At 49.4% G+C, this 526,231-nt stretch overlaps 2 protein-coding genes and 3 pseudogenes across 4 annotated transcripts, besides 56 other annotated features; 2 read left to right on the top strand and 3 right to left on the bottom strand.

Moving 5' to 3' along the window:
• Window positions 19,273-19,473: a silencer, noted in NCBI's record as "peak4818 fragment used in MPRA reporter construct". NCBI's record gives its function as "represses an SCP1 promoter by STARR-seq MPRAs in K562 erythroleukemia cells {active_cell/tissue: K562}" and the evidence as "EXISTENCE:reporter gene assay evidence [ECO:0000049][PMID:32103011]".
• Window positions 43,174-43,674: an enhancer, noted in NCBI's record as "H3K4me1 hESC enhancer chr3:126857595-126858095 (GRCh37/hg19 assembly coordinates)". NCBI's record gives its function as "activates a minimal SCP1, AML or CMV promoter by ChIP-STARR-seq in primed H9 embryonic stem cells {active_cell/tissue: H9 hESC(primed)}" and the evidence as "EXISTENCE:reporter gene assay evidence [ECO:0000049][PMID:30033119]".
• Window positions 74,345-74,845: an enhancer, noted in NCBI's record as "H3K4me1 hESC enhancer chr3:126826424-126826924 (GRCh37/hg19 assembly coordinates)". NCBI's record gives its function as "activates a minimal SCP1, AML or CMV promoter by ChIP-STARR-seq in primed H9 embryonic stem cells {active_cell/tissue: H9 hESC(primed)}" and the evidence as "EXISTENCE:reporter gene assay evidence [ECO:0000049][PMID:30033119]".
• Window positions 85,261-85,898: an enhancer, noted in NCBI's record as "H3K4me1 hESC enhancer chr3:126815371-126816008 (GRCh37/hg19 assembly coordinates)". NCBI's record gives its function as "activates a minimal SCP1, AML or CMV promoter by ChIP-STARR-seq in naive H9 embryonic stem cells {active_cell/tissue: H9 hESC(naive)}" and the evidence as "EXISTENCE:reporter gene assay evidence [ECO:0000049][PMID:30033119]".
• Window positions 88,812-89,424: an enhancer, noted in NCBI's record as "H3K4me1 hESC enhancer chr3:126811845-126812457 (GRCh37/hg19 assembly coordinates)". NCBI's record gives its function as "activates a minimal SCP1, AML or CMV promoter by ChIP-STARR-seq in primed H9 embryonic stem cells {active_cell/tissue: H9 hESC(primed)}" and the evidence as "EXISTENCE:reporter gene assay evidence [ECO:0000049][PMID:30033119]".
• Window positions 92,917-93,542: an enhancer, noted in NCBI's record as "H3K4me1 hESC enhancer chr3:126807727-126808352 (GRCh37/hg19 assembly coordinates)". NCBI's record gives its function as "activates a minimal SCP1, AML or CMV promoter by ChIP-STARR-seq in naive H9 embryonic stem cells {active_cell/tissue: H9 hESC(naive)}" and the evidence as "EXISTENCE:reporter gene assay evidence [ECO:0000049][PMID:30033119]".
• Window positions 93,543-94,169: an enhancer, noted in NCBI's record as "H3K4me1 hESC enhancer chr3:126807100-126807726 (GRCh37/hg19 assembly coordinates)". NCBI's record gives its function as "activates a minimal SCP1, AML or CMV promoter by ChIP-STARR-seq in naive H9 embryonic stem cells {active_cell/tissue: H9 hESC(naive)}" and the evidence as "EXISTENCE:reporter gene assay evidence [ECO:0000049][PMID:30033119]".
• Window positions 106,635-106,704: a silencer, noted in NCBI's record as "silent region_14684". NCBI's record gives its function as "represses an Ori minimal core promoter by ATAC-STARR-seq in GM12878 lymphoblastoid cells {active_cell/tissue: GM12878}" and the evidence as "EXISTENCE:reporter gene assay evidence [ECO:0000049][PMID:35858748]".
• Window positions 110,894-111,394: an enhancer, noted in NCBI's record as "H3K4me1 hESC enhancer chr3:126789875-126790375 (GRCh37/hg19 assembly coordinates)". NCBI's record gives its function as "activates a minimal SCP1, AML or CMV promoter by ChIP-STARR-seq in naive H9 embryonic stem cells {active_cell/tissue: H9 hESC(naive)}" and the evidence as "EXISTENCE:reporter gene assay evidence [ECO:0000049][PMID:30033119]".
• Window positions 111,395-111,895: an enhancer, noted in NCBI's record as "H3K4me1 hESC enhancer chr3:126789374-126789874 (GRCh37/hg19 assembly coordinates)". NCBI's record gives its function as "activates a minimal SCP1, AML or CMV promoter by ChIP-STARR-seq in primed H9 embryonic stem cells {active_cell/tissue: H9 hESC(primed)}" and the evidence as "EXISTENCE:reporter gene assay evidence [ECO:0000049][PMID:30033119]".
• Window positions 117,055-117,554: an enhancer, noted in NCBI's record as "H3K4me1 hESC enhancer chr3:126783715-126784214 (GRCh37/hg19 assembly coordinates)". NCBI's record gives its function as "activates a minimal SCP1, AML or CMV promoter by ChIP-STARR-seq in primed H9 embryonic stem cells {active_cell/tissue: H9 hESC(primed)}" and the evidence as "EXISTENCE:reporter gene assay evidence [ECO:0000049][PMID:30033119]".
• Window positions 120,193-120,393: a silencer, noted in NCBI's record as "peak4817 fragment used in MPRA reporter construct". NCBI's record gives its function as "represses an SCP1 promoter by STARR-seq MPRAs in K562 erythroleukemia cells {active_cell/tissue: K562}" and the evidence as "EXISTENCE:reporter gene assay evidence [ECO:0000049][PMID:32103011]".
• Window positions 128,507-129,007: an enhancer, noted in NCBI's record as "H3K4me1 hESC enhancer chr3:126772262-126772762 (GRCh37/hg19 assembly coordinates)". NCBI's record gives its function as "activates a minimal SCP1, AML or CMV promoter by ChIP-STARR-seq in naive H9 embryonic stem cells {active_cell/tissue: H9 hESC(naive)}" and the evidence as "EXISTENCE:reporter gene assay evidence [ECO:0000049][PMID:30033119]".
• Window positions 137,629-138,272: an enhancer, noted in NCBI's record as "H3K27ac-H3K4me1 hESC enhancer chr3:126762997-126763640 (GRCh37/hg19 assembly coordinates)". NCBI's record gives its function as "activates a minimal SCP1, AML or CMV promoter by ChIP-STARR-seq in naive H9 embryonic stem cells {active_cell/tissue: H9 hESC(naive)}" and the evidence as "EXISTENCE:reporter gene assay evidence [ECO:0000049][PMID:30033119]".
• On the bottom strand, window positions 145,037-199,311 carry PLXNA1 (plexin A1). Its single transcript, NM_032242.4, has 32 exons — window positions 199,139-199,311; window positions 192,639-193,905; window positions 190,860-191,042; window positions 178,956-179,096; window positions 177,715-177,815; window positions 177,418-177,541; window positions 177,183-177,336; window positions 176,248-176,347; window positions 174,513-174,627; window positions 170,268-170,468; window positions 168,310-168,406; window positions 168,051-168,244; window positions 167,797-167,948; window positions 167,595-167,715; window positions 167,106-167,242; window positions 165,742-165,909; window positions 165,389-165,482; window positions 164,762-165,001; window positions 164,534-164,677; window positions 163,898-164,132; window positions 162,082-162,224; window positions 160,085-160,341; window positions 159,608-159,674; window positions 154,340-154,486; window positions 154,086-154,245; window positions 153,330-153,433; window positions 152,890-152,986; window positions 152,362-152,552; window positions 152,014-152,183; window positions 149,827-150,039; window positions 149,590-149,740; window positions 145,037-148,504 (listed from the first exon to the last, which is right to left on the bottom strand). Exons 2-32 carry the CDS (start codon window positions 193,830-193,832, stop codon window positions 148,409-148,411), a joined length of 5,691 nt encoding a protein of 1,896 aa, NP_115618.3. The 5' UTR covers window positions 193,833-193,905; window positions 199,139-199,311; the 3' UTR covers window positions 145,037-148,408.
• Window positions 167,052-167,331: an enhancer, noted in NCBI's record as "active region_20450". NCBI's record gives its function as "activates an Ori minimal core promoter by ATAC-STARR-seq in GM12878 lymphoblastoid cells {active_cell/tissue: GM12878}" and the evidence as "EXISTENCE:reporter gene assay evidence [ECO:0000049][PMID:35858748]".
• Window positions 179,946-180,240: an enhancer, noted in NCBI's record as "tiled region #421; HepG2 Activating non-DNase unmatched - State 12:CtcfO, and K562 Activating non-DNase unmatched - State 8:EnhW". NCBI's record gives its function as "activates a minimal TATA promoter and a strong SV40 promoter by Sharpr-MPRA in HepG2 and K562 cells {active_cell/tissue: HepG2 | K562}" and the evidence as "EXISTENCE:reporter gene assay evidence [ECO:0000049][PMID:27701403]".
• Window positions 180,263-180,402: an enhancer, noted in NCBI's record as "active region_20449". NCBI's record gives its function as "activates an Ori minimal core promoter by ATAC-STARR-seq in GM12878 lymphoblastoid cells {active_cell/tissue: GM12878}" and the evidence as "EXISTENCE:reporter gene assay evidence [ECO:0000049][PMID:35858748]".
• Window positions 181,141-181,774: an enhancer, noted in NCBI's record as "H3K27ac-H3K4me1 hESC enhancer chr3:126719495-126720128 (GRCh37/hg19 assembly coordinates)". NCBI's record gives its function as "activates a minimal SCP1, AML or CMV promoter by ChIP-STARR-seq in primed H9 embryonic stem cells {active_cell/tissue: H9 hESC(primed)}" and the evidence as "EXISTENCE:reporter gene assay evidence [ECO:0000049][PMID:30033119]".
• Window positions 182,726-183,020: a silencer, noted in NCBI's record as "tiled region #11201; HepG2 Repressive DNase matched - State 9:DNaseU, and K562 Repressive non-DNase unmatched - State 23:Low". NCBI's record gives its function as "represses a minimal TATA promoter and a strong SV40 promoter by Sharpr-MPRA in HepG2 and K562 cells {active_cell/tissue: HepG2 | K562}" and the evidence as "EXISTENCE:reporter gene assay evidence [ECO:0000049][PMID:27701403]".
• Window positions 184,307-184,940: an enhancer, noted in NCBI's record as "H3K27ac-H3K4me1 hESC enhancer chr3:126716329-126716962 (GRCh37/hg19 assembly coordinates)". NCBI's record gives its function as "activates a minimal SCP1, AML or CMV promoter by ChIP-STARR-seq in primed H9 embryonic stem cells {active_cell/tissue: H9 hESC(primed)}" and the evidence as "EXISTENCE:reporter gene assay evidence [ECO:0000049][PMID:30033119]".
• Window positions 186,841-187,474: an enhancer, noted in NCBI's record as "H3K4me1 hESC enhancer chr3:126713795-126714428 (GRCh37/hg19 assembly coordinates)". NCBI's record gives its function as "activates a minimal SCP1, AML or CMV promoter by ChIP-STARR-seq in naive H9 embryonic stem cells {active_cell/tissue: H9 hESC(naive)}" and the evidence as "EXISTENCE:reporter gene assay evidence [ECO:0000049][PMID:30033119]".
• Window positions 187,333-187,392: an enhancer, noted in NCBI's record as "active region_20448". NCBI's record gives its function as "activates an Ori minimal core promoter by ATAC-STARR-seq in GM12878 lymphoblastoid cells {active_cell/tissue: GM12878}" and the evidence as "EXISTENCE:reporter gene assay evidence [ECO:0000049][PMID:35858748]".
• Window positions 198,221-198,300: a silencer, noted in NCBI's record as "silent region_14683". NCBI's record gives its function as "represses an Ori minimal core promoter by ATAC-STARR-seq in GM12878 lymphoblastoid cells {active_cell/tissue: GM12878}" and the evidence as "EXISTENCE:reporter gene assay evidence [ECO:0000049][PMID:35858748]".
• Window positions 199,316-199,545: a silencer, noted in NCBI's record as "silent region_14682". NCBI's record gives its function as "represses an Ori minimal core promoter by ATAC-STARR-seq in GM12878 lymphoblastoid cells {active_cell/tissue: GM12878}" and the evidence as "EXISTENCE:reporter gene assay evidence [ECO:0000049][PMID:35858748]".
• Window positions 199,646-199,865: a silencer, noted in NCBI's record as "silent region_14681". NCBI's record gives its function as "represses an Ori minimal core promoter by ATAC-STARR-seq in GM12878 lymphoblastoid cells {active_cell/tissue: GM12878}" and the evidence as "EXISTENCE:reporter gene assay evidence [ECO:0000049][PMID:35858748]".
• Window positions 199,916-200,245: an enhancer, noted in NCBI's record as "active region_20447". NCBI's record gives its function as "activates an Ori minimal core promoter by ATAC-STARR-seq in GM12878 lymphoblastoid cells {active_cell/tissue: GM12878}" and the evidence as "EXISTENCE:reporter gene assay evidence [ECO:0000049][PMID:35858748]".
• Window positions 200,506-200,555: an enhancer, noted in NCBI's record as "active region_20446". NCBI's record gives its function as "activates an Ori minimal core promoter by ATAC-STARR-seq in GM12878 lymphoblastoid cells {active_cell/tissue: GM12878}" and the evidence as "EXISTENCE:reporter gene assay evidence [ECO:0000049][PMID:35858748]".
• Window positions 219,776-220,322: an enhancer, noted in NCBI's record as "H3K4me1 hESC enhancer chr3:126680947-126681493 (GRCh37/hg19 assembly coordinates)". NCBI's record gives its function as "activates a minimal SCP1, AML or CMV promoter by ChIP-STARR-seq in primed H9 embryonic stem cells {active_cell/tissue: H9 hESC(primed)}" and the evidence as "EXISTENCE:reporter gene assay evidence [ECO:0000049][PMID:30033119]".
• Window positions 220,323-220,871: an enhancer, noted in NCBI's record as "H3K4me1 hESC enhancer chr3:126680398-126680946 (GRCh37/hg19 assembly coordinates)". NCBI's record gives its function as "activates a minimal SCP1, AML or CMV promoter by ChIP-STARR-seq in primed H9 embryonic stem cells {active_cell/tissue: H9 hESC(primed)}" and the evidence as "EXISTENCE:reporter gene assay evidence [ECO:0000049][PMID:30033119]".
• Window positions 221,969-222,516: an enhancer, noted in NCBI's record as "H3K27ac-H3K4me1 hESC enhancer chr3:126678753-126679300 (GRCh37/hg19 assembly coordinates)". NCBI's record gives its function as "activates a minimal SCP1, AML or CMV promoter by ChIP-STARR-seq in naive H9 embryonic stem cells {active_cell/tissue: H9 hESC(naive)}" and the evidence as "EXISTENCE:reporter gene assay evidence [ECO:0000049][PMID:30033119]".
• CHCHD6 (coiled-coil-helix-coiled-coil-helix domain containing 6) lies at window positions 222,006-478,186 on the bottom strand. Of its 2 annotated transcripts, none has more exons than NM_001320610.2 (8): window positions 478,027-478,186; window positions 455,240-455,348; window positions 451,796-451,865; window positions 449,204-449,348; window positions 329,696-329,782; window positions 267,676-267,746; window positions 224,875-225,010; window positions 222,006-222,230 (listed from the first exon to the last, which is right to left on the bottom strand). In NM_001320610.2, the coding sequence occupies exons 1-8, from the start codon at window positions 478,111-478,113 to the stop codon at window positions 222,225-222,227; spliced, it is 711 nt and encodes a 236-aa protein (NP_001307539.1). In that variant the 5' UTR covers window positions 478,114-478,186; the 3' UTR covers window positions 222,006-222,224. The 2 variants fall into 2 exon arrangements, with proteins under 2 accessions (NP_001307539.1, NP_115719.1); NM_032343.3 differs by having other exon boundaries at window positions 329,696-329,779.
• Window positions 227,706-227,795: an enhancer, noted in NCBI's record as "active region_20445". NCBI's record gives its function as "activates an Ori minimal core promoter by ATAC-STARR-seq in GM12878 lymphoblastoid cells {active_cell/tissue: GM12878}" and the evidence as "EXISTENCE:reporter gene assay evidence [ECO:0000049][PMID:35858748]".
• Window positions 270,104-271,303: an enhancer, noted in NCBI's record as "MED14-independent group 3 enhancer chr3:126629966-126631165 (GRCh37/hg19 assembly coordinates)". NCBI's record gives its function as "activates an origin of replication core promoter dependent on BRD2, BRD4, P300/CBP and CDK7 cofactors, and independent of MED14, by STARR-seq in HCT116 cells {active_cell/tissue: HCT116}" and the evidence as "EXISTENCE:reporter gene assay evidence [ECO:0000049][PMID:35650434]".
• Window positions 270,472-270,551: an enhancer, noted in NCBI's record as "active region_20444". NCBI's record gives its function as "activates an Ori minimal core promoter by ATAC-STARR-seq in GM12878 lymphoblastoid cells {active_cell/tissue: GM12878}" and the evidence as "EXISTENCE:reporter gene assay evidence [ECO:0000049][PMID:35858748]".
• Window positions 270,692-271,171: an enhancer, noted in NCBI's record as "active region_20443". NCBI's record gives its function as "activates an Ori minimal core promoter by ATAC-STARR-seq in GM12878 lymphoblastoid cells {active_cell/tissue: GM12878}" and the evidence as "EXISTENCE:reporter gene assay evidence [ECO:0000049][PMID:35858748]".
• Window positions 273,334-273,646: a silencer, noted in NCBI's record as "fragment chr3:126627623-126627935 (GRCh37/hg19 assembly coordinates)". NCBI's record gives its function as "represses an EF-1alpha promoter that drives an FKBP-Casp9 reporter gene in an ReSE screen in K562 erythroleukemia cells {active_cell/tissue: K562}" and the evidence as "EXISTENCE:reporter gene assay evidence [ECO:0000049][PMID:32094911]".
• Window positions 329,566-329,860: a silencer, noted in NCBI's record as "tiled region #387; HepG2 Repressive non-DNase unmatched - State 7:EnhWF, and K562 Repressive non-DNase unmatched - State 23:Low". NCBI's record gives its function as "represses a minimal TATA promoter and a strong SV40 promoter by Sharpr-MPRA in HepG2 and K562 cells {active_cell/tissue: HepG2 | K562}" and the evidence as "EXISTENCE:reporter gene assay evidence [ECO:0000049][PMID:27701403]".
• Window positions 329,566-330,344: a biological region, named in NCBI's record as "Sharpr-MPRA regulatory region 387".
• Window positions 329,781-330,344: an enhancer, noted in NCBI's record as "H3K27ac-H3K4me1 hESC enhancer chr3:126570925-126571488 (GRCh37/hg19 assembly coordinates)". NCBI's record gives its function as "activates a minimal SCP1, AML or CMV promoter by ChIP-STARR-seq in primed H9 embryonic stem cells {active_cell/tissue: H9 hESC(primed)}" and the evidence as "EXISTENCE:reporter gene assay evidence [ECO:0000049][PMID:30033119]".
• Window positions 330,345-330,906: an enhancer, noted in NCBI's record as "NANOG-H3K27ac-H3K4me1 hESC enhancer chr3:126570363-126570924 (GRCh37/hg19 assembly coordinates)". NCBI's record gives its function as "activates a minimal SCP1, AML or CMV promoter by ChIP-STARR-seq in primed H9 embryonic stem cells {active_cell/tissue: H9 hESC(primed)}" and the evidence as "EXISTENCE:reporter gene assay evidence [ECO:0000049][PMID:30033119]".
• Window positions 350,429-351,285: an enhancer, noted in NCBI's record as "H3K27ac hESC enhancer chr3:126549984-126550840 (GRCh37/hg19 assembly coordinates)". NCBI's record gives its function as "activates a minimal SCP1, AML or CMV promoter by ChIP-STARR-seq in primed H9 embryonic stem cells {active_cell/tissue: H9 hESC(primed)}" and the evidence as "EXISTENCE:reporter gene assay evidence [ECO:0000049][PMID:30033119]".
• Window positions 351,286-352,143: an enhancer, noted in NCBI's record as "H3K27ac hESC enhancer chr3:126549126-126549983 (GRCh37/hg19 assembly coordinates)". NCBI's record gives its function as "activates a minimal SCP1, AML or CMV promoter by ChIP-STARR-seq in primed H9 embryonic stem cells {active_cell/tissue: H9 hESC(primed)}" and the evidence as "EXISTENCE:reporter gene assay evidence [ECO:0000049][PMID:30033119]".
• On the top strand, window positions 414,975-416,189 carry RCC2P4 (regulator of chromosome condensation 2 pseudogene 4; annotated as a pseudogene).
• Window positions 429,793-429,892: an enhancer, noted in NCBI's record as "active region_20442". NCBI's record gives its function as "activates an Ori minimal core promoter by ATAC-STARR-seq in GM12878 lymphoblastoid cells {active_cell/tissue: GM12878}" and the evidence as "EXISTENCE:reporter gene assay evidence [ECO:0000049][PMID:35858748]".
• Window positions 429,793-430,610: a biological region, named in NCBI's record as "Sharpr-MPRA regulatory regions 1012 and 11425".
• Window positions 429,866-430,160: an enhancer, noted in NCBI's record as "tiled region #1012; K562 Activating DNase unmatched - State 12:CtcfO, and HepG2 Activating DNase unmatched - State 8:EnhW". NCBI's record gives its function as "activates a minimal TATA promoter and a strong SV40 promoter by Sharpr-MPRA in K562 cells, with weaker activation in HepG2 cells {active_cell/tissue: HepG2 | K562}" and the evidence as "EXISTENCE:reporter gene assay evidence [ECO:0000049][PMID:27701403]".
• Window positions 429,926-430,220: an enhancer, noted in NCBI's record as "tiled region #11425; K562 Activating non-DNase unmatched - State 12:CtcfO, and HepG2 Activating DNase matched - State 12:CtcfO". NCBI's record gives its function as "activates a minimal TATA promoter and a strong SV40 promoter by Sharpr-MPRA in K562 cells, with weaker activation in HepG2 cells {active_cell/tissue: HepG2 | K562}" and the evidence as "EXISTENCE:reporter gene assay evidence [ECO:0000049][PMID:27701403]".
• Window positions 429,973-430,610: an enhancer, noted in NCBI's record as "H3K27ac hESC enhancer chr3:126470659-126471296 (GRCh37/hg19 assembly coordinates)". NCBI's record gives its function as "activates a minimal SCP1, AML or CMV promoter by ChIP-STARR-seq in naive H9 embryonic stem cells {active_cell/tissue: H9 hESC(naive)}" and the evidence as "EXISTENCE:reporter gene assay evidence [ECO:0000049][PMID:30033119]".
• Window positions 431,249-431,886: an enhancer, noted in NCBI's record as "H3K27ac-H3K4me1 hESC enhancer chr3:126469383-126470020 (GRCh37/hg19 assembly coordinates)". NCBI's record gives its function as "activates a minimal SCP1, AML or CMV promoter by ChIP-STARR-seq in primed H9 embryonic stem cells {active_cell/tissue: H9 hESC(primed)}" and the evidence as "EXISTENCE:reporter gene assay evidence [ECO:0000049][PMID:30033119]".
• Window positions 435,381-436,080: an enhancer, noted in NCBI's record as "H3K27ac-H3K4me1 hESC enhancer chr3:126465189-126465888 (GRCh37/hg19 assembly coordinates)". NCBI's record gives its function as "activates a minimal SCP1, AML or CMV promoter by ChIP-STARR-seq in naive H9 embryonic stem cells {active_cell/tissue: H9 hESC(naive)}" and the evidence as "EXISTENCE:reporter gene assay evidence [ECO:0000049][PMID:30033119]".
• Window positions 435,626-435,920: an enhancer, noted in NCBI's record as "tiled region #10778; HepG2 Activating DNase matched - State 8:EnhW, and K562 Activating DNase unmatched - State 8:EnhW". NCBI's record gives its function as "activates a minimal TATA promoter and a strong SV40 promoter by Sharpr-MPRA in HepG2 and K562 cells {active_cell/tissue: HepG2 | K562}" and the evidence as "EXISTENCE:reporter gene assay evidence [ECO:0000049][PMID:27701403]".
• Window positions 476,935-477,486: an enhancer, noted in NCBI's record as "H3K4me1 hESC enhancer chr3:126423783-126424334 (GRCh37/hg19 assembly coordinates)". NCBI's record gives its function as "activates a minimal SCP1, AML or CMV promoter by ChIP-STARR-seq in primed H9 embryonic stem cells {active_cell/tissue: H9 hESC(primed)}" and the evidence as "EXISTENCE:reporter gene assay evidence [ECO:0000049][PMID:30033119]".
• Window positions 477,797-477,996: a silencer, noted in NCBI's record as "silent region_14680". NCBI's record gives its function as "represses an Ori minimal core promoter by ATAC-STARR-seq in GM12878 lymphoblastoid cells {active_cell/tissue: GM12878}" and the evidence as "EXISTENCE:reporter gene assay evidence [ECO:0000049][PMID:35858748]".
• Window positions 478,547-478,606: an enhancer, noted in NCBI's record as "active region_20441". NCBI's record gives its function as "activates an Ori minimal core promoter by ATAC-STARR-seq in GM12878 lymphoblastoid cells {active_cell/tissue: GM12878}" and the evidence as "EXISTENCE:reporter gene assay evidence [ECO:0000049][PMID:35858748]".
• Window positions 502,945-503,551: an enhancer, noted in NCBI's record as "H3K27ac-H3K4me1 hESC enhancer chr3:126397718-126398324 (GRCh37/hg19 assembly coordinates)". NCBI's record gives its function as "activates a minimal SCP1, AML or CMV promoter by ChIP-STARR-seq in naive H9 embryonic stem cells {active_cell/tissue: H9 hESC(naive)}" and the evidence as "EXISTENCE:reporter gene assay evidence [ECO:0000049][PMID:30033119]".
• Window positions 503,330-503,429: an enhancer, noted in NCBI's record as "active region_20440". NCBI's record gives its function as "activates an Ori minimal core promoter by ATAC-STARR-seq in GM12878 lymphoblastoid cells {active_cell/tissue: GM12878}" and the evidence as "EXISTENCE:reporter gene assay evidence [ECO:0000049][PMID:35858748]".
• SF3A2P1 (SF3A2 pseudogene 1) lies at window positions 509,111-510,382 on the top strand (annotated as a pseudogene).
• Window positions 510,487-520,345, bottom strand: NUP210P1 (nucleoporin 210 pseudogene 1; annotated as a pseudogene). The gene is made up of 5 exons (NR_034158.1): window positions 520,207-520,345; window positions 518,917-519,096; window positions 516,125-516,205; window positions 515,078-515,320; window positions 510,487-510,719 (listed from the first exon to the last, which is right to left on the bottom strand). The product of NR_034158.1 is annotated as a nucleoporin 210 pseudogene 1 (transcript).
• Window positions 510,638-510,717: a silencer, noted in NCBI's record as "silent region_14679". NCBI's record gives its function as "represses an Ori minimal core promoter by ATAC-STARR-seq in GM12878 lymphoblastoid cells {active_cell/tissue: GM12878}" and the evidence as "EXISTENCE:reporter gene assay evidence [ECO:0000049][PMID:35858748]".
• Window positions 522,146-522,440: a silencer, noted in NCBI's record as "tiled region #1093; K562 Repressive non-DNase unmatched - State 13:Ctcf". NCBI's record gives its function as "represses a minimal TATA promoter and a strong SV40 promoter by Sharpr-MPRA in K562 cells {active_cell/tissue: K562}" and the evidence as "EXISTENCE:reporter gene assay evidence [ECO:0000049][PMID:27701403]".

The following is a 526,231-nucleotide window of genomic DNA, read 5'->3' as shown; positions in this document are numbered from 1 at the left end:
GGTTGGCTTTCATGCACACATTTGGAAGCTGCTTCTTTAGGCCAGTAGAGGTGATCTATTCTTAATGGAAAGTGCCTTTTATCAAAATTAACTATGTTTCTTCGTCGTTTTATACTTTTACCTTCAATTATATTTTCCCAGAGAACTTTGTTACACCTTTCTTTTTGTCAGCATTTGTCTGCTGTACCTTTCATATTATTGTCATTTTCTTGCTTCACTTTTATTGCATTTTAGGTGTGTCCCTTGTAAACTATAACTGGATTTCATGTTTTAATCCAATTTGAGAATCTTTTAATACTCCATTCAGAGTCTTTTCTCCTTATTTATTTTCCCCATTTACTATGCTTGTCACTACTTTTTCTCCCATTCTGACATTCATTGGATTACTTCATTTCTTTTGTTCCATTTCCCCTTCTACTTCTTTAAAAGTTATATCTTTTAGTTTTGTTCTTATAGTCATTACCTTTATTTATTTCTTATTTATTTTTGAGCTGGAGTGTCACTCTGTCACCCAGGCTGGAGTGCAATGGCGCAATCTCAGCTCACGGCAACCTCCACCTCCCGGGTTCAAGCAATTCTCCTGCCTCATCCTCCTAAGTAGCTGGGATTACAGACACCTGCCATCATCCCCAGCTAATTTTTGTATGTTTTGTAGAGACGGAGGTTTCACCATGTTCGCCAGGCTGGTCTTGAACTGCTGACCTCAGGTGATCCACCTGCCTCAGCCCCCCAGTGCTGGGATTACAGGCGCGAGCCACAATGCCCGGCCTCTGGTCATTACCTTTAAATTATTAACACATGCATATTCTTAAAATTCTAATGTTAAGCAACACCTGTATTCTTTCTCCCCAAAGAAAGGATTTCTCTCAGAATCCTTTCATTGGCTGAGTGACTGCGGCCCTCCCACCTCCCTACCCCTACAGACCAGCTCCAGTGTTATCATGGGAAACCTGAATTCTGTCTAGTTGGTAATATCCTGCTTTACTGTTTTAATTGGTACTGGTTAGATTATATCACAGAGGTTTCTGATGTTCTCACTGTTTCTGTGTGATCTACTTGTGAACATGTGATGTAGATTGCTGTTTCTCCTTGTGCTATCTTTTGAGCTTTGTGTATTTTCAAGTTTGTTGTTGAGTACACTGATGGTTATGCTTGTTATATTTTCTTGGTGATCATTCCTTTCACCAGGATGAGACGCACCCCTCAGTGATGACCGCCTGCTTGCCCCTCCAGGCCTACCTTTCTGCCCTGCTTGGAGCCCCAGCAGCTTCCCTCAGTAGATTGCATCTGCCACACTCCTGCCCGCTCTGGCTTTCAGGAAATCAGAGAGCAGGATAGAGGGTGGGCTCAGGTTCTTGATTCTGTCGCCCAATTCCTCCCTGCAGGCCTGTGGGCTGGTGGCAACTGCATTCCTAATCAACTGTCCCTCTCCTAAAGCTGCAAGTGTCCCTGGGCCCTGGAACACCTCCCACTCTCTCTCCCTCTTCTGCAGACCTCGGCAGGGCCCTGGGGACCTCATCATCTCTTGTTGGTTCCTTTAGCCCTGCCAATATGAGCAGCGGCAAATCCATACAGGTCTGCAGCAACTCAATTCTTGCCTCCTCGATGGAGAGAATTCGTCAGAGGGGCATAAGGCAGAGTGAGAGACCAAGGTGAGTTTTTAAGCAGGACTGAGAATTTATTAAAAAATTTTAGAGCAGGACCAAAAAAAAGTAAAGTACACTTGGAAGAGGGCCAGGGTGGCAACTTGAGATTCAGGTGCCTCGTCCGACCTTTGCTGTGGGGTTTTATACACTGGCATGACTTGGGGTTTGTGTTTCTTCTCCCCTGATTCTTCCCTTGGGGTGGGCTTAGAGAGGCCCACTTGGGAGGGGTTGCACAGTGTATTTACTGAAGTTATGCACATGCTCATCTGAGGTGTTTTTCCCTTACCAGTTGAGTGTTCCTAGAGGAGGGTCATGTACCAGTTAAACTCCATTTTGCCTCTTAGTGCACATGCTTGAGCCCACTCACCCAACTCCTGAGATCTTATCGGAAAGCTGCTGATTACCAGCTCCAGGTGTTTTCTATCTACTGGGAGACTGCCTTTCCCTGGTGCAACCAATTATTATTTTAGAGAGACAGTTTAACAACCACCTGACCATCACCTGATGGTGGCCTGATATTCCTGCTGGGGGAGCCCTCTCCTTCCCTGCTCATGTCTGCCTAGCTACCAACTCTAACACCAGTATCCCTGCAAGTAGGACTTTCATTCATTGCTCTTCTCTTAATCCTTCGAGTGTTTCCTTCTGAATCATGATTGATCCATTGTTTTTGACTCTTTATAATGACATTTCCTTAAATTTTATTTTAGATTATGTGGCTACTAATATACCCTCCTTCTTTTGTTAATATTTACAGGCCAGTCTCTGTCTTTCCACAGATATATTTAATCAATTTGCATTTGCTACCCTTTACTGTGTGAGTGAATCCATGTCATTCTTCCTCAGCAGAGGCCAGTTTCTTGGCATCTTCTTACCCTCTCTGCCCTTCTCGCCTATCCCAGACTACTTTTAATCAGTACGCCTGCAAGCTTAATGCCTTCCATGTGTGTCTCTGCCTGCCACTGCTTCTTGGCTTCCACAGCTTCCTACTGTATTTTTGTAATTACTGGATAACTTCCTTTATTAATTTTTTCAGTGAAGATCTGTGAGGGTGATAAACTGATACAAATACCTTAATATTCCAATACTTCATCTTATTATCAGTCCTTGTTGACAGTGTGGCTGGGTATAGAATTCCAACTCCAGAGTTATTTTGCCTCAGCACTTTAAAGATGCTGTTTTATTATCTTCTTGCCTTCATTTTGCTGATTTCATCTGACTATTCTTTTATATATGGCCCACATTCTTTATTGGTAACTATTAGGGTTGATTCTTTATCCTTGGTGTAATGGAATGTGAGCATAGTGTGGCCAGTTTTTTGTCTTACGGTGATTTGCTCAGTGTGTGCCTTCGATTTGAAGATTAATTTATTTTTTAGTTCTAGAGGTTCTGTTTTACTTTTTGAAAATATTTCTTCTTATTTAATCCATTCTGGAATCCCAACTAGATAGATATTGAACGTCCCTGAAACCTCAATGTCCCATTTTTCCATACTCTCCAGCTATTTATTCCTTTGTGCTGCATTGTTCTGCAATGTGTCCAATCTATTAATCTTTTACATGGAATGTTATATATTTCATTTCCACCATCTCTATTTAGTTCTGTTTCATAACCCCCATCTTTGTTTTATGGATGAAGTAGTAGTCTTTATCTTTCTGAATGTAATTGTGTAGTGTTTGTTTGTTTTAACGATAGCTTTTAGAAATTCCTGAAGATTCATGTGTTAACTCTCTCTGGAGGGGCTCCTCCCTTTGTTGAAGACAGCATGGGCATCTCTAGACATTTGCTGATTTGACATTTGCAGACATTACTTTGTCCGGCCAGCAGTTTTTTCTCCCATATAATCCCATCTATTCTGTGCATTTTTGGGGACTCCTCCCAGTTTCAAGTCTACCAAGAAGTCCCCTTCTTATTTACAAGTGGGATGGTTAATTTTCTGTTAAATTGTTGAATATTTTTTCTTATTGGTATGGATTTAGTGCAGAGAGGGGTATGTCACAGGCCAGGGTTTAGCAAAGGTCGAGGATCTCCAGAGAAACAGAACCAACAGGATGGATGGATAGAGAGATAAATGATAGATAGATAGATAGATAGATAGATAGATAGATAGATAGAAGATTTACTGTGAGAATTGGCTCACACAATTATAGAGGTTCAGAGGTCCATGATATGCCATCTGCAAGCTGGAGAACCAGGGAAGACATGGTATAATTTAGTCTGAGTCCAAGGCCTGACAACTTGGAGTTACATTGCTTGAGGGCAGAAGAAGATGGATTTCTCTGCTCAAGGAGAGACAGAGAAAGAGTGAATCTGCCTTTCCTTTGTCTTTTTGATCTATCCATGCACTCAAAGGATGGGATGGTACCTGCTAGCATTGTTGAGGGTGGATCTTCCTTTCTCAGTTCACTGATTCAAATGCTTATCTCTTCTGGAAACACCCTCACAGATATACCCAAAAATAAGATATAACACTTTACCAGATACCTTGGTATCCCTAATCCCAGTCATGTTGACACCAAAATTAAGCATCACAGGGCAACTGTAGCATTTGATGGCCTATTGTCTTGAAGCAGGACTCTCTCCCCTGGTTTTAATTTTCTTTATGAAATTCATTTAATATTTCATTGTTGGCTATTTTATACTTTCTGTTGCTATTGTTAAGGGGACATTTTTCCCAAAACATTATTATTCTATGTTGGGTTCTCCAGGCAGCTGACTCTTGGAATCAATGCTATGGGGGAGAGGAGAAGGAAGCAGGACTGGACAGACAGAGGTCAAGGTCAAGTTCAAGAGAGCTCATGGGGCTGGGCGCGGTGGCTCACGCTTGTAATCCCAGCACTTTGGGAGGCCGAGGCGGGCGGATCACGAGGTCAGGAGATCGAGACCATCCTGGCTAACATGGTGAAACCCCGTCTCTACTAAAAATACAAAAAAATTAGCCGGGCGTGATGGTGGGCGCCTGTAGTCCCAGCTACTCGGGAGGCTGAGGCAGGAGAATGGCGTGAACCCGGGAGGCGGAGCTTGCAGTGAGCCGAGATTGCGCCACTGCACTCCCGCCTGGGCCACAGAGCGAGACTCCGTCTCAAAAAAAAAAAAAAAAAAAGAGAGCTCATGGGCCAGGCAGGCCTGATGACCTTAGTTGACCCCATGAGGATCCCAGGAACTAAAACACCCTGTTGGAGGTGTCCAGTTGGGGTTTCATCCTTGCTTCCCTCAGTCACTGGATGTGTACAGCCTTGGGAAGGCCACCCTTGGGAAGGTCAGGGTGGCCATCTCCTGTTGAGGCTGTCCATCTCCCGTTGAGGCTGTCCCTGAAAAGACTGGCATCTGAAGGCTGCTGACTACATTCCCAGCAGGTGGAGCAAGAAGTCCCTCTATGAAGGGGATTTGAGCAGCACATCTCTGTGCCTGTCACAGTTTTTAACTGGCTGCTGTATTTATAGGAAAGCTATTTACTTGCATATATTTATCTTATATTCAGCCACCTACAGAAGTCCCTTCACTGTAATTAGTTTTCTATTTTTTAGAGGGATGTAAGTATACTAAACTAAGATAAACGTGGCTGTTTACAAGAGTCCTACCTCCCATTTCAGTTTCCTGTGTTATTGCATTTGCCAGAATTTACCAACAAATGTTAAAAAAATATTCATAAAAACAGTCATAACTGAGAGTGCTGTTCTGTTCTTGATTGCCCGTAAGAATCTCGAGTGAGGTCAGCTGTTACCCTGTGATATGGTTTGGCTGTGTCCCCACCCAAATCTCATCATGAACTATAGTTCACATAATCCCCACGTGTCATGGGAGGGACCCAGTGGGAGGTAATTGAATCGTGGGGGTAGTTTTCCCATCCTGCTTTCATGATAGTGAGTGAGTTCTCACGAGCTCTGATGGTTTTATAAGGGGCTTTTCCTGCCTGCACTCTGCACTTCTCCTTGCTGCCACCATGTGAAGAAGGATGTGTTTGCTTCCCCTTCTGCCATCGTAAGTTTCCTGAGGCCTCCCCAGCCCTGCAGAACTGTGAGTCAATTAAACCTCTTTCCCTTATAAATTATGCAGTCTCAGGTATGTCTTTATTAGCGGCATGAGAATAGACTAATACGCTCTGAAGTGTCTCTTTTCTTTGCGTTGAAGAAAACTCCTTTAAGCCTCATAAAAGTGCAGTAAGTGGAGGCAGATAGCAACCAGGGTAGATATGTAGTGGATGACATTGTTTCATCCTCCTCGTGTTTATCTGATCACCATCTACTTGTGGCACATGATATCGGTCTTCCATCAAAATGTTTCTTAGTGGGCCCCTGTCAACTCCTGGTGGTTGGCTCTTTTGGCTTCAAACCGTGCATGTAACTGTTTATTCTAGGATTTTTCATGGGGCTGGTATCCTTAAGCTCACAGGGCTGCAGCCCCTCCAATCTACCCTTTGTCTCTCTTCATCCTAGAAGCACCTCCTGATGCTCCTTGGAAAGACTGGGAGAGCCATTGGTGCTGGGGGGCAGTAGTTTCTATGGACATGATCTGAGGGTCAGAAGCTCTGGGGTCAGGCAGTTCTCTTACCCCCTCAGACTCCATTTCCATGACCCTGAATAGTTCCCACTGGGGGAGACAGAGAATTCTAGCAAGAGCAGACCTTGAAGGCCATCTGCACTCAGCTAGCAAGGAGAGCCCACCTTCGAGGTGGCAGAAGGACACAGATACCTTGGGGGGTCTGCCCTGACTCTCACCCCTTCCTGTTCTCCCCCCAGCATCCTCTCCCTTTTAGAAGAACCTTCTCCCGGATGCAGTGCCTTATACCTATAACTCCAGTGACTCAGGAGGCTAAGGGAGGAAGATTGCTTGAGGCTAGGAATTCAAGACCAGCCTGAGCAACAGAATGAGACCCCATCGCTAAAATACTTTTTAGTTAGCTAGGCGTGGTTGCACAAACCAATAGTCCTAGGTACTCAGGAGGCTGAGGTGGGAGGATCGCTTGAGCCCCAGAGGTAGAGGCTGCAGCGAGCTATAATCATGCCACTGCACCCCAGCCTGGGTGACAGAGCCAGACCCTAACTCTATAAACAACAACAACAAAATCTTGTATCTTCATTTACCGTCCGTGGATCAAACCCTGTCTGCCCCAGTAACCCATTCTCCGATGATATTTTCTTGCTCATAGGTTCTGCGTGGGATGCACATTTGCCCTGCATTAAATCAGGCCTCATGTCATCAGTGTGCTGAGTCCTGTCCAGTGCTCTTCCCAGCCTGCTCACTCCAGCACTCAGAAAGTCTCTGCTTGTTCTAGCCTGTCTTTCGCACCTCTCCAACATGTGTGAATCTCCCTTTTGAATAGAGAGCAAACCGGCGTCAGGCCAGAGCCTTGGCAGGCAGAATCGCAAGTTGGCTCGCTGGCTGTTTCAGGCGCTCATTGTGCTTGTGTTCTCAGGTACCTCCGATGGCAAGTGGTACTGCCTTTCCGCTTTCTTGTCGGGATCCATAGATACATTTGTTTAGGTTTATAAAAGGGAACTGAATTGAAAGTGTGTATGAAGTAAACAATAGCGTAGGTGGTATGACACCCTGACAAAACACACAGATGGCGGAAGTGTGGGGATGCCATTTGACAGAATGAAGCCAGAATGCAGCCCACCATCCGGTTGCTCCCACCCTAACCTGCTCTGTCAAGGTGCCCTCCCATGGGCCCTCCATAGCCCCATGTGCTGGGGATGGTATGCAGCCCTGCCTTGGGCTTTCCTACCTGCAGACCTTCTTCCTGGACTGCCCTTCCCCTGAATTTTCTCATGACAAAGCCATGCCATCTGCCAGGCCAGCTCAAGGCCAAACTTTCCCTGGTTGACCCCCAGTGACTGCTGCTGGGCCCACAGAGCACCTCACCCTCCCTCTCTGGGGCTCTCTCTCCCATGCTACTGCACACTAGATGTTTCTGGGCTGGCCCTGGTGGGCAGGCTGCAGCAGTTAGAGGTTCCGCAGCATGTGCTGACAGCATGGAGCCTCACCTGCTTCTCTTGCACCTGTGCAGGCCAGCAGGATGGTGAGCCAGGCTGGGCACGAGTGGACACACATTTATCCAGCACCTGCTCCGTGCAGGGCACCAGAGTAGGCACTCTGTGTGCTCCTGGTGGGGGTGACATTGCTGGGTTTGTGTGGGATGCCCTCAGCTCTAAGAAACAGAAGACCCCAATTCACAGAGTCTTCAGCCTCTTGTGGTCATGCAGCGTCCAGTGAGGGGTCTGGAGGCAGGCAGGGGCTGCCTCTAGCTCTGCTCTCAGCAGGCTGGCTCTAGTTGCCAAATTCAAGGCCGTGAGTGAGGAAGGAGGATCCAGTGCCAGGCTTGACTTCCCAGAGCCCCCTGAAGACCCCACGGACATTCCATTGGCTTAGTGGGGTCCCAGGGGAGTTCTAGGCTGCCCCCAGTTGCAAGGAAGACTGGCAAAGGGATTCTTCTTACCTTTGCTGAGACAACTACTGCTCCTCCTGCAAAACAATGTTTGTTACTAAGGACGAAGGAAGGAATGGATACTGAGCCAGCAGCAGAGGTGCAGTGCAGCACCCAACTTGCAGATGGGAATGCTGAGGTAGAGAGATGGGAAGGACGTTACACAAAGGAGCTGGAATTTTGACTGGATCAGCCTGATGCCAGGGATGGCAATTTTCTAACACATCATCCACCTTCATCTTATTCTCTGGGGCCCAGAAGAGTCGAAGAAGGAATTATTCATGTCATCCATTCACCTGGGAAACCTGCTGGCTCGCACTTACGTGAGGGCTTGTGCTGGGCACCAGAGACATGGGGGGCGAGTAGAGCCAGGCCTATTCCTCAGAACTCCTGGTGCAGGAGGTGAGCTAGCAGGGCTGCCCAGCATCCAGCCCCATGTGTCCCAGAGGTCCTGGAAGCACAAGCACAGGGTCCACTGGGGCTGACTGTCAAAGGACTGGCAGCAGAGACAGGGAAGGTTGGGAGGAGGCATTTCAGCAGTGAGTGCAGAGATGCTGTCCACAGCCTGGGCTCTGTCCCCAGTGCTCTGTGCACCTTAACTCACTTAATCCTCAAATTAACCCTGCACTGATGATACTAGTCCCATCCTTCTATGTGCAGCTGGAGAAACTGAGGCACAGAGAGAGGGACTCAGAACTGGGCCAAAGTTACATGGCTAAGTAGCCTGATCACAGGCAGCCTGACCCCAGAGGCACACCTGACCACTCTGCCGTCCTGTCCAGGGTGGCAGAGGAACAGAGGAGTGAGCTGCAAGTCACCCCAGCAGCATACAAGCAGAGGGGCCTCCACTGGGGATGCCGAGTCCTGGGCAGGGAAATGGACAGAAAGACTCCTCGGTGGCCCCACAGCCGGGTGGATGTCTGGGTCTGGGTGGCAGGGGGGTTGCCTGTGGGGCTGCCACAGCCCTGGGTGTCTGGCCCCTCTGGCAGACACACAGGGTGATGTTTTATGTCTTAATTAAACGGAGAGGAGTTTAATTGATGAGTGGCCTGCCGGACGATGCAGCTTCCTGGCTTCCCACCCCGATGACTCATGCATGCGGCGGCCCCAGATGCCGAGCACAGCTAATAGATTTGCAACGCTGATCACTGCTCCAGACCCACTTAGTGAGGCTCCGGGAAGTCTCTTACGACCCTGGGATTGAATTGAATTGCTTTTCATTTCGAGCAGCGTCCATAAATCCCTCACACATCAGCCCTCCCTTCAGAGGCTCTTCCAAGCTCAGGCCTCCCCCACTCCAGCAGGGCTGTTAGAAGGGCAATGTTGACACACGTAAGAGCCACTCAGAACCAGATATCTGTGTGTCAGTGGCCTGGAACAGGGGCTCACAGGTGTCTGGCCTGAAGCAGGACATCTCCGTGGATGTTTTCTCGCCCACTCCTCACACAGCCCACATTGGGGCCCAGAGAGGGTGGATGGCCTGTGCAAGGCCACTCAGGAAGGAAGCAGGAAACCAACTCAGGAGCGGCCACAGCCCCTCACCCGTGGAGTCGCCATGGACGGGTGACTCTCTTTTCACCTCTGCCTCCTCCCTGAAAATCAAGTGTGGTGATACAATGCCCCCACTCCCATGGGTAAGAATTTAAAGGCGCCTGGATTCAGTCATTTGACAAATTTCTTTCAAGCATCTGCTATGTGCTGGGTGTGCTCTAGGAGCTGGGGTTACAGTCATGAACAAGGTAGACAAAGTCACCTTGGAAGTGACAAACCTGTTGGGAGAGGAAGTGGTAAACAAAAACACTACCAAGACACTTGGAGGTCGTGGCCAGTGTGACAAAGAAAATCAGGCAGGGCCACGCACAGCAGAGGGCAACACACAGCAGACAGCTTGGGTTGAGGCCGCGAGGAGGGGACATGGGCTGAAACCTAAAGGATGAGCAGGAGCTGCATGGGAAAAGTGTTCTGTCCATAGAAGGGCAGTGTGGAGGCTCTGAGCAGTCCCAGAGAGAGAGGCCCATGTGTCGGGGGCAAAGGGGCTGGGGCATCCAGGGAGAGTGAGAGGCCAGGGGGGTGGCTGGCTCATGAGAGGAGCTCTGTTTTTATTCTATGCACTCAGCCCACAGTGGGCATGAACAGGAGAGGTCTCCCCAGATTCCTCTGGAGCATTCCAGAGCACCCTCCACCTTCCGAGTGCCCTATGTCCAACTTCTCCCTCTGCTCTCCCTCCCCATACCCCGCGTTCACCTTCTGCTCACACAGCCCCCCTTTCTCATGGTCCTGCTTCATGCCTCCTCTCTCCAAATTTCCCCATCATCCACAGCCAAGCCCTCAGTCCAGGACTCCAGGAGACTTCCTTGGGCCCCAGTGTCTCCCCCAAAATCCCTCCACATGGACACACGGCTTGAGGTCTCATCTTCCACTGGCAGACATTGAGTGTGCAGAGCCCCTTCTCCCAGAGCATGGCCTATGCCTCCCTGGCGCAGCCCCAGGGCCCTCCCTCCATGCCCTTTCCTGGGGATACCTCAGTGTGGCCACCAGCATCTCCCCTGAATAGGATTGGGGCTATGAGCCTTGGTACCAGGAGGTGAAGCTTAGGAAAGGGGTGATGTCCTCCCTGGGCTTGACATGCTGCTGCTTCTCTGCCTGCATGAGGTGACTCTGAGGCCAACACACCCCCCAGTCCTCATTAGCACCGAAGGGGAGGCTGAGGACTCCAGAAGGCCATGCAGTGAGTGAGACATGGCTCCAAGGGGTAGGTTGCTGGTGCTCATTCCAGGAGAGAGCCTGCTGGGAGGAGGTGGTTGACCGACAGCCCCCAGCTCCTGTGCCTTCAAGGTCCACGGCAGCTTTTCACAGAGGCTGAGGACCAAGCATGGCCAGTGGGTGCTGGGGCATTGAACAAATAAATGAAAAGATGAATCCTGGAGAAAGGAGCTCCTCCCTGGGCAGTCTGAACGCTGGGGCCTTCTGCGGAGTGTGGCCAAGGCTCTCTCAGAGCTGTACCGCAGCCTGGGGCTCTTCCTGTCCCCTCCTCCCTTTCTCAGGTCCCTGAGTCCTGATCTGAGACTCCCCCACCTGCCCCACCTCCTTTCCCTATGTTCCCCAATGGTGTTTCCCTCAATAAATCTCCTGCACACCTCATTCCATCTCAGTGTCTGCTTCATGGAGGACCAGAACTGACACGCTACATGGTCCTGGCTGGACAAGCTTGCCTCTCTGGCTCAGGTTCATGACACTCCCACCTGTGCCCTGTGGCCCCACCCCTGCTGTCCAGGAGGGACATCCAGCCCACGCCACCCCCACCCCATGGCCAGCCACACTAACTGCCGCACACCAGAGGGCCTTCTTGGCAGAATTCCTGGTGCTCCCAGGCCTGTGAGCTGGAAGGTGATCTCATCCCCAGGCAGTAACCATGGAAACAGAGCTGTGAGCCGCTATGGCTCGCACGGGGATGAGGTGCCTCAGTGCCCCTCACCCAAGCCAGACCCAGACCCTGGCAGGCAGGGACCCCTCATCGGAACATCCCCAGGATTTGCCAAGAGGGATGACAACCAATCTCACCCTGAAGAAGATGCCCCACCTCCCCCCAAGCCCACCTGAGTTGCAGGCTTTGTTACCTCCAAGGACAGTTTTAAAATCCCAAAGTGCAGGTATGTACGGAGCACCTGTTAGACCAGGCATTTCACCTGGCTGACAAGTCATATAATTGCTCTGAGCCTCAGAGAGACTAAGGGATTTGCCCATACACATGCAGCTCATGGAAAAACTGGAATTCAGACCCGAGTTTCCTTCCACCAGGTCCAGAGCCTTGGGGGAAGCGTGGGAAGGTAAGAGGGTTGTGTTGGAGTCTGAGGCGACTGAGCTCAGACTCCAGGATGGCCAGGTGTCAGGGCACGCTCTAAAGTAACAGTGACTAAAGCAACATGTGGTGCTGCCACAGAGACAGACATGAGGCTGGAGAAGAGAATTCAGAGCCTTGAGATAGAGCCCTGTCAGATACATGAGGAGTTAATCATTCACAAATACTCAAGACTAAATAACGGCGAAGGGGAAAATAATTTACAAAATGATGCTGAGATAGCTGGAGATCAATTCTGAAAAGAAAAAAGAAGCATGTATATTTTGCATCATAGACTCATTTAAACTTAGATAAAGATTTGACTATAAGAAATCCAATCATAGAAAACCTAGTGGAAACACAGTTGATGCTTTGGCAGATATATGGAAGTATTAACACCTGCCTGTCTTGGAATTGAAGAAATTAAAGAAGAGATGGGTTTAATAATGTAAACATAAAAACTTTCTGGACATTAGAAACTAAAATGATTGGGAAACATTTGCATCAAAAGGGCAGAGGGTCCATGTCATCCACAGCTGTCTTAGTCTATTTGCATTGCTGTAAAGGAATACCTGAGGCTGGGTAATTGATAAAGAAAAGAGGTTTGTTTGGCTTATGGTTCTGCACGCTGTACAGGAAGCATGGTGCCAGCATCTGCTTCTGGCGAGGCCTCGGGCTGCTTCCACTCATGGCAGAAGGCGAAAGGGAGCCGGCATGTATAGAAATCACATGGCAAGAGAGGAGGAAAGGAGAAGAGGTGGCAGACTCTTTTTAACAAGCAGGTCTTGTGTGAACTAATAGAGCAAGAACTCACTCATTACTGGAGGAGGGCACCAAGCCATCCAGAAAGGATCCACCCCCATGACCAAAACAATCCCCTCCAGGCCCCACCTCCAACACTGGAGGTCACACTTCAACATGAGATTTGGAGGGACAAACACCTAAACTATATCAGTAGGTTACAAATATTTCTGCAAACAAAAATTCTCTTAGTTAAATGTGGGTAGGGCTAGGGGAGAAATGCAGCTAGTGGCCAGCCAGGGCAAACATTTCACCTACTCTTGTAATCAAAGACCTGGAAATGAAATAATGAAAACAATGGCAATTTTCCACCTGAATTAGTGAAAGTCGAAAACTGAAATAAGTGCCAGCAAGGCTGCCCAGCAACGGTTGGTTCCAGGGCCCCCATGCACACAGCAGCATAAATCCACCCTGTCCTACGGAAGAGCAACTTGACAGCACATGCAGAGCCAGAAAAAACACACTGAAGCCCCTGCCCCCAGTGATCCCACCCCTGGGAATTCATCCTCAGGAAACAATGCAATAGAAGGAACAAAAAAAGCCAAGAATGAGAATATATTGGTTGAAGCACTTTTTAGTATTTTATTATGGAAAATGTCAAATCTACACAAAAGTAGAGCAAATAGGATAATGAACCATGTGCCACCCCCCAGCTTCAACAGTTAAAAGCTCACAGCCTATATTATTAGTATTTTAAGGCAAATCCCAGACATCATCGTATCATTTTATCCATAAATACTTCCATTTGTGTCTCTAGCACATAAGGACTTTAAAAATCTAATCACAGTATCATTGCACCCAACACATTCATAATTCTTTAATATCTTTTAATTCTCAGCCCATGTTCAAATCTCCTCAGATGCCTTTAGCTATGTTTTTAGAGTTGGTTTGTTGGAATCGGAAAGCAGATCGAGGTATTACATTGGTTGCTGTATGTCTTCTCATTCTCCTTTATTCTGTAACAGCTTCCCCTTCCTCTTTTCTTTATTAATTGAAACATCTTAAAATAATGCCCTCAAAATGGAAAGCTATCTACATGCCCAGTGCCAGAGACACTTAGGTAGTGTATGATGCAAGGGCCTGGGGTGCCCCGGTCCCCCTGCTGTCCCCGGCAGCACAGGCTAAATATAACTCAGAGCAGCTGGCCCCAGGCTGACCTGGAAGGGCTCCTGCATCCTGGTGCACACTCACCAGCTCGGCCACCACAGTGACTTGGCTCCTAGACTTGGCTGCACCCTCAGCCTCCCTCCCTCAGCTCTGGCAGCCTGGACACGGCCATTTGTTCACTCATGGCATGTTGGACCTGGCCTCATTTCCAGACTTCCCTCTCATGGCTGTGGCCAACCCATTGCACTCAACAGCTGCAGGGGAGCCCACCCCACTTCATTCATGACAGCGTTCAGCCAGACAAAACCGCCAGCCAGGAGACCACTGGCAACATAAGAAACATCCCAGTGGGGTGTCAGGTTGAAAGACCACCACCCAACCCTGCCCATGGCCAGTGCTTGCATCTGGCCAGGTAGGTTGCTCATGTGGTGGGGGAAAGTGGAAATGTCCATTGAACAAATAAATGAAAAGGTGAATCCTGGAGAAAGGACAATAATCATTATGTTAGAAATGGGAGAATGTGGGATATGTACAGTTTCTTGTGATATGCTTTCTAATTTAGATGTAACTACGGGAACATATCTTCTTTTTAATTAAGAAAAATAACAGATTCACACCTTCTCCATCCTTTGAGTGTCAGCTGTTCCACCTGTTCGAGAAGGGGGTTGACTATTGTCACTCACTTGGTTCACCTGGGAACTCTCCCACCAGGGAAATGGCCAGGGGCAGGTGGGAGGAGATGGGCGGGCTCAGCCCCACAGCCTGGGCTCTCTCTGCCCTGTCCCTTCCAGCTCAGAAAGCCAAAGAAAGTAGCTGGTTGGCCAAGAGAGGAGGCTGCCCTCACCAGACACACATACCCAGGGTGTCTTCATCTCACTGACTATTTCAAAAGGTAGGTCTTTTATTACATAGGTATGGTAAGGCCAATAGATCAGGAGATGACTGCCATTGAAAAGTTAGTTTGTTACTCACAGTTCTCAAGAAGGAGGGCGTGCCATGCTATGAGGGCTGCACAGGGAAGCATGGCTTCCGTGGGAAGGAACAGGTGAGGCAGGGCACGTAGGCTTAGGGTGACCTAGTTGAGTCATTTCAGCGGGCTCTGGGGTAGAGGGGCTGTCCCCTGTTCTTGGTCTCTGGCCCTGGTGATCAGGACAGGTGAGTCATGTGGGCGCCTCGTAGAGGAGGCAGTTGGCAGAGTGGGCTCTGAGTTAGGTAGTTTGCATGGGAGATAGGAGAGGTGTGCCCCTGGGTGGGTTATTTGCTATCTCTAGGAACTGGATAACCCTGGGAAGGGTAGTCCCTCCAGAATCAGTAAGGCTCCAGATGTCAAAGTGTCAGAAAATAAAAGGCATGGTTGATACAGTAACTCAAGCCAGAACCTTGGGAGTCTTTTTTAACTTGTTTCCCTCCCTCTCTACCATCTATTAAATTCCCAAATCCTGTTGGCACTGCCTCCCATATCTCCAATGCATCCTCTTCTCATTTCCATGGGCACCAGCCTGTACCCAGCATCCCCGCTCTCCCCCAAATAATTCCACCCTGTTCCTCCCCCTTCACTCCCACACTTCCATCATTCATCACCTGGGTGGGGGAGACCACCATTTCCAAAGTGGCCGAGACACCACCTCCTATTCCACGTGCTTCTCTGCAGCACCCCCACCCCATCCATGAAGAGTGAAATCTTTTTCTCCACCTCTCTGAATCCACTAGGCCCTGTGACTGCTCTGACAGATAGACTATGACAGAGGCAATGCTGTGCCAGTTCTGGACATAGCTCTTAACTGGACTGACCACTTCCATTTTTGCCGTGTAGGAAGTGAGACTCCCCTGAGCGCACCAGGCTGCATGCAGCTCAGGCCACGTGGAGAAGCCATGGAGAATGAGACACACCCTGGAGGAGAGCATGGCCAAGAAGCACCAGATAAGTGACGAAGAAGCTTCTCAGAGGCGGCTCTCCCGGCTCCAGCTCCCCAATGGCCATCATGTGGAGTCAAGAAGAACCGTTCTGTTGAGCCCTCTCCAAATTCCTGACCCACAAAATTGTGAGCAAACTAAAACAGCTAATTGAAGTCCCTATGTTTTGGAGCACTTTGTTATACAGCAGTGGATAACTGCAACATGACCCAACAGCCAGCAAGATCTTTTAAAAATGGAAACCAAACAATGCCACTCCTCAACTTCAAGCTCTCCAGTGGCTTCTTATTACAAAATCTGGACTTTTCACCATGGCCTGCAGGGCTCTGGACAGTCTGGGCCCTGTCCCCATTGCCACTCCCTTCCTCCCTGGGCTCCATCCACACTGTCCTCAACCCTCCAGCACAGTAAGTGCCTGCTCACATTCCTTCTTCCTGAGACACTCCGCATCTCTTCTCATCTCCTGGTCTCTGCTAAGATGTCATCTCCTCCACTTTACACCCATCTGGGTGCCTGTTAACAAGAAAACAGGAAATAACAAGGGTTGATGAAGATGTGGAGAAGTTGAAATCCCGATACATTTTATATGATACATGTACTATAAAATGATACACTTTATAGTAAGATGGCACTGTTCTGCTGCGGAAAACAGTATGGTGTTTTCTAAAAAAATTAAACAGAATTACTGTATGACCTGGCAATTTCTCTTCTGGGTAAATACTCAAAAGAATTGAAACCAGAATCTCACAGAGATAATTGTATGCCCATATTCGTAGCAGTATTATTCACAGGAGCTAAGGGGTGGGAGCAACCCAAGTGTCCATGACAGATGAATGGATGAGCACATGTGGTCTATCCACACAATGGGTATTACTGAGCCTTCAAAAGGAAGACAATTCTGCACATGCTACAACTTGGATGAACCTTGAGGACATTATGCTGAGCGATATAAGCCAGTAAAAAAAGGAAAATACTGTATGACTCCACCTATATGAGGTACTAGTATAGTCACATTCCTAGAGACACAAAGTAGAATGGTGGGTGCCAGAAGAGGAGGGAATGGGGAGTTAGTGTTTAGTGGGGACAGAGTTTCAGGTTTGCAAGATGAAAAAAGATAGAGACACATGGTGGTAATGGCTGCACAACAATGTGAATGTGCTTAATGCCACTGAACTTAAAAATGGTTAAGATGATAAATTCTGTGTTATGTATATTTTACCACAATAAAAAATACGAAAAGAAAAACCACCCAGTCTCTTTCTCAGAGAGCCCTTCCACACTATCTAGGTTGTGTCCTTCTTTCCAGACCTTCAGTCATGATTTACTAAGCACCAGTTCCACACCAGTCACTGCATTAAGTGGGAAGATGGAATGCACCAGGCCATGGCCTTGGCTCTGGCATTGTCATGGGGAAGACAGGCATCAGGCAGGCAACTGAGACAGTCATCAACTTCGGCAGATGCTATGAGACAATGAGACAGGCCGGTGTGCTGGTGACTTCCAGGTCTAGACAAGCCCCTTTTCACCCTTCATGTGTGGCCATGTGCAAGTTGCTGAGTCACCCTGTGCCTCAGTTTCCCCACCCATAAAATGAGATGATACTATCTTCTCACAGCATTGATGGGAGAGAAAAAGGAGGCAATACCTCTTCCTGCCTTCTCAGTTGAATGGGTAATTCAAACCAGCCACATTAAACTCACTGGAGAGATGCTGGGGAATTGGCCTCATCACCTCTCTCCTGTGGACTTTGAAACAAAATGAGAAGAGCCCCTGTGTCACGTGACTGATGAGGGACTACGCCTGACACCTCTTCTCACATTTGTCCCATAGGGTCGAGCCACGCCGTCTTTCCTGCCTTGTCTCCCAAGCCACAGGGCTGGAGGGCCCTGGCTGGGAGGTGAGGCAGGATAGCTGAGGCCATCAGACTGGGTTGTGGAGGGCAGGAGGGGAGCAGGGAACCCTGGTACAGGGTCATGTGTGGTCTCACACTGATGAGTGCTGGCTGGGGGCTCTACAAACAAAGGTGAGGCTCTGACCCAGCAGATCTGGGTTTTTGGGGGTGCACATAACTGAGACCCAGGAGAACAATGAGCCCCCTCCTGTTCCTCATTTGTGCTTCTGCAACTGGGAACAAAGCAGAAGCTATAAAGATTAGTATCTATAGGTGCTAGCCTATAGTTGATGAAGCAGAAAGTAAGATCAGAATATGCTCCTTAGGGTGAGAAAGCAAACAAGAGAGGAACCACGAGAGCCACTGCCCTGCCAGGTGGATGAGGCTGCCAGGTGGATAAGGGAGCTGAAGGGTGGGGAGAGACCCCATCCACCTCTGCCACAGCACAAGAGCCCAGCCAGGAATAGTGTGGATCTGCAGAGGACGTTCCTGCAGCTGAAAGGGGCCAGAGACTCCCCTGAGGAGGGAGAGTGGGGTCCAAGTGGAGACCTTTGCCCCTAAATTCTCCAGCAATGTGAACTTTTAACTGCTTTACTTGGACAAAAATGCGGAAGGTTTTTTAAAAATACCGTAGTAAATCATAATAAAGACAGATTGGAAGAATTCATTTTGAGGTTTACCTTTATGGAGCTCTGCTTGCACCTGCACCTCACCGTTTTTTTGTTTGTTTGTTTGTTTTTGAGATGGAGTATCACTCTGTTGCCCAGGCTGAAGTGCAGTGGTGCGACGTTGGCTCACTGCAACCTCTGCCTCCTGGGTTCAAGCGATTCTCCTGCCTCAGCCTCCCGGGTAGCTAAGACTATAGTCATGCACCACAATGCCCAGTTAATTTCTATATTTTTGGTGGAGATGAGGTTTTGCCATGTTGGCCAAGCTGGTGTCGAACTCCTGACCTCAATTGATCCACCCACCTCGGCCTCCCAAAGTGCTGGGATTACAGGTGTGAGCCACCGCGCCCAGCCATGCTTCACCTTTTATCTCACTCATCCCTGATAAAGCAGGGTCTGAAGGAGACCCATAGTCCAGGGTGAGAGGCAGGCTCTGAGCACTGAGGTGATTTACCCGCAGCCAAAAGCTGGAAAAAGACAGAGCCAGAGTTTGAGTCCAGAGTCTATTTCTGGGGCCCAGTGCTCCCCTTACAGCCCAAGAATGCCCAGGCAAGAAGGAAGGCAATCCTTACCCTGAAACGAAGTCCGGAAGTCCCCTGCGACATCAACCCCAGGGAGAGAGCCCATGTCTCGTCCCCACCATCCCCCAGCACTCAGCAGTTTGTGAATATCTAACAAAAATGAGCTACATGGTGGAGGGATACCCACTGAATCCCGCTGTGTTCAAACCTGTCTGGTCCTCCCAAAACACCAATGTGCTGACCCTGCCAGCCTACCGCGAGCTTCCTGCCTTCCACCCTCTCCAAAGCCTGTGGCCCTCACAATTTACTGCTCTAATTACAGGCTGTCTTCCCAAGGTTTAGTTTGCAAAAGCCTTGCCTTCCCCAGGGAGAGGGAGACGTCTTCAGGATGGGATGTCTCTCTTCTGCTCGTGCACCTCCCACAGGGCACGGGACCAAAGCTGGGAACTGACTTGTTGGCAGGACAAGGGAATTCTTGAAGGCTCTGGGACCACTCAACAAGTCAGAGGCTGAGGCTGCAGCGTTAGCATGCCCGGAAGTCCCCTTGCCGGGCAGCAGGATTGGGCCCTTGGGTCCTGTTTTCAGCACCGTGGAGTGGACAGCTCCTCAGCTGCTGCCCCCAGCTCTGGGCCCAAGTCGGGTCATTGGCTCCTTAGGGAGAGGAAGCCAGGCACTCCAGCAAGGGAAATATGAAATTAAAAAAAAAATCGTGTTACAGTTTGCCCTATGAAACAGTTCTAGACAATGGAAATATAGCTTTATAGTAGCCATATCTAACAAAAGTAAAATGCAACAGGTGAGATTAATTTCAATATATAATTAATACAAAATTACTAATAAGCTATTCTACATTTTTTGTACAAAGTCTCCAAAACCTGGCATTTTATACTTACAGCACATCTCAATTTGGACAAGCCACATTTCAAGTACACTTGGTGATGTATCAGAGAACAAAATTGATAAAGTACATGGAGTTTATATTCTACTAGGGGAAACATTCTCTCTATATAGATATAAATACAGATGTAGGTGTAGGTGTAGACATAGGTGAAGGTGTAGGTATAGGTGTAGGTATAGGTGTAGACATAGGTGAAGGTATAGGTGTAGATGTAGGTGAAGGTGTAGGTGTAGATGTACATATAGATGTAGATGTAGTTATAGATTTATGTGTAGGTGAAGGTGTAGGTGTAGATGTAGATGCAGGTGTAGACGTAGGTGTAGGTGTAGATGCAGGTGTAGGTGAAGGTGTAGGTGTAGATGTAGGTATAGATGTAGATGTAGGTGTAGGTATAGACATAGGTGTAGGTCTAGGTATAGACATAAGTAAAGGTGCAGGTGTGGATGGAGGTGTAGATATAGGTGTAGGTGTAAATATAGCTGAAGGTGTGGGTGTAGATGTGGGTGTTGATGTAGATGTAGGTGCAGATATGGGTGTAGGTGCAGTTGTAGGTGTAGGTGAAGTTGGTGTAGATGAAGATGTAGGTGTAAGTGTAGGTGTAGATGTAGGTGTAGACGTAGGTGTAGGTGTAAGTATAGACATAAGTGAAAGTCTAGGTGTAGATGTAGGTGTAGATATAGGTGTAAGTGTAGATGTAGGTGAAGGTATAGATGTAGATGGGGTAGGTATAAATGTAGGTGTAGATGTAGATGTAGGTGTAGACATAGGTGTAGGTATAAGTATAGACATAGGTGAACGTGTAGGTGTAGACATAGGTGTAGGTGTTGATGTAGGTGTAGATATAGATGTAGGTGTAGATGTAGATATAGGTGTAGGTGTAGGTGTAGATATAGGTGTAAGTATAGATGTAGGTGAAGGTATAGGTGTAGATCAAGATCTGGGAATGTTATTGCTCTGAAGAAGAATTGACTGGAGTAGCTGGATAGTGAGTGGAGGAGGGACAGAGGTGGTATTGGAGTAGATGTCTTTGCAAAGGGTGTGACAACATCTGGAAAGGATGCTCCAGGCAGAGAGAGGGGCAGGTGCCAAGCCCTGAGACTGAGCAGCACATGAGCAAAAGGTGGCCATGTGGCTGGCACAGAGCTAGCAGTGGAGCAGAGGATGAAGCAGGGTGAGGCCCACAGGGCAAGTTACATAGGGTCTCACAGGCCAGGGGTGGAGTTCCATTTTGAATAAGGTTAGAACCCACTGGAAGGTTATGAGCAGAGGCATGACACAATCTGGCTTAGATTTTGTGATGGGCACTGTGTCTGCTGAGTGGAGAGCAGACAGAAGGGGCCAGGATGGAGCAGGAGCCCAGTGAAGAGATGCTACAATAATGGCCAGCGGGGAGACTACGGTGGCCTGGACCAGAGTGCTGGGTGCTTGGGAGAAGGAGCCACAGGGCTTTCTGATGCACTGGATGCAAGGTGTCCCAGAAAGAGCAAACCAGGGATGACCCTTAGATTTTAGCTCAGGCTAAGAAATTAGGCAGCAGCTCTTCCCCTATGTGGGCGAGCTGTGAGAGGAGCAGGTTTGGGGAGGGACTGGTGCATTGTCAGGAGCTCAGTGGGGGCCATGTTGAGCTTGAGATGCCTATAGGATGCCCAAGAGGGGTTAGGGACACATAACTGGAGGTCAGGGGAGAACCAAGAGCTGAAGAGACACACCTGGGTTGGAGGTGGCACCGAAACCCCAAGGTTTTCCCCAGATGTGTTCTACTTCTTTATTGTGGGAGCCCCGCTAGAACAGAAGTGCTACAAGAGAGAGTGCAGGCCCAGCAAAGCCTCGCCCAACCCAGCAGCAAGCGTTGGAGTGAATATTGTGCCAGATTCTTCCTGGTCGGGCTGGAATGGCTAAGCCTTTGTGCCCCTTTTTACTAAGTTGCTGGGTGTTGCCACTCTGGGGAGGTCAAAGCCTGCACTGAGGCGGCTCCTTGCAGCTGAGGCAGATCCTGAGGCATTGACAGGTGGAGGTCGTGTGCTGACCAGCCCCTGCAGCTGGGCAGAAAGTCCATCCTCAAAGGGGGGAAGGGCTGCTGGCCTTGGGAAGAGCAGTGCTGTGAACAGAAACAAGTCCATTTTGCAGGGGGGACACAGGTATAGAGAGGTCCAGTGACATTTGCAAAGTCACCAGGGCAGCACTTTCTCTTCTGTGTGCCAGGTGTCATGGGCTTGGGAAGTCCCCAGAACTCATGCCAAGGAACACCCAGCCCTGGGCTTGGCACTGGGCATGCATGGAGGAATCTTGTGACTCTCAGGGTAATGGGATTTTGTCTGTGTGTTCTTTAAATAAATAGAGGCCATCTAATAGCTAATATACACACTGGGTCAGAATTCAAACCACAATGATAATTATTATCACTGTGGCTTATGGCTAGTATTTACTGAGGAAGCAGCTAAGTGCTTAACCATGCTATTTCATGCAGCCCTCAGGACAGCCCTGAGTGAAGCACTGTTCTTAGCCCCATTTTACAGATGAAAACATTGAGGGGAGGGAGGCAAAGGCACTTGCCCAGGGCTAGCAAATGCTGAGTCCAATGTCTCCCTGTGCCTTTGCCCTCCAGATCGTTTCTCCCACAGATACCACCGAGACCCCAGCCTCCCATGGACCTGCCCAGAGGTGCTGTATGCACAAGGCAGCATATCCATACATGGCATTTCTGTGAGTTTATCTCACAGAGGGGGGCATGCATTCACAAACAATCTGTCCTTGTTGCAAGCACGTCCTCACTTCATACGTGAGAAAACTGAGTTTCTGGCAGTGAGGCTCTCGACTCAGGGTCTGTAAGCTGGGTTCCTGGGGCGGACGCTCCACCTCCCCCACTTCCCCAGGTGGTGTCAGGAGGACCAGTCCCCCTCCTCCCTCCCCCAGCCAGCTGCAGCCTCTCATCCCCTCCCCCATCCCCAGTTCATTCTTCCCTTTTAGGGCATTAAGCACAGAAGTATTGAAAGGGATTGTTCAGGCCGGTTAATTAGCTTGGAAGAGGCCTCCGCGGCAGCCCAGGTCATAGCCATCCACCTCTCTTTATTAGCTGAATTGATGGAGACAGCAGGGCCCAGATGGGAATAAATTGAATCCAATGGCAAAGAGGCTCTTGCTCCAGCTCTTGACAGGAGAGAGCAGGCCTCACACTTTGCTTGCTGGCGTTTTCATAACGTCTTTCACCTGCTATTCCTGGAGGCTTCTGTGGGGGTGTGGCCAGGTCCCAGGAGAGCTCCCACCTGTGCCCTGAAGTCCAGCCCATAGGCCACAGGGAGGGGACACCAGTCCAATAGACACAGATGTGCTAACTCTGCAAGGAGGGAGGACCCTCCACAAAGCCAGGGCACCTACTAAGGTGGCAAAGGCCCTGGAGCCCAGGAAGCCAGCATTTCCTGCCCTGGGTTAAGGGGGCTGCTTTGGTACCTTCCCTCATTTTGTCCTCCCAGTAATTGTTGCATGGGGTGTGTGCCTTCTACGTGCCTGGCTTTCTTCCTATGTGACAGCCACAGCAGGTAGGCACTAGCTGTCACCCCCACACTGCAGAGGAAAAAGCTGCTCACAAAGAAGCTTCAGGACTTGCTGTCCAAGGCTGCCCAGCTGTAGTGGTGGAGCCAGTCTGAGCACAGCCGGCTGGTCCATTGCCTGGGCTGTGGGCTGCAGCCCTGCGCTGGCCTCTCAGCACCCTGGACAGGGCTTGGTCGCCAAGAAACTGTGGCCAATGCAGAACTTGACCTAACAATAATCACAGCCGCAGGGATGACAGCTGCCCCGTCCCCACTCTCTCCAGCCACACCTGCTTCCTCTGTGTTCCCAGGATGTGCCTGCATGCTCCCGCCTCAAGGCCTTTGTTCCCCAGTCCCTCTTCCTGGGGTGATTTTCCCTGCTGGCTCCTCCTTGTCACTCGGGTCTCAGCCCTTTGTCACCTCCTCAAAGAAGCTCTTCCAGACCACCCAGCCCACCCCAGCTGCCAACACACTGACTTGTTAACTTTCTCCAAAGCTCTCTCTGGAATGGTCTCGTTCATGTAAGTGTCAGCTCCAGGGGCGCAGGAATTTGTACATGGAGTCTCAGCTGTGTGCCCCATGCCCAGCACCCAACTGCTCAGGAACCATGGCTTGGATGTTGAGCACATGGACCTACTGAGTGCCTTCCACATGCCACGCGCTGCAGGGATTTAGCCCCTCAAGTCCACACAGGACCTTAGGAGACTTTAGTCCTGTTGCCATCCACTTATGGCAGAGGAGCAAGGGCTCAGCAAAGGAGGTGATGTCCCCAAGTCCACGAGCTAGTTAGACCCCAGCTGCCAGCCACCCAGAATGTGCCCCTCAGCTCTTCCTTTCTCCTCCCCCATCTCAGACCTGCAGTGACCTCAGGGACAGAGGGCGGGCACATGCTCTCAGATGGGGGTGATGTTAAAAGAGGGCCTGGGGGACTTCGGGGAAGTGTCCCAGCGGTACTTTCTGGAGACTCTGGGAAGGTGCAAGAGGGTAAACTGAGGAGTCCTATGCCCAGTGGCGAAATAGAATTATTCCCTGTGGCCCACAGCAGTGAATCCAAGACTCTTGTGAACCCCAAGCTGATCCCAGCCTCTCCCCTCCCTGGTCCCCACTCTTGCCACTATACTCTGATCCTCTAATCCTTTGCTGTTACCAGAATACATAAGGCCCTTTCACCTGCTGTTGCCTCAGCTTGTGTTGCCTTCCCTTTCTCGTACCGGTGAACTCCTATTCAACCTCCAACTCTACCTTCCCTCAGCCTGCCTACTCTCTTCTTTCCTGAAGGAGTCTTTCACCGCCAAGACTTAAAAATGCCAGACTCACAGCCTCGCAGCCTCCGGCAGCAGACAGTGGTGCAGGCTGTTCCTGGAGAGGTGGGAGGGGACCTGGTGAGGGTTTTTTTCCTCCCTAATGAAAAAGAGCCTTGTGGGAGGAAGTAGCCCCTGTGATTCCTGCCAGGCACAGATGTGTCTGAACGCTATGCTGAAAATGGCTGTGATTGTCATCTCGGTGACCACAGAGGGTGTCACTGACACACATTAACTTGAGTTGCCTGCCCCCAACCCACTCGTGTCCACAGATGCCTCCATTGGGGGGCTGCCTAGTGGTGGGGACACCAAATGAGGCCATCAGGTGTCCACAACCTCAGAAACCACCAGGAATCCCAAGCCATGGGAGGCCGGATGAGTTGTCAGCAGTAGAGGGAAAAGCACCCCCGTGCAGCCGGCTGCCCCCGACCTGCCCCTCCCCACCCCCCTGCCTGACACCCCACAGGTGAGAGGCAGCAGAGGAGGGGCTCACGTTGGGAACCCTGGACTCCCTCCCACGAAGGTACTTGTGCAGCAGGCAGCAGCTGGGGGTGTTCCTCCTGGGCGCTGGGCCAGTGGGGTTAATTGCCCATACAATTTCAGCTTGCACAGGGGCCTTGTTCATTACCGAGAAGCATTTCCTTGGGAGTGTTTACAAACCACCTGGAAAACCGGCGACAAAGAACAGATTCCCCACCATTTTACAACTGGCTTCCCGCAGAAAACAATCAGGAATTGAGGGCAAGGGGAGCAAGAGCTCATGCGACTCTCTGCCCCAAAGAGGGCTGCCCCAGGAGCATCAGGACCTCCTCAATCAGGGGCTGCATTTTGGACGATGGTTTGGTTGAGACAGAAAAAACAGAGCTCGCCTGATTCTGCTCTGAGGGAGGGGCAGAGACAGCTTCTGGCTGTCTCAGAGATGCCCTGCCCGGGAAGCAAGGGCCACGGAGGAGGGCACGGGGTTCTCCCCTCCTACTATGGGACATTACATCCTCTGCACCAGGCTGCTCTAGTCAAGCGTGGCGTGTACAGCGACATGTGTCTGATTCCACCCTTGTGGGAAATGGGGAGGGAATGGAAGTGGGGAAGGAGGACAAGGAAGATATGGAACAGGTCGGGGGGTCCTGGCCTGCTGGTGGAGGGCCACAGGAGGGGCCTACTCTGAACCGTGGCGGGCCATTCCCAGGCTGTGACCAACCCCAGGAAGGTGTGCACCCCAGGAAACGCATCTGAGATGCTCACAGCAGCATTGTTCTTCAACAAAAAAGAATCCTGGAGCAATTCCTGTGTCCGCCCATAATAGAAGGGACGAGTAGGGAGTGGTATATTCAAACAATGGAATCCATGTGGCACCGGAGAGGTTGATCTCCAGGCACACACAACAAGAGAGATCTCAGAAACAGCATCGCCTGAGAGTTTCAGGCCACATGTTTGATTCCACTCACACCCAGTTAAAAAGCCCAGAAAGCCTAAACGATCTGTTTCTAATACAGGCTGCATTCCTGGGTGGGAGTGATTAAGGGACTCCATGGTAGTCACTCAGGGTTGGGGTGGTGGGAGGCGTGGACAGGGAGGGCACACAGGAGGTTGCCAGAGCCTGAAAACGTGTTCCCATGCATTCGAAGTTCATTTTACTATGCTTGAAGCTGTTCACACACATTTTATACACTTTTGAATGTGTGCTGTATTCCACTAGATTTTTAAATAAGAGAAAAATTTAAAACCTTGGGGTGAAGAAGAGTCAATAGCGGAGACGAGTGGAGGAGAGGGAATGAGCGAGAGAGCCCAGGAAGCAGGAGGCAGACACACTCACACACACTCACATTCACACTCACGCTCACACAGACTCACACACTCACACTCAGACACATTCACACACAGACTCACACACTCACACTCAGACACATTCACACACATTCACACACAGACTCACACACTCACACAGACTCATGCACATTCACAAACTCACATTCACACTCACACTCAGACTCACATAGACACACACAATCACATTAACACACAGACACACACAGACACACACACATTCACACACAGAGACTCACAGTCACACAGACACAGACACACACATGTTCACGTTCACACACACACAGACACACACACTGACATTCACACACAGACTCACGCAGACACACTCAGACGCACTCACATTCATGCTCACACACAGGCTCATACAGATATACACACACAGACACACACTCACATTCACACACAGACACATAGACACACAGACATACATTCACATTCACTCTAACACCCACAGACTTACACACACACAAACACACACACTCATGCTCACAGACACACACAGACTCACACAGACACACACATTCACACTCACACACAGACACACAGACTCAGATGCACAGACACACACATTCATATTCACACACACAGACACAGACACACACACTCACACAGACACACTCAGAGACACACTCACTTTCACACACACAGACTCATACACACATAGACACACATTTACACTAACACACACACAGACTCACATGTACAGACACAGTCACACATTCACACACAGACACACACAAACACACGCACTCACTTACATTCACACTCACACACAAACACACAGACTCACAGGCACACTCACACGCACAGACTCACACAGACAGACACACACATTCACGCTCACATGCAGACATACCCTCACACTCACATAGACACAAACACAGATTCACACACACTCACACTCAATAGACACAGACACATAGACACACAGATGCACACACAGACTCACATAGACACACACTCACAAAGACACACACAGACACACAACACAGACATACACAGACACAGGCACAGACACAGACACACAGATGCACACACAGACACAGACACACACAAGGCACACACACTCAGACACATACACACACAGACACACAGACACACAAACACACACACTCACAGACACACAGACACAGAAACACACACACTCAGGCTCAGACTCACACTCACACAGACACACACACACAGAAACACAGATGCACACGGAAACACACAGTGACACACACAGACAGACTCACATAGACACAGACACACTAACAGACACACACATACTCAGACACACACACTGACACACACAGAAACACCACACAGACACACACTCCACACACAAACACACAGATACACTCAAACACACTCAGACTCAGACACACACACAGACTCACACAGACACACAGACACCCCACACACACTTCATCACACTCACACACACTCTAATACACAGACATTCACACTCACAGTAACACACATAGACACACACACATACACTCCATCACAAACACACAGACACATGCACTCACACATTCACACTCCACCACACACATTCACACAACACTCTTGCACTCCATCACAAACACACATATTCACACACACATTCACACACACCACACACACTGACACAGACACATTCACCCTCAACCACACACAGTCACACACACACACTTCACACACATTCAGACACACGTTCACACTCATATAAGACACACACAAACAGACACACTCACACTCTGTCACACACACATACACTTCTTCACACTCATATTCCTATACACATTTACACACACTCACATACACACACCCTCATACACAAACACACTAACACATTCACACTCCATCATGCACACATACACTCCACCACACTCACATATTCACACACATTTACACACTCACACATACACTCTCATACACACACTAACACACACATTCACACTCCATCACACATTTACACACACTCTCATATACAAATGCATACACACAGCTTGGACGATGGTTTGGTTGAGACAGAAAATCATACACGCATTCACATATTTACATTCCATCACACATCTCACACACACACAATCACATTCTTACACACTCACATACATTCACACACTCACATTCTCACATGCTCACCCACGCTCACACATACACACTCACACACTTACACTCACACACTCTCACACTCACAGTCTCTAATACAGAGAAAGATCCAAGCATGTAGCTTGTGCAGCTGATCCTCGGCCTGGCCAGTGTTCTCTGTCGCCAGCTCACTCCCCAGATCAGTGTCTCAGGAACTGCTACTACTGCCACCATCTCTCAAGCTAGGCCTGACCTAAGCAGGACCCCCCTTGCAGTCCCTTCTTGATCTCCGGGCATCCTCACCAGACCCACCTGTGATACCTCTGGCTCCCACCCTGTGTCCCCTCCACACCCTGCCCTTGTCCCCAGCTCAGCTCTCAGCAGGGCCCTGTCTGCAGAGTCTGCTGTGCCCTGCACCCCCTCCTGCATGAGACCCGTGCCTAGGGATGCCCTGGCTGGCCGGCAGCACCCCACGTGCACCCGGTTGGTTCTCCCATCTCAGCACACCCAGTGATCTTTAAGGAATGCCTTCCTTGCAGCCCTTCGCTGGTGGATGAAGCAGCTTTTCCCAGAGCACGCAGCAAAGTGTGTGCCCAAAGCCATGGACCCTGTGGACAATGCACCTGGCAGATGGGGCCCGAACCTCCCTGTGCCCTCTTCAGAGTCACAACTCCAGCAAGGAAGGGAAGCCTACGATGTCTTCAGAAGCCAGGCTGAGGGGCAAGAGGCCCAGCGCCTTCTATCTGCCCCTGCATGAGCTCAGCAAGCCACCCTGGGCCACTGGGACCTGGGGTCACCTTCCTGCTGCCTTGCTCTGTGCCAATACCTATTCCTCACCCTCTAGTCCTGAAGTCACAGCCATGCTCATCCTGAGCCATAGTCACAGGGTGACATATGACACCACAGTCTGGCCAGGCCCACCTAGGCCCACCTCCTCTCTGCTCCAGATGTGCACCTAGACAGGCCAACAGGTGCCCACACGGAATTCCCAGGGAACAAGCCAGGAGACACGCTGGGTTGTACCCAGGAAGGAGCAGAGTCGGGCTCAATGTGGCAACATCCAGCTACCAGCCTGCAGCATCTCCACTCCACTCAGCTGCCAGCTGCTCCCAGCATGGCCTGCAGCTGCTCTCGATGGAGCCCACACAGGAAAGTCTGTACCCATCCCAGGCAGGCTGGCAGTGTCAGGACAGCCCAGCCGACAGCCAGCATCAACACCAGACACAGTGGGGGGCAGTCTTCAGGTGACTCCAGTCTCAGACCCATCTGACCCCAGTGCTGTGAGGGACCCTGAGCAGGAACCACCCAACCATGTCAGAAACCAGGAGGGATCATGTTAACATGACTGTGTTGCTTTAAGCTAATATGAACTGAATATTTATGTCCCCCCTAATTCATATGTGGAAGCCCTAACCCCCAGTGGATCTGGAGGAGGGGTTTTGGAAGGTACTTAGGTTTAGATGAGGCCACAGAGTGGGGCACCCATGGTGGGATTATTGACCTTACAAGAAGAGGAAAGGCCAGAGCTTGATCACACTCCTGCCACACTGTGAGTACAGCATGTGAAGATGCAAGAAGGCAGCTGTCTGCGAGCCAGGAAGCCCTTACCTGGCCCTCATCTGAAGCTGAACCAACAGCCCTTGATCTTGGACTTCCAGCCTCCATAACTATGAGAAAATTAATTTCCACTGTGTAAGCCCCTCCAGTTTGTGGTACAGTCATGCACCACATAATGACATTGCAGTCCACAATAGACCACATGTATGATGGCAGTTATCCAGTAAGCTAAGATTAACTTATTATTGAAGAAAGAAAAACATACTCTTAATAAATTTAATGTAGCCTAAGTGTCCAGTGTTTATGAAGTCTACGGTCATGCAGGGTCATGCCCTAGACCTTCACATTCACTCACCACTCACTCACTGACTCACCCAGAGCAACTTCCAGTCCCACAAGCTCCTTTCATGGTGAAGGCCATATATGGGTATACTATTTTTTAATCTTTTACAGTTTATTTTTACTGTCTATTTTCTATGTCTAGCTATGTTTAGAGACACAAACACTTATATTTGGGTTACAATTGCCCACAGTATTCAGTACCGTTGCAAGCTGCACAGGTTTGTATTCTAGTAACAACAGGCTATCCCACAAAGCCTAGGTGTGTGGCAGGCTCTGCCATCTAAGTTGTTTAAGGACACTCTATCATGGGTACACAATGATGAAATCACCTAAAGATAAATTTCTCAGAATGTAGCCCCATTGTTAAGTGACACATGGCTGTATTCTATTACAGCAGCCTGAGCTAAGATATGAGCCTTAAACACTGGGACAGTTCATATATAACCAGGACATTATGGTCCAGGGGTTGCAGTATTGGAGATATTGGAGTATGATTAATGGCTGGGGTTTGTTATCTAGCTGTACCACTTAGAAACACTGACCACTTGGAAGAGTGACTGAGCCTCAGTTTCTTCATCTGTAAGAGGGAATAATAATAATTCTTCCTCCTAGCCTCGGGGGAAGGATAAAATAAGTGAATATGTGTAAAGAGCTCAGAATGGCACCAGGCACAGTAAACGCTGAGCGAGTGTGAGAGGAGATGGCAGGTGACAGAGGGAGTAGCGGGGCAACAGCTGCTACATACATTCAGTGACAAGAGGGTCCTTTGGTGCCGGTGAGAGTTTGTGTGCTGTGGCTGAGCGTGGACAACGGGTAAGCGCGCTTCATGGGCAACTCTGCATGGAGAAGGGAGGCCAAGAGAGACTCAGAGAGGAGGCTGGACACTGCAGCCTGGCCCAGGGAGTGGGGAGGGGCCTGTCAGGCCAGCCTGGGTCCTGAAGAACCGGCCCCCGGCCTCCTGGCTGTCCCCAGCCTCCCTGTGGGCAATGGGAAAGGGGCGCACCTATTCCAGTTGGACGCACAAAACTGGGTGAAAGGCCTCACCCTGCCCCTGCTCTGCCCAAACCACACCCTGACCCTGTGCCCCACAAAGCAGAGGCCTAGGTGGAAGGCCCAGGGTGTGGGCCGCTCCCTGGACCACTGCAGTGGTGGCTTGGGCAGAGTGGGGTTGAGGGAGGATCATTCTCCTGGGACTTCCTGTCAATGCTCCAGGGCACAGGTGGTTCTTGGAGGCACCGGGAGGAGTAGAGGATATTTCCCAACCTGCAAGTAATTTACTATGTTTATTAAGTGGCTATTGTAGGTTAAATAACCAACACCAGCTTATTAAAAAATCCTCCGAGATGATAATCACCCGGGTCTTCCATCTGCTGCCGGCAGCCGAAGCTGCTATCCTGCTGGGAGCCGGTTTTCATAATGAATCGGCTCTGAGATCCGGACAGTAAGTGACTTCAGGAATCGTCATCTCCATTTTCTCTGACAGCTTTATGCTCCATAAATACTCAGAGATTATTAAAAACATATTTATTTAAGATGAACAGCTCTCCTGCAGATACAATTCTAAGCCGATAAGGCTCATAAGCTCACTTACAATAATCAATGATAGTATTTAAACCCCGGAGTAGCTTTGCCTAAAGTCAAGGCTCTGGGCTCCTGAGAGGGGATCAGGCTGGGTTCCCACTTGCTGGGGCACCAGGGCCAAGGAGGCCATGGCCCTGGATCATCCGGAGGCTAGGAGGCCTAGGAGCTGGTGCTCAGTCTGTTAAGACCCTCTTCCCTGCCTCCTCCACAAGCCATCTCATCTCTCTGGGCCTCTGTTGCCCTATCTGGAGTATGAGCCTTTGGCTCTAAAACCCTATGAGTTTATTATGATTTGGGAGGCCACTGTGGGAAGGAAAGGCTGCCCCACAGAATGTTCATGGGGTTAAATGGGCATGTAGAGAGCCAGCCCTTAGGATCTCCAGGCTCCTCCCAAGACGGTGGGTCCTGCCTCACCTCTCCAAATTCATTCCACCCTCCTGCCCCTGGGCAAGACCCTGTACACCCCTCTCCATCCTGGAACACTCTTGCTGTCCACCCTCACTGCTGTACACTCATCCTTCAGCAAATGCTGCCTCTCCCAGGAAGCCTTCCTTGACTACCTCCCTCTTTCTTATCACAGCTCATGATCAAGGTTCCAAACTGACTGTGAGATTCTTTTGTTCTGCCCCTCTGTCCCCCCTGTACTGGGAACATGAGTACACGAGCAGGCTTGTGTCTGTTGGGCTCACCCTTGTGATCAGCACGGGGTTCAGGGCCGGGACGGAGTCTGTGCTTGGCACTCACTGCCTGCATGAAGAGGGCAGCTGCCCTGTGCCCAGCCTGGGAGGGTGTTTAGACCCATATGCGGTTTCTGGGCCAGCCTATCTTTTAATCACTGTGGCTTTGCAGGGTAGTTTGCCTCTGTTAGGGCAAGTTGACTTTTGCTTGGCTTCTTCAAAACAGACTTCACTTTTTAAAACAAACTTTCTCCTGTGTATACATTTTGGAATGAGTTTACTAGGTTAATTTTTTTAAATCCTGCAATTTTGAGACTGCTCTGCATGTGCTCCATGTGTGGAAACAGACCTTGGGTGTGGAGGCCACAACGACCACACTCCTCAGTTTACAGCTAATGAGCATCATCCGCCCAGAGAGCTTCCTTTTAGTTTCTTTTTTCTTTGTAGATAGGGTCTTGCTCTGTTGTGATCATAGCTCTCTGCAGCCTCGAGCTCCCAGGCTCAAGCAATCTTCCTCCCTCAGCAGCCAAGTAGACAAGGTGAGACTCCGTCTCAAACAAAAACAAAAACAAAAACAAAAACAAAAACAACAAATCTCTCTAGACACACACAGTAGTATAGACATGGGTCTCACTAGACACGTGGTATTATAGATGCTGGTCTCTTTAGACACACATAGTCGTATAGACACAGGTCTCTGTAGACTGACAGGGTAGTATAGACATGGGTCTCTCTAGACACACACAATTGTGTAGACATGGGTCTCTCTAGACACAGACAGTAGTATAGAACAGGTCTCTCCAGACATACACGGCCATATAGACACAGGTTTGTCTAGAAATACATGATCATACAGACATGGGTATCTCTAGACACAAGCAGTAGTATAGGCAGGGTAGCATAGACACGGGTCTCTCTAGACAGACAGAGTAGTATAGACACATGTCTCTCTAGATATACACAGTAGTATAGACACAGGTCTATCTAGAAATACATGGTCATATAGACACAGGTCTCTCTAGACATACACGGTCATATAGACAAGGGTCTCTCTAGAAATACATGATGGTATAGACACAGGTCTCTCTAGACATACATGGTAATACAGACATGGGCCTCTCATTAGTTGTACCCAGTGACCTCTCCATCAGCCATCTGACAGTTAACTTTCTTCTGGATCCTTTGATGACACGGAATCAGCCATTAATGGTGATGTCTATATATTCATCCATATTTTCAACTTACAATTTGTGTTTTTTAATGTGTCTAAGAAGCTGTCCCCTAGCATTGAATCATGACAATATGCACCTAGATGACTTTGGATTTAGAGGTATGTGGATAGCTGACACCTTTTCAATGTTAAGTGATCCCATCCATTCCTGAAGTCCAGAAAAAGAAAAACAAGGTTTTTAGTTGAGGGTAAGGAAGGGATAAGTGATCCTATAGCTGCCTCATCTGTGAGCACAGTCCCCGTCTGCACCCTGCCCTGGACAGCTCAGCTGAGGTCAAGAGGCCACAGCCCTGTCCCCAAGTATCTCCTCCTACCATTGCCCAGACATTATTTCCTATGAGCCTGCCTTGGGGAAAGCCAGGGGCAGGGCCCACAAGGTGATGGGGACATGGTGGGGACACAGGGCTAGCTCCACCATTAACAGGGAGACAGACAATGCATAAAAACAACAGACACAGAAAATATAATTGCAAGTTGCATTGTCCTTCTGAACCTAGGCATATATGGGAGTCTACACACATAAAAATTCCCTGAGCTGTACACTTAAGATTGTATACTTTTCCATATTTGTATAGTACCTCAATAAAAAAGATGAGTAATAAAAGTGAATCCTCTTCCTCCCCTTCTGCCCCATCTTCTCTCCTTCTTCTCTCCCTCCTCCCTCCCCCTTTATTTCCCTTTTCCCAGCTCTGTTGCATGTTGAATGGATTGGAGTGGTAAGGAGGGAGGTGGGAAGGGGCATTAACGGATGACTACCAATAGCTGGGGGAGAGACAGTGGTGGATTTTGAAGGGGGTGATGGTGAAGAGTGGAGTGGACAGGCTGAACCCACACTGAGTCCCCTGTGGGATTTGGAGGTATCTGAAATGCCATGGGTGGTGGCATGGGGGCCCTGGCTGAGATGGAGAAGGGAGATGTGAGGGCACACAGGGTGCTCAGGGAGGAGCGAGGCAGATATGGGGTCCCCTCCACTCAAGAGGCTGGGCAGCCACTGCCTTTCTGTGTTCCAGCTCATCTGCTCAACGGCAGGGTGTTCTCATCCAGAAGGGGAGGGTCCTGGTTTTCCTTGCCCCCTCCACAGTGTAAGTGTCTGGGGCCGGGCTGATGGGTTGGCTGCAGGGCATGGCTGAGGATGGCCCACTGAGGTGTTGGCCGCCAGCCATTCTGAGTCCATTCCTTCTCATTCCTTCTGCCCCCTCCATCTCCCCCGTCTCCTCCTCTTCTTCCTCTTCCCCCACACCCACCAAGAAGAGGTCAGCGACAGGGAAGACAAGTAGTAAGACCTTGAGGAAGAAGACAGAACAGAAGACTCTCGGGTAGTGGAGCTTGGGAGCCCAGGGGTCTGTGGCAGCCTGAGCAGAGGCAGGTGAGGGGTGAGGGAGTGGCTGGAAAGGCAGACACACCTGGACCCTGATCCCAGCTCTGCCCCCACAAGTGGTGGGATCTTAGAGGCTGTGTACCTTGCAGAGCCTCAATGTCCCCATCCACAAAATGGACTGGTGCCATCTCCATGTCCTTCATCATCACAAGTGACTATGCTGAGAGACTCCTCAGAGGGAACAAGATGTCTTAAACCATGGCAATTCCACCACTGCAGGCCATGTCCCTCACTGTTCCTGTGACCCCCGTGTTACCAGCTTCCATGCCTGACCACATGGGACCAGCTCATGGACCTACTAAAGGCTTTTAGAAACACAAAGTGTGGGCTTCATTAACACAGGAAGTGCCCAATAAATGTGTGATCTTTCCCTTTCCAGAAGTGGCCTCCTTGATGCACAGACCTTAGAGCAGGGTCTCAAACTCAGTTGCCTGCCCAGGCTGTGTGTGGCTGGAGAGAGGTGGATTGGGCACAGGTCGCACTGGCAGGGACAGACCCCTGGCTGCAGCCCAGAGCCAGTGAGCCATCTTTCTTTCACAAGTAGCTGGAAGATGGATTGTTATGTGAAAGCTCCCTGTTTCAAAATGTTGGCAACTCATGGAAATTGTTTAAAGCAGTCTGAGCCAAACAAAACTTGTGTCTGGCTGCTGGGTAGTGATGCTGAGGCATCTCCACTGCTCCTACATTACAGGGGAAACACAGAAAGGTTGGCCAACTGGGCCAAGGTTACACAGGAAGCAAATTGGGCAGTGGGCCATTGACAACTGGAAGCCATCCATCCATCCATCCACCCACCCATCCATCTATCTACCCCTCCATCCACCAACACACCCACCTATCTACTCACCAACCCATCCATCCATCCATCCATCTACCCCCCCATCCACCAACACACCCAACTATCTACTCACCAACCCATCCATCCATCCATCCACCCATCCATCCATTCATCCACTCATCCATCCACTCGTTCACTCATTTAGCAGATGCTTCTTGAGCACCTGCTGTGTGCCAGGCCCTATGTTATGGGTGCAGGGGACATAATGATGAACAAATATATAGATATAAATTCTTCTTCTCATGGATCTCATATCCTGAGGGAAGCTAATAGACAAAATCGCTCAGTTCTAGACTATATCAGGAGGCAACAGGGCTGTGGAGAAAACTGAAGCAGGGAAAGGGTCGCATGTGCTTGGGTGGAGTTGCAACTTTTAAGAGGGTGACCTAGAAAGGCTTGATGGAGAAGGTGGCCTTAGAGGAGAGATTGGAGGCCAGGTGTGGTGGCTCATGCCTGTAATCCCAGCACTTTGGGAGGCCAAGGTGGGCAGATCACCTGAGATCAGGAGTTCAAGACCAGCCTGACCAACATGGAGAAACCCCATCTCTACTAAAAATACACAAATTAGCCAGGTATGGTGGTGGGCGCCTGTAATCCCAGCTACTTGGGAGGCTGAGGCAGGAGAATCGCTTGAACCTGGGAGGCAGAGGTTGTGGTGAGCTGAGATCGTGCCATTGCACTCCAGCCTGGGCAACAAGAGCGAAACTCCGTCTGAAAAAAAAAAAAAAAAAAGGAGAGATTGAAAGGCGGTAAAAGAGAGAGCACCACGGGTGCTTAGCAGGAGCCAGGAGGAGGACAGGGAGAGGAAGGCAGAGAGGTCTCAGGCACTTGGTGGGCACATGTGGGCCATGGTGGAGCCTGCAGCAGAGGTGGGGCCTGCTCTGGCTTAGGTGTGACCAGCAAACCCTCCCGTGGGGAGCAGGGATGTCAGGGAATGGGCTGCCCAGAGCCCAGTGAGGGGGTGGGAGATGGCAGTGGCTGGGAATAGGCACAGCAGTAGGGGTGGGGGAAGTGGTCAGAGTCTAGACATACTGCGAAGGTGAGGCTGACGAGGTGTGAGCAAGAGAGATGGGCGTCAAGGATGGCACCATGCCTTAGGCCTGAGCACCTAGGGGGTGGGGTCAAGCTTCAGCCATGGCCATGAAGGTGGAGATGCTAGCCTACACCCCTAGTGGGGCTGCATAAGCAGTGATGGGGTTCAGGGAGAAGCCAATAGTCAGGGATCTGTGGCCCACCCTGGGCCAGCTAATGGAAGTGCTGAATCCGGCTTACAGTGAGAGACACACAGACTCTGGAGGGCACTGGGGAACACATGACGGTACCAGGATCCCTATGCAGCCAGCCTCATGCCAGGGGCTGTGCATGCACCATAGTGTCCTCATAGGATCAGGGGCAGCCTCTGTCCTCTCCTTTGAAGATAAGGAAGTTGAGCCTCAGAAAGGGGGTGAGAATTGCAAGGGATGTACAGCTGGTGAGGAGCAGGACCAGGATGTGGATACAGGGCAGGCCTGGGTCCTGCAAGGACCTCACACCCCGACACTGGAGCGGAGTGGACGTCTAGCCCAGCAGACAGAACATAGCCTACGTGGTCACTGACAGGCGGGTAGGGGCTGCCCAGGGCCAGTCAGCACCAGGGAGCATCGGCAGAGATGGTGAGCAGGCACTTAGACACTCTGGATGCCACTCATGAAGAAGAGGCACTGAAAGGACCAATCTAGACCTCAGATCCCCAAAGCTGCATTTGCCACTTCTTCTCACAGGTCCTATCAACACCTGCAATACAATTGTATCCTAAACGGAATCCGGCCACAGCCCCCTCCCACCTCCCCTCTGACTTGCATAACTGTACATGATCTGCAAGGGAGATGCAAAAATGGCTCCAAATCTCTCCCCTCTTTCTGCCCACATCCTTTGCAATATGATTCTGCAGCTTCTCCCACCAAAGAGTGGGCTTTATTTCCCAAACCCTTAGCTAACACAATGCACTGGAAAACAGCATGGCGCCTGTTCCAAGCCAAGGCCTCAAGAGCCTTTGTGTGTTTCAATCTCACTCTTAGGACCCTGTGACCAGAGTGTGAGGAAGCCAGGGAGATCATTGTGGAAGGGGAGAGACTGTGGAGAACGGCCCCGCCATCCCAACTGTGTTCAGACATCTTAGTGAGCCCAGCAAGAAGAGCCAAGCCCCAAAAGAAAGGAAATCAGCATATTGAAGAGAGATCTGCATTCTCATGTTTACTGCAACACTATGCATAATAGCCAAGATTTGGAAGCAACCTAAGTGTCCATCACCAAATAAGTGGATAAGGAAAATGTGGTACATATACACAGTGGAATACTATTCAGCCATAAAAAGAATGAAATCTTGTCATTTGCAACATCATTGGAACTGGGAGACATTATGTTAAGTGAAATAAGCCAGGCACAGAAAGAGAAATTTTGTATGTTCTCATTCATATGTGGGAGCTAAAAATTAAAACAACTGAACTCATGAAGACAGAGAGTAGAATGACAGTTACCAGAGGCTGGGAAGGGTAGCAGGGAGGGGGAAGAGAAGTAAGAATGGATAATGAGTGCAAACATAGAGTTAGATAGAATAAATAAGATCTAGTACTTGATAGCACAATGGGGTGACTACAGTCAACAATAACATATTGTATATTTTAAAATAACTGAAAGACTGGAACTGAAATGTTCCTAACACAAAGAAATGAAGAATGCTTGAGGTGATGAATACCTCAATTACCTCAACTGATTATTACACACTGTGTGCCTACCAGAGCACCACGTATACCCCATGAATATACACATCTATTAGCTACCCATATAATTAGAACTAAATTTTTTTTTCAAAAGGCCAAGAAAAAAGGATTCATAAATGAGTAAAATTATAACACCCTACTTCCAGAAGAGCGAAGCCCGCCCTGCCCAAATTTCCAACTCACAGAATCATGAGCTAAACAATTGGTGGTTGTGCTAAGCCAGGAAGCTTTGGGGTGGTTTGTTACACAGCAAAAGCTAGCTGATACAGCCTCTACCTCTCTGTTCCTCAGGCTCAACACCAGATTTCTCTTTGATTGCCACATCCTCCAGCTTCATCCCTCTGCTACCAGGCCTCTCCTTTCCACTCTAGACTGAGGACACTTTTTTCCTGGGCCAGCCAAGATTGGCTAGCCACTGCTGACCTGGGTGAGGATTAAATGCCCTCCCAATGTATCCTGAACATTCACTACACAGCAACATTCTCATGCTCAACTTGCCCTGAGCTTCTCAAAGTCAGGGGCTTTCTCTTGGTCATCTCTGCTGCCCCAGGAGCAAGGTCAGAACTGGTCAGGTGTGGAGCAGGCTGTAAGGAACATTTGTTTAGGAAGCAAATGATCTTCCCAGGATGGAGTGCTGACTAAGGAGTGGCTAAGTGGCTATGTGAGAGCCCTGGAACCAGCTGCCTGGGTTTGCAGCCTGGCTCTGGGTTTCAAAATAGTGTGTATTGAGCAGGTAACTAAATCCCAGTTCCCTGATTTCCTTATCTGTAGGACAGGGAGGATTGCAGTCCCTTCATCAGAGAGTTGTTTATAAGGATTAAATAAGGGAATACTGAAAACAGTGTCTGGCAGGCACAAGTCAATGCTAAGTATTGTTATTTAATAAGTAGCTGTGAATGGTGAAGTCCAAGGCCTTGTCCAAGGTTACTTGGTTCTTCATAGTCCTGATTCATCCTTACCTGATGTCCTGAATTTTGGGTCCCACTTTCAAATCCCAGCTTCTCAGTCCTAGGTCAGGCCCCACATCATAGCCCCTATCCCCCTGGAGCCAGGCCCTGGCTTCCTCCTCCCTCCCCGGCCTGGGGCCCTCCACCTGTCAGCTCCTCTCTGACATCCTTTCCTCTCAGCCGGTTCTCACCTCCTCCCAGGAAATGCCACTGCAACAACATTGATAAATATTTATAAAGGCAGCCGAAGAGATGGCGCACAAACAAGCCAAATAAATAAGCACATTTTAAAACACTGAGCTTGACAGTTGACTTCCCCAAGTGAGTCTGTGTGTGCGTGCGTCACGTACCTGCACACACTCCCTGTCCTCACACATCAGCTCACAGGATGCCAGAGCCTTCTAGGCCGTCACATTGGGACCGCATGTTTCACAGATGGAGAAACCAAGACCCAGAGAGGCCTGGGCTTGGCTAAAATTGCCCAGCTGAGTGCGGGCAGGCGGCAACCCGTGCCCAGCATCCCGGCTTTATAGAGCCAAGGTTCCTGCTTGGCCTGGTGTCTATAAACAGAGAACAGCTGTTAGCAAATGCATTAAAGGATTTCATGTTTACTCTGCTCTTATCTGTGGCAATAACTGTCAGTATCGGGGAGATAGCCGAGGTCTGTTTCGCAGGATGGCCATCAGCCAGGAGGCGGGGCTGGCAGCGACTGCCCTGACTCACCTGCAGTCTCCCGGCAGGGGCTTTTCCAAGAAGGGCACCTTCCAGCAGGACCTAAGGCCAGGAATATCCTTCTCATGAGAACTACAAACAGGCTGCCCTGTGTTAGGGGAGGAGGCCTGGGGCCTTGAGGGCTTTCTGCCTGGGTCTCAGTTTCCCCATTAGCCCAACAATGTGCCCAGACTCCCTGGTATCTAAGGCCCTTCACAAGCTAACATCCTCCATACGGATTCCCTAATTATCATCCTGCCCACAGGAAGAGGAAGCCCACACCCAATTCAGGTCTCATCTGCATAAAACTCCCCATCACCAGGCTATCAAATTCCCCCAAAGACCATCCCTGGTGGTTCATGGAGAGGCCAGGCAGGAGAAAGACGAGGTCACAGGACAGCTGATATTGACTGGTGTCATGTATCAGGGTTTCACAGGGCTCCCCTTTATCTGTGAGCCCTATGCCATGAGCCCCCAGTTTTACAGGTGAGAGCATCAGGGAGTGAAGGGGTTTCTCAGTAGCCAAGGGCCCCTGCTAGCTGTGCTAGAGCCTGGTTTCTCATGACAGCGGGATGCCACCACCCCACACACAGGGACACCTCTGAGCACCAGGCTGGTGTGGCTCTGACCTGATGCTGTCTGGCACCCGACAGGATGGGCCCTGAGCCTCCAGGAGTGTGGGCCACTGGTTCTGGATGCACAGAGTCAGGTTCCAGGTGAGGGTTTCAGGTCAGGCCTGGTGCCCCAAACAGCAGGCTTCCCAAGGCAGGAGCAGCCACCCTGGCCACAAAGAGTTATGAGGCAAAGCCCGAGACGGGCCATGAGGGCCTGGGGCCCATGTTCTGGGCTGAGAGCGCAAGGGGAAGGTGCGGGGTGGGAGAGGTGGGGAGGCCAGGACTGCAGCCCCCACCCCAGCTCCCTGTCCTCTCAGAGGCTGAGGTGACTCTGCCACAGCTGTCCCATCATCTCTCCCCAAACTCAGCTCCAGCAGCTGCCCACTTGGCCCTGAGTCGCCCCCGCCAGTGCCTCTCACTCCCCTGTCCACACTGGCTCTGCCACCCTTCCTGACTAGAGGGGGTCTGTTAGAGTCTCCTTGGCACCCGTGGTGCCCACCTGCCACCCACCCCAACCCCACTGAGTTCTCCGCAGTGCCCAGCCTGATGACACCGGGCCCCGGCCCCATTACCACTCATCCCAGCACCCGCCCTCCCCTTGGGGGTTGCTCCTCCTGTTGTTCTGGTGTGGAAACTGAGTACTCACACTCACCGGCGGCTGTTCCAGGACTGGTCCACTGGTATCCTGCTGAGGCCTTTCCCCGAGCAAGGGCCACCTCCTGCCCATCCAGGCAGGCCCGGGATGCTCCAGACAGCTAACGAGCAGCTGGGCCCTGTGTGAGTACCAAAGGCCCAGGCACCACCCATCCCTGCTGTCTCACTCCCCCTCCCCACCTCACTGCCCCACCCCACCCCAACACTGTCCAACCCCAGCCTCAGCACCAGCCACCATCTTCTCTCACGGGGCCCCTGCAGCCACCCCCTTGGCCTCCACATGGCATCATTTCCCTCCTCCAACACAGCTGGAGGAGGAAAGGCAACCGCAATGAGTGCACACCGCTGGCTCCCCACGCCAGAGCCCACTTTTCTCCCCAGCCCCACTCTGTGCACCTGCTGCCCTCCTTCCCACTCACCTCTCCCTCACCCTCTCGCTCACTCTCCCTGCCCTTCCACAAGCCCAACTGCCCTTGCCAGTGCCTCAAGCCAAGCAGGGCTCACAGATGCCAGCAAGGCCTCCCCAGGGCAGAGCTCCCTCCTGCACCCTCCTCTAGCCGGGAGGGCAGCACCACTGTGCAGACAAGGAAACCAGCCTCCAGGGGCTTTGCCAGACCACACAGCTCCCTCAGCATAGCCCAGGCAGAGGTCTGGGTGGGCACAGTGCAGCTGCGGACGAGACCTAGGGGCATTGGCACAATTGCCCACCACAGTCCTGGCCAGCGCCTGTGGTCGCGTGGGATTATCACTCACAAAATGGCCACGTTATAGGACATGATCACCCAGCAAGATCCAGGGTTCTGTAGGCCCCTTATTAAGAAAGAGGATCAAGAGGGGTGTCCATGGGGTTCACAGAGGGACCCTTGCCACGGTCTGATGGTGTCTGCTGAAGCTGTGATGTGCCCAGGATATGGGAACCAGGCTCCAGGCCTGGGGTCAGGCAGATGGCCAGGAGCCTGGTCTGCGGGGCCCAGGATGGGGCAGGACCCAGATGACCCACGGGGCAATCAGGAGGCCATCGCCCCAGGGTCTTGTCCTTCCTCAGAGGATCTGGCCCAGAGAGGAGCCAACAAGATGGAAAGGGACCACCACCAAAAACAACAGTTCCAGTCCTCGCATAGAAATGGAAGCTCTGGAGCAGGGATAGAGCCACAGTACTGCACGCTCATGCACACACACACACATTCAGACATAACACAGACACACAAAATGCAAACATCACTCACAGAAATAAACATGCACACAGGAGCAAGTGTGCATGCCATAAAAGCGTGCATGCAGATTCAGACACAAGCGCACTGACTCACAAGGCACAAATGTACTCATACACTCACAAAACACGGAAACAAGTGTGTATCCAGGCATATGCCTATATATACACAAAAACACAGCACATACACACGTGTGCAATCCAGGCACATGGCCCTCTATCCACACACACACACACACCCCCATCTCTGTCTCTCTTTCTGTGTCTGTCTCTCCCTCTTTCTCTCTGTCTCTTCCTCTCTGTCTTGATCTCTGTCCCTTTCTGTGTCTGTCTCTCTCTGTTTCTCTCTCTCTCTCTCTCTCTCTCACACACACACACACACACACACACACACACCATTCTCACAAGTGAGCCTCGCTGCCTTTGGTCTGAGCCCAGAATAGAGCGTCTCTCACTTCTGGCCCCTCCCTTCCCAGCCCTCTTTCCCTAATTAGCCCAGGAAACAGGGGCTGCTGTACCAGCCAATTCAGCCTGGGCCCGGGGCGCGCCTGGAGCACGCCCGGAGCTAAGAAGCACCTGTCACTTCGAGGATCCCTCTTAGCTCAGCTGACGTCTACCGCCCCTGGCAGAGCCCAGCAATGTTGGTGGGGCCAAAGCAGCCTCGGAAGAGAATCACACGGGCTGCCTGCTGGGGAGCCTCCCAGTCCCTTTTTGGCCAGGAGCCACTGCTGGGCTGCTCCACCCAGCCAGTGAGTCGTCATGGGCACCTACTGTGGCAGGCACTGCCAAGCTCTGGGGACGCATGGGTAAGCAGAAACAGCCAGCCCAGCCTGAACAGAGCTGTGTCTCAGGGAAGACAGGCGGGCCCATCAGGTCATCAGCTACAGATCATAGCTCCACTGAGGTGGCCCAGCCATGGGCACAGGCCTGTAAGGCCCCCAGGTGGGCATCTCACCTGTTCTGGGAGGCAAGGGGAGCTTTCCCTGGGGACCAAGGCATCCCAATCTGAGGCATTATCTGGGTGAGGCCGGTGAGAGGCTCCACCAAGGGATTAGAGTGTGCAGAGGCTTTGACCTGGTCTGCGCTCCGCAAGAACAACATGTGGCCACGTCCCCCCAGGCCTCCTGAGAGGCCCAGGCGGGGCACCCTCCAAGACCCACACCCTCAGGCTCAAGGCTCTGATCCTCTGCCACCCAGGGTGCTGCACACGCACTCAGTGCACTGGGACGCAGACTTTGAGCTGGGAGATCAGTTACAGAGATGTGGAAACTGAGGCCCAGGAACTGGTGGCAGTAAGGGAAGGAAGTGCCCCAGACAATGTGGCTAGTTTGCCAGAGTGCCTCAGAGAGCAGCTGGTCCAATCCTCCTCAAGCACAGATGAGGCAACTGAGGCCACATCCACTCTGACCTACTCTGGAGGAGAGGCAGCCACAGGGGCAGGAGTTAGACCTGCTGAAGTGGCCCCAAGGAACTGAAAGGGTCGCAGCAGAGCATATGTCTGTGTGCATGCATGTGTGTCTGTGTACGTGCATGTGCATCTGTGGGTGTGTGAGTGGGAGGGTGTTACATGTGTGCTTGTGAGTACATGTGCACATGTGTGTCTGTGTGCCTGTGTGTGCATGTGCTGGGAGCTGGCATGGAGGAGTTGGGACACTAGCAGGCTGGCATTTGACACCCACCGTGTCTGTTCTGCTTGGTCAAAGCTCACATCACGCAGTTGTCAATATTTAGAAAGGCAAAATTAGTGACTCTGGTCATGAGTCAGTCAGAGCCCGAGATGAGGGTTTGAGGAGGCTGCATCCACGGCACCTGAAAGCCAGGCCAGCTGGGCAGGAGTGGTGGGCCCATAGCAGGCCCAGGGGCACAGTGCCTGAGGGGGAATGCCATATGTGAGGCCAGTGCTAGATGGACCAGCCCATCAGTGTGGACAGTGGGGGTGGGGGGGTTTCTGAGCACCAGGAGGGGTTATGAGAGATGTGGTGGAGACATCCCAATGGCATGTTTTTCAGATGCCCTCCCAAGTGCCCAATGCTAGTCAACTGAGCCCGTCCTGCAGAAGCAGAGGAGCCCCGAGGTCTCCTGGCACAGGCTGGCTATCAGCTAGGCATTGTGAGCAGGCATGAGGTGTGGTGAGAGAGGCCAGATACAAATGGGCTCCTATTGGTTGCGTCCGCATCCATGAAGGTCAAGGGCAGGCAGCGCTAACCTCCTGCCAGAATAGTGGTTGGCCTGTGTGGCAGATATTTCCCTAGCGGTGCCACAAGTGACCTCACAGGTGCAGGCAGTGTTCTCTCTCTGGGCCTGGATGACGTCACCCATGTGGTGCATGAAAGATTGCAAGCTTACTGCATGGAACTTAGATGTCAATAGAAACGTCAAAAAGCAAAGCAGAAACCCACTCTCCAAAGAGAATAAGCGATCTGCAAATGGGCTGGGACCCACAGGGGGCAGCCTGCCCTCCTGCTCCAAGTTTAGGACTGAAACTGTGGGTGCCAATGGGCATCAGGTGGCACCAGGTGAGGATGAGCTGGGGGACAGAGGAACCATGACTGACCCTCCCCAGAGGGACAGAATCCAGGGGCACTAGCGAACCCAGTCACAAGTGGACACGGCCAGAGCCATCTCCTAGCCCAGGGCCAGGAGCAACATTCTGGCAGTGCAGGGAGGCGGGGCACAGGGGGGGAAAGAGGCTGGTGTGGAGGTCTGCAGGGCAGGGATTGTGGCAATGGTTACCTAAGGTCCAGGAGGTAGGGGTCAGAGGGTCAGGGAATCAGGTTAGGAGGTCAGGGAGAAGCTGAATGAAATCCCAGGAAAGTTCCCAAATTGCTGGCAACCTGCACTCTCGGGTCTCACCCACCAGAGCCTCCTGGGAGGCTGGCATCAGGGTGTGGACTGAGCTATGGAGGCCCTCTCCAGCTCAGTTCCCCATAAGTCTGCCTCCCTCGGGAAGCAGAAAGGTCCAAGGGCGTTCCTGCAGCTCCTCTGCCATGAGGCTGTGTCCACTGAGGCTCTACCCTGGCTTCCAGGCCTGAGGCACTGGGTGGGACACCCCCTCCCACGGGGCCCACGGGCACTCACATACCCCAGGGAACCCAGCCGCAGTCAGGACCATGCCTGGTCCGTGCCTCTCACAGGGAGCAGAACTGACGCTGGCTGGGGCATTGTCCAGGTCGCAGTGCGCACGATGGGTGCCAGGGAGGGGGTTCCTCCCAGGGACGCTAAGAGGTGCAGAGGCTGACTCAAGGCGGGGCAAGGGTGCAGCAAGGTCCCTGGGAGGCCAATCTGCCAACTTCAGGCACCCAGGCAGCAAGAGAAAACCTCTGTCCGGGCTCCCCTCTGGGGTTGGGGGCCAGGCTGGTGAAGAACACAGGCCCTCCCCAGGTAGGACCCAGCCGCTGGAGGAGGACAGTATGTTTTCGTTTTTGCTGCTGCCCCTCTGGAAACCACAGTCAGCTCTGCCTTCCCACGGAAAGAAGCAGGGAAGAGGGACTGGAGCCTGCCTTCGGGGAGCCCAGCTCGGTGCCTGGCACTGCAACCCGGCGCTCTGTTTCTCATCTTGTATGCACCTCGGACGAACTCATCCCGCCGAGGCAGGGCCGCCCGAGTGCAGGGGCTGCGCCGGTGCGTGGCAGGGCCGGGGGCTGCGATGGCCTGGAGAGCCCAGGAAATGGAGACGCTGCTCTGGATTGCTCAGTGGGAGCCCAGGCTCCTAGCAGCTCCTGGAGAAAGCCGACTCCGAGTTTGGTCGGGAGAAAATGACAAAGAGTGGAAATTAGGTCAGCCTCTTAAGGAGGAGGAAAAGAACCCGCGTGACGGCAGAGGGGCCGCGGGGAGGGTGCGGGGGCGGGAGAGCCGCCTCGCAGAGACAGCGGGTAATGGGAAAAGTTTCTCCAATTACGTGAAGAAGAGCGACCGTCCGCGCGATAACGGATGACTGGGAGAGGCAGGCGCTTAATGGGTTTTTCCCTGCGATCAGTTAACCCGAGCCCCGTGGCCCTGGTGACAGCGCGGGCGGGGAGGGCTCGGGCTCAAGGGCCCCCTGCGCTGGCTGTTTTCCAGTCCTGCGCCTGATGACACAGATTTCCCTAACAGTGACAGCGCGAAGAGTTCTCTGGCTCCTCAGACCTGCCCCAGGCAGCCGTCAGCCCGACGCGGGAGGGGAGCGGGCTGGCAGGGCCTGGCTGCAGCCTGGCTGCAGAGGCACCGCGTGCATGGACACAAATGTGTACCCTCCGGGGCCACGCGTGGGGCCAGACATGACCATGCACGGCTAGCCACCACACCACATACAGATGCCCAGCCCGGGGGCACAGCAGGACATGCAGACTCTTACTCACTCACATGCTTACTTCCAGACACACACACATTTATACATGTGCACAGACATCCAGATAGAAAGATGCATGGTGACGCGCTCACTCCCAGACACCAAGGCACACTCAGACACACTCATGTATGAATGCACATATGCACATGGACACAGACACACATGCACACACACAGATGCTCCATAAATATACAAGGACACACACATGCACACAAATCACACCTCCAGACACACACTGCCAGAAGCACGCCTGTGGGCACCATGAGCAGACGCTCCCCCCAACAGGCATGTCCACACAGGCACCCACATGCACCCGTTCACACACACACCATGGGCAGCACAGCTCTCATGAAGAGGCCCCTCCCCAGCCCCCAATATCCCAGCCCTGTAGCATGTTCTCCCTCCTCCTCAGCTGCCTAGGGCAGCCTCCTTCTCCCAGCTCCTGCTTCCAGTCTCACCTCATCCCCGGGTCCAGACCCCACCCCAGCAGAAGCCCAGCTCTGAGGGCCACCATCCCACTCACTGAGCTCCTCCCCACAGGAAGCCCTGTCCTCACTCCACCTCCCAGGAAGGCAAGCCTGTGCCGGCCGCCTTCCCCTGAGAAGATCTGGCTGCCCTGAGCCCCGGGTGATGTCCATCCCTGGTTCACCGGTTCAGTGAATGTGTGCTGAGCCTCCATCGTGTTGTGGAGCTGAATGCCACTCAGGATACACGGGTAAACAACACGGGTGGAGAGTCCGCCTTCATGAGACTTTCCTTCTAATGGGAAAGATGGGCGGTGAGCAGAGGACACATGCATGAGAAGCTCGATGCTGGCGAAAGTAGCCCAGAGCAAGGAGGGGACCAAGCCAGCAGGCAGCGGTGGGGGTGGAGTAGGAAGGCCCCCTTGAAAGGAGGTGAGGGGCTCCAGGCAGAAGGAGCACCACGCAGACAGGAGCAAGGGGCTGCCTGCCCCATTCAGTGGGGGACGGGAGGGGGCTGAAAAGAAGGCCCAAAAGGCACAGAGGCCCCCCCTGTGAGGCTGGACAGGCCACTCTGAGGCCCTGGCTTTGACCCTGAGTGAGACAGGAGCTGGAATGCAGGGAGGCCAACAAAGGCTAGCTCATTAGCCCAGGTGAAAGCTGTGCAGGCCTGGGCCAGCGCCAGTGAGAGGAGTGAGTGTTTGGGTCCTGGGTGTATTTCAGAGAGAGGGCCAAGAGATGTTGCTGATGGGCTGGTGAGGGTGAGGGGAGGTCAGGCCAGCCAGGAGCAATGTCTGAAATGGGAAGAGCCGGTGGAGGGAAGGTCAGAGTTCTAGGGTTTTATCTGGACATGGTTGAAGGTGGAATCATGACCCCCAGCGATATCCCTGTCCCAGTCCCCAGAATATATCACCTTTGTGGCAAATGGGACTTTGCAGGTATGATTAAGTTATGGATCTTGAGATTGGGAAATTATACTGGATTATTCAGATGGCCCAATGTGATTACAAAGTGGGTCCTTATAAGAGGGAGGCCAGAGGGTCAGAGTCAGAAAGGGACCTTTGAGGATGCTACGCTGCTGGCTTTGAAGAAGGAGGCAGGGGCCACGAGCCAAGGATGGAGGCGGCCTCTAGAAGCTCGTCCTCCATCCAGAAAAACCACCTGCCAACACCCTGACGCCACTACTTCTGGCTTCCAGAACTATGAAAGGACACATTTGTTTTGCTTCAGCAGTGAAGTTTGTGGTCATTTGTCACAGCAGGGAGAAGAAAATCATGCAGGCGTGTGCAGTGGGAGCTGTTAGGAGACATCTGTGTGCGCAAGTCATGAGGACTGGTGGCAGGTTGAGATTTGGAGGTCTGCCTCTAGAAGGCATGTGAAGCCCTGAAACTGGGCGAGTACAAGGACCTGCCTGAACCCTGGGAACCCCCAGGTTAAGAGGTCAGGGAGAGGAGATAAACGAGAAAAGGAGGGTTTCTCTAGAAGCCAAGAAACTGCTTCAAAATGGAAGAAGTGGATAAACAGCAGTGACAGGTTCGTGCAGTGAAAAGCCACCCTCAGTAAGAAGGGATCAGCTGCTGATACAAGCCACAACACCGGTGACTCTCACACCATCGTGCTGACAAAAGAAGCTCTACACAAAAGAACACAGACCATAGGATTCCATTTATATGCAATTCTAGAAAATGCAAAATAATCCTAGTGACAGAAAGCAGATCTTTGGCTCCCCAGGGCTATGGTTTCAGGGTGGGAACTGACTGCAGGTGGGCTCCAGGGGACTTTTTGGGCTGTTGCCAGTGTTCTGTAGCTCGATGTGGCAGTTGTTACAAGTATGAGTGCTTTTGTAAAAACTCATTAAATTGTACGCTTCCAATGAGTGCATTTTACTGTAAGTAAACTCTACCTCAATAAAGCCAATTTAAGAAAAACAACAGAGAAGAGAGATCATGTCAACTCCTGCAGGCAAGTAAGCAGGATGGGGCCTGAGAATTGCTAACCCTGCAGTACCCTTCGGTGGGCCTGGGCCAGAGAGGGTGGCTTAAGAGCCCTGGTGTGGATCATGATGGTCTAAGGTGATCAGGGCACTCAATCGTGTTGACCTGTAGCTGGGAAAGTGTGGTGGGCTTGTGACCCAGCTGTGGCCAACGCTGCCTAGGGAAGTTGGCTGGGGGTCTCTGGGAAAGCTTCTCCCCTAGTGCAACACACAATAACACAGGCAGGCCTTTGTGTCCACCCTATGTCTCCCTGGGGGGGAGCGTGTCACAGGATCGTGGGAGGCTTGGAGCTGCGGCCGGCATTCCCCCCACCATGGAGAGAAGGCAGGAGAAGGCAGAGACACTCACATGGACCCTGGTTTTTTTAGAGGGGTGCTGGGGGGATAGAGTCTCGCTCTGTCACCCAAGCTGGAGCGCAGTAGCACAATCTTGGCTCAATGCAACCTCTGCACCCTGGGTTCAAGGGATCCTCCCACCTCAGCCTCCCAAGTAGATGGTATTACAATCGTGCGCCATCATACCTGGCTAATTTTTGTATTGTTAGTAGAGACGGGGTCTCCCCATGTTGGCCAGGCTGGTCTCGAACTCCTGACCACAAGTGATCTGGCCACCTCAGCCTCCCACAGTGCTGGCATAAAGCACCACACCTGGCACATGCACGCTGGTTTTGTCAGCTCTCTGAAGCCACCCCGGCTGGTTACTCTCCATACCCCCACCCAGACACCCAGGGCTCAGAAGGCCGACCCCTGCAGACTCCAGCCAGCTTGGCTGCCTCTCAGCGACACTGGCCAGTGTGGGTGCTGGAGAGAGATTGCAGGGAAGTGAAAGAGGCTGGGGTGTTGGCTCCCATCCCTCCCTGCTCTGGGCACCCTTATCAGGAGAGGCTGCACCCTTCTCTCCCAGCGGCACCTTCTGTCTGGGACTCCTCCCCTGAGCTCTGGCAACACTGTTTCCTTCCCTAGACCTTCAGGCCTGGAGTGGGAACAGCTCGTAGCATTGCTAACTTCTGGGTGCCTCCATGTCCCCTGTGAGTCCTTGGGACCCTGTCCAGGCCTCTGTAAACAGTCCCTTCACTCAGACCCATGCAACTGCCTGGCTTCTGATTTACAGCTGTTACATGACCATCAAATATGCCTACACCTGAGTGCACTGCTGGTCAGCCGGAAGCACTCCTGACAGGCTCACTGAGCAAGCCCACCACCAATGGGGGCAGACAGCCAAGCAGATAATTATACGATCATAAATGCACGTCACTAAAGGTGAACCCCAGAGTGGCCTTGTCAGAAGCTGATGTACCCCTAGGTTCGGCACTTATGGGAGCTGAAGCATTCCACTTGGAATTAAGGCCATTTCATTGGGAATGTCAGTCTCTTGCAACCAAAATATCCTAATAGTAGTCTTAAACAGGAGGACTTCAATATATGCCGTGTTTTACTCTTGAATCTGGCAGCCAAAAACATAAGGGTTAGAATGTATACAAAAAGCTGAAATTAGTTAAAGCTAAGAACAGAATACACGACCTTTCTAAAACCTTGAAGTACATAAAAATCTGGTGAAACGGCAACAGAATCTGAAGGGGGCAAAAAGCAGAAAACCAGAAAAGATGAGAGAAGGAAGCTTGAAATTATTAACTACAATAGGTATTTAACATTTTGTTTAACAGTAAGTCTAAAGCAAGCCCTATTAAAGTTCATCTTTTCATATTGAGTAAAACAAAATCAAACTGAACACTATTCATAAGAGACGTTCTAAAGCAAAGTTCTAAAAAATCAAAGTATACCAGAATATGGCTGGGTGTAGTGGCTCACACCTGTAATCTTAGCACTTTGGGAGGCCAAGACGGGTGGATCACTTGAGGTCAGGAGTTCGAGACCAGCCTGGTCAACATGGTGAAACCCTGTCTCTACTAAAAATACAAAAATAGCCAGGCAGGGTGGCGGGCACCTGTAATCCCAGCTACTCAGGAGGCTGAAGCAGGAGGAGAATCGCTTAAACTGGGGAGGCAGAGATTGCAGTGAGCTGGGATCACGCCACTGCACTCCAGCCTGGGTGACAAAGCAAGACTCCGTCTCAAAAAAAAAAAAAAAAAAAAAAAAAAAAAAAGCATACCAGAACATAAAATCAGAAGGACAGCATGGGCCAAATATTAATTTCAGATTCAGTAGCATATAAGACAAAAAGCATGGCATGGGATAAGGAGAACCAAACTGTCATGACATTTTATGTACCAAGTTACATTGCATTTAAATACAGAAAGTAAAAACCTTCAGAAATTTGAGTGAGTTTGGTGAACATACCCTTCTAATTGAAGATTATAATTTATTTCTCACAATCTTAATAGACCAAATAGGCAAAAAAAGCAGGCAATAACTATTCTAAATATATTATTAATAACACAATATATTAAACACAATATATTATTGTGTTTGGGTGTGTATGTATGCATGGAGAGAGAGAGAGAAAGTGAGAAGGGCAAGTATGAATATATACAATAAAACCTTGAATTGTATGAACAAAAACATGTCTTCCTTTGCAACATCCCTGGAATACACTGGTCAAATAATCAACCATCAAAATATCTACACAAAATCTACCAACAAAAAGCAAAGGCAGAGAGAATTGTGAAGACCGCATTCTCTGACCCCAATGCAATTCAACTAAAAATTAGCAGGGAACGGTTTTGTTTTTAACTATAAAATTTTCCAGTACAGATCTTTCAGAAAGGTACAAAGAAGACTTGCATGAATAGAGAGACATGTATCTTATCCTTGTGTGCAAGACTTAATATGGCACTTATATGAATTCAGCCCAAACTGACCTCTGAAGACAATATGATTTAATTCCAAATACAAATGAGCATTTTATCTTTTCAACTTTCAAAAAAATATTGCAAAATTTACGAGGAAGGTTTCATTCATGAATGGACAGGGAAATAGTGAAAAGAAGTCAACCGAGGAGATGTTTGCCCCAGCAGATATGAAAACATGTTAGGAAGCTATCATATACGAAAGAGCGCTGGTGGCGCCAAACTGGAGCACCCAGGGAAGGTGGAGCCAGGCCTGCGTGCGACACTCGTTGGTGACCAGGGCACTGCTCCGGGTGGTGAGTAAAGATGGTTTTGTTCCAATGCCATTGAATCAAAATGAACAGAAAAAAGAAAAATTAACTTAAAAATAAGCCCGCCCTGCCCTGCTCTGGGCACCCTTATCTGGAGTGGCTGCACCCCTCCCTCCCTCACTTATAAATGAGTATACATAAATCTTGATATGGGGAATGCCTTCCAAAAGAAAAAAGAAAAAAACCACCAAGGAATAACAAATTTGACTACATAAACATCTTAAACTTCTACTGGTTTAAACAGATGGAATAAATGAAATGAAAAATAAAAACAAAGTGAAAAACAGATAATGAATTTGAGAAAATAATTGCGATCTATGTACCCAGGTAAAGGGTTAATATCCTTGGCATATAAATAATCAAGGAAATGTTAACATACAAATCGAAAAATGAGCAAAGACTACGAACAGACAATTTTCAATAGAAGAAATACAAATACCAAAAGGCATTTGAAAAACTGTTCGGCCTCATTAGTATTCATGTACATGCAAATTAAAACAACAAGCTACCATTTTTCACCTATAAAATTGGCACTTCATTATTACTATTATTATATTCAGTGTTAGCAAGAGTGTGGGAACATGGGCATTTGTACTTTCTTGCTGGAAACAGAAAGTGGTATTCACTTTTTAGAGGGCAATTTCATTTTCCATATTCATTTTGCATACCTTTTCACCCACCTGTTCTTGTAGAAATTTGTCCTAAGAAAAGAATTAGCTACAGGGCTGTTTACTGCAGTATTTTTTGTAATGGCAAAAAAAAAAAAAAAAAAACCCTAAATGTCAGCAGATAAGCAATCACTTGTTGTATAAATCATGTATTTTTATACAATGGAATTCTATGCAGCCATCAATAATGGTGTTATACAAGTACATGTATCAGCATTGCATTGTTAAGTGAAAAGAGCAAGTGATAAAATAATAGATGCCAAAAAAATCAATTTTTATAAGAAAAGTAAGAAAGGAGGAACAGTAAAATATTAGCACTGATTGCCCATGGCTGGTGAGATCCTGGGTGATTTTTATTTCTTACCTTGTGGTTATTTTCATTTAGAAATTGTTCTACAATAAACATACATTAATTGTGAAATAAAAATAAGTGCTTTAAAGAGTGAATAGGGGATTGAGTAAATTATAATACAATCCTACAGTCACAAACCAACAGCCAGTAAAATCTGTGTGGCAGAATTATATTCACTGATATGAAAAGATGGTCGTCGTTCACCGTTAAATGAAAATAGTACCTTACAAAATAGCGTGTGCATTATCATCTCTTTTTTGTTTGAAAATGAAAAATACATCTATTTATATGTATAGAAAAATGACAGAAGATTATAAAATGAAATATTAGGAACAGTTATCTCTGGATGGTGCAATGGAGTGATTTTTGTTTTTTTTTCTTCGTGCATTTCTGCATTGTCCAGGTTTTCTGCAGCTATAATGCGTTAATTTTATCATTAGAAATTATTATTATTATTATTTTTGAGACAGAGTCTCACTCCATCACCCAGGCTGGAGTGCAGTGATGTGATCTAATCTCACTGCAACCTCTGCCTCCTGGGTTCAAGCAATTCTCCTTCCTCAGCCTCCTGAGTAGCTGGGATTACATGCGTGTGCCACCACGCCAAGATAATTTTTGTATTTTTAGTAGAGATGGGGTTTCACCATGTTGGCCAGGCAGGTCTCGAACTCCTAACCTCAGGTGATCCTCCCGCCTCAGCCTCCCAAAGTGCTGGAATTGCAGGTGTGAGCCACCATGCCCGGCCAAAATTATATACATATATTTAAGAAAATGTTCACACCCTTGCATCTCATAGTTCCACTTCTAAGGTTTTTGTCCTGGGGAAGTAACACATCCCTGTGCTTCTCATTCAGGGGGATATTGTCCCCCTGGGGAACTGGCCATGTCTGGGCATTTCTGGTTGTCACATTGGGGGTGAAGCCACTACTGATATTTAGTGAATACAGGCCAAGGATGCTGCTAAACAACCTACAATGCACTGGACAGCCCCACAACAAACATCATCTCGCCCCAAATATCAGTACTGCTGAGGCTGAGACCTACCTAGAACCATCATTTCCTCTTCTGCTTCTTAAAGAACAAACATCTGCCCTGCTCTGCAGACTCACATTCAGAAAAGCTCAGAAGCTGAAGGCTCCTAAAAAGGATGTCCAAGCTTTACCTTCATCCACAAAGAGCCTGCGAGGAGCTCTTCCAGAGAAGAGAAAGGGGAAGATCTGAGTCCTCAATGACGTGGCGGCTGAAGTAACTGGCCTAAAACAGCTCTGCCCTTTGACTTCTCATGTAAAATCATAAGTTCTTGTATTGTTTAAGCCACAGGGGCTGGAGTCCTTTTACTTGCAGCCTAGCACATAACAGCAGTCCAACCATGAGAGCAAAGGTGATGGGAGACCCCAGAAAACTTGTAAGGGTCAAATAAAATAACACGAAAGCCTTCTAACACGAAGTGCAAACGCAGGAGTGAGGGTGAGGGCCAGTTTTCTCCAGCCTGACAGACTCCTCAGCTACATCTGCCTCTGCTTGGGACCAGCGGGTTTCAAACTACGCTCTGCAGGGCTTCCTTCCCTCTATTCCAAATATTCTTTCCTTCTTATGCTTGTAGGAGACCTGCTCATCCCTCAAGCCCAGCTCAAATGCCCTTCCATCCAGGAAGTCTGCCTGATGCCTGATTCTTCACTTCACTCCCTCTTTGTGGGAGAAGGGAAGAGGGGAGAGTGCCTTCACCTGTACAGGAGCGGTTGCAGCACATGAAGTGGAAACATGGTGTTGGCATTTTTATTTTTATGTGGAAATGTAAATACCATAGTCCCTTCTTATCTGCAGTTTTTGCTTTTCATGATTTCAGTTACCTGTGGTCAACTGCCATCCAAAAATATTGATATATATTTTCAGAGAGAGAGAGAAACCACATTCACACTACTTTTATTAGAGTATATTGTTATAATTGTTCAATTTTATTATTAGTCATTGTTGTTAATCTCTTACTGTGTCTAATTTATAAATTAAAATTTACCATAAGAATATATGTTAGGAAAAAACGTAGTGTACATAGGGTTTGGTACCATTTGTGGTTTCAGGCATCCACTGGGTCTTGGAAAGCATCCCCCATGGATAAGGGGGTGGACTACAGTGGGGCTAAGAGGGTGGAATGGATGCTGCGGAGTCCAAGAGGTAGACTGTGCTGGGAGGTGCATGCACCATCAACCCTGCTCTGGCCCTCCGTGCTCTCTTCCACGTGGCTGGGAGGCTAGAAGCCTGCAGACTATGTCCTGGGCTCTTGCAAGCTGGCTACTGATTAGGAAGAAGAATGGAAGGAAGTCGTGGCAGCAGCTGCAGCTGTCACAGGCCTGTCCCCCACAGGGGATGAGTTCCTCAAAGGTAAAAGATTTATCTTCCATGTCTGTATTCTTCTCATCCTTTCCTCTTTACCATTACCCCACCCCACCTCCCTCCACACACAACACAAGCACAGCTTTTGGCATATAGTAGACATCTTGAAATAGATGAAAAAGTGATTAATATGGAAGAGTGCATGCTTTGTTTGTGGGACTGTTAATTGCTATGCCATTCTAAATGGTATTTTGACAGTAGCTACCAAAATATGAAATCTATATTCCCTTTGACCCAGCAATTCCATTTCTAGGAATCTTTCTGTTTGCCCATGCATAGGGGATATATGTACAAACATGTCCCCTGAAGCCAGACCTCAGCATGGTTGTCTTCTTGTCGGTTATATGTCAGTTCCAATGTCACCTCTTTGGGGAACCTTCCCTGACCATCCTGCTAAAGGACCCCTGACCCTGTCATACTCAGTAGCAGTCTGTATCCAGTCAGGAAATTAAGATGCCGTAGGTAAAACTGGGAACAGGGATTTTTTATTGTTGTGGTTGGGGTTTTTTTGTTGTTGTTTTTGAAACAGAGTCTTGCTCTGTCATCCAGGCTAGAGTGTGGTGGTGCGATCATAGCTTACTGCAGCCTCAACCTCCCAGGCTTAAGAGATCCTCCCACCTCAGCCTCCCAAGTAGCTGGAGCTACAGGTGTGTGTCACCGTGCTTGGCTAACTTTGTGTAGTTTTTGTACAGATAGGGTCTCACCATGTTGCCCAGGCTGGTCGTAAACTCCTGAGCTCAAGCAGTCTTTCCTGCCTCAGCCTCCCAAAGTGCTGGGAATACAGGTGTCAGCCACTGTGCCCAGCCAGGAACAGGGATTTATATAGCAAATTCATTAGAAAAGCACTGGAAGGGTTGGGCTACAAAGAAGGAAAGAAGGTAAGTTTACCCAAATACTTATAATGGCAGGAAGAGTCTACCATCCAGGGTTGGAGGGAAAGAGAAAGTGGGGCTACCTGGGGCCCATGATGGCTGGGTTGCTGTGGCTGCTGCAGGACTTGCTGCTGCTGTTGCTGTGTGTTCATCCCTCCTACCACCTCTGTGCAGGAGGCAGGGTCCACACTGCCCTGGACACAAGAATCCAGGCCCATGAGCACTGTGCTGCTGAGGCCACTGCCGAACCCACTGCTGATGTGCCCTTCCAATTCCACGGACAGTTCCAATGGCCCATATAACCAGGAGGGCTGGGCTGGAGCCCAGGAGCTGTGTCTGTGGCCCCATGCTACATCTGCTGCTTCCCATCTCCATTCCATTCTCCTTCTAGGGCTTTCCATTTGCTGAATCTAACAAGGAGCCAGCTTATAAGAAGCCCCAGAGTTTGCAGGCATCCAGCCTCCCAGCCACATGAAGGGCTAGAGCAGGGCTGACGTCTACAGTTGAGTCACTATCACAGTCCCCATCCTCAGCACCATGCCATTCTCACCTTTTACACTTCTTCACGCTTCCATACAAAAGCAGCAAAGACAGGAGCATGCTTACAATAATCCCTTGCACAAACCAAGACATTCCTGCCCCTGGATGGAAAAGGGGGTCAGATCATCTTTAGGCAGCCTTCCAGTTCAGTCACCATCTAACCCGAATATTCTTTGGCACAAGGCTAATTTTAAGTTAGACATCACAAACATGCCTTATATAAAAGAGCAGGGGACAAAGAAATAACTTGTAAATATATATGAATAAAGACATAGCAAGCGAAGGAAAGTGGCATGACCATCCTTGATGCTGTACCTGACTGTGTGGCCAGAGTGACCTTTCATCACCTCCTCCTCCTGCTGTCTGTTTCAAGCTCTCTTTCATTTCAGCCAGCCCTTCTGTTGTGGTTCTTTATTGATGGGGTGACTCCCATTCCTTCCTGAAGGACCTGCACTCTCCGTGGTCCTGACGTTATTGGGTTGCAGTAGTCTTCCACTAACTTTTATTACTAGACATAGAACTAATAAGAAGTCCTCCAGAGAGTGCCCTCGGTTCCAACATAAGCTTCCCCATCCTTACCAGCAGTACACCTACTTCCCCTTGATGAGCAGGACCAATCATCTCAGCCAATAGAAAAGTCCTCTTCTTTACCTGTTGACTCAGAGGCATAAAGAACTCATCACCCTGGGGGTGGCCTTGACTTCCAGTCCATTGGAACCACTGCTGTGGCCCCTGCTGGAAGCATTTCTCCCTTGGGAAATAGTGTCTAAACCAGCAGTGCCTAAAACTGTGGAGATGAAAAGCAACAGTTTCACCAACACATGCCTGGGCCTGGAGGAGCTGCTCCCATATCTACCCTTCATTCCTGGACCCATGATTCTGCCTGTGGGAAAAGCAGCACAATTGATTGGGCACAGTTTCAAAGTGCAGACCAGAATCTATGGGACAACACCCTGCCTTTGCAGGGTGCATTCTTCTTGCTGGCCCCACAGTTGAGTCTTCAGTGCACAATTCCAATAGTTCACATTAGGCACTGGCAAACTTTGGCCCATGGCCAAATCTGGCCTGTTGCCTATTTTTGTAAATAAAGCTTTATTGACATACAGCCAGGCCCATTCTCTTCTACATCGTCACTGGCCACTTTCACACTATGACAGCAGAATTGTGCAGTTGTGACAGAGACCGTATGTCCCATAAGGCCTAAAATACTAAAATTTACTATCTGGCCCTTTGGAGAAAGTTGGCTGACCCTTGATCCGTAATCTCAGCTGATTCTGGGTAACAATATAGGTAGCAAACGAGTAAAATCTAGAGCTGTGAGTCCATTGCTGCACATATTTTACATAAAATAAGTCCCTTGGTCAGAAGAAATGTTGTTCAGGATACCACAATGGTGAATAAAGCATTTTTATAAGTCTGCAGGTAATGTGGTTGGCAGAAGTCTTGAAAGCAGAGATGGCAAATCCATCTCCAGAAGAAGTATCTATTTCATTGAGGATGATAGGTAGAGTCCTACATAGTTAATCTGCCAGCAGGTGGCTAGCTAGTCCCCACACAGCATGGTGCCACATCCATGACTTAATGCTAGTCTTTTTTGTTGATAGGTTGAGCATTTACTAGGAGCAATAGCCAGATATGCATCAGTGAGGAAAGTCCATGTTTCTTGGCCCATGTATAGCTTCCTTATATACTGCCTCCATGAGAAAGAGCTAGAGTCTGCAGAAAGAGGTTGGCTGACATTCACAGAACATGTCATGTTCCTGACGACTAGGAACCCCTTCTCCTTTTGGAGAGCAATCACTTGGGAAACATAAATATTCCCACAGTCTCTGTGCCTATTTTGAGATTTCCGCCCACATATCTCCTCCCCAGAGCTCTTAGCCACCAGTCCTAAAATCTTGTTCTTTCCAAGTCCCAAAGCATTAGCCACTGCCATGAATAAGTAGAGATTCATACCCCTGACCATATCTCTATCCAATCAATGGGACATAGTTTCTAGGGTGTGCTGTGGCCCTCCAGTTCTGGTGGTGCTGCCATAATGTGCAGAAGTACTTGTAAAGCAGGGGCAACTTCCTCCAGCAACTAGTCATAGGAAAACCCAATGAAGCCCTAAATTGTCTTCTCCTGGGCCAAATTTCAGACTTGCTTCCTGGGCATACTGGGCTCTGAAGGCAAGGGGGGCATAGGGGTAAATTTTGAGAAGAATTGGCATCTTCTTGCAAAACTGACCCATGTGAGCTCATTACGAGGTTTTCAAGAAAGGGAAGACTCATCTCTCCAGACAGGAAGAAAAGCTGTTTTTCAGATTCATGCCCTTGTTCCAACTCTCAGATTTCCCCTCCTTTCCCATCAGTGCCCTGGCATCTCCACAACAGACCTGTCGTGGCTGGGAATTCAATTTATGCTGTAACTCTGCAACCCCATCATCAAATTTGGAGTCTTATTTTCAGCTATATCAGCCCTGTAGCTACAAAGGAGGGAGATTGTTTCAGGGACATCACAGAAGCTTGCTAATTCTTTGACCATATCATAAGATGAGATTTAAAAGCCCTGAGTGTGTCATTTTGTTTCTGTAAGCTTCCCATTGCAGTCAGACACAGTCAGTTGCAGAATTCTTACAGTCATCACTCCCCTGTCTAGCCAGTCACAACAGCAGAGTAGCTTCCCAAAGCACTGCCTTCAGTTAGGACTCCCTCCCAGGAAATCACATCCATTATCTGAAGGTCATTTGATGATGCATTTGTTTACTTGTGGATTGCTTCCTCAACCTCTGACATAATGTAAGTGCTTTGAGAGCAATGGCCCATCTGTAATTTCTAGCCCAACGTAGAACCAGGTACACAGTAGGAAATACATACATGCAGAAGCCCACCCTAAGCTGGTTTATGGAGGGAAGAAGACATATGGGCTCACGTGACCAGGAGAACACGGATGAGCCCACCTGGAGTCTGTTGGAACCAGAATCTGAGAAGCCCAGGGTGCTCTCCTGGACACCCTTTCTTACCTCTTCAGCTCACACAAGGTGGGAGGCAAGCCTGCTGGCAGCCTTGGGGGTCCTTCTGACAAAAGGGAGCTTGCCTCCACGTGGAGGGTTTCAGAAGGGACTCTGATTGACCCAGCTAAAGCCACACAACCCTGCTGGAGCCCATCCTTGAAGCAGTAGATTATGCCATGTCTGAGTCAGAGGCCCATCCCCTCTGAGGCCAGGGCCCAGGTCCCACAGAACCTGGTAGAATCACCCTCCTTGCATCTGGGTGGGGCTCCTTTGGCCTAAGCTGGACTTGCTTATTCTCCTGTGGGCTGCAGCGTTGGTGACTGAGAGTGAAGCGACATAGTCTCGCTCCATGTGTCTCTCGTCCTCCAGCAGGCTAGCCCGGGCTGGCTCCCACAGAAGCTGGACAGTCTCAAAAGCAAGTATGGAGATGGACAGGGCCTCTTGTGGCCTAGGCTGGAGCCAGCACTGTCTGCTGGCTGAAGCAAGCCCCAGGACAGCCCAGAGCCAGGGGGTGGGCCAGCATTGCACGGGAGGCGCTGCACCACAGGGCACAGGTGCGAGGAGAGGAACTTGGGCTCTTTTACCAAGCAATCTACTGCAAGTTCTAAATATCTGGGAAATAAAGAGGACATTCTCTACATAAAGCATTTACATCATAATTTTAGCAAAATGTTTTTAGTTTCATTTTGATCAAGAACATGACTGAGGGCCAGATCTCGCTCAGGGCTGCCAGCTCGAGCCCTCTGCAAGACACAGTTAATGAATGTTTTCGAGCGAAAAATGAATGAAACACTTCGCACTTTAAAAGATGCTGGAGACTTCTGGTACTGGTAACTTGGCAGACTAAATAACCTGAAAATTCCCCTGCTGCAAACATATAGAAATAGTAGATAAAATATAACAAATATTCCTTTAAAGGCAGGAAACTGATAAAAGAAAAAAAATGGAGGTAGGGAAATGCCAAGATCTAGAAACCAGAAGAAAACTGAACACTGGAACAACAAACAAAGGAGCAGAAGGAACAGCCTCTGAGTGGTGTTGGTGGGGGCTTGGGCATGTGAGGAGCTCCGATCCTGACGTCCCTGCAGGAACAAGAGCAGAAGCCTTGGCCTTGGACAACATGAGGATGAAACTAACACCACCTCTCAGGTGAGAGACTGAATCTACAGGCAAACAATGGCTAGACAATATATAAAAATAGAGGCTCCAACCCACAATCTGCAGCAACCAGCCAGGAAGCCAGGCTGCTCTGCAAGTCAGACTCTAGGAAGTCAGACCACATTCTCCAGCAAGCAGCCCAGGGAACCAAAGAATAAGGCCTGTAATAATCTCCCCAAAATGGCCAGGACTTGATTAATCACTGACAGCTTCCCAAATTTGTATCCCTGTTTCCAGCTTAGGACCAACCAGAAAAAGCCAAATATGCCCTCCCAGCGAACTACATAGGATGCTCTGTTTCTAGTCAGCCCTTCCACAGCTTCTCTGTGCCAACAGCCTCCCACCAGGGCACACTGGGCCTTCCCCCTTTTCCGCCGTAAAGCTTCCCACTTCACACTTCCCACTGTCTGCCTTTGAGTCTCTGTCAAAACATAAGTGATGGAGATGGCTCCCTTGCCATGGTGAGCTCCAAATGGATAGCCTTTGCTTCTTCTCATCTGATGGATGTTCATTTACTTCCACTTCAGAAAAACTCTCCATAAAGACTAAACTAACTCCAGATATTTATCTCTACATATGTGACCAAAATAACTCTCTTCCAGTAATGCAAGGGTGTTTGCATTAGAAACAACTCCTGACTTATTTATTCTCAACAGAATAAATCGAAGGAAATTGAAAGAAAAAATGTAAGACCATCTGCATAGATGTAGTCACTTAATATGATTTAATGTCCATTCATGACCAAGACTCTTAACAAAATAAGAATAAAAAGAACTCATTAGCATAATACAAAGTGTAAAAAAAAACCCACTACAAAGTCATGATTAACGATGAAATAGTAGAGGCATTCCAGGAAAAGTCAGGAGCATGACAAAGACACCCCCTACTACCACAGCTTTTCAAGCTGTACTAAAAGTCTTAGCAGTAAGACAAGAGAAAGAAACTTAATGTATGAAGACTAGAAAAGAAGAAAAAAAAAATTTCATTATTCACCAATTATAAGATTCTAAACTGAAAGTCCCAGACAGTCCAGAAACAACCCAGTGCAACTAACTCAAGAGTTGAGCAAAGTGGATGGACGCAGGATCAAAATACAAAAATGAATTATATCCCTGTACTGAAGCAACAGATGGTTTTTAATTTTAAAAAGATACCAATAATAAATAGCAATAAATTAATAGAATTAGGAAGAAATCTAACAAAAGATATATATAATCTTTGTGCAGAAATAATAAGACTTTATGGAAAATCATAAAAGAAGACCAGAGTAAATTAGACAGATATGCCATGTTCATGGGTGAGAAGACTCAATATCATAAAGATGGCAATTGTCTCAAATTGATCTATAAATTTAATTTAATCTCAACTAAATCCCAGTTTTAAGGAACATGACAAATGAATCCTAAAATTTAGGTGGATGAATAAAAGACTAAGAAAAGCTATGAAACTCCTGAACGAAAATGAAGGGGGACCCACCAAAATAGTTATTAAGATGGACTACAAAGCTTTAGTGACTGAAATAGTGAGCTGTTGGCACAGTAAGAAAATAAACCAAAGGGCAGAACAGAAGCCCTGACACTGGCTCAGACACAAAAGGAAAGAACTAGCACTTCAGAGCAGCAGGAACATGTGGTAGAAAACTAAAATAGTTCTCACTGCAGAAAAAAATAAAATAAAACTTTTAATTCAAACCTTACAATATCAAAAACCCTGGTATATGATAGAATTAGATAGTAAAGAAAAACTAGATGGCTTATAGAAAAAAATAGAATAATATCTTTATGACTTCAAGTGGGGAAAGACTTATTGAAGAAGACACAAAAATCACAAACTATAAAGGAAAAGATTGAGAACTTCAAGTACATTAAAATTTAAAACATCTGTAAGACAAAAGACATAATTATCAAAATGAAAAAACAAGCTGCAAACTGGGAAAGATATTTGCTTTGCACATAACTGATGGAAGATTATTATTCAGAATATGTAAAGAACTGCTACAAATCAGAGAAGAAATGCCAAGCAAGCCAACAAAGGAGTGGATAAAAGACATAGATGAGCAGCCTGCAGAAGGGGAGCGTGGGAGCCAGCTAGCATATGCAAGGTGCCGGGCATTGGTAGTAACCAGGGAGATGTGGATTAAAACACTTTACTTCCTTCAGTGCGTATTTATTGAGTGCCCATTGTAGACCAGGCATTTTTCTGCCATTTAAAAGTCTGGAAATAACAAGTGTTTGTGATAATGTAGAGAAATTAGAACTCTCTTATACTGTAGATAAGAGTTAAAATTACTGCCATCCTTTTGGCAATGTCTAAGTAGAGTTACTGATACCCCTACCCCATGACCGAGCAATTCCATGCTTGACTCACACATGTGACAAGGAGACATGCACAAAAATTGTCATTGCAGCATTGTTTACAGTAGAGAAAAATGAGAAGCATCCCAGACATCTACCAGCAAGACAATGAAGGCCACACTGTGGCCTGTTTATTCAATGGAATACTATGCTGCACTTAAAATGAATGAACTCCAGTTAAATCTTAAAACCAGCTTCAGCTAAGAAAAGCAAGTGGAGAATTCTACACATGATATATTATCATTTATGAAATTTTAAGCCATGTATATTAGTCCATTTTCAAACTACTATAAAGAAATGCCTGAGACTGGTAATTTATAAAGGAAAGAGGTTTAATTGACTCACAGTTCAGCATATCCGGGGAGACCTCAGGAAACTTACAATTGTGGTGAAAGGTGAAGAGGAAGCAAGACACCTTCTTCACAAGGCAGCAGGAAGGAGAAGTGCTGATGGAAGCAGGAAGAGCTCCTTGTAAAACCATCAGATCTTGTGAGAACTCACTATCACGAGAACAGCATGGGGGAAACCGCCCCCATGATTCAATTACCTCCACCTGTTCTCTCCCTTGACATGCGGGGATTGTGGGTATTATGGGTATTATAATTCAAGATGAGATTTGTTTGGGTGGGGACAAAAAGCCTAACCATATCACCTTGAAAGACAATACTATATGTTATTTAGAGATACAAAAACATATGTAGTAAAAGAATGAAGATATGCATAGAAATGACAAATGCCAAATTGAAGATGGTGGTTTTTGGGAAGAAGGAGGGAGGGGTAGTCAAATGGAGAAGAGATGCTCGGGATCTTTGGCTATATTAGTGATGTTTTCTTTAAATGACACACACACACACACACACACACACAAAAATAACTCTGAAACACACAGAGAGGCAGAATGCTGACAAAGCAGTGTGTTGTTTACATGAGTGTCTGTTGTTTTATTCTCAACACTTTTCTGTGTGCTTGAAATATTTTATAATTTCATACATTGTGAGTTACTTGTGAATGCCTGTGAGACTTCCTAGATGAATGTTGGGACTCTGGAATGTTTCTGGGAGCAGACACCTCTCCCTAGCATGCCCACAGCCCCATGGTCCACAGCAATGTCCATTAAACCGCCTTCCATAAGAGATTTATAGTTAACACTAGGACAAAAGGGGGAAAGAGTTTATATGGTCTAATTAGTGTCTAACTATAGGACATTGGATTCTTCTTACTGCAGGACTTTACTCAGAGACTTTAATAAGCTCATATAGAAGGTGAATCTCCAAGAAGGCGGAACACTTTCCAAACCTCTTAACGTAGAATCCAGTTCCTGCAGAACACAATGTGTGACTTCCTAGTCTGTGGACAAGCATGTCCTTACACTTTCCAAATGCCAGCCCTTGGCCTTCTGGGTGCACTGGGATTCAGAACACTGCAATCACAAATCCTGGAGCTATCAGGTTTCCACCCTGTCCCTTCACAATCCTGATTTGTATACACGTATTCTTAGCAAGCCCAAACTCCACCGACAGGCAAATGGGTAAAAAACTGGACCATCCATGCAATGAAACACCACTCAACAATCAAAAGGCATTGACTACTGATACACACAACAACAGGGTGGATCTCAAAATAACCATGCAAAGTGAAAGAGTCAGACAAAAAGAGAGCACATACTGTGTGTTTCCATTTACTAAGAATTTTAGAAAGTTCAAACTAATCTACAGTGACCAAAAGCAGATCGATGGTTGCCTGTGGATGCCGGGAAGGGCAGGAGAGAAAGATGATTAAAATGACAAAGGGGCCTACAGAGGCCTTGGGGTGCATTTGCTGTCTTGATGACAATGATGGCTTCTCAGAAATATAAAGTGTCACAACTTATTGGTTTGTACATGTTAAGTATGTAAAGCTTATTGCATGGCAATTATACTCCAATAAAACAATTTTTAAAGGAATTGTTAATTTGGGTAACGGCAAGGAGAAAGGAGTCCCCTTGACTTAGGGCCATTGGAGATCCATTGTCTAAACTCCATTACCTAGGATAGTGACTTATGCATGTTACTCACAAAGAGTTGTTAAATAAATGAGTAGGTAAACAAAGTAGTAGATGGGTGAATAGATCAATGGATTAGCCAAGACCTGAGCAAAAAACAACAGACTGACTCAGCTAAGGGCCCAGCTTGGGTCTAGATGGGATGGGACAGAGGTGAGGGTGGAGTCCAGGAACTCTGGGGCCTGCAGCTGTCCTGGAGCACAGTGGTTCAAGGTGGAGAGAGGCCTGGCTGGGCAAGGAGGAAAAGCACAGACCCCTAAGCAAAGCCAAGAGGTGAGACTGGAGACAGGAAGGATGCAAAGCTGAGCTGGGCATAACCCTGGGTGAGGGACCTGGTTAAGAGCCATGCGGTGGGCACCTGGGGTTCTGCTGCCCAGCACCATTCTGTCAACAGCACCCTGATCTTTCGGGGGGAAGGGTGCCACTGCTTTCATTTCATGTGGTGTAAAAAGGGCCAAGATCCCTTCTTGCCCCTGTCCCCACTCCTCTCCAAGGATGGGCAGTGGTCCAGACCTGAACTTCCAGGGTCACCCAATTGGTGCAGTGATGGGCACAGGACTCAGTGTAGACCAATGCAAGTCAGCCTGGGATTTAAGGGACCCTGCTTCCACTGTGGTTGGTGAGCTGTAGAATAGAGGCTGGAGCTTCCTGGGACCGCCAGGACTAAAGTGCGGTGAGCCTGCCTGAGAATGAAGCTGATGGAGAGGGAAGGGGAAAGCGGGGTGTGGAGAGCTCGTTCCTGATGGTGCCGTGCGCAAGGCTGGGCCCACTACACTGCCCAGACCTGCTCCAGACTTCTGCCACACACGCCAATCCAGCTGGCCCTTTACTTAAGTGAAGTTTGATTTCTTTCCCTGGCAGCCAGAAGAGCCCTGATTGACACAAGACCTCCAACCAGAATGGGACGATGAGGTACGGTCCATGGAGCAGCAAGGCCGGACCCCATACAGCATCTCACCTGCATTTACTCTCTGCATGGGGAGTCCAATTCCTGATCTTAAAAAGGAATCATTTCTGTCTGACCTTGGGCTTCATACAGGCAAAGAATCACTATCCCTATTTCAGAGAAGAGAAGGTTAAGGCCCAGAGAAACAACACATGTTCAGGCTTAGAGATGTAAACAGCACCATCCAAGGAGGTGTGCATTCCAAGATGCTTCCTTAATCACCTCCTCTGCTGAGATAAAGACCTCTAGGCTCTGCCTCCTGCACTCGTCTCTGAACCTGCCTCCCTCCTTGAGCCTATGAGCGCTCCCTCTGCCCTTCCTGACAGGGCACATCCAGGAGTGTGCTCAGACCCCCACTGCTTTCATGTGTAAGCCTCCTGAGGACATGAGCCCTTATCCTAGACCCCTCCCCAGGCTCTCATTGCTGACCAGGCCCAGGCCTTGTCCCTGCCTGTCTCAGAGTGGAGCCCACACCATGCAGGCAGGGAGAGGCAGGATTTGGTGGAAGCAGGGAGCCACATGCCTCACTGTCTACAGAGGACGTGAGCCTCCCTCCAGAGTCAGACTCAGGCCCACGAACTGGGCAGCAAGAACGACAGTGTGTGCCCTTCCTGGGCCCCCACCTAGGTCTGAACAGATGAAACCAAACCAGCTGCATGGCTGCTGGTGGCAGATGTAGTCTCTTCTAATGGACCAGCATCCTTGGGGAATTCAGTGCAGGATGCACTTAATAAAGTCATTATTCTGCCACCCAGCTGTGCAGGATGGGAGGATGACAGGGAGAAGCAGGACCTTATGCTGGCAGGTCTCCAGAGCAGGGACAGAAAACTGAGACAGCTAATTGCCAAAGCCACAGACTCTTCAAGCCCACAAATGGAACAGGGTCTGGGCCTGTGGAAGGAGATCTCCAGCACACAGGACTCATTAAATGGAGCAGGTACAGAGAATGAGCAACTGAGAAGCAGGTCTTTCCTGACTTTCCCTGCTCAATGCAGCTAGGTTCCCATCCCAATGCTGGGACAGGTTTCCCTGGCCTGAAAAGAAGTGGAGAGAAGGGACAACAGCCATGCTGAAGAATGCACAACCGCAGAACCCCTTTTTACTACTTAGCCCCTGTGGATGGCAAACCACACATGTAAAGTAAGAGTTCAGATTCGCTCAGAGAGGTGACATCAGTGAGAACGGCTGGGCGAGGACCTCCAAAATTTCTCTCTTCCTTCAAAGCAATGAGAATCCTGGCAAAAAAAACAGTCAGAATCAACATTTCAGAACGCTGCAAATTAACCAAGGGCTGGCAGCAATCTGAAGAGTGTTTAATCAAGAAAAAGGCTGACTCTCATGAAGAACAGTGAGCTTCGTGGCATTTTAACTTGTCCTATTCCATCCCTCCCTCCCCTGGCTGCTTCCAGATACCTCAAAATTCAACAGCCACAATCATGGTGAAAACCAGCAGTCCGCCCATCCCTGCAGGGGCAGGATAGGGTTGGAGCTGCTTCAAAGCCCCTTCCCAGAGGATTGTCATTATTTGACCTGTCTGGTGTTTCCCTGGAAGACCTCACTTACAAAACTGTCTTTGTTTGACCTGACTCATCTCACCCAGTGCAAACAGCCTGTCTCCTGGAATTATTTGCCAAAACCATCAAGGCAATTGTTGAATGTTGAGGCTTTCTGAGGCAGTAGATAACAGTTGACACAAATAATAAGTTAACCAAAAAGCTTAAAAGGAAAAGCTGAGAAATTAGATGTCCTTAGGGATAGGGACAGTGAACTGACATTCTTGGGAATCTAGAAGTCCGTGCAGGTGCATGGGGCTGTGTGTACATTCAGGCCTGGGCACATGCTCAAAAAAGACCTGAGAAGCCCAAGCTCTCACCTCTGGCTGACCTGAAGAATCTGTACAACATGAAGTGAAGGCTAAGGTGGAGGTGTGAACCGCCCAGCCAAGAGTTGAAAGTGTCTCCCCCACACACAGAGCCCATCAGCAAAGAGTAGGAGACATACTTGTTCCAGGAGTTTAGGAAATCTCTGTTCAAACATTAGCTGACCATTAAGCTAACAAAACGGAATGTCATAACCACATGTGACACGTTTGCATTGTACATTTTACTGAATTTAAGCAAGTGGAGGGTAATCATCTATATCACAGCGATACAATCAGCAATTAAGTATTGGACATGCCTCTTTTAAGAGTCATGGAGGTTGGAGGATGGTCACTGTCCCAGGGTCCATTGTGTCCCCTTCCATTCAACTCTGGCTGCAGCCATCTTGATGTTTGTCTCAAGCTTTGACACTGGCTCTTGATTAATTGCAGAAACAGTTGTGACAACTTACTGACTCAGACCCTGTGACACATGCCTTAAATGTTGGACTCATAGACTCTTCCATAAAGGGAAGGTTCAGACATCCCAGCTTGCCAAATGTGCACCAGATCTCCACTGGACACTCTCTGCCTCCCAGGAAACCAATGAGATTGTGACACCAATGTTTCTAACCCCACTGTCAATAGGTTTGAAAACAGTCATTGATATAACTTGCCCAAGAGCTAAACCCACCAATAAGTCAACCACAAAATCCCCCCAAAATGCAATGTTTCCCTTCTGCCAGATTTTTCTGTCCTTCTCAGAACATGGATGCTCAGGAGTTCTCCCCTGATAGCTACAGAATGCCCAGGACCCTCACCTTCTGAAGTGCAGCCCCTTCTTTTGTTCTCCTAGGAATGGCAATAGAATTTTGGCCAAAATTCAAATGGTCCGGGAATTCAAGGATGGTTCGATATTAAATGTTAATAGTATCATGTCAATAATTCAAAGAATATACATCTTTGAATCTACACAATTATCTAGCTAAAGGATTGGGACATATGTTCTGTAAAGAGCCAGATAATAAATATTTTGAGCTTTGTGAGCCACATGCCACCTTTGTTGCATATTGTGGGGTTTTTTGTTTTATTTGTTAACATCCCTTTAGATGTATAAGAGTCACTTTTAGCTCACAGGTTGCACAAATAGGCCACCCAGACTAGGCCCTTGGGGCCCTTGGACTGTCCATCCCTGATCTAGATAAATGTGCAAAAGGCATTTATAAAATCCAATACCCATTCTTAATACAACTGTTGAAAAGCTACACATAGAAAAAGGTCTTTCTTAACACAATACAACTTATCTATCTTAAAAACAAAAGTCATTCTTAATGTGAAGACTCTAGAGGCATTTTCAGAAATGAGACAAAGATGTCTGCTATTACTAACACTATTTTAAATTGCTCTGGAAATTCTAGTCAAAGCAATAAGACAGGAAAAGTAAATTTTGACAATTAGAAAAGAAGTAACTAAATTATTTTTGATAAAATCAACAACAAGTACTGGAAGTAACATGATATTTCCATAAGAGAATGTTGATGGAAAAAGCCAAACACTGTAAAATATTTGAAGAGGCCTATTCTGAGCCAAATATGAGGACCATGGCCCATAACACAGCCACAGGAGGTCCTGAGAACATGTGCCCAAGGTGGTTGGATTACAGATTGGTCTTATATATTTTAGGAGAACAGAAGTTACAGGCAAAGACCTAAATCAATGTGTGTAAGGTATATATTGGTTTGGTCCAGAAAGGCTGGTCATCTCAAAGTGGAGGCTTCCAGGTCATTAGTAGATTTAAAGATTTCCTGATTATCAGTTGGTTGAAAGAGTTGAGCTTTGTCTAAAGAGTTGAAGTTAGCAGAGAGAAATGCTTCAGTTAAGATAAGGCGTCTTGTGGAAGGCAAGTTTCTTGTCATGTAGATGAAGCCTCAGAGCAACAGGCCCCAGAGAGAATAGATGGGGAATGTCTCTTACCAGACTTGAAAAGGCATCAATCACTTGGAAAAGACCTAGTTAGGGAGTGAGATTCTCTACAGAATGCAAATATCCCCCACAAGAGAGGTTTTGTGGGACCATTTCAAAATATGTCAAAGAAATATATTTTGGGGTAAAATATTTTGATTTCCCTCAGGGCCTGCTGTTCGTCCTGTGATGTGATGCCAGAGTCAGGTTGGAATTTGATACCTTATTGCTACAAAGAGTCTGTTTGTCAGTCTTATGATCTCTATTTTAATGTTAATGCTGGTCAGCTGTGCCTAAACTCCAAAGCGGGGAGAGCATAACAAGGCAAATGTGACAGTCCCTCCCATCATGGCCTGAACTAGGTTTTCAGGTTTCTTTGGGATGCCCTTGGCCAAGAGGAGGGATCCATTCAGTCAGTTGGAGGGCTTAGAATTTTATTTTTGGTTTCCAATAGTCATACAAAATAAACATATAATAAAGTTATAAAATGTGTTTCAGAAAACTCCCCAAACTGTCAAATATCTAGGAATAATCTTTTTAAGAAATGTACATGAGCTATATGAAAAAAAATCTCAAAACTAAAATAAGTCATAAAATATTCCAGGATGAGAGGGGCAAATATTCTGTAGTTGTCAGTGCTCCCACAAATTAATTTGTAGATTGAATTCTATTTTTATAAAAATCACTTTTTTTACAATGTGATTCTCAAGTTTATTTGTGAGAGTAAATAAATTAGACTAGCCAAAATGCTTTGGGTAAAAACTAATAAGGGGATACCTGTTATGAAATGACATTTAAGAATGTGGCTTATAGAAAGATGAGAGGAATGAAGTACAAAGTCCAAAAAGAGACTTGTTAAATATAAGAATTTACTCTATGCTAAAAGTGACATTGAATTCAGCAGAAACAAATTATTGAACAAATGACATTGGAACAATTGGTTAACAATTTGAAGGAAAAAAAAAACGTAAGTTGCCTGTTCATCTCACACTGTACACAAGCATAAATTCTGGATGGATTAGGAGTTAATTGCATATGGGTTCCTCATGGTGGAGTGATGTAATTCACCACCTTCTTCCCTCACCCATCTCTGTGGATATGATCAAAGAAATATGGACCCAGGGGTGTCAATATCAGCCTTGGAAGCTCCCTGCACACCAGGAAGAGCCGCTTGAAATAGTTCATTCCCAGTTCCACTGTCCCTTCCTAAAAAGGATCTTGGCTCTCCTCAGGGAAGCACAGCTCTATCCACCCTTCCCAGCCATCACATTACCTCCCACACGAGAACCACATCTCAGCCTGCAGTGCAAATCCCCTCCCTGGCCCCCTGCTCTGGCTCCAGCCCATCTCTCCAACTTCATTCACTACCTCTCTTCCATGCAGACCTTACGAGAACTCTATACTTTATCCACATGAGGCTTCGTCTGTCATCCAAACATGCCCGTGTTTTTCCTGCCTCTGAGCTGATGCTATACACTCCTTTCCCCTTGGAATGCTCTGCTTCCTTCCGTCGGATATCAAAACATGGCTGTCTACCTCTCCAGTGCCACCTTTACTGTGAGGTTTTTTCTGAGCTCACACTGAAGAAATGACTCGCAACTTCACCTCCCTGGCATTTGTTTAGGACTGGATCTGCTACAGTATAGGACAGGATCTCTCTTCAAACTCACTTCTGCAAAGCAGGAAATATGTTGGCCCAAGAAACCGGAAACCCCAGGCCTGGCTTGATCCAGGTGTTTATACATCAGGAGGAACATCACAATCTCTTTCTAGGCTGGCTGTGTTCCCAAGCAAGCCCTCTACCAAGAGGCGGCAGGTGTGACTTCCTGAGCCCTGCATTCCTACCAATGAAAAGAGCTTCTCTTTCCTGACATTTCAAACAAATGTCCCAAAACTGCACCTCAGCAGCCTAGCTTAAGTCTTGTCCCCATCCTTGAACCCATCATCACGGGAATAGAAGGGGGAGGACGTTCTGATTGGCTAAGTCCATGTGATGTGGGTCCCTCCACACCTGGGGATAGAGACAGCCCCACCTACACCACAAAACCTGGGAGGGAAGAGTGGGTGATTCGGCAGGAAAATCAAGATGCTGACAAAGGAAAAGGAAAATTAATCACAGCTAGGGAAGAAAAAGAGAATAGTCCAGAACATTGGTCATTTCTCCCTTATGGCATGTTGTGATATGTTTTAACTACCTAGATCTTAGTTAGTTTCATCCCCTCCCCAGCGCCTGTCAGACTGGGGACTTATTTGGGGAATGGAATGCTTGGCTCTGCTGTGTTACTTAACCCAGCACAGTTTCTCTCCCAGGAAATAATCAGTGAATAGTGACCAGACCAAACCAGGCTAGATCAGAGCAGACTAGATCAGACCAGACCAGACTAGACTAGACCAGACCAGACCAGACCAGGACAAACCAGACCAGACCAGGCCAGACTAGACTAGACCAGACCAGGCCAGACCAGACTAGACCAAACCAGACCACAGCAGACCAGACCAGACCAGACCAGACCAGACCTGAGCAGAACAGACAAGATTAGACCAGACCAGACCAGACTGGACTAAACCAGATCAGACCAGACTAGACCAGACCAGACCAGACCAGGCTAGATCAGACCAGACCATACTAAACCAGATTAGACCAGAGCAGGCCGGACTAGACTAGACCAGACCAGAACAGGCTAGACCAGAATAGAACAGACCAGACCAGACCAGACCAGATTAGACCAGATTAGAGCCCCTTCTACTTAGCTCTTAGGGCCTGTGATAAGGTGCAGGACCCAGGGCCAGGTCAGACCCTAAAAACAACCTACTCAAGAGGTCAGTTCTCCGTAACATGATTGTTACGCATTGCATGCCTGTATCAAAACATCTCATGTACTCCATAAATATATACACCTACAATGTACCCACAAACATTTTAAAAAATTCTTTTAAAAATTAAAATAAATAAAACAAAACAAGAGATTGGTAGAACACCAACAAATAAGAGGTCAGAACCCCTAGTCCAAAGCCACAAATGGATTCCCCCCATAATGTGTTTCATTTGGCCCACATAATGCTGTCATCATCATCATCATTATTGAACTATTGCTAATATTTACAAATTAGATTTTACCCCCAAATCTAGTTTTCTAACTTCTCCAGAAACAGAAAGTCCTGGAAAAACTGAGCCCACATTTCCCCATGAAAGCATCGGCCTCAGCTGGGCAGCTACTGCCCCTCTGCGGGCCATACTCTCCCTTTCAGCCCAGCCCCCGCTGCTCACTGCTGTCTGGAACCAGCCTGCTTCACTGGTCCCCGCCAGCCCCCATGGGCATGTGAGGTGGGGCTTCCTGCTGAAATCAAAAGATGGATGACAGACCCAGTAGCTCTGCTACTTCCCACTCATCATTTCAACCCCCTCTGGAAACACTCACATGTAGACCAACCCAGGTGGAACATGAGACACCTGCGAAAACGTGAGTTGCAGGAGAAAGTGTGAGCCCAGAATCCAGCCTCAAAGGCATCAGGAAAAGGCCCAGGAGCCAGGGATGGCCCAGGATCTCCACTCCATTTGCCTCTGCTTGGGCGCACCTCTTGCGGACACATTCACCTGCCTCTAAGGCACAAGCCAGGTCATCGCCCTGCAGGGAAACCTCTTCCTCTCCTGTCACTGTCCAGAGCCATCCTTTCTCCACCTCTGGCTGAGCAGGTCTGGGAGGTGGGAGTGCATGGGGTGACAAGGGGCTTTCTCCACCCAGTGCACTCTGTGTAGAAGGCCCACAGACAGCTGTCACTTCATCAAAAGCCTCACACCTCTCCTTCCATGGACCCAACCCCATTTTCTCCCACAAACAGCCCCTGCTCACCCAAGACCCTGGGCAGGCAGCGGCATGGGACCCTACCCTCCTGGAAGGTGGAGGCTGCTGTTATTAGTGAGTGTGCAAGGGACTTTTCTGCTGGAAAGGGTGCCAGGCCCAGTTGACTTAAGCCCAAGCCTCCTGACCCCAGACCCTTCCCAACTGAAGTCCCCTCACCCACTGGCTGACAGCCTGCGGGTCAACAAAAGGTTTGAGAATTATCCCCTGACAGTACCTTCAGCTTCACAGACACATTACAGAGCAACAGGGAGAGCCTCCTCGTGTGCAGATTTCATGATTTCTCACCCTTGTTGATGACAATCTCATTTAACCCTCACAACAGCCCTGGACGACAGGCACAACCATTACCCTCATCGGCAGATGAAGCTGGGCCTCACAGAGAGGTGCACCGCTTCCCAGGCACAGGTGGGGCCTTCTCCTCCACCCCCAGGCGGGGGCCCCAGCCCACGGCCCTGACTGTGTTCAAGCCTTCATTCATTCAAGCGTCTGTCAGCCATATCAGCGCTGTCCACGGGAATGTCATGAGAGCCACACACATGATTTTAAATGTTTTGCAAGCCACATTTTTAAAAAGTAAAAAGGTACAGGTGAAATTAATTTTCAATATATATTTTATTTTACTGAATATATCTAAAATGTTAGCACTCCATTATGTATTCGATACAAAAATGATCAAAGAGGTCTTTTCTGTTCTTTTTGGGGGACTACGCCTTTGACATGGGGCCTGCACTGAATGCTCACCGCACATCCCCGCTCTGGCTGCCCACAGAGGACTCAGTTTCTGTGTGGCTGGTGGCAGCCCGGGATCCCCCCTTGTGCCCAGCAGGCCTGGAGGTCACTGGCTCAGAGGGATGCAGTGAGGGGTGAACGATTCCTGGGCACTCGTGGCTCCGGGTTCCCCGTTTCCATCTCTGCTACTCCTCTGCAGCCTCGGTTGCAGGGTGCAGGGTACTGGGTTGGAGAGGCTTCTGTGAGCAGCTCTTCTCTCCTGTCTCCTGGGCAGGCCCATCCCCTCCTCTCAGGTAGACACATTGGCATACAATCGAGCTGCTTTCCCACCTGGGAGTCACAGTTCTGAGCTTCGTGGATGGGACCTGTTCCTTTTTCTTACAGGAGCAGTAGAAAGTTCGGCCTTCTGAACACTTGAAGTTGAATGGGCGCTGGTTTTTGGCAAAAGGACATTGTGATCCCCTCAAGGGCATGGCACGGATGTAGCAGGGACCCCACATCTGGGGCCACACCTAGTCTTTTGTTTCTAAACTGCCCTGCCAAGAGAGAGAGGGCCCCTGGGACTGGGGTGAGCATAGACTGGGCAGGCAAACTCAGGCTGGGGCCTTGGGGTGACTTTGTGGGCAGATGGAGCCCCCCGAGGCCTGTGCTTGGAGCCCAGAGGCACCGCCTGCCCTGGGGACTTCATGCAGCCCTGGACGCCTACTCACAGGGTGGGAGTGTTACAGCCCCAGGCCCTGATCCCAACCACCTCACCCCAACCCTAAGTCCATCCCACAAAACCGTTTCTCAAACCACTGCCATCCAGCTACTACCAACAGGACACGTGCCGCATCCACATACCCACATACCATGATCAGCTTCCTCATTCTTCTTCTCTGTTTACCTGAGGAACAATAGCCCAGAAACCCTAACTTCACAATGTTAGTCACTGTTCCCTGAGATCTATGAACTCAATGCAGAGCTACTGAAATAGATCATCAGGGTCCACCCCAAGCCACCCTGAGTTCCCAAGAGGTACACCCTGCAATGATCCTGCCAACCTCCAGGGAGCAGAGCAGGGGGCTCGCAGGAACTGTTGATGTGGAGCCCGGCCCACCCCTCTCTAAGATGACGTCTCCCCAGCCCCACTGCCTGGCTCCTGGCCTTGCTCACCAAACCCAGTGCCTTCCAGTCCCAGCTCCTCTTACTTCCAGAACTCCTAGATTTGTTTCTTGTTTGCCATCTTATCCTGCCCCCAGCTCTGCCCCGTGCAGGGTTTGCTGGAGGCAGAGCCTGAGGAAGATTCAGGCAGACCTGTCTTCTGAGTGAGGCTCTCAGGAGAAGGAAGGAAGGGATTAAGGTGGGGCTGGGAAGGAGCTAAGCAGAGCTGTGGTATCAGCTGGAGATTGGAGCTTCCCGGGAGCTCTGAGTTGCAGCACCGAGCTGTCCCTACCATGAGGGCCATGTCACCAGTCATTGGCCATGGGGCTTCTGGGGCTGGGGCAGCCTCCATTGGGTTTCATTCTCCTGAAAAGGAACTTCCCTGAGTTACTCACAGCAGCCAACCCCCAAAAATGCCTCATCACCCAGTCCTGAGCGGTCCCCTCCTCAAGTTGACCCCACCAAGCCTCCCCCTTGAACTCTCCTCCACCTTCATCCCTCAGAGTCCAGACACCACTTTGGCCCCAGGCATCTTTGGGGTCTGTGCTGGCTGGAGCCTGATGTGTGAGCTGTTTAGCCCTGGTTTCTGTTTTATACTGGAGAAGAGGAGGCTGGGGACAGTCCCAGGACAAAGCCTCCATGCAGAAGGACCCAGGACAGGAAAAGGTGGAGTGCGGCCCTCTAGCCCGCCCAGCCTGGGCATAACCAGCTATTGGGTTAGAGCAAATGAGTGGTTTAAATATTTGGCCCTGCTGGCACTGGGAAGTGTGTGTGTCCACGGAAAGCTACATGGTAAACCCACAAAGGCTGTGGGGACCACGCAGAGAATGCTTTGCCATTGAGGGCTGCTAAGCGGGGAGCAAAAAAGCCCTACCTGCCTGAGGAGAACTCTAGCATTTTCTGACCTGCACCTGAACCCACAAATGGCAACCCAGCACCGGTGAGAGGCCACCTGGCACAGCGCCCTCATGTGTAGCCAGTGTCTGAGGGTTCAGGGCAAAGCAGGCACAGGACTGTGGATGGGATGGCTGGGCAGCAGCCACCTACGTAAGAAAAAAAGCGAAAGAAAAGTCATCACTTCCATCAGGCAGTGGCCAGGCCAGTTGAGTTTAGTGAATAAAAGAAGGTTTTTACCTTAAGCATCAATGTTTGTGTTTCTTTCAACATTTTTCTATATTGTGGTTTTAATTACCTTGCTTTTTCAAAAGCCGTAATGATTGAATTAGTCATTGTCATTTTGTTTGCATGTGACAGAATCCCCACTTGAACTTGCTCCGGAAAGAGGATGGCTGTTAGATTGAGGACATTAGGCTGAGTGCAATGAGGCAGCCTCCAAAGGACAAACAATGCCCAGCTCCACTGTACGAAGCACTAGTGTAGCCAAACTCACAGGGACACACAGTGGAAGAGTGGGTGCCAGGGGCTGGGAGGAGGGCATGGGGAGTTTAATGGAGACAGAGGTTCATGTTTGCAAGATGAAAAGAGTTATGGAGCTGAACAGTGGTGATGTTTGCACAACAGTGCGAATGCACTGAGTGCCACTGAACTGTGCACTTAAAAATTAAGATGGTGAATTTTATGTTATATGTATTTTATGATACAATTTTTTTTTTGAGACGGAGTCGTGCTCTGTCACCCAGGGCTAGAATGCAATGGTACGATCTCGGCTCACTGCAAACTCCACCTAGTGGGTTCAAGCGATTCTCCTGCCTCAGCCTCCCGAGTAGCTGGGATTACAGGTACCCACAACCACACCTAGCTAATTTTTATATTTTTACTAGAGATGGGGTTTCACCATGTTGGTCAGGCTGGTCTCAAACTCCTGACCTCAGGTAATCCACCCGCCTCGGCCTCCCAGAGTGCTAGGATTACAGGCGTGAGCCACCACGCCCAGGCTATCACAATTTTTAAAAATTAAAAAATAAATAAGGCCAGTTTCAGTGGCTCACACCTATAATCCCAGCACTTTGGGAGGCCAAGGAGGGAAGCTCACTTGAGCCTAGGAGTTCAAGACCAGCCTGGGCAACATAGCGAGACTCCATCTCTACAAAAAATTAGTCAGGCATGATGGTGCATGCCTGTAGTCCCAGCTAGTCAACAGGCTGAGATGGAAGGATGGCTTGAGCCTGGGACGTCGAGGCTGCAGTAAGCTATGATAGTGCCACTGTACTTCAGCCTGGGTGACAAAGTGAAACCCTGTCTCAAAAAAAAAAAAAAAAAAAACTAAAAGTAAATAAATCAGCTTAAAAATAAACAAAAGAGGGCAGTTCTTAGAAAGATCCAGGTATCTCATTAGAAGAGGAGTGGCAGAATCGTGGGAACCAGGACTGCAACTGTGATACCACTAGGACGCTCCCCTCCTAGTCCCATCCCAGCTCCTTTCTGATCAGTGGTTTCTCCTCTCTGGCTGAGGCCGGCTTCTCCCCTGCTGGGAGAAGCGTGGCTGCTGATGGCTTCTGCCATTCTTGTTTAGTTCCAGTTCAAAAACCTCTCAGGAACGCCCTGCCATCAGCCAGCTCAGCCGACCGCCCCTCCCCGCACCCACCATAGCCAATATAGCGGTGTTGTATGAAAACCTGGCACCTGTCTCAGGGCCTCAGAGAGAGGAGTGAGAGGCAGATAGGACAAGAGACGCCAGCAACAAGACCAGTCAGGCTTCCTGGAGACAGGCACATGAATGGACATAGGGATTTGCATTTCTTTCCATCTTGCTTCATAGTGTAAGTCAACGGAAGTTTCCTGAATGCAGGACCATGAGACCTGGGCCTTCAGGGCTGCCCAGCCTTATTCATCTGCTCTGAATCTCTGGCTGGGGGTGCTGGTGCTGCAGCAAGAGAGGCTTCTGGGGCACCACCCACTCCCCCTTCCAGTTCTCTGTCTACAGAGGCCCCAGGGAGCCCATCCGCAGGTAAGCGACTCTTCAGCCTCTCCGATGGGGCAGCCGGGCTGTGGGGCCGACACTGGGGCATGGACTTTCCCCACACAGCACCGGGTCACGAAGGGCTGCGCCCGCATGGTTGTTCGGTGATGACTAAGGGGATCACTTGTGTCAAGCAGTCTCCCTACCAGAGGAGAAGCCCTGTTGGTCTGGTTTGTCGCAGTACTCCCGGCGCCAACATGCACTTGATAAATAACTGACAAGTACTAAACATTTATTCCTCCTCCCCACCAATCAGTATTTTTATCGCCATCGCAAGGTCCCTTTCTCAGATGAAGAAGCCTGCAGGATGAATCCAGCTGACAGATTTATTTTTGTATGGCCCACTTAGTGTTTTATAAAAATTTGAGTAAGTAGCCAACATTTAAAAATGTGAAGTCTTCATTTAAAAATCAGAATTCTCAACTTCTTTCAAAAAGCCCTCAAGATTTAGCCACTCTGGGCTGGCATTCCCGCATGGCAACCGTTGCCTAGAGATGAGCAGCTGCTGCCCCTTTAGATGGGCGGTGCACTCCAGTTTGCCACAGTCCCCACCACTCCCTGTAGTCTCACCTACTGGCCTCCATAGGTATTTGAGTATGAAAGTCCTGAATTAAGGCAGCATGTACTCTAAGCACTGTGTGTGTGTGTGTGTTTGTGTGTGTGTGTGTGAGTGTGTGAAACAACCACCCATCAAGCTGTTACCACTGAGCCCCGGCTTAACTGAATTTGCAATTTCATTTTCCACCTTGGCACTCACCAGAGCCAAGATCTGAGGGGGTGGGCATGTTGGTGGGTGAGAAGTCAAGTCTGGGGCAAGAGCAGCTGGTGTGAGTCAGGAGCTTGTTTTGGCAGGTGGCATTTGGCGAAGGTGACCTTCAAAGAAGATGTAGAACCTTCACCAGCCTCTCCTCCCCACCCTGGCATCCAGCGTGGACCCCCACGCTGCTGAGTGGCAAAGACCCTGCTGTCAGCACCTGCGGGGACATCCTCTTCCTTCCCACCTCCCCGGTGCCCAGCTCCCGGCTTCCAGCAACTCGTTCCCCCTTCCCGGCCCTCAGTTTCCCCCTGTATAAAATAAGAGGAGCAGTCCAACTGGTTCCTGGGGTAAGCCGTCCATCTCAAAAACATCCCTAGGAATCGCAACGACTTTGGGGGGGAAATGACTAAATAAGCACATTTAGAATCTGCCGCACTGGAGAGCCGGGCAGGAGCAGATGGCTCAGCAGCAGCGATTCGCGCCCCCGCCCCAGGACTCCCCACCCTGGGTTCTGACACACCAGAGGGCCTCCAATTATCTCCAGAGAGTCTGCAAAATTGGAAGAGGAGAATTCCCAATGCAATATTATTTCTAATCCACTCTGATTATTAAAATTAAGTTCATGCCCTTCTTCTGTGGCTGTGCGGGGTCTCAGCTGTGGCGGGCACCCTGGGGCCCTGGCTGTGGGAAGCATGGAGTCCGCCAGCCCTGCCTTCTCAGCCTGGACTGGCCCAACCCTGGAGGGCTGGAGTCTTCCACTAGCACCTCACTTGCCCCCATCCCTTGGGGCCCTCAAAAGTCATCTCGGGTCCTGTGGGACTGCAAGATGGTTTGCTCAGCCCACCCTGTCCCTGTACCTAGGTGCCTCTCAATCCTCTTCTCAGGAGTCCCTTTCTCCAAGGAGCCCTGAGCTTGCTTGCCTGATTATCTGTCTTCCTCTGGCATGGCGGAACCCCTGGAGGTGTCTGGGTGTTTCTATCTCTCTGACCCCAGGGTCCAACAGAGAGCCTCTTAAATGGCTCCAAATCCCCCCTCTAGAGCTGGCCCTGGGCTCCCTTCAGGGTCTCTACAGGCCCTCATCTCCCCCACCTGGCAGCAAGGATCTTGGCCACTCAGCTATCTACCTCCTGGTTTGGCCATGCGTGGCCCTGCGCTCACTTCCTCCTGCCAGGTCACACCAACCCCGAACCTGCTCAGGCCATCCCATCAGCCCAGCCTGCCATTCCCGCCTCCTCCGTGGCCTGGGGCCTCCTCTGAGTTCCCAGATCAGGACAGCAGCCACAGGAGCCCCTCAGGAAGTTAATGTGACCAGAGGCGGGTATAGGGGTCAGGAGCACAAGTGACTGTGCGCTCAGGACCAGGACGGGGCCCCACATGCAGTGAAGGCTACAAGGCAAAGTGAAGCCCAGAAGAGCAGGGAGCACAGCACCAGGGCTGCCGTCAGCAGTGGGCCAGGGATGGGGCGGGCCTGCGGAGGATGCCTGCTCCTCTGCCAGCGTGTTTCTGCCCCACTCCCATCTACTAACAGAAGGGCATCCCGGGGGAGCCCTCCCACCTCTACTCTGAGCTCTTGTAACCGAGTGGAATGGACCCAGCCCCAGGTCCTGACCCAAGCCTGGGCAGCGAAACTGATCCATGCCCCAACCACAGTGAGCAGTGGAAGGTGTCAGTACTTAGCCCCGGAGCTCTTTCTAAGGACTTTGACAGAAGCTACTGGGGTAAGACTCTGTCTGGTGGAAGGTTTCAGCCTTTGGTCATTGGTGGACTTCTTGGCTAATCACATAGCAAAAGCCTGCCTGAGAATGAAGTCAATGCAGAGGAAACCAGAGCCAAAGGGTAGAGAGACAGCTTTTAAGCACCTGGATCCAGCCATGCCTGAAGCCAAAAATAATTGGGGACTTCGGGTTATTTGAGCCAGTAGGTTTCTGTTTTTGCCAGAGCTTGTTTGAGTTGGGATTGTCACTTACAGTCCAAACAGTCCTGAAAAAGTGGTTATTCCAGAAGCTGATCCCAAGCCATCTATTTCCAATTGTCCCTGCCCTCAATGACCCATCAGGACCATCGAGTCACAGTGAGAAAACATCTGAAAAGAAGGTGTGAGGACACAGGAATGGGACAATCCTGACAGTTGCCCTCCAGGCAGGATGGTTTGCATGTTCCTAAAGGACTCTGGAGAGATACAATACTTTCAAGGTCCAAAGTTTGAATGACAGGTCTAGGCCTGAGGACAAGGACAGACCAGGAGTTGGAAAGCTTTTTCTGCAAAGGGACAAATGTAAGTATCTTTGGCTTGGGGGCCACGCAGTCTCTGTCAAACTGCTTTACTCTACGGCCATAGCTTGAAAGCAGCCATGAAACCTAGAGAATAGGTGTGGCTGTGTTCTAATAAATCTTGATTCACTGAAACAGGTGGCAGGTTCGATTTGGCCTGTGGGCTGCAGTTGGGAGAAGAAGCCTTCCCTCCTGTTGGTTGCTGGCTGGGAGGTCAGGATGCGGGAGCCCCTTCCTTCACCCCAGCCTCCAGGCTGAGAATAGGATCAGGGAAGCCAAGGCAGAACATGCAGCGGCTTCTCCCCAGGTTGCCCCTGTCCTTTGGTGGCTCCGACTACACAGCTGAGCTTCTGCAGTAGTCACACCCCAGGTACCCACCAGAGCTTGGGTTTGCAGATGAACAGACTAGAATCAGAGCCTCTGCTCAGCCTCGCAGTGGCTGTGTGACCTTGGGCAAATGACTTCCTCTCACCATGCCTTACTTGTCAGACAAGAATCATAACCTCTTCCTTTGCATCCCCTAGACATCATCTGCAATGGGGAATGGCATTGCCACATGTGATGGACACCTGTCACTCATGGCTGCCCCAAACTCTTGGAATGCTTGAGGTTCACTATCACTATTCATTCACTATCATTTATTCATTCATTTGCTATTAGTTTCCTGGAGTGGAAATCTGGCTCCCTAAATGAGAATTGCAAACATCCACTTTCCAGCCTCCCTGGCTGCTGGGCACAGACCAAGGTGAAGATTCCACCATTAGCTCTATGAGGTGCTTCAGGCTCCAACACTGAGAAGTGGGAGCCTTATAGGAAACACCAAGGAAAGAGAGTCCCAGCCCAGGGAACGGGCCAAGCATGTGCATGGCGAACAGCTCAACGAGGCAAAAGCCACAAGAGGAGGGCATCAGGCCTAGGCCCAGGCAGGGAGGGGAGGCCAGGGGCAGGCTCCACACAGTACCAGCAGGCGAGACTGATGGCACCTTGGAAAGCAAAGCAAAGCAAGGGTTTCCATAAAAGATAGCTAGGGCAGCCGCATCTCTGCTATCAAAGAAGAGGAAAACCTAAATGTTTCGCTGTCAGGAGGCAGTTACATATATCATGGTGCATGCCTACAAAGATCAAAAATGGAACTTAGGAAGAAGTTTTGGTGACCTAGGAAAATGTTCAAAGTGGAATGTTAAGTTAAAAAAGCAGAACATATGATCACAATATGGTTTTTAAAAAAAGACTTGAAGAAAATATGTTGCAGTCTTAAATAAGGAAGGTCGAATGATCTGTGGGTGATTTTTTTTTTTCGTGGAACAGTCTTTGCTCTTCCTGCCATTAGAGCTAGAGCTTGACTCCATTCTGAATCCAGGCTGGCCCCGAGGCCTGCTGGGCCCACAGAAGAGGCCAGTGCTGAGCCCAGCCTCTAGACAGACAGCGAGCCGCTGCCTGCCCCCAGGAGCCCTGAGGGCCAGTAAGAGTCGACCACCCTGGGCAGCCATGCAACTCAGCTTCAGCATTTGCAGAGGTACTGTGGCTTGTACTGCTACACCAGGAAGCCCAAGTTACACAGAGGGGCCCCACTGAGACTCTGAAGATGCAGGTGAGACCAGCTGTCCGGCCATCTCTGCCAGGTGCCACACAGGAGGGAGCTGCCCTTAGCCCTCTAGACCACTCAGCTGGCAACTGCAGACCAGTGAGGCACCTAGCCCTATGCCACATGAAACAGGAGAATTTCTCAACTGTACCTATCCCAATTCCTAGCCTAGGATATTGTTGTTTTAAGACTGAGTTTTCAGAGAATATGTTACTCAGCAATAGATAACCAGCTTGTGTCTTTTCCTCTTTTATATCTCATATGATGAGCTAGACATAGAGAAAGAAATGCACCAGGGGAAGTTACCCTGAGCCATGGTGAGATTCTACAGTGACGGGAGAGTGGTTTAACCTGTGCTGCACTTGTCCTTGATCCAGTGTCTGTTTGGACAGCCTGGCCCCTTTGAACAGGCAAAGACAGGCACACCCAAGCCAGCCTCTTGTGGGGCTAATGGCAGGCAGCTCACACTCCCATGAAGATGCCACCCTCTCGGAGCCATGAAGGTGTCTAATGCAGCCTCCACCTGGGCCAGCTACCCTGGTGCTGGGGGCACTAGGGCCAAGGGGAGGCCACAGACCACCTGCAGGTCCCCACTCTGGCTGTGCAGGTGAGGCTCCACCTTAGTACAGCCCTCACTGTGATGGAATTCCCTGAGAACCGGGAAGACAGATGGCACTATGAAGAGCTGTCACAAGGCCATTTTTCACCCTCCTCCCAGTTCCAGCCACGCCAGGGTCTTTCTTGGTCCTCCTCCTCCAGATGCAGCAGCGAACAACAGGACTGCTTGCCTGTAGTTAAGGACCCACCACTGTGTCATCTGGCCCAGTGTCGTGCTGGAGGACCAGGGGGTTGCAGGGGCTAACACCAGGCTGATCTTGCCTTTGCCATCTGTGTAACAGACTGAATCATGTGGGCTCGCTGTGTCCTTGCTGGTTGAGCCTATGGAAGTGGACAGGCTCCCCTCACAGCTGCCACTGCTGAGCTCATGAACTGCATGACTGCTTAGCACTCACACCGCCACCACAATCCAACCTTGCAGGGCTGGTCCTGCTGCTCCAGGGGCATCTGGTCTGTGCCTCTGCACACGCTGAGCCCTTTGCTTGGAACACTCATCTTCTGATTGCACTTGCAGGTCAACTGCATACTTTCTTGGCTACCCTGGGAGGCTTCCTGCAGCCACCGGCTGGTCAGGGATTCCCTTCCACACACACCCCGTTTGTGACCTCTCACTCTGACGTGGAGAAGTGTGTGTATCAAGTCCATCTGGAGTTGTCAGCTGTGAAAAGGCAACAGTAGCCCATCCAGCTAGCAGAGAAGGAGCCTGCAGGGGGAGGCTTGCAGCAGCAAATGTGGGCCTCATCTACCTCCTGCCTGCAGAGAACCTCGAGCCCAGACCAGGGCTGTGTCCTGGGGGTGGGAGACAGGGAGTGATGGGGGAGGCTGGAACAGCAGTGTTCAGAGTTGGGGGATGACAGCTTCTGCTGCTGACGGTCACAGTAGAGGGCATGGCTCCTCGAGCTTCTGAGCCTTCCCCAAACCCTGCTTACCTGCAGAGAGGGCATGCCTAGTGTCCACGCCTGGCTGGGCCTGCAGTGTCCCCTGCTGAGAAAGACGGGCCCCCTCATGGAGATGCAGCAGTGCCTTGAGGGCAGGCACACGATCCAGTTCCTGATGTGCCCAGAAGCACTAAGCAGACTTCGCAAGAGCTCCATGGGTTCTGATGCAGGGCAGGAACGAGACCAGATCTGGGATCAGACAGTCCCAGTGCAGTCCCAGCTCAGCCACTTCCAGCCATGACCTTGGGCTGGCACTCAACCTCCACAGGCCCCTCTCTTCTCTCTGATCAGGCACAGATTGTAACAGGGACCTTTCAGAGTAATTGTGATGAATAAAGAATGCAAAATGTGTGGAAGCAGCCAATTGGAGGCCTTAGAAATGCCAGATACTTAAAAATATCCATGGTTACTATCACAAAAAGACAAATTAAAAAAACATTTCTTGGGCCAGGCAGGGTGGCTCACACTTGTAATCCCAGCACTTTGGGAGGCTAAGGCGGGAGGATCGCTTGAGTCCAGGAGGTCAAAATCAGCCTGGGCAACACAGTGAGCAAGGGCTTGGGTGTAGTTGGTTTTTTGGGAAACTATCCAGGAAACGTAAGTAAGGGAGGGGGAGTGAAATGCAGAGGAAAGCAGGCAGCACAGAGTTTGCTCTGAGCAAGCAACCACTGTGGGCGGCCAAGGTCCATCCTACTGGGGCCTCTACAAGCCTTGGAGCACATGCCCAGATCCCCTGCCATGGCAACAGACCCTCACATATACAGTCCAGTACTCCTCAGCAAGGCTGCCCAGACTTCTCAATGGAGAAAGGACAACCCTTTCAACAAATGGTGCTGGGAAAACTGGATCTCCCAAAGCAAAAGAATACATTTGGGCCCTTACCTCACACCATATACAAAAATTTACATTTTTGTATACATATACAAAAAAAAATACATTTGGGCCCTTACCTCACACCATATACAAAAATAGATGGGAGACATAAACGTAAGAGCTAAAATTGTAAAACTCTTGGAAGAAAACACTGGGGAAAATCTTCATGACATTGGCTTTGGCAATGATTTCTTAGATATGACACCAAAAGTACAGGCTACAAAAGCAAAAATTGATAAACTGGACTACATTAAGTTTTAAAAGTTCTGTGCATCGAAGAACACAATCAACAGAGTGAGAAGGAAACCAGCAGAATGGAAGAAAATATTTGCAAATCATATATCTGACAAGGGGTTAATATCTAGAATATATAAAGAACTCCTACAACTCAATAGCAACAACACACACAAGCAATTCAAAAATGGGCAAGGGATTCGAACAGATGTTTCCCCAAAGAAGATATACAAATGGCCAAAAAGCACATGAAGACATGCTCAATATGACTAATCATTGAAGAACTACAAATCAAAACCATAATAAAACACCACTTCATACCCATTAGGATAGTTGCTATCAAAAAAGCAGAAAATAACAGATGTTGATGAGAATATGGAGACATAGGAACCCCTGTGCACTGTTGGTGGGAATGTCAAATGGTGCAACCACTATGGAAACAGTACAGTGGTTCCTCAAAAAATATAATTACTATTTGACCCAGAAACTCCATTTTGGGGTGTGTGATCAAAAGAATTGAAAACAGGGATTCAGGCCGGGCCTGGTGGCTCATGCCTGTACTCCCAGCACTTTGGGAGGCCGAGGTGACTGGATTATTTGAAGTCAGGAGTTTGAGACCAGCCTGGCAAACATGGTGAAACCCTGTCTCTACTAAAAATACAAAAATTAGCTGGGTGGTAGTGGCATGCACCCCTAATCCCAGCTACTCGGGAAGCTGAGGCAGGAGAAACACTTGAGCCTTGAGCCTGGGAGGCGGAGGTTGTGGTCAGCTGAGATCACACCACTGAACTCTAGCCTGGGCAATAGCAGAGTGAGACACTGTCTCAAAAAAAAAAAAAAGAAAGAAAGAAAGAAAGAAAAAGAAAAGAAAACAGGGATTCAATCAGATATTTGTACACAATATAAAAGCAGTATTTTTCATAATCATATTTTCACAATGGCCAAAAGTGTTGATGGATGACTGAATTTATTTTTTCAAGTGTGGTGTATACACACAATAAACTGACTCAGCCTTATAACGAAAGGAAATCCTGACCCCTGCTACTGCATGGGTGAACCTTGAGGATATTATGCTGGGTGAAATAAGACAGCCACGGGAGGACCAACACTGTATGATCCCACTTACATGGGGTACTAGAGTGGTCAAATTCATAGAGACACAAAGTAGATTGGGGGGTGTCAGGGGCTAGGGCAGGGGGATGGGGAAATTGTTTAATGGGGACAGAGGTTCAGTTTTACATGATAAAAAGAATTATGGGCCAGGTACAGTGGCTCATGCCTATAATCCCAACACTCTGGGAGGCCAGGGTGGGCAGATCACTTGAGGCCAGGAGTTCAAGCCTGACCAACACGGAGAAACCCTGTCTCTACCAAAAAACACAAAAATTAACCAAGCGCGGTGGCGCACACTTGTAATTTCAGCTTCTTGGGAGGCTGAGGTGGGAGAATTGTTTCAACCGGGGAGGCAGAGGCTGTAGTGAGCCAAGATCATGCCACTGCACTTCGGCCCGGGTGTCACAGCGTAAGACCCTGTCTCAAAAGAAAAGAATTCTGGAGTTGGGTTGCACAACAGTGATTATGTACTTAACGCTACCAAACATAACAATGGTTAAGATGAAAAATATTATATGTATTTTGCCACAATCAAAATTTTAAAATAGTCATTAGATAGTATATCCTTAATGACATATAACTTAAGGATAAAAAGAACTGTGCAAAATAAAATAAAAACAGTATAAACACTTTTTTTAAAAAAAGAAGTGCCCCCTGTGAGGCTACAGGACAGAGAAACTGGGGTCTTTATCCACCAGCTCTGTTCTTCATGGACCGAGGACTGTTCCCAGGGCCCTCCATCCATGAACTTCCAGGCTGCCCTGTCCCCAGGCGGCTGAGCCCCTCTAGCAGGTGCTCAAAGGGGTGAGCAGTCAGTGTGCACGTGTACAGGACATGCACCCCAGCCCGGGGCCTCGCAGAGGTGGCTGAGGACACACAGTGGGCATTCTCAGGGCCTACCCACCCACTTGGCGCTCTGCCCACTCATTCAGTCCTCACAAGAGGCCACTGTGGATCTCTCCAATGTACAGATGAGGAGCGTCACTCAGAGAGGTTGAGTGACTTGCCCAAGGTTGCACAGTTAAGAAGCCACAGACACGCACCCAGGTGGTGGCTCCGAGTCTGTTCTCTTAGCTTCCACGCTGTGCTGCTCCCATGGATGAAGACCCACCAATGCTGGCTTCTGGCATCGTTTGGCCACAGTCTCATTGCACAGCTGCCCTACACCCGACCCATGTGGCTCACAGACATCCCAGAGATGAAAAGGAAGCGGAGTACCCCCAGGAAGGCCAGTTTTCTACAAAGGACAACTCCAGGGCATGTGTCTTGCTGTCTGGGGTCGATGGATCAGAGAACAGCCCAGCAACTGTGGCCCCCACCAGCCAGAGTGTGGCCCACTGCCCTATCGATTCTGCGAGGCCACAGACCCCTCACCCCTGCAGAGGGTCAGCTGGTAATCACGTGGCAGCTGCACCAGCCAGTGGGAGGCGGACAGCAGGGCCTCCTCTCGGCAGCTCTTGGTCTTTAATTAAAGCATGCCCAGCCTGGGGTGTGGCCGGCAGGAGGCAGGAGGTCAGTGCAGAGGAGGCTACGGGCCAGGCTGCAATTAAATCTTTCTCCTGCTGTCCCTCCAGGCAGGCCACAGAGCAGCCTTCCCGTCTGCTGCATTGGGCAGTGGCGTGAGGGACAGGGAGGGGCTGCTCCGTGTCATTCACTCCCACCCATGGGGGCTGAGCTACTGTGCCCCAGTCCCTAGGGGATGTCCATGGAACTGGACAGGGTATTTCTTGAGGGTAGGGCAGGTGAAGGTCTGGGGGTCTGGGAGGAGGCCTTCAGAGATGGGGTCTTCCCACTCCCTGTGCAACCAGAGCCCAAACTAAGGCGGGGATGGACTTTGCCCTCAGACTTCGGGGTTGGCCACAGTTAAGGAGGCGAGAGGCCATCCCAGTGGAAGGTCGGCTTGGGAGGCTAGGGCCTTTAGGTTAGGGGGCAGGGGACCCCAGTCCTCTGCCTCACCCTGGGGTGTTCAGGGTGGGGTTGCCATAGTGCCTGCAGGCTCCTCAGGTGAGAGGGCTCTCAGCTGCAGCCTCCACTCTTACCCCCTTAGCCAGGAGGGAGCAGGTCATTGTGGCCTCCTTAGCTGCTCCCCACACGAGGCTGGCTGACCTACTTTAGGCCCCAGCCACAGCAAAATCATGGTCTGGTAGCCCCTCCTCAGATGACACAAAGCTTCATTTCTTCATTTAGTCCTGAGAAAACCAGGCTTGGAACCCAGATTTCTGTTCAGTTCATTCTGCTCTCTCTCTCTCTCTCCCCCTCTGTTTCTCTCGCACCCTGCCAGCCTCAGGGCCTTTGCATGTGCTGTGCCTCTGGCTGGAGTCCGTTCCCTGACACTCTGCCTTTGATTGCTGCTGAAATAGCCCCTCCTTAGGTCAATCTTCCTTGACTGCCCCTCCCCAAGATGAGGTGACGGCTCCCTTACTAAGCTCCCACAGTACCAGGGACCACTCCTTCCAGCTCTCTCTCATAATCATGATAGTAAACATAATAGACGCTTACTGCATATGAGGCATTGGTTTAAGTCCATTATGAGGATCATCTAACAGATTAATGCCTCACAATGACCCTATGAGGAAGGTAACCTTGTGGTAGCAGATGGTAGTAGAGCCCATCTGGGGTCCACCCTACACCCGACACCCACAGGAAACTGCTTGGAGCAGCAAACAGTAGAAGGCTCAGAAGGACACTGAGCATCTCCCAAACCAAGGTCCTAAAAGGACGGTGTGGCGCCCTCCTGCCTCCTGTGGCGCCCTCCCGCCTTGCTGTCTTCCTCTCTCCCTGGGGACCTTCACCCTGGGAACCCAGCCACCCTATCACAAGGGGGCCCAGGTCATGGAGACACCACATGCAGGTGTTCCAGCTAAAAGCCCCCTCTGGCCCAGCACAGCTGCCAGCCATGCGTGCATGCAAGCCTTCACATGGCTCTGCCCTCAGCCCACAAACCCCCGCCTTCAGGTCTCCCAGCTGAGGCCCCAGACATCACAGAGCAGAGACAAGCCATCCTCACCTTGCCCTGTCTGAATTCCCGACCACGGGAAACAGGAGAAATGTTTGGAGGTGAATTTCCCACAGTGGTCTGTCACGGCTGGTTAATGTCCCCACTTAATACGAGAGGAAACAGAGACACGGACAGGGTAGGCAACTGGCCGAGGTGACACAGCCAGTGGGGTGGATTAGCCTTTGTTCATCATTTTCATTCCCCCTCCATGAGTGTAGTGTCCTCCCCACCCCAGTGATGTGGAGCTCACCGGTGTGACCTGCACTGGCCACTGGAACATGGTCAGAGGTGGAAGGTGTGAGTTCTAAGCTGAGGCTTTAAGAGGCACCTTCAGGGAACATCCAAAATCTGCCATGAGGATTGCCCAGAGAGCTGTCAGTCCAAGGAGCAGGAAGGATGGGCCACCCAGCCAGGGCCCGAGGTGAGGGTAAATGCCAACTATGAGGCCTGGCGCTTGGGGCAGCTGTGACACAGCATTACTGTATAACTGATGCTGCAACTGGCCCCCGTGCTGTGGCTGTGACTATAGCCAGGGCCAGTTGGCCTCAGAGCCTATCTCGGAACCATTAACCCACATCTCAGGTTTGCAGGTATGCTCTCTGTCCCCTGTCGTAACACGGATGAGCTGTCTCCAGGCACCCTTCTGGAATCCTAGAACCAGAACATCCAGGAGCAAGGTGATCTGGGTTTACACCGTGAAGTTTGCTATATGGTAATAGTGACCCGAGCGGACTGGGTATGGCCCTCAGTCAGATACAAGAGGCCCTTGAGAAGGTGGCCCCCAGCCCTGGGCACTCACCCAGCCTCCTGCCGTGCCCTGTGACCTAGATCCTGTGGGAGCAGCCCTCCCTGGGGGCCCAGTGCAGGGACAGAGCTGGGCTGGCCCTGGGTGGAGAGAGGAGAGGGCAGTTACTTGCATCTCCCTTCTTCCTCCCTGGGGGGCCTAGGGTGAGCAGATCTGCCAGGGCCTCTGCAGGCAATAGCCCCGAAAAATACATAGAACTCCCCAACCAGGGGACAGGGCCAAACTCAGCTCCCTGTGGCATTTGACACAGTCTCCTGAGAGGGAGGAGGGCACCAATGAGGGCCACCTTCAGGGTTCAGCTGGGGGACAGAGGAGAGACCCCCTCCTGCAGCCGTCCCTGTGTGGACAGCCCCCACCTGAAACTCTCATAGATTCCATTTCACCGATGAGGACGCTGCAGCCCAGAGAGGTGTATGATGCACCAGGGTCACTTGGCTGGAAATGAGGAGCTGGAATCATGGCCCTGGTCTGACAGAGTCCTGAGCTGGGCTCTCTGTCCCACCCCTCCTGGCATTGGCCTCTGGTAACACCATAAAGGCACCTTAAAGAGGAGCCAGCCATCTGTGAGACTGGACCCAGCCTCAGCCCTCCTCCACACCCTCGCCTCCCGGCCCCTTCCTCCCTGCCCCCAGTCATCACCTTCACAGCTGCTGTGCCCACTGCACAGCTCTCTCCCTGTAGCCTGCAAACATGTCTTTCAACACCAGCCCAGGTGTCCCCTCCTCCAGGGAGCCCTCTTGGCTCTGCAGCCTGAGCCAGGTGCTTCCTCCAGCGTCCCCCAGACCCGGGCTTCTTTCTTTTACAGCAAGGACCCGATGCCCCTCTGAATTCTAATTATTTGTACACACGTGTGTCTCCTCCAACCCCACCACCCTGGGAGTTCCTTGAGGGCAGGCATAGAACTTTGTGTTCACCTCTGTGTCCTCAGCCCAGCCTGGAGCTTGGAACAGAACAGACAACAGAAAGAATGAGTCAGAGGTCCCAGTGGACCACTGGCCAGATGCTGCCTGCAGGCCTTGGCAGAAATGAAGCCCCATCACAGATGTAGACTGTAGGACCTCCAGAGGCGTAATTAAGATTTTAGAGTGAGACAGAAACACAGGGGCTTCTCTGGTGTCATTAATCAATGTAAATGATGCCACTAACACGCAAAGGATGGTGACAGGATGTCAAGGTCAGGTATTGGTCAAGGGACCTGTGGACAGAGGGTGGGGCAGGCAGGAGCTGGGGACCCAGGTTCCAGAGGGATGCAAGAGAGAACCTTGCTGGTCCCCTCCAGGCTGGGGAGGGGTGGCCTGCCAGCTGCCTGCCAGCCTGGAGTCCCAGGCACGAGCTCACGTCCCCCAGGCCCATGCCTTGTCCCCCAACCCTCCCTTCACCGCGGGGTCAGTGTGAGCACTCTGCCAGGCTCCAGGACACTCAGAGCAGTGGCCTGAGGACGTCTGCTCCTCTCCGCACACAGGCAACATGCTGAGCCTGTGGCAGGGAGTGAGTTCAGAGGCCACCCCCACTGCCCTTCTAGGAAGTGTGCCTTTCATTTCCTGAGATCGCCCCAGGCCAATTTCAGCCTAGGCATTGGGTGTGGGGTCAGGAAAGAGGAGAAGCCTGTGAGGTATTTGTCCCCACCTCATCCAGAAGCCAGCCCACTCCATTCAGGAAAAGTGCTATCAGGTGAGGGCCCAGAGGCCCCAGGGGCCAGGCGGGAGGCCAGCCTGCAGGTCCCTCGCCCACAAGGAGGCGGCCCTCCCTAACCTAGTGAGCGTCCCAGTAGCCAAGTCCGGCCAGGTGGCTCTGACAGTTTAGGAGAAACTAGAAATCAAGATTCTTATGTGAAATACACAGATGTTCAAATGTTACCCCAGAAATGAGAGACAAAACGTGTGGGAGGGGACAGCAATGCCGGGCCTACCGCCAGGGCTCGGGAAGAAGGGATGCGCAGGAGTTGGGGGCCCCCAGGGCACACACAGCAGCAGTGACCCCTCCTGGGAGAGGTGGACTCCAGACCAGGAGGGCACAGGCCCAGGCGGCTGCATGGCAGGGTGCCTGCGTCACCTCACTTAATCCGAACAACCTCTCTCTGTGGTGAGTGCACCAGGTCCCCTTTCACAGTGAGAAAACTAAGGCACAAGGAGGTGAAGTCACTGGCACAGAGGCACACAGTGGCCTTGGTAAAGCCAGGCTTGAACCCCAGATCCCAGGGACTGGACGCCTGGCAAATTTTCCTAAATACAGTGGTTCCCCCTCATCTGGCTAGCACCAAACCCCACATCCACTACACTTACATTTCTGTGGCAAGGTTTCATTTCTGAATTAGGCACAGTAAGAGATGAATAACAACAGCCAATAATAAAACAGATCAATCATGACAATATGGCATAATCACGCCAATGTGGCCTCTCTCTGTCTCCAAATATCTTCTTGAACTACCCTTACCTATTTTTGGATGGTGATTGGCCACGGGTAACTGAAACTGTGGATAAGGAGGAACTACCCCCCGTTATGTGACTCGGGCATAACAGAAAGACAGTGTTTTGTGGGTTTTGTGGTGGATTTTTTTGCATTCTGGAATTGCTATCTTCCAAGCCCCCATTAGAGACACCCCATTTAAAAGGACCCATCAGTGTAGACAAGGAGAAGCCCCAGAAAACTCCCGGCAGACTCTTGGGTCACTGTGAGACCCTCAGCCCCTCTTCCTTGGGATTCATGTGACACTAGGGAGGGAGACCCCAAAAAATGCCTGAAATGGGATTTTCCTTCCACCTCTGGCCAAGCCAGGTTCCATTTGGTTCGTTGAACTGTGCCATGTGTCTGTCCAGTCCTGTGGCATGGCCCACACACTGTGCTTCACTGTCATGGCACCGCAGGAGGGGAGGCTTTGTCATCGTCCCCTCTGCAACTGAGGGAAGCCTGGCCCAGAGGCTCGCTCCAGGCCCAGGGTGCTCCCAGGGGCTGAGCCAGGGTGGAAGGAGTGGCCCCTGTGGTCACAGGCACACCAAGAGGGGAGAGATGGGGCCAGGACCGCAGTCAGGGCAGGTGAGGGCGCAGTGGTCGGAAGGACACGTAAACACAGACCTTGCACCAGGAAGGCTGTGGAAGGTCCAGGCCAGCAGCAAGGGTGGTGTGACCTGCCAGGATTGTGGCGGATACAATTTGCCTGGCCTCAGCTCTTGTACCAAAACACAGAATTTTGGGGGGAGTGGGTACAAAAGTAACTCATAGTCAACATAGGAAATTGGAAAAGTACAGGAAAAAAATACAAAAGAAAGTTGAAATTGTTCATAACAATACCAACCAGAAACACCCTGTTTATGGTTTGGAATATTTCCCACCAACGTGTTTGGGGTTTTTTTTGCTATCAAGATAATACTGTGTATACAACTGTCGAACAGGCTTTACTGCAGGTAAACTCAGTAGCAGCTTCCCCATTGCGATAATAATCGTGAACACCCACTTGTAATAAGCCCACGGTGTCCCAGCCTGGAGCCACTGTGCTGGATTTACTCAGTCTTCCCTTTTACACGGACAGCTATGTTGTCTTATTTTTCACACTCACAAACAACTCACAACAAGAACATAACTGTGAAAAAAGATTTTTCTTTTTTATTGTCTTTTACATTAAAAAAAAAATTGGAATGTGGAAACAATTCAAAGACTACAAAAGGATATATAGAAAAAGTGAGTTTCTCTCCCTCATTCCCACTGTCTTCGTGTCCCAAGGCAGCATCCGGTCCCGGGCACTGTGTCTCCTCTAAGAGGCTTTCCACACACATCTAAACACACACACTCTAACACTCGCTCCGTTTTCCCCACAATCCGCAGCATGCAGCCTGCTGTGTCCACCTCACATACGCACTGGACCTTGTCCTCACTGGGACGTCGAGATGAGTGAGTGGCTACAGAATAGCATGGCTGGTGAGCGCCTGGTGAGCTGACAAACCAGCTCTCCAGAAAAATGCAGAGCTCTGAGCCGTAGCCATTGCCAATGCTCATGGTGTAAATATCGCACCGTGGCTGGGCCAAGCTACCAACAGTCTAACAACTGACTGGTGAATTGTCCAGAATACTTAACACTCATCTCTCAAGAGCCAGAATAAGCTGGCTCTAGCCCAGAAGACAGATCGCCTTTTGTATGGAGGAGTGGGGTAAGAAAACGATCGCCTTAGAACCGATCCCCAGATGTGGAATTTCTAGATTCAAGGGTATAAACATTTTTATTTTTATTTTTATTTTTATTTTTTTTAATTTTATTTGAGACAGGGTCTCACTCTGTCACTCAGACTGGAGTTAAGTGGCTTGATCATGGCTCACTGCAGCCTTGACCTCCTATGCTCAAGCAATCCTCCCGCCTCAGCCTCCTGAGTAGCTGGGACTACAAATGTGCACCACCATACCCAGCCTTAACGTTTTCAAGGCATTGGTAGATTAACCAAATTACCACCAGAAAGGCTGGGCCAATTCACATGCCCACCTGCCAAGGCCAAGCATGCCCATCTGAATACACCTTCACTCATGTTGGGTGTCCTCAGGTTTTTAATCTTTGCTAATGAATGGGAAATACCAGTGTCATCCTGTGACTTTAATTTGCCTGGTGGGGGGTGGCGGTGGTTGGGGAGGCAGTCACACCACTGCTGCTTAGCTAAGAAAAGCCAGCTGCAGGTGGACCCTACCAGCAGCCCCGTCTCTCCAGCCTGGGTGGTGGCTCCTGGTGCAGCAGGGTGCAAGGGTGGGATGCCAAGGTCCAAACAACTTTGACAGCCAGTCCTGTCCTAGAGCCACACACAGGAAAATCAGGGCCCTCGAAGGGTCTCTGGTGGATATTCGAATGCCTGGCCTGCCAGCGCCCAGCACTGCTGGGTTCGCAGTAAGTCTAGTCTACGTACCTGCCCACACTCGAGGGATGTGCACGTATGTGCGTGTTCATGTATGTGTTTAAGGTGGGCCCAGGGAGGCAGCAGAAAGAGTCCTTTCCGGTGTTCCCGGTCTCCAGACTCCCTCTCCCTGCACAGCCCCCATGGGTTTATGAGCTCTGAGGGGAGACCGTTCCGGGAACAGCTATGCATGAGGAAACAGGCTGGGACACAGTGCTGCTGGTGCCTGCTTGGACAAGGCCAGGTCCAGAGCCAGAGTGACCCAGAGTGGCCCTGGGGCCGCCTCATTCTATTTAACCAACACCGGGAAGCACTTACTGTATGCCAAGTACTGTTGGGAGGCTTTTCTAATATTAAATTTCTTAATGTTCCCAACAGTGAGGAAACCAGAGCACAGAGAGGGAAGTAGCTTACCTGAGGACACACAGCCAGCAAGGCAGGACAGATCCAGAATTCAATCTCCAGCCTGACTCCAGAGCCTTTGCTTCTAAATGCCATGGCTTGGACCAAGCACATGGGGGTTGGAGCCCCAGCTGCCCATCTTCTGACATGGCCTGTGTGTCCTGCAAGCCCCTGTGGCTCATCCCAGGCACCCACGCAACACCTCCAGTGGTTCCTGGGAATCAGGAGCTCTGTTTCTCCTTACCCCTGCTTTTCGTGAATTCCCAGTTGGCACATCCCTGTTGGGTTGCCGTGCCTCTTCTGCACAGGATTGCTCAGGTTGTGCACAGCCTGGAGTGCTTGGATGCACGTGGGGTAGGCAGTGGCCACAAAGGAGCTCCAGGCTGGGGGCTGCAATTCCCAGCTCTGGCCCATATCCCAGGCATTGTCCACTGGGCCTGTCAATGTCACAGCCTCTCTAGACACCCTCTGGGGCCCACTGACTTCAGGCCACCCTTCCAGGAGGACCTGAGTTTTGTACTCGAACACAACAGGGTTCACCTCCCGCTCTGGCCTCCCTCCCTGTGTGCCCTGCTCCCTCAGTCAGCTTCCTCCTCTCTGCAGGGGATAACAGGAGCCCTGACTCCCAGGGTGTTACGGGTGGCCCAGCACCCACTGCGCATGGTTGGCTGCTGTTCTGGTTGCCCAGTGGCCAGGTCACATCGGTGGTCACATAACCGGGACTACGTGCCTGCCCTGGTCTAAAACAGACACCTAGTCATCATCCCACTCATAAACACCCCGGCCCAAGCCTCTGAACCCAGGTCTACCTGCAGCCCTGCCTAGGGCCCCAGCTGTGCTCACCCGGCTCTGCAGGAAGCCCCATCAGCATCACCTACTTGAAGGGAGGATGGACAGGGACCCTGTAGCCCCCAGCCAGGCAGGGGACGTGCTGGAAAGGGTATCTGAGGAAAGCCTTTGGGCTCTAAGTTGAGTTTCAGATCAGAAAGCAGGCTGACCGAGGGCAGCTGCCTGTGGGCTGGTTGCTAAGGAAACCATTGGATGAGAATTTCCAGGCTGAGTCCGCTCAAGATGCTATTGATCAGCTGAGAGGAAAGGACCTGGGAGAGAACTTCCCAGAGAGAACAAAGAGAGAACGGGCACGAGGCCAGCCTCACCAAGACAAGCAGTGCAGGCTGCTCCACAGGGTAACGGTGGCTGTGCCCTGCATCAAGGCAGAGCAGGTGATCAGTGTGGCCCCCAAGCCCGCCTCTTACTGATATGTGGAGCCACGGTATCCTTGCCATGGATACTGATCACACCACCCTCGGCTGCAATGAGGACTAAAGGAGCCAGCAGACAGCACGTGCCTCGAACAGTGCCCACACATGGGTGCTGGTGGTCAGTGCGGTTTCCAAGCACTCACCATGCACAGGCTCAGTGCTAGGTCTCAGACCATTTGCGTCTCTATACAGGAACACCTGAGTCTGGGGAATTGATAAAGAAAAGAGGTTTGTTTGGCTCACAGTTTTGCAGGCTGCACAGAAAGCACAGCAGCAGCTTCTGCTTCTGGGGAGGCCTCAGGAAGCTTCCACTCATGGCAGAGGTGAGGTGGAGCTGCATGTGCAGAGGTCGCACTGAGATAAAGAGAGAGAGAGGGAGAGGGGAGGTGCCAAGCTCCTTCTGACAACCAGATCTCGCAGGAACTCATGGAACGAGAACTCACGCATCACTGTGGGGAGGGCACGACGCCACTCATGAGGGATCCCCCGTGACCCAGACACCTCCCACCATGCCCACCTCCAACACCGAGGATCAAGTTTCAACTTGAGGTTTGGAGGGGACGCAAATCCAAACTATGTCATTCTAGCTTCTGTGCCATCCACTCCTCACTGTGAGGTGCACGTCACAAAGCAAATAATGCATCACACATGCAGACATACATGACACATGCATACATGACGTGCATGCACACATACATATACCACACACGTATATCATACATATAAACATACACGCTACTATATATGTAGCACACAAACATACATGGCATAATACATGACACGTAGACACAACACACACATAACATATGCACGACACGCAAGCATGACATCCATAACATCCATAACACGTATACACATGTTACATGCATGCAGACATTCCTCCTGCCTGTGCAGGAGGAATCGTTATCCCCACTTTACAGATGAGGGAGCTTGTGGGATTTCTGGTGCTGTGATGTGGGCAGGGAGATTGGGGCAGACCCAGTGGGAAGATGCCTGCAGAAGAAGGGGGGATGGGAATTCACATTACTGAGCATGTGACACAGGCCTGGCACATTACATACATGATTCCATGCATGCAGTGCTGGGCAGGGAGCTGGGACACTGTTCCAGGCTCACACAGGTAAGTCGGGTGCCAGATCCCACCCCAGGTTCAAGGCCCAATCTGGTCCACACTAACCCTGCATGGCAGAGCCAGGTCCTTCACTACTGGCTCATGGATCTAGGGCATGGATGGGGGACATCAACTTCAGGTATGACTCAGTAGTATTGTCATGGCCACACACCCTCTTCTTACCTTGACCTCCCTCCTCCTGGGTCAGCCTCACCCTTCACACTGGCTTCTCCTCATGGCTGACAAGATGCCCCCAATGTCTGCAGGCACATTTCTCATCCCTTCCCTCAAAACAAGCTGGGGCCGGGCGTGGTGGCTCATGCCTGTAATCCCAGCACTTTGGGAGGCCGAGGTAAGTGGATCACCTGAGGTCAGGAGTTCGATACCAGCCTGGGCAACATGATAAAACCCCATCTCTACTAAAAATAAAAAAATTAGCCGGGCGTGGTGGCACATGCCTGTAGTCCCAGCTACTCAGGAGGCTGAGGCAGGAGAATCGCTTGAACCCGGGAGGCAGACGTTGCAGTGAGCCGAGATCGTGCCATTGCACTCCAGCCTGAGCAACAAGGGCGAAACTCCGTCTCAAAAAAAAAGCTGGGGAACTCTTGGGCTGCCCATCTCTGAGCCAATCCCTGCACCTGGAAGGATCACATGTTCTGACAGACTCAAAATTGGAGTTGAATCTGTGCCCAGAGAGCAGACAAGGCAGGCACTGGGCAAGTAGGGCTGACCCAGGGCACCCTTCCCCTAAGGCTGGGTCTCGGTTCCTCCTCCCACGAGAGGGCATCTTACCTGCAGGTTGCAGGAGAACTTGACAGTTTGCAGAGTGCTTTCCCACCCATGATCTATGGTCCTGCTTGCCTAATGTACATAATAACAGCCAATTTTTTGTGGGGACCCCCCCAACTCTCAGGCCATGAAGTTTTCTTGGTGCCACCTTCATCCCCAGGTCCAAGGATGGCCAGGTGACCTGGCCTGGCTAATCACTGCATTTCTTTCCATTGTTCAGTGATGGGTACCTGACCTCGGCAGACACAAATAAGGCAAAATCCCGGACTTTGGCAGCAGTTGTTGGAAACAAAACATCTCTCTCACCGGTGTGGCTGAAGAGAGGCCACAGCCTGGAGTTGTGATGCCACAGAGAGAGCCTGCCCAAGACCAGAGCCCAAACAGAGGAAGAGAGAGCCAAGAGCTGGAGAGGGACAGGGCCTGAGGCCATCACTGAAGTGCTGGGGCCCAGCCACACCCAAGGCCCAGCCCTCTTCTGCTGTGGGTGCCCATACATGCCTCTTTCCTTGGGCCAATTTGAGCCAGCATGCTGTCCCTGCTGCCCGTTGAACCAGAAGAGTTCTGGTGAACACAGCTGCCCAGGACAATCGCCACATCTTCAGTGGAGCCTCTGGCAATAGCCAGGATGAAGTTTGTTTCTGCAGGCTTTGCTCACACCCACGACAGCATGTTCCCTGTCCTGCTAATGCCGTTTTCTTGCATGTTCGTCTCCCGTGACAGGTCATAAGCTGCCCAAGGGCAGGGGTCCCGTCCCCACCAGCTGTGAAGCCATGTGGTCTTGGAAAGAAACTCCAGTTTGGCTGCTCACTGCTCAAAAAGCCAAATATACAAGAGGCCAGGTGTGATGGAAGGAAAGTGGCCTTATTCAAATGCCAGCAGATGAGGAGCTGGCCAGGCATCAGCCTCAAAGAAGCCAACCCAAATTTTTGGGCTGACTGAGGGGGTTTAAATGGGAAACTTGGTATGGGAAACATGCCGGAGCAGTGCAGGGCGCAGGTCTGCACTCCTTCCAAGGGTTATCTTGAGTCCCTCTGGATACCAGTTGACACTGTCTCAACGGCCGCTGGGTTGCAGATTAACCACCTTGAGGTAATCTCTAGGTGGGGGAGAATGCCACAGCTGCACCTGCATGCTGGCTTGTTTCAAGCTTAGCCCGAGTTTCTAAGCAAGTATGTATTCATAGTTAGATGAGCGTGCATGGCACAAGGAAGGGTCTGGTGGGAAAGGGAGGGAAACAAAGAATTTCAAAGTACATTTCAAGGCCATATTCTAAGATTAGAGAAAAGAAGTTCTAAAATGGATTTTAAAGCTGAGGTACTCGGGTACAGACAGGGGAGGTGGAGCAGGATTCTGCGTTGGATGCAGACACCTCAGTTCTGCACTGGCCCTTATGGCTATGTGACCTTGGGTGTTAGCTGTGGCTCTCCGGGCCTCAGCTCCTCCCTCAAAGCTGGGCTGAGGATTGACTGAGAAGATGTAGCGTGGCACCTGGATTCAATTTTTACTTACTCATTTACCAAGTTATTCTCTGGTGCCTTCTATGGGCCAGGCATGGTTCTCTGGGCAGGAACAAGGTCCTTATGCTCCAGAGGAAGGGAAAGGAGGTGAACAACTGAACAAGCAGAGTGAGATCTTCGCAGACAGCGGTGAGTGCTATGTGGACAGGGGCTGGGACTGTCCTAGAGCAGCACAACCCGATAGAATCTTCTGCAATGATAGAAGCGGTCTCTACTGGGTAAATATGACTACAGAGCACGTGTGAGGCAGCCGCTGAGGTTGAGGACCTGGGTTTTTCATTGTATTGAATTTTAAGTCATTTAAATGTTAAAATGGATGTTCAAATCAGTTCAGTTATTTTGGAACAAGGTGGCTATGGAAGTAGTCTCTTTCAACAGTAAGTTGTATCAGACCTAAAAGCAGATCAAGTATTTCCTACAAAAATTTAGCTTCTGAATTGACATGTGTTATACATGTAAAATACATGAAATTTCAAAGATAGTACAATAAAAAAAGTGAGAACACAGAATACCTCACTGACATTTTTATATTGATTACATATTGAATAATAATATTTTGGATAAATTGGGTTAAAAATATATGAAAGATAAGTAAATACAAACAGACATGTAAATATATCCATACATTTAAATTAATTTCTTGTTTAATGTGGCTACCATAAAATTTCAAATTACATTTGTGACTTGCATAATCTTTCTCTTGGATGGGGCTTTTCTAGAGCATTCTTGGAGGGGGCAGTGGTTAGACCAGGGGTCAAGGAGAGCCTCTCTAGGGCGGGAACACTGGAGCTGAGAACTTCAGGAGTGGAAGGAGCCAGTCATGTGGAGACGGAGAAACAGCAAGTGCAAGGGCCCTGCAGCAGAGTGCATTTGTCATGTCTGAGGCACAGAGAGAAGGTAGCTGCCTGCATATGAGTGAGGGAGAGGGAGAGGCAATTCCTTCAGACATATGGGCCATGCCCAGACCATGTGGACTGGAGAGTCCATGGTTTCCAGAAATGGCCTCACCAGCGTCTCTCATTTCATGTGCTCTTCTGCAAGTGACACAGCCACTCTCCATCTATGTCTCCTGGCCTTGAAACAGCATGCACTTGTGCCTTCTTGGACCACTAGAGTCCAGTGGAAGCGACATTATGTAACTTGCCAGGCTAGGTCAGAAAAGGCCTGCATGCAGCTTCCTCCTGCTTCCTCCCATGCTCTCCAGAAACCCCTCTCAGCACCTGTCCGCCATGCTGTGAGGAAGCTAGAGTCCCTTGGGGACATGTGGGCAGGCGCTCCAGTCTACAGGCTCCACTGAGCCAGACCTGGTACAGCAGAAGCAAGCCACATGCTCAGGTCCCATCCAGAGTCCTTGCACACAGAATGCCTGAGCAGAACAACATGGCTGGCATATTCCACCGCACAGCTACTCAGGGTTTGTCACCTGTCCGTATTTGCCAGGACATGTGACACAGTGAGGCATTTAAGCTGCATTCTAAGCTTCTTCAGCAGCCTTTAAGCATGCAAGTGGCAGGATTTGACTTTTAACGTTTAAAAGATGCCCTTGGCTGCTGTGCTGAGAACTGATGGGGGAGGGGCAAGAGTGGAGGCAGAGAGGCCAGTAGGCAGCACTGAGGGGCAGGGTGCAATGTGGACCACGACACTCACGAAGCTCCCTGCTAGACCTGCATTGCCTCCCAGGCCTCCCGCAGCCCCATTGTCACCACCACCCCCTCAGACAGACGAAGAAAGCGTGCACTCGAGGAAGCCAAATGATCAATCCAGGGTCACAGGGCGAGCGACTGGCCAGGAAGGATTTGAACCCTGGTAATCTGGCTCTGAGTCCCTCCCCTACCCCCCCTGCTGGGGTCTCTCAGGACAGAAAGACCCCAGCAAAGACTCAGTGCCCAGTGCCGGGCCCAGAGACACCAGCCAGGGTCCTGAGCTGGGTAAGAGCCATCACCTGGGACCCGTGTGTGTGGGGCACTCTGCTTCCCCCAGTTCCTGGAAATGTCTCCAGCTTATCCACTTGCTCTGACCACGGTCTGCCTTTGGTATGGACACCTGGTAAACCCCACCCAGCACTGGCCTGGCCAGACCCACCAGGGAGGTGCGGGGAGGATTCTTTCCCAGGAGGCATTAGAAGACCAGAAGCCATTAATATCTGCAGCAGCCTTGGGCAAGTCCTTCTCCTCTCTGGGCCTTAGTTTCCCCATTCTGTAAATGGGCGGGAAAAGAAAAAAGACCCTCTAAATTTCTTCTCAGCCCTAATGCTCTGGAAGGCAAGAGACCTGAGACCTGGGCTGATTTGTCCCTTGGTTGCAAGTGACAGAGACCCTGTTCCAAGGAGGAATGGACTGGCTCAGGTCACTGAAAAGTCCAGGGGTAAACTTTAGGTGTGGCTAGATCCAGCGGCTCACCCAGTGTCATTAGAAACTCATCTGTCTTCTCTCTCCATCCTGAGGCAGGGCCTGCAGGGCCTGGCAGCTCCAGGCTTAATATTTTTGCCCTTAGCTATACCAGAAACCCCAACCACCCCCTGACATGGCCTTGACTGGCTCTTCTTGGGTCACATACCCACCCACTCAGAGACCAATCAATGTCCCCCAAGGGATTAGAATGCTCTTGGTGGCCAGCTTGCTCACACCACCTGGTTCACAAGGAGATAGAGCCTTGAGACTCCAGCAGTTGGGGTCGGGGGTGGTTTTGAAGGCAAAGGAACCAGCAGAAGTCCTCTTGGCGCCCTCCTCCTAAGTTGTTGTGAGATGGGGGAATAGGTCATGGATAGTATGCAGGGTTATGTGGCCTGAAGTGCTGTCTGGGCCAGCCACCCTCAGGATGGCCCAAGCCCTAAAGCCTGCCCACACCCCCGACCCACGGCCAGTCTGCACACGGCAGAATCAAAGACACCCATGTGGCACTTCCTGCTCAAAGCTGCCCAGATCTCTGTCTCCCAAGGCCCCACTAAAGAGATTATGGGCCTGTCTTTTAGCAGAAACCCTGGGCCTCTGGGCTGGCTCTGCTAATCCCGACAAAGGATAACAGGCCCCTAATTAATTCTCCAAATCTGATGGCAGTGTGAACACCAGCCAGTCCACCCGCCTTAATGAGTTTAATCGACTGGACTTGACGATTTTATTCGAAACCTAGGGCCACAAATTAAGCTCTTAAAAATGCACTTGAACTTGATTGGCAGCAGTAATCCCAACAAAATCTGTTTAATCCTTGGGCTGCCCACGCAGGAACAGCCCGTGCGGGGCTGTGGGCCTGCAGCTCAAACGCTGGGATCCCCTCCCTTCTCAGCTCCAGGGCTGGGTCTCCTCTGCCTTCTGCCTTTAGGCCAGGAGGGAGGACCGGGAGAAAGAAAGTGCCCCGCCTCACCCCTACTGCCCAGGTGCACACCTAAGTACCCTTCAACCCTGGCCCAGACTACTTCTCCAGGAGTACTTCTCCCACATTTCCTGGTACGGCTCGTGGTGCTCCCACCACTGGTGTGACTGGCTCGCATGCTCCGGGGGCAGAGCCACCTGCTGCCCATTCCTGGGTCCCAGCCCCCAGCTTAGGTGCTGTGAGTTGAATGTTGTTGGTGGCCAGCTTTGCACAGATGGCCCCAGGGACATGGCCCCCATGGACTCTGTCCTCCTGAAGAAGATGGATTGCAAAATTGGCCACAAGGCTCCATCCTTCCTCTGGAGTCCCTTGCCCCACCATGTGATTCTGGCTGGCCAGATTTTGCTTTGACCACTAGCATGGGTGGGAGTGATATGCCACTGCTCAGCCTACACTTCACGCTCCCTCAGAGCCCTGCCTCTGCTTGACCACAAACTTGGCCTGGAGGCTGCTGGAGAATGGGAGGCCCTATGGAGCCAGGTGGTCCCTGTGGAGGTCATTCTGAGAGGTGACAGTGTGCTGGCAGCCCTCGAAGCCCTCGCTCGCTCTTGGCGCCTCCTCGGCCTTGGCGCCCACTCTGGCCACGCTTGAGGAGCCCTTCAGCCCACCGCTGCACTGTGGGAGCCCCTTTCTGGGCTGGCCAAGGCCGGAGCCGGCTCCCTCAGCTTGGGGGGAGGTGTGGAGGGAGAGGCACGGGCGGGAACTGGGGCTTCGCGCCACACTTGCGGGCCAGCCTGAGTTCTGGGTGGGCGTGGGCTCGGCAAGCCCCGCACTGGGAGTAGCTGGCTGGCCCACAAGCCCCGGGCAGTGAGGGGCTTAGCACCTGGGCCAGCAGCTGCTGTGCTCAATTTCTCGCCGGGCCTTAGCTGCCTCCCCGCGGGGAAGGGCTCAGGACCTGCAGCCACCCATGCCTGAGCCTCCCTGCCCCGCCGTGGGCTCCTGCGTGGCCTGAGCCTCCCGGCGGAGTGCTGCTCCCTGCTCCACGGTGCCCAGTCCCATCGACCACCCAAGGGCTGAGGAGTGCCGGCAAATGGCATGGTACTGGCAGACAGCTCCACCTGCGGCCCCGGTGTGGGATCCACTGGGTGAAGCCAGCTGGGCTCCTGATCTGGTGGGGACTTGGAGAATCTTTATGTCTAGCTAAGGGATTGTAAATACACCAATCAGCACTCTGTATCTAGCTCAAGGTTTGTAAACACACCAATCAGCACTCTGTATCTAGCTCAGTGTTTGTGAATGCACCCATTGGCACTCTGTATCTAGTTAATCTGGTGGGGACTTGGAGAACCTTTATGTCTAGCTAAGGGATTGTGAATGCACCAATCGACACTCTGTATCTAGCTCAAGGTTTGTAAATGCACCAATCAGCACTCTGGGTCTAGCTCAGGGTTTGTAAATACACCAATTGACACTCCTTATCTAGCTAATCTAGTGGGGACCATGGAGAACTTTTGTGTCTAGCTCAGGGATTGTAAACGCACCAATCAGCACCCTGTCAAAACGGACCAATCAGCTCTCTGTAAAACAGACCAATCGGCTCTCTGTAAAATGGACCAATCAGCAGGATGTGGGTGGGGCCAGATAAGAATAAAAGCAGGCTGCCCCAGCCAGTAATGGCAAGCCACTGCATGCCCTTCCAGACTGTGGAAGCTTTGTTCTTTTGCTGTTTGTAATGAATCTTGTTACTGCTCACTCTTTGTATCTACACTGTCTTTATGAGCTGTAACACTCACCACGAAGATCTGCAGTTTCACTCCTGAGTCAGCAAGACCACGAACCCCTTGGAAGGAAGAAACTCTGAGCACATCCAAACATCAGAAGAAACAAATTCTGGGCAGGCCGCTCTTAAGAACTGTAACATTCACTGCGAGAGTCTGTGCCTTCATTCTTAAAGTCAGTGAGACCAAGAACCCACCAATTCCGGACACAAGTCTACAGCAGCCAGCCGGAAAAGTCAGCAACAGGACACTGGTTCTTGAACAAGCCCAGACCACGGAGTTCAGCCCAGGCATTAGAGCTCAGTTAAGACCATAGAGCTCAGCCCAGCCCAGCCAAGCATAGCCCAGACTATGGAGCTCAGCCCAAACCACAGAGCTCAGCCCAGCCCAGCCAAGCATAGCCTAGACTACAGAGCTCAGCCCAACCCAACAGAGCACAGCCCAGACCACAGAGCTCAACCCAGACCAGCCAAGCACAGCCCAGACCACAGAGCTCAGTTCAGACCATAGAGCTCAGCCCAGCCAAGGATAGCCCAGACCGTGGAGCTCAGCCCAGACCAACCAAGCATAGCCCAGCTCACAGAGCTCAGCCCAGACCACAGACCTCAGCCCAGCACAACAGAGCACAGCGCAGACCAGCCAAGCACAGCCCAGACCATGTAGCGCAGCCCAGTCCAGTCAAGCACAGCCCAGACCACAGAGCTCAGCCCAGACCAGCTAAGCTCAGCCTAGACTTCCCAGCTCAGCTTGCCAATACTTAAAGTCTGAAAATAGTATATGATATTGTTTCAGGCCCCTGTGTTTAGAGGTGGCTGGTACACAGCTCAGCTTCCTGGGACACCTCCCCCACTAGCCCAGCTCTCTGCAGAGTTGTGGTAGGTTCTGCCTTTACCCTCCAAGGTCTCCAAGTGTTTAGGAGCACCCGTTGGAAGTACGCTGTCTGCCACAGCCAAGCCTTTGCTTGAGCCTGCCTCACCCCCAAGCTCCCCTAACTTGCAGTCATTGCCCCTCACTGCCCTGCTCTGGAGCTGGCCCTGTCATTAACTCACCAGCCAGGTCTCACTAACTTCAGCTCTTTGGGAGCAGAGCCATGGGAATGAGCCTTGTCTTCCCAGAGGGTACCTGGCTGTGTTCAGATTGAGTTTCCTCCTGCCCAGTGACCAGGGCTGGATTGGATGCTCCAAGTAAAACAAACACACTAGCACATGCATGCACACACACGAACACTTGCACATGACCACACACACATGCACACGGATATGCTCCTACAGGCACCACACACAGTTAAAATAAGCTCATTATACTCTGGCCGCAGGACAATTTACCCTGTAGCTGTTTGCTAAGAAAGCCACTCAGAGAGGACAAAAGAAAATCCAGCTTTTTTATATATTTCAAAATATGTTTTCTCTATCAGATTGGCCAGACTCCAAGTGTTTTCAGTCTGCTCTGTGGGCCAGACCTCAGGAAAGTGAGCACTGCTTGCCTTGCTGCTGGAAGGGTTCGTGGCATGGCCTCTATGAAAGGCAGTGTGGCAATTCCCATCAACATTATCCACTGACCCAGCAATCCCACCTGCGGAATTTTGCCCTGCAGGTGTACCTACCCACATTTCAAGAGACTCTGAGCAAGATTACCCACACCACATTGTTTCTGGCAGCAAAAGAACAGGAATAGCCCGAAATGCCCATCTCATTTTAAAACCTTGCAAATGCAGCATCTGTTTTACAAAAATAACAATAATGAAAAGCTGCAGAGTCAATGAGTGAATGCATGCTGGTCAAGCAAGCAGTCATGGTCACTGGGACGTTGGGAACACTCCGAACCCCACTCTGATGCCTGCCCAGCTGCAGCCCCTCCTGCGGGTGTCAGCACCGCCCCACCCCACAAAGCTGGCCTGACGCCTCCTCTGTCCCTCCCCAGCCCCTCCTAGCACACACGCCAAAGGGACTCTAGCCATCAACCCGCTGCTCGTCCCAGTTCTACAGCAGCCCAGAGGGGCGTCCAGGGCTGACTGAGCAGCAGGGCGGCCTGAGGCCCCAGGGCTCCCAGCGCCAGCCCCGCCTGTGAGCCCAGGAAGCAAGCTGCTTTGATGAAATTTTCACACTCCATGCATCTTTCAGGAGGAGGAGTTGGGTGGGGAGTGGAGAGGGAAGCTCCCTAGATGCTTTCTATGCTAGGGCTGGGCCTAGGGGCTGGGACCACATCAGTGAAGGTAGACCAGCAAGCCCCAGCCCTCCACCCACCCCCACTGGCCATACCAGGCAGGAGAGGAAGGCCTAGGAGGGGAGCAGTCACCTCTCGTTCTCACAGCAGCCGGCTATGGCCCTCTGACCACTGGTCTCCACTCTGCAGTGGTCAAGAGTGAGGCTTCTCCCCAGTCCTTGCCCTGCACTGGCACACGATGTTGGCAGCAGATGGACAGAGGGTCAGCTCCCAGTTACCTGTGTCCTCAGAGGCTGGAGGAGTCTGGTCCCCACCCTCCCTGCCTGCCAGGCCTGCGTCTCCACCTGGGAAGGGGCACCACACCTACCTGCCAGATGTTCCACACCCAGTACGTGCTGGGGAGCAGAGGGTCACTCTGCCCCATCCATGTCTGTCTCTCTTCTTTGTCTCTCTGCTCCAGCCCTGTCTCCACCCTCCATTTGGCTTGGGAAAGTCCCTGTGCTTCCCAATCCTGTTCTCAGTTCTCCCATTTCTCCTGGGAGTGAACAGGTGTGTGATCCGACACAAGGGAGGTCCTCCATGCCTGGGCCTGGCTACTCTGCACAAGTGGGACCCTCACCCAGCTTCAGGGCAGGCCCACACCTCCCAGCCTTGCCCAGCCCCACAGTCTCCATATGGGTTCCTTCAAGGCTATGCAAGGATTCCAGTGCCAGTAGTGTGCATGGGGGCTGAGCCCAAGACCCCCTGGAGGGCTGTGAAGAAATGAGAGGGGGAAGGGAACCTGCTGGGAAGGGCTCGACACAGGCGGGTGGCCACTTGCAGGTGGCTGAGGTTCAGTCCCGTGGACACCAGAGACTTCTGAGGGTCACGTGTGGGGTCTGTCCTTGGCACTTCCACCCTGCCATGCGTGCATGAAGTTGAGCAGCTCTGGCGACTTTCAGGCTGGGGCCAGCACTATGCACAGGGCTCCGGCTGCGTTTGCTTGCTCTTCTCCTCCCTGAAGCACTTGGTCATGCAGTTGTGCCCACTGAGAGCTTGCAATGGCAGCTCCCACTGTCCCTGGGAAGCTGCTCTTGGCAGATGGGGGGAGTCTATCCCAGCTCCTACCTTGAAGACACTTCTGCCACTCCCCGGGGGTCTGCACTGGCTGCCTTGCTGGGCCCTCCCTCCTCTCGCCTCCTGCCCCAGACTTGCTAAGCCCATGTGGGGCGGCAACGAACCCTGCATGTGCTAATTCAGCAAACATTACCCAGCTCCGGCCAAGTAACAGCACTAACTAATCCTGCCAACACCCCTGCAAGGCACATACCCTCACTGCCTTTTACAGATGAGAAAACCAAGGCCTAAAGAGCCAAGGTGACTTGCCTGAGGTCTCCCAGCCAATGAAGAGTGGAGCCAGGGCTGAAACTGGGCCTGTCTCACACCAGCCACCATGTTTGAAACCCCCTTGGAGGACAAGCGCCGACTCAGCCTCCGTGGGGCTGCTCAGGGACTCCGGGGCGCTGGCTGTCTAAGGAGCAGACCCCTCTGGACGACACCCACATCTGCTGGAGTGGCAAGGGCACACGCTGCTGCCCCAGGCACTCTGCCCACAAGTGGCACCAATGCCTGGGCTCTAAGTGGCACCCCCGCACCCCAGTTATACCTGGGCATCATGTGACCACGCCCCTCCTGCACCCCAGGCCCATTTCAGCCTGAGCTCTGTTGGCTCGGCCCCTCTCTCTTGAATCACTCATTCCTTTCCCTCTGCACAGCTGCCACCTGCCCCACCCTGTCCCTGCCACCATCTTCTCTTGTCTGGCCAATTGCAAGGGCATCAAAGCAGATCTCCTGACGCCACTCTTTTACAACATATTTCCTGCTTCAGCTCATGGCATGTCTCTACTCCAGAGCCTCATGAGGCTTTCCCTCACCCTCCTTACCCTGGCCTGCCAGGTTGCATGGTCCACCCCCTGCTGATGCCTCCACTGTCACAGGGCCACCTGGTCCTCACCCCACACTCTACCCCATCCTCACTTCCTCTGCCCACTGCCCTCACCCCTTGCCAAGATGATCCCTTCATCCTCCAAGCTCCAACTTAAATGTCCCTTCTCAGGATGACTGCGGCTCCTTCAATTGTTCTCCAAGCTCTCTGAGCATCTCAGCAGGGTCCTGTACAGATGGAATTTTCCAGAGACAACCGTAATGACACTTTCCATATGACACCCTTCTGCAGCGTGGCCTTCCCATCCTCCCGTCGTGCCCTTTGGATGTGGGCAGGATGGAGCCTTGCTTGCAGCCAGCAGAAAGTGCTGGAAGTGGCGCTGTGTGATGCCATGGTGAGGTCAGGACAGCCACACCGCCTGTTCTCGTTCCCTGGAGCACTGCAGCTGAGGCTCCACCACCTCAAGGCCACTCACGAGTCACCTGTCTTAGCCTTCAAGTTCTCCCAGGCCTGGCACCAGATGTGTGAGCAAAGGAGCCCCCACTCACTTCCCATCCCATCTCCCCCAGCCTTGGAGTCTTCCCAGCCGGGCCTGGAGTACAAGCCAGCCATCGCCTGCCATGCCCTCTCCGAACTGTAGCCACAGCATCTGTGAGTGCAACAAAATGGCTCAAGTTGGTGCCACTACGTGGAGGTGGAGGATTTGCTGTGCAGTGATGGAACCCCGGCATTCCCAATCCTCCCAGCCTGGCTACAAGCAGTCTGTGCCTTTATAGGAGCAGAACCAGGACGGGTCTTTCCTTTGAGGAACAATTTTCTAAGTCTTTTGAATCAGCAAAGGACAAACCAGGGTCCCTTCTGGAAGGCAGTGTCTGGCTTCCTTGTGGATAAGAAGGGCTGTGGGGGCAGTTACCTGCACCCCTGACTGGCTCACTCTGTCTGGGTGCTGGGGCAGGAGTGGGCAGATGAGAGTCTTTGGCTCAGCTGAGGGAATTCTCATGGTGAGGATGAGAGTCCCACGGTGTGGCAGGGCCAGGGACTCGTGGCCAAAACAGTGTGGGAGCAGGCTCTCCTAGAAGCTGGTTTTAAGGTTTCCTTTCCTGAGTAGCAACTCCCAACACACTCAAAGTATGGTCCTAGCCAGTGGCGTGCTTGTCACCTGGGGACTTGTTGGAGCTACCCAGCCCTGTGCGCTGGGGCCCCACCCTGGAGCAAGCCCAGACCTGAGGCTCTGTGCAGGCTTAGGTCTAAGAGCCTCTGCCCTCCGTAACCAGGACAGCCTGGGGGTGGCTGTGGGTGGGGACTTCTGCCACCTCCATGCTTGGGGGTGGCAGTGTCAGGGCTACAGGGTTCTGAGCAGCAAGGATGGAGGACGGCAGAGCAGTGAGCAGGTAGTGTGGGGCGGCGTGGGAGCTGGGGAGACGTGGACAGCCATGCCAGGGACCCTGTGCACTGGACCAAGACCAGCCAGGGCCAGTGTGCAGGCGATCGACAACAGGCTGCGAGCTCGGGAGCGGGGCACAGGGCTCGGGGCACCCTCAGCCCACACTGGAGGACCAGCAGCAGCTCCTGGAGCCCCCTGGCCAGAGGGGTCTGGTTATCCACAGAAGTTTCCTCTTTAGGAATGGGGTCTGTGCTTTTTGAAGGAAGAAACTGAGATTTTACTAGCAACTTTTCAGTTCGTGACCCTCATGTTACTGTATTGATTTGTATGTTAACTTGACCTTCCCTGCCTTCTGCCTCTCCCTCTCCCCTTCCTCTCTCCTTCCTGGTCCTGTTTACTTGGAAGGCGGTTGGGTAACTTGTGTGTTTTTGGACAGGAGAGAATCGTTTAAAATGTTGCTCTGTGATTATACTTTTTCTTTGGTTGTTATATTCCTTTTTACTCATAACTCCCTAGCCCTTAATTCTCATTTTTGACCTATGGTTTCATCTACTTAAAAAATTACCTCGTGGCGATGAGCTTCACCCTTGTTCTTAATCTTCGCTCTTTTGTGTTTCCAGCCTTCTGCTTGGCAGCTCGTTGGCTTCTCACCTTTTATCTCCTTATCCTGCATCTCATTTTCCTATCTTTTATTACATTTACATTCTAAAGTTCTCATCTTTGTTAGGTTTCTGTGACTCTCTTGTTTCTAGATCTTGTGTCATGCACTGTAACAATATTACTTCTTACGCTGTGATGCCTGATTCTTTATTTTCATCTCTGCAGCCTCCTGGGATGATCCCTCTCGTCTGCATACCCTTTCTCACCTGCTGGTAGGCCTCGCGCTGCTGCTCACGCTGGCAGACGGGCAGTGTGGGCTGGGGGCCAACATGGGTGGGACAGGGCCCCTTCACCTCCACACACTCTACCTGCTCCTCTCCTGGGCTGCTCGAGGCTCTTTGAGACACTTGTCCTCTGAGAGCCCAGGACACCCTCTCTCGGAGGTTGGCCCCACGGCTTTCCAGGACCAAGAGGCTCTGACATTGCACGCAGGGCTCCAGGGGCAGCTGGCCTCAACCTGAGGTGGCCACCCCATCATCCCACATTCAGAAGCCACATGGGGTGAGGAGGCAAGTGGCCGAGCCTGCTGACACCCTGTGGAGAGAGGCCTGAACCCATGGGACCCTGGGCTGAGCCCTAAAAGCCAGAGGGACCAACAGAAGAGCTGGAGATCCTCTTCCCTGATGAGAGCTACACCAAACACGAGAACCAGGAGCACCCCAGGAAGCCCCAGTGAGGAAGCCTGGGCGGGAGTGGCTGGGAAGCTGCACTTCCCCAGGCATGGTAGGATGTGGGTGGGGGCACAGGAGCCGTCAGCCTCCCAACAGTGCCTATAAGTGTCAGTCCCGTGGCCTGTGAACACTCTATCCACAGACCAACCTCTGCGGGTACCCCCACGGCAGCTGGGGTCCCTCTGGCTCAGGTCCCAGCCTCATCACCTGGATGTGTGAGGGCCCACCAGGGCCCATATGTGAAGGGGGACAAGGACCCCCGCCTTGCAGGGACATTCTGAGAATCTGTGTGTGAGACACTGGGCACAGGGCCACGGCCCAATCCTTCTGGGCTCCTGTTTTCTTCTCCTCCTTCGTCCCGGCAGCCAACCTCAGCACCAAGGCTGCTCCTAAAAGCAGACTCCTCTCCCCACGCCCAGACCTGTGTATTCGTTTTCTATGCTACACAGCAAGTTACCACAAATGAAGTGACTTAAAGCCTTGCCCATGCAGGCCGGGGTTCGGCACAGGTGTCTTCAGGCTGGATCTCAGGGTCACTGGGGCATGGTTCTCAGCTGAGGCTCCCGGGCCCTCCTGTGAGCTTGCTGGGTGTTGGCAGTACTCAGCTCCTTGCAGTGGTGGCACTGACGTCCTGTCTTCCTGCTGGTGAGGGGGGCTACTCCCAACTCATGGACAGTGCCCGCCAGTCCTGGCACACAGCCCTCTAGTAATGTGGCACTTGCCTATCAGCAGCCAGCAGGAGCTCCTCTCCCTGGACTACTGAGTCCAATCTAATACTGCCTGATCCCAGGTGTGACGCTCCATCACCTTGGCCACTGAATGTGATCTCATCAAGGGAACAGCTGTCCCATCCTATTGACAGGTCCTGCCCATGCTCTAGTGGATGGATCACACAGGGTGTGTGCCCCTGGGGCAGGAATCTCCAGGCCATCTCAGGATTCTTCCCACCACATCCTGCAGGCCCACAGTGTTCCTGAAGGCCTCCGATCAAGAGCCCTGACTCTTGGTTAATGATGAATTTTGCCTAGCAACAATTGCCAAGCAACAGCTCTTCAGAAAGAGATGTCAAGGTATTAAACAGATACTCCACGGCTGGGATGAGGAAAGACAGGTCAGTGGGTGCTGGGCCAGGCCTGCATGCAGGACATCCTCTGTCCAGGCTGTGCTGGTGTTGGGGGCTCCAGTTGGTCCACAGACCTGCTGTGGGGCCTTGGGAAACTCATGCTGCCCCCTGGACATCAAACTGGACTCACAGCTGAGCTGTCTTCCATGAAAGGAGGCAGGGAAGTCAAGATGGGAACAAGGGCACGTGATGCTTCTGGAGCCCTGAAAGGCTGTGGCCACGTAACGGAGAGCTCTGATGGGTTTCCCTGAGTCGCATCAGGGGACAGCTTGGCCCTGGCATTACCTGTTTTTCTCTCCTTCAAACCCTTGGCCCTCTCAGTGCCTGTCCCTGTATGGGACCCGCCACTCACCTGCTCATTCATCCACTCATTCGGTGAGTGCTGACCACTGACTGTGCATGTGTCAGTCACACTCAGGGAGGAGGAGCCATGGACCTAATGGAGCTATGACATGGTGTGTCAGATGGTGGGGCTCAGTGAGCACAGGTAAAGCTAGGAGTGAACCACACACGGAGGCCCGCAGGCTGGCCATCCCCTTAAGAGGTAGCCCCTGACCCTTGCCATCATTCCTGCCCACACTGACCTCTGTGCCACCAAATGGCCAAATGGCTTCCATAAGATCTATACCTACAGCCAGGTGCAGGCACACTCACACTTATGTGTGCATATACCTACCTATCATATATGTCATCCATGTATCTGTCATACATTCCCCAACTAAAGGGCATCCACCACTTCTCTGTACCTGCTGTCAAGTCCACACCCTCACTATGGCCTTCAAGGCCTGCTCCCAGCCCTGTCCCTGGACACCATCCCCCATGTCTCCCCAGCCCAGGCTGCATGTGGACAGAGAGGCCTGGACACCCCTCCTTGCCCTTGGTACCAAGGGGAAAGGCACCCCCTCCCAAAGGCAACCTCTGGAGGTGTCTGCTGAGTGGGTACCAGGCTGCAGAGGGAAAGCCATTCACAGAGAACAGAAGAGATCCCAGAGACAGCCCCAAACAGCAATGGGAACCAGAATATGAATGGTGCAAAACCAGTGCAAAAACCAGTGTTGTTCATCAGTGATCCCATGAGAGTCAAGATAAAGCTGGACCCCTGCCTCACACCCCACACAACGATCAACCAAAATGGACTGAAGGCAAAACTATGAAACTTCCAGAACACAACATGGGGGAATGTCTTGAGAGAGCCCTTGAATGAGCAGAAACAAAGGAAGAGATAAAATCAGTTCCATTAAAATAAAGAATCTCTGTTCACCAAAAGCCCCATAAAAAATGAAATCACAAATGACAAGCTGCAAGGAGATATTTGTAACCCATGTAACTGCAAAGCATTAATATCCAGAATATATAAAGGACTACAATAGTCAGTAAGGAGACTGTGATTGAAAGACAGGAACAGGCATTCCTCATGAAGAAAATTGAAATGGCCAACAAACCTTGTTAGTAACCTTGGGGATCTGAATGACAATCACGTGAGATCAATTTCTCCCCCACCGAATGGGGAAGAATTAGAAACTGGACCACACCCTGTGTCAGCGGGGATTTGGAGGAGTGGCCGTGCTCCTCCTCCACCAGGATGCGTGAATGGCTGCAGTCCCTTGGAAGAACAGCGTGCTGTCATCTGGAGGAGTCTGCATGCACCCACCTCGCCTCCCAGTGCCCAGAGGCACATTCAGGAATGTTCCACACAGCAGCCCTGTTCAAATGGCTTGAAGATGGAAGCAGCCCAAACATCCACAGACAAGAGTTGTGGCAGGTTCGCACCACGGGACCTCCTACAGCGGCAAAATGAGCTGGGCCTGCCCCAGAACTCTCCCGGTGTCCACACTGAATGCCCCGTGTCCTGGGAAACCCCTCAATCCCAGGCAAGCATGTGCAGCTGGTCGCCTGAAGGAATCCCTGCAACCCCAATCAACCTCAAAAACATGATGTTGAGCAAGAGAAGCAGATCCCAGAAAATGTGTGTGGTGTGATTGCATTCCTCTCAACTCGGAAACGCACAAGCCAAACAGCACACTGTTTAGGGATGGAACTGTCGCTAGAAGCCAATACATGTTTAGCAACACACTACAGAAGAGGGAGCCACGCTGAAGGAGGAAGGGGAGGGCCGAGGGGCTGCTTTAGGGGAATACGAGTGTCACCTTTTTTAACCTGAGAGGAGGCACAGGTATTTGTTTTGTTACGATTCTAAAACTATGTAAATATATTTTATACACACTTTGATGTGAGCAGTATATGACATCATTTTATAAAATTATTTTTAAAAGATTGACTGCCATGTATATTTGCTATTTGTTGTTTGAGAATAAATATATTCAAATATCCCCCAAATGGGCTGTCTCAATTTTGTGAGAGAAAGAAAGAAAACAAGGGAGTAGGTGGACTTCAAGAGTGACACACAAACAAGCAAGCTAGTGAGTGGCCCGTGAGCCGCGCTGGGGAGCACGAGGGGCACATGGGGGCTGAACACGGATAAAGGCAGGGAAGGGCCAAGTAGGCAAGAAATATTCATGGCACACCAAATATTCATGAGCCAGCAGCATATTGAATACTCCTGGCTCAGTGAGAATACTCATGACTCACAAGGAGCTACTTATGAGTCATGAGGTCCTAAGCTGGTCACCCACTGGTGACACCCATGTGGGCCCCTCATGTCCTCTCCTGCAGAATCTGTAGCCATGCCTGGGAGCTGTTAATCTGCCCACTGGTGAGACAGCTGTTGGCCAGCACACTTGCCCGTGTTGCCAGTGGAACAAGCCTTGGCCCCAGGCACCCCCAGATCATCCTCAGCTCGGGTCCTTGTGATGCGCTGTCAGCTGAGGGGGCATCTGGTCCCAGAGGCATGGCCCACCAGCACTTAGGGGTGGGACCTCCACCCCTGCCCCCGTCCTGAGGGTGGCACCTCCCGAACCTTGCCTCTTGCTGTGTGTTTTATTTTTTGTCATCGGCCATGTGCACTGAGACATAACGCTGTGTCCTATGGAGACAGCATCGCATGGCGTCACAGCTGTGTCCACAAGGCACCCACTGAACTGAAGGTGGCGAGGGGAGGGTGCTGGGCGCTAAAAACAATGCCCGGCCTCCCTCTCCAGTATGTCAGGGACCAGGGAGACTGTCCCAGCTGGAAGGGGCGGGTTGGGAAAAGGGAGCCCCCATAAACCACTGAGAAGGAGGGCTCCAAGCCTCAGAGGAGAACTCAGAGTGCAGGGGTCGGAGGAGGCCAGAGGGAGAAACTGCACGACTGACTTAAGGGAGACGTGACAAAAATAGGAAGGCGAAACATCCTTAAGAATCAACGTGCAAGAAGGACCTCTCAATCCCACAGAGACCTTGCAGGAGAATAAAATGTCTATTTTTTAATTCTCTGGTTTATGTAGAAATTCCAACAGAACTCAGAGAGTGGCATGTACCATGGCCTCCTTAGGGTGGTCTTCAAGGAGGGCAGGATGGGCTGTGATGATCTGGTCTGCCTTTGTGTGAACAGCCCTGCCTGGGCCCGCAGGCCCTCAGCACCCACACAATCCCGCTCCACACACTCCTCTCCAGAGAATGTGCTAAGTCAGCTAGGCACCTGGTCCTGAGGGAGAGGCGGACAGAGAAAGTAAACATAGGCGTACATTGTTTTCAAACTAATCTGTTGGGTTGAAATACTTATGAAACATATATTTAATATGTGATACACATGTATATGTATGTAACATGTGATACACATATAACAACATATCTATTATATCATATGTTATACATATTAAGTCATACATATCATCTGTATTACATATGTATTATGTAATACATAATGATATATGTTATAATAATACACACAAAATAACGTGAAATACATGTTTAAAATGGCTTTTTTTCACAAGGTTTTTCACAAGAATAATTAGACTTCTTAAGATTCCATCAGCAAGAGAGTGTGGGCCAGGCACACTGGCTCACACCTGTAATCCCAGCACTTTGCGGGGGCCAAGGCAGGAAGGTTGCTTGAGCCCAAGAGTTTGAGACCAGCCTAGGCAACATAGGGAGCTTGGTCTCTACAAAAAATGTAAAAATTAGCCAGGCATGGTGGTACACACACATAATCCCAGCTATAGGAATTACAGGGAGGCTGAGATGGGAGGATTGCTTGAGGCCAGGAGGTCAAGGCGGCAGTGAGCTGAGATCCCACCACTACACTCCAGCCTGGGTGACACAGTGAGACCCTATCTCAAAAAACAAACAAAAACCCAAGAGACTGTACGTAACTTATGCTACATTCTTGCCATAAAATACCACACAGTTCTTAAAAAGGATAGGGCAGATGTATGCCCTTTGGTTTAGAAAAGCATCCCTGATAAATGGGACCTGAGAAAACTCAGAGTTCAGACTAAGAGTGTGTCCAGAGCTCCTCCAGGAGCTGACACTGAGACAGCGAGGACAGGGAAGGAGGCCGGAGTCACATATGGGAAAGGACAGACGGAAGCAGCACTGGGCAGGGAGCCCTCCTCCCTGGTGCAGACCTGACAGCCCGACGGGGAGCTCAGAGCAAAGACGGCTGGGAGGGGAGCCTGCGCCAGGCAGAACCGGACAGGCCTCCATCTTGCTCAGTCACTGCTGACCTTGTCTCAGCACCTGAGGCGAACCCCCTGCTAAGGGAGCTCACAGCCCAGCCCCCCCACCACCACCCCCACACCACGGTGGGGTGGCAAGTGCCTTCCAGGAGAGCTCTTCGAGACGCAGAGCGTGATTACAAGGACAGCCAGGGAACGTGTACATGTAGGCACAAATTCTCAGTCTGCAGCTGTCCACTTGCACAGAGAAAGGACACATTCCTGACAGCTACTGTGTGGCATCTAGGGAAGGGGAAGGTGGCAGAAGGTGCTAAGAAAATGTCACTTTTTTGTGTGTGTTTGTTTTGTTTTACATGTGTCTATGTTGTTTAAGATATTTCTGTATCCACTAACCTTATTTATTTATTTATTCATTTATTTATTTATTTTGAGACAGAGTCTGGCTCTGTGCCCAGGCTGGAGTGCAGTGGCTCAATCTCGACTCACTGCAACCTCTGCCTCCCAGGTTCAAGCGACTCTCCTATCTCAGCCTCCCAAGTAGCTGGGATTATAGGGGCCCGCCACCATGCCTGGCTTATTTTTGTATTTTTAGTAGAGATGGGGTTTCACCATGTTGGCCAGGCTAGTCTTGAACTCCTGACCTCAGATGATCAGCCTGCCTTGGCCTCCCAAAGTTCTGGGATTACAGGTATGAGCCACTGCACACGGCCTGTATCCCCTAACTTTATAATTATAAAATGATTGAGAAATTTTGGTTAAAGGTGATGGATTGACTGACCATATAAGTTTATCTCTGCTTCTGCCTAAGGAATTAAAATGTTTTAAAATTGTAAACCCACATAGGAGGTATAAATGGGAATGTCAGTGGATAGAGACCTTCTGCCTGTGGAAGAATAGAGATAGGACATCTGACTTAATGGGTCAGAAAGCCTCGCCCTCCAGGGCAAGCACTGCAGACGGGAAGTGAGCTTATCTTCCCTGCAGAAGCCCTGGGAGGCTCAGGACTTGATGGCAGCAACAAGGAAGGGATGAAAAGGCCAGAAGACCACAGAGGGAGCGGTTGAAATCTTTACTCGAAAAAGCCCATTGCTTGCCCCTGCCCATGTTCAACACCCAGGCAGATGCCACCCCAACCCCAGCGGGAGACTGTAGATTCTTCTGTGGATGTAGTGAACATGGGAGACACAAGGGTAACTCTCTGAAAGTCTGGACACCTACTGGTTAAATCCCACCAGCCCAGTCCCCTCCTCTACCCAATACAGGGCAGCAGGAAGGAGGCCACTCCCCCACTCCCCCACCAAGTAGGAGACCTTCGGCGGTCCCCCTGCAGTCAAACAGCTGCTCTTGCTTGCAATTAACCAAAAAGCGAAGCCCAGCCTGTGAGCATCCAATCGACTCTTGCTGATAAATGGGGAGCTGAGGATGACCAGACATCTGCAGAAAGCCCCAGCTTGAGAGACAGAAAACAAAGTAAACATAGAGAAGGAAATTAAAGAAACCAACATTACAGCAGGAAACACAAGGAAATTTACCAAAAATTCTAATTAATAGTTTTCGAGAAATGAGAGAAATGCTACAGCTATAAAACAAGAACAGTATGCTAATTAAAAAAAAAAAAACACCAAATGCTGGCAAGGATGTGGAGCAACAGAAATTCTCCCTCATTGCTGGTGGGAATGTGAAATGGTACAGTCACTGTGGAAGACACAGTTTTTATGAAGCTAAACATAGTCTTACCATATGATCCAGCAATCACACTCCTAGGTATTTACCCAACTGAATTGAAAACTTATGTCCACACAAAAACCTACTGCTATGTTTATAGCAGCTTTATTCATATTTTTCAAAAACTGGACTCAACCAAGATGTCTGTCAGTAGGTAAATAGATAAACAAATGAGGTTCATCCACACAATAGAATGCTCTTCAGTGACTAAAAAAAAGAAATGATCCAGCCCACACCTGTGATCCCAGCTACTCGGGCTCCTGAGGCAGGAGGATGGCTTGCATCCAGGAGTTCAAGACCAGCCTGGGCAACATAACAGGCCTTTTGTAGAGACAAAAAAGAAAAATATTTTTTTGTAGAGACAAAAATATTATTTAAAATAAGTTTTTGTCTCTACAAAAAATAATTTTAAATAATAGCCAGGTGTGGCAGTATGTGCCTGTAGTCCCAGCTACTTGGGAGGCTAAGGCAGGGGGATCACTTGAGCCCAGGATGTCAAGGCTTCAGTGAGCTGTGATGGCACCACTGCACTCCAGCCTGGGGTGACAGAGTGAGACCGTGTCTCTGAAAAAAAGAAAGAAATGATTTACCATGTCACAAAAATACATGGAGAAAGTTTAAATACATGTTATTAAGCGAAAAAAAGCCAGTATGAAAAGGCTATGTACTATATGATCCCAACTGTATGACATTCTAGGAAAGGCAAAACTATAGAGACAGTGAAAAGATCAATGGTTGCTAAAGCACAGGGCAATTTTAGGGCTGTGAAGTTCCTGTTTGACACTGTAACAGGGGATGCACCACATTCTGCCTTTGTCAAAACCCACAGAGAAGTACAACCAAGGGTGAACTATAGACTTTAGTTAATAATAACGTATCGATATTGGGTTATTAACTATAACAAGTGTGCCACTAATGCAAGATGTTAATAACAGAGGAATTGTGTTCAGGGGTGGGATTACACGGGAACTCTATACAATCTGCTCAATTTCTCTGTAAATCCAAAACTTAAAAGTGGTCTATTATTTAGTTTTTAAATGATAGCTGCAAAAAAATGAACATCAGCCTACACCTCATACATTACATAAAATTCAATTCAAAATGGATCACAGACTTAAATGTAAACTATAAAACTTTTAGGAAAAAAAGAGCATAACAGAAACTCTAGAGCTAGGCAAAGAGTTCTTCAACCTGACACAGAAAGCATGGGCCGTAAAAAAAAATTAACAAACTGGACTTTGTTAAAATTACAAACTTTTGCTTGCAAAAGGCTCTTTTAACAGGGTGAAAAGACAAGCTACAGACTAGGAGACATATTTGCAAACCACATATCCAATAAAGGACTAGTATCTAGAATATAAAAAGAACACTCAAAACTTAGCAATAAAAAAAAAATCCCTTCAGTTAATAGGGTAGCTAAAAGTTGAAAAAGAAAAACAAGCCAATCTAGTTAGAAAGTGGACAAAAGACACAAATGGACATATTATTAAAGAAGACATGTAGATGGCAAATAAGCATATAAAAAGATGTTCAACATCTTATCCATAAAGGAAACGCATGTTAAACCACAAAGATATACGCTACAGACCTAACAGAATGGCTAAAATGGAAACTAGTGGTAACACCAAATGCTGGTGAGGATGTGCATCCTAATCGCCACTCATTAGCAAAGGCAGGCTATGCTATCGTATCTTCCACATCTATCATTGAGGCTACCACTCTGCCCCCCGTCCACTACCTCTCAGCCAACAGAAGTCATTGCCTTAACTCAAGACCTCACCCTTGCAAAAGGACTATGCGTCAATATTTATACTGACTCTAAATGTGCAGAAACTGTATTGCTCGTACATTCCTGGTAGGAATGTAAAATGGCACAGCCAGTCTGGAAAAGAGTTCAGCAGTTTCTTATAAAACTAAGTATGCAACTACCATACAACCCAACAACTGCACTGTATTCCAGAGAAATGAAAAAGTATGTTCCTGCAACCATCTGTACATAAATACTCATAGCAGCATTACTCGTGATAGCCCAGATCTGGAAACAATCTAGATATCCTTCACCAGATGAATGGCTAAACAAACTGTAGTACGTTGTACTATGCAATATTATTTTGCAATAAAAGGAATGAACTATTGATACACGCAACAACTTGGATGGATCTCCAGAGAATTCTGCTGAGTGAAAAAGCCAAGCCCAAAGGATTACATACTCTGTGGTTCTATTCATATAATACCATTGAGATGACAAAATTATAGAACTGAAGAACAGATTAGTGGTTGCCAAGGATCAAGGTTAGAGGGACGGGGGAAGGAAAAGTTGTTTTGGATATAAACAAGGGTGGCTACAAGAGATACCTGAAGCAATGGAAATGTTCTTTATCTTGACTGCATTAATGTCAATATCCTGGTTGTGATATTCTACCATAGCTTTACAAACCATTACCACTGGGGGAAATTGAGTACAGAGTACACAGAAATATCTGTATTATTTATTATAAGTGCATGTGAATATAATTATCCCAAAATAAAAAATGTAATAACAACATTAAAATATGATAGCTGATTTTTAAAAATCTACCCAAGGATTAAAACATAAAGTTGCAGAAATCTGCAAGAAAGCAGAACAAAAGGAAAGAGAGAGAAAATATGAGAGAAAAAAGAAATGTTAACAAATTAGTCCAGATGGTCCCTCACTTACTAATAGAAGGCCCAGAAAATACAGTGAAACAAAAACTGTTCTGAAGCAAGAATTAAGGAAGCCAGGCAGAATCAGGCCAATCACGAGGCCCAGCAAGCCTGCAGAATTGGAGGCACCAGATACCCTGGAGGTAGGGTCTGGGCATTTGGATCCCTATCCCCCACCATCCCAGTTGAAGATGGGAGGTTTATTCTCTGTGGAGGGTGAACCCAGACTCTCTGGAGGTGGGGAGCTCAGCCTTTCTCAGGGCAGAAGTGAGGCTCTTTACTGAAAAAGTGGAGTGTGTGAGAAGCCTGCACAGGGAGTCAAGAGACGCCTGCCCCACTCCCAGTCCACTCACAAATGGCTCACCCAGGCAGGAGAATGGAAGATTGCTCTCTGGAGGAACAGCTTGGCCCCACGGGGTCACCCACCAGCCCACAAGTCCCACGGATTTCCCTTGTATGGTTTCAGCTGAACGTATAATTGCTGGACACTGAAGTGCACTCATCCTGAGAGTCTAGCATGATGATTTTTCACTAACAGGACACGCCCTTAGTCAGCCAGATCAAGAGAGAGAATAAACCTGCATCCCAGAAACCTCCTCAGCCCCTTTGAGTCGCCACCCCCAGGCAAAGACAACACTATCGTGACTCCTAGCACACAGATTTGTCTTGCCTGGTTCCATGCTTTAGGCAAAGGTGTGCTGTTTCAAGACTGGCTTCTTCTCTTCAGCATCATATTTGAGATTCGCCCCGTGACTTGCACAAATATGGTCCATTCTTGGTGCTGGAGAGCATTCCATTGTGTGGGTACAGTATTGTCCACTCTACTGTTAATGAACATTGGGGTCGTTTCCAATTTGGGCTCTTACAAATACATATTATGTGTTTAATCAGCTTTTAGTGCCTCCCTCTTAAATATGAACAGAAAGTCAAGGGATCACCTGAAGAAAGCCTGCAGTCTGAAAAACAGGGAGTAGAACAAAGGGTGTCAGAAGGAAACTGAAGGGAGTGTCTTCAGAGAGAGAAGGGAAGATCCAGAGAACATGCACAAGAGGTTCTAGCAAAGAAAATGATGAGAACGGAAAGGAGCTCTGAGAAATGAAATATGTGGAGCATAAATTTGAAAATTCAGTTGGAAGAGGGGGAGATAAGAGTGAGGAAACACTCCAGAGAGTTAGACAAAATGGCAAAAGGAAGAAACAAAACAAAATCAGATGGTTAGTCCAGGATGTCCACCGTCTAAATAACAGGCACTCAGAACAGAGAAAACTAAGGAGAGAAAAATCATCCAATAAATACGAGCATTACAGAACTGAGGGACATTGGTTCCTGCACTGAGGGGCCTCACGAAGGGTCCAGTCCAATGAATAAAGACAGACTCTCACCAAGGCACATTTCCATAAATGTCAAAGTCAAGGAGATAACAGAGGATCGGGTCACAGAGGATAAGGTTCCAACAGCATCTGACTTCTCCACAGCACTGTGGAAGCTAGAAGATGATGACACCATAGCTCTAACCTAGATTTCAATACCCAGCCAAAGTATCCTCAGTATACATGGAAAATAAAAATGTTTACATGTAAATGTAAAATAAAATATTTTCAGATACTTAAGGCTTCAAAAATGTTGCCTCTCCTGTGCACACTTACTATGAGCCTACTGGAAAATGTGCTAGGTCTATGTGCATGCCCAAGCCAGGGCAGAAAGGGGCACCAGGATATCAGACCCTGAAACTATGCCCCAAAGAGCTTTTTAAAAACCAGTGACTAACAGAAATTCTTGGGAGTCAAGCTTTTATTTTCTCATAAGTATCACGATGTTGGCCTCTAGCACACAAGGCAGTGAGCCCCTTCGCTCGGTAACAACCTTGAGGCTGGAGCCCAGAGCTAAGGCCAGGGGGTTCCCAGGGCAGTGAAGACAGAGAGACCAAGAACACAGCAACAGCCAGTGTAAGCATCCGGGGCTCCAGGAGTGATGTTGTCAAGAAAAAATTAAAGTTGGTGGATTACTAAATATGTTTGAGAAACCAACTGAGAGGTGACAGCATGCTGGCAGCCCTTGCAGCCCTCGCTGGCTCTTGGTGCCTCTTTGGCCTCGGCATCTGCTCTGGCCAAGCTTGGGGAGCCCTTCAGCCTGCCACTGCACTGTGGGGGCCCCTCTCTGGGCTGGTTGAGGTTGGAGCCGGCTCCCTCAACTTGCCGGGAGGTGTGGAGGGAGAGGCGCGGGCAGGAACCAGGCTGTGGGCAGCGCTTGTGGGCCAGCTAGAGTTCCGGATGGGTGTGGGCTTGGCAGGCCCCGCACTTGGAGCAGCCGGCCAACTCGCCAGCCCCGGGCAGTGAGGGGCTTGGCACCTGGGCCAACAGCTGCGGAGGGTGCGCCAGGTCCCCCAGCAGTGCCGGCCCACAAGCGCTGCACTCGATTTCTTGCTGGGCCTTAGCTGCCTCCCTGTGGGGCAGGGCTCCAGACCTGCAGCCCCTGTGCGGGATCCACTGGGTGAAGCCAGCTGGGCTCCTGAGTCTAGTGGGGACTTGGAGAACCTTTATGTCTAGCTAAGGGATTATAAATACACCAATCAGCACTCTGTATCTAGCTCAAGGTTTGTAAACACCAGTCAGCACCCTGTGTCTAGCTCAGGGTTTGTGGATGCACCAGTTGGCACTCTGTATCTAGCTAATCTGGTGGGGACTTGGAGAATCTTTATGTCTAGCTAAGGGATTGTGAATACACCAGTCGGCACTCTGTATCTAGCTCAGGGTTTGTGGATGCACCAGTCAGCGCTCTGTGTCTAGCTAATCTGGTGGGGACTTGGAGAATCTTTATGTCTAGCTAAGGGATTGTGAATGCACCAATCGACACTCTGTATCTAGCTCAAGGTTTGTAAATGCACCAATCAGCACTCTGTGTCTAGCTCAGGGTTTGTAAATACACCAATCAACACTCTGTATCTAGCTAATCTAGTGGGGACCATGGAGAACTTTTGTGTCTAGCTCAGGGATTGTAAACGCACCAATCAGCACCCTGTCAAAACGGACCAATCAGCTCTCTGTAAAACAGACCAATTGGCTCTCTGTAAAATGGACCAATCAGCAGGATGTGGGTGGGGCCAGATAAGAGAATAAAATTAGGCTGCCCGAGCCAGCAGTGGCAACCGCCTCGGGTCCCCCTCCCCACAGTGGAAGCTTTGTTCTTTTGCTCTTTGCAATAAATCTTGCTGCTGCTCACTTTTTGGGTCCACACTGCCTTTATGAGCTATAACACTCACCTCAAAGGTCTGCAGCTTCAGTCCTGAAGTCAGCAAGACCACGAACCCACCAGAACAGAAGGAAGAAACTCCAAACACATCTGAACATCAGAAGGAACAAACTCCGGACACGCCGCATTTAAGAAGTGTGACACTCACTGCAAGCGTCCGCGGCTTCATTCTTGAAGTCAGTGAGACCAAGAACCCATGAATTCCAGACCCACAACAATAATAAAAACCAAGCAAACCCCTAAAATGGGGCAAATCCAGAGGGAAAATTGCATAAGAAAATCAATGTAATCATGGTGCACTATGGGACTCATCTATGAACAATATTTACACAACCAGAGGAATACCAGTGCTAGAAATGCATTTCACCAAAAATCGTGATATGACTACGAGAATAGGACAGGGAGGGGGGACGTGTGTAAAAACAGGGGAAGATAAAAAGCTGCGTCCTGGTCTTAGGACAATGATAGCAGATAGTGCCTAATATTGGAATGTCTGGAATTGATGGTGCAGTCCTGTTCTCAGGCCTGGGGTGGGACATAACAGAAAAGCCATTGAAGAGGGCCGAAGACAGTTGCCTCAAGGACTAAGTGGAGTTGGAGTGTTCAAGGGAAGGAGAGGGGTCAGAAGATTTTTGTTTTAAGCTTGATAATGCTACGATTTGAATTTTTAAGCCATATACATTTTATTTTGTTTAAAAAAATACAGAAAAAAGTCTCTATTCACAATGCAATAAAACCAGATATAACTAATATAAAGGCCCTTTGCTTGGAAATTTTAAAGCTCTCTTAAGCAAAACTTGGATCAAAGAAGAAATAAAATTCCAAATTGACATATTCAGAAATAATAAAAACACTATTGGAGCTATTGTTCCTCAGAGGAAAATTCATAGCCTTAAACGTTTATATTAATAAACAAGAAGCAATGCAAATAATTGAATTAAACATCCAACTCAGTAGGTTAGAAAAAGGACAAGAGAATAATCCTAGTCATTGTTTTTGGCTGTCCTGCAAGGTGAATACTCTTTCTATGAGCAGAGCCCCACAAAAGCCCAGGTCCTCACCTTCTCCACCTCACAGTCCCTCCCAGGCTGAGTGGGGCCAACCTGTGTAGTGACACATGTGATTTGCAAGGTTAGGCCACAACATGGCTTTCTCTTGGGTCACTCGCTCCAGGGAAGCCAGCCGCCATATTGCAAGGACACTCAAGCAGTCCCATGGAGAGTCCCCACAATGAGGAGCCACAGCCTTCTGCCAACACCAGCAGTGAGCAAGTCACGTTGGGAGCAGACCCACCAGCCCCAGTCAAACCTGCAGGTGGCTGCAGCCTAATGAGACAGTGAAGCAGAGCCATCAGCCCAGCCACTTGCTGGCCCTCAGGAGCAGTGTGAGATCATCAGCGTTTGTTGTCTTAAGCCACTGAGTTTTGCAATAATTGTTATGCAGGAAAAGATAATTAGTACAATGGGAATCTAGTTAAAATGCAGGTTCTCCCTAAGCCTCATTGAGGCCTCAGATTTGGGCATTAACAAGCTCCCAGTGGTGCCCGGGGCTGGAGAGCAGGACCTAGGCTCCACCATCAGACCCTCAGCCCCAAATTTGACCAGGAAGCTGGTGACACAAGCAAGGGCCACTGTGAGGGCATCAGAGGCTGCTGTAGTTGCAGCGGGGACTGCAGGAAGGCCAAAAGCATGCGACACTGGCAAATGCACAAGGCAGCAGCCACATGTGCCTCAGCCCAGCCTTGCAGCACAACTTTGGCTGCATGGACTCCTGGAGGCTCTGTGAGGTCCCCTATAACCTTTCAATAGATTTCATTCCCTTCAAATCAGAGCTCGTTTCTGTTTGCCTGCAGCTGGGAACTCTGGCTGACACAGTTGCTCTGTGGCTAGGGAACAGTTTTTGGCCAAAGTTGCACGGCAAAGTCACTACACGGGCCATGAGAACATCTCTGCTGGGCCTCCTGGGCATGCACACCAAGGATGGTGCCAGGGAACTGTGTGTAGATAACTTAGCACTCATGAAGGCCCAACACTGAAGGAGTGGGAGAAGTCCCAAATGAAGACCCACCTGGGACTCAGGCTTATGACAATGGAGTGGGCCCTGGTGAGTGGCAGGGCCCCTGGGCTCTTAGACGGTGTCTTGGAAGGACCGACCCATCACTGGTACGTAAGTGTACAAAAGGGAGACACGAGGAGCAGTGTAATACACATAAGCCTCCCAGCGTGCACCCCAGCACAACAGAGCCTGAGAAATCTGAGGAATCAGGACATGCACTAGTGACGGCACAAATCCCATGTGCTGTGGTCCACCAGGGGCTTGGCACCCACTGGGCTGCCTGCAGGAGATGCAAGGACTATGTATTGGGGGTGGGCAAGTGGAGGAGGAAAAGCCAGCATCTTTGCCCAGGAGGACATTTTTGTTTGCTGGGATGTTTCAGGAGCTCTGGGGAGCCCCAGGCAGGTGTGGGGAGAGTGCCTGGGGTGCCAGCAGGACTGAAGTGGCAGAGTTTGGGGATAATGTGCTTAGGTTCAGAGAAACCAAGTCCTGGGTTCAAGACTCTTGAGTGGGAGGGGAGAGTCTGCAGACAGGGGCCATTATGCTGCCCCACGGGGACACATGTGGGCACATTATTTGCCATCTGGGAGTGTACACAGGTCCTCTCCTATTTCCTGACCCTGTCTTATCCAACTGCAGAGAATGGGTGTCCTGGGTGACCCAGAGAGAAGTGCTGTCTGGCCAAGCACCTGGTCAATCTGACTCCAGGGCCTGGCCCACGCAGGGACCTTGACACCATCAGGGGTCTTAGTTGCAAACCTTGGAGACTCTATGCACTGATAGGGCTAGCTCAGAGGCTCTTCAGGAGGCCTGGAGGAAATGGGGACAAAGCAGGAAAAGCCACAGCCAGGACCACAGCCAAAAACCACACCCCAGCCCAGGCTGGTGCGGAGTCCCCTGGTGCTGCCATGGAGCTGTGGGTGCGCCTTTGCATAGCCACCGCTCACCTCGAGCAGGCTGCCACTGGTGGGGCTGACCCTGACCAGATCCTCCACGCTGTGGTGTGCTGCTGCAAAGGAGGCTGGGAAGGGAGCCTGGACCTGCCCAACCTTGCAAGGGAAGATTGAGCCTCGGCAGGCAGAGCCGCCCGGGGTCGAGAGGGAGTTCAGATCCTGGGCAGCCAAGCCAAGGCAGTACTGTGCACTCCAAGGCCGGTCCTAGCGGCAGCCGCAAGTGTGGGAAGGTCTCCAGGTCCTTGGCCTTTGGATGCACTCTGAGCGGACAGGGAAGTGGAACACTGAGGACATTCCAGACTCAGCCCCAGCGGCTCCCGGCCTGTTCTCCTGATTCCAGACAGAGTGGCACCGCCTTGGGGCTGACTACCAGAACTTCTGCCACACTTTATGGGCCAAAGTGGGTCATGGAAGCAGCCCGATTTCATGGGATGGGAAATGGACTCTGTGTCTTCCTGCAAGGAGCAGCAGGGGATGTGATGGAGACAGCTTTGCAATCACGGCCCTGACAGCCTTGTCACCTCCTAACCTGAAGCCCACGGTGGCTTCTGCGTGGGGAGGTCCTGTGAAGCCTGCACTCAAAGCTCTGTGGGCACAGCAGGGTTGGTGACCACAGTCATGGCCCCACAGAGGGGTGGGGAGGCCTCTGATTCTTTAAAGCACAGAAGTTCTACCCTGGGAGGTGAAAAATTGTCCATTGTACCCAATTTTCGGGTCTTGCAAAGCCCTGGGAATGGCTGTGGAGACAGCTCGTGCCACCTTGGAGAGGTGTCCGTGGCACCAGGGGAGTGGGGGACAACTTTGCACACTTGTCTGGCTGGAGATAGGCAGGGTGTGTGCACAGAAGCGCAGCCATGTGTGTGCAAAGACCAGCATTCAGTTGTCGTTCATTTTTCCATTCACTGGGTATTTACTGAGGACCTACTGTGTGCTGAGCACTGTCCCAAGGGCTAAAGACACAGCAGGAGCTGAGACAGACAAAACCCTTGTTCTCACAGGCCAATAAATCAGATAGATAAAACTATGGCAATGCGTGTTTTGGGGAAAAGATGGCAGGACTGAGGGACAGGGGCCACTGTTGGAAACGGCCATTCAAACAGGGAGGGAGTCGCTGAGAAAAAGGCATTGGAGTAGGTGTGGTGGATGGAGAATTCAGACCAGCAAAGCTTAGAATTCCTAGGCCTGGTGGCTATTTAGTTTCTAGAGCTCAGTGGTCAGAACCCAGAAACCCAGCCCCAGGATCACTGGCCATCCACTCTCATGGTGCCCCTTGCTGCGGATCTGCAAGCCTCCAGGGCACAGAGCAGTGGGGAAATTTCTTCTCCAAACTCCAACCCATCCTCACCATGGAAGGCATTTTGAGAGTCAGTTGCTATGGGAAGTATTTCAACTGGCAGGAATTCAAAAGCCAAGAATGACTGCCTATCAACCCTCAAGGGCCCCCACCTGGGAGATTTAATGGGGCTTTATCGGGCGTGCTGGGAACTCGCCCCAGGAATGAAGTGGCTCTGCAGCCATGCAGCAGCTTCCTAATCCAGGATTACGCTGCCAGGAGGCAGGGGCCGTGCTGCCTGCCCTTTTTATTGGTGTCCAAGCAGGCACCCCCAGCCATCATCGACCTCCATGGGTGGAGGCAGAGGGGACAATCTCAACTACTGGATGGTTAAGCTACGGAACATGCCAATCTCTCACCTGTTGGTGGCTACAGCAGCTCTGGGTAACAGACACCTGTCCCAGGTGCAGTGTCCAAGACTGCAGACAGAGATGGGCTTCTGCCGGTAACCAGAGCTAAAGACTGCTGGAAAAGACCCATGCTTGTGAAAAAGGCCAGTGAGGAGCCCTGCTGGTTAGGAGGAGCTGTCAGACTGGGGATGGGGTTGTGACAGTAATGCTTCCCCATCCGCATCATGCCCGCCCTGGTTCAGATCTCTAAGGAAATGACCGTGATCAAGCAGCATGACCAGGCTCCAAAAGGGGCGAAAGAGGAGCTCCCTGACTCCCGCATAGTGCTCCCTCAGTGGGTGGGAGCAAGAATGGGAAACCCTAGGGGTGGAGAAACCCTGAGGGGAAGTGTGAGCCCCACCCCTCCAGACATTCATCAGGGTCAGGGCCTCTGGGACTTAGAGGAAAAACAAAATGCTGCTCACAGGATCATGGCAGGGGGTGAGGGCCCCCGTCCAGTAAGGGTTTGTTGCACAAAACAGACACCACTGCAGTGATTCAGGAGAAAGGTATGGAGCAGTGGGAACGGCATGCTCACTCCATCACTGGGAAGGCTGAGAAATGACCTCTGGTGGGCTCTCCAGAAGACCCCCACTGGAAGTGTTGATATCCAGAACATTCTTCCCCAGCTGTGAGGCAGGAGTCGACAAGACATTGTATCCAAATTGCAGAACACCAAAGATGAAAAGAAGATCCTAAAAATAGCCAGTAAAAAAGAAAATCACCTTTGAGGAAAAAGTTTGACTGGCAGCCCACCTCCTCAGGGCAGCTACTGAGGCCACAGAACAGTGGATTGGTGTCTTCAAAGTGCTACAAAAATGGCTCCACTTAGCATTGCATACCCAGCAAAACTATCTTTCAAGAAAGAGGGTGAAACGAATTAAAGGTAACTTCAGAAAAAAAGAGAGGGTTTATCACCAAGAGACACGTCAAAGGAACTTGTGTTCCACGTTCTGGTGTCCAGCATTGGCGTTCCTCTGTTTTCCCTGGACCCTGCCCTCCCTGCAGCTCCTCCTCTGTCTTCCCTGGGAATCGCCCTCCCTGTAGCTCCTCCTCTGTCTTCCTGGACCCCGCCCTCCCTGCCAGCTCCTCCTTTGTCTTCCTTGGGCCCCACCTTGTCTGCCAGCTCCTCCTCTGTCTTCCCTGCAGCTCTTCCTCTGTCTTCCCTGGGCCCCACCCTGTCTGCCTGTTCCTCCTCTGTCTTCCCTACAGCTCTTCCTCTGTCTTCCCTGGGCCCCACCCTGTCTGCTTGCTCCTCCTCTGTCTTCCCTGCAGCTCTTCCTCTGTCTTCCCTGGGACCCACCCTGTCTGCTTGCTCCTCCTCTGTCTTCCCTGCAGCTCTTCCTCTGTCTTCCCTGGGCCCCACCCTGTCTGCCTGCTCCTCCTCTGTCTTCCCTTCAGCTCTTCCTGTCTTCCCTGGGTACTGCCCTGCCTGCGGCTCCACTCTCCCTCTCTTGGATCCCACACCCCACCACTGAAACTAACTTCAGATTTATCATTCTCTTATTAGAAGCAGTGCATTGAAAGGGCACCATTAAAAAAGTGAAAAAATTCACATAATGTGTGAAAAATTTTGCAAATCATACATCTGATAATGGATTGGTATTTAGAATACATATAGGACTATTATAATTCAATAATAAAGAGACAAATAATCAAATTTAAAAGTGGGAAAGGGACTTGAGTAGACATTTCTCCAAAGAAGATATACAAGTGGCCACAAAGAACATGAAATGATGCTCAAAATTCCTAGCCCTCGGGGAAATGCAAATCAAAGCTGCAGCAGGGTCCCCTCACACCTGCTAGGATGGCTAGAATAAAAAACCCATAAGAACAAATGCTGACAAGGAAGCAGAGAAACTGGGACCCTCATTGATTCCATACATGGTGGAATGTAAAATGGCACAGATGCTTTGGAAAATAGACTGGCAGCTCCTTAGATGATTAAATATGGAGTGACCATGTGACCCAGAAATTCCACTCCTAGCTCTTTACAACAGAGAAATGAATGTTCACCCCAAAATTGTACCTGAATATTCACAGCAGCATTATTCAGTTTAGCAAAAAAGTGGAAATAGCCCAAATGCCTATCAATTGCCAAGTGGATAAACAGTATGTGGTGCACCCTACAGTGGAGTATTATTCAGCCATACAAAGGGAAATACTTACACATACCGCAACCCGGGTGAACCTTGGAAACATGCTCAGTGAGAGAAGCCAGTCGGAAAGAACTACTAATTTATGATTCCACTTATATGAAACATCCAGAATGGGCAAATCTGCAGACACAGAATGCAGAACACTGGTTGTCAGGGGCTGGGGGATATGGAGGAAAGGGGACATACATGGTTTTTCTTTGGGGTAATGAAAATGTCCTGGAATTGAATAGCTGTGATGGTTGCACAACTCTGTGAAGATAGAAAAAGCCATTGAGTTACACACCTAAGTGGATGGAATTGGGTGTTATGTGAATTCTGAGTAAAACTGTTGAGAACAAAAAGCAAAGCATGGCCTGGCACGGCGGCTCACACCTGTAATCCCAGCACTTTGGGAGGCCAAGGCCAGCGGATCATCTGAGGTCGGGAGTTTGACACCAGTCAGAACCAGCATGGAGAAACCTTGTCTCTACTAAAAATACAAAATTAGCCGGGCGTGGTGGTGCATGCCTGTAATCTCAGTGTGTCCAGAATTGGTGGGTTCTTGGTCTCACTGACTTCAAGAACGAAGCCGCGGACCCTCACGGTGAGTGTTACAGCTCTTAAGGTGGCACATCTGGAGTCTGTCCCTTCTGATGTTCAGATGTGTTCGGAGTTTCTTCCTTCTGGTGGGTTCGTGGTCTCGCTGGCTCAGGAGTGAAGCTGCAGACCTTTGCGGTGAGTGTTACAGCTCTTAAGGCAGCACGTCTGGAGTTGTTCGTTCCTCCCGGTGGCCTCGTGGTCTTGCTGGGCTCAGGAGTGAAGCTGCAGATCTTCACGGTGAGTGTTACAGCTCATAAAAGCAGCGTGGACCCAAAGAGTGAGCAGTAGCAAGATTTATTGCAAAGAGCAAAAGAACAAAGCTTCCACAGCGTGGAAAGGGACCTGAGCAGGTTACCAATGCTGGCTCCGGCAGCCTGCTTTTATTCTCTTATCTGGCCCCACCCACGTCCTGCTGATTGGTAGAGCCGAGTGGCCTGTTTTGTTAGGGCGCTGATTGGTGCATTTACAATCCCTGAGCTAGATACAAAGGTTCTCCACGTCCCCATCAGATTAGTTAGATACAGAGTTTCGACACACAGGTTCTCCAAGGCCCCACCAGAGCAGCTAGATACAGTGTCAATTGGTGCATTCACAAACCTTGAGCTAAACACAGGGTGCTGATTGGTGTGTTTACAAACCTTGAGCTAGATACAGAGTGCCGATTGGTGTATTTACAATCCTTGAGCTAGACATAAAGGTTCTCCACGTCCTCACCAGAGCAGCTAGATACAGAGTGTCGATTGGTGCACTCACAAACCTTGAGCTAAACACAGGGTGCTGATTGGTGTATTTACAATCCCTGAGCTAGACATAAAGGTTCTCCAAGGCCCCACCAGACTCAGGAGCCCAGCTGGCTTCACCTAGTGGATCCCGCACCGGGGCTGCAGGTGGAGCTGCCTGCCAATCCCGTGCCGTGCGCTCGCATTCCTCAGCCCTTGGGTGGTCGATGGGACTAGGCACCGTGGAGCAGGGGGTGGTGCTCTTCGGGGAGGCTCGGGCTGCACAGGAGCCCATGGAGTGGGTGGGAGGCTCAGGCATGGCGGGCTGCAGGTCCCGAGCCCCGCCCCGCAGGAAGGCAGCTAAGGCGCGGCGAGAAATTGAGCACAGCGCCTGTGGGCTGGCACTGCTGGGGGACCCAGTACCCCCTCCGCAGCCACTGGCCCGGGTGCTAAGTCCCTCATTGCCCAGGGCCAGCAGGGCTGGCCGGCTGCTCCGAGTGCGGGGCCCGCCAAGCCCATGCCCACCCGGAACTCCAGCTGGCCCGCAAGCGTCGCACGCAGCCCCGGTTCCCACTCGCGCCTCTCTCTCCACACCTCCCTGCAAGCTGAGGGAGTGGGCTCCAGCCTTGGCCAGCCCAGAAAGGGGCTCCCACAGTGCAGTGGTGGGCTGAAGGGCTCCTCAAGTGCCGCCAAAGTGGGAGTCCAGGCAGAGGAGGTGCCAAGGGCAAGCGAGGGCTCTGAGGACTGCCAGCATGCTGTCACCTCTCACCAGCTACTCTGGAGGCTGAGGCAGGAGAATCCCTTGAACCCAGGAGGCGGAGGTTGCAGTAAGCTGAGATCATACCGTAACTGCACTCCAACCTGGGCAACAGAGCCAGACTCTGTCTCAAAAAATAATAATAATAATAATAAAGAAAAAAAAGAAAAAACAAAAAGGCAAAGCATTTCTTCTCTTCCTCGGTTCTAACCCCAAACTTGCATATGAGATCCATTATCTACTCAGAAAGCCAAGCCCCACTCTGCTTCACAGAAATCATTCTCTTTAGAAGCAGCTGACAACCCCCTCCCCACACAAAATTACAACGTATATTCTTTCATACCCAGAAAATGGGCCTAGCCCTGCCCTGTCCAATGGAAATACAACATGAACCAGGAGCTTAATTTTAAATTTTCTAGTGGCCATATTTTAGAAAGCAAAATAAATAGGTAAAATTAATACCATAGTTTATTTAATCCAATATCTCCAAAACATTATAATTTCAAAATGTGACCCATTTAAAATGTTTAATATTTTACATCTGATGTGTGTTTTGCACACACAGGACATCTCAATTCAGACGAAGCACATTTGAAGTGCTCAACAGCCACAGCAGAGAGCTGCCCTCTGTAAGTCCCAAGTGACAGACTGGCTTAGGCAAAGGGAGAAATGGGACTTGGCAAACGTAACTGAATGCCCCGACAGTTCTAGTCTTTAGACACCACGGATCCAGAAGTTTAAACTTTCTCTCTCTCTTTCCCTTCCCCTCTCTTCCTCTCTACCCACCCTCTCTCTCTGCCTCTGTCCTTTCCTCCCTCCCTCTCCCTCTCCTCCTTTCTCTCTCATTCTCTTTCCTTCCCTCTCCCTCTCTCTCTCTCTCCCCTTTCCCCTTCCCTCCCTCTTCCTCTCTCTCCCTCCTTCCCTCCCTCCTCCCTTTCTCTCCTTCCCTCCCTCCCTCTCTCCCTTTCTCTCCTTCCCTCCCTCCCTCTCTCCCTTTCTGTCCTTCCCTCCCTTTCCTTTCTCCTTCCCTTTCTCCCTCCCCATCGCTCTCTCCTCCTCTGCCTCTTTTTCTCCTTCTCTCTTCCCTTCGCTCCCTCCCTCTCTCCCCATCTCTCGGTTCTGAATTCCTCTGAATTATCTTCTCTCCTCGGCTCATGGAGTGGCCTCCAGCAGTTCTTGGTTTACCAACTCCCCCCTATGTAAAGGAGGAATCTCTTTTTCAGGGGAAGAAAATGTCCCTATGGAGTGGCATGCTGAGCCCTGACTGGAGGAAGGGATCTTCTGATTGGCCAATCGGGCCCCATGTGTCTGCTGGGGGTGTGACTTGCTCGCTGCTGGCAGGGCAGGAGGAGCAGTGTCCCCCACCCTCCACCTGCACCTGAGCCAGGACTCTCTAGGGCTGAGAATGTACACAGCTCTGCTCAGGCATTTTGTTAATGGAGCTTCTTAATTGTATGTAACTTACCTAATTTTGCTCCCAAGCTTCTGTCCTACTGGGAAGCAGGAACAACATTCCAAACTTTGAAAATAGCTTAATCTGGCCGGGCGCGGTGGCTCACGCCTGTAATCCCAGCACTTTGGGAGGCCGAGGCGGGCGGATCACGAGGTCAGGAGATCGAGACCATCCCGGCTAAAACGGTGAAACCCCGTCTCTACTAAAAATACAAAAAAATTAGCCGGGCGTAGTGGCGGGCGCCTGTAGTCCCAGCTACTTGGGAGGCTGAGGAAGGAGAATGGCGTGAACCCGGGAGGCGGAGCTTGCAGTGAGCCGAGATCCCGCCACTGCACTCCAGCCTGGGTGACAGAGCGAGACTCCGTCTCAAAAAAAAAAAAGAAAATAGCTTAATCTAGTGCTATTTAAATGATCTCTCTTGTTTTCATAGTCTCTTGTGGGAAAATGGTAAGTTCTGGTCTCTGTTAAACTTCCTATCAGGATCTTTCTCCCTTTTCTTCCTTCTTCCCAAGATGACACTGGGGGCTAATGCAAAGCTCCCAGGTCTTCTTGGCAGTAGGGAAGGGGAGGTCAGCTCTGTGGGCCTGCTGTGGGAGTGCCTTAGCACACTCAGGGCCACCATGTACAGCTGTGTGGGTTGTGCACTGCACAACTCCATGGGATGACATCAGCATAGACTAGAGTGTATTTGGTACTCCCTGGAGTTGTCTCTCCCCTCTGCTTCTCAGCCCTGAATGCCCCTGGCTTCTAGATGTGTGCTGGCTCTGCAGCCCCGCCCAGCAGCCTGCTCCTGACTCCAGGCCCTGCTGTACTGGCAGGCTTCTCAGCACTTCTCTACCCCTTGAGGAGCCATAGGCAATTTCTGGGTCACTAACCCCTCCACAGGAGACAAGGGGTGCTGTCTCTTAGGGGAGAAAGCAGGCCTCTCCTTCACACCCACCTTTCTCAGTCCCATCAGGAGAGCCGGGGCCTCCCTCACCATGACTCTTGACCCTGCCAGATGTAGAGGGTTAACTGAGTTTCTTCCCATCAAAGCTTTGCTTTTGACAGATGAGGCAGCAGAAGGGTTGGGCGACCCCCATTCCCTCTGTCGCAATGGCCTGTGGCCAGGAGGAATGAGGGCTTCTTTGTCCCAGGTGGCATCCACCCTCCAGGAAACATGGGTTTAGAGGGCACGAAATCATCACACAGTTCCACCCCACCCTGCAGGGGAGGGCACTGGCCATTATAATTGTTCCTTCATTTTACAGTGGAGAAACTGAGGCTGAGAAAGAGACAGAGACTTGCTCCGAATCACAGGAGGCACAGGCCGCAAGACAAGGATCCCTGGCCAGGCCTGCTCCTTCTGTTCTCATGGACTGATCATTTAAAAAGGAATTTGCGTCTTGAAAACTACTTTTTAAGGAATTTGTTTCACTAAGAGACAAGAGGACTTCTGGCTCTCTTTCTTGGACTTAAAACTGTTTTTGCACCCTCCCTCCAGCCTTTCAGGCTGGCAAATGCGCAAAGAATGACAGGAATGTCGCACACCTGCGGGTGCCAAGTTGTCTGAGAAACCAGGCCCAGAGGAGGTGAGCCCCACTCAGAGCCCCACTGGGAGGGGTGGAAGCCACTGGGCAGGCTCAGCCACGTGGAACAAAGGAGAAAAAGTGCCGGGGAGTGCATGGCAGGGGAAAGCGAATGCACAGGGCAGGCTGGGCCCAGCTCCGCTCACACCAGGCAGCGTCTGGGTGGTTGGTGAGAGCCTCAGGTAGGACCCCCCACCGCAGGCAGCATCTGGGGGAAGGAAAGCTGATCTGCAGAGGGAAATGCGTCAGGGTTCTCAGTAGCTGTAGATAGACAGACAGGTGATCGTTCTGAGTTGGCCTGTGGTTTCATGGAGGGTAAGTCCCGGGGCCTGCAGGGCGAGCGTGAGTGGAGCCAGGAGGCTGGCCGGCTTGGGACTCAGGAAGAGTCCATGTTTCAGTTCGAGTCTGACCCGTGTCTCAGCCCAAAAGCTGTCAGGCAGAAGAAATTCTCTTCCTCTGAGGAGGGTCAAGCTTTTGTTCTCTCCAGGCCCTCACCTGATGTAGGAGGCGCACCTGCCCTGGGGAGGGCGGTCTGGTTCACTCAGTCTCCACCCAAACGCTCATCGCATCCAGAAACGTCCTCAGAAGCACTAGGACAAGGCCTGGCCACGTATCTGGGCACCCGAGGCCCAGGCAAGTTGACACATCCAGTCACCAACACAGGGCACCCCAAAGGGATGGCGCAGCCGGAAGCCATACTCACCCAGGCCAGAGGGGCAGGGGGAGGAGGGGCTGTCACCGGCACAGGCCAGCACAAAGGAGGATGCCCACCCCAAGGGAGGGCCAGGGGAGCCGAGAACGGCTCCTCTCTCCCACCCAACCTCACTCCAGGCAGCCAGTGGAGGGGGCTGGGAAGTGGACTTTGCAAGGTCACATGTCCGCAGAGAGAGAAGGGTAGACCAGAGAAAGACCCCTGAGCCGGCAGGTAGAATGTAGCCCAGAGATCCACGCACCAAGAACAGAGCCCCACCAGGGTCTTCAGCATCTCACTAGCATCTCGCCATTGATCAGAGGAAAGCCTTTACGTGAGCAACAGCTTTTTGCTAGAATTTAAGATTATTTTTACCTCTATTGTAGTTATTTGTATAGACCTCTTCTATTAGGAATGGTTCTGTCCCATTCACGGTAACCACTTAGTGCCATCAAGTTTTCCATTTGAATAATTTCTTCCGGTCGAAAGAGGAGAGTGTTTTCAGAGAAAAAGTCCAGGTAGACGGAAGACCTGGGTGCATGGAGTGAGAGATACCAAGGCGAGGGCAGGCCAAGGCTGTGCCCCAAACTCCTGATCAGCCTGACTTCACCAGGGCCTCCTGGCAGGTGTGGCAGGGAGCACTGCCTGCTGGGAGATTGAACCTGCAACCCAGCAAACAGGGATGGAGCCACTTGTCAAACACCACCCAAGCCCGCTGTGTCCAAGTCTTCAGACACATGACCTGGCTCTGCAATTAAAACGGCTGGAAAACAGAAGGGGAGGGCGTGGGATCCAAAGAGGAGAGACAGAAAACCAAGCGTAACAGGGGGCCTTGTCCAAATCCAAGCAACCCCTCTGTGAAAATTCAGGTTGGAGATAGTTAAGGACATTGGAATATGCAAACATTCATTTTGTTAGTGTGATAATGACACAGTGGTTATGTAAGGAGAAAATGTCTATCCATTAGAAAAAATACAAACAGTCTCATAAACAAAGGAAAGAGGTATTTGTCAAAGCTGGGCTTCAGGAACGTTCACCTGGGAGCAATGAGTTGTAAGGTGGAAACTGGAACCTGAGATTCTGAGCAGAGGCACAGATTCGGAGAGAGTTGGGGACATCCCTGGGCAGGGGCACAGCCGACAGGACCCGTGCTGTCTGGGATTCTGAACGTCCTGAGCTCCTTCTCCGTCCTGGCCCTGCCTGGGGTGGAGGCCATGGTGCTGATCCTGGAGTAGCCCTGCTGCCTGTGACTGCAGCCCAGCGAGGGACAGGCCTGCCATAGACAGCATGTGGCAGGTCACCCAGGCGGGGCTGCTTGGTGGGGCAGGAGCTTCTGCAGGGTTGGGAGGGTTCCATATGGAGGTGGCTTTGCCAAGATGGGGAGCCCGTGATGGGGCATGGCAGGGAGATGAGAGGCTCTGCCCTGGACATTGTGAGCAGCAGCCAGAGATGCCAGCGTCCCTAGGGCAGTGAGCAAGGAGAGGCCGGGGCTGCAGGGAGTCTGGGGCGCCAGCATCGCTGCAGCTGATGATGCGTGTCTCCTGCTTGAGGACAGTCTGTGGCATTCGCGTCCACACAGTGAAACTCAAACTCTTTTTTAAAAACTTTATTATTAATTTTAAATGTGGGAAAACACACGTAACATAAAATATAACATCTTAACTATTTGTAAGTGCGCAGCTCAGCGGCACTAGGAGCATTCCCATTGCTCTGCAGCTATCACCACCATCCGTCTTAGAACGTTCATCTTCTCCACTGAAGCTCTGTCCCCATCCAACTCTTAACTCCCATCTCTCCTCCTGCAGCCTCTGGCGCCCACCATTCTATCTTCATCTCTATGACTGTGACTACCTAGGGACCTCTAGGGACCTCACAAAAGTGGAATCATACAGTATTTGCCTTTTTGTGCTTGGCTTGTTTCAAGTTCACCCATGTCGTCGCATGCGTGAGAATTTCCTTCCTTTCAAAGGCTGAATGGGATTCCATTGTTTGGATGCACCACTTTTTGTCCATTCACCTGTCGATGGATGCTTGGGGTGCCTCCACCTTCTGGCTCTGTGAATAGTGCTGCTGTGAACGTGGGTGTGGAAGTGTCTCTGAGGCACTGCTCTCCATTCTTTTGTGTGTTCACCCAGAGGCGGGGTTGCTGGGTCACATGGTGATTCTATACTTAACTTTTCAGGAGCTGCCACACCTCGTCCACAGGAACTGTATGATTTTCCTTCCCCACCAGCAGTGGGGAGACCCTCCCCTCCACCTGCGCACTTCTCCACAATCTGCAAAACCCTGCTGTTCAAATGGACTAATCCCTCCTCTGGCATGTGGCCTGGGCCTACCAATCAGAGTACCTCATCCTTTAGGCCAGAATGACTGGTTCAAATAGCAAATCAAGACATTGCCCCAAACATTGGCCAATGAAATCCCTACCTGGATGTGCGTGATGACCAAGGGTGTCCTGTTTTCACCAGGACTGCTCAGCTGGTAGACCTAGAGCCTCTGGTGGTCATCGCTGCCCCCCACTTAGGAAGAGCTGGCCTGAGAATGAAGCCCTTACAGAGGACAGAGAAGGAGGACAGACTTCTCATGACCTCCAGGAGCCCCTGGATCCAGCCATGCCTGAGGTAGATGCACCCTTGGACTTTTTGATTTCAAGAGCCTGCTAGTTCCCTTTCTTGCTTCAGCCAGCTTAAGTTTCTATCATTTCTAATGCAGGGGGGCACCCAGCAGGGAACATGTGCTCAGGTGCTTCTCAGGGTGGTTTTAGCCGGATGCAGCAACGATGGCTGGAACGCCCATCTCTCAAACAGACCCCACGCTGGGCAGAGTGCGTGAGTCTCCCAGCCATGGGGGCAGACTCAAGGGGCTGACGGCATCTACAAGGCGGCTACAGGGGAAATGCTCCTGAGAACATGCTTTCCTCAAAGTTCCCGAGGCCCCAGGGCATTGCTCACTGCCAGCTGCTCACGCCCCTCTGCTCTGTGTCCAGACTCTGGGTATCAGGCCCTGGTGTTGTCCTCAAGGAGTCTCCAGCATGGAGACCACTAGAGGAGTGCTGCAGCATGAAGTAGAGAGTCTGAGTTTGAATCCTGGTCCCACCATGGGTAACGGTGTGTCCTTGAGGGTAGTGACTTTACCTCTCTGCTCCCAGGTTCTCCCCTCTACAATGGGGCTGGTCCTGGTACTGACTTGCAGCCCGGCAGCCTTGTATGCTGCAGAAACCACTCCCCAGCATCCGTGTCCCATTCCCCAAAGGTCTATGGTGCACCTGCCTATGTGCCCAGTGCAGGCTGGCTGGAGGCTCTGCTCCAGGACTAGAGGCTCAGCCTGGATATGACCCAAGTCACTTCCACCGACAACTCCATGACTGTTGTCCTCAGAAAGAACACATCTGCCCCCAAAGCTCCACCATCAGGGCTGATGGCTCTCCAGGAAGGCCCCAAAGGGGTGCCACGGGCCACGGGCCCTGGGGATACCTGCAGGAGCCTCTTGGTCTCCAGCCTCCTCTGGCCTTGTCCCGCGACTGCCAGACGCGCGAATCAGAGCCCACCCTCCTCGCTCCCCAAGGCACAGCACCTCCTGCACCTCCCTGCACAGAGCTGACCTGGCCTCTTCCATTGCTCTGGACACAGGGAATGCTCTCTCCGATGTCACCTCAGCTGGCTCCTTGTTTCTCAAGCCTCGATTCCTCCATCCCTCCTCAGGCCTTCCCTGCCCACTTGGCCAGGTGGGCACCCTCCCATGCCACCAGTTTTCTTCAGGGCAAGACACCATCTATAGTCACTGTATCAGGTTTTAGCCTGGCCTGTTACTTTTTATTTCTGCTCAGAGCCTGTGTTTGCTCTTGAGCTGTGGCTGCTCTGGGGTCCAGGTGGGAAGTCTGAAGTCACCTCTGGATCTGCTCTGGGTGGAGGGTGCCTCCATCCCACCCAGGCCCACAGGCTGGCCTCGCCCTTGCTCTGCAGCAAGCCCATCCAGGTGCCCTGCTCAGAGCCACCAGCATTAATAGCTGATGGTTTAATACCCTCAGGAGCCAGCGCACTCAAGCAGCAATCAGAAGGCCCCATCACCGCTGCTGTGTAATTGCGCCCGATCACTCGCACAGCGAGCGCTGATTGCGGCTCAGAGATGGCTCAGCTTCCAGGCTGATGGGCTGGAGCCCTTGGAGGCCTAATGAGGGTAATTGAGGATGGGCTGATTGTGCCGGAAAAAAGCTGAAGGGGACTGAGCCATGAGAACAGGCTGCGTCACACCCTAAACGGGACCACATTTGCTAAATTTGTTTCCGACACAATTTCGTGGTGATTACACTGATTTCTCTTGAGTTACTGAGCCTGGCACAGAGCTTGTGCTTGCAGCCCCACTGTCAAGATGCGCCTGTTTGAGAGTGGGAGGTATTGTTGATGACTTATGGGCCACTGTCAGCCCTGGGAACGAGTTCATGGAGAGGCTGGTGGGAGACAGGTGGGAGCTTGGGGGCGGTGGGGAGGGCCTGGGGTCCCAAGGGCCTACGTTTGGGCGGGCTGCTGCTTACCACCATGTGGCTGGGACACATTGTGCAACCTCTGTGTGCCTCAATTCCTCAGCTGCAGGTGCAGCTGCCCCTAACCTCCCAGGGTTGCCGGGAAGTCCCAGTGAGTTCACTTACAGGCAGTGCTCAGACGGTCCAGGTTGGGGTCTGCCTGGAGGCGCAGCTGCAGAGCAGGTGCCCAGGGCCCTTGGGGATGTGTCACACCTGACCCTGCACCCACCCTCTGCGGCAGGAGCAGCCACCCCTGTTGAGCCATGGATGAAATGAGCCCAGGGACGGGGCCACTGACCAAAGCCATGCACTGGCAGAAGCTGCATCCACACCTCCATCATTAGTATCTGTACACATTTTCATGAGATGAAGCAGCATAGCCTGTCTCTGCTGGAAAGACCAACATTTCTCAAACCCGGTTCCTTGGCTGCGAGTCTGGGAAACACAATTCCAGCCTTGGCTACTGAAGGCAGGGGGCCCAGGACTGCAGCCTCAGCTCCCCCAGGCTGTCGCTCATGGGCCCCTCGGGGTCAGAATCTGATTTTAGTTAACAAGGCACCCAGGAATTCCTGCCTCACGGCATGGGCTGGAAGCCACTGCTCTGAGCTAGGGGTCACGGGAGAATCGCCTGGGAAGCATCTAAAAGTGACCACCGCTCAGACCCCTGAAGCTCCAAGGCTCCAGTGGGGGTCAGGCACTGGTGTTTTAGTCTCCGCCAAGGGCTCCAATGTGTCACCTGGGCTGAGCGCACCCAACTCACAGAGTGTGGCCATCTGTCCTGGGTGTGGCTGAGTCTCCCAGGGAGATATGCTTCCGTGTTTGGGATGTGGCTGCACTCCTGCGGCCGCCCCTGCTTCCCAGCAAGGAAAACCTGGAGCCAAGAGCTTTTAGCAAAAATGTTTAATCTCTCCTTAATGTGTGTGTTTATTTACAAGTACTAAATCTGAAGAACAGTAAAATAGGAAATAGCCGTATATGTACACATCTGAGGGCCGGGCCCACAGTCAGCGGTGCTGCTTCTGCAAAGAGCCCGGCTGAGGGTGCCCGCCCGGACCGTCCGAGGGATCGCTCTTCTTCTGGGAGGGGGTTCTGCGGTGTTAAAGGACAGCTAATTGTGGGCTTTGTCTTAAAAATATCTCTCTCTCTAAATATATCTATTCTAGCTGTGTAGCACCAACGTGAGCCACTGAATCCAGACAGGGAGAAAGCCAGGGCGGAGGCTCTCAGCAAGGCCGAGCCGAGATGGCACGCCGCTCCGGGCTCTCTCCCGGACTCGACGCTGCAGGTCGTGGGGCCCCCAGCCCCTCAGGCCAAGGGGCCAGTGGTCCTGGGGCTGGGGAGCACAGGGGAAGCTCGAGGTATATCAAGAGGCCAGGCTCCCAGGCCGAGGCGTGAGCTTTTCCAGCACTCCTGAGCCAGGCGCGGGGAGAGGGAGGACACGGAGCAGGGTAGGAGGTGCTGCAGGAAGCAAGTGGCGGCAGCAGCACGCCAGGTGGGTGCCAGTTTCACAGCACATGTGCCGCAGCCCTGGCTCCCTGCAGACACAGGGCCCATGGGAGCCGCTCACCGCTGCTGGGCACAGAACGGCCTCCAACTGCAGCTCCTACCAGGGCCTCCAGCCCCAGGCCAGAGCTCCCAGGTGCTGCACAGTTAGGAGCACAGTGGGAACCAGTGACAAGTAGGGACTGGGGCCTAACTCCACGACCTGGCAGAGGGAGGTACGGAGTAGCTCGGAGACTGCTGTCCCAGTAGACAGCACAGGTAGTCGGCTTGATCCTTGCGCATGTAAACAGATACTGCTAAAGTGCTTGCGCCTAGACACAGCCATGTGCTCTGTGGTGGCCACGCCCCAGCCACACGCCCATGTGGGAACTGCTTCATGAGGCCTGTGGTGCACCCCCTTCATCACCACTGCCGTCCCCACCACCCGCCCATGCTACTCACATGGACAAGGGCAGCCTGGCAGGGCAGAGCAGAGCACAAGGCCTAAGGAGAGTGGGGGTTGGAACTGGATTCTGAAGGTGATGCAGGAGCCCCTACCTAACCCGTGAGGAACTGGAAGAACCAGGGACTTCAACCTGAAGCCAGCATCCAGGGAAGACTTTGGGGGAAACTGAGGTTCCCACCCCACCATAGCCAGGAAACATCAGAAGGGAGGTGGAGGCGCACCCAGGAACAGGAATCCCAGCCAATGCTAGGGGCTACTGAAAAAAACAGCCCAGCCACTGTAATATGGACTGGCCTCAGCTCTGGCCCCCAAGACTGCCCAGGGAGTAAGCCCACCCCCTCAGTGGGCTGGGGGCAGGGGCTGGCCCAGGCCTGAGCTGGGTGTGGCAGCAGCAGAAGGCCCCAGCCCTGGCACAGTGCCCACGGGGCCAAGGAGCTCCCTGAGTCAGCAGTCACTGACTCCACACCGACCCGCGTTCAGGGAAGAGGCGGGTCTCTGTGGCGTCATCTGGCTCACGCTACTCAGCTGGGGCGGACTGCAAGACTGGCACACCCCATGGGGCCGAGTCCTCTCCTTGGGCCTGGCCAAGGACATGGGGCTGAGTCTGGCCACAGTTAGCTGTCCCTTAATGTCCATGGGATCTTCGGTACCATCAAAAAAGTGACCTTGAAAAGGGGATGGACCGCTTGTTTGCTTTTACAAGTGACTGATTAATTAAAAAACATAAAAAAGGGTCTAACAACCTCTAGTATTCAACACTTGCAGTTTTAAAAAGATCAACTCAGACTAAACGCTAGCACAATCATGCATGCCCCGTGGTGCCGCGGCACCCCAGAGGCTCTCAGGGTCAGCAGGAAGTCCTTTCCTTGTCATGTCAAACCAAAACAGCGGCCCGCAGGTCGGGGGGCACAGGCTTCAGGGCTGCTCCACTCCAGGGAGGCTCCGGCCACTTTCTCCACAACCATTTGGCATTGCTTTCCCACTGCCTTCATTTTCTTGTTCAAATCGTCTTTAAAATTCTTCTTCAGTTAACTGTACAGTACCCCACTGGGGCTGGAGCCTGAGGCTAGAGCCACATATATATATATGCATATATATACATGTACAGCTTTCTTTTAAGAATGCATTCTCTCTTGCTGAGGGCAAGGGTGGACACCGCTGGCCTCCAGTCCCTCTGGTCACTGCCCGTCACTCATGGCCCAGATAGATCCAGGCCACTGCGGGCCAGAGGAGCCCTGCCACAGACCTCAAGGCCCAAGCAGAGTGCAGCAGAATTTTTTCCCCTAAACACAAAAACAGTCCCCAGATGTCCCACTGCTCTGGAGGGGCCAGGACACTGCTGAGATGCCACACTGGAAGCCGCTGGGGCAGGGACAGAGAGAGTGGAGAGAGAGGAGTGCTCAGGGGCCGCCCTCAGGGGCTCCAGGGTGGGGAGCTCAGCCTACCCTTGAAGACAGCTGCCAGGGCAGCCTGTGTAGGACGCGGAGGGGAATAAATAACGGGAACGTGCTCTCTGCGACCCGGGGCCCCTGGCCCAGTGGCTCCCAGAGGCACAGCCCTGAGGACGGAGAGGGGCTGCCCGGTCCGTCTGGAAGCCACCCAGGAGTCTGAGCAGCCTGGCCCACAGCCCCTCCATAGGAGGGAGCAGAGCCTCTCTGGGGCGAGGTGGATGTGGTGCTCCGGCCTCGGCCGCGCAGAGCACGCGGTGAATCTGAGGATGGCAGCGGTGCAGCGGGCATGGGTGCTGGAGGTGGGAGTCGGTGGCAACGGGCCCAGACCGACTTGAGCTCCTCTTGCCCGGCTACGGGCTTTTTGCCTCTTTCTCCAGCTGCCAACCGGGCCCCGGGACCCTCAGACTCTGCCGCCTGGGGGCAGCTTGGAAAGCTGGGAATGCTGACACCCCCAGCCTCTTGTCCTGGTCTCAAGGGGACAGCCCAAGCTGGCTACCCCTCCCCCTGGAGGGCCCTGGCCTCACCCCTCAGCCCCTCAGAGGTCAGCCCTTCTCCCATGAAGGCCACTGGGCAGCTCTTGCCAGGCAATGAAGGTCCTTGGCCAGCCTGAGCACCCAGTGCTGTCCCGGCCCCTGAGCAAGCAGCTGTGTGCGCAGCTGTGGTGTGGCAGGTACCATCACCTCCACACAGGAAGAGCCGGGACCCGACCGGGTGAGGCAGGGGAGGGAGGGCCGGGCAGTCGCTGCACTGCGGCGGCCCGAGCACCACCGGACACTCCACACGCATGCGGTGAGGGCTGTCCCGGTCCCTGCTCAGCTGTCCTCACGCTGCATCATGCTGGATGATCACAGCTGGGGCTCAGCTGCTCAGGGCCATCGTGTCCACCACCTGCTCCAGCTTGCTCCGCAGCCGCTGCCGCCGCGCCTGCTCATCCTTCTCCAGGGCTGCCAGGATCTGCAGGGCCAGGAGAACTGTCAGCATGCCGGGCCACCAGCCTCCATGCACTCAGCAGGCCCAGGGCAGATGCCTCCAGAGTAGGTGCCAGAGGTTCAACCCCATCTACCCCTGGCCAAAGGACCTTGGTTGTGAGCCTGGACCCTCCAGGACCCCAATATGGAGAATGAGCCCTGCCCCTGTCATCATCCTACTCTCACCCCCTAAAACAGCAGGCTCTGATCCCTTGGCTGCCTGGCCATGCTGCTGACATGTCCCCACCCAGTCCTCACACCCTGGGGTTTCTGTGCCCCTTTAAAGCAGAGCTCCCCAGAGAGCCTCAGCTCCCCTTTCCCTGGTGAGCCCCAGGACCCCAGGCTTTTGTCCCCACTCCCCACCCTAATACATGCAGTCTCTGGCTGCTCCTCTGCTCCCCTGGGGCACCTGCCTGAGGACAGCCCTCTGCCTCCTGTCTGCCTCCTGTGGCACCCTGGGGAAGGTTCCTTGCCTCTGCTGCACCTGCCCTGGCCTCCCCAGGGTGGCTCTGGTTCACTCCCGTGGCCTTCTTAGCCCTCAGAGCCTTGGCACAGGCCGAGACTGTCCTGCCCTCTGGCCCCGTGCTCCCATCCTGTGCGGCCCAGGAGCCAGTTCTCCTTCCTGGATACCTCCTGGACCCCGTCCCCAGGTCCATGTACGTGGCCTCACTCCAAGTCAGCAGAAAAGATACTGAAAGGAAAGCTCTGCCAAGAGCCTATGCCCAGCCCTGGAGATGCTGGCCCAGACTAGAAAACCCTGAAATGAGCCCCTCAGGGAAGTTGCTCACCACCCACACACCCTCTGCCTCAGGAAGAAGCTGCCATCCCATCTTCCCCACCCCTGACCCCACATGGCTGCACACAGTGACTCCACCACGGCCTTCTCTGCTCGGCCTGGCAGGCTCCCTCCTGGCCCCAAGGAACCAGGTGGCCAGAGGGTGCAGAGGAGTGAAGGTGGTCAGTGGCAGCCCAGAGATTCAGGGAGGAGTGGCAGGGCGGGGCAGAGCAGGTGACTCTGGCAGGGGCCGGCAAGCCCTCCTAGCCCAGCCTGTGGGCTCCCACGGTGTTCACCTCATCCTTGTACTTGGTGATGTAGGAGTAGATCTCGTGCAAGGCGCTCATGCTGTTGAACTGGCTCAGGTGCAGGCGGGACTGCTCAGCCAGATACGCACTCATGTCCTGGTCGCTGATGGCTGGCATCTTGGCGATGTCTGCATAGTACCTGCAGGTGAGTGGCCAGGTGGGCACATGAGCAGAGTCCAGGCTGCCCCCGGGCCCCTGCCCCCGACCCCTGCACCCTCCACCTACCTCTCCACCCAGCTCTTGTAGTTGGGGATGTCCTTGGCGTAGAGCAGCTTGTTGGAGGGTGAGTCCTTGCCCAGCTTGTGCTCAGAGGTGGAGCAGGAGTCCATGAAGGTCTGGGCCACCACCGACAAGCAGGCGTCCGTGATGCTGTTCTTGTGAATGTCGAACACAAACTGTGGGTTCTTGATCACGTTCACCCAGAAGCGCAGGGGCAGGCTGCAGGCGAGAGTCCAGGCGCTGCTCAGATAGGCCTCTGCTCCCTCCTGAGCAGTGACCTTGTGGCCCTCCCAGCTCCGAATCCAAAGTGGGCATGGCTTTCCATGCAGACGGGGAAACGAGGCCCACAGAGGTGCAGGGCCCATGGTTAAGTGAAGGCCGTCCCCTGCCACCCAACCAGAGATGTGCTGCCCCCACCACCTGCATCTCACGCAGAGCATCATGAGATAGGCGTGCTCAAACGCACTCGTTTGCACAAGGGCAAGATGTGACCAGGCCCTCAGGGGCCCACTCCACACAGCCACCACCCTCCTAGGCCTGCATGCTGGCTTGCACTCATGGCTCCTGCACTGAGACCTGCAGCTCAGCTCCGGCCCAGGGGACCCATTCCTGCAGAGACCAGCCCTCTGTGCCCCAAACACCACCTCAGGGACTGCCATTAGCTGGGCTGCCTGGCAGCACTGGCCACACGTGGCTGCTTAACTTAAATGAAGTGAAGAGCCCAGACACTCAGCCACACCAGTGCCATTTCAAAGGCTCAGGAGCCACCACCCTGGACAGCACGGGTCTAGAATGTTCCACTGTGACAGAACATTCTCCAAGAACATGCTGACCTGGAGACACTGCGTCCCTGGAGGCCCCACCTCCCGCTGTGCCCAATCAGCATGGCCCAGGAGAGGGGCTTCGTGACACTTCATTTAAATCCTAGACTCCGCGAGCAGTGGGCGGAGCTGGGACAGGTTGGGGTGGCTGCATCCCAGGTTTGGGAAGCAACACATGGGATGGACAAGACCAAGTCGGGGGTGGCTGCTGGCCCGGGAGCCAGCAGAAGTGGCAGGGACAGTCCAGGAGAGAGGGGAGCTAAGACAGTGGAGAGTGTGCACAGAACTGGGGGGAGACCCCAGCAGGATGCACGGTGAGGAGGGGCACTTCCTGGTGAAGCAGGGTCCAGCCATACAGGCAAGGGCATCCACCTGACCCCAGGTGTGGGGGAGCAGTCCTACCCCAGAAGCCCTCGGCCATGCAGGTAGAGGGGCCTGGTGCACAGAGAGGGGCTCCCCTGTAGCAGGCAATGGTGGGGTTGTCTGCTGGGGTGGGGGCCACACACACAGCAGGGACCCGCTCCAGGGGCTAGGGTGTGGCTACAGTGTGCCAACCGGAGCAGGGGGCCACAGACCAGAGCTTGGGGGTCCTGAGTAAGGAGTGAGGCCAAGGGCTGGCCTGCCTGTGTGGCAGAGAGGAAGCCAACATTGCTGAGTTGGGCAGTCCATGACCAGGGAAGAAGCAGGTCACTGTCCCAGGGGTGGGCCAGGCCGGAGGAAAGCAAGGGACTGGCTGGCCAGGGAGGCAGATACTCTGGAGGGAGGCCACTCAGAGGCTGGGTGCCTCTTCATAACAAAACCCAGCCTCATAGAGCCCCAGCTCACATTGGTGTAGCTGTGCACGGTGCAGGCTGGGCAGGCCCTGCTCCGTACTCCAGCTGCTCCGTGAGACCGTGGCAAGTGGCTCGGCCTCTGCGCCTCAGTAAGCAGGCTCTGGCCTGGCCCCACACTGCAATGGGGAGGCTGTAAATTCCTCGCACTAAAGACTACCAGGAGTACCTGCAGTCCCTGTTGCCCTCATCACTGCAACCAGCCGGCTTGGGGCTGGTCCACTGTGCCCTGTTTCTCACGCTGCAGCCCACACTCATGTCCGCACAGCTGTGCACACCCAGAGCCACTCACACCTGCACACAGTTCCTGCAGCAGTGGGAGGGGCTCAGCGGCTGGAGCAGAGGGCGAGCCGTGGGTCAAGGGGCACAGGCAGATAGGGAAGGCCAGTTAGCACAGGACTGGCCCGCCATGCCCCTGCTGGGTTGTGTCCCCACGCCAGGGAGCCCCAAGTGGGGGCTCCGGATCAGAACAGGGCGAGGGCCCTGGGAACACATCTGGCCTGGCCCTGGGGGATGCCCCTCCTCCCCCTGCCCTGCATTACCAGTTGCTCTTCCAGGTGTGGCGCACGTCAGCATCGTGGATCTGGTGCTTGTCGGCCTGCTCATCCAGGAAGTCGAACATGTACTTGATGGCCAGCGGCAGGGCTGAGCCCCGGTGTGCCGTGCTGAAGATGGTCTCAAACAGGTCGTCCACAAACTTCTGCAGTGTGCCCTGCGGGGGGCAGGCAGGGACACTGAGCCCCAGGGCGCTGCCTGGCTGCCTACACCTCCTGGGTGACTAGGCAAGTGGCCATGGGAGCATGGGGGTGAGGCCCTTGCTCTGGGCTTGGCACTTTCTCTGAGCTCAGTTGGCCCAGCGTCCCCTGCCCCCATCTGCCAGCCAGGCCCACCTTGGTGGCCAGTAGCCGTGTCAAGTAGATCTCCGAGACCATCTTGCTGCCGCGGTCACCCTCACGCTGGTCCAGGTGGTCGTGGTTCTTCACCAGGTGCCACAGCTTGGTGCCGCTCTCCAGGTCGGGCGTGATCATGGGCGTGCGCGAGCGCAGGCTGTCGGGGCTGCTGGCCGTGCGCAGCATGCTCTCTGCAGCACCAGGCTGTCAGCGCCCGCGTTGGCTGGCACCCCGCACCCCCCGCCCGAGCCTGTTTCCCCATCTGAAAGCTGGGGATGGCACCCCCACCCATGTGGGATTTTGGGGCAGCCGATGACACCACAGAGGTGGCATAATTGTGTACGGACACACAGTCGCGAGGAGGCGCAGCCTCCAGAGCTGGAGGGTAAGGCCAAGAGTGCGAGTGACAGGCTTGACACCTGCCCCTGGGTCCTCCCGTCCGGCTGCTGCAGCGTGGGAGCCCGGGGGACGTCCTGCCCAGGCCAGGGACCCATGCGCTGCCCTCTCGCCCGCTGCCTGGCCCCTCACCGTATCTGCTGAGGGACTTGGTGAAGGTGGAGGAGTTGGAGATGTTGTAGGCGGACGTCTGCTTGGGCACCAGTGCCACCGAGGACCCGTCTGTCACCTGTGGGCAGAGGGCCAGGGACCCTGTGACCCACCAGGGTGCCCCTGCACCACCAGGCTCCCACTCCCCGGCTGGGGACCCCGGTGACACCCTAGTGCTGTGCCTGGAGGCAGCCACCTCACTCAGTCTGGAACTCTATATCAGGACAGCCCAGGGATGCTAGGCAATCCCACAAGCCCAGCTCGAGTCCTGGGACGGTCCACACACATAAGTGACCACCTCCCCTCCTCTCCCTGACAGATCCAGCTGCTGTCCAGCCCACATGCTGCAAACATTGGTGGCTGCGCTGTGGAAGCCCCAAGGGGAGGGAGGCCTGTGCTAGGGTCGGAGGGCCGGGAGCCACCTGGTAGTGAGCCAGTGTGTTCAGCCTCTTCCAATCGTTGTCAATCTTGGTGGTGACGTCCTCGTCCTGCAGGATGATGCGCGCCATGCGGCCCTGGCGCCACTCTGGGGGAGGAGGGAGCTGGAGGGTGGGGCCGCTGGGGCCCTCTTTCCCTCCTCCATCACAGCAGTGTAGTGGGACGGGGCCTGCCTGCAGCTCTCAGCACCAGCACAGGGCAGGGACATACCTCCGCCCCTGCTGCAGCACACTTAACCTGCCATAGTCCCCTGCAATGTGCCACAGCCCTCCCAATCTGCCACAGCAGCCCCAGCCTAAGGGGGTCTGCCCTGCCTTCCGCAAGCCTTAGGGCCCCAACTCCTCAGCCTGGCACCGAGGCTTCTGTGGGGACCCAGCCTCTCCAGTCACATCTGCAGCAGGACTCCGGGCCCCACCCCAAACCCGTCCCATCCCCTCTGGCCCTCAATGGCTCCACCTGCCCCTCTCATGAGCCTGAGTATCCCCCTCAGGGCTCCAAGAGCCCACTGCCTCCCAGAGTGCACTGGAACCCACCACCTCCCAGAGTCTCTGCCCAGAGCAGGGCAGCCACCCTCTATACCCAACCTGGGACTGGACAGCCCACTCGCCATTCCACTGCCCTCCAGACCAGCCTGGTGTGGAGGACTGGCCTGGCCTTCCCCGCCAAGCTCAGTACTAGGCCATGGCCCTGCCCCTCTGCTCCAGCACACACCCCGGGCAGCCGTGGCCCCGCCCGCTCACCCAGGTCCATGTCCGCGGCCTTGGGCCGCTGGGAGTAGGGCACGCCCTTGTAGGCAGCGTCCAGCAGCTTCTCCTTGGCCTGGGTGACCGTGTCACAGTCCAGCCCCTTCACCGGCACCTCAGGTGCATTCTCATTCTCAGGGTTCACACAGTTCAGGGTCTGCGGGCGGGGTGGAGCAAGGGGGCAGCGTCAGCCCCACAACTGGGGGGTGGGGGGCACCAGGGCACCCAGGACAGAGGGCAGCCACGCTCACCAGTGTCTTGTAGTCAATCTGCTGCCGGATGAGCTTGTCCTCACTCAGGGAGTAGCGTGCCTCACCCGTGATGGCGTCAATGGGGCCCTTCTCCATCTGCTGCTTGATGGCGCAGTACAGCATGAACAGCGGCTCCCCAGCGCACTCCTGCGGGGGTGGCGGCATGAGGCTGCAGCCAGGACCCCCGGGCCTACCCCCAACCTGCCCCTCCACCCGTCGAGTGCCAGCCATGGTGTTCCTGGCAAGGAGAAATGAGCAGCACTTCCCAACTCTTTGGGAGGCAAGTACAGCCTTAGTCCCAAAGCCCAGCAGAGACTGCAAGAAAATCAGGAAACAAAACATACCCACCATCCCACAAATATCACATGAAAACCCTAAATTACACATGAGCCAGGAGGCGCAGTAGTGTATCGAGGAACATGGCGTGGCACGCGGGACCTGCATCAGGGAGGGCCGAGGCCTATTTCACCCAGAAGTCTCCCCTGGTCTCAGCAGGATCCCCGCCTAGCTCCAGCCTCCCAGGGGCCTGCTCCCCAGCTGGAGGTGCTCAGGACAAAGCTCCCCATGGCCCACCGCCCATGGCACAAGCGGACCCCATACTACGCAACTCCAAGTGTGACTGTGATCCACTGGCCTCCTAGGGACCACCCAGCTGGGCCCCCATATTACTCTGGGACACAACTATGGTGTGTCATGGATACTGACATACCCACCTGAGGAGGCTTGCCCACCCAGGGAGGTTCACCAGCACCCAAGCACACAGCACAGGGCCAGCAGCACAGCCCCGGGCCCTCAGCGGGCACCTGACCCCTCACCCTCCGGCTCCCCGCGCTGTAGCATGAGAACCGCCTCCTGTCCCACCTCAGGGCCTTTGCAACTGCTGCCTCTACAACCAGAAATTTCCCCTGGCATCTTCATGGGCCCTTGTGGACCCAACCCAATGTGCCCTCTTCAGAAAGGCTCCTGGGGAGCGCCCAGCACACGTACCCCCGACCACTGCCTCGCTGAGTCTCCCCGCCATCTGTCGTTCTCTGAAGGATCCTGTGCACCCCTGGCAACCCCTCTGGAGTGGGAGCTGCCTGGCCTGCTCACTATACCCTACTGCTAGCACTGGCTGAGCCTGTGCATGGGGCATCACAGACACTTGCTGGATGAATTGAGTGAATGGAGAGCTGTCCCTGGGAAACGTTCACGTCTGGGCTGGGTGAGTTGGCCACACAGGCGAGGCCCGCCCAGAGCCTGGGCATGGGGTCCACTGTAGGTCCTGCCTGCCCAAGGGCCTTCAGGTGTGTGTACACCTCAATGGAGGGGCAGGTTTGGCAGCCCTGCCTCCTACCCGGCCCTGGCAAACAAACAGCAGCTCTGCTCCTGTAACCAGAGGCTCCAGGCACCTCGTTAGCATCTGCGGTAATTAGAGAGACAGCTGTTAAGACCATCCCAGACCTTCCAACAACATGTCTGTCTATGAAATTATGTTTCATTTGCAAACTTGGTTTCATTAAGTTAGCCACGAAGGAGGAGGAAAAGGGGTGCAGATCCGGATGGAGAGCCATTAATGTGACAGGAAGCCTTTGAGGGTTTCCCAAAGTCAGACACCTGTCCGAGGGTTCCCAGGCCTGGCCTCAGAGAGTGAAAGGACGGCAGCTAGTCTCTGAAGGTCAGGGCAGTGCAGATATTGGCCCAAGGTCACACAGCAAGAAACTGGAGAAGCCAAGATCTGAACCCAGATCCAGCTGACCCCAAAGCACCTGCCCCATACAAGCCAGGTGTACCCAGAGAAGGCTCAGGCTGAGCCGGGCATTCACACTCAACCCAGGCAGCAGGCCCCGCCCCACTCCACCCACTTCTTCAGCCAGGCCAGCCTAGAGGCTGCAAAGGAGGTTCCAAGAGCTCAGAGGCCAGGGAAGAGGAAGGCCCAGTCCTTTTCTTGTCGCAGCCTCAATCTCTCGTGCAGTGACGGGGAAAAGGAAGACCTCAGACTCCTCCCAGCCCCACTCAGGAATGTGCAAAAACTGCCCAACAAAAAGTGCCACTTTTCAAATAGAAGGATAATATGGGCAGTTCAATAAATGACATTACGACAAGCACTTCTCCATCCTCCCTTCCAGGTTGTTTACATGTGCTAAAATGGCATGGGTTCCTTTTCTAGTTAAAGTTTTTGTTTCTAAAGACAGCAAGGAATGAAAAGGATTTGGGTTGTTTAAAAAGAGTTTGTGTTCTCAAAGTTCATCCATGTTGCAGCATGTCAGAATTTCCTTCCTTTCTAAGGCAGACTACTATCTCATTGTATGCACAGACCACATTTTGCTTATTCATTCATCTGTCGATGGACACCTGGATTGCTTCCCCATTAAGCTGATGAAATTAAGCCAGCCACGAAAGGACAAACAATGCATGATTCCACTCATATGAGGTCCCTAGAGCTGTCAGATTCACAGAGACAGAGAGTAGAATGGTTCCAGGGGCTGGGGAGGAAGGAACAAGGAGTGGGTGTTCAATGGGGACAGAGTTTCAGTTTCACAAGATGAAGAGTCATGGAGCAGGTGGCCATGGCCAACACCGCTGTAAATGCATCCAATACCACTCAACTGTGCACTTAAAAATGGTTAAGATGGTAAATTTTATGTCATGTGTATTTCACCATAACAAATTTTTTTAAGTTTGTGGCACACTACAAAGAAATGAGCAACAAGCTATGAAAATAAATAAAGGAACCTTCAAAATAGATTACGAAGTGAAGGGAGCCAGTTTGAAAAGGCTACGGTAACAGTGCACGATTCCACTACATGACATCTGGAAAAGGCATAACTTATGGAGACAATGAGATCAACGGGTGCCAAGGGCTCAGGGGGAGGGAGAGATGACAAGTGAGCTCAGGGGATTTTTAGGGCAGCGACACTATTCTGTGTGACACTATAACGGTGGATACATGGCATCCTACGTTCATCCAAACTCACAGAATGCAGAGCACCAAGAGTGAGCCCGCACAGAAACGAGGGGCACTGGGTGGTGAAGATGTCTCCTGGCAGGTTCACTGACTGGACCAAATGCACCCCTCTCCTAGGGATGCTGACAGTGGGGAGACTGTGCATGTGTGGGAGCAGCGGGCGCATGGGAAACCTCTGTACCTTCTGTTCAATTTTACTATGAATCTGGAACTGCTCTAAACAATAACATCTATCTTAAAAAAGACAAAAACAAAAAAACCCCAGATATGGTGGCAAAAACAAAAAGTCACTGGCCAGTTATGTGGATGGAAACAGCCCTAGGCCCATCTCAGTCCCATCCAGGGGGCGCCCAGCTCCAGCATGTCTGTCTGCGCCTCTCAGCCTCAGGCCATGTCCTTGCGCCCAGTACGTGTCCTCCCTTGCATATATAGGGGTCCTCCTAGAACTGGAGGAGGGCAGTGATGACCTAAGGAGATCTAACAGCTCCTGGCCCCTGCCTGCCCCCGACACTGGTACCCCACTAACAACGAGGGTGGGCTGGGGTCATGGGCATGGGCTGTGAAGCCCCCAACACACAGCCCGCACCCCTTGTACCTGCACCACTCCCACCCAAATGGTCACCCCTGCCTCCCTCCTCCCTGTGTCCCCTTCCTATGGCTCCCTTGGCCAAGACTGGCCTCCCTCTCCCTCCCTCCACTGCCCACACATCCCTCAGCGCCTGTCCCAAATGTCCCCGGCTCTCCATGGAATGTCTGATCCGGCCTAAAGACAACCCCTCCACAGTGCCCCACTGCCACCCTCTCTGCTTATAATACCCTGTGGGGCCACACTCTGCGCTGGCTGAAGCTGGCCCCCTATATCCTGGCATGAAAGAGAATCCACACCCAACGTCGGTGCTTATAGGCATTTGCTGCCCTGAGCCCTGTCTCTGTGGGTGTGGAGAATCGGGATCAGACAGGGACTCAGGTTAGCGGTGCCCTCTCCACCTCACCCAGGACGCCTGCTGCTTTAGGCTCACAGAGCCCAGCTTACCCAGCATGCACACATACTATGCAGTCTTCATAGAACTGTACTTTCTACAGGACACGCACGACTTTGTGTTACCTGCTTCCAGTTCTGCCTAAGGATGTTATCATCTACTGGGCACTTACTAGGTGCCAGGGACTGCTATATACACATAAATGTCCCACCTCCAGAGACGACCCAGGACAGACAAGCCCAGCCCCTGCCTATCCCACCTGGGGCCTTCTCCCCAGTGGCCTCTTCTGCCTGGGACTCTCTTCCCTCCCCCCGCCTGGTCTTCAGACCTCTGCTCGAATCCCACCCTCCCTGCTCGGCCCTGCCCCATTGCCTGTCTGCTGTATTTCCCGTCCAGTGTCTCTCCCGGCAGCGAGGATGTCTGGCCAGGACTCCGCTCTGTGCAGGCATCTGTGCGCTGATCACCTGAGCTCAGCAGCATCTGGCTGCAGGAGGCCTGAAAGCCCCACGGCCCAGAGACAGAGGTGCCATCCCTGGATTCCATAAGGAAACCAGGAGAATCGAACCCAGGCAGTCAGTGCCAGCTCCCACCCTCGATCACTGGGCTACACTGTCAGTCACCCTCACCCACAGAGCAGCGACAGGGACCACTGAAGCCAGGCGAGGAGCATGCACTTCACCATGCACACACCGGGCTCCTCCCACCTCTCAGGAGTGGGCTAACCAGGCCTTCAGATTTCCAAGAGAAGCCAGATACCTGAGTCTGTAAAAGTCCCAACATCGAAAGTGCAGACAGCAATTCAACTGCTTACTGCCCAGATAAAGCCCACCCAGATCCCCATCCAGCCTGGGCCCTGGCCTGCAGTCTCTGGCCTACACCCTGTTCCTGTTCTGAGGACGGCAGCATCCTTCTGCTGGGGGGTGGGAGGGGCTTGAATGGACAGCACAGGGGAAGCCCAGTGCGGTCACCTGTCCCCATGACAGGTGGTGGACTGGAGCCTTCAGGCACCCCCAGGCTGGCCCCTCAGAGGCCCCTGCCCAGGGTGCCCCCACCCTCCTGAGCCCAGGCCAGCTGTGGGCACTGAGAGCCTGTATCCGAACTCCCACACCTACCTTGGTGGGCTGTGTGAGGGCCTGACAGCCTCAGAAGGAGGGAGGAGGGAGCCGGGAGCCAGGAGCTGAGAGCGGCTGCATGCCCAGGGGCCTTGGCCCAAGCCAGAACTCGACCAAGACCCCACCAGCTGTCATTCTCCAGCACCTCCCACTAATCCCCACCTCTCTCCGTTTTCCCCTCCCGCTGTTCACCTGCCTCTGACACCTGCTTCCTCCCGCCTCTGCTTACCTTGAGGAACTTATACAAGAGGAAGGTGAACCAGTTAGTTAGCATCTTCTCTGCCACCGACTCAGTCCTGGGGAGCACAGAATATGGGCAGAGTGGTGTCATTCCAGCTGTCCAGCAGGCACAGGGCCCCTGCAGGCCTCACTCACCGATCCCACCCCACCCTGCCCCCCTTCCTACAGCACCGAAGGTCAGGTCTCGAAAGGCACCCACATGAGTGGGCAGCAGGCGCTTCAGGGGCTGCCATGGAGACCCCAGTCCTTCGCCCAGAGCCCAGGCCTGTGTGTATGGAGACTCCAGCCTGGGTCCTCACTATCAGTACCTAGGGAGGTGGCAGCTGAGCCTCAGAGGCCAGGTGAGTCCTCCCACCCCTGCCCGGTGGGAACTGCCACAGCAACGTCTCTGGGCCTGCTAGACCAACCTGTCCAAAGCTGGAGGCATGGGCCTGCCTCCCCCAACCCCAGTGCCCCCCAGGCTCACCGGCGCAGTAGCAGCTTGGGGTGGTTCTTGCTCTCCAGGTTCTTCTCGATGAGGTCGGAAAGCAGCTGCTTGAGCACGCCTGTGGCGTATTCCATCTCGCCCTGCAGGGCCGTCATGATGAGCGAGGCCACATTCCCGCGGTCGCGCATGGAGAAGCTGCGCTGTGCCTCCAGCGTGCGGATGAAGGTCAGCAGGAAGTGCTTCTTGGTCAGCAGCTGCCCGAACAGTGTCAGCGACTTCTCCACATTGGCCTGCACCTGAGGGAGCACACAGAGCTCAGACCACAGAGAAGCACCCAGCCCCAGCCCCCAAGCTGACCAGTGAGGGGCTGTCCAGGCCTGGCTGGTGAGGCAGGGCCCCATCAGAGGACAGGCCTGGAAGGCAAGTGACAAGTTGCCCTGACTCCTCAGCTCGGCGGGTCATTCCCAAGCTTCACCTGTCCTTAGCAAAATGGACACGACCTGGGTGCTGCCACCACTGCCTGTTGCCATCAGGGCAGCCTTGGCCACAGAGTCCCTGTGGCAGCCTGAGAAGCCCCTGCAAGCCGACATGACAAAGGTGTTACGAGTGCGGCTGGGTGCAGAATGAGAGGGGCTGCTCACGCCACCCTCTCCGTGACTGGGCCCTTTGAACAGCAACCCCTGCAGCGGGCCTGCAGCAGCTCAAAGGAAGTCCAACTCAATGCCCCCATCCACTGGGTACCAGGAGTGCATGTCTACCATCTCCCTCCGCCTTGACAATGATAACCAATGCACGACCAGTCTCTGCATCTCATGGATGAGGACACAAGGTTGGAGACAGGAAGAGGTTTGATTAGGGCCACACTGCAGGTAGGAAAAAGGAGTGGAGTAGAGGCATAGCTGGCTCCAGGGTCCCTACTCTCTCTCTCTTGTTCATACTAAGGTTTATCAGGGCAATATGTTCCCTATTAGGCAGAGCCCAGAGGCCACCAGTGATACCAGGCTCCCAGCCAAGGCCAACAGGTATCAGGCAGACAGGTAATGGCCCAGGCAGAACATACACAGTCACAGCTGAGAGAGACAGTGTGACAGACACAGCAAATGGAGGCACTGAAAGAGAGATACAACCTGGGGAGGCTGTGTAGCCCCGTGTGGCAGCAAGCCCAGGAACAGGATGGCAGCACTCAGCCACAGGCAGCCCAGGGCCCAAGGCGGGAAGGTCTGCTCAGTATCAGCTCAAAAGGGACTTCCCACCAACAGAGTCACCACAAGGGACATGGGCTCCCCAACATCCAAGGCACACGGTTGGGGGGTGCCCTCAGCTGGAGAGTGTGACTGAGCTAACCTGCCGAGCCCCTGGCCGTGGCTCGCCAAGGACTGGCTCCTAGCCTGCCTGCCGCTGGGGGCCTTTTAGGGGTGTGGGAGCCAGCCCTCTTTTCCCTCGCCAGGCTCGCTGCCAAGGTCTACGGGGCAAAGCCCTACTCTCTGAGACCCTGGTGCTATGCCAGCCACATGCTCCCCTCCCAAACCGCCATAGCAGACTTCATCAGGCACCCGCACCTCCCAGCACACGGCCCCTGCCCAGCGAGGCTTCGCATCCAGAGCCACCCAGGAGACCAGGCCAGTGGAGCCGCAGGCGGGACCCCCAACAGAGGCAGGGCCCAAGGGGCAGCCACCGGGGAGGTGCCAGAAGCCCAGGCTGACAAGTGGTTTGCTGGGATGAGGCCTGGCATCCCACGGAGGCCCTGGGGCCAGAGCCTCCTCCTGCCCTCTGGAGGTACTTTATGGAGCAGAGCCGTGCTGGCCATTCCCCTGCCCCAACCCCAGGGCTCAGGGCTCCACTGTGCTTGCCTGGTCTTGGTTCTGCCTCCCAGCACCTGCTCCCCACTTGGCTGAGCCCAGAGCCCTGCAGGCCTGGACCCTCCCCCAGGCCACACAGGCTGCCCCATACCATCCATCAGCACCCAAGGAGCCTCAAAGGCAGAAGATAGCAGCTGCCTCTGAGTTCCTGTGACCCCCCGGAGCCAGTGGTCCTACCTCCATCTCCTTGAGCACAGGGTGGTCCTCGATCCCAGGAAAGAGCACCCGCATGGCATATGTCCGGTAGTCAAGGAAGGGGATGCCGGCACCGTCCAGGTCATTGGTCAGCTCGTGGATGTCTGTCTGCAGCTCTGCAAAGGCTGTGGCCAGATGCGGCGTCAGGGGCAGCATGCCCTGGTGGCCCCGCTCCATGCCCCAACCCTCCCACTCTTGGGGCCTACATCAAATCCTGGCTCTGACACTTACTGGTTTCGTGATCTTAAGGAAACTACTGTGCCTCTTCGTCCCCCAGCTACTACAGCCCTAGCACAGGGATAGTAACTCTCCTCTGCAAGGTTCCCACAGGATCAAGCAAGACAAGGGCAGAGAAAGCATCAGCACCAGGGGCAGGCTGGGCAGGGCCTCCTGCATCTCAGACACTGGCAGTTAAGCGTAGAGCAGCTTTGGAGTTCGGGCTCCTTCCACCCGCTGTGAGGTGGTGGAGTGCGGCCAGGGGTGAGGTCCCAGGGCTGCAGGCTGTCCCCAAGCCCCCACACCATTGCATGCACATCTCGGGCCTGGTGCACCCTCAACATGGCCCACCCTGCTCAGGGCCAGCTCTGCCTCTGTCAGGAACAAAGGCAGGCAGGCCCTGACAGAACATTCCAGAGCTGTGAGGTGTCAGTCCTGTGGCAGCCCGAGGATCAGGCTATCTGATCAGAAGCCAAAGGAGTGCCAGGCAGGCTCTGGGGGACATCTGACAGGTTTAATTAAGAGCTGGAGTCTTCGTCTCCTGGGCATCGCTGCCAGGCGTCTAGTTATCTGCACCTGGCTGGCCTGGAGCAGCCACCAGCCACTGCATCCACACACGCCAGCCTCGCCAGACAGCCAGCCTCAGCAGGCGGGAGCACAAGGGAGGTCCAGGCCACCTGCCTCCCACCTGGCCCCAACACACACCTGCCTCCAGTCCCACCAGGGCTGCCCAAGAGGTAGGGTGACCCTCAGCCCACCACAGGGCCACTTAGGTTTGTCTGGGACTGAGAGGGCTCCCAGGATGCAGAACTTTGCATTTTAAGACTGGCTGAGTCCTGTGCAAACAAAACACCCCATCCCAGTTGAGTCCCAGTGGAATTCATGACAACCCCATGCTGGACCACATGGCTAAGGTCCTACACTGCAGCAGGAACACTCCTAGTATCTGCCCCCTAGAGCCCTGAACATGTGTGAGTTACTATCTGCAAACGCTCAAAGTCTCGCCCGGCATGGAACAGATTTCTGCCACTCACACCTGCCCTGATCAGGAGCATGGTGTGGCATGACTCCCCCTATAGACATCTCAAGGACAAAGGTCAGCTCAGGCCAAGATCTCTATGTGCCCAGGGACTGCCAAAGCGCAAGGGCTCCCCATTGCTGCATGGTGGAAGCACCCCTCTCTGCTGCTCCGCTGGCACCAGCCAACCCACCACGACTCCCAGCACCCAGGGAAAGTAGGCACTGTCATTGTGCCCACTCTAGAGACGACAAGACTGAGCCACAGAAGGGTAAGTAGCCACCTTCAGCCTTATAGCCCAGCTGGGATACAAATGCAAACAGTCTGGCTTTGGGTTCTGTGTCGCAAGCAGCACCCCAAGGAGGTGGTACCTGCTGCAGGGCCAGGCCCTGGTCAGGCACCCGCCCACTGCCCTGGGACCAGCTCTGGCACAGCAAGGCTATCAGGAACATTGTAAACTGAGCTGAAGCAGGGTGGGGGCGGCGGTGGGAAGTAGGTGTGGGGACAGGCCAGGGCCTGGCTCGGAGGTGGCAGTTGCCCCAGTGAGCCCTGGCCCCAACAGACCTTCCTTGCATTCGAGGGCCACGCGGGACTCCAGGTTGTCCATCTGGAGCTGCAGCCGCTTGAGTGTGCGGTCAGCATCTCGTGACTTGCGCTTGTAGGCGATGAGCACAGCCACGATGACCAGCAGCAGGAGACCCCCGCCTCCGCCAATGCCCACAATGGCAGGCAGCGTCAGCAGGCTGTCCGAGTACACCTGCAGTGTCCCTGGCGAGAACTCGAAGCCACCTGCCCGCACCTGCCAGTGGGTGGAGGCCACTCAGGAGCTTCCCATGCTTTCCACAAAGCTTGGGAGCCCCTCCCGATGGGCAAGACCCACCCCCAACACCTGCCTGTGGGAAAGGTCCCACCGACAGGGGCACAGAGTGGTCACCAGGGTGGAGACACTGGGACCCAGGGCAGGCGCCTGGCCAGCCAGGGCACCACTGGCATGGCAAGGGCTCAGGGTGGGTAGGCAGTCTCGGGGGGCTCAAGGAGGTGGCAGGCTGAAGGCTACGGCAGGGCCTGCACTGGAGCCGGGCGCCCTCTGAGCTAGGGGTGAGTCTCGGGCAAGGTCAGAGCTGGGGCTGTGCTAGTGGGGCAGGGTCCACAGGTGGGGCATGGCTCTCCCAGCTCTGCACCCCCGGTGGACAGACGCACCGTGACCTTGTGCTGCCCAGTGAGGTTGGGCGCCTCGCACAGCAGTTGCGTCTCCGACACGGTGAGGGTACAGGGTGTGGAGCCGATGAGCACCGTGTAGTTGAGTCGGGAGTTGCCGGGTGCAGGTGGCAAGAGGTTCCGGCCCTGTAGGAGATGGGGGTGAGCCAGAGCCCAGGACGAGGGGCCTCTTCCCTGGCTTGGCCCAGCCTACGGGCAATGGTGACCCACCTTGAGGATGAGTGGGGAGCTGGGCTTCAGCTCCAGCAGGCCAGTGGGGCTGAGTGGCTCCAGTACGGGGTCAGGGTAGTAGAGGAAGGAGGTGGAGTTGAGCACAAGCAGGGAGCGCACGTTGTCCATGACGAAGCCCAGCTCATCCGGCCGCTCCCCCAGCTCTGGTGGGCTGCGCACAGGGTTGGCCACAGACGGGGCGCGGCATACCATGGTGGTGTCATTGTACACCAGGCAGCCCTGGAGACACAGGGTGGGGATGCTGGGCGGGACCTCCGCGAGTGGCCCGGCAGCTCCCAGTGACAGAGCCCCTGGCCTGGGGGCTGCCTGCTCCCTGCACAGATGATGCCAGGCACTAGCAGGGCTGGTCCTGGGCCACCCACCCGACGTGGACCAGGGACATGTGGCCTGAAGGAGAGGTGTGTGCAGCCAGCAACCCAGAGCCAGACCTTCTACCCGCCAGGCAGGACAGGTGCCTCCCCAGGGGTCTCCAGGCACAGCCAAGGTTGGCATAAGCTGGGAAGGGGCAGGGGTAGGGGCAGGGGCAGGGACACGGGTATTCCTAGCAGGAGCCCCATCCCAGGTGAAGGCCTGGACCGAGGTGGGCAGCTGAGGGCAGGGACTCACGTTCTCCCTCTCAATGCCTCCATACTTGGCCCGGATTCGGGGTTCACGGACAGTGGCCAGGTTGGTGCCTGTGACCGTCAGGAGGGTCCCACCGCTGGAACAGGACAGGGGTGGGGGGGTCACCAAATGATGCTGGGGCCCAGTGAGCTGGAAACGTGGGCCACAGCTCAGCCAGGCAAAGCCTGCCTTCCCCAAAGACAGGAAACAGGTAAAAGCTCTTGGCAAGGGGTGCTTCCCGGCAGGATAGTACCCGGCATGCAGGAGGGCCACCGCCAAGTGCCCAGTGGAAGAGCTCCTGGCTCAGCGCTGCTCTCAATAGCTGGGGATAGGGAATGGGTGTTGCTGGGCCCCACCTGTTGATGCTCCACTCGGGGTCGATCCTCAGGATGGTGGGGTCCTCGGTGTAGTTGTACTTCACCTCAGGGTTGGTGAGCTGGGCGCGGTTGATGTTGATGATGATGGGAGCGCTGCCAGGGCTCTGCCCGGGGGGTGTCAGGCACCGGATCTCACGGGAGTTCCTCCTGGAGGTGCCCGAGTGGGACAGTGAGGAGCACACGGGTGGAACCCAGGCAGGTGGAATGCAGATGCATTGAGGGACGGTGGGAACAGCGCCATCTGTCACAGGTACTGCCTTGGGTGGCTGCATACTATCACCGCTACTTTCCCTCCCAGGGCTGTGCATGTCTGTCCTACCCTCGCCCTGGCTCCCAGCCCCTTCAGGCCCCCACTGTTGCCCAGCCTGGCATTTGGGACCCGGCCTGCCGCCTCTCCAGGTCTGCTTTCATCACAGCCTCCCTGTCGCCCACACCCACTCCTGGTGACCCTGGCCAGGGCTCCACACCCACCAGGCCTCTGCCTCCCCAGAGGCAGTAGGCAGCAGGCCCGTCCCACGCACGCCAGGCTGGGAGGTAGGCTCATGCTGCCCTCCCTCTGTCCCTGGGGAGGGCTGGCGAGACTAAGCCCTGGCGCGACCTTCCCTGCCTGTCTCAGGGCCAGCCTCACTCAGCCGGGGCTCCGAGTGCTGGGAGCCCAGCACCCACTCCTACTACCCTGGGCCAGGCAGACACCTTCCCTCTCGGCACCTGTCCCAGTGGGAATACCTCGCCCTATCCCCGCATCCCAGGGGGCTGTGAGGAGACTAGATGAGCTGGCCTGGGTGGGGGTCACGGGGACACCCCACTGGGCAGGCAGCCAGGCATAGCCCACACCTGGGTCCGGACCCTCAGTTCTTCCACCACTGCCAGGAGCCCCACAGCCACCAGGCCCCCTCAGCTGCAGACACCAATGATTAGTCTGATAACGGGTAATTACCATAGGAAAATATTTAAAGGGACATTCCATTATCATCCCTAATCTAAAATTATCCACTTCAAGCCTCAGGGCTTTTGTTAAGATTTCTGTTTTCTCTCTTAAAAATTTTTAAAAAATACTTCTTATTTTGTACCCAAGGGATTCCCCCCTTCCCCACAGGGAAGAACCAGGGCAGAGGCAGCCAAGTTGCCCCGCCCCACAAAGGCAGGCCCCACGCCCATCACCGCCCAGTCCTACCACTCTGGAGGTAGCCTGTTTCCATGGTAACCTCCGCCTCTGGGTTTCACAGTGATCACCCCAGCCAGGCTCTCCATAGCCCCGTTGCCCAGGCAACAAGAAGGGGCATGCAACCATCTGAAACAGGAGGAGGGGCAGCCAGGCCCCCACCCCCACCTGCACCCCGTACCAGGAGAAGGAGCAGGGCCGGCCACCGACCGACACAGCCACATCACTGCCTGCGTTCAGGTGGCTTCCCTCGATGCCAATCCAGGTGCCCCCTGACAGAGGCCCACGGGAGGGGCTCACACGGTAGAAGGTTGGTGTCTGCAGGAAGAGGGAACTTGCTGAAACTCTCAGGAAAGTCCCCCTCGGGCCACATGGGGACAGGCCCCACTTGGCCTGCTTACCCCCACAGACAGTTCCCCAGACTAGGAGCCCGCATGCCCGGGAGCTGCACTTCAGAGCCAGTACTTCCAGGTTTCTCAGGCACAGCCCAAGGTGAGCCAGGGAGCCCTGGAGCTGGCCTAGGCACAGGAGGGGAGGGGCAGCACCCAGGCCGTGGAAAAGCAGTGGCAGAGCATGGCCAGACAAGGGGCCCTGAAGAGGCACAGAAGCCCTGAGCGGCACCCTCTCAGAGCAGCAGAGAATAGGGAGAGAGGGAGGGCAGCAGACTCACCACGAAGGTGAAGCGCTTGGGTGACAGGGCGCGGTAGTGTGGTGAGCAGTCCCGCACACACACCTCCACCAGGGCGTCATGGGCACGCACGGAGCTGGCGTCCCCGATCTCACAGACGATCCTGTGGGCAGGCGGGCCTCAGGGGCTGCAGGAGCCCCGCCCCGTCCCGTCCCGCCCCGCACACACCCAGGGCTGCACTCACTGCTCCGCACTGATGTACTCGCTCTCCACAGGGCTGCACAGCACCTTGCCCACGCGCACGCCCAGACGCACGTCTTCGAATCGCAGGCCCAGGTTCTCGCCTGTGATAGTGAGCCGCGTGCCGCCCTGCCTCGGGCCCGTCTCGGGGGACAGCTGAGGGAGGCAGAGGCTGGGGTACAGGCATCCCACAGGGCGTAGGGTGTGCGGTGGTGCAGGGCGGGGCATGGGGTGTGGGGGCAGGGCTGGGGGCCCTACCTTGAGGATCTTGGGGTCGGTGCAGCGACTGCTGCCGTGACGCGCGTGCATCCACGATGCAGGTGTGTCGGCAGCGCAGTGGTGTCGCAGGGAGCAGCGGCGCTCGGCCACGCACCATCCGCACTCGAAGCGCGGGTCGGCCTTGAGGCAGAGGCCGCAGCTCTCGCGCAGGGCCGGGCACTTGTAGAGGTGCGCTGTGGGGAGGGGTGCGGTCAGCTCGGGCCCGCCCACTGCCCACCCCGCCGGGGCGCCCACTCACCCTGGATGTTCTGTGGGTTGTCAATGACAAAGTTGCCGTTCCACACGACTGACAGGTTCACTGGCAGGTCGCTGACATCGTTCCCCTCGTAGGAGTACTGTTAGGTGATGGCACCGTCAGGCTTCCCAGCTAAGCGGCCTCCAGGCCTCCCAAGCCTCACGCCCACAAAGCCACCAGGGCGCCAGCTTAGGGGGAAGTTTCTGCAGCCACAACCGCTCCCTCTCCACCCTCATCCTACACAGGACTTCCTTCCTGGCTCCAGAGCCCCCTCTCTCCAGGCTAGCAACCATATGAGGTGCCCTTCCAAGGGAACCTCTGTGCTTCCCACAGTCACCTCTGTGGCACCCCCTTGGAGACCACCTCCAACCACAGGCAGCCTCTGACCACTCCCTACAGTCAGCCAGGCTGGGAAACCAAGACTCCCAGCTGGCCCTAGAATACGCATCAGCATGCTCTGTGTACCTCAGCATCTTTGCTGAATGGGCCAGGACTGCCCTGCCTTGAGGTGGGAGATCCGTGTCCCCGGACTGGGGCAGAGACAGGCAAAATCACTGTCAGGTGCAGCTCTGCTCCCCGTCCCCTCCTCAACAAGGCTGGGCTGGGCCCAGGGGAACTGCCCCTCCCCGGGAGCCTGGCTAGGACTCCAGCTGTGCCCCACTTTCTGCCACAGATGACCTCAACTCTGTTCCCGTGCTGGGACGGTGCAGGGAGCCCAGCATCTCCAAGGGGCGGCCCGGCAATTCATCATTATTTTATCTGCAGGAATTTAATTGGATCCTGTCAAATTCCCCGATACTCCCGCTTCCCTTTAAACACAGCTGAAGGGAAGATTAATGTGGGCCTGGTGAGAAGGGAGGGTGGGGAGGGAGACGCAGGTGGAAAGTGCAGGGCAGGCGAAGAGTTGGTGATAGAACAGAAATGTCTGGAAAGACTGGATGGCAGAGAGAACTCCAGATAGCTGTGGTGGCCAGGAGTGATCCTCATGGCTGACCTGCAACCCAACCTGCCCCAGGAAGCCTGTTGTGACCCTCCAGACCCTACCCCACACTGCTGGGACAGACCAGGGGTCAGCCAAGGGGCTCCAGACCTCTGACCCCATCAAGGCCCTCCCCAGGGCTTCCAGGGGATGGGGTCCAGCCAAGGCCTTGTCGACAGCCCAGTGCCCCACACAACAGCCCAGCCACCTGCCCCTGCAGTGAGTTACAGGAAGCCCACTGCTCCCTGGATCACACCCGTCCTGAGCAGAAGGGGAGACAGAGGCCTACTGGGAGTGCAGGACTTCAGCCCAGGCCTCCAACTGCTGGGCAACTGGGCCCCACTCCCCCACCACTCAGGAAATGGCTGGTTCTATAGAGATCCCGTCACTGAACGCACTGCACCTGACAGTAGAGCTTTTCAAACACTATTGTGTCAGATCTGAAGGTCTACGCATGCTCGGACCACAGGCAACAACCGTCTGCTAGTGTGCAAGTGCGGGCCAATGGGAGTGTTTTCTGCATTTGGCCAGGGATGGACGGAGCCATGCGCTCTGGCACCCTGACCTCTGCCCTCCGGGAGCCACAGTGATGAAGGCTGGCAGCCACCTGGCTATTCCTGCACACACTCAGACCTGATGATCAGCCCATGCCTGGGACCCACGGATGCTGCAATGTGCGAGTCCCATGAGGCTGGCTGCTGTCCACTCCCACATTCAGGCTGCTCCCACCACACAACTGGGTGCTCTCAGCAGCTACCAGGACAGCATGGGCCCCCTGCAGCCCACTTGCCTACATGACCCAGGCACATCTGAAGGGCCTGGCAATGGCCTGGGGAAGCCAGGAGTGGCTTCTGACTCATCAGAGATACACGTGAGCACGTGCACTGCCCTTTATGAACAAGCACACGCCAGGACCCAGGGCCGTGAGGATAACCGGCCCATTCCGGCTCACGGCCCCCAGCCCCTGCCCTGGCCACCTCACCGAGGAATTCTGGCACTGCAGGCTGGAGCTGTTGAAGCGCAGGGCGGTGACACGGGCCGGGCTGCCCGGGATGTGGAAGAGGCACTCATATCCACGCTGGCCTGACTGTGGCTGTGGCAGGTTCCGTGCGGCCAGGGTGATGGGTTTTACCACTCCCACTGGCACGTAGATCTGCGTGGAGGGCAGGATCTGTGGGCAGTCCTGGGGATAAGAAGAGTTTGGCTGAGCCCGGGGGCGGAGACCAGTGAGCAAGGTGCACCCCACTACGCTCCAGATGTGCACTGGGCCTGTGGTGCTCCCAGCCAAGCACCAATGTGCCCATTTTATGCACTGGCAAACTGAGGACCGCTGGCTGGGACAGTGACTGCATACTATGACCCAGACAGGCTCTATTACCTCTGGCCCCTGAATGCCCTGCCCCATGTTCTAGGACCCCCACCATTCCAGAGACCAAAGGAGCCCCATCTGGCCAGCAGCTGAAAAGGCCCCAGAGGCAGAAGAGATTGGGGCTCTGGGGCTGCAGGCTCTGCGCTGGGGGCCCAGGGAGTGTATAAAAATAGCCAGAGCCCAGCAGAAAAACAGGCCTGGCCTCTGGGGCCAGCATTTCGGCAACAATAACTGATGCAATGGCCTGGCTTCCTTGCAGCATGGCTGCTGCTGGCCTCAGGAGATGGCCCCTCGGGAACACTGAGAAGCTGGGCTTTAAATAGGGATGCTGAAAACAGGCTGTAATCCCCAAGCCCTGCAACAGCCCCCAAGGCAGGCAGGAAGGCCCAGGCCCAGCTCTGCAGAGATTTTCCAGGACCCAAGAGGGGGCCTGGACTCTGGCCTGGCCCCTCAGGAGCTCCAGGGAAGCAGAGTTAACAAGGCCCAGCTGGGCAAGATGACCACTAATCTCTGGGTCTGCAGGGATGCTCCTGTGTCCACTGGGGAGAGGCAGGTGGTGGCACCTTGCAGCTAGGGCCACTGGCCCCAACTTAGGGGCTGCACTTGCAACTCTGTGTTCCCAGAACAGCTGCAGCCGGAAGGCACAGGCACGCACAGTGGCCATACCTATGCTGTACCTCCCTGGCAGTCTGAGGCGCGCCCAGTGACTCTGCATGCTGAGGCTCAGGCTGGAGTCTCACCGTGACACGGGCCACCGTGGGCCTTGTCACCTTAGGGCCCCAGCCATGAAAACGGGTGGCTCAGGGCACTGAGACTCCTTTCAGTCCAAGCTAGGCTGCCCGTGAGCGCCCGAGAATGGTCAGTCTGAGACCAGCTGAGCTGCCCCCACCATCCAACCAACTGAAAAATGCCCAGAGGAGCCCAGGCAGCTCAGCCTGCAGCAAGCCAGAAGGTGACTATGGTGAGGGACGGGCTTTGTTGGTGCCCGTAAGTTCAGGAAACCTCTTGGCCGGTAGCACGAGACATGAAGCTGGCTCACCTGGCGTGAGGTCTCAGTCATGGCCCACCCCCAGAACCCAGGTCCCAGCCAGGAAAAAGCACCACCCACCCCAACACCAGTGTGAGCGTGTGGGCCCAGCACGCATCAAGGCCAATGTGGCTGGCCCCTACCTGCCTGCCCCATCACCCTGAAGCTGGCCTGTCCCCTCGCCACCCCTGCCCTCTGCCAGGTGCAGGAAGCTGACTGGCTGCCTGGGCCACACCCGGTCCTCTCAGGTGCTCCCCATACCCCCACCCCATCTCCTCCCCAACACCCAGCTGAGTGAGAACCCAGGAAGCTCGGCACCCATGCGGCCCACTGAGTCAGGATTAGGCTGAAACTCCAGTGATCACCTGACTCGACCTGGCCTGACTCTGACTCTGACAGGAGGCCTGCAGTGGCGTGGGTCTCCTGGGATCAATGACAGCTCAGAGCCAGGTCCAGTTGTCCCCAAAGGCTCTGATTACAGCCTCTTCCCCAGTGCATAGTCTCCCCGGTAAAAGGCTGGAGGTCCTTCTTCAGAGCCAGGTCCGGTTGTCCCCAAAGGCTCCGATTACAACCTTCTCCCCAGTGCATAGTCTCCCTGGTAAAAGGCTGGAGGTCCCTCTGGGAAACGCTGGGGGAAGATTAACAGGGTGCATTTTGCCAGCGCACAAGGCTCCTTCCTCAAGGGACCCCAGCCTCTCCTTCAAGCAAGGAGTCTATAGACTTGCTCAGATCTGGGAGCTGACTGGCGGGGCATGCAACTGTTATGTGAAGACACGAACCACACTCCTCCCTTTCTGCAGAGTCCAGAAACAGGCATTTCTAAGAGAAAGTCCCGACTTCTCAGCGTGTCTCATGAGCTCAGCTTCGGTGGGGGCTCCACGTGGGAGCCCTTAGGCCCTGGCACACAGCACCAGCTGCCTCCATGGCCCCAGTCTGGCGGCCCTTCCCATCAACATGCACAGGCCACTCCGCCTTCAGACAAAACACACAGACCCCAGCATGCAGGCAGGCACAAGAAGGGGCCACAGAGACCCCCTCCCAGCATGGGGGCAGGGGGCGGATGGTGGCCTTGGGGGTTAGGCCCGGCTGTCTCAGCAGGAAGCTGAATGTAGTACACTCCTGTCTCAGGGGGTGGCCCGAGGAACCCACCAGAAACAGAGACGGAAAGAGGGCTTGTGGGGGGGTTGGGGGGGGACTGCCACTGGCCATTGTTCCCTGAGTCCCGGAGGACTCACGTCACACCCCTTAGGAATGGCTCCATAAAAATCTGGGACTCAAGCTAAAAAAAAGAGTAAGTATTTGTGGAGAGAATCCACTCCCCACATAGTCCTGCGACCCCACACGTGCCCCCAGCCCAGCCCTGCCTGCTCTGCCTCCCCAACCCTGAGGCCTAGGGCCACTACTCCAGGGGCCACTTCCTCCACTCCCCAAGGGTGCCTCGAAGTTCATGGCATGGATGGGGAGGGCTCAGGGAAGGCTGCCACTGAGGAATTGGGCTATCTCAGCCCCAAAACCATCCCAAGCTGCCCAGGGCCCTGCTACCACCCCTGACGACCACTGTGCTGCCCCCCACTGCTCGAACCCTGGGCTGCGCACAGCGCCAAAGCCACTGCATCTGCACATCATCCCCACAGTGACTTCATGCCCAGCTCTCCCTGGCCCGAGAGGCCCCCAGGACCAGCTCTCGCCTCAGATTCCACCGTGGGCTCTGCCCACACCCAGGACACCTTGGCCTGGCTCTTCAGGCAGGCCGCACCCCCAGAGAAGCGCCCCACTGTGTCCCTGGCTCCTGCATACCCACTGTTATAGGCAGTCACCCTGACACAGGCACTGTGGTCCCTGCTGCCCCGGGCTACCCTCCACCGCTGTCCTGTGCCCTGATGTCATGCCAGGGAGCAGAAAAGTCCAGTCCAGAGGGTGACGCTGGGGGCCAGGGGACCTCTGTGAGAAGGGACCCAGAGGAGAGAGGGCCACCATGCAACTTCCTCAGCCCCCAGCCCCCAGCCTGGCAGGGAAGTGCAGCCCAGCTGCAGCCTCCAAGGTCTCCCTGGCAAGCAGAACCTGCCCCCTCCAGCCAACAGGCGGAGTGTCCACAGCAAAGGAAAGGGACCTGGCTGCAAGTCCCGGCTCCACACCCACAGCCAGACCCGGTGGGGATGGGGGTGGGGGCTGCCACAGCTCCGGCCTCAGCTTTGCCACTCAGCACCTGTGGGCCCTGGGTCCTGCCCTGTCCTGCTACTAAGCGCCTCATGTTCCAGAAGGAACAGCCTGCTGTTCATAAAGCTAGTGCCTTGCCCAGCCCAGAATAATTACTACTTAATTACTAGCAATTACCACTCAGCGCCTGGTGACTCCAGAACCCACCAGCCTTCAGGCACGCTAGGCCGGCAAGCTCCCCTGCCCAACATGGAGGCCTCTGTGCCTGCCCAGCCAGGCACCCGCACTCCAGGCTCTGCCCGCACCTGCTTTGCAGCCTGACAGTGCCCCCAATTGCACCCAGGAGCCCGTGTCTGCAGCCCCCACACAGAGGCCCAGGGACAGAACTCATCTGAGGCTTTTCCCCCTCCCTGAGTGTCACGAAGGACACCCAGGGGTCACCAACAAATACCACAGGCCTGACTTCAGGCCAAGACAGTGACCCCACAGGCCTCCCAGCTGGCATCCAGGGTCACCTCACTGACCCAGCCTGGTGGTGCATGCACCACACGGTGACATCCCAGACATCCACAGGTGCTCCCTGGGCCAGGCCTCAGGCGACACCCAGATGGGATGTCTCAACCCAGTTCTGCTCCACCTCTGAAAACCTGACCCTCACCCTTGCCCGGCCTTACCTCAGACACGTTGACACGGCCCTCCAGGAAGGCGCAGTCAGCCACGTTGTGTGTGCACACGTGGCGGTATTTGCACCAGTGGCAGGGAAAGGAGCCGTTGACACAGGACAGGCAGCTGCAGGGAGAGGGTGGGTGCTGAAGCCTGGGGACCCGCAACCACGTGGAGTCACCCATGATCAGAAGGACACTGTGCCGCCCCTGCTGGTATTCATAGTGCCACCTCAGGGTCTTGGCACTGACTGCTCCTGGCCTGGAAAGTTCTTCCCCCAAACCTGAATGTGGCTGCCTCTCTGCCTCCTCACACCTCCCCGACAGCTGGAGGTGTCTTGCCTCCCCACCTTCTTGCCTGCCCACACTCCTGACCCCAGGCTCCCTATCCTCTTTGCCGCTTTTTCCTCCAGAGCCTTGATCACCACCTGACTGCCAGCCAGGCATGGGTACTCGCATCAGAAATGTGTTAGTGCAACTAAGGAACTTCATTTTAAGTCTTGACTCCTTTTGGCAAACTTAGATTTAAACTGAAGCAGCACGTGCTGCCACAGAACTGGACAGGGCCATGCACATCACCTCCCTGCAGAAAGCAGGATCGCTGGGGCAGGAGCTTGTCTGTTTCCCTCTGACACACCCCAGGGTCTGCCAGGCTGGCCACTGTAGGCGCTCTGCCCACAACTCAGCCTTGCACAGGGCTGGCACCTTGCCATCTCAACAGCCTCCAGGAAGACACCACCTCCATCTCCTCTCCAGGATCTCCTGACCCGCCAGCTCCCCCACCACCCTGCTTCTCCTGTAGCCCTCGGCCCCCTCCAGGCCTCTGCCCCAGAGATCCCCCACCCCACCTGGGACGGGAGATGCTGCATCCTGGAAATAAAAAGCCTGCTTGGCTCACGGCAGTTGCTCCACAAAGAGCTGTGACAGAGTCCATCTGTGAGTCAGTCAACAAACAAAAGCATACCTGAAAAGCCACGCACCTCCTGTCTCTGAGGCCAAACCCTACTGCCTCAGCCTGGGTCCTCTGGTTCAGGGAAGGAGTGAGGGCTCTCCTCTGGGCTCACAGTGGGACTCACAGGAGGCCCCCAGATCCTCCCATCCTTCCTCTGAGGCTGGGGGTGCTCACAGCCAAAATGGGCAGCAGGCATAGCAGCTGCCTCCTAGACACACTCCCTGCCCAAGCAGGGGGCGTGCACAGGGGCCAGCACCAACCAGAGGGGACCTGGATGCTGCATCGTCCAACAGTAGCCTGCCACAACCAGAAGCAGCAGGTACCCAGGGGCCGTGTCTGGGCCCCTGCTCAGGCCCCCAAACCAGCCCGCAGCTCCTCCCTGAGCGCCTCCCCTCCATGCCAGTGCCCATGGGCCACTGTCCATATCACGGTGGCAACATTGCACAATGTGCCCTTGCAGCCATACACAGCCACCTGGGGCCCTACAAGATCCCTGTGGGGCAGGCACTGCCGCCCACTCTGACTGCTGCTTCCTGGTACGCCTGCCCCAGCCTCAGGCACCCTCTGCACTCATGGCCTTGCCCTGGCTGGCTCCTCTACCTGCAAGCTGCTCTCACAGTGGCCTCTCCTCCCTCCCTGACCGCCCAGCCTCAGGAGCCCCAATCATGGAATCACCATCTGCTGCCTGGCCACATGAGGACAGGTCTGCAGACAGCAAGCACAGTGGGACCACAGGGACGGGAGTGGGGCAAGTAGCCCAGGCCCAGGCGGGCGGAGGGGCCTAGAGACACTCACGACTGGTGGACGCTGCAGTTGTAGAAGACGAAGTCCACAGACGCAAACTTCTTCCCTGTCTCCTTGGACTTTAGGTAGAGTTTCACCACCCGCTGGTCTCCTGCACGAGCAGCATGGCTGAGTCACCAGGACTGCTTGCCCAGGACTCCCACACAGGGCAAGTCCAGACAGGGGAACAACTTGCCCGGAGACCCTCCTAGCTGCCACCATCAGTCGCATCAAACACGCATCCAGCCCCCTCAGCCCCCAGGTGACCAGGGCCTGGGATCTGCCCTGCTTGCCTCCTGCTCAGTGTGAGGGGTTGAGAACCGCGAGACTCTCCCCAGGCCCCCAGGCTGCCTGCTCCTGTGGAAGGGCCTGCAGAGCGACTGTCCAACGGGCTGTGGCAGCCAGAGGGGTCCTGCACCCCAAGTCCCCATGAGACTGTCCCCCACCCAACCTGCGCCCCACATAGCCCACCCCTCACCCACTCCCACCTTCAGCCTGCAGCCCCCCGCAAGACCCCAGGTCTCCGCCATGTGGTCCCTTCATCCCACCTACCCTGCCCTGCTCTTCCACCCTCTGGGTCACCATGGGACACCTAAAGACCTTAATGCCAGTAGGGATGGCAATAATTATGGTAGCGGAGGTGAAGTATGCTCATGTGTCTATGGCTATTCCTACTGTAAATGTATGGTGAGCCCATAAGATAAATCCTAAGAAGGATGTATCCGCTGTCCACCTCCCTGGCAGGAAGGCTCTCACTCTGGCTACATGCCTGGAGGGTTTTCTCCACTCCCAGACCAGCAGGTGGTGAGACCCCCACCCATATCAGCTGTCAGAGTGTCACCAACATGCCCTTGGAACTGAACAAGGGAGGCGCTAAACAGGCGGCAACTGGATTGCAGCCCTGGACCTGGCCAGGCAGCGGGCACCATTGTGTTGGGGCCACTCACCCTGGCCCCGCGTGATGGGCGCCACCTCCCGGGCGGAGGGTGAGCGGCAGTGGATCCGGCCATCCTCCAGGACGCTCTCAGATTCCGTGAAGTCCTCGAAGGAGCAGTTGACGCCAGCTGAGAGGTCAGGCACGTTCCAGGCCTGCAGCACAAGCTGGGCAGGCAGCAGGAGGCATGGTGAGCAGGGTCCCCATGGCTGTCCCCCACCCCTTACCACCTGGGGTGCCACACTTACTGGGACCTGGGACATGGTGACAGACACATTGCGGGGCTGCACAGTCAGCTGCACACACTGCAGCAGGTCCGCAGCAAAGCGCTGGGGCTCGTCTGCTCGCTCACAGGCGTCCCGCCGCGAGCAGCTGCAGGCAGAGGGGTTGAGGCTGGGCGGATGGGGAGACCTACGGGGCCCGCCTGCCAGGCGGGACCTGGGCAGAGAACTCGGGGTGGCTTGCCCTGCACCAGGCTCCCCCTCCCCCACTGTGAGACCACCATGGCCCTCCCCGCCTGCCCCTGCCCACCTGCCCAGACTCACATGCTGTGCAGGACACACCAGCCACAGTGGGGGTCCCGTGACCCCAGACACAGCTCACAGGACGTGTACTGCACACAGCTCTCCACAGGCACCCGCGTCACCTGGTGTGGGGGAGGTGTCAGGCCCCTCCAGTACCACCCCAGGGGTCCTTGACCATCCTCACCTCTGACTCCCTACTCTGCTCTCCTTAGGCCCGGGGAGGCCCTGCACTTGTTCTCAGTCTATTCAAAGGCAGATCTGGTGACCCTGCCCTGGCCAAGCCAGGTCGCACAGGTCAGGCCTCTGCCCTGGAAACCCAGGGGGCAGCAGCCAGAGAGAACAGTCCATATGGGGTGAGACAATCAAAGAAGCACCTGCAGCTTCAACCAGAGTTCCTCTCCATCTGTCTGGACTCCCTCCCAGCTCTGAGCTTCCCCAGCGATCAATGGGCTTGGCAGGTCCCAATCCTAAGCTCCAATGCAGGCCCAGACAATGCTCAGAGGGGCAGGCTGGGCCCCAGCTCACTCTGGCTCCTTGGCTCAGCCCAGCATCCCAGTGCCCACGGAGGCACGTCCCTGAGGTCCCCAGGAAGGCAGAACCCCACTGCGCCCAGGAGGGGCAGAGGAAAAACGAGCCAGCCAGAAGGGGAGGGAGGCTTGGCCTCAGCTGGTGTGCCCAACCTGGCCCCACCTGCCCCATCTGCCCACCCTCCAGCTGCCACGAGGTTACCAGGTTGGGCCATAGGGCAGGGGTGGACTCCAGGCAAGCCAGGCCAGGGACTCAACTCCATGGCCTTACAGAGCTGGGCCAGGCACCAGGTTGGGTAGACCAGGCCAGCCACAGGCCCTGTGGGCAGACCCACTGGACAGAGACCCAGCCCTAGGCCTGAGGACTCAGTGGCCCAGTACACACCCCAAACCCTCCAGTGACACCTGCCTCTGAAATTGCTCTCCTTCATACATCTGTTTCTGTGGTCAGGAAGTCAACAGGGGAGGGGTGGGAATGCCAAACCCAGCCCAGGAGAACATGGAGGCAGCAATGAGGCTGTGGGGCCCCTGGTGACCAGACCGGTTCCCCTGCAGACCCAGCCGAGCCCACAAGTCTGCAGGGAGGCAGAGCACAGACCAGCTTGAAACTACTTTTACCAGGAGCCATGGACGCCCAACTTGTGATGTGGCCCCACCCCTACTGCTCTGTGACTGGGGTTCCTGGTAGGAGGGCCCCCACCTTCAGCCACACCGTCTGACTGGTGCAGCACCCACCTGCTTCTCGGTCATGGCGTAGAGGTACTGGTGGTTGGGGCTGAGGACGAGGTCTCGCAGGATGGGGCTGCCCTCCTGGGCCACGACGCTCTCGTAGGCCAGGGCAGGCCGGCCACCGGGGTTTGAGAGGTCCACCAGGATCTGCGGCAGCAAGGGGCCCTAACTGGAGCTGTGCTGATACCTCCCTGACCCAGCCCCACCCCCCACAGAAGGTCAGGGGTCTAAAGCCCCTCCCTGAGCTGCCCAGACATGCATGAGCAGAGAGGACCAGCGCCAGCCATACTCACTCTCCACATCCCCAGCCCCAGCCCCAGCCCCAGCCCCAGCCCCAGTGCAGGGCAAACTCAGACCCCAACAGGCCAGTCTGTGATTCAGCCCCTTTAACAGTCAGCAGAGGCCAGAAGGTATTGGGGCCTGGAGACAACCACAGCCCAGCACCCACCACGGAGCAGCATGGCCACACCCAGGGTGAAGGCTACAGGAGTCCCACGGGTGCCTAGCCATCCCTGGGGCCAGGCTGGGCTTTTGAAGGAGGGATGTTGGTTGTCGGGGGCAGAGGCCAGGGCTCACAGGAAGTCTAGGGCAGTGGACCAGGAGACTCCAGAATGGGGTGTCCTAGGGGTGGGGGCATCCTGGCAAGGCAGTGGAGGAGGGTGGGCGTCTCATCGGCATGGAAATGTATTCCAGATCCCAAACAAACCAGGCGTTAATTAGCCAGCTCTTCTCCGCAGCTCACGATGCTGCAAGTATTTTTAGTTGCTTTTACCAAACAAATGTATTTAATTAACAGAGAGACCCACGGGGCTTTCCAGAGATGGGACTCTTGGGGCGTGTCTGCCCAGCTCTGAGTCCAGGGTAGGCTCTCAGGCTGCGGGCTGTGGCCTGCTTCCCCCAGCCTGACCCACTCCTGCTCCCGCTCTACCTCTCCACTTCCACCTCAGGGCAGGGGCCTAGGCCCAGACTCAGTACCCCTCCTCTGTGTCCTCACTCCTCACGGTTACAGAGCAGGGCAGGTCCAGGGCAGCAGGGCCCAGCGAAAGCCCTGGTTGGAGTCCGATCCATCAGGCCTGGGCTGAGGGCGGCCAGCCAGGGTGGGGCGCTGTGTTTCTGAGCCAAAGAGGCTGTCGGCTGGGAGAGGGGGAGGGCCGCATTCCTGAGCGCCGCCGGCCACCCCCCACATCCGCTCAGCTGCCTCGCCACCAAGCAGGCTTAAGTCAAACCAGACCCGGAAGAGTGGAGCCCAAAGCTGGGCAGGGGAAGAGGCGGCCAGGATGGGCCCAGCTGCACTGGCTGCAGGGCCATGGCCCACGGCCTCTGGGAGGAGAGATGCAGGGACAGCGGGCGGCCCAGGAGCAACCAGGCCACGGCCGCCCAGCACCCCTGCCGGTGGGGCCTGGACTGCACCCACACCCGCACCAAGTGCACCCGTGCCTGCCTGCCCTGCAGCCACAGCAGGAGTAGGAGTCCTTGTTTAAGATGACCACTGGCCCAAGGCCTGCCCGACGGACGCTTAGGATGCCAGCACCACAAACCCCCTGCTTTGCTCTGGGTCAGTGGCCAGAGGCAGGTACTCAGACCCAGGCGGATGCCAGCCAGGACCAGCCTCTGGGCCACAGTGCCTGGGTCCAAACCTCTCTCTGCCTCCCTCAGACAGAGTTGTTCTGAGGATTATATGAGAACCAGGCCAGGTGTGCCAGGCGGGAGCAGGGGGACCCAGGGTGGCCAGGCCCACAGCAATCACCGCACCTGCGCAGCCAACCACACATCCAAGCCAGCGGCTTAAGACAGCCACCAGGGAGTGGGGGAAGGAAGGCGAGGAGGGCAGGACACAGACTGGGTGGAGGCTGGGGCAGGTATGCCCAGTGCGCAGACCTGCGGCTCCAACCTGGAAGACCCCGGTTAGGGACCACGATTCCTCTCATCTCCTCCATCCTCACAGTCCTGTGGATATCCCCAGCGGCTTCCCGCTGTGAAGCCCAGCCCCAGCTCCCCCTCCCCTACCAGCACCAGGGGATATGGCCCCTGGCCCCTCTTGCCCCTGGTAGCAGAGCCCCTTCAGCCTGAGCTGATGGACCCTGGCCCGGCATGCAGGGAGCACTTGAGAGGTGTCTCAACAAGGACATGACCCACCTCCCCAACAGCCAGGGCCACATGATGCCGGAGCCTGACCCTGGCCCGGCCTGCAAGGCATCCACCCACTCAGGGTTGGGGGCACAAATGTCACACCAAGGGGTGAAGAAACGGGTCACAGAAGGGCAGGTCCAGGGGGCACACCAGCTCCAAGGAAAGGAACGGTGGGTGAGGGGTGCAAGGAGGGGTCCCAGGAAGGGAAGAAGCCATAGGAGCTTCTTCTGGAGCTGGGCCCCAGGCTCCAGAACGCCCCGCTCCACCCAGCAGCATGCCGACTGGACAGTTGGCTCTGACAGCTGCAGCCGGGAGCACACGCGTCCAGCTGTCCATCCGCCATGTACCCATCTGTCCACCCACCTGCCACCTCCACCCCTTCACACACACAGGCTGGGCCCAGGGAGACAGAGCCCCAGGAGAGGCCATGGCATGGCCAGTGTGAGCGGGGCACTGGGGAGGCCACTACGGCACAGCACACCAGACCAGAGGATGGATGTGACGCAGGTGCAGGCCCCACACTGTTCACTGAGGCGCCACGGTCCAGACTCAGCAGGGCCCCTGTGCACCCACACATGTTCTACAGGGCATCCAGCTAGGACAATGGTCCCCAGGACATGTGTCTGTGTCCTAGCCAGAGTTCAGGGTGAAGGGCCTGTGCAGCCAAGCCAGCTTTATCAAACCACACAGACAGGAGGTAAGCTGAGACTCACACAGCACCTGCCAGAGGAACCTTGGGCCCTGGACCCGCAACTGCACCTGGGAGGAGTACAGAGGCTGCTCGTAAAGTGGGAAGGGGGAGCCAGTACCCAGCAGGAGGGTATTCCAGGAGAACCAGAGCACAGGGGCACAGACGGCAGGTGAACCTGGGGCCAGAGCGGGTGGCAGGACAGAAGGGCACACGCCGGCCGGGAGCCCACGTGCCGACGCCCACACCCTGGCCACAGCTGTCCACTTTCGGGCCACCCGCCTGGAGGCAGCCCACCCTCGAGGTGGCTGGGCCCAGAAGCCCCTCCCACAGCAGCTGGGCAGCTGGCAGAGCAAATGAGAGGCTTGACGTGTCCCGGGCATGGGAACGGGCCACAGGCATGCCCTGGAATCTTCCCCCAGCTGTCACCTCCTTGCTCTGCAAATCTTTCCCCAAAGACCACCAGAACCTTCCACAACTGGCCCCAACAGCCCACCCTCCCACCTCCCAGCACAAACCAGGAGCTGGCGCTGCCCATGCATGCCGCCCCCTGCTTGAGAGGACCCTCCCCTTGACCCAAGGGGCTTCAGCAGAGCCAGCAGCCTCCCTGGATATGCCCCTTGGCTGCACCAGGCCCCCACCCACCCCTGGCTGGCGGAACACGGGATGCCCCCACCTGCTTCTGCCTGGACCATCTAACCCTGGGGTACCTGTCCTACATGCACACGGGCGAGTCGACCCTGGGCTCGGAGCCGAGACCGAAGTGCAGTCCCGAGGCCTCTCAGTGCCCAGGCCACGCCAGGCATGGCCCTCACTCCTGGACTGAGCACCTCCCACCACCACAGGGCTCATCTGACCCTCCCCACAGATAGGCCAGGGAGCAGGTTCACCCCTTTGCCCCCAGGACACAGCAGGCAGGGCTCAATGCAGGCCCCAGGCTGGCCCTGCTGGCTGTACCCACTCCCATCACCGCCACAGCCCTGGCCAACTGCTGCCGGCGGGCAGCTGAGGGCCCGGCCAGGTCAGCTGTCCATCCCGCCCAGAGCCAACAAAGGGCCCATTCTCCGGGCTGAGGGCAGGCGGGGGTGCCGGGAGGATGTCTGGGCCACCCAGGCTATGTGCCAGGACCGGCACGCGCCCCAGCCGCCGGGAGGCAGGGGGCTGCCCGGCTTGGCCCTGACCTGGCAAGGGGAGTTGCCCAACTCTGCCTGCCCCATGATGGCAGCCAGGGGCCTGGCCCTCCCTCTTTCTGTGAGGCGGGGATGCACCTGTGGAGCTGCCTCCGGGCCCCAGGGCTGGGAGAAGGACAGGACAAGGTGGGGACAGGCAAAGACCGGGGCAGCAGCTAAGGAGGTGCCCACACGTGGAGGCCTCACACACTTCTCAGCCTTTCTGCAGAGGCAGCTGCCAAACCCGTCCCCAGCCTGAGGTGGCCCCAGGAAGGGCTGCCCGAGGGGCAGGAGCCTCTGCTGCCCTCTCTTCTCAGGACCCCCACAGGGTGCAGAGCCCACCTGCCCCTCCCCTTCCCAGCCAGAACTGCACAGCTGAGGTAGGCCCCAGCGGACCCACTCCCAGACCCTCCTCACCCCTCACAGGACTGCCCCCTCCTCCAGCTGTGGACAGGTTCTAGGCCTCCTTCCTGGGTCCCCACCACTCTCAGAAAGGCCAGGAGGAACTTGATACTGGAAAAGCAATTAGCAATTTCCTCTTGGCAGTAATTGGGTAATTAAAACAGGATTTGCAGGAAGCCCGAGGGCTGGAATCAGGCCAGACACACCTGTCGGGGGAGAGAGTGTCCTAGGAATCCCATCTCTTCCACCCCCAACCCCCAGCACACAGGGAGAGCAGAGACTGAGGTCAGGGTCCTGGCAGGTGAAGGACAGCCAGGGCTGCCTTAGACAGGCTCCAGCCTGCCCCAGCAGCAACCCCTCAGCAAGGAGTGGACCTCCCCAACCCCTGGTCTCATCTGCCAACATCCACCTCACAGAGCTGTGTGAGAATTCAGGAGTTCATGGTTCCAAAGGGGAAGTGCTTGGCCCTGCTGTGGGGCAGATGTGCACAGCTGCCTGGGGAACCTAGCACCCAGCTGGTGAGGCCACACCTGGTGGGGCCACCGTGAACCACCATAGACTGCACCACCTCAGTCACATACCACTGCCTGGGCTCCGGGCTAACCTGGGGCTTGGCCAGAGTCTCCGCCACAGCCAGGCTGTCACCAGCACGGGTCCTGTGGGGACACAGGCAGCAGGGACCATCTGCCCCAGTGTCTTCCCTCAAACCCACCAGCTGCCTGGTGCCCTCTCTCCTCCATCCTGTGACCTCAATGCCACCTCCAGCTCTGACCCTAGTGCCACCCCATGGCCCTGGGCCCTCAAAGACCCACATCAGCACCTACCCCCCATCCAGCTGGTCCAGCCACCTTCTCTGGTGAAGTGACCCACCACACAAGCATAGTGTGCCCGAGGCAGCCCCTGAAACCCCAAAAGGCACAGTACGCTTCCCAGCATCCACGGGGGGCACCTCTGAGCTTTGGCCCTCCTGTTCCTTGTCCCCAGAACACCCTTCCAGCAGACCACCCAGTCCCCTGGGTTGTTCCAGCCTCCATACCCACTGCACGCTGCCAGCACCTCCTACATCGTGGTCTCTGCTGTGGTTGGGACCACAGGCCCCATGTGCCTGTGGGGGAAGGCGACTGCCCGGTGTGGATACTCACAAGGCTGCCCCTGCCAGGCTGGCCATGAGCCCGAGCACACACAGGACGGCATGGGGAAGCCACTGCTGCCTCCACCTTATCAATGGTGTTGACGGGCCCGTGCCCTGGCTTAGGCCTGACTGGCTTAGGGCTCTCCGTGAGTGCCCCATGGGTGGCCCTGCCAGCCACTGGGAAGCAGAAGCGATGCTTATGCACCCTCGCACACCACCAGCTCTGGGACGGCACTCATCATGCCCACAGGGCAAACAGCAGGTCGCTCCCTGCATCCTCATGGCTCAGCCCACAGTGGCCAACTACATCCAGGAGAGGCGGAAAGGGGGCGGGCACACGCTCACCAGGAAGCACAGATGTCGGCAGGTTACCGTGCAGGGCCCCGTGAAGGGGACTGGGACTGCTGGCCTGGGCGGGCAGTGGCAGCACACACTCAGGCCCCACAGAGAGCAGCCATGACAGGCAGCTGGCTCTGCCCCATCCCACCAAGACTACCAGTGGGGGCACAGCAAAGACGGACCCGGTGGCCTGCCCCAGAGCACCTGCCTCATGCCCATTGACCCCACATGCTGCCGGGCACTGCCACAGGCCGCCACCAAGTCCTTCAGCAGCAGCAGAGGTGGTCCCAGAGAGTTAAGGCAGAACAACAACAGAGGCTCCACAGCCTTGCTCCCAGGCTGAAACCCCAAAGAAATCCATCCTTCTGCCACAGGAATCCACACACAGCCATGCTTACAACAGGCCTGCAAGGACTGGCAACACCATGGCCATCCAGAGTGGGCAGGATGCACAGGCATGTGTGCTTGAAACACGCAACATGAGGACATGGCACGCACCACAGCTGCCCACAGTAAGGAAGAGTCTTGCCAAGCAAAAGATGATGACTCAACCCCAGAGCCCACATAGCAGCACACAGCGTCAAAGGAGCCAGCCAGGGCGGTCACCCTGGGAAGGGAAGGACCAGGAGGGGCTGCCGGGGATGGTAGGTGCCTATGCTCTCCCGTGACACACCCCCAATGCACGCTTCCATGTGTGTCACTTCCATGTGGCGTCTGTCACAGGCTGACCATGCAGGGCACAGGACCCTCCTGCAGGCTCGGGAGTGGGCTGCATGCTGCAGGTGCAAGGGGCACGTCCCCAAAGAACGCCAACAGTGCAGCACAGGCTGTACCTGGGAATGACTGTAGGCTTCAAGGGCAAGTCATTGAAATCAACTCCCCTTGTCCCTCCCTCAACAACACACAAGATGAAACTCAATGGTGGGGGACAGCAGCCTCTCCACGGCTAAGGGGCTGGGGGCTCAGTCCTGCCCTGCACCTCCCTTGGGTCAGGGCTGCCTGTGGCCAGCACACTTCTTGCCCCCCCAGCTCCAGCTCTTTCAGGACGGTCTCCTACCACATCCCTGGCACAGACCCTGGACAGGGAGGCTCACTACAGACCTGAAGAGGCTCAAGCTGCCAACCCCACAGTGGGCACCTGCCACCAACTGCCTTGCACTTGCGTGGGCTGTGAGATGCCACTCAACTTCCAGAACTTACAAATTCCAAAATCCTGCCTGGGGTCCGGGGGTATGAGGGGAGTGCAAAGAGGCCTCTAAAGCATGCTGAAAGCTTCTAGAGCAGTGGGGCCTCTAGGGGGCAGGTGTTCCTTGTCCCCAGGCAGCCCAGGCACACAGCAGGTGCCCAGCTGTCTGCAGAGAGGAAGATGGCCGGGCGGAGGACACCTCCCACGCTGCGCAGGGCTCCAGAGGCTTCGCTCCAGCTCCAGGCCCCGCAGGCCACCATTCCCGAAGCTCAGGGATGGCAACTAATGCCACAGGCCTCCTAAGCACTTCAGAGACCCAGCTGCTGCAGGTTCCACCACTGGGAACCCCTAGGAGTGCTGAAGAATGGTGGGGACCAGGAAAGCTGCAGGAGGTGCTGCAGCATGAGTCCTGAGGGCCCATGAGCACAGGGACAGGGGCCAGCCAGGCCAGGACGCACACAGGGAACTGCAGCTGCAGCCTCTGTGCAGGGACCGCCACAGGGAGATGCTGTGATGGCTCATCGGGGTCAGCTCCAGAAGGAACTTCAAGCCCCAAGCCTCCCTGGGGTATGCCCAGATGCACCCAACATCCAGGGAAGGAAACCAAGGCCCCAGAGGATGGGGCTTCACCAGGGCCATGCCTCAGAGCCCAGGTGGGTGGCTTCCCTAAGCTACTCAAGGCCACAGTGCAGGTCCCTGGGCCACAAACTGGTGGCCAAAGGGATGCTTGAGTTGGTCCTGTTATACTCTCTTACAACGTGGATTTAATAACCAAGAGATCTCACACAAAATACAGGTTTCCAGAATCTTGAAAAACCGGGTGCTCAGGCAGTCAGGCCTACATTCCCTGAATGGGCAGGCTGGGCCTCAGCCAGGGGCTGGCTCCTTTTGCCCCGCAGCAGCAGCAGGACCAGAGCAGGGCTGGCCTCGGGTGCCCGTCAGCCGGCCCACAGGGCAAGGCTCTCCCCAGCTTCCTCTGTAGGGGGACAGCACCCGCTCTGCAGGAGGCCGGGGCCTGTGCTCTCCCCTCCCATGGGGGTACTTGGGCTGATGCTACAGGACCCAAAACAGGGGCTGCTCCTGTGAGCTCCTGACATGGCCCGGGGTCCCCAGAGGCCACGGGAGGAGCTGGGAGCAGGGCGCAGGAAGTTCGCTGAGAGAGGCACCCCAGGGGGAGAGGCTGCCTGTGTGGGTGCAGAGCAGGTGCCAGGCAGGGCTCTGGTGAAAGGAGGGGGGACAGGGGCACCCCCAGTCAGCCCCATAGCCGAAGTTGGCAGGTCTTAAATTAATCAGCTACAATTTCACACCCCAACAGTTTGACAGGAACTGGCCCGGGGCCAGCCAAGTCCCTGGAGCTCCCCAGACACTTTTTAAAGCCCGGAAAAGACTGGCCTGGGAAAGACAGGGAGTGGTAAGCCTGGCAGGCCTGCCCCTGGGTCAAGCGTGGGCTGGGGGTCCCCAGGGCCCAGCTCCAGGAGACCAAGTGAAGAAGGCAGGAGGCGGGGCCCTGTGCTCTGAGAGCACAGCCAGGCCAGCTGCCTCAGGGAAGGAGAAGCCCTATGTGAACAGGCAGGAGGGAGCCCCGGGGCCCGGCCTCTCCCAAGGCCCTGAGAGCAAGAAGGAGGCAGGGCAGCCCAGGGGCCGGGCTCAGCATGGCCCTCCTTACCCTGGCTCTGGACCCTGGACCACAGCCAGCCCCACACACAGGTTGGGTCAGCATGACAAGGAGAGACGAGGAGAAGTGAAGTTCTGCTGCCCCCGGGCCAGGCCAAGTAGAGGCCTGTGTGGCCAGCGGGGAGCAAGCATCCTTCACAGTGGAGCAAGGCCAGAGGCCTCGCACTGGAGTCTGCAGGACATAACAGAGCCAAGGCAAGCAGAGTAGGACTCGAACCCAGGCCCCAGAACAAGTGAGGGTAGATCTCCTCCTCCTGGCCCCTCACCCCAAACCCAGGGCACCCTCTGCCCATGTGGCCTGTGGTGGGAAGTTAGGCTTTGAAGGTCCCACGGTAACTAGGGAACAAGGGAGGCAGAGCGGATGGAACAGGCAGCCACCCCAAAATGCACCCACAGCAGCAGCACTCCCAGCCAGGTCGGAGGGCAGGAGCTAGCCAGACAGCCAGGGTCTTGGACTGTAACACAGGTGGGAGTGGGTGGCAAGGGGCTCCTCAGAGAGGGGGTCACTGAGGAAGGGGCCTAGCTCTCAAGGCTAGCAGAGAACTCTGCCCAGCCTCCTCCAAGGAACCGCAGAAAGGGAGGGAAGAGCCAGCAGCCCTGAGCACCTGCCTTGAGCACTCAGTTTCCCCACCTGTCAAACAGATGACAGGCTGCTATGAGGCCTCTGTAGGGTGCAGGCGCATGGTCAACACTCATCACACACCCCAGGCCACACGAGCATGCCAGGTCCGCATGGTACGAGGAGACACCAAGGCTCAGAGAGGCTGGACGGCTTGCTCAAGGCCACACAATGGGCAAGGAGAGGGCTGGGACCCACAATGACATGCAGCATTTGCATGACGTTGAGGTTCAAAAACCCTGCACGGGACATGCCCAGCTGCTGGACAGTTTGAGAGCAGGTGGATTTGGGTGAAAGAGTACAGGCGGCAGGTTCTTCACCAACATGACCGTGTCTGCATCCAGGGGGACAAAGCAGAGGCGTGCCTTGCCTGGGGGGGCCTCCGAACAAAACTCAGACCCAAGTCCCCGACTGCAGACTCTGCCAGGCCAGCAACCCCTGGGCACAGCTGACCCCAGATGCTCCCAAAGGGTGCCACTCACACATGGCCCACGGCACCCAGCCCAGACTTGTTTGGGGGTGGAGGGAGGCGGTACCCAGGTTGGGTGCTGGGAGGCAGGTATGGGCACCTAGAGCCTCTGAGGAGAACTTGGGGCTCTGAGGGGTGGGGGCCCGGCCAGGGTCACCAGGAAGGAACTAGCCATGTCAGGCCATGAGGACGCAGCCTCCACCTTCCCAGCTGCACCATCCAGCAGCTGCCCACAAAGCCAGGCTCAAGGAGGCACCTGGCCCAGGGAGCAGAGGACAGGCTCCACCCATACCTGCCTCCCTGAGAACGGTCCTCCTTGGGACTAGGGGTGGGAAGGGGAAAATTGGGAGAAGGAATGGGGGCAGGAAGAAGGGGAAGAGTTGGTAGAATCTCAACCCAGAAGCAGCCTCTTCCCATAGATGGGCCCAAGCCCAACTCTGCAGTTCCCTGTTCTGTACCTCAGTTTCCCTCTGTGGGACTGGGGTGAGGAGGCAGGGGAGACAGGCCAACTGGCACCCAGAGGAACAGCTGTGTCCTGCTGCTCCCTCAGCAAAGCTCTGACCCAAACGGTGCCCCTGGGGCACAAGAGGGTGAGTGCTGGGCAGCAGGAACAGGGTAGGGCTAGAGGAACCTGGTCACTGGCTGGGTAACAGGCTCTGGGGCGCCCCACAAAATGTCTCTAAGCTGCTGCACTGGGCTTCCACACAAGCACGGTCCTCTGTCTGGCAAAACCCACTCCAACACCCACCCCATGCGCTCGAGAGCCCTGTGTGCCTTCCAGTGTGAGGAGAGGGAGTGCAGGCTGAGAGGACGGGAGGGGCCTCGCACCAGAGCCACAGGGCGGTACCCCACATGGGGGCCAAGAGGGAAGTCACAGCAGAGGACCCAACTCAGGGGTCACAGGACTTTCCCCATCAGCTTCAGCCTCATAGCCACTATGAGCAGAACCAGCAGGACCCCAGGGCACCCCCACCCTGGGGGGCCTACAATCAGCAGCTGGGCCCCCACGGGCCCCAAGACCACCAGCACCCCCCGCCCCCAGCCCAGAGCCTGAACATCTGGCTTATTTCACAGAGGGAAGCTGAGGCTGCAGGGGATCCCCTCCCAGAGATCACAGAGCCAGGGAGGGGCAGGACTCCCCACCACTCCCAGGGCAACTACCATGGCAGAGATGGGAGGCCCCCTTCCTAACACTGGGCACCGGGCTGAGAGCTGCAAGCCCTGGCCAGCCCCCGGCCCAGCCCCACTCGCGGGCACACATGGGCTCAGGGGAGCTGCATCGGCACCAGCCTCTGGTGCCGGTTATGCACCCCAGGACCCACCACTGCCCACTGGGCCTCTGGGGTGTCCAAGTATCCCCACCCTTCAGTCTCTCCGGGAGCTTCCTCCACACCAGGCCAGCCTGGTGCCCACCCCAGCCCAGGCAGCTCCCCTCCACCCACACCCTCCAGGAAGCTCTGCACTGCCTCTGTCCAGCCCACTGTTCTGGGGAAGGAAAGGAGAACCCTGAAGACCAGACAGCCATCCCTGTAGCACCTAGCCCTCCCCCTGCCACCGTGGGGCCAGCCCAGGGCTGTGTGCTGGAGCTCCTCAAGCACCAGCCAAAGACAGGCAGGGGCACTACCCTTGCCCTGCCCTTGGCCCAGTAGAGGGGCTGGGGAGAGGCAGGGCCAAGGCCTCTGGCCCGGCAGAGTGCTGAGGCAGCAGACACTGGATCTCCTGGCTGGGGAGCAGGGCCCAGAGGGGAGGGGGCCGCGCAGGCCTGCCCTCACCACCCACACACAGCAGCCTCCCCAGGAGGTCAAGTGCCCTTGGAGAGCCAGCCCCCGCCTCAGCATCCCTGGGCCCCTGCACAGGCTCCTGCGTGGTCTCAAAGTGTCCTTGCTTAGTGGGCCTGGGGCCAGTCATGGGCAGAGGCACAGAGGGGAGTGGGGCCCTTCAAGGTCACTGGGCCTAGTGTAGGGCAACATTCCCCCTGCCCCCTGTACGCCAGATCTAGCCTCCCACAGCATACAGCAGCACTGGGCCTGCCACCTGGGACGGCCGCAAGCCTTTGTTCCTGCCCCAAGCCCCCTCCTCACCCCACCCCACCCAGGCCTGACCTTGCGGATGCGGCCACTTCGCGTGCCGGCGAATACCACAGTGCGGCCCCGATAGTCATAGGCAGCCACGGCGGTCAGGCCATCATCCTTGTCCACGAACAGGGGCGTCCCCTCAATGGTGACTGTGCCCCCCAGGGGCTGGTTGAAGTCCTGCCCGCAGAAGTCGTCATCGATCTGCAGGGGCTGTGGGAAGGGGCAGGGTGAGAGCCACTCCCCGGGCACCTTCTCCCGGAGGACTGGGCCTCCCTGGGCAGGGCTGGGAGTGCAGTTGTCTTTCTAGAGAGGTTGGGGGTAGCCCCCAGAGGAGAGGTGCAGACAGAGAGGGTTTAAGACAGGAGGGAGCAGATCACACCTGAAAGGCAGAGGGCGGGCTCCCAGCTAAGAGCACGAGAAAGCAATCAATAGCTTGAGGTTCCGGAGCAGCTGGGGGCCAGTGTGGAGGGGGCGCTGCTCCACCGCCAGGCCTAAGGAGAGGGCAGGGCAGGCAGGGAAGGGATGTGGGGAGAAGTGGGGCAGATGGTCCTTGTCTGCAGAGGGTTCATTGGCAGGGGCCAGGCTGCTCAGGAGGAAGGAGCAGGGGAGGCTGGGCCAGGGCTAGGCCACATGGAATGAACAGGTGGGAGGGGGCAGTGGGGACTGTCCCCAGGGATGAAAGAGCAGGCCCCAGCCTTGGGGCAGGGCACAAAGAGAGAGTGTGGTGGGGCTTCACCCAGGCTCTGCCCCTACAAGCCTCAGTGTCTCCATCTGTATGGTGCAGAGAAAACACGTTCCTTGAAAAGCCAAGGGGAGGGTGGACAACCGCATCTGCCAAGCACACATGGGCCCTGCCTCACACAGGCAGTGAGCGTGAGACGGAAGGACTGAGGGGCCCTTGCAGTCCCACTCTGCCCTGAGGACAAAACCAGCAACACCCTCAGGTCAGACATGGGAGACTACAGCCAGAGAGGGCGAGGCCTTCCCCTGCGATGGCCAGCGACCCCCAGCAGCAAGCCCAGAAGGCCTGGCCTCGGGGGTCCCAGGTCTGGGCCGAGTCCCAGCCCCTTCACTTTCCACCCTAAGCAAGGCCCGTGCCCTCTGAGCCTGCCCAGGAGTGTGAACAAGACACTCCCTGAAAGGCAGCGAGATAGAGGCCCCACCCCAGCTGTGCCTTCTGATGGGTGCTGGGGGCTGTGGCTCCCTGCAGTCAGGGTCACTTTCTCTGCAAGTTGTTAACTGTGGCCTGCACCAGGACACCATCAGCTCCCATTGCTGGGCAAAAGCAGAGGCCCAGCGGGCAGGTGCCACCAGGGTCATGTGGGGGACACAAGCGCTCCATGGAAATGGTGTCTGGGCTCACCTGATAGGCTCTGGCACCAGCCTCTCACTTGCTGTGTGACCCAGGGCAAGTTACCCCACCTCTCTGATCCTATAACCTCATTTGTAGGATGGGGACAAGATGGAGCAGGCAAGCACCAGGTGTAGGACCAGGCATGTGGCTGGCACTCTGTCCAGTGTCCCACAGGGGCTGTGGACTATGCCAGCAGGGCCTCGTCACCCCATCTTCTGAGGCACAAGACAGCATCATGGCTGGGAGCAGCCTTTGGGGCTAGCACCCTGGGTCCAAACCCACTCTCTGGGGGATGGAAAAGGGCAGCCCCACCTAGCTGAGCCATGGGGATGGCCAAGCCAAAAGCCAGGCCAGGCACACAGCAGGCACCACTGGGCGTGCATCTGACACCGATGCCGTCGTCCCTGGAGGGGATGGGGCCGCGGGAGGAGGGGCGCCCCTGCCCAACTCACCGAGTTGATGCAGCCCAGCTCCTTGTTGAGCAGCCACGGCAGGGAGAGCTTGCCCTCACCACGGTAGCAGGACTGGATGCGCTCCTTAATCTTCTCCTTGATGGCCCTGAGCGTGAACAGGCACAGTGCTGACTCCTTTGGTGGCTTCACGCGGTTCTTCTGGCCCTGGGCGAACACAGTGAACAGCACGTCCTCGTCCTCAGCCAGGCCCAGCTGGTGGGCCAGGGCACGGCCGGGCCGGCTCAGGTAGGCATCCTGCACCAGGCGGTACTCCACACCCGCCTGCTCGCAGCCAATGGGGAACTCAACGTACGAGTAGAATTTGGGGTCGTCCACACAGAGCCGCACGATCTTGGACGTGAAGAAGTGCTCGCCGGCGGCATCAGGCGAGGTCAGCTGTGTGTCTAGCTGCAGCGTGAGGTAGTAGACAAACTGCTCGCTGCGGAAGCTGTACACATAGTAGATGTCAAAGGCCGGGAACTTGGACAGCGTGTCCGAAGGGATCTTGAGCTGTGATGACACAAACTCATCCTGGTACACGAAGCCGAACATGTCGGCATCCTCCTCGTTGGCCATGAGCCGACGGCTGGACAGTGTGGGGAAGTACTCGGACTTGCCATCGATGGGTGTGCCCACGAAGAGCTTGGCCTGGCCCTGGCCCGGTGGCCCGGCAATGAGCACGCCCGCCATGCTGCCTGCCTCCTGCACGCTGGACAGGTAGTGCTCCTTACGGTGGTGTGGCTCACCCAGTTTGAAGAGATCGTCCAGACGCAGGAACTGGCAGATGCCCTGGGAGGCGCTGCCACAGGCCAGCAGGCGGTTAGCGGCATAGTCCAGCAGCAGCAGCTTGTTGACGTTGTCAGTACTGCCCAGGCCGTGGGGGCAGGACTGCACGCTGGGCGGCGGGTAGCACTTCTCGTTGTCCTCCACAGGGCCCGTGACGTGGGCCCGCAGCAGTGTCAGGTTCCCCGACAGCTTATAGATGCGGTTCACTGCGCCCACATACACCTCGCCTGTCTGCTCATGCACCACTAGGTGGGTGAGGCCCCAGTCGCTGGCCGAGAAGGTGCGGAAGGGGGGCTGTGAACCCCCGCCTGCCCTGGGCAAGCCTGCCTCAGCCCACATGCCCGGCAGCAGCAGCAGCAACAGCAGCAGCAGCAGGAGCACCTGCAGGCTCCGCGGTGGCAGCGGCATGGCAGGCTGGGGCCTTGGGCCTCGGTGCTCTGGTCCTGCTGGGGTGAGCATCATGGTGCCAGGAGCTTCAGCCCTGGGGAAGGGGCAGAAGAGGGCATGTGAATGCAGGCATGGCCCATCCCATGATATTATGATCTCCCAGTGTGAGCCCTTCCAGTGCTGGGCGTGCCCACTGCACCTCCAGGAGGCAGAACCTGACCCACCAGGAGGAGCCAGGGGCAAACTGGGCACCTCCCTGGCCTGAGGCCCTATAAGCTGTGGGGTGCACCAGGTATCCCCAGGACACCTGGCAAGAGGTCACTCCGTTGGCACCTGTGCCCTGCCATCACTGGCGGAGGCCAGGAACAGGAAGGCAGGTGACAAGGGCCTGAGGTGTGGAATGGGACCCCAGCTGACACCAACATCTGACACCAACCTGGAGAGCAGCCTTCACCCAGAGCCTCCCTATGCACTGGGGAGCAGGACCCTCCCCACAGCTCTGTACTCCCAGGGTGGGCACCAGCTCCCTGCCTGAGGCTGGTGGGGACATACTCCACCACCGTCCCCTACAGAAGCTTGACATAGATGGGCTTTAGTGCTCACTCCCACCTCCACAGCCCTGCCTCTCCCCCGAACACGCCCTGACAGCCCACAGCAGAGGCACCACGGAGGACATGGAGGCCCAGGCCACACAGGCAGCAGTTCTCACTGTGGATAGGTGGCAGCCTGGGCTGCTCTCGGTGGGACCCCAAGCCCCATGCTGGATAAACCTTGAGACCTGCAGTCCAGAAGCCAGGCAATGTGTCCCACCCACATCCCCACCCCAGCCGACGGGTGCCCCGCCACACGGCCCCTTCCCAGGCTCCCTGGCCCACCAGCCCTGACTCTCAGCACTCTATCCAAGCCACCAGTCCTGCTCCCAGCCTCACACCCAACTCCAAGGAAAGAGGAATTCCTCCACAGGGAAGGCTGGCAGGTGCTCCCTGCACTCCACCCCTCCACAGTGACCCCTTCCCAGCCTCAGCACCCCATACCCACCCAGACCTGTGTGGCCCCCTCCTGCCTTGCTCCACATCGGGCCCTCACTTCCTGGTCACACTCACTACCAAGGTCCATTGACTCCACCCCAAACTCCACAAAATGCCCACCCCTCCTTCCTGGATTGCCAGGGTACTCGGCTCCCTCCACCCACAACCACCTACAGCCAGGTCCCTATGCAGAGGCTAAGGCCACTCTTCTGACCTGCACACGAGGTCAGCGCTGCCCAGATCCTGGCGGGAGTCCCCATATCCTGTCCTGGCCTCCACTGCCTCTGGAAAAGTCTCACCACACCCTGCCTAGCAACTGGCAGCCAAGCACTGGGCTAAATCTAGACCCTGTTACTCTGTAGGCAGATGACTCTGATGGGGACACTCCCTTTTCCTAGCCTCAGTTTCCCCATTTGCAAAAGGGGCATGAAAGCTCTTTTCTCATGGATGAAAGAGGAAAGGGCACACCTGCCCACAAGGCATAGTCAGCAGTGCCACCCCCTTGGTTGTCAGTAGGGCCTGCTGCCCTGGATGTGCCTGATGTGCTGGGGCCTCTCACCCACTCCTGGCTGGAGCCGGCTACAGCAAGGCTGAGTCCTGAGTCTTGAGTTCAAGCCTCAGCCAGCCAGTTTGCACAGACCATCCCAGACACCCCTTGTATGGTCTGGCCCCATTTTACAGATGGGGAAGCTGAGGCCTGAAGATGGATGCCTTCTCCAAGTCTACCAGGGAGCTGGGCACAGTCCCATCAGCCTCTGTGCCTGGTGCCCACATGCAGTGTGGGGCTGCCTGCCCCTCCCCCAGGCCTCTGTGCCCCTGTCTCCACTCCCCGCCCTGCTCAGTCACCCTGTTCTCATCTGCAGCACAGGACTCGTGAAGGGTCTCTATTACTTATTGCTCCCATTCTCCCGGCCAGAATGGCTGCCCTGTGAGAGCAGGGCCTGGCTCTGGGTGGTTGCCACTGCATCCCCAAGCCAAGCCAGGGACCCAGGAAGACTCAATAAATCCCCGTGAGTGAGCGAATGAATGAAGGGTATGCGGAGGGCCAGCCAGGTCTGGGTGCGGCAGCCCCCCATGCTTCTTCACTCCTGTTTCACTCCCCACACACTCCCTGCCCAGTGTGTGCACAGCACACACCCACTGCTCAGGTGGGGAAACCGAGGCTCTCAGAAGCAAAGAGCTTTGGCTGGAATCCCAGAGCAGGAACTGCAGGGTGCTCCTAGCAGGCTGCCAGCTGCCTTTGCCGGACAGCGCCCCAAGAACAGCAGGGGAGGAGTCCCCACTCCCGCCCCCGCCTCAGAGCTCAAGGAAGACCCGGGAGCCAGAAAACAGGCTCCTCACAGTGGCAGTGGGGCCGGGGCTGGGAGCTGAGCACATGTGAACTCCAAAGAAAACATGAATCACTCACCGTTTATCAGTTCAAAGCAGGCCTGCAATTACCAGGGGCTGGGCTCTCCCCTCCTCTGGGATAATTATACACGTCTTAATGCAATTATGGGCCCTACTTTTTGTATTCAACAGGAGGGACCAGGCTAAGAAGCCACCATCCAAACTCCAGCCTGGTCTTGGGCCCACCGCCCCAAACTCCACCCTCACCCCACTGCCCCAACAAAGTCTGCTGGGAAGGGACTTGCCTGGGGTCACAGGGTTGCCGGCCAAGAAAGGGGGAGCCCCGAGCCTAGGGCTGGGTCCCTCATGCCCAGCATCTAATAAAGGCCAGTGACAATGCTTGGGCCACTTCTTCCACCTTAGGGGTATAAGACTTGGGGCTCAGACTCAAGGTCACCCAACTAGTCCCAGCAGGGCAGGGCCCAAATTTCGAGCTTCCAGAGACTGGACCAGCCAGCCAGCCTGCAGGGCTCAACTCTCATAGGCTTGGGTCTGCCTAGGAAAAAATGCATTCATTCCAAAGCTGGGCCCAGGTGCCAGGGTGCCAGGGGCCCATGCCGGGGCTAGGAGGGGAGCATGGGCAGATGCTGCACTCTACCGAGGAGCAGAGCTGGCCACTGTGGCCGGGGAAAGGCCTCAAGAGAGGACCAGGTAGCCTGGGAGCTGGTGCAGGAGGGTGGGCATTCGTGGTGGGGGTGGGGGGCAGAACAGGAGGAGCAAAGGCCTGGGGTGGGAAACACTGGCTGTGCAGAGGGCAGTAGGAACGGCTGTGGCTCTCCGGCATGGCCAGAGCTGTTCTAGGCTGAGGCAGAGCCAGAGCCAGGGCAGGGGAGGCTAGACTGGCCTTGGGATGCCGATGGGGCTAGCCAGGGAGAGAGAGGCGGAGAGAGACCCCGCGGTCTGCGTGCAGGAGCCCCAGCCCAGGGGCTCCTCTCCTGGACAGGAGGGGATCGCCGCCTGGTGGAACGCCAAGCCAACAGTGTCCCCTTCCCTTTCCTGGCCTGAGTGACACCAAAGCTCCTTCTCACCCTGAGAAACAAAGGCCCCCAAAGCCCTCCCCACAAGGAAGAGTCCAATCCCCCCAAGTCCTCCTGCGCCAGATCCTGCTATGGCTCAGGCAGGTTGGGGTGTGGGGCTGCCATCCTGCCCAGTGGCTCACAACAGCAGCCGGGGGGGAAGACAGCTGCTCCTGGCACTCCGCCTCCCCCACAACGGGGGTCATGGGAGGTGGTCCCAGTGGTTCTGCTCCCGACCAGTCCTAGGGGATCCGGCTCTGAAGGCCTTGGAGTCCTGCTCCTGAGAAAAAGTGCCTACCTTTGCAGGCCTTCCCCTGGGGCACCCGCTCCTCCCGGCCAGCTGCTCTAAGCTGCTCTGTGCACGGGGGCTTTCCTGGGGGCTCAAAACAGGCAGGCAACGACCTTGGGGGGCCAGGAGTCCAGCAAAGGGCTGTCTGCTTTGTCCACAGGCACCTCATGTGTCCCCCACCCCCAGAGCACACACTGAGGCCACAAACCCAGGCCTCCGCCCATGCTGTCCTCTGCCCAAAACGCCCTTCCTGGGCCCCACTGGCACCCCCCAGGAATGGAAGCCTGGCCCTGCAGCGAATCACTGGTTCACATGCCTGCCTCTGGCAGGGGGCTGGGTGCTCCTCAAGGGCCGGGCAGCATCTTGGTGCCCCTGGTGCAGCACCTGGCCTCTGCCGCACACCCCAAGCCGCAGGAAATCGAGGGGACCTGAGGCAAGCTCCTCAAGGGCCCGGGGAGCAGAAACTGCGCCCCATCCCTGCACCGACCCCCAAACCGGCTACGTGTGAAAGGAGATGGGGCAGCACGGAGCAGCCTGAGCCACAGGAGCCGCGCTGAGGGGACAGAGGCTCGACCACGTCCCCTCCCCGGCACACACACCCCTTTCTTTCAAGGGGCGTGGCCCCAGAACCCCACACAGGAGCCTGGGGCAGATCGCCGCCCGGGGCCGCCCCTCGGAGCCCCTCCCCTCCTTTCCAGGGCTGCACCTGGGACCTCACGCCGACCGAGGGGCCTCCCTGGAGTCCCCACTCCCCCTTCCCCTGGCAGCCCGGGATCGGCCCGCTGCCTCCAGCTTCGCCGCACATCAGGCCCGGGACTATCCAGGAAGCAATCGGAAGCCTCCGGGAGAAGCGGCTGACCCTGGAGAGGCCCCGAGAGGGGGAGGCCAAGGAGGCCCGAGCGGGGCGGCCTCCTGGGCGGCACCCAGAGCCCACCTCCCCGCACTCCGGGCCAGTGGGAGCGGTGGCAGCTGTGGTCGGGAAGCCGCTCCAACTTCCACCCCGCGCCCCAGGGCCGGCCGGGGGCTTAGCCTGCACGACCTCCTCCGGCCCCCGCGGCCCTGCTGGGAGGCTCCGATCCCTATCCGGGCCTGGCCACCCCGTCCTCGCCCGCGGCCAGAGGTCTGAGCCGAGGTCCAGCGGCCGGGACGGGCCTGGACACCGCAGGGGCCTCCCCGCGGGGCCGCCGCAAACTTTCTCCCCAGCCTCCGTGGAGGGGCAGCGCCCGCCCCCCGCCACCCCGGAGCTGCCGCGGGGCTCGGCGGGCCCGGCCGGGGGGCGGGGGAGGCCGCGGCGCTGGATCCCGGGCCGCGGTCCCAGCCCCGCCGCACGGGGGTGCGGTCTCTCCGCGTCGGCGCCGCGACCGCGCCCGGACACACGCGGACGCCTGGGCCGGAGCCGCAGGGACACGCGGGCCGCGGACACGCGCGCCGCAGTCCCCACGCGCGCCGCAGTCCCCGCGCACACCCCCTGCCTGCCGCCTCACGAGAGGGCCGCCGCCGGAGGCCGCCCCGCGCCCACCCACGGGCCGCCCGGCCCCGGACCCCAGCCCGGCCCGGCCCCCGCCCACCGTCCCGCGCCGCGGGGAAAGTTGCGCCCCGACTCACCCGCCGCCCCGGGGCGCGCCCCGCCGCCGGCCATCGCCGCGCCCAGCCGCCCGCGCCGCCGCCGCCGTCCGCCCCGCCGCGGGGCCGCCGAAGCCGCGTAGGCCGCCCAGGCCGAGGCCGCCGCCGCGCCCGGGCTCCGCTGCGTGGCCGCGCAGCCGATGCCCAGCATGAATGGGGCGCCGAGCGCCGCGCGGCTGCGGACCGGCCTCGCTCTCGCCGCCCGCGGAGCCCCGCGCCGCGCGCATGCGCCGCCCAGAGCCCGGGGGCGGGGCGGGGGCGGGGCCGGCGGCGGCCTCCAGAGGGCGCTCTGCCCCGCGCCGCGCGCCTGCAGGGGCCCACCGCGCGTCTTCAAAGGGCGATACGGCTGCCCGCCTCAACTCTCTGGGCGCCGGGGCCGCGCGGGCAGTTCCGGGAGCCCCCCGCTCTCGAGCGGGCTAGCCCGCGACCCCAGGAACAGGGCCTGGCTCAGTGTGCCCAGGCTAGGAGCATGGCCTCCTTTCACGGGGGGGGAAACTGAGGCTGAAGGAGGCAATCGCAGTTCCCAGACCTTGCGGGGCCGGGTGTTCCCAGCTCTCGGCCTCGCGCGTTCCGCTCTGTCAGATGGGCGGGCACCTGCGCGGGGAGCCCGGGCGCCCCCTGCAGGCCCCAGGCTGGTGGCGCATTCCCGGCTGGGGACGCAGCCCAGGGAGGAAAGTCCCGCGGCAGAGGCGTGGCGAGACGCGAACTCCGGCTGTAGCGTGGGGCAGCGGATCTACACGGTGTGAGGTGTGGGGCTGCAGAATCCAGGGTGACGGGCCAGAGCTGTCCAGGCAATACCCCCAGCCTGCATGGCAAGGCTGAGGGGCAGACACCCAGCACTCAGTTACTGTACTCACAACCGCCACTCCCAGGCAGGAGGCATCCGGGAGGGCCTCCCGGTGGACGCAACCAGGCCAAGGAAGGGGAAGCCGGCAACAGGAGCATCGATAACAGAGCAGATGGGCCAGGAAAACCCCGTCGTGGGAGGGCTGAGTCCCGGCTGGGGACTTGGCCCCCATCTGTAGCCTGAGGGGTGCGGTTTTTGCTGTGTGAATCACGTCACCCCTACAGAAGAGGAACTCTCTACAGTTCACATGGTTAACAGGGAAAGGGAATGGACTCATACCGGGCCCAGGTGTCCCTCCGCGTCTCACCCCGCTCCTCCCTCCCCAGGAGCAGCCACAACCCTCATTTTTGTGTTCATCTTTAAGTGCTTTTCTTTGGGTGTGACCTCTTATATTTGCACCCCAGAATGGGACGCTGTTTTGGGTGGCTTGTTCTGGGCATTACAGAAACGGGGTCACTCAGCCTGTGCTGTTTGCTCTGTCTGCTCTGTGTGGTGAGGGCACAGGGCAGCTGCTCGCAGGCATCGTCTTCGCAGCCTGTTTTGTTGGGCTCCTGCTCGCCCATTCTCCTGCCGATGGACATGGGATTGTCGCCTATCTGGAGCCATGATGAGCAAAGCTGTGATGAGCATCCTGTGTGTGCCTCTCGGTGGGCACCTTTAGATCCAGGGACGGTCTGCAGGGTCACGGGGTAGGATTTGTCTAGCTTCAGGAGATACAGCAAAACCGTCTTCCCAAGTGACAGCCCCAGTTTACACTCCCAGCAGCTTAGCAGGAGTGTGGAAGGGTCTGGCTGTCCCACATCCTCACCAATATTTGGCACTCTTTAGTTTTGCAAATCTAGTGGCATGAACTGGTTTTTCAACTAGGTGGTTTTGCTTGTCTGCTTTTTTTTTTTAGAGACAGACAGGGTCTCGCTCTGTCACCCAAGCTGGGATGTTGTGGTGCAATCAGAGCTCACTGTAACCTCAAGCTCCTAGGCTCAAACCATCCTCCTGCCTCAGCCTCCTGAGTAGCTGGGACTACAGATGGGCACCACCATGCCTGGCTAATTTTTTTTTTTCAAGAGATGAGGTCTCTATGTTACCCAAGCTGGTCTCAAACTCCTGGGTTCAAGTGATGCTCCCACCACAGCCTCTCAAAGTGTTGTGATTAAAGGCATGAGACACGGCACCCAGCCTCATTGAGTCTTACTGTGTCGCCCAGGCTGGAGTGCAGTGGCTCGATCTCAGCTCACTGCAACCTCCACCTCCTGGGTTCCAGTGATCCTCCCACCTCAGCTTCCCGAGTAGCTGGCATTACAGGCGTGTGCCACCATGCCCAGCTAATTTTTGTTTTGCCATGTTGGCAAGGCCGGTCTCAAACTCCTGACCTCAAGTGATCTGCCCGCCTCGGCCTCCCAAAGTGCTGGGATTACAGGTGTGAGCCACCATGCCCAGCCTCATTGTGGTTTTAACTTACATGTCCCTGAATGAGGCAGAACATCTTCCTCAAAAGTTATATTTATTATTTTATTTCCCAAGCACTAATACAGTGCTGGCTCTGCTACCTTCTACAGATGGGTGGGCTGAGGCTGGAGACGTGCTCAAGTTCCCCAGTGGATAGGAGGCCGGGCTGGGAGGCTAATCCCAGGAGTCTGGCTTCTCCAGTCTGTGGTCTTGACCCAGCCACTGGGCTGTACTTCCCCTCCCTTCCCTGGCAAACAAGACTGGAGCGCTTTCTTTCCTCACGGACTACCGAGGCACACGTGTGGGCGCAAATCCATCCTCATGGCTGGTGAAGGCAGAGCAAGTCCTGACTGCTCTCCGAGCCTCGATTTCCTCATCTGTGAAATGGACGTGAGAGCTTGCAGAGCTGTGGTGAGGGACACAGTGAGTGTGGACACCATGGCTGACCTCGGGGAATGTTCACCAGCTCTTGTCTGCGCCACCTGTCACCAGCACCAGGGGCTGTCCCTGCTGTCTGCCTGTTCCCGCCCTTTTGCCCCAAGGCAGACACTCCTCAAGGAGCTTCCTGCTCTGTACTCACGGTGCCCAGGAGAGCCTAGGCCTCTCCTCTGTGGTAGAGCCCCCTGTCTCCAGCTGCGTCTTGGGAAGGTCCAGGGCCGCTGGAGTCTACGTGTCCAGGACCAAGCTCCTGGTTAACCAGGTGCCTCCCTCATTTTCCCCATCTCTGCGAAACATGCCACATCCCCCAGGTTGCCCTACTGGGAACCTCCATGCTCCCCATGTCCCCTGCATCCCTCAGCCTGGTGGATTCTTCCCAAAAATATATTCCAGAACTTTCCACTTCCCTCCATCCCCACTCTGGGCTCCTCAGGAAGGAGCACCTCCTCTCTGCTCTGCCTGCTGTACTTGGTAACACCTTTCTGTCCAGTCCCCAGACAGCAGCAGCAAAAGCCATCACAGTGAGAATCTGCTCATGTGACCCTCTCATTATGCCCTGGAATTCCTTCTCCCATCATGAGCAACTGTGGATTCCAGGTGGCCTAGGTCTCAGCGCCACACAGAAAATTCTAAGGTTTTTAGGAGACCAGAGAGCAGATTCGCTTCCTGTCCCTGGGCTAGGGGAGGATTTCATAAACAAGATACTAAAAAAATAAAGAAAGGAAAATATGAGTCAATTTGACTACATTAAAATTAGTTACTTTTGCTCATTAAAAGTTATAAATAATGAAATAATGAGACAAGTCAGGATCTAGAAAGAGATGGCTTATAACACATCTAATTGTCAAAGGATGTGTATCCTGAATATATAAAGAACTCCCAAGAGTCAATAAGGAAAAGGCTGTGCCGCCACAGGAAGGTGGGGAGAAGACTGCACAGGCAGTTTGTGGGGACAGAGGCAAGTGCCTCTTGCTATGGATGGGCTGTGTGAGGCAGGCTCTAGAGCCCCTGCGGCTCTTGTCTGGCCCCGGCAGCAGCTGCCCTCTGTTTAGCTCTGAGCTCCTGGTGTGACCACACTGGGTCCTGACACTGCCCTCTGAGGAGGGACTGCAGCACCCCAAATGCAGACAGAGAAGTTGGAGGTGAGCAACCTTGGAGGAGCTGGGGTTGGAGCCGGGGTCTGTGACTTTGGGGCTCCTGACCCCACATCAAATAGAGGGGAAGTGACTCAGCAGGCTGCTGGGCTCTTCCCTCTGGGTTTCCCATGTTGGTTTAGCTTCTGTTTGCCTTCGGCAGCTCAGAGGGCTGGGGAGTTTGTAGAGTAGTGCAGGAGATTCCTAGGAACATGGTTCCATTTCAGGGGGGTCTGGAGAGGAGCTTCTTTTGGTGCTTTCCCATGCTCCTGCCCCTGGGGCAGCTCTGGGGACTGTTCTGCATTTGTACGAGTCAGAGCTTTCTGCAAAAGTATACTTGGGATCTCCTTCCCCTTGAGGCAGCCCCACTGCTACTGGGTGAGGAAGGAGATGGGGAGGATCCAGGCACCCCCAGCTCTGGGGAATGGCCCTCAGATCCCTGGTCACTGGGTTCAAAGCTGGTTGGGGGGGCATCTGGATTCCTGCCTGAGCCCACTTTGGAACTGGCACCACCACTGCCAAATATTCCTAACCCATCCTTGTCTCACTTCCCCTGCTTCTGTCACCTCCTGCCTGGAGGACATGGGGACCCTTAGTTGCCAGCGCAGTCCTCCCAACTCTGCTCTCCACACTGTGGTCCACAGGGATCTAATAGACAGCTGGGGAGACCCCTCTGCTCAGACCCTCTAGTGGCATCTTTTAACACATGAAATGCCTCCACACATGTGCACACATACGCACACACACACTCAAACATACAAACACACACATACACTCATGCAAACACACACACAAGTGCAAACACGCATGCAAGCACACATGCACACACAGGCACACGCATGCATATACTCAAACATGCAAGCACACACACACATGCAAGCACACACACATGCAAGCACACACATGCACATCCACTCACACATGCAAGCACACATACACACGCTAGCACACACATGCAAGCAGATACACACAGGCACACTCACACACACATGCACACACACATGCAAGCACACATGTACATTCACACATGCAGGCACACACGTACACTCCACCATGCAAGCATGCACACATATACTCATATGCAAGCATGCACATGCACATCCACTCACACATGCGAGAACACGCACACTTGGACCTGCTTCCCACCTCTCTCCTTCCCGTGCACACATGCCAACCTCCCTGTCCCTTGGCACACAGGTTCATCTTCCCCCTATGTCTGTGGCACTTACACCCATTCTCCCACCTGGGAGACCCTGGGTGGCCCTCCTCCCTCTGACTTCCCGTGTCACCACTTTATTGTCACTGTTCCCTCCCTTGTCCTCCCTGCTTATGGTGTCAGGGCCTTGTGCACTTTGTTGTCACCCTGCCTGCGGCCTGGCATGGAACAGATGCCCCCTGTGCCGGGTCGTGAGTGTGGAGCACTGTGGTCATCTCAGCTCATCCCCACATGCCCCTGTGGGGTCAAACTGTGAGCCTAGGCCCACAGGGAGCCGCTGACAGTGGACGTAGGGGCAAGATGGAATCACTGTTGCATTCTAGGAGGCCCACTTTGGCCACTGGGTGGAGAGGACATTGGGAGCTAGCATGGATGTGGGGAGACTGCTGACTATTGCAGAAGCCTGAAAAGAGGTGATGCCTATGGTTGGTGTTCACGGACTCATCCTCCAACTCTGAGGGTTTTGCCTGATTATCCTCCCTACACAGGAGGAGAAGGGCTCAGCCCAGCTGCAGGCATGCCAAAGAGAAGGCTCACCCAGCACCATTCTCTGCCCACCCCTGCTGCTGGTTGCAAGTGACAGAAACCCAACTGGACGTAGGCTCCAAGAGGCATCTATTGGCTCAAATGAGCAGCAGCTCAGACCTACAGGATCTTGGGCACAGCAGGGTTCTGCTGGCCACTGGCTTGGTTCATGCCCACACAGCCCTTCTGCTCCTGGTGGCCTTGGCAGCTCCAAGCTTTTCTTTCCTCATAGGTCCAGGAAAGTTCCCAGAATGAAGCCTCAGTGAACCAGATTGGATCGTGTAGCCCCCTTGAACCCATCACTGTGGCCCTATAGTTGGCTGAGATCAGGGACCTCTCCAGAGTGAGTAGGTGGAACTGGGGAAGTGGTTACCCCAAAGAAAATCCAGGTGCAGTTTTCAAACAAGTGGGCCTGGATGCAGGACAGGTCAAACCCACCAGGAGCCACTGCAGCCCCGATCTGCACCTCCACAGCCAGCACAGCCCACCCGCTGTCCACCTTCCGCCACATCCAGCTGGGACCAAATGCTCAGCACGCACAAGGCAGGAATCCACGTGCTTATCCGCTGAGCTCCTCTATGAGGTGGGCAGACTGCTGTCACCCATCTACACATGTGGACACAGCAGCAAGTCAGGGGCTGTTCTGACCAAGGCCACAGCCAGGTGGTGGTGGGGCCCAGTTTCCAGAGCAAGTGGTGTGGCTCCCCTGTGGGCGCTGCAACCCATGTTCTGCCATGTGGCACAGTGGGTAGTGTGGAGATGCCTGCGCTCAGGACCCTGTGGGGCCAACAGGCCACCCTACAGCCATGTCTCCCTGGTACCCAGTGCTCTTTGCACACTGTACTCTTGCTCCAAAGACACCTCCACATCAGGCCTTTCCTCATGCTGTGCTCCTGGCCAAGAGGGTCCCCACCTGGCCCTTTCCTCTTTATTTTTATTTTTATTTTTTTTTAATTTTGTAGAGATGGGGTCTACCTATCTTGGCCAGGCTGGTCTCAAACTCTTGGACTCAAGTGATCCTCCTGCCTCAGCCTCCCAAAGTGCTGGGATTAAGGCGTAAGCCACTGTGTCCAGCCACCATTCATTTTTCAAGGCCCAAGCTCCTTCTCCCCTCCTCCAGGAAGCCTCTCTGCAGCCCCCACCCCACCCCAGGAGCCCTCCTTGGCTTCCTTTCCCTTTGACCACTCTGGGCGTAGGTCTGTCACCACCCCACTCCCGGTCTGGAGACAAAACCAGGTCAATGTCAATACTTTATTGCACAAAAGACAGAGTAGCAGAGTCCCTCCCCCTGCCCCCCACCTGCCCACACACATGCAAGCAATCCCTGGAGACTGGGGGGACTTGGCACTGCCTCCTCCTGGGGCTGCAAACTCAGATGACTTCAGGGGCCAAGTAGTTGATGGAGGTAAATAGTGAGATGGGCCAAATGCCGGAGCAGGCCAGGGCTGCAGCAGCAGTAATCGGTGGAATGCATGCACATGTTATTGGGAGAGTGTGGAGTGAACAAGACCTTTCAAAAGTGTGAAGATCCCAGCCAGCAGGCCTCCAGTTTGCAGTCCGTGGCTCAGTCCAGCTCCTACCACTCCCAGAATGCTGCTTGTCATCCTGGGGGTCACAGTCAGGTCACCAAAGATGTTCCCAAGTATGGGAGCCCTCTCCAGGGCCATAGCCTCTGGAAAAGCCATCCCTGGCACCCTCTTTTTAAGGCCTAGCAGCCCTTGCCCCCACTGCCCTGCCAAGAAGCAGGGCAGCAAGAGATCAGCCTCCTGCTTCCCTGGAGATGAGGGAAGCAACCCAAGTTTTCTCATTGTGCTAAAAACACCTGGGTTAAAGTGGGGATGCTGGGTTTCCCTCCCCCATTCCTGATGTAATGGGGCAGCACCCCTCTCTGTCTACCATATGGGGTCAGGAGAGGCCAGCTGTGAAACAGAAGATTGAAATGTAATCCAGAGTCTCAACATACAATACCCCAAACTTTCAAGATCCAATAAGAAAATCACCTGTCATAGCAAGAACCAGAGAAATGTCAGTTGTACCAGAAAATACAATCAGCATACACCAATACTGGTATATGTTGAACAGGAAGGAATATCAGGATTACCTGATGAGGCTTTTAAAGCAGCCATCCTAAAGGTGCTTTGATGAGCAATTATGAACATGCTTGAAACAAATGAAAATAAAGAATGTTTCAGCAAGGAAATAGAAGTTATAAAGAGAACCAAATGGACACTTTAGAATTTTTTAAAAACATACAATAATCAGAATAAAAACTTAATCGATAACTCCAAAGCAGAACAGAGGGGACAAAGGAAAGATGCAGTGAACCTGGAGATAGAGCAATATAAACCACCCAGTCTGAAACAGAGAGAAAATAGACTAGGGGTGGGAGAAAAGAGTTCTCTGAGAGATAACAAAAGATCTAATATTCATGTCATCTAATTGCCAGGAGGAGAAGAGAAAGAGGACAAAGCCGAAAAAATATTGAAGAAGCAATCTCCTAAACTTGGCAAAAGACATAAATGTAAGGATTTAAGAAGCTGAATGAACTCCAAACGTTATAAACCCAAGGAAATCCACACCAAGACATATCACAGTCAGACTTCCAAAAACTAAACAACAACAAACCCCAATTTTGAAAGCAGCCACGTAACCACCTTCCAAAAAACATGGATGTCTCATCAGAAAGCATGGAGGCAAGAAATAAGTGGAACGTTTTTAAGTGCCATAAGAAAAGAGCTGTCAACCATAAATTCTATACCCAGTGAAACTATCCCTCAGGAATGAGGAGGAATCAAGACCTTCTCAGGTGAAGGGAAAAGTAAGTTTGTTGCCAGCAAACCTACTGTGAAAGGAGGGCCAAAGGAAGTTCTTCTCATGGAAAGAAAGTGATAAGGAAGGAATCTTGAGACATCAGGAAGAAAGTACAATGGAAAGAGCAAAACTATGGGTAAATACAATGGACCCCTTCTCTGAAGGTTTCTAAGTTACATTTGGTGGTTGAAGCAAAAATTATAGCATTGTCGAATGTCTCAATGTATGTAGAAAAAATATTTAGGATAATTATATTATAAATGGAAGGGGAAAAGGGACACAAAGAGAGGGAAGCTTTCTACATGTCACTCGAAATGGTAAAATGTTGATGGCAGTAGACTGTGATAAGTACATATGTATAATGCAGTATGGCAGCCACTAGAAATCTATACAAAGATATACACTAAAAACACTGTACAAAAACCAAAATAGATGCTTAAATATGTCCAAGTAACACTCAGCAAGGCAAAAAAAAGAAAATAGAGAAACACCACCACCAACAAACACAGGAACAAACAAAGCAAAAAATAAAACAGCAGACTGAAGTTATGTCAGTAATTACAGAAAATGTAAATGGCATAATTCCATTTATATAACATTTTTGAAATAACAAAATCATAGAGATGGAGAGGAGATTGGCGGCTGCCAGGAGCTGGGGTAGGGGGGTGATTGTCACTGTGAAAGGGAGTACCAGGGGGTCTCCATGGAGAGGGAACAGCTCTGTATCCTGGTTACAGGGACAGAAACATGGATCTCCATGTGTGATAAAGTGACACAGGGCTTGACACCCTTGTCACACCAGTGCCAATGTCCCTTTTCTGATGTGTGGTGGTTATGTAGAATGTGACCATTGGGGGAAACTGGGTGAAGGGTACACAGGCTTCTCTCTCTATTATCTTTCCAACTTCCTGTGAATCTGTAATTGTTACAGATTATCATTATTTCAATATAAAAAGTTAAAAAAAATACCTTTGCTGTTGCTCTTACACCAGCACCAACTCCACTGCTGGCGTTTCCTCTTGGGCAGAACCAGTGCCCTGTGCACCCCCATAGAGCTCACAGGCCAGCAGGCCTCTGGGGGCCATACCCAGCAGAGGCCATCACAGCAATCCTGGGCTGGGCTGCCTGGTCCCAGCTCCCAGAGCCATCTCTTCCTTCTCCAGGCCTCAGAGCTCATATCACCTCTTCAGAGGAGCCCCGATTGATTCCCTGATGGAAAATGCATCCCAGTCCCATTTAACCAACTGATAGTCTCTGGTCCATTCAGCTGTTTATTATTCCGGCCCCACAAATAGCAGCTCTGCAAGCCAGGGAGCCCATCTTCTCAGGGGCACAGAGCCTGGTGCCAGGCAGAGCATCCATCAGGGGCTGTGGGGGTGCAGTTGCTATCAGTTGCTGCAGCATCACAAGTCGCCCTAAAATGTAGTGGCTTCAGCCAGTAGCTGCTCTTCTCTCTTATGGTCTCTGCAGGGAATTCAGAGAGGACAGTGGGAAAGGCTGGTCTCTGTCCCAGTGTCCGAGGCCTCAGCTGGGACTTGCACAGGCTGCAGCTCCTCACCCACCTGTCTGGCAAGACTCCCCTGGGGCGGGGCTCTTTGGCAGCTCTGTCTAGCTCTGTGGGGCCTTTCCACAGCCTCTCCAGCATGGTGGCTTCAGGGCAGCCGACCTTCTTATGTGTCCATGCACAGCTCCCATCCAGGGGGGCAGGGAGAGGAAGTACAGAGGAGGAGAAGCGGGGGTTTGGGGCTCAGAAGCCTGGAGGGCACCACCGCTGGGCTACGCTGCATCAGGCAGATTGGTGACAAGCCCCATGGCTCTCCAGGGAACAGAGCACAGCCCCCTCTTCTGGCAGGGGTGACAGGCCCACTGTGCATTGCAAAGCCCTGCAGGACGGATGTGCAGGGGAGGCAGTCTTTGGAAAACACAATCTGCCACCTGACCAGCAGCAGGCTGCCTCCAGGGGCCTGAGCTGCTAGCCTTGGATTCCAGCCCCAGCCATGGAGAGCCTGCTGGGAGCCCCCTACCCACCCCCAGCCCCATGCATGCCTCTTTGCAGCAGCCTGCACTATTGATGGGTTGGTGCATGGGTGGGAGTGGAGCTGGAAAGGGAGGGTGGGAGTTTGGGGATCTCTTCTAACCGCCATGCCATACTCTGCCTCAGCCCTATGGAGCAACCCTGGCCCAGCGGGGAATGCCACCATGGCAGCTGGGGGCTCATCTGAAGGAGCACAGGGTTTGAAGGCAGCAACATGGGGTCCCCTCCCGACACCATCCCTCAGTGCCTTTTCGGGACCACACCACAAATCACGTGGCCCTGGGGTCTCTGTGAGGACCAGAGCAAAGAAATTTGAAGGGCCGGCCCTATGCCAGGTTCCCCAAGGCATCTTGACCACCGGGTGGGTGGGGAGGGGCCACGACTGCCCCCTTTACATGGATGAGGAAACCAAGGCATGAAGAAGTGACAGGCCCCAGGGGCATACTTGGCAACTGCTCTGGACAGCCACAGACGGAGCCACAGAGGCCCCCGGAGGAAGCAGAGAGTCGCCCTCCCCCTGCCAGCCTCTCTTCCTACCCTACCCCCACCCTCCATCACGGGGGTGCTTTGTGCTTTCCCCGGTTCACCACGAGCTTTGCACATGATGCTTGTTCTGCTCCTCTGTTCTGGAGACAGAGGGAACAACTTATTTCCCCTGAGGTCACCCTGCTGACCTTCCTCCAGCCCCCGCACAGGCTCCTCCTCTTCTGGGAAGCCTGCCTTGAAGCACCCGCCCACCCGGCCTGGGTTGGGAGCAGCTGCAGCTCACCACAGGGCATCACCCCTTGTCCTGGGCCTGCGTCAGAAGCAGAGGTGTCCCGAGGCCCTGGTGTTGCCAGCATGGTCTGCATTCCACAGAAAATGCGCAGGCAGAACCAGCCCAGCTCTCCTGTGCCCTCAGAAGCCCAGGCCAACCGAGTTGCCCACCCTTCCTGGGCACGTGGTGTGCCAGGTACCAGCCCCAGGGACGCAGGCCCACTGAGGAGGGGGCAGCAGGGCAGCGAAGGGAGGAGCTGGACCTGAACACACAGCACCTAGCTCCAAGCCCCATGGCCTGGAGACCCCATCCAGATGGCAGAGCTTTTTGGGCTCAAGGAATAAACACCAAAATGTTTAAAATATTTAAACATTTAAACATTTAACAGCCAAAGCTAGGTGCAGTGGCATGCGACTGCAGTCCCAGCTACTTGGGAGGCTGAGGGGGGAGGATCACTTGAATTCAGGAGGTTGACTCCAGCCTGGACAACACAGTGTGACTCCATCTTTAAAAACTGAAAAATATGTATATGTTTAACAGCCAGTCAGAGTAGACACCGGACATAAACCATGGGCAGGACAGCACCGGAGGAAGCTGGCTGAAACCCGGCTTTGCTTCATCCCAAGGGACATTCATCAATGTGCTTCCCTGTCTGGCTTCAGGCAGGGCTGAATCCGGGGACTCCCATAATGTCACCAGGCATCTATTTCTTGGTTTCACCTTCCTCTGTGTGCATTCCCAGGTGTGGTGTCCCTACCTGACCCTTTGCTGCAGCCACTAGGAGGAAAATACAAGAGACTTTCCCCAACCTGGAACAGATGCTAGCAGTCTCCCCAACTTACAGCTGCACTCACCTCTCAACTTCACACTATAAGGTGGGGATGGTGTGGGGACAATTGCTCTGATATCACAGCCACCGCCGCCCCAAGTACACTTTACCCTTTGAGTTGTCTGGCCTTTTTTTTTTTTTAAGATGTTTTAATTATTAAAATATATGCTCGTTGTAAAAAAAAAATCCAAGAAATGCATAAAAGGATACAATGAAGTCGGCCTCCCTCCAGCACCTGCCCCCAGCTCACCAGAGCAAAAACTGATATGGGTGTCTCCTGTGTCCATGAAGAGACGTATACACTGTGTCCAACGTGCAGATACAGAGGGACATCCTGCCTCTCTGCAAAAAAACATACAAACTAAGAGCTGCTTTTAGATAGATCTCTCTCTCCTCCCTTCTTTCCTTCCTTTTTCCTTTCCCTTCTCCCTCTCTCCTTCTTATTTCCTTCACATACAATGCAGTCCCCAATCCTTAGGCACACAGCTCAATGAATGCATCTTTACACTTCTACACAAATACATGTGTAATCTCCACAAAACAAAGGTTCCTTCTGACCCCACCCCTCGCCCCCCAGAGAACCCCTATCCAGACTCCTTCACCATAGGTTAGTTTTGCCTATCTTTGAACTTCATATAAACAGACCCATCCAGTACCATGGCAGACATACTCCAGGTCTCCCATGAGTCAGATCTCTATAATCCCCCCCACCTTAAGTGTGTGACTTGCTTCCAAGCAATAGATTGGGCAAATGTGAAGGCATGTCCCTCTCATGATTATGTTACACATACAAGGGATCTCTTTGCTGGCAATGGAGAGTCTGTGAGCAAGTCTCCAGGCAGGGGACGACTGGTGGCCTCTAGCTGAGCTGATAGCAAAAAGACAGCCCATCGATCCTCCAGCAAGATAATGAATTCTGCCAATATCCAGGTGAGCTTGAATGAGGAGCCTGAGCTGCAGAGAGGAACCCAGGCTAGCCACATCTGGAGGGCAGTCTTGGACCTCGCTGCACCACACCAGAGCTCTGACCCACGGAAAGCAGGGGACAGACATATATTGCTGCAAGTGACTGTTTGTGGTCATTAGTTAGGAGGCAGCAGAAAGCTAATACAACCGTGAATTTTTCTGTATCTGCCTCTGTCTCTCACCGCGAGGTGTCTGAGAGATCCATCCATGTTGCTACAGGGAGCTCGAGTGTGTTCTTTTTCGTGATGCTGTAGTATTTCATCGTGTGAATAAACTACAACTTAACCATTCTACTTTCCATGGGCACTTGGGTTATTTTAACCTTGTGGCTGTGATGAGTAAGGCTCTATGAACATTCTTGTGCGTACTATTTAGAGGACATACATATTCATTCTCTTGGGTATTAACTCAGGAGTAAGATTGCTGCATCGCAGTGTAGGCGAATGTTTAACTTTGTAAGGAACTGGCAAGCCATTTTCCGAAGCAACTGTCATCCTTTCATACTCCTCACAGCAGCAGTGAGCCCCCGGGGGTTGCTCCTTCTCACTGACGCTGGGTATTGCCTGTCCTTTCACCTCAGCCATTGCTTGGATGTAGAAGCACTTCCTGGTGGTTTCAGTTTGCATCTCCCTGGTTAGTCGTGATGATGTGGAATAGTTTTTTTCTTATGCTTACTGGTCTCCCTGGAGGATTTTCTAATATTACTTTGTTAGTGCTAGGGTTTTTTTTTTTTTTTATCTGACCTTTAACCCTGAGCTGGAAGTTCAGGGAAAGAGAAATTCACCTTGTAAGGTGAGCATTGCTGGAGACTCTCACGGAGACACACGGGGTGCCTCACCTCATCTTGGCCTGGTGAGCCCCTCAGCAGAGGACCTTGCTAAGCTACACCAGAGCTTGGACCCATGGAAAGCTGGGAACAAAACAATGGGGACAGAAAGAGCTGGGCTGGAAGGAGAAAGCCCAGGTCCCAGTAACTGTGGTTAAGCCTCTAGATGCAGCTGGCCTGAAGCTCACTCCTGGACTTTTGAAGCCCACACATTCTTTGCGGTAGTCAGTTTCAGCGAGGGTTCTGTCACGTGTGCGGGAGGGGGTGACCGACACCGAGCCTCTGTCCAGCAAGCTGACATTTGGAGGCCCCCCAAGCTCTGCAGCATGGGAAAGGGTAGAGGGGATCTCTGCCTTCCAGGCACTCCCCCATCCCACCCACTGCTAGTCTGCACCCCACTTCATTACTGAGTGTGTTTTGAGGCTGAATAACCATGTAATTGGCTCGTCCATTTCATAGTCAAACTTCGGCAAATATGTTTTTCATAATTAGTTGATGTTTATTTAACGGGAATAACCAGCCCATTAAATTTAATGAGGCAGGTTATCACATATGAGGGGGAAGTGTTTTTCCTTATAGAGAACCCGGTTTGGGCGGTGCTGGTCCCAGGGCCAGGGCAATGAGGTGGCTCGCCTGTGTGTGGGTGTCTCTCCTGGGAGAGGAGGCGTGCAGGGAACCGCAGCCCCTGTCCCAGCCTGCTTCGGGCTGTCCCATCCCCTCTGCTTTTTCTGCATTGTGTACCACCCTATAGAACCTGTTTTTGATCTAGTCTGTCTCCCCCACTGATCTCTAAGCTCAGAGGACAGGGCTTTTCCCTCGTGTTGCTCATGCTCCATCTTCAGTAGATGAAACACAAAGGGTGAATAAACAACGGAGACCCCTCTTGCGGCTGCCACTCCCATGGCTTTATGGGCCTCCCTCTGGCACACAGTCGCCTCCTGCCTTGTCCCTCCTCCCCCTTCTCCTCCTCCGCAGGGTTTATGCCCTTGCCTCTCTCTGCTTGGCAGGCAGGGAAAGCAAAATACTCAAGGAGATCCAGGCTTGGCCTGGGGGCTGAACAGCTGGGCCCAGGTAGCACCCACTGAAGACCCCAGATGTGTCGGAAGAGCGGACCCCGGCCTGGCCACGACCCGACAGGCCCAGACTGTGGAAGACCATGTCCAACATCTACATTCAGGAGGCTTCTAGCCTGGGGGTAATAAACAAAATTCAGATTAACTTAGAAAAACAGAAAATACAGTCAATTATAAAACAAAAACCAAAACATCCATAATCCTATCCCCAGAGAAAAGCGCGATAACATTTTAATGTCTAATGCTGTTGACCTTTTTCTCTGGGCATCTATATATTTTTACATATGCATAGGTAAGATTTTTTTCATTTAAAGAATGGGTTTGTACAGTGCATGCTACTTCTTTAAATGGAGTGGAGAAAGTGCCACGTGAATACACTCAGTATCCCTATTCTTAGAGGCTTTAGAGCTGTCTTATGGAGGTACCACATTTTATTTCATCCCCTATTGTTGGGCATTTAGGTTGTTTCCAATATTTTGACACTATTATAAACACTAGTGGCACACACTTGTAGTCCCAGCTACTTGGAAGGATGAGACAAGAGGATCGCTTAAGCCCATGGGGTCAAGGCTGCAGAGAGCTAGGATCGAGCCACTGCACTCCAGCCTGGATGACAGAGTGAGATACTGTCTCTAAACAACAAAAGAACCCCCACCCCCTGAAAAAAGCATGAACAAAGCAGCTCCTTCACCTGGCTAGCACCAGCTCAGCCCTCTAACTTCGCATCACCTGGGCCAGGGGTTCTCAACTCCCGGGCTGTGGACCAGTACCAGTCCCTGATCTGTTAGGAACGGGGGCGGTGGGCGGCGAGCATTCCCTGAGCTCCGCCTCCTGTCAGATCAGAGGCAGCATCAGATTCTCATAGGAGTGCAAACCCTATTGTAAACTGCACATGCGAGGGATCTAGGTTGCATACTCCTTATGAGAATCTAGCTCATGCCCAGTGACCTGAGGGAAAACGGTTTCATTCTGAAACCATTCCCCACTGCCTCGACCCCATCCATGCAAAATTTGTCTTCTACAAAACTGGCCTCTTGTGCCAGAAAGGCTGGGGACCACTGACCTAGGCCAAGCCCTAAGGCCCTGAGCTTGGGGGCCTCACCACAATTGATGGCAAATGTCACCTTTCCTGCTAGATCCTAAGCCCATGAGGAAATGGACTGGTATCATTACTGCTTGGAGGGCACCTGGGATAGAATGGGGAGAGCGTAATGTTAGTTCTCTGTGTCCCTTGAGCAGCTGACTCAGAGATAAACCTGCAGGGCAGTTCTCAGGAGGTACCGGGGTCCACACCCATGTGGTGAGGGAGGGGGCAGTGGGCAGAGGGTGGGCTGGGCTAGCTCCTGAGTTGGGATCCGCTTCCAAGTCACTCCCAGTGAAGACACCCTTTATACCCCACCCCATCACCAGGCAAGGGATGAAGCCCCTGGCCCCCAGGGCGTACTGTTGGTGAAGTGGCTCTCAGCAGCCAAGGCCTTCCTGGGGGGCAGACTTGCCCTGCCTGTGTTCCCAACTCCATGAGCGTTCAGCTCCCTAAGGGGACGGTGCCTATGCCTGTCCCCACTTTACACATGAGAAAACAGACTTAGATGTTCAGGAGTGGCTCAAGGCTTGGATGCTCCGGCTCCAGGGTGGGCGCTCCAGGGCTATGTGTGAACAAAGGGAGGAGGCAGTGAGCAGACATCAGGACGAGCGCCCAGGACACAGGACCTGCACACATGCTTCCTTCCTTAGGATTCGTTCTTAGAACTAGAATTGCTATGCAAACGGTGTGCACATTCCCAAATCTCCAGTGATGATTCCGGATTGGGCTATTGCTTTTTCCATTCTGCCAGTTTGGCTTCCTGTATTTTGAAGCTCTGTGTTAGGTGCACGCATGTTTTATTTCGGGGTTCTAAGTCTTCCTGTGAGCTGTCCCTTCTGTTATTCAAAATGCCCCCCCTTTGTTGCCTATAATGCTTCCTGTCTCAGTCTGCTCAGTCTGATACTAATACAACCATTTCAGCTTTCTTACAGTTTGCAGGACTATCTTTTTCTATTCCTTTCTTGTCAATCAACTTGTGCTCTCATAATTAAGGTGATGTCTCTTGTAAATAGCAAACAGAGGAATGTTGTGGGGTTTGTTTTGCTTGTTTTTGTGAGTTTGCACACTCTGAAAGGCTTCGATGCTTTTCACCCAATGAGTCCTCCCAGAAGGTCTCAGTGATTCATCTCCTGTGGCAGCACCACGGTGACCACTTGGCACCTTCCTGGGTGCTCCCACTCCCCTCCTAGCCACCTGACTCTAGGCATCCGTGGCCACATCTGCACCTTTGGGGGTGGCAGTGCCACGGGAGGGTGAGGTGGCAGTGAGAGGCTGAGGCAGGACCAGTTTCTCCCACCTCACCTGGGCTGTTGTTCCAGGGCTCACAGCCACCTTGCTGGTGATGCCTGGCTTAGATCCCCGCCTGGGGTCACTGGACTTCCCCAGGCCAGTAATGATGTGGGAAGGAACAAACTTCAGCCATTTCTGCCAGGGGCCACCTTCCCCATCTGGAGAGGCGAGGGGAATGGACTGGCCCCTCAGCTGAGTCCCTGGAGCTGAGCGGAGTAAGACTCTGGGTGTCAGAGCCCCGCCCGGCACACAGCCAGGGCCCTGACTCCAACAGCAGGCACAGTTTGTTACTGGGCACAGGACTCTGGAGCCAGGCAGCTCCAAGCCCAGCCCTAGCTCTTAGACTGCATGATCTTCGGCAAATCACTCACACGCTGTGCCACAGTTTCCCCACTTATAAAATGAGGATAACAGCAGTATCTACTTCACAAGGTTGTGTGAAATCTTTACCAAGTAGGTATTTATAAAGGGCTCAGCACAGTACCTGGCACATGGTAAAGGTCTGATACATGCTCAGTTTGATTATCAGCACTATTCTCTGCAGGCTGTCCTGTCGACACAAGGAATAAAGGTGCACAGGTACATGCACACACCTGCCATTCCAGCTACATCTTACATGCCCACCCGAGCATAGGCACACATGCAGGCACACACACACTCAACACAGCCCACACGGTCCCACTAATGCGCCTTCCTGGGCCTTTTTCTCAGACCCACTCCTTTACCACAGGGGGTGGCCGGCAGCAGCTCCTAGCTGCCTCGGTTCCAGCTTCCCGCCATGGGAGGCACTAACTACGGCTAAGGGCAGAGCGAAGCCAGGGAATTTCCACCTCCTCTGCCACGGGTAGCTCTCTCAACAGCTGCTGTGTCTCCTCAGAGGCCCCAGCTTCCCTGTGCAGGGCCCCTGCGGTGCCAGCTTCCATTGGGTGATCTTGCCTCTTCCCTCTGTCTCTGCAGCCCCAGGTGGCGGGAGGTCCTATGGCTGCTGATCTGAGTTACCTCTCACACTATCCCATCTGGGTTTTCAGTTCCTCCATCTCCTTTGTGACCAATCCCTTGCATTCAACTCCCCCTGCTCAAAAGCAAGGGTGCTGTTTTCCTGGTTGGACCCTGAATGATACAACCAATGTCATCACCAAGCAACTGGTGGGATGAGTATTAATACTCCTGCTTAAGGGTCACTCAGCCAGGGCATGAGCCTGCAGCACCCGCCTCCAGGTGCACACCCTGCTGGACACACCCCTCACCTGTGCATTTCTCTCTCAGACCTGACCTCCTACCACACACGTGGAGGTACTGAGGTGTAGGTACACATGAGAGCACACACACATTCACATTCCAATGCAGTGTTACAGATGGCTCCAGCACACACACAGTCTCCAGCAGGGGAGGGGCAAAGATCTGGCTCTGAGAAAGTGGAGAAATGAGATGATATCCAGGCTGGGAAGAGCCCGTGAGGATCCGCAGGTGCCGAGCATGGCTGGCTGCTTGTGCACAAACTCAAGTACACATGCACAGACATGAACACATGTGAATGGACAGGTACACACACACATACCTATGCACATGCTTGCACATGTGTGCTGGCACACCATGCACTCACGTGTGCACACACATGGATACACACGCAGGATGGACATGTGCACACAGACCCATACACACACACTTGCGTACTTGGACACACAGTTCACATGAATGCACACACATTCGCACAGTCATCCTGCATGGTGGACACCGAGACCCAAGGAGAGGAATGCACAATGTCATGTGCACTGTCAGGAGCTCGTTCCCTCATCCCAATCCAAAGCCCCCAGAAAACAATGAGGGAGAAAGAAGTGGATAGAAATGGTTGAACATGCCCTGGTCCTTCAGGGGTGCTGGAGTTTGGGGAGTAGAGCCCCATCCACTGGAGCCCCCCAGGCCTGGCCTCCAGCCCCTCAGGTGAAGACTGTAGGGACTCACTCACAGGAGCCTCCAGCCTCTACCTAAAGGTGTGTAGCTGTGGGTGGGGGCACAGAGGGGTGGAAGTCGGAGCTGGGACCCTAAGGATGGATAGGAGCTCACCAGGTGAGGTGTGTGTGGGTGCCTCACTTCCAACTGGTCTGGTTGAAGAAATCCCAAAACGCTTCCCCCACCTCCCTATCAGTGCCTCAGACTTTGCCACTAGCACGTCTGTCTGCTCCTCTCCAGTTACAAAGTCCATTCCTGAGTCTTGCCCTGTGGTCCCTATGGCAGAGTCTGTAGCTGGGCCTGGGATAGCTTCTGAAGCTGCCCTGAGGGGAGAGTCAGTGTAAGCCAGTGCTCCCCTCCCCAGGCTGGGAAGAGTCAAACCTGCCACCTCAACTTGGCTCAAAGGAAAGGGAAGCCAGGCGCTGACAGCAGATCATTTGCTTCCCAGAACAACGCTCTCTCACAGAGAAGTCCTGTTGCAAATGACAAAAACCCAGTTCAAACAAAAAGGGAAACTTGCTAGCTCATGTTAACTTCAGGTCTGGCTGGATCCAGGTGCTCAATGACCTTGCACAGTCTCTCCATCCCTTGGCTGTGTGCCTCTGCTGGCTCTGCTCTCTAGAACCCTCTCCCTGTGTGGAGGTGAAGGTGGTGGGAAGGGGGGAACAGGAATCGTTGATAGAGTTGGGGAGAGTGGTTCTTCAGAAAACTTGAAAAGCTATTTCTAAAAGAAGACGGGTGGATGCAGAGTGGGCCACAGGTGTTCCCTATAAATCTTAGACACTGCTTTAGTTGTTCTGTAATGAGGAAACTGAGGCTCAGGCCTAAGGGAATTGCTGGCCTTTCTTGGCAACCAACAGGAGGCAGAGTCAGGATTTAAACTGAGGCCCCCAGGCCTGCAGAGCCTGTGGATTTTCCTGTGTGCACCGGGCTCCCTTCCTGCCTGAACCCACTACAGGAGGTGCCAAGACCCGGACTCCAGGGAGATGCCAGCAGGCCCGGAAATGCTGAAGAAGCTGGTAATGGTCCTTACATCTCATTCATTCACTAGTCCTGGTCCCCAAACGACTCCCTACCTGCCTATACCAGGGACCACAGGGGTGGCTAATGGGAGCCCACGTCAGGCTGGTCTTGAGAAGCTGGCAGGCTGTGCACACACTGTGTTGCCTTTGGGTTGGAGGCCTGTGTCGGGGCTGGGTGGGCACCCAGGAGGAGGGCTGCGAGGACTCACACAGGGCTTAACCCTTGAGTAATGTGGAAGGAGACCAGAAGCTCCCGCACAGAGCCTGGAAGAGGAGGAGGCTAGAGCCTCAGGCGCGGGCCATGAGCCAGACATGGAGGTGGGAAGTGGACAGACTGGTCAGGGTCAGGCGTGAGTCTTATTTTCAGGACCAAGTGGAAGTTTATGAAAATCCAGCAAGATCTGGGGACAGATGTGTGGATTTGGGGGTGTGGGAGGCCCAGGGCTAAGGACACTATGGGGAGGAGGGAGAGGGGTAGGCAGACCTGGCCAGCCAGAGGCAGTGGGGGACCTCAAGGAAGGGCCCTGGATTCTGCATGAGCCCCTACAGAGCCTTATGGCCCCTGCCCTGCACCTCCCACACCTGTGGCCTTGCTTCCCAGCTCTGCTCTTTGGCCTTCAAACCTTCATCAGCTCCTGGTCTGAGTCAATCATGCAGTGACGTGCGGGCAACGGTGCCATCTCATGAGGCTGCTCTACCAGCCTCTGTCTCTGGATGCTTCTTTGCACAGGCCCTGCCCAGGCAGGAAAGGGCTGTTGCTGCTACCCGCCACTGCCACTGCCGACCTCGTTCTGGCCTCATTCCCAAAGCAGGAGGTGGCTTTGTGGAGCTCAGAGGCCAAAGAGGTCTTTTCACTCCTCTCAGGCCAACTGCAATCTGACCAGACTGGCTACCAGGGAATGAAGGAACCAGGGGTTGCAGGCAGAGGATCAGGAAGTGCTTGCCCCTGGAAGCTGGCTCTCTGGCTGTGCTGGAGCCTGAAACTGGAACCTGAGCTAGCCTGGAGAAGGAGGGGCCATTTGGAAGAAACCATGGGGCCGCTGGCCGCTGGACACAGGAGGCCATTTGAGGTCACAGGTCTGTTGGCTGACATGAGTGGGCCTGGGCCGTAGGCTCCACCCAGCAGAATCATGAGCCACATAAAATGGGCGTTGTTTTAAGCTACGAGGTCTGGGGGTGGTTTGTTACCCAGACAGAGCCAGCTGGTACAGGCTCAGACAGCATCCAGCCCACAGGTGTCTGTGTACCTGGGAGTCTGTTTCCCACCCCAGGATGCGTCCCCAACCCCCAAAAGTGACACCTGGAGGAGAGGATGAACAGCTGAAAGTTATTCCTGTGAGATCTGAAGTTGGACAAAGCCCTGGAAGCCAAATGCTTCTGAGGGAGTCAGAACAGCATGGTGGATAGGCCTGACCTGTGACCCCTCACCCCTCCTCTTAGTAGGCCCCTCCCTGAAGGGCTCAGGCCAGGGTGCCCAGTGCACCCCACCCCTCCTCGCCGCATCACACCACATGGAGTCTCCTTGTGCATTTCCACAGGCTGACCCGGGACTCCTAGAAAGGGAGTCTCCCAAAGCTGTCTGTCTGGCTGCTAGTATACTACCCGCCCAGCCAGTAGGACACGCCCAAGCCCCAACCCACCCCTTGAGCTCTGAGTGTGAGAATCTGAGAAGGGAAGTTTGTGCTGCCAAGCCTGAGTCAAGGCTGCAGGCTTTCAGCTCCAGATGGCATGGGGACTCCCCAAGGGCTCTATCAGGAAACCCAAGGTCACCGGCAGAGCAGTTAGAGGATCCCAGGCTCCAACCCAAAATCCTCCTGCTGGCGTGGTACAGGCTGAGTGTGGTCAGGGCACCTTGGCTGGAGGACGTGGCTAAAGGACAAGGACTGGAAGTCCAGTGTTTGGACACCAACCAGGCAGAGCATGTCCCAAACCCACTTTGTCATCTGCCCTCCTCAATCCCTGCATTCCTTATTTTAGAACCCCCAACACCCAAGTCAGAGACTTCAAAGTCACCTGGCCTCTTCTGTCGCTCAGTCGGTTTCAGTCCTGCCAATCAGCCCCACTAACCCGCCCTGGGCTTGAGCTGTGCGGGGCCCTCCACACTGGTGATGTTCCCTGGCATCGAGTCCTGTCTCCCTGGCACCACCTGACAGCCGGAGCAACATCACTCAGAGACAGTGCCAACTCAGCCTGCTGCACTGCAGTCCTGCCGCCTCTGCAGCCGCGCCGCCTGCCTGCCTTGACCACCTTTGCTCTCCTCCACTGCCTGCTGCCCTCACACCTGGGATCCCCTCTGCTGGGTCTCCGGCCCGCCCTGCCCTCGTCTGGTCAGCTTCCGCCCCGGGCGCAGGCAGCACTCGCTGCAGGAAGCTGGCCTGCTCTCCCTCTGTGCCATCCCTAGAAAGGCCTGCTCCCTTTCCTTCTCCTCCCTGTTTCCGCGGCAGCCTGCTGCTGCTGCTGCTGCTGCTGCAATGTAATTAGGGGTTCTCAGGCCATCTCCCCTGCCAGGCCAGGGACTCCCCGAGGGGAGCAGCCCATCTTCCTCAGCTCCACTTCGCTGGTGTCCAGCAGAGGGCTGGACGCAGAGTAGGCAGCAGTGACTGTTTGCCAGTGAGTCAACGACTGAAAACAAAGGCATCTGCTTTATTTGTTTTCAGACAGTAGCGCATACTTTGTTTCCTAAACACGTGGCAGCCCCAGGCTCAGGGGCATATGCAGGGGCCCAGCAGGAAACGGCAGGGCACAGTGGCTGTGGTCCCATGATTGGTCCCTTCTTCAGGGCTCCAAGTCACTGCCAGGGCAGGGAATGATGTCTGCTCCTCAGCCCTACAAAGAGAACAGGTCAGAGTTGAGTCAGGGCCCACTCCGCCCATGCCCTCCAGCTCCGTGCAGATCGCCCTGTGACAGCAACCGCTTCCCAGGGAGCAGCTGTGAGTTGGTCTCCCTCCTCACCTGGAGACCCATCAGTGAGTCTCTTCACCTCTGTACCCCGGAGCCCAGCACAGTCCCCAGCAACAGGGGACGGGCCCTCACTCCACACGACAGTGACACCAGAACCCGCTCCCCTTTCCTTTACTCTCCCAGGGCTGGCTCAGAAGGCAGGTCCCCTGCCCCTGCCCCCTCAACCTGCTGCGGTGTTTCTGACAAGCACCCTGGATATAGAAGAGTCTAACCCAACTCTGCTCTGCCTCATCAAGGCCTCCCCTCTGTTCTCTGATTTTTCACAGCTCAGCAGGAGCCTGCTGGGATGCTGGGGTCCGCACAGTCAGGGTCCTGTGGTGGACAGCCTGAGGCCCCTGTCCTCATCTGAGATGCCCAGCACATCTGCACACAGGCAGGTGCCAGGCTCTGGGCCTAGGCATCACCTACCTGCCCTAGGAGCCCCAGGGCAGATGTTAGATCCTGGAGAGAGAAGCAGTGCTGCCCCACCCCAAGGCCCTTGACCATGTGGGCCTCTGTCCCCTGCTGTTTGGCCCCTTGCATAAGCAAATCCCTCTTAGGGACCCTTCACTCCCCGCTCTCTGGTTCTGCCAGCAGCCTTCTGAGGCGAAGGCTGGCGAAGGGTGGTGAGAGTTTCTCCAGCACTTGCCACATCTCACACACAGGGCACCACCCAAGTGCCTGGGTGCTGGGGCTCCGAGGGAGTCAGGTTGAATATGCCGTCTCCAAATGCACACACACTGCCAAGGCAGCACGTGGGGAGAGCAGGCAGGCCTCTGGCACTGCCATTGCTCAGTCTCTGGTTTCTTTGCTAGTCATGTCAGGGGTAGGGGCCGGGAAGGAGGGAGCCAGACCTGGCAGTGTCCCAGAGCCTCTCTCAGGGAATACACTGGGGTTTAATGTGATCTGTCTTCCTTGGTAATCACATTTTTGCCTTGGTGCGAGGAAGATATATTGGTGAGGTGTGTTTGTTAAAGAAATACTCTTAGGGGTGGTGGGTAGGGGCTGAAAACTACCACAGAGGTGGGGCTGGATGGAGAGAGGATGGAGTCTAGGGCTGGCCACTGAGGCGTAGGCCCTGCCAGGAAGCCAAGAGGCTGCAGCAGATCCCTCGGTAAAGAGTTAGGTGTGTGATGAACAGAGACTCGGAGCTGCCCTTGATTGGGTGTGTGGAGGATCTGGAGGCTTCACTTTGCTGGTGAGTAGGGAGCTAAGTGTCTGGTCGGTGCGAAGGGCCCTGGTCTGGCCCAGCCTACCCAGTGCCCCAGCGCCTCCTGCCCACGTGGAAGCAGAGTGAGCAGCCTTCCATCCTCTGAGATGGAGGAGGAGGCCGCCTGTCCTACCCAGGGCTTCCCTCTCTTGGAAGGCTGACAGAGGCCTTGCGACCACTCATCCTGTGTGGAGCTACTTCTGGGCTGTGTTCTGGCCATGAAGGGACAGTCGGTGCTGGACGGGGCTGTGACCAGCAAAGAGTGGAACAATCAGCCTTGGCAGATGGGTGTGAGCAGGGCATGACCCAAGGAAGCTCTTGCAGGCCTGGGGCTGCAGGACCCCGCTCAGTTCAGTGGGACAGATCTCCCCTTGGACATGGCTGGAGAGCACAGAGCATCTGGCCTCAGCCTTTTCCATCCCAAGTACCTAAAGCAGCCTGTCTCCTACTCAGGCCAAAGAGGCTTTTACGTGGGAAAGGAGACCTCGTCCTGTTGTTTCTCCCATACATTTTCACAAACAGGCCGCACTCCTTGGGGAGCCCAAACTAGGTGTTCTGAGAGTGAATGATGCTCCCCAAGGTGGGAGCTGTCCTGTTGGGGTGGGGCAAGGGTGAGGTATGGCTGGGAACAGCCTGACTGCACCAGAGGACGCTACGGGACCTGGGAAGGGGGAGGACTTATCTAGGATAGAGAGCAGCAGTTGGGGGTGGGGGAGGAAGGCAGTAGGAGCTGGCTGGGAGCGCATCACAGGCATCCAGGACAACCGAGGCCCACTGGAGTGGGAGGTGACCAGAGAGCACATGAGGCTTGGGACCACTCACCAGGAAGGCCAAGCCAGCACACCCCTGTAGACCAGCTCAGGGCAGGGTGGCTGTGAGCAGCTTCTGATGGCCACATCTGCTCCCACTCCTCTTCCAGATGGCCTATCCTTGCTGGGACCCCCACTCTGCACTCGGGCCTCTGCCACCCTCCCACCCCTAAGTGCCGAGGGCTAAGAAGTCCCCGGCACCCACAAGGGGCCCGGCCCTTGAAGGTGGGGCCTGACTTTACCCAGCCTGCTCCCACCCAGCCTAATAGGGCAAACGCAACAGGGATCATCTCCCTGGGGCCAGATGTCCAAGGCGCTCCTGGAAGCAGCCAGGAGAGTGTGCAGGTGACTGAGGAAAGCGAAGAATCCCTCCCTTGGCAAATGCAGAGACCTCCAAGTGGAGCATCTGATTCTAACAGGAAAAGGCAGGCAGAGATCTCCAATGCTAGATAGAGGTACCTCGCCTACCTCCCAAGGCCCTTGGAAACCTGGGAGGCAGGCAAGGCCTTACCTTGTGGGCGGCGCTCACGCAGCGCTGGTATGCCTTGACCAGGTCCGAGCACAGCAGCACCTCATGCGGGCGATCTCGGTAGCAGTGGAGAATCTGGGCCTGCAACCCTGAGCAGACGGGCTCCACCCTGCGGGGCCTGCAGAAGACAAGAGCAGGCAGGCCTGGGGCTCAGGTGCCAGCAGGCAGGGGAGAGAAACAACTCACATTCACTCCACCTACCTCCCAGGCGCTAGGCTAAGTCCCTGACACCCAGCAGCATCCTTTTAACCCTCAAGGAGAAGCACTGTGCTTTCCCGTTCTAGAAATGAGAGGACGGTCGCAGGGTCAAGCCCTGTGGTGGGTGGCTTAGGCTCACAATATAGCAGACACTGAAACATGCTGTGGTATGGGGCTCCACACCGGGCTCCTTCACTGGGGCCTGTGTACACTCAGGAGACAGGAAAGCCCCACTGGAGGGCCCCCATGAGGATGGTGCAGCCCGCCTCCAGGACAACCCGCCCCGCTGTGCCCAGGATAGCCATCCCTTTATGCCTGAGACAGCCCGCCCCACTGTGCCCAGGATAGCCGTCAGCTGCTTTCCTGGGCTTTCCTGTGCCTGTGGTTTACCCGTGACTATAACCATGTGACTTATTTTTTTTCCTGATTTAAAACTAATATGCGTGCAATAAGGAAAATGAAATCTACAGAAATGTCTAAAGAAATGAAAAATGTTCTTTTTACTTCTTAGAGGTAACCATTATAATATTTTGGGGGTAATTTACTATTTTTTTCTTTCTTTTTCAAAGTAGTTTTAGAACCCACAAAAGTGAGTAAGTTCACTTTCTAAAGTTGTGGAAAAAAAGAGCAAATATAGATAAACTAAAGTCAGTCACTGGCCCAGCCTCCTGAGCGTAATTTTGGATTGGTTGGTCTCCTTCCAGATTTCTCTCTCTCTCTCTCTCTCTCTCTCTCGTGCGCACACTGACACACACAACAGCACATTCGTGCACTCCCTGCCAGCCAGGTGCTGTCCTCCGGCTGCTGGGCGTGCTCAGTGCTGCTCCTTACAGCTCTGGTAGCAGACACTATCGTTCATCATGCTGTTCACACAAATGAGGAAACTGAGGCTCAGAGAATTAAGGCCATGCAGCTGGACAGTGGAGGAGCGGGACATATTTATTTACATGGCTTTGGATGTACTGTTGCTGCTCATTTGTTTTCTTAAGTGGGTTTTAGGCCAGGACCCTTCCCAGCTGTAGACGGACCCACTGTAACACTTAACAGCCTTTCCAAATTGAACACCACTCACGGCTGAGGGCACCAAAAAGAGCTGTAAAAATGTAGAAAGCCATTCCTCAAGTTTCTTAGCAATAGAAAGGATCACTGTCACACATGCCACAGCTCCACTCCAGGTACGTGGAGAGAGAGATATGTAGGTCAGTTGCTCTCCCACCAGGGTCTCCAGAGCCGTTATCATCTAACGATAACTTGAACACAGTTCCTCAGCTAGAAACCACCAGCACCAGGATGCTCGACAGCTTGGGAACAGGACCCCATATTTAGCTGTCTTGCTCTGGAAGTCTGCGGGTGGACACTTCTGTACACTGCTGACTTAGCAGTGATGCCACCTGGGTCTGGTCTTCCCTTCTCGTCCATGTCATCCCCAGGCCACTGTATGCAGCGCAGTCCTCTCTGCAGCAGAGGTCAAAGGGAGCAGGGAGGAGCAGGTCTCTCTGCTGTCTCATCTGACTACGCGGGACAATGCTCCCCTCAAACCCCACTCCAGGTTTCTCCTCCACTCACTGTCTAGGACCAGGTCACATACCCATGCCTAACACCATCGCTAACATGAGCAGTGAGTGTCCCATGTTCAGCTAAGGCCAGCAAGACCCATCCCCAGGGCATGAACAAAACGAACAGTCCCTAAATTAAAGACGGGGAGGGATGAGTGTGGGGTGGGGTGCAGCCGCCTGTGACTGCCATGCCACACCAGCGCCAAGGTAAAGGATGTGAAGGGAGAGCACGCCTTCCCCTTCCTGCCAGGGGAGGCCATGGTGGCCCAGCCCTGGCCTGGGTCCTTGAATTCCACCCCATCCTAGCCATTGAGGTCACAATTCTGACTCAAGTCTGCATTGCATGCACCAAGTCTTAAAGGGTCCTCTTATTTCCTGAAGAGGACTGGGTGGGGGGGGTTTTATCTGCATTGACTTCTCGTTCTTACATATGCAGGGCAGATGAGCCCCTGGTGTGCAGTCCTCTGCCCAGCTCCGGAGACCCGCTTCACTGGCCTGCGTCAGCTGCCGCACAGGCGGCTGGGGCAAGAATACAGCTGGGGTGTCTGGGGCAGCCCCTGATTTGTCTCCAGGTGCTTAAGCACGGCTCCACATCTGTATTTAAGAACTGTGACATGGGTGTGTCTAGTTGTGGGCTTTTTAGGCTGCTTCTTCCTTGGGGGACGGCTGGCCTCATGGCATTTCGTCTCAGGCAGGTGTTCTCAGGGACTGCACATACAGCTTTGGTTCTGAGTGTTCTGACACCTGTTTTAGGAGCACTTTCAAGTCACAGGCCAGGCTCTCTGCCTCCATCGCAGAGGCCTCCCCTCCTGTTCTGCTCCCTGAGTCTCCAGCCTTAGAAGGCTGTGCTCTCCCCTCCCCAGGCAGGGTTAAATCTGCAGGGCAGTGGGTGCCTTCAGTGGCACTGCCAGTCTCCCTGGGCTCTCTCTTGTCACCTATACTGCTGTCCCCTCATACCAGCCTCTTGCTGTGTCTTCTGTTCCTCCTGACGGTGCTGGCCCTCTAGAGTCTGAGACCCCAGAGCATGACTTCCATCATAGCCTCTGCTGCACTCCCCTGAAGCAGGACCCCACCCTGCCCTCATGGGGCCCTGGTGAGCCTGGTTCCTGGCTGCACCGTGGAGGCCAGCAGGCACTGAGGGGACCTGTGTGTCATGGTGAGTGGCTCAGGGGAAGCCCCAGGCTTAGTCAGGGCAGAGCTGTCCTAAGCTGTAACTCTGTGAGGCTTACTGATCTATGTGAAAAGAGGTACCATAGACAGGACAGGCGGAGGCTAAGTGGCCCCAGCCTGAGTCATGTGGCTGAGCCTCATGGAGCTGGAGGGCTGACCTGCTGAGCCCTGCCCTCTACAGAGGCACAACAGAGACGCCGACACTTTGCAGAATGGCGATGTGCAGGAAGACACAGCCACATTTGCCCCTCTCCCCATGGTCAGCCTGGCTGTGTCCCCTCCTCACTGGCTTCTCCTACTTTAGTTTCAGGTCCCAGGACAAGGGCCTCTGCATTTTGAGGGCAAACCTCGCAGTGGGCTCCCAGTTTAGGAGAAACTGGGCCATGGCGAAATCTATCCCCTCCTTGCCAGTATCGCCCGTGGGACCATGACAGCCTCTCTCTCCTGGGACTTATCAGAACAATATGAGGAGACAGAATGGAAGGCAAATGTCAACTGGAAGAAATTTCACCCATTTGTCCACAAAAAGGCTCTGAATGGGATAAGACAGGGAGAGCATAGCTCTGGAAATGAAAAGCTTTCTCTGAAGCAAGGCAGGGCTAGGCCTTCGGTGAAGCCATTCACAAAAGTAGGTGCACTCTATCCACCCTGAACCCCTCCCAGCCCTGGCACACCATGACCCTGTTTACAATGCATACAAAACAGCTCCCATGTTCAGAAACATGGTCTTGCAAACAGCTACTCTTCACATGCACAGATAAAGGTATCCAAAGTGTGCCACAAACTTGCCAGGGATAGAAATAAGTCCTGTACCCCTGTGTAAGGACATTTCCTTGGAGAATGAAGATCTAATGGTCCATGTGGCTTCGAAGGGGTTCACACCATTCGCATTGGTGTATGGGGTGTCTGTTTGCACAGGCATCAAAGACAATGCCCAGGAAGTTGGCTCACCTCACTGGCTCTTATGTTCCTCATTGGTACAATGGGAACAGTAACACCGCTTGCCCCATAGAAGAACAGAATTGCATGCTGTGAAGTGCAGCTCTCATAGCAACCTAGCCATCAGTGTGAGAAACCGAGGTGGGGCCAGGGTCTGGAGTGGGGTGAGCTTGCAGAAAGGCTGGGTTACTGGAGGCACTTGGCAGAGAAGAGCTGAGGATATGCTGGGGTGGTGGAACTGCCAACGTAGGGCTTGGAGGGTGGGACCTTACCTTAAAGGGTCCCTCCCTCTACAGCGTAAGCTCTGATATCATTCGAGACCTAGTTCAGACCTCGCCCAGCCTCAGTGGTGCCTCCTCCTCAGGCATGTTAGGGCATTAGCGAGTCTGCATAATCATGGTGTCTCTTCAACAAGGAGCTGGCAGATGTCTGAGGCTGGGACTCTTGGTCTAGTGGAAAGAACACAGGTTCTGGGATCAGACAAACCTGGGGCAAGGCGCTGGCTTTGTCACTTTCCACTGTGTGGTCGGTGCATCAGGTATGGGGGAGGACCCCACCCCACAGAGCTGTTGAGAGGATGGCAGGAGAATGGCAGGTGATGCCCAAGACGGCCCGGTCAGAACATGCTCAGTAACGCAGTGTGGCCCTGAAGGAATCATTGGCATTCAGTAAATAGGACCACAGAAGACCCCACATCCAGCCTCCTGATGGCCCTGAGAATGTGATGGCCACAGACAAGGCACATGGGTCCTGGTCCCTGGCAAGCAGGCCGCATAGGTCTGCCTGACTCCCAGAGCCCCCACCCTGTCGGCTGAGACCACAGACACAGCAGAGTCCAGAGGCCCCATGTGGTTCCTTCCCAACCCCTGTGCCTGAGCGGGCCTCTCCCACTGACCACCTCTCCTGGACCTTCTCCATTCCCCGCACTCCATCCAAAACACATTCATCTCTCAAAATATGGAAAAGCTTTTCAAATCGAAACCCCCTTTTGCCTCCATCTCCGTCCCAGGCCACAGCAGCTTCTCCTTGCTTAGAGAGGTGCTGCCTGGGGCTCCCCCTGCCCCACTCCCCTGGGCCCCATGCCGAGCCTCACTGCTCAGCTGACGGCACCTGCCTGGCCCTCACTGCCTCTCTGGCCACTTACTCTGGTTCTCTTCTGCTGGACCCTGGGCCTCTGCCTGTGTGCGAGCTCCACCTGTGGCCCCTGCCCTTGTCCCCTCAGCACACCAGCATGGTGCCCAGCTCAAGACCTGCTGTCCCCTGCCTGCCATGCAGCCCAGCAGGTGGCCATGGGCCCACATGGACCAGATGTGGCTAGCCCTCATCCCAACATCTCCTCCTCCTGAATTTCAGTTGGGTCGGCAGCACCAACACCCAGCTGGTCCAGCTGCACACCCAGAGCACCCAACTTCTCCAGCCCCCATGCCCACAGAGCACTCCCAAGTCTAGCCTACAGGAGAGCCCTAGCCCATGCCCTTGTTTTCACTGTCATTAAATAGCCTCCCAACGGTCCTCTCTACTTCCAGCAACAGTGATGCTTTCAGAACATAATGCAGGCCACAGATTTCTAAAACACCAAGGCAGTTCAAAAACTCATTCTTAGGTAATCACAACTCACTGCACAATGTGCGAAGCATTACCTCATTTAATCCCAAGCAGGCCCACATAAGGTAGAAGCTCTGTTTTTCCTTAAAACAAAACAAAACAAAAACAAACCCACAATGTCTCCAAGTGATACAGTAACTTGCTCAAGTTCACCATTTGAAAAGCAAGGCCAGATCTCAGGCCTAGTTAGACTGTACCCAGACCTGACGGCCTGCTAGGTCTCCCATGGACCTCAGGCTATCTCAAGCACCCTGACACTGTGACCTGTCACCCTGCCATTGTCGCAGAGCTGGTATAACTCTGCCGCCAGCCTGAGTGCCCTGAGAAGTTGGTCTGTGTCCCCAGCCCATCCCCAGCTGGATGAGGGAACTGACCTCACACCTCTGGTGGCCGACTGGCCCCTGGTCTCATACCCACTTCTCCTCAGGCAGAATACACTGCACTTGGTGAAGAACCCATAACTAGCTAGAGACCCAGGCGATCCTCCCTCCCTCTTCCTTCTCTCTGGTCTTGGTCCACTATCCATAAGTTTCGGTACAACCTTCCCTTCCATCCATAACCTCTGCACCCTTCCCTTTCCACTCATGACATGCCTCTGAGCAACCTCCCTTCCAATCCACGTGAAGCTTCTTTGCAACTTTTCCTTCCATCCATGGAAAGCTTCCATGAAGTCTTCCCTTAGTTACATGACAACATTCTGTGCAGTATTCATTTTTTTGTATTAGTCTGTTTTCACACTCCTATAAATAACTGCCTGAGACTGGGTAATTTATAAAGAAAAGAGGTTTAATTGACTTACAGTTTTGCATTGCTGGTGAGGCCTCAGGAAACTTACAATCATAGTGGAGGGGGAAGCAGGCACATCTTACATGGCGGCAGGTGAGACAGAGATGCAAAGCGGGAAGAGCCCCTTATAAAATCATCAGGTCTCACGAGAACTCACCATCATGAGAACAGCCCGGGGGAACCACCCCCATAATCCAATTACCTTCCTTCCTTGACACGTGGGGATTACAATTCAAGATGAGATTTAGGTGGGGAAACAGCCAAACCATATCAATTTCATCTGTGACAAGCTTCCGTGAGACCTTTGCTTCCCATCTATGACATATGCAACCTTCAATCCATAACAAGAATCCATATGACCTTTCCTTCCCATCAACAACAATGCTTTCTGCATCACTCCCTTCCCAACAATGGTATGGCTCTATGCAGCTGCCCCATCCACCCATGACAAGCTTCTGAACACCCTCTCCTTCACATCATAGCCATTCCTCTGTGCAGCCTTTCTTTCCCATCCATGAAAATCCTGTGCAGGCCAGGTGCAATGGCTCATGCCTGTAATCCTAGCACTTTGGGAGGCCGATGCAGGCGATCACTTGAGGTCAGGAGTTCAAGACCCACCTGGCCAGCATGGTGAAACCTCATCTCTACTAAAAATACACAAATTAGCCAGGCATGGTGGTGAGGGCCTGTAATCCCAGTTAGTTGGGAGGCTGAGGCAGGAGAATCACTTGCACCCAGGAGGCAGGTGTGCAGTGAGCAGAGAGCGTGCCACTGCACTCCAGCCTGAGATATAGAGCAAGACTTTGTCTCAAAAGAAAAAAAAGTCTCTCTGTAGCATTCCCTTCCATCCATGACAATTTTCATTGCAGTCTTCCATTCAATTCATAGACATTCTAGTGCTCGGCTTTCCTGCTGATCCACAATAAGCTTCTCTGCAGACCTCCCTTCTTGTAGGACAAGCTCCTGTAAACTACACTTCCCTCTATGAGAGGCCTCTGTGCAGCCTTTATCTCTGCCTCTGACTACCCTGCATACAACTTTTTCTTCCATGCACAGAAAGCCTCTCTGAAGCCTTCCCTTCCCTCAATGACAAAACTTGGTGCAGTGCTCACTTCCATCCATGACAATCCTCTGTGTGGCCTTCTTTTCCCATCATCTGTGCAGGAATGAGAATTTTGTGTGGAGACTTCCCTTCACACCCATGGCAAGCCTCTGTGCAGTCTTCCTTCCCATTCATAACACAACAAGCCACTGTGCAGCCCTCCCTTCCTCCCTGACAAGTGTCTCTGAAGACTTCCCTTCCTTCTATGACAAGACATCTGTGCAGCATTCACTTCCATCCATGAAAAGGTTTTGTGCAGCCTTTTCTTCTCATCAAAAAAGCTTCTGTGCATCCTTCCTTCTCATCTATGGCAAGGCTCTGCATTCTTCCCTTCTCGTCATTAACATTCCTCTGTGCAGCTTTCCTTCCATCCATGATAATTCTGTGTGTAGCCTTCCCTTCATGTCCAAGACAATCTGCACCCTTCCCTTCTATCCAAGCAAGCCTCCGTGCAGCCTTTCCTTCCCATTGGTGATAAGGCTCTGTACAGCCTTCCCTTCCGTCCACGGCGGCAGTCCGCGCAGCAGCCTTCCCTTCCGTCCACGGCGGCAGTCCGGGCAGCAGCCTTCCCTTCCGTCCACGGCGGCAGTCCGGGCAGCAGCCTTCCCTTCCGTCCACGGCGGCAGTCCGGGCAGCAGCCTTCCCTTCCGTCCACGGCGGCAGTCCACGCAGCAGCCTTCCCTTCCGTCCACGGCAGACCTCTGGGCAGCCTTCCCTTTCGTCCACAGCAGGAGTCCGTGCAGCCTTCCCTTCCGTCCACGGCAGACCTGTTGGTGCAGCCTTCCCTTTTTCCGTCCATGGCAGGTGTCTGTGCAGCCTTCCCTTCCGTCCATGGCAGGCGCCTGTGTAGCTGTCCATGACTGCACAAACCTCCTGGGTCCAGGGCCGCCACTGGGTTATGAAGTGTTGCCTGTTTGTGCCTAGATAGGAAATGCAGACTGTTGGACAGGGTCAGGTTGTCCCTTCTGTTCTCCTTGGCTCAGAGTCAGCAGCACAGCCTGCTGGTTCAAAGCACACAACTGGCTGTATCTGAGACTCTGCCAAGCAGGAGCATTGGAGGGAAGGAAACACTGGACCTGGCAGTGCTATAAGGCAGGAGCTGTGCCACCACTGTCTATTAATGCACTGACTTCACACAGCAGGACTCTCAGGTAAGGCAGAGATGCCCCTTTATTTCTCAGGTTTCCCCTTCTGGCCTGGGTAGCATGGGTTTGGCCCACATGAGCCAGCCTGGGCTAGTATGAACCCATTCATGGGCCCAGTGAAAGGTATGGGGTGAAACTGTGATCTTCCAGGGAGAACATAAAGCTGGGCTTCCAAACTCCATGACCCACTGTCCAAAAGGAAACAGACTCTAACACCAAATGAGTTCCTCAATTCGAAGCCAGGTACTATTTTTAGCTTTCCTGTAGCACAAACCTATATGTTCCACTTTTGGATTAAGTCAGTTTGGAGAGGGTGCCTGTCACAAATTGTTGTCAGAAGAAGACAACCTGGTCAAGTTGAGGGGTCCAGGGGCTCCTGAGAACTAGACATGTGCAAAGGTTAGTGGGTTTGATGATCCCCTCAAATTCATGTCCTTCCTGGAGCCTCGGAACATGGCCTTATTGGGAAACAGGGTTGTTACAGATGTGATTAGTTAAGACAAGGGCATATGGGGTAGGGTGGGCCCCTAATCCAGTACGAATCCCATTCATATTCTCTTGTGAAGAAGAGAGGAGACACAGAGACCACAACACAGGGAGGAGGCACTATGGGGACCGAGGCTGACAGTAGAGCGATGTGTGTGCCCAACAGTATGTGTGTCCCGGAATGCCAAGGATGCCAGCACCACCAGCAGCCTAGGAGGGGCTGCAACAGATTTCCCCTCCAGCCTGAGGGCGAGACTGGACCACCAACACCTTAATTGTGGACCTCTGCCCTCCAGAACTGTGAGAGGATAAGTTTCTGGGCTGAAAGGCCTGACATGTGGTGCTTTGTTTTGGCAGCCCTGGGAAACCCATGTCATCAGGCATGCTGCAAAGGGGTTGGACCCGTTTCCCAGAAGTAGAGTGGGGAGCGGGGATGGGCAGGAATGACCGGGGGACCAATGTATCTCTGATCGTTTTCTGAGAGCAGTGTGCACTTTCCACGGCATGGTGGCTGGGCCCAGGCGCACATCAGCAATAGCCGCTACACTTCAATGCCCACCACATGCCAGGCTCCATGCCAGGGTCTGCACATGGTGTCTCCAATCTCTGTCCTCCCCTGTAAGGCGTTATTTTATTTAGAGATGAACTGACTCACCTTAACCCACATAATGGAAAAGGGGAGGAGCCGTAGCTTATGAGCCGGTTCCTAAAGCTGCTGCCAGGTGCTGCCCAGGAAGTCTTCTGCACTGGGAGAGATCTGGGATGAGGATCAGCCTGTGGGAGGGGAGCTGATGGTCAACAGCACGGGCAGAAAATTCGGCCTCATTTGAGAGTGGATCTGGATGTCTGTGGTCTTGGGAACTTCTGCCTGTCAGGGCTTCCTGTGTTCTAGGTTCACAACAACCCTGTGAGCTGGGCCTTCCCACCCCGTTCTGCAGACGGGGTTGGTAAGTCACAGGCAGCTCACGTGACTGGCCCGCAGTCACAGAGCAGTGAGAGGGGCCCGGGATAGGAAGAGTGGAGTGTGCTCAGCTCCATAGCTCTTGCTCTCTGCACCGCCACATGAGCTCCACTCTGCCATTAGAAAATTCCAAGACATTCTGAAAGAGACAACCAAGGGTACTCAGAAAAAGAAAAGACAGTTGCCCCGAACCACATTAGGCAGGGCTCTGCATGGGGCAGAAGCTTGCCAACTCCCATTGGGCAGCCGGGAAGCTCCCAGCCCAGGAGCCACAGGGAGGAAAGTGAGAGAGGAAGACATGAACTCATGGCAGCCTGCAGCATCAACATGAGGTGGGAAGAAAAGCAAACAGAAGTGAGCGGAAGCGTCCTGTCATGAGACCAGCCTGGCAGAAGCATGGGTGGCACCTTCCCATCTTGGGCGCACACATCGTAGGTGGCCAAGTCGTTCCCATGACGGCGGGCACTCCAGCTCCCAGGTGGGCAAGAAGAGGGATTCGGGACCAGACGCCAGGCCCTGTTCTCTCTTTCTCCTGTGGAGCGCGCCCAGCGCCTGCTCACACGTGTGGCCCCAAATCCTCTGTGTGCTCTCTTCACTTTATTTAATAAATGGAATCTCATCAACTTATCCTTCTCCTATTATCACTGCTGACATCAATCTGATAATATTGGCCTGGTGTGGAACTGGGCTATTATATGTCCTCCTGATACTTAATTTCAGAGAAACATCAGCAGGGGGGTGAATACATGGAGCAGGCTTTTTATTACAGGCAGCAGTAAGGAGATTCCGAGTGAATTAGACATTCATCTTGGTCAGGTCCAATCTAGCTGTTCAGGAGGGGTTTCTGCTTTAACCCGTGGCTAGGGCTGAGGCGCTGATGAGACCAGCTGGTTACTAAGGACTTGGTTAACTGACTGCTATTGACGATGTGCCACTCAGCCTGGGTAAGTGGAACCCAGAGGTCCTGCCATCGATCAACACGCCACACGGGATTGCTATCAACTGCAGGATGCCGGGCTCCAGCTGCCCCATCCCTCAGGTGGGAGAGGGGCCTGTTTGAGAGCTGAGGCTTGCGAGAGAGCCTGGGGGTGCATTGCTCCCAAGAGGGCCTGAGACACAAACGAGCCCCTGGCTGCTGCTTAGTGAGGCAGAGGCTGCGTGTGACAGGATTGTCCAGGACTATCCCTTCTCTCTCACACACACGGAAAGAAGAAAGGGCCATTCCTCTTTGTTTCTTTGTTGGAAAAAAATAAAGAATGCACACTTTCCCTAAGAGGAGATGCACCCTCATTCACTAGATGTCAGAGGAAGCCAGGTGGGGCGCTTTCTGGGCTTTGGCAAGGCGGAAGGAAAGGGCAGGGCCATGGTGGCCTTTGGTGCTGGGGGATGACGACTTCCAGCCCGCCTGTGGCTGAAGAGCTTTCTGGCGCTGTTTCTGCCAATGAGACTCACCATGGCAGCCCCTTGCAGCCATGGCCTCTGGACACAGGGGAGTCCTTGGGCTGCCCCAACCCTGCTCTGTGTGGGGCTGCGGGAGGCTCTTGAGCACAATCCTATGACGTGACCTTCCCTCAGCACTGGGTCCTCAACAAAGCAGGGAGCTGTCACCCAACTGGCACTGGGTGGGTCCCTAGCACTCCAGACTGTGGGTGGCTGCCTGTTCCCCACCCCCTGTCGTCTTAGAGTCCTTGCCGCCTCTCTGCTGGAAACTTTAGCTCACCTTCTGGCTAATTCACTTCCCCCCTCAAGTCTCCCCAAGTTTACCCCTTTAGTCTCCCCATGTCTCCTGCCTTGAGTCTCCCTGAGTGTCCCCGCTCGAGTCTCCCCACTCAAGTCTCCCCCCGAGTCTCCCCATGTCTCCCTACTCGAGTCTCCCCGAGTCTCCCCGCTTGAGTCTTCCCCCGAATCTCCCAAGTCTCCCCGCTTGAGTCTCCCTGAGTCTCCCGACTTGAGTCTCCCCCATCAAGTCTCCCCCACACCGAGTCTCCCCCATCAAGTCTCCGCCACACCGAGTCTCCCCTACACTGAGTCTCCCCGTCCCGAGTCTCTCTATTCAAGTCTCCCCCCTCCCAAGTCTCCCCTGAGTCTCCCACCTAGAGTCTCCCTGTTCCCGACTTTCCCCGCTCCCAAGTCTCCCCACTCGAGTCTTCCCAACCCAAGTCTCCCTGCTCGAGTCTGCTCCTCCAGCCTGGCTCCTTGCTGACATCAACTAGAGGGATCTTTCTGACTCATGATGGTGGGGGTGCTCTGGCCCAAAGCTCCCCAGAGGATGGCGCCCCCCACAGGCCTGCCCTTCCAGCTCTGTGCTTTGGCCTCAGCAATCCTGAAGGTCAGAGCTCCCAGAACCCGAGGGCTGGCCAGCTCCACACAAGCACATGGCCAGTTCACAGTGAGCCAAAGTCCTCCTCACAAGAGCCGCCCGTGCCTGCTCTGCTGCCCTGAGCCTCCCTCCTACCTGGCCTCTTCTCCCCAGCCTTTTCCACAAACTCCATCGTACCAGCCTAAAACGCCCCCGTAAAGACCTATGCTAAATGAATGTCCTTCCTTCCTTCAAGGGACAACTATTTACTAAGTGCCCATCCCATGGTGACCAGACTCACAAACAATGAAACCTCTGCCCTGCCCTCAGGGACCCCTCTCACCCACCCACAGCCACAAGGCCTAGAGGCAAGGCCAACTCCACAGCGAGGCATTCCGGCCCCTCTAGGACCCAGTCCTGAGGAGAAGGTAAGTCTCCATCCTGCCTGATTGTCATCAACTGCCCCCACGCCTGGGCCACTGGGCCCCAGATTTCAGGAACACTCTTGACTCCTTCTCCAATCTGCCCCCATGTCTGTCTGCTAACCACAACTTCCCCTGAAGGTTACCTGCCCTTCTTCCCGCTGTCACACAGGTGCTGTGCGTCTGTGTAGTCCTATGTGGACAGGCCGCCAGCCCCGCCTCTCTGTCCCCTCTCACTGGGAGGAAGTGTTACTGACCCAGTGTCACTTCTGCTCTGTGGCCTCCCTGGCCTGCTCACCTGAGAGGGTCCTGTGACATAGACCATCTGAGCACACTGCACCCAGTCATGTGGGACATGCTGTCTCCCCACTAGACAGGAGTGCCTGGAAGCCAGGAACCACAGCTTATTACCTCGGCTGTAAGGTCCTCACAGAATACTATGCAGGAAGCAGATATTCTATAAATAAATTGAGGTAGGCAGAGCATCAATAATTAAGTCATTGGGGCTCCACCTTCTTCCAGCTTCTAGGGGCAGAGGCCAGATCTGACTGACACACCAGATGTGGATGTGTGCAGTCTGACCTGGGGCCTTTGTAACCCGGTGGGCTGAGCCCTGGACCATGTGCCCAGCCCCTGGCTGAACAGGCGTCTGTCTGGGCCATGCCGTGTCCTGCATTCTCACCTTCTCTTAGCTTCTATTCCTGAACACAGCTCAGCGCCTATTGCCAGGTGTGTGGAAATTCTGTAACCTACCTCCTTCTCCCATCCTCACTGTGGATCCAACTTATCAATTCTTCCTTTCATGCACTGTTTGGCATTATATCTAAGAGTCATCATCAAACCCAAGGACATCTTTTTCTCCTATGTTATCTTCTAGGAGTTTCACAGTTTTGCGTTTTACATTTAGGTCTATGGTCCATTCTGAATTAGTTTTCATGAAGTTCATAGTTTTTTAAGCTGCGATAGTGTTTTATCAGCTGGCAGCTCACTCATAACCTAAAAGGAAAAACAGATTCCTATAGGGCCTCCCAGAAGACCTGGGCCCCCCATCTATGACCCTTTCCCCTCCCTCTACTGTCTTCCTCGAGCACATTCAGAAACTGGAGCTGCACAGAACACCGTGGTAAACCCTAAGTATTGCAAAGAAGAGCTCTCAGACACTGGGCCTCCTTCATTATGACAGCCCTACCTCGCTACCCCATCACGGACACCAGAGGAGGCCAAAGAGGTCCTCCAGGACTCACCTCTCACCGTACCTCATGTCACCCAGAAAAAGGGGGACTGCAGACCATGTGTTTTTAGGATAGAAAGCACCCAGAAAATGTGCCTCAACTTCTACTGCCACACCTTGGCTTTGGACCAGAACTGACTTCCCTTAGAACAACCACAGGGTCAGCCACCCGCTACTGGGGTCTGGCAAGACACCTGATACAACCTGACCCCAGGTGAGGAGGCAAAACGAGGCAGAGGGAAAGTGGACACATCCCACAGCCATGCAGAGGTGAAGGCACACTCTGTTCCGATTTCCTAACTTCCATCAACCTGAAGTCACGAAAGGACTTTGAGTTGTTTTCCGAAAAAACAAAGAATGAAAGCCTTGTCCTTCAATTGTCCTTTTCCCTCCCAGCAGAAGTCACAGGGAGTGGGGTGGTAGTGGGGGGCGTCATTAGGAGGTGGTGGCAGTGGCCTGCTTGCAGCTAAGGCAGCCGGTGGGGTCCAGGAGGGGACGTGGCAGCTGAAAAGGCGGCTGGCATGGTTGAGAGACTGGTTACATTGAAACAAAAGTTCACTGATTGAGCAAATACATATCCTGTTGAAGAAAACAGCCAAGTCTCATGCTCTATGAGAAGGGAGATTTACACATGGAAAAGGAGAGAGAGAGAGCCCTACAAAGAGCCTCCAGATATTAGAACTGGAAGTATCACTATGGACTTGTGAAATACTCCCCCCCACACACAGATGGCAGTCCTCACGCATGCACTGTGGATGTACATGCACACACATCTACATACACATGCACTCTGTGTACACACATCCATGTTTCCCAGCTCTTCCCACTGAGAGCACCTAGAAGCAATGACACCTCCATAGCAGGGAGCACACCCGGAGCTCAGATCCCAGAGCATGGTTTCTAGCAGCATCCTCCAACAGAAGGAATGTGGCTCCTGGGAGAAACGGCTGACTCCAGGGCTGGGGCAGAGAAAGGACAAGATGAGCCTGAACACCTTGCGCTAGAAAGTAAATAATGAAGAGACATGCCAAAGGAAGGAGAGTCAGTTTGAAGGGCAAAATCTATGGCATTTTGAATATTAAAATAAGTTATAGATTATAGCCCAATGAATAAATATGAGTCCTTGACTCCTTACTAACATAACCAAATAAATGAATAGTTACATAACTAAAGAGAGAAGGGGAAACTCCTCCTTTAATAGAATATCAATTCATAAATGTAGAAGAAATGATGGAAATAGATCATCACAATGTTCTCAATGGAAGCTAAGGCTGATGGGTGGAAGTTAGATGAGGATCAGGATACTGGCATAACACTGGAGTATCTCCCCCACAAAATACTAAGCAAACACAAAGGGAAAATAAGGCCTTCACAGCAGGGAGACCGTGGAGATACCAATGTGACCAGGTCTAGGTCAGCATCACTAGTGGTAGGACAGGTGGCCTCTTGAACCTACTGATGGGATGCACCTCACAAACATAGCACCAGTTCTGGGGTCTTCCTGCCAAGAATGCACGGCTTGAGTCTGGTCATGAGGAAACACCAGGTGGGCCAGGGCTGGGGCTCTCCCTACAGATGAAAGCCCTGCACTTTCTTCAAGTCTGTCAGGGTGGAGAGAGACACGAAAGAGTAAGGAACTGTTCCATATGAAGGAGCTGATGATGCATGACAGATTCCTGGACCAGAAAGGAAACGACAACATTAGGGTAGCAGGTGAAGTGTGGTCTGTGGGCTGACAGTCCTGTTGAGTCAGTGCTGATTTCCTCATCGGCAGCAGTGTGAGGTGACCAAGGAGGAGGTATTCTTGGGAGGCCCATGGTGCATGGAAGTATTTAGGGGTAAGGAGTTATCATGTCAGAAAAAGACAATGTTTTCATCTAGAGAGAAAAGGTGATGAAGCAAATTCTGTAACATGTAAAAAATCAGGGAATCTTGGTTAAGGAGATGCAGGAATCCTTTGTGGTGTTTGTTCTTACAATCTTTCTATGGGTTTGAAATTATTTCAAAATAGACCAACAGTGACGGCAATTTGATAGAACTGGATGTACTCAAAAGGACGCACTTATCCCCCAAAAAAAGAGTCTATCTAGATTTTCTTCTCCTGGCTGGGAGTGGGGTTGGGAAAGTTTGACAAAGTGATTCTAAATTCAACCTCAAAAGAGAAGATGCAAAAAGATCATCAAGGCAGAAAAGCTTGCTCAGCCAGATTATTTAATATTTTAAATAACTATAGCTTCCTAATATGTCTTAAACAGGTTTAAAACATGCAGAAGTGGCCTGGAAAAGAGTCTAGAAATAGACTCAAGTGTGTAAGAAGGAATTTAGCATATGATTAGGTGAAATTTTATATCAGTGCTAATGGGACAAAGGATATTTTGTTTGGAAAAAATAAAATGAAAGCAGATCTTTACTTCGTTCACATCTTACTCCTAAGTAAATCCTAGGGAGGCTATTTGGAACAACAATTTAATGGCAGAAAATAAAATCATAGAAGTACTTGTCCTAAAAATATGGGTGCATACGATTATAGACCTTCACTGGGGTGGAAAGGTCTTTGTAATATAATGTAAGTTACAAATAGAAAAATTGGCAACAAAAATACATTTGGTTCCCATCTCCACATCAACTTCCAACAAGCAAAAGTTAAACAAAAAATTAACTAGAAAACAGTCACAAGAAAAATGATAAAAGATTAATAACACCATCACACAAAGACCTGTTAAAAATGAATAATAAGGAGAAAAATGGGAAAGGCTGTAAGTAAACAACTCATAAAAAAAGAAAAACAAATGGCCAATAATATAGGAAAGGGTTTTTACCCTCACTTAATACTTGAAGAAATGAGGAGTTTTAAAAGTGAGGGTATTTTTCTCCTTTGATAGCAGTAAAGATGCTTTGAAAAAATATTGCTGAAAATCCTGTGCTTGGGAAGTCCTGGGAAAATGGAACACTCTCTAGCGTTTTTGGAGTGAAAATTGGTACATTTTTCTTTTGAAGGGTTAGCAGGTCAAATGTAAGCATATAAACCTGTATGCATATGTTTTTTTTGGTGTGTGTATCCTTTGACCCAGAAACTCCCTCTAGAAGAATTTAAACATATAAGCACACAAACACAAATAAGGCTGTCTGTCACAGTGCCGATTATATTGATAAAACGTAGAAAACCACACAAGGATTCATCAATAAGTGATTGGTTACATAAATTCTGGTATAACCATATACAAGAATAATAGGATAATTAAAAATGAAGATCTAAATCTACATTTACTGATATACAAATATTGTGCACAGCATATAGATGAGGGAAAATAGCACACACTGAACTGTGTGTTGAACACAAACTCATGGTCTCATTTATGTGCAGCTGTGTGGCTGTGCTCCGTGAACATGGAGTGATGTCACCAAACTGAAGCAGGAAGAGATTCTGGATTTTTTAAAACTTTGCATTTTTCTGTATTGTTTGATTTCCTTTTACAATATTCATGTATCATTTTTATAAATCAGAAGACGAAACTTTTTCCTTTTGAAAAACCTGGAAGATATGTATATACTCTGAATATTTTACATCCTTCCTCATTTTAAGATGCTACAGTAAACAGCCTATCAGAGAATGTGTGGACACTAAATCTACATACTGTAGATTTCTAGGACTATGCACAGTTCCAGGAGAGATTTAAAAGGTCCATTTTTACAGTGATGATATATATGCACACACACGTCATCTTCTAATAATCACAGAAGATGAGGCCTGAGGGACAAGAAATGCAGAGTGAAGGAATGCCTGTATATTGTAGGAACTCAACGAATATTTTTTGACTGAGAAGGGGAGAATAAATGATGCCCTTATCTCTGAGATTCAAAAACAGAAGTCCCAATCAATTTGCTCAGATGGAGTGAGTGGAATATGTGTAAATTCTGTTGTATTTGTTAAAGAATCAGTCATTTTATTTTGGCGTCCCATCTTGTTCCATGTCTGCCGAGGTATGTGAGAGATAAAATTCCTGTTTTCCACACTGTCACAAGTCACAGTTGTCAAAGCCAGTGGCTGCATGGCAGACGCCATCTACAGGCATTCTTCTTTGCTGCTGGTGTACTGTGTCCCCCCACATCTCCTGGTGCATTGTGCACACACAGGCACACACACAAACACACACAGGCTAAAAGACACAGCCTGAAACAATAGGCTGAAATGCGCATGAAATCAGAGAGAAACATTTCCTGCACTTGGGTTTAAAAATAACCAACTGTACAGGGATAGGATGAGAAAGTTGTGGCTTAACAGACTTAATTCACTACTTCCAGAGCTATTTTCTTAAAACACACATCTGATCATGTCATTTCAAAGCTCAGACACTTCCGATGGCTTCCCAAGGCATCAAAATAAAGCCCAAACCCCTGGCACTCAAAACCCTATTGCTTGATCCTGTCCCAGCTGTGTTCCCTCGCCACACCCCGGGGTGGTGGATTCTGGAGGCAGGCTGGCTTGAACTGGAACCTTACTCTCCTGCTCACCAGCTCAGTGACTTGGGCAAGTCTGTTCACTTCACTGACTCCCAATTTAATTATCTATAAAAAGAGAGTCATAAATGAGATAACCTACCCAAAGTGCTTCAAGGTTTGCCTGAACCACAGGAAGAGTCTGATAAATACTAGTGCCCTTTCACCTCCTTCTGTCCACAGAAGAATGAAAAAGAGTACCAAATAGCAAATGGGCGCTGGCCAACCCGAAATGAAGGACAAGCCCAACATGCAGGGAGCTTGGGGTGAAGATCGCTGCCGGTGGCAGGAACAGCTTCTCAGCAGTGGTGGCCTCCTGGGCCCTGCAGGCAGAGACCCCTGCATGGGGACCTGTGGGAGCCACACAGCCCCCTCAGTCCTGAGGGAGCCTACAGGGCCACCTTTCCTGCTATGAATCACTGTGATTACCCAGGGCACAGACCCAGGAGAAAGTGTGTTCTCTCGAGTAAGCACAGGAACATCTTATAGTTACTGGGACTTTCTCTGTTATGAGAGGCATTTCATTTTAAAACCTTATTGGCACCAGTCTTTTAATGTGGCTGATGGCACAAAAAATTGAAATTTGGAAGAGTCTAAACTGGATGCTGGATGTTAACAGAGTCGACAGCAATAATAAATAAGAACAGCTACCATTTATCGAATCCTGATTACATGCCAGGCACTCTGCTTACTGCGTCACGTACACACTCCACAGCATCTAAACACCCAGCTCATTGCCTTGTTCTCGTATCACCATCTTACAGCTGAGAAGACAGATGAAGAGCGGTTCTGTAACTAGCCCTGTGGCACAGAACGAACGCACAGTGGGTCTGGAACTGGAACTCAGGCTGTTGTTCCCTCCAGCTGTCGCTCTGGCTACGGTGCCAGAGATGTGGCCACCTTGTTAAGCATCCTCCCACTCCCCTCTCCTTGTCCCCAGGCCAACAGTCACAAGCTAATGGCCCCTTGCCAATTTCCCTGATGGAAATGGATTCTGTCATAGCCTGGACTTTCACAAATCAAGAGAATGAGTACGGTGACCTGGATAAGAAGAGCTGTTTCTCAGGATTCCTGGGGTTGTAACTTGCTGCTAGCTGTCTGCACAGCAAGATAATTTGTAGCTTGTCCTCTGCGCATAGCCTGGGAATCCCCTGTTTTCTCAGTCATGTGGCTTGGAGAAAAGGCATCCCTCAGGATTCTCAGGATCCTCACTTTGGGATCCTCACCTGGGCCTGGGAACCAGCAGTTATTGAAATCCCGCTCCCCCAGAAGTAACCAAAAGAGCTCTCTGATACTATCTCCCCCCACACCCTCCAGCCCTCTCAAGCTCACATGCCTCTATTCTGCTCAGATTCTTACCAATACATGCCTGCTGTGGTCAGCCTGAGGATACAAAGCCTACAGAGCCACCCAGCATGCTCTGGGACAGGCTCTGATGAGGGACCACTGACTCACAGAGCAAACCCATGCAGACAGGAAAGCCCGTGAACAGGCAGTGAGCATCTGTAAGGCATGGGATTTAATCTTCATAAAACCTCTGCAACAAAATACACCTGTTTTACAAATGAAGACCCTGAGGCTTAAGCAGATAGAATGACTTGGCCCAGGTCACCCATCAGACTCCAAAGCCCATGGACAGGCCAAGACCAGCACTGTCTGGCATTATCTTCCCCTAGCCTTCTCCGAGACAAGCCACACAGGCACCAGTCCTGAGAGACGTACCAGGCTCAGCTCCCAACGCTCACTCCCCATCTCTCATCCAAATCTCTGTCTACATTTCACCACCCAGGCTGCTTCTTCCTGGTCCCTCAGAATCTTAGACTCTCCAAGTTAGCATGGAAGTGAAGCTCAATGCCAGCTTAGATGCTGCTGTACTCCAGCCAATAAAATGAATGGCCGTATGGCGTGGTGGAAATCACAGTGGACTCGAGCCAGAACACTTGGATTTAGGTCCCTACTTGACTACTAACTGGCTTCTGACCTAGGCAAAGGCACTTAATTTCACTTATGGCTTCCTTGTGTTTAAAATGGAGACAGGAAAGGGCATTATGCCAGAACAACACTGGTTGCCCAGCTCTCTACCCACATGACCTGGAGCAAATTCCTCAGGGACACAAACCACTCCAGTGTAAGGCTGCATGTGAGGTGGCGGGATGCTAAGATGGGAGGCAGCAGGCCAGGGTGAAGGAGGGAAGGGACCAATAGTTCTGTCCAACAGAAAAAGACTGCAAGCCACATATGGAATTATCAGTTTTCTAGCAGCCACATTAAAAGTAAAAAGAGGCCAGGTGCAGGGGCTCACGCCTGTAATCCCAGTACTTTGGGAGGCTGAGGTGGGCAGATTGTTTGAGGTCAGGTGTTCGCGACCAGCCTGGCCAACATGGTGAAACTGTCTCTAGTAAAATACAAAAAAATTAGCTGAGCGTGGTGGTGCATGCCTGTAAACCCAGCTACTTGGGAGGCTGAGGTAGGAGAATCGCTTGAACCTGGGAGGTGGAGGTTGCAAAGAGCTGAGATTGCACCACTGCACTGCAGCCTGGGCAACAGAGCAAGACTCTGTCTCAAAAAGAAAAAAAGAAACAGTTACAATTAATTTTAATAATGTATTTGACAAAATATAGAGAAATAGTCTTTCAATATAAAAAATTATAGGAGAGATTTTACTTTTTTTGGTATTAAGTCTTTGAAATCCAATATGTATTTTGCACTTACAGCATGTCTCAATTTGGGTGAGCCACACTTCAATAGCCATATGTGGCCAGTGCTGACAGGATGTGGCAGCCCAGGACTAACATTTCTAAGCCAAGCTCTGGCCTCGTATTCTATGAACATGATCTCATATTATCCTCCCCTTCGCTCTGCAAGGGCAGCATCACCACCCCTCTACACAGATGAGGAACCAGAGTCAGCACAGTTGAGCCACTTGTCCCAGGATCTAGGCTAAGGAGTCGCAGGAGGAGGATGTGAACCTAGGTTCACCTGGCTGAGAGGAAAGGCTGATCTAAGGTTGTGGGAATTTCACAGCACAAGCTGGCTTCCCAGATGCAGGCACCTGTTAGGTTTGGGGATGCCCTGTATAATCCATTTTACACAGGTCAAGTACATATGTACATTCCATAGGAGCGGCCAAGGTCTTTCCATCTATGGATTTCCTGGGCCATGAACCAGCAACTTCCTGCCACATCAGTCCCAAGCAAAAGCAGAAGCTGGGCTCTCCCTACCTAAACCCAGCATTGTTCTTCCCTCTTTCAAAATGCATGTTCATGCTGGTATTTTATCTCCTAAACAATTCTGTTTAATCCATGTTAGAGATTTGCTATGCTGTATAATCACCTTTTTGTAGTTTTTAATTCTTAAAGATGCATTTCTGCTACTTTTGAACAATTAAATGCAGTTTCATTACTCACTTTTACTGCGTGGAAATTGTACATCTATGACTAGCCTCAAGCTTTGTATTATGAACACTATTTTTCCCTTTATATCTTCAAACAGACTTTTGGCCTTTGCTTAAATAGGCATTTAGACTAAGCCGCACACGGTTTTGAGCTGATGTAGCAGGAATCTGCATAGTAACAAAACCTGAGTGCAGAACGCCTTTCTGTTACAATAGCTATCCCACTCTGCACTCACCAGCCCCAGAACTTTTCTGTGCTTCAACCATGCAATGCTGTCCTTGTCTATGGAACATCAGCCTGGGACTTAACCTGGTTATCATGTAAGCCTGGGCCTTCCAGACTAGTTATTCTGGGGCTGAGCTTGGTCAGGAGATGCTGTGTGTCCCAGGAGGGTCCACACTTCAAGATCACCTAAGCGGTCAGGAGGGATACAGATGAGGCCAGCCTTAACACCTGCTCATCTTGAGGGAGGGAGGCTCTCAAAAGGGAACACCACATCTGGGATACACTGAGCCCTCTGCCTCATGCCAGCCCTGCCATCCCGCTCACCACTACCTGACATTCAAGGCAGAAATGTTTCCAAAGGCACTGGCTGAGCATCCCAGGTGGCCGGAGACAGCAGGTGATTCGTGCTCACAAGTAAACCCTGGAACGAATGGCAAGATAGATATTCTTTCCAAAACGATTCCCAACTCTGATTAGACGTGTCTTTAAAATGGAACTGTTTCATAAAAACTGTCTTCTCGTCCAGAATTGATGTGACCATTTCCTCAGTCCTCCTTTATTTTAAAAATCCATGTTTAATCCATATTTAGAAATCCATACCCATCTGAAGTAGGTGTTAATTTACATGACCCAGGAGATGACATAAAAGGTAAAAAGTGAGGTGGGAAGGCCGGGCGTGGTGGCTCACGCCTGTAATCCCAGCACTCTGGGAGGCCGAGGCGGGCGGATCATGAGGTCAGGAGATCGAGACCATCCTGGCTAACATGGTGAAACCCCATCTCTACTAAAAATACAAAAAAATCAGCCAGGCATGGTGGCAGGCGTCTGTAGTCCCAGATACTCAGGAGGCTGAGGCAGGAGAATGGCGTGAACCCGGGAGGCAGAGCTTGCAGTGAGCCGAGATTGTGCCACTGCACTCCAGCCTGGGCGACAGAGCGAGACTCAGTCTCAAAAAAAAAAAAAAAAAAAAAAAAAAAAAAGCAGAGAGGGGAGGGTGCATTCCAAGTGTTCCCCAGCCCTGACGTCCCGTGGAGCCTGACAACATGCTTCATGACAGTGACACAGTGCCCGGAACACTGCAGCACTGTCTGTCAGGACTAATGACCCCAGAGGCAGCTGTCATTAGCCAATTCACTAATTAGGGGCCTGTTTGTAGAGCTAATGGGAAGGGTAATCATTTGTTAGCTTAAGTAAAACTCCCGGGCATTCCTGACAACTGTTATCATAGAAAAGTCTGGAAGGCAATTCATCTATCTCTGTGAAATTCAAAGAACCCAGATAACCAGTCATCTTTTACAGCACAAACCTCCTTTAGGAATCTGCTGGTAGGAGCTTGTCTTTGACTCCTAATATATCCTCTGTAGCTGCAAATAAATATGTCTACACATAGACCAGGGGCTTTTCCATGCTTGCACTCCAGTGGTCTGACTTCTGTGAGCTCAATCCAGGTTCTCAGACCTTGAGCCCAGGGAAATGCTCAAGGCTGAGGCCGCTGACAGGAGAAGAGCGCAGAATCCCAACACAGAACGGGCAAGCTCTCTGGTTATAGGCAGAGCGAGTGTGAGAGTGCATGAATGCATGCATGTGTGAGAGAGACAGTATGTGTGGAGAAGGGGGTATTTTGATGCTGCAATCAGTTTTCACTGGCTTGTATGTTAAAGATAAATAAAAACATCAAATTTTCTAAAGATGATTTTATTCACTCCTTATAGAAGTTTTAAAAAACATGAAGTGTGAATGAAGAATTGATGTGGTTTGGATATTTCAGTCTCCAAATCTCATGTTGAAATGTGACTCCCCAGTGTTGGAGGTGGGTCTGGTGGGAGGTGTCTGGGTCATAGGGGTCGGGGTCCCTCATGAATGGCTTGGTGCCCTCCCCATGGTAATGAGCGAATAATGAGAGTTGATTATTTAAAAGAGCCTGGCATCTCTCTTGCTCTGTCTTTTGCCAGGTGACACACCGGCTCCTTCTTTGCCTTCCTCCATAATTGTAAGCTTCCTGAGGCCTCCCCAGAAGCTGAGAAGATGCTGGTTTCAGGCCTGTACAGCCTGTAGGACCATGAGCCAAATAAACCTCTTTTCTTTATAAATTACCCAGCCTCAAGTATTCCTTTACAGCAATGCAAATGGATAATACAAGAATATTGAGATGAAATTTAACTTGCCACCAAAAGCTTCCTGAGCCATTCATTCATCTCACTCCTGGAAATGGTAGGAAATGAGGGTTGAGGACCCAGCCTACCAGAGAAGCCTTGGGGAACAAACGACCCCTACAGCACAAGTATAAGGGGAGGTTGTACCAGGCTTCGGAGAGGCAAGAAGAGGGGCCTATGGAAGCAGGTAGGGCTTCCATTCCAGAAGGGTCTTAGAGACTCTGTGGTCCAACTATGTCATGACATAGATGAAGAGATGAGGCTCACAGTGTGAGGTGACTTTTCAGAACCGTGGGTCAGTCCAGTAATAGCACAGACATGATCTCACTCTCCAGACACCCCTCCCTCCCGGACCCCAGGCTCCCTCAGCAGTCACCCAGAGCCTCACCCCACCCCACAAGGACCATGCTCCTTTCAGAAGCAGTAAACAACAATCTTCAAATAGGGCAACCTAGGACCCTCAGCCCAGCGGCAGCCAGGGCTGCTGCTAAATAACATCCAGAGAAGCCCCGCCTGCCCTGGGCCTGCTCAGCAAACGGACAGGGAGGCTCCAAGGGCCCTTCTTGCGCCCGTGCACTGAGTGTGCCCAGCTGTGTCAGCCCGATCTGGTCACTGGGCACATGTGCCATTCTGCCATGCCAGCAAGGCAGCAGGAAGGCATGTGCCAGCCTGAGGAGCCAGTGCCAGTGCCAACCCTTAAGCCACAAGGACAGCCCTCCTTCCTGCGGGAAGGGCTCAGGCTCTCTGCAGGGCTGCTGGTCGCCCACCACAGGCTCTCTGGACTCAAGGCTCAGGATGACGTTCTCTGGGCCCTAACTCTGGGAAGAAGCGGGGTGGGGGAAGGCCTCCTCACCAGAGGAAAAAGTAACAGATCTCTTTGAGGCAGTTCAGAAGTCAGGATGGATTTAGAGGCTTTCCCTGGGGGGATTTCCTGGGGAAGTGATTAATTTGCTGGCTGGAATACATTCAGTTTGGCAGTTGATCTAAACTCCAGGACTCATAGCAATCACTTAGGAGTTTGTTTACATGGCAGATTCCAAGGGCCTCGCTTGGGGTGGGGCCCAGGACTCTATTCCATGATTCTGAGGCAAGTGGTCTATGGGCCACCACAAACCAGGGTCACAGCACACTGGCACAGGCAGATCTGCAAAGCGTGGTGTTATCAGGGCTACCGAGAGGTGCTACGGGCAGCAGGGCATGGTGAAGGCTCTGAAGCCCCTCTCTCCTCTAAAAGAAGACAACAAGAGGAATGCACATCTCACTGGAGCCTCCGTGCTCTTAGATAAACATCCGCCTCAGTGATTCTGAACTTCGGGTGCCTGCAGGGTGAAACCTGTGTGCCTGGCTGAGGACAAGAAGGACCAGGCCCTGAATCCTGGCTCTGCCGCTTCCAGCCCAGCAACTTAGGATGCGTCAGCCTAGCTGAGCCTCACTTCCTCATCACAAAAATGGGGTGAGGGCTCCCCGTCCCAGGCGGGTTTAAGTGAGATGAGATGAGACGAGCCTTTCTGTTGTGAACAGTTTGTCCTGGCCCCTCTTTTCAAGTGCAGAATACACCAGGGGCCTGTAAGCTGGTATTTTGGAGTAAACACTATTGACTAAGATACCAATTCTCCTGGTAATCAGCTTGGAACAGAGGACTAAGAAGGGGAGCTTAGAAAGGTCCCAAGGTGGGTAACTAACTGGGAGGTATGTATGTCAAGGGGCACTAAGAAGAAAGGGGAGTGTTTGGCATGTCTACCTAAAATGACCTGGGGGGCAGACTCAGGTAGCTGCCTGAGGTGAAAGAGCCCAAAGTCAAAGTTTACCGGCTCCTCAAGCTGCCCTGGGCTCCGTGTCAGTCGCAGGGCCACACTGTGAGGAGCACAGACCGTGTAAACAGGGCCATAACAGGGAGCAGGCTGCCCTGCAGCAGCCTCACCAAGACCAGGGACTGGCGGATGAGGCTGGGTCGGCTCTGCAGAAGCAGGCAACCCAGCAAGCACATCCCACCAGCCTGTGCTGGGCCCAGGAGGGGAAGGAAAGGCCTGCTGCGAATTCCACCTTCATGTGCTGAACCTCAACTAAACCAACAAAAGGAAAAAGGGCACTCCCTGCCCCTGGTCCCTGGGAAACCCAAGGCTGACTCCACAAAGAACCTCAACTCTTTCCATGGGAAGGTAGGTGGAGGGTGTCCCCAGGGGTGCGGCCAGTCAGGGCTTTGGGTGCTGGGCAGTGACGGTGGGAAGCAAAGCCTCATGTTTCCCTTGGCGCCCTGCTCCACCAAGGCCTGCCCCCACAGAGCAGGAAGAGAGCCGGCCGCCCCAGGACTTTCTGATGACAGGGCAGCCAGTCTGGGCAGCAGTAGGGAGTGCAGCGGGACGGGAAGACCTCACTGTAGACACTCCAGGCTGGGGGCCTTTGGCAGATAGGAAGAGATGGGCGCTCCCAAGAGCCAGCCCTGAGCTGTTTCCATCAGAGAGAGTTCTTTTCTAACAGCCAGAGCTGTACAGAGATGAAATGGGAGGTGCTGGGTGTGGCTGAGCTAGAATGGGTGCTGAAACAGCACCTCTTGTTTTGCTTCTAAAGGAGATAAGAGCTTCGGAGTTCAAAGAGAGAAGGGAAGGGGTAGGGATGGATAGAGGTTTCCTTACTCAGCCCTCACAACCATCCTGTGAACAATGGATGGCTCACCCCTTTTACAGAAGAGAAAACTGAGGCTTAGAGGGAGTTACCAACCAAACTCCACACAACAAGTGAGAGGCACAGCCAGGATTTGACTTTAGGTTTTCTGCTCCAAAGCCCATGTTTTCTATTTCTACCTGACCACCTCCCAGAAGACAGAACAAATGCTGGCAGTGAAGTATGACAGTGTGGAAAGTCTTTGTGGAAGGGAAGATGGCCAGAGAGGGCCAAGTGACTTCCCATGACTGCAGCCTTCTCAGTCCACTCAACTGTGCCCAGGAATACCAAGAGAACTATGGCTGGACCACCAAGCTACTGCGGGTCACCTTTACAGAATTCTCGAGAATGGGAAACAAAGGAAAACTAGAAAGGAAGTCTTCAATGTCGGGATTTTCAAAAGGGTACATTCTATCAAATGAAGGCAGAGCCTAAGCTGGAGTCTTGAATGGTTTCATAAAGAGGCTGGTTTGGAGTACATGGAAAAGGAAGAGGTGATCACTAAGAAGAGAAGAGTCTGTTGGAAACATGTCAAACCACATTCCCTCCTCTTCCCTTCTAACAGGGATCCTGATTAGGAGACGGGGCATGCAGCGGCCTGACAGCTCCAGACACTTCCTACATTATTAGAGAGGATCCTTCATGATCCAGCCTAGTGGGAAAGAAATAACATGGGTTGGATATCCAAGGAGGTATGTTAGGAACTAGATGGATCACTGTACCTAGATGGATGAGGTCAGCTTTAATGGAGGTCCTCATTTTTGTACAACTTAACATTTTCATCAATGACTTAGTTGGGGAAGGCATACTTAGCAGGTTTATATAAAAGAGTTGGAAGGGGTCAGGTGGTGGCTCATGCCTGTAATCCCAGCACCTTGGGAGGCTGAGGCAGGTGGATCACTTGAGGTCAGGAGTTCGAGACCGGCCTGGCCAAAATGGTGAAACCCCATCTCTACTAAAAATACAAAAATTAGCCAGGCATGGTGGTGGGCGCCTGTAATCCCTGCTACTCAGGAGGCTGAGGCAGGAGAATCGCTTGAACCCAGGAGGCAGAGGATGCAGTGAGCCGAGATTGTGCCACTGCACTCCAGCCTGGGTGACAGAGCGAGACCCTGTCTCAAAAAAAAAAGAGAGAGAGAGTTGAGAGAGATGACAGAATCTATATATTCAAATAATCGTTCTATGGGCTGAACTGAATCTACCAGAATGAAGTTTACTGGGAATAAACATAAGGTCCTGTACTCAAGTCTAAACAGGGCACTTAGTAGCCATGCATGGAGGCGAGTTCACAGGAAGCTTTATATGAATAGTTACTGGGCCCAGCCAAGGAGACAGCAGACAACATGGTGAGTTCAGTGCTGCAACCCAGTGTACATGCTGCTGACAGAGATCAGCCACCAGACAAGAGAGACGATGCCTGCACTGCATTCTGGCTGCTTATCTGCTCTGGCTCCCCAGAGCCCAATTCTAAAAGGGAGCAGGTGGAGAGGAGACAGGGACTCCAAGTCAGGTGTCTGCTTCACTGGATGAGTCAGAGAAGGATAAAGTTGAAGGAAAAGGAAGACACGGGGGACATAAAAGTTATCTTCAGATATCTGCCCAGCTGCATGCACAGGTACTTTGTCACTGTGCTCTATAAAGCCTCAGGGGGCAGAACTAGGAAGCTCCCAAGAGTCAGCCCTGAGCTGTTTCCATCAGAGAGAGTTCTTTTCTAACAGCCAGGGCTATACAGAGATGAAATGGGAGGTGTGAGGATGGGCACTGGCAACTGAACTTGTTCCAGCAGAGGAAGTAGAGTTCCCAGGGTGACCACACATGAATGACCCCAACCTGTATCTAACTGGATTAGATGACTCTGAGGGTCCATCCAGCTACGGGGCCTGCAGTTTCAGGGATGCCACTAAGCAGTTACTCCGGACCTCATCTGTGTGTGTGTGGTGGTGGGGACAGTGGGAATGATGACGTTGGAACACATAGTGCTTTCTCAGAAAGTATGGCTCAGTGGAGATAGAGAGCCTCCGCTTCCCAGGGAGACTGGACTAGTGTTAGAATCCTGGACTTCACTCTCCTGGATCTAGCTACACCAGAAACAAACAAACAAAACCAGTGACCAACAGTTATAGGCAAGCTAGGTCTCACAGGGCTTTACTCTAGCTTGGAGCTGCCACCATGGGGCAGGCATGAATGGAGTGCCACAGGTGACGTGCGGCCAGCCTGCACTGGGGACACAATTCCTTTGATGGTGAACCCTTCAGGCTTGGCTCTCCTGGCAGGCATGTACAGAGACACAGAGGGCTCTGTGATGGTGGTGGGTGGAGACCCCAACCAGCCCTGAATGTGAACTTTCTTCCCATGGTCTAGAGGCTATCAGATCCTGAAAACAATCACCTGATACCTGTCTCTAACCTTTAAACTTCAAGGTCTGGTAAGATGGATATGCTTTTACACAATGCCGCAGAAGAAATCAGTCTTTCTGCAACATCCACCCTGGTCCAATAAGAACCAGATGCCAGGAGATGGGTCTCACCAGCCTCTGCCACAGCAGTCCCTCTGGTGGGCTCTCACGGAAGTCATCGCAGCCTGGAGCTGCTGCAGCCTCCCTGGGTTGAGTACTATGGTCTACTGTAGGCAGACCTGAGGGAAACGCTTTACCAATGAACAACTTCCTACCCCTGCCCCCAGGGCAGTGTCCTCAGGAGCTGTGTGTGCACACCACATGGGGCATCTTGCAGGGGTGCGTCAGCTCTGCCTTGCGGATGGAAAGGCCCTGTCTGTGATGAGGGCTGCTCCCTCAAGGCGCAAATAACTAGACATAACTGATGCAAAGCTTTCTCTAAAGAACAGGAATAGGGGAAGCTGCAAGACTTAAGAAAATAAATCTAACAGCAATGATGCTAAGCGGTAACCTCTCTACTGATTAAAAAAAGAAAAAAAGATTCCTCAACTGTAATAACATTTAATCCCTCCAGAAGCTAATCTAAATGTAACACTCAAAAGAAAACAAAAGTGACACAAAGGAGAAGAACCCCAGCCATTGCCTGTGGGGACGCTGGCTTTATTCCGGAAGTGAGTCCATTAATAGAGCTGGGAATGAAATGCCATTTTCATTTCAGTCGAGGGGAGGGGATTAATAAATTGTAGTCTCTAAGCCCAGTTTTTTGAGTCATGGATCTCTGAGCACTCAGAAAGCACTGGGCTGAAGCCTGTGCACAGTGGGGCTGCCCTTCCCCTTAAGCCTGCAGCTGCCACTTTCAGAGCTGGCTGGATGAGACGCCCTCTGCACACACTTCAGCATTTAGAACCCAACAGGACTGTGCTGAGCCCACCACCCCCCAGACAGCTTCCTGTGCCCCCTCGTTTGGGCACTGGGACAGTTAGGGGGCCCTTGCTCCACACACATCCCTGGTGGTGGACAGCAGACGAACGCTCCTGATGCTCATGTTCAGCGCATGCCCCATGCCTTGGTCAGGAGCCTCCCTGCTGCCCTGCGCTTGCCAGCTCCCCAGCCACCTCTCTAGCCACCTCCCTCAGGGCCCAGCTCTCCTTTTGGCCACAGCTGCTGCTTAGAGGCCAGAATCTCACAGTAGTCAGGTATTTGCCCAGCTCAGTTCTGCTTGAATGTCAGAGATCACCCTGATCCTCAGATGGACAGAGTCCTGGCTGTCCTCTCTCACATTACCCGACTGTTCCCTCTTCATTGCACTTTGTATAAAATCATCTTATTTTGTTGCTGACCATTTGTCTCTCTGCCCTGAGAGCAGGAAGCCTCCTGCCGGTTCACAACCGTATTCCCAGAACAGTGCCGGCGTGGGAGTGGAATATCTGTGCAATGGGTGAGTCATTCCTGGCTGGCAGTGTTGTCTCTGCTCTCAACATCATTACTGCTTGGTTCTCCCAAATGCTGCCAGATCTCTTTCTAAAACACAAATCCAATCATATCAATTCCCTGCTTAAAAGCCTTTTTTATGACTTGCCACTGCCTGCAGGATGAATCTCGAATTCTTTAGAATGCACCAAAGGCTCTTCACATTGGGACCACCCTGTCCCACCAGCCTCATCTCTACCCTCTCGGATGTTTGCTTCTTGACCAGCATGCCTGGTCCCCATCTTTCCCCTAATACTCCAGGAAGAGAGGCCCAACTGAGTCTCCACTCACAATGACCCCTGGCTGCACAGCCTGCCCTGGTCCACTTCACCTTGGCTCAGCACAAGGTCATTTCATCTCTGAGGCCACACTACTCAGGCAAAGCTAGTCCTGCCATCCTCTCTGTTGTGGGAGTGCTTTCCTCATTCACAGCTGCGGCACTCACCATCTGTCATGGGGTATTTCTTCCTCCATTTGGTATTCCTTGAGTTCATAAGTATTGGACCCTGAGGATACAAAGATGAATAAAACAAGGTTCCTGTCTGCAAAGAGCCTATCATCTAGCAAAATGCAATGCCTGAATATGTAAGTACAAAACAGACATGTAAGTGGCAGCCATGTATTGTCCCTGGGCCTCCCAGGTTCTCTGGGGGCAGTAAAGAGGGCAGAGCTAACTCTGTCTTGGGTGGGCCAGGAGGATTTTAGACAGCCTTTCAGTTTTATAAAGAAAGACACATTTGAGCTGAGCCTAGAGGAACGAGAGTCCTAAGCAGGGAGGTAGGGATACCGCAAGCGCGGTGGCTGGGAGTGCGTCTGTGCTCTGCAGCGGAGGCAAGGGCCTCCAGGATGGTCTCGTCCATTGTTATATATCCTCTCTGGCACAGAGCCCGCCACCAAGCCAGCCTCAGGAAAGGCTGACTGGACTGAATCAGAGGTTAAGTTCTAGATCACCATCATTTAATCCTGTCTTTAAGGAGAAATGATGATTTAAAAAAATAAGGGGGAAGAAGGTTATGCAGCAAATACACTCCAGGCCCTCCGTGGCTCTCTTCTGTGGATGGTGGCCCCCGGTGCTGGAGCAGGGGTTATGAGAGTAAGCCATTAAAAGGCGGAAGGCCTCCCTGCTCTAAGCAGCGTCCAAGAGAAAACCACTATGATACTTCCTAGGAGAAGCATGGTGGCTGGCTGCCTGCCTGCCAGCCAAGGGAGACAGAGACAGAACACTGATGCTGTGGCAGAGGAAGTAGCCCTTCTGCGGCTCATGGTCAGATGAGGAAGAGGGCTGGCTGTATACTACATTCCTAGTGCAGAGTGACATGGCTGCTTTTCTTAAACATTTACACAGGAAGATGAGCGCTGTACAACTTCCCTTGGTTATCACATTATAATGCCTCATTGCAAATCAGGAAGTTCTTTGCTAGATCTAACTTAAGTTTTCACAGCTGCAGTCCAAGGCTGTAGCCCTGATACTATTCAGACAATGTTTCCTTCTCAGAGGAATAAAATTCCACCCTCTGGTCAGCCTTCTCCTTTCCTGGGGGCCCAAACCGTGTGTTTACCTTTTCAACCCTTTAACCATTCTGGTCTCTCCTTCTGGAGCCTCTCCAATCTGTCTACTGCCTGCCTGCACAGCACAGCCCCAAATGGAGTGCCAGGCACCCAGCACTTGATTATTCGTGGTGACAGGACAGAATGAGGAGCAGAAAACCACTGCCTAATTCCTAAGTTTCATTTACTCCAGTAAAGGTTCAACATCATTCCTGATGGAGCATTTGGATGCACCTGACAGCACAAAAGCTATACTGACTGCTGCAAGCTTCATCTCTCATTACTCCCCACTAACACATGAAATGACAGACGCAAAAACCTGGCCAGCAGCTCCTGAGCAAGTGAGTGAGCCAGGCCTGAATGAAAGGCAGGTGATGGAGGCCTGGAAGGAAAGGCACCCACCTTTCCTGCGACCTCAGCTCCTGGCTGCTGGGTTTCTGACCCAAGAGCCTCAGCATGTCCATGGAGGAGAGGTCCTCCAGGCCCACCCATTCTGGCTTCACCCAGAATCACAGCTCATCTGTGCCTCAGGTGTTCACATGTCCGCAAACTGAGCACCAGGTCCCCAGTTAAAGGACATTTCAAAACCACAGCTCAAGTTCACGAGGAAAGGAGATTGCCTCATACACCTCAGAGGGTCAGAAGCCAAGCCCTGACTGGCAAACAGCACACTCCCAGTCTCTCCCACTCACACAACCAGGAACCCAGCTCTGGGGACAGTGCCTGTCTCATGGGGTCACCCTTAGCTTAGGGATCTGATGCCCAATTGCACTGGGAACCTCCCTCACCCCTGGCCCAAGTCATTATTGTTCCTTTCCTTGTGGTTGTGTTTGTAGTCTTGTTAATTTTTAATTATACAAGCTATACGTGAGAGTGTGTGTGTGAATATATATATTTAAATAAACATTTCAGATAAAGCTATAGTCCCTGTTGACCCTTTTTATAATCCTGAACTTCTCCGAACTAACCAGAGATAACTATTATCTCCCGTCAGGAACATACCTTTTTCAGACATTTTCTCTATATCACATAAATATGTCTACAGAACAGAGATGGTCCTACCATATGTGTGTCAACTGTACACATGCACTGTAAACTACAAATCGCTTTTTCCCCAACCAGAGGTCTCTGGCACCTTTGCAGGCCAGCATGCACGGCGCACACCGTAGCTGTCGTCTGGAGCTCCAGGGTTGGGGGAATTGTGTTACGCATTGCCTGTCACTAGGTATGAGGCTGCCTCCGATTTCCACACTCAGAATCAGGGCTGCAGTGCCCTTTGTGCCCATGGCTGCTGATGCACACAGGTGAGCATCTCTCTGGGATACATCCCCAAAAGGAGAGCTGTGGGCTCCTATGTGTCCCTTTCCTTCTTGGCTCCAGGTTCAGTCACTGATACACTCTATGCACCTAGGAATGTGCTCTCTTTTGGCTATTACACTCCAATCTCTCACTAAAATGTGAGTTTCTATGTAACAACACCTACCATGCATCGAGTGCTTACTACGTGCCTGACACTTTCCTAGAGGCTTAACAAATTACCTCATGATGCCCTCAAAACAACCTTTAGAAGTAAGGGAAGTGTGTCTCAGCATTTATGTCATCCGACCCAGGCCACACGTCAGGTAGCACTGCTAAGATCTGTACCCTCGGTTACCACAAAGTCCCTGCCCTGTGTGGGGCTCCTGCCTTGTGCAAGGCCCTGCCTCAAATGAGGTAAGGCCCTGTACCGTTCAGGGCCTTGATCCAGACAGAGCCCTGCTGCATGAGTAGGTGCTTAAACAGTCAACCACTTATTTTTAAATCCCACAATGGGTGTCAGTTCATCCACCCATCTGACACTGACTTGGTGAGCATCTCTCAAGGCTAAGTCCTGGCTTGGATGGTGGGGATACGGAGATATATAAGATATTAGGTTGACCTCTGGGTAAGACAAACAGTAAGCAGAAAAGATGCTTAAGTTAAATTTTAAACAGAGCAATTTGTAAGAAAAAAAGAGGGAGGTCATTCTAGACAGAAAGTAGGACATAAAAAGACAAACAGCTTAACAGATTCTGTGTTCTGAAATCAGGGACTGAGAACAGAGATTCAGAATTGAAAACTCTATCTTCAGAAATCATCTGGCCCAGGGATGTCAAATGGGTTTCACCTTGGATGCCAACCCCACATGGCTGAGATGAGCTGCTACAGCGCAGTGGCAAGAAGGATCTCAAGGCCCCATCCAGGTTCAGCAGACCACTGGGGTCCCTGTGTGACATCTGCCCTGGGGACAAGACAGAAGCAGCCTCTTTATCACACCCACAATGCCACCAGTAATGGCGGCTCACCCCACCACCCACAGAACCAGCCAAGGTGTGGTCTTGAGAGAAAACTGCCACCCGGCGTCTTTTGTTTTGACTTTCCATTCCCATATGCTACACAAACACTAACCTCTGTTGGTCAACTCTCTCTCCATGCATCTTTGTTTCCCTTGTTACAAAGGTGACAGAACTCTGTAAGCACTGGCATGGGAGTAAATGCCTGCATAAGATGCCACAGCTTAGGAAACAAGCACGTGTACACACACACACACACATACACATACACACGGGAGTCAATGCCTGCATAAGATGCCACAGCTTAGGAAACAAGCATGTGTACACACACACACACACACACACACACACACACGTGGTGGGCTGAAATTCAGGGAAGGGCACAGCCAGCACTGGGACAGCCAGGCAGTCAGGTAAGCAGCAAGCAGCTGAATGCCCCCATCCTGTACATTCTGAGAGATACGTATCTCAGTACAGCAGAAAAGAGCAAGGTAAGACTCATCCACACCTGGGTTCAAATCCCACCTGCCTCTCCCTGGGGTGTGTCTGTAAGCAAATGTGGATTATCACATTTATCTGGTTTTCATAAGAAGCTGACAGAAGTAGGCACCACCATCGTCCCTGTTTTACAGACCGGGAAACTGAGTCTGAGAGGTCAATGAACTTGCCTTCATTTCCACATCTGCAGAATGGTAATAATAATGGCATCTGCCAGCTGAGCTTCCTGTGAAGATGGGAAACAGGGTACAGTACATGTGCCAAGCACAGTCGCTGGCACGTGATGATGTTTAGTAAAAGTTTTTCAAATAAGAAATTAACTAAATTTTGATTAGTTAAATGAATGTATCAAACTGGTTTTGATTTGTTAACTTCTCAAAGAGCCAGGTCCATCAGATTAAGCCACACATGTCAGTAAATTTCTGCATAGAAAACGTTTCCTTTAAAAGGTCATCAAAGGTTATCTACCTAGGGAAGTGAGATGTAGTAACATTTTTGAATTCAGGCTAAGACGAATGTTATCTGGATTAAAGAATGTTTAGAATGCCATTTTCTTTGGGGTTTAAATAAATGACCACTGTTTTAATAGGTCATCTGTCATTAGCTCACTAAATAAATACAAACTGGGGAAGCTCAGGTTCCTAGAAACAATTCATTCTCTCAGGTGGGTCCTAAAGACTGTCCCAGAGTTTACTAAGTCCTGTCTTCCAAGTGCAGGTGAAAGCACTACAGCAGCTCTGCTCTAGCGAGTCCCAAGGCTGCCACATCCACATTAATCAGGCCTCTCTGGATCAAAGTCCTTGGAGCACAATGGCTCAGTTTCAGGAAATAGTTAATAACCTTCTTCCTTCAACTCAATTGTTCTAACCTCTTTGAGGGCTGGCTCTCTGTGGGACCAGGGAGGACTGTACAAGTTTCCTGACAAGGAGAAGCCAAGACAGATTCTGAATGAATCCCACGGGAAGCAGACTGAAGGTTGTCATAAAAAATAGATGTGACACAATAAATGCAGGAGGTTCCCTGGGGTCTTCATCTCTTCTTCAGAAAATCTGAACAATTCTGCCTTCTGTGCTGCTGTGAGGTGGGTGGGCGGGGGTGTACATACACATTTTGAATATTCACTTCTGTCTTAACAACAGGATTCTTCCAAAACAAGAGGCCCTAGTCTGTGACTGTCAGCCTTGCCATCAACACTCCTCTTTGGTGGAGAGCTCCCTGTTGGCCCTGAGGCAGGAGTCTTCTGAGATCTTGACATATGCTGGGCTTGATCCAGGCCTCAGTACAGGTTGGTGTCCTAACACAAGTTGGGAGAGTCACCCGTGCCTTCAATGCCCCATGTTGCTAAAACGAACAGGGTCTGGCTTTAGGATTTTACTGTTTCCTTTACCTGGGGTGGCCCTTTACTGCTTGGCAAACTCTAGTCATTCCTCAAAAACTAAGTTAGGACCTCTAGTTCCAGCTACAATGGAGCAGCTTGTGAAAGGCCTATGCTCTTCCCCGAGGGAAAAAAAAATTAAGTTGGAATACAAAAAAATCTGTGGGAAGGCATCTAAGGACCAACGCAACTAGGACTTGAGGTCCAAGATTATGAAGGGAAGGGAACCGTGGAGAGGTGAGTATTTGTTATTAGACCCACTTTCCCCCTCAAAGTTTCTGCCAATTCTTGGATCAGGAAGACAGGGTGAATGTCAGGCAAATAGCTTCAGCTGAAAGGCAAGAAAAGCTGTGGAGATTCTCGGCAGTCTCACAGGATGATAGGGAGGCAACGCTCCTGTGGAGGCTGCCTGGGCAGCTAGGACTTAGGGAGCCAGGATTCCAGAGAGAAGGGAGCTACAAAGCAGTGAGACAATACTCAGTGGTTTTCTTCTTTTAAAACATTTGTCAAATTCTTGAGCTACTCAGGCAAGAAGCTAAGAAGCTAACTAAAAGAGGCCACTGAAAGAGTGGAATTTTCAGAAGTCTCGCAGAGCCGAGAAAACAAAAATGTGGTTTAGAGCTCACCAAGAAAGAGGGACCCTGGAAAGCCACATCCCTAGGCATCTCTGGGGAAGGTCATATCACAGAGGACCTCTGTCATCTTTCCAGACAATTTCTGGCACTCAATCAAGAATTATCAGACATATAAATAAATAGGACCCAAGAAAAAAAAAGGCAACAGAAGTAGACCCTCAGATGATTTTAAAATAACTGTAACTAATATGTTCAAGAAAATAGAGAGCAAAAGGTAGAATTTCACCAAAGACTGGGAATCTTAAAAAAAAAAAAAAAGCAAAGCAAATAGAACTTTTAGAATTAAAAACATTTAGTAACTGAAATTCTGAATGCAATAGATTTAAGGCACACTTGACACAATAAAGAGGATCAATGAACTAAAAGACTAATAAGGAGAACTCCAACTATAGCATGGAAATTTTTTTTAAATGAGGAAAACCAGAAAAAAGAACAAGAGACATATGAGACAGTAATACATATAACCTTAGAAAAGAGGAAAGATAAAATAGGGGAGAGTGTTATTTGAAGAGATAATGGTAAGAGATTTCCAAAACTGAGAAAAACATGTCAACCTTCAAGACCTGAATCCAAAAAGAATAAAATAAAGAAAATCAATAACTAGGTATGGCTTAATAAAACCAAAGACAGAAAATCTTAAAAACAGAGAAAAAAGAAGTAAAGGAATGACAGCAATATCAACAGGTGGCTTCTCAAGGAAAAAAAAAATCAAGAATGTAAAGATATCTTCAAAGAGCTGAAAGAAATGACTGCTATATTTTTCAAAATGAAGGTGAAAAAGGTATTTACATACAATTAAAAATAAAACTTTTATCAGAAAAGATACACTAAAAAAAAAAAAAAAAAAATGAAGGCCAGCCAGATGCAGTGGCTCCTGCCTATAATCCCAGCAATTTCAGAGTCTGAGGCAGGAGGATTGCATAAGCCAGGAGTTCAAGACCAGCCTGGACAACATAGTGAAACCCTTTCTCTACTAAAAATTTAAAAAGTTAGCCGAATGTGGTGGTGCACACCTGTGGTTCTAGCTACTCAAGAGGCTGAGGTGGGAGAATCTCTTGAGCCCAGGCGGTTGAGGCTGCAGTAAGCTGTGATCATGTTACTGTACTGCAGCCTGGGTGACAGTGAGACCTTGTCTCAAAAAAAAAAAAAAAAGAAAAAAGAAAAGAAATAGTAGAAAAAAAATTAGAAGGAAAGTGTCAGAAAAAAACAATAAATCTGTAAATCATTAAAAATACAGAAAATTTGAACATGACTAACCAACTTAACCTAATTGACAATACAGAACACTACATCTTACTGACAGAATACACAATCTCTTTAAATGCACATGGACAGTTTACCAAAGCACATCATATACTGGACCATAAATCAAGTTTCAATAATTTTCAAAGAATTTAGAGTATGTTCTCTAATCACAGAAGAATTAAACAGAAACCAATTATAAAAAATGTAACTAGAAAACCCCTAAACATTTGGAAATTAAACAACATACTTTGAAATAACCTATGAGTAAAGAAGAAATCAGAATGAAAACTGGAAAAATTTTAACTCATTTATACTAAAAATACAGTATATCAAAACTTGTAGCTAAAGCTGTGTTTATACAGAAATTATAGCCTTAAATGCATACATTAGAAGATAAATAAAGCTTTGAAAAAGGTAATTTCACTGCCCTTAGGATCAAGTTAAAATTCCTACTATGTCACAAAGTTCTGCATGGTCTGGCTCATGCTCACTTCTTGGAGCTTCCTCTTTTTCTCTCTTCTCATTCATTACTCTCTAGCCATACTGGCCTTTTTTCAATTCCTTCAATAAGTTAAATTGCTTCTTGTCTCAGGGCCTTTGCACATACTAATCCAGCTGTTTAAAATGCTTTTTCCCACCATGTGACATAGTCTTTCTAATTCAGACTCTTTCTTTCATGGCACTCATTGCTATAATCAGTTAATTGAGTAACTGCTTGTTGTGCAATTAATTTTAAAACATTGTTTGTCATTCCCCAAATGTTATAAGCTCCTTGCTGGCAGGGACTGCAGCTGTCTTGTTCATCACTGTGTCCCCAGGGCCTAGCATGGTGTCTGGCAAACAGCAGGCACTCTATACATGTGTATTCAATGAATGAATGAATACATGGACATCTAGTTTACCATCTAAGCAGTTTACTCAAAGTTGTTAAAAGATACTCCATGGTCTTAGAAGAAAACTCCTCAATATTACTGCTATCAGCAGTTGGCATTTATTTCTATGACATTTATGATGTAATTTACAATATCTGTTAATCCAAGAAATATCTCAAAGATTTCTCTAGATGTTTAAGTAATTTCTAACTGTACACTGCTTCGTGTTTACTGTATTTGGGAAAAGGAAAAGTGTTTTTATAAGCTCAATTTATATATCAAATCTGTTCTACTCTATACCAAGCTAGGTGCTGTAAAAAAGTGACTAAAATGACTGCCGTTATTAACAGTATCTTAGCCCATTCAGGCTGCTATAATAGAGTACTATAGAGACTGGGCAGCTTATAAACAATAGACGTTTATTCCTCACAGTTCTGGAGGCTGAGAAGTCTAAGATCAAGGCACTGGCAGATCTGATGTCTGGTGAGGGCCCACTTTCTGATTCATAGATGGTGTCTTCTCTCTGTGTCCTCAACATGGTAGAAAAGGAAAGGGAGCTCTCTGGAGTCCCTTTCATAAGGGCACAAATCCCACCCATGAGGCCTCCACTCCCATGATCTAATCACCTTGCAAAGGCCCCACCTCCTAATATCGTCACATTGGGAGTGAGATTTCAACATATGTGTTCTGGAGAGACAAACCATTTAGTCCATAGCAAACAGTCACACTAATATCAACAACAGTTGTTGACATCCTAGGTCTACTTTCTATGTGGAATCTTGCTTAATTATCACTTAAAGATTAAAGAGTGTGTCCTGTTTGTTTTGTAGGTGAGGAAACGGAGGCCTGTAGAAGTGAAGTGACTTGCTAAGGGGCAGGGCTGAGGTCTGAGGCCTGGTCTGAGTCCAAAACCCGGGCAGGCTCTGAGAGCTCCACCCTGCTGCCATCTTACGTCCAGGCAGGGCCTGCAAGGGACAGCAATGATGCAAAGACAAACAAAGGAAGAGCAACCCCAGCCCTGCCACAGAACCAGCTGTGACCACGGACAAAAGGAGTTATTCGACCTCTCCAGCCTCAGTTCTTCACTTGTATATGAAACCAACAAGAGTAAATATAGAATGGAGTTGAAACGCCTTGCAGAGTACTTATTGCTTAGTAAATAGTGCTAATTATTATCAAGGGATGCTGTAAACAAACAAAAAAACCTTAGGCTTCACTCAGATTAAAAATACATTCACATCCATCCCACCTTGCTTTCAGGGGATATGAGGATGAGAAAGGCTATGACAATAAAGCCAAATTCACAAAGGGGCTGGTGGGGCAGGAGTCCCTGCCCTCATGATGGTGGGCCACTTGGCAGGTGACAGGCATTATGGTTACCAACAGAAAGCTGTCTGGCTTCTCCCCCAGTGCATCTTCTCCTTGGCAGGTGGGTCCTGGCTCCAGGTAGAAAGGGAGGGGCCATTGGCCTTGGAAGAAGCTGCTCGGGTAAGAGAATGGGCAGGAGCTGTGGCCTGGCCCACCTCCGGGGATCACATCCATGCTGTAGCTGTCACTCAGCAGCCTCTTTGATGTGGCTGCCACCACAGCTCTCCTTCTCAATGTTCTGTGATTCCAAGTATTTCTCAGCCCCAGATGAACAGGACATACCGGGGGGAACCCTTCAGAAACAGGTCGAGAGCTGACCACCAGTGGGGGCAGGGTGTCTGTGTGTGGGGTGGCTCATACCCTGCAGGGCAGTGCAGCACCCTTCAACTCCTGGATGCAGGCAGCCTTGGTGCTTACTCACTCAGGCCCTGTGGGGTCCTAGCATCAGCAGGGCTGGGCTTCTACCTCAACACCTGTCCTTGTCTCTATCTGCCTTTTGGAAGATTCTCCTCCTCTCAGGCTCCTAGTATTGCTGTAGGACTTGAAATTTCAGGATAATTGGCCTTCTTTTTTTTTTTTTTTTTAAGATGGATTCTCACTCTGTTGCCCAGGCTGGAGTGCAGTGGCACGATCTCAGCTCACTGCAACCTCCGCCTCCCAGGTTCAAGTGATTCTTCCACCTCAGCCTCCTGAGTAGCTGGGATTACAGGCATGTGCCACCACATCCGGCTAATTTTCGTATTTTTAGTAGAGATGGGGTTTCACCATGTTGGCCAGGCTGATCTTGAACTCTTGACCTCAGGTGATCTGCCCACCTCGGCCTCCCAAAGTGCTGGGATTACAGGTGTGAGCCACCACGTCCAGCAAAATTTCAAGATAATTATTTTCTCTTTCCCAAACCCATTCTTAAATGGCTCTGCCACAATATGTAGTATCCCCATCAGCTTTAGGTGTTTAGTGTTCAAGAATAAAACCCCTACACTAAGCCTGAGCAACATGGTGAACCCCATCTCTACAAAAAATACAAAAATTAGCTGGGCGTGGCACATGCCTGTGGTCTCAGTTACTCGGGAGTCTGAGGTAGGAGGATCACCTAAGCCCAGGAGGTCAAGGCTGCATTGAGCCATGATTCTGCCACTACACTCCAGCTGGGCCCACACAGTGAGACCCTGCCTCAAAAAGAGACCCCAAAACCAGCCTACATTGTTCCCTGTCCTATTCTGTGCCTTTGGGTCTATGCTGACTGTTTGTCTGTCCCTACTGTCCTTCCAGCTCCTCACAGTTCTCTGCACAGCTGTTTTTACAACTATCATGCAAACCTGTCTCTGACACTTCTTTCTCATGAGGCCAGACCCACTGCTCACAATTCTGTGCCCTGAGGGCTGCCAGGTGAATTGTCCCAATTCACTCTTGGGAGGGAGCAGCTTTCCCAGGAAGTGGATGGAGTTGGTGGTAGCCCCTTGGCTAATTTATGAAGGTCTCTCAGGTCCATAGAGACCAACTTCACACAGAGAACCCATAAGACCCAATTCCTTCCCACAAGAATCACTTTCTGACCTTCCAGGGAACTGTACTATTGACTGAGCAGAGCCACACTGGTACTGGGCACACTGTGAGCACCTCCCTGCTCCTGTGACGTTCCAGCTGAGTCCTCAATGGACAGCATAGGAGCACCACAGACAGGGGACAGAATGCTGGCACTTAGGACTGTATGATCTGAGCAAGCCAGCAGCTCTCTGAGCCTCAGTTCCTCTGGGCATGAAGTGTGGGCCACCCCGAGCATGACTGCGCACAGGGTGCACTGCATGTACCAGGCACAGGAAGCACTGAGAGGGGACACCTTCCCCTAAAAACCCCTCCACAGTCAGAGGGGAGAGAAGCCAGCAGAACCCCTGCCTCAACTCCTTCTGGGGCCTGACGGCCAGCTCCTCAGCTAGCCACACAAGGAAAGGAGCCCCTGCTCAGCAGACACTGGGCCCCGAAAATAACTCTGCAAGTCTACCCTAGCACCACTCCAATTTGCCAAGGAGCTAGATAAGAACTGAGTGCTAATTTGGCCAATTACAGATGACCAATGGCTACCTCAGATCCAGGTGAGAGAGCTGAGGAACAGATGGTTGTGTGTATTATTAGGGAAACTTGAAATTAGGCAGGTGGTGGCAGGTTTCAAGCCACATGTGGGAATTTTTACAATTGTGGGCCAAGTTTACAAAGAATAATAAACAAATTCTTACTTTATTGTGCTCTCCATCTTTGAGGCTGCCTCATGGAATTGCTCTGAAGACAGTTTATACATCTCAGCATTCTACAAGGAGAAAAACAGAATTGGTTACCAAAGACTGAAATTTCCCTCTGCTCTCTAATGGGATGCAACCACATTAGAAATTGACAGATGCTAATTTCTTGACGGGCATCAAAGCCGACTGGTAATTAATCCACACCTTGGGTTCCAGCTCCACCACGCATGGCTGCTGCTACAGAATCCTAGAATAGCAATGGCTGCAAGTGCGTTATGAGATCCTCTAGCTCAGGGGTTGGCAGACCACGATCCACGGGCAAAATCCAGCCTGCCACCTGTTTTTGTGAATAAGGGTTTTACTGGCACACAGCCACGCTCATTAGTTCACATATTGTCTGTGGCTGCTTCTGTGCTACAATGGCAGAGTTGAGGAGCTATGATAGAGACTACATGACCTACAAAGCTTAAAATACTTACTATCTTTAAAGAAAAAAATTTCTCAGTCTTGATCTGGTCCAACCCCTATTTTATAGGTGGACTTTCCTTCCCGGAGAGGTGAAATGACTTCTCCAAAGTCACAGAGCAACGGGGCAGTGTAAGGACTACAACTCAGTTGTCTAGATTCCCAGTCTGGGAAACACTCTGCTGCCTACCCTGACCACCCTACTCATCGGAACAGCAACCATCTGTCCAGATTGTTAAGGGGAGCATCCACAGGCACACACTTAATTTGTCCTGAGATCACCCGGTACATGTGCACCTACAGACCCAGGTTTGTGGAGGGAAGGCCCAGGCCTGGGAGCAAAACACAGCTGGGTCTAAGCCCTGATGCCACCACCGTGTGGCTCTGGGTAGGTTATGGAACTTTGCTGTGCCTCAGAGGCAAGCTGCTCCAGGCCACAAAGGCCCAGGTCCACATCCTCCTTTCTTTGTGAAGCTCCAGCACCTTCGCATGTTCTGAGGGGAGACTGACATTAACGCATCTGCTAGCAGCCTCCTGCCGTGCTCCAGGTGGGAGTGTGGTGAAGCCCACATGTGGACATGTAGGCAGCAGGGAGAAGGCCAGCCTTGGGCTGACTCATGAGGAAGCAGTTTCAGAAATGAAACAACCTGAGGTGGGGCAGGGCCCGTGGTCAGACCTCCCCAGTGCGGGTGAGGAAGGTACAGCAGATGTCACCTGGAGTTGGCTTAAGGTCAGTCCCTTTGCAGACACAACCACATCTACTCCTCAAAGCCTCACATGGGCACTTTGGGAGGCTGAGGTGTGTGGATCACCTGAGGTCAGGAGTTCAAGATCAGCCTGGCCCAAATGGCAAAACCCCATCTCTACTAAAAATACAAAAAAAAAATTAGCTGGGTGTGGTGGCGGGTGCCTGTAATCCCAGCTACTTGGGAGGCTGAGGCATGAGAATCGCTTGAACCCAGGAGGTGGAGGTTACAGTAAGCCGAGATTGTGCCACTGTACTTCAGCCTGGGCGACAAAAGTGAAACTCCGTCTCCCAAAAAAAAAAAAAAAAAAAAAAAAAAAAAAAAAAAAAGGCTCATACGGGCAGCATGATTATCCCCGTTCTACAGATGAGCAAATGGGAGCTTCAGGTCTCAGGTACCTACTGCAGGCACAGATCAGTCAGTCCCTGAAACACGCTTGTGTGGCAGTGAAGGAACTTTAGAGCTGCGTTGCCTTGCACATTTGTAGGACTTCAACTTGGCTCTCTCCGCCCACCAGGCACACAGCTAGCCTGGCTGAAGCTGGGCAGACACGAAGTGAGAGGTGCACAGAGCCACCCAGGGAAAGCACTTCCTGTGCACCACGGACCCCCCTCGGCCTTCTGCAGGGAAGGTAACTGAGGCAGGGATGGACCCCCCACCTCTAAGGCCATAGGGCATGGAAGGCAGGTCCAGATGGAAACCAGGCCCCCCTCTAGTCTTACCCCAAGGACTCCCCTGCTGCATCGTGGCCTCAGAGAAGTGCTGACTGGGAGGTAAATGTGGAAGGTGAGCCCCTGGGGAAGAGCACCTGGCTCATGTGATGAGGAAGAACCACCAGGTGCTGGCATTCTGCCCTGGGCTGGGCCGGGGGAGTCAGGGAGGCCTGGGGGCCACCTCTGGGCCTTTCACCCTCCACTGCCTGGTGAGCTTAGGCAAGTCACCTCGCTGCTCCTCACTTCTGAGCCAAGGAGATAATGGATGCCTCCCTCTACAGCTACTGGGAATGACAGCTGGGAAATGCCAACCCTCCCGGCATACGACAGGCACGAAATAAATACAGGTTCTCCTCCCACCACAGCCAGCTGCTGCCAAAATGCCCAGCAAGGGGGCTCCAGTGTTCTCTCTAGAGCCCTCACATTCAAACGAGAGATTACGTCTTTGCCTCGACCAGTCCAGTATCCACCAGCACTGCCTGTCCTGGGCGAGGCGGTAGGGACAGAGACATAACAACTTTGGGCCTCCCTCCCACTCCATGCAGACGCCCTTCCGCCACAGCCTGGGTGGGAACTGCTTAGCTGTCTGAAGTTCCCCTTCATGAGACCTCATCAGGAGATGGCATGGACCACAGACCCACATTTTGATTTGCGCTTTGGCATATGCTGGCGGTGTTCTTTGGGTAAGTCACTTCTCTCAACAGCAACACAGGGTATCACCCAGCCTGCAGTTGGTGGAGAGACATCTTGGCACACAGCACCCACCTCAGCCCACCACAGCCACTGAATTTTCCAGAGCTAAAATGCACCTCATCCTAAGCCCCGCCCCCCACAATTCATCCTGGCCTACTTCCTTTCCCACAAAACAACCTCATGGCTCAGACCTTCTCTTTGAGCCAAACCCCTCTTCCTGTGGTTGTGCCCACAGGGCTCCTGAGTGTCAGGTCACCATCCTGCAGGCCCAGGCACCTGTTGCCAACCTTCTCAGAGAGCGAATCCTTGGCCCAGATGGGCCCGGCCTGCTGTGGGCTTCAGTAGACACTCAGAGCCTGTGCTCAAGATGCCATACTGCCAGAAACAGCCTGGCCCCGGTGAATTTGGATAGTGCTTGGGTTTGATTGCAAGCTCAGTTTGAACATGTGGTCAACTCGATTTGTCACAGGAAGTACCCACAGGCCAAGAAGTGGCGGTGATTACCCTGCTGCAGCTTCCTCTATTGTTTCTCAGAATGACTCAGAGAAATTCCCCGTCCTGTCCTGTCCTGACCCGCCTACCCCACTCATCTAATCTGCCTAAGCAGACCTACAGGGACGGATGTCCTCACAACCGCAGCTCCCTTGGCACTCGAAGGTCTCCGGCCCACAACTTGGGAATACCAAGCTGGCTTCCTGTGTTCACAAAGCTGCTCATCCACCAGGCCTTTCCAAGGCTGCTGGAGTGGACCCAGACTCCATCTCCTGGGAAGGGCAGGGCACTCTGTGGACTCCTCAACCAATCACCAGGTCAGGGCTTCTAGAAGGACTAGACACTACCAACGTGCACACTGAGAACCCGCCAAGTGCCAGAAGGTTCTGAGACAAGTGTGGCTTGCTCCCTGGCCTCGTGGAGCTCTGAGATGGTGGCATCATAATTACAATGGGGTACTCAGCCAGTCCTCCCAGGTGCTGTGGGGCACCTGAAAGGACAGCCTGGCAGAAACCATGGGTCAGACTGACTTCCTGGGAGCCAATACCTGAACTGAGGCTGAGTTTTTTTTATTTACACTAAACAATGTTTTTGAAAAATACTTACATATGGTTTTAAAAAACAAAAATGGAAAGCATGGAGGGTGTGTGGTGAATACTGAGCCTCTTGGCCAGCCTGGACTCAGCCCTATCCCTACTCCTCTGTGCACCCCGTCCTTGTCAGGGCGAGGTGCTGTGCATGCATGGGCACATGTGTGAGTGAGCACACACATGTGCCCCACTTGTTCCTGACACTCACTTGACTGCAGCAGACACGATCTGCCACACCTCATCTTTCCATTGATCCTCAGAGACCTCACCCACTCCAGCTGACCAGCACTTAGTAGTAGGAATGAATACCCTGTAGTGTCATCCCTTGAGTATCACTCAAGCAGCTCCCCATCCTTGTACAGAGGTTGTTTCTAGTCTTCTACTATTATAAACAAAGCTAAGAGGAACATCTTGGCATCTAGAACTTTGTGTGTATCTGTAGGGAACACTGTATAAGTCAAATTCTTGGGTCAAAGGGTGTATCCATTTTAATGAATTTTAAAGGATGAGCAGAAATGAGCCAAATGAGAGGGAGGTCTCCTGAACACAGGCAGCAGTGCGAGGAGCCTGGGGCTGCCACAGGGCTGTGCATGGGGCAGGAGATGCCACTGTTGCTGCAGAGGCACAGGGCAACGGCCAGGAGGGGACGTGGAGGATGCCAGCTGCAGGCTCAAAAGCTTGGACTGCACCTCATGGGCAATAAGGGTGAAGAAGGCTTTCCTTTTTCAGTGAAGGAGGGGCAGGGAAGATTTGTTTTTTTTGTTTTTTTTTTTTTCCTGAGGCAGGGCCTTGCTCCTGGCTGGAATGCAGTGGTGTGATCATAGCCCGCTGTAACCTCGACCTCTGGGCTCAAGCTATCTCTCCACCTCAGAGCCACCCCAGTAGCTGGGACTACAGGAGTGTGCCATCCTGCCCAGCTAATTTTTGTATTTTTTACAGAGAGGGGGTTTCGCCATGTTGGCCAGGCTGGTTTCAAACTCCTGGGCTCAAGTGATCTGCCTGCCTTGGCCTCCCAAAGTGTTGGGATTATAGGCGTGACTTACTGTGCCCAGCTGATTTGTGTTTTTAAAAGAACATTCTGGCAGCTGTGTGGATGATGGCATCCAGCTCTCCCCGGCTAGGCCGTCAGTTCTCGAGAGCTCCTGGAACCCTGCAGCACAGAGCCTGGGAAGGCAGCATGACTGTGCCTGTAAAGGAGCCCTGCTGCCCACTGAGAGACACTGGGAAACTTCTCTGAAGTGCGCTCTACCGAATTCTCACACATTAATTAGCACCCAATGACCAGGGACTATTATTTCTGGGTGATTTTCTTTCCCATCGGACTCTTTAGTTTCCCAAATTTGCAGTCTTTTCCTCTGCCCTGTAGACAGCTGCCCCTCCTCCTCCTCCAGCTGCCCCACATGCACATCTGAAAGCAGGAGGCCTGACCTCCATTAATTAAATCTGCCATTAAAAATTAAATAACGTGAGTAAGAAGGTGTGAGTGTTATCTCCATGGGTTTCCAAAGTCACAGTGTTTCTTCAATTACTTCCCGAGCAGTTTTCATATTTCATACTGTCTGATTTCTCCAAGGGCCTGGATCTGTGAGATCAAAAGCAAGGGTGAGGGTGAGGGAAGCATGGTGAGGAGGCCGGGGAAGGGAAGATGACAAAATGTGTCTGAGCAGAAGAGATCACCCGGCAGCCCCTGCCCCAAAGCCAGAATACAGGTGCGGGGTGGGAGGAGGACATGGGGCCCAGAGGTCTGAGGGGAACCCCCATAACTATAGAGCAGCGTGGGACCAGTGCATTAAGGCATGTGCAATCACAGATGTGAAGAAAACAGAGCCTAATCTGTGGACATTGGGGAGAGCAACTTTTGGACTGGAGCCCTGAAAGACACCCCCTAACCACCTCCCAAGTTAACAGCAGTCATTCACGGCCTACGGTGTGCACAGGCTGTGCTGGGCGCCACGGGAGAGAAGGAGCCTAAGAGGGTCACGGCACTTGAGGATTTATGTCTAATAGCAAAGAAAGAACCAAGGCCTCAGGAGCATTCCAAGAACAGAGCGGCAGCACAGGGCAGTGGCAACGTGTGCATGCCGTGGTCAGACCGCCTGTGCAGGGTCAGGACCCACCTCTTCCGGGTGTGTAACCACAGGCAAGGGTCAAGACCTCTGGGTCTGTTTCTTCAGCTTCTTATCTGTAAAATGACAACAATGACAGAACCTCCTTTCTGCAGTTTTGTGGGAATCGAATGACAATGCATATAAAATTCTTAGAACAGTGCCTGGCACAGAGTAAATATTCAATACCTGTTTTAATAACTAAAAATCTCCTACTCAAATGCATAAAAACCAACCAAGTATACTATGTATTTGGAAGAGAGATCCGAGAGTATCGGAAGTGTCAGGTCTCCTTGGGGATGTAAACTCCACACAGATAGGGACTTTAGCTTGTTTTGTTCACTAACCTATCCCCAGAGCCTGTAACAGTGCCTGGCAGAGAGCAGGCCCTCAATGTAAAGTTGAGTAAATGGAAATAGGGGTCAGAACCACTACAGAAAATCCGACAAGATGATCCCACTTAAGAATATCTGAAAAGATGATCAGGACCTAGTTATTTATAGAGTCAACCAAGAAAGTTTGCTGATTCCCACTATTCCCACTCTGTGCCAGGCCCTGCTTAAGGAGAGCTGAGAGGCTCATGTGGAAGCCAGCTGGGGGTAGCACAGAATCCGACCAAAGCACAGAGGAGTCTGAGGGTGGGGCCAAGATAGGTGGAAGGGAGTGAGAATCAGGAACCTGGAACCTTTCCCACGCAGTGAGAACATTTCTCCAAATGCTTTGAGAGAATGCAGGAGCCAAACAGTCACTGACTGTGCTCTGCTCCCACCAGCAATGTATTCAAAACTCCAATCAAACAGTGATATGTCCACTCACAAGGTTCAACAGCCCTCCTCAGGCCAGGCACTGAAGCAGATTTTCCAACAGGTCAATTCCCGGCAAGCTGAAAGCAGTATTTCAAGGTAAGAATTACCGCCCCTTTGACAGATGAAGAAACTGAGGTTCAGCAAGGCAACGGGTCCTACTCTGGGTGTCACAACTTCAAGCAAAACAACAGGATCCGAGGACAGGCCTGGTGGCTTTCCACACAGTGGCAAGCCTTCTATTCTACCCAGCTGTCCCTTGGGAAGAAAAATAACAAACCAAAGGCCACGCAGATGCCAGCACATGGTTCCACGTAGAAAAATGTGCAGCCCAGGATCCTGCTGCCCAGGGCAGGGGAGAGATTCCCAGCAAAATTAGTGCAGGTTGGAAAAGGGCCAAGGGTTGATGATGCAAGTAAATCCCAGAAATCTGAGAGGAACAGATTGAACACAGGAAAGCCCTATCCAAGATGCTATCAACATGGCCAAACACTGGTCATCTGGGGAGATTTGGAACTCAACAGCCTAATTATCCAAAGCTTCTCAAAATTCACAGGAATGCTACATTTTAAGCAAAGTGAAGAAAATTAACATATTCAGGATTTGGAGAAAGAGTTTCTGATGTGAAAATAGTAAAAACCACAAATAAGTGAAAAATGAACACAAGTCTTTTTAAAAAGGTCCAAATAATCAATATAAAAAATTAAAGCTCAGGACATGCAGTCAGCTACACAACCAATGAATGAATGAATGAGAATTTTAATTTCGTTAAGTGGCTGCACATCTGGTTCTTAGCAAACTTATGAGGCTAGTTGGCTATGCCCTACTGTGCTGTCATCTGGAGAGGGAGACCCCTCTTTCCTGTCTTGTTCTTCACTTACCCCAAACAAGTGTGCAGAGACCCTAAAGAGATTCAGAGATCTGCCCTGACTACAGTCAATGCAAAGTCAGCTCAACTGAACCTTCCATGCAACTTGTAATTCCTGAGACCCTAGGTTGGCGTCTTTGCCCATTCCCCTTCTTAGCTATCTCAGCCTTTACCTGTTACCCCTGAATTCCCACCATCAGATGACCGTGTTTCCACCTGAGAGACAACAGCAGCTGCTGCTGGGCATATGTACCCCCAGCACTTTCCACTAGGGCCAGGCATGCCTCTGCCCACACCCATGGTCCCTATACCCTCAAAAGAGATGCCCACCAGTCATCTGGGTTCTTTGTTCCAGCGTCTGCTGTGACATGGATGATGACTCCCCCTTCCCTGAACGTGCTTCTTCATTGGTCCAGGGAGAAAAACTCCTACCTAGCTTTCAGGGGTGCTGAGGATCCAATGAATAATGAACGCAAACAGACTTGAGCACAGCAGGAACCAAGAGAGGTGAAGTCCTTGCCTTCACAGAGCTAACGCTCTGGATATGGAGGGGGAAAAAATACAAAACCACAGCAGGCTAAATAAAGTGAAAAGGAACAACAAGGTAGGGGTATTGTTGTAAATGACTGGCTAGGGAAGGCTCATCCCTCCCCGACCCCCGGCTGACACTGGGCAGAAGTCCGAATCATGTGAACGAGAAAAGTAAGTCAAGACTGGGAGAGGTCTGGGATGAGACTACACCCGGCGTAAAGCAGCAAGATGAGCGCTGTCGGAAGGTGTTGGACCGCACGAGGCACAGATGCAGGGAGGGCCAGCAGGGTTGGGCCTCAAGCCGCAGAGCCCGTTCCAGAGTTGGTAGGGAGCCACTGGGCTTAATCAGGGAAAGGACCCCATCTGATATCCATTCTGGAAGGACTGCTGGCTGCCGTGTAATGGTGTCGACTGGGAAGAAAGAGTGGAAGTGGCCATCAGCCTGGAGGCCTGGAGGCCTGGAGGATGCTGCAGTGGCCCAGAGAGATGGGTGGGTCATTCCCTGAGGGAGCATGGAATACCATCTCCACTAGTGGCAGTTCAGAATGAGACAACACCACAGGCTTGGACCTGCTAAGTTTGAAACATAGAGGAGACAATGGGTGGGGAAGTCAAGACAGCAGCTGGAGTGGGAGTGAGGTGCTGAGGATGGGCTGGAGTCTAAGACTCAGATCTGATGGTGTCTGTGCAGCATCTACTCAGGAAGCTTGGCCCTGGTCAGAACTGTGCTCCATCAATGATCTGATCCCACTCATATTTCCTCTTTCCCTCTGCCAGTCATTCTCCTTCCAGAACTCTCCTGTTACATGCCCTCGTCTCTTGGTTCTCGCGTGATGCCCCTGATTCCTGCAGTTCTTGAAGTAGTGAACACCACTAGCTATCCAGCTTCTGGAGGGCTACCTGTCATTCACCACTGCTTCCTATCCCATGGGTCCCTATCTTAGGCTGCAACCAAATTCAGAGAACCCTGTCTCCTTGCTTGTCACCTGACTCCTTCCCTTTCTGTTCACTGTCACTGCTTTCATTCAGTCTTTATTATCTTATGAGTGGACAAACACAAGGACGCACCTCACACACCCCCCATCCTGGCCACCCCGCTGCTCCATCCCCTGACTGTGGCTATAGGGACAACCCTTCTCTACAGCTCTCAGCTGAGAACTTGCATGGTTCCCCTTTCCTGCAGCATGACATCCTGACATCCAAGACACCCCCTGTGAGATCGGGCCCTCTCTAGTAAACAATCTTGGCACTGTCCCTGTAGGCGCTGCACTTCTCCTGCAATGCCTTGCTGTTTCCAAGCCTCCATGATGTTCTAGATGTTCTTTCCTCTGCTAATTCTTCCCTATCTACCCAAGAAACTCCTGTTCATGCTTTGAGACCCAACAACAAGGTCATCTCTGCTGAATAATGTCATTCCTCTCCCAGGCAAAACTAATCATTCCCTTCCCAGTGTGCTGTACCAAGACACACTTTTCAGTGGTATTTCCCACTGCAATCATCTGTTGACATGCCTGTCTCCCTGGCTTAGACTGGGACCCGCTTGGGCTCAGAGTCAGTTCTTTACCTTGATGGCTTAATGCTTGGCCAACCATGGGTCTGACAGATGCCTGCTTGAAGTATGAATGAAGGCGCTGTTTCTTGGCTCGTTCTGGATGTGACACATTCCAGACTGCTCTGCCCTCATCACCTCTAGCCTAAGGTAGTCAAGTCCACTGCTCCCGCCCCTGGCCTAGCCTCCTGGAAGCAGCAGGTGCAGTCCTAAAAGCCATGCCTCATCACCTCACATCCTAGCTCAAGTTCCTTCCCTCATCCACCAGGGCACCCCACCCTTCCCCTTCTAGACACCTCATTCTAGGACATCTATTCCATGTCCTATTTCTTAACGAAGCTGGCTGGCTGCCATCTAAACCTTGCTACAGTGTGAACTGCTAATTAGAGTGGTAGTGAGAGTGGCTTTAGGTGAGACCTTCCCAGAAGTATTGGCATTTGTGAGAAGGCAGAGAAAAGATCGCTCTATGTCATTCTCTCTCTGTTAGTGCCATGATGGGGAGTCCAAGGCTTACAGCTGAGTGTTCTAGACCATGCCTCTTCTGGGTCTGTGGCTGAGTCTATCATTTCAGTCACTACTGGGGTGTGTGTATGCTGCCGATGTATGTAGTTGTGTGTATATATGTATACATACACACACACACAGACTTTGCAAAGAGTAAAGCAACAGATAAGCGTATAGCTGTGTTAATTAGCAATAGCCGCACAGGCTTTTTAACAATGTGATTCACACTGAATACTAAACATCAGCCATCAGTCTTTGGGGGAGTGCTGAGCATCATCCCAGAAATATTTCTCACTGCAAGTGGCCAAGACAAGTGTTTGGGTGGGAATGACCCACCTCTATGGTGGACCTTGACAGGGGAGCCCCAGAGGAGACACATACAAGGGGTTTTAGCCTATAGTTTCCTGGAAAGGGCACACACAGGAATTTTTGAAGACTACAGGGCTAACCAAATGTACCCAGTGATTTGTAAGAGGAGGGGCTAACCAGGGGTGAAAGGCAGCTCTGTAACACTGTCCCTGTAGGAGACAGTATGAGGGAAGGGTTTGTGTTTTGGTATATAAGAAGATAACAGAAAAAGTGTTCAGAGAAATGTGATTATTCAAGAAAAACTTCATGGAAGAAACGCCTGATCAACAGTTAAAGGCAAAAGATCAAAGTCCCATTTAAAGTGATGTGTAAAAAACAATTTTTAAAATTATGCTATGGTACGTGAAAGGTAAATCTCATCCTACCTAGACCCAGGGCCTGCAGACCAGGATGGGATCCCCTGGAGCCAACCTGAGGCCAGGGAGAGGGTGTTAAAGCAGAAAGGAAGGTAGAGAGCTTCAAATGGCTGCAAAGTACAGAACAGCATTTAACCTAGATGGATAGAAGTCATGTGAGGGCAGACAAGGAGGGAATTCCACAGTGTGCTGGGAGTAAACAGGATCGACAAGGAAATCTACTGCCGTAATCACTCCACTGGCAGGGTGTGGGAGGAGGCAGGGCCGTCCAGTTGGGTGGCACCACTATCTGCACAAAGGCTAGGCAGCCAGCCCTGCCTTGGTGCTGCTGGGTAGTTGGTTTTTACATTTGCAAAAACATATTTGACTAAATGACTATCTAAAGAGTTTGAAAACAAAATGCATAGCACAACAGAATTTTTTTTAAAAATCAAGGGACATGAAGTTTAATTCTAATTCTGCTACTTACTAGTGATCTGACCCCTGAATAAGATTGTACAGGGTCTTGATGGTGTGGATTGCTACAATTCTCTGTAACAGAGTAGAAGAGTAGAAAAAATCCAAGGACAACCCAAAAGCTGGGAAATCCGAGGCTGGGAGGGAATTCCAGGGTTAAGGGACAACGTTATGCCCTGAGGATCCAGTGCGGCTGCTCAGACTGAAGGCGGGGGTGGTTCTCTGCATCAGATCTACAGACATTGTGCATTTGGGCCAAGGAGGCATTAACAGATGCTTCTGCTCTTTGTGCTGATCCTAGAGTTCCACTTCCAGGTGGAGTGCAGAGGGAAGGCTGGACGAGGCACTGCACTCAGCGTTTCTTAGTGTTGGAGATGCTCAGTCCTCCTGACAGCGGCCAGCCACACTCCTGAGAGCAGGCCCCAGTTCCCCTCAGAATATCCCTAGGAGATGGCCTTGCTCCCAAGCAGGCAGCTTACAAGCATGCCTCCTGACCTCCCTTCGCAGGGAACTGACCACCGACTCTTGACTTAATCTCTGCCTGCTCAGTCTTCGGCAGTATGGCACTATATAGCCTTGCTACTCAAAGGATGGCTTCCACGCCAGCAGCACCAACATGGCCAGGGAGCTTGCTGGAAATGCAGAATCTCTCAGACCCTTCTCCACACCTGCTCTTTACAAGCCTGCAGGTGGTCCATGTGTGTGAGGTCCGAGGAGCATGGATGTGCAGAAGGGAGGCCTCTAGGGGTCTTGTCTCCGAGCACTACATTGATTTTTTTTTTTTTTTTTTTGAGATGGAGTCTTGCTCTGTCGCCCAGGCTGGAGTACAGTGGCGCGATCTCGGCTCACTGCAACCTCTGCCTCCCAGGTTCACGCCATTCTGCTGCCTCAGCCTCCTGAGTAGCTGGGACTACAGGTGCCCGCCACCATGCCCAGCTAATTGTTTTGTATTTTTAGTAGAGACAGGGTTTCACCATGTTAGCCAGGATGGTCTCGATCTCCTGACCTCATGATCTGCCCGCCTCGGCCTCCCAAAGTGCTGGGATTATAGGCTTGAGCCACCGCACCCAGCCTACATTGATTTTTTAAAAATCTGAATGTCCTTGATTTGGTCTTGCTCTCCTCTTCCTAATAGTCCTTTTATCCTTCATATATCTGCAGCTCCCACTGGGCTCTGGAAGGCAGCCATGCTGTGGCCCTCAACTCTAGGCCAGTGGTCCTCAACCCTGGCCGTGCACTGGCAATACCTAAGCCACTGTTACACGTTTTGCCTGAGCCCACCCCACACCACAGAGACCCTGATTACTGGTCTAGGGTGGGCCTTAGGCATCAGTGTCTTACAGACGCTGTTGTCTTACAGAAGCTCCCCCAAGAGATTCTAATGTGCAGCTCATGTTGAGAATCGTTGTTGTAAGGTCAGGGAACCTGAGCTGGAGACCTGAGTTTAAATCCTGGTTTCTCCACTCACTAGTTTTATGCCTTAGGACGAATTACTTAACTTGCGCGTTCCTGTTTCCTCATCTAACAAAGGAGGGCAGTAGGAGTAGCTATCTAGGAGATCTGTCCCTCCCTCAAAGGAATATTAAAGGATTAGACAATGCAGGGGGAAAGCTGAGTACAATGCCAGGCAGTGCAACAAGCACTCAATGAGTGACAGTGGCTACTGGTACCACTTTCACTCGTGTGGTCACACAGAAGAACCGTGACCCTCTAGTTATCATGACGCTGTTGAGTCTTCTCATATTAGCACCACCCTTCCTCACATGGCATAATTTCAAATGTTCCCCAAATCCTGCTTGCACTCTTTGAAAACAGCCTCAACTGATCTACGTTCCAGAATGAAATATAAGTCTAAGATGTAGTCTGAGTCGGAAGCCTCCTCTCTCACACATATTATACTTTCAGAGACACAATCTTAGACTGCATTTGGATGGTTCCATTTGAGTCAATTCCTGTTGGTGGCCTCTTTAGCATCCATTCCTTTTCTCCCTCTCAGACAGCTCCCACTTCCCGTGGGGAATCCATGTACTTCTAGAGAAGTGGACTACAGCTCCAGATCCACAGGTGGCAGGATGTGACTGAGGTCAGGCCAACTAGTACATTCCCGTGCCCTGGCCACAGGACTGATGAGTAACCTAAGGTGGTCCAGTCAGGATGAGTGAAACTTAGGACGACTGCTGGGAATTCTGAGACACAGACAGCGCCTCCCGTCAGAGGACGGCAAAACTAAGAGTCAGAAAATTAGCAGTTTATGGGTGAAGCCGACCATGTAGGCTACACCACCCTGGGTCTCCTGTTACACATTTCTCAGTCAGTAAGTTAGTCAGAGTTAGGCTCTTCCTTCTTGAAGCTGACAGTATGCATCACCACTTGCCCCTGTGAAGCTGTTTCAGCACCTGCTCTGTGCCAAGTGCTGTGCTGGTGATATGGTTTGGATCCGTGTCCCTACTGAATCTCATGTCAACACCTCCCCAGTGTTGGAGGTAGGGCCTGGGGGGGGTGTTTGCATCATGAGGGCGGATCCCCCATGAATGGCTTAGTGCCATCCCCTTGGTGATGAGTGAGGTCAGGCAAGATCCAGTTGTTTAAAAGTGTGTCACACCTGGCCAGGCGTGGTGGCTCACACCTGTAATCCCAGCACTCTGGGAGGCCAAGATGGTAGGATCACCTGAGTTCAGGTATTCAAGACCAGCCTGACCAACATGGAGAAACCCCGTTTCCACTAAAAATACAAAATCAGCCAGGCGTGGTGGCACATGCCTGTAATCCCAGCTACTTGGGAGGCTGAGGCAGGAGAATCACTTGAACCTGGGAGGCGGAGGTTGCAGTGAGCTGAGATAGCGCCATTGCACTCCAGCCTGGGCAACAAGAGCGAAACTCCGCCTCAAAAAAAAAAAAAAAAAAAGTGTGTCACACCTCCCGTCCTTCTCTCTTGCTTCTTCTGCTCCAGCCATGTGAGACACCTGCTCCCCATTCGCCTTCTGCCATGATTGGAAGCTTCCTGAGGTATTCCCAGAAACAGATGCTAGCACTGTGCTTCCTGTACAGCTGGCAGAACCGTGAGCCAATTAAACCTCTTTTCTTTATTAATTACCCAGCCTCAGGTATTTCTTTACAGCAATGCAAGAATGGCCTAACGCAGAAAGCTGAGTGACTTACAAACAGTATCTCCTTTGATTCTCACAACACTGGAAAGGTAGGTGTCACCCCCTTTGACAGGCGATACATGCCAGGCTCAGAAAAGTCAACTGACCTGCCCAGGACATAGAGGTAGGAAGTAAAAAGGCTAGGGTTAAGATCAGGTCTCCAACTCCATATCACACTGAGCTTAATGTCAAGGAAAACTCCCAACGTCTTTTCCATTCACGTTGCTACACATTATGTGTACAGTGAGCTTTCTGGGACACAGCAAAAAAGCCCAATACTTTTTCCTGTCAAATTTCAACACAAAAAATTAACAAACGTACAATTTAACAAATAAGATCTGGTGAGATTGTGGGAGATTGACTTATCACTGTGACAATCAGGACACGCTGGTTGTAAGTAACAGACAACTAGAATCAAAGTGGTCTGATCAGCTCAAGGGAATTATTGGCTCTCACAGCTTCAACATCCAGTGGTGCTGTACAAATCAAGTGGCTAGATGAGGTCACCACAAATTTGGTGATTTCCATCTCCTGGCTCTGCCTTCTTCAGGTAAGGTTCATGCTAAGCATGGTTTTCCTCTCGGCTGCACTGCTGAGGGCTGCAGCAAGAGCACAAAATGTCCCTTTCCAATGTGCCATGGAAGGGCACTCTCAAGACCAGGAAAGGTGAATGGATGAAACAAAAAAAGAGCTGTGCTCTCTGAAGCCCAAGGGATTATTTCTCCCAGGTCCCCAAACTTCTGTCTTCTGGGTGGGCTGTGTCATCTAAAGCAACCACGATAGAGAGGAGGATGGTGTATGTACATCAACATCAGTGACTTGGAGAACACATTAGAATTGGCATTGGGTTCATCTCACTCAGAAACGCGTGGGCTATATGAATAGAAAAGGAAGGTTTCCAAACGAAAATCCAGATACTGACACCAAAGAAAGGAAAATGGATTCCAGGCAGCCTAATATCGCAAATGTCTTTGACCATCATTCAACACATTCACTATCCATTCAAGCTTTGGAAAATTTGCAAATTTGATGAGTAGGTTTCTTCACCTTTATCTAAATCATAATCAAAACAACGACCAGGATAGGAATAAGGAAAACTCTGTGAGTTAATGCTGATGTGTTTCTTAGCATTTTTCCAATAAAGTAATTAAACCTATCACACAACCTAGGCATCTCAACATTTAGCCACCTGACCCAGAACAGTGTTATCACATCCCTCCAAACACTGCACAGAAAGGCAGTTACAGTAAACCTGAGCTACGCAGTCTACTCTTTTAGACATCACTGAAGAAAATAATGTTAGCCCAAGACCCTCAGAGTCAGTGGTGGCACCCAGAGCCTCACCTCTGTGTCTAACTGCCTGCGGGAACCAAATGCCCCACAGGTCCTCAACACATGTACATTTGATGTACTACTTCCCATCTTATCAATTTCCTCCTTTTAATATTTACTGAGGTGAAATTCACATAACATAAATTTAACCATTTTAAAGTGAATATTTCAGTGGCATTTAACAAATTCACAGCCAGGTGTGGTGGCTCACGCCTGTAATCCCAGCACTTTGGGAGGCCGAGGAGGGCAGATCATCTGAGGTCAGGAGTTTAAGACCAGCCTGGCCAACATGGTGAAACCCTGTCTCTACTAAAAATACAAAAATTAGCTGGGCGTGGGGACGGGTGCCTATAATCCCAGCTACTCAGTAGGCTAAGACTGGTGAATCGCTTGAACCTGGGAGGCAGAGGTTGCAGTGAGCTGAGATCGCACCATTGCACTCCAGCCTGGGGAACAAGAGCGAGAAACTCCATCTCAAAAAACTAAACTAAACTAAACTAAACTAACTAACTAAATAAATAAATTCACCACCAATGCTTCTACCCACTTCCAAAATATCTCTATCATTCCAAACAAAACCCCTTATCTCTCTGTTTTCCTCTCCAGTCCCCATGTCTCCTCGGTGCCCCAGCTGGCCAGATGCGGGCCCAGCACTGTGCCCAGCACAACTCAGTTACTCAGGAAATAAGTAACCGTGTCTATTCCTGATGACTTCCCAGCTGGGGAATAAAGGGAAGCCCAGAGGGGCAAGCAAATAGCAAAACAAAACAAACTTTCCCAAGTTTTAATGTTCAGCTTTACTGGGGAAGAGCAGGGGGACCTCGTTCCCAGCCTGACTTTGGAAGGACAGTCCAGGGGGTGCGAGCCGGGCTGGCGGCAGGATGCTGACCTTGCACTGGGTCCTGCGGACCTGAAGGGCCTCACCCACAGCTGCCCAAGCCTGTGAAAACTCTAATGGAGAAGGCCACTGCCAATCAGCAGAGCACAGTATTTGCGAGACAGGTTTTGCAGGGCCTCTCCACACACCAGGGTGGTCCTCATGGAGACCCTGCAGGAGTTTCCATGTTCCCCACTCCACAGGCAGAGACTGAGGCTGAAAGACTCATCTAGGGCCACAATCCCAGTTGGTAGAAAACCCAGGACTGTCCACATGCAGAGGGCTCCTATGCTGGGGTGTACATGCCCATAAAGTGCCAGGCAGCTGGAGGGAAGGGACAGGGAAGGGAACAGCATTCCAGGCAGAGCAAATGGGGAGCCAAAGGGCCTAGGGGGACAAACTGAAAAAAGGTCAGAATGGCTAGAGGTTCAAAGTGCCACTGCAAGTGATCTCATTAAATCCTATCAGCCAGAGAAGGCTGGGAACATCGTCTCCTTTTTATAGCTGAGAAAACAGGTTCAGAGAGATGAAGAATGTTGTTCAAGGTCACAGCGCCAGTGAGTAGTGGAGGAAAGATTTAAACCCAGGTCTGTCTGACTCCCAAAACCATGAACTGCCTACACTTTCTGCAACAGACAATACAGAATAAAAAAGTCCTTCAGTAAAAGCTAGTAAGGAACAGGCACAGGATAAAATCAGATGAAAAAGTAGGTTTGCTCTGTTAATAATGTCCTAGTTAAAAGAGTAACACCCTGACTCCAGCACATTAACCCACAGCATCACCACTATATTAATCCAAAAGAAGAAAAATCTTTCAGAGTCGTTATCTATTGATACCATGGCATGCTTGTGAAGAGAACCTTGTCCATGGTCATAGTACTTAGAGATAGAAAGAGGATTAATGGTTCCTGAAATGCGGCCAGCCTCGATGAATAGAGACGCTAGCCCTGCTGCAGCAGTGTCTGTGGGACCCTGGGGAGTGTGTGCCAGCTGGGGGACCCTGTCAGCATGGCTCTCTCTCTCCCCGAACAGCACGGGCCACACATCAGGGCCCCACACTGATGCTCTGCCCCTCATCCCTTCCCTTCAGCTCCCATCCAACTCTCCACACCTCATCCATGTTGGAGAGTCTATGCTGATGCACTCTGGGAGGTTAAGGTCCTCACTGGTAACCTGGACTACAGCAGTAGGAGGTGTTCATTCAAACTGAAAGGATGGGACAGGGAAAATGCAGGAAAGCAAGGGCCTGGGAAAGAAGTCTTAGGAGGTGAGGGCCCACCTCCACCACTCACTGTTTCCCTCTCCAGCCCCCATGTCTCCTCTGCGCTCCAGCTGGCTGGACTGGAGCAGCACCCACGAGTCCATATCCCCTTCGAGGGTCTGCTAGCCCACTCCTGCCCCTCCAGAGGTTGACATCTAGGGAAGCATGTCTCATATGAGAAGCCCCTGAACTCATTCCAGCTGATCTGATCACAGGGCAGCAGATCTACAGCCGGGTTGATCAGGTATGAGAAGAAGAGCTGGGCCAAGCAGATTTCCTTTGGGAATAAACCAAGAAGTGAGTGGCCAGTTGGCAATGGAGGTAATGCAAGAGGAAGTCATTAGGGTGGATTGAGGTCCACCAAAGATGAAAGGAACTCTGAGAGACCAGAAAAAGCAGATGGGCTATGTGGAGACTGGGCAGCAGGGAGCAAATACAGCTAAGCATAGAGCAGGCAGAGACCTGGCCAGGAGCTGACCAGAGCCCTGTCACCTCCTGGTTCTGGGCTATGTACATCTTTAAGATAAAGTTCATTTTATTGAGAAGACTACCCCAATCTAACTAAAGTACTTTTTGACAAAGTCCCAAAGAGCAGAGGAGAGAGAACATATGCCCTCCAGGGTGTAGGGGTTAAAGCTTGAAGTTGCCCAAGGCAAGGGAAGATAAAATTGCTTTGAAATTGCGTGTTTTATCTTGAAAAGTAACTTGACTTTTCCATGCTATTTCATAATATCAGTGTTTGCTTTAATATAAAAATAGCATCTCTCTCCTCAAAGCTTCATGTAAAACTGACATTCCAGGAAGATGTGCCCTTCCTAGGCTGTGGTTTCATATATTCCACCCTGGCAAATGAATAGGCAACCCTGGGGGCACAGAGACCCCGGGGTGGGACTTGCTGAGCTAGAACATCTCTCAGGGCCCTCCCAGCTCTCACTAGCACACCATAAGCCAGAGGCTTGGCAGTGAATAAACACCCTGTCCTTCGGTGCAGCAGAGGCAAGAGGTCCCATCTCTGACCCATCTTCTGTGTGGCAATCAGGCAGCTGCTGCCCTAAGGCCTTTCAGAAGGCTTTCACTCATGCCTATTCCTACCAACCTAAGTCACATGGCAGGATGCCAGAAGCAACTGGAAGGGGTGGGGGATGGGGTCAGCAAATACAGCAAAGGAACAAGTTTGGGGCCAGCAGGAGTCACACCCTCCTGCAACCAGCTCTGTTTCCATGCCTAAAAATAACTACAAAGGGACAAATACAAAATCTAGCAATTTCTAGGAAAACACTTGCTCTCCAAATAATGGGTGTTTGGCTCTGTTGCTCAAGACAGAGGGCCTTTCATGGGAACTTGAACACAAATTTCTACTGGCCCAAATGACATTTCCACCCAAGTATCTTGTGAACTCAACTTTAATGTGTGCAGAGGGCTATCATTTCCTCTCTCCAGTCCTCCCTCTTTTCTCCTGCTGCAAATAGCCCAGAATGATGGACACAGACGCTGCTGCTGATGAAATGCAGCCAGCCGGTAATGGTCATTCCTATCTGTCACCCCAGCACCCAGCCCCTCATGAAGCTCTTCCTTCTAAATAGCTCTCAGAGGAATCCTTTCCTTCCGCTAACTCACTGTGCCCTCCGGCAAGTCACCTCACCATTCCGGGTTCTAGCAAAATGAGGCAATTAGATCACATTGATTTGAAGGTTCCTTCCAGCTTGAAGAATCTACGATTTTAGCTATGCAACCATTAACAAGAATGAGAAAGGTTTATATATACAACAGAGAAAGAACTGCAAGATATCTTATTAAGGTGAAAAAAGCAAGCTGCAGAACAATATCGTGTGATTCCATTTGGGTAAAGTATATGCTTGAATATGCATTACAAATTTCTGAAAGGATAAGTAAGAAAGTGTTAATAGTGGCTACTCTCTGGTGAGTGGGATAAGGGGTTGGCAGAAAAGAGGTGTTCAATTTTGCATTGACTTAAATGTTTTACCATGTGCATATGTGGCTCTTTAAATTACATGAAGTGGTAAATGGAAAGCACCTTTTGTTGCACATGTCTTTGCAGTGCCTCCAGATCTCTCCTGCTGTCGCACATGCTGGAAGGACAACTGCAGTGCTGCTCCTGCTGCAGCTGTATGGCCCAGTCTGTGATCCCTCCAGACCTCCTTTATGTGCCCAACACCACCCCTTCACCAGCCTCCTGCTCCGTCTGCTGGGTGCTCACACTCAGTCTGCCTCCCACCGTGATGGGTGTGTGCTCACACTGGCTGGATGGCCTGTTGGGTGTCCTGGGCGGTGCTGAGGGTTGAGCACACACAGAGGAAGAAATGGGCCCTGCCCCTGAGAAGCAACTAGTCTGGAACAGAACTCCTCTCCCCTACCTCTTCCTGTCTTCCAAATGCTGCTCCCATCCATCCTGTTCCTTGCACAATAGCATCCTGCATTCCCTGCCCCTTTCTCCCTATGTTTAATGTCTGTCCTTTGTCTTGGAAAGGCCTGAGTTCTTCATGAGCCTCAAGTGGCCCCAAAGAACAGAGAAGCTGCTTCACAAAAAAGACCATGGACTTCATTTCCACAGACCCTTGTGGGCCCTCAGGAGAACCGTGGGCTCCTGGCTAACATAGAGGAAGGACCAGCCCCCAAGGGGCAGCACGTCACTTCTTTGAGCCTTCACTGCGCAGTGCCAGGTTGTGTCTAAGAAAAACACATGGCCTCAAGCAAGGGTGGGGACATTGGGTGTGCCATGGGGCATCTCAGGAGAAGTGTTTGAGGTGTTACCATGATGCAGCTGCCTCCCAGCTGAAGGAAGGACAATCACAAAGGTGAGGAAAACACAAAAACCTAACTAGGTAACAGCCAAGTGCAGCTTCCTAACTGGCTCTTCTGGGTAGAGCCCTGGAGGTGTGTTTGCAGCCCTCTCAGCAGCACAGCTCCCGCCAAGGGCAGGGCCATCTCAAAGCTCAGCTGCCTCCTCCTCTGCCAATCACCATCCCTTCTGGAGTTAGGGGCACCAGGACATCTAATGCACATCCCCCAGGAGCTGGCTGCTTCTCCCACAGCTTTCAGGCACCTGTTTTTGAGTGGTCTCTCTTCCAGGCCTAGGAGCTGGCCTACACAGGACACCCAGGATAGTCAATGCATCTGCACTCTGCTGAAGGGGTCTGGCCCAATCAAGCCATGTTTTAACTATCTCCCCTTAGCGGGGGTTCAGTGTTTCTCCCCAGGTAGAGCCCTGCTGGCTCTGGGGGTTCCTTTCATAGGCAAATTTCCCTATGGACTCAACCCCTGAATCTGGAGCCCTGCTATCATTGCATTGATGTCATTTTATCTTTTGTAATAAAGGACTAGGACTCTTCGGATTAATGGCTTTTATCGCAACTCCTGAGCAAGAAATGGAAACTATTAGGCATGCTCAATGTCTGTCTTGACCTCATTCAAGGAGGCCAGAGCACCGGTGGCAAGGCCGCCAATTCCCACAGGGCTAGACAAGGTAGAGAAAACGAATGAGTCACTCAGGGCTATGAGACACCTCAATGACAGAGTGGAGAGAAAAAACCTCCTATCCTCAGGAATCCAAATAATTATTTACTGTTCTATTCAAAGCCTAGAGATCACTCAATTAAAAATAAATCAGCTGGCTGGGCGCTGTGGCTCATGCCTGTAATCCCAGCACTTTGGGAGGCCAGCCGAGACAGCAGATCACTTGAGGCCAGGAGTTCGAGACCAGCTTGGCAAAACCCCATCTCTACTAAAAATACAAAATTAGCTGTGCATAATGGCGGGTCCCTGTAATCCCAGCTACTTGGGAGGCTGAGGCAGGAGAATCACTTGAACCCAGGTGGTGGACGTTGCAGTGAGCCAAGATTGCGCCACTGCACTCCAGCCTGGGAGACAGAGCAAGACTCGGTCTCAAAAACAAAACAAAACAAAACAAAACAAAACAACAACAACAACAAAAAAAGAAAAACAAAAACAAAAAAACAGCTGAAGAGACTTTCAGGAAATAAGAACTATTTGAGAAAAGCAAATCACGCCCAGTCAGCACCACTTTCACCTGAGACAGACACAATGGCAGGCAGAAGTGCTGGGCAAGGCATGGGTGCGCTGTGTTACAGCGGAGGAGCTGCGTTTGCTTTTAGGCCTCAAATCTAAGAGGAACAGAGTATGCCAGTTCCTCAGGAGTTTCTAAACTCATGTCTCATATGGAAATGAGAGTAAGGGAATACAGTCTGGAGAAGGGGGGGTTTATGCAGAGAAGGAAAGCAGTACAAATGCCATCTTCAGGGTCTTGAAAGCTGGACGTGGGCTAGGGATGGACCTGTGTGCCCCAGGAGGGCAGAAGAAGAACCACGCAGCAGGAATTTCAGGGGTGCCCAACGCTGAAGCAGCTCTAAGTCTCAGGGTTGTAGGCAAAGAAAGGAACTACATTGTGAAGTTGTGAGCACCCTGCGGCAGGAGAGACCAAGGTGAGGAGCCATTTATTGGGGATGCTGTGGAAGAATGTTCTGGATAGAGTCGGGGGCTGGGCTGGATGATGTGTATGGATTAGAAACCCACCTGGGTTATAATGTTTTCATGGCTGTTGTTTGAGGCTTTGCAGTCTCTTTAAGTCACAGCGCCTTAACTGAAGAACAACCAGCTCTCATGAGAGAGACTCCAGGCCTGTACAAGCATGGGACTCAGTGTTGGAGCTGAGCCCGCCCAGGCTGGCGCTGAAAGGGCCATAATGACAACCTCCAGAGGAGGACGAGCTGTAGTAGGCACAGAGGATCCCCCCGGTGTCTTGCTCAGAGCCGAGGTTTTGGGTCCCCATGAGAAAAAACATGCAACATGAAGGCTGTGAGACGTTGTCGCTGGCACCTGCCTGGGCCAAGGCCCCTGCGATGTCTGCCATAGGCTGCACAGGATGCTTCTCCTGGGCACTCCAGCTCAGTGACAAGCACAGGTGCTTCCCAAATGCCAGTGGCTTAGATTTCATTACCCCAGAACACGGGGCCACCGTCGCAGCTCTGGAACACAGCTAGCTCCAACTCACATGCCCCTTGCCACCAGCCTTTCTTCTCTCTCCCCACACCCAGTGGTTCAAGCCAGAAGCCTAAGGCTGCCCTTGATCTAGCTCTGTCTTACTTAACCCCTCAAGCCCATCAGTAAGGTGTCATTACCCCAAACACATTTCAAGCCCAAGCACTTCTCACAACCCCACTCCCTCAACCCTGGTTCCAGCCTCCCTGTTTCACATGGGATGGCTAAACAGCCACCTCCTAATGGATCTTCCAGGTTCCAGACTCACGCTACTGGCTTACCCTCCTCAAGGCAGCTGCAGCCATCTTCCCAAAGTGCAAAGTCATATCTGCTTCTCATCCCTGCAGGATGATCATGGAACTGCCTCCTGGTTCCTGCCAAGGCCTATCTAATAGGGCCCTCTTGCCCCTCACTGGCCTCACCCCTGCCGCCCATCTCCCACTCCCACTAGACTCCTGGTGCACCGGCCATCCCCCTGCCCTGTAAACCTGCAGGTGCATTTCCACCTCAGGGCCCTGCTGTCAGCTCTGCCTTCTGCTCAAGGATCTTCCCAGAGCTCGGGTCCAGATCTACTCCTCAGTCGCTTCCATGACTGCCACCTCCACATTCAGGTCTCAAGTGTCACTTGCTTAGGGAGGCTCCACAGCCCTAGCTAACACAACCCCCAGGCCTTTCCGACATGGTATACTTGGGGCTGCAGCACCCCACCGGCACCTGATACGTCTCCACAGCATGCTGGTCTACTGGCTGTCTCCCTGCTAGGGTATGTCCTGGGGAAGAAACAATGTCTTGTTTATTGCTAACTCCCCAGCACACAGGGCAGTGCCTGGTACACAGTAGCTACTAAAAATTCACCCCATCCCAATCCACCCTCTGGCCAAATTGCAATCCCACTGGGCGCTTCCTAAAAATCTCTCACATCCTTCTTCACTGAGAAATTCAGGACCATGTAGCTTCAATGCCTTCCCATCTCCAACATTCCCTCCCCACTCCCTGGGGAACCCCAGCCAAAGTGAGACACTGTGCCTTGGAGGGAAGGGCCATAGTCCTGAGGTGGACTAGGGACAGAAACAGGCTGAGAACCGCTGCTCAGAAATACACCTGGAAAAATCAAGGCACTGAAGGTGTTACTTATTAAGTTATATAAATAATCATAAAATCTTACAATGTTGCTTTAGTAGGGTTCTTAGAGAACACCTAGCACAGTGGCTTTTAAATTTAGGCTAAAGAACTGTTGTTCAAGTGGACTCTTACTCAGAAGCCCCACAGCTACAGAAATGCAGGTGCTGCTGCTTTGCGTATATGACACAGAGCCCAGTCCCTACTCTCATCCCCAACCTCTCCTCCTGACTCTGTCCCCCAGGGGCCTCGCAGAGTCCTGGGGCTGTACAGGCACAGTTCCATCAGTGGGTCTAATGGAACTAACCCAATGTGCCTGTTTTTAGGTGGGACACTGCAGCCCTCTCCCAATACTACCCTCCCACACCAAGCGAAAACCAAGGGACCTTGTGTGCCTGTGTCACCGAGCCTTGAGGGACCACAGCAGCCAGCAATGGGGGCTAGAGCTGGCTCCAGGCCCTACCCGCTCATGAAGGACACGTGCATGCCCAGGAAGTGGCTGAGCCTCCAGCCCTTGTTCAGCTATTGATGATTTCTGCAAAATGCTGACAACTCCCGGCTTCACCTACCACCAGCAAGACTCCTCTCAGCCGCACAGGAAACCCACCCACTTTCCAGGCGGCTGGCACATGGCCTAGGAAGGCCCCGACAGTGAGCTGGAGCACCTTGGGGGTCACCTCAAAGTCCCTCCACCTGGCCCTCTCCACATGGGCCATGCAGCCCACAGGAGAAAGGATGGCAGTTGTGGTCAGCCTCAGGCCTGGACAAAGCCCGTCAACGCTGTCAGCTCAGGGCTGCTGGTCCAGCCCCTTTGATGGTTCCTCTACCCAGGGTACCAACAAACCACAAACGCAGGAGCAGGGGCCACCCTCACATCTCCCTGCTGGAACGCTTTCTGCGGACCTGGTCAGAGACTGCAGACCAGGCACCAGGCCATCTGCTGGGGTTGCTGTGGCAACAGGCTCCTTCACATAAATGATATTCCTGACACTCACGGAGTCTCCAGCTCTCGAGACTCTGGGAAGGAGGTATAAAAAGGCAGAGGGAAAGAAAGATGTGCAGTGGCGGTATACAAGAATACCCTGCAGCAAGGATTCCTGTATCATAAAGGCAATGGCAGCCAGGAACATGGGGGCCCAGGTGGTTGGAGAGTGTGGCCACTGTGCACAGAGGCAAGTGTGATGGGCACAGTCTGCTCCTGCAGGCACCTGCCAGCCAGTGGCTCAGCAGGAGCTGGGTGGAGCTGCACAGCCCTGGTGGGTGCTGAGGAGCCCGAGTACCAAGGGCACCAGGTTGCTGGACTGCCAAGCCCAGAGCATGTCACCCCTTCCAGGCTGGGGTATAGCATGGAAGTGACTGGTGTGTGGGCTCCGCAGTGCCTCAAGTTCTGCAGGTATGGAAGCACAGGACGCTGGTCTGCAGCCTCCAGGGCAGCCCTTCTCAGTGACACATCAGTCATCTGGCACTGTGGCCCCAGCTCCTGCCACCACCTTCAGGCTGAAGACCACACCCCTCAGTGCCCTCAGCAGCCCTGCCCTGGGCCCTTCTCTCCACGTCACCTCTGATGCCCACCAGAGCTGCTTCCCTCATTCCTAGGCCTTCTAGTCCACCCCGACACCACCTCCTTCAAGAAACCTCCAAGGACCCAACACAGCTGGGCAGCCACCTGGGGCTTTCTGCAGTTCCCCACACCAACCCGTGCTGGTCACTCACCCACCACTCTCCTGAGGCTCCTAGCACCACACGAGGGACCAAGCCTGTTTTATGTGTCTCCACACCCATATAGAGACAACCGGAAGGCCTGCTGTGGGGCTAAGCACCACACGTGGGCCTCCCTGTGGCAGGGGCACCACACAGGGATGAGGGGTTGACTTGCCCACTTTCTCCCCAGAGCGGAAGCCCAGGGGACCCTCATGGTCAGCTCCTCACTCTCACAGGGGCTACCCAGCTCAGCCCCATGCAAAAATGTGGCCACGGGAAAACGAGCACTGCTCCATGGTGGGGGAGCAGGCACACCCCTGAGTGCACCCAGAGAGCAGGTCTATGCTTTGTCTCCACCATCCCTTCCTGTCTACTCACCAGACGAGGGCTGTCTCCCGTCCCTGGTGAAAACCTGGGGGCCCCAGATGGCTCTTCTGATCATTTTCAGAACACTCTCATCACTTGTCCAGGTGGCCTCCAGAAGCTCCTCCATCTCAGCAGGCAGCAGGTGGGGCACAGCAGGGGGAACATCCCTTATTGACCCTAGTGATATTAGCTGGAGTGCAGTGAGTGGCTTGGTGGCTGTCGCATGAGGAGTGGCTAAATGGATAAATACAATTAAGTGCAACAGAAGAGGAATTCTTCATTGTGCCTTAGCTCAGATGTTAGATAACAGAATATGTTTCAAGAGGCTCTTTATCAGCTAGGGCTAGATTCAGCTACAGATAACAGGAAGCCTATAGTCACAGCAGCTTAAACCACATGGAAGTCCTTTTCGCTCTACCAACTCTAAAAAGAAGCTGAGATGCAGGCAGTCCTGGTGGCATGGTAACCCCAGAGTCCGGAGGGCCTCCAGCTCTTCTGTCTTTCTGCTCTGCTGTCCTTGTGTGTGCCTTCCCTCCTCAAGGTCGCCTTCCCTTGAGGAGAGGGTACTGGAGCTCTCCCTCCCACACCCACACTTTAGTCAGCCAGAGAGAGGCAGCAGGCAGGACTCTGGCTGAGGGCCCCTCAGCAGCCCCCCGCTCACATATACATGACTAGAACAAAGTCCTCAGCCACCTTTAGCTGCAGAGAGGCTAGGAAGTGGATATTAGTAGGATTCTTTGCCACCCCAGATAAAAGTGGAGTTCTTATCTCAGTGAAAAGAAGAGTGGGTGTGGATTTAAGCTGGCAACTAGCATACTCTGGCCAGGCTCCAGATGTTCTGTGTCCGTGATTCTCATTCAGCAAAAAGGATGCTCCAGCTGGGTGGGAACCATTGACTGCTTGGATGCCTTCCTGGGTAGTCCCTATGCTGCGGCTGGTCCAATGTGGCCCAATGCACGGTGTTTCCGGGAGGCCACCGGGAAGCGGGGACATCACTTATGTTTTGGTCAGCATCTGGAGTCCCTGAAGGCCAGAACAGAAGGCCGATGGGAATAGGAGGCCCGAGTCAGAAGACATGGGTTTCAGGCTGCAACCCAGCCCAGGGACACTGGGCTACTCGCTGAACTTTTCTGGGGCCCTCTTGGGCCATAATACAGGGCTAGGGGGAGTAAGCCAGATCCTCCTGCATGAGAGCCAAGCCAGATCTTCCCACACGAGCCTCCACTTGCACCAGGCAGCTCTAGAACATGCATTGGCTGATAGAAACAATGGCACTAAATCTAAGAAGCCAAGACATCCTCAGAGGAAAAGAAAAATCATGACAATGAAAGTTAGCACTTTTAAAGCACTGATTATATGCAGGGTCATTAATCCTCACAGCTATGCTATTCAGCAGGAATTATCAATAGCCCCACTCTATAGATTAAAAAAAAAAAAAGATGCTCAGCAAGAGTAAGTAGCTTGTCTGACGTCACACAGTCAATCAAGTGGCACTGCCAGGATTCCCATTCTGGCCTTGCTGACTATCAGGTGATGGCTTTCCATTCTGCTATGCTGATTCACAGCATAAAGACCAGGAACACACACAAAGCTCAAACACACAGCACAGATACAAAAATCTGAAAGACTACAGATAGAACATTTATCAAACTTTGCTATCAGAAGCAAACAATTCCTAGTCCAGTGCTAGGTAGCAGCCTAGAAAGCCAATGAGCAACCAATAAAAGTGAAAAGGAAACTGCAGTGTTGATGAGACGAGGGGTGAAGGGAGGGTGGAAGGGAAGCTGGGGCTTCTGATGGGGTGGGGTCACACTGTGTTGCTAGAGTCCACAGAGTGAGGCTGAATCCCATCTGACAGGGGCACTGGCCTGGGAAAAGGGCTGGAAAGCTCCTAGGCACCTCAGGCTCCTAGGTTGTAAATGGCAACTTGGAATGAGTTCCAAGGAGGTAGGAGACCAGGACCCCAGCAGTACATTGCTTCTTCCTTCGATTCCTCTGGGATCCTGATGCCCTTCAGGTTCTAAGTCTATTTGCTCTCTGTGCAGTTGTGAGGGAAATATATGCTGAGAAGCAGTGAGCAGGCAGGGCTGAACGGGAACGAGGGGAAACAGAGTCACAATGGGAATGAGTCCCAAATGGCCCCTCTGGTGCTCTGAAGCCATTACAAAGTAAAATAGGGTTAGGTGAACGTAAGCACTGCTACACCCAGACAGCTGGTCTGATAACTCAGATGGCTACTGAGTGATAACCGGCAGTAGTGTCTACAGCGTAGATGTGCTGGACAATGGATGATTCATGTCCTGGAAGGGGGAGAGGGGGAGATCCCATCACACTCCTAAGAACAGCATACAATTTAAAACTTACAAGCTGTTTATTTCTGAAAATTTCCACTTAATATTTTTGGACTGAGGTTGCCTATAGGTAACTGAAAACTCCAAAAGAGAACTTGTGAATCAGGGGAAACTACTGTTGCTTTATATCTATAAAAGTTTGTTATTAAAGGAGCTTCTATCTCTAAAACAGAATGGGCCTTGGTAATGCTGTTTAAATTCAAGTGTGTTTTGCACTTAAACAGTGTTCATACAGCAGTCTTTTACTGAAATTGTTACAATCTAGCAGCCTCCCCTATCTGTGACTCTCATCATTCCCACGGGAGACCTTGGCCTTCTTTCTAGCATGGCTGCAGTGCTCCACTCCACTGCCCGTGCCCGTTCCGGCTCAGAGTTAGACTCCTCAGGAGGCTTGGTTCCCCCAGCACCAGCCCTTCTACTTCTCATCCTGGGAATTCTGTCCTTCCATGTCTCCTGTCAGCATCATCCCTCCTATGGTTTGACTCCTTAGAGGCCTCTTCTCCTCATTTTGGAGAAGCCAAAGAGAGTAAAAGTGACAAGGCAAGATGACATACAAATTCACACCTGTTTTATGTGCAAATAATAACAGGACAGTCACTTTCCCTTCTGCCCAAAGAGAAGAGAATCTTCAGAAGCTGTTGACAGCAGATGAGGTGCTGCTGGGAGTTAGAGTAATGGTTCTTTAGATATACACCACCTTCCTGAAATTTTACAAATTAATCTTACATTACTCTCTGAAAGAGCTCATATCTCTTACAATATGAACTCAGTCACATTTTGAGCAAGAATTTTTACACAAAACATTTTTCAAACGTGATTCAACTGATTTTGAAATGCATGTTTTAAAATTAATTTCCACTGAGGTGCTGGATTCTTTAAAGGAGTGCAGGCCAGTGTGCAGCTACCAGGAATCTTAGTAAAACGGGGCTCAGTTCTCTCTGATAAGAAGTGGAAGAAAGCGGAGTTGGGCCAGGACAGGATTCAAAGGAAGGAGAAAAAAAATAATCGTGTTCTCCATATCTGAAAGTCACAACTCTGATCAAAGAATAGTTTCTCAAAGGAACAGTAGATCCTCCAAACCCTGACACCAAGTATTCAAAACTTAAGACTGAACAGGAGGCCCACGTTGACTGGAGCTGGAAGGACCAGCCAGCATTGTCAACTCCTTGCTCCTTCAAATCTCAAAGCCCCTCTTTCCAGGTAAAGATTCACCCTGGAATGGGCACAGCACTGGGCCTGGGAGTCTCAGAACTGGCTTTCTACACACTTGCCCCCTGACACCAGTGCCACGACTGGCCTTCAGGTCAGCGAGATGGGGCGTTCACTAAGGCACTCTTCTACTCCTCAGTGGAGAGGAGAGGAAGTCAGGAAGTGCAGAGACATTGAGGATCTCCCAGGAACCTCCACCGGCACAAATGGTGGATAACCCAACAACACGTCGGCAGTCACCAGAGGGGCAGATCCATGCCCCAGAGAATGGTGACTTTCCAATAATCTGATTTTTTATGTCAAAATGTGGGATGACAGTAGGACACTATAATTTGGTCTCTTGTATTAAGTATCCCACCTGTCTGATGTTTTGGAGTTTCAGACTTTCTTGAAAATCAAAGGAGGAATGGAGGTTGAAACAAAAGACAAAGAATTTTAAAAACTGCTAGATCAAATTTTCTAATCATCCTTTTCCACACCCGCCTCTTTCATGAACCCTCTTTACTACTCCAAATAATTCAAAACAAGTTCAGTTCCTATGGTCAATTATCAGTGAAAACAACACACCTGCTTTTGTTTCTCTTTTCCTTCACACAGATGAATTTTTTTCATGGTTTGTCAACTCCTATGAATTCCAATTTCCAATTTTAGAACAGTTTCAAAATGTTGGTAGATAGCTGGATTTGTGGGGCTAATGTAGCTCAATATATATATAGTATAAATTATTAAGTTAAAATAATTCCCTCTTTGATTGCCAAAATTACCAACATTAAGTACACAAATGGTTCTTGCTGAATGTTTAGTAAGGGGTGTAAAAGACTCAGCTGGAAAGATTTCTTTTTTGCAGGACGCTGCCTAATCTACATAGGAAAGAGAATTCGCCTGTGATGGGCACCTACTGTATGCCATCCCCAAGTGCTTTCATAGAGTCTATGCCACTTCACACATAGAACCCGGGGCTTGGAGCTGGCCAGTGCGGGAACTAGGACTCAGATCCAGCTGTGTCCCAGTCAAGGCCTGCACCATTCTTCACCAAAGAATTCTTTTGAAAACTTGATACAAAGAAAAGTAACAGATTCAAATGAGTATTTTACTCCCCAAAAATGAATGCCCTGAATAGCTAAGACTTGAACTACAGAAATGGGAACAGAAGACAAAATAAATCTGTAACCCATCAGTGAATATTTGCTCTCCAAGCTGTGCAAATGCAAACAGGAAATGTCACAAGAACTGAGAAAACCTACAGATTTTAACATAAGCCTGATGTTTGGGGGCTTTGAAAAGGTATTTTCTAAAAGGTTCTATTTTCATATCCACAAATACAGCCCAGAGTATGCAGAGACAGATACTAAGCATTATTGCATAAAGAAAACAGGCTTAGAATTAGAAACCATGGCACACGGGTTGTGCTGGGGCTGTGTGACACCCTGTAATTTGGTCAAAGGCAGCAGGGGCCCAGAGTGAGGACAGCAGTGATGGCCGTGGCTGGTAATCCGGGCAGAAAGGTTTGGAGTACGCCTTAGAAGATGGTCTGTTCCCACAGCCAGCCTTCAAAACACTGTGTCTGGAAAAACTCAAACCATGTTTCTTCTGCCATCACACCACACAGCAGTTGACACAGAAGACTTCTGTGACTCAGAATATGTGGGGATTTCTCTCCATCAGCAAGCAAGCAATCAATTCTGCAGCAGACACCAGCTGGGTGTCCTCCAATTCTATTGCGACACCATCTCCCTGAAGACAGTGGCAGATCCCACAAGTTGAGGTCTCAGTCCCTAAAATTGCCCCACCTCAGATACCAGTCACAGGACCTCCGGAACTTCTGACCAATCGGCTTCGAGTTGGGGTTCCCACAGCCTCCTCTTGGGATTCAATTAGCGCAGCTCACAGAACTCGGGGAAACACAGAGGTGTACCAGTTCACAAATCGAAGAGGCCTGTAGGGAGGTATGGGGAAAAGGGACGTGGAGCTTCCATGTCCTCCTTGGAGCACCACACCCTCCAGGAACCTCCAAGTGTTCAGCTACCTGGAAGCTCTCCAGCCAATCCTTGTTTGGGTTTTTATAGAGGCTTCATTATGTAGGCAAGATTGATTAAACCATCAGCCATCAACTTAACTTCAGCCCCTTTCCCTTCCCCAGAGGTATGGGTGGGGCTGAAAGTCCCAACCCTCGAATCCTGCATCTGTCATTCCAGTGAGCAGCCTCAACCTGAAGCTGCCTAGGGGCTGCCAGCTGTCAGTCATTCACAGCACAAAGAGAACTTATCATTTTGGAGATCCTAAGGATTTCAGGAGTTGTACGCCAGAAAATGAGGGCAGAATACCAAATATATATTTCACAGTATCACATGTGGGCTTCCTCAAATCAAGGAGCCCTCTGTACAAGGAGCGTCCTGGCTCTTCCAGAAGTCTTGCATGTGTGATAATTGCCTTAGAAAGGTTCAAGTTGCTCTTGTATAAAGTGGAGGTAACTTTGCTTCCTTCACAGATTGCTGTGAGGAGTAAAAAAGGTAATTTCTGATATGTGCCTAATATAGGGCCTGGCGATAACAGGTGTTAAATGAATTGCAGCTATCATGATTATTATCATCAACAGATGATTCGTAAAAGAAATTAATTCATAAATATCTGAGAAAATGAATTGGAGTTGAGGCCAGAGACAGAGTTCACATCAGAGGAACCTCTGCAGCGGAGAACCAGGACTTCTGTTTCTTAGTAGCACAACCAGAATCTTCACAGCACCTTCCTCTTGATAAAACCCTTTCATAGCAGTTCCTCTTCCATCCTGACACAGCGGCCAAGGTAGGCATCTCCATGCGTGAACAGAGGCTCAGAGAGGTTAGAGACGATGAGGCAAGGCGGAGAGGGAGGTCCAGGTGGAAATGTAAGAGAGGTACTCTTGCCACTACTCCACACCGCTTCCTGCTACCTGCTGATACCTGGGGATAGCTTGGGGCTCTGAGGGTATCTGGCAGACGCCCCTGACGGCAGTAACTTAAGCATACCCTGAGAAGGACACTATGGGCTATGAAGGATGTGTGTTTGGAGTTCCGAGATAACAAATCAGGGAGTGGCCAACCCAGAGATTCATTCCTTATCTACAAAGGACATCTGAACTCCTGGGCCGTCCTTTGGAATCCAGGACGTGAAAGGAACTGAGACCCTTGTTTAAGTGGAAGGTACTAGGAGGAAGGTGCTATGTAAACTGCATGCTTTTTACAAATAGTAGCAGTCACCCCACCCAGAGCCACCTGCCAGGGCAGCCTGGAGACCCCACCTTCAGATGCCCTCCCGCAGTACCTCGTTCTTTCTTTTGTCAGAGCACTTATCTATTAAAAAGTTCAATTAGTTTTAATTTTAATCAAAGAACTATTTTAATCAATAGTCATTAAGTGCAAAAAGATACAACAAAACACAGCGGTGCCCCATCCACCCTTCCAATACTCCAGCCGACTCCTTCGAGAAGCTCCTTTCCATCCCCTCAGCACTAACTCTGGGGCTCTGAATTCTATGTTTTTACAGCAATCTTGAGATGCAACGACTTGTGGTATTAGTGATTAATTTCTCATGATGGGCAATGAGGGTCAGCTCTCTTACACCTTTTCTCACAAAAGTTTTGCTATACACTTGTATTAAATCAATATTCATTCAAGTCTGTCAACACACATAGGGCCCTGCTCAATGGGGGGCTTGGGGCGAGTAGCCAGGAGAAGCTGCGCTCAGCATGTCCAGCACAGAGCCCTGTGGAAAGGCAAACAAAGGAAACCACTCAGCACTGGGGGAGACACCAGGACCCCAAGAGAGGCAAAGGGCATAGTGTGGGGTGGGGTGCCCAGAGGAGGGGCAGAGCAGTTCAGTGCCTAAGGCCACAGGGAAGGAAACAGGCTCTACCCATTGTATTTTGCATTCAGGAACAAATGTACAGAGCAAGCCTGGGAGGCCTACGAGGACAGTTGGAGAGTGCAAGCAAGCCTGGGGCAAACAGCCCATATGCGGGCTTGGCAGCCATTAACTTTCTTTTGAGGAAGCTTTCCTGGCCACAGACTGTGTCCTCCCATACAGGTCGGCAGTTCTGCAAATGTGTGCTCTGCCCATTTAGAATCTGACTCAGAGATCTTTCCTCCTATGACATCTATGATTATTGCTGTTGTCCATTTGCTCTGGGGTTTCTTTGGGGATCCCAAGGACCAATTCTGTGCATTAGATCCATGTTCCAGCCTCCACCTCAACAGCCTGACTCACAATGTCAGAAACCGAGGCAAGGAACCTTTGATCATTTTCACTATTTCTTGTTTCATGACTTCCTTTAATTTCCTTGAGTACACATTTTCCAGTAAAACATGAAAAAAAAGAGATGTTTTTACCTTGAGCACTGTAACTCTCTTCTAATGCTATATACTTTTTACATGCCTCTTGCTGGGCTTTTAAATTTTCCCTTTTACTCATCCTTAAATAACTGATTTCTCTAAGCCTAGAATTTGTCCCCCAGATAGTGTGAGTGGGTCTCCCTCAGATCCTTATTCATCACCTGGATACCTCAGAATCATCCTCTCAGATGGTAAGGCTATCAGATGAGTTTATATTTAAAAACTTAGTGATTCAATATGGTGAAAGGCAGAGTAAGGTGCTTGGGTGTGGGAATCTCAGCAGGGTGACTCTGTCTTTGTGGGTGTCTGCTTGGTTCTGTTCTGTGTGAGATCACAGCATTTTGCATCTTGTTTTCTGATGGGGTTGGCCACCACTCCCAATCCAAGGCCTGGCTATGGTCTTTCTCCCGAGGCATGTGTGGGCCTGGCAGCTGCCGGTCCTGCTGCCCTGCAGGAGGGGCTTCTAGAAATAAAGCCCATCACTCAGTCCCAACCTCCCCTCTAGTCTTTGTCCCCATAAAACACTGAGGACTGTACACTCGCCCTACTTCCTTTCTGTGAGTTTCCATCACTGAAAGGGGCACTGTCAGCCGGCCCACACTGCCCTCCTCTTATCCCAGGTGTATCACACCTAGTATATTGTCACATGAGAATGGCATCTCCCTAACCAGAGAGCAGAGCTGATGGCTACTTTTCCTTACACTTAAATCTTTTCTGTTCCTTCATCCTCCCAGAAATCTTATTTCTGCCACTAAGGAGGAGAGTCTGGGTGTAGGTTTACCCAACACTTGTTCTTATTTTGAAAAATTTTCAAACCAACAAAATTTGCAGAATAATATGATAAGTGCCCATATACATTTCACCTAGATTCATCACTTGTTAGGGTTTCACCACATTTACACATTTCATCACGGCAGTCATTACGACAATTCATCTCTAAGCACTTCAGCTCCAACTCCTAAAAACAAGGACATTCTGACACGTTCCTATTTTGTCTTTATAAAACAACTGTCACACACTCAGGATATTTCACATCAGCACAATGCTCTTCTAATATAGTCTATATCTGATTTTTCCAATTACCCCAGTAATGATGCTGCTCTCCCATTCAGGATCCAATCAAGGTTCACACATTGGATTCACTTGACATGTCTCTTTATCCTCCTTTAATCTAAAGCATTCCCAGCCTTTCTCTGGCCTCTTGTGAAACTGATAACTTTTGAAGAGTCTGGCACATTTGTTTTGGAGATCATCCTTCAATATAGACTTGAAAGATTGTTTTCTTATTATTAGATTCAGGTAAAAAATTCTTGGTAAAAAAATGACATAGGCAATGTAGTGCCCTTCTCAATGCATCCCATGACTGGTAATAGGAAATTAAGATGGTGACCACTAGACTGCTCCATTATAAGATCCCATGGCAGATATTTTCCAGCAATGGCCACAGCAATGTCTCCCAACCCACATGTCCTAACTCTAATGGGACATGATGCCTCATCCCACCCTGCCCCACTGTGGTGAGGTCTGTATTCTCTCCCTGGATCTTGGATGGAATTCTGACTGCTTCAACCAATAGCTGAATAAATAGGGCAAAAGTGGCATTATGCAATCAACAAGGCTAGACTGCAAAACACCTTGTGCTCCTACATGCTTTTGGAATCTAGCCACCACATAATGTGGAAGCCTAGAGAGGCCACACCAAAAGACCACTTACAAGTGTGGCCAAGAGCCCAGCAAAGGTCCCAACCGACAGCCAGCATCCACTGCCACAAGCGTGAATGAGGACAGGTGCAGGTGATTCCAGCTCACAGCCATCAAGTCTTCCCAGATGAGGCCCAGGAGACTGTGGAGCAGACACAAACTGCTCCTCCTGCTCCTGACTCACAGCCTCCACCACTGTAACTGAATGGCTGCCTGATGCTATTATCAAAGGTGGCTGGTGATGCAGGCATAGATAAACTGCAACCATATCCCTTCCCTGCTATAATACATAATCTGAAGGGTGATGCTACAAGACCTGTGATTATCCTATTTCCCAACAATCTTTCATCCAATAGCTTCAGACCAATTCATGATTTTTGCCTGAATTAATTACGAAGGTGGCAAAAGTGACGGTATATCCTTTCTGTACTTACTAGTTGGCATTCTTTTGTAAAGACAATTTTCCTTTCCTTACTTTCCATACTTCCATATGTTTTATATCAGAATGGACTCAGATTCTCTTTTTAAACATTCAATGTGTTCTAATCCATTTCTGTCATTATTCACTGTGCATTCTAAGTGTGGCTCGTGGGAGCCCTTTCAGGCTGGATCCTCAGTGGTACGTGGACTCACATACTGCCATCATTCTGTGAACACTTCCTTCTTTTTCATAAAATAAAATGTCCTAGGCTCACCCTGTCAATTTCCTGTTGCAGCCTCGGAACCAGCCAGATTTCAGGAAACACTGGTTTCTTTCAATTAGGAATGGTCATTTAGAAACCAAGATTTAGGTGAAAGGAGTGCTTACTACTACTGATGTGTCTTCACTTTCAGTGTTCTTTCCGGGAACAAAGCTGGGAAAAATAGACTTCTTTAAAACCCTGAATTCATATTGATTCTGCTTATTCCAAACCAAGACCACAAGGCTCTTTCTTCCTCCATTCCATTTTTGCACCTTCTGTCCCCTACAGTGAGAACTCTAGCTCCTAATGACACCAGTGCTCATTTGCTCAGTCCTATAATACAAATAAAACAGCTTGTAATCACCATACCAATGGAAATCAAGCCTAAGTGAAGCTCAAGGTTTCATTTCTTCCTTAGAATACACTCTACTGAGGATGTACAGAGTACTATGTTCAAAAGTTACCCAAATTACTTTTTTAACTATACATTTTATTTTGAGATAATTGTAGATTCCCAGGCAGTGCTAATAAATAATTCAGACAATCCCATGTACCTTCCGCCAATGGTAATGTCTTAATAACTATAGGACAATATCACAACCACTGATCCACTAATTGATGTAATCCACCAATCTTATTCAGATTTCACCAGATTTATACACACTCATTTGTGCTTGTTTAAATCTAGTTTGATGCAGCTGGTCTACCTAACCTAACTTTTTTCCTTCTGTGTGGTTGTGGTATCTGATATAGAGTTAGGTTCCTTTAATGCTGTTTGTATTCATTTTTCCATCATCTTTGTTGACCTAATTTTTTTTTTTTTTGAGATGGAGTCTCACTCTGTCGCCCAGGCTGGAGTGCAGTGGCACAATCTCGGCTCACTGCAAGCTCCGCCTCCCGGGTTCAGGCCATTCTCCTGCCTCAGGCTCCTGAGTAGCTGCGACTACAGGCGCCTACAACCACGCCCAGCTAATTTTTTGTATTTTTAGTAGAGATGGGGTTTCACCGTGTTAGCTAGGACAGTCTCGATCTCCTGACCTCGTGATCCACCCACCTCGGCCTCCCAAAGTGCTGAGATTACAGGTGCGAGCCACCACGCCCGGCCGTTGACTTAATTTTTGAATAAACAAAACATCAACAGGGTTTAAAAGCCAAACTATATATAAAAAGTCTACTCAAAGAAGTCCCATCCCATCCCCATTCCCCGCTATGAGTAACAATTCCATTAGGTCCTGGTTTCTCCTTCCTGAGTTTCTTTCTGAAAAATAAGTGGATTCAAACACTTCTATCTTTTTCCCCCTTATTTTAGCAGAAGCACATTTTGGCCTCAGAATCTCAATTAGTGGTTGTTAATTCACAGGCTGGTGACTTAAAATCTTCATGATCTAGATGCTCCTCCTACCCAAAGTGCTTTGGATGCTGCTCAGATTCCATTGCAACCCGCTCCCTCTGCTCTGCTGACACTCTTCACCCTGCTGAGTCCGCTGGCTGCTTTCTCTCTTATCATATTATGGATCCAGGTTTTTCTTTCTAGACTTTCCTCATAACTCTTTTTCTTCTTCAATCATTTACACATTTGAAAACTGCTCTAAAAGAGGAAAGGGATCTGTTTATCTTAATGGAATAAATGTATTCTATTAGAGTCCGGTTGCAAAATGAATTTCTGTGATGCGACATTCACACATTCGTTCACTTTCCAGTGAAGTTCATTCCAGCCCACCAGGGGAAAAGTGGTCATAGGAGATAATGATAACACATTTAAAAGTACTGCCGATATTTTTAAGATCACATGTTCATGAGGGAAGTGAGGTATTTTCAATAAAACACTGCCAATAAAACATAAAATGTTAACAATTATACCTCACCACACTTTAAAAAATGTCACAAAATACAAATACCAAGAATGAGAGTACAACACTGTCACAGTTCTGGCAGGCTGGCCTGTTAACTCACACACAATTCCCAAGTACAGACAAACATTCCTGGGGTTCTGGCAATGGAGGCCCGTTTCTTCTCACCAGACTCAAACAAGCTTTGCATTATCTCTTCTTCCCAATGCCTTGCTGTGCTTCTGTATCATTTGAACTCATCAAGCTTCTTTCTAAACACCACCCACACCAGTAACACCTGCACTGGGTACTGGGGTCCCTGAATATGTGATTAGAAAGCAGTCTTCTGCAGCAAGCACCTTTGCCCACTAACTCATATAATGAACATTTCTTGAGCAGCTACAAAGAAGCAGGCTATATGAGCTGACACTTAACAGTGCTCAGAGTAAGTATTATTAGCCATTATTCTAGGCCAGACAAAGTCACTGGCTAATATCCAACAACCACCAGCAAACTACCAGATTCTACAATATATTCTATTTATTTTACTGAAAGCTGTTGTTCTCATTAGATGCCATTAGCATATCAAAAAATAATAGCTGAGTCTGACCATTTTAACAAGAGACAATGAGATGATCCATATTTCTCCTGGGAGAAGAGCAGAAAGCACAGGACCCTACAGGTTTTCATGGCAATATTCCTAAGGGAGAACATGTGACAGGATGTGATTTTTCTGATATTTCAAATCATTTTAAGAAAAAACAAAAATACAGTGCTTTGTTTGTTAGAAGACCTTTAACACACTGCATAAACTGCGAAAATACCTTTACCTCCCCGGGTTAGAGTCTAAACCCTGGGACTGTAGGATTCTAAGGACACTGACGCACCTCTAAACTGCCTGGTTTATTTAAAACTGCATGAAGTATGATGCCATCAAGAACCCTCACCAGAAGCCTCGGGAGTCTTTCATTAAAACACTACAAAACTTGAGCCCAATTCTCTCCAGCTCTTTCCCCTCTGCCCCTGGTGTTCCAAATTTCTGAGGGAAGCTCTCCCATGGCTTTTAGGTGCCACTCCATCACTGTAGCACGAGAGCAGTGCGCCAGCACCTGCCAGCTAGAGGCTCTACGTGCCAGCTCTCCATGTGCTCCCCAACAGTCCCAGGTGTCCACTGACAGGCCTGGGTCTCTGCTCTTCAGAAGGCAGGCAGCCCTTTCCCTGGCATAGCCTGTGGTGGCCAGCACCCTGCTGGACAGGCACACAGGCCACGGGTTCCCCAGGACCCATGCAGGGTGGGTACTTCCCCACAGGGCACCCTTCTTCCCTCTTCCTGCTCTGGATTCTGGTGTTGTGATGAGGAAGAATCACCCTTAGCCTGCAGGGTTCAGATTAAGGCAAGAGTCACACCAGTCTCACGATGGTGCAGCCAACACAGGGGCTAGGAAACACTGAGCTCCGCCCAGTGGGATCCAGAGAGGCTTCCTGGAGGAGGCAATGGCTAGGCTGAGTCTTAAAGGGGACACTGGTCAGGACAAGGTAGAGAGAACACATTTAATACAAGGTCCCAGAAGTACACAGAGATACCTGAAGGTGTACCAAGTGCACCCCAAGGCAGAAGCAGGTCCATTCTGCTGGTGGGAGCATGTGAGGTGGGGCCAGGGGAGCTGCAGGCAGACAGCCAGAAGGGGCTAGGACACCCAGGACCGTGAAGGACAGACCATAAGGATGGGGACCATCCTTCTGAGCAGGGAACTGGCAGGCTGTTTTGTGTGGTAATGAGAAATATGGACTTATTGAAGCTGTGGGACTAAAGGCAAGGAGACCACAAAGGTCCAGGTAACAGATGACGGGGCAGTATGGATGGAGAGGAGAAACAGTTCATAAATATTTAGGAAGTACGGGAATTGATTGAATACAAGGAAAGGGAGAGGAAGGAGCCCAGCAGACCATGAGTCTTCTGCTGTGGTAGTGAAAGTGGACCATTCATTGCATATTTCCCGGGGAAGATGATGGTTTCTACAGAGCACCTGCAGCCTCAGGTGATGAGGAGCCCTCCAGACAGAGCTGCCCTGATGAGTGCCATCCCAAGGCTACATGGTACACATCCTGACGGGCTCAGCTGCTTGTGCCCTCTCCCTGCCCAGACGTTGGCCAGCTCCATCTAATCTGGCCTGTGCTCTCCACACTGGCACGTGCAATGTTCTCCTCCTAAATTAATGGCTCCAATCTTATTCCTAAGGCATCTTTCAGGTTCTACTTTACCATGAACACTTTTAACTGGTCCTGAGAGCAGGAACACAGCTGTAAGGAAACACTTTTTAGACACCTGGTGTTACACCTAGAGTAAGTGGTAAGGCACACAGAGGAGCTGAATTCCATGAGCAGCCTTGAGAAGGACAGTCCTGAGGCGTCATGAGTTCCTGGGACGGCACTTCATAAGTGACATGGAAGCAGACTGTCTGGAGGGGACCCGACATGGCCCGGGATCCAGAGTAATTACAGCAGTGAGCTGGGTTCTGCGGGGCAGGGGCCATCTCCATTTCTGAAAGGAAATCTTCCCGCCCTTTCAAAAGACAAATCACAGCTTCAACAATGGAGGCAAGGGTAGAGATGTGAAGCCAGCCTGCCTCAGGTTTAAATCCCGCTTCTACCACTTAACAAGCTGTGTGGCCTTGAGCAAGCTACATACTCTCTGAGGCCCAGGTTCCCAGTGGTACAGAGGGAATACCTGCATCTACTTACTAGACCTGTGTGTGACTAGAGATAAAGCCCCTGGTGGAGTGCCTGGTACATAAGCACTCAAACAAAGGGAGCCATGGCTGGTCCCTCCATGCAGGTGGAAGAGAATGTCAAGGCCACAGACCTCTGGGAGAAGCCATCCTGCCTGCTCAGTGGTGATGCCTAGCAGGTGCTGCAGAGGCCACAGAAGCTGCAGAAGTTCTTATCACGGCACTCCAGCCAGCCCCAGCCCTGTGGATTAAGTTCCTTTGGCTGACCAACCTGAACCAACCTTAGCTGAACTGGCATCTCACATTCTGAATCAACAGCCATAGGGAAGGACAGGAAACTCATGCACTTGGAGTATTTCTGACCTCAGACAATGAAGTCTTCCCTCCTCAGCTCTTACTCTGCCAAAAACACTGGTGATATTGGTGAGGCGTGCACTGAATAATGGACTTGAAAGAATGAACAAATAAAGCAAGGCTGGGAGAGAGAGCTTCGGGAGAAAGAGGGGGAAAAAAAGACAAACCTTCTACTCACTGCACTTGAACAACCACCAGGTCTCATTCAGGCAACGCAAAAAGAGCAAATAGGCCTGCGGTCTTTTCCCAGCTCCAGCACTATCACTATTTCTCATCTAGAGAGATGATGCGCATGGCCTCCACTTATTCTTTGAATATCTGAAAACACTTTGCAAACCAGGATGTTTGATGTGATGGGGAATGCCTACTGGAAACATACAAGTGTTCACATGACAGTGGATATTTACGACCAGCCGTGTTCAAGGAAGTAGCAAAAGCAGCTGTCCCAGGACTGTAGATATCCTGCACAGTGCTGACAGAAGGTAGAGAGACAGTAGCCCCTGTCAAAAAAGTACACTCCTGTGTTGAGATGCTGAAACTTGCGTAAGCACAACTTGCCTTAGGCCACAACAGAGGAGAATTGCGGTGAGAAACGAGGGAAATCAGCAGTGTCCCTGCCTCAGCAGACCACAGCCCAGGGAAGGAGCAGCAGGGCAGGGTCCTCAACTGTTACTCGCCTGGAGAACATCCTGTTTTGCCCCTTGGTTCTAAAAGATAGGGATGAAAACCAGGGCTCTCCAGGGAAGCAAGGTGCAGGAGCTGAGACCAGTCCAGGAGAGAGGAAGCCTGTGAGTTCAGTGCTCCTGGCAGCTCAGGCAAGGAAGGTTCTATGCCTGGAGCCTGTGGATCCCTCATGCCAGGAAGAAAGAGTGCAAGGAATCCAGCTTCTAACCTAAGATTCTAAACAGTGTTTCTCAAAGGTGGGCCTTAAACCATCCATGTAGGCATAGGTGTGCTCATCTAAATGCAGATTCTTGAGCCCGAGCCTAGACTAGGACTCTGCGGTGGAAATCTTTTTACCGAGCACTTCAGGTGATTACGAGGTATACAAAGTTGCCCCAAATAGGATCTCTTCATCTTGGCACTTAAAAAAAAATAGAGCAGAGTTTCACAATGTTGCTCAGGCTAGACTCAAACACCTGTGCTTAAGCAATCCTCCCATGTCAGCCTCCCGAGAAGCTGGGTCTATAGGCTGGCCCCATGGTACCTGGCACTGTCAACATTTTGTGCTAATTCCTTGCTGTGAGGGGCTGTCCTGGGCACTGTAGGGTGGAGAGCTGCATCCCAGGCCCTTACCTAGTAGATAGATGCCAACAGTATCCTTCCCTCAGTCATGACAACCAAATATGTCTCCAGATGTTGCCAAATGGCCCTTGAAGGGCAAAAGCACCCCTGGTTGAGAGCCACCACACCCTAAGGGGAAGACATAAGAGAGATAAGAGTCTTTAGAAACAAATTTCTGAGAAATACAATGATGGATGATCTTTAAAAGGGGAAGAGGAGTCCAGGCACGGTGGTTCATGCCTGTGATCCCAGCACTTTGGGAGGCCGAGGAAGGCGGATTATGAGGTCAGGAGATTGAGACCATCCTGGTTAACACGGTGAAACCCCGTCTCTGCTAAAAATACAAAAAATTAGCCAGGCGTGGTGGTGCGTGCCTGTAGTCCCAGCTACTCGGGAGGCTGAGGCAGGAGAATTGCTTGAACCTGGGAGGCGGAGGTTGCAGTGAGCCAAGATTGCGCCACTGCACTCCAGCCTGGGCGACAGAGTGAGACGCCGACTCAAAAAAAAAAAAAAAAAAAAAAGTTGGGGGGTCGGGGGGAAGAGCATAAGCTGTCCTCAGCTCCAACGAGCCTAAAAATCATGACCTTGCCAGGCTCGCTACTCATAGGGTGGGGACGGGGCTCCCTTGAGGGAACACGTCATCCTGGGGAGAAGGAGACCTACAATCTGATGAACAGAGGTGATTTCTATCATGTGCTTCTAGGAGTGAAACCCCTGAGAATCCCTGACCTAAGGGCCTCAGTGGGGCTGTGGAGGAAGTTTTCGTAGAAGCACCCATGCCTAACAGAGTACAGGAAGGGCAGGGAACCAACCAGGAACAAGACCGAGTGGCCCAGGCCTATAAGAATGGGGTCAGGAGAGCTGAGGTGCAGACACGCTGATCCTTTTGGAAAATGTTAAGGACCAAGAAAGGGCTTTTAAAATTGGATTAGGAGTGACAGAAACAAGAAGGGATAGGCCCATACTGGGGTGAAAGGTGTTCAGTTAACAGATGATAGAGAGAAAGAGCTACTAAACTCCCATTTTCTATCAAGGAGAACAATCTTCAGACTGAAAAGGGTGAATCAAACGCTGATATGAGGGAATTGGAACGTATGTCAGGGAAGAGATTGTGAGAGAACATCCAGTCACACTAAATGAATCCAAATCTCCTGACCCAGATGAATCACAGCTCAGCGCAGAATTCACTCACTAAAGAGACTCGCTCGCTGCAGGCACTCTCGAGAATTCAGACAAAATGGGAAGATGCCCAAGACAAGACAATGTCCAATTCAGCAAAGGGGAGATAAGGCAGATGCTTTGCAAACTACAGATTGGTGAACTGGACATAGATCCCTGGCAGAACTTTATGGTCCAGAAATGCAGTCCCCAGAAGCTAGCCCGGTCCAGGCTGCTGAAGAACAGGTCAGGCCAGACCCATGTTGTCACCTTTTGTCTTTGTCTACTCTAAGAGATGAAAATTAATAGGCATAGTGAAGTCCCTGTGCTCAGGTCCAAAAACAGTAGTCATATGCAGAATGTGGGAATGTGGCTTCCCAGTGTGCACACTAAGGTGGCCCGAGGGAGCCACGCTAAGGACTGGAAGCCCCAGGATGTGCTGTGGAAGACAGTCCCTCACAAGCAGGCACAGCACAGCGCCATCCAGCCCAACCCAGGCACCAGGACGTGAAGGATGGAGACAAAACCAAAAGGACAAGTATTGGATCACTTCCTGCAAGGAATACCTGAAAGAACTGGGAGAACGGTTAAGGGGAAAAAACCCAAGTCAGCCCTTAGCTCCCCGACCTCCACACATACAGGGGGCTGCAGGTGGATGCTGTGTGGTTCTGTAACAGCCACGGCGACTCCACAGGGTGGGAGTAGAAGCAACGGGTCCTAATTCTATACTGGAACACGGAGTTTAATCCAACATAAAGAACAGGTATGAGTGACCACTAATGAGAGGAACCACCTCAGGAGGAAGAAGTGACTGAATATCTCTGTATACATTCTAGTAGGCATGTTCATATAGTATCTCAGGGAACCCTTAGCAACACTCCAGTAAGGTCCATTAAGAATGAGGAATTGAGGCTCAGGAAAGTTAACTAACGCAGTTAGCAAGTGCTGAGGACAAGAATCTGACCCAGGGATGAACCCAAAGCCCATGCTTTTCCAACCTGGGAGCTGCTAGTCAGCAGCTAAGCCATCGCCAGCTGGGGAGACAACAGGAAAACATCCTGAAAGTGCCTTCTAACAGGGGAGATTCCAACAATGATTAGAATGAATAAAACAGGATTTCAGAAAGCAATGAATGTGACTGCTTAATTGGTAATAAATAAGTACAGATCCAAAACACAATTTTTTGTCCATCAAATTAACAAACTTAAAAAATGACAAAAATAGGGAAGGGGGAGCTTTTAAACTTACAATAAGTTACACAGATTTTAAATATCTAAATGCCAAAAGTAGTATCTATAACATTAAACCAACAGATCAGGAAAACAGAGTAACAATAAATAATTAGAAGTTAATAATTCATATTATATAAAGAAGTCCTAAAAATTAATTAGAAAAAGACAAACTGCCTAACACAAAACTAGCCAAATGATATTTAGAGGCAAGTCTCAAAAGAAGAAATACAAAGGCCCAATAAACTTATGAAAAGATGCTCAGCCGTATCAATAATTATATGCAAAATTTTGTACCATCACCATGCTGTGATGGTATAGATGTGGGGCAAGAAACTCCAAAACACTTTTTGTTGGTACATGTTTTTGATGTACCATTGAGAAGTTTGGATGTATCCATTGAAATTAATTGTAAAAAATAAAAATAATCATAATGTCCATCCACAGGAAATGATTAAATAACGGTAATCCCCATCACAGTCATCAAAAAAAAAAAAAAAAAAAAAAGGAGACTGGTGTGCAAAGAGACCTGATAATGCAAAGTCGTCCCAGATGTACTGTTCTGTGCAAGTTACAATATTAACCTATGAAATAATAAACTGTGAGCCTATTTGTTAAAACAAACTATGTTTGTATTATTTACACAAATAAGGTTGCTTAAAATGTATGGAAGAATACACACCAGTGGTTAGTTCTGGAGATTAGGAGCCATACTTTGCATGCTTTCACAGTGTTTTTTAACTTTTTTAGAAATGTGCATTATATGAGTAATTAACTTAAAAAGTGAAAAGGAAACTACTCAATGCTGATGAAAGCTCATGAGACTGGCACTGTTACATGCCACCGGTGGAGTGAGAGCTGCTACAGCCTCTATGCATGGCAATCTGGCAACCAAAAGCCTTATGATGTGCAGGGTCTACAGCCTAGTAACCACAATTCTTCATCTATTTCTCTTAAGAAAACAAGTTTAGGCAGCTAGAAAGTTTGTCAAAGTAATCTGGTTTTTACCTAGTAGGAAAAGCCTAAAGTAACTTAGGTGGAGCAAATTATGGCACATGCACATAGATTTGATGTGGAAAAAGGGTTCAAAATAGACTGTGTTCTAAAAAGGTTACCAAATGGCATGCATGGTTACAATTCCATTTTTGCAAATATTATAACATTACAAATTTTACCATAGCAGAAGCCAGTCTAGGCATGCATACAGCAAGAGATTTACAATGGTTACCTCTCTAGGTGAACTGATTTGGCCAATTTCATCTTATTCTTTGGGATTATCTGCATTGTTTGTTTTTTTCCTACATGAACATGTGTTACTTAAGACGAGTATAAGCAATTTTTTTTTTTTAAAAAAAAAAGCAATGCTGCCCCATGGCTGGGTAAGCTCCAAGCAGATGGTTGGGTAATTCCCACAAGTACCAAGGCAGTTTTTAAGATTGAGAGGGCCTGGCTCCCCTGTTGGCACCAAGCAACACTCAGTTACACTCAGAGAGGAACTCCATCTACGTCCATCCACCTCAGCCCAGGCTCTGCCACTGGCTCGTCTCTGATGCAGTCTGTCCTGACTGCAGAGCTGCTGTATGTTTGTCAGGTGTTGACCAGGACCTGAGCTGGACTCTGTAGGGGGAAACTGAGTTAGGTTATGCCACCACATGTGGCAGCCCTACAAAGAAGGGGCAATGGGAAGTGGTCAGAAAAGGCTTCCAGGGTAGGCAGGGCTTGCCAGGTGACCTTGCGCTCCAGGGACAGATGATGCTGCTGGACTGCATGCCAGGTGTGACTGGAATAGGGCCTGGAGCCACAAGCAGGGCCCAGATCACAGAGCCCTGTAGGCAAAGCTAAGGAATCTCAGCTCTCTCCTGAATGCAGTGAGAGCCACTGATGAACTCTAGATAGAGTCTGCCTGAAACAGGTGGATGCCAGATCATAGGTGGAGGAGGTTTTAGCTTCAGTTCAAGTGAGAGATTAGCAAGGAGCCACCATCATGGAGGGAGGACAGAGACAGCATGGGAGACATTAGCTCAATGATGTGGGCAGGACTTGGTCACCAGTGGATTGGGGGTGGCACAAGCATCTGTTTATAGCCAGCCCCAGCAGAGGCCAATGGCTAATATCAGATTGCCTTTCTCAGCATGCCCCCCTCCCCAAGGGCCAAAGGGCAGAGAAAAATATCAAGGGGGTTCTCCTGGTCAAACGAGCTGATCAAGGCTGGACAGAGAAGAGCTGAGAAAGAAAGGAAAGGAAAATGCCTTAGAGTACCCATTTCATTAAAATTATCTGTTTAACAGTCTTTTCCAGCAGGGATAGGTGGTAACCCATGCACATGATGGACAGGCACTTCTGGCTCTTCAACCCGTAAGTACCTATTTAGCTGGCTTAATATGCTAGGGGAAAAAACCAACACACAATAACGCTGGAGGAGGAAATGCTGCATATTCATGTAGCTGCTGCCAGCTATGGTGTAGGAATCACTTTGAGATGAGGTACTGATTCAGCTTGTGCTTAAAAGGACCCTAGCAACAATAATGGAGGAAATGACATAAATCAGCAGCAGTGAACATCAACTTAACCGTGAGATTAGCCCTTGGCCTTGCATGACAATTTCACCTCTCCTAAAAAGGTGTATATTTGGCTTTTCCTGCAGCATTGACCTTTACTTCTCTGGACCAGGTCCCATGCAATGAAAGAGAACAGGAGAATAAGAACCTAAGTGTATGCAACAAGGCACTGGCATGAAATCCAGGCTGGGGTCTGCTGTAGGAGACGACAGGCTTAATGCCTAAGAACTCACTGCAGCACGGTGGCCCTGGTGGATCCTGACTTACACCAAAAACAAACAAAAAACCCCAAAACTCCTGGAAGATAATATTTTTGAGAAAATCAGAGAAACTAATGTCAATTCTCTGAGGCAAGATAATAACATTGTAGTTATGTAAGAAAATGCCCACGGTTTTTAGAGATGCATATTGAAGTACGTAGGGGGAAACTTCATGGTCACTGGGGTTTGCATGAAAGTACTTAAGAACAAAAGAAAAAAGGCAGAGAGATGAGCAAATGTGACAAAATCATTAAGTCTGGGGGACAAGGAAAGAAAGGCTCGGTGCACTGTTCCACTTAGGGTAAAGATCATTGTAGGTGATTTAATACAGATTCAAACAATCCTCTGAGGTGGCCCAGTAGAGTCAACTGGTGAATAAGTCATCCTCTGAATTTAGCCTGCCAAGGCCTTTGGGCAGCAAATTCTGACTGCTCCCTACTGTCCCAAATCATTCATGTGACAACTGGTATAGATTTCCAAGCCTGTTTCTTTATCTGTAAAACGGGAATGACAGGAGTCCCTTCCTCACAGGCTTGTTCAAGGCTGTAACAAATTAGTACATGTGACACACTCAGAACGCATCAGGCACTTTTGCAGCAGAGTCAGGCAAAGTCAGTGATTACTGTTATCACCCAGCTCACTGGGTCACTGTGAAGGTCAAAGGAGTCAGTGCAGGTGAAGTGCTTGACTACTGCTTTGCAAGTGGGACCACTCAATAAATGCTAACTACTGGGCACCAAGAAAACCAGCTTTGGAGACAGACAGGTATAGTCTGTTAGCAATATTATATTAATTCATTTAATTCTCAAAACTACCCTACGAGATCAGAACTACTAAGATTCCTATTTTACAGAAGTAGAGTCTGAAAGCCCTGATTAAATCTTGGCTCTGAGGTTGAACAGCTCAGGCCAACTCTTAACCTCTCAGTGTCCTCATTTTCATTTGTGATTCTCTCTGCACTCCCCAACCCCACCATCAGGAAACCTAACTGACAGGTCTTGGGCACTGTACTTAGCAAAGCGCAGGTGTGCAGCCAATTCAGCAGGGTTCCTGGCACAGACAACTACCCTAGAGAAGCCTGGTTGCAAGGCCCAGGAGGGCCACAGCCTCTCTAGAGTGCAAGAGAGGTTGCAGTTTCTGCTTCCCCTTACCTCAGAGATTAGTGTGAGATATATGAGAGGATTTCTGCAAAGTAGTAGATGAGACTGAGGTAAAGAAACACATCTTTAGCAAACATACCAGAAGCAGTATGCAGAGTAGACTCAGGGAAGAGGGTAATATGTGGTGGTAATGGAAGTGGGGGCAGTGAGGGAGGTGATAATAGTAGTAGCGGTGGGAGAGGGGGCAGCAGCAATCAAAATGGTGGTAGCAGTGAAGGTGTGGAGGTGGTAGAGGAAGAGGGAGAAGCAGAGGTTGCAGAAGTGCAAGTGGACGTGGAGGAGGAGGTTATGGAGGATGGTGGAGATGGTGGTGGTGGTGAAGGCGAAGTTGGTGATGGAGTTGATGAAAGTGTAGGCACTGGAAATGAAGCTGGTGGTGGAGGGTAGAGGTGGCAGTGGTGGTTGTGGTGGAGGCTGCAGAGGTGGAGATGATGACAGAAATGGTGGTGGTGGTGGTGGGGGCAGAAGGGGTTGGTGGAGCAGTTGGTAGAGGTGGAAGTGGTAGAGGTGTAGTTGGTAATGGAGGTGGCTGGAAGTAGAGGAGGTAAAATTGAACGTAGATGTCAAGGTAGAGTTGGTGGAAATGGAGGTGGTGGTGGAGGAGGAGGAGGAGGAAGAAGTGGAGGTGGTAGTGGAGGAGGAGGAGGAAGAAGTGGAGGTGGTGGAAAAGGAGGTGGTGGTGGAGGAGGAGGAGGAGGAAGAAGTGGAGGTGGTGGTGGAGGAGGAGGAGGAAGAAGTGGAGGTGGTGGAAAAGGAGGAGGAGGAGGTAGTGATGAAGTAGAGGTAGTAGAGGTAGTGGTGGTGGTGGTGGAGGAAGAAAAGGTGATGGTGGTAGTGGTGATGATGGAGGTGGTGATGGAGGAGGAGATGATGGTGGAGGAGGAGGTGATGGTGGAGGAGAAGGTGATGGTGGAGGAGGAGGTGATGGTGGAGGAGGAGGAGGAGATGATGGTGGAGGAGGAAGAGGAGATGATGGTGGAGGAGGAAGAGGAGATGATGCTGGAGGAGGAGGTGACGGTGGAGGAGGAGGTGATGGTGGAGGAGGAGGTGATGGTGGAGGAGGAGTAGATGATGGTGGAGGAGGAAGAGGAGATGATGGTGGAGGAGGAAGAGGAGATGATGGTGGAGGAGGAGGAGGAGATGATGGTGGAGGAGGTGGAGGAGGAGGAAAAAAGGTAATGGTGGTGGAGGAGAAGGAGGTGGTGGAGGTGGAGGAGAAGGAGGTGGTGGAGGTGGAGAAGGAGGTGGTGGAGAAGGAGGAGGAGGAGGAGGTGGAGAAGGAGGAGGAGGTGGTGGAGGTGGAAGAGGAGGTGATGGTGGTGATGGTGCAGCTGGTGGTGATGGAGGAGGAGGAGGTGGTGGTGGCAGTGATGATGGTGAAGGTGGTGGAGGAGGAGCAGGAAGAGGAGGAGGAGGAGGAGGTGGTGGTGTAGTAGTGATGGTGGAGGTGGTGATGAAGGAGGAGGAGGGGGAGAATGGTGAGGTGGTGGTGGAGGTGGAAGTGGCAGAGAAGGATGAGGTGGTGGTGATGGAGGAGGAGGTGGTGATGGAGGAGGGGGAGATGGTGATGGTGGAGGAGGAGGAGATGATGATAATGGTGGAGGATGAGGAGGTGGTGATGGTGGAGGAGGGGGAGGTGGGGAGGTGGTGATGGTGGAGAAGGTGATGGTAATGGTGGTAATGGTGGAGGAGGTGGTGATGGTGGTGGAGGATGTGGTAATGGTGGTGGAGGAGGTGGTGATTGTGGGGGAAGAGGAGGTGATGGTAGAGGAGGAGGAGGTGGTGATGGTGGTGAAGGAGTTGGTGATAGTGGGGGAGAAGGTAGTGATGGTGGAGGAGGAGGAGGTGGTGATGGTGGAGGAGGAGGTGGTGATGGTGGAGAAGGAGGAGGTGTCGATGGTGGAGGAGGAGGAGGTGTTGATGGTGGAGGAGGAGGTGGTGATGGTGGAGGAGGAGGAGGTGTTGATGGTGGAGGAGGAGGTGGTGATGGTAGAGGAGGAGGTGGTGATGATGGTAGAGGAGGAGAAGGTGCTGATGGTGGTGGAGGAGGAGGTGATGGTGGTGGAAGAGGAGGTGGTGATGGAGGAGGAGGACGTGGTGATGGTAGAGGAGGAGGAGGTGGTGATGGTGGAGGAGGAGGAGGTGGTGATGGTGGAGGAGGGGGAGGTGGTGATGGTGGAAGAGGGTGAGGTGGTGATGGTGGAGGAGGGGGAAGTGGTGATGGTGGAGGAAGAGGAGGAGGTGGTGATGGTGGAGGAGGAGGTGGTGATGGTGGAGGAGGAGGAGGTGGTGATGGTGGAGGAGGAGGTGGTGATAGTAGAGGAGGAGGAGGTGGTGATGGTGGTGGAGGAGGTGGTGACAGTGGGGGAGGAGGAGGTGATGGTGGAGGAGGAGGAGGTGATGATGGTAGAGGAGGAGGAGGAGGTGGTGATGGTAGAGGAGGAGGAGGAGGTGGTGATGGTAGAGGAGGAGGAGGTGATGGAGGAGGAGGAGGAGGTGGTGATGGAGGAGGAGGAGGAGGAGGTGGTGATGATGGTGGAGGAGGCGGTTGTGATGGTGGAGGAGGAGGTGGTGATGGTGGAGGAGGGGGAGGTGGTGATGGTGGTAGAGGGGAAGGTGGTGATGGTGGAGGAGGGGGAGGTGGTGATGGTGGAGGAGGAGGTGGTGATGGTGGAGGAGGAGGAGGAGGTGATGATGGTGGAGGAGGAGGAGGAGGTGGTGATGGTGGAGGAGGAGGAGGAGGTGATGATGGTGGAGGAGGAGGAGGAGGTGGTGATGGTGGAGGAGGAGGAGGTAGTGATGGTGGAGGAGGAGGTGGTGATGGTGGAGGAGGAGGTGGTGATGGTGGAGGAGGGGGAGTTGGTGATGGTGGTAGAGGGGAAGGTGGTGATGGTGGAGGAGGAGGAGGTGGTGATGGTGGAGGAGGAGGAGGTAGTGATGGTGGAGGAGGAGGTGGTGATGGTGGAGGAGGAGGTGGTGATGGTGGAGGAGGGGGAGTTGGTGATGGTGGTAGAGGGGAAGGTGGTGATGGTGGAGGAGGAGGAGGTGGTGATGGTGGAGGAGGAGGTGGTGATGGTGGAGGAGGAGGTGGTGATGGTAGAGGAGGAGGAGGTGGTGATGGTGGAGGAGGGGGAGGTGGTGATGGTGGAGGAGGGGGAGGTGGTGATGGTGGAAGAGGGTGAGGTGGTGATGGTGGAGGAGGGGGAGGTGGTGATGGTGGAGGAAGAGGTGATGGTGGAGGAGGAGGTGGTGATGGTGGAGGAGGAGGAGGTGGTGATGGTGGAAGAGGGTGAGGTGGTGATGGTGGAGGAGGGGGAGGTGGTGATGGTGGAGGAAGAGGAGGAGGTGGTGATGGTGGAGGAGGAGGTGGTGATGGTGGAGGAGGAGGAGGTGGTGATGGTGGAGGAGGAGGTGGTGATGGTAGAGGAGGAGGAGGTGGTGATGGTGGTGGAGGAGGTGGTGATAGTGGGGGAGGAGGAGGTGATGGTGGAGGAGGAGGAGGTGATGATGGTAGAGGAGGAGGAGGAGGTGGTGATGGTAGAGGAGGAGGAGGTGATGGAGGAGGAGGAGGAGGTGGTGATGGAGGAGGAGGAGGAGGTGGTGATGATGGTGGAGGAGGCGGTTGTGATGGTGGAGGAGGAGGTGGTGATGGTGGAGGAGGGGGAGGTGGTGATGGTGGAGGAGGGGGAGGTGGTGATGGTGGTAGAGGGGAAGGTGGTGATGGTGGAGGAGGAGGAGGTGGTGATGGTGGAGGAGGGGGAGTTGGTGATGGTGGAGGAGGGGGAGGTGGTGATGGTGGAGGAGGGGGAGGTGGTGATGGTGGAGGGGGAGGTGGTGATGGTGGAGGAGGGGGAAGTGGTGATGGTGGTGAAGAGGGAGGTGGTGCTGGTAGTGAAGGGGGAGGTGGTGATGGTCATGGAGGGGGAGGTGGTGATGGTGGAGGAGGGGGAGGTGGTGATGGTGGAGGAGGGGGAGGTGGTGATGGTGGAGGAAGGGGAGGTGGTGATGGTGGAGGAGGGGGAGGTGGTGATGGTCGTGGAGGGGGAGGTGGTGATGGTAGTGGAGGGGGAGGTGGTGATGGTAGTGAAGGGGGAGGTGGTGATGGTCGTGGAGGGGGAGGTGGTGATGGTCATGGAGGGGAAGGTGGTGATGGTAGAGGAGGGGGAGGTGGTGATGGTAGTAGAGGAGGAGGTGATGGTGGAGGAGGAGGTGGTAATGGTGGAGGTAGTGATGGAGGATGAGGAGGATGAGGTGGTGGTGCTGGTGGTGGTGCTGGTGGTGGTGGTGTTGGTAGTGGTGGCGGTGGCAGTGGCAGGGGCAGGGGTGGGAATGGAAATCTTTTATGAAGTGCTTACTGAGAGCTCCTCCTGGATAAACACTGTGAGCCATCTCATTTCTTCTCATAATGATCCGAAGTAGAAACTTTATATAGATGAAGAAAGTGAAGTTCAGTAAGGAGTAAATCACTTGGTTGAGGTTATAACGGTTAGTACACACGTTGGGAAGCCACGACTTAAAAGTACCTAACTTCAGAGCCTGTGACCTTAACCACTATCCTCACACTATAGTGGAAAAACTGTAGGTCTGTGGACAGGGATGCAAGGAGGCAGAGTCCTTGCTATTTATTCATTAGGTGTGTGACCTCCAGGAACAATGACAACAACAGCAGTAGCAAGGATATGTTACAGCAGGCTAGCCTGTAGGTTATGTCCTTTATTACATAAACGGAAATGCAACTCTAGTGTCTTCCTTTTAAAGATGAAAGTCCCCAGGGCTCAAGGGCTTAAGTGACTTCATCATCTCTATAAGGCCAGTAAGTGGTAAAGTCTTAATTCAAACTCGGTTCCCTCTCAATCTAAAAACCCAAGGCTTACAATACCAGGAAACTCTCAAACCACTTAACTGCCTTGGGCCATCTGTGAAAAGAACTGGACTGGGTCAATGGTTATCAATTTCTTTGTATATTCCTGTCTCATTGATCACATTTATCAAAGGACCTGGTCCCACCAGGACAAGTGCACAAAAGCTCATCTTGCTAAGAAAGGCAGTCGTCAATCTCTAAGCAATATGCTATTTCACTTCTCACTTTCAATACACGGCTGAGAACACACAAAATGGTAGCTTTCATGGTGGTACCATTACTAAAAAAAAGGTGTTAATGGGCTAACCAGTTGGCGGTACCCTTCTTCAGCCTAACCTTGTGAAAAACTTTTTCTTTTTTTATTATCCTTTAAGTTCTAGGGTATATGTGCACAACATGCAGGTTTGTTACATATGTATACATGTGCCATGTTGGTGTGCTGCACCCATTAACTCATCATTTACGTTAGGTATATCTCCTAATGCTATCCCTCCCCCCTTTCCCCAACCCCACAACAGGCCCCGGTGTGTGATGTTCCCCTTCCTGTGTCCAAGTGTTCTCATTGTCAATTCCCACCTGTGAGTGAGAACATGCGGTGTTTGGAAAACTCTGATTCAAAAACTCTTCAAAAGTCCCTTGGGCTCAGATCCCTCACTCAGCAGGTTAAAGAGTGCTCCCCATGACGGTGGAAGGTGGGCCTCTTCCCCAAGGGAAGCTTTCCTGCTGTATTGTTTTCAGGTCATTGTTAGCAGTTCCCTCTGAATCCCCAGGCTCTAGCAGCTTCTCTCTATAGGCCTCTCACACTCACATCCTCAAGGTAGGGGACCCTGCTCTGAATCTCTGGTGCAGACTCTGGGCCTCTCTCACTCACAGAAGTACTGCTGGCCACATTGGAGTGACCGGCAGGCAGGTGGCGGCTCTTCCAACGAGACACACCCCTCACTGAGCACGTGTCTGGAGACCTCCTCCTTCTCCAGTGCTGGGGAACCTGAACCCTACATGGAACCCAGCATCAGTCTCCATGACAATGCAGGACATGCATCCTCAACACAGCTCACGGGGCCTTCACGCCAGCATGAGCGAGGCCTCACTTCGTCCTCAATGTCTCTGACAGGCAGCATTTGGCACTGCCAACCACATTCTTCCTGGACTCTTCTCCACTCACTGATGCGGGAGGCGGTGGGAGGCAGCACGTGGCAGTGGAAGAGCGGGCTCTGGAGTCTCGCAGACCTGACTTCATCTATCAGCCGTGTGCATGGCTTCTGACAGCTACTTCAGCCTGCTTCCCAGCTTCTGCATTTGTAGAACATGTGTAATATAATCTACCTTACAGGGTTGCTGCAAGGATTCACGATGACTTATGTAAGAGGGCCTGGCACATAGCATATGCTCACAAAATTATAGTGACTGTCATTCTGTAGGACACAGAACTCCCTGTCTGATACTTCTCAATCATCAGCTGGTCATCTCTGCCTCATACGTGCAAGCCTAGAATTAAATTTACAACCTTCTCCAAGTGTAGTGGCTCACCTAAATTTTCTCTTTCTCTTAATGGCACCATTATTCTTTCTCAGGCCAGCCTGTTTTCCCAGCTGTACCACCTGTGGCCTCCCTTCTCACATAGCACCTGGCTGGGGCCAAGCTCTCCAGCCAGAAGCCCCAGTTTCTCCACTACCAGCCCTGCATGCGGCCCACTGACATCCTGCTCTCTCCAAACACAGCTCCCACTGAGAAGCCTTCTGGGCAAAGGCTCCCTCCTCCTCTGGAACCCCGCTGCGTCACTGTTTCCTGATTGCATACACACACGTTCCCTTCTTTATTCCTGCAAACATTTACTGTGCACCTACTCTATGCCAGGCACTGCATCCTCAGCCCTTGGCGATGAATCACCTGATGAATCAGACCAGCAAGGACTGTGCTCACAGATGCAGAGCAGACAGCCACAGGCGCTAACAAGACAGAGTGTGGCAAGTGCTAGAATATGCACAGGGCTCAAACCTCAGCGGGGGACAGACAACGGAGCAGCAGGCGATTCTGCGGTGCCTATGGGGCACTCCAGTGAGGTGTAGCTCCACACCCAGCCCTCATTCTGTGCCCATGACCCTTGTCTCACAGCACCTGACACAGGGTTTTAGCAACTCTATTAGACTGAATGGACATGGAGCAACCTGGTCAGAAGAGGAGGTACTCAGAATTATAGAACTCAGAGGAGGCAAGAGCCCAGCGGGCCGGGTGCAAACAGATGTGGGCTAACAGTGGGCCTGCCGCATTCTGGCTGTGTCTCTCCATAAGGCGAGTAGCCTATCCCTACTGGTCTGTCCTCCAGTCACACGAGGAGGCGAGGCAAACACAGGTGGGCCTGGGAGGGCCTGGAAGAGGATGTTTAAGGCCTGTAAGGTCCCTGGGATTTGGAAAGCAGATCCTGAGCAGAGCGCTGCAGGCCAGCGAGGAGGGTGCCTGGCAGCGAGGGGCAGCAGAGGCCATGGGGCACCCCTGCTGGGCTGCCTTCCTCAGCTGCAGCCCACTTTTTATGAAGCCTCGTGTGCCGACTCTTTCCTGAGAGCACAGCCAGATGAACTCTCAGCAACTGAACACACCTGTAACTAACACCAAGGTCATGAAAGGAAGCCTTACCCACCCCTCCCCCCCGCCCCCGCCCCTGCCACCACATGACCCCTGCTAGTCACTGCTGCCCCCAAAGGGTAACTGTTATCCCAGTTGCTAACACCATAGATGTGCTGTGCTGCCTTCACCCCTTCTGTAGATGGAATCACAGTTTGTAGGTCCTCTTCCCTACCCGGCTGCTTTCCTCAGCAGTGTGTCTGGAGTTCCAACAGCAGCACCTGCAGCTGTGGACGGCTCACTTTCATGCCAGCAATGCTCTATCATGAATACCACCGGCACTTGCCTCTCTCCTCATTTTCAGGGCTATCGTGAATGACACTACCATGGACATTCTACAGCCTCTCTTCTGGTGAACCTGGGGGCACATCTGGTGAACCTGGGGGCACATGCAGAATGCTAGGTCCTGGGGCATACCCATGTTCAGCTTTAAAAGATGCTGGCTATCGATCTTCCACAGTGGCTATGCCAACTTACACTCCACCAATGGTGTCTCAGAGTTTAGGTTAAACCACATCCTTGCCAGCACTTGGAGCTGCCTGTCTTTTCCACTTTGGCCATTCTTCCGAGTGTGCAATGGTATCATGTTGTGGTTGTAATTTGCATTTCCCTGATATGTAGTGAGGCTGAGCTCTTTTCACATTTGCTGACCACTCCTTTTCCTGTGAAGTGGAAATCCTATATTTAATTCCTCCTCCAAACACCTTGTGTAGCTTGTGTTTCCCTACACACCAAGGGACAAGGCAGAGACCAGTGTGCCTGGGATAGGGACGTCTGTTGAGCGGTGTCAGTGAGAAAACAGCAGGGCTCTCGGGATCAGATGATGGTCTTCTCTTAAGAAAGTTCGATCGGCAGCAGGGAGTACAATGGGGGAAAGGGCTGACTGCTCAGAGGCAGTGCAGGGAAGCATCTGAAAGGTACAGGGAGGAAGACTTCAATCCTGGGGAAAGGAGACAAAGTCCAGGAAGAATACATTTCTCCCTTTCTTCCTGACTTGGTTTTTGATGCTAACCCTGAAAAAGACCTTCTCCACTTCATAGCTGCTGAGTTTGGATAAAGTGAGACGAAGCGTTTCACAGAGCTGGGAGGTCCTCTACTCACAGGAAGCCTGCATATGGGCATCCTCCCATCTGGCATCCTAATCCTCGGCATCTCCCTTCCCTCCCAAACCTGACTGTGGGTTTCATGAGGCAGGAGCCACAGCTGTCTGAGCCATCTCTGCACCTGGCATTTAGCAGACTTAAATTGATGTGGAGTAAATGAAGGCCAGGCATTTATTAAAGAGGAGGAAGAGGACAGAAATAACATGAAAGAGGACTGGATACTAAGGTCAGGTACTCTGATGGTTGCTTTACACAAACTACCACTCACCCCAAAACAGCTGGCAGGTTAGTCCTAAATCCCCATTTCAAAGATAAGGAAACTGAGGCTAGAGAACATAATGACATGCTCAGGGTCACAAGGCTGCTTACATGACTGAGGCAGAACTAAACTGAGGTCTGCTGGACCCCAAAGCCTACTCATCCCTACCACCCTACTCAGCTCCATGGTTGACTGAAGACAAGGGCTTGGCCAGCCACAAGTGGTCAACTCCATGGGCTCTCAGGGTCTTCTTCAGAGCCACCCAGCACCAAGGTTTCTACTAGGAGACGATAAAGTGTGGGGGTTCTGAAGAGGCACAAGTCCCCTTAGCCCCATAATACCTGAATCCAGGCATGGTGTGAGTAAATCCCACTCCTACTTCTTTTGCTTCCTGCAGAAAATTACAAACTGGCAACTGAGCAAAGGCTCTGGAGCCAGGTGTGCAGTGGGAGCACAGCTAAGATGGCAAGGGGTTCAGCGGCCATGACTCAAGCCAGCACAAGCAGTCGAGGGTCTCACCTTCCTGGTCCATGTGCCTGTATGGCAGATGCACCTGAATGTGTGTTTGGAGTTCTGAGCTAAGGAATCTGGGAATGGCCAACCCAGAGATCCATTCCTTATCTACAAGGAACATCTGAACCACCGGCCCTTGTGAAGTGAAAATCCATGGAACACAGCTGTACAGGGCATTGAGGCCCTTTGTTTTGGGTTAAATCAAGCTTGTCCAACCCATGGGCCAGGGGCTGCATGCAGCCCAGGAAGGCTTTGAATGTGGCCCAAAACAGTCATAAACTTTCTTAAAACATTATGAGATTTTGTGATTTTTTTTGTTTGTTTGTTTTTGTTTTTTAGCTCATCAGCCATCATTAGTGTTAGTGTATTTTGTGTGGCCCAAGACAATTCTCCCTCCAGTGTGGCCTAAGGAAGCCAAGAGATTGGCCACCCCTGGGTTTAAATGAAGGTTGCCAGGTAGAACCTGTTAGGGAGAGTGCTAAGTGAAAATGCTATGGAAACTACATGCTCTTTGTGAGCAGTGGTTTGCTTGCTCAGCCGGCCATGGGACCTTGCGGTTCTCCTGTCCATCCCACTGCCACTGGACTGTCCCTGTATGTAACTTTTCTGCAAATAAAACCCGATGTCTCATTTGCCGGCTCTGAGGCTCTTGTTTGAGCTCTCAAACATGGTGCCATCCCTACTGAAGTTAATAGGGGTCCCGTGCAAAGATGCCTACAGAAATGGACAAAGGCCTTGTTCTGTGACACTGTCAGATGTGCAGACATACCTGGGGATTGCATGGCCCCAGCCCAGTGGATACTGCAAGACCATCAGAGAAAAGCCCGATGCAGCCCAGAGAGAAGGCTTCCCCATCCCAGAGAGCAGGTGTTGGGGTCAGGCCACCTTTAATGATAAAAATCCATCTCAGCATGCATATATGTGTGCATGCACACATGCTCATCCATTAATCCAAACCTGAAGCACTGTGACATGAAACAGAGCCCCCAGTACTGCTGTGCACCAGGGAAGGAGCCAGCACTTGCCAGGCGCCCAGCACGCACCAACACTTTTACAGGTGTTATTTCCCTTAATCCTCCCATTAACTCCCAGCAGAAAGCATTAGCATCTCCATTTTACAGATGGAGAAACCGAGCTGAAAGGAGGCACAGTGACTGAATTGCTGTGTGGGAGCCAAGGCTCATGGGCTCTGGTGCCCACACTCCATCAGTTACACCATACTCAAAGTTCAGGCTGCTTCTTCAGGTGCCATAAGACCCTCACAAGGCCCCTGTCTGTGTCAACAGCTCACTGCTTTCTATGGGGAAATGGAAACAATATTCCTCACTCAGATCTTGCAGTGTGGCTGTGAGGAACAATTACTCAGAAGGATTATAAAGCACAGGAGCCCTACAAAATGAGATTTCCATGCTCAAGAATAATCATCTAGGAAATAAATACTGCAGACAAAAGGGTCCATAAGTCTCTTCCTCCTTGAAAATGAGTCTGGATTTTGTGCAGGCTTTCCTTACCTGCCAGTCTCAACAGGTAGAAGGTGGAGGCTGACCAGCTTCCACGGTGGACGGCCGCAGGATTCCACCCAGCCCCTTGGATACACCATGGCTTGGCCAACAGCCCCAGGTCTCAGCCTCCCCATCTCAACCTGCTCTCACCCGGGACTGTACTCTGAGCTATTTTGGGTGGTCAAGGATGATGCAGCAGCTTATCCAACTTTCCCCGAAACAGGTTTTTACTGTCAGTTCTAAACTTAAAGGAAATAGGGGGAAAAAGGAAAGGGATGTGATGATTGGGAAGTCCTGGAGCCGTGTGTACAGAAGCTGGAAATGTCAAGGTCTGCGAGTATTCAACAAATGAAAGTGGAATCATATAAAAGCAACAGCTAATAAAAAAAGATTGTCAGATGCTGTGTTTTCCATCTTCCCAGCCATTACAGGAATAAAATTATCCGTGGAGAAGATCAAAAACCTTTTTCAAAACTAATACAATTAAGCCTCATTCTTCTGCCTCCTTTCTGCCTCTCCCCCTGGCTCCCCTTTAATCCTCCTATCTCCCACACCAATCTCCATTTCCTGAGATGTTGGAGGTGCTCTCCTTTTTTTTTTATTATCACCAGCAAAATGCTGTGTTTAAGAGTCAGAAAGGAGATCATGCTTTTGCACCTCCTTCTGGAAGCATTTAATAACTCTTCACAATCATCTAGGAAACCTCGATTTTTAAAAAGCCCACACCTGCATATGCAAGGAGTTTGGACTTCACTTAATGAAGAGCAAGAAGACTCATCCAGAATTTCCTCTCCTTTAGCAAAGCAGAGACTTGGTTTCTAGGAGGAGAACTAGGGTAGAGATGAGAGGGGAGAATGACAAGAGGAAAACAGATTTTAGAGAGGCAAAAATGCTGCGAGGCTCTTTCCTTTCTGCCTGAAACAGAGATATGTACACATGCCTCTAGCAGCCAAGCCCAGGAAGGGAAACATGGGGAGCACAAAGGAGACCAAAGAATTGCACAAATAAAAAGACAAAACCAAAACCCTGTGCCTATGAACATATCGGCAACTGTGATAATTAGAGCTATGGCTGGTGGAATTTTTTTTACCCTTTTCTGGGATCTCAAATCACAATCCTTGTCATTATAAGCTACAGTCAAACCTGTGCATGAGACTGCTCTGTGAAAGATTTACTTGTTAAGGGCCACTCGGAAAGCAGCTCAGAGGTGCACTGCCATTCCTCAGACTATGGAATATCACCATCAGCACGCTGTGTTCATGGCATGTCAACTCTGGCCATCCCCTAAACACCGGCAAAGGTGGACAAGCAGGTGTTGATGGGGCAAGGAAGAACCTCCCTCTTTTCCCCATGGCCTGGAAATCCAGAAACCCATATTTCTGTCAGCCTCCACTGTGGCATGCCACAGGAGAAAACCCCTGTGGAAATCAGGCCCCTCAAGCAAACTGTCAATTTCAAAGCTCCAAACCATGACAAATGATTTGCGAAGATTTGCCTGCAATAAGCTGATGGCTCAGGTTGCTTGGCATGCTGTCTCAGGCATGAGGGGGAACAATTTTTTTTTAACCTCCCAACCATCCCCTCCCACATTTTAAGCCATTTCTTTGAAAAATCTGTCATGATCCACAAATTAAACCAAAAAATAAGCAAGTTACCAAATGAATTTTCAAGAGTCGTGGTAGGGGTTTTTTTTTTTTTTTTTTAAAGGCATGATGATATGTTTTTAAATCTCATTCATTTCAAAGGCTTATCCTTAGAAAAGCAGTGAGTGTGCAGCCGTAGTGCACTTTGATCTTCCCGACTCCCAGGAGAAAATCAATAATAAAACTTTAATGTATTTGTATAGCAAGACATCACGTTATTATTATTTTTACCAAATGCAGCTTAACTAAAGTGGAAAAGGTATACTGGGACTCAGCACCGCCCTGTGGTGAAAGTGAATTTTTTTCTAAAATTGAACTACCGTAGAGCCAGCCACATTCAACAAAAAAAGGTGGGGCAGGGGGAGACAATTAAAAACCAATTATCTCCATGAATGCAACTTGTTGAAAGGCTCTATTTGGGTGCCTGCTGCAGAATGCAGGAGGGCATGTCCAAGGAGTGACTGGCATCTGGGCGAATGGGCACTGGGTCTGCGGACTCCTCTCTCCCCCCATGACAGTGATGTGTTCTGGTCAGATGCCTTTAGGACCTGGCCCCGAGGAATGCAGCCAAGCAGGAGTCTTACCTTCCTCTCAATACGCTCCAGCTGCTCCTTGTAGAAGGTGTCACGGCGTCTTAGCTCTGCCTCTCTGCTCTCCAGCTCCCTGGCCTGCTTGGAAGAGAACAAAGCCCACGTTAGCCAGCAGCGATGGTGCTGGAATGGTGCTGCAGGGAGAAGGCGACGGACATTTCTGCTCACATTCACAATGAGAACAGTAGCAATAATGAGTTGAAAACCTTATGATATGCCAGATCATTCACATATATTGTGCTTAATTTTCACAACAATCCTTCAAGGTGGGTAATTACTATAGCCACTTCACAGATAAATAACATTTATTGATTATGGGAGTCCTGTTCACAGTTCTCCCACAGTTATTTCCTTTGATCCTTACCACACTTCTAAAGGGCAGGTGGGATCATCATGATCCCCTGCTACAGATGAGAAGCCAGATGACAACAGGGGGCCTAAGTAGTTGTCTGAAAGCTCACAGCTATTCAGAGAGTAGCTGGGGTCTGAACCTTGGTCAATGCAGGTGTGTCCGGCCGCTGGGTGTGCTGCCGTGAGCCACACAGCTATGTGCTGGCCTTGGTGTCTTTATGCTTGGAACCACACCATGCCACAGCCTCATGCTCTGAGCTGGAAGGAGCAGGGATCCATGCCTGCAGGAAGACACGCACAGAGTCAGCTGGAGAGGCGCTGCTTCCTCACCCGCCTGATGGGGATGGTTGAGTCCCTGTTGGAGCACAGGGCCAAGGGCCCTCCCTCCAGATCCAGTTAGGCTGAGGGCTCAGCTCACCAGGGCAAGCAACCTGAGGCTGGCAGATGTCAGGTTGAACCCAGCCCACCCTTAATTAGCTAGGCGACCTTGAACAAGTTCCTGACCTCCAGCTTCCTCAGGCATGATGTGTAAAGCTGGAAGGGATGCATAGCTGTACAGAAGGTTAAAGGAAACCCCAACAGAAGTGGGCAAGGTCTCAATAGACCTCCATAAAGGGTCACCAGCACACGGCAAGGCAGGGATGTAAGTCCCGTCACTGGGATACTCATGTCCCCAGAGTCTCCAGGGGCTTCCCAGGCCTAGGCCCCAGGGCCCGCCTCTACCCTCCATGGGTCAAATGTGGAACAACTCCACACTAAGGGTCAGGATGGAGACAGTCACAGGGGCCTGGGAGCTCAGGACTGCCTTTTGTGACTGTATGGAGGAATAACACCAACTGCTTGTTGTCTGTCCCTATGCTAGGGCTGTGTGCGCTCAGGTATTCCGCTAAGCTCCTGATGACACTGAATCCTCACTACCCACAAGAGCACAAGCTAGCCAGCGGTAGACTGTGAACCTAAGTTCATATGACTTCCAAGTCCTGAGCTTTTTCCTTTTAAGCCACTCTATGGTATCAGCACATGGGTTTGAATCACTCAAAAACATGGGGTAAGACATGAACCCAAGTTTTTGAAAGCCCATCTCCCTGGCAATGCTACTCCTACTGACAGGGAACCTTGCAGAACCACCAGCAGGTTGGTCTGTAATAAGAGCTGACCACTCACTAGTGCCCCTGAGTGCAGAGCACCAGGAGAAAGACTCAGCTGAAAGGGCCACACCAGGCCAGTGGGCTTGGGTGGCTGGCTGAACCCCTGAGAGTTAAGTTCTAACATCGGCTCTATCACTGAGTGGCCTCTAGGAAGCCTGAGCAAGATGCTGTCTTGTCTGTTTTCCCCTTACCTGTATAAGGGAGAAGAAGTAGTAACCTGGATCCCCAGGCAGCTGCAGGGGATCTAAAAATGCCAGGAAGGCTTCTGGAATGCCTCTGGAATGCCAACACTTCAGAAAAGCTAAATACAAACAGTGGGACTAAATGCCAGGAATTTCTCACAGGGCTTTTCAAAGTGTGCTGCTGAAGCTGTGTCCCAGGAATGCAAGCACGGCTAATCTGCGCTGGGCCTCTCAGCGGTCCAGCACTTAACTGTTACCAATCCCTGGTGCAGTGAGAGGAGAAGCTCGTCTGATGCAATTAAACAGCCAGTAAAAGAAAGTCTCTGAGGGCTCTGGACCTGTCATTTTTTGACCAGCAGTCCCAGCCAAGCAGGAAGATGACATCTGAAGGCAAAACCATCATAAGGCTCTTCAGCTGCCATTCTCTACAGTTAAGTGAAGCAGCAGAGACAAGGAGGTGCGTTCACACATCCACCACCATCCCACTGACACACTGCGATGCCTCCTCTGGGCCGTGGCTACCAGGATGCTCATCCTGAAGCTTTCAGGGCCTGTGCCAGCAGGACGTCTATGTGATGAATGGGACGCAGGACTAAAGTGTTGGGTGAAGATGCCTAGCCATCAGCACCTCCTTAGGCTAGAGACTGTTCACACAAACAGGAAGAAACGTTGAGGACATCAAGGCCTACTTTTCTATTCATGTCCAATGCAACACAATTGAGCAGTTAAGAATGAAATGAACTGTGTGGAGAGGGATGAGGCTGTGCCTCCCACTTGAATGAAAACTCCGTGATGTGCACCATATCCCCAACACCTTGGCTTCGTCACAAGTGAGCCACCAGGGTGGTGAGCTCACCGTCTCTAATTCATCTGCTACAAAGCCCTGCCCACTGGCTCTGCTCATCTGAGATTTAGAATGCAATCCCAATGACTGACAATGGACAGGAGGTGACACGAAAAATGGCTGTAGAAACTGAGTATGACACAAATGCCTGTGTGTCAGTGCCTGGCCCAGAGCAGACACTCACTGATCTGGCTGTGAAGTATGGAAGAGCACACTGGGCAGCACCCGCCACTCCACACAGTTGCCCCGCAGTCTCAAATTGGCTTCCTAGCACTCATGAGAGGCCACGCAGCACGCAGCACAACTGTGGTTTCAGTGCCTGAGTGCGTCACTTACCAGAACACCATGAAGGACACCTCTATGTGACAGACAGAATTGTAAAAGGGCTGAGGGCACAACAGGGAAGCCAGAGAGAGAATTTCTGCTATCATGAAGCTTAGATCCCAGTGGGAGACACAAATGTGTGTGCAGATAAATAATTACAGAGAGATGTGCTGGGAAGACCATAAGACAGACTCACTTGTAGGGTTAGCGGGTTGCTATTTTCCCTAAGGAGATTTCTAAGAAAGTCTTCAGGGAAAAATTTTGAAATTAAGAATGTTGACTCTAATATAAAGGTAAAATGTCATCATTATGAACATGTACTTAGCAGATGACAGTCTTTGAATAGAGAATTGAGGGAATCTGCATGATTTGGTCAAGGACCTCCTCCAGTCAACACAACACAGTGAGTTCACACTTTGATGCCTCTACCCTACTCCAAACACATAGCACTGGCAGATAAAATATAGAACAGATGACAAAAAGACACGGACAAGTTCAAAAACAAGATTAAAGTGTCCAATACCAAACAGAAATGCAAAGCAGTGGGTGAGGCTGAAGCCACAGGCCTGCTGGCTCCAAGTCTGGAGCAGGCAGAGGCAGTCAGGAACCCTCTTTATCGTGCAGGGTCAGAATAAACCACATTCCGCACAAGCGGGGGCCTGAAGCCAGGCTGGCGACCTGCAGCCTAGGGATCTCCCTAAAATAAGAAGCTGATATAAAAAACTTCTGAAGACCTCCACTGAGGGCCAGGGTTTTCAGTTTACTTAAACCTAGAAAGCCTGGAAGCTACAGATCCCGCCCCTGGACCACAAATGAACCTAGTCACTCAGTTCCTGGCTCTGCAATATCACCAGGACCACTGTGGAGACAGGCCTCAGAAGGCCAAAATCAGACCTCGTCCTGCACTGAGGTGCAGGTGTAGGTGACAATAGAAATAGTGAACTTTCCACTCCAAATGAACCTATAAACTGAATCTCAAATATGGGAAGAAATAGAATTTCTAAAAAGGCTACCAATAAAAGCAGTAACTGAAATATGAATTCACTCCAGATGACATTAATTTTATAGGACAATATGACAAAGGATTTCAAAAAACTTTTTATTATGCAAAAATTTAAACACAAGAAAGAATACAATAAAACCCCAGATAGCCATCAGCAAGCTTCAACAATTAGAAACTAAAGAGATCTTCTTTCATCTCTACCCTCTACCTTCTCCACCCCCAGGTTTCTTACAGATCTCTTCATCTACATAGCTTCAATATGTTGCTCTAAAAAATAAGGACTTTTAATTTCTAAAACACAACCATAGTACTATTGCATACCAAAAATAATTTAACATGAATTCTTTAACATCATCAGATATCCAGCTAGCATTACAATCTCCAATTGATGAATAATTTTAAATATGCATGTTTAAGTTGCTCAGAAAGGTAAAACGAAGTAACTTCTGATTTACAAAAAAGAAATTATGAACCTGAAACAGGCTAACCACCAAATAGGTAAAGATTATACATTTAAAATCTACAAAATAAAAAATGAAATGGATAAGACAAACTCTAAGCTGAGAACAACAAGGGAAAAATTATCAAACTGAAATGAAGTACAGAGATTTGAGCAAGAATGTAGTAATAGAAGACAAAGATAAAAAGTCGGGAGGATTGCTTGAGTCCAGGAGCTGGAGACCAGACTGGGCAACAAAGCAAGACTCCATCTTCACAAAAAATAAAAATAAAAAGTTAGTTGGCTATGGTGGCACATGCCCGCTACTTGAGAGGCTGAGGCAGGAGGATTTTTTGGTCCCTGGAGTTTGAGGCTGCGGTGAGTTATGATCGCATCACTGCACTCCAGCCTGGAGAAGAGAGTAAGACTCTGTCTCAAAAATAACAAACCCAAAGATAAAAAGTCTGATAAAAGCTAAGAACTGTGGAAGACAGACTGATGGTCCAGAATGTGTCTAACAGCTGTTTCAGAAGATGAGGAAGGAAAGACTGGAGAGGACAAGGGGGTAAGAGAGGGGAAGGAGGACGGAAGCCAGAGTAGAAGGCAGGTGAGAGGATGGGAGGTGGGCGAGGGGAAGGAGAAAGACACTGGTAGGGGTGACTTAGGGAAAGTGGGAAAGGGGGAGAGGAGAGAGAGGGAGAGAATGGTAAACAGAAAAGACCAAATAAAATTATAGAAATAAGTGTAAGTAAATTGGTTACCACAAAAAGCACACGAAGGGGGCCTCCAAGATGGCCCCTGATGATCTCCACCTCCTAGGCCTCATGCCCCTGTGGGATCTCCTCTTGAGTGTAGGCTGGAACTTGAGACTCATTATTAATAAATAGAATATGGCAAAGTGATGGGATGTCACTTCCAAGATTTAGTTTTAAAAGACAGTGATTTCTGTCTTGCTCATACTCTTTTCCTTGTTCACACTGATGAGGCAAGCTTCCATTTTATGAGCTGCGTCCACTACCACTGTGAAGACAGGTCTCAGAAGGCCAAAATTACATAGTAAGACACTGAGGGTGGCCACTGAACAACAGCCAGTGAGGACCGGAGGCCCTCAGTCCATCAGTCCTCAAGGAACTGACTCCTGCTCACAGTCACATGAGTGAGCTTGGAAGCAGACCCTCCCCCAGTGGAGCCTTCAAATGAGATAGCAGCCCCGGCAGATACCTTGACTACAAGACCTTAGGGCAGAGGCACCCAGCTAAGCCAGGCCCAGATCCCTGACCCATAGAAACCACAAGATAATAAATGTTTAAGTCACTACATTTTGTAATTTGTTACTTAGTAACTGTTAACTAATATATGAACTGATTAATCTCACCCTTAAAAGAAAAATGATTATCAATTTGGATAAAAGAAAGGAAAAAAACCCTAACGACTTGCTACTTAGAAGAAACCCAAGCCCCCATACTAATGGTCTTACAGAAGAAAAGAAATCCTTTACTGGACATAAATATATAGTGGACTGTCTACTGTTTTATTTTGTTTACACAAAATGTTGAGCATTAAATCAAAACTTTAAAAATACACATACACATACACACACACAAACACGTGTACGTGCGAAAATAATGACCCTCCATATAGAGATAAAATACTGGAACCAGACACATTAATGGCCCAGACTGGAATTAATACAAAGGGACTTTAAATAACTATGATTAATATGTTAAAGAACCTAGTAGAAAAAGGTAAATATCACGTGTGAAGATATAGAGAATTTCCACAGAGTGATAAAACTATCTTGCCTCCATTGTTCATGATGAGAAATCAGTCTTTTATATTATTCAGGATTCCTTGTAGATGATGAGTCACTTCTCTCTTGCTATTTCCAAAATCTTTTCTTTGACTTTGCCTTTTGACAGCTTGATTGTGAAGTACTTAAGTGTGGATCCCTTTGAAATATTGTGCAAAGCCACATACATAGTCTTGGTCTTTTAAAATCCCAGGAATAGTATATGAGCTTTTCAAAGCCTCCTATGGCCACCTCATTCCCTAGCTTTTCTTTTTAAGCTTTCAGGTTACCCTATTGTTTGCCCAAATTGTTATCTACCTCCCCAGGCAGCTATAATATTCAACAATTGCCTCTGCTTGTTTTTGACAAATGTCCTCTGGGAAAAAGCTGTTAGCACTGGGCAACCTCTGAGTCAGGTTGTATAAAGACGGCCTTATAAGTGGGGTCTCTTTCAGGGAATCACCAGACAGGAAAAATAATGACATTTTTCTGGGAATGGGGCTTTGAAGGAGGTCCAACCTTTTTCTGCCCCTTCTGGTGGCTGGCAGGCTGCAAGTCTGCACTGTGCCTGTGGACTACAGGTTTTCAGGGCTACTGTGGTGCTGCAGGGGAAACAGGGATGGGACATGATAAATTAAAATGGCACAAAGCTCACTTTTCTTACTCAGAGTCATTCATTTTTTCTTGAACAAATGCTCCTGGATTGCTGCAAGCCTTTGATCAATTTTCAGAGTTCTGAAAAAATAGATTCTGACTAGTTTTGCCAGTTTTTTCATTGCTTTTATGAAAGAGGATTTTTAGAGACCCTTATTCTACCAGTTTCACTGACACCACCGGAAACTATAAAACAGAACCAAATGGAAATGCTAGAAATCCATTTCTAGCATGATATGGCATGAATTCATGGGTTTATTAGCATATTGGACGGAGCAAAAATCAGTGAACTTGAAAACAAGGCATTATAAATTATCTAAATTAAAACACAAACAGACAAAAGAATGAAAAATGAAATGGAACAGGGCCCCCAAGATTAACAGAACAATATTAAATATCCAAAGCATATATTTAATTGGAGTCCCAGTAGAAGAGAAAAGTGGGGCAAAAGAAATAAAATATATGGCCAAGAATTCTCTGGAGTTGATTGACGACAACTAAGTCTGAGACAACAAATCTGAGAAGCTCAGAAAAATTCCAAGCAGGAAGCTTTTATAAAATTCTTAAATAATTCCTTAAGTAATGGGATATTTTTGAACGTAGATTATGTTTTTGAAAAATAATTTCTAGAGCAACCCTAAAAAAGTAATCTAAAAAGCACAAATAGTCAATAGAGGAGATCACAGAATTCTAAATATATTGACTCATCCCCACTCTCCCCCACCAAAAACAAACCTGCAAGAAAGAAGCAAAGAGGAACAAAGAACAGATGAAACAAACAGAAATCAAACATCAAGATGGCTGACTTAAATAGTCACATCAGAAATTACATCAAATATAAACCAACTTAGCCCTTGTATTAGTTCCTGTTGCTATGGTATGAAATTACCAGAAACTTAGTGGCTTAAAGCAATATAAACGTCTTCTCTTACCATTCTAAAGGTCAGAAGTCTCAAACAGGTCTTATTTGACTACAATCATGCTAGTGGCAGGGCTGTACCTATCAGGGGGGTTCTAGAGAAGAATCTATTTCCTTACCTTTTCCAGTTCTAGCTAGCGGCTACCCCCATTCCTTGGCTCATGGCCTCACATCACACTGACTTCTGCTACCCTTATCATATCTTCTTTTCTGTCTCTCCTGCCTTCCCCCTTCCCTCATAAGGACCTTGACATTACACTGAACCCACCTGGATAACAAAGGATAACCTCCCCATCACATATCCTTAACTTAATCACACCTGCAAAGTTCCTTTTGCCATGTGAGAGAAAACATGCACAGGCTCCAGGTACTAGAAGGTAGAAATCTTTGGGGGGCCATTATTCTTCCTATCACACTCCCCAATGAGAAGGCAAAGTCCTAACTTCGTGTTATTAATAAGAAATAGCTTTTAAATACGAAGACACAAAAATTTGGGGAAAAAAGGAAAAAGATATATTGTGCAAATGCTAAGTATAAAAAAGCTGGTGTAGCTATATTAATATTAGTTAAAGAAGAATTCAAGGCAAAAAATAAGACCAGATATAAAGAGGGGCAGTTCATAATCATAAACGGGACAATTATTCAAGAATAACAATTCTAAATGTATAGGTACTTATAATAAAACTCCTAAATACATAAAGCAAATCTGAGACTAAAGAGGAATATAAATAAATCCACAATCACAGTCAAATACTTTGATCTGCTCTCAAAATATTGATAGAACAAGTAGACAAAAAAATCAACAAGGATATGGAAGATTTGAACAGTATTATCATCCAACGTGACCCAAATGACATGTATACAACACTACATCTAACAACAGCAGGAAACACATGCTTCTCAAATACACATGGAACAGTCACTGAAATGGACCACATCTTGAGCTAATAAGTTTAAAAGGATGAAATCACACAAAGTATGTTCTATGATCACAAAAGGATTAAATTAGAAATTGTAAGACACCCAGAAAATCCTCAAATGTTTAGAAAATAAGCATATTACTAAATAACCCACAAGTCCTAACCAAAAGAAAAAGTAGTTCCTAAAAATAGACTTGGAAATGACAGATAATGCAATTAGCAAATGAGGACTTTAAAACTGCTACTGTAAGCATGTTGAAGGATTTAAAGAAAATGTAAACATAATGATATAAATGGAAGCTACTGAAAAGTACCAAATGGAATTTCAAGAGCTAAAATGAAAGGCTGAAAAAGTGAATACTACCTCAGGAACCTGTGGGACAATTTCAATATCAAGTGGTCTAGCATACATGTAATTGAACTCTTGGGAGGAGACAGTGGTAGTGGAAAAATATTTGAATATTTCAAGAATAGATGAAAAATTCCCAGATGTGTTCAGAAGTATAAACCATAATCCAATAAGCTAAGCTAACCAACTCAACAATATACACAATGTGATGAATGCAGTAATGGAAATATAAAAATTATATATCTGATCATTTAAAAATACATAATTTTCCTTGATTTACAAAACAAAACATAAGCCTTACCCCAAAGAATTTCCCAGTCCAGATGGCTTCACCAATTTTATCAAATATTTAAGGAAGAAATCATACAACTTCTAAGAAAATTCTTTCAGCAAATAGAGGAGGAAACAGTTCCCAACTCATTTTATGAGGCTGCTATAATGATACCAAACCAGTATTCCTCGAGAAAAGAGATGTAAAAATCCTTAATAGAAAAACTGGCAAATCAGTTCCATCAATGTGCAAAAAAGATAATACCCATAACCAACTAGGGTTTACGCCAGCAGGATGCTAGCATAACAACGTACTTCACCACATTAAAAAAGAATAAGAAGACAATCATACGATCATTTTCAATAGATGTAAGAAAAGCATTTGACAAAATATGACATCCATTCATAGAGAAAACTTTTAGAAAACTAGTAATAGAAGAAAGTTTCCTCAACTTGATGAAGGACACGTACCAAAAAAATCTATATATAATATCATGCTTATTGGTGTAATATTGAAGGCTCTTTCCCTAAGACAGCAGAGAAAAAGGTTAAAAAGATTTAGAGTATCTGATTAATAAAATTAACAAGGTTGGTTTAACAGACATATTTCTAGAATCACTACTCCCAAAATTAAATATCTACATTCTTTTACAGAGGAATGGAACATTTTAAAAACATCCCACTCTTGCAGGTCACACCCACCAAAAAAAAAAAAAAAAAAAGAATTTCAGTGCAATGAAAAGGACAGTTAAAATGAGTTGTGGTGAAATGTCTTCTTAAATAATTTGTGGGCTAAGATAAAATAATGATAGAAATTTCAAAATTACAAGAATAAAAGTTCTACGTTTAAAAAAATGTGTGATACAGCTGATGTGGTATCTGTGAGGTAAATGTACTTAAATGCAAAATTGAGATTTAAGCAAATTATTCATTTCATATATGAATAAAATAGGATTCAGATTAAGTGACTTGCTGCATTATCACACAAGAGCAGGACTACGAAGACAGATTCCTGACTCCCAGGTCAGCAACCTCACATTTGGGGACCACGTCATTCCATCCTGAGCTGTGTGCTTTGACAATGTAAAAATCATTGGTGGATCACCAAACTGAACTAATCTAAGAACATGTATTATAACCATGCTTCTCAAATGTTTAAAGTGCATTTGAATCACCCAGTATTTTGATAAAAGGCAGATCCTAGCTTCTAGATTAGTCTAGACTCATCAAAATTGGGCCCAAGATTCTTTGGATCTGGGATGGGCCCAGGGTTAAACAGTTCTTTTTTTTAAAAAAAAGACAGAGTCTCACTCTGTACTCCAAGAAATGTCCCGTGACGTGACCTTGATCTCCTGGGCTTAAGTGATACTTCCACCTCAGCCTCCGGAGTAGCTGGTACTACAGGCGCATGCTGCCATGCCTGGCTAATTTTTTACTTTTATTTTTGGTAGAGACGGGATCGCATTTTGTTGCCCGGGCTGGTCTTGAACTCCTGGGCTCAAGCCATCCTCCCACCTAGGCCTCCCAAAGTGTTGGGATTACAAGTGTGAGCCATTACGCCTGGACTAGATTAAACATTTCCAACATTCCCAAGCAATGGTTTTGTTTTGTTTTGTTTTGAGGCAAGGTCTTGCTCCTTCACCCAGGCTGAAGTTTAGTGGCATGATCACAGCTCACTGCAGCCTCAACTTCCTGGGCTCAAGCAATCTTCCCACCTCAGCCTCCTAGTAGCTGGGATCACAGGCACATGCCACAATGCCCAGTTAATTAAAAAAAAAAATTTTTTTTTTTGGAAAGACGGGGTCTCCCTATGTTGCTGGGCTGATCTCAAACTCCTGGGGTTAAGCGATCCTCCCACCTTGGCCTCCCAAAGTGCTGGGATTACAGGCGTGAGCAACCACGCCCAGCCTAGGTAATGTTACTTTGAGTACTAAGGCACTAGATCATGCTTATGGAAAGATAAATGATGGTTATAGTGAGATCGTCAAAACTCTGCAAGATCCATGATGGGTCTAAATTATGTTCCTCACAACCCTTACTTTAGATTAATGATAATGCACTCTAATTTTAAAAAATAATAAAGAGTAAGGGCTTCAGGGAACAGGCTTTAGACTCAGAAAAAGTTAGATTTGAATACTAGATCTGTCACTTCCTACTTGAGTGACCGTGGTCAAGTCAGAACTTCTCTTGCGGCATTATTCACAATAGCAAAGACTTGGAACCAACCCAAATGTCCAACAATGAGACTGGATTAAGAAAATGTGGCACATATACACCATGGAATACTATGCAGCCATAAAAAATGATGAGTTCATGTCCTTTGTAGGGACATGGATGAAATTGGAAATCATCATTCTCAGTGAGCTATTGCAAGAACAAAAAACCAAACACCGCATATTCTCACTCATAGGTGGGAATTGAACAATGAGATCACATGGACACAGGAAGGGGAATATCACACTCTGGGGACTGTTGTGGGGTGAGGGGAGTGGGGAGGGATAGCATCGGGAGATATACCTAATGCTAGATGACAAATTAGTGGGTGCAGCGCACCAACATGGCACATGTATACATATGTAACTAACCTGCACAATGTGCACATGTACCCTAAAACTTAAAGTATAATAAAAAAAATAAATTAAAAATAAATAAATAAATAAATAAAAAGAACTTCTCTATGCCAGAGTTTCCTAACCCATACAACGGAGAAATTAATATAATCTCTATTTCAAGAGGTTGCAGTGAAGTTAAATAAGATCATACACATAAAGTACTAAACAAATATCTGGTACACTATAATTTTCTTCAAAATAAATGGCAGCCAAGAATTATTTTCATAATAAAAGTGTTATTAAATATTTAATCAGAAAAGAAAATATACCTATCCATGACCATATTAGATAACAGATTTTTAATATAAAAAGGCATATCTCAAGGACAAATATAACTTTGAGATGATATGGGCTAATCTCCACACTTGGAACTGATCCTGAGGTGCCCTGGGATGTTATATGTCAGTATCAGTGTTTTATCTTCCTTCATTACACCTGTCTTCCCTCCCTCTTAATATGTTCATCTATAGTATTAATAACTGTCAGAGTTCTTTCTAAAATGTGTTTTTAGATTTTTTATTGAAATATAATTCACATATCATAAAACCCTTTTAAAATCTATAATGCAGTGGGTTTTAGTACATTCACAAAGTTGTGCAATCATCACAACTATCTCATTTTAGAACATTTTCGTCACCCCTAAAAGAAACTCTGTGTCCAACAGCAGGCAGCTCCCACCTTCCCCTACACTTAGCCCCTAAATGTCCATCAACTAACAGATGAATTTTAAAACGTGGTATATCTATATAATGGAATATCATTCAGCCAGAAAAAACAATGAAGTACTAATACATGCTACAACATAAATTAACCTTGAAAACGTTACGCTAAGTGAAAGAAGCCAGACACGAAAGGCCACATAGTATATGATTCCATTAATATGAAATGTCCAGATTAGGCAAACACATAGAGATAGAAAACAGATGAGTGCTTGCCAAGACCTGGGGGCCGAGGCAGGGGTGATGGGAAGTGACTATTAATGGGAGCAGGGTTTCCATCCAGGTGATGAAAATGTCCTAAACTTAAATTGTGGCAATGGCTGCACAACTCAATGAACACACTAAAAACCATGGAAATGTGTGCTTTAAATGGGTGATTTCATTGTTTATGAATATCTCAATAAAGATGTTAAAAATACATAAGATTACCAAAGAAACGAATTATATTGAAATACAGTTATCAAAATATTAAGAAAAAAAAGCCTGAGGTGGGGAGACCAGTGAGAGAGCCGATGCAGTAATCCAGGTTGGGGAGTATGACAAGGACTGAACTGAGGCTGGGTTGTGGGGTGAGGGGGTTCAACAGGAGAAGACTGACTGATTAGATGCAGCAGGGAAGGGAGGGAGGAAAGCACAATGATCCCTCCAGGTTCCGGCCGAAAATGAGAACTATGTCTACCTATGTTGTAATGATAAATGAAATTAGTGCACCTTATACTTGTATGTCATCTACACACAGCTACATACATTCCCACAGCTAATACAGTATTTAGCATGTGGATATATGGTAATATAAATTTCCAAATTATTGCCAGATGCCAACTTGGCATAGGTATGTTCTTGTGTTTATACAGAGAGATGTCCAAAGAACAAATTTTATGTTCATTTTTCTGTTTACCTGCTTGTACTCTTCCTAAACCATAAATTCCTGGAGGCTGGAGGCTAGGGGCTAAATTGTGTTACCGCTTTATTCCAAGTGACACAGAGTAAATATTCCCTACAAGAATAAAATGGCCAGGCACAGTGGCTCACGTCTATAATCCCAGCATTTTCAGAGGCCAAGGCAGGAGGATCACTTGAGCTCAGGAGTTCAAGACCAGCTCAGGCAATGTAGTGAGACCTTATCTCTACTATTAAAAATAAAAATTAGCTGGGCATAGTGGTGCATGCCTGTAGCCCCAGCTACTCAGGTGGCTGAGGCAGGAGGATCACTTGAGCCCAGGAGATGGAAGCCACAGTGAGCTATGATAATGTCACTGCATGCCGGGCTGAGCAACAGAGCAAGACTGTCTCAAAAAAAAAAAAAAAAGGAAAAAAGAAGGAATAAAATGAATGATGCTGAGAAGTTGATTTTGGGAAAAGGAGATGCTAATCATTAAGACAGTACAGTACACTGTGATGTTTAAGAGGCTTGGGTTCAAATTCTGGCTCTAACAATTATTTGCAATTTCTCTGTGCCTCAGTTTCCTCATAGGGCTGCCATAAGGGTTTGCTGTGATTCTGCCCTGCTGTAGGTGTTCTCAATGCTTGGGCTTGTCTACTATGAGTCTGAAGAAGAAACTATCACCAAGAATCCGTCCCTCCCTTCCTTCCATAAGCCAGCTTGGACAGGTGCACACCATTCCATGAGGTTGGCACAATTCAGAGGGAGATGCAGCTGATTAAGGGACTGCAGAAATGCAGACCTTCCTTCATTGACATCAAATGGGTCCTGCTGAGGCCCAAGCCTGGAAGAGTGAGGAGGGGCAGAGCTGAACAGGCATTGTTGACCCTAGGACCAAGTCCCAGCTCCTTCAAAGGCACAGAAAAATCAGGAGAGGCTGCTTCTCTAGGGTCATCTTCCTCACTTTCCAAAACCACCTACCTGTGCCAGGAGGGAGAGGCAACTCAGAAACATGCCAAGAAGAGGGATGCTCAAAGCCATGTCTTTGTTCCTCATTACACGATACAAATTTTCCAAGAGTCACTGATGCCTCACAAGGAAACTTTGAAAAAACATTCTATTACAAGACCATCTGCTGAAATACTGTAGGCTCTCTGCAGCCCCCATTTCCTTTTATTACCAGGGAAAGCCTCATGAAAATTAGTCTCATTCTGAAGGCTTGTGTCTGCTCATGCTGCTTTCTTCCAAATCTCCACCTGCAGGCTGCAGTGCTGACACTGCTCCCCCGCCCCATCTGCACTGTGGACATGGTGCCCATGGCTGGGAGAATGAGGGAACGGAGGCTTCAGGTGTGAGGGATCACAGGACAGATGGCCTCTCAGGCAACCAGAGCCTGCTCTCCTCCGTGTTGCCCAAGTAAGAAAAGAACAAGACAGCAGGGAAGGAGACGGTGGAAATGCTCAGGGATGGTTAACTCTGTGTATGTCTGACACATTTTATCCAATAAGTACCACATTCTCTGCAGCCTTCCTTCCTCTTAGCAACACCTAGATATTGGTCAGGGCAAAAGCATAATCTTGGTCATGACAAAACAAGAATCAGTGACACCTCATGAAACAACCAGGCATGAATCTATAAAAGCAACAGTGACCATTTATTACCAGTCAGTAAATAATTCCTTAAGTGTTCCATTAACTTATACAATAACCTAGTGAAATAGATATTATTAAACACTATGTATATATGTATGTATGAATGAATGAGACAGGGTCTTGCTCTGCCACCCAGGCTAAAGTACAATAGCATGACCTGGGCTCACCCCAGCCTCGACCTCCTGGGCACAAGCCATCCTCCCACTTCAGCCTCCCGAGTAGCTTGGACTACAAACACACCATGCTTGGCTAATTTTTTAAATTTTGGTGAGATGGGGTCTCACTATGTTGCCTAGGCTGGTGTTGAACTCCTGGGCTCAAGCAATCCTCCTGCCTTGTCATCTTAAAGTGCTAGAATTACAGGGTGAGCCACCACACCCAGGCTAAACCCACTTTAAAGGCAAGAAAAATGAGGCACAGAGTAATGAAGTCACCCAGAGCCACATAATCAATACATGGCAGAGGTAAAGTTTTAAAGTAATGGGCTTCATCTCCTGGTGTAATAAGATCTTACCTGGTATAATTTTCCAAGCAAGGCTATCTTAAGACATCATGATATCATCTCTGCAATGTCTAATAAAGTTCTAGGGCACAAGGATGATAAGGTCGGAAATGAAATGTAGAGCCACTCTGGCGCACAATTCCCTTTAGTGGAGGGCTGGGAGGAACCCCAGATTTGCACAGAGTAACAATTAACCACAAGGGAGCTTGGACCGGTGAAAGCCCAAAGCGATGTCCATTTCTCCTCAGGAAGAGCAGGCCAGTCCCCCGCACTTGCTCCTGGCGTCCAACAGTCCTTACCTGTCGACATCCTCAGCGCACTGTCTTCCTGGGCATGTGCCATGAATTTTGTTCCTCCAGAGCAGAGCCAGCCTGGCTCAGGCAGAACAGCTGAGCCCTGGTCTACACAGGCATACCTAGCTCAGCCAGCACCTCCGTATCCCTGCAGACGCCCTCTCTCCTCTCAGCATCTCCGCACAATCTCTGCTACAGCGCTTTGCCTCTCCCGGTCAGTGTCCCCACTGCTGTTTCACTCTTGTGTGCACTGTCTTCAGTACCAAAATTGTACTGAATGCTTGTGGAACCAGGACAGTTCTAAAAGCCTGGGATCCTGCGATGAATGAGACACACAGGAAGGGATGGACAGATGAACATAAATTAATGAGTGAATGTGGTGTCAGATGGTGATGAAGGGCTGTGAAGAACAGAGTGGCGGTCCAGAGAGGCAGGGGTGAGGACTCATTCATAGGGAATGACCAGAGAAGGTCCCTCTCAGGAGGTGACATTTGAGCTGAGAGCTGCATGACAGGATAGAAGGCCACGAAGATCTTAGGGAAGTTCATTCCCTGCTGAAAAAACCAATGCAAAGGCCTCTGAGTGGGAACAAACATGACATATTCGAGAGACATAACAAACACCATAACAAATACCTGGGAATGGAGTAGGGGAGTGGTGAGACGCAGCATGAAAAACAGGCTGGGGCCTAACGGCGCAGGGCCTTGCAGCCCTGGTGAGGTGGTGCACTGCCTTCTATGAGCACAGGGGCCACTGGAGAGCTCTGAGCAAGATAGCGATATGATCTATTTATTTATTTTTTAAATGCAGCTCATAAAAGCTGAACTGGAAGGCTGCTGCCCAAGAGGACAGACTGATTATCTCCCTTCCCACACCGTGCACTCACATGTACAGGCACACAAAATATTAACTGTGGTTGTGACAGCTGTAGCTACGGAAAGGTGGCAAGGAGAAACCTTTACAGAAGAAATAATATGCGATTTTCTAGCTGAACACCTTTTAAAAAGTAATGCTGGAGAACAGAATCCCTGCCTGTGAGGGAGGCAAGGGCTGTCTTTAGGTACAGGGTAACAGCATGCTGCTTGAAATAAGCAAGAGTCGGGTAAAGCAGAGCTTACTCATGCTTCTAAATCTGCAGGCTGAAAAGAGAGAGATGGGGAGGGAGAAAAGGAGCCAGTGATTCAGCTCTGCTGCCTGCTGCTTCTCACTGCAGCTCCAAACAGTAAGAGTTCAGAGAAGTTGCTCAAACATGACCAGCAACAGACCTATAGTTCCTTGCAGAGAACAGGAGTGATGAACTGCCCAGTCTCCAGGTGGGAAATTCATGAACTGAGCAGAGCCGGCCAGGTGTGTGTGGTCTTCCATGCCCAGAGAATCCCCACTCCTCCCAGCCCCACTCTGATGGCACTTCAGACCTCAGGGATTGTAAGCCCATGAGTCAGAAAGGTTCTCTGGAGAGCCGTGAGGTTAAGGGAGTCAGAGAAGTGGCCCCTACCTGACCAGAGAACAAGCTGCCTGGCCACTGTCACACCCTCAGCCCGTAACGACGTCAGGCAGGCAGGCAGGTGCCCCACACCTACTGGAGGGATCGGGGCTGTGTGGGGAGCACTGTCCTGCCTCTGCTGTTGGCACCTACACCTGGGCTAAGAGGACAACACTGGAGAATAGGGAACTGTTGGCCTGCAGCTAGGGTGGGGCTCACTGGGCCATCTCCATCAGTTAAGCTCTCAGGGGCCCCTCAGGGGCCCCAGAGGCTGGTCAGAAATCTGTTCCAACTGTTTGTGGATCCATCTAGGATCTCCCACCCGGGCTACTTCTCTGGAGAATGGATATTAGAAACTGGAAAAACACTTTTCCTTGACCTAGTCTCAACCAGCTACAAATACTGCCCATGGCACAGCGGAGCTCTTATTCCTCCAGACACACCAGGGCTTCCAGGGCCTGTGCTTCTGGCTCCTACTGTTCTTTGCCAGAAATGTCTCTTTTTCTATACCCTGCCTGCCCAAGTGCTCTGCTGTTGCCGACTGTCAAGGACCCAGCCAACGCTTCCTTCAGCACCCTATTAAATCCCGTGTTGGAGTCTTGGGGAGGTTCTGTCCAATTTCCAAGTAGGAAGCTGTCCTATATCTAAGTGGAGATCAGATATGTATGCTCCTTCTGTCGTGAAGTAGCCAGGGATAGGCACCCCACTTGGACTCGGATAGTCATCATCACACAAAACTGAACCCTGAATAAATGACACAGAAAGGAGGGACTGATAGAGATTGGCTTGACGGAGACCACAGCAACAGCAGTAGTAGCAAGAGTACAATGATGCAACTGGTAGGGCTTCATGACCTAGGAGCTCCCCTGCTTCTGGCCCATTCCCCAGGCCTGGCCCTCCAGCTCCACACCCACAGGCGACCCCCAACAACTTTCCAATTAATTCCCTCTGCTTATGATAGCCAGAGCTGGTTTCTATGGCTATAATCAAAATCCCTGAATGACTTATTTTGTCTTCTCTCTCCATCCAAACAGAACTGTATCATCTATCTGTACTCCCATAGCACTTAAATATATCCTATAATTATTCTAATTATTCTTATATTAATTGGTCTATAGCTATTGATCCCCCTGCAGATACAGGGGCTTCATGAAAGCAGCAGCCCTGAGTCACTTCTGTGTCCCCACACCTGGCATGAAACTTGGTAGGCACATGATGCATAAATATATGTTGAACTGAATTTACACTTTCAAGATACATTGATTATTTCACACATATGATGAATAATTAAGTAACGTTATTGGTAATTCTTTTTTTTTTTTTTTTTTTTTTTTTGAGACGGAGTCTCGCTCTGTCGCCCAGTCTGGAGTGCAGTGGCGGGATCTCGGCTCACTGCAAGCTCCGCCTCCCGGGTTCACGCCATTCTCCTGCCTCAGCCTCCCAAGTAGCTAGGACTACAGGCGCCCGCCACTACGCCCGGCTATTTTTTGTAGTTTTAGTAGAGACGGGGTTTCACCGTTTTAGCCGGGATGGTCTCGATCTCCTGACCTCGTGATCCGCCCGCCTCGGCCTCCCAAAGTGCTGGGATTACAGGCGTGAGCCACCGCGCCCGGCCACGTTATTGGTAATTCTAACAAAAGCAAAACACAGGCCAGCAAATACAGTGCTGTAATTTTCAACAATCTTCTCGAGAGGTTGTATATTTATTCTCCAAGGACTCATCATTATTATACCACTAAGTATTGAGTGGATGCTAGACAAGGGCCCTGAACTCAAGATGGCATAGCTATCAGACAGCAAGGCTGGACTTTCGTAGGTCTACATAGTTGCGAAGCCCACATTCTTCCCACTCGCCACACTGCTTCCCAGTAGGTCTCCATCAAAGACATATCGCGTGCAAAGCACTGTGTGAATGATTCTAACAAAGCTGCTCTTGTTCAAAATATTGTTTAGAAACTGTTTTCAAATTTAACACATTTATGCAGATCTTTAGAAGTGGCAAATCTTCTGTCTTTCAGGGAGGTATTGAGTTTCTGGAAAGAGCTGAGTGTCTGTACCCGTGCCAAGGAAGGAGGCAAGGTGTCCTGAAGGGGTTGGAGCCAGTCACAGTATATGAAATGTACCCCCAACTTCGGAAGGAAACTGTCTCCCTAATATGGCTCCTTAACTAACAAGTCCTTAGAGTACAGGGCTTTTACTCTGCTTTGAGCGCTGAGAGACATATGTATGAGCATGTGCACATGTGCATGTACATGTGTGTGTGCATGTGCATGCAAGTGGCATGTGGGCACATGCATGCACACATGCAACAGACTACTTCCTACTGCCTATGAATACTGTGTCACTATGTGCCTCATTCCTTCCCGTAACTTTCTTAGCCACTTGGGGAGCATCTAGCACAATACGAGGGCTGTATCTGCCAAGTGCATAACCCAAAGTGATGACTGTGAAGGCAAGGGGCTAATGTGAGGTCCTCCCCACCCTTTCCATATCTGTAGACCTTGGCTGGGGGAGAAATTCCCCTCTTGTGGTCCCTTCTCCTTCTGAAAAGGGGTGTGGTGGCCCTAACTCAGCTGGCTCTAATAATTTCTGGTCCCACACCAGCCCTCCCCCTTTCTCTGGGTCAGACCACCAGGAGGCATTACTTGAGTCCTGTTTCCAAAGATGCTACAAAGTGGAAAGAGGAAGTAAAGCACAATGACACATGAAGATGGCAGCAATTCTAAGAACCAAAAGACTCTCCAGTCTTCCTGTATCTTCCTCTTGGCAAAGGCAAGAAAGAATACCATTCTTCCTTTGTAAAACAGGCCCTGAGGACTTCACGGCTCAGAATCTGAGAGGTTTAAGCAGGAAACAAGCAGCACAAGTTTGCAGGAAGGATCTTGCCAGCTTTCATCATCTATTCCACAAATATTCAAAAGCAGCTACTGGATAACTGGCACTGAGTGGGATGTTATGGAGATGGTAGAGACGGCGCCCACCAAGCCTGCAGATGAAGGTGCTCTGCCATTGCTGAACCATGGACACCACCCCTGGATAAGGCTAACTTAGAATAAGAAAAGGCAGTAAGGTTCTGGAGAGAGGAAGAGACAGGAGATATTCATTCAACAGCCTACAATAAGTCCTAGATAAGCCATCATATACATTAACTATTCCATTAGATACTTACAGCCAGAGAGACCTCGTTTTGAATCCCAATTCTGAACCTTGCTAAGTGTGTGGCCCTGGCAGAGCCGCCTTGCCTCTCTGAGCCTCAGTTTCTCTATCTATACTGGGGAAAGGACTAACAGCATCAAGTGTGAAAAGCTCCTGGCACCTCATAAGAGCTGAATAATTGTTAAGTCCTTTTTTTTCCTCTTCTTTAATCAACACCTGTTGGCCAAATATTTTTAGACATATTTGAAAAGCATTTATCCCATCTTTTTATCCCTTGCTCCAGGGAAGATCCCAAGACAGTGACAGCTACCACACCCACTGAGTTAGCCCCTCGCACTCCTCACTCAGCACACAGATTACATGCTCACTGCTCACCTGAGACCAACGATCTTCTCATCTGGACATTAAACCAAACACACTCTTCTTCTTGATGGCAGGAGTTGGGGGTAAAGGATGGCTTGAGTTTTCCCTTCTTCAGTATTGGCAGAGTCTCCCCTTTCGCACGGAAATTTAGAACAATTCTGAAGCACACATATTGAGTATGAGCCTGTTTCCCAGCCTGGGGGACACAGGGCCCATCTTCTGAGTCCAACCGTAAACACGCACATTTTCCACCGCACCAGATATCAGCCTGGGGCTGATCGCCTACAGCCCCAGGAGAGACCTCTGTTAATTTAAGCGTGTTCTGCTGAGCCCTGCTGTGTACAAGGTGTTGTGGGCACTGAGATAGATGAAACAAGGTCTCCACTCATCACTTACATCGAGGAGAGAGACATAAAACTAATTGCAATACAGCACTTAAAATATCACAGAGGTGGCAGAAGAGGCAAGCTTGCCCAACACTGCCTTAGAAGGATTGAGTGAGGCCTGGAGAGGAGGCAGCACGCTAGTTAAAGGCTGGCAGGGCTGGCCGGGTACGGTGGCTTATGCCTGTAATCTCAGCACTTTGGGAGGCCGAGGTGGGCGGATCAAGAGGTCAGGAGATCGAGACCATCCTGGCTAACACAGTGAAACCCTGTCTCTACTAAAAATACAAAAAAAATTAGCCAGGCATGGTGGCGGGCACCTGTAGTCCCAGCTACACGGGAGGCTGAGGCAGGAGAATGGCGTGAACCCGGGAGGTGGAGCTTGCAGTGAGCTGAGATTGCGCCACCACACTCCAGCCTGAGCAAAAGAGTGAGACTATGTCTCAAAAAAAAAAAAAGAAGACTGGCAGGGCCGCCCAGGAGAGAAGCGGGCAAAGCACACAGGGTGCGGCCCCCGAGCAGGCCCTGGTACACTTAGGTGCTGTCCTGTGAGCAGCTGCGCTGCTGCTTTGCTGGAGCCGAGAGTGAGTGAGGAGTGACAGGGAATGAGGCCAGAAAAGGCAGGTGAGCCAACACCCACAGGACCCCAAACATCCGGTCAGGGATCTGGATGCTGTCCTCTGAGTAACAGAGGGACACTCAGAGTTTCACCAAAGGACATGAATATCCAGCACTGCCTCTTCCTAAGGCCAGTCTCTGTCCATGTTAAAAGTAGACTGCAAGAGATGAGGATAAGAAAACCGTGCGGACAACACATGGTTTAGACAAGACACAATGAGACCGGAAACCCAAGTAGCAGCCGTAAAGAGGCTCCTTTATGAAGAGGAATTAAAGTATGAGGAAGAAGGTTTCTACCCCAAAGAAAGGTGAACAGAACACTGGTAGAGCAGGGGGCGAGGAAGACAGCAAGTTCTGTTGTGATCGTGCTGCCCACAGGGCACCTGAGGTCTCCAGCAAGAGGCACCCAGGAGGAAGATGGACTGTGGGTCTCCCCAGGCATGCAGGGTGCATGGCAGCTGAAGCCACAGGGTGAAAGCCTGGCTAAAAATGCCTGCAACCCTTCACTAAGTGCACCCTAAGAGGCTCTAAAGAGGCATAAGATCCAGAGGCCTCCTTTTAGTCTTCACAATCCAGGTGGGGCCCAGTGGCATATAATGACACGAGGTGGCCAACACTAGCATGAACAGTGAAGTGTCCACTTTCCACATGGCAGAAGAACTCCTCCCACACCAGCCCTCCTCTTAGCTCAGGCTGCTACCACAAACACCACACACTGGAGGCTTAAACAACAAACATGATTTATTTATTTATTTAATTTATTTATTTTTTGAGACAGAGTCTCACTCTGTGGCCCAAGCTGGAGTGCAGTGGTGCGATCTCGGCTCACTGCAACCTCTGCCTCCTGAGTTCAAGCAATTCTCCTGTTTCAGCCTCCCAAGTAGCTGGGACTACATGTGCGTGCCACAACACCCAGCTAATTTTTCTATTTTTGGTAGGGGCAGGGTTTCACCATGTTGGCCAGGCTGGTCTTGAACTCCTGACCTCAGGTGATCCACCTGCCTTGGCCTCCCAAAGTGCTGGGATTATAGGTGTGAGCCACCGCACCCAGCCAACAAACATTTATTTCATCACAATTCTGGAGGTGTGAAAGTCCAAGATCAATGTGCCAGCAGATTTGATGTCTGGTAAGGGCTCTCTTCCTACTTGCAGACAGCCACCTTCTTGCTCTGTCGTCACATGATAGAGAGAAAGAGAGCAAGAGAACTCTTGTTTTTTCTAATTCCTATAAAGATACTAATCCTACCATGGAGGCCCCACCCTCATGACTTCCCAAAGCCCCACCTCCATGTACATCACACTGAGGATTAGGGCTTCAACATACGAATTTTGTCAGGACACAAACATTCAGTCCATAACATCTCCTGCAGAAATAAGTGATAGATTCTAGACAAAATATAAAAAACAACCCTCTAAAGGCCCTGGAAAATGACCAAAGGCAAGCAGAAGTTGGAGGAGAGCTGATATGTGGGAGCAGGAAATAGTACCAGGTGAGTTTCCTGTTTTTATGGGTCTTACCTAAGAGCTGGCTTCATTTGGTGCCACATTGGGAGGCTAGAGATCAAACAGAAAACCAGAAATCTGAGTCTGAGGATGGTGCAGCATCTGGAGAGTGAGGGGGAACTCCCCAGAAAGGAGAGTTCCACAACCTGCATAGAAACTCTGCCCTAATCTCTGGCTGATCACTGAACTACATACATATAGGGCAAAATTTGTGGTATGCAATAAAAACGGTCATTAGAGGGAATTTGGCAGCTTTAAACCTCTATATTAGAAAAGAAGGTGCCAAATCTATGATTTATAGTTTCACTTTAAGAAGGTTTAGGAAATAACCCCAGCTAATTAAACCCGAAGTAAGCAGAAGAAAAGAAGTAATAAACATAGGAGTGGAAATCAATGAAATCAAAAGCAAACAATAGGAAAAAAATAAAGTCAAAAATTGGTTCTTTGAAAAGATCAACAAAATTTATAAATTCCTAGCCAGAATGAGCAAAACAAAAAGGGGAACGCAATGATCAACAGCTGGAATGAAAGGGGGGACATTACCGAGTGGTACAAATAGTGCAGCCTCCTGGGAGCAGAGCTGCTAAGATGACTTTGAGGAGGGCCTCTCCTGAAAGGCAGGTAGACCCTGGACTGAAGGGGTACTGGAATAAACACTTAAAATGTTCTAATGCCAACATACATTCCCCCTCCAAAACAGGATGTTCCTCCTTCACCAAAGATCACATGGACTCCCTTGAGGGCAATCATAAGCAGAGGCCCCAGAGATAAACCACTGGTGTCCTGTCCCATCCGACAGGACGGGCCTGCAACACAGAAGCCCTGCTTCCCAGATTTCAGAGTGGCCTCTGTCCAGGCCTGATTTGCCAGCTGCGTCAGTTCCGGGAGCCTCCCGTGTTCCCTCACACACTCCCTTTTACTTAAGTTAGCCAGAGCTGATTTCTGTTGTTTCCAACCAAAGAACTCCAACTGATACTGGAGGCCTGGGCATCCCCAGTCAGGACAAAAAACAGGGACATGGAGTACAGCACTGAAGCCAGTGGGAAGAGAATCAGCCAAGGTTGAGTTGTTGGGACCTGTGGAGCATCCAAGAGAAGATGTGAAGTGCACCACTGGTTTCGTAGGGTAGAGCTTTGGCAGAGTCCTTAGCTTACAGAAGATAACTGAAACCACGAGGTAAGATGAAATTTCCAGGGAAAACACACAGTCTTCAAAGAGAGAGGCTGAGGATGTAAGCTTGGGGAGCCCAATCGTCATGGTGGGAAGGAGAGGAGGATGCACCGAAGAGACAGAGAGGGACAAGGCCAAGGAGTTGCAGAAGGGGACCAGGAAAGGCTTCCCAGAAGAAACGAGACCTGAGACTTGAAGAATAAATAGGAGTTAATAGGTGAAGGATGTTCAGAGGGGCACAGGGAGGAGAGAGCCAAATAGGAGGAAGCTACAGTGTGCCATGAGAAGGGAGCAAGAATTTGACATTTCTGAACATGTGCTCTGGGCCAGACCCTGAAGAGAACAAACTCTCTGGCTTATTTTCTGCAGCCTCCCTCCACTCCACCCCTGCCCCACCTTGCTGGGATGAAAGCTTGTTCTCCTTTACTTTCCAGGCTCAATTAACAGCACAACCATTCATCTATATCTTTTTCTTGCTCAAAAATCCCATTCTCCTCTAACTTTGTAACAACAATAGTGATTGGCACATGGTGAAAGATCCCAGATGACAGTGGCATCTCAGAAGACTTCACAGGTTCTCCATGTCAGAGCCCAAGAAAGGTTAAAGAAGGTGAAGCCCTAACCCCACATCCCCAAGCCACACCAGGTTGTTTCTGGAACTGTGTTCCTGGAAGGCACCCTAGGGCTGCTGCAGCACAAGGCTGATTGGGCAGTCAGATGGGCCCTCCATCCTTCCCTCCACCAAGGCAACCTCATGTGGACTTTTCCTGCTACACACTCCTGAATCATTCTTTCTATTTCCCATCATTCATTCTGGCTCAGGCCACATCAACTGTCTCCCAGATGACGCATGGCAGCCTGGAACTGCTTTCATCCTCCAACCTCTCTGTGCTCTGGAACACTCCTCATACTGCAGCAAGAATAATATTCCCAGGACACACATCTGATTGTGTCATTTCCTTGCATGAAGCCTTCAATAGTTGCACAATGCCCAGAGAATAAGGTCCAAGCCTTCTTAAAATGGCTTTTGAGAGCCTAAAGAATCTGGTTCTTGCTCACCTCTCCAGTGTCATTCTTCCCCCTTGCCTCCAACTTCTTTGGCATCCTTTGACATGCCAAATTCTTGCTCTCACCTCCTGGCACACCATAGCTTCCTCCTACTTGGTTCTCTCCTCCCTGTGGCCCCCCACAAACATCCTTCACCTGTTAATTCCTATTTACTCTCCAAGTCTCAGGTCTCATTTCCTCTGGCAGCCTTCCCTGGTCCCTCAGGCCCACACATCCTTTCTGTGGACCAGAGAACTCTCAGTTTCCACTACCACCGTAGTCACTGGCTGGATCTTGTCCTAATTCTGCAAAAATTGGCCACACTGTGGATGTTGAAGCTCGGGGTCATGCCAAAAAGGAGGCCTTAGTAGTAGATTCCTAGTGTCAACACAGTGTGGTGACAAACATCTGTTTAGGAGTCAAAGGACATGGTCTCTAGTCTCCACTTTTATTATTAGATATATATATATAAGATCCTACATAAGTGACAATCTCTCTAGGCCTCAGTTTCCCCATCTAACTCAGGGAAATAATGATGCCTCCTTCTGCCGCCATTACAAGGACACAATTATATAACACACACAGAGAGCCTAACATAATGGTAGGCAAATACAAGGCAATGACTATTAGTGTCTCCTCACACACAAAACAGGAAAGGGAACTTACCAATAGCTAGCCTTCAGAATATGAAAATACCCCTTCTCTCTACTTACTGAATACTTGCTACTGCCAAATATGAAGATAAAAGCTTCCTCCTGGGTCCTTGCTGTCCAAATACTCACAATCCACACATGACTGTATTTATAAGACTGCATAGGTAAAAGGCATCATCATAAAAACTTTTCACCAAGGAACTCACCACTTATAAACTGGTCTCCAATAATATATTTCCACCCATCACATCAGCCTTTCTAAGCCCTGGACAATGGAATTATGTCCATGCAAGAGAAAATAAAACCAAGACTTGTTTGAGAAGCCAAATCCTCTTCTGGAATATCTTAGTATTGGTGTTACCTTGAATCATTCAAATAAAGGCTTTACCCGGCTACTTCATTTGATGAAGGGGGAAGTTTCTGTGGAGATTACTTCTTGAGTATTTTTATTAGCAGGTCTACCAAAATCTAGAATTATGAAAGGAGACATCCTGTGGGATGATAGAACACTACAAAAAATTTGGAAAGAGTCCTTCAGAGAGAAGAAAATGATGACAACTGGAAGCACAGAATTGCTAGAAAGAAATAAACAGCAGTGGAAAGAGTAAACGTGTTTGTTGCATCGTTCTGGAAATGGTAACCCACAGGTTGTTAGACCAAATTGAAAAGAAGAGAAAGACAAGTTATATGCTATCTGCAAGAGATACACCTTTAACTATAAAGAGCGTGAGAAGGTGAAAAAAGGATGGAAAATGATACACCATGCAAACACTAAAAGAAAGTTAAAGTAGTAAAGTTAACATTAAAGTAGACTTTAAGGGAAGAAGTATCACTAGAGATAAAGAAAGATATTTTACAAAGACAAAAGAATCATTTTGGCACAAATATATAGAGTCCCAGATTTATATACATCTAATAATTATTTGCATATTTATTATTTAAAGTAAAAGTTGACAGAACGGATGGACAAACCCACAAACATAAATGAAGACTGGATACTCTGTGACTGATAGCAGACCAAAAAAAGTAAGAAAAAGAGAAAATCTGAATGACACAATCAAGTCAACCGAATTGACATATACAGAACACTACAACCAACAACTGTAAAAACAAAATCACGTTACTTTCAAGCGCAATGGAACATTTTCCAGAACAGAGCATATACAAGGCCTTATGATAAAATACATCCCAACACATTTCTCTGAAATCATACAATGTATATTATTTAAGTACCATGAAATTAAACTAGAAATAAATAACAGAAAGATAGCTATGTAACTATAAAAGTCCCCACACTAGAAGCAGTATACACATAATAATATATACCTCAAATTCAAAAAAAAATCAAAATAGATTAGAAAATATTTTGAGGTAAATGATGAAAATGTGATATACCAAATTGTGGAAAAAAGCAAAAGCTGTGCCTAAAGGAAAAATTATAGCCTTAAAAGACTATACTAGAGAAGAATGGTTTAAAATCAATCTAAGTTCCCACCTTGAGAAGTTAGAAAAAGAACAGCAAAATAATGCCAAAGAGAATAGAAGACAATAAATAGTAAAGGATACAAATCAATGACATAGAAAATAAGTGTACAATTAAGAAAATCAAGAAAGTCAGGCCGGGCACAGTGGCTCACACCTGTAATCCCAGCACTTTGGGAGGCTGAGGTGGGCGGATCACCTGAGATTGGGAGTTCGAGACCAGCCTGGCCAACATGGTGAAATCCCGTCTCTGCTAAAAATACAAAAATTACCCAAGTGTGGTGGCGTAATCCCAGCTACTCAGGAGGCTGAGGCAGGAGAATCAATTGAACCTGTAAGGCAGAGGTTATGGTGAGCCGAGATCGTGCCATTTCATTCCAGCCTGAGCAACAAGAGTGAAGGTCCGTCTCAAAAATAAAACCAACATTTGACTTTTTTTTTTTTTTTTTTTTTGAGACAGAGTCTTGCTCTATCACCTAGGCTGGAGTGCAGTGGCTTGATCTCGGCTCACTGCCACCTCTGCCTCCCGGGTTCAAGCGATTCTCCTGCTTCAGTCTCCCGAGTAGCTGAGATTACAGGCACGCACCACCACACCCAGCTAATTTTGTAGTTTTAGCAGAGACGGGGCTTCTCCATGTTGGTCAGGCTGGTCTCGAACTCCCGACTTCAGGTGATCCGCACACCTCAGCCTCCCAAAGTACTGGGATTACAGGCCTGAGCCACTGTGCCCGGCCAAATGTTGGTTCTTAAAGATTTAAGAACCAGCATTTGATAAAACTCTCAGCAATAGAAATTGGGAACAGAAATTCGATAGAGTATCTAAAAAAACCTACCAGCTAACAACATAATTAATGATGAAATATTGAACATTTCCCTCTTATGTCCACAATTAAGAGAAAAATATGCACTATAATTATTTTTTATTTTTATTTTTTAGAAACAAAATCTCACTCTGTCACTCAGGCTAGAATGCAGTGGTGTGGCGATTATAGCTCACTGTAGCCTCAAATTCCAGGACTCATGTGAACCTCCTGCTTCAGCACCCTGAGTAGCTGGGACTATAGGCACGTGCCACCACACCCAGATAATGTGGGTGTGTGTGTGTGTGTTTTTGTTTTTGTTTTTGTTTTTGTAGAGATAGGGTGTTGCTATGTTGCCCAACTGGTCTCAAACTCCTGGGCTCAAGCAATCCTCCTGCCTCGGCCTCTGAAAGTGCTGGGATTATAGGCGTGAGCCACCATGCCTGGCCATACTATAATAACTTCTATTCAAAACTGTACTGGAGTTCCAGCCAGTGGAACAAGGTAAGAAATGGAATTCTTAAAATTCCAACCTTTAGAATGGAAGAAAAAAAGTAAAATTGATAGGACTTTTAGATGACATGACTATATATGTAGAAAAACTTAAGAACTACACAATACATGAACTAGTAAGTCAATTTATCAAAGTCAATACATAAAAATCAATTATATTCCTATATACTAACAAGAAATAAAAAATTAAAAGCAATAGTATTTTCATTAGCATCCAAAAATAAAACCCTTAGGAATAAATATAACAAAAAATATCTAAGATCACTACAGAGAAATATATGAAACATTGTTGAAGAGACCTGCACAAATGGATATACATATAATGAACTGAAAGACTCAAGATTGCTAAGTTGTCAATTCTCTACAAATTGATCTATAAATTGATCTATAGATGTTAATCTGACAAGTTTGATTCTGAAATTGATACAGAAATACAAAGGACCTAGAAAAGACAAGATAATTTTGATTTAAACAAAACAAAATTGGCTAGGTGTGATGGCTCACGCCTGTAATCCTAGCAGTTTGTGAGGCCGAGGTGGGAGGATTACTTGAGCCCAGGAGTCTGAGACCAGCCTGGGCAACACAGGGAGATACCGCCTCTACCAACAAACAAAACAAAACAAAACAACTGGCAGGGTGTGGTGATGTGTGCCTGTAGTCCCAGCTACCCAAGAGGCTGATGTGGGAGGACTGCCTAAGCCTGGGAGGCTGAGGCTGCAGTGAGCCACAGTCATGCCACCGCACTCCAGCCTGGGTGACAGAGTGGGACCTTGCCTCAAAAAAAAAAGGGATGAATATACAAGATATACAAGATAATTACAACTACCATAAAGCTACAATAATTAATAAAGAGTGTTACTAACACAGATCATTTGAACTAGACACAGTCTAGAAACAATCCACACATACAGAGTCAAGTGATTAATGACAAAGGCCCTCCTGCAATTCGGTGAGGAATGATTGTTTTAATAAAAATTGATATTCCTACCTAATACTTATATAAAATTTAATTCACAGTGATCAGAGACCTAAATGAGAAAGATTTAACTGATCTACAGATTCAATACATTTCCTATCAAAATCTCAGCTGCCTTTTTGTTTTTCAGAAATAGAAAAATCCATCCTAAAATCCATAGAAAATTTCAAGGAATCCCAAATAATCTAAATTGTCAGGGAAAATAAACAGAAGTAGAGGACTCACATCTCTTGATTTCAAGCCTTACTATAAAGTCCAGTAATCAAGACAGTGTGGTACTGGCATAAGGACATAGAGATACATGGACTGGAATTCTGAGTCCAAAAATAAATATAATCAACCCTTATATTTACATTCAATTGATTTTCAACAAAGGTGCCAATTCCACACAATGAGAGGAAAAAAATAGTCTTTTCAACAGATGATGCTAATAAACTGAATTTCTATATGCAAATGAAATAAACTAGACCCCAACCTCACACCATATACAAAAACTAACTCAAAATGGATTAAAGACCCAAATGTAACAGCTAGAATTATAAAGCTTTATAAAACACAGGAATCCCTCTTCATGACCTTAAACTGGGCAATGGATTTTTATAGATACGTGTTTTACAAAAACACAAGTAACCAAAGAAAAAATAGGTAAGTTGAATTTCATCGAAATTAAAAACCTTTGTGCTTCAAAACACACCATGAAGAAAGCAAAAAGTTACCCCATAGAATGAGTGAAAATATTTATGTATCTAATAAGGAACTTGTATCCAGGACATATAAAAAATTCTCCAACTCAGAAATAAAAAGACATATAAACTAATATGGGCAAAGGAATTGAATAGACATTTCTTCAAAGAAGATATATAAATGGTCAATAAGCACATGAAAAGATGTTCAGTATCACTAACCTTAGAGAAATGCAAATCAAAACCACAATGAGATACCACTTCACACTCACTACAATAGTTATAATCAAACAGACAGACAAGAACAAGCATGAGGTGGGATTAGTTATAATCAAACAGACAGACAAGAACAAGCATGAGGTGGGATGTGGGAAACTGGAACCGTCATATACTCCTTTGGAAAACAGTCTAGCAGTTCTTCAAAAATTTAAACTTAAGAGTTATCATAGGCCAGGTGTGCTGGCTCATGCCTGTAATCCTGGCAATTTGGGAGGCCAAGGCAGGTGGATTGCAAGGTCAGGAGTTTGAGACCAGCCTGGCCAACATAGTGAAATCCCGTCTCTACTAAAAATACAAAAAATTAGCCAGGGGTGGTGGGCACCTGTAATCCCAGCTACTCGGGAGGCTCAGTAAGGCAGGAGAATTGCTTGAACCCAGGAGGCAGAGGCAATGAGCCAAGATTGTGCCACTGCACTCCAGCATTATCATATATCTGAGTAATTCTACTGAGAAATTAACATGCAAGGGAATTAAAAATATATGTCCAACTAAAACTCATTTTAAATGTTCTTAAACAACCCAAATGTCCATCGATTGGCAAATGGAAAAAATAAAATGTGGTCTATCTATACAACAGAATATTATTCAGCCATCAAAAGGAATAAAGCACTGATACATGCTACAATATGGATGAACCTTGAGAATATTATGCTTAGTGAAAGAAGCCAACCACAAAGGCCACATATTGTATGGCCTTAAATATTTACATGAAATGTCCAGAATAGGCAAATCCACAGATACAGAAAATACAGCAATGCTTTCCATGGGTTAGGGCTGAAGGGTGAGGGGGAATTACTGCTGATGGGCATGGGGTTCTGGGGAGTGATGTAAAGATACTCTGGAACTAGAGAATGGTTACTGGTGCACAATTCTGCGAATATACTAAAAACAATGAACAGTACACTGCATCTCCACTAGAATAGTGAACATTAAGACAACTGACAGCAGAAAATGGTGGTAGGAATGTGGAGTACATTACTGGAGGGAAAGTAAACTGATATAACCACTTCAGAAAAATGTTCAGCAGTATCCACTAAAGCTAAAAGCGCATATACTCTGAGACCCAGCAATTGTACTTCTGAGTCTTTACTTTCTCAATAAAAGTAAAGGCTTATGTCCACCAAAACACACACACACAAATATTCATAGCAGCATTATAAATTGTGGTATAGTCAGGCAAGGAAATACTATACGGCAATGGAAAAGAACAAACTACTGCTAAATACATGGGTGAACCTCACAGACGTCACAGAGAGCCAGAAAAACCAGAAAGCCAGGAACACTGTCCTGTATTCTTCCAAGTCCACAGAGCGCAAGAGCAGGCAAACCAATCCATGGCAGCAGAGGTCCAAGTAGCGGTTCTCTTTGGAGAGTAATGATTAGAAGAGGGTCCTCAGGAACCTTATGTGATTCTAGAAATGGTCTATATCTTGATCCAGGTCATGATTACACCTATGTAAAGAGGCTGTGATTACACCTATGTAAAGATGTGCAGACCTGGTGACTTAAAATTTACATGTTTACTGTTATACCTCAATAAAATACATATTAAAAGAATATGTTGACCAACCACTGTGGCCAGAGAGGCCAAAGAAAGAAAATACAGCTCCCATTACAGTAAGTGTCTCTAGTGGAGATGGGCAGTTTCCTGGAAAAAAATAGGTCATGGCATGGGACAGGATAGTTATGGCCTCTAGAGGCATCAATGAGAGCCCATCAAGAATATACAGTAAGTAGCAGAGCTGAGATTTGAACCCAGGTCTGCCTCTGAAGCTGGTTCTTCCCACTAAGCTACAGTTTCCTATGATGAAACAAAGCCCAGACAGCTGACCAGACAAAAGCCTCCCAGGCTCCCTCAGTCAGTTTTTCCGAAAATTTCCTTATTAGCAGAGAATTCTCCTTCAGAGCAAAGTCCCGTAATCTTGAAAGCCAGAATTTTAACCCAGGCATGCTGCCTTTCCATGTTCTCTACGCCACAGTGACTCCAGGGCTTGTAGGTCCAATCCCCGCTGTGTGCATACCATCAAAAGCAAATGCTGACATGCAGCCAGACGTCCATTTAGAGACCTATTTGCCAAGAGTCTTCTACCAGGTGTGGCCACTGATCATCTCAGTCAACTCACAGATGCTGAGGGCTAAGGATAGGACAGCAGTTTTCTGGAGGGCTGTGAAGGCTTGGCCAGCTGGCTTCCATACCTCCATGGCAGTCATTGCCTGGCTATGAACTACGGTCTGACGCTGAGGGATAGGACACTCAGGACTGTCATACTGCTGCATGCATAGCCTCCTCATAGGAAGGACCTAAGAGGTGAACAAGTCTTTTTCTTTGCAAAGAATCTTCTAGCTTTGCCAGATTCCACCATGTTACCTTCATACAGCATCCAGAAACCTGGCTGGCAAGGCACTCTGATATTAGACAGTGGGCAAGGAAGGTCAAGCTGCCCAGCAATAAGTCCCACATACCAATCTGGGATTGATGGGCTCAGAGAACAGCGGCTGTGCACTCCTGGGTGGCTGTCAGAATTCAGGCCTACTGTGCCTGCCCCTGGTCTCAGCATAGTTTGTTACCAAACAATCTGGAAAAAAAGCCAGAAACCAGGAGCTTACAACCCCGCCTTTCCATCATGAAGCAGTGTGGCAGGAGTTTAGAGTATGGGCTGGTTTACAGAAAGGAAGCAAGTGTCTGTCACCCATAGAATGCATGGGGTGGGGACAGCCAGTGGAAGCGGAGGCCCCTATAAGATACAACAGGGGCTGCTGCTATCATTCTGGCAGCTTCAAGCTGACCTGCTGCACTGCTCCTTAGCAAACATTCACTCATCCCTCCACAGTTGCCACGTAGGCCTAGGAGCAGATGCAGTGGGCATGCACACCACAGCCCCACCAGCCGCTGTCCCAGTCAGCTGCTCACATCAGGCCTGCTTTAAACCCACTGCCAATGCCATGAGGCCTGTTGCAGGAGGAACCGAGATTTCACAGACAACAGAATCAGATGATGGGGAGATGCAAAGGGCCAGGACTGCTGTTTGATGATCCCCTGCTGAGAAACGGTCCTTGGTAATGAGGCCCACTGCCTTTCAGGAAGAGACCTGCGGCACTAGGTAATGGTGGCCAATCCACTCAGCCTCTGTGGGCAGGAGAGTTCATCTTCTTAACTGGAGAAATGTGAAGGCTACCATGTTGCCATGGTGATTCCTATTACAGAATACTGGGCCCCACACAGACAGGCCATCACTCCATATGCCTTCGCTGATTTCCTCTTAAAAAATAAATTTTAATATAGAATCAAAACCAGTGCAGGTAACAAACAAATGAAAGGCAGAGAAGCAGGCTGTCTGTCACTGAGGGGATCCGGTCACCTCTGGGAGACTTAGAACTTCTGGGTGGAACGCTCACAACTCTGCAGGAGTTTACAGAGCACAGAACCCCAGCAAGGGACTGGGCTCGGCCTTGTGGGAGACAAAAGTCAAATGCTGCCAAAGTATATTTATGGAGGAAGAAGAGAAGCTCATCTGCAAATAATTATTTAAAAGGTGGAAAATACTGATTTCCACCTAATTTAGGGCTACCAAATGCATAAACATTAAGAGGAGGAAAAGAGTCTGTCTAGTTAGGAAGACCAGAAAGAGCTACCTAAAAAAAGTGAGGAGGAAAACACTGTGACACTTCCCCTGCCAGACTTTGCTTTACAGGCCCCTCACTCAGTCCCAACATGGCTGCGGCCATCACCCAACTCTGTGTGGAAAGAGGCTCTGAGGGAGGTGCTAAACTGTGCAAAGACAGCTGGGTAGTGGCCAAATCAGGATTTGAACCTAGGCTTTTCAGACTGTCCTCAGCACACTCTATAGCCCCCAGGTGGTATGTAGCCTAACCCAGAAAGAATGAATTTCAAATAGAAAATGGGGAAGAAGAAGGGGTAAGAAGAAGACATTCAGGGCTGACAGCAAAGAGTAACAGACACACAGAGACACCACAGTCCTGGGCAGAAGAGGGGAAGACAGGCTGAGGCAGGAAGTCATGAAGGACAAGAGTAAAGTTCAGAGGCCGCCAGGTCTCAAAGGGCCTCGAGTGCTACCTACGGAGCTAGTAACTGCATCAGGTTCAGCAGAGGGAGAGTGAAAACAAGGCTATGAACAGTCCAGGTGGAAAGCAGCTGATAGCCCCTCATGGACTGTGCCCTGCTGGACAGACTTGTGCTGGGGTGGGGAGCGGGGGTTCTGCAGGCAAAGGCCAGGGCCACATCAGAGCAGGCACTTGCAGGCTCAGCCTTCTGTGGATGACAGCACAGATGTGGGGCAGGGAAATGCACAGTCAGCTGATGGGGAAAGGAAGCCAGGGTCTTTTTTTGGTAACTATCAATGCCCTAGAAGTGGCTCTCCAACATCTGCCAGGAAAGCTTTTCATTTAAAAAAAAAAAAAAAGGCAAGAGGAAAATCTATCTGGCAAAACCCCAAGGTACTCAATTGTAAAGAGAAAACAACAAAACTGCACTCCTCCTTTCTACAAGGATCTGCTGGCTTCTAGCTTTCAGTCATTAAAAGAGACAGGCAAGAACATTCTGCAGAGGTAATGGGCCCTGAACTCACAGGATATTATCCACCTAGCCCAGAGAGAGCAGTCGGCGATTGTTTAAGGTAAAGAAGCCTCCTTACCCTTGCAAAACAATCCACAGCAGGGCTCCTTTAAATAACAAGTTCCTATGCAACCATAAAAAAGGATGAGTTCATGTCCTTTGTAGGGACATGGATGAAGCTGGAAACCATCATTCTGAGTAAGCTATTGCAAGGACAAAAAACCAAACACTGCATGCTCTCACTCATAGGTGGAAATTGAACAATGAGAACACTTGGACACAGGGTGGGGAACATCACACACCAGGGCCTGTCGTGGGGTGGGAAGAGGGGGGAGGGATAGCATTAGGAGAAATACCTAATGTAAATGACGAGTTAACGGGTGCAGCACACCAACATGGCACATGTATACATATGTAACAAACCTGTACATTGTTCACATGTACCCTAGAACTTAAAGTATAATAATAAAAAATATATAAAAAAATAAATAAATAACAAGTTCCCCTGGTGCATGTGAAGTAAGACTCCATTCATGCTCCCCAACACTGCAGGTACATCTGCTCAAGACCAAGCTCATGGGAACCTTCTCTGTCCCTCGTCCCTAATGTGCTTTCAGGCTGTAGTCCCTCGGGCCCATACTCAGCACCTGAAAGGGTTCACAGCCTCTGCAAGCCAGACCCTTCCTGAAGGGACGCTTTCCTGGCAATGACAGCTGGCTGGCTTAAGAAGTCCAGTGCTGAGCGCCTCTGCTCTTAGCAAAATGTGGGTTGTGAGAAAGCCAGTTCATCACACAAAAACAGAGCCAAACAATGGCTCTAAAGCCCTTACAACCACCTGGCTGTGGCTGCTTATGTTTAAGTTTAATCAGGATTAATATGACAACGCCAACGAGAAAGCGCCAAGCCCATGTGCCTGGCTCAGTGCTCAGCTTCCATCATTCCCCTGACATTCCCAAGCACACAGTTTGACACTGATGCTAAGGGAGATATCATTAACAACAACACTCCTCCTCTTGGACCTCGGGGAGGTCCTGGCCTAGAGGTGGGTATGGACACGTAGAAGGAAGGAGGAGGAAGATGCAGAGGGGGAGGGGGAGGACAGGGAGGAAGAGAAAAGTGGTTGGGGAGGCAGAAGAGCCAATCAGAACAGAGAAGAAAATGACATCTGAATGGATGTCAATAGACACCTTTCCTGGGGCAGAGGAAGGGGGAAAGTGCCTTCTAAGTAGAAGGACCATTCTAAACAAAGCACAGAGGGATGAAGCTGTGAGTGTTCTGCAAATGGGGAGGAAGGCTCTGTGCCTCCAGCAGAGGTGAGCGTCTCTTCCTTGAGGAAAGCTAGGATGAGGCCAGCAGAGGCACAGCTAAGCACCTTGACTGCTAGGTCAGACTTGGGGACTTGATCACAGAAATGTAGGAAAGTCATTGCATGCTTCAGATCAAAGGAGTGGCATGACCAGTTATGTGTTTCTGATGGATAATTCTGGTGGTAGGTAGAAGGAGCTCAAGGGAGCAAGGGCTGTGGACACAGATGGGGGGGGGGGGGCAAGAACCCACAGGAGCAACAGCAAGGGCTAGACTAGAAGAGTAGCTATGGAAAGAGCAGAGACTTGATTTAAGAAGGAAAACGCAAGGTTGAGAGAATAGGCCTTGCAATGGCACAGAGGTGAGAGAGAGGGAGGAGTCAAGGATGATAACCAGGTTTCCAGCTTAGACAACGAGGTGGAGGGCGCTGGGATCCACAAGGGCACACTAGGAGAGCACGCCTGGCAGACAAGACAGAGGATTCTGTGTGCGACCATGCTGCGGTGTGGATCTGGACATGCAGAATTCAGAGTCTCTGGCATACAGAGGATGGCTGGAACCATGGGAAGACAGGAAGCTGCTCAGAGAGACATCCACTGGGGTTAAGTCCCTGGGGAATGCTGATACTGAAGGATCAGGTAGGAAATAATAACAGAGCTTTGGTGAAAACATAGCCCTGGAATAAAAGGGCTTAGGATATTAACTTGTTTCTGTGTTTTCTCCAGAGCTCATTATCACCAAACTGAAAGTCTCTCCTAGATTTGGATTAGATTCTGTTAAGAAAAACTCAAATCATTTTTCCTCTGCCCTCACACCACACAACAATCAATACAGAAGACTTCTGTGAGCCCAAAATATATAGGGATTTCTCCCCATCAGTAAACAAACAATTAATTCTACAGCAGACGCTAGCTGGGTATCCTCTAATTCTATTCCAACATTACCTACCTGGAAATGGAGTCAGATCCCACAGGTTGGGGGCTATCCCCAAAACTGCCTTCCCCATCCCCCTCACCCCACTTCAGACACCAGTCGCAAGTCCAAGCCTCCAGAACGCTGACTGACTGGCTTTAGGTTGGAGCTCCCATGACCCTCTCTTGGGTTTGATTAATTTGATGGAGTGGCTCACAGAACTCAGGGAAACACTTACATTTCCTGGTTTATTATAAGGGACACAGATGAAAAAAAGCACAGGGCAAGGCATGTGGGAGGGGGTGCCGAGCTTCTGTGTCCTCCCTGGGCGTACCACTCTCCAGGAACTTCTAAGTGTTCGGTTATCTGGAAGCTCTCCAAGTCTGTCCTCTTAGGTTTTTATGGAGGCATCATTTCATAGGCATGATTGATTAAACCATTGGCCATTTGGTGATCAACTTAACCTTAGGCTGGTGGGGAGTGGGGCTAAAGGCCCAATCCTCCAATCTTGCTTTGTGTTTCTGGTGACCAGTCCCATGCTGAAGTTATCAGTCAATCATTCACATACAAAAAGACATCGACATTACTCTGCAGATTCCAAGGATTTTAGGAGTTGTAAACCAGGAAAAGGAGGACAAAGACCAAATATGTATTTCAAAATATCATATTCATAAACTCTGTCCTGTCTGTGCTTCAGCAAAGAGACACAAATTCCTTTACAGAGGCAAACAGAAGTGATGACAAAGAGTTACCGCCAACGCTTTTAAAATAAACTGTGTCTTTCCCTCTGTTCTCTCCGTAGAGACATCTTCCCTACCTCTACTCCTTTCTGACTACCTCTGATATCGATAACCCACCTTGAAAAATGTACTTCAATCCAGAAATAGAAAATCAAAGAAAGCTACCCATCAATATTCTGGGTGTAATAATTATTCTAGCAAAGTTAGCTACGTTTAATGCTGGGTTCCTCTGGGGAGCTCTATCCTGCACTCCATAAATACTGAGTTGGATCTGAGCTCTTCCTCAAATTACTATTCTCCCATCTGGATGAGAACTACACAAGACCTAGAACTAATAGCTTCTCCACAGATCCCCCGATCAACTAGTGTCCTCCAATTCACTGATGCTTTGAGGTTCACTCTAGGCAATACCCTCTTGTCCCAACATAAACCAGCTCCATTCCTGGAAGACTGGCAAAGGGCTAGAATTACTGCTAGTAAGCAAAGAAACAGGTGAGGGTGGACCCTGGATTCAGTGTGTCCAGGCCAGCTGATGGGCATCCAAGGGCCCTAGATAGGTCATGAGAGTGGGGTCCCCCATAAGTTCTGGGTACCCGTGCAAAGCCTCTGCTCATTGTTGAGTTTCTTCATTTCCAAAAACTAATGCCTTTCTCAAATTGTGTTTGTGATGACTCAAGGAGCTCATGTGGGTGAAAGCTCCTCAGTAGTGGCCAGTACCTAGCAGATGCTCAGAATTATACATTTCTTTCTGTCCTTCCTCTCACTACAGATAATGGAGAGTTAGTCGCAACTTTAGGAAAACTCACTGAAGTAAGGTGACCATTTATCTCATATTTTATTAAAACAGCAAAGTACCTTAGTATATTTAAAAACAACAGCAGGAATATAATTTATTGACATTAATTTTGAATTTCCTTACCCATAATCTATTTGATTCTAAATAACAACCTGATACGTTCAACAAGGTAGAGACAGCATCTCTTTTAACAAAAGAACAAAGCCAAGGCTCAGAAAAGGGGCATGACTTGCCCAAGGTCCTGTGGCCGATAAAAGGCAAAATGAAGATCTGAACTCAAAATTTTTGAAATTTTGAAAATTTTAAGATTTATTGACCTACTCTACTTGCTATAGGTAAGAAATTTCACAGAAAACATCTAATTTTCTGATTCTATATTCCATATCCTTCCGCAGCACTATGTTGACTCCCTAAAAATACTCATAAACTTTCATTTTTACAAACTTAATCAGGTTTATAATACATAAGGCAAGAATTATATACACATAATCATGGTAGGTTCCAAGACAGCCTAGAATTCCTGGGGTGAAGATGAGTCACAAACACCAACCCTTCCAGCAAGAAGCCTCCAGGATAAAGAGGCAAAATATACGAGGACATTCAAAGGCACATGTAAAAATCCCAAGGTGCCAACCAACAGGGAAAAGAAGAAAAGGTATTCCACAAAAAGCATTGTCATAAAAGTTAAAGCAAGAATGGAGATGCGGCCGGGCACGGTGGCTCATGCTTGTAATCCCAGCACTGTGGGAGGCTGAGGTAGGCAGATTACCTGAGGTCAGGAGTTCGAGACCAGCCTGACCAATGTGGCAAAACCCCACCTCTACTAAAAATACAAAAAAAAAAAATTAGCTGGGTATGGTGGTGGGTGCCTGTAATCCCAGCATACTAGGGAAACTGAGGCAGGAGAATTGCTTGAACCCAGGAGGCGGAGGTTGCAGTAAGCCGAGATCGCGCCACTGCACTCCAGCCGTGGCAACAAGAGTGGAAAAAAAAAGAACTGAGATGCAACTCAAAAGGCATAAACCAGAAAACATCTTGGGTTATACTAGAAGCCAGAAAAAGATGTTCTTGACAAATTTTTAACATGAGATTGATAACATCATGCCAAAAAAAAAAAAAAACACACATGGACTAAAGACTCTGATCAGGCCACAGAGAGAAGGGGAGGGAGGAAAACCAAATCTACACCTTCAAACTTGCATGTTGAGGCCCTCAGAAAAGTGGCCAAATACATTCCAGGATAAGTTAGTATTTCTAAGACTTCATGGAAGATTGATAATTTGAGAAACTTGGAAAAGAGCCACTATGATTTTTCACTTAAAAAAAAAAAAAACCTGCACAGATACAAGACTAGAAAACTACAGATAAACTTTATGAGAGGGCCTGAGTTTTTCCTCTTCTAATAACTATAGTAAAAGCGATGCTCTTGCCCTCACCACAAGCAGCATGGTAGAGATGGAAATTCATTTGCAAATATCTGCAAGGAAAACGTACTATGTTGCTGCATGGCTACGTGAAAACAAATTTTGGCAGATTAATCTTCCAGGCCAGAATAATAGGCCAAACAGGTCTTAGGGCCACACTGTCTTACTTGGCAGGACACTGGGCCCTGTCCCCCATGATATGGGCATCAAATACAAGGGACAATATGAGATAAAGTCCCTTTGAGGAAGGAGCTAAATGTCTGGCAGATTCCATTCCATTCACATTACTAAGCCTGTGCCTTCTGGGCCATGGGGATTTAATAAGCAGAGCTGTGTAGGAATATGTCATTGGTCCAAGTTTGTCAACAGCCTCCTCAAATACCTTGCTGCTGGTCCACTGGAGTAGTGTAAATTCAAAGTATAGAAAACAGCTTGGGGCAGGGGAAAAAAAAAAATGGAAAAGTGGCCACACTCAAAGGAAAGAATTAGAACGGAAATAACAAACAAGTGGTCTGCAAGCCACTTTTTGTCAAGATGTTCTGTTTGATTAGCAAACATTAAAAATAACTAATTAATTGCCAACACTTAAAACTTGAGATGTTTCATATAAAACCCTGGATTTCTCACTTAGAAAAATAAGAAAATGTATTAACAGTAGAGCCATATTCCTACAGGCAGTGATCAGCTGAAGCTGAAGTGACCCCTTGGGCAGAACACCCACACTTGCCACAGTCCACACCATTCCCTATTACTGACATACAAGGCTAGTTTCGCTCAATTAATTCTGCATAGCTTAGTTTGTTAGCTCTTGATGGGAATGAAATGATTTAGAGGTTCAACAACCAGTCTCATAAAAAATAAGCCACACAAAGAACTAAAATTAGGAACAAAAATCAAGCAGTAAAAATTGCACTTTTCCCCAATATTTTTGGTATTCATTAGAGCTCTATCCTAAGTCCTCTTCTCTTCTCATTTCACACACATTTTACAGACACATCCCATCTGCTCCCAACCAATTATCCATGGGCTGGTGCATTATTCTGTCTCTAACCTGGTGGTCCCGCCTACAGGACATCTCATGTGCCTGCAGGCACAAGTCTCTCTACAACTGAGCCCAGCCTCTCCTCCTGCCCCATCCCACCCCCACAACCTGTTCTTCCTCTTGTGTCCCACAGCTCAGGAAATATCCACCATTTACACGGTAGTATGATAGCATCCATACTGAGCCTTCTCTAATAAGCTTTCCATTTTGGAATAGTTTTAAACTTACAAAACAGTTGTAAAGATAATACAGAGTCCCTATACACTCCCCACCCAGTTTCCCCTAATGTTAACATCTTCTATTATTGTAGTGCCTTTGTCACAACTAAAAAACCCACTTTACTACTCTATTAAACTTGAAACAATTTGACTTTCACCAGTTTTTCTGTTTGTTTCTGTTCTAGTACCCAATCCTAGGTGTCACACTACATTTTGATCTCATTAGTTTTTAAAGTTTATTTCTATCAACATCAAATAGCACATAAATAGTCTATCACCACAAACTGTAGTACTTGGCTCATCTCTCCCCATTTCCTGGGAGACAACCTAGATTATTCTAGCTGTTTCTTCAAGTATTTGCCTCCATGTTTCTAATTCTGGCATCTATTGACTTCCCACTATGACAGGTAAAGATTTTGCTCTTGCACACGTACCTCCTCCATATAAGTCTCCCATCCCGTATTAATTCCCCAAGTTTAACCAAAACATGTGTATGGTTCAACAATTAGTGTTCACAGGATGACTGGAAATATTATTCACAGCTGAGCCATGTACTGTACTTTAGTTATATTTCCTTTCTAGTATAACTTTGTTTTCTCTGAAATTAAATTTTGTTCTTTTGGGATTTTAAAGACATTGATCCATTGTCTTGTAGCTTCCAGTGTTGCTGTTGTATGAAGACACTCTGATTCTTAAACTCTCTGTATATGAGGGGTCTTCATAAAGTTCATGGAAAATGTATATTATTTTAAAACTATGCATGGATTTCAATTTTTTGACACCAAAATAAACTCATACTAACTTATTATAACACATCTGAACAGGATTTAGTTTGAGCACTGAGAAGGATAAAATATCAGTTTGAAAACAGCTCCTACCAGAGCAACATGAATTCTGCTAAAATTGAAGCAAGAACAAACATCAAATTTATGGTGAAACTTAGGTGGAAAAATGATGAAACCATTAATGCTTTTCAAAATTTATGGGGGTAATGCCCCAAAGAAATCAGCAGTTTACATATAGATACCTTGTTTTAGAAGGAATGAGACAATGTTGAGAATAAAGCCCTCTGTGGCACACCATCCACATCAATCTGCAGGGAAAAAAATTTATCTTCTTTGTGCCCTAATTAAAGATGACAAATGTTTAACAGCAGCACAAGAGCGGACACAGACATCTCTCTTGGTTCAGCTTACACAATTCTGAGTGAAAACTAAAGTTAAGCAAAGTTTCCACTCAATAGGTGCCAAAACTGTTGCACCCAGATCAGCTGCAGACAAGGGCAGAGCTTTACACAGTAAAATTTAAAATTTCCACAGTAGAAATTTTAAACAAGTGAAATCAACATCCTGAGCATGTCTTTGAAGAACTGTAAAAGGAGACAGAACACAACTCTACCAGTACAATCCTGAAGACAAGCACAACCTAAGCAGTGGCTACCAAGAGGCGGAAGGGGTCCCGTCAAAGCAAAAGCAGACTGCTCAGGCCAGGCACAGTGGCTCATGCCTGCTAGCACTTTGGGAGGCCAAGGTGGGCGGATCACTTGATGCCAGGAGTTCCAGACCAGCCTGGCCAACATAGCAAAACTCTGTCTCTGCTAAAAATACAAAAAAATTAGCTGGGCGTGGTGGCATATGCCTGTAATCCCAGCTACTCAGGAGGCTGAGGCAGGAGAATCACTTGAACCTGGGAGGTGGAGGCTGCAGTGAGCTGAGATCACGCCACTGCACTCCAGCCTAGGTAACAGAGCAAGACTCTGTCTCAAAAAAGAAAAAAAAAAGACCACTCAAAGGTCATGGCAACAGTTTTGGGTATGCTCAATGCATTTTGCTTGCGGACAATAACATCTGCTTATTATGAGAGTGTTTTGAGAAAATTAGCCAAAGCCTTAGAAAAATGCCCAGGAAAGCTTCACCAGAAAGTCCTTCTCCACCAGGACAATGCTCCTGCTCATTCCTCTCACCAAACGAGGGCAACTTGGGGAGAGTTTTGACAGAAAATCATTAGGTATCCACTTTACAGTCCTGATTTGGCTCCTTCTGATTTCTTTTTGCTTCTTAATCTTAAAAAATCTTTAAATGGCACCCATTTTTCTTCAGTTAATAATGCCAAAAAGACTACATTGACATGGTTAAATTCCCAGGACCCTCAGTTCTTCAGGAATGGATTAAATGGCTGGTATCACTGTGTACAAAAGTGTCTTGAACTTGATAAAGCTCATGGCAAGAAACAAAGTTTATATTTTTATCTTTTAATTCAATTTTTCTACAAACATTTTGAAGTTCCTTCCCATAACATGTTTTCTTTTTTCTTGAGTAACACAGCCCTCTAAGACAGCCCCGATGATCCCCATCACCTAGTATTCACACCCTTAAACCAAGGGTTGGACCTACAGCCCTCATTCAGAATATGGCAAAAGAATATGGCAAAAGTGATGGAATGTCCCTTCCAAGATTAGCTTTCAAAAGACTGAATTCTGTTGTTCACACTCTCTCTTTCTCACTCTGATGAGGCAAGCTGCTATGAGACCCAAACCCAAGAAACAGAGGCCCTTAATCCAACAGCCCACAAGGAATTGAATTCAGACAACAATCTGAATGAGTGCAGAAATGGATCCAACCCCCAACAAGCCTTCGGATGATCGTAGCCCTAACAACATCTTAACTGAAACTGTTTGCATGATCCAAAGGCAAGTGAATCAGCTATGCCCACAAAAACTGTGAGACATAAATGTTGTTGTTTTAAGCCAGGAAACACAGGGCCTGACCTGGCCACGTGTTTTTGTAAATAAAGCTTTACTGGAACACAGTCATAACCACTCACTTACATATTGACTATGGCTGCTCTTGTGCTACAATGGCAAAGATGGGTCACTGCAATAGAGACCATGTGGCCCGTAAGACTACTATGAAAAAGTTTGCCACTCCCTGTTCTAAGCCACTAAGTTTTGGAGTAATTTGTTATACAGCAGGAGATAATAACACATCCCTCTGGAAACTTCAAGGATCAGTTCTTGTCCTTTATATTCTAAAATTTCATGATGTATCCTGGTATAGGTCTATTTTCGAAAGCTAATGGGCTACGAACTAACGGGCCCTTCTCAATCTGGAAGGTCTTATTCCTCAGTTCTGGGAAATGTTCTGAAATAATTTCATTAATAATTTCTTCAGTTTCCTCTTTCTGGTACTGCTACTGTTTGGATGCTTGACCTCCTGAGCTAAGACTCCAATTTTCCTAATGTTTCTCTCATATTTTCTATTGCTTTGTCTTTTTGTTCTAATTACTCAAATCTACTTTCTAGCCCTTCTATTGAATTATCCATTTCTGATACCATATTTTTAATTTCTAATGGGTTTTTTCTAAGTGTGATTTTTTACCAGTTCCCTACTCTTATTTTATGAATTCAATATTTTCTCTTTTCTGTGGATTTAACTTAAGAAAAAAAACTTTTTCTTCTGCTCCTCTGCATTATCTGTTCCCTGAGTTCCTTTTTTCTCTGTGTGTTTGTTTGGGACTATGGAGGCTGAATGTTTTGGTCTCACAATTTTTTTTTTTTTATACTTTAAGTTTTAGGGTACATGTGCACAATGTGAAGGTTAGTTACATATGTATACATGTGCCATGCTGGTGTGCTGCACCCATTAACTCCTCATTTAGCATTAGGTATATCGCCTAATGCTATCCCTCCCCCCTCCCCCCACCCCACAGCAGGCCCCAGAGTGTGATGTTCCCCTTCCTGTGTCCATGTGTTCTCACTGTTCAATTCCCATCTATGAATGAGAACATGCGGTGTTTCGTTTTTTGTCCTTGCGATAGCTTACTGAGAATGATGATTTCCAGTTTCATCCATGTCCCTACAAAGGACATGAACTCATCATTTTTTATGGCTGCATAGTATTCCATGGTGTATATGTGCCACATTTCCTTAATCCAGTCTATCATTGTTGGACATTTGGGTTGGTTCCAAGTCTTTGCTATTGGGAATAGTGCCGCAATAAACATACATGTGCATATGTCTTTATAGCAGCATGATTTATAGTCCTTTGGGTATATACCCAGTAATGGGATGGCTGGGTCAAATAGTATTTCTAGTTCTAGATCCCTGAGGAATCGCCACACTGACTTCCACAATGGTTGAACTAGTTTACAGTCCCACCAACAGTGTAAAAGTGTTCCTATTTGTCCACATCCTCTCCAGCACCTGTTGTTTCCTGACTTTTTAATGATTGCCATTCTAACTGGTATGAGATGGTATCTCATTGTGGTTTTGATTTGCATTTCTCTGATGGCCAGTGATGATGAGCATTTTTTCATGTGTCTTTTGGCTGCATAAATGTCTTCTTTTGAGAAGTGTCTGTTCATATCCTTTGCCCACTTTTTGATGGGGTTGTTTTTTTCTTGTAAATTTGTTTGAGTTCATTGTAGATTCTGGATATTAGTCCTTTGTCAGATGAGTAGGGTGCGAAAATTTTCTCCCATTTTTTAGGTTGTCTGTTCACTCTGATGGTAGTTTCTTTTGCTGTGCAGAAGCTCTTTAGTTTAATTAGATCCCATTTGTCAATTTTGGCTTTTGTTGCCATTGCTTTTGGTGTTTTAGACATGAAGTCCTTGCCCATGCCTATGTCCTGAATGGTAATGTCTAGGTTTTCTTCTAGGGTTTTTATGGTTTTAGGTCTAATATTTAAGTCTTTAATCCATCTTGAATTAATTTTTGTATAAGGTGTAAGGAAGGGATCCAGTTTTAGCTTTCTACATATGGCTAGCCAGTTTTCCCAGCACCATTTATTATATAGGGAATCCTTTCCCCATTGCTTGTTTTTCTCAGGTTTGTCAAAGATCAATAGTTGTAGATATGTGGCATTATTTCTGAGGGCTCTGTTCTGTTCCATTGATCTATATCTCTGTTTTGGTACCAGTACCATGCTGTTTTGGTTACTGTAGCCTTGTAGTATAGTTTGAAGTCAGGTAGCGTGATGCCTCCAACTTTGTTCTTTTGGCTTAGGATCGACTTGGCGATGCGGGCTCTTTTTTGGTTCCATATGAACTTTAAAGTAGTTTTTTCCAATTCTGTGAAAAAAGTCATTGGTAGCTTGATGGGGAGGGCATTGAATCTATAAATTACCTTGGGCAGTATGGCCATTTTCACGATATTGATTCTTCCTATCCATGAGCATGGAATGTTCTTCCATTTGTTTGTATCCTCTTTTATTTCCTTGAGCAGTGGTTTGTAGTTCTCCTTGAAGAGGTCCTTCACATCCCTTGTAAGTTGGATTCCTAAGTATTTTATTCTCTTTGAAGCAATTGTGAATGGGAGTTCACTCATGATTTGGCTCTCTGTTTGTCTGTTATTGGTGTATAAGAATGCTTGTGACTTTTGCACATTGATTTTGTATCCTGAGACTTTGCTGAAGTTGCTTATCAGCTTAAGGAGATTTTGGGCTGAGATGATGGGGTTTTCTAGATACACAATCATGTCGTCTGCAAACAGGGACAGTTTGACTTCCTCTTTTCCTAACTGAATACCCTTTATTTCCTTCTCTTGCCTAATTGCCCTGGCCAGAACTTCCAACACTATGTTGAATAGGGGTGGTGAGAGAGGGCATCCCTGTCTTGTGCCAGTTTTCAAAGGGAATGCTTCCAGTTTTTGCCCATTCAGTATGATATTGGCTGTGGGTTTGTCATAAATATCTCGTATTATTTTGAGATACGTCCCATCAATACCTAATTTATTGAGAGTTTTTAGCATGAAGGGTTGTTGAATTTTGTCAAAGGCCTTTTCTGCATCTATTGAGATAATCATGTGGTTTTTGTCTTTGGTTCTGTTTATATGCTGGATTACATTTATTGATTTGCGTATATTGAACCAGCCTTGCATCCCAGGGATGAAGCCCACTTGATCACGGTGGATAAGCTTTTTGATGTGCTGCTGGATTTGGTTTGCCAGTATTTTATTGAGGATTTTTGCATCAATGTTCATCAAGGATATTGGTCTAAAATTCTCTTTTTTTTGTTGTGTCTCTGCCAGGCTTTGGTATCAGGATGATGCTGGCCTCATAAAATGAATTAGGGAGAATTCCCTCTTTTTCTATTGATTGGAATAGTTTCAGAAGGAATGGTACCAGTTCCTCCTTATACCTCTGTGAATCCGTCTGGTCCTCGACTCTTTTTGGTTGGTAAGCTATTGATTATTGCCACAATTTCAGATCCTGTTATTGGTCTATTCAGAGATTCAACTTCTTCCTGGTTTAGTCTTGGGAGGGTGTATGTGTCGAGGAATTTATCCATTTCTTCTAGATTTTCTGGTTTACTTGCGTAGAGGTGTTTGTAGTATTCTCTGATGGTAGTTTGTATTTCTGTGGGATCGGTGGTGATATCCCCTTTATCATTTTTTATTGCGTCTATTTGATTCTTCTCTCTTTTTTTCTTTATTAGTCTTGCTAGCGGTCTATCAATTTTGTTGATCCTTTCAAAAAACCAGCTCCTGGATTCATTAATTTTTCGAAGGGTTTTTTTGTCTCTATTTCCTCCAGTTCTGCTCTCATTTTAGTTATTTCTTGCCTTCTGCTAGCTTTTGAATGTGTTTGCTCTTGCTTTTCTAGTTCTTTTAATTGTGAGGTTAGGGTGTCAATTTTGGATCTTTCCTGCTTTCTCTTGTGGGCATTTAGTGCTATAAATTTCCCTCTACACACTGCTTTGAATGTGTCCCAGAGATTCTGGTATGTTATGTCTTTGTTCTCGTTGGTTTAAAAGAACATCTTTATTTCTGCCTTCATTTCGTTATGTATCCATTAATCATTCAGGAGCAGGTTCTTCAGTTTCCACGTAGTTGAGCGGTTTTGAGTGAGTTTCTTAATCCTGAGTTCTAGTTTGATTGCACTGTGGTCTGAGAGACAGTTTGTTATAATTTCTGTTCTTTTACATTTGCTGAGGAGAGCTTTACTTCCAACTATGTGGTCAATTTTGGAATAGGTGTGGTGTGGTGCTGACAAAAATGTATATTCCGTTGATCTGGGGTGGAGAGTTCTGTAGATGTCTATTAGGTCTGCTTGGCAGAGCCAAGTTCAATTCCTGGGTATCCTTGTTAACTTTCTGTCTCGTTGATCTGTCTAATGTTGACAGTGGGGTGTTAAAGTCTCCCATTATTATTGTGTGGGAGTCTAAGTCTCTTTCTAGGTCACTCAGGACTTGCTTTATGAATCTGGGTGCTCCTGTATTGGGTGCAGATATATTTAGGATAGTTAGCTCTTCTTGTTGAATTGATCCCTTTACCACTATGTAATGGCCTTCTTTGTCTCTTTTGATCTTTGTTGGTTTAAAGTCTGTTTTATCAGAGACTAGGATTGCAACCCCTGCCTTTTTTTGTTTTCCATTTGCTTGGTAGATCTTCCTCCATCCCTTTATTTTGAGCCTATGTGTGTCTCTGCATGTGAGATGGGTTTCCTGAATACAGCACACCAATGGGTCTTGACTCTTTATCCAATTTGCCACTCTCTGTCTTTTAATTGGAACATTTAGCCCATTTACATTTAAAGTTAATATTGTTATGTGTGAATTTGATCCTGTCATTATGATGTTAGCTGGTTATTTTGCTCGTTAGTTGATGCAGTTTCTTCCTAGTCTCGATGGTCTTTTACATTTTCGCATGTTTTTGCAGTGGTTGGTACTAGTTGTTCCTTTCCACGTTTAGTGCTTGTGTCAGGAGCTCTTGTAGGGCAGGCCTGGTGGTGACAAAATCTCTCAGCATTTGCTTGTCTGTAAAGGATTTTATTTCTCTTCACTTATGAAGCTTAGTTTGGCTGGATATGAAATTCTGGGTTGAAAATTCTTTTCTTTAAGAATGTTGAATATCGGCCCCCACTCTCTTCTGGCTTGTAGAGTTTCTGCTGAGAGATCAGCTGTTAGTCTGATGGGCTTCCCTTTGTGGGTAACCCAACCTTTCTCTCTGGCTGACCTTAACATTTTTTCATTCATTTCAACTTTGGTGAATCTGACAGTTATGTGTCTTGGAGTTGCTCTTCTCGAGGAGTATCTTTGTGGTGTTCTCTGTATTTCCTGAATTTGAATGTTGGCCTGCATGGCTAGATTGGGGAAGCTCTCCTGGATAATATCCTGCAGAGTGTTTTCCAACTTGGTTCCATTCTCCCCGTCACTTTCAGGTACACCAATCAGACGTAGATTTGGTCTTTTCACATAGTCCCATATTTCTTGGAGGCTTTCTTCATTTCTTTTTATTCTTTTCTCTCTAAACTTCCCTTCTCGCTTCATTTCATTCATTTCATCTTCCATCACTGAAACCCTTTCTTCCAGTTGATCGCATCAGCTCCTGAGGCTTCTGCATTCTTCACGTAGTTCTCAAGCATTGGCTTTCAGCTCCATCAGCTCCTTTAAGCACTTCTCTGTATTGGTTATTCTAGTTATACATTCGTCTAAATTTTTTTCAACATTTTCAATCTCTTTGCCTTTGGTTTGAATTTCCTCCTGTAGCTCACAGTAGTTTGATCGTCTGAAGCCTTCTTCTCTCAACTCATCAAAGTCATTCTCCATCCAGCTTTGTTCCGTTGCTGGTAAGGAACTGCATTCCTTTGGAGGAGGAGAGGCACTCTGCTTTTTAGAGTTTCCAGTTTTTCTGCTCTGTTTTTTCCCCATCTTTGTGGTTTTATCTACTTTTGGTCTTTGATGATGGTGATGTACAGATGCGTTTTTGGTGTGGATGTCCTTTCTGTTTGTTAGTTTTCCTTCTAACGGACAGGACCCTCAGCTGCAGATCTGTTGGAGTTTGCTAGAGGTCCACTCCAGACCTTGTTTGCCTGGGTATCAGCAGCGGTGCCTGCAGAACAGTGGATTTTCATGAACCGCGAATGCTGCTGTCTGATCGTTCCTCTGGAAGTTTTGTCTCAGAGGAGTACCCGGCTGTGTGAGGTGTCAGTCTGCCCCTACTGGGGGTTGCCTCACAGTTAGGCTGCTCGGGGGTCAGGGGTCAGGGACCCACTTGAGGAGGCAGTCTGCCCGTTCTCAGATCTCCAGCTGCGTGCTGGGAGAACCACTGCTCTCTTCAAAGCTGTCAGACAGGGACATTTAAGTCTGCAGAGGTTACTGCTGTCTTTTTGTTTGTCTGTGCCCTGCCCCCAGAGGTGGAGCCTACAGAGGCAGCAAGGCCTCCTTGAGCTCTGGTGGGCTCCACCCAGCTGGAGGTTCCTGGCTGCTTTGTTTACCTAAGCAAGCCTGGGCAATGTCGGGTGCCCCTCCCCTAGCTTCGCTGCCGCCTTGCAGTTTGATCTCAGACTGCTGTGCTAGCAATCAGCAAGACTCCGTGGGCGTAGGATCCTCCGAGCCAGGTGCGGGATATAATCTCCTGGTGCGCCATTTCCTAAGCCCATCAGAAAAGTGCAGTATCGGGTGGGAGTGACCCGATTTTCCAGGTGCCGTCTGTCACCCCTTTCCTTGACCAGGAAAGGGAACTCCCTGACCCCTTGCGCTTCCTGAGTGAGGCAATGCCTCGCCCTGCTTCGGCTTGCGCACGGTGCGCTGCACCGCCTGTCCTGCGCCCACTGTCTGGCACCCCCTAGTAAGATGAACCCAGTACCTCAGATGGAAATGCAGAAATCACCCATCTTCTGCGTCGCTCACGCTGGGAGCTGTGGACCGGAGCTGTTCCTATTCGGCCATCTTGGCTCCTCCATCTAGTCTCACATTTATATCGGTTTTTATTTTGGTCATGTTAGAGGAAGTTATCAAATATCTCTTGACAGAGTCATCTCGTTATAGTTAAGAATGAAGCAATAACAAACTGATTGCAAGGTCTGTTTCTATGGAAGTGATTTGTCAATTGGTAGGGTGATCTAATCAGAACATTTTACTGAAGAACTTCTAAATTTCCATGTTTATGAAGCTTTTCACTTGGGCCCTCTAACCTCTCATGAAGCAATCTTTTAATCTCCTGTAGGGCTGTGGTTAAGCCTGTTTTCTTCGAGTATAGTGAGGAAGAATGCTTGGGCAGGTGGAAGGTCTCAGCCTGTCTTGAGTATGATGCTCCTTTTTTCTGTGATGCCTGCTGTGCCAGCATCCAAAGTCCTTTCATTTGATCCTCACAGGGGGATAACCTGGAGGATAAACCACTGATCTGCTGGTGGGAAGGAGATAAAACTGTGACGTTTTATCTCGTAGTTTTATCAGATCACAGAGGGGATCTGACTGTGTCTCACACAGACTTCAACCTCATCTTTTCATTCTCTACTCCACCTGAACCCCACTTTCAGAGGGGCCTGCTCCCTCCAATTCTGGAGCTCTTTGGGGACACCCTGGTAAGTGGCCCAACTGCTTCTGTGATTCTTCACTGCAGGCCCGAGTTCCAGCTGTCTCTGGATTTCTCAATTACCCACCAACCATCCACCTCTTTTCCAGCTGTCACAATTTTGCTGCCATCATCCTTATCTCCCATGTCTTTACTCTCCTTTTAATTGGGCTTGGGGACAGAGCAAAGGGAAATGGTATGTTCAATATGCCTTCTATAGCACACAGCCCAGATGCCCTCAAGTCTCACATCCTTACAATCGTTGAGTTTTATCTTTCCTAGAAACTTATCTGATAATATATATCACAATTTTAAATGTGCATATGAGTTGATGATTTCTAAAAATATAACCTTAAGAAAATAATGGACAAAAGAAGGAAAGATGTAGATGTATATTTGGCACAGTGTTGATTTTAATATTAAAAACAGGAAATAAGTATATAATAATAGATAATTGGTTAAATAAATTATGCATATCCAATTATGAAATACTATGCAAACTTGAAAAATGATGGGGTAGACCTGTATTTACAGACATGAAAAATATCCACAATGTTTTGCTAAATGAAAAAGACTGTTTACAAAACAACATATGAAGTAAGACCCAAAACTCTAGTATTATTTGGAAGGACAGAGACCAAGATGGCGCAGCCTTCTTTTTCTCCAGGCCGTGGTATTCTGGGTGTTTCTTTCTTCTTTTTGCTGTTCTGTTAGACTTTCTCACCTAACCCCAACCCAGGAGAAAAAAGGACACCAGGCGAAGAGATCAGGCATCCCCCAAGCAGACTGTAGCTATGCTATGATACTGTCAGTGGGGTACACGAGAGACACCCAGGAATGTGGGGCGATGCGAGCTCTGAGAATCTCTGCTTCCAGAGTCAGGACAAGCTGGCTCATCCCTAGTTCTGACCCTGACACAAAGACCACCTGGATGGCCATCTCTTCACGTCCTGTTTGTTTTCTAAAGAAAGATGGATCCACGTTTTATCACAGGAGTACTCTGAAAATAAATGACTAGACCACTAAGAAACAAATACATTTTATGAGAAGGGTGTTGAATAAATACATCAGTAGTTTGTCAAGGCATCTTGAGGTCCTATCCTAGCAATTCTCATCTAATAAGCACTCCCTCTGGGCTTGTCCTTGGCTTTCTACACAACTGTCTGTTGCAAGTACATTTTTCAGCTTGTAGTGCCCACACCCATCTGTTGAGTACAGCTAGAGACAAGAGTGATTCCTTCACTTGTTCAACACCTTTTTATTTTTCAGTCCCCACCAAGTTCCTGGCTGAATGCTAGAGATTCCGAGAGGACAAAAACACAGACTCTGCCTTTAAGGAAGCTGTGCTCCAGGAAATGGGAAATAAACCACAATGTTAACAAAGGGCCAAGCCTGGTAATGCAAAAGTCCAGGAGCCATGGGGGTCCATGCAAGGGAACACCTCACCAGCACCAGAGGGCATAGACAGCTTCTTGAAGGAGGGTACATTTAAGCCAATCCTGAAACTTCTCCTGTTAACCTGGGGAAGAAAGAAAAACGGAACATTCCAGGATACAAGAGCAACTGACCAAGGCACAAAAGGCCTTAGAATGTTCAGCAACTACAAATCTTTTTAGCCTGGATGAATCAGGCACTGGAGCCCACATGGAGTGAGAGGCAAGGCAGACTGAGCTCCAATTCCTGCGAAATTCAACCAACATCTGGTCTTGGTGACTGGGCAGCTGGCTATCTGTGACTGTCAAAGGTCCTCTCCGACCAGAAGAGTCCAGGAGGGCAAGAAGGTGACTCAGCCCAGCCGCTGCTTTGAGGAGCCCACAGGCTGACAGGAGGGTTCCGGAGCAGCTCCAAGCCACAGAGCGGGGGCACCCTGCTAGTAACAGAACGAGTACCATCGGGGAGCCGAGAGGATGCTCGCATCATGACTAGGCCTGCCACAAAGGAAAAACAGCGGGGAAAAGAAAACCGTATCCACTGAAAAGGGCACATTTAGTTTCCAGATCAAACTGTGGCCCATCCTGAAAGCAAGGGAGGTGGGCTGACAACACAGACCCGAGAAACCTCAGCAGAAAGCCTCTAATGAAATCACTTTTGTTGTTTGAAGAACAGTGAGGTTTTAGCAGGCCCAGGTGTCTCCCACTCCATTTCTAAGTGGATGGTCAAAGAATACAAGCCACTCCAAGAACCAACATTCAGAAGTTCCATTTATCTTGCCTTTGGAGATGAAGCGGAGATCTCACTACTCAGCACTCCTCTCACACCCTGGCCCAGGAAGCCCGAGTGGCCCGTGTGCCTTGTCACCCTGCTGCGCTCATCCCCCCGCAGAACCTCCAGCACACCACTTGCTTTTCCCTCCTGCCACCCCTCTGTTATAATTCTGTGCTTCAAACTGTGAAGCAAAAGTCATAGACTTTTTAAAAAGACAGAGAGGGAAATCTGGTGAAATGCACATTAGCACATACAGCACAAGGCCTGGGAAGGAAACGGCACAGTTGGGGGAGATCATTCATCAACTCCCAAACCCTCCCTCGACAAGGAGGACTGGAGCCAGACACTGGCACGGAGGCGCCCTGTTACTCTTCTTCTTCCTTTTCACGCAGACACACCACACCATGGGGGAGAGCTTGGTGTGCCACACCACACCGAGTGGCAGAGCTTGGGTCAGGAGCCTGAGGGAGCACGTGTGTTAGAAACAAGTCCAGAACAATTCGCATCAACCTCTCCTCCACAGTGATCCTGGGAGTGGCCCTGGGGGCAAGGAGAGGGAGGCTGACTTTCACTTTTTCTTTTAAACACTTTGGGGGATTTTTAAGTTTTTAACAAATAGGTAGTAACTTTTTAAAGCATGTGTCACTACTGTATTAAAAAAAATACATTTGAAAAACAAAAGGTCCCAAGATAGGCATTAAGAATGTTCTTGAAGTCCCACGGTAAACTCAGGGCCTCAGCTCACACTTGGGACACCACATTTTCCATCTACAAATAAGTGGGAACAATAACTAGAAACAGACAAATCTGGAGATTACCTCCCTTAAATTAGTGACTCAAGGTCTTTTCAGTATTTTTAGGAAAATGACTTCCTGGGAAGCTCTATGTCAAATATGGAAAGTCTAGTTTCTTGCCCTGCTCCCCCGTCTTAGGCAGGTCTATTTATGTGGTCTTTCAACAATCCTCACTATCTCTCCTTAGCATTCATGGCAAGAGAAAAAAAGAACATAAGGTTTTCCTCAGCAAAGCAACACACAGAATGCTTCCACATGCCCAGGTGGCAACCCTCTCTCCCTGCTCGCCGGGCTAGAGAGCCTCAGACAGCCCCTCTCCTGCACACCCTGCAGAGAGAGACACAGAATGAGAGGCCCAGAGGTTGAGGCACCACTCACTCTTCCACCTCCAGGGGTAAGAAGGCCAGATGCGGTTCATCCATCTAAGCCTCTGAAAAACACTAAGCCTAGGGCAAGGAATAGGCAAAAGACAGGGGTAGAAAAGCCACTGGTGGGCCAGCTTTCCTAAAGCTTCCCTGGCAGAGTTCTACCTAAGGGCCTCCTGGCCCTGTACCCAAGGCTTCCCTGATCCTCCCCTGACTTCTCAGGGCCACTGTGAGGACTACGGAGATACAGTGGAGGGCAAGGAAGCTCGAGTTTGGCCACAGAGGCTTCGAGTGGGCCTAAATAAAAACCCTCCCAAGTACATGTGTAGTGGAGTCGATCCCCACACAGAAACCCTCTCCAGGGTGCCATCTCCATGGCCCACTAACAGAAGGACTCTGACATTTCCATTGTTCAAATCACACACAGTCCTAACCCCAGGAGCACAATGCTGACAGAGGCCTTCCCTGGGGCATATCTGGGCCAGGTGTACAGCCTTGGGAGCCACTGTACACTGATACTCCATGGTGTGGACGAGGATGACAATTCTCAGAGATTTAAATCCTTCTCTTGGAAAAATTACCTAAGTTATAAGAATAAATGTTCCCCAAGAAGATGACAAAACACTCCATTGGAAACTACTCTAAAGGAGTGAGAGAGTGAAGGAGAGGTGAGCAGGCAATCCCGGGGGGAAAAGAACCTTCATTTGATTGACTGATTTCACTGATTTGAATTAGTGATTAACTGATTGACAGGGTCTCTCACTCTGTTGCTCAGGCTGGAGTGCAGTGGCATGATCTCAGCTCACTGAAGCCTTGAACTCTTAGCCTCAAGCCATCTTCCCACCTCAGCCTCCTGAGTAGATGGGACCACAGGTGTACACCACCAAGCCCGGCTAATTTTGTTTTTATGTTTTTATAGAGATGGGGTTCTCACTATGGTGCCCAGGCTCGTCTTGAACTCCTGGGCTCAAGCAACCCTCCCTCCTCAGCCTCCCAAAGTGCTGGGATTACACCCATGAGCCACTACACCTGGCCAAGAATATTCATTTCACTAGCCAGTAAGAGTGCCACCTGTAGACAAAAATCAGGGAAGAGATCAAGTCACCACCCTTTCTGCAAACCCCACCACTGAAACTGACTATGAGCTATCACCTGAGTGAGCTCTTACCTCCAACACATACCCATTCTCCTTGCCCAAAGCAAGAAGGCTCCTCTAACATAAATACAGAGCCCCAGCAGAAGGGTAAGTAAACCATTCTGGCTTCCCTCAAGAATGTTCTCTCTAGGTGATGGAAAAGAGGGGACTGAAGGTCAGGAGAGAAGTGGCAGGGCCTAATGAAAAAACCTTAGACTGGTTTTTCTACTCACCAGGTAATACTGAGGGTCATTATTTAACCTTCAAGGGATACGAGTTACCTTGCCAACATGGTAAGATGACACCAACCCAGAAAACCTAGAGACTGAAAAAGAACTCTCCTTTCCAAAAAGCCAAACCAAACATAAAATCTTAAAATCCTAGAATTCTAGGTTTGAGTTGGATCTTCAAGAATTAACCAGAATCTTCTGCTTCTGGGTTATATTACCCTGGAAAACATTCTGAGAAGATGAACACATTTGCTATGCCCAATTCTTAACTCAGAAAGAAAAACTCTCCAGCTTCCTAACAAATGAGTTCAAAAGAAAAAAGGAAAAAGAACTAAAATTCACTGAATGCCAATTACATGCCAAGTGCTTTATATATGCCTTCTTATTTAATGCTTTCCATACCAGCATGATGGAAATTACTAAACTCATTTCATGCAAGAGAAAGCTGAGGTAAAAACAGAATAAATACCCTGTTTTAGGGAAAACACCTTATAAATGACAGAACTGGGATTCACACTGAGGTCTGCATGTCTCTACCAGAGCATGAGCTCCTGGTAGGCAGGAGACGTGGGCAGCTATCTGCTGTGATGGCCAGCCCCAGCAACAAGGCCAGACATGCTCTCAGAATGAACTACACTCCCCATTCTCACAACACTGCAACCTGCAGCCCCTCAGGAGAGGCATACCTCCTTGTAGCTAAAAATGTCTAGGAGAATATTTTCACTCAAAAAAAAAATGGTATCAATAATATGCAAGACCAGAGGACCAAATCTATCCGTTGATGTGGCTCTCCAGATACAGCTCAGTTTCCCACATTTCAACCCAAGGTAACAAATGTTTGCTGATGTAGTTTACTGAGCATTGTCCTAGGGACTGCATCTACAAAGATTAGTATACACTGTCCCCCATTTCAAGACACTGTAGCAGGGACATCAGAGGTGAACACAACTAATATGATACTATTCTAAGAAGTCCAACAATAGCAGAAAGGGGAAAGAGCTGGCAATACCAGATACCAGAAGACAGTAGGAGAATATTTTCGAAGTACCAAGTTAAAATTATTTTGCCATAGAAGTCCTAGAAGTTTTATATACCAGCTGGAAAATGAAAGACATTTTTAGATGTGAAAAAATAAAGTTTACAAGATTCAAACTTTTTCTGAAAGGATTACTGGAGAAAACACTCCAGCAAAATAGGAAATGAACCCAATTTAAAAAATAAGAACTAGAGATATAAAAATGGATTTAATGGATAATGTAAACTTATACAAATAAATGTAATATATATATAAACATATATGTATATATATAAATATATACAAACTATACTTTTAAAAATGATAGTTTGGAACAAAAATATGGGGGGAAAACACAAAATGCAAAGAACCATTACAGTCTAAATGTAATATATATATAAACATATATGTATATATATAAATATATACAAACTATACTTTTAAAAATGATAGTTTGGAACAAAAATATGGGGGGAAAACACAAAATGCAAAGAACCATTACAGTCCTAGAGGAAAGGAGAAACGTATGATACAGAAAAAATACTTGCAGAAATAATGATTGAAAATTTCTCAAAGTTCATGAAAGAAAACCCTGTAGAGTCAAGAAGCTAAGCAAACCCCACATAGGATAAACCCAAATAAATCTACTCCCAGACAAATAAATCATAATCAAATTTTTGAAGAATATAGACAAAGAAAATACCTTGAAAGTACAAGAAATGAATGACACATTACCTATGGGAGAAAATGACAGTGAATTTCTCAACAGAAACCATGGAGGCCAGAAGAAAGTGGCAGAATATTTTTCACAATCTGAAGGAAAGCAATTGTTAACCCAACAGTCTATATCTGGTAAAAATATCTTTCAGGGATCAGAAAGAAAAGTAAAGACTTAGTGAAGGAAAATGAAAGGAATCTATCTGTTCCCAGGAGACCTGCTCCAATTGTTAAAAGAAGTTATTCAGATAGAAACGAAATAATTTTTAAAAAATGAAGAAAGGAAGGAGGGAGGGACAAATGAATGAACAAACTGAGAACATGTTTGGAATGAAGAAAGAACAATGGAAAGTGTAAATACAACAATGCCTCTCTTGAGTTTTAAAAATTATGTTTGACATTTGAAAGCAAAAAATTGTGTCACTGTCTGATGTGGCTCTCAATATATACACAGGTAATATTTAAGACAACCCCATATCATTATGGGGGGAGGGGAAAGGGATGTAATTGGTGGTAAGGTTTCTATATTCCACTTGGAGTGGTAAAATGTTGATACAGTAGACTGTGGTAAGTAGGTATATCATGATCCATAGAGTAACCACTAAAAGGCAAAGCAAAGAGAATATTTCAAAACGCTTCTGATTAATTAAAACAAAATACTACAAAATGTTCAAGTAACCCACAGGAAGACAGGGAAGGAGAAACAAAGGAATAAAAAACAGTAGAAGCATACAGAAAACAAAAAGTAAAATGGCAAACTTGAATCCTAACATATCATTAATTACATTAAATATAAATGGTATAAACATACCAATTAAAAGAAGAGACTGCTATAATGGACTTTTTAAAAAAGACCCTATTATATGCTAGCAAGCAAATTTATGTAGGTAGAATAAAGTATGAAAAAGATATACTATGTGAATACTAATGAAAAGAAAGCTGGATGGGCCATATTAATACCAGACAAAGAAGATTTTAAAGCAAAGAACATTACCAGAGAAAAAGTGAAACTTTACATAATGATAAAAGGGTCAATTCCTTGCCAAGACATAACAATCTTAATGCGTATGCACCAAACAACAGAGCTCCAAAATACACAGAACAAATGTAATACAACTGCAGGGAGAAGTAGGCAAATCTACAAAAATAGTTGAGGACTTCAACACAACTCTCAGAAACTGATACAACCACTAGACAGAAAATTAACAAGAATATAGAAGAACTGAACAACAACCATAAAAAATTGAATCTGACATTTACAGAACACTTCACATAACAATAAACATTAGTTTCAAACATACATGAAGCATTCACCAAGACAGACCATCTCCTAGCTCATAAAATGAACACTAAAATGCAAATTAATTGAAATTGTTAAAATATGTTATCTGACCACAAAGTATTAAATTAAAAATCAGAAGAAAAATAACAGGGAGCTCTCCAGAAACTGGAAAATTAAACAGTACAGTTCTAAACAAACCATGGGTCAAAGAGGAGGTCTCAAAGAAAAATGTAAAAGATGTATTTCAATACTAAACTGAATGAAAATAAAATAACACATCAAAAGTCTGTGGGCTGCATGGAGAAACTGGCACCCCTGTGCATGGAAGGTGGAAATATAAAATGGTGCAGTGCTACAGAAAACAGTTTGGTGTTTTCTCAAAAGGTTTAATACAGAACTACCATATAATGGACTTCTAAGTATATATTCTAGAATATATATTCTAATATATTCTATATTAGAATATATATTCTATATTAGAATATATATTCTAAGTATATATTCCTGAAAGCAGGAACTTGAACAGATATTTGTACACCAACATTCACAGCAGCATCATTCACAATAGCCAAAAGGTAGAAGCAACCCAAGTGTCCATCAACGGATGAATGGATAAACAAACTGCTATATATATACACAATGGAATATTACTCAGCCTTAAAAAGGAAGGAAATTCTGTATGTGTTATAACATGGACGAACCCCGAAAACGTTATACTTCGTGAAATAAGCCAAAGATGGACAAATACTATATAATTCTACTTATATGAAGTAACTAGAATATGCAAACTGACAGAAACAGAAAGTAGAGGCCAGCATGGTGGCTCATGCCTATAATCCCAGCACTTTGGGAGGCCAAGGCAGGTGGATCGCCTGAGGTCAGGAGTTGGAGACCAGTCTGGCCAACATGGTGAAACCCTGTCTCTACTAAAAATACAAAAACTTAGCTGGGCATGGTGGCATACACCTGTAATCCCAGCTACTTGGGAGGCTGAGGCAGGAGAATCTCTTGAACCTGGGAGGTGGAGGCTGCAGTGAGCCAAGATCGTGCCATTGCACTCCAGCCCAGGCAACAAGAGCAAAACTCCATCTCAAAAAACAAAAAAGGTCACACACCCACGGAGCCTCGCTCATTGTTAGCACAGCAGTTTGAGATCCAACTGCAAGGAAGCAGTGAGGCTGGGGGAGGGGCGCCCGCCATTGCTGAGGCTTGAGTAGGTAAACAAAGAGGCCAGGAAGGTCGAACTGGGTGGAGCCCACTGCAGCTCAAGGAGGCCTGCCTGCCTCTGTAGACTCCACCTCTGGGGGCAGGGCATAGCCGAACAAAAGGCAGCAGAAAACTCTGCAGACTTAAATGTCCCTGTCTGACAGCTTTGAAGAGAGTAGTGGTTCTCCCAGCACGGAGTCTGAGATCTGAGAATGGACAGACTGCCTCCTCAAGTGGGTCCCTGACCGCCAAGGAGCCTAACTGGGAGGCACCCCCCAATAGGGGCAGACTGACACCTCAAACGGCCGGGTACCCCTCTGAGATGAAACTTCCAGAGGAACATTCAGACAGCAACATTTGCTGTTCAGCAATATTTGCTGTTCTGCAGCCTCCACTGCTGACACCCAGGCAAACAGGGTCTGGAGTGGACCTCCAGCAAACTCCAACAGACCTGCAGCTGAGGACCCTGACTGTTAGAAGGGAAACTAACAAACAGAAAGGACATCCACACCAAAACCCCATCTGTACCTCACTATCATCAAAGACCAAAGGTAGATAAAACCACAAAAATGGGGAAAAAACAGAAGAGAAAAACTGAAAATTCTAAAAATCAGAGCACCTCTCCTCCTCCAAAGGAAAGCAGCTCCTCACCAGCAACGGAACAAAGCTGGATGGAGAATGACTTTGACAACTTGAGAGAAGAAGGCTTCAGACAATCAAACTTCTCTGAGCTAAAGGAGGAAGTTTGAACCCATCACAAAGAAGTTAAAAACCTTGAAAAAAGATTAGACGAATGGCTAACTAGAATAACCAATGTAGAGAAGGCCTTAAATGACCTGATGGAGCTGAAAACCATGGCACAAGAACTACATGACGAATGCACAAGCTTCAGTAGCTGATTCAATCAGCTGGAAGAAAGGGTATCAATGATTGAAGATCAAATGAATGAAATGAAGCGAGAAGAGAAGTTTAAAGAAAAAAGAGTAAAAAGAAATGAAAAAAGCCTCCAAGAAATATGGGACTATGTGAAAGGACCAAATCTACGTCTGATTGGTGTACCTGAAAGTGACAGGGAGAATGGAACCAAGTTGAAAAACACTCTGCACTATTTTACCCAGGAGAACTTCCCCAACCTAGCAAGGCAGGCCAACATTCAAATTCAGGAAATACAGAGAACACCACAAAGATACTCCTCGAGAAGAGCAACTCCAAGACACATAACTGTCAGATTCACCAAAGTGAAATGAATGAAAAAATGTTAAGGTCAGCCAGAGAGAAAGGTTGGGTTACCCACAAAGGGAAGCCCATCAGACTAACAGCTGATCTCTCAGCAGAAACTCTACAAGCCAGAAGAGAGTGGGGGCCGATATTCAACATTCTTAAAGAAAAGAATTTTCAACCCAGAATTTCATATCCAGCCAAACTAAGCTTCATAAGTGAAGAGAAATAAAATCCTTTACAGACAAGCAAATGCTGAGAGATTTTGTCACCACCAGGCCTGCCCTACAAGAGCTCCTGAAGCAAGCACTAAACATGGAAAGGAACAACTAGTAGCAACCACTGCAAAAACATGCCAAATTGTAAAGACCATCGAGACTAGGAAGAAACTGCATCAACTAACGAGCAAAATAATCAGCTAACATCATAATGACAGGATCGAATTCACACATAACAATATTAACCTTAAATGTAAATGGGCTAAATGTTCCAATTAAAAGACAGAGAGTGGCAAATTGGATAAAGAGTCAAGACCCATCGGTGTGCTGTATTCAGGAAACCCATCTCACGTGCAGAGACACATATAGGCTCAAAATAAAGGGATGGAGGAAGATCTACCAAGCAAATGGAAAACAAAAAAGGCAGGGATTACAATCCTAGTCTCTGATAATCAAACAGACTTTAAACCAACAAAGATCAAAAGAGACAAAGAAGGCCATTACATAATGGTAAAGGGTGCAATTCAACAAGAAGAGCTAACTATCCTAAATATATCTGCACCCAATACAGGAGCACCCAGATTCATAAAGCAAGGCCTTAGAGACCTACAAAGAGACTTAGACTCCCACACAACAATGATGGGAGACTTTAACACCCCACTGTCAACATTAGACAGATCAACGAGACAGAAAGTTAACAAGGATACCCAGGAATTGAACTCAGCTCTGCACCAAGTGGACCTAATAGACATCTACAGAACTCTCCACCCCAAATCAACAGAATATACATTCTTCTCAGCACCACACCGCACTTATTCCAAAATTGACCACATAGTTGGAAGTAAAGCACTCCTCAGCAAATGTAAAAGAACAGAAATTATAACAAACTGTCTCTCAGACCACAGTGCAATCAAACTAGAACTCAGGATTAAGAAACTCACTCAAAACTGCTCAACTATATGGAAACTGAACAACCTGCTCCTGAATGATTAATGGATACATAACGAAATGAAGGCAGAAATAAAGATGTCCTTTGAAACCAATGAGAACAAAGACACAACACACCAGAATCTCTGGGACACATTTAAAGCAGTGTGTAGAGGGAAATTTATAGCACTAAATGCCCACAAGAGAAAGCAGGAAAGATCTAAAATTGACATCCTGACATCACAATTAAAAGAACTAGAGAAGCAAGAGCAAACACATTCAAAAGCTAGCAGAAGGCAAGAAATAACTAAGATCAGAGCAGAACTGAAGGAGATAGAGACACAAAAAACTCTTCAAAAAATCAATGAATCCAGGAGCTGGTTGTTTGAAAAGATCAACAAAATTGATAGACCGCTAGCAAGGCTAATGAAGAAGAGAGAAGAATCAAATAGATGCAATAAAAAAATTATAAAGGGGAGATCACCACTGATCTCACAGAAATACAAACTACCATCAGAGAATACTATAAACACTTCTACACAAATAAACTAGAAAATCTAGAAGAAATGGATAAATTCCTGGACACATAGGCCCTCCCAAGACTAAACCAGGAAGAAGCTGAATCCCTGAATAGACCAATAACAGGCTCTGAAATTGAGACAATAATTAATAGCTTACCAACCAAAAAAAGTCCAACACCAGACGGATTCACAGCAGAATTCTACCAGAGGTACAAGGAGGAGCTGGTACCATTCCTTCTGAAACTATTCCAATCAATAGAAAAAGAGGGAATCATCCCTAATTCATTTTATGAGGCCAGCATCATCCTGATACCAAAGCCTGGCAGAGACACAACCAAAAAAGAGAATTTTAGACCAATATCCCTGAAGAACATCAATGCGAAAATCCTCAATAAAATACTGGCAAACGAAATCCAGAAGCACATCAAAAAGCTTATCCACCATGATCAAGTGGGCTTCATCCCTGGGATGCAAGGCTGGTTCAACATACGCAAATCAATAAACATAATCCATCATATAAACAGAACCAAAGACAAAAACAACATGATTATCTCAATAGATGCAGAAAAGGCCTTTGACAAAATTCAACAGCCTTCATGCTAAAAACTCTCAATAAATTAGGTATTGATGGGACGTATCTCAAAATAATAAGAGATATTTATGACAAACCCACAGCCAATATCATACTGAATGGGCAAAAACTGGAAGCATTCCCTTTGAAAACTGGCACAAGACAGGGATGCCCTCTCTCACCACTCCTATTCAACATAGTGTTGGAAGTTCTGGCCAGGGCAATTAGGCAAGAGAAAGAAATAAAGGGTATTCAATTAGGAAAAGAGGAAGTCAAACTGTCCCTGTTTGCTGATGACATGATTGTATATTTAGAAAACCCCATCGTCTCAGCCCAAAATCTCCTTAAGCTGATAAGCAACTTCAGCAAAGTCTCAGGATACAAAATCAATGTGCAAAAATCACAAGCATTCCTATACACCAATAACAGACAAACAGAGAGCCAAATCATGAGTGAACTACCATTCACAATTGCTTCAAAGAGAATAAAATACCTAGGAATCCAACTTACAAGGGATGTGAAGGACCTCTTCAAGGAGAACTACAAACCACTGCTCAAGGAAATAAAAGAGGATACAAACAAATGGAAGAACATTCCATGCTCATGGATAGGAAGAATCAATATCGTGAAAATGGCCATACTGCCCAAGGTAACTTATAGATTCAATGCCATCCCCATCAAGCTACCAATGACTTTTTTCACAGAATTGGAAAAAACTACTTTAAAGTTCATATGGAACCAAAAAAGAGCCCGCATTGCCAAGTCAATCCTAAGCCAAAAGAACAAAGCTGGAGGCATCATGCTACCTGACTTCAAACTATACTACAAGGCTACAGTAACCAAAACAGCATGGTACTGGTAACAAAACAGAGATACAGACCAATGGAACAGAACAGAGCCCTCAGAAATAATACCACACATCTACAACTATCTGATCTTTGACAAACCTGACAAAAACAAGAAATGGGGAAAGGATTCCCTATTTAACAAATTGTGCTGGGAAAACTGGCTAGCCATATGTAGAAAGCTGAAACTGGATCCTTTCCTTACACCTTATACAACAATTAGTTCAAGATGGATTAAAGACTTAAATGTTAGACCTAAAACCATAAAAACCCTAGAAGAAAACATAGGCAATACCATTCAGGACATAGGCATGGGCAAGGACTTCATGTCTAAAACACCAAAAGCAATGGCAACAAAAGCCAAAATTGACAAATGGGATCTAATTAAACTAAAGAGCTTCTGCACAGCAAAAGAAACTACCATCAGAGTGAACAGACAACCTAAAAAATGGGAGAAAATTTTTGCAATCTACTCATCTGACAAAGGACTAATATCCAGAATCTACAATGATCTCAAACAAATTTACAAGAAAAAAACAACCCCATCAAAAAGTGGGCGAAGGATATGAACAGACACTTCTCAAAAGAAGACATTTATGCAGCCAAAAGACACATGAAAAAATGCTCATCATCACTGGCCATCAGAGAAATGCAAATCAAAACCACAATGAGATACCATCTCATACCAGTTAGAATGGCAATCATTAAAAAGTCAGGAAACAACAGGTGCTGGAGAGGATGTGGAGAAATAGGAACACTTTTACACTGTTGGTGGGACTGTAAACTAGTTCAACCATTGTAGAAGTCAGTGTGGCGATTCCTCAGGGATATTGAACTAGAAATACCATTTGACCCAGCCATCCCATTACTGGGTATATACCCAAAGGACTATAAATCATGCTGCTATAAAGACACACACACATGTATGTTTATTGCGGCACCATTCACAATAGCAAAGACTTGGAACCAACTCAAATGTCCAACAATGATAGACTGGATTAAGAAAATGTGGCACATATACACCATGGAATACTATGCAGCCATAAAAAATGATGAATTCATGTCCTTTATAGGGACATGGATGAAGCTGGAAACCATCATTCTCAGCAAACTATCACAAGAACAAAAAACCAAACACCGCATGTTCTCACTCATAGGTGGGAACTGAACAATGAGAACACTTGGACACAGGAAGGGGAACATCACACACTGGGGCCTGTTGTGGGGTGGGGGAAGAGGGAAGGGATAGCATTAGGAGATATACCTAATGTAAATGACAAGTTTATGGGTGCAGCACACCAACATGGCACATGTATACATATGTAACAAACCTGCACGTTGTGCACATGTACCCTAGAACTTAAAGTATGATAAATATCTACTTATATATATGTATAAAAGAAACAAAGTAGAAATTACCAGGGGCTGGGGGGAGGAAAAATTGGGACATTTATTATTTAATTGGGGACAGTTATTATTTAATGGATAGAGTCTGCAATGATGAAAAAATCTGGAAATGCATAGTGATACGGCTGTAAAACATGGTAAATGTACTTAATGCTAGTTAATGTATACTTTAAAATGTTTAAGATGGTTAATTTTATATTATGTAAATTTTACAATTTAAAAACAAACTATGAGCTGTACCTAAAGCACAGCTCAGAGGGAAATGTACAACATTTGTGGCAAGCAGCTCCCAAAGATCCCCTTCTGGTATTCACATCACTGTGTTATGCTCTCCCTTGACTATGGGAGCAAGAGTGACTGTCAGACTTCTGAGAGCTAGAAGATAAAATGTTCATGTGTTTGAAGCCACTAACTGGTAATCTGTTACAGCAGTAATAGAAAACTAACACAAAGCAGTTTCCAACTAGGGTGATTTTGCCCCCTGCCCCAGGGTGACTTTGCTGCCCACGGGAGATATGGAAACATCTGGAGATTGTTTTGGTTGGCACACCTAGAAAAGTGTTATTGGCATCTAGTGAGTAGAGGCCAGGGATTCTGCTAAACTTTCTATAATGAAAAGGACAGTCACCACCCGCCAGCCACACAACAAAGAAGCATCCAACCCAAGATGTCACCAGAGCTGAGGCTGAGAAACTCTGTACTATGGCCGTGCAAGTTGTGCAAGATGACATTACTGGAGAAAAACTGGATGAAGGAAACATGGGAATTAAACATTTTTGTAAATATATAAGTATAATCACAAGGAGAATAGAAGAATACACAGCTTCTAAACCACTAGAAGCAGGAAAAATAAATACATAAAGTACTTTGGAAATTCTGGGAAAATATATAAGCTAAGGAAAAGGAATCAATAGGGAGGGGAAAATGAAAAACACAAGCAAAAGGAATGACAATTGGTATATAAAAGTCCAAAAAAACCTCTCAAAATCCAGTGAGGATCACAAGTATGAAAGGAAAATAGTGAGTGAAGAGACAGGCACTAATGTGAAAGCGTGAAACTGGGGGAGGAGGGGTCAGATTATTTGGCCCCTTTTTTCTTCCATGAACTGAGAGGCAGTGGTATCTGCTGACACTGGGGGATGCCTGAACAGGGAAAGGTGTGAAAAGTTTCTGTGGGAAAATTATATGGGGCATGAGTGAGGGTGGGACGGTGCTGTTGCTGAGCAGCACTGAGGCTGGGCAGCTCTGTGTGGAGTACACCAGGTAGTCTACAAATTAGCACCAAAGCTTTCTCCAGCCACATTCCACAGTTGGGGGCAGAAAGCAGCAGCAAGGCAGTGGGGGCAGGTATTATGTATAATGAGTGCTAGCAGGAGGAGAGTGACATCCACAATGGCTGACAAGGGGGTCTGCCCTGGGTGGGAAGACAAAGGAAACAGGAAGAGGCTGCTGGGCTGAGAACAGGGAAGTTTTCAGAATGCATTGAAAGGAAAGAGAAAGTTCAATAGGAAAGAGAGCACGAAGAGCAAAACAGTGGAACTGTGGTCAGAGAAAACTTTTGTTGTTCAAGATCTTGATAGAAGCCTGGGTTTCTTATGGAGAATAAAGATGGGCACCACTGAGGAAAAGAAAACCATGAGGCGGTGGGGAGTGTGAAATAGATTCCTGCCCATCCTATTTGTGGCAAGCACATCTACTGACTCTCACAGAAAGCTACCTGCAGGCAGCTGTCAAGAGTTCTCCATGTACAAGACATAGTGTCTCCAGGAGAGGTCAACAGAAAAATGAGTGCAGTGGGGATACAAAAAAAGGTTCAAACAGATTCTCCCCATTCATATTAAGAGTGCCCTCTTACCCTCCCCCAAAAGTATTGAATTACTTATCTCTTTCTGATCCAAGTTCCTTAACAAGGACAATCTCATGAATTTAATCCCAGTTTGTACCAGACCCCCCTCCCACCACGTAAAATGGCAGGCCTGCATGCCTGATCATGGCCCCAAGCTGCACCTCTCACACAGCCCTCTACCTTACAGATCACAGCTGCTGATCAAAAAGGCCTCTGAGGCTCCAAACCAAGTAGCCTCACTAATGGAAAAACATCTCAAAACCTAAAGTTGATGCTATGTAAATGGGATTGTTTTCTTAATTTCTTTTTCAGATAGGTCATTATTAGTATATAGAAATGCAATTGATATTTCTATGTTGATATTGCATCCTGCAATTTTACAGTTCTAACAGTTTTTTGGTGAAGTTTTTAGGAACTTCTATATATAAGACCACTTCATTTGCAAACAGAGACAACTTAACTTCTTTTCTGATTTGGATGCTTTCTATTTCATTTTCTTGCCTGACTGCTCTGGCTAGGACTTCGAGCCCTGTGTTGAATAGAAGTGGCAAGAGTGGGCACCCTTGTTTCTGATCTTACAGAAAAAGCTTTCAGTCTTTCACTGTTCAGTATAACATTAGCTGTGGGCTTGTCATATGTAGCCTTTGTATACTGAGGAACATTTCTTCTATATGAATGCTGACGATTTTTATCATGAAAGGATGTTGAATTTTGTCAAATGCTTTCTACAGCTATTGAGATGATCACATGACATTATGCTAGGTGAAATAAGCCAGTCACAGAAAGACAAATGCTACATGATCTCACTTATATGTAGAACTTAGAGAAACAAAGGGTGGATGCCAGAGGCTATGGGGTAGGGGAGAGGTAGGTCAAAGAGTACAAACTTTCACATATAAGATGAATTTAGTTCTGGATATCTAATGTACAGAATGGTGACTATAGTTAATAATCAGTGGGGAAATGACTCCCTATTCAATAAATGGTGCTGGACTAACTGACCAGCCATATGCAAAAGATTGATACTGAACCCCTACCTTACACCATATACAAAAATCATCTGCCTGCCCAGCATCCATTCCCCCTTCTGGTAAAAGCCTGTTGATTATGTGTGTTTTGGGGGTGGAGGGAAGAATGACTGTTTCCTCCCACAATGTGTGCATTCCTGATTCCTGGCAAGACAGTCGAAGTGCTCCACCCTCCACTGCCAAGGGTGTGACTTGCTCAGGAATTTGAAGCAATCAAGTATGAGATGGCAGACTGGAAACGCTGGAGCTGATTCATTCTAGAGTGGTGTCTGCGGGAGGACCTGCCTACTGATGCCCCCACCTTGGACCCTGAGTCTAGCTCTCTTCTTCTAAGGCCTGCTTCTTCAACTTTCCCTTTGCTTCTGTGAGCTTCCCTGTATCCTTGTAGTAAATTCACATCATTTTGCTTGAGTTAGGCAGAGCAGGCTTTCATTGAAGAAATTTAATGAAAGGCAGCATCGGATTGGAATCAGAAACGGCTGGCCTCCTTTCTCTAAAGCGTATGACATCGGCCTGGGCCTTACTCAACCGTCAATGAAATGTAATGTCAGACAGCTCGCAGTCAGAGGCCAGAACAGACACTAAAACCAACAGGGAAGTGGGCAACATCCAAAGACTAGGAGAGACAGAAGGGCCTGGCACTGTAGAAATGCAAGAGTAAGAACAGAGCACAACAAACAGGCAGCCCCTTCATTATTCAATTACTCACTATGTAAATCGAGAATTAATGTTCACGGGTTCTGGTGAGTGACATAATTACAATTTAGAAAGGGCAATTAATCATTGGCTTGTTGTTCACTGCCTTGCTGGGAGCAGTTTGCTTCATGAACACCAGTAAAGCCACAAAAGTATTAAACACACGAATGACTACCACCACCAAATTCCAGTCTTCTTTTCCCTCTCCCCACCCGCCAACTCCTCTGACTGGGCTCAGCCGCAGATCTTACATCTGTTTCTCATTTCTCGTGTGACACTCCCAGACCCTCCCCTAATCTCCACCCTCCAAGAAGAGGCTTTTCCCCTTCACTGCTGGCAAAGACAAGGGCTTCCTAATACTGTTTGCTGCAAGAAAAGAAAAAGACTTTGGGCCTCTGGATCTCAGCTCCAAGAGGCTAAAAAAGAGAGTGGGAAAATGAAGTTGAGAGAGACAAGGATAAAGAAGGAGGGAATGGCAAGAATGAAAGGCAGATGGATGAAATGGGCTGGGTACCGGGATAATGCAGGCCTCTCAGCATGGGCGCAGAACACTGGCATCTGGCTCTGAAAGCAGGGCTGCCAGCAGCATCTTCTCCAGATCAGCATCTTTCTACAGACTGAAGGCAGCCCTTGCTCCAGTCCTGACCCCTCGCCTGATGCCCAGCTGCTCAACTGGACTCCAAAACCATACACAAGGCAGGAGGCCAGCAGATGCATCTCTGTCTTCTAACAAGCAGATTGCAACTAAGTGTTCTCCTAGAGGATGCATTTCCAGGAGAAAATCCCTTAAAGAAAAAACTTCAGGGATCTAGTTCTACTTCATGAAACCAGGCAAGAATGAATATTGTCACTTCAATGCTACCACTGCCTCAGGCCAAATTAGAGTATTACTGCTTCTAACTCTTGTGCTAGAAATGGCCCTGCTGGTCTGAGACCTCTGTGCGTGTATGTCTGTCTTGGCCTCTTCCACCGTCTTGACTATAAAGATCCTGGGGTAGACACTGTTCATTGGCGCCCTAGCAGCCACTCCCCTCTAAAGCTCCTACCTTCCTTCATGCCAGTGGAGTCCTAGTTTTGTAGGCATTTACTTCATGCCTCTGATCTCAGGAAAGGCAGGCTCTTCTGGCAGCCTCAGGGGAAGCTGTGCCCAATCTAGTGAAACCATGGTAATCCTACTGTCCTTTACAGTGGTGGGTCTGAGATGGTCACAGGTCTCAGCTCCAGCCAATGAGACATGTGCAAAAGTGGCTGGAGAAGTGTCTTTCCTGCTTGAGGTGCTGATGTGAGGACTGGATGCCTTGTGACCATGAGGGAAAAGGCCACAGAACTGTGGGGAAGCCACCATCTGCTCAGACACAGGTGGAATAGCACACTATATCAGCATTCGTCTGCCTGCAGTCTTCTTGTGCAGGAAGATAATACATGGTTGGGCTGTTAAGCCTCTGATAGTTGGGTGTTCTGTCCCTTGAGGCCAAAAGCAGTCCACACACAGCAGCATTACCCTGAAGCACAGCCTCTTCACACACCTTGCTAATTAATCCAAAGGCCTGAAACAGCACCACAGAGGTAGGATGACCAAGGATCTTAGCAAGCGGGCCATCAAGGCCACTGCAAGTCTAGACAGGCAAGCCAGAATCAAGAAGATGACCCTCCAAAGCAAGGGAGAATCAGGCGAAGATAAGGGGCCATCTGTGTAATAAAAGGGGGGAAGATTAAACAGGGAAAAGAAAGTACAGAAAATACTATTTTGTATATGCATCAGCTACCTCTGGACGAACACAGAAGAAATCAATAACAACTCTTACCCAAGGCAGGGAGCCAGGCGGCTGGAAGATTGGAGTGATGGAGCCTTTTTATTGGATACCTTTGGACTTTTGAATCATGTCAATGTATTATCTGTTCAAAAATAAAACCACAAATGAAGGAAATTAATAGAAAAAACTAAAAACAAAAGGTGGGAGAAACCCTCCCTTAGGTGTTTCCCTAACTTTCATTATCCAAGTGATGAAAACACTTGAAGACAAACCATTCTTAAATTCTGGATGGCTAGACCCAAGCTTACGTGCCTGATAGGAGCTCTCCATTAAAAGGGATGATTAGTGTGACAAACACAGATGCATCACACTGAGACTTTGTTTTTTAAATACACAGAAGGTAAATCACTATACGATTTGCTTACTACAGTATTAGTGATATAAGCTCATTGGCAGGATCTGGAACACACTTAACTGACCAAAAGGAATATTCTCTCACATTTTCATTGATTAAGTCTCTACAGCTGGCTCTGATGCACTCACAAGACCAGTATATAGTAGATACTGAGCTGGATGCTAAAGAGAAGTAAAGATAAATAGGACATGACTTTTTCTTGCCCTAAGGAGTTTATAACCTTAATAGGGCAGATAAGACATACAACAGAGGTGCTTAATATCTGTATTTATCTATTATGAAATCAACTATATATGCTTGGCAAAAACTAAATATTTTTACTTTCAACAAGCATGCCAGGACAACTCAATGGGGAAAGACTAGTCTTTTCAACAAATAGTGCTGGGACAACTGGATATCCAGAGTTTTGTTTGTGAATAATGGATTTAGACCTCTGTCTTACACCTTACATAAAAATTAACTCCAAAGACATCACAGACCTAAATATAAGAGCTAAAACTATAAAATTCTTTTTTTTTTTTTTTTTTTTTTGAGATGGAGTCTCGCTCTGTTGCCAGGATGGAGTGCAGTGGAGCGATCTCGGCTTACCGCAACCTCCACTTCCCAAGTTCAAGTGATTCTCCTGCCTCAGCCTCCTGAGTAGCTGGGAGTACAGGCACGCGCCACCATGCCCAGCTAATTTTTGTATTTTTAGTGGAAACAGGGTTTCACTATGTTGGTCAGGCTGGTCTCAAACTCCTGACCTCGTGATCCACCTGCCTTGGTGTTCCAAAGTGCTCGGATTACAGGCGTGAGGCACTGCACCCGGCCTAAAACTACAAAATTCTTAGAAGAATCATAGGTGTAAGTCTTCAGGACCTTGGGTTAGGCAAAATCTTACTAGAGGTGACAATAAAAGTACCAGCAATAAAGAAAAATTACCAGGCACAGTGGTTCATGCCTATAATCCCAAAACTTACTTAAATAAACAAATAATAAAAAGTAGGTAAACTGGACTTCATCAAAATTTAAAACTTTTGGCCTGGTGTAGTGGCTCATGTCTGTAATCCTTTGGGAGGCATTGCCTGAGCCCAGAAGTTCAAGACCAGCCTAGGCAACATAGTGAGACCCTCTCTCTACCAAAAAAAAAAAAAAAAAAAATTTAATGAGCCAGGCGTGGTGGCACATGGCTGTAGTTCCAGCTACTCAGGAGGCTGAGGTGGGAGAACTGGTTGAGCCCAGGAGTTCAAGGCTGCCTGCAGTGAGCTATGATTACACCACTGCACTCCAACTGGGCAACAGGGCAAGACCCTGTCTTCAAAAAACACTGAAAACTTTTGTGCTTCAAAGGACACTATCAAGTAAGTGAAAAGAAACCCAGGAAATGTGAGAAAATTTTTGTAAATCATTATCTCAAAGGATTACTATCCAGAACATATCAAAAAAACCTCCTTCAGCTCAACAGCAAAAAGACAAATAATCCAATTAAAAATGGACAAAGGATCTGAATAGACATTTCTCCAAAAAAGATATATAAATAGCCAATAAGCACATGAAAAGATATTCAACATCATTAGCCATTAAGAAATGCAAATCGTAACCACAATGAGATACCACATCACATCCACTAGGATGCCTATACTCAAAAAGACAAGCGTTGGTGAAGATGTGGAGAAACTGGAACCCTCACACATTGCTAGTGCGAATGTAAAATGGTGCTGGCAGCCACTTTGGAAAACAGTCCCAACATTCCTCAGAAAGTTAAACATAGAGTTACTATTTGATCCAACCATTCCATTGCAAAGTATATAACCAACAGGAATAAAAACATATCCACAGAAAAACTTGTAGACAAATGTTTACAGCAGCACTATTCATAGTAGCTAAAAAAGTGGAAACAGCCCAAATATCCATCAACTGGTTAATGGATATATAAAATGTGATATGGCCATACAATGGAATATTGGTGGTAGAAGGAAATGAAGTACTAATACATGCTACAGCATAGGTGAATCTTGAACACATTATGCTAAATGAGAAGCTAGTCACAAAGACCACATATTCTATGATTCCATTTATATGGCATGTTCAGAACACACAAAAATCCATAGAGACAAAGTTGATTAGATGTTGCCTGGGACTAAGGGTTGTGGGAAATAGGGAGTGACTGCTAATGGGTAGAGAGTTTCTTTTGGGAGTGACAAAAATGTTCTAAAATTGACTGTGGTGATGGTTGTACAACTCTATGAATATACTAAAAATAATTGAGTTAGATACTTTGAATGGGAGACATATGGTAAGTGAATTATATCTTAATAAAGCTGTTAAAATAAAACCAGTTTTCTTTAAGCTTTGAAAATGGAGAACAATTGCCATTCCTCTCAATGAGCAAATGCCTTGGAAAGGAGCTCAACGTGCCTGCTACAGGGCTGCCACCTATGGCCATGCAGGCTGAGCCCCAGAGTGGGAAGTATGGAGTGGGAAGTATGCAGTGTGGCAGTGCTTATCTAAGCAGAAGAGGTGCCTCCTGCAGTCTGCCTCATTTCTGTGTGTCTCCTAGAGGGTATCTTGTTACACTTAACAAGCTCATCCAATGTTGAAGATTAGCATTTTTTCTGTAACATGGCCCCAAAACACAAGCGGCTATTTCACGTGGTTCTGATTTGGTGCTGAAATAACTATTGATTTGGTAACTAATGATCTGGGGCTGATCTGATGCTGAAATAGTGATTTGCCTAATGTAGAAGAAAAAAACTGAGTGTACTGAACTGCAAACCCAAACCTAACCAGTCTTCCTTCCTAAAATGTATGCCTGGGTAGTTTTGACCATGTATGATTTCTACCTTACAAGCTGATTTGAAGTCTGAATACCTTGGAAAAGACAAATCCATTAAATAAAAACATAGAAAACCAGGTAAAATAAGTATTATAAAGAAATGCTATGGGTTTCAAGGGAGGGGAGAAGAAATGACAGCTGACTGGCAGAGTAGCATGGGACGAGAATGGCTGGTGTGGCAGGTGAAGTCTGAGCTAGACACAGAGGGTGGAAGAGACTGAGACAGGTGGGCTGGCTCAAAGGCATAGAGCGGCAGGGAGGCAATAATGAAGAGGAAGACCCTGAAACTAGAGGCCAGGTCTTCACCTACAGCTCTGGCACTTTCTAGAAGTGTGGCCTGGGGCAAGTCACTTTGCCTCTTTGTGTCCCAGTTTCCTATAAAGTGGGAATAACACCATATGTAATTGAATCTAAGACACCATCGATTATAACATGAACCATTATTCCATTACCACTAAGAAAAAAAATGATGTTGGTTATGTCACTGGTTATAAAATGTATCCCTAATTCAAAGATGTTATAAGAAAAAAATTCACCTCAGAATTGAATATGGTAACAACTACTCAGAGTTGATATGAGAATTAAATGATTATATGTAAAGTAAATATGATTGCTGTTGTTGCTATCAATATTTGACAAATATTTGTTGAGCAACTACTAAGTGCCCTCAAGGTCCTATGCCTAAGATAAACATGGTCCCAATCCTTAGGAATTCAGAATCGATCCAAACAGGACAAAAAACAGGGAAGTCAGAAGAGGGATGTGTGCAGGACTGGTCACAGGTGGTGATCTCTAGCTTGACTGGAATATAACTGAAGCCTCACTTTACTGAGCTGAGAGAATGTAAGGCAGATTAGGATCTAAAGTAAAGAGAGCATCAGACATAATCAGAACTCTTCTTGAAACACCCTGTCTCCCCTGTGAAGTACATATATACAACTTTATATCCAATTCTGTATGATACTACAAAGGCAGTGACATAGAGTACCCAGGATAGCATCCATATGCAAAATATAATTTAGGAGCCATGTTGTACCAAAAACAATGTTCACACTAAAACGCACTGTAGCAAGATGCTCAAACTATTAACAGAGAAATTATTAAAGAAGACCCAAGACAACCAGAAGCACAGCCAATTCATGTTTCCCACTCCACATTCACCCCAAGGCAACACCTACTAAGGGAATGGTAGCTGAGCCGATCATCATATTCTTCCACTTCAGATCCCAGCTCACCTTCCACACTGGTCTCCGTGATGCTGGGCCTGGCTGGCACTCAGCGAATCCCACTCCTGTGTGGCGATGTGGCTCCATGAAAGTCTCTCCAATAGGGAGTGCTACAGGAAATCCGCACCTGCACCCAGTGTGCTTCCTCTCCCTTCTTGTTCTGAGGAACATGACCCCAGCAGGGTTCCTTTACCGGAACAGTTCTGCCCTGGAGCAGCCGCTGATTTGAGCCTGCAGTTTTTCCAAAACCCGCAGAAGCAACTTCATCATACCTCACCCTTGAAGATAAAAGTCTCAGCCATGAGGTGCCCCTCCATGAAGCTCTGAGTTACATGGGGACTTTCCTTAACCTCTAGAGTTTTAGTAACTGTGACATCTTCCCTTTGATTCTTCAGCCCTACAGCTGGTGGTAGCTGCTGCTTGCGGTTGCTAACTCCGTAATACTTTAATGTTCCCTTTTACCCTTTCAATAACCTAGTTAATAACCTTGTACCCAGTTACTGACTTTTGAAATCAAATTCTCTGCTCCAATAATTGCTGTAGTTTCTCCTGGCTGGGCCTTAACTGATACAGCAACATATTACTCCTCACTTTCTATTTTAAATTCTCTCTCGGGACATGAAGAGGCAATTCATAAGAGAGGGAAAAATCAGGCCCATAAATATATGAAAAATATTCAATCTCTATTTGAAACCAAAGAAACAAAAATTAATACCACTGACACACATTTCTGTCTGTCAGATCAACAAGATGGAAAAGGATGCTAGGACTCAGTGCTGGCCACAGGCACTCTCAGACACTGCTGGTAGGAACGTAAACTGGAATTACTGTCTTATGGAGGAAAATCTGATGATAATGTGAACCAAATCTTTGAAATTTAGGTCAAAAAATAAGACACTGCAAGAGTAGATTCACTTCTTCCTATTGCCTCTGCAAATATAGCTAAAAACCCTGGACATCACATACACAAAGCAGATATAAAAAGGTTCTAAAAAGCAGATACAAGACGGCAGTGTGGCTAGGAGCCTCAGGACCCAGAATGATAGGACAGTGGATTCCCTGAGTTTTCTTCTTGCCTCATTATCTCAGACTGGGTGCTGGAGGGGATGCCAATGGGAATAAACCAGGAAAGCCCCCCAGAAAAGCCAGCTCTTTCTAGCCAAAGGACCAGGAAAGAAGCAGCTTAGCAAGACAGTCAAATTTAGACAGTAAACTTTTAGATAACAAGTACACTGCTCCAGCCTAACACCACAGAAATAGCTGCACTGCCACCCTCACCAGCAAAGGCCAACTGGAGACCCTGGACTTCCACCCTCACAAAACAAGATGCCTCAACCCACCTTCCCTGCCAGGGTGTCAGAGAAGAGCAAGGGTGGTGGAGCTCTGACTACCACCCAAGCGTGGTGAGGCCTTCCCTGTCGGTGGAGATCACTTGGGGAGCAGTAAGCAGGTGCCCTTCCCCATCCCAGCCAGGGTGGTATCAGAGAAAGGCCTAGTGGGGAGCACGAAGTCGTGGTTCCAGGAATTTACAAGTAATAAAGTGACATGGAACTACACATATACATTGTACCAATGCCAACTTTTTGGTTTTGATATCGTATGATATTTACACAAGATATAACTTCTGAGGGAAATATGATGAAGGATACATGGGCCCTCTCTCTACTATCCTTACAACTTCCTGTAAATCTGTAATTTCCAAAAAATGTTTTAAGAAAGCCTTTGCAAAAGGGCATAAGAGAACTTTTTGGGAAGCTGAACAGTCTCTGTATCTTGACTGAGGTGGTTATTATATGGTTGTTACATGTTACACTCAGCAAAATCACCAACCTGAGCACTTAACGTGTGAATTTTATTGTGTATACATTAAACCTCAATAAGTTATATTTTAAAATATGCTATTAAAATATCTGAATCATATCAGTACTAATAAACAGGAAATAAAACTCTTAAATAGAATGCCAACTAGTAAATATAGAAGACATTACAGAAATATAAAATCATCATTTTATAACCACTAGCATAGTGATTCAGACAAGAATCATCAAAGAAGAGAAAAATGGTGGGACAGGCAGCTCCAAGCTCTCATCCTCCCACAGAAACATAGAAAAATATGCAGAGGCTGGGCACAGTGGCTCACACCTATAATCCCAGCACTTTGGGAGGCCGAGGCAGGAGGATTGCCTGAGCTGAGGTGTTCAAGACCAGCCTGGGCAACATAGTGAAACCCCATCTCTACTAAAATACAAAAAATTAGCTGGGCATGACAGTGTGTGCCTGTAATCCCAGCTACTTGGAAGGATGAGACAGGAGAATTGCTTGAACCTGGGAGGCAGAGGTTGCAGTGAGCCAAGATCGTGCCACTGCACTTCGCCTAGGCGACTCTGACGCTCTGTCTCAAAAAAAAAAAAAAAAAAAAAAAAGAAAAGCAGAAACTGTCAGAACCAACTTTCTCAAAGCTCTGAAAAATAGTCCAAAGTTTAAAACAAGCAAGAGAATGCTGAATAAAGAAAAAGGCCACTTGAGAACAGTAGGAAAACTTTCTGGTGTTTTTACTTGCCTTTGCCCTATCGCTGTCATGGCTCAGTTGTAGCCACATTCCCAACGTGAGACTCTGGTCCTTGGTTCCACAGGGAGCACGGCAGGTATTACTCGTAAATTATTGTGTGCATCTGTTCTAACCTGTCTGACGGCTGCCTGAAGGACTGATGCAAAGCACTTCTCCCTTTCACCTAATTCAGAACTAAGGCTGGAAAAGGGCAGGTATTACTTGAAAATACTGCAGGGAGAAAACACCTGCAAGACATTACACAAGAAGACCATCCCCAAGACATATAATCATCAGATTCTCCAAGGTCAAAATGTTAAATGCAGTTAGAGAGAAAGGGCAGGTCACCTACAAAGGGAACCCCATCAGGCTAGCAGCAGATCTTTCTACAGAAACCCTGCAAGCCAGAAGAGATTGGGGCCCTATATTCAGCATTCTTTAAGAAAAAAAAAAAGTCTAACCAAGAATTTCATATCCAGCCAAACTAAGCTTCATAAGTAAAGGAGAAATAAGATCCTTTTCCGACAAGCAAATGCTGAGGGAATTCATTACCACTAGAACTGCCTTACCAGAGGTCCTGAAAGGAGCACCAAATATTGAAAGGAAAGACTATTACTGGCCACTACAAAAACACACCAAAGTACATAGACCAGTGACACTATGAAGCAACCACACAAACAAATCTGAATAAACAGCTAATAACATGATGACAAGTTCAAATTCACACATATCAATACTAACCTTGAACATAATTGGGCTAAATACCCCATTGAAAGGCACAGAGTGGCAAGCTGGATAAAGAAGACCCAATGGTATGCTGTCTTCAAGAGACCCATCTCACATGCAATGACATCCACAGGCTCAAAATAAAGGAATACAGAAAAATCTACCAAGCAAATGGAAAACAAAAAATAGCAGGAGTTGTAATCCTAATCTAAGAGAAAACAGACTTTAAACCAACAAAGATAAAAAAGACAAAGGGCGTTACACAATGGTAAAGAGTTCAATTTAACACGAAGACCTAACTATCCTAAATGTATATATACCCAACACAGGAGCACCCAGGTTCATAAGGGAAGTTCTTAAAGACCTATGATCACGCCTGTAATTCCAGCACTTTGGGAGGCTGAAGCAGGCGGACGAGGTCAGGAGATCAAGACCATCCTGGCTAACATGGTGAAACCCTGCCTCTACTAAAAATACAAAAAATCAGCCAGGCGTGGTTGCGGGCACCTGTAGTCCCAGCTACTCGGGAGGCTGAGGCAGGAGAATGGCGTGAACCCAGGAGGCGGAGCTTGCAGTGAGCCGAGATTGCGCCACTACACTCCAGCCTGGGTGACAAAGCAAGACTCTATCTCAAAAAAACAAAAAACCTATGAAGAGACTAACATTCCTACATAATAGTAGGTGTAGATTTCAACACCCCATGACAGTATTAGAGAGACCACTGAGGCAGACAATTAACAAAGATACTCAAGACCTGGACTCAACACTTGACCAAATGGACCTAATATACATCTACAGAACTCTCCACCCAAAAACAACTTCATATTGCCACATGGCACATACAGAATGACTTTTGGGTAAGTAATGAAATTAAGGAAGAAAACAAGTAATTATTTGAAACTAATGAGAACAAAGATACAACATACCAGAATCTCTCAGGACATAGCTAAGGCAGTGTTAAGAGGGCGGTTTATAGCACTAGATACCCACATCAAAAACTTAGAAAGATCCCCAATTAACAACCTAAATCACAACTAGAAGAACCAGAGAAGCAAGAGCAAAATAGCCCCAAAGCTGGAAGACAAAAAATAACCTAAATCAGAGCTGAATTGAAAGAAATTGAGACATTAAAAACCATACGAAATATCAACAAACCCAGGAGTTGGTTATTTGAAAAAATAAATAAGATAGACCACTAGTTAGACTAACAAAGAAAATAAGAGAGGAGAACCCCCCTTTAGGGGGCCAGGCGTGGTGGTTCATGCCTGTAAGCCCAGTACTTTGGGAGGCCGAGGTGGGCGGATCAAGATCACGAGGTCAGGAGATCAAGACCATCCTGGTCAATATGGTGAAACCCCGTCTATACTAAAATACAAAAAATTAGCCGGGCGTGGTGGTACATGCCTGTAGTCCCAGCTACTCAGGAGGCTGAGGCAGGGGAATTGCCTGAACCTGGGAGGCGGAGGTTGCAGTGAGCCGAGATTGCGCCACTGCACTCCAATCTGGCGACAGAGCAAGACTCCATCTCAAAAAAAAAAAAAAGAAAAGGAAAAAGAAAAAAAGAAATAATAAAGGGTACATTACCACTGACCCCACAGAAATAGAGAAAATCATCAGAGACTACTACGAACAACTCTATGCAAAGAAACTAGAAAATCTAGAAGAAGTGGATAAATTCCTGGACACATACAACCTCCCAGGACTAAACCAGAAAGAAATTAAATCCCTCAACAGACCAATAACAAGTTCCAGAATTGAATTAGCAATAAAAACCCTACCAACCAAAAAAAGCACAAGACCAAATGGATTCACAGCTGAATTCTACCAGATTTATAAAGAATAGTTGGTACCATTCCTACTGAAACTATTTCAAAAAATTGAGGAGGAGGGACTTCTCCACAACTCATTCAATGAGGCCAGCATCATCCTGATACCAAAAACCTGGCAGAGACACAACAAAAAGAGAAAGCTTCAGCCCAATATCCTTGATAAACACAGATGCAAGAATCCTAAACAAAATACCAGCAAACCAAATCCAGTAGCACACAGAAAAGCTAATCCACCATGATCAAGTAGGCTTTATCCCTGGGATGCAAGGTTGGTTCAACATACGCATATCAATAAATGTGGTTCAACCCATTCACTGAACTAAAAACAAAACCACATGACCATCTCAATAGATGCAGAAAAGGTTTCCTATAAAATTCAACATCCCTTCATGTTAAAAACCCTCAATAAGTTAGGCATTGAAGGAGCATACTTGAAAATAAGAGCTATCTATGACAAATCCACATCCAGTATCATATTGTATGGGCAAAAGCTGGAAGCATTCCCCTTGAAAACTGGCACAACACAAGAATGTCCTTTCTGATCACTTCTATTCAACATATTATTGGAAATCCTGGCCAGAGCAATCAGACAAAAGAAAGAATAAACAGCATCCAAACAGGAAAAGAGGAAGTCAAATTATCCCTATTTGCAGACAACATGATTTTATATCTAGTCTCTGCCCAAAGCTCCCTGATCTGATAAACAACTTCAGCACAGTTTCAGGATACAAAAGCAACATACAAAAATCAGTAGCATTACTATACACCAAAAACATCCAAGCCAAGAGCCAAATCAAGAGCACAATCCCATTCACAATAGCCACAAAAAGAATAAAATACCTTAGAATACACGTAACCAAGGAGGTAAAAAATCTCTACAATGAGAATTACAAAACAAAACAAAACATGGCTCAAAGAAATCAGAGATGACACAAACAAATGGAAAAACATTCTATGCTCACGGATACAAAAAACTAGTATGATTAAAATGGCCATACAGCACAAAGCAATTTACAGATTCAATGCTATTCCTATCAAATTACCAATGATATTCTTCACAGAATTAGGAAAAACTATTTTAAAATTCATATTGAATTCATATTCAAAAAAGAGCCTGGGCCAGGTATGGTGGCTCATGCCTGTAATCTCAGCACTTTGGGAGGCCAAGCTGGGTGGATCACTTGAGGTCAGGAGTTCAAGACTAGCCTGGCCAACATGGCAAAACCCCATCTCTACTAAAAGTACAAAAAAAATTAGCCAGGAGTGGTGGCACAGGTCTGTAATCCCAGCTACTCGGGAGACTGAGGCAGGAGAATCATTTGAACTGGGAGGCAGAGGTTGCAGTGAGCCAAGATCGCAACACTGCACTCTAGCGTGGGCAACAGAGTGAGACTCCATCTCAAAAAAATGAAAGAAAAAAAGAGCCCAAATAGCCCAGGCAATCCTAAGCAAAAAGAACAAAGCGGGAGATATCATGTTACCCAACTTCAAACTATACTACAGGGCTACAGTAAACAAAACGGCAGAGTATTGGTACAAAAACAGACACACAGACCAACGGAACAGAATAGAGAACCCAGAAGTAATGCCACATACCTAAGAATCATCTAATCTTTGACAAAACCAGCAATGAGGAAAAGACTCCCTATTCAATAAATGGTGCTGTGATAACTGGCTAGCTATATGCAGAAGAGTGATACTGAACCCCTACCTTACAATACATACAAAATCAACTCAAGATGGATTAAATATTTAAATGTAAAACCTAGAACCATAAAATACTGGAAGATACCATTCTGAACATAGGACTTGGCAAATATTTCGCAACAAAGACACCAAAAGCAATTGCAACAAAAACAAAAATTGGCAAATGGAATCTAATTAAACTAAAGAACTTCTGCAGAGCAAATGAAACTATCAACAGAGTAAACGTGCGACCTACAAAATGGGAGAAAATATTTGCAAGCTATACATCTGACAGAGGTCTAATACCTAGAATCTACAAGAAACTTAAGCAAATTAATAAGCAAAAAAATAACCCCATTAAGAAGTGGGCAAAGGACATACATGCAGCCAATGAGCATATGAAAAAATGCTCAACATCACTAACCATTAACGAAATGCAAATCAAAATCAAAATGAGATACCATCTTACACCAGTCAGAATATTATTAAAAAGTCAAAAAATAATAGATGTTGGCGAGGTTGTGGGGAAAAGGGTATGCTTATAGACACTGCTGTGGGAATGTAAATTACTTCAGCCTCTGTGGAAAATGTGGCGAGATTCCCCAAAGAACTTAAAATTGAACTATCATTCAACCCAGCAATCTCATTATTGGGTATATACCCAAAGGAATATAAATTGTTCTGCCATAAAGACACACACATGCATATTGTATTAGTCCGTTCTTGCACAGCTATAAAGAAATACCTGAGACTGGGTAGTTTATAAAGAAAAATGGTTTAACTGGCTCGCAGTTCTGCTGCACAGGATGAAAAGGTACACAAGAAGAACAAGTTCTTCCTGTGCATGGCTGTACAGGAAGCATAGTGGCTTCTGCTTCTGCAGAGACCTCAGGAAGTTTCCAATCATGGTGTAAGGCAAAGGGGGAACAGCTGTCTTACAGGGCAGAAGCAGGAGCGAGAGAGAGAGGTTAGGGGAGGTGCTACACACTTTTAAATAAACAGATCTCACAAGAATTCACTCACTATCACACAAACAGCACTAAGGGGATGGTGCTAAACCATGCATGAGAAATCTACCCCCACGATCCAATCACTGCCCACTAGGCCCCACCTCCAACACTGGGGATTACAATTCGACATGAGATTTGGGCGGGGACACAGACCCAAACCATATCACATATGTTCACTGCAGCACTATTCACGATAGGAAAGACATGGCATCAACCTAAATACTCATCCATGGTACACTGGATAAACAAAATGTGGTACATGTACACCATGGAATACTATGCAGACATAAAAAAGAATGAGATCGTGTCCTTTGTGGCAACATAGATGGAGCTGGAGGCCATTATCCTAAGCAAACTAACACAGGAACAGTAAACCAAAGGCTGCATGTTCCCACTTACAAGTGGGAGCTAAACAATGAAAACACTTGGATACTAGGAGGGGAATAACAGACACTGGGGCCTACTTGAGGGTGGAAGGTAGGAAGACGGAGAGAATCAGAAAAAATACCCTTTGGGTACTAGGCTAATTATCTGGGTGATGAAATTATTAGTACACCAAACCCCTGTGACATGCAGTTTACCTATATAATAAACCTTCACAAGCACCCCTGAACCTAAATGTTGAAAATAAATAAATAGAAATAAAAAATAGAAAATGCTTTGGGTAAGCTAACAACACACAGGTGCCTGGTGGGAAAATCATGGTCTGGACAGAAAAGAGAGCACCTAACAGGCATGGGAGGAAAAGTCAGGAAAGATTCTTTGGAAATCTAGGAATGAGAAAGGGCAGCTGGGACATGGTGACACCAAGAGAGTAGGAGCCCCCAGACTCATCGAGGGCCTCAGCCACGAAGTGATCATGTCTGCAGCATGTGGGCAGAACTACACCTTGGCCTTGATGGAAATGGGCTCCGTGTTTGCGTTTGGGGAGAACAAGATGGGGCAGCTGGGCCTTGGCAACCTGACAGACACTATCCCCAGCCCCGCACAGATAATATACAATGGCCAGCCAATTACCAAAATGGCCTTTGGGGCTGAATTCAGTATGATAATGGACTGCAAAGGAAACCTCTATTCCTTTGGGTGCCATGAATATGGTCAGCTGGGACACAACTCGGATGGGAAGTTCATCGCCCGGGCACGGCGGACAGAGTACAACTACAGACTGGTTCCCCATTGAGTGACCATCTTCATTGAGGCAGATCCTGCCTGTACCAAATGTAGCTGTGTGAGACGTAGCCTGTGGCGCTAACCACACACTGGTCCTGGACTCCCAGAAGTGAGTCTTCTCCTGGGGCTTCAGTGGCTATGGCCGGCTGGGCCACGCAGAGCAGGATGAGATGGTCCCCCACCTGGTGAAGCTGTTTGACTTCCCTGGACATCGGGTGTCCCAGATCTATACTGGTTACACCTGCTCCTTTGCCATCAGTGAAGTGGGTGGTCTGTTTTTCCAGGGGGCCACCAACACCTCCCGTGAATCTACCACATACCCAAAAGCAGTGCAGGACCTCTGTGGCTGGATAATCCAGAGCCTGGCTTGTGGGAAGAGCAGCATCATTGTGGCCACCGAGAGAGCACCATAGCTGGGGCCCATCACCGACCTTCGGGGAACTGGGCTAAGGGACCACAAGCCCAAGTCTTCCACTGCAGCCCAGGAGGTGAAGACTCTGGATGGCATTTTCTCAGAGGTCACCATGGGCTACTCACACTCTTTGGTGACACCAAGAGACAAAAGTGAGACCGAGAAAGAGAAGATCAAGAAACTACCAGAATACAACCGCCAAACCCTTTGATGCTCCCAGAGACTTCTCCGACTCTACACCTCTCGTGGCAGCTGTCACTTCCATGTGCACTGGGATGGGAAGTCAAACGAGGTATTTAAAAAAGCAAAAGCTGACCTAAGGTGCATTTTTGTTTAGACTCCATAAGATTCCATTTTACAAGTGATCCAATATTTACCTTTTGTTCTGTATGCTTTCCAAAGTACGTTTTTTTCCCTTTAATGTCGAATTAAAATACTTGCTGATAGTTGACTTACCATTCCTACAAGAGGCAGAAACTTTCAGCAATCTAGGTTTTTTTTTAAGTTTTTTCTTTCTTCCTCTCCTGAATACACTCCCCAAAACACCCCTTTCCAGTTATGATTACCATCATGATCCAAGCAGATGCTACATAGAAGAGGAATCGCCATTTAATCAGAAAAAATGTCCCTTACAGGAACCAGCAGCAGCCAGGCAAAGTCACCGGCCTGCTTCCATCCAAAACCACGCTCACATGCTTTGGAAGCATCCGGGTCCTCCTTTCCTGCTTTTTCTTGCAGATTGGCCTAAGCCGGTGTTGGTTCTGTTTCTCCCCTTGGCTGCCTATAATCTGCAGTGTCCCCCTGGAGGGGGATTGGGAGTCTGTGTTTAGCCATTTATATCTACTTTAGCTGTTAAAGAAGTCCAAATGAAAATCAGGTGATGGTGGAACCATGGGGACTTGGGGGTGGGGCAGAGGTGGTTCCCTGTGGAGCCAGGGCTGAGCCTTGTCACATGCACTCACCAATTAGAGATTGATCAGCCAGCAGTCAAGTGCATTCTCCAGTCCTTGCAAGAAGGATCAGCCCTTTCTGTACCAGCCTTGATCACCTTGTGCTTTGGTCTCCTTTTTTCCCCTACCTGGATCCTGCGTCGCACAGGCCGTCCTGTTACTGAGACTCGGGGTACCGTTCTGCTGACTCAGCTCTCTTTAGTCACGTTTGCTTGGCTCTGGTACCAAATATTTGAGATTACCAAAGAATGTCCTTCCTTGCGTGTCAGCACGGATGCTGTGACTGCCACCAGTGTCCCCGTCAAGTGCCTGTGCCCGAGCTCGCTGTGCTGAGTGAGTAATGAGGTGCCTTTCCTGGAACCCTCCTCTCACCTGGACCCAAGAGAGGCGACAGCTCTGGCTAGGGCTCTTGGTTTCCAGAGGGTCTGGACTGGTTTGGGTGCTTTAAAATAGATATTTAATTCAGTGGTGCTTATGGGGGAGATGAGAATAGAACTTAAATGTGAGAACTGGGTAGATGGGAAAGTTAAATATTGGTCTCTTCAAGTTTTTTTGTTGTTGTTGTTTGCATTTGCTATTGTTACCACTTGTCACTGTCTCCATGTTAAAATGCCAAAAATGATCTAGTTGTTGTTGCTTTTTTCTCTATTTTCCACCCCAGTCACTCCTTACCGTGACTCCCGCCCTTGGAGGGCACGTAGCAGTGTCTGTCCCGCCAGTCCCAAGGCCCTATGGGAGGAAGCTGGCCTGCATCTCTCTAAGACTTAAGTCTTAGAGATGCCACGTGCATCTCGTGTTCTGTGTTCAATCAGTAGTCCAGGGGAGAAGCTTCTGCCACTTCAGAGCTTTGCTAAACTAACCTAATTTGTCCAAATCACCCCAAAACCACCATCTCTAACTCAAACTTCCAGGAGACAGCCTGATCCGTTTGCCTGGACAGGTCTCTTTCCTGGAACGCAACCCAGGCATCTGTGCTCCTGGAATCCTTGACGTCTCTCCTTTGAGTTGTGGTCACCCAGAGGGTTGAGGACGCAGCACCCGAAGTCCTAGCCTTTGCAGGAGCCGCCCTGGGCGGAGCTGCACTTAGATCTTCCGGCAGCCTCATGTAAACCTGGCAGCCAGCCTCTTCTAGAACCCTAGCCAGGGAGTGGAGCAGGAAAGGGACCTTCGAAGTGAAGACTGCCTTGTCCCGCACCTCCCTTTGGCTTAAATTAAAAAATGAACTTCCGAATGGGTTAAATCCTTTAAAACAAGGAGTTGTGGGGAAGGTCGTCTTGTACTCCTAGAGAAAGGTACACAGTTGCCCAGCTGGGAACGTGCTTGGTGCTGACCCCGTGGGCATCTGACTGGTCTTCCAGCTCAGGACAAAGAATTTGAAAGATGATTAGCATGAAGGGGAATCAAAGAGAAGGTTGTGATTTGGTTGAAGGTGCCTGGTTTAGTGCTGTAATTGTATTATTTCATATATTTATATATATATATATATATATATATGCATGTATGTATGTATGTATGTGTATATATGTGTGTGTATATATATATTTCTTAGAGTAAACATTTTAAATAAATGATATAATTGTCTAGAAAACAAAAAAATTATAAATCTATATTATTGGGACACAATGTATAAAAATATAATTTGTGACGATAACATAAATAGGGGAGCAGAGCTATATAGAAGCAGAGTTAGTTGTTTTTAGCTTTATTCTCTGTGGTAAAATATAAATAAAATATGCCATTTTTAACCATTGTAAAGCATACAATTTCAGCATTATGTACATCCAAAATGCTGAGTAACTACCACCACTATCCATTTCTAAAACTTTTGCATCATCCCACACAAAAGCTCTTTACTGGTTAAACCATAATTCCTCAACTTCCTCTCCCATAGCCTCTGGTAACTTCTATTCTACTTTCTGTCTCCATGAATTGGCAGAGATTTTAAGTTAAACTGATATCAATTCCACTGGATTGTTAGAAATTTTGGATGTTAACTGTAATCCCCATTGTAACCACAAAGAAAGTATCTGAAGAATATACGCTAAAAGAAATGAGGCTGAGTGTGGTACTTCATGCTTGTAAGCCCAGCACTTCGGGAGGCCAAGGCAAGAGGATCACTTGAGGCCAGGAGTTCAAGACTAGCCTGGACAACATAACAAGACCCCATCTTTAAAAAAATACAAACAAATAAACAAACAAAAACAATAGTTGGGCATGGTGGCAACCACCTATAGGCCTAGGTACTTAGGAGGCTGAGGCAGGCTTGTGTGAGCCCAGAAGTTTGAGATTACAGTGAGCTATGATCATGCCACTGTACTGCAGCCTGGACAACAGAGCACAACCTTGTTGAAAGAGGAGGGGGAGGGAGAAGAGGGGGAAAAAGGGGAGAAGAGGGGGAAAAAGGGAGAAGAGGGAAAGGGAGGGGAGGGGAAGGAAAGGAAGGAGAGGGAAAAAGGAAAGGAAAAGGGAAAAGAAAAAGGAGAAAGATGAAAGGGGAAAGGAAGAAGCAGAAAGGAAAGGAAAGGAAGACAGCAGAAGGGAATCAAATCAGTTAACTACATTAGAAAAATCAACTACATACAAAAGAAGGCAGAAATGAAGGACTGAGGGACAATAAAAGCTATACAAATAGCAAAAATGGCAAAAGTCCTTCCTTCTCAATAATTACTTTAAATGTAAATGTATTAAACACTCCAATCAAAAGGCAGAGATTGGCAGAATGGATACATAAACTGTCTACAAGAAAATTACATTAGATCCAAAGGCACATAGGTTGGAACTGAAAGTATGCAAAATAACTAAAAGAGCTGGGTGGCTATAATAATATGCAAAATAAAGTAGACTTTAAGTACAAAATAGTCACAAGAAACAAAAAAGGATATACGTTAATAAAAGGGTCAATTCATCAAGAAGATATATCAAGTATAAATATACATGCACTGAAAAACAGAGCTCCAAAGTATAGGAAGCAAACGTTCATAAAATAAAAGGGACAAATAGTTCTAAAAGTTCAAGATTTCAATACCCTATTCTCAATAATAAACACAACAATTTGACAGATTAATAAGAAAACAGAGGACTTGAACAATACTATAAACCAATGAGACTTAATAGACATATGTAGAACACTCCCCATAGACCATATATTGGGCACAAAACAAGCTTCAACAAATTTAGAAGACAGAAATCATAAGAAGTATCTTCTCCAACCACAATGGAATGAAGGTAGAAATCAATGAGAAAGAAAACTGAAAAATTCACAAATATTGTGGAAATCACATACTCAACAACCAATTTATCAAAGAAGAAAACAGAAAAGGAAATTAGGATATAACTTGAAATGGATGAAAACAAAAACACAACATACCAAAACTTACGGGATAGAAGGAAAGCAGTGCTCAAGGGGAAATTTACAGCATACATCTTTACATTACAAGAAAGATCTCAAACTAATAACCTAAGTTTATAACTTAAAGAACTAGAAAAAGAGTAAACTAAACCCAAAGCTGGCAAAAGGAAGGAAATAATAAAGATTATTAGAGTGGAGATAAATGAAGCAGAGAATAGAAAAACAAAAGATAATCAATGAAGTCAAAAGTTGGTTCTTTTAAAAGATCAACAAAATTGACAAGCCTTTAGCAAGACTGACAAAGAAAAAGATAGCAAATACAAATACCTAAAATAAGAAATAAAAATAGGAACATTACTAATGACTCTACAGAAATAAAAAGGACATAAGGAGCATTATAAACAAATATATGCCAACAAATTGGATAACCTGGACGAAAAAGACTAATTCTTAGAAACACACAAATTACCTAAACTAACTCAAGAATAAATAGAACATTTCAAAAGACTTTAACAAGAGTAATCAAAGTCAGTAATCAAAAACCTCCCAACAAGGAAAAGTCCAGAACCAGATGGCTTCAGTAGTGAATTCTACCAAACATTTAAAGAAGAATTAACAGGACTGGGTGCGGTGGCTCACACTTGTAATCCCAGCCCTTTAGGAGGCCAAGGCAGGAGAATCACTTAAAGCCAATAGTTTGAGACCAGACTGGTCAACATAGCAAGACCCTGTCCCTATTAAAAAATAAAAAAATTAGCCAGGCATGGTGGTGCATGCCTATAGTCCCAGATACTTGGGAAACTGAGGAAGGAGGACTGCTTGAGCCCAGCCATTGGAGGCTGGAGTTAGCTATGATGTGCAGAATGTGAGCTTGATTGGAAATAGATAATTACATTCTTTACAGATGTAATTAGTTAAAATGAAGTTATACTGTATTATGGTGGGCCCTAAATGTCATATAATTGGTGTCCTTTGAAGAGGAAAATCTGGACACAGAGACAGACACAGAGGGAAGAATGCCATGTGAAGATGGAGACAGAGACAAAGATGTGGAGAAGCTGGACCTCTCATCTCCAAGATGTGGAGAAACTGGTAAGAATGTAAAATGGTGCAGCTGCTATAGAAAACAGTAAGGCAGTTCCTTAAAATATTAAAAACAAAATTAATCCATGATCCAACAATTTTACTTATGGGGGTGTGTGCGTATATATATATTGGCAAGGCACAGTGGCTCATGCCTATAATCCTAACGCTTTGGGAGGCCAAGGCAGGAGGATCGCTTGCCAGGAGGTTGAGACCAGCCTGGGCAACACAGCAAGATCCTCTCTCTACAAATTATTTTTTATTAGATGGGCATGGTGGTGCACAGCTGTAGTCCCAGCTACTCAGGAGGCTGAGGCAGGAGGATCACTTGAGCACAGGAGTTTGAGGTTACAGTGAGCTATGATTGTGCCACTGCACCCCAGCCTGGGTGACAGGGCAAGACCTGCCTCCAAATGAGAAAAAAAAAAGAATTGAAAGCAGGGTCTTGAAGAGATATTTGCACTCTCTTGTTCACAGCAGCATTACTCACAATAGCCAAAAGGTAGAAACAACTCAAGTGCCCATCAACAGATGAATAAATGTGGCCTATCCATACAATGGACTATTGTTTAGCTTTAAAAAGGAAAGAAATTCTGACACATGCTATAACACGGATAAACCTTGAAGGTATTATGTTAAGTGAAATAAGCCAGTTACAAAAGGACAAATACTGTTATGATTCCACTTATATAAGGTCCCTAGAGTAGTGAAATTCATAGAGACAGAGTAGAATGGAGTAGTTGACAGGACCAAAGATATGGGAAAGGGGGAATTTTTGTTTGATGGGTACAGTTTCAGTTTGGAATGATGAAAAAGTTCCGGAAAAGGAGAGTGGTGATGGTTGCACAACATTGTGACTATAATTAAAGCCAATGAATTGTATACTTAAAAATGACTTAAATGGCAAATTTTATTTTATATATATTTTACCACAATAGAAGAACTGAAAAAACAAATCAAGAATCATCAATGGGCAGAAAATTGTTGGACGAAAGGCTGGAAACAGGATATCCCACACACTTGCAAAGCATCACCCCACAGATTACTTACTAATTTCAAAAAGGAACAGGTACCTGATATAGTTTGGGTATTTGTCCCCACCCAAATCTCATGTTGAAATGTAATCCCCAGTGTTGGAGGTGGGGCCTGATGGGAGGTGTTTAGGTCATGGGGCAGATCCTTCATGGCTTGGTGCTGTCCTCACCACAGTGAGCAAGTTTTCAAGAGATCTAGTTGTTTTAAGTATGTGGCACCTCCCCAGTCCTTGCTCCTGTTCTCACCATGTGAGACGCCTATTCCCCCTTTGCCTTCCCACCATGAGTAAAAGCTCCCTGAGGCCTCTCCAAAAGCGAGCAGATGCTAGTGCCATGCTTCCTGTACAGCCTTCAGAAACCTAAGCCAATTAAACCTCTTCTTTATAAACTACCCAGCCTCAGATATTTCTTCACAGTAATGCAAGAACAGACTAACAGTACCTTTACCATAGCAAAATGTGGTATAAACCACCTTAACCAAGTAATCAAATTTAATGGTGCCAAGAGCGACAGGAGCTGCCATCATGTATCTCCTGATATAATACAGTGAGGAGAGCAAAAAATCACCCGGTAGCGCCTATTTGACCAAACCATTTAACCTGAACCTCATCATGAGGAAAAGATCAGAAAAATCCAAGTGGTTTTATAGAGACAGTGTAGCTGGGTTCTTCAATATCAATGTCATAAAAGACTAAATAAGGCCTGGGAAAACTCTTCTACTAGATTAAAGCACACAAGAGACACAGCAACTATAAGAAATGCATGTCCTTGACTGAATCTTGGAATTTCAAATGACCACTACAAAAGACTTGATTGGGACAAGGAAAACTGAATGTAGCCTATGTATGAGGTAGAAAGTACAATCATCTTATTGTGGTGAGACAGGAGAATGTTCTTGTTCTTAAGGAGATGAGATGCATATTCAGGTATTTATGGATGAAATTACAATATCTCCAAGTAACTCTTACATGACTCAATAACAATACAGGTAGAGTGAGGCCTGAAGAACACTCTGGCTTTGGAAGGCAGGAAAGCATCTGAGTAAATCATTTCAGAAGAGTAGTAGGGCTAACCACTGGATTACAAGAACACCACAAATGAACAGGCAATGAGAGATAAGAGCTGCTGGTAGAAAGTGGCAGGGCTGCAGGAGGCCGCAGGGCTGGACTGGCGAGAACAGGCAGACCTGACCACGCTGGTGAGCTGACAGCAAGAGGTAGCAGAGAATGAGAAAGCACACAGGGCCCACAGATGCGATCCAAAGCAGAGCACAAAAAGTGAAGACTTATTCCAGGAAGGGTACTGACCATTTACTCTTTATTGAACACCAGTCAAAAGGAAATGAGCTTCTATTACAACATAAGTGACGCAGGGTAGACAGAAAGGGTGGCTTTCTAAAAGAACACATTCTGGAGGTAATGAGAGAGGAGGACACAGGGCGGTCTCAGACCCATCCCTCCTACAAGTGACCTGGCAAAGGAAAGTCTTACTGGCTCCATTCGTCCTCCTCCTATAGTTCAAAGACTGCACACATCTCCTTGCTCACCTACAAACTTGAGAGTGGCTTGAGAATTAAAGCCAATTGCTAAAAATGGGACAGCAAATAACTGGCTTAATAGACACAAAACCCATTATCTTAAGTTAAAAGAACAAAAGTCAGCCGCTTAGTGAGATCCCACATGCATCCCATGAAATCACTTTTACCAAAACATCCATTTTCCCAACTCATCTTCCTCACAAGAAGAAAGCAATCATCCTCTACCGTGTCTACCTTCAGATTGAAAGAATGGCCAAAAAGACACAGTGTAACATGCTTTGATTTGCTGTGAGAAATGAGATGTAGTTCAACACCACTGTGATTTGTAATGCCATTTACATAATTAAACATACAGACAAGTGGCATGAGGAGGTGGATATGGTTAATGGAGTTGCAGAAGAGCTAAAAATAGCAGACACAGCTACAGGCTGGAAGGGACGCTGAGGGCAGCACCTGCTGATGGGCGCTGATGGCCACAGAAAGATTGTCAATACACCAGAAGCATCTTCTCTATTTAGCTGGGGCCTTTTAATCAAGATTTCAAAGCTCCCCACAGACATGGAGCAGCTGGCAGTGGCCTGTTTCACAGATGCAAACTGAAGGTTATCATCGGGCCACAGAGGGCTTGCCCAAGAGTTCATCTGGTCCCAAATTCCAGCTCAAAAACTTACCAAAAACCTGCCTTCCACTAAAAGACCTGAGAGTGGGTTCATCCAAACCAGTTTATAATCTGGTAGGGCACTGGGCCACATTGAGCTTTCAGATTTGTTTTGTTTATACCATACCAGTTTCTTCCTTTTCTTCCTCTTTCTCCTCCCTCTTCTTTTTTAAAGTCTGAATTAGTTGCTGACACCCAAAAATTCACAAAGATACCCCTGTCGGCAGCTGGGCACCCCTGGGCTCATACTCCCAGAGCTCTGTGGTACGTAGGTGCTCACCAATCCCTGCTGTGTTTTCTTACAATTTCTTACTCGCTTCTGTGGCCTACTTGTCCAGAAGGTATTAAGTTTGCTTAACATCAGTTTTCTTAAAACTGGCTTAGATTTCTAACCTGTACCACCTCATGGTACCTACCTCAAGATATCTATGCACTAAGCAAAAGTGGTGTGTCCTATTCTTCAATCTTTGCAAAATGCCTCCTGGCACTAGTTTGAGCTTGCTGCGGAAGTCTGTGTTCACTTTCTCTACTTTCCCAATGATCTATACACCATAAACAAAGCCCTTTACTTTCAAAGTTGTCTTTCCAGAGCAATATTTTCCCTTTTCCTTTTGAGCCCCCCTGCCCCACCACCACCTCATCACTGCTTTAGTGTTGTTAAGGACTTTTCCCTAGACTTCTTCCAGATAGGGTGACAAAGTCCCCAAGTACAGGGTCAGTTTCCCTTACCTGAAATGCATGAGACCAAAGTGTTTCAGACTTTGAATTTTTTGTGATTTTTGAATATTTGCACTATACTTAGGTTGAACATCCCATATCTGAAAACCCAAAATCCAAAATGCTCCAATGAGCATTTCCTTTGAGTGTCATGTCAGCACTTGCAAAGTTTTGAATTTGGGAGCATTCTAGACTGCAGATTTTTAGATTTAGGAGGCTCAACCTACACAACCTGCGATTTTATCAAGAAAAACAAATACGCGTGTGGTTGTTCAGGCTTTCTTCCCTATGCTAAAAAAGAAAGGAGGAAGAGGTAGAAATCTGTAATACCACCAGTTGATTTACAAGTGCACAAGGATACAGGTGAAAACAAACATACATGATGTGATTCTTGCCTTAATTAACAAGACACAAGTGGATAACCAGACTAAGGTTAACCACTCATACTTACCACTGACCTATTATCTACTTGTTTACTATCTCTCCATCCTTACATTCCATACAACTAGTATGCAAGTGCTAAAGGGTAAGAGCTTTGTTCTGTTCTGCTGTATCCCCAATGCCTGGAACAGAGCATGGTGCACAGAATCTTCAATAAATACCTGTTGAGTGAATAGGTAAATGAATGATTTCCCATTTAGTTCTCATGCCCTGTGAGGCTGCTTGATACTACAACTGAGGAAACTGCGGCCACAGAGTGTTTATAATTTGCTCAAGGTTATCCAGGACCACCAGCCTATGGTGTGGGTATGACAGAGTAGGGAGACCCGGATTTATAAAGGGAGGCAATCCTGAAAAACACTGGTGAGCTACACATTCCACTTCCCCCCTGCCTTACAGCATATGGCATGTACATCAGAATGGAAAAAGCTCTCCATGGTCCAGCTGGGGTGAGAAACAAGTGGACACCCTCCCTTCAGGAGGCCAGGCTCTCCAGCAGCCTGTGGCTCCCCAGGCAGCTCTATTGGAGACAAAGGAGAAGCGTTTTAATAATGTTCATCTTTCTCCTTTTACAAAAACTATTGATTCTCAATAGTGGGTGTATTTAACAGAATCACCCAAGAGGCTTCTGCCATCTCTATTTCCTCTCTCTACCTTCCCCAGCCCCAGATTCTAAGCTATGGGTCCGAGGTAGGGGTGGGCAGAGGGGTTGGTGAAGAATCACGACCACAGTGGGAAACTCGGTCCTGTGTTCCAGCTGCAATGTCCATCAGGCTCTCTAGCACCAGTACCTACAGACAGACCAGCTGCTGCAACAGGGATTCTCTCCGAGCCCTGCACAGACCCACTGCACGGCCCTGGACAGTTTACTAACCTCCCAGAGCCTCACAGTCATCTGCAAAAAGGGTCAACACTGCCCCTACCTAAAGGGGCACTGTGAGAATCAAATGAGAAAACCTACTCAAAGCACCTGATCCAGGACCAGGCATAAGGAATGTCTGTGTCTACACACACACACACACACACACACACACACATGCACACACAGATGTACACACACACATAGACAACAGTGCCACCAACACCTGGATATTTCACAATAAGAAGGTAGAAGCCTTGACTTCATTCCCATCTCATACATTTAATGACCACAAATTTTGATATATTGAGTTTATGAATAAAAGGGGAGCTACTGGTATCTTTTTTTAGACTAATAGAATGTTCTATTTTTTTAAGTCACACAAATATATCTGCATTTAATGAGACAGTTGTGCCTACCTGTCAGGCCTAAATAATCGGGCTGCCAAAAAGAGAGCTACAGTGACTAAAATACAGATATATTGCAGACTCTCTGGGAAGCCTGGTGAAATGACAGGATTTCAAGAAACAGTGTGGAAGACACTTCCTCATACCTGCTGTGCTGCAGAGCCTCAGAGATGACCCTCCAGCCAGGGATGTTACCCAGAGCCCCAAGACACATGCCCAGGGACTTGCAGATGTGGGCATTCGCTTGGGTTCTTGGACAGGCCACCTAGCCTCACCCTGGGCCTTGGGCTGCCCTATACAGTGACAGGGCTGAGCTAGATGGACACAGAAACCTCAAAAACCCATTCCCAGCTGTTGATCCCTCCTGGTACCTCTCCTCCCGACTGAAGACAGAGCTGCTGCCTGCCATCCAGGACAGGTCCTGAAGAGAGTTCTCAACTCTGATTTCTTTGAACCCTTCTCCCTCCTCATGTTCTTGGCTGGCACTGCTTATGCCCAATCCACTTTCCTCTGCCCTCGCTAGAGCCAGAACACAGCTGGCCTCCTCTTTTCCAGGCCATCGTTCTTCAGGTACTCGAGGAGCTTGGATTCTCTCCACACTCCCCACTTCATCAGGATTTTAGAATATGACAACTCATTGCCCCCAATGGGAAGATGCCAGACCCAGGAGACTGGCAGCAGCCACACTCCCTCCTTGCAGCCACTGCCCTTCCTGCCCATCAGCTTCTTAGCCTGGAGACGTTCTGAGAGACAGCCTCCCAAAGGCCAAAGCACCAAAGGTGCCTACCATTTCATCTCCAGGGCTCCTAAACAGGTCCTGCTAGAAAAGGTGGCAAGTGGATTCGATGGGGACTAAAAACAAAATTCATCTGGAGGGACGTGATCCCTAAGGAGAGAGACATCAGGGTTCCTAGCAGCAGTTACACTGGCAAAAATCAATCTCCCCTGAAAACCAATTAGGAGCACACAGGATTTTCACTTCGGAAGCCGAGCTGTTAGAGGCAGCCTGCTTTGGAGAGGAAAAGAAAGAATGTTCCTGGACATGCTCGCCTCCTTACCCCAGCTTGCTCCTCTGCCAATAGCCGGTACCTTAGAAAGAGCTCAGCCACAAAGGGTGCCACTGGGTGTTCTGGCACAGATGTCCACAGGGAGATTTGCATGATCCCAAAGGGCTAGGTACATGGCTTAGGGGCTGAAGGGCAGTATATGCTGACAGAGCCAGCTGCTGGCACCATCTCTTGGAAGGAATGATTGCTTTCTAGGACCTATGGCAGGTGAAGCACTGAGCTAGGCACTCTGAAGATGTTTACACTTGATCCTTGCAACAACCCTGTGAAGTCAATATTGCTGTCCCTGTATTACGGATGGGGAAAGTGATGCCCAGAGACACTTAACCAAGGCCACACAACTTGTTTCAGTAACACAGATGAGATTCTTTTAACCTTTTCTACTACCTGCTACCTTCTCTCAAGGCAGTTCAGACTGTGATCCAAAGAACTGCAGCTCTAACTGCTATGACTATTTTATGGACTAATGTGGACAAACCAGAGATTACAGATCAGGGTAACAGGGATGTCAATGCTGCTGGGACTCTAAGGAAGCATGTGAATAATTCTAACAGGATCCCCCGCCTCCACATGGAATTTATACACCACCTTCCCAATAAACACTCAAGCCTGGCAATCCCTTTCCTCTCCACCCCTCTCAGGAAAAGCAGGTACTGCTGAGCTTCTCCAGGCCACGTGCTGGTACCTCTCAGGTAGTACTACTTCCAGCAAGGCTCAGCATGTGCCCACCACAGCCCTTGGTGCCCACTGCCACCCAGACTCGTGCTGGAGCACTGCAGCCCAGAGAGCAGGAAGAACCAAACCCGTGGGCCCTCTCTTCACCCACTGCTGCAGAAAGGCAGCCCACGAAACTCTGGGCAATGCGCCTGTACACCAGAGAGAGAGACAGGGGCAAGGGCAGATGAAGAGAAGCAAGAAGAGAGGCAGGACACTGATCTTTATCTGGGAAGAGAATGCTAGCCAAGGTCCCAATAAGGTTGAGACAAACTCTCTGCTGATGCCACTTCTACAGAGGCCCCGTCCAATGTTTACAGAGAACTCCACCCCAAGGCCGGTCTACAAGCCGCAGCTATGGCAGGCATGCAGGCGGGCTGCAGCATGCTCCTGGAATGTCTTTGGAATGATCTGCACCCAGCTACGAGTGCCTCAGTGCCCCTCCTCCTCAGCCTCCAGGTGGGCAAAAGGACGGCACAGCTCCTGCTGCCGAACCTTGACTTCTTCACAGAAACAAGCAAGCATGACCATATCCAGATGCCAACTTGAGGTTCCTTCATGCAACGGCTGCTTGCCATGGGAAGTCCAAGCCACTGATATGTTAGCTGTTTGCTCCATGTGCCTTCCCTGGGCCCTGAAAAAATCCCCTTGGCTGCCAAAATCGTGTGACAGTCCATCCGCCCCCAAGAAAGTCAGAATCTGCTTGTTTTACAAAAAGCAGCCAAGGAAAAGGCGCTTGAAGGGTGCCACCAGCTACCAAGAGAAGGACTAGTGCAAGGAATCCTCCTATCCCCCGCCCCTCTGCCAGCTGGGGAAGCAGTCCACAGACACAGTTCTTAATTTGGCCTTAACCTCGGGTACCTGGCAATGACAAACAATGTGACTTACGAGGTCTAGGAACAAAGTAGCTGGGGTTGAGGAGTCAATGCCCCAGCCCAGCCCATCATAAAACCCCAATATTTCTCCTTCCTCATCTAATCCCAACTGCTCCTTCTTTACATTTTTCTGGATCCAAGCCAAGCCATCAGTAACTTTCTGGATGAGGAGGAGAACAGGGTGAGAGAAAAGCGGGCCCTTCCTCAGCAAGCCGCGCTAAAGGGGCAGGGAGAACGAACGGGATGCTAAGTCCCCACAGGGCAGTACAAACCTGGTCAACCTGTCCCCCAGGGCAGCCACAACAAAGGGAGGTCAGATAACACTAAAAAGCCAGGTCTCCCAACAAAAAGAGGGCAGGAGATGAAAGATCAGGCCTTGGGTAGAGGGCCTTTCAGCCTCCTCAGCTAGATTTAATCAGTCTCAAAGCTACCAGGTTACAGGCCCTCAGAGGATGACATCGGGGGAAGGGGCCTTCTCCCCACCCTGCCCAAGGCCTTCTCCCAGCACGCCTGTTCTTCCAGCCAACAAGTGGCCCAGGCCTGCCACCTAGTGGGCTCCGCTCACACACCACAGGAAGAGACCGGATCCCAGAAGAGGGGCTGCTGTGACCAGAGTCCTGCCAACAGTTCCAGGACTTCATTCACAAGGCACAGTGGGGTTCTCTCTGGCTGTGGCAACAACCAAAACTGCTGGAGAAAACCGTTTCCCAGGGACCAGTGACAAATGAAAAATAGGAAGGAGTGAGCTGCATTCTCAGAGCCTGGCCTTCTTCCCCACCTTTTCTAAGCCCAAACAGCTCCTGCACCCAGAGCCTGTCCCCAGTGAAGCACAGGATATGCGTGGGACAGGAATGCCAATTTCAAAATGCTAGTCCTAGAGTGCCCCTACTCACACACACAGGTTCTAAGCTCTGGCCTCATCCTAAGACTCTGGCCTAAAAGCTGTGATTTTTAAACGGCCATTAGATGAGTGAATTTTACTATGCATGAGGCCGTGTCCCAGAGGTGGACAGGGTACAAGGCTTTGGAGGGGCATAACTGGTAAACCTCAGAGGGCAGTACAGGCACATTCCATGTGCTGTGCACCTGGTGCTGCTCTAAGCTTGTCCCTTATCTCAAGAAGTCTTATGACTATCCAGGGAGGAGGCAGGATCACCAGCAGGGACAACAGAGGATTCAGTGCCCTGCTCAGGGAGCACAACTGGGAAGCAGGATTCGACCCCAGGCAACCCGGCTCCTGAATTCACACCATGCTGCGGCAGCCTCCAATCCTAGCTGCTAGACATAACAAAAGAAGAATAAATAAAAAACTCACACTCTAAAACCCTAAAAACCCAGGTCTGCTCTGGCTAGAGGGCCCCAGCAAAGGAGCAGAATCTGGGCTACCCTAGAGGATAAGATAAAAATCAAGTTAGGGCAATGCAGGCGCTTTTTTTTTTTTTTTTTTTTTGAGACAGGGTCTCACTCTGTCACCTAGGCTAGAGTGCAGTGTGACATGATCTCGGCTCACTGCAACCTCGACCTCCAAGGCTCAAGCAATTCTCGTGCCTCAGCTTCCCCAGTAGCTGGGACCACAGGTGTACACCATCACGCCTGGCTAATTTTTGTATTTTTTGTAGAGACAGGGTTTTGCCATGTTGCCCAGGCTGGTCTCGAACTTCTGGCCTCAAGCAATCGGCCCACCTCTGCCTCCCAAAGTGCTGGAATTACAGGCATGAGCTACCACACATGGTGGCAAATTCTTATTAGTGAGAAAAAGAACTGCCTTCAAAGAAGTGCAACCAGAGGCCCAGAGAAAAAAAAAAAATAACAGTCCCCCAGAGGCCCGGCAAGGCCTGAACACAAAAGAAAAACATACATTCCTTTTCAGCCCTACCGGTGGTGACTCCAGGGAAAGCCAGAGAGCAAGAAAGATGAGAAGCCTTAGACCACCGTTCCTCTCCCTCCTACCCTTCCAGATCCTCAAGAGGTCAAGATGTTGTGCTGGGGTCAGCACGGGGCACCAACTGCCCTTGCTCAGCTGTGCCTTCTTGTGGAGACAGCAAAGGCAGGGCCCATAGCCATGATGTCAGTTCCTGGAGGAATTTCATCGATTCCTCATTAGCATGGGAGAACTGCCTGCCCACCTGTTAGAAAAACTTTCCATTTATGGTGACAGATGGGGCAGTGTTAATGGGCTGGCTTTAACTGGGAAACAAGGAAGTTCAGGCTCATTGCAAAAGGAATTAGCATTAAAGCTAGGTGGGTCTGCTCATTTACAGGGAGGCTTGGGAGAAAGCTCTGGGAACTTGCCTCACATGCTAGGGGTATCCAGGCACTCAAGACTCAGGCCTAGAGGCAGCCATGCCCAACCAAGGCCTGCCCCTAGCAGACCCTCTAGCACCAAAGGCCACGCTGGCTTGACCTCCATCTCAGTCCTTATCCTGAAGCAATTCCCAGGAGGGAGTCGCCAACTCTGGAGCACTTCTCTCCGATTCTGTCTGATCTGGTAGAAAACACTGCCCCCATCTGAGGTCTGGCCAGGGCCATACTTTGGACAGCCAGCCAGGGGAAGAGCTGTCTGCTTTGCCATGGGTGGCATCTTAACAGATCATCTTCCAAACAGAGACATGCACATCTGGGGTCTCAGTGGAAGCCCTGAGGTCAGCTGCCTGGAAGGCCAGATGAGCACTAGGAGAAAATAGTCAAAGACGACTCTGTGGGATATTCCCTGCTTGGTCCCCAGAAGCAACCCCCATGAATGTCTGGGCAGAATTGACAGCATTGTGCCTTCTCGAGGACCCCTCCACTGCTAACTATGGAGAACTGAGCAGCTATCCCAATTGCGCAATGTTTTGTAAATGATTCAAGCCCAGGTATGGAGAGAAGACAGGTTCTGTACTGGATGTCCTCAGTTTGAGGTCCCTGAAGGCACCAGGAAAGGTGTGGCCAACCAGCATCTAGAGAACAGAGGTCCTGAACAGACGTCGGGCCAAGGTGGATGTGGGTGTTTTCAAGAGGTAATGAGGAGGCAACAAACAACAGTGGTGGATTTCCAATTGTCCCCCCATAGCCATTCTTTGGTATGGAGCTTTGGCTGGGCATCCAGCTACACTGTCTAGACATTTCCTAAACAACCTGTCACTAGCAGTGGTCATGTGACTATCTTCTGGCCAACAGGGTATGTCCAGAAATGATGGAGCCCAGTTCTGGTCTTGCCCATAAAAGAGCCAAACGGGAATGCACTCACATGGCCCGTGTCCCCTTCGCACTGGTCAGGAACTGAAGAGAAATGGAGCAAACAGTTTGCACCCAAGGCTGCTGAGGCTGGCAGAGCTCCCACCAGTCTTGGACTACCTTTAGACAGTTCCATGAAAGAGAAACATGTCTTTCTTATTTATGCTACTGTATCTGGGGGCCTCTCTGCTACAGCAGCTCAATCTAGACCATAACTGATAGAAGGACCCAGAGGTAGGGAGGCCAGAGAGGAGTCTAGGCATCTCCTTGTCAAAAAAGGGCATCTGGCTCAGGCCAGAAACCCAAGAGTCATTCTCAACACCTCCTTCTTTCTCACCCCACAGCCCCCATCCTCACCAAATGTGTCATTTCTTTCTCCACATAATTCTTCCCCCAGATACTGTCACTGTCCTTTGTCTGGGTCACCATGATCTCTCTGAAGGGCCCTTGGGAGTCCTGTTGATTCCCCTGCCTCTGCTCTTGCCCACTCTGCCATCTTCCCCAGAATCTCTATGAAAACCTTTCACATGCTCCCTGCTGCTTCTCAAACCCAGTTTCCTGCCATGCCCATGAGTCCCCACCCACTGTTCACACCCTTCTTGCTGGCAGCTGCATTCACTCACTGAACTCTCTACCACCCAGGCCGGGGCACACTCCCCACAAACTGCAGAGCTCCCCCTCCTCATTCTTTGTCTCCTTCCCACTTACCCTCTAGGTCGCGGCTCACATGTCCACTCCTCAGAGAAGCATTAGCTGACCTCAATCTAAATTAGGGCATCACTATCACTCTCTCTCTCTCTGCAGCAGTATGCTTATCTCAGCTGGTAATAGTTACTTGTTTGACATCTGTTTCTCCAACTGGACCAGGGGCTCCAGTAGGGTCAGGATCGGGTCACTTCTGGATGGCCAGCCCAGCCCGGGCTGCAGCCCTGCTCAGGGAACATGTCTTGAATGGATGGATGGAGCATGCAGAAAGGGGGCAGGATAGCTAAGGCACAGAGGCTCACAGAAGGGACATTTAAAGGAAGAGTAGCTACTTGGTGATAAATACCCCTTGAAGGAAATGTGAAGAAGGAAAGTTATCAGATTTGTTGGAAAGAAGATCATGGTAATTTCTTTTCTTTCTTTTTTTTTTTTTTTTTGGAGATGTAGTCTCACTCTGTTGCCCAGGCTAGAGTGCAGTGGCACAATCTCGGCTCACCGCCACCTCCGCCTCCCGGGTTCAAGCAAGTCTCCTATCTCAACCTCCCAAGTGGCTGAGATTACCAGCGCCCACCACCACGCCCAGCTAATTTTTGTATTTTTAGTAGAGATGGGGTTTCACCATGTTGCCCAGGCTGGTCTCGAATTCCTGACCTCAGGTGATCCATCCGCCTTGGCTTCCCAAAGTGCTGGGATTACAGGCGTGAGCCACTGCACCCAGCCAATCATGGTAATTTCTGAGATCACGCCAAATTGTAATGAGTTTGAGAAGAAAGATTATGACTACCACTGTGATTCCAAGACACTCTATGGCAAGGAAAGGGAAGAGCCAGGAGGCAACCAGAGTAGCTGCTTGGGAAAGGTCTATTGGTTTTAGACAGGGATATCTGAGGAGAAAGTGGGGAAGTAACAGAGCAGGCTCTAAGAGGAGGGGAGGAGCTAGATCCAGGATCCAGGTCACTGGCAGAGAGGCCCCTTTTAAGAGGAGAGGAAGCAAGGAGGAGAGGGCGGTGAGGCCAGGATGGAGAGAACTCACAAGTGGATGTGGGGAGGGCACAGGAGGGTGCTGCTGGAGCGCAGCAAGAGGACGGCAAGGCAGCAGCAGAGAGGGTAACGCCCAGGAGGTCAGAGAGCACGAACTGCATGAGAACCCAACCATCCAGCCTCTAGCGGCCCCCAGGAGCCCAGGCCCAGATGCAGAGAAAGCAGTTGGTGGGGTTCACCCAAGGCTGGAATCCAGCAACATGGGCATGGAGGAAGTCTCTGGAAATGAAGGGAAGGAGGGTGCTGGATATATCTAGCTGTCAGTACAGACCCTGTGGGCAGGGAGACATGTCACACCACGAGACCTGATGGGCCATGAGAATTGAGTCATGATGAAATCCAAGATGGAGGTAAAGCAGATTTCTGATATACAAAGTGCCATCAGAAGTAAAATGGCAATTGGAATAAGGTTAAAGACCAGCCTTACTAGTAGGAAGACTGAGAAACATGATCCAGAAGCCAGTGGCCATGAATGCTTTTCACCTTTAGCCTCACTAAGAAAATGTTTAGGTACATAATTTCTGTTGAGAGCTTACTGCAGTCTAGACATTCTCCTAGGCACTTAATTTTATCTCACTGAAACCCCATACTAACCTTATGAGTTGCACTATCATCTCACTTTACAGCTGGGAAAACCGAACGTGTATGGAGATATCCCAGATAAGCAGTAGAAATGAGCTGCAAATACAAGTCTCTCTTAGGATAACTGCAAAGTCACACGCAATTACAAAGAGCACACCAAGACCCAGATCATCTGAGTAAAGATCTTTTCCTGGGCTTCAGACCTCAGTTAGAGAAACTGAGGCATCACCAGCAGCTCCCGAGAGGGAGAAAGGAGACGAGATGAAGAGAAAAACAAAGACAGCTCCAAAAGCTTAGGCTGTCTCGGAAGAGAAGCAACCAGTAGTCCCAAAAGCCCTGTACACAGCCATGAAAGCTGAGATCGGGGCAAAAAACCCAGGGCCAGACAACTCAGCTGAGGAGAGGCTCCCCCAGTACTCCCGGGCCACCTCACAGCCCCACAGCACCCAGGCTAACCATGCTGTCCTTGGTGCCAGCAGAGCGCTGCCTGTGCAGCCACGGATTAAATAAAATGTCCTGAAGTGGCAAAGCCCACTCCTCCAGAGTGAAGATTAAGGAAGCACTGCAAACAATCAAGAAGGGGAAAGGAAAAAAAAGGAAAACCTGCCACATGCCAGGCTGCCTGGAGTTAACAGCCCTACATATTTCTCATCAAAAACCTCTTTGGAAGAGGTTAAGCACACAATAGGCTATCGAAAGCACCCGCCTCGCGGCTGCTTGAAATTCCACACATGTGACATGGCGGTGTATTTCTATTAATGTCCAGTGTGTGTCAGCACGAAGATAAGGTGCCGACATCATGTCCAACCAGTCAGCTAGAGAATGGGCCCCGTGTTCAACATTGTCTGACACCTGGGAGCCCCAAGAACAGAGGCTCTTGGGCGGATCCTGCCCTGGATGCACTCGCACACCAAGCGCCACTGCTGCCAGGGGAGATGTAGAGAAGGAGCAGGCCCAAGGCAAGGCAGGGCTGCCAGGCCTCCTGGGAACCACTACACACAAGCAGAAAAAACACCAGAGGCTGTATGTGTTAGGGAAGGCACCCAATCAACAGGGGAAGAGGAGAGAGAGCAGGGAGTCTGCATCAAGAAGAGGAAAGTCATGACTTTCCCAGCAAGGCTGCCCAGGCCATGCCCGCTGTGCGAGGCTGATGTGCAGGTGCTCCCTTCCCTGTGGGCACAAGCGCAGAGGCAAAGGCTCCCAGTAGAAGCCACTCCACAGAGACTGTCACTCCCAGTGTGTCTAGTCCCAGCGGCCTCAGAGCTTTGTTACCTGATACGTGTCATGCAAAAGGCTTTGCCACATACCTCTACTCTCCTCAGCAATACCCCTAAGCCACCCTGCCCAGCCACCCAAGTCCTAGCCAAGAACAGAGTACCAGAATCCTCCAGAGAAGCCTCGCCAAGATTTGATAAGGAAGGAGGAGATGCCACCAAGTGTAGGGGGCAGGGAGTGACTTGACTCTGCTAAGAACACACCCAAGTGGGCAGGAAGCCAAGCACCCAGGGTTCCCTACCCACTTAGCCTCACAAGCCCAAGGTCAGTGAAACAAGCCAGTCCTGGCATCAGCAAGAATGCAAGCCCAGAGACAGCAGCCCTGAATAGCTGTATCTCCTCTCCAAGCACAAATTAACCTTAAGAGTTAGGAAAGAACAACTAGTGGGATCTGGAAGGTCTGTTTTAGAATTAAGGCTACCTGGTGGGGAGGGGTGTACTCAGGGGCCTCCGAAGCCTGAAGCCAACCCAGGTGGAGGGTTAGAACATTAGCAACCTGGTAACAGCCAGCATTCCTGCACTCAAAAGCACTCTGTTCGCTGTCCCTTTTTTGCCATGGTGGAAAATCACTACCCACTTCTATCCTTTAGACTCTATTAGTCACCCGTGTAGCTCCTCTCCTAGTGCATTTTGGGGGAATTTGGCATAACAGAAAGGCAAGAATGTATTGACCACCTTCCATCTGCCAGACCATGTGCTGAAGGCTTTGCTCACATATTATGAAAGCATGCTAACAACTCCAGGAGAGGTGTGCCATTTGACATGTGAGGAAACTGAGGCTTGGTTAAATAATGGGTCCAGGGTCACAGAGACAGTACCTGGGGCATCTGAGCCCAGGTGTAACAGAGTCCGGACGCTGGGCTTCGCTAAGCCACAAGGCTATGGAAAGTGCCCTCGCCACCTGACCAGCATCCAGTCCCTCTTCCCTCTTCTTTAATAACATAATCCTGATTTTGTTTGGGGCAGTCACGTGTCCAGGTAAAACTGCTCACTATCCCAGCCCCCCTTTTGCAGCTAGAGGTGGCCCTGCGACACAGTTCTGCCAACGAGAATCCCAGGGAAGAGTGTCCCTCCCACACCCATATAAAATAATAAAACTTCACTAGAACAAGGCTCTCAGCCCTTCCTTCTTCCTGACTGGAAAATTGATGTGATGGCTGAAGGCACAGCAGCCCTCTGCCACCACGAGGAGAGCTGCACTGAGGACTGCCAGTCAAAAAGACAGGAGGTCCCAGCCTGGCCAACATGGTGAAACCCTGTCTCTACTAAAAATATAAAAATTAGCCAGGTGTGGTGGTGCACGCCGGTAGTCCCAGCTACTGGGGAGGCTGAGGCAGGAGAATCACTTGAACCCAGGAGGCGGAGGTTGCAGTGAGCTGAGATCGCACCACTGCACTCCAGCCTGGGTGTCAGAATGAGACTCTGTCTCGGGGAGAAAAAAAAAATACAGGAAGTGATTGGATCCCTCTGAGGCACGAAGCTACCATAACCACCTGGGATGGCTGCCCCTGGTGTCTTGTTCATGGGAAGAATACACTTCCACTTTAAGCCACTGCCAACTGGGCTTCCATTACTCACAGCGAAAGCTCCTCCTAGCTGGTGCATGTATTGGTCTACCCAAGTGCACTCAGCTCATAGCCAACACACAGGAGATAGGGCCCTGGCTCACCCACCAAGTAGACAAAGGTAAGGGAAAGAATCGGACTTTTCTCCGGCAAACACTTGTTGATGTTTCTCAGCCAAATAACCCTTTTCGATTCTATACCTTGCCAGTAGCCAGCAATGGCATCTCCCCAAGAGGGCAAACACAATCGGCTTGACAAATTGAAAACATTTTTCCACAAAAAGGAAAAAGCAGAATGGTAGCTCCCCAAAAACCATGTGAATAAATTGCATAAATAGACTTAAAATAACCAAGACCCTCCCCTCTCCCCAGCCCTACTGGCATCCTAGAGGCAAGCATAGAAGTGGGAAGGCACCAGCCCAATTTCACTCTGGCAGGAGAGAAAAGGAAAATATACTGCTGTCAGGTTGTCCTAGGGCTGTAAGGGCTGCCCCACTTGATCCACACACAGAAGAGTGGCAGGGCTGGTGGGCACTGACCCGAAGGAAGAGGAGCAGGGGTACAGCAAGCATGGCAGCAGAAGGGGTGGTGCTACTTCCTCTGACTACCTGTGCCCTCACTGCCAGCGCATACCATCTGATGCGAGCCAGGAGGGATGGCACCGATCCAATCAGGTTTCCCTACAGTATTAGGTTCACATATGACCACGTAAGACCTCTGTTCAAAACAAGAAACCCCAAAACTCTCAGACTGGCCTGGACTTCTCTCAAGAACAAAGTAGGAAGTCAGGGACGGTGTCACCTGCTGCTCCAATGCCACTCTCAGATGGCTCAGATCACCCCTCCAGTTGGTGCAATTTTCAAGGAACCCTGCTGCTCTGTTCCCTTGGGCTCCAGTGGGCACTCAGAGGCCAAGGAGCCTAGCTGAGGTCGGCAGCCTGGACCCTCAAGAGGCTGAAGAGAAAGCACTTCTGCACAGTTTCTCCAGCCCCCAGCCCCAGCTGTCAGCCTCTTTAGTCATCCCTGGTGCTAACAGACATTTTCAGAGACATGCGATCTGCTAATTAGAAGCAGTGACACCAGGAATGGAACCGCAATCAGCCATTTGCCTAACAAAGTTAGCAGCTAATGAGGATGTCCAGCTTCTGTCAGCACACAGCAGAGGTCGCCTGAGCCAGGCACCATAGCCAGAGAAAAGAAAACTGAAGGCATCCGCAGACCTGTGATTTGGTAATGGGGGAGGCTCCACAAAATCCAAATAAGCCCAGGTTGCAAAACCCACGTGTCCTTCCAGCTTCTTAAACAAAGAATACACATGCACATCTCCTGCTACTCAAAAAATGTTGGGCTCCCCCTTCCTACAGCAGGGCCATTCTAGAACAGCGAGATTCTGAAATCCCCACACTTGAATCTGAGCAGTCCACAGAGTAACAGCTTTCTTTAAAGAGGAGGAGTCCACAAGCTCCCCATAGGGTTCAAAACAGCTAGAGACTGCGTTTCACCTTCTCCTTGCTCAATGACACCACACAGGCCAGCTTGTCCTGATGAACACCCTCCCCCAGGCACCTCTCCACCCAACCCCACATCTTCCCCCTAGTCCTTCTCCCCACTACCAGGGTGACCACCACCTATCTGATGGTTAGAAATGTATGAAACAGTTGAGGGAAAAACAGGATTTCTTCCACCCCAAATATCTTAGTCCATTTTCTCTTGCTTATAACAGAGGATCTGAAACTGGGTCATTGATAAAGAAAAAGAATTTATTTCTCATAGTTCTAGAGGCTGAGAAGTCCAAGTCATGGGGCTACACCTGATGGGAACCTTCTTGCTAGCTGGGACTCTCTGAGAAGTCCTGAGGTGGTGCATGGCATCAAGTGGTGAGGGGGCTGAGTGTGCTCTCTCAGGTTTCCCTTCCTTTTCCTACAAAGTTGCCAGTCCCGCTCTCATGGTAACTCCTTAATCCATCAACTCATGAATTTACAACTGGATTCAATCCATTCATCATGGCAGAGCCCTCATGACCCAATCACCTCTCAATACTGCCACACTGGGGATTAAATTTCCACATGAGTTTTGAAGGGGACAAATATTCAAATCATAATACCAAGGATACCATCACAATGCACCTAATGAAGTGGACAGGAAACAAGAACACAACAGTTTTCTTAGGGGAGATACCGGAAGCTCAGCCCACAGGTCTATTGGGCCCACCTGGCAGCAGTAAGTAGTAACCAGACCAGCAGCAGCCCTCCTGAGAGTCCCACAAGCCCTTGAGAAGGTTTCTTTCGCTTCTGCTGCATGCCTCCAGTATGACCTGGGCTGTGGCTACCGCTGCTGCAAAGAATTGAGGCTTTGGGTTCTCACATAAGCTGAGCTATTGCTGAATGCAGTGAGTGCCACTCGGTATCACCTGCATCCCACAGCCATCCCTTTGGATTTGGGATCAGAGGTCTTACTACTATCCCCTAAAACGCTGAACCCAGATGGCCTGGATCCCTCACCAAGGGAGTGGTAACACAGACAGCAGATTCTCTTCTCTAGCAGACCCTGGCAGAGAAAAGAGCATCTGTTTCTCTTAGAGGTCAATAAGCCCAACAAAGCTATTCATCTAGGCAGGAGCTGCATCAGGGAGAGGGAGACAAAGCAGGGGAAGCGATCAGAATCACCTGGTACACTTTTCAAACAGTACAGCCTCCTGGCCTGAGGACCACAGGGAGCCACATCCCTGGCAGGAACACTTCACATCCCTGGGGTGACTAGACTGCAAAAAGGGCCAAAAAACACTCTGGGGTCAATGGCTCCCGGCATTGGTCCAGGCACCAGCTTTGGGCTTGCTGCACCAGAATCACATGGGAGGCTGTTAGAAATACATATTCCAGGATCACAGCATCCAAGAGTCTTATCCAGTTGTTTCAGTATCGGATCCAAATATCTGCATTTTTAACAAGTTCCCAGGTGATCCAGATGCACAGCCAGGTGTGGAAGTCAGGCAGTGAGATGAACAGAGAGCCAGGCGACACAGGCAAAAGGGTCTTTCAACAGCAGGTTGAGTAGGAGCAGCCTCATTCCACACCCACACCATACCTCTAGGATGCTCCATGGCATCTGGCCATCAATAAAGTGTTTCTAGGACCCCCACATGACTTCAGCTTCTCTCTCCAGAGAACCAGTCAGAAGCTACATGAACCTCACTTGTTTCTTGACTCCACATCCTTTAAAAAAAAAAAAAATCACTGATTTGTTTTAAGAATGAGTTCACATCAATTCTGTCATGGAGACATGGGTGGAAGTGAAGGAGGAAGAGTAAATCCTAACTTTCCCAACGGCGCACAGCACCGCCTGCCCCTCACCTTGCAGGTAAGGCAGCATCATAGAAACACGAAGGAACCACAGTGATGGAGGCCGTCTGAACACAGCTGCAGCCTCACAGCCCGTGTTTGTCCAATACACCACTCTAGGATAACATTTCTAACATTTTGTGACACCAGGCACTGTACATATATGTTCCTCATTTGGTCCTCACCACAACCCGGCCAAGGCAGGCATCACTACTGCAGCAGTGATGAACAGAGGGCCATCCCTGGACACAGATGCCAGACTCTCAATCCCATGACCGAACACCATGTCTGGTTTCTACAGCCTTCCTCCACCCTCAGTTTAGATAAAATATACAGGAAATAAATCAAAGTTCATTTTTGGTGTGTGATCAACTAAAAGGATTAAGCCAGTTTTCATGTAAGCTTATCTACAGTTTTCCTTTCTCCAAAATTTGTCACATCATATAACCACCAAGGCCAGGTTAAGTGGGAACCCAGGAGGCCTCACAGTGTCCCTTTCAACTAATTATTCCAATTCTCTAAACTATAACCTGCCACCCTTGTTCTCTGAGCAAATGTGAAGGTGAATGGGGCATGCAGATGGGCAGATGTGTGGCACAGCCCTTTCTACCCAGTGTGTGGACCCCTGCATATTCTATGGAAGGATTAGCCCTGTACGTTAGCAGCCATGTGGGCCTGGACATTCAGAGCAGGAGTGAGGTCAGTCCCATCACTTTGGCCTTTTCATTTTCTTTGGGGTGTGAAGGGTGCTCTAAAGGTGATGACAACAAACAGGGTGCACTAACTCTGGTATCAGTTATGAGAATTTTCTTAATTATTTTCTTAAAGATAAAGCAGGAGAACTGAATGAGACACCTTCCCTCCACACATTCACCCAAGGCACCAGTGCACAGGGCCTGCTGAAGTCTGTGAGCAGTGCAGCAGAATGGAGAGAAAGCCCATAGGCACTCCAGGCCTTCCACTGACCACCAAGCAACAGTAGTCTGCAGCTGCAGGAGGGACAAGGAAGGACCCTCAATCACAGACAAGTAGGGCCTATAAAATAGTCTGGTGGACAGTCAGGAAAACTTAGATGAACCCTTCAGGTACTCAGGTCCTAAGCCCTGACAAACAGAATGGGTTTGATCCCACCCTCACATATCATATTAATAGTTTGAAGCTGAGGCAACACTACAGCCCACATTCTACTCAACTAGGCTACTCAACCTCCCACACTAATAGCCTGTCAAAAGAAGGAGAATGGCCATTTCTGGGCATAAACACTATTTTCCTCAGTCTCTACTGGTCTCCTGCATATGATGACCAGCACCAATCAAAAACTACAAAGCACATAAAACTGCAAGCAAATGTGACCCAGTATCAAGAGAGAAAATAGTCAACAGAACCAAACCCAGAGGTGACCAAGGTGTTGGAACTGTCAAATCGAGACTATGTTTAGAGGATCTGCAGGTGGGCAACATATGTAAAGAGATGGGGTATTTCAGCAGAGAAACAGAAACTATTAAAAAAAAGCCAAATGAAAAAAGAACCAGGAATTAAAGTAGAAGTTAATGACTTTTCCCATACAGCCCACTGGGCTGTCTCCAGAAAAATCCTCATTTTACATATCAGAAGACTGAAGTTGTCAAATACCAAGACAAGAAACCTCTCACAAGAAATAATAGCCACTAAGCAACTTGGACCACCACCAGTGCTCCCACCCGCTAGTTTCTTGAGACACCTGGGTACTCAGAGAGACTTAAAAAGTTAAAATCTCTGGAGCTGCATAGTCTAGTCCAGGAGAGGTTTTTTGCCCACCAGTCAAATCCAGTACACAGTCTCTTTTTGTATGGCCTCTGAGCTAAGTATGGTTTTTACATTTTTTAGGGTTGTAACAACAACAACAACAAAGAATATGTGGCAAAGACCACATGTGACTGCAAAGAGTAAAATATTTACTATCTGGCTCTTTATAGAAAATGTTTGTCAACCTCTGATCTAATCAAAAGACTAAGCTCAGTAGACAAAAGAAGAGAAGAAAAAGTAAAACAAGGAAGTAAAGAAAGGGGCTATGGATGTCATGATTTTTTTCTCCCATTTATGCCTTTTACCAGTCATCTGAGCACAGGCAATGCAGATCTCCACAGGATTTTCAGATCTCCACATAACACTCACACTGGAGGAGGTATAAGGGACAAGGCCACCAGAGTCTCCAGATCACTAAACTTCTAAAACAGCCATGCCAAACAGCTAGACCCAGATATCAGGACTGCCTTGGCTGAATGTCAGGTAGTATACTTCACAACCTCTGACCAGAATTCCCAAAGCCCACTCTCTCCCTTGTTCTAAGAAAGATAAACCTAAAGTCTGTAAGACTCTGACTAGGAGACAAACATCTTTTTAGTTGACTCCCAAATATCATTATAATGAAAGCCTTTTTAAACTTTGTTTTGTTTTGTTTTATTGCTTGAAAAGGGTCAGACCTTTGAATTGTCACCCATTCTATAGAAGGCTGTGATGGGTGCTTGCTTCCAACTATTAGCAATGGGGCACTGCAATGGGATCACGAGGGAAAGATAACAGACGACTGCACAGCGGGCTTCAAAGCAGTAACACATCCAAACCCTCACCCACTCAAGATCTGCCATTTAATCACCATTCACTGCCTGTCTAGAATTTGCTCAGCACTACAAAGACCAAAATGATCACACCACAGTTCTTATTCTCAAGGAGTTTATAATCTGAGGAACAAGACAATAAAAATGTAGGAGAGGACTGTTAGAAAGGCTACAGCTGTAGTAAAACCAAAATCAATCCTCCACCTCCCTCATAATTTTAGAAAATTGCAATTCAAAAACTTTGAACATCTTAAAGTCATGATACAGTCGGCCACGGGGTATTGGTTCCAGGACCCTCCACAGATGCCAGAATCTGTGGATGCTCAAGCCTCTTACATAAAACGACATAGTACAGTGAGCCCTCTGTATCTGTGGACTTCGATCCACAGTGGGTTGAATCTGCAGATACGGAAACCCGTGGACAGGGAGGGCCAACTGTATCCAGTTCACATAGCTAAGGTGGCAGCTACCTGGAGCATCTGGGCATTGAAGAGAATGAAATAGTAAGAGATCAAAAGTCCTCTGCCACCAGGAGAACAGGACAGGACAGCTACTCTACTGGTGGGATCCTTAGGTTAGAGGGGCACATCCAGGGACGGAAGCACTCTTGTTACCAAATCTTCAGTGGGAGGATTTGACCTTAGCTTCTTGATTTGCCACTGAAGTATTTTCCTAGTGATCAATGTCCAGCTGTCTCCTATTTATCTCTTTTGAGGTTCAGAAAACCATTCCACAGAGCTCCCCATCAGACTTTCAGGATGTCGTTCCACAACCGCACCTACACTGTGGGCCCCTCTAGCCTCCCCACCGCCACACCCTGCCGCTTCCTATAATCCAGCCAAAGGCCTCATCCTCCCCAAATGCGTGGCCTTTGCTCAAGAGTGCCCCCTATCTGCAGCATCCTTCCTCCCTCCTCTCCACCTGGCAAATTCTATTCATTCTTCAAGATCAAGCTCACATTTCACCTCCTCTTAGAATTCATTCCCACCCTACCAGGAAGTATCAGGTGGTACTGCCTCCTTGCTCCTCGAGTGTCTTCCTGTCCCTCTGGGATGACCCTTGCAACGCTATGTGGTCACTTCTGAGAATGTTTAATTCTCCTAATAAACACATCTTCTCAAGGTCAGAAGCTGTCTCTTATTTCCATTTATTAGGAAACTAACCCAGTGCCTAACATATAACAGGAATACAGAGTATGTGTGTGTGCATTTGTGTGCATATATATATATATATATATATATATATACTCACACATCATAAAATAATAAAAGAATTGCTCAGCAACAAAGAAAAGAAAGTTTTTGCTTTCTTGGGTTTTTAGATGGAATCTCACCGTGTCGCCCAGGCTGGAGTGCAATGGCGCGATTCAGCTCACTGCAACCTCCGCCTCCAAGGTTCAAGTGATTCTCCTGCCTCAGCCTCCCAAGTAGCTGGGATTCCAGGCATGCACCACCACGCCCAGCTAATTTTGTATTTTTACTGGAGATGGGGTTTCACCATGTTGGTCAGGCTGGTCTCGAACTCCTGACCTCAAGTGATCCACCCACCTTAGCCTCCCAAAGTGCTGGTATTACAGGTGTGAGCCACCGCGCCCAGCCAAGAAAGTTTTTGCTTTCTATCAGGTGTACTGTGTTATTACATACCTAATAATATGTGTCAGGAAGCAACAGGCAAGGTTGTAAATCTCATTCTCACCTAAAATAAAGCCTCACCCAGGACTTGATTACTCCATCCATTTGATTTTTAAGACTCCACCCATCAGAAGACTGAGATCAACAGCATTGTTCTTTTTATTTCTTCCCAGAATGTTTGATTTGGACTCCTACTTTCTCCATCAACTCAGAGGGAGAAACACCTCTCACAGGATCCAGTGACACCCATGGCCTTCACTCAGACCAGAACCAGGGCACCACCAGTGACAGCAAACACACATTGACACGCACAGAACAGTTCATCACTGCTGCACTAGATGGGAAAGGGCAACACTTCTGTCATCAGAAGTAGGTCAGAAAAATTATTACCTTTCCTTGTCATTAGTTTTATAACTTTTCCCAATAATAAGATGGACCAATCCCTTACGCAGAAGAGGGTTTTAAAATCAATATTGGAAAAAGTCAGAGGCAAGTGAACAGGGTGGAAGAGCACATTACATATTAAGCGGCACTCAGTACAACAGGAAATCCTCTAGATGAGGCTACAGGTTCACAGGGAGGGCTACAGGGGTAGCCAAGAAGGCACCTAGGAGGAGTGGGCAGACAACTCATTCTGCTGGCGACCATGCAAGTTCCATCTCAGGACCAACCCTCCTGGAGGGCTAGAAGGATGTGCTGTGATCCACACACTGCCACACCACCAGTCCCTTCAGCACTCCACGCAGCAGGCTGCCAACTAGCCACCTCCTTCAACCTTTCCATGCGGAAGATGCAGGAGAGGAAAGAAAAATTTCCCTGCTTTTGTTAGGTTCTTCTCTCCATCTTTCTCCTCTTATTTAAATCTTCCAGAATATAGTTTTGAAAATACAGTTTTACCTCCACTAAAAGCACTCCCCAACCATACCAACCCAAAGGGAGCCCCCCTTCTTTAGAAGCAATGGCCATAGCATCTGCTCAGCATTTAGTTGACTGCCTTGGTTATCTGTTAACTTACAGAACAATGCCTAGTACTATCTTCCCTTCTCCTCTGTTTGTACTGAGTATTGAATATGGTTGTACACCTTCAACATCATCTTCTGTAGCACCTCCTATAGGAGATGCCTTTCCAATAGCATCAAGCAATAGAAGCCAACTTCAGCTTACTTAAGCAAAGGAAAGTTGACTGGCAGGTCATCAATGGATGATCCAAACCTCAAGAAGGCAGGAGGACCAGACAGAAACCAATGGTACCCTGAAAGTGTAGGAGATGGCAAAAGATATAACCTCATAGCATGAAGGGGCTGACTGCAACACCTGAGAGACAATGAGGAACTCCCATCCTGGCCTCCTGCCATTCCTCTATACTCACTCAAAACTGAAGGTCCTCAGGCATGAGGTGCAAGCTGGCTAAGCTTGCACTGTGCCCAGATCCAGCTTCCACAGAGGAATTACAATCCCACCAAGTCTACACACAGCAGGAAACAGGAACACTCCCAAAAGGAAACTGGAACACCAGTTGCATTGAGAAATGAACGCTGAGCAGTCAGAAAATGAGAATGCCCATGAAAGTAGTTAAATGTTTTTAAAATGAAGGAAGTAACTTATGTCACTATTCCCTAAGAATTCTGGCTCAGAAAAGGGGATTATTATCCATCTAGAGACCTGAGGGGGATGGGAATCAAGTTCTTCCCCAAGGGATAGTCCTGAGAAAGCGGCGCTCAATCTCCTTTGCAGGAGTAAGAATGGGAAGCTGTGAATTCTTTCACTGTAATTAATACATTCCAGGTGAGAACGAAGAGACAGCAGACCTGTAGGTTGTAATCTTCCACCTCTAGAGGAGGCCAACTTTTCCTGCTCATGCCATACTGATTAACGCGTCATCTCCAGGATAGGGGTCCTTCTTACTTGGTTGTCAGGCTGCCTGCAGAGGGGTAACAACCCATCTGCCTCTCAGAGACTGACTGCAAGAGCCTCTGAAGGCATGCCCTGGCCCCGGTTTCTCACTGCATCAACCGATTCCTCACCAGGATGCCATGGGGTTCTAAAAGCACAAGTCAGATCTCATCACTCCCATCCTTACAAACTTCAGGAACCATTGACTGTTTCAGGATCGATGCGGGCTACTTTGAGGGTTAACTCCTCAGCACATCCAAGGCCTTCTAAAATCCAGCTTCAAACCTCACTCTTCTCACTGGATCCGATCACCTTCTCAACACCTGCCTCTCAGCCCAACTGCCCCTCAGCCTTAAGGCTGAGTTTAATGCCGTCTCTGATCTACCAGCTCTGATCCACCAGCAGCTTATACATTTGCATTTCCAAATCTTTTCTTCAATTTAACAACTACTGTAACCAATCTGGCCTTTTTCAAAGTTCTTAGTTTGTCTTCTCCACAGACTAAAACTTCCCGAGGGCTAGGATCCTACATTGTTTGTATTTCCCAGAGGGCCTGGTTCAAAGTGCATTTATGTGCCTACTGCACACTTCAAACATTTGTGTAGTCATCAAATTAGTAAGCTAAGGCCTGTGCCCAGCCAGCATGTCTGGCCTCCCAGGAGAGCACAATCCCAAATGATGCTTTCACATCGTGTTCAACCCCCTTCTACACAGCACCGTGTGTACGAGGCTACCCACCTAAAGTAGTGCAAGGCTGTTCCTGGTCTCAAACCTCATGGCCTCCAGCAGATGTTATTAGATGCCGCCCACAGCCATGCTTCCCTCCCCCAACTTCCTTGCTGTCAGTCCTAATTCTAGCTGGATATGCAACCTCCCTAATGTGACTAGAAAAGAGCCCTAGCTGCAGTCAGTGGAGCCCTCTGTATCCCCTCTGCTGAGGACTGGCTTAGCCATGGGCACCTGGTACAATTCAAGCCAGTGTGATGTAAGAGGAATTCTGCCAGGAGCTTCTAGGAAAGTTATCCCTGTGATAGAGACACAAGGGTCGGCACAGCCTCTCTTCTTCTACTGAGGGTTTTACTGTCTGCATGGGACTTGTGGGGCAGTAACAGCCTTCATTAACCATGGGGACAGCCTGCCTAGGATGCACTGGCACACTGTGGATGGCAGAGTGGCAGGAAGAGAAGCACCAGGTCCATGATGATGCTAGTGAGCCACTGAATTAGTCAACCCTGGGGGCACTTGAGACTTCTCATGTTGCAAAATAAATGCTGCACTTAAGCAAAAAGATCCTAATAGCCACCCATCACTTAAATGTATTAATGATAACAACAATAGTGCACTCCCATGGTCTGCCAGCATGTGCTAAGTCCTGGACAAATACTATCTCCTCTGATTCCCTGGGCAGTCCTGTGTGTAAACATCACGAACTTCAAGCAAGACTCACAGACAGGGTGTCCAGGATTTGCACCCAACCTGCCTAACTCTAAAGATGATGCCCTCCCTGTCATATATTACATGGCTCCAGGCCTCTAGTCCTCTGCCCTCACACGCTCCTGACACACATACCACTGCAGCCCTGACATCTGTGAAGTTTCAGAGCTAAGTGAGACTGTTGAGTGGTCTGGTCCCTTACTGTGTAGACCTGAGGCCACAGAGACTGCAAAAACATGCCAAAGGCAGCAAAGCAAATCACTGACAGAGCCAGGGCTGGGAGAACCCCAGTTCCTGGCTCCCAAAAGACCCTTTTCCACAGAGGTGAAGCCGAGCACATCCCAGGGGCAGCCTGAGCCAGCAGGGCTTCAGACTAACCAGGTGCCAGGGCCCGCCCCCTATTTCCCAGGGTGCTGCCCAGCTCAGAAGGCCAGATCAGGGAAAATCTGCACTCACCAGCCGGACTGACTTCTGCTCCTCATGGCTGATGCTGCCTTCGCCCGTGGGCAGGGATGCCTTGGAGTGCTTGGTGGCAGCCTCTCTTTCCCTCTTTGCCACCTGGAAGAGCTTATCCTGGATAGCAGCATGCTCCTGTTCATACCTGTGCAGAAGAAACATGAGGAGAAACAGATGTGGATGGCATGACGGGCAGCCCATAGCCAAGACAAGATCTGCGCACTCACTTCAGCCACCAGGGAAATGCTGAAACCAGCCAGCGGCTGGTCAGGAAAGGAGAGAGTGCTGTGAAACCGCATGCCCCATCATTCCACACCCAAGCTCAGGCATCAGTGACAGCTCCCCAGACAAGAGGAGACAATGACACTGAGCCAAGACAACACAGCTCAGGAACAGGAGGAGACCTGGCCAAGTAGGCAGCCCCATGCCCAGTGAGAGTCTCAGGGAGGGGCTCAATCCACGGATTGCCTCCACTTGAGAGCTTGAAGATTTGAGATGGTAGTAGTCCTCTGTTTTGAACATTTAACTCTTCATTCTGAATATCTTCCTACCCTTTGACCTATTTCTGGGCATTCTGCCTAGTAAAATAATCCTATAGAGAATAAAAAAGTTATTAGTGCTGAGATGCTCTTAACAGTATTATTTATTGTAGTGAAAAAAATGCAAGCAACCTAAATGTCCCAAAATCAAGGTCAAGCTAAAGAAAATATGGTGTGATCATATAATGATCTATGACATCATCACTAGAAAATAGTCTTTCATTTGTCTGTAGGTTGAATCTAAAAACTGAGAACCAATAAATGCTTTTAGCAATAAAACTGCTTATAAAGCAGGTGCAACTAATGACAAATCATTATAATACTAAGTGAAAATAGCAAGATATGAAATTATCTATGACATTCAAAAAATAACCCTAAACGGGGGGTGAGGGGACTGGGTGGAGAAGAACATGAAATACTCCAAAATATTAACAGTGGTTGTCTTGAGATGATGAGTCTATGGGTGATTTTTTCACTTTGTATATTTTCTAAATCTTTCATTAGCAGGCATTACTTTACCATTTTTAAAATGTTTAAAAGTACCAAAAAAGCAGGGTTCAGGTTAATAGTTGGCTTTTTTTCCTCTTTTTTTTTTTTTTTTTTTTGGTTTTGGGTCTCACAATGTGGTCCAGGCTGGAGTGCAGTGGTGCAATCATAACTCACTGTAAACTCCAACTTCTGGGCTCAAGCAATCCTCCCACCTCAGCCTCTTGAGCAGCTGGGACTACAGGCATGTGTTACTACCCCCCAGTTAACGTTTTTAATTTTTTTGTAGAGACAGGGTCTCACTATGTTGCCCAGACTGGGCTCAAACTCCTGACTTCAAGCAATCCTCCTGCTTTAGCCTCCTAAATTCACTGGGATTACAGGATTGAGCCACCACACCTGGCCAGGTGAGTTATTCTTGCTAAGACCGATTAGGGAGAGTAAATCTTAGAATGTGGGTCTTAACCCATGGCTATGCAACAGACCCAACATGGCTGAACTACTAGAGGGCAAACGCCCAACCATGGCTGACACTGGGCCCCCTAAGCTGACCCACTGGGTCCTCTGACCATACTGAGGGCAATTTCCTCAAGGATGCTGAAGAGGTCAATCAGTAACAACTACTGTGAGCATCCACTGAGAACTCTGTAGGCCAGGTGCTGTGCTCATGTGCATGATATATATAAACATATTTAACCATGACAAGATCCCAATTAAAGAAGTACTCTTCTTAGCCCTTCTTAGATGCAGTGATATTTCAAGTTCACATAACTAGTAAGTTGCAGGATCAAGATGCCACCCTGTGCTCCACTGGGGCCTCTGTGCCTTAACCACTTTGCTAAAACTTCTCCGGCGACAGGAAGCAGGTCCCATGACAGAGGTGTGGCCAGCTCTTGGGGTCGTGGCCTGTGCTCACAAAGTTACCAACATCCTGGAGCCAGTTCATCTGGACAACCACAGTTAGCACTGGGAGGGCTCCACTTCCTCATCTCTCTAAAAACATGCCTGCATGTGCACACACATGCAGAAGTTCCAGCCACTCAACTGTTTAGTCCTAGCTTTTTTAAATGATTTTTTTTTTTTTTTTTTTTTTTTTTTTAGAGACAGGGTCACCAAGGCTGGAGTTCAGTGGTGCAATCACAGCTCCCTGCAGCCTCAGCTTCCTGAACTCAAGTGATTCTTCCACCTCAGCCTCCCGAGTAACTGGGACTACACAGGCACACACCACCACCCCCAGCTAATTTTTTATCTTTTAGAGACAGGGTCTTGCTATGTTGCCCAGGCTGGTCTCAAACTCCTGGCCTCAAGCAACCCTCCTGCCTTGGCCTCTCAAACTGCTGGGCATGAGGAACATTAACAATCAATTCCCCTATGCCCCTTTTGGTGTTTCTACATCTTTAAACTAGGACCAGTGATACCTATACCATAGGGTTGTCCTTCAATGCAACTGAGATTAATTATGTGAGACAAAGCCTCCAGGGCTTCAGGCAAGGAGAGGGGTACCCAGTGAGGAAAGAGGCTTTTAGGCGGAGCGCAGTGCCGGGAGCAAGCAGGCTCTCGGGCTCACCTCTTGACACCCTCCTTCATCCCTGAGGGCTGCTGGCCACCACTGCTCCCCGACCTGGGCAGTGTGGATTCTGCAAAGGAAAGAGAAGAAAGGGCCTGTCAGTGGCACCCCAGGGTCCACGAAGTCACAGAGGTCACCCAGAGAGGAATGACCCCCATGAATGAATGTGCCCCTTGGAAGGCAGCATCACAGATGTGTCCCCACAAAGGAGCGTCCACAGGGGCAGACAAGGAACACCCTTGATTCAAGCTGTCTGGAAAGCCAGATGATCCAAGCCACCTCTTATCCCGAAGGGGTCTCTGCACCAGGATGCCCACAACACTGGGTGCAGTGTTCCAAACCCATCCCTACTCTCCTGACAATTATTTGGAATCCAGGTCATCTCCTAAGCACAGGCCAGGAGTGGCTGCGGGAAGGTATTGCTTTGCTTCATGAGGACAACCTCCCGGGTAGAGGTTTTGGCATAGGGAAGGGAAGGGGTGGGGGCTCTTTAAATCTTGTTTCCCTTAGTACCCACCTGAGTCTGCACAATCCTCACTGTGGCAAATGCCCCATATTAAACCTAATTCTACTTAACCACTATCGCCTTTAGTATTATTGGGCTCTTTTTGTTGTTACAGTAGGTCCCTTTTGATCATCACGAATTTCGGGATTTCTGAGCAAATCCAATTCACTCTCCCCACCACTTGCTGATACTGAAGGTTTTGTTACTACCCTGTCCCCAGCCTTTACCCTTCCAAAGCTCTCTGTCAGCCAAAGCTCACCACCTTTCTTGGCCTTCTCCGATGTCCCACACCTCCCTCCACCACAGGGTTCTATGCACCAGCAGCCAGAACCACATAGAGCATAACATAAGAACCAGGCTGTGTGAGGCGCTCAATGAGGGTGTGCGACTCCACCCCAGACCCGTCAGGGATCCTTCGGGGGGCACTTCTGAAAGCATCAGCTGTGACTACTCGCACTTTCAAACCACCTCTCATGGGAGGAGAGCACCTCCCATGCTCCTCAGCAACACACCAGGTTCTCAACTGAGGTGAACTCAGGAGCCTGCTGCGGGGTTTCATCTCCACACTAGTGCTCGCCATGCTTATTTATTTGTCTGAAGAGCTTTACTGAGGTTTAATGTCTGGTATTTTTGCTTTTTATATAATTTTCCATTTTTTAACTACAAAAATAACGGGGCTGCCAATGTAGAGCATGTGGCACTCATCCTCACTGCCCTTTCTGTGTGCCCCTGCCCGCTCCCCGCTCCCTTGGAGTGCACATTGTTGAACATGTGTTTCTTTCAGTATTAGTGACGTGGAGATCCTGTCATGAGTATGGCCATCTGTGCACATTTCCTACTGAGTTGTCTTTCTTAAAGATCTTTAAGAACTCGCTACATATTAAGATTACTAGGACTTTGTCAAATGTTATATTTTCCCTAACTTATCCATTCCTGTTACTTCTTTTCTAAATTGTCTAATTTCTTATATTCACATTTCCTATTTTTTTTAATTTAAGGTTTCTTCGTTTAATATGACGTGTAGAAAATCTATCTTCTATTGTACTTTCATGGCTTCAAGCCATACATTTCAATCTTTTATTTCCTCTGACATTTTTGGGGGGTATAGTATGAGAAGAATTTAATTTTAATTTCTTTTTCTAACTTTGTTCCATCACTAAAATAAAGCAAAAACTGGTTTTAAAAGTACAAAATATCTTAAAATTAGTTAACTTTAAGACAGTCCATTTATGCTGACTCTTCAACATTCAGAAACAAAACTTACACCTATCATTTAAACAGCAAAGTACTTTGTTATAATTAACTCCAAGTGACAAAAGAACCACTGTTCTTGCTTTCTAAACTGCTGGAACTTACCAAACTGAAGCAAATGCTTCTTATTTCTTCTAAAGCTGAAACTGATGTGTAGTATTATATATTATGGCAATTTTCGCTTTTATCATCACTTTCTCCCTCTTTCGAGTTAATCCAGTTTGTTAAAGTGCATTGGGTCAAGTTAGACTCCTCTTAAGCCCTTCTCATCAGTTAGTTAGAGCCAGCGTGGGGAGTAAGTGAGCCCTATTAGTAAAGGACAAGGGCTTCTTGGAGGGTTTTCGGGAATCTCACACATCCCCTACAGTGGTAGATATTCAGAAAGATCTTGGGGTGGGTCCAAATCCAGGTGCTGACTGGCTCCTGGGCAATGCTTCTAGGCCCCCGAGCAGGCTGGGATGCACCCTGTCGCCGGACCTCCGCTCCTGCAATCTGCCCATTCGCAGTGCCCACCCACCACCATTCCTCCTGCCTTTCACAGTCCCTCTTCTCCCGTGAGCCTGGTACAGATTCCAGTGTTGCATCACAACATGACACATAACTCATCAGTCTCCATAACCAGAGCCAGGTGTGCCATGAGAGAGGGTCCCTGCCCACCTATCACTGTGTCTTGGCACAGGGCACAGGACTTGGTTCTGGGTGGCCTTCAGTAAACACTAAGTGGGCAGGATACAGCTCTCATATTCTAAACTCTTTCAACCCAACAGGGAAGATGAGTAGAAAAGGCAACTGTAACGCGAGACCAGGCCCAAGAAGAACAATCTAGTGGGTGGTTATCCACCTGAACAGTCGGTCCTTCCGTGGTGGCATGCTGCCTCCAGCCAATCTTTTTTTTTTTTTAATTGAGTTACGGAATCTGATAGACAGACCCAAGTTCTCAAAAACAAGTATGTTTTGAGCAGTTGCTCCAAGGACTTTTTTATTTTGTAATATTTTAACATTTGTATGCCTTAGAACTTTTTTCCTTAAAATTTTATTTCCTTGTGTTTGCTACAAGTCGTTATTTGGGGAAAGCACAAATTTCTTCATTTGCAACACGCACAATACAGTAGGGAACAAATCAGCTTTGAGCCCGGCTTGAGCACCAGCTTCACAGTGGGCCAGGAAGAGGAACTCCTAGGACCCCTCCTAGAAGCCCAGAGGGAACCATTCCAAGGGCCAGGACAGGAGCTCTCGGCCTGAGGCTCAGGTGAGGGCTGCTGCGGTAGGCGCCTAAATCACTGACGGAATTCTCCTATACTTGGCCCTGTTCACGTGAATCCACATCATTCTTTGACTTGGGAGTTAGGCTAGAGTGGCTGAAGCTGAGTCATGGCTATGCCGCCTCTGAGGAGCCTTAAAGGCAACTTCTTTCCTGAGCTGTCAACTCAGGTCCTTCTGCCTCAATTCCCACATGGAGAAAGTGGCACAGAGGGAAGGTGGTCCGACCCGAATCCCGGCAGCTCTGATGACAGCCCCATCACTCCCAGAAAGCCATGCTCTTCCGGAAAGCCCTTACCAGACAGAGCTGCTTAACGTCATCCAGAAGCCAACCTGAGCCCTGTGCGCCATCAGGTGGGCTCGGGTGAGCACCCATCACTCCTTTCACTGTCTCTCCACACTCCACAGAACTGTCACAATCCCCATACCTTTGTGAGGGGCTCTCAAGTTGCCATCTTGAAGGCCAAAGGTAGAAGATGTGGGAGCAGGGGGTGGAGAGCTGGGCTCCTTCATGCGGTTCACCACGTTTTCAGACAGCTAAGGAAGCAGAAAAGAGGGAAAAGAAAAAGTTATGTCACAGAAGTGCCTGGAAGCAAAGCCTCCTCTTTATTCAGGCCCCAGATTTACTGAATGCGCTGCTTCCTCAAGACCAACTCCAACAAAGCAATTCTACTAAAACTCCTCTCGTGGTGGCCCAGTGCCTACCAGGTCCATGCTGAGCCCATCCGGATTCCCAAGCCTACCAATATATGTCCCCTGCTGGCTTTGCGGCTTTACCCCCACCACTTCCCTCCACACACCCAGTCCTCAGGGGAACCTGATGTCTCACTTTTCTCACCTCTTCTGAATTCAGGCATGCTCTTCCCTCTGAACCACCTCCAGCCCACCACCTCCCTCTCTGGGACATCTCCACCCATCCAAATCATATCCTTTCTTTGGAGGTATCTCAATGTCCCCTTCTCCAGGGAAGGCTGCTCCTCGACAGCATGCAAGTGAAGCACAGGTACCTCCTTCTATCACATTTCTCTTTATTCCACTTTGCAGATAACACATTTTTTTTTTTACAAGTTGAAGGTCTGTGGCAAGCCTGCATCAGGCAAGTCTACTGGTGCTGTCTTTCCAACAGCATGTACTTTGTGTCTCTCAGTCATGTTTTGATAATTCTCATGATACTTGAAGCTTTTTCATTGTTATATCTGTTACAGTGATCTGTGATCAGTGACATTTCATGTTACTCTTGTAATTGTTTTGGGACACTGAGAACATTGTCCATGTAAGACGGCGAACTTAACCGATAAATGCTGTTGTGTTCTGATGGCTCCAGCAATGAGCCATTCCCCGACCCCTGTCTCTCTCCCTCTCCTTGGGCCTTTCTATCCCCTGAGACACAACAAAATTAGGCCAATTAATAACCCTGCAATGGCCTCTAAGTGTTCAAATGAAAAGTCCCATGTCTCTCACTTTAAATTAAAAACTACAAATGATTAAGCTTAGTGAGGAAGGCATGTCGAAAGCTAAGATAGGCCGAGAGCTAGGCCTGTTGCACCTAACAGTTAGCCAAGTTAGGAAAAGTTGTTGAAAGAAGTTACATGTGCTACTCCTGTGAACACATGAATGGTAAGAAAGTGAAACGGACTCACTGCTGATATGGAAAAAGTTTTAGTGGTCTGGATAGAAGATCAAACCAGCCACCGTATTCCCTTAAGCAAAAGCCTAATCAAGCCCAAGGCTCTCTCTCTTTTCAATTCAGTCAAGGCTGAGAGAGGTGAGGAAGCTGCAGAAGAAAAGACTGAAGTGAGCCAAGGTTGGTTCATAAGACTTAAGTAAAGACACCATCTCCATAACATAAAAGTGCAAGGTGAAGCAGCAAGTGCTGATGGAGAGGCTGCAGCAAGTTATCCAGAAGATCTATGTAAGATCATTGATGAAGGTAGCAATACTAAACAGAACAGTCTTCTACTGGGAAAAGATGCCATCTAAGACTTTCATAGCTAGAGGGGAGAAATCAATGCCTGGCTTCAAACCTTCAAAGGACAGGCTGACTCTCTTGTTAGGGGGTAATGCAGTTGGTGACTTTTAATGGAAGCCAATGTTCATTTAGCCTTCTGAAAACTCTAGGGCCTTTAAGAATGATATTCAATCTACTCTGCCAGTGCTCTAGAAATGGAACAACAGAGTCTAGATGACAGAACATCTGTTTACAACATGTTTTACTGAATACTTTAAGCCCACTGTTGAGACCTACTGCTCAGCAAAAAAGAATCCATTCAAAATATTACTGCTCCTTGACAATGCACCTGGTCACCCAAAAGCTCTGATGGAGATGTACAAGATGAATGTTATTTTCATGCCTCCTAACACAGCATCCATTCTGTAGCCCATGGATCAAGGAGTAATTTTTACTTTCAAGTCTTATTATTTAAGAAATTCATTTATAAGCTTAGAGCTGCCATACATAGTGACTCCTCTGATGGACCTGGGAAAAGTAAACTGAGAACTCCAAGGAAAGGACTCACTATTCTGATGCCATTAAGAACATTCATGATTCATGGGAAGAGGTCAAAAAATCAATATTAATAGGAGTCTAAAAGAAGTAGATTCCAACCCTCATGGATGACTCTGAGGGGTTCAAGACTTCAATGGAGAAGTCACTGCAGATGTTGTGGAAACAGCAAGAGAAGTAGAATTAGAAGTGGAGCCTGAGGATGTGACTGAATTGCTGCAATCTCAGGATCAAATTTGAACAGATGAGGAGTTGCTTCTTATGGATGAGGAAAGAAAGTGGTTTCTTGAGATGGAATCTGCTCCTGGTGAAGATGCTGTGAACACTGCTGAAATGACAACAAAGGATTTAGAATAGGATCATAAACTTAGTTGATAGAGTAGCAGCAGGGTTTTAGAGAACTGACTCCGATCTTGAAAGGAGCTCCACTATGGGTTAAATGCTATCAAACAGCATCGTATGCTACAGAGAAATCTTTTGTGAAAGGAAGAGTTGATCGATGTGGCAAACTTCATTGTTGTCTTATTTTACAAAACTGCCACAGCCAACCACCATCCTGATCAGTCAGCAGCCATCAACAAGGAGGCAAGACCCCCCACCAGCAAAAAGATTATGACTCACTAAAGGCTCAGATGATCATTAGCATATTTTGCCAATAAAGTATTTCTAATTAAGGTATATACACTTTTTAGGCATAATGTTAGTGTACACTTGAGACTACAATATAGTGTAAACACAACTCTTATATACACTAGGAAACCAAAAAGTTCATGATTTGCTTTATTTTGATGTCCACTGTACTGTGGTATCTGGAGCCACGTCTGCACCATCTCCCAGGTGTGCCAGTATCACCTTTTCCCTTCCTCTGAGCCCCCTGACAACACACATGTGCTTCTCAGAGAAGTACTACACCTCCTGCCTGCCTATCCTGATGGTTTTTAAATACCTTGAGGGCTAAGCCTGAATCTCACTCATCTCTGTACACCTCCAGTGCCACACATACAGTAGATAATCAAATACTGCTTGACTAATTTCACCTCAGTTCCCCTAATGAAGACTGGATAACCAAAACTCTCATTCATTTAGAGGATGTGAAATAGGCCTAAGGGTGTCATAAAACAGTTTACTGAGATGAAACAGCAAGCTGGGGATCAATCCAGGATAAAAATCCTTAAGAGTTCACTTTAGTAAATATTTATTAAGTGCCTAATATGTGCAAGGCATCATAAAACACAGCGGAGGGAAAGACATTAAAAATTACTGTAAGACAAAAGACATGATCAGCAACTCCACTTCCAGAATATCTCACTGAGAAAACTACTCCCCCATGTACACAGAGGCATGTGGAAGGACACTCACTGTGACACCGGAGGAAATAGGGAAAAAAGAAAAGGAAATCACATAAACATCCAACAGATAGAGAACTGACTGAGAAAATTTCGGCATATACATCCTATAGAATTTTATGGAACCATTAAGAAAGAACAAGGTAGAATACACATACACTGTCACGGAAAACACATGAGATATACTGCTGATTGTTTAAAAAGTCATAGAATTTTTTGCACATCTCAATTTTGCAAAAAAAAATGCAGACATACAAATATAAATGTTGCTGAATTTGAATATATGCATATACACATATCCGCAAGTGTGAACTGCATTTGGATTTCACATGCATGCACATAAGACACATATACAGATCTGCTCCAAGGAGAAATCTACAAAACTGCTTAGCAAAGTACTCAGAGGATGAGGTCCTGAAAGTGGGGACAGGAGCAGCTGGGGCAGGATTTTCACTTTTGGAACTTTTGCATCTTAATTTTTTTACCATGAACATTTCCTTAGTAACAAAAGATTGTAATAATAATAATAATAATAGAGTCCCTGTAGTATTTAAGATATATACAATCAAATAACTAGTTAATGACATATGACAAGAGAAGACCAAACATATCAATGGAAGGGAATAAGGAGGCCATAAAGAAACCTTTATCTCTATGGTCAGTTGATTTCAACAAGGGTGCCAAGATGGTTCAGTGGGGAAAGAGCGGTCTCTTCAACCAATGATGCTGGGACAACTGGATATCCCTTGCAAAATAATATAGTTGCACACCTACCTTACACCATATACAAGAATTAATACAAAACAGATCCGAGACCTAAACATTAAGAGCTAAAACTATAAAACTCTTATTAGAAAACAGAGGGCTAAATCATTATGACCTTGGCTTTGGCAATACGTTCTTAGAGATGACACCAAAAGCATGAGCAATGAAAGAAATAAATAAATAATTGGACTTTTTCAAAATTTTAAAGTTTTGAGTACCAAATGACACCATAGGGCAACTGAAAAGACAACCCACAGAATGGGAGAAAATATGTACAAATCATATACCTGATAAGGAACTTTTATCTAAAACATATAAACACCTTCCAGAATTGAATAATAAAATGAAAAATAATCCTACTTAAAAATGGGCAAAGGATCTAAATAGAAATTTTTCCAAAGAAGATATACAAATGGTCAATAAGCACAGGAAAAGATGCTCAACATCATTAGTCTCTAGAGAAACACGGGTTTAAACCACAATAAGGTACCACATCACACCCACGAGGATGGCTATAATTAAAAGGTCAACGTGTAAGGGTCAGCCATAGTGGCTCGCATCTGTAATCTTAGCATTTTGGAGGGCCGAGGCAAAAGGATCACTTGAGACCAGGAGTTTGAGACCAGCCTGGGCAACACAGTGAGGCCCTTTCTCTAAAAAACAAAAATTTTTTTTTAATTAGCCAGGTGTGGTGCCACATGCCTACAGTCCTAGCTTCTTGGGAGGCTGAGGCAAAAGGATTGCTTGAGCCCAGGAAGTCATGGTTACAGCGAGCTATGACTGTGCCACTGCACTCCAGCCTGGACAACAGGTGAGGCTCTGTTTCTAAATAAATAAATAAATTTTTAAAGTCAAATTATAATAAGTATTTGCGAGGATATGGAGAGTTACCACTTGATATGGCAATTCCACTTCTCATTGTACACCAAAGACAAATGAAAACATGTGTTCACATCAGCATTATCTGTAATAGCCAAAAAATGGAAAGGACCCAAATGTTCATCAACCAATGAATGGATAAGTAAAATGAAGTATATCTATACAATGGAGTATTATTCAGCCATAAAAGGGAATGAACTACTGACACATTATAACATGGAGAAACCTTGAAAGCACTACGCTAAGTGAAAGGAGTCAGACCCAAAAGGCCACACTGTGTGGCGTATTCCACAACAGGCAAATCTCTAGACACAAAAGTAGATTCGTGACTGCCTTGGGCTTGGGGAAATGCAGGGACCGGGGTGGGGACTGATAGCTACAGGGTAAGTAGGATTTGGTGGGGAGGGTGGGGGGTGGGGGTGATGAAAATGTTCTAAAAATGATTGTGGCAATGGTCACACATACCTGTGAATACACTAAAAACTATTAAATCACATGCCTTAAATGGATGTATTGTACAGCATGTGAATCACATCTCAATAAAGCTGTTACAAATAAAAAGGGAGAGAACACCAAAAACAAAGAGAAGCAGCCCAGACAGGAAGTCAATGAGAACAGCACAAGGAGGGATTCCAGTGGCCGGAAGCAGCCAAGAGAGGGATGGGTTCCCTAAGGCAGGCGCAGACTTAGACACAGGAGAAGCTCCATCCCATGGGCGGGACGGCAGCGATGTCTGCAGAAGGCAGAAGCTTCATAGCCTAGGGCAGGGCACCGGGGAAGAGGCACAGACAGGAAGAGACCGTGCGCCTGCCGCCATAGGTTCACTTTGGAAGGCGTGGGGTGGAAGGACTTGGATGAAGCCAGCACAGAAGGAAGCTTGGAAGTCAGGCAAAGGGAGAGGTCCAACCATCCCGAGGAGACGCTGAAAGTTTGTGAGCAAGGAAACATCACCACGGCCTGCGTGGGAGGTGGGATGAAAGGCTCGTCTGGTGGCTGCCCTGACTGCAGGGAATGAACGAGAGCACAGAGTTGAAGAAAAGGAGTTTTGATCTCAAGTTCGTGGAATAATTTGCGTGAGAATGACAAAGAAAGGGAGGAAATTAAGAAAATTATTCTAAGAAGGCAGCAGATCCGTTTGATTGTAGGTAAATACAAAAATCCCACATTGTAAAAGGGAGAAACCTTCCCAAGTTTGCCCATTTGCTCCTTTTTTGCGGCTGTAGCAACTAAGACCCTGAGTGAGTCAGTGTATGGGAGAATGAGGAGAAACATCTAAAGCCCCAAGTCCCCAGTAAGCACTTAGCCACATGCTGAGGGTGGAAACAGGACACCAGGCTGGGTGCGAAGTGACAGCAGGAGCAACGTGGAACATCTTTCTCCATAGGTGGGGACACGGAGCCAGCACTCAAGAGGGAACACTTCAGAGAACTTCCTGAAGCCAGCACTTCAGGGAACACAGGCTGAACAAAAAGATCTGGGCATCCAAATGGTGGCTGAAACTGGCTAAGAGCTCATTTTTAAATTTTCAGGAAACATGTGCTGGTTGACTTCATGACAGCAGTTTGGAATTGGCTACAATGGTATATCCACCATAGAAACTGGCCAGTGCTACAAACCAGGCCCTTTGAGGGAGGTGAAGGGCAGAGCCAGTTAGAAATTTACCAGCACACGACTGGACAGCACCCCCCATTTCAGAGTGGACCCTGTGGGAATGCACCAGGCCCCTGAGGGACTAGAAGCCCCGGTTGGGTGTCCTGAGGGAGGTCAGCAGTGAGGAATGAACCTCAGGGGTCCTGGGATCTATGTGGATGAGGATGAGGCAACCATGACAGGTGTGATCTACATGACAGTGGCAGTCACAGCTGACGATGTCCTAATCCACACCATGGAAAAGGGCTGCGTGACCAGGAAGACCAGGCCCTGTCATGCAAAAGACTCTTGGCTGGGTGCAGTGGCTCACGCCTCCAATCTCAGCTCTTTGGGAGGCCGAGGCAGGTGGATCACCTGAGGTCAGGAGTTCAAGACCAGCCTGGTCAACATGGTGAAACCCACGTCTCTACTAAAAATACAAAAATTAGCCTGGCGTGGTGGCGGGCACCTGTAATCCCAGCTACTCAAGAGGCTGAGGCAGGAGAATCATTTGACCCCAGGAGGTGGAGGTTGCAGTAAGCTGAGATCACGCCATTGCACTCCAGTCTGGGCAACAAGAGTGAAACTCTGTCTCAAATTAAAAAAAAAAAGAAGACTCTGATAGTGCAGCCCAGGCAAGGAGCAGAGGAAGCACCCCATCCAGAGGCAAACAGACAAGGGAGCGGTAACCACGGCCCACTGTCCCTCTTTATGAGGCACTCACTGTGATGGCAATGCGCTAGAAGCAGTGAGCAACAGCACTGAAAGGGAGTGACACAGTCCCTCAGTTTCTGGAGCTCACATTCGGATGGCAGGTGAGAAACGATACCCAGTAAACACACTGTTTCCCATGTCCTCCCTCACCTAAGCCAGGACACCAGCAACTGTAAACCTTACCATTATTTTACATGGCCTGATGAAAGACAAAAACCCTAGTGAAATTAACATTCCTCCTATCATACACAACATCCTATCATACACAACATCCCCACTTCAGAAATGCTTAAATGTATGCTGAAGAACCAATGGGGTGCACTAGTGATTGGTGCTATCTATGAAAGAAGAAACGGCTATCATAAAGTGATGGCAGCATGCAGGGCAGGGGGGGCAAGAAGCCGCATGCACTAGGGAAGCCTGCTTAGCCGTGACATTCCTGTTAAGACGCCCGCCCAGCGATGAGATGCTCAACCACATGTACATCCTGAAACCTAGTTCCAGGAGAGGGGAGAAGCACAGTCTCTGAGAAGGACTGAGTCTGGCATGTCCGAGGGCCCCACAGAAGGCCGGCAGGCCAGAGGACAGTGAATTAAAAGAAAGGGACCAGACGATCAAGCCAGAGGGGCAGGCACAGGCTAGACCGTATGAGCCCTGGCCAACCAGGGTAAAGCATTCACATCTGATCTGAGGGCACGAGGAGGTCACTGCGGGGGTTCTGCACAGGTGAGTGGGAGGCTAAGATTTGTCAGCTGCAACCCCAGGGGGCAGGAATGGAACCACACGACTTGGTTTGTAAGAGGTTAATGAAAACATTGGCAAGATTCTTGTTGGCACTAAGAGAGTTGTAATTTTTTTTATGTTGCCACAAAATACAGCAAGTAATATTTTTAATCAACAAATATACATACACACACAGCAGTCATGTGAGAATAAACACCATCTGGGCAGTGGTCCCTGCACCAACAGAACCAGAGGGGAGGCCTCCGGAGCCAGACGGGGCTGCGTGCTTGATGCCACGGCCCGCTGGTCACAGTGCCATCAGAGCTGGCCAGGAGGTCCTGTGTGGTCAATGGACAGAGGGCTAATATAGAGCAGTACAGGGGAGGAGGAGCTCTGCCCACCCTCCAGCTGCGTGGTGCTGCCCCAATTCTTTAGCTTCTCTGAGCGTCACTGTCCTCACCTAGGAAATGGAGCCTCCCTCAAGGCTGGCCTGGCTGCTGCGCAGCTCAGGAACTCAGTGCTTTGCAGTCAGACCAGCCCAGGTTTGAATCCCAGCTAAGCTGCATACCAGCTGTGTGACCTTGGCCAGGGGACTTCTTAGCTCTAAGTCAGTTTCCTCATCTGTTAAATGGAAAGAATTAATGGTACAGACTCTACAGTGATTTCCAGGATTAAATGAAGCAATCTACACAAAGCAGTTGGTACAATGTAAACAATTGATATTAGCTATTAAGTGAAAACTGCAAAGTGCTACACAAATATTAATTATAATCCATACCAGGCACATATTGGGTACATAAAAATACATGAGTTGATCAATAATAACAACAGTTAGCATTTGCCACAGACCATCAGCACTGTTCTAAGTGCTCTCCATGTAGCTTTGCAACCTTGAGCAAGTCTTTTCTCAGCTTGTCCATACTGTACACAAAATTAAATTGGGCACATTCTTTTTAAAGTGCCCTCCAGCTCTGACATCCTGTGGCTCAAACCTGAACCTGCCCTCACCCTGGAGTAACAGGGGGACACCAAGGAAAGGGGCCTCTTCCCTGCCGCTACCCTGGCACACTTGGCTGGCACCTCCATAAGACTCTAATGACAAAGTGAAGTCCAGGAAGAGACTCTCTCTCCTCCCCTCTCCAGCCCACAGTCCTTGCCCTACAAGCTCCGTGATGGAGGGGGAACGCGTGCAGAGTAGTGAAGGCCCACAGACAGTCTGAGTCAAATGCAAGGCCAGGCCAGGGAGAGGCCCAAGCCTCAATCTAAGCCACACACACACACACACACCCCTCAGCACTTCCACCTTAACAAATGCATTTGGAACCCAGATCCCACCTCCTTCCAAGGAAGAAACCAAAATCTGACCCTAACCAAAATGCCAGCCTCACCCAAAAGCAACTGTGAACTTAGAGGCAAGTTCCCAAATGGCTACAGATTTCTTTTTTTATTTTTTAGAGATAAGGCCTCCCTTTGTTGCCCAGGTGGTCTCAAACTCCTGGGCCCAAGGGATCCTCCTGCCTCAGCCTCCTGAGTAGCCAGGACTATAGGTGCATGCCACCGTATGGGTTTCTTTATTAAACCATACAGGTCTACGAGTAAGTCACATGGCCACCTCGCGACTAAAAGGTTGTAAGGAGAATGGTGCCATCTTAAAAACCTCAAGTAGGTATTATCAACAACTGAATGAACAAGGACAGGAGTGAGCAGTGTGCAGCTGACCCAATATAAGGTCATGATATAAGGTCATGAGGATGAGAGTTGTGATTGTAACTGAGTTGTGCCACCTTACTAACGCTACCTACCTACTGATTAACCTTCATCCAGCACTCACTGTGCACAGACCACCTCACTAATCCTCACAATGCCACACCCACCTTCTACTTGAGAAAACCAAGGTAGAGAGAGGTTAAAGAACTTGCCCAGTCCATGAAGCCACAGGACCAAAGCCTGACTGCAGGGAAAGCCGCCTGACCCCGGCCTGCGTGCTTAACTGCTGTGCTGCTCTGCTTTGAAGGCAGCAGGCTGCCACCCCAACAGCAAGAGCAAGGGGAGATGCACCTGCTAAGCAGCACTCAGGCCCCTAGAAAGGACAACCACTACAGAAGCTAAAGCGATAAAAAGAGGGGCCAAGATTGCTGTAGAAAGGCCAGGGAACCAACTGACTCCCAGCAGGCTCAGCCTCAAAGGGGACTGCACGCATTTCCCCGACTCCCCTGTCTGGAACCAGCCCCCCTATCAACCCCACCCCTGCCAGCACCGTCCCTCCCCTTACTCTGCTTTGCTTTCTTTGCAGCACTTATGACCTCCGGGCACAACAGACCCCAAGCACTTTTTTGTCTTCACTCCAACAGCACAGTGGCTCCACAGGCGCAGGGATTCCATGATGCTCCTGCTGTATCTTCAGGGCTTAGCACACCGGAGACACTCAAATGTTTGTGAACCACATGAATTAAATATTTATTAGAGGCCTGGGTCCATAACATGGTACTAGCATGATGGAGTATATAAAGATATGACATCCATGACCCTTCTACTCAAAGAGCTCATGGTCAAGCAGGGTGGAGGAGACAGATACAGAGGGAGAGAAGACAAGCCACTGAGCAGTGGATACCAGCGGCCCTCCTAAGGGCCCAGGAGGTTCAACAATGGAACTCCGAGTTCCAGCTAGAAGGGAGATGGCCTGAATTGGGCCTGAAGGGATGACAGCAGAGAAGGGGTGTGAGCAGAAGGTGGCGTTCCAGAGAGAGGTGTGGCATGAGCAAAGGCACGGAAGGGAGGGAGCTCCAAGGAGCACCACGGCTCAGTCTGGCAGGGACGTGAAAACATCAGGTGTGAGGAGTTGCTGGAGTGCCACCTGTTGAGAGCCTTGGATGGCAAACCAAGGAAGCTGGAACTGGGAGTCAGTGAAGGCTATAAGCAGGGATGTGGTCAGTCTTCTCTTTGCACAGGAAGGTCTGGCAAAGCAGGAGGAGGGACTGAAATCACGAAGGGGCTGGTAGCAGGGAAACCACCACAACAGTGCAAATCAGGAGGAGGAGCACTGAGAAGTGTGACAACTGAAGCAGTGACAGGGAGGGGATGGTTACAAAAGACGCCAAGGAAGTGAAACTATTTCAGACCATCTGACTGAATGCGCAGGTAAGAGGAAAAGGGAATGGACGGAATAGCGTGATCTCATTTGTACTTGCAGAAAGGAAAGAGTGCACTTGTATCCACGGCCTTGGGAAAACTCTGAAAGGATTCATGAGAAATTGTGACCAGCTGGCATTTAAAAATAAGATGCACTCCACAAGAAGAAAAACTCCTAAAGTAACAGGGATGAGGGAAAACTGATAGCAAGGCCCTGAGTATGGCTCGTGGGAAAGAGGCAGGCATCATTATTGAGCCACATTATTGATCTCTGTGTGGGTGTGTCATGTTCCAAGTCCATCCATGCAGCTCTGTTCCACAGGCAAACAGGTTGCACAGGAAGCTACAAGAGGCTACCTCTCTAGAAAGATGTTAGGGAATCCCAGGCATACAAGAGCCTAGGGGCAGGCCAGGTAAGAATGTAATTTCCCCACACTCCAGAGGCAGGCAGCAAAGCTCATGGCTAGAAGAGAAGACTGCAACCCAAGACTGATGATAAGGGTGCCTATTTAAGGCTAATGACAAAAACGACCCTGACTTGCCGTTCCTAGAGCATACTCCATATGCCAGGCTCCAGGTAAGGGCAGTCCCTGTGCAGCGATCGCCACTTTACAGATGAAGAAACTGAGTCAGGGAGGTGGAACGTGGGAAGTGCTAGGGTAATGACTCAAATCCAAACCCTGGACACTTAACAGGGACCCCTGCACAAGTAAAGGCAGTAACATGGAGCTGCTCTGAGGTGACAAGTAACCCTTTTCATAGAAGGGAAGACTGGGAAACAATAGAATGATTTGCAGTTCCCACTTCCTCCACCGACTGCTTTATGGAGCCCCAGGGAGATGGACGGGCAGAGCATCCGTATACCCACAAAACAGACAACCTACTTTAAAAACTAGTCGAATGTCAATATGAAAATGAGTATGTTTTTAGCCTTAAAAATGTTAACTACCTAGGCACATTTGGGAAGGCGCAATGGGGAGGCAGTTTAAGCATTAGTCTTTGCATTGAAAGTTCACACAGTTCACAAAGTGAGGCATCACAGGCAGGAGCGGTGTCATCGTCCTCACTCTGAGGATGAAGAGAGTGAGCTGCAGAGAGTGACTTCCCAAAGTTATACAGTGGGTCAGCAGCCGAGACAGGCCTACGCAGCCATGCTCCATCCACTCAACGCAGTGTTTTCCTAGGGCCTGCTGGGTGCTAGGCACTGGAAAACGAGGAAGAGATAAAATCAGCTCAGGCCTACAGCAGGCAGGCAGGGTGGGCTAGGGCAGGCCTAGCACCAGGACAGTGCCGATGTGGCCAGTTTCAGAAGGACAGGCTTCCAGGAGGCTCAGCCTGTCAGCTCCTGGTGCCAACACCCCGATGCCCGACACCCCAGTCTCTGTAGAGGTGTTGCCCAACCCCGTGATCCGAAGAAGATCACCCCCTTGCCTAAGGCTGTTGCCTTGGAGATTTTGTTCCCTAGCTCTTCAGTTTTCTATGAGCTGAAATTAGATGCACCGGCTGCTCACCACAGATGTCAATCCCAGAAAGGCAGAACAAGAAGAGCCCTCGGAGACCTCCTACACCAAGCATGGCACACACAAATGCCCACAGGAGTCGGACAGGTGGTGGAAACAAATAAAACAAGCCTGATTTTAAAAAATAAAATTTATAAAGCACCATGCAAGGATACCATGGTGTAACTGTAATGAGACTGCACAGCCACCTGAAGAGTGTAGCCACTTTGCAACTCCAGCAAAGTGTTGTCACACAAGAATGGCAGACTTTCCATTTGTTCCCCCAAAAAAGCTAAAAATAAATTTTATGTAAAGCCTCCCAACTTTTTTTTTTTTTTTTTTTTTTTTTTTGAGATGCAGTCTGGCTCTGTCGCCCAGGCTGGAGTGCAGTGGTGCGATCTCAGCTCACTGCAAGCTCCGCCTCCCAGGTTCATGCCATTCTCCTGCCTCAGCCTCCCAAGTAGCTGGGACTACAGGCACCCACCACCATGCCCGGCTAACTTTTTGTATTTTTAGTAGAGACAGGGTTTCACCATATTAGACAGGATGGTCTCGATCTAAAGCCTCCCAACTTTTAAATGGTGGCAATTACTTAAAATCAATTAATATCATTAAGTTTCTGGAGTCATAGTTTGAGGCAAGAAAAACTGAGCCAGTGGCTTAAACTTTTATCCAACAAGTATTTTACTGACTTGTGCCAAGCTCTGGCTTAGGTGCTGGGGACAGAGAGACGAAGAAGATGTGGCCCCTGTTCATGGGGCAGAAAGGAAGTAAGTGTGGAATAGATCATTTTGGCCCAGGGCACTAAGCCCTGGGAGGGGACCACAGAGTCTGCAGGGGACACCACCAAAGGCTCCTTCTGAAGGCAACACTTCCACCTGGCCAGCCAAAGGAGGAGAATCACAGGCACACATGCATGAAGCAGCTTAGGGTCCCGCAGGATCAAGTGTCCCTGCAGGGAGGCGCAGTGAAGGCAGAAAGTGGCGCCCACACATGAAGGACCTTGTGAGCCAGGCCCGGAAACATGCCTTTAACCAAGAGGCAAGGGGGAGACATGAAAGGATGTGACACAATCAGCCTCAACTCTGAACAGTCCCCGGGACACAAGAAGCTGGTCACGGGCTGCCTCTGGGAGCAGGACTGACAAAACACAGTGGAAGGGAGACAAGCTTTTCCCCGGGCAACTCCTTTTTAACTGTCTGCATTTAATGACCATCTCCTGGAAACCTGTTCAAAAGTAAAATTTGCGTTTTTTAAAAAAAATAGCCTGGTAGCACCAGAAAGTATAGATTTGTGGGAAGCAAGCTAATAAAGAACAATTTGTCAGCTGGTCAAGGGGAAGATAGTATAGGCCTGAACTGAGAGTAGGAAGGACAAAGAGGAGAGAACAAAACGGAGAAACTGCTGTAAGGTAAAGCTCAAGACTTGTCATGAATATAGAGAAAGAGAGGAACGTGGATGACCGCCAGCTTTCCGGATGAAGGACTGGATAGTAGAGCTACTCACAACAGAAGAGACAAGGGTCATCTCTAAGGGGGCAGAGAAGAAATGCGGGTGAGTCCCATTTGGACACAGTCAATTAAATGTACCCATGGGACATGCACGGGGGTGCTGGCAGGGTCATTTAGAAAGCTCTGGGTTGGATATTTAGAATCCAGAAGTCATGGGTGCATGAATGAGGATGAAAGAGAATGGCCAGGAACAGGGCACAGAAGGGATAGCAGGCTCAGAAACGGTCAGAAGCTCCTACCAGACACAGGAAGGGCAGAGACGGTGGTTGATGCTGGACACTAGTGCCACTGCGGAGAGCAGGAGCGACCCCTTCCAATAGAGGGAAAAGGCAGCACTTGAAGCCTGGGAGGATCAAGGCTGCCTTCCAGTGCAGCACGTTTACTTTCCAAATGTGGGAACTGGCCCGAGATGAGCCTAGTAAGGGTTACAATTAACAACCTTACATTTATATTATTTTATAGATTTATCTTTTACATACAGAGACCTTCAACATTGTACTGTGATACAAGAAAGGAGGAATGTAATGGAATTTCATCATATATGAGGATCATATGCTGAAGTCAGAAGGTGGAAATAACTTTTAACTCTTGTACTACTTAGATTGTATTACTGGTTACGCTGTACTATATTATGATAAAATTTAAAGGATATTCAACTAAACCCTTGAGAGTGATTCCTTCTGCACCTAAAGTACAGTGTGGTTGTGTAGACAGTCCCCTGCTGTCATTCTCACACACAGTGAGTTTCAGAACCACCAAGGCAGAAAAATGGAACGCACCAGCGGGAAATCTACATGCAGGTGTCTGGGCCTTCAACCATCCTGTCTTTAAGATGAGCCTCCACTCCTCAGCAGCTGAGGTGGAAAAGGTAGAGAGACCTAAAGTACTGTGCTTCCCTGCAGAATTTGCTTTACCTTGTTTTCTAATGCCTCAGCACTTGTCAGAACATGTGATGGATTCAGGAGCATCAAACAGAATAACACATGTGAAAGCAGCTAGCCCAGAAACCGGCACACAGTGTGTACTCAAGAACCATTTGTTGGACTTGAAATCAGAAGCAGATACTGTTCATTGAAAAGCAGCAGAGAAGTTGGCTGCCTGTTTTCTGGCTTTCCAAGCTGGCAATTCCTGATGCGGGCTCCATCAAACTGCACTCATCCAAACAGCCAGGTGAGCTTTACAGCTGTGGAAGACCAGAGACGATCTATAACGCAACCCCTTCGTGGTGTCTATGCTAAATGGGCGCATGGAGATGCTACATCATATCTCTATCTTGCACATAAGGAGAAAGACACATCCTTCTGAAGTGTCAGGGCATAAGTCCAGGTCTGGGATCTTCTGTTTCCCACACTGCCTTTAAGTGAGTCAACTAAGATGAATGCTGCAACCAAAAAGCAGACATTCTAGAGTGAACAGGATCCCAAGCACAGAGTTTAACATCCAGCAAGAACAAAAGAAAGAACAGGAAAAGTAATCATATAAAACATATCATAAGGAACTTCCATGTTCAAACTGAAACAGTCAAGGAGGCAAGCTCAGAAGCATTTCACTAGGCAACCACATGGCGGAAAACAAAGTCTGCCGCACACATCCCGAACAGGTCTGTGTTAAAGCCTGGAAGAATAAGATTCTCATGCACAGCTGCCACAAGATCGCCAGCTTGGCTAGAGAAGGACTGCCAATTCATTAATCCAAGCATGTAACCCAACATGTATATATTAATGAGCAGACACTATCATGAAAATCCAGGATTTGCCCTCTTAGAGCTTATAAAGGGAAAAAAGGACATAAGGACAGAGAGAAAGGAGTGGCTGTAACTATTAAAAGATAAAGTTACCAATCTGATAAGGGGCATCTACGAAAACCCTACACCTAACACACTTAATGATGGAAGACTGAATGCTTTCACCCTAAGTTCAGGAACAAGACAAGGACGTTCACATTCACAGCTTCTATTTAGCATTGTACTGGAGATCCTAGCCAAAGCAAGAGGGAAAGAAGAAGGGCATCCAGACTGGAAAAGAAGTCAGTCTTTATTTGTAAACAACATGATCCTACTTGTAAAAAGGCCTAAGAAATCCACCCCAAGAAAAACCCTACTTGAACTAATAAATGAGCCTAACGAGGTTGCAAGATACAAAGTCAATATACAGAAACCAACTATATTTCTATACATTAGCAACAACGAGCCCAAAAATAAAAGTAAGAAAACAACTCCATTCACAATAGCATCAAAAATAATAAAATGCTTGGGAATACATTTAAGAAGTACAAGACTTGTACACTGAAAGTAAAAAACACTCCTCAGAAAACTTAAGAAAGATCTAATGAATGAAGAGATATTTCGTGTATACTAATTGGCAGACTCCATGTTGCTAAAATAGCAATTCTCCCTAAAGTAATCTATAGAGTCAACAGAAATCCTATCAAAATCCCTGTCAGCTTCTTTGCAGAAGTTGACAAACTTATCCTAAAACGTATTCAGAAATGCAAAGGACCCAGAACAGATAAAACAATCTTGAAAAATAACAAAGTTAGAGGCCTTACACGTCCCAATTTTGAAAGAAAGCCACAATAATCAGCATGACAGCATGGTACTGGCATAAGGACAGACATAAAGATCAATGGAATAGAACTGAGAGTCCAGAAATAAACCCTAAATTTATGTGCAATGGATTTTCACAAAGGTTCCAAGATAATTCAATGGGGAAAGAATAATCTTTTCAACAGAGCCTGGAGAAATAAGATCTCATGAAGCAAACATCGATTTAGATCAGGGTTCAGCAAACTCTGGTGCTTGAGCCAAATCTAACCCACCAATTGATTTTGTAAATAAAGTTTTACTGGAACACAGTCAAAACCACTCACTTAAGCATATTGTCTATGGCTGCTTTCCCCTACAATGGCAGAATTGAGGACAGTCATCCTTTGGTATCCATGTAGGATTGGTGTCAGGACCTCTGTGGACACCAATATCTGAGGATGCTCAAGTCCCTTTTATAAAATGGCATAGTATTTGCATATAACCTACACACACCTACTATGCACAAAGATATCTTATAGCTTAACAATAAAAAGACAAATAATCCAATTAAAAATTGGCAAAAGATCTGAATACACATTTCACCAAAGAAAATATAAGGATAGGCACATGAAGAGACGCTCAACATCATTAGTTATTAGGGAAATGCAAATTCAAACCACGATGAGATACAATTTCACAGCCACTAGAATTGCTAGAATCGAAGATAATAACAAGTGTTGGTGAAGATATGAAGAAATTGGAATCCCATGTATTGCTGGTGGAAATATCAAATGGTACAGCTTCTTCAGCAAACAGTTCAGCAGTTTCTTTAAAAATTAAACCTGACAATTCACAAAATTCATAAACTGAATGACCCAACAAATCCACTCTCAGGTATCTATCCATGAGAACTAAAAACATTTGCCTGCAAAAAAACAACTTGTAAATACATAAATGTTCATAGCAGCGTTACTCACAATAACCAAGAAGTAGAAAAAATTCAAATGCCCTCAACTGGTGACTGAATAAGCCAAATGCAGTATATACATACAACAGGATACCATTCAGCAATAAAAAGGATGGACTACTGATATATACTACGACATCAATGAACCAACATCAAAAACACTTGCTCAGTGAAAGAAGCCAGAAATAAAAGATGCATTAATCATTTACGTTTACAGTCAGTCCTCCGTATCCATGGGTCCAAAGGAAAACATTTGAGAAAAAGAAACAATAAAAGATAATATACCAAAAAAATTATACAAATCTTTAAAAATACAGTATAACAACTATTTACACAAAATTTACAGTGTTTGGGTATTATAAGTAATCTGGAGATAATTTAAAGTATACAGGAGAATATGTGTAGTATATATGCAAATACACCATTTTCCATTAGGGACTTGAGCATCCAAGGATTTTGGTATCCATGGGGGTCCTGGAACCAACGACCCATGGATAGGTCATTGAAAGACCAAGAGGGGACTATCTACGAAATGTCCAGAGAAGGTAAATTTATAGAGAAACAGGATTAATGGTTACCTGGGACTGGGAGTGGGAATGGGGAGTGACTGCAAACAGGTCAAGGCATCTTTTTAGGTCTTGTAAATGTTCTATAATTGGATTGTGGTGACAGTTGTCCAATTCTGTCACCACAGTTTACTAAAAAGCATTGAAATGGGTGAATTTTATAATATGTAAAATGATGCATCCCAATAAAGCTTTTTTTTTTTTTTTTTCAAGAGATGGGGTCTTGCTACACTGGACTCGAACCACTGGGCTCAGGTGATCCTCCTGCCTCAGCCTCCCATGTAGCTGGGACTACAGGTACATACCACTGCACCTGGCTTACAACTGTTGGTTTTTGTTTTTAAAGAAAAATCAGTGTCACCAGACAGAACCTTTCCAAAGCTCTGCTCCTGACCAGAGAACTGCAGCGTGGCCTCCAGAATAACATGTTCACAGCCCTGCCTGGCATTTGGGCCCTGAGTCTGGCCTCACCACCTGCCACATCCTCAAGCATCCTACCCTCCTTGTGGCTGCCAAGCACATGGGCTATGGAGTCAGAGACCCTGAGGTTCCAGCACTGTGACCTTGGGTTACTTCACCTCACTGAACCTGTTTCCTCACTTCTGAGATGGGGATAATGACCCCTCACAAGGTAAGCATGTGGAATTTCTGGGGTGATGCTCTGAATACACTTGGCAGAGTGCTTAGCACAGAGTGAATATGCACTCTTCATAGGGCTGGCTCAGGCCACAGTCAACATCTCCTCCTGAGAGGCACTGCCTGACCATCCCACCTCAAGCAGGCAGCCCCAGTAGCTTTTGCACCCTTTTTGTTTCCTCCTTAGCTCTGGCAGCTCTTTGAGTCTTTTGCCTGTGTCTCTTCCTTTCTGGTCCATTCTCCCTACTGGGCTGAGGTCTCTATGATGACAGGGTCCTCGGCTTTGTCCCTCATTGTCTCAGCAAGGCCAGGCCCAGTGCTGGGCAAGTAACATGAAGGCAGTGGACATTCACTGAGGTGAGGAATAACTGGCAGTTGCAGGTGCAGCGCTCTGGCACACGGCCTCTCTGGCACTGGCACAATGGGGGACTCTCTTGTGTGTCTGACCACATTCTTCTTGATCTTCCCCTCCACCGTGGTCCAGAATCAGCCTCATGGGAGCAATGCATGACGGTAAAGTTGATCAAGCCTGGAGGGGATAATGACTCTGGGAACATGCAAGTGACTGGAACAGGGGTGGGCTCAGTGGTGGGAAAGGGGGAAAGGCTGGTGAACAGTGAGCAGTCTGGATGCTCACAAGCAACCAACATCAGCTGAATCACCAAAAAGGGCGGCTCATGTGGAGAGGAGGAGAGGGAAGGCAGACACATATGCGCCATGACTGCCATGTGTGCCTTCTCTTACTGAAGGATGAGGTTAAATGTACTGGTTAAAACAAAATCTTTACGTATTTCACACATTTGCTCTGAAAACTGGAGTTGAATATAACTGCAGCATTTTGCATTCATTAAATTTCTTTTACCTTCCATGGAATTACGGTTTGAACACACTTTGTGAATTTATGCAAACTAAGTATGTAAACTAGCAAGGCCTAGCACTTAATCTTTTTTTTTTTTTTTTTTAAGACGGAGTCTCTGTCACCCAGGCTGGAGGACACTGGCATAATCTCGGCTCACTGCAACCTCCCCCTCCTGGGTTCAAGGATTCTCCTACCTCAGCCTCCCAAGTAGCTGGGTGTACAGGTGTGTGCCACCATGCCCAGCTAACTTTTGTATTTTTGGTAGAGGCAGGGTTTCACCATGTTGGCCAGACTGGTCTTTAACTCCTGACCTCAGGTGATCTGCCCACTTCGGCCTCCCAAAGTGCTGAAATTACAGGCATGAGCCACCACTACCAGCCACTAACACTTAATCTTACAGGGACGAGAACACTTTCTAAGACCAGGCCTCAGGAATTAAATACAAATGGTCATTAAGAATATTCAACTTGCTCTAAAGAAGCTGGGGCAGATCTTCTTTGGCATCTGCTTCTCATTAAATGAACTGATTTGTTCCCTTTGGCAACTGTTTTGTTGATCTGGCAATCTTTTTCACTCACTTGCCTAAAGACAAGGTGAATTCCTCAACCCTCAAGTAACTCTGCTAACAGAAAAAGCCTCTACACCAAAACATCCTTTCTTCATACCATCACCTCCTTTCTTCAGTTTTCCTCTTTCAAACACAAGCAGAAGGAAGGACGTGGCTCTCATAACGTGGGGCTGTGCACCTTACTGTGCACCTCTGGACAAGTCATTTATCCTCTCTGATTAGTTTGCCCAGCTGGAAAAGAAAGCAGTCAGTCACCAAAGTTCCTTCCAGTTTTAAAACTAAGTGGGGCACTATCATCCCTGTCAGGACAGGTATGGGTATTGTCACAAAATTTTCAGGCTGCCTTGCATACATCATGGGGGGGAATTGCAGAAGTGAGAAAAAGTTGCTTTTTGCACCGAAAAGATCTTAATTAAAGTCCCAGAAGTTACTCAGGTTAACACCTTGGGCAAATTCCTTAACTCCTTTAAGCTCAATTCTCCATCTTTAAATACAGAGAATTTATATGTTGCAGAAGTATTTAAGAGAACTAGAAATGAAATGTACCTGTCTTATATAATACTCAAAAAACATGAGGTTTCCAATCAACTTGAAAGAAGGCACCCCCAAAGGCACTCCCCTGAACCTCTGAGGACTCCAACTTAACTTTCCAACATTCCCCAAAACAGGAGACCAAATCACAAGGGTGAGAGCACCCAAACAGAGCCAAGCTTATCTTTCTAAATTCCAATTCAGGTTCCTCCCTCTCGGCCTTCCAACACAAGCCATCTCCTCCCCCATTTAATCCTTGCCACGAGTGAGGTCCACAAAACTATACAACGCCTAGCAAGCACCAAATGTGCCAAGTACTCTGCTAGGCTAAGAAGAGAGGCCTCCACAAAGCACTCTCTCTGTGCGTTTCCTTAACACTTTCACAGACATCATCTTATCCTAGGCAGTACCTAGGATACATACACACCCAATTTTTTTTTTAATGTGGCCATTGAGGCTCAAAAGAGTTTTTTACCCAAGGTCACACAGCTAATGAGCACCTGCCAGAACTCCTGAAGTCTGTCTTTCTAAGCCACCTCCCTAATTCCTCCTTAATTAACTAATTCATCTACACCCAGCTCTGTGCGTTTCATTTAATCCTAGTCCCTTTTACTGGGTTCATTCATCTCTCCACAGTTACTTACAAAGCACCTGCAGGTGTAGACACAGGTGGAGGAAGAGGCCGAGCACAGCAACATGCCCTGGAATTGGCTTGTTTCAATCCCAGCTCTCCCACTTACTATTTACATGATCTTGGATCAGTTCGTTCACCTCTCAGTGCCTCACTTCTCCTTAATCTACAATAATGGGCTAAATAGGGCTGTTGAAAATTAAATCAGTTAACTTATAAAGGGTTTAGTCCAACGCATGGCCCCTACACTGCAATAAGAGCTGCTTTTATTCTTCTGGGTTCTGGGGACAGTCTTCAATCAGACAGGAACCTTAGCCTCAAAAAGCTTACACTCTAGCAGTAAACGCAATAAACAAGTAAACAATTATCAACAGAAGCGATCACTGTGATGAGTGCTATGAAAATAATAAATGTTGGACGCGGGGTGGGAGGTTACTTCAGATTGGGTGGTCAGGGAAGGATTCTCTGGTGATATCTGAATTACAACAAGAATTACAAGAAACAGCGGGATTTAAGGAGAGCTGAAGGAGAGAGAACAGCCGGCGCACAGACCCTGAGCTGAGCCAGCGGCACCCTCCAGGAAAACACGGCGGTCCTGAGGCTGGGGACGAGGTGCGGGTGCCACGCGAGGGAAATGGCACGAGATGCAGTCCCAGAGGGATGCAGTCCCCAGAGGTCGACGGGCAGCGGCCAGCTTTGGAACCAGGGAAGGCATCATCCAAGCGCGCTAGGAACCCACTGGAGGGTTTCAGGCAAGGAAGGGGATCAGATCTGAGCTATGGTTCTTCCTGCGCCCCGCAGATGTGCTGTGGAGAACAGGCCGGCGGGGAAGAGCTGAGTCCCCAGGCAAAGCCCAGGTGGGAGACACCGCGTACCCAGAACGAGATGCGCGCACCTGAGGGGCCACGGGCTGGGAGGCCGGGCGCAAATTCAAGAAACGTAAAAACTAAGCCGACCGGAGCCAGGACGTGGCCAGGGCGTCCCTCGTGTCCCAGGGGCCTCGCACCTGTACAGTTCTTCACTCCTCCTTCCCTGAAGCCCATGTCGCGAAGCTCCAAGGCTGCCAGCCTCGGGCTCGCGTCTCGGCTCAGCCTCTTCCTGGCCTGAGCCCCCGGAGTCTCCCAAGCCCCACGCCCCTCACGCGTGGAAAGAGCCCCGGCCCTGCGCTCCGCCCCGCACCTCCCCCCCGCGCCCGCGGCCTCCACGCCCGCCCCGGCCCAGGCGGCGCCGCTCACCCGGACACCCTGCAGCACCCGGACCCGCTCCTCCTCGTCCACTCCGAAGGACACCCTGCGGCCCTCGCTGCTCTCCGTGCTCCCCATGGCGAGATGCCGCAGGGCCGGCAGCCACCAGACCCGAGACCCGGCTCCAGAGCAACCGGGCCAACAACGCTTTCCAGGACTCGCGCGGCCGCGGCACACGCCAACAAAGCCACGTCCTATTGGCCGACGCCAGAGGCTTCACCAATCGGGTGGCGCTGAGTCGCGGTGCCTTGTGGGGATTGCAGTCCTTCCGTCTGGAGGGGTGGGGGCGTGGCGGTCTGTGCCTGCTAGAGTGCGTTAGGCTGAGGCCGAAGATGTGTACCGGCGGAGGCCCTGGAGTGGAGGGCTGGGTGCAGGACAGGGTCACGTTCTCGCTTTGGGAGCTCCCCCTTGAGGGAGAGCCAAGGGTGATGTTCTGAGGCCAGGAGACGCCGAGACGGCCAAGGCGCTCATCTGGAGGCGAATTTCTGAGGGTTCACTGCTCCATTCATTCAGCAAACACGTGTAGAGCAGCACGGGCTGAGCGCCAGACGAGCAGGGACCTGGCCCTGGCATTACAGCGCCCCTCAAGACAGCGAGTGTCCTGCCCTTGAGAGGTTTACAGTGCAAGGGGAAAACAAGTGAAAAGCCAAACACGCACGCAAGGAAACTGACTGTAATACACGGAAAACTGCATGGCGATGCCACTAGTAAAATGAACAGAAGGAGGCCTCTTTTAATTTCAGTGGCCAGAGCAACCTCTGAGGAAGAAGCTTTGAACTGAGCCGGCGGGAGAGTAGGATTTATGTAGAAAAAGGTAGGGGAAGAGGTTTCCTGGGAGTCTCAGGCAGGAAAAGAGAAAGAGGGGTCATCCCATGGCTGGAAAGTGAGAAGAGGGCAGAGGAGTGGTGAGGACCCAAATCATGTCGGGTCTTGTGAGGCAGGGTCTGAGTGTGGGTTTTATTCTAAACGCCCCGGGAGGACAGGGAATGGTCCTAAGCCGTTAGGAGGCATTGCCCAAGGAGTGTACATACCATGTGTGGAGTGCAGTGTGCCAGGCATTGTGTGTAGGCTTCTTACACAGGACCCTATGTGTAAGGGAGCACACAGACGGTTGCCAGTCATAGACACTGCTACCTTCAAATAAGCCCCTTTTTGTTCCTCTGAGTTGCTGAATGGCTTTGATTTGCAAAAGTGCGCCTGAAGCCGAGCTGAGGAAAACTAGATGGCTACATGAAATAGCCAGAAAATATTTGGAGCTCCTATTGGCAACCTGGAAAGAAAGGGGTGAGGAGGAGAGAATGATTGAGAGAGAGCAGTAAGGCTCTGAGATTGAGAATAGCTCAGGGTGAAGAAGCTAGTAAACATCCCAGAGCTGGTGTGACGATGGAATCTTTAGGAACAAAGGTGTCTGCTAGTTTCATTCAAAATACTTCATTGGCGCACCCCACTCCATCACCTCTGTCGTCCATTTCTTCCCTATAAGCAGAGCCTGCGTAGGGGATTCTGGTGCAAGGAGTTTCCTGGGGGAGCACCTCAGGAGAAAGGAAGTTAGGGAGACAGGCTAAGAGGGGTGGGGACCGGGGGCCGCGGGGAAAACTGAGTAAAGATGTGGTCAGACCTGGTCCTGGGCTTTCCTTTGTCTCTTTTCCTTGGAGGTTTATGATTACTAATTCAATCTCCTTACTCGTTATTGGTCTGTTCAGATTTTCTGTTTCTTCAAGACTCAGTTTGGATAGATGGTATGTTTCTGGGAATTCGTCCATTTCTCCTAAATTATCCAGTTTCTTGGTGTATAATTGTTCATAGTAGTTGATTATGATCTTTTGTATTTCTGTGATATCAGTTGTAATGTCTCCTCTTTCATTTATACTTTTGTTTATGTGAATTACCTTTTTTCTTGGTTAGTCTAGCTAAGGTTTGTTAATTTTGTTGATCTTTACTGTTGATCTTTTCTGTTGTTTTTCTAGTTTCTATTTCTGCTCTCATCTTTTTTATTTCCTTCAGTCTGCTGACTTTGGGGCTTAGTTTGTTCCTCTTCTAGTTCCTTGAGATATAAAATTAGGTTGTTTGATGTCTTTCTTTTTTCTTAATGTAGGTATTTTTCGCTATAAACTTCCCTCTTAAAAATGTTTCTATTGCATCCTATAAGTTGTGGTACCTTGTGTTTCCATTTTCATTTGTCTCAAGATACTTGTTTATTCCCCTTTTGATTTATTCTTTGGCTCATTGGCTGTTCAGGAATGTGTTGTTTAATTTCCGCACATGTGTGAATTTTCCAAAGTTCTTCCTATTACTGATTTCTGACAACAAACTATTCAAAAAGAAATTAAGAAAATGATCCCACTTACAATAACACCAAAAAGAATAAAATATGAATAAATTTAACCAAGGAGGTGAAAGAAAGATGCACACAAAAAATTGCACACTAAAAATTATAAGACACTGTTGAAAGATACTATAGGAGACATAAATAAGTAGAAAGATAGCCTGTGTTTATAGATCAGAAGAATTAATATTGTTAAAATGGCTTTACTACCCAAAGTAATCTACACATTCAATGTCATCATTATCAAAATTCTAATGACATTTTTCACATAAATAGAAAAAACAATTCTAACATTTCATATGGAACCACAAAAGACCCCAAATCATCAAAGCAATCTTGAGAAAGAAGCAGAAAGCTGAAGGCATCATACTCCCTGATTTCAAACTATATTACAAAGCTGTAGTAATCAAAAGAGTATGGTACTGGCATAAAAATAGATACATAGATCAATGCAGAAAAATAGAGAGCCCATGCATATATGGTCTACTAATGTTTGATAATGGTGCCGAGAATATACACACTATGGAGAAAGGAAAGTCTCTTCAATAATTGGAGCTGGAAATACGGGATATCCACATTCAAAAGAAGGAAATTGGACCCTTGTATTACACCACATAAAAAATCCATTCAAAATGAATTGAAGACTTAAATGTGAGATCTGAAACCCCAAAACTCCTAGAAGAAAACATAGGTGGAAAGCTTCTTATCATTGGTCTTGATGATAATTTTTTTGGCTATAACACCAAAAGCACAAACAACAAAAGTAAAAATAAACGAATGGTATGACATCAAACTAAAAAAGCTTCTCCACATAAGAGGAAACAAGCAGCAAACTGAAAAGGCAACCTACAGACTGGGAGAAAATATTTGGGCACCATATATCTGATAAGTGCTTAATATCCAAATATACTCTATAAGGAACTCACACAACTCAATAGCAAAAATAAATACCCAATTTAAAAATGGGCAAAGGACTTGAATAGACATTTTTCTGAAGAAGACATGTGAATAGCTAACAGGCATATGAAGAGCGCTCAACACCACTAATCATCAGAGAAATGCAAATTAAAACCATGGTGAGATATCACCTTACACCTGTGAGAATCAGTATTGTAATAAAGACAAGAGAAGTGTTGGTGAGGATGTAGAGAAAAGAGAACCCTGCACACTGCTGGTGGGAATATAAATTTGTAGAGCCATTATGGGAGAGAGTATGGCAACTCCCCCAAAAGTCAATACAATCTAATAATCCTATTTCTGTATAGTTAACTTTAGCCTAAAGCTGCTTCCTTGTAAGTTCAGCCTAAAGGTTGATCCATACATAGTGAACTGTAATCTAACTGGATGTGTAAACAGACTGTAACCTACTCTTATAACAAGTAGCCAAGTCTCAGCCAATCAGAAGACATACTACTCACAGGTGGCCAACTGTTCGGTGTTCAAATAAGTCTGTAACCCAGCTGTAACCAATCTGGCTATTTCTGTATTTCACTTCCATTTTATTTATGTCATTTTCCTTTTCCTGTCCCTAAATCCTCTCCAACCCCACTGGCAGCACTGAAGTCTCTTTGAAGCTATTCTGATTTGGGGGGCTCCCTGATTTGTAACTTGTCCTTTTCTCAAACTCTTTAATCAGTCTCAAGTTTTTCCTTTAACAGTATATATCTAAAGGAAATGAAATCTTGAAAATATATCTGCTCCCCCATGTCCATTGTAGTATTATTCAAAATACCCAAAATATGGAAACAACCTGTGTCCATCAACAGATGAGCAGATAAAATGTTTTACACACACATATATATACATACACACACACACACACACGCGTGTTTTATCCAGCCATAAAAAAGGAAATCCTGCCATTTGTGACAACATGGACGAACCTGGAGGACATTTTGCTAAGTGAAATAAGCCAGGCACAGAAAGACAAATACTGTATGATCTCACTTATATGTGGAATCTAAAAAAGTTGAACTCATAGAAGCAGAATAGAACATTGGTTACCAGGGATTAGGAAGTGGGGGCATGGGGAAATGGTCAAAGGGTACAAACTTTAGTTATAAGATGAACAAGTTCTGGCCAGGCACAGTGGCTCACGCCTGTAATCCCAGCACTTTGAGAGACTGAGGCAGGCAGATCATTTGAGGTCAGGGGTTTGAGATCAGCCTGACCAACATGGTGAAACCCCATCTCTACTAAAAATACAAAAAATAATTAGCCGGGCATGGTGGCACATGCCTGTAATCCCAATTACTTGGAAGGCTGAGCAGAAGAATCGCTTGAACTTGGGAGGTGGAGGTTCCAGTGAGCAGGACCTCACCACTGCACTCCAGCCCTGGTGACTGAGCGAGACTCCAAATCAAAAAAAAAAAAAAAAAAAGATGAACAAGTTCTGAGGATCGAATGCACAGCATGGATGGTGAATGATGTGTTAATTTCATTGTGATAAGCATTACACAATGTATATGTATATCAAACCATCACATTTTATACTTTAAATATATATAATCTTTGTCAATTAAAAAAAATTTTTTTGAGACATGGGCTCACTCTGTTGCCCAGGCTGGAGTGCAGTGGCATGAAAAGAGCTCACAGCAGCTTTGACCTCCTGGGTTCAAGGAATCCTCCTGCCTCTCAAGACTATAGGTGCATGCCACCACACCTGGCATATATATATATAAAATAGAGACTGGATCTCGCTATGTTGCCCAGCCCAGGCTGGTGTTGAACTCCTGGGCTCAAGCAACCCTCCCACCTTGGCGTCCCAAAGTGCTGGGATTACAGGGGTGAGTCACCGCATCTGGCCATGGGGCCGGACAGCCACCGAGTATTCAGAGGGCCACCAAGACATCTGTGCTGAGCTAATTTAGCAAAACGAGTGAGAGCCAAGGGTGACCATGAGACTCTGTGTGGCCTCACTCCCACTGTGAAGAATCCTTGGGGAGTCTTGAAATTCCACAGACTTACAGCAGCATAGGTAAGCCTCATGACAACCCAGTATATTCTTTATCTCCACTTCACAGATGAGAAAACCGAGGAGCAAGCAGGTGAAGATAATGCAACATTATTGATCCAAAGTAGGAGGAGGATAAAGGCAGTGGCAAGGGACGTGAAGGAAAGGAGGGGGAGGGAAGCAGAGCTTTTTGAGTAAGTTCCTTGTGCCAGGAGTTTTATTACCCTGTTCTAAGGCCCAAAAAACTGAGGCTCTGGGGAGGGAAGGTGTTGTGACGGGTCTGCTCATGGCTACCTGGCACCCAGTTTCCCCTTCCCTACAACAGAACCCCAATTTCCTGAGGTGCAGGCATGTGCCCAATTAGAAAAAATTGCCTCCTAGGCTCCCAGTGGCCAAATGCAGGACAATTTGAACATCAAGAAGAATAGAAAGAGTAATGGCTTATAGCACATTTAATTGATTTAAATCCATTAGCCTATTCTAGTGAGAGGGAGGAAGAGAGGGAGACAGCAACAGAGAGAATAGGAAAGAGGGTAAGGAAATTCTTCTTTACACAAAAATGCCAGCTAACCAGTACAGCGGGCATTTGAGATTTTTTTAAATTGCCACTTTGCCACCTTCAGAGGATTAACTGAGGCAAAAATCATCAAAGGATACTAAAGCCATTGAGTGGAAAAATTGTTGGGGGACAGGCTATTCACCCAATGTGCTGGGACTACCTTGGCCTCCCAAAGTGTTGGGATCACAGGCATGAGCCATCATGCCTGGCCACAGGGCCTGACAGCCACTGAGTATTCAGAGGGCCACCAAGACATCTGTGCTGAATTTTTTCTGCCCCAAAGGAAATTGGGGTTCTGTTGCAGGGAAGGGGGGACCGGGTGCTAGGCAGCCATGAGTGGACCTGTCACAACACCTTCCCTTCCACCCAACGACAGATTTATTCATTACAAAGGGAAAACCATATTACAATGATGACATCTGGCAGTCACTACCTTAACCAAATGACCAAATTTAGCATCTCAAATAGTGGGACCATCTGGCACAATGTCCCTCCCCAAGTGATACAATGAGGAACACAAAACATCTCCAGTGCAGTATTCTTGTCAAAAGTGTAACCTGAATCTAATGGTGAGGACACAGTCAGACAAATCCAGGAACATCCTAGGAAACAACTGGCCTGGACTCTTCCAAAAGGTCAATGTCATAGGAAATAAAACAAAAAAAAAAAGGTAGCTTAAAAAAGACGAAGGAGGCCAGGTGAAGTGGCTCACACCTGTAATCCCAAAACTTCTGGAGGCCGAGGTGGCAGGATCACTTGAGGCCAGGAGTTCGAGACTAGCCTGGGCAACATAGCAAGATCTCATCTCTAAAAAAAAAAAAATTTTTTTTTTAATTAGCCGGGTGTGGTGGTGTGTACCTGTAGTCCCAGCTACTCAGAAGGCTGAGGTGGGAGGAGTGCTTTAGCCCGGGAAGTCAAGGCTGCAGTGAGCCGTGATTAGACCACTGCACTCCAGGCTGGGTGACAGAGTGAGACCCTGTCTCTAAAAAATAAAATAAAATAACAAAATAATAAAAATTTTAAAAAGAGATGAAGGAAGCATAGCACTGAAATGCAGCAGTGAATCCTAATTGGATCCTGAACTAACACAACAACAGCAAAGCTATCAAAAGATACTCAGGCTTTTTGGGAATGCTTTATACATGGGATAGTGTCTTAGATGATACCGTGGAATTAATGTTCATCTTGTTCTTGGGATATGCATGTTGAAATATTTAGGAGTGGAGTACCATAATGTTTACAACTTACACTCAAATGGTGTGAAAGAGAAATGTTAACATTAGGTGACTGTAGGTGACATATATCTTAGAGTTCACTATATTATTCTTTCACTGTTTCTATGCATTTGAAAATTTTCAGAACAAAAAAGAGGAGGAAAAAAAAGCTTTCCTCAAAGCAGGAAGTGACCATGTGACCCAGCTCTTGAGCAGAACAGCACAGTACTTATGTGGGATGGGGCACAAGGCTGAGCTCTGCCTTTTTCTAGACTGGCCCCTCAAGCAATTCGTGGAATATCTCTGCGCCTCTGTTTTCTGAAGGATGTGAGAATGCTGCCAACATTACCTGGAGTATTTGTCCAGAGAGCTTGGTACTAAGGGATCTCATTCAGCAACAGCTGTTGTTATTCAAAGACTTTGTTTTTGGAACAAATACTTTGGCAACCAATACGGAGGGTGTACTGGAGCGGGGAGTTCTGTGAGGTGCCTTGTCTTAAAGTGGGTTCTTCAGAAGCAAACAAGAAGAGAAGGGCTGGTGGAGTAGAAAAGTAATTTGCTTTGTCCATGTTAAAAGCCAAAAGGGAGCCAGGTGTGGTGGCTCATGCCTGAAATCTCAGCACTTTGGGAGGCCGAGGTGGGCGAATCACTTGAGGTCAGGAGTTCGAGACTAGCCTGGCCAACATGGCAAAACTCCATCTCTACTAAAAATACAAAAATTAGCCGGGCATGGCGGTGCATGCCTGTAGTCCCAGGAGGCTGAGACAGGAGAATTTCTTTAACCCGGGAGGCAGAGGTTGCAATGAGCCAAGATCACACTACTGCACTCCAGCCTGGGTGACAGAGCGAGACTCTGTCTCAAAAAAAGAAAAAGCCAATAAGGAGCTTTCCTCGCAACATCAGAAACAGGAGTGTCTGCCTTCTCCACTTCTATTCAATATTGTACTGGAGGTTCTAGCCAGAGCAGTTAGACAAGAAAATGAAATAAAAGTCTTCCAGATTGAAATGGAAGAGGTAAAACTATCTCTATTTGCAGATGATATGATCTTGTATGTAGAAAATCCTTAAGAGATTCACACACACACATACACACACACACACACATTTTAGTAGTGCTAATAAGCAAGTTGAGCAAGGTTGAGTGTATGAGATACAAAAATCAGTTCTATGTTATGCACTAGCAGTGAGCAATTAAAAAATGAAATTAGGAAAACCCCCCTTACAATAGCTTCAAAAACATTTAACCAAAGAACTACAAGATTTGTTCCCTGAAAACTGCAAAACACTGTTGCCTGGGCAGGGGGACAGAAATTGATAGGAAAATGACTTAAGGGATGTTTGTGAGGGATGAAAATATTCCCTATTCTGATTAGGGTAGTGGCTATGGTGTCTACATTTATCAATACTCTTCAAGCTGTATACTTAGTATCTATGCATTTTGTCAATACCAACCTGGGCAACATAGCAAGACCCCATCTCTACAAAAGAAAATTTAAAAATTAAAAAGACACATAGACAAATAGAACAGAATAGATAACTCTGAAATAAAACTGCACACTTACAACCAGCTTATCTTCAACAAAATCAACAAAAATTAACAGTGGGGAAAGGACTCTCTAGTAAATAAATAGTGCTGGGGAAACTGCTGTGAAACTGGGAGAACTGTATGCAGAAGAATGAAACTGGACCCCTACCTCTCAACCACATACAAAAATTAACTAAAAATGGATTAAAAACTTAAATGTAAGACCTCGAACTATCAAAATCCTAGAAGAAAATCTAGAAAATACTCTTCTGGACATCAGCCTAGGCAAAGAATTTATGACTAAATCCTCAAAAGCAAATGCAACAAAAACAAATTAACAATTGGGACCTAATTAAAGAGCTTCTGCACAGCAAAAGAAACTATCAACGGAGTAAACAGACAACCTACAGAATGGAAGAAAATGTTTGCAAATTATGCATTCAGCAAAGGACTGATATCCAGAATCTGTAAGGAACTTAAACAAATCAACAAGAAAAAAATAACCCCATTAAAAAGTAGGCAAAGGATATGAACAGACACTTCTCAAAAGACACACATGCAGCCAACAAGTATATGAAAAAACGTTCAACATAACTATCAGAGAAATGCAAATCAAAGCCACAGTGAGATACCATCTCACACCAGTCAAAATGGCTACTATTTTAGAAAAGAACAGATGTTGGGGAGGTTGTGGAGAAAAGGGAATTCTTACACTCTGCAAGTGTAAATGTAAATTAGTTCAGCCCCTGTGGAGAGCAGTTTGGAGATTCCTCAAAGAACTAAAAATAGAAATACCATTTGACCCAGCATTCCCATTATTGGGTATATACCGAAAGGAATATAAATTGTTCTACCAAAAAGACACTTGCATGTGTATGTTTATCGCAGCATTAGTCACAGTAGCAAATACATGGAATCAACCCAGGTGCCCATCAACAGCAGATTAGATAAAGAAAATGTGGAACATAAACACCATGGAATACTACACAGCCATAAAAAAAGAATGAAATCATGCCCTTTGCAGCAACATGGATGCAGCTGGAGGCTGTTATCCTTAGCAAATTAATGCAGAAAGAGAAAACCAAATATTACATATTCTCACTTATAAGTGGGAGCTAAACATCAGGTACACAAGGACATAAAGATGGGAACAATAGACACTGGGGACTCCAAAAAGGGACAAGGACTGGAAAACTCCTTATAGGGACCATGTTCATTATCTGGGTGACGGTATCAAGAGAAGCCCAAACCTCAGCATCATGCAGTATACTCTTTTAACAAATCTGCCCGTGTACCTCCTGAATCTAAAATAACATTTAAAAAATTAAAATATTAGCCAGGCATGGTGGCTTCACACCTGTAGTCCCAGCTATCGAGAGGCTGAGGTGGAAGAAGGCTTCAGTAGTTATGATTGCGCCACTGTGCTCCAGCCTGGACAACAGAGCATGGCCCTAGCTCTTAAGGGTGCTGGGGGGAAGGTATAAAATATTTTTGGGATTTGACACCATCATGTTTTATTTCTCACTCAGGCAAAATGTGGATGGAGGGGGCTGGGCAATCCTGGCTAACAGAGGCTCTGCTGTGCTTGAACTGTGCTGCATGGAACATGTGGCTTCCAAGGGCAGTTCAGCAGGGTAGAGTGAGCCTCCCAGACTACAGCTTTGAGTGCCAGCTTTCCCAGCCTGGGTGACCCAGCATTTCCCTCTACATTCCCCTGGCCAGTGCTGGCCACATGGCCCCACCCAACTGCAAGGCTGAGAGGTGCTGTCTTCCCTCGGTAGGAAGGAAGAAAGAAAGAGGAAACCAACTCGTAAGCATTAATAACATCACGCACAACTGATGAAAACAACTCACTGATATCTTATTGTTTTCTGAGAAGGTCCCTGTAAGAAAAATATGTTGATAATAACCAAGACATTCCTCACACTGAAAGAGCACAGAAAAGCTAAACCACAGTTTATTTCGTGAGCAGCTGTGTCTTGATGATGGCATATACATGTCTTTTGCTGTACAATAACTATAGTCCATGCATCTTCTGCCTTAGGGAGGTGTTTCCTGGGTGCTAAAGGTCTTTCAGCGAAGCTGGCATGCATTTAACTTAGAAGGCAAATTCTTTGTGCTGCTCTTCACTTCTCCTTATATTTTTCATTTCACTGTGCACCGATAACGTTACCAGAAAAAGGGGTCTTGATCCAGATCCCAAGAGAGGATTCTTGGATCTCGTGCAGGAAGGAATTTAAGGCAAGTCTCAAAGTTCAGTGAAGGAAGCAAGTTCATTGAAAGCTACTCCATTACAGAGCACGGCATCCTTAGAAAGCAAGCGGAGGAACGCACAGTCTTGTTTTATGTTTTTCTTAGATAGGGGTCTTGTCTATACAAAGACTAAACTAAACTGTGACTACATGAGGGTGAGCAGACAGCATGACAAAGTTGATTTAAAGAAAACTCTCCTTGACATTTCAGTGTGTGCGTCCATCAAAGCATAGGTGTTATTAACTAGAAAGCATACATGGTTACGGGTATGGGGATAACTAGACTCTCCATTGTTGTAGGAGTGTCCTTACGGGAATCTTTAGGCTGTTTCCTCAACCATAAGCATCTTCGGACCACGGGTCATGACTGGCAAGGAATGTGTCTTGTTAGTCAAGATGGAGCTGAACTTAAAATGGCATTACTCTGGCTCTCCTAGGCTCCTACTTCCCTAACAATAATGGCTCCCTCTAGGCTAAAGTTTGCAAACTGCTGGTGAGAAATGGAGCCTTGATGGGAAGGGAGGATGCTCACGTGTAGGCAGGAGGAGCTCCCTGGAAGGTCGGTTCCCAGGGCCACTGGAGAGGAGTGGCTGAAGGAGCAGGTCCTAGTGGTTGTGCAGAGCATCTCCTGGCTTTCTGCAATTCTTTTCCTTTCTGAACCTCAGGTGCCTCAGCTGTAGGATGGGGTTGACTTGAGCCCCTTGTTCCCACCACCCTCAGACCTGAAGAAGAAGAACAGCTGGATCTGGGGGTGTTTGTCCTCTTGAGACAGTTCAGGCTAGCCACTGAGGCTTCTGTTGAATTGGTTGCAAGCTGGATGGATTTTCTAAAGTGTGCGTGAGGAGTGAGTAGAGGAAGAGCAGTGTATTGGAGGAGTGGGGCTTAGAGTGAAGGAAGGAGAAGAGACAGAAACTGTGTGGGGAGAGAAAATCTGGGAAAGGAGGTTTTGGTTAAAAGTGGCAGTGGTGTTTTCTGATATCATCTCTGACACCAAATACATATCATTTCCCCCATACCACCAAGTTCTCCAATTCTCTGACATCAGATAGGTATCCTAGAGATCAGTCCAGTTCTGATACCAACTCCTGGAGTCAGTGCAGGCCCCACAGGTTAAGGGCTCAATCACACAAGACTGCCCCCCACTTCAGATGCTGGCCACAAATGGGGTGCCAAGGCTGACAACCAGTTCAGTGATTCCCACCACCCCCCTCAGGTTTGATAATCACTGGAACAACCAACAAAACTCAGGAAAGTGCTCTACTCACTGTTACGGTTTCTTATCAAGGACACCATTGAACAGCCAGATGAAGAAGTATGTAATTTGAGGTCTGGAAGGGTCCAAATGCAGGAGCCTCTGTCCCTACCGGGTCCGGGTGGATGGCATGTGGATGTGTTCACCAACTCAGGGACTCTCTGAACCTTGTCGTTCAAGAGTTTTTATTGAGCTCAATCTCCAGCCCCATTTTATCCCCTCCCTGGAATAGAATAAAAGTCAGGGGATAAGATAAAAGTTCTTACCTTCTAATCATGTGTTTGGTCTTTCTGGTGACCGGCCCCCATCCTGAAGCTGTCTAGAGACACCACTCTGAGTCACCTCATTAAGGTATACTCCAGTGAGTCCCAAAGGGGCTCCTTATGAATAACAAAAGATGTTCCTATCACTTAGGAAATCCCAAGCGTTTAAGGAACTCTGTTCCAGGAACTGGGGACAAAGACCTAATATATATTTTTACCATATCATGGTGGCAGATTAATAGATTTTGTTCTGCGATATGTAATACAACACTGATATAGTTTGGATATTTGTCTCCTCCAAATCTCGTGTTGAAATGTCACTCCCACTGCTTGTTATTGGTCTGTTCAGAGTATCTAATTCTTCCTGATTTAAGCTAGGAGGGTTGTATCTTTCCAGGAATTTATCCATCTCCTCTAGGTTTTCCAGTTTATGCACATAAAGGTGTTCATAGTAGCCGTGACTGATCTTTTGTATTTCTGTGGTGTCAGTTGTAATATGTCCTGTTTTGTTTCTTAGTGAGGTTATTTGAATTTTCTCTCTTCTTTTCTTGGTTAATCGTACTAATGGTCTATCAATTTTAATTTTCTTTTCAAAGAACCAGATTTTTGTTTCATTTATCTTTTGTATTTTTTTTGTTTCAATTTCATTTAGCTCTGCTCTGATTTTGGTTATTTCCTTTCTTCTTCTGGGTTTGGGTTTGGTTTGTTCTTGTTGCTCTAGTTACTTGAGATATGATCTTAGATTGTCCATTTGTGTTCTTTCAGACTTTTTGTTGTAGGTGTTTAGGGCTGTGAACTTTCCCCTTAGCACTGCCTTTGCCATATCCCAGAGGTTGTGTCACTATTGTTGTTCAATTTGAAGAATTTTTAAATTTCCATCTTGATTTCATTTTTGACCCAATGATCATTCAGGAGCAAGTTATTCAATTTCCATGTATTTTCATGGTTTTGAAGTTTCCTTTTGGAGTTGATTTCCAGTTTTATTCCACTGTGGTCTGAGAGAGTGCTCGATATAATTTCAATTTTCTTAAATTTATTGAGGCTTGTTTTGTGGCCTATCATATGGTCTATCTTGGAGAAATTTCCATGTGCTGATGAATAGAATGTATATTCTGCAGTTGTTGGGTAGAATGTTCTGTAAATATCTGTTAAGCCCATTTGTTCCAGAGCATAGTTTAAATCCATTATTTCTTTGTTGACTTTCTGTCTTGATGACCTGTCAAGTATCGTCAGTGGAGTACTGAAGTCTCCCACCATTATTGTGTTGCTGTCTATCTCATTTCTTAAGTCTATTAGTAATTGTTTTATAAATTTGGGAGCTTCAGTGTTAGGTGCATATATATTTAGGATTGTGATATTTTCCTGTTGGACAAGGCCTTTTGTCATTATATCATGTCCTTCTTTGTCTTTGTAAACTCCTGTTGCTTTAAAGTTTGCTTTGTCTGATGTACGAATAGATACCCCTGCTTGCTTTTGGTGTCCATTTGCATGGAATGTCTTTTTCCACCCCTTTACCTTAAACTTATGTGAGTTCTTATGTGTTAGGTGAGTCTCCTGAAGGCAGCAGATGGTTGGTGAATTCTTATCCATTCTGCAATTCTGTATCTTTTAAGTAGAGCATTTAGGCCATTTACATTTAACGTTAGTATTGAGATGTGAGAGGTACCATTCCTATTTGTTGCCTGTAAACCTTGTTTTTTTGTTGCATTTTTGTTTTATAGGTCCTGTGAGATGTATGCTTTAAAGAGGTTCTGTTCTGATGTGTTTCCAGGATTTGTTTCAAGATTTAGAGCTCCTTTAGCAGCTCTTGTAAAAAAAAAATTACCAACAAATAAACGTCCAGGACCAGATGGATTCACAGCTGAATTCTACCAGATATTCAAAGAAGAATTGGTATCAATCCTATTGACAGTATTCCACAAGATAGAGAAAGAGGGAATCCTCCCTAAATCATTCTGTGAAGCCAGTATCAGCCTAATACCAAAACCAGGAAAAGACATAACCAAAAAAAGAAAACTATAGACCAATATCCCTGAGGAACATAGATGCAAAAATCCTTAACAAAATACTAGCTAACTGAATCCAACAACATATCAAAAATATAATCCACCATGATCAAGTGGGTTTCATACCAGGGATGCAGGGATGGTTTAACATATGCAAGTCAATAAATGTGATACACCACATAAACAGAATTAAAAACAAAAATCACATGATCATCTCAATAGATGCAGAAAAAACATTTGACAAAATCCAGCATCACTTTACGATTAAAACTCCCAGCAAAATCAGCATACAAGGGACATATCTCAAGGTAATAAAAGCCATCTATGACAAACCCACAGTCAACATAATACTGAATGGGAAAAAGTTGAAAGCGTTCCCTCTGAGAACTGGAACAAGACAAGGATGCTCACTTTTACCACTTCTCTTCAACATAGCATTAGAACTCCTAGCCAGAGCAATCGACAAGAGAAAGAAATAAAGGGCATCCAAGTTGGTAAAGAGGAAGTCAAGCTGTTGCTGTTTGTTGATGATATGATCATTTACCTAGAAAACCCTAAAAACTCCTCCAGAATGCTCCTAAGACTCATAAAAGAATTCAGCAAAGTTTCCAGATACAAAATTAGTGTACACAAATCAGTAGCTCTTCTATACACCAACAGCGACCAAGTTGAGAATCAAATTGAGAACTCAACCCCTATTACAATAGCTGCAAAAAAATTAAAATACTGGCTGGGAGCAATGGTCATGCCTGTAATCCCAGCACTTTGGGAGGCCAAGGCAGGCAGATCACGAGGTCAGGAGATTGAGACCATCTGGCTAATATGGTGAAACTCCGTCTCTACTAAAAATACAAAAAATTAGCCGGGTGTGGTGGCACATGCCTGTAGTCCCAGCTACTTGGGAGGCTGAGGCAGGAGAATCAGTTGAACCCAGGAGGTGAAGGTTGCAGTGAGCTGAGATCATGCCACTGCATTCCAGCCTGGGTGACAGAGTAAGACTCCGTCTCAAAAAAAAGAAAAAAAAATTAAATTACTTAGGAATATACGTAACCTACTTAACCCAGGAGGTGAAAGACCTCTACAAGGAAAACTACAAAACACTGCTGAAATAAATCATAGACAACACAAACAAACGGAAACACACCCCATGCTCATGAATGGGTAGAATCAATATTGTGAAATATTGAAAATAGCATACCCATACTGCCAAAAACAATCTACAAACTCAACTCAATTCCCATCAAAATACCACCATCATTCTTCACAGACTAGAAAAAATATCCTAAAATTCATATGCAACCAAAAAAGAGCCTGCATAGCCAAAGCAAGACTAAGCAAAAGGAACAAATCTGGAGGCATCACATTACCTGATTTCAAACTGTACTATAAAGCCATAGTCACCAAAATGGCATGGTATTGGTATAAAAATAGGCACATAAACCAATAGAACCAGAAATAAGCCCAAATACTTAGAGCCAACTGATCTTCAACAAAGCAAACGAAAACATAAAGTGGGGCAAGGACACCCTATTCAACAAATGGTTTTGGGATAATTGGCAAGCCACATGTAGAAGAATGAAACTGGATCGTTGTCTCTCACCTTATGCAAAAATCAATTCAAGATGGATCAAAGACTTAAATATAAGACCTGAGACTATAAAAATTCTACAAGATAACATTGGAAAAACCCTTCTAGACATTGGCTTAGGCAAGGATTTCATGACCAAGAACCCAAAGGCAAGTGCAATAAAAACAAAGATAAATAGCTGGGACTTAATTAAACTAAAGAGTTTTTGCATGGCATAAGATCAGTCAGCAGAGTAAACAGACAATCCACAGAGTGGGAGAAAATCTTCACAATCTATATATCTGACAAAGGACTAATATCCAGAATCTGCAACAAACTCAAACAAATTAGCAAGAAAAAAAAACCATCAAAAAGTGGGCTAAGGACATGAATAGACAATTCTCAAAAGAAGATACATAAATGGCCAAGAAACATATGAAAAAATGCTCCACATCACTGATAATCAGGGAAATGCAAATCAAAACCACAATGTGATACCACCTTATGCCTGCAAGAATGACCATAATCAAAAAATCAAAAAATAATAGATGTTGATGTGGCTTCAGTGAACAGAAAACACTTCTACACTGCTGGTGGGAATGTAAACTAGTACAGCTACTATGGAAAACAGCATGGAGATTCCTTAAAGAACTAAAAGTAGAACTACTATTGATCCAGCAATCCCACTACTGGGTATCTAGCCAGAGGAAAAGAAGTCATTATACGAAAAAGATAATTGCATATGCATGTCTATTGCAGCACAATTCACAATTGCAAAAATGTGCAACCAACCCAAATGCCCATCAATCAACGAGTGGATAAAGAAATTGTGAGATATATATATATATATATATATATATATATATATATATATATATGAATATATATATGATGGAATACTACTCAGCCATTAAAAGGAATGAATTGATGGCATTCACAGAGACCTGGATGAGACTGGAGACTATTATTCTAAGTGAAGTAACTCAGGAATGGAAAACCAAACATCGTATGTTCTCACTCATAAGTGGGAGCTAAACTATGAGGATGCAAAGGCATAAGAATGGCACAATGGACTTCGGGGACTCAGGGGGAAAAGATGGAAAGGGAGTGAGGGATAAAAGACTACAAATTGTGTGCAGGTATACTGCTCGGGTGATGGGTGTGCCAAAACCTCATGAATCACCACTAAAAAACTTATGTAACCAAACACCACCTGTTCCCCAATAACCTATGGAAATTAAAAATTTAAAAAGAAATAAAAAAAAGACAAAGAAACGTGACTCCCAGTGTTGAGGTGGGGCCTAGTGGGTGGTCATGGGGGCAGATCCCTCATGAAAGGCTTGGTACCCTCTCTGTGGTAATAAGTTCTTACTCTATTGGTTCATGCAAGAGCTGGTTGTTCAAAAGAGTTGGGCACCTCTCCTCTCTCTCCTACTTCCTCTCTTGCTATGTGACACCTGCTCCCCTTTGCCTCTGCCATGAGTGGAAGCTTCCTGAGGCCTCCCCAGAAGAAGATACTGGTGCCATTCTTCCTGTACAGACTGCATAACCATAAGCCAAATAAGCCTCTTTTCTTTATAAATTACCCAGTTTCAGGTATTCCTTTATAGCAACACAAAGGACTAATACAATCCCCTCTTTCAAAATCTCTGTGTAATGTTCAGTAAAAGGTTTGCCTGAGTCATCAGTGCTTTTGAGTTGGATTAGGCCTAAATGGACTTCCCCAAATTATCCCTGGACCATTGTCAAGGACCCCTTTGTTAGGGAACAGTGGGCTAACGGGGTAAAGGAGAGGGGGGACATGGGGGAGGATATGACAGGGCCCAGAGTGCTAGGAGCATGGGATGTAGCAGGGATTATGGAAAGTGTGGTTGGATCATGAGGATGGTGGCCTTGAAAACCAGGTACAAAGCTTGGCCCCTAAGGCAGGCAGTGGGGAAGTCTTGACTTTTGGAGCAGAGGAGGGACCTGGTCCAATCTGTGCTTTGGGGAGCAAATGGACTTTGGAGCAGCCCTGGAGACAGTTGATGATGTGGCCTGTCTTAGTCCATTTGTGTTGCTATAAGGGAATACCCAAGGCTGGGTAATTGATAAAGAAAAGAATTGATATTTGGCTCATGGTTCTACAGGCTGTACAAGAATCATGGCACCAGTATCTGCTCCTGGTGAGGGCTCGGGCTGGTTCCACTTTTATTTATTTATTTATTTATTTATTTATTTATTTATTTATTTTTATTTTTTGAGACGGAGTCTTATTCTGTCGCCAGGTTGGAGTGCAGTAGTGTGATCTCGGCTCACTTCAACCTCTGCCTCCCAAGTTCAAGCCATTCTCCTGCCTCAGCCTCCCAAGTAGCTGGGACTATGGGCATGAGCCACCACGCCCAGCTATTTTTTTTTTTTTTTGGTATTTTTTAGTAGAGACGGGATTTCACCATGTTAGCCAGGATGGTCTCGATCTCTTGAATTTGTCATCTGCCCACCTCGGTTTCCCAAAGTGCTGGGATTACAGACATGAGCCACTGCGCCCAGCCTGCTTCCACTTTTAAAGGAAGGTGAAGGGGAGCTAGCATGTGCAGAGACCACAAGGTGAGAAAGGAAGCAAGAAAGAGTGGGGGAGGCTCTTTTTAACAACCGGCTCTCAAGGGAACTCTCAGGAACTAGTAGAGTGAGAATTCATGCACCCTTCCCCAGGGAGGACATTATTCATGAGGAATCCACCCCCATGACCCAAATGCCTCCCATTAAGCCCCACATCAAACATTTGGAATCAGATTTCAACATAAGATTTAGAGGGCCAAACATCCAACTATAACATTCCTTCCCTGGTCCCCCAAACCTCATGTCCTTCTCACATTGCCAAATACAATAATCTCTTCTTAACAGTTCCCAAAAGTCTTAACTTGTTCCAGCACCAACTCAAAAGTCCGAGATCCAAAGTCTCATTTTAGACTCAAGGCAAGTTCCTTACAGCTGTGAGCCTGTAAAATCAAAAACAAGTTATTTGCTTCCAAGATACAATGGCGATACAGGCATTGGGTAAACATTCTCAATTCCAAAACGGAGAAATTGGCCAAAAGAGAGGGGTAACAGGCCCCACACAAGTCTGAAACTCAGCAGGGCAGACATTCAGTCTTAAAGCTCCAGAATGATCTCCCTTGCCTCCATGTCTCACATTCTGGGCATACTGGTGTGAAGGGTGGGCTCCTAAGGCCTTGGGCAGCCATGTGAGCTATGCCCAGCAAAGCCACAGGGGTGGGGAGTTGAATGCCTGTGGCTTTTCCAGGCTGGGGTTGCATTCTCCCGGTGGCTCTACCATTCTGCTCTCTGGAGGATGGTGGCCCTGCTCCCACAGCTCCACCAGGCAGTGCCCCGTAGAGACTCTGTGCAGGGGTTCCAACCCCACATTTCCACTGGGCACTGCCTAAACAGAGTCTCTCTGTGGGGGCTCCACCCCTGTGACAGGCATCTGCCTGGGCACTCAGGCTTTCTGGTGCATCCTCTGAAATCTAGGTCAAAGGTGCCAAGCCTCCACCACTTTTGCCTTCTGGGCACCTGACACTTAACACCACATGAAGGCCATAGAGACTTATGGCTTGTGCCCTCTTCTGTGCAAAAAGGGCTCTGCCTTCATGTAGCTCTCTCTCTCTCTCAGAACAAAGGAAATGTTTTCTGGAAGCCACCAACAATCTTCTGGAGTGGCATTGGGCAGTTGTGGGTCACACACACACCCATAGACCAGGCCCTGGCAGAGGGCACAGAAGGGCTGTCTGCTTTAGACCATGGCAACTTGTTCCCTGGGCTGGACGCACTGCCATGGCAACTTGTTCCCTGGGCTGGACGCACTGCCTCACAAAACCAGCCCTGCCCACACCTTTATCCAAGCCCCTCCAAGTACCCCATTTGAGCAGCCATCTGTTTCCTGACAGGACCAGGCTGTGACAGGGTTGCTGCGTGTGCAGTGTGAGTATGCTGCATCTGTGTCAGGGCGTATGTGTGTGCAGTGCATCAATGTGAATAAAGCATGTGCGTGTGTGTGTGTGTGAGAGTGTGAATTGCAGAAAGGGAGAGAGTGAGTCCAGACAACGAAGCTACTTGGTCCATTGTTCCCAGTCCCCATGCTCTGTTCCCACCTGCTCTCCCTCCATCCAGGAAATTCCTCGTGTGAACAAAGCCTCCAGATGGAATGAATCAGCTGAAAAGCATAAGTGGCTCAAGCAGAAAGTCAGGATCAGCCTCCTTGGCCCCAGTTTCCCTTTTTTTTTTTTTTTTTTTTTTTTTTTTTTTTTTTTTTTGCTTTTCAGAGTTTTAAGCTTCAGCTTTAGCCCTGGTTTTAACCATTCAGCCAAGTGGATGTCTGCTCAGCCGGCCAAACAGCCCCAGCAGCTTCCCCTGGGGCTGTGCCACAGGAAGGTGGTCCCTTATCACAGCTCTCCTGAGCGGAGCTGGCTGGAGTGGGAGAGGCAGAGGACATGGATGCCCAAGGATAGCAGGGTAAAAAGAGAACATTTGGCGCAGCAAAGCCAAATGGGCCACAGAACTCTCAGCGAGGGGGGCTGAGGTTGCTCAGAGCAGAGCTTGTTCAGCCTGCATCCCATTTCCTCTCACTAGTCTTCCTACACACACGCACACACACACCCAGACACCTGCACACACACACACACCCAGACACCTGCACACACACACACACCTGCACGCAGAGCTGTGATCTGAAAGGCAGCCCAGACTCAGGTGGAGGCTGGGCTTCCTGATTTGTCTCAAACAAAGGCTTGTGCCTGCTCCCAGGAGCTGTCTGCTTGGAGCCCTGGGGCTCTGCAGCATGCTCAGAGCCAGTCCAGGCGTGGGCAACCACAGCCAGGCAAGAGCTCACAGCCTGAGCTCTGGAGCAGCCCAGAGCACTGTCAGAACTCACAGGGGCTGGGAACGGCAGGGGCTGAGGCCGGACGAGCCATTGGTCCTGCTTAGAGCAGAGAGGGCATCAAGGAAAGCTTGTGAGATACATACATACATACATATATATATACATACACACATATGTAACATATATATAATATATATATTTTAATCTCTGCATTCCTCAGTTTCACCATCTGTAAAATCGGGATAATAATGGTACCTGCTTATAGGATTGACATGGGATTGTATGAATTAATACATGTAATGGATTTAGAATAATACCTGGCAAAGAGGAAATGAAACCAAGGGGTTAATTTGATCGGGGCTGCCTGGCCCGCTTGCTTTTGGCCACTCACTCACTTTTTGTTATTTTTTTTTTCATTTTTCCATGAAGCTAAAGTCTGTGGTAGCCGAAGGCCTCACCACTGAATGCTGAAACTTAACCTTCACTGGCTACTTTATAGATAACATTCATCGGTCACCAAGGTCATAGTCACTTCCATTGTTTTTCAGGAACTTGGGGCAGCTCCTGTCCAGTTCAAACCAGTTGAGACCACTGACCCTTCAACTGGGCCTGCACAAGTGCCTGAGAGGTGGCTTTTTGACATCGGAGAGCCAAAACCTACCCCCTCAGGTCATGCTACCACTGCTGTTTTCTGTACACATGTCCTATGAAATACCATGAACCCCGACTGCACTTGTGCAGAATGAATGTGTTGCTTCATTTCCCCACTGCCAATCACCTTTTCCCCCAAGCCTTAGAGAACCCCGCTCCCCTAACCTGTAAATACCCCTAAGCCTTATCTTCCAGCAGGAGGATTTGAGGGCTGTTCTCCCACCTCCTCACTTGGCGCCCTTGAGGGAAATAACTCTCTTCTCTTTTGCAAAATTTGTCACAGTGATTGATTTACTGCAAGCGTGCAGAATGAGCCTGGACCCGGCCAGCCACAGAAACACTCAAGTATCAATGGTTATTATTATGATATACAGCATTCCAAGGAACCTGGCACGTTGGATATTTCCATCTTACACATGAGGAAACTGAGGCTCAGACAGGGCATGTGACTTGCCTGAGGTCATGCAGCTAGAAGGAGGCAGAGTCAAGATTTGAAACCAGGTCCACATGGCTCAGAAGATGAAGATTTCTCCAGGACCCCGCATGGCCTGGTCATGCCTCATGGAGCATTGCCAGCTGGGCCCTTGGGTGTGGGACGTGGAGCTGGAATGGAGGCAGCCTGGTTAGTGGCCGGCCTGACCATAGCAATCAGGGCCTGAGGCCCAGGAAGGGGTATGGGCATGGGGAGGGAGAAGAGTCTCCTCCTTGGGGAGGCTTGGCACCCTGCTAGCCCAGGTCCTGAGCCCAGATGGGGAAACTGTCTGGGCACCTGGCCTGGGAAGAGCCCCCTGGGGGAGTCACTCACACACCTGCCCCCAGCTCCCAGCCCTGCAGGGGTGGCTTCAACCCAGAGCTGCTAGAATGTGAAGTTACAAGAACAGTACCCTGCCTCCTCACCACAAGACTCTGATAGTTTAAGTTTTATGAGTTCATTAAATGTGTGCACAAACTTTTAAGGAAATAACATTACACTATAATGAGAGCTATAAATTGGCACTCTTCCTCTGAGTTTTCAGTGGTCATTCTAGTTGCCTACTTGGCCAAATGGCGCAGATTGTTGAGGAAAGACCTCTGTATACCCTATGCACTTTGAGCAGTTGTTGGTGTGGCTGACCAAGGTGAGGAGCAAGGAGAGGGTCACCTCCTCTGTATTCAAGGTCACTATCAGAATCCTGCATCAGAACAGGGACCACCCCACTTGGCGGCTGGGGGACTTTTACCATCCCTCCTGTAACCTCTGTCAGCCCCACTAAACAATACCCTTTAGGTAGAAACCTTGTGTTTGCATTGCAAATAGAGCTAGAAGACTGGGTCCCCCAAAGTCCCCAAATCCCCCACAAACCACCATGGGGCTGGCACAATTTTGTGCCTGTTTGCATCTGTGTCTGGCCAGTGTCCCCTCCAAAAAAAAACTTAGCTATGGATTCCTGAAATTAAAATCCACATGCTATGCATGTCAGAGCCTGGAATGCAAAAGGAAAGGTCAGCGTTTGCTGAGAGAGAGGGTGACCTGCAGAGATGCTGCAGCATAAGTGGTCCCTGGAGGACCAGGGGCCCAAGGGGGCTGAGGAAGAGTATCAGAAGAGATGGCAACATAGCGAACCACTGTCTCTATTGTTTTTTAAAAAAAGGTATTAAATGCTTGATTGCCAAATTAGGAAAAACAATCTCAATAGATGTGCTGATAAATTGACTGAATATAGCTGAAAATGAAATTGACAATCTGAAGATTATAACAGAAGAATTATCCCAGAGCATGGCTGGATGATTTCAACTCTATGACATTCTGGGAAAGGCAAAACTATGGGGACAGAAAAAAAGATCAGTGGTTGCCATTGAGAGACTGAGTGTGGATACACTGGGTTGGCCTACAAGTCTTGGTGGGATGGGCAACAACTTCCAGCCCTAGCCGTACTCCTGCAGGCTGGGTCTTGGAACCTCACTTGTTGGACTCCCAAGTCTTCCTTGTTCTGCTTTTCATAAGAAAAGCCTTGTGTCTTTTGCTTCCCTGTGTCTTGGATAAGTGTGGGATAATCCAGGATTCACAGACTTTGTAAATGAAGAAAACTCCAGATCTTCCTCCAAGCCCAGGCTTGATATCTTTGCGGCTTAGAATTTCAGTCCTGTGTGTGACATAAACATCTTGTCTGCCAGACCTAAGAAATTCATCCACACTCCCTGGCTGCTGAATTTTCTTTCCTGAGCCTATAGATGTTCTTCGTCATAAGTTGACAAAAGAGGTGCTCTGAGCCTGTGTGATAGGTTTTCCAGGCTTGCTGCCCGTTACTGTCATCTGCCAATTCATGAAGCAGTTGTATGCACCTATCCTGTGGGCGAATTTTATTTAGCCACTAATTATTGTATTCATTAAAAAGGAAGGAAGACAGGCAGGAAGAAGCACACTCAGATCTCCTCTCGGAAAATTCTCAGCTGCTCCACACATCACGTTTGAAGGATGAGAAGCACAAATAATGCTGTGAGATAAATAAATGTATAATTGAAACCACATGAAGTGGAATAATCAAGTTACTCAGCTCCCAGTGACTCCTAGTTTCTGATCTGTCTCCAGATATCAGAACTTGCAGAAACCGGTTGCACCTCCAATAACTACTACTCTGCAGCTTTTACCAGCAGACAATACCTTTGCCGTGGAGGAATAAAATGCATTCTTATAGGTTACGTGGTTTCTGCAAGTGAATAGTAACCAAATCTGAGAGGCCAATGTGCCGGCCCCAGTTTTATGGGACCTTGATGGAGTTCCTGGGAGGAGAAGGAAAGAAGCTGTGGGCTGCCGAGGGCCCCATGCTGCCCCTGCTTCCCTCCTGCAGGCATCCTTCTCACCTTCCTGCCCTCTCTCACTCCATCCCATCTCCCTCCAGTGCCTCTCCCCACTTCCAGTTCTGCATCCCTCCTGCCCACTCACTAACATGAGGGCTCCCCCAGGTCACAGCTTCCCTGGGCCTTAGTTTCTGTAAAATAGGGATAATTAAGGTAGAGAATCTACAGAGAATCAGAGGCAGATGTGAGGCTTCAATGAGTTCCAGCTGCAAAGCGCTTAGCTTTGTTAGTTTCTATGGTTCCCTTTTAGGAGGATGCCTTCGGAGCCTCTCACACTTCCGAAGCCTCACCCTGCCTTCGGCCCATGGTGAGTTTTAGTCGTGCCCCCAGGACATTCCTTAAGAGCAGCGTTGGGTTCTCCTGTCCCTCTTCATCCCTGCATCCACAGCAGGCATTTCTGCCCGGCTTTATAGTTCATAGAGTGTGTTCTTATTCATTGCCTTGTAATCTGTGTCATCCTCCTTATTTTAAGAGGAAATCAAGACCTGGAGGTGGAGGCACCGAGCTGGAACACAGCTCCCCTGGGAACCACTCTGGGCAGGACTGGCCGGCCCTGGAGGTGCTGGGTCCCTGTGGGTGGCCGACTGACAGTGCCTGGGAGGCACGTGCCCCGTCCCCGTCGCCTGCGCGGGTCAGTGGGCAGCCCAGGCCAGATCCTCTGAAAGGAGACCTCGCATTGTCTGTTTCCCAAGAAGCCGCAGTGCCACCTCGCGGCCGCCTTCAGAAGTGCATGCTGCGATCTGGCGCTCTGAGAAGCCCTGTGGGGAGGTACCTGCGTCCAGCCCAAGGGGCTGCCTGCCTGGCCCGCGAGGAAGAGCGCGTTCCTGCCGGGCCCACGCAGCTGAAAGTGGAAATGGGTTCTGTAGAATGTTTCGGCGTGCACCGAATTCGCGCAAGAATCCTCTACTGATGCCAGGCCCTGTGCCCAGGGATGGGGTGGGGGCGGTGCAGAGAAAGGACCGTGGGGTGGTGCAGAGAAAGGACCGTGGGGTCGTAGAGAGGAGTGCCAGAGGCCTTAGCTCTAAGGGGTGCGGGAATCGGAGAGGCAGAGGCCAACCAGAGGACCTCTTCGTGAGGCCAGCTGTCATGAGTGCTAGGATCCGAGCAAAGGGCCGAGTCCAGCTGCGCACACAGAGGGGCCCATCTCCTGCCACATGGTTTCCTTTCGTCCTCCCGCTTGCTCCGATTAACAGGCATCCTGCATCTTGGGCGTACAAGCTTCCCGGCCGCGCAAGTTGTTCAAGAACCCCAGAGGCAGGTGTTTCCGGGAGGCTCTAAGCCGACAGCTCTTTGAATGCCTGGCTGCTCACAGGGCCTGAGCCTCTGCCACACCCTGTTTAAGAACCCGAGGCTGCACGGCTGCTCAGGCCACCCCCAGCCAGACTCTGTCCTTCTCTTGCAGAGAGGTACACTCTGGGGCCTGGCCACCCTTCCCGCCGGGGGCCTCTCTGAGAGCCTCTGGCTCCAATAAAAGAAGGGAACAGAGTCCCAAATCCCTTTTTTCTGGCAGGCTCTTGGCCGTTGGGTGAATTTGCCACCCCCTTCTCCCTGACGTTGTGTATTAAGGATTCTTTGGAAGGGCAGACATTTCCAAGTCAGAGAAAGCGAGGGTCAATCTGCACCCTTTCTCAAAAAAAGCAGTGACGGCCTGCCTTGCATTTATACAATTTAAGGAGATTCCAGAGATAATAAGGCGAGTCTGTTCCAAGGTGACTTAAGGTCTCCATTTGCAGCCAAGGGAGCAGCTGGCATAATTCTAAGTTTCCGCCTGAGCAGGCACTTCCATTACCCTCAGAACCTCCATGCTTGGTTTCTGGAAAGATCAACTTCAGCAAAGAAGCGGGCGCGGGTGGGGAGCTAGCTCTTCCTTCCCTTGACAGCCTCAGTTGGAGACCTCGGCTGCCACCACGTGCCACAGTGGGAGAGTTTCCCGTCCAATGCTCTGCTCCAGCGATGTACTGGATTCCAGCCTGGGACCACCCAGAGACTTCGTTATATGTGGAATATAGGGAAATGAACACGGCAATGTCTGCACCACACAGAAGGTCTAGATTTCTCATCTGGAAAATGGTCCATTTCTGCCCGGGTCACAGAGGAAAAAAAGATCTGGCTGGGTGCAGTGGCTCATGCTTATAATCCTAGTGCTTTGGGAGGCTGAGACAGAAGGATGGCTTAAGGCCAGGGGTTCTAGACCAGTCTAGGCAACATAGTGAGACCCTGTCTCTACAAAAAAAGAATCAGACAGTTGCAGTAGCATGTACCTGTAGTTCTAGCTACTTGGAAGGCTGAGGTGGGAAGATTGCTTGAGCCCAGGAGTTTGAGGCACCAACGAGCTGTGATTGCATCACTGCACTCCAGGCTGGACAACAGAGTGAGACTCTGTCTTGAACAAAAATAAAGGAAAGAAAAGAAAAGAGATCCCACGTGGTAAGAGAAGTAACTTTTTGCTACCTTTAAAAAATCCTTATTTTCCGTCCCCATGGTAGGTTGTTTACAACAGTGGCCATGGTTTTGCAGCCCTCCTTGCATATGTGTCCTCAGCCCGGTGACTGTGCAGTAACTCCTGAGAAGATGCAGAGTGCATTTCTCAGCCCTTGGATCTGAGCTGGCCTGTGACTCACTTTGGTGCACAGAATGTGGCAGAAGTAAGGGGATTCAGGTTCTGAGGCTAGGCTGTAACAGCCATTGCATGCTTCCTCTTCCTTTCAGATCTCTGGGCTAGCCTGCTAGCCACTCAGAAAGATACCACTCAGCAGCAGCGGAGCCATCCCAGATGCTGATGTGTAGCTGATACCCAAGTGAGCCCTGCTGAGTCCGGCTCAGATGATCAGAAGCATCCTGCCAGCCCACAGACTCATGAGCAGTACTACACGGTTGTTATTTGAACCTACTGAGCCTTGGGGTGTTTTGTCACACAGCAACAGCTAACTGGTACCCCTGCTCACCTCCTTTCTTCTGCTTCTTCCTTCATTCTTCTGTTCCTGGACCTGATCAAGGTCATCCATCTGGGTAGTTACATGTCTGTGGGTTATTTCTCCACCATCTGCCCTTGGGGGCTGGGTGTTGGGAAGGCAGCCTGCTGGAAAGTCACCCTTGCAGACCCTGGAAATAAGCTGAGGATAGGCTCTGCTGGGCAAACTCCCCCCACCAAGGAGGAGAGGCTGCTCTATAGTCTCTGGTTTGTTCCTGGACAATTCGCTCCTTCTCTTTGGATCAGTCACTCTCTAACTGCTATTTGGCTGTCACCCAAGGACTGCTACTCCTTATCCTTCTGGGATGGACTCACTTTCTTCTTGGAGCCCTTCCTCAAGGTGCATCCCCTTTTTGGTGGAGAGAAACCCCAAATAATTTCTCAAAATGTGTGCAAGGTCAACCTTGAGTCCTTTCAGATCTGAAAAGATCTATTTGCCTTTAAACATTGGCTTGTCCTAGATGTATAGGTTCAAAATTCCTTTCCCCCAGAAATTTGGAGACAGTCCTCACTTTCTTCTGGCAGCCTGAGTACCTGATGAGGCAGCTGATGCCAAAATGTCCCTTCCCTGCATCCACCTATTTTGGAAGCTTGTAGGATATTTCCACTATTCTTGATATTCTGGAATTTTGTGCTGATGTCCCATGGGCCTTTTTTTATTCATTATGCTGGGCATTTGAGTTCCCTTCAAACTGAAGACCCAGGTGCTTCAGTTCTGGGAAATTGTCTTCTATTATTATATTATTATTTTACTATTTATGCCCCTTTCTCTCTGTCCTCTATTTTTGAGTCTATTAGGCATTTCAACCTCATGGATTGATTTTCTTGGTTTCTTATATTTTCTCTCATTTTTTAAAACCTTTTTACCTAATTGTCCCATACTGTGGGAAATTTTATTATACATATAGAGATAGATATATATGCACATGTGTGTATACAAATAAATGTGTATATGTATTTTTTTCAAATATTACTATAATATTACAAGTAACAGAAAAATGCAACATAAGATGCTTAAATATGTATATACATACACACACACACACACACACACACACATATACACACACACATTTTGACAATAATACTTCAAATTTACAAGAGTTATTTTCTGGCTTTGTAATTGCTTCTTCTCCATAGCATCCTATTCTTGTTTTATGTATTCAATATCTTCTTTTTTCACAGCTTCAAGATACAATTCACATACCATACAATTCACCCATTGAAAGTGTACAACTCAATGGCTTTTAGCATATTCGCAGAAAGGTGCATCAATCACCACAATCAATTTTAGAACATTTATATTACTCAAAATGATGAACTCTATAACCCCTTGCCATCACTTCCCATTCTCCCCCTCCCTATTTTCTCACCCCTCCAACACCGCCAGCCCAAGGCAACCATGAATCTGCTTCTGTTGCAATATGTTCTTGGCTTTATCATCTGATTTCTTGTACCTGTCTTCAATTAATCAAGAACTTCTAAGACATAAAAGGTGACTAACTAGGCCATATCCTATCCTAAGAGATATATATAGAAGAAAAAGACAAATTTACATTGAGAAGCATAGAAAAAGATAGGTATGCAAATACCAACAAAAGAAAGTAGATTTGGCCATGGTAGTATTTAGAAAAAAATAAAATTTAAGGACTAAAGTGTTAATTAACTAGGACAAAGAATAATATTTTATGAAAAAATATAATTCATTAAGACATTGTGAGTCATGAATTTTTCTTCACCTAATATTAGAACCTTGAAATATATTTATTTGTTAAGATGCTTTGGTTGCAAGTAACAGAAAAATGCAACTCAAGCTGGCTTACATAATTAAGGGAATTCAATGGACCACAAAAGTCCAAAGATAGAGCAGCTGTCAGGTGAGTCTGATCCAGTGGCTGAATGACATTCCCAGAGACCCGGTTTCCTTATTTTTCTCATGCTTGCTTTCAGGCAGGGCATTAATTTCATCTTCTGCAGTCTCTCCTCATGATCAGAGGATGGCTGATGAAGCAACTGGAGTCAAACATTTCCCTATTAGCATGTAGTCTGAGAGATATCTCTCATTTCAATCAATAAAAAACAATTCCTGGGCTAAATCTTCATGGACAAAATTAGGTCATATGACCATGGCTGAACTAATCAATGTGGCCAGCCAAGGGGATGAGAGGGACTGGTTGACTTAGATTTGGCTTATGTACAAAATTTTGAAATAAATTGGAATAAAGGGGAGAAATTCTTCAATTATCCAAGATTATGATAGCTCATTGTGGTGTGAAAAGACTCAATAATATCCCAAACACTTGGAAATGATGTAATATAGAAGAGGTGGAACAAATTCTGAGGAAGCCAACCACATTGTCCAAAACATATATGAGTAAATAGATTGAACAATTAACAAATCTGTAACCATAGTGGTAGATTTTTAACACACCCCTCTTAGAAATTGACATATAAAGGAAACAAGAAATAAGTACGGGCTCTGCAATGTAAATGACACAATTTCAAGCTTCTACTTTGTATGCAACATGTTGAAAATGCACATTCTTTTCAAACAGTTAAGAAGCATTGGCAGAAAATGATAATTGCTGTTAAACTGTGAAGAAGATCTTAATAATTTATAAATAGAAATCAGAGAATCCATGTTTTTGGTCTATACGATAATAAATTTGAAAATTCCCAATAAAGTGTAGCATCAACAGTGACAAAAAAAACTATCCCTTTAAAATATTTAAACATACCTCCTAAATAACTGTTGCATTAAAGAGAAAATTAAAACCAATCTAATTTTTAAAAACTGATTTTCAATTTTTGATTAAAAATTGAAAACTATTTAGAAATAAATGACAATGATAGCCAACCATCACAACTGCTATGGGGAGCCAAATCCGTGTTTAGAGGAAAATTCATAGCTTTAAGATGTATTTATCATGGGCACAAAAAGAAAAAAGAACTTGTAGTTAAAGATGATGAAGTAAAGTCAATTCTATTTTCTTCCTTCCCTCAAAATCCACCAAAACCAATACAATATTGTACAGTGTTCATTCTGGAAAAAGTACTATCACCAGAGGTAAATGAGCCAGGATTTAAGTCTCAGTTATCCTCCTTACCATTTTTGTGACTTTGGACAAATCACATTCTGTTCCTCATCCTTGCTTTCCTCATCTGTGAGATGGAGACATTAATCTCCACTTTATAGGGCTGTTAAGAGGAATAAATAATGAGATATTATCCAAATACTTGAGTGCTTACCATAGGCCAGATGCTGTCCTAAGCAGTTTATGTGAATTAGCTCATTTAAAATTCATACCAAAACTTTAAGGTAGGAGTTTAACAAGGTATTAGTCTTATACAAACATTGGCTAAGACAACCAACTAGTGAGTAGTGGAGCTGGATTTCGAAGCCAGGGTGTCTGGTCTTAGAGCTTGTGCTTCTTTTTATCTTAATTAGAACACAGATTTTCCTAAGAACTGTGTCATGGTTCTGAAAGGCCCATCCAGTGGTTCTGTGATGGATCAACCAGCTCTAAGGGCAAGAGCAGGATGCAGAGAAAAACAAGGAATACCCAGGAAGTGGGAGAAGCTGAATGGGAAATATGGTCTCACTCTCAATGATCCAGCCTCTGGCAGAGGAGACTACAGAGGGTGAGGACGGGAGAAGAAGCAATGACAACTGAGCTCCAGCATGCAAAGGCTCATAATATACAAGCTTGATGACTGTTAACCTCTTGAATTTTGAGAACTAAGGTTAGATGCCTGCCTGGGGCCAAGGAGATAACAGATTTGGTGAAAGGTATTGAGGACAGGCTTAGTCCAGTCTGCTATAACAAATTACTACAGGCGCGCCAAACAAAGTCGTGGCAGTGATCGAGGAGGCCATAGCGCGGCCTCAGGCTCTGGTGTCTCCCAGTCTGCTAAAGCCCAAGGCTGTCACCATGGACTTCCAGCATCGCACTGGGGGCAAGACCAGGAGCAGGGGCATGGCCTCCTCTGAGAGCAATCATGACCGCAGGGAACACCTCTGGCAGCTGGCCCTGGAGACCATCGACATCAATAAGGACCCATACTTAATGAAAAACCACCTGGGCCCCTAAGAATGCAAGTGCTGCCTGATGCTTCTCAACAAGAAGGGGAGCTATCTGGCACATACCCAGGGGAAGAAGCACCAGACCAACCTGGCCTGGCGAGCAGCCAAGGAGGCTAAGGAGGTGGCATCATGCTGTGCCACTGCTTCATGTCTGCATACGAACAGAGGATCAAGCCCCTGGACCAGTGCTGGCATGACTTGCTGATGGCTGCCGAGCCCTACGAGACCATCACCTTCAAGGTGCCGAGCAGGGAGATCAACAAGGTGGAAGGCACATTCTGGACACACTGGAACCAGGAGACCAAGCAGTTCTTCCTCCAGTTCCACTTTAAGATGGAGAAGCCCCAGCCTCTCCACTGGACCCCTGGGGTGAAGCGACCTCCACCCCTGCTGATGAACGATCTGCCCCCTTGGCCGCCGCTGTCTGAGTCTTTGCCACTGCCCCTTCCAGGAGGTCTGCCTCTGCCACCCATGTCCCCCACAGGGCCTGCACCCTCAGGGCCCCTGGGACCACCTCAGCTGCCCCCACCAGCTCCAGGGGTCCGCCCCCCAGCCCCAGTGGTGCAATCCCACATCTGGGGTCCATCCTCCAGCCCCCGGGGTTCACCCATCAGCCCCCGGAGTCCACCCACCAGCTCATGGGGTTCACCCACCAGCCCCAGGGGTCCATCCTCCCCTATCAGTGGGGGTTCACCCCCAGGCCCCAGGGGTGCACCCAGCAGCCCCTGCCATTCACATTCACCCTGGGAATGCACCCACCAGACCCAGGGATGTAACCTCAGGCCCTGGGGGTCCACCCCCAATCTCCTGGGGTCCATCCGTCAGTTCCTGGGGTCCATCTTCAGCCTCCTGGAGTTTACCCCTCAAATCCTGGGTACACCCCCCAACTCCCATGCCTCCAATGCTGAGGCCCCCCTCCCCTCCAAAGGCGCAGGGAACATACGTCCCCCTCCCCCAACCAACTGAGAAGCTTCTCCCTCCCCAAGCAAGCCCTGCCCCAGGTGCTCCTGCCTTTTCCATGGAGAGAATTACAGATATATTAAATATGAAACTAAAGGAAATCCAACATATAATTCATTTTCCTGAAAAAGAAGAAAGAATAAGTAAAATGAAAACAATATGTGAAGATGTAATCAAAGAAAATTATTTTAAAGATATACCTGAATTTGCAAATCAGACATAGCTGGATGAAGTTTCCAAATGTCAAGGGTAAATTTTTAAAAAGATAGTTTCTATACCAAAAAAAAGCAGTTCCTGGTATGTGGTTGTCTTAAAGATATGCACACAACTTCTTTCTGTTCTTCTGTGCCTGAGGTGATGCTTACTTCCTCTCCCCTTGAATGTGGGCTGGACTTAATGGCTCATCTGTAGGTGACAGAAGACAGCAGGAAGTGACAGTGACGGTATGTCATTTCTGAAGTTAGGTTATAAAAAGATGTGGATTCTAGCATGAGTTCTCTCTCTCTCTCTCCAGTCACTCATCAAGGGAGTAACTTGCCATCAAAACCTTCAAAAAGCCCATGTCACAAGGACTTGAGTGGGCCTGGAAGAAAATCCATCAGCCCTGGGTGAGCCTCAGGTAGCTGCAGCCCCATTCGTCAGCTTAGCCGCAACCTCACAGAGACTCCAAGCCGTAATCATCTAGCTAACCTGTTTCCAGATTTCTGACCCACAGAAACTGTGGGATAGTAAGTATGTGTTGTTTTTAGCTGCCCAGTTTTGGGAAAAACTGTTCTGCAGCAATAAATAGCTAATACACAATACTAGGTGGGAACTTGTTCTCAGAATTGTCCATATCTACACCCCATTCCAGAAGAGAGAGAGGGAAATCTACAAACTCAGAATGAAAGTATGAACAAGAATGTTACAGTTAGCTAAACTGTTCATATATATGTATGTAACAGGCAGACCTTCTCAAGCATGAAAAAGCTCAGGGCAGACAACAACCATGATCCTTTTTGAAAAAAATTTACTTGGAACAATTCAAACAAAGCAACAAAGAAGTGATTAAAATATTAAAATTCATAAATGCAAAAGCCATGAGAAGGTTAGTGTTTGACATCAAATCTACTTAAATATTCACTTAAATAAGTAAGACTAAATTGTGAGAAGTATGGTTACCAAGCAGAATACTAATATTATAGAGGCTGACAATGTAAAAAAAAAAATGATAAAATGTACAAAATCATGAGTGAGAAGGAGGAGAGGTAGGAGAAAGTATAAGTGTTCTAATTTCTTTATTTTTCTTACCAGGAAGTGAAAACATACAGTTGAAAATTGGAACTTGTTAATAATAATGACTTTAATTTCATTGTTTCATAATCATGTTTTTTAAAAGAGATCTTTGAGGAACTAACATCTTTTTTGAAAAAAAAAGTAGTCTGAAAATTTTGAATAAATAATTCCTACAGTTTTACTTTAGCCTTTTTTCTTAAAATTTCATTTATGTTTTATTTTATAATTAGCATGACCATATTTTGTAAAATAGTTTCTCTCTATATCCTATCTATTTAAATGTTTAGAGAGATATCTGGAATAAAGATCATCATACATTGACAATAAATCATTATTGCAAGACTCTGAGATGATCATTATCTTATATTTTGCTTTGTCTCCTTCAACTTTTTTTTTTTTTTTTTTGAGATGGAGTCCTGCTCTGTCGCCCAGGGTGGAGTGCACTGGTGTGATCTCAGCTCACTGAAACCTCCACATCCCAGGTTCAAGCGATTCTCTTGCCTCAGCCTCCAGAGTAGTTGGGATTATAGGCCACTGCCACTATGCCTGGTTAATTTTTTTTTGTATTTTTAGTAGAGACGGGGTTTTGCCATATTGACCAGGCTGGTCTCGAACTCCTGACCTCAGGTGATCCACCTACCTTGGCCTCCCAACCCTTCAACTTTTATATGTTGCTTGAGTTATTTGAAAAAAAGACGAGCATGTATTATTTTTGAGTTAATGTTTATTTTATAAAAGGAAACAGGAGATAAGTTGAATATTCAATTTAAGGAATAGGAAAAAATGCAAAATGACTCCAAGAAAATAAAACAAAGGAACTAACAAAGGTAAAAGTATAAATTTGTGAATTAGAAAGCAAAAGTGAATTTGATCAATCAAATAAAAAACTTCCTTTGAAAAGGATCAGTAATATAGACAACTCTATGGTAAAAACTGATGTAGATATAAAGAGGAAAGACACAAATAACTAACAATAGGTAGAGGTCAGGTGCAGTGGTTCACACCTGTAATCCTAACACTTTGGGAGGCTGAGATGGGAGGATCACTTGAGGCCAGGAGTTTGAGATCAGCATGAGGCAAAATAGTGAGATCCCGTCTCTACAAAAAATTTAAAGAATAGCCAAGTATGATGGCACAAACCTGTAGTCCCAGCTATTTGGGAGGCTGAGCTGGGAGGATCACTTAAGACCAGGAGTTCAAGGGTGCAATGAGCTGTGATCACGCCACTATGCCCCAGCCTGGGCAATAGAGCAAGACCCTGCGGAAAAAAAAAAAAAAAAAAAAAAAGAAGAGGTCAAAGATATGATGAGAAAAGGCAGGCAGGCTCATGTTTGTGCAGCCTAATGGGAGTTCCTTCAAGGAGCCTGGAAACACAGGCCTCTCCCTCCGTGCCCAGTGAGGGAAAATTTTACCTGCCAGGATGTGAGCTCAGAGGGCAGCATGTACAACTCCAGCACCAGGATCTTCCTCAGGGTAACTGTGCCAGGACTGAGCCTGGGCAAGGCACCACCTAACTGCTCCTTCCTCTCACAGAGATATCCTGCTCCTCACTGCCACCATCTCAGAACAAACCCGGTTCCACCTCCCAGGCTCCTCTAGCTGGCTCTGTCTGGCCACGTTCTTGCAGGATCCACATATACACACACAGGGGCCTGGCGAGGAGCTCAGTCCAGCAGATGATCAGCCTCATGACATCAGCTCAGATCTGATCCTGGGACGCCCAGGTTCTCCAAGGCCCTGGTGACTCCCCAAGCCTGTGGCGATAGCACTTACCTGGGAACTCCAGGCCCCTTCTCTGCAAGACCTCTGATGTGTCCACCACCTGTGTAAGTCCCCTCTCTCAGGCCCCTCAGGGCTGCTGCCTCCTCGGCCTCCCAGCCTGGCTCAGGGGCAGTCACTCGCTGGCAGGTAAAACTGTTCCCTGAGCTCCCCACTGGCCTCTGATCAGACCAGGTGGACACCCCTCGGGCCTGGGTCCTGGGCCCATGGCTAATATCATCTGAACTAACATGTGATTGTCCAAGAGGAAACTGGTCTGACTCCCTCCCTCCCAGCTCCTCCCCACCTCAGGGGCATCAGCAGGCAGCAGCCCCTGCGGCCCCTGCCCCGCAGGCTTCACTTGAGGACTGGACAAGGCAATATTGGAAAGTGCGCAAGGGCGCCTCAGCCTCTGTTGGGTGTTCTGTGCATGTTTGTTAAATAAACACAGATGATTATATTAATGGCCACTGGGACACAGTGAGTGCCAGACTCTCCCTGTGTGAAGGGGCACCCCAGACCCTAAGTTCAGAATTCCTTGCTACTTTTGCAACACATCAAGTGAGTTCCCACCTCCAGGCCTTTGCCAGTCCCTCCCATCCTGAAACACGACTCCTCTGTGAAGCCTTCGTTCGGCCCCAGCTCTGGGCTCCCACAGCACCCAACGCACATGGATGCCCATCCCACTGCAATGAGCTGCTGTCACCCCCCCCGAAGACTGAGAGCTTCTCAGGGCTGGGTCTCACAGACATGATACCCTCAGCAAAGGCACACAGGCCCCGCCCTGCTTGCATCTCACAATGTGCATCTGGAAAACACTGGGCCAACCCGCGCAAGCCAGGGGTCTTCACGACAGGATGTCCCACAGCCTTCAGTGTGTGTAGGTCCCCAGAGCAATGCTGGGTTTTGCAGTGTGTCCCCGCAACTGCTTTGTTTTGGGATACCTGTTAACAAGTCTCACTGCCTGTGTTCCATTAGAGCAATCTAGGAGAGTCCCCAGGCACTGGGGACAGGACCCTGTTCCCACTGAGTTGGGTGGGGAGGCATTCGTCCTACTCTAGATGAGCTTCGGGCAGCCTTTGGGAAAGCCCGTTCCTGGGCCTGGGCCTCTCCCCTAGCCTCTATCCCCGCTGTCTCTGGAGTGGGCAGGAAGCAACCTTTCAACCCATCCCCGGCTTGGGTCCTGTGTGCCCAAGGCCCACCTGGGCTTGAGCCTGGAGTTACAGGGGCTGGTGCCCAGTCCCATTTCCCCACTGGCTTGCTGGGCAACCCTGGTCAAGTCCCTTCCCGTTTCTGGCCTTGGTTAACACAAAGAGGGACTTAGTAGATTCTCCCTGGCACCTTCTAGCTCTGACATCTCAGGAGGAGCCAGGGCCTCTCACAGGGCTAAGGGAAGGGGAGTTTGGCCTCTGGGATAAACCAGGAGAAACTGGGGGCTGCTAGACATCATCTCAGAAAATGGTCAGAAGCTACAGATTCTGACCTCCCAGGACTTTTGTGACTTCCCCACATGGCCACTTCTGTTAGGAGAGGAACCTACCCACCCTGTCTGTGTGGTTAGCGTTTGGGAGAAGGGAGTCCCATTGAGCCTTGGGAGAGGCCAGAAAGGGCCTCTCTGGGTATGAAGGTGGGACTTCCTGTGGGACAATGTGGCAGGAACCCTCCCTGCCCCTCGGGGTGCTGGCCTGGGACAGGGGTGGGAGATGGGCTCTGGGCGGGTGGTTACCTACCTTGTGATGCTGCCCTTGGAGATCCAGGATGTCCCGCTTGGTGACAGACCAGTGGAAGGTCAGGCCTGGCATGGCATTGCCAAAGGAGAAAGGGTTCTGGTGGTTGGTGATCCAGGTGATATAGATGGACATCGGTGGGGAGAAGTCAGGCCTGGTGACCAGCGGGGTGCCAGCACTGGGAATGCCCCCAGAAGCTGTGCTGCCTCCTTCAAGCAGTGGGAGATGTATCCAATTCTTCCCCAGCTAGAGAAGGACATGGCACAAGTTTGGGAATTTTGATGAAATACCAAACAGTTAAACGAGAGGCGGGACTGTTTTCCCCACACTGTGCCTCCCCTGCCGCTGGCTGCGCCTCCCCATGGCCAAGAGACCCATTTTTGGAAGGAGTCCCTGGAGCTCTAGGAGGCTATGTGTCCCCCAGCAGCACAGCTTGCCCTGCCCCACAGTGCTGGTTCCTCCGGGCCCCTCTCTCCTAATCTAGCCGGGGTCCCTGCTCACAGAGCACCCACGGGTGGGGTCCCTGGCTCCTTCAGTCTCTATTTGCTGAGAGTCTGCTGAGGGCACACTTGGAGGCGAGAAGGCAAAAGGCCACAGCAGGTGCCACACCGGGCTGCCCAGTCCACTGCCAGTGCTGCCACTTCCTAGCTGTGTGGCCCTGGGATGAGTCTTAAGCTTTCTGTGCATTCATTTGTTCATCTGCAACATGGAGATGGTTCTGACACCAGCCTCCCAGGGCTGCTATGAACACCAAACAGATTAATGTCCGAGACAGCATGGAGTGGAGTAAGTGCCACGGTCATGGTGCTCCTGTTAGGCGCCTGGTGCTATCTGAGGTGTGGGAAGGTGACAGGCTAGCAGGAAGCAGGCCTTCATCAGTGGCTGCAAGAGGGTGTCAGTCTGGGTAGGGGTGGGTGGGAAGCTGCCACTGCACCCCTAGATACCCAGGCTGGGCAGATGGAGGAGGTGGAGAAGCACTGTAGCTCGAGGACAGGGTTATAGCAGCGGCTCTTTGGGAACCAGGATTCAGAGCCCAGGAGGTCCCCTCACCTGGGTGCCCATCCTTATCTGCATGATGGGGCTGCGGATCCTCACGGCTCCAAGCAGCAGCACCTTCACCTGAACGAGGTCCTGGGGAAAGAGCATGGTGCTCAGGTGCAGGGCACCAGAATGCTGTGCTGGCCGGGGATGTTTCTGGAAGGGACCTCTCAAGGGAAGGAGGCTGCGGCTAAGAGGCTGTGGCGAGAAGGCCCCTCAGGATGCCTAGCACCGTGCTCCTCTGCCAAGAGAGGCCTGGTTTTGTGGGCGGTTCACCCCACATGGGCCAGCCACTTCCTCTCCCACGGCCCCGCAGGTCCCAGCCCAGTGCTCTGAGGCTGCCACCCTATCTCATCCAGCTGCTTCGGGTCAGCACTTCAGACTTGGGGCCAGGGACTGGGGTCTGCTCTTCCCTAGGCCAGGCTGCCCTCAAGCGACAGGTCTTCAGACCCTCCCAAACCCAAATCCAGCTTGCCTGTGTCTGACTAAGCAGAGTACAGGGACAAATGCAGGAGTCCAGTGGAGTCTGATTAGAGCAGACCTTATAACCTCCTTCATGCTCAACTCTATACTCCTATTAATCTGGCCAAAGACTAACTCTCCTGGCTTCTTTCTAGTGCTGCTGACTCATGTGGAACTGACATGATTAAACCTCTTAGACTCTTTGCCACGCGCTCATGCTGAGCCCACATTCTGTGCCTCATGACTTGGGCTAATGCCTGGCACACAGTAGGTGCTTGATAAGCACCCATTCCCCTCCTTTCACTTATCCTTCTGCTCAGTCTCCTCCTGCTAGTCCTGGCCCACCCCACGGCCTTGGGGTGCTGGTTGTGTGAACTGGATTGGACAGATGGAACTGGAAGCATCTGACCAGAATCACATTCCAGGCAAGGACACAGGGGCTGCCGGCGAAGCCCCTGCCTGCCTGGGCTCAAGAAGATGCCTTTCAGATGGGGATGGTGATGCAGCCCCTCCACCTGCCAAGGGCCACCAGGGCCTTTCCCCAGCACCTCCCCAACCTGTCAGATGGTGGACCCAGAGGGGAGAATGCCAGCAAAGTCAGACAACAAAGAGGAGGGATACTCAGTGCCCTGTGTCCCTCTGGCTGAATTTCCAGCCAGCTGCCCTTTTAGCTACTGGAAAATGAGCCAGTTCCTGAGGCTGCAATCCTTTTTAGAGAAACAAAACAAAACAAAACAAACAAACACAAAAAAACCACAGGCCTCCTGTCTGTAAGTCACAGTACTGAATGTGATGCTCTGGGAAGCCAATCTGAACCCTGCCACGTCCCCAGGACAGATTTTAACATCCCCAAGACTTTTTCTTTGTCTTGGAAATTGACACACACTGGATCTGGGCATCCACCTCTGTGATTCAGACTTTGTGGCTTAACAAGGATACTTGGGCAGGCACGGAAAATGCTGGGAAAAGGAGTAAATCACTGAACTCAATGATGGATCAAAGTCAGCCTCTGAAAACAAGGACTTCCCTGCGCCCCCTCTAGGGCGGTGCACTCGCCAGCTCCCTGGGCTCTGTGTTTACAGGCTCTGAACTCAGGACTGCATGGACTGCTTCCAGGGGACCTAGTTCTCATGAGGAATGGGATGACTGATTCTGAAACAGGTTTCTGTCCACAGTTGCATTAAACATCACAGAAGGCTCTTCTTACAGACCAAGTTTCTGGTCCAGCTGTGAGTGGAACTCCAAAGCAGCCTTCCCTGAGATGATTCTGCAAGTCACTGCTGGCGAAGGAGGTCACGAAGAATGCAAAGGCCCCAATTTTAGCCCTGAGCCTTCGTCAGAAGGTGGAAATGGTCTCACCTCCTCTCCAGAGGACCAAAGGAGACCCACGCCTCACAACGCGGGGAAGTTGTCAGACTCTCCAGACACCGACTTTCACCTGCTTGAATCAGTCCCACCAATGTGGGGCAGGGAGACCCTCTGGGGAGAAGACGGCCCTAACTTGGCCTCCTACCTTCACTGCCAGCCCAGAAAAGCAATTAGGAAAGTCCCCCACCCTGCACAGAGACTGGGAAGATGACTTAACCTCTGCTGGTGTAGAAGATGCTAGCAGATGACCCAGGTTTTTCTCTCCACCTGGAAATACAAATCCAGGGCTGAAGTACAATTTTTTAATTCACCACACATACACCACACTACTCCGGAGACATACAATGCACCCAGAAGGCACTCTCAGCCCACAGCACCCCTTCTCTGCTATCAGCACATGCTCAAGCCCAGCTTCAAGTGACCAACAAAAGGCCCGAGAGCTCTGATGCTGGGCAGCCCTGGGCCCAATCCCAGAACTGGCACATGGTGACTGTGGTCTGCTAGCTAGTCCCTCAGTCTCCCATCATCAAAGGGGGACAGCAGGAAAATGCACAGGGCACCGAGAGGACTGAAGGACATGAAGGCAAAGTGTGCGGAGCGGCGCCTGCCCTCACCACGATTGCCATCATCCTCCACTGGAAGGGCCCTTTGGGGCCGGGGGTTGCTGAAGACCCTGTCCCGTAAGGAGCAGCTGGAAAGACTGGGAGACTCAGCCTGGAGAAGAGCAGCCTCTGGGGGTCTGGGTGCTCCCAAGTCAGCAGGGCTGTCCTGCACAGGGGGCCCTGGCAGGGACTGCAGACCCAGGGGGCAGAAGCAGCACCCTTGGAGAGAGGTGGTCCTCAGAGGTAGAACCCAAACACAGTAAAGAGGCCTTTGTCTCGGGCACAGCTGCCCTGGGAAGCAGTGGCCCATCACCACAGCTGGCTGTCCTGGGGAGTTCAGATAGTGCCAGTCTCCAATAGCACGTCTGTTACCTGAGAGATGATGACCACCTTGCCAGTCTCTGCATCCACCACCTGCACAAGCCCAGACACAGTGCCCTTCCCCATGGTGAGACCTGGTACCAGCCTGGAAGCGCTCACCAGTGCAACGTTCTAGTTGCTGATGGAGAAAAGGATGTTGGACTGAGGCTGGGGGCTGCCCTCAGAGGTGACCTGAGTGGGGAGGAAATAGCAGTGCATCAGTGCCTACTGTGCCAGGCAGCCTGTGCCTCCCCCAGATGGAGCCAGGGCCTCAGTGCTGATGGCTTCCACCTCTACACAGTCACCTCGTGCTAGGACAGAGGCAGTGCACCAGGAGCTGCGGCTGCTGTGCAGTGGGCACACTGGGGCTGGAGCATGATGTGGCTTCTCAGCTTTCACCTGCATCATGACCCGGATAAGCAGTGTCGCGTTCCTGAGAATCAGCCCGAGTGGAGGAAAAACCGGTTGAGACAGAGGAGAGAAGGAACTGCTGTGCCCTGAACCCATGACTTACACACCACATGTTTCATGAGAGGAAAACTCAGGGCACGAACATCACCCCTATGTGAGCAGTGACCTGTGGGCCCCAGGGTCCTGGGGGCTGCCTCCCAGCCACTGGCCGAGGCTCTCTGGTTCTCTGGGGCATGTTCTGCTGTTTGTGACTGTGCTCCACTTCCCCAGATGCTAAACACCATGAAAACAAGGACCTTTCATGCAGCTGAGCCTTCCCCTTGGATCAGCAATTCTCAGTGTGTGGTCGCTGACTAGCAATGCATACCCTCCAGCCACCCCGGCCCATGGAGCCAGAGGCAGCCCTGCATCTGTGTCCTAACATGCCCTCTGGAGATGCTGGTGTGGGTCAAGCTTTGCCATCCACTGCCTTTAGGACTCCCCAACTCCTTTTTCGAAGGTTACCTCCTTCCCTAAATTTCTCCCAATTTCTGCTGAAAAACACCTTAGAATCGTTCTTGTCAGTGCTCTCAAAACTTTTCAGATGAGGATCAAGGAGCTCAGCAACAAGGACTAGCCCAGGAGGAGACCAGGGATGCCGGTGCCATGCTGTGGAGGCGGTGAAGCCCCCACCTGCTCCTCCTGCATCCCCCCCAAGTGCACTCCTGGCAGGAGAAGGTGAGTGAACACAGGAGGCATCCAGGGCACTGCTTGTGTGGGAGGATTGGTCTCTGCAGTGCTGTGCTATTGCTGGTCAGAAACAAATTTCTTATTGCCAGAAGAAAGGTGCGAGTCCATCTAGAGGCACAGACAGTACCCACGTGCTTCAGATCACAGATTAATGATGCTCACCAGCCCCAGCGTGGCCCAAGCACAGGGAGGATGTTGGCAGGGCTGGTTTAATGTTGCTGCTGTAAATAGACTTGGAATGATCCCCGGGCCACGACTGCCATGGCTTGTGGCTGCAGTGCTGCTCCTGTCATAACCTAACACCCCGAGACAGCCCCACACCACATAATGAGCCCATGAGTGACCTCAGAGCTCCCCTTGTCCAGGAATCACCTACTTCAGGAGTTGCCTTTGTGACATCTCTGCTGGAGGAGGTGACCATCAGGAGGACTCACACCAATGTGACAATTGGGGAAGCTGCTCGGAGCTTCAGGTCCATGAATGGGAAGTATTTGGCCAGAAGGGGATTCTTGTGCAAGTCCAGCATGCGGATGTTTGCCTTCACTGTCTTCCCAATCTCCGCCTGCATCGTGCAGACAGAGGCTCAGGGATGGCCTCTGAGAGACCAATCTCACCATCTATGGTGCCCCATGACTTTCTGAGATACTAATAGCATCACCAACCTCAACCCACAGACCTGGGAATCAGGGATGAGTCACCCAGGTTTACCTCTGGACTATCAGCCAGTCAGCAAATGAAAATTGATGAAGCGCTTATTCCAAGGGGTGGGTCAGGGGAGGGTGGCTGGGGATACTTACAGGCATAAGTTCCACTCCCTACTCTTAAATAACAATACACTAATTAGGGAGATGAGACACTGCTTAGAACAGCAGCAGGCATCCAGTAGGAGTTCAGTAAATGCTCACTGACTGAATAGCTCACACCTGGCAGTGTAGAATATGATAAGAACCTTAGGAAATGAGAGTCAGAAATACACAGTGAAGAAACAGAAAATTAGCAAACAGCAGTGGAAATGAGATTATAGGAGGAGTATGTGAGGCTGGATAGAGCATATTAGCTTCTTAAGGAGCCTAAGATGCCCTTTTAATTACCAGCCCTTCTATCCACTCAGGATCCCGACCACAACCCTCTGGAAGCCCAGCTTCAGTCACCTCAGATATTTGGAGTAATAAAATTTCGCTATTGACGTGAAAGATAAAACGAGATCTATTCCTTTTCCTTTTTTGCAATGGTGCTTGGCGTGGGTGAGCTGTACTCATTTGTCACTGAAACTCCAGAGAACCCAAAACCTGTATTTTCAGGGGGAAATCCATGCTCAGCAAGACATGTGCCTGGCTGGTTAATAACCTACACCAGCTAAAAGACAAGAATTCCCAGGTCACAGCTAATTTAGAGGCAACTTCCAGCAGGATTTACTGCCAAGCCTCATGGGGATGTCACCTGGGATGAAGAAGTTCCTTACTGGAGGGACTCTGCATCCTTAACATAGAGCGAAGGAGATAGAAGACAGCTTTGCAAGCTCACAGGGGAAGGGATGCAGACCCCAGGAGCAAAAGTGAAGGCCATAGGAAACATCCCACAGCCGCCTCACTCTCCGTTCCTGCAGGTCTGCTGAGGGGGCCCCATCATGAAGCTTCCACTGACCTTATCAATCACACAGATGTACAGCTCCTGAATGTCTGACACGTAAACGACAGCCTTGGCCAGGGCCGGGAAGATGAGGCACAAGTCATAGGTCATGATGCTGGTCGAGCCAGGGAGCAAAGGGTATACCTGCAAGGTTCGGGGCTGGGGTAGAGGGGTGGGTGGTGGATTACGTGGCTGCAGAGCCCCCCCTCTGCTCAGGTCCGTGAGCAATGCCTCACCCTCAGCACCAGCCTATCACCTCACTGGCAGAGCCCTCCAGGCCAGCACTAGAAAGCAGTGGACAAGGGAAATCCTACCCCAAATAGTGCCCTGCCCACCTCTCATCACAAGCCCCACTGCTGGCCAGGAGCAGGGATTGGGATATAACATGTCAGTGCTCAGCTAGATCTCACCGAACATTGATCTCCAATTTGCACATTTTACAAAGGGAAGAAAATGGAAGCTGATCAAAGAGGGGCAGTCAGCAACCTTGGGATGTGCAGGAACTTGGGGACAGAGTGAGAATGCAGTCCCAGGATGCCACGTCCTGAGCTGGCCACCTGCCGCTGCAGCCCTGGCGGTAGAGAAGCACCCCGTGAGGTCTTCTGTGAAACTGCAAGACAGGGACTGGCAGAAAACGAGACAGCTACTTTTCAGCGGCAGCTCTCCCTGAGAAGTCCCAATCAGAACGGACTGAATCACAGAACCTGGGAGCAGCCTGCAAGGCCACCCCAGTGTGAGCTCCGTGCATCTCGCTCAACTCTGTGTCTGATCAACAGCCCCAGCTCTGTGTGAAGCACTGACTGCTAAGGTGTGAGTGAATGAACAAACCAGAGCTAGAGTTTTCCAGCCTTTTCACTGCCAAAGACCCTTTTAACATTTATTTATTATTTTTTTAAGAGACAGGGTCTTGCTCTGTCTCTGAGGCTGGAGTGCAGTGGTAGGACCATAGCTCACTGCAGCCTCAAACTCCTGGACTCAAGCCATCCTCCCAACTCAGCCTCCAGAGCAGCAGCTGGGATGACAGGTGTATGCCACTGTGGCTAGAATAGATCCTTGTTTTTATTTTTTTATTTCATTTTTTTAGAGACAGGATCTAGCTCCATCACTCAGGCTGGAGTGCAGTGGGATCATCACAGCACACTGCAACCTCGAACTCCTGGGCTCAAGGCAAGAGCCCCATTATTTTTTATTTTTTATTTTTTTTGGAGATGCAGTCTTGCTCTTTCACCCAGGCTGGAGTCCAGTGGCACGATCTCGGCTCACTGCAACTGCTGCCTCCCGGGTTCAAGCAATTCTCCTGCCCCAGCCTCCCGAGTAGCTGGGACCACGCCCAGTTAATTTTTTGTATTTTAGTAGAAACAGGGTTTCACCGTGTTGCCCAGGCTGGTCTTGAACTACTGAGCTCGGGCAATCCACCCACTCTGGCCTAAGAGCCCTCACTTTAATCCTTTTCTGTTTACACACTTTGTTTTTTGAGACGGAGTCTCCTCTGTCGCCCAGGCTGGAGCGCAGTGGCGCGATCTCAGATCACTGCAACCTCCATCTCCCAGGTTCAAGCAATTCTCCTGCCTCAGCCTCCTGAGTAGCTGGGACTACAGGTGTGTGCCACCATGCCCGGCTGATTTTTTTTTGTATTTTTAGCAGAGATGGGCTTTCACTGTGTTAGCCAGGATGGTCTCAATCTCCTGACCTCCTGATCCACCCACCTCAGCCTCCCAAAGTGCTGGGATTACAGACACAAGCCACTGCGCCTGGCCATTTATCCACTTTTAGGGATTCTGCCTTCAGGAGTTTCTCCCCTAAAAAAGTGCATTCACAATCACCCTCTCATGCTGCACAGGATAGGCATTCACACACGTGACATGTCTATTTATGATGGACTGCATGAAGCTTGCCTTATTGCTTAGGCGTGTATTTCATCCAGGTGGTTTTGGAGCTGGGCAGGCAGGAACAGGTTATGGAGCTAGTGGGTGAGTCCAGCCGGCTGCCCCTCTCCTCTATCTGGGTCTGGCTTTGTTGCTGGCTATTTGTGGTCTCATATTCATGGGGTGAGTAGCAGGGGTTTTTAAAGTAAGCACTTCAGGGTTTGCAAAGCTAGAGTTTCAATATCAAGAACCTACACACACACAAAATTAGGTCTCTGACCCAAAAGAGAAAACCAAATAGGACCACATCTCACCCAGGTGAAAACCCTTCAACAGCTGTCCAGTGCTCTGAGAATGAGCCCAAAGCCTTAGAATGCCCTGTAAAGCCTGGTGTGGCCTGGCCCCTGCCTCCGCTCCAGTTTCCATGCACATCACACTCCCCCACCATGCTTATGCTCCAGCCATGCAGGCATTCTCTCCCACTCACACAGTCAGATACCTGCTGCCTGCCTGCCTCTGGGGCTCGCAGCCCCCTTAAAGACCTGGGGCTCTTTCCCGGCCTCCATCTGCTGGCTCCAAGTCATCTTTCAGGCCCAGGTCCAGTGTTCTTCCTCAGAACAGTCTTCCCTCATCCAGGTCAGCTCTTCCAGTGCCCCTGCTCCCCTCTCCCGGGGGCTGGACCTGCTGTGTGCCATCAGTGTTGATGGGGCCTGCAGTGCACTTGGCCTTCCTCTCCAGGCTGTCCTCAGCACTCATATACCCTCAGGACTCAGCCCAGCATCTGGCCCAGCCTGGCCCCCCCATGCACGTCTTGACTGGATGAGCTCCAGGGCTGCTGCTCTGAGTAATTCTGGACAAGGTCATGGAACCTGGTGCTCCAGCCTGCTTGGCTTTAGAGAGTAAAACCAGCTTTGTTAAGCCTTGGAAATTCTGAAAATCACCTGCAAACCTCACCTATTTGGCAAGTGCTGATTCTAGTCCAACCTCTTCAATATACAGATGAGGAAACAGGCCCAGATGACAGGATAGGGGTGTGGCTTTGAAAAGGCAGAGCTGGGGATAGAACCAGATACCCTACATCCCAGCTTGGGCTCCTTCCTGACTCTCCACTTCCCAGGGGAACCGAGCTAGATGCCTCCTGGAGCTGGAAGAGAACTGTGGGGAGGGGAGGAGGGAGAATGGCCAAAGGCAAAGGCCACGCTGAGAAAGGCCCAAGCCCATAACTGGCTGGGGACACAGGAGATCAACAAGCTGACCTGAGCTGCACATACCACCTACTCAAGGTACATTAATACAGACGCAGCATGCCTGAGTTATTCCATACAATGACTTACAGTAGATAAATAAAGATCCCAAAGTGGACATCATGCTTATACTCCAAAACAGTAGCTATGTGACTTGAGCCATCACCACTTGAGCCTGGTGTCAAATACGGGCTGAGAAATGGGGTCCAAGAGCCCCAGTTCTGGTTTTGCTGGGGCTGATTCACCCTAGCTTATTACAATTCCCCCAAAGAAAACCCATTGAAAGATTAGGGAGAGTAATGAGAGCTTTCTTTGAGAACCCAATTCGAGACTCTGATTTCAAACTCCTGCAAAAGCTACTGCTGTCAGGAGTGGGTAGGTCCTTCACAATGTGAAGAAATTCCATGGTGCACCCACTGAGGAGCCCTACACAGGGTAACACAGGGAAGGGCTTTTGCTCTTTTTCTTTTCTTTCAGAACCATTTTGCACATTTTAAAGACACATTAAAATGGCAGTGGGGAAATCAATTGCTCTTCCACTTGACTTCCCAGGGGATAGGCATCCAGCCACCATCTCTGGAGCCCGCAAAGCCTGGCCTGCCCCTTGGGCTGGTGCACAGTGGTTCACTGCACCTCATGGTGATGCTTTAAGGAAGTCCTCACCAGGCAAGTCTAGAGGCTTGGGGAACTGAGGGCACTTGGTCACTAGCTGGTGGCAGAGTGGGAACCTGCACCCACTCCTAACTCTACACTGCATATGCGGCTCATACCACCTGGCCTCTCCATGTGTTCTGGACCCACCTGCTTCCTGATTCACACACGGGAGAACATTTGCGAGGGGAAGGAAGTGGTGGTGACCTATGCCCAGAATGAATTCTAATTTCTGAGTGTTAAAGGTGCCACCTGAGAACATCGGGAAACACTGAGCCAAGGGGAAAGTCCTGTCATCGAGTAGGAGATGACAAATGCAGCGTGCTCATTAAGATGCTGTGAGTGCAGCCAGAGGCAGCTCTGTGCATGTGGGGGCTGCAACTGTCACATGGCCTGGAGCTTGCCAGGCCCCAAGACTCTGCCCACATCATCTCAGCCCCCACTTCCTGGGGCCCTGATCGCATTTCAGACTTGTGCCCTGACAGGTGGCAACTGCAGGGGAGAAGGGACCCTGTGGATATTTCTGAATGTCACTGGACCCATCAATGTCTGTTTCCTTCAGGCTGCCCATGTCAATGACCCATCAATGTTGTGTGATGGGCCAGGCTGTGCCATGCAAGAGTGTCATGGTCTGTGCCCCTGATTACTCCCCCTCACGGCTCAAAGAGGAGGACCCAAGCTAATGTGAAAATCACAGGCACTGTGATTGGGTGCTAGATGAAACTTCACGCAGGGACCCGGCCAGCCCTGCGACCTCCCTGAGGGCGACGGCTGGGGACATGGGTCATGTCCACAGAT

Source organism: Homo sapiens, chromosome 3 (genome assembly GCF_000001405.40).
Source record: "Homo sapiens chromosome 3, GRCh38.p14 Primary Assembly".
In the NCBI taxonomy this organism is placed as follows: Eukaryota; Metazoa; Chordata; class Mammalia; order Primates; family Hominidae; genus Homo; species Homo sapiens.
The sequence above is the reverse complement of the archived record's forward strand: the minus strand, read 5'-3'. Positions and strand labels throughout refer to the sequence as shown.

Excerpts from the sequence above, each read along its gene's own strand:
- PLXNA1 (NM_032242.4), bottom strand. The coding sequence starts at position 193,832 with ATGCCGCTGCCACCGCGGAGCCTGCAGGTGCTCCTGCTGCTGCTGCTG. Across the intron at positions 167,716-167,796 it reads GAGTACATCAGTGCGGAGCA|GATCGTCTGTGAGATCGGGG; the intron begins GTGAGTGCAGCC and ends GCCTGCCCACAG. Across the intron at positions 164,678-164,761 it reads GCTCCCCACTCATCCTCAAG|GGCCGGAACCTCTTGCCACC; the intron begins GTGGGTCACCAT and ends CATCTCCTACAG.
- CHCHD6 (NM_001320610.2), bottom strand. The coding sequence starts at position 478,113 with ATGGGGAGCACGGAGAGCAGCGAGGGCCGCAGGGTGTCCTTCGGAGTG. Across the intron at positions 455,349-478,026 it reads GGGTGCTGCAGGGTGTCCGG|CTGTCTGAAAACGTGGTGAA; the intron begins GTGAGCGGCGCC and ends CTGCTTCCTTAG. Across the intron at positions 267,747-329,695 it reads TGGAGCGTATTGAGAGGAAG|AATGCTGAGATGTATAAACT; the intron begins GTAAGACTCCTG and ends TTCTCCTTGTAG.